This window comes from Pseudophryne corroboree, chromosome 3 (assembly GCF_028390025.1).
Source record: "Pseudophryne corroboree isolate aPseCor3 chromosome 3, aPseCor3.hap2, whole genome shotgun sequence".
NCBI lineage: Eukaryota > Metazoa > Chordata > Amphibia > Anura > Myobatrachidae > Pseudophryne > Pseudophryne corroboree.
In genome coordinates, this window is record NC_086446.1 from 488,990,629 (window position 1) to 489,561,981 (window position 571,353).

Below are 571,353 nucleotides of genomic sequence, written 5' to 3' on the forward strand. Positions count from 1 at the left end.
GTCACATACTAAAGTGGGCAGAACTCCATCTTCCAGCATTATCCGCAGTGTTCGTTCCAGGAGTCGTAAACTGGGAAGCGGACTTTCTCAGTCGACACACCATTCGAGCAACCGAATGGGCTCTACACCCGGAAGTATTTCAGACTCTAGTAGACAAGTGGGGGTTGCCAGAGATAGATCTCATGGCGTCCAGTCTGAACAACAAAGTTCCGGCATACGGGTCAAGAACAAAAGACCCCAGAGCGATCCTTGTGGACGCACTGTCAGTGAAATGGGAATTTCATCTGGCATATCTGTTTCCTCCAATCTCCCTGATACCCAGGGTGGTGAGGAAAATAAAGCAAGCAAAGGGTGCCGTGATTCTAATAGCTCCGGCTTGGCCCAGAAGGCATTGGTACCAGAGCTGGATTAAGGCATTGGGGGGCCCGGGGTACTTATGACACGGGGGCCCTAAGGTCTAAAATTAAAAGTATAGCGTATCGGGTAGTTTGGATAAATTATACTATATACAAAGCAGATGCTCAGTTCTCCCGCACAATAAATTCCACCTCGCTTGGTGCCCTCCACAGCAGAAGCAATATATCATAGAGTATTGGCGGCACTCACGGACTTGCAAGAATAAGCTCAGGTCGACACACCTGTCTTCTTTCAACGTTTCTATTTATTTCAACCTTCGTCAGGAATGACAAAGGTTGAAATAAACCAAAACGTTGAAAGAAGACAAGTGTGTCGACCTGAGCTTATTCTTACAAGTCCGTGAGTGCCGCCAATACTCCATGATATATATATATATATATGGCTTGGGTCTGATTGCTGGCGGTCAGAACACTAATTGCGGCACTTACCTTTCCCCAATATAAGAGTTTGGCACTCACGGGTCTTGTAACATTGGTGTAACCGCTCACAAAGTTAGCATTTGGTATGTCCTCACAAAATGTTATCAAATTAAAATAAAACGTTAACAGAGGCTGTCTCTTTAGCTGGAATGCTAACTTTTTGAGCGGTTACACCAATGTTACAAGACCCGTGAGTGCCCAACCCTCTTTCTCTCTTCTACTTGAAAACCCTAGGTCGGCACCTGGGCACCTTACTGATTCTCTACTGCCAGCCACCAGCGTTGTATGTATGTATGTGTGTGTGTATATATATATGTATATATATATACATACACATATGGTTTGGGTCTGATATGCTGGCGGTCAGATTACCAATCACGGTACTTACCTTTCCCCAATGCCCCCCTAACCCTTCCTTCCCACAGTCAAAACCCTCCCCCACCCCTGCAGCCTAACCCTAATCCTCCCTGGTTGGTGCCAATATCTAACCTCCCCTTCCCGCAGCCTAAACCTAATCCTCCCCCTCCACCGCAGCCTAACCATAACCCTCCCCAGGGGTTCCTAAACCTAACCACCCCTCCACGCAGCCTAACTGTAACCTAAACATGATGCGGCACTCTCGGCTGATTCAAATAAGACACAATACCACGGATACCATATCAACGTTTCAGTTCAATACAAAGGTTTTTCGCATCCTGTTGACAATTCTATTGAATTGAAACGTTGATATGGTATCCGTGGTATTGTGTCTTATTTGAATCAGCCGAGAGTGCCGCATCTCTTGTATATCATTGCTGTTCGGCTGATGAGGGCACCAGGTGACAAGATGCTGGTTATGTGAGTGCTGGTCTAACTAATGTGTGTGTGTGTGTGTGTGTGTGTGTATACACACACACACACACATATATATACATACATATATTTATACACATACATATATATACATACACACACACACACACACACACACACACACACACACAATTCAGAGCCTAATTTCCGATTTGATGTATAACATTAAATAAAAACATCAATATAGACATACTTACCAACCATACAGGTTGAGAGATTGAATGTTGCTCTGCACCCTGCCCCAGCACAAATCCCCACGCAGCTGGGGAACTTCCTTCTTCCAGCCTGCGTGCTCAGCCAATCACTGAGCCGCAGGCTGCAGCTTGACTTCTTGTTGGGCAGCTGAGCCGTCGCTCAGCAAACTGCCCATCCAGCTCTGCAGCCACAGCGCCGGCGGCTGTGATGAGCGGCGGCTGGCGAGCTGGAGGCAGTGGGGAGGGGAGCGCAACGCACTGTCGCGGATTGGATCTGATTAGAGATCCGATCTCCGGCGGGGGGCCCTTTCAGTTAGGGGGGGCCCGGGGTACTTACCCCCGGAGCCCTCCCCTTAATCCGGCTCTGATTGGTACATCATGCTTACCTACATTCTGGCTGCTCTCTGCGGGAGAGAGCAGCCAGGTCGGCTCAGAGGGCGGGCAGGGGAGGCTGTGACGTAGATGAGGGGGTGGACCGGAGGCGGGACGGGGGTGGAGCGGGGGCGGAGCAATGGCGGGGTAACGATGACGCCTCCTTTAAGCTACGCCCCCACTCTGTAATGCCGCGATCACCGGCATTACACTGCAGGGGGCGTGGCTATGATGACGCGATTCAGCAAGAATCGCGTCATCAACTGCCCGGACCGCTCACTTTACACACTAAGTGGGCGGACGGGCAGGGGGACCCCGCGAATCGGGAGACTTGCCTGCTCTTCCGGGGGGCCGGGAAGGTCACCCGATTTTCGGGAGCCTCCCGGCCATTCCGGGAGAGTAGGCAAGTATGTGGTACATAGATCTGTGTCACGATCCAGGTAATTCCTTATCAGTATTTACCTTCCAAATGCCTCCTGAGACTGTCCCAGCGTTCCAAGCCTGGATTCCATCTGCACTGTCTGTGTGCAGCATGCTGCATCTCATTGTCTCAAATCTCTTTACTGTGATTCTGGCAACTTCATGGTTAAAACTCACATGCAAGTTACAAACAGTCTTTCTCTTTCATCCACTAGGGGACACTGGAGTCCTATACAGTAGGGGTGTGAAGCCTGCAACCGGAGGTGTGGCACAATCTAAAATTAGCATTGTCTGCACAGCCGGCTCCTCCCCCTTCACATCCCTCCTCCCTCAGTTTTGAAAATTGTGCTGGAGGTACAGCATGTGGGAGCACAGAGTTCCTGACTAAAAACTCTAAAGATCTGTAATATGGGCTGCGTCAACCTAACAAAAGGGGGACACGGCTGCTTAATATGGGAGAGACAATGATCCCTATTGAAGGGATCTGCATCTCTCTGCAAGGAGATCCTCTAATCCATTTAATTTATTCCTAAATGGCGCTATTCCAAGGGGCAGGGATCAGCCTTCCCCCTCGTATAGATACCAAGAGGGATGGTTATTGTAGCAACAGCTCCCTCTGCTGGTGATAGTATATATTAAGAAAAATACTGAGGATCTCCTAAACAAAATAATTCTACTTTACATTTATATTTTCAAAGGACTTCTATTACAAAGATCCTGAAAAAAATACAAGGAAGCAGGCGGATACCAACTTAGTCGGCTGGTGTTTTTAATTATTTTTATTTTCTTATTTATTAATTCTTGTCCTATTCCTTTTGCAATATACGAAAGGGAAGAGTAATTCCAGCCGGATCCGATACCGTTGCTTCCGTCATCTACCGCAGTCTTTCTTTTCCTAGTTTAAAGGGGAAAGCGCTGCGTAGTACCCTGGTAGGAGGGTTTAAACAACCAAGACCTGTTATGTTTGTACGAAAGGTAACAAGAAAAGCACACATGTTGGCAGCTCCGGGGTGTGCGACTCCTGCTTAGACAAGGACGCTACACCTGGGAGCAGTGCTCCGTCTAGGTCAAGGGTAGAAAACCTTGCAGATAAAATCTCCAAGGAGATGGCGGAATCACGCAAGCAGCAATCAGAATGGGCTGCGGGATTCTCAAAAATGTTGAAAAAATTTCTCATCAGGTTAACACATCCCGCACAAGCAGAAACAAATGTGCGCAAGGTAGTTAAAAGACCTCTTCCTATTGTACCAGAATCAGAGGATGATTGGGTGTGGGGTGCGGTGGCCCCTGTGTCGGTATGGCTGGGCTGCTTCAGGTCGGCACACCCTAACACTTTATTAACACTTATTATTTTTCCTATCACTTTGTATATATTATTTTAATCACACCACTTACATAGCACTTCTGTGCTTCTTATTAACCCCTATTAATTCTCACCTGTGTGCTGACCTGGGGTGGCCGACCTGTGCCGACATCGTGGGGTCCTGCACCCCCGGCCCATACCTAGTATTAGGGACCCCCAGTGACGGAGAAGCCTTGTCGATCGGCCTGGGGGCTTAACCCTATATCTGCAGATATACGCAACTAAGATCTCCGTATTATCTGACTATTATTATGTAGAAATATTATTCACTCGGTGTGCATTAGGGAACACAGTTTTTTTCATACACAGAATTACCCCTCCCCTTTTAGCACCTGAGTGACATTACAATCTGATTGAGCAGCTTTCCACTTTGTGTATTGTATATAGAGAGGCATAAATGGGTCAGCATTAGGAGGGATTGCTGACTCCAGAAGTGCCATAGGGGAAGCCAGGGGTATCCCCAGGTAAGCTGGCTCTCAGATGCTGTAGGTGCCATTACCATGTGGCCTTACACTGGGAATTTAACCCAGATATATTTGTAATTATTTATGGGGTGGGTGTGGGGTGCGGTGGCCCCTGTGTCGGTATGGCTGGGCTGCTTCAGGTCGGCACACCCTAACACTTTATTAACACTTATTATTTTTCCTATCACTTTGTATATATTATTTTAATCACACCACTTACATAGCACTTCTGTGCTTCTTATTAACCCCTATTAATTCTCACCTGTGTGCTGACCTGGGGTGGCCTACCTGTGCCGACATCGTGGGATCCTGCACCCCCGGCCCATACCTAGTATTAGGGACCCCCAGTGACGGAGAAGCCTTGTCGATCGGCCTGGGGGCTTAACCCTATATCTGCAGATATACGCAACTAAGATCTCCGTATTATCTGACTATTATTATGTAGAAATATTATTCACTCGGTGTGCATTAGGGAACACAGTTTTTTTCCTACGATGATTGAATCTAACCTAGACGCCGATTCTCCAGAAGAGGACACGGCAATCTCTGGTATTGATTCCTTACTATGACGCGGTAGGAGAGATCCTAAACTTTAAAGTGGAAGAAGTTAAGGAGCCAGAGGACTTCGAATTAGTCGAATTCCAAAATAAAAAAATAAATAAAAAAAAACACGTTCGGCAGTGTTTCCCATTCCTACATCTCTCTGATCTCGGAGGAGGCTTGGAAGCAACCTGATAAATGCTTTAAATTTCCGAAGAGGTTTCATATAACTTACCTTTTACCTAACGGTGTAATGGATAAGTGGGAGACTCCACCAGTAGTGGATGCTTCCCTAGGAAGGTTGTCAAAGAAGACAATCTTACCAATACCTTATGACACGGTTTTAAAGGATGCTTCAGATTGTAAGATGACACAAGTCCACCTTTCTACCTACTCCTTATTCGAGAACCACTCCACAGGTTAGGAGAAGTTATTCAGGACCAATGTTTAATTCATTTAGATCACAGTCCTTTCGAGCCAGAGGAAGAGGTTTCGGTACACAAGCACGTGGAGGCAGAGGTAGAGGCCGCTCACAGTCAACGACCAGAAAGCAGGATAAACCTGCTGACAAGACCGTGGCATGATGGCCTCCCAGCTCACCTGGGGACCCCTTGATGGGTGTGTGTCTGGAAGGGTTTCGGGACATCTGGGCCAAAACCTCACCAGAACTTTGGATAAACAACATAATTTCCCAGGGGTACACACTGGATTTTCAACAGAGGCCTCAGTCAGTTTTTTTACAACAGGATTGCCTCGGTGCCCTCAGAAAGCAAAGGCACTACTAACAGCACTTCAGAAATTGCGATGGTCAGAGGTCATTATCCCAGTTCCCGCCTCGCAGAGAGGAAGGGTTTTCTATTCCAATCTTTTTGTCGTGCCAAAGCCAGACGGGACGGTCAGACCGATACTCAATTTTAAAGGTTTTAAACCAGTTTCTGAGGATCTGCAAATTCAGGATGGAATCAATCCAGTCGGTCATTGCAGGCTTAGAACAAGGCAAGTTCATGGTATCCATGGAAATAAAGGATGCATATCTGCACATCCCACTCTGGACTCCTCACCAGGCTTACTTAAGGTGCGCACTGGTGACGGATCACTACCAATTCAGGGCCTTGCCGTTCGGTCTATCATCAGCCCCAAGAATCTTTACGAAGATCATGGCAATCATGGTTGCAGGATTGAGACTGTTGGGGGTCACGATTATACCTTATCTAGACGATCTACTGATCACAAGGTCCAGGACCTACAGAGAGTAGTGGCTCAGGTACTGAGGACACAAACGGTTTCTCTAAACCTGTGTGTGCAACTTCTCGGGCAGATGGTGGCGTCGTTCGAAGCTCTCCAGTACGGCAGACTTCGTTCTCGACCATTCCAGATGATCCTCATTGCTTAGGGAGCAGTTTCGCACTGACTTCTACATCGAAGAATCCGATTTCCACCGCGCATGCGAACCTCCTTAATTTGGTGGTAGTCGTTGCACAGGAATCTCGCAGCAGGCAAGAGATTCGGCATTTGGGATTGGAGGATCCTGACAACGGACGCCAGCCTCAGAAGTTGGGGTGCCATCTTAGAGGAACATTAGTTTCAAGGCAGATGGACGTTACTGGAAAACAGCCTACCCATAAACATTCTCAAACTCAGAACAGTTTACAAGGCGCTTCTCTTAGCCGAAGACCTCGTCATGGGTCAACACTTAAGGATACAGTCGGACAATGTCACGTCGACGGCTTACATAAACCGTCAAGGAGGAACAAGGAGCAGGAGGGCGTTAATGGAAGCAACGAGAATCTTATTGTAGGCAGAAAGGCAAAACATCATCCTCTCGGCAGTGTTCATTCCAGGTGTGGAGAACTGGGAAGCAGAGTCTCTCAGTCACCAGGCCATGCATCCGGGAGAGTGGTGCCTAGATCCACGGATTTTAGACATGGTGGTGAGGAGATGAGCTCTACCTCAAATAGACCTAATGGCGTCTCGGCAAAACCATCAACTGCCCAAATAATTGTCCAGGACAAGAGATACAGCAGCAGAAGGAGTGGACGCATTAACACGTCCTTGATGTTACAGGAGGGTTTATATTTTCCACCTTTCCTACTCGTACCCAGGGTTCTGACAAGGGTGAAACGAGAACGAGTGTGGGCAATTCGGATCGCACCAGATTGGCCCCGCAGGAGTTGGTACCCCGACCTGCGGGGGTTACTAGCAGCAGATCCTTAGCAGTTACCTCAGAGTGAGGACCTGCTGTCTCAGGGACCATTCCTACACCCAGACCTGAACAGGCTGCGTTTAACGGCGTGGCTATTGAAACCCGGATCTTACGGAACGGAGGGATACCTGGAACGGCCATTCCTACGATGCTTGCCACTAGGAACCTGGTCACAGCCATGCACTGCTACAGGATTTGGAAGAAGTACATGGACGGGTGTCGGGAACGTGGGTGGAGTTCGCGGAACTTCCACGTATCCAGATTTCTACTTTTCCTTCAGGCAGGTCTAGATGTAGGACTGAGGCTAGGCTCTCTGAAGGTTCAAATTTTGTCTCTCTCCATCCTATTTCAACAGCGGTTAGTATCCTTGCAGGAGATTCAAACCTTTTTACAGGGGGTTCTAAAGAGACAACCCCCTTTTCGTTCTCCCACTACGCCGTGGGACTTACATTTGGTGTTGGAATTTTTGAGATCACCAACTTTTGAGCCGTTAGCAAGAACAGGCCTGAAATATCTGTCCTGGAAGGTCTCACTATTGCTTTCCTTGGCTTCGGCCAGAAGGGTTACTGAGTTGGGAGCCTTATCGTGTAAGAGTCCCTTTTTATTTTCATGAGGGTAGGGCAGAACTCCGTCCGAGGGCAGATTTCCTTCCTCAGGTTGTTTCGGGGTTTCGTGTAAACCAACCAATTGTGGTCCCATCTTTCAAGGGTCTCGCAGATGGGGACGTGTCCTTGGATGTTGTCCGAGCTTTACGGGAATACGTACAAGTTACGTCGTCCTTCAGAAGGTCGGACCATTTGTTTGTTCTTTATGATGGACCTAAGAAGGGTTGGCCAGCATCTAAGCAGTCTTTGTCTAGATGGATTAGACTTACCATTCGGCACGCTTATATTTCCTGTGGTAAACAGGTTCCGGTTCAGACGGGTGCTCATACCCAGGGCCGGTGCAAGGATCCTCGGCACCCTAGGCAAATCTTCGGGGACCATCCCCCCCCCCCCCCCCCCCCCCACTCCACCCCAGCTTAATTTTCATCATGATGCTCAAAACACAATCTCAGATCACCACATTAAAATAATGCATATGGTGAAATAGTCTTGCATTAAAAAAAAAAAAAAGATATATATATATATATATATATATATATATATATATATATAAAATATGAAGCAGGAATCAGCGGCACTCTGCAGACTGAGTATTAGGTTAAATGGTCTTTAATTCGGACCATTTAACCTAATACTCAGTCTGCAGAGTGCCGCTGATTCCTGCTTCATCTTATTGGATCTTGCCTTTGATCGCAGAGGGCACCGCAGCAAGTATCTTTCCATACCCAATTGAGTGCCGAACCTTACCGCTATCTATCTATCTATCTATCTATCTATCTATCTATCTATCTATCTATCTATCTATCTATCTATCTATCTATCTATATATGTGTATATATATATAAGTGTCAATGCAGCCGGCACTCCCCTTGCTTATATAACATCTGCTCCGGTACCCTCCATCGGACAAAACATCCAATAACAGTGAATCTGGCGGCACTCAGGAGACTGTTCAGCAAGTGCTTAGTTTAATGGAATAACATCCAACATCCAACAATTGTTTCGGGCCTCCGCCCGTCGTCAGGAGGCCCGAAACAATTGTTGGATGTTGGATGTTATTCGATTAAACTAAGCACTTGTTGAACAGTCTACTGAGTGCTGCCAGATTTCTTCACTATATATATATATATATATATATATATATATAAAAGCACAAATAATGAAGTCACAAGCAGTAAGGCTCGTGAGTGCCGCTTCGATTCATCCACTATATACTGTGTGTGTGTGTGTGTGTGTGTGTGTGTGTGTGTGTGTATATATATATATATATATATATATATATACACACACACACACACACACTTTAGTCTATCCCTGGATTTTTTGCCCAAAGTCACAAACAAAAAAAAGTATACACAGAACAAGGGAGGCGCTGCTGCAGAACCTCTTGCCGGTCACATGACTGACAGCCAGCTGAGGTGCGTGGCAAATGTTGTCTACACCTGATATGGTGCATAAAATGTATAGTATTAGTAAGAATTCAGGAGACTGCACAAGTGTTGTGTATGTAACATCTGTGGCCATAGAAGTGATAGGCACATATCAATTTTGACATAAATAATCCCCCAATGGTGGGTGCCAGCAGTAAATATGTAAATTCATAGGCTACCTGCCTGTAGGCTTATCATTCCTGCTAGCTATCAGCTTCCTTGTGCAGACTAGTTTAGTTCATCTGATACAAATAAAAAATTAAACAAACAGATTTCTTTATTCAAGCACTCCCTCTAGTGCAGGGCCGGCTGGGAGGAGGAGAGGAAGATCAGCCGCAAGGCTGGAGCTAGGGTTTTCTGCGCTTCCCTGAAAACTATAATTTTGCACCCTCCCGTCACTCATAAAGGTACAGCGTGCTGCAAAAAAGGGTGTGTGGTCTCACAAGGAAGGGGCTGGGTAGGAACGCTGAGGGGGAGTTAGAGGGAGGGTGAGGGCAGGGACGCTGAGGGGGAGTTGGAGGGTGAGGGTAGGGGGGTTGAGGGGGGTTAGCGGGAGTTTGAGGGCAGGGACACTGCGGGGGAGTTAGAGTGGGGTGAGGGTAGGGACGCTAATGGGGGTTAGAGGGAGGGTGAGGATAGGGATGCTGAGGGAGGGTGAGGGTAGGGACGCTGAGGGGGAGTTAGATGGAGTGTGAGGGTAGGGATGCTGAGGGAGATTAGAGGAAGGGTGAGGGTAGGGACGCTGAGGAGGATTAGAGGGAGGGCGAGGGCAGGGACGCTGAAGGGGTTAGTGGGAGGGTGAGGGCAGGGACATTGAGGGGGATTAGAGGGAGGGTGAGAGTAGGGACGCTGAGGGCGTTAGAGGGAGGGTGAGGGATGGACGCTGTGGGGAGTTGGAGGGTGAGAGATGGACGCTGAGGGGGGTTAAAGGGAGAGTGAGGGATGGACACTGAGGGGGGTTAGAGGGAAGGTGAGGGATGGAACGCTGAGGGGGGTTAGGACGGTGAGGGTAGGGACGCTGACTGGGAGTCAATGGGAGGGTGGGGGCATGTGTACATAGGATGCAGTAATCTGTGTACCTAAGACATACTTTTCCTGACATATGCTTTCTTTGGAATTTTATTGAAAATGATGTGTATATAAATATGTGTGTATGTATAACATTAAAAAATATAGCTCTATTAGAATAAATGAATACTTTAAATCTATGTGTGGGATTTCTGACAATTAAACTTAACATGTAGTCTATATGCAATGCAGAGAGCCCCCGAATGTCACTTACCTGATATTGGCTGAAGCAGTGCCTCCTCTCCACTTAAGGGACAGGCAGCTGTTACACGTGGGTCTCTATCTCTGATGCCTCGTCTCCACCTCCTAGTTATTGCGGCCGCTCCTCCTCGGTTAGTCTTTGCAGGGGGAGGGTCAGGCTTTGCTCTTGGTGTGACATCATCATGTCACACGAAGCAGCTACCCGTGGACTTAAAGCAGCGGAGGCGGAGCTCGGGGCGGGACTCGGGGTGGGACTCAGAGCTGCTAGTCTCCTCCTGGATTTGACTGGGCAGGCGGCGACAGCAGAAATATATTTAAAATGTCTGTGATATGGGCAATGGGTGGTCCCGGGCCAGTGCACATCCGGACCCCTTAAGTTTCGCCGGGCACAGTGACGTCATCGAGAGAGGGGGAGACGGGACGCGCTCTTGATGCTGCTGGTGCCGCTACTGCCTGACATTCAGTGAAGGGCAGAGGCTGCAGCAGCTACAGTGCACATCAGCAAGGTAGCAGAGCAGGGAGAGCGCCTCCCTGCTTTGCAGACCTTGCTGACGATCAGCCGGTGGTGGGAGAAGAACTGTCCGCTGCTGTAAATCTTACCATTCCGGGTGAAGGTGCCGCCCCCGTCCTCTAGCAGCTCTTCACCTTACACGTCAGCGTAGGTAGGGAGCGGATCTTCTCCCTGGTCATCGCGGCAGCAGTGAAGGGGGAGAGCAAGCGATGCCAGGGAGGTGGGGACAGGACATCCAACACCAGGTGAACAGGGAGCGGGCGCCTCGCATCCCTCACAGCGCACATCCTGTGACATACTGTACTGCACTCCACTCAGTACCGCCCTCCAAGTGCCGGCGCCCATAGGCAGCTGCCTAAAGCTGCCTAATGGTAGCGCCGGCCCTGCTCATACCACCCGATCAGTGGATGCCTCATGGGTGGCTGCCAGCGGTACTTCCACTACTCAACTTTGCAGAGCGGCAACGTGGTCCTTAGCCCACACGTTCGCGAAATTTTACAGGTTTGATACGTTTGCGTCCGGAGACTCTAAGTTCAGACGCTTAGTTTTGCAGGCCACTGACAGCACTCCCTCCCTGGGGGATAACTTTGGGACGTCCCCTACTGTATAGGACTCCAGTGTCCCCTAGTGGATGAAAGAGAAAAGTGGATTTTGGTACTTACCGATAAATCCATTTCTCTGAATCCTCTAGGGGACACTGGACGCCTGCCTCGGTGCTGTCAACCTGTTGTGTTCAAAGTTCTTGTTCAAACAGTTCGTACAAACAGCGTTAGTTTTTCAGTTAAGAGTTTCTTGGCTGCTGTTTGCTATGTTGTACGGTTCAGTTCCTCGCCATGTGCTATAGTATCATGTCCTATTCTCTCAGTCAAATTTTCCAAACTGAGGGAGGAGGGATGTGAAGGGGGAGGACTCCAGTGTCCCCTAGAGGATTCAGAGAAATGGATTTATCGGTAAGTACCAAAATCCTCTTTTCCCTCCAAGTTCAAACATGGGCGCAGCCATGTTTGTTTTCATCACATGTTCCTTTTCAGCCTATCAGCTGCACTCTAGTTTCTGCCTAATTATCCAGCAGCTGCACTTTAGACTCTGCTTAATCAGCCAGCCAATCCCTGCTTCCCAGCTGGTATAAGTATCCTGTTCCTGGGCTGGAAAGTTGTCAGTGATTCAGTTGTCAAACCCAGTGATAGAAGTCTCTCCTGCTTGTGGTTGTCTGCTATTGTTCCAGGGATTCCAGCTCCTGTGTTCAGCTCCACTAGAGACTCGCACCAGCTACCACCTTGCGGTGCAGCCTGACTCTGCAGTGTCCCAGCATTGCATCCTGTGACCGTCAGTTACCCGACACCGGCTTCCAGCTTCCAGTGGTGCTCTGCCCTGCCAGTTACCATCGGTGTTCTGCCATCAATCTCCAGTCACCATCGGTGTTCCGCCATCGATCTCCAGCCACCATCGGTGTTCTGCCATCGATATCCAGCCACCATCGGTGTTCCGCCATCGATCTCCATTCCATCATCGGTGTTTCGCCATCGATCTCAAACACCTTCTGTATATGCTCTCAAGCATCTCCTGTATTTGCTCTCAAGCATCTCCTGTATATGCGCTCACAAGCATCACAAGTATATGCTTCTAAGCATCACCTACATAACTCCTCGTTCTCAAGCTACAGTTTGCATTCCAACATTATTAACACAGCTCTTTAGTGCATTGGTGTGGTAAAGGACTCACCATCTCCAGGTCCTTTAAGACTGTTCTATTGTACCACACCTAGAGACTTCCTATGTGCATCTCTGAGAGCTGTGACTTGTCGTCCTGTTACCATACTGCTAGCTGTCGCTATCATTTGTGAGCTGAGTTCATTTAATAAACCTGTTGAACATATCCTCTGTTGTTGTGGTCACACCTTCGGACTTTAGGTTCTACAGGTTCACGCATATCCAGGAGTCCTATCTGGCCTCTCACATGTAAGTATACCTCAGCCCCTACAACTGAGGCTTCCAGTAGTAAGCACCAGCCCTCAGTTGCGACAATCTGCAGAGGATGTCGATGGATGCTCCAATTCTGCTCCCTCAACGTCCAGATCTACTAATGCAGGGCCCTTGTTATCACAAGCATCTGGATCGGCTGTCTTTAACGGCGTGGCTGTTGAAACCTCTATCCTAAAGTCAAGAGGTTTTTCACAACAGGTAATTCAAACTATGGGGGTCATTCCGAGTTGTTCGCTCGTTATTTTTCTCTCGCATCGGAGCGATTAGTCGCTAATGCGCATACGCAATGTCCACAGTGCGACTGCGCCAAGTAAATTTGCTAAGCAGTTAGGTATTTTACTCACGGCATTACGAGGTTTTTTCTTCGTTCTGGTGATCGTAATGTGATTGACAGGAAGTGGGTGTTTCTGGGCAGAAACAGGCCGTTTTATGGGTGTGTGCGAAAAAACGCTACCGTTTCTGGGAAAAACGCGGGAGTGGCTGGAGAAACGGAGGAGTGTCTGGGCGAACGCTGGGTGTGTTTGTGACGTCAAACCAGGAACGACAAGCACTGAACTGATCGCAGATGCCGAGTAAGTGTGGAGCTACTCAGAAACTGCTAAGAAGTGTCTATTCGCAATTTAGCTAATCTTTCGTTCGCAATTTTGATAAGCTAAAATTCACTCCCAGTAGGCGGCGGCTTAGCGTGTGCAAAGCTGCTAAAAGCAGCTTGCGAGCGAACAACTCGGAATGACCCCCAATGCTCAGAGCAAGGAAACCCTCCTCTGCTCGCATTTATCATCGAATATGGCAAGCCTATATTTATTGGTGCAGTGAAAGAAATATTGATCCAAGATCTTTCAGAGTATCCAGAATCTTAGATTTCCTTCAGGCAGGAATGGATAAGGGTTTGAAGGTGGCTTCCTTGAGAGTTCAAGTTTCAGCATTGACTGTATGGTTTCAAAAGAAAATTGCCACTTTACAGGATGTGCGTACTTTTTTCCAGGGAATGCTGCGCATTCAACCACCTTTTGTTCCTCCTGCAGTACCTTGGGATTTAAGTCTGGTCCTCAAAGCCCTTCAAGGGGCTCCGTTTGAACCACTTAAGAAAGTGGATCTTAAATGGTTGACAGCTAAAGTACTCTTTCTACTGATTATGACTTCAGCTAGAAGAGTATCAGATTTAGGAGCACTGTCATGTAAATCTCCTTTTCTGATTTTTTTTATCCAGATAAAGCAGTTCTCAGAACTAGGTCTGGTTATCTTCCTAAGGTGGTATCTAAGTTTCACCTTAACGAAGAAATTGTAGTCCCGGCTTTTCAGGTATCTGCGTGAGAGGCATCGCTGGACGTAGTCCGGGCATTAAGAATCTACATAGATCGTACCAGTGCCATCAGAAAGACAGATTCTCTGTTCATTCTCTACGGTTTCACAAGAGGGGATAGCCTGCTACTAAACAGACACTAGCAAGATGGCTTCGAATGACGATTTCAGAAGCATACTCTCGAGCTGATCTCCCTGTTCCGGCTAATGTCTCTGCTCACTCTACACGTAAGGTAGGTCCTTCATGGGCAGCACAACATGGTGCTTCAGCAGAACAGATATGTAAGGCAGCCACATGGTCTTGCATTAACACTTTCATAAGACATTATGCCTTGGATACCTTTGCCTCTCATGATGCTGAATTCGGGCAAAAGGTTCTCCTGTCTAATCAGGAGCATCCCCACCACTAAAAATTGCTTTGGGAAGTCCCAATGTTATCCTGTGGATAACCTGTGGACCCTGCCGGAGAAATATACGTTATGGTAACAACTTACCGTTGATAACAGTATTTCTCCTATGTCCACAGGTTTCCACAGGGATCCCACCCTGACGCACCTGATTTGAGAATCTTTATACTCACTAACCTCTTCCCTCTTGCATGGAAGGGTGTGCATGTGTGTTCTTCTCCCCTGAATAGGGTTCTACATAATGCTCCTACCTAAATGATTTGGAAACAACTGATTTGACTGAGTCGGTGGGCGGGATTATATGGACGAGCCTATTGCATCCTGGGAGGCCAGAAAGCTTGTGATCGTTTGGTGCCAATCCGCTGTCACTCTATCATATCGCAATGTTATCCTGTGGAAACCTGTGGCCATAGGAGAAATACCGTTATCAACGGTAAGTTCTTACCATAACATATATTTTTCCCTGTCTGGGGCAGTCATAAGGCCAGCCATGGCTTCAGCCTGCATAGCAAAGGCAGTGGCTGCCTGGGCTGATGCATTGGAGAGGGATTCTAGAGAGCAAAAATGCCATATAGCACATATAAATCAGGCTGCAATGTTATTGGAAGAGGCAGCATTGGATATGGGTACTATTGCCTCCAGGGCATCAGCTTCAACAATAGCTGCTCGTAGAGCAGTTTGGCTATGTACGTGGAAAGCTGATTCAGAATCTAAGAAGGTTTTGGAATCTTTGCCCTTCTCTGGAGATATTTTTTTTTTGTAAAGAATTGACAAATATTTTGTAGTCAGAAGCAGACTCCAAGAAGGTCAAGTTTCCTTCCACATACAATTTCAAACCTAAAATTCTGGCTTTTCAGCCCTTTCGGTCTAAAGGAAAAGCTAAAGGTAAAAGTGATAGCAGGCAGTCCCTGTCGCATTCGCGGCGCTGCGGCTGCCGCGCTTACCGCTCTGGGTGCGCTGGGTCTCCCGGCGGTCGTCGCCCCCGGTGGGCTCCGGGTCGTCACGTCTTGCTGGCGCTGCCTCCGGCGGGTTCCCGGGGTGTAGGCGCCGCCATTGCGCCCGGCATCCACGAGAGCGTGGTGAGCGGTTGACGTCATCGGCCCCTTCCGCCAATCGGGAGAGGGCGGGAAGTTCAAAGGCAGACGCCGTACAGAGCCCCGGCGCCTGAGTATCGTCTTTTCCAATGATCACCAGTGCTAGCAGCGTTCAGCGTGTTCTCAAGCTGAACGTCTCCTGTGTCCCAGCATTGCAGAGTATCTTTCAGTGGGACATTCCCTGTGCTACCAGCGTTACAGTGTATCACTCAGTGGAACCTTCTCCATGCTACCAGCGTTACAGTGTATCACTCAGTGGAACCTTCCCTGTGCTACCAGCGTTACAGTGTATCACTCAGTGGGACATTCTCTGCGTTACCAGCATTACAGTGTATCTCTCAGAGGGACACCTCCTGTGCTTCCAGTATTACAGGGTATCCCTAAGTGGAACGCCTCCCAAACTTCCAGAGTTACACTGAATGTCAAATCCTCATTTATTTCTTCAGCATCACTCACAAGTTCTTCATTCTTCTGTGTGCTTCAACATCGTTCTCAAATCCTCATTCATTTCTTCAACATCGCTCACAAGTTCTTCATTCTTCTGTGTGCTCCAACATCGTTCTCAAATCTTCATTCATTTCTTCAGCATCGCTCGCAAGTTCTTCATTCTTCTGTGTGCTTCAACATCATTCTCAAATCTTCATTCATCTCTTCAGCATCGCTCACAAGTTCTTCATTCTTCTGTGTGCTTCAACATCGTTCTCAAATCTTCATTCATCTCTTCAGCATCGCGCACAAGTTCTTCATTCTTCTGTGTGCTTCAACATTGTTCTCAAATCTTCATTCATTTCTTCAACATCGCTCACAAGCCTTGGCCACAACTTATTCTTTAGCATTACACGTCGGTTACAACAGCTAAGTTCTGCATTAGGAAAACCTACATCTGGCCATCCCTGCTCCGGCCCAGCTGTGGTTCCTCTTCCCTATCATCGGAAGATCCCCCGAGTTCTCAACACTCCCAACCCAGGTCAGTGACAGTATACTCAGGCCACATGGACCCGGGGGATCGGAACCCAGAGTCAAGCGCCATCCAAAACTTGGCTTTCCGAGTTCAGAGTCAGGAGGCGGCACAGAGCCAGGTGATGCAGTATCTCCAGGAATTATCCGGCCGGCTGGATCAAATTCAGGCCTCCCTGGATTCAGTAGTTCCGGCTCCTGCTCCAATACCCGCTCCAGTAGTCGTCTCCAGTCATGTTCAATCCTCGTCTGGAACCAGGTCACGCCTTCAGCTTCCCACTCCCTCTCGCTATAATGGGAATCCAAAGAATTGCCGTGGTTTTCTCAACCAATGCGAGGTGCATTTTGAACTTCTCTCACACAATTTCCCCACGGATCGGTCCAAAGTGGCATACATTATTTCCTTGCTTGAAGGTTCAGCGTTGGATTGGGTGTCTCCGTTGTGGGAACGATCTGACCCATTGGTTTCCAGTTACACTAATTTCATTGCATCATTCCGAAGGATTTTTGATGAGCCCGGCAGAACGACCGCTGCTTCCTCGGACCTGCTCCGAGTCCGTCAAGGCTCCCGTTCTGTGGGACAGTATGTGGTTCACTTCCAGACCATTGCCTCAGAACTACGCTGGAATAATTATGATCTCAGGGACGCTTTCTGGAACGGGCTCTCTGACCGTCTGAAGGACGAGCTGGTCACTAGGGATCTGCCGGATCCTTTAGAAGAGTTGATCTCACTCTGTGTCAAGGTGGATCTTCGCATGCAGGAACGAGGTGGTGAACTTAGTCGGTCGGATCGATCCAGATTCCGGCTTCTCCCGCCTAAGCAAACAGTTACCCCGAGTCCAGACGAACCCATGCAAATCAACCGATCCCGGCTGTCCCCGGAGGAACGACAGCGCCGTCATGAGGGTAAACTCTGCCTCTACTGTGGAGCCGCGAATCACTTTAGCAAGTTCTGCAAGTCCCGTCCGGGAAACAGGCAGGCCTAGCTTGTTCCGGAGGAGTCAAGTTAGGGGTTACATCTAAATCTTCTCCGACAGTGGATTGTTTACTCTCTGTGTCTCTGTTTTCTGAGTCTATAGCCAAACCTGTTAAGACCCTGCTGGACTCTGGGGCTGCAGGAAATTTTGTTTCTCTTTCTTGTGTTCAGAGTCTGGGTTTACAGTTACAGTCTGTCAAACGACCTATAACGTTGACTGCCATCAATGGTACCAAAATATCTAATGGTCTTATTACAAGTCACACAGAGCCAATCAAGCTGCAGGTCGGAGCTCTGCATCAAGAACATTTGGAGTTTCTAGTAATTCCGGAGATGCCTCACGATCTTGTTCTTGGTCTACCTTGGCTTAAAATTCACAACCCTCACGTCGACTGGAAGTCATCACAAATATTGTCCTGGAGTTCATTTTGTCACTCTAGTTGTCTCACTCCTGTTTACCCGCTCCGTGCATCTTCCAAGTTGGATGAGGAGCTCATTCCGGAGGCCTATCGTGAGTTCACAGATGTGTTCTCGGAACAGGCGGCCGATCAGTTATCACCCCATAGACCCTGGGACTGTCCCATTGAGCTTATCCCAGAGAAAATGCCACCCCGGGGACGCACATATCCCTTGTCATTACCCGAGACCCAAGCTATGTCGGACTATATCAAATCTAATCTACTGAAAGGATTCATTCGCCCCTCTAGCTCCCCGGCTGGAGCAGGTTTCTTTTTCGTGAAGAAGAAGGACGGGGGGTTAAGACCATGTATTGATTATCGTGGCTTAAACGATATCACCGTTAAGAACAAATACCCTTTGCCGCTAATTACTGAGCTATTTGATAGGGTTCGTGGAGCCCACGTCTTCACTAAGCTCGACTTAAGAGGAGCCTATAATCTGATACGTATCCGACAGGGGGACGAATGGAAGACGGCCTTCAATACCAGGGACGGGCATTACGAATATCTGGTAATGCCGTTTGGCCTCAGCAATGCCCCTGCCGTTTTTCAGGGTTTTGTAAATGAAATCTTCCGAGATATGTTATACCAAAGCGTAGTGGTGTACTTGGATGACATTCTGATATTTTCTAAGAATCTTGCAGAGCACAGAGTACAGGTCAAAGAAGTACTTCTTCGCTTATGAAGGAATTGTCTCTACGGCAAGATTTCCAAATGTATCTTTGAGGTCCCTTCGATTCCGTTCCTCGGTTATGTCATTTCGGGTACGGAGCTTCGCATGGATCCGGAAAAACTCACTGCCATTCAGGACTGGTACAAAGATTCCTGGGCTTTGCAAATTACTACCGGTAATTCATTAAGGGATTTTCTACCATCGTTGCACCCATTACTGCCCTAACCAAAAAGGGGTCTGACCCAAGTCTCTGGTCTTCCGAAGCTGTAGAAGCATTTGCCCAGTTGAAATCAGCCTTTATGTCTGCTCCGGTACTCCAACAACCGAATTTCTCAAAACCATTCTTCTTGGAAGTCGATGCTTCCTCAGTAGGCATCGGTGCCGTCCTTTCACAGTACTCTTCTGATGGGAAGTTACATCCATGTGGTTTCCATTCTCGTAAGTTCTCTCCTGCTGAACGTAACTACACCATTGGAGATCAGGAACTTTTAGCAATAAAATCTGCCCTAGAAGAATGGAGGTACTTATTGGATGGTGCTAAACACCTAATTACTATTTACACCAATCACAAGAACTTGTTGTATATCAAGACGGCCCAGTGCTTGAATCCCTGTCAAGCTAGATGGGCGCTCTTCTTCACTCGGTTCTCGTTCGTTATTAAGTACCGGGCCGGGACTCTTAACGCTAAGGCTGATGCTCTGTCTCGTTCTTTAACGGCCTCGGATGAGGAGAATTCCTTTGAAAAGAGTTTAATTCTCAGTCCAGTCTCTATTTCAGCAGCTCCCACCTCTCTGGGTCCTCCTCCTGGGAGAATGTCTGTACCAGTTGAATTTCGACCAAAGTTACTGCAGTGGGCTCATATCTCCAAGTTTTCCGGTCATCCTGGAGTTCAAAAAATGTGTGAATTTCTACGAAGGTCATATTGGTGGGACACCATGAAGTAGGATATACAAGATTATGTCAATTCATGTCCTCAATGTGCTCAGCACAAAACTCTTTGTCTGCCTCCTGCGGGGTTGCTTCGTCCACTGTCCATTCCTAAGAAACCCTGGACCCATATTTCTATGGACTTTATTACCGAATTACCACTCTCCAAGGGTTACAATACCATCTGGGTGATTATTGACCGCTTTTCAAAAATGGCACATTTTGTTCCATTGACCGGTTTACCAACGGCTCCCAAGTTGGCTTTACTATTTATTCGTGAACACTTCCGCCTGCACGTGTTACCTCGGGAGATAGTCTCTGATCGAGGGGTACAGTTCACTGCAAGATTTTGGAGGGCCCTCTGCTCAGCCTTACAAATAAAACTCAAGTTCTCATCTGCTTACCATCCACAAACCAATGGGCAAACTGAACGTGTCAATCAAGATTTAGAGACTTTTCTCCGCGTTTATCTCTCTCCTTCACAGAGTGATTGGGTGGAACTGTTACCCTGGGCCGAGTTTGCCCATAATCATCTGTACCACTCTTCCACTGGTGAGTCCCCATTCTTCATTAATTACGGATTCTATCCACGAGTCCCAGAATTACCAATTTTTCCTTCGGAGGATGTTCCTGCTGCATCTTCCACTCTCCGGCACTTCAGTCAAATCTGGAGTAGGGTTCATGCTAATCTCAAGAAAATCTCTGGCTGCTACAAATTATTTGCGGATAGAAAACGGTGAGCAGCTCCTCAATACAAAGTTGGTGACAGGGTATGGCTCTCTACCCGCAATCTTCATTTAAGAGTCCCCGCTATGAAGTTTGCTCTGAGGTTCATCGGTCCTTACCCCGTTTTGCAAGTCCTGAACCCTTTTGTCTGCAAATTGGGATTGCCTTCCCACTTTCGGGTACCAAATTCTTTCCATGTTTCTCTCCTTCATCCCCTCATTTTTTTAACGTAAAACAATTTTTTATTAATGCATCACTTCACATTACAATAAAAGTTGTATAAACAGTACAAGGTTTAAGATGTGTACATATAGCATAGGGAGTCGGATATAAAATCAAGTGTACCGTTTAGATATGAGCACACAATTCACAGTAGGTCACTTCAAGGACCAATGCTATACATAAATATTATTGTCATCTACACGTACCTTAGAGATTAGGTATAGTACAATTTTTACTACAAGAAACCTGCATTTTAGGCGATACGGAGAAGTGGGGGAGGCCGGGGTCCCACAACACTACCAGTACTCAGTTGTCAAGCACAATGGGAGGGTCCCCCATCGCCACTCTTGTCTCATACCACTCAGTGGTTTTAAAGGAGTGATTAAGTCTAGCCTGAAAATCTACCGGAAGAGTGGCGATATAGCTCTCCCAGGAGTCGAAAAATCTCCCCACCAATTTGTCTTTCTGCAGTGTGGTTTCTAGCCATTGCATCTGAAACAAATGATGGAGCTTTCCCTTAAACAAAGCTAGAGTAGGCGGATCTTTATATATCCAAGATTGCAAAATTGCTTTACGCGCAGCCGCACTAATCGCCAGTAACAATCTTTTACATCCCTTCGTTACCCTTTGTCCAGCCGGAATTATCCCAAAACTTGCCCATTCTGCCGTGAAGGGAATAAAATTTATCAGCTGCTCTGTGACATATTGCCTCACCTGAAGCCAAAAGCGACGGAGCATCGGGCACAACCAAAAACAATGCATGAGATCTGCTTTGGGTGCATGGCGTTTCAGACATCTGTCCGAATCTACCATGCCCGCTTTATATTGTTTATCAGGGGAAAAATATGCCCTATGGACAATATTGTAGAACATCTCATGATATTGTGCCGAGGGTAATAACTTGCAAGAAAGGAGCAGATTGTTTAGCAACATCTCACATGTAAGCGCAGGAAAATCTGATAACCATTTTGTCATTCCCGATTGCGACCTTGAGTGATCCATCGGAGTGTTAAGTTTTCTGTAATGTATAGATAAGGCCTTTTTATTGGCCGGTGGTGTTCTGAGAAAGAAATCTAGATCATTTGCGTAGTCCGCCCTCGAAAGGGTGTGAAGTATCGAGCATGCGTAGTGTTGCATCTGCAAAAATGCTAGCGGGTATCTTAGAAGAAATGGGTAGGTCTCCTGAGCTTGTGTAAATGTCAGTGGTTTCCCAGTTCCCACATCGACTGTGTCTTATATCTTTCAGGCCTTCTTTGTGGAACATCGTAAATGGGAAGCCCGCCTCCCCACGCTGGAAATCGTTGTTACCGAGAAATGTTAAAAATAAGGACTTGTGTCCCCCCAAATTCCTCGAACGTCTGAGAATGTGCCAGAGGCGATAGACTGACCACAGAAGGGGATTGTCCTTCAACTCTTGGTCAAATTTTGCTTCTACACCATGGAGGAAATTTATCAGATTTTTTGTTTTTACAAATTGTGCTTCCAAATGTGTATTAGCATAAGTATCTTGATCAGTTAACCAGTCTCTTAGAAATCTCATTAAAGAAGCCTGGTTATAAAGTTGAGTGTTTGGAAAGTTTATTCCTCCATTAGCCTTTGACTGTTGAAGGTTATGCATAGCTATGCGGGGCCTTTTTCCTTTCCATATAAATTGTCTGAATAGTTTAGTTATATATGTCAGGTCAGATCTACTGATCAGTACAGGTACGGATTGCAAAATATATAAGAGTCTAGGGAATGTGCACATCTTAATCAAGTTGGCCCTTCATAGATATGAGAGCGTTAAATGTTTCCAGCCTTCCAGTTCTTTTGCTATTGAGTCTATCGCCTCCTTTACATTCAGTCTATATAACTCAGCGGGGTATTTTGGGAGTTTAATGCCCAGATATGTTATATACGTATTTGCCCATTTTATTGGTATCCGTTTCCCCACTCCGGACTCCTTTTACCCGTTTTTAAATATAACCCCACCGATTTGGAAAGATTGACCTGGAAGCCAGATATTTTTCCATAATCGTGTAATAAATCCAAAATGCTTTGGAGTGATTCCCTGGGATTCCCAATATAAACCAAAACGTCATCCGCGAATGCTGATAGTTTTATTTCTTTTTCTCCTACTAAAATACCACGATATGTTGTTGAGTCCTGCAGGATCCGGAATAGGGGATCTATAGATAAGTTAAAGAGAAGGGGCGACAAGGGACATCCTTGTCTTGTGCCCCTCTGCATAGTTATCTGCGACCCCCGTTTGCCATTAACTAATAGGGAGGTTTGTGGCTCCGTGTATAAATATTTGATGAGCCCCACAAATCTATCGTTAAAGCCTCTACATTCTAACACTTGAAATAGATGATGCCACGCTGCTGTGTCAAAAGCCTTGGGGGTATCCAGGCTCAGTAACATATGTTCCGCAGTATGTAAGTTTCTAGATGCCACCGTTGCTGCTATTGCTGTACGGATGGCCTTGACTGATTGGCGATCTCGAACGAAACCATATTGGTGATCAGTCAGCAAGTCGGGGAGAATTAGTTGTAATCTATTGGCCATAATTTTTGTAAATAATTTAAAGTCAGAATTTAGGAGGGTAATAGGTCGATATGAGTCAGCCAGTAACAGATCTCTCTCTGGTTTGGGAATTAGAGTTGTAAATGCTTGAGAAAATGATGGGAATGATGGATTGTCTCTGTAAATTTTATTAAAAAGTTCTAATAGTGTTGGGGTCAGTTCCTGCTTCAATAATTTGTAGTAAGTCCCCGTGAACCCGTCAGGTCCCGGAGACTTATGAGGCTGTAAGGATGCCATAACCTCTGTCACCTCCTCTTCCTTAATGTCCCCATCTAGAAGTTCCCTTTGTGCAGCAGTAAGCTCAGGTAATTTGGCTACAGATAATAAGTCTCTCTGTAATTCTTCCTGTGGGGAAATAGGACAATAAAGATCCATGTAAAATGTACTCAAGTGTGTTAAGATATCATCAGTTGTAGTGTAGGTTTTGTTTTGAGTTTCGTCCCTCAGGTCCACAATAAAGGAACGTTTCGTTCTTAGTCTGGACATTGTGGCCAATAATTTGCCCGACCTATTCCCCCATTTATAGTAATGAAATTTAGTGTAATCCAAGCGCTGTTGCGCTTGAGCAGTCAGAAAGGCATCCAACAGTTTTTTATCTTGTAGGTAAATCTCCAAAAGGTTGTCAGATGGGTTGTTTTTATAAGCGTTGAAGCTATGGGACATTGCTGCATGTAATATATGATATTTCTTTGTACTTTCCTTTCGCAGTTTTGCTACATACCCAATTATATGTCCTCGCATCACCACCTTCGACGTCTCCCAGAACAATATCGTATCATCCCAATTATTGATATTATCGTCTACAAAATTATTCCAGGAATAAATCAGAAATTTATTAAAGTCCTCCGAGTTAGAGAGGTAATCCGGGAAACGCCAAAGGCGATCCACGATCGTCTGGGCACCAGTATATAATTCCAGTCTCACCGGAGCATGGTCCGAAATAATTATGTCATCTATAGCAGTATTTTTAGTTTGGTCAAGGAGGTGGTTAGACAATAAAATATAATCTATTCTTGACATAGAATCATGTACCCTGGAGAGATGACTATATATCCTGTCAGTTTGGTGTAACAGACGCCAAGGGTCACTGAGTTGCAATATGTCTTTCATCTCCTGTATATACCTCCAGCATGGGGAGGACGGTCTATTGACGGGAGACGACTTGTCCAAAGTGGGATCATCTACCGTATTAAAATCCCCACCCACCACCAGGGAGTAGTTTACCCTGCTCGCCAAGACTTGTGTGAGCTGGCGAAGAAATTCCCCCATAGCCACATTAGGGGCATATAGATTCACCAAAGTAAATTTATTACCTTCAATGATTACGTCTACTATCAGGTATCCAGGGCCGTTTCTTGGGGCAGACGAGCAGTGCAACCGCACTGGGCGCCCGCCGCGGCACTAACTGTGGCTCCCTGCTTCCCCCTCCTATTTCTCCCAGAGTAACCCGCTCGGGGGGCGGAGTTTCACGGAATGACGCGGTTGCATCGTTACGTCATGACGCAACCCTGTCACTCCGCAAAACTCCTTCCCCCCTGAGCGGAGTACAGAGGGGGATTCAAGTTAGGAAGAGGGAAAGGCCGGCGCGAGGAGCGGTAATCGCCTCTGTAAGTATTCTCTCTATCTCTCTCTCTCTCTCAATGTGTAAAATGGGGACACCTGCCGTAATATGTGAAATGGGGACTCTTGCCTGCCGTAGTGTGGGGATTTAATGTATCAAGGGTATTGCGGTGTGTGGCATAATATGGTGCAGGGGGCATTACTGTGTGGGGCTTAATATGGTAGAATTTTTTTTTCCTGTGGTGGTCGTGATCTGTTGGAGCAGGGTCAAAAACTGGATTGTGAGATAGGCTTTTCAGACGAGGCCATGCTCATTTAGATGAGGCCACACCCATTTAGGTGAGTCCACGCCCCTTTTGCAGGGAGCGCGCACACGTTTTTTTTTAATCTAGGTGTGTGTGGGGGGGACATTTTTTAATGTCATGGGGGGCGCATTTTTAAATTTCGCACTGGGTCTAGTACAGAGTTCAAAATCTCATACCTCAGATGTCTGTGAAATATGATAGCAACCCCTCTAGCCTTGGAAGAGTGAGATGCCTGTAAACATTCCGCTATCCAGGGGGCACGCAGGGTAGACACATCACCCTTCTTCCAATGAGTTTCTTGGAGGAAGGCTATCGGCGGATGTTTTCGGCGGAGGTGGGTAAGAATTTTTTTCCGCTTAATTGGGGTATTTAAACCTCCCACATTCCATGACATTATGGAGTAATGGGAAATAACCTTAGCCGTAAGGTCATTATTGTTGCTATCCGCCATCATTGATCTCAGATGCATGACACGCGGGTTGGGTTACGCCTCGCACAATGGTGGAAAATGAAACCCCCCCATCTCAAATGTTGTGCCCTTTTGGATCCCGAAGACAGTGCGGCATGAGCCCCAGCCCCCCACCCCACCCCACTTCTCCGCACAATCACAACATAAAGAGAGCAGGTGAATATGCAGTCAAACCTAAAGTGAAGCAATGCATTTACAATTTTTTTGTAAGAAAATAAACATGGGTCTTCTAACTGGCCCATGGCATTCAACTGAGGATCCCCATCTCCATTTGAGGGGATGCTCTGTTCATCCAACAACCAGAACTTTGCGAACAAGATGTTCAATAATGTGCAAAAATGTATACAAAATAACATCAATAGAAAACAAAAGAAACTTAAACAGACAGGGTCTAGATGTACAGGTAATGTCTGTGAGAAAGCATAACAAAGGGGCATGGTTGCTCAGCAAACCCTCCCGTCAGAGCCATTCCATTTATCGCGTCCCAACGAGAACAGTTTACATTGCTCCAGTTGGATCACCCTGAGGAAGTGGCCCCAATGCACCCAGACCCCCGTCCCATATAATGTGCCACGAGACCTCTGATAGTGGTGAGAAATCAATCCCTAGAGCTAGCGTTGGAGCGTGCAGGCGAGGGTGGACCGCTCCTAAGGAAGTGGGATTTCGCTTGTTGGGGATCGGTGAACACTTGAGTGTGGCCATTCTCAATCACCCTCAACTTAGCTGGGTAGAGTAAGGCAAATTTTATTCTTTTAACCACCAAGAATCTGCAGACTTCTGAAAATGCCTTGCGCTTTTGTGATACCATGGCGGAGAAGTCTTGGAATACCAAAATCCTTTGACCATCTACTCTGAGTTCAGGAGCAGCGCGGTAAGCATGCAGTAACTTCTCCTTATCTCTATAAATCTAAGAACTTCGCAATGGTAGGTCTAGATTGATTGCCTCTGTCTCTATGTGGTACGCCTAGCCTATGAGCCCTTTCTACTGGCAAAGGTAAGTCAGTATCTGGCATGCTGTAGGGATAAGGTTGCTAACGTAATTCTGCAATTGTGCATCTGGAATGGTCTCCGGGATGCCAATAAAGCGTAAATTACATCTCCTGTTTCAATTTTCTAAATCATCGATTTTTTCTATCATAGTGTGTATAGTTTGAGATTTAGATGCAAGTTCCTGTTGCAGCGCATGTACCGAATCCTCAGCGTCACTGGTTCTTTGCTCTAACGTGTCTAGTCTCGCTGTGTTTGACTCAATTTTAGCTACGGAAGTATCCAACCTAGCATGTAGGTCCTCAAATTTTTTGTCGATGAGAGGCATCAACATACAATGACTTCTTTGGCAGTTTCCGCTGGTGACGGAAACGTAACCCCTTTAGCAAATGACTGAGAAGCAGTCCCTTCCCCTCCCAATGAGGGGGATGGCGGGGATGAGGGGTGAGATGGTTGTGATTTCTGGTTATTTTGGCGTTTATTACCATTTTTAAAACTAAAGGAAGGCATGTTAGCAGATGAATTTTGACTGCTTTCCAGATATTTGTCCATACCCCTATGGGGTATAGTAGAGAGTATCTGGAAGCCCGATGGAAGTTCCACTATCTAAAAAGATGGCACGTTGAGGGGTTCAATGGTCTCACGGAAACGTTGACAATAGACCCTAAGTCTGTTCAAACATCTACTGTGCAATACCTATTACAGCTAGTACATGAAACATCATAATTTACCACCAAATGGCAGTCGCTGTAGAGAAAAATATTGTGAAAACATAAAATCATAACAGCATAATACAGCCTGTAGGGGTGTAGATAGTGTAGTATAGCAGATAAGAATGCACACAAAAATGATCCTAAACCAATGGATGCCACCCGATTATATCCAACGCAAGCACCCTAAAACTGGAAAGGTGATATTGCTGCTGGTAAGGAGATATTTTATCAGGAGATCACCCTCCCTATCTCAGGTGGAGTGTTGTGGGCACGTATATATTCATGTTATCACATTCAAAAAGGCAGTAGAAGTACCATCAAACTGCAAATGGATATGGAGATGGAAACCATACCAGTTCACCGCTAGGTGGCACCACAAGTACAACTAATGGTGTTATTGTCTTTCCGGCCAGGATACATCCACACAAAAAAAGAAAAAAATGTAAGTAACAGGTGGCCACGTAAAGTCAATAAACTAAAATCCTCAGACAGTCATAGTAAAGTCCAAGGAAAGTGGTAGGCAACCCGTGCAATGAGGTCACAGTAGAAACAGGTCCTGCAGCCCAGTATATAACTGCCACCCCTCAGTTCTGATCGGTGATCACAGTTAGGTGTCGCGTACCCCGATGTGCATCAAAGGCACAGTAAATCAGGGTTGTGTAGGGAGAGAGGTAGTTGCAATGCAGAGAGGGGAAAAATGGAATAAGTAGGGATAGGGGGCGGCGTGGGGGGCAGGGAAACACACCAGGAGGGAACGGCTCAGAGTGTAGGGGTAAAGCAGATGTCAGAGCTTGTTAATAAGGGAGAAAGGGGGGTATACAGACAATGTTAGTACCTGGGGGGGAGAGATCAAGCCGTCCCAGGCAGGCGAGTGACAGCCACGGCGAGTCAGTTGTCGGGAAGCCGTGCAAGTCACGAGCTGCTCACAGATGCAGAAACCTTCTCCCCGTCTGCAGTGTGGAGTATCCTGGTCTGATCAGATCCCCTGTGACAATTGGTGTGCAGCGTGTGGTTGCACAGCTCCAGGACTCCAAGCTGTGAGGGGATGTCTCTGTGACCCAGCAGCCGTTCAGACACCAGGTCTTAGAGTCATAAGCACAGCGTCCCAGCCAGCAGTTTATGGTGCACTATCCCACGAACGGGATCCAGCTCCTCGATCCCCCAGCCAGGCGAGTAGGGTCCCGTAGATCAGCGGCAGAGCGGAGTGGTGTCACTGTAGATGCGGCTCCGCCCTGGCGCGTCCCGGCCGCTCTGCCTGTCACGGCACGGGGCGTCCCCTCCCTCTGCAGCCCCTCACTCCAGATCGGCAGCAGGTCCCTGCTGCTCCACACCAGTACGAGCGGGCACAGGATCGGGGAGCGGTAACTTTCAGGGTCCCGGCGTCCGCGCTCTTCCTGTGCGGGTCACTCGCAGCGGGGCTTACAGGCAGCGGTGGGTTCACGCCAACACCACGTTGGCGGTCATGCCGGCCATCTCGTCCGACGGCCTGACTCCGGGGCAATACACGGTCCTCCTCCACAATACCGATATCGGTAGAGTCAGCAAAACCCCAGCAATAAGGGGATATAGTTCTTTTTTAAGCGAGACCCTTATAAAGGGGGGATTATGAGGGATTCACCATGCAGCCTGGAGGAGCTACATTAAAAAGCGGCCATGCTAGCTGGCCCCGTCCCCGGAAGTCCTCATCCCCTCATTTTAAATCGGTTTCATTCGGAGTCTCCTAGCCCAACCTCGGTAGAGACTGAAGCTGGAACAGAATTTGAAATCAAAACTATTCTTGACTCTCGTTATCTTCACAAGAATTTACAGTATCTGGTAGAATGGAAAGGTTATGGTCCTGAGGAGAGGAGCTGGGTCAAAGCTTCTGAAGTCACTGCTCCCCGACTAGTCCGGATCTTTCATTCTAAACATCCAACAAAACCAGGAAAGTGTCCAGGGGCCACTCCTAGAGGAGGGGGTACTGTCACACTCACGGCGCTGCGGCTGCCGCGCTTACCGCTCTGGGTGCGCTGGGTCTCCCGGCGGTCGTCGCCCTCGGTGGGCTCTGGGTCGTCGCGTCTTGCTGGCGCTGCCTCCGGCGGGTTCCCGGGGTGTGGGCGCCGCCATTACGCCCGGCATCCACGAGAGCGTGGTGAGCAGGTGACGTCATCAGCCCCTTCCGCCAATTGGGAGAGGGCGGGAAGTTCAAAGGCAGATGCCGTACAGAGCCCCGGCGCCTGAGTATCGTCTTTTCCAATGATCACCAGTGCTAGCAGCGTTCAGCGTGTTCTCAAGCTGAACGTCTCCTGTGTTCCAGCATTGCAGAGTATCTTTCAGTGGGACATTCCCTGTGCTACCAGCGTTACAGAGTATCTTTCAGTGGGACATTCCCTGTGCTACCAGCGTTACAGTGTATCACTCAGTGGAACCTTCCCCATGCTACCAGCGTTACAGTGTATCACTCAGTGGAACCTTCCCTGTGCTACCAGCGTTACAGTGTATCACTCAGTGGGACATTCTCTGCGTTACCAGCATTACAGTGTATCTCTCAGAGGGACACCTCCTGTGCTTCCAGTATTACAGGGTATCCCTAAGTGGAACACCTCCCAAACTTCCAGAGTTACACTGAATGTCAAATTCTCATTTATTTCTTCAGCATCACTCACAAGTTCTTCATTCTTCTGTGTGCTTCAACATCGTTCTCAAATCCTCATTCATTTCTTCAACATCGCTCACAAGTTCTTCATTCTTATGTGTGCTTCAACATCATTCTCAAATCTTCATTCATCTCTTCAGCATCGCTCACAAGTTCTTCATTCTTCTGTGTGCTTCAACATCGTTCTCAAATCTTCATTCATTTCTTCAACATCGCTCACAAGTTCTTCATTCTTTTGTGTACTTCAGCATCGCCCCCAAGCCTTGGCCACAACTAATTCTTTAGCATTACACGTCGGTTACAACGGCTAAGTTCTGCATGAGGAAAACCTACATCCGGCCATCCCTGCTCCGGCCCAGCTGTGGTTCCTCTTCCCTATCATCGGAAGAACCCCCGAGTTCTCAACACTCCCAACCCAGGTCAGTGACAGTCCCAATTCAACAAGTCTGGTAAGATTAAAAAGCATTGGGCTATTAGAGGACCAGTTGGTAAGACAGATAAGCCATCAACCTGATGGCGCGGGCCTCCACCTGGGGGATTCCAGGGTGTGGGGCCGACTTCTTCAGTTTGCACAGATCTGGCAGCAGTCTGCAACAGATGCCTGGGTGCAGGAAGCGGTATCTCTAGGTTATGCTTTTGCCTTCAAGAAGCACCCTCCTCAAAGGTTTTTTGTACCAGCCCGTCTCGGGTAGAGACAAAGGCCAGGGCTTTGCAATAGGCAGTTCAGAAATTGCTTCAGTCAGGAGCAGACATTCCAGTTCCTCCTGCACAACGAGGACAGGGGTTTTACTCCAACCTGTTTTTAGTTCAGAAGCCAAATGGGTAATTTCTGCCCATTCTCAATCTCAAAGTGCTGAAAAAATACATTTGGGTACCTCGGTTTCACATGGAGTCGTTACGTTCCATCATTTTGGTCATAGAGCCAGGGGATTAAATGGTATCCCTGGATATACAAGATGCTTACCTACATGTTCCTATAGCACTGTCCCATCAGTGCTATCTCAGGTTTGCTATCCTCCAACAGCATTTTCAGTTCCAGGCCCTACCTTTTGGGTTAGCCACAACGCCCAGAGTATTTACCAAGAATATGGTGGTAATGGCAGTTTATCTCCGCCAGCAGGGGATAAGAATTTTTCCATACCTCAACGATCTTTTAATCTTGGCACAGTCACAGGAATTGCTCATCTGTCATCTGCAACAGACAATAACGTGTCTGCAGAAGCACTGATGGCTCATAAATTGGGCAAAATCGTCTCTGGTTCCGTCACAGCGGATGACTCACTTGGGGGCTGTACTGGATTCAAGTCTTCAGAGAGTAATGTTACCACTGAGCAAGATATCCAAGGTTCAGTCAAGGATTCAGGACTTGCTACAAAGTCAGAAGGTATCCATTCACGCAGCAATGCGTGTGATAGGTTTGATGGTGTCAACATTTGACATGGTGGCGTATGCACAATTCCACTCAAGGCCTCTGCAGCGTCTGATTCTTGACAAATGGAATGTTTTGCATCAGACTATAAAAACACAGACTATGGTTCTTACGATAGAAGTAAGAAGGTCATTAGCCTGGTGGCTACAGACATCCCATCTGGACAAGGGAAGACCCTTTTGGATATCAGATTGGGAAATTCTGACGACAGGTGCCAGTCTCCAGGGCTGGGGAGCAGTGTCAGGAAAATTGTGTTTCCAGGGGCAATGGACCAAGGAAGAAGGTTGCCTGCCAATAAATATATTGGAACTTAGGGCCATATACATGGTACTGATTCAGGCAAAGGACATTCTTCGGGGGAAAACCAGTCCAGATCCGCTCAAACAATGCGACGGCAGTAGCGTACCTCAACCATCAGGGAGGAACTCACAGCCAAAAAGCGATGAAGGAGGTAAGTCACATACTAAAGTGGGCAGAACTTCATCATCCATCCTTGTCCGCAGTGTTCGTTTCGGGAGTCCTAAACTGGGAAGCGGACTTTCTCAGTCGACACGCCATTCAGGCAAGTGAATAGGCTCTACACCAGGAGGTCTTCCAGACTCTAGTAGACAAGTGGGGGTTGCCAGAGATAGATCTCATGGCGTCCCATCTGAACAACAAAGTTCTCGCATATGGGTCAAGAACAAAGGATCCCAGAGCGATCTTTGTGGATGCCCTGTCGGTGAGATGGGACTTTCATCTGGCTTATATGTTTCCTCCATCACCCTATTACCCAGGGTGGTAAGAAAGATAAAGCAAGGGAAAGGTGCCGTGATACTAATAGCTCCTGCTTGGCCCAGAAGGCATTGGTACACAGATCTGCAAAGAATGTCGATGGATGCTCCACATCTGCTCCCTCAACGTCCAGATCTACTGATGCAGGGTCCTTGTTATCACAGACATCTGGATCGACTGTCTTTGACGGCGTGGCTCTTGAAACCTCTATCCTGAAGTCAAGAGGATTCTCAGAACAGGTAATTCAAACTATGCTCAGAGTAAGGAAACCTTCCTCAGCTCGTATTTATCACCGAATATGGCAAACCTATATTTATTGGTGCAGTGAACGGAAAATGGACCCTAAGTCTTTCAGAGTTTACAGGGTCTTAGCATTCCTTCAAGCAGGAATGGATAAAGGTTTGAAGGTGGATTCCTTGAGAGTGCAAGTGTCAGCATTGACTGTATGGTTCCAAAAGAAAATTGCCAACTTACAGGATGTGCATACTTTTTTCCAGGGAATGCTGCACATTCAACCTACTTTTGTTCCCCTACAGAGCCTTGGGACTTAAGTCTAGTCCTGAAAGCCCTTCAAGTTGCCCCATTTGAACCACTTAATAAAGTGGATCTTAAATGGTTGTCATCTAAAGTTCTCTTTCTACTGGCTATGGCGTCAGTTAGAAGAGTATCAGTGATTTAGGGGCATTATCATGTCATTCCCCATTTCTGATTTTTTTATCCAGATAAAGCAGTTCTCAGAACTAGATTTGGGTATCTTCCGAAGGAGGTGTCTAAATTCCACCTTAATGAAGAAATTGTAGTCCCGGCTTTCCAGGTACAGGAAAACTCCAAAAGAGAAAATAAAGGCGCCTCTAAGAGCCTAGGCTGATATGCTGCTCGCTGCTCTCAAAAGTATAGGTATTAGCAAACCTACAAAGACAACAAAAAAAACAAGGGAGTAGAGAGCGCAAGCAGACTGAATTAGCAATATTTAATTAAAACTGCACAAGGAATACAATATATTATATATATATGTGTAATTGATAAAACATAAAATTATGAACAAATGGGATCCTCCAGCTTACAGTCCATTTAATGCAATAATGGATTCCAAATTAGACAGTCAAACGCTCCTTCTATTTAGAGCAATGAGTTCATCAATTTGTGTTTAAATAACTTTTTTTGCAAATTATTCACTTCTAAAAAGTTATTTAATCCGGAAAATCACTTATATTGGATTATCAGATAACAGATGTGCTGCTTGTTCCAGCACTTTATATTCCAAAAGGATAGCAGCTTTTTATATAGAAATCCATCTTCCAGTGTGCTTTACAGCGGCTCCGTCTACCGCTCTCCCTAAAGCACACTTATGGAATCTTTCAATAAATAGCCGCTTACCGCATCCGGATGCGTTCAGCTTCACGGCACTGAAAATCACCATGCACCAGACGGCTGTACCGCAAACTCCCGAGTGGAATAGATGACGGCCACGGTCCCCGTTTAGCAAGGCGGACCACTGCAGGTGGCTGTGGTGAAAGCGGATCCACTGGTGCGGTGCAGAAATTGTGATGAATATCCAAAGCACAAATGGAGAGTGCCGGGATCCCAAGTCCGAATAAACCCTGACGCGTTTCTCGACCTACGTACACTGGTCGTTTCCTCAGAGGGAGAAAGTACAGCCGTCTGGTGCATGGTGATTTTCAGTGCCGTGAAGCTGAACGCATCCGGATGCGGTAAGCGGCTATTTATTGAAAGATTCCATAAGTGTGCTTTAGGGAGAGCGGTAGACGGAGCCGCTGTAAAGCACACTGGAAGATGGATTTCTATATAAAAAGCTGCTATCCTTTTGGAATATAAAGTGCTGGAACAAGCAGCACATCTGTTATCTGATAATCCAATATAAGTGATTTTCCGGATTAAATAACTTTTTAGAAGTGAATAATTTGCAAAAAAAGTTATTTAAACACAAATTGATGAACTCATTGCTCTAAATAGAAGGAGCGTTTGACTGTCTAATTTGGAATCCATTATTGCATTAAATGGACTGTAAGCTGGAGGATCCCATTTGTTCATAATTTTATGTTTTATCAATTACACATATATATGTAATATATTGTATTCCTTGTGCAGTTTTAATTAAATATTGCTAATTCAGTCTGCTTGCGCTCTCTACTCCCTTGTTTTTTTTCCAGGTACAGGGCCTTTCTGCGGGAGATGCATCGCTGGATGTGGTCTGTGCATTAAGGATCTACGTGGATCGTACCAGTGCCATCAGAAAGACAGATTCTCTTTTCAGTCTCTACGGATTTCACAAGAGAGTAAGCAGACACTGGCAAGATGGCTTCGGCTGACGATTTCAGAAGCATATTCTCAAGCTGATCTCCCTGTTCCGGCTAATGTCTCTGCTCACTCTACTCGTAAAGGTAGGTCCATCATGGGCAGCACAGTGTGGTGCTTCAGCAGAACAGATATGTAAGGCAGCCACATGGTCTTCCATTAACCCATTCATTAGACATTATGCCTTGGATACCTTTGCCTCTCATGACGCTGAATTCGGGCGAAGGATTCTCCTGTCCAATCAGGAGCGTCCCCACCACTAAATTGCTTTGGGAAATCCCATTGTTATCCTGTGGATAACCTGTGGACCCTGCTGGAGAAATATATGTTATGGTAAGAACTTACCATTGATAACGGTATTTCTCCTAAGTCCACAGGGATCCCACCCTGACGCACCTTATTTGAGGATCCTTTTACTCACTAACCTCTTCCTTCTTGTACGGAAGGGTGTGCATGTGTGTTCTTATCGCCTGATTAGGGCTATCTGTGATGCTCCTGCCTTGAACTTTGGAATACAACTGATTTGCCTGATCCAGGAGGCGTTGATATATGGACGGTCCCGTTGCATGCTGGGAATCCGGAAAGCTTTGACCGATTGGTGCAAATCCACTGTCACTTCATCATATCCCATTGTTATCCTGTGTATCCTGTGGACTTAGGAGAAATACCGTTATAAACGGTAAGTTCTTACCATAACGTATATATCTTCATCTAATATCCACATCCTCTGCTCTTACATGTTATATTTGAGCTGAAAAAGGCCGGTGTCCACTGGCCTAGTAATGGTCAAAGCGTTTTAATGTAAAAAATGAAAACTTCCAGAGAACTTGGATATATTGCACTAGGAGGCACTTGTTATTAGTGTGTGTGTGTGTGTGTGTGTGTGTGTGTGTGTGTGTGTGTGTGTGTGTATGTCTATAGCTAGAGTGCAAATAAACCAGAGTCAGCCAATCAGGATGGTCAAGGATGACCTCACCTAAGTGTGATACGCTGCTGATACAATTTTTGACCACCTGTTGTTCAAGGTTCAGACTTGGGAGAATCTATGCCTGGAATGGATGTTTGCAACCTGCAGTCTCTGCAATTTCCTTCCATCCCGCAGGACAGATTAGCTACATGTTAACTCTGAAGGTTTGTTATTTTTATTTTAATTGCTGCATGTATGTACATTTGTAACCATTTGCTTTGTGCATACCTCCCAACAGTGGGAGATGACAAGGAGGCACTCCAAGGTGTGGCTAAGACGTGCCCTATCGAAAAGGGTGTGTGGCCTATAGAAAAGGGGGCATGGCTTCACGTGAATACCGCAATCACTTTGCTGGCATGGCCCCAGTCCCTCTGAATCCCGTGAATAGATGCCTCTGTTCACAGCTGCTCTGCTAGGCAGAGCAGTAACTGACAGGAGCCTCCCGACTGCCTTCCCCCCACCGCGGAACACTTCAGCCTGTGGGTGGGACAGCGGGACAGTCCCAAAAAAATGCGACTGTTCCGCGAAAATTGGGACAGTTGGGAGGTATGCTTTGTGGCAAGACAGGTACTTTGCCACCTAGAAATAGCCCTAGGGAATTAATACTGACTTGTGCCGCTGATAGAGTGGCTGATGGAAGCCACTTACAGGGTCCTGGGAATGGATGGGAAGTGTGGAAAGACCTTGTTCCCATCAATTGGGCCCAGACCAGGTCTTGTGGGCTTCTCAACCCAGGAAGCTGTTTTATCAGTCAGCACCTCTCTGCTGGGTTTAAAGCAGTCTCTCCCACAAGTCATGGATCCTGACGGCAGTTAGTGCCCATGTGATAGTACTGCTAGGGACAGTGGGATCCGAAAGACTGAAGCACTATTATCAGGATACCAGGACCTGGAGGGTTCCTTATTAAGGGAAAGTGAGTGAGGCAGGGCCTAACCTCCCTGGTTGATTATGCTAAAGTGATCTTTGATTTATGTTAAACCTTGTACTTCAGCAACCTGAATAAAAGGTAATTGTTGTTTTTGAATAAGCCTGGAGTCGGTTGCTGATGGAATTTTTGTAGCGGAGTGCATTTTAGCCACACTCCTGTTACAGCTTGTTAACATTCTTTTCTAAATAAGCATCATACCTTTGTAAAAAAAAAAAAAAAAAAGCGTTCCTTTGTTAATCTGCCATATATGCTCCCAGAATCCAATTCTTTGAAGACTGTTAAGCCGTTGAGTGCATGCTATAAATTGAGATTAATTGCCAAATACGGTGCGACAATGTACTGTGTGGATGTCTGTTAGCAGAGCCCATGCACAATTGTCATACAAAGGTGTTATTAATTGCTGAAACAGTAGGCACACAACAATACCTCATGGATGTCTGTGTTGCTGAGCCTGTGCAATTGGGGGTATTAATAATACACTGTTATAAATTGCCGAAGTAGGGAGCATTATCCCATACTGTTTGGATGTGGATTTCACTACGTCCTGTGCACAATTGTCATAAAGGTGTTGTGGGGACCTGTGACCCCCACTTTTTTTCTGTTTTTTTACAGGTGAAACTCAGAAAATTAGAATATCATGCAAAAGTTCATTTATTTCCGTAATTCAACTTAAAAGGTGAAACTAATATATTATATAGACTCATTACATGTGGCACTGCTGAGGTGTTATGGAAGACCAGGATGCTTCAATAGCGGCTTTCAGCTCTTCTGCATTGTTCGATCTCATGTCTCTCATCTTTCTCTTGTCAATGCCCCATAGATTCTCTATGAGGTTCAAGTCAGGCGAGTTTGCTGGCCAAAATAGCACAGAAATCCCATGGTCATTGAACCAGGTTTTGGTACTTTTGGCAGTGTGGGCAGGTGCCAAGTCCTGCTGGAAAATGAAGTCAGCATCTCCATAAACCTTGTCTGCAGAAGGAAGCATGAAGTGCTCTAAAATGTCCTGGTAGACGGCTGCGTTGACTCTGGACTTAATAAAGCACAGTGGACCAACACCAGCAGATGACATGGCTCCCCAAATCAACACAGACTGTGGAAACTTCACACTGGACCTCAAGCATCTTGGATTGTGTGCCTCTACATTCTTTCAGAAAAGAGCACTTTGGACCACTGAGCAACAGACCAGTTCTTTTTTTCTTTAGCCCAGGTAAGACGCTTATGCGTTGTTTGTTGTTCAGGAGCAGCTTGACAAAAGATGGAAATGCTGACTTCATTTTCAAGCAGATGAGAGACATGAGACCAAATAATGCAGAAGAGCTGAAGGCTGCTATTGAAGCATCCTGGTCTTCCATAACACCTCAGCAGTGCTACAGGCTGATAGAATCCATGCCACTCCGCATTGAGGCAGTAATTCATACAAAAGGGACCAAAACCAAGTACTGAGTACATATGCATGATTATACTTTACAGATAGCCGACATTTCTGTATTTAAAATCCTTTTTTATTGATTTTATGTAATATTCTAATTTTTTGAGATTTTGGATTTGGGGTTTTCTTAAGCTGTAAGCCACAATCATCAAAATTATAACAAATAAAGGCTTGAAATATCTCATTTTGCATGTAATGAGTCTATATTATATATTAATTTCACCTTTTAAGTTGAATTACTGAAATAAATGAACTTTTGCACAATATTCTAATTTTCTGAGTTTCACCTGTATGTTATCACAGGTGGTAGAAGATGAATGGGTTGAATTACTGTGCTCTGACCGATAGTTAGAACGAAGGGTCCTTCCAAGAAATTCAGCGATAAAGTGAGGTCCCTAACAGCAAGTATTGGCCATATTCTGTCGTTCACAGTATACTGCTATACTTATGTTAAGGCATAGTTGCCTACCCTCCCTCATTCTGCAGGAGACTGCCTGAAATAGCAGCAATCTCCCTGACTCCCTGAATAGTCCAGCAATCTCCCTGATTGCACCTTATCCCTATTATGCAGCTGTTACATTCTTGGGGTATAGAGAAATCAGAGATATATACATTCTTATTGGCTCATCAGTGCCATTTCCCTGCATTGGTTATTAGGCACAATGATCCCTATGGCTACATGCATTTTAAATAAGGTTTCTTGTGGCCACTTACAGTATATGGAACCTCTGGTAAAACACAATACATGAACAAATCTTGAAAAATATTAGTGTATTTTCTTCAACAAGTAGAATTTACTAACTTTGGGGCACATTTACATTTGGATGTAAGTCATTTTTATGACATGCCTCTCAGATGTAGCAGTACACGTCCGCGCTGATAGGTGTTACTTTCACAATCTCCCTGAAATGGTTTTTCAAAAGTAGGTAAGTATGTGTTAAGGACAGGTTTAGGTTGGAATCTGTAAAGAAAGTCATATGGGGTATAGACACCGGTCAGTCTCGCCTGCACATATCCATTCCTGATTAAAATCTGCATTAGCTCAATCAGATGTAAGTGAGCACTCTAGGAGACAAAAAGCACTGGAATTGTGGTCAGGGTTGGGATGATACCATTGTAACATTAAACATTAAAAGTTTGGCAGGCCTCCTAATAATTGGAAAATATGGTTTAAGCCTTATTTTTATGATTTATAAAAATTTACAAACAATGCTTTTCAGGCTGTTCTTGTTGCAGTGGTCGTCTAATGGTTTATGGATTTATAGTTGACAGTGAATCATGATGTGTACCATTCGTTGCATTATTTCTGTATAATGCTGAGTGGGTTCCTAATCTATCATTGGTGATCATTGTCATATGGTCTTCATTAGGAAATATATTCCAGTCTCTAAGGGGAAGTAGACTGTTGGATTGAGTCATCAGCTGAGTTACTGTCCAAAAGCTTAAATCTCTGTACAGGTATATGCTCAGATTTGCTGAGCTTTTGCATATATGCAGAACTGGGCCTGGTAATTCGTGGATTGTAGTCCACCTGGTGATACCAGATGCTGAAGGTATTAGATGAGGCTGACAAATTTAAGGTGCCAGAACTAAGACAAGGTCTTCAAATATTTAAGGTGCCAGAACTAAGACAGGGTCTTGAAATATTTAAGGCGCCAGAACTAAGACAGGGTCTTGAAACAGATTCCCAGTCTTCCTTGTTAGGGATGGTGAGTGTTCCAGTAATTCAGAGGCGCCAGATTGTCCTAAGAGAGTTTTCTACTCCGGGGTACTAAACATGACAGGGTGTTCATGAAATGGGTATCCATTTAAAAAAAGACTGGTCTGTTTACAGGTCATTGTTGTCAAAACATGTATCGGTTTAATTTGTAATAGGGTTTGAAGCTAGGTTCCTAGGGGAACTAGGGGTTTCACATCCATAGTTCAGACTAGGAAGAAATTAGCAGTGTTGTTTCCAGATAAGTATCTTAGAAACAGAACTTGACAGCATCTTATAGCCCTTCCACACAGAAAGTGAAATTTACCGGGTGAAGAAGTACTACCCGGTTATTTGACGATAAACATGGGTCCTTTTTCTGTGTGAAAGGGTCAACACGGGTTGAAATTCCTGGCATTTTTACCCGGGAATTTACCAGGGTGGAAGGTTGACCCTTTCACACAGACAAAATATCTGTGTTGATCCGCAAAATACCAGGTAGAAATTGTTTATCCAGTAATTTGCTCGTCTGTGTGAAAGGGGGATCATGCAGGGACTGGAAAAAACGACCTGGCACTAAAATACCAGGTAAAAGCCGGGTTTTCTGTCTGAAAGTGGTATTAGAGGCTGGAAATGTGATATTAGATTATGGTATAAAGTAGAGAATCTTTTCTCCTTCCTTGTCTAGATAGTTCCTTATAGGCACACAGTTTTAGGATATCTATTTTATAGATATGGTACATGTGCTGCTGCAGCTCTGTTCTGTCTGCTTAATTGCTGTAGCAGCTGCATGGGATTAGTAATTTTTGGAAGCTTGGCTGCAGAGACTGTTGATTGGCTCTTTTTCCCTATATTTCCTGAATCTGCTTTGCACTGCTTACTGGTCATAGAGTCAGATTGCAGCAGAAGCCTTTGTCTCTCTGTGTCAAATCCCAGTCCTGCGAGGCCCTTTTGCTAAAGTATCCTTGCCAGACCCAGTCTAGTCTGTTTCCTGTCTGCCTTAGCATTAGCTGCAGTGTGGAAGAATCCACACAATACTTGTTACTTTGTTTTGTCTGTGTCTGTGGTCTTTCTGCTTGCTATCCATTTTCATTTTATGCGCACACAGCAGAAGATAGACCACGTGTCAAGGTCACCCAATGATTACCTGCAATCACCCAGTTCTCCACATCATCCAGTATGGGTATATCCCTCAGATCATAAGTATATATATATATTAGTGATGTGCACCGGAAATTTTTCGGGTTTTGTGTTTTGGTTTTGGATTCGGTTCCAAAGCCGTGTTTTGGATTCGGACGCGTTTTGGCAAAACCTCCCTGAAAATTTTTGTCGGATTCGGGTGTGTTTTGGATTTGGGTTTTTTTTTTTTCAAAAACCCCTCAAAAACAGCTTAAATCATAGAATTTGGGGGTAATTTTGATCCCATAGTATTATTAACCTCAATAACCATAATTTCCACTCATTTCCAGTCTATTCTGAACACCTCACACCTTACAATATTAGTTTTAGTCCTAAAATTTGCACTGAGGTCACAGGATGACTAAGCTAAGCGACCCAAGTGGCCGACACAAACACCTGGCCCATCTAGGAGTGGCACTGCAGTGTCAGACAGGATGGCCGCTTTAAAAAATAGTCCCCAAACAGCACATGATGCAAAGAAAAAAAGAGGTGCACCAAGGTTGCTGGATGGCTAAGCTAAGCGACCCAAGTGGCCAACACAAACACCTGGCCCATCTAGGAGCGGCACTGCACTGTCAGACAGGATGGCCGATTTAAAAAATTGTCCCCAAACAGCACATGATGCAAAGAAAAAAAGAGGTGCACCAAGGTCGCTGGATGGCTAAGCTAAGCGACCCAAGTGGCCGACACAAACACCTGGCCCACCTAGGAGTGGCACTGCAGTTTTCTAGCAAGAGGATGAGTGCTTCCATCCTCATGTGAATCTGAACTACTAGCCATGAACATAGGCCAGGGCCTCAGCTGTTCCTTGCCACTCCGTGTCGTAAATGGCATATTGGCAAGTTTACGCTTCTCATCAGATGCTTTTAATTTTGATTTTTGGGTCATTTTACTGAACTTTTATAGTATACTTGACGACACAGAGGTAGAGCAATGGACTACTGTACCGTACTGCTATATATATACTGGTGGTCAGCAAAATTCTGCACTGTCCTCCTACTATATAGTATACTGCGCACAACTAAAATGCAGCACAGGTATGGATGCATAGTAGACTTGACGACAGAGAGGTAGGTAGAGCAGTGGACTACTGTACCGTACTGCTATATATATACTGGTGGTCAGCAAAATTCTGCACTGTCCTCCTACTATATAGTATACTGCGCACAACTAAAATGCAGCACAGGTATGGATGGATAGTATACTTGATGACACAGAGGTAGGTAGAGCAGTGGACTACTGTACCGCACTGCTATATATATACTGGTGGTCAGCAAAATTCTGCACTGTCCTCCTACTATATGTACTGCGCACAACTAAAATGCACCACAGGTATGGATGGATAGTATACTTGACGACACAGAGGTAGGTAGAGCAGTGGTCTACTGTACCGTACTGCTATATATTATATACTGGTGGTCAGCAAAATTCTGCACTGTCCTCCTACTATATATACTGCGCACAACTAAAATGCACCACAGGTATGGATGGATAGTATACTTGACGACACAGAGATAGGTAGAACAGTGGACTACTGTACCGTACTGCTATATATTATATACTGGTGGTCAGCAAAATTCTGCACTGTCCTCCTACTATATATACTGCGCACAACTAAAATGCACCACAGGAATGGATGGATAGTAGACTTGACGACACAGAGGTAGGTAGAGCAGTGGCCTACTGTACCGTACTGCTATATATTATATACTGGTGGTCAGCAAAATTCTGCACTGTCCTCCTACTATATATACTGCGCACAACTAAAATGCACCACAGGTATGGATGCATAGTAGACTTGACGACACAGAGGTAGGTAGAGCAGTGGACTACTGTACCGTACTGCTATATATTATATACTGGTGGTCAGCAAAATTCTGCACTGTCCTCCTACTATATATACTGCGCACAACTAAAATGCACCACAGGTATGGATGGATAGTATACTTGACGACACAGAGGTAGGTAGAGCAGTGGACTATTGTACCGTACTGCTATATAATACTGGTGGTCAACAAAATTCTGCACTGTCCTCCTACTATATACTACAATGCAGCACCCATATGGAGCATTTTTCAGGCAGAGAACGTAGATATTTTCAGCACACTGAGCACAGATATTTGCAGCACACTGAGCACAGATATTTGCAGCACACTGAACACAGAAACTGAGAGAACGCTGCATGTCATCTCCCTATCATCTCCAATGCACGAGTGAAAATGGCGGCGACGCACGGCTCCTTATATAGAATACGTATCTCGCGAGAATCCGACAGCGGGATGATGACGTTCGGGCGCGCTCGGGTTAACCGAGCAAGGTGGAAGGATCCGAGTCTGCCTCGGAACCGTGTAAAATGGGTGAAGTTCGGGATGTTCGGATTTCGAGGAACCGAACCCGCTCATCGCTAATATATATACATATATATATATATATATATATATACGATAATATCAGCCCGGCACTCTGTTTTGGATCCAGACGTTGCCCTGGTGCCCTCAGTATAAGTTCCAATAGCTTTCAAAAAAGGCTGCGGCACTCAAGGTCTTAAGAAAAGTCAAGTGTATTTAAATCATCAGAGAAAAATCCATCGACGTTTCGGGGACTCTAACCCCTTTGTCAAGATGTGAACAAGTGTGTGTGTGGAAAAGACTCACCTTAAGTAGAAAGAGACCCACCGAACACGAGGAGGTGCAGCCGCTCCGGAACCCGCCGTGTGTGCCGTGCCGCGCGGAGTGATGACGCTGCGACGCGTCTGTGTGTAGACCGAAGGTTTGTTGCTAGGCGACCCCAAACAGGAAGTGTGCGCCCGAGATAGTGCGGCTGGTGAAGACAATGTCAGTGACACCACAGATTAGTTAACAGATAGCAGACATGTTAAGTAAAAGTAAAAGTAGCTACGCAATAAATTCATGCAACATAAGAACGGATAGATGACCGGTGCCAGAGAACTATGCCCCAGTGATGGTAAATGTTCTAAAGGGGGACACCATAATACTATGCTGGGAAAGATGAGAAAAGACAGGGCCCTTGTCTGTTGTTATATCAGTGTGTGACGTCAGACAAGAAGCTACATGCATATACAATTATGGTCATAAATAAACAAACAACAAATAGCTGACATAATAGTGTCCTGGACGGTCAGAGCTGCTGTAGACCGTGTGTTAGACTATTATTCGATATAGGGCTGCTGCCTCCAATGAAGATGGAAACAGTGCCTAGCCGAAGGTACTCCATATTATTCTTTCATTCAGGCCCGAGGGGTGTATGGTGTTCAGTTTGTAGATCCAAGATGATTCTTTTCTAAGAAGCAAACCCTCTCTGTCGCCCCCACGTAAGGTTTTAGGTACCTGATCAATTATGATGTGCTTGAGGCCAGACAAAGAGTGTTGGGCTTCAAAAAAGTGTCTGGCCACAGGTTGGTCGGAAGGCTTGCCAGATAATGCTGCTTTAATGGCCGAGCGGTGAAGGGCCATGCGTTCCCTTAAGGTCCTGATGGTCTTCCCTACGTAGCATAAGCCACAAGGGCATACTATCACGTAAATAATGTAGGTGGATGTGCAGGTCACCGTGTGTTGAATATGAATCTTCCTGTTGGTTATAGGCATCGTAAACATAGGCCCTATCAGCATGTGAGTACAGGTCGTGCAACCCAGGCAACGGTAGCAACCAGGTTTTTTGGTGATAAACGTGTCTTTCTGTTGTACATCTGTAGATTTGGGATAGTCGGAAATGTCTGTGTGTACCAGCATATCCCGTAAATTGCGTCCCCTTCTGTAGCTCATCATCGGGGTTTTGTGCTTGAAGGGGAGTTGTGGATCAGTGGCAACTATGGGCCAAAGTGCCCTATTGGCTCGATTTATCACAGGACTAGAGGTGTCAAAAGACATGATCCATGGTATCCTTCTCTCAAGTGCTTTCTTTTTGGATTGCATAAGTCCGTGACGTGGCATTTGCATAACCTCCTTTTTGGTGGCTTCCAAAGTGGAACACTCGTAACCTCTGGCTATGAACTTGTGTACCAGCTTGTTGAGTTCACCCTCCAGACCTTCCAGTTGGTTATGTATGCGGGCGACTCTGATCATTTAAGACCTGGGAAGTCCCTGTTTCAACGGTCGAGGGTGATGACTATTTGCTTGAAGAAGAGTATTCTTGTCCGTGGGCTTATGGTACACACTCGTACATAATTTGCCTTCAAGTATAGTGACAAGCACATCCAAGTAGTTGATGGATGTGGTAGACAGTTGGCAGGTGATTTTGATAGGAGATGGTCAGGCGTTGATGGAAGCCAATCATTTCTTTAAGGTAATTTCGTCACCTGTCCAGATTATGAACAGGTCGTCTATATACCTGGTGAAGAGTGCGATGTGGGTTGACGACTCCTGGTCCTGAAAAAACATATTGACTTCCTCTTTCAGCATGTATACGTTGGCGTATGACGGGGCCACGTTACTGCCCATCGCGCAGCCGGTTCTTTGCTGATAGAACCGGCCGTCGAATAAGAAGTAATTTCTGGTGAGGGTTAATTCAAATAGATTCATATAGAGATCCAGGTCTACGTCAGTCATCCTTTCTTCAACCAGGAACGTTCTCATTGCCGCCAGCCCATCCCCATGCGGTATGCTGGTGTAAAGGCTGCAAATGTCGACTGTGCACAGAAATGCCCCTTCGGGAACCGGGCCGAATGTATCCAAGATGTGTAAAAATTAAGTGGTGTCCTTTAAGCAAGTAGGTTGTTTAAGTACCAGTGGTTGCAATATGCTGTCGAGAAATTGCGAGATAGGTTGATACAGTGACTGCCGTGCCGAGATGATAGGCCGTCCGGGCGGGGTGTTCAAATTCTTATGGATTTTAGGCACTGTAAATAAGATGGGAACCACCGGATGTTTTTGTGTAAGAGCTCTGAGTAGTTTATCTGAAATAAGTTCCTGTGTGTGCGCTGCAATTAAGATGTTATCCAATTCTTGCTTGTAGACACCAGTGGGGTCAGAAGTTAACGGGCTGTACGTGTTGGAATCAGACAACTGTGCCAGAATTTCTGACCTATAGTAGGCAAGATCAAGGATCACTACCCCCCCACCCTTATCCGCGGGGCGGATAATGATGTCCGTATAAGAGCCAAGGTTTCTAAGTGCCACCTGCTCCTGTTTGGTTAAGTTGTAGTGTTGCCGCTGTGCTGCCTTAGAGTATTTATCCACCGACTCGTCCATTAGTCGTATATATGATTTAATGGAGGGATTAGCGGAGGGGGGATCAAAGAGAGAGTGGCTCCTTTTGTTAAGGAATGACTGAAAAACTGGAGTGGGGAGTGAATTCTGTTCTGGCTGCTGAGCAAAATATTCCTGACGGCGTAGTTTCCTTGCAAATTGGAAAAGATCTATTTTCCAAGTTAGGTCGTTGTGTGGGTTGGTAGGTACAAAGGTAAGGCCATTATTGAGGACTTTCAACTCTGATGGCGTGAGTATGCGGCTAGAAAGGTTATACACTAAGTCTTGTTTTTTACAGCACGGTCTCTTGAGTCTCGTGTTTTGGCCGCCCCGACGGGTGGCCGCCCTTTTGTTTTTGAAGACTGGGGTGCTGCTTGATCCAAAGGGGCCGCGTGCGTCTCTAATGAGCCATCTGAGTTGGCCACTGCGAATTCGCTATCGCTGTTCGATGAGGCTGCCGACCTAGAATTGTTTTCTCTGCGACGATGCCATCCTTGTTTGGACCTTGGATGGGTCTTTTGGAAGCCGCCGGGTCCGCCTCCCATTAACCAATGGTATACCCGATTGTTCTCATAGTCTTCCTGGACGATGTTCAGTTTGTTCTTTTTGAACTTTATTAGGTCCCTGCGATAGTTGTCGCACTGAGTGCGCAACTTAGACAACCAATCATGGGCCTCGTCCTGTCGCAGGGTCTGTAGATGGTCAGATTCAAATGTCGCAATTTTGTCTTTGACCAATTTTATCTCTCTCCCCGCCTCCTTTATTACCAACAGCATTAAGTCGAGACTACACTTGTTGGTGATTCCTACCCATTTTTTACAGAATTCTGGGTTGAATCTCCCTATAGTGGGTGCATTCTTGACCCTAAAGCCCCGGGGGATCATGCATTCCCTGTGGTAATCCGACAGGGATATGCCGTGCAGGAGGAAATCAATTTCTCTACGTTTGAGCTTATAAAGCTGTTGGTACAGGTCCTCTGGACCGTATGGTTGCTCTGTAGATGATAATTGCTCTTTGAAGCGAAGCCTGTCGGCGTCCTCACCCGTGAAGCTGTATAAATCTCCTTTATTAATATTGAGATGTTTGTAGCCTCTGACCTCGTCCACATTGGCTGCTGAGGCACTGGGATTCATGCCTGCAAACTTATTACAATCTGTGGCTGTGGAACAGTGCAGTGAATTGCAGTGCAGTGCACAGTGCTGTGGACTGAGGACGTGTCTCTTAATAGTGCATCACCCAGTGTAGAAGTCCCCAGGAAAGCTCCTGAAAACCTTGTAATGGTGTCATCTAGTGGGGCACTGCAATGCTAGTCAGTGGTAGCTCATTCATCCGACCAGGGATACAATACAGTCAAAGAAGTATAAAAGGCTTGGTGCCCTGGCTCTGGCAGATACAGTCCCAAAGACTGTGTCTGAATTCAGACACGGTCTTTGGGACTTATACAGCTTCACGGATGAGGACGCCGACAGGCTTCGCTTCAAAGAGCAATTATCATCTACAGAGCAACCATACGGTCCAGAGGACCTGTACCAACAGCTTTATAAGCTCAAACGTAGAGAAATTGATTTCCTCCTGCACGGCATATCCCTGTCGGATTACCACAGGGAATGCATGACTACTCAGAGCTCTTACACAAAAACATCCGGTGGTTCCCATCTTATTTACAGTGCCTAAAATCTATAAGAATTTGAACACCCCACCCGGACGGCCTATCATCTCGGCACGGCAGTCACTGTATCAACCTATCTCGCAATTTCTCGACAGCATATTGCAACCACTGGTACTTAAACAACCTACTTGCTTAAAGGACACCACTTAATTTTTACACATCTTGGATACATTCGGCCCGGTTCCCGAAGGGGCATTTCTGTGCACAGTCGACATTTGCAGCCTTTACACCAGCATACCGCATGGGGATGGGCTGGCGGCAATGAGAACGTTCCTGGTTGAAGAAAGGATGACTGACGTAGACCTGGATCTCTATATGAATCTACTTGAATTAACCCTCACCAGAAATTACTTCTTATTCGACGGCCGGTTCTATCAGCAAAGAACCGGCTGCGCGATGGGCAGTAACGTGGCCCCGTCATACGCCAACGTATACATGCTGAAAGAGGAAGTCAATATGTTTTTTCAGGACCAGGAGTCGTCAACCCACATCGCACTCTTCACCAGGTATATAGACGGCCTCTTCATAATCTGGACAGGTGATGAAATTACCTTAGAGAAATTATTGGCTTCCATCAACGCCTGACCATCTCCTATCAAAATCACCTACCAACTGTCTACCACATCCATCAACTACTTGGATGTGCTTGTCACTATACTTGAAGGCAAATTATGTACGAGTGTGTACCATAAGCCCACGGACAAGAATACTCTTCTTCAAGCAAATAGTCATCACCCTCGACCGTTGAAACAGGGACTTCCCAGGTCTCAAATGATCAGAGTCGCCCGCATACATAACCAACTGGAAGGTCTGGAGGGTGACTCGACAAGCTGGTACACAAGTTCATAGCCAGAGGTTACGAGTGTTCAACTTTGGAAGTGTTATGCACACCAGTGCCAGCAGGAATGTACTGGTGTCTGAACGGTGAGGGATGCAAAACAAATGAACTCACAGACAGACTGGGGAATATGACATTACATACACAGAAGGTGATAGGGTAACAAAATAAACACAAAGTGAACAGAGAAGCTCAAAGGCTAAGAAACTGGGTGTCTCCCTAGTATTAGGAATGCTCAGATGGAAAGAAGCAAGATGTAGTGATTTAATACATAGAGAACCCGAAATGCTGTTGCTAAGGGCAACAGCAAAATCCTAAAGGGTTACCAACGGGTGTGGCAGTAAACTCCTTGGTCAGAGATGGAATAATAGACACAAGGAGAGTCTCCACAATCCTAGTCCTCACTTGCAGTGCACTGGTTCAGCTTACTGCCACTAAACTGACACCTGAACACCTTGCACAGTGAGAAAGGATTTTGGCAGGCAAGTCTGAGAATACAGCCGCAAACTTGCTAGGTTCACAGAGTAGCAAAAGAACCCCAGCAGGTTAAACGACTGACTCCAGTCTTACTGCTAGGTCTGGATTGGCAGAGTGTAATACCAAATCCCAAGGCCTATTTGCAGTAAGCAACAAACAAATACAAAGTTACACAGTACTAGCTAGCTTTCAGGAACTGACTAACCAACAAAGATTCAGCAGCATCTGCCTAACCTGAGAAGAGGGTTTATATAGCAGGTGCTGTCCACGCCCCACTCAGACCTCACAGACTGTGAGCACAAAAACCAGCACCGGATCCCCTGCCGTGCACAGAGCCTGTAACCACTGCACAGCAAAAGACCCGAACCGGAGTATCAGCTATGCTCAGGTTACTCCGCTAGCACTTGTCTCCCGGTTGCCATGACGACGTGGCAGCACAGAGCAGGAGACCCTAACAGTACCCCCCTCTGATGAGGGGTCAAAGAACCCCTACCACCGGGTTTATCGGGGAACTGCGAGAAGAAAGAGCGTAACAGTCTGGGGGCATGAAGATCACAACTGCGCACCCACGACCGCTCCTCCGGGCCATACCCCTTCCAGTGTACCAAAAATGACAGCCGACCCGAACCATCTTGGAGTCAAGAATCCTTTCAACAACAAACTCCCTCTGGCCACGTATCAGAAGAGGGGAAGGTCTTCCACTGGAAGAAGGATTACTAATCGCCCGTTTTAAAAGGGAACAATGAAATGTTTTATTGATACCCAAAGAACGGGGTAGATCTAACTGAAATGCCACCGGATTGATAACCCTAGTGATCTTATAAGGACCGATGAACCGGGGGCCTAACTTATGAGATGGCTGTCTCAACTTCAAATTCTTGGTAGACAACCAGACGAAGTCTCCTAATTTGAAGCTGCAGGGTCTTTTCCGCTTATCAAAAACCCTTTTGGTCACTAATGACACAGACACAAGGGCTTTCTTCACTTTCCTCCAAATACCTCTAAGGACCGAAACCACAGAGGAACCAGCAGGCATGGAGTCCAGGGGTCAAAAGAATTGGCCTTAGGATGATGCCCATACACACAAAGGAAGGGAGAGATCCCTGTAGCAGAGTGAGCCGCGTTGTTATAGGCAAACTCCGCCATGGACAGATGAGCAACCCAGTCAGTCTGACACTTGGAGACATAACACCTGAGGAACTGCTCCAAGGACTGGTTCACCCTTTCAGTCTGCCCATTAGACTGCGGATGGTAGCCTGACGACAAGCTGACAGAAATCTGGAGATCGGAACAAAATGCCCTCCAGAATTTGGCCACAAACTGGGATCCGCGGTCAGAGACCACATCAAGTGGCAACCCGTGGAGGCGCACAACATGCAGCATAAATAATTCAGACAGGCGTCTGGCCGATGGCAGCCCAACCAATGGAACGAAGTGCGCCATCTTCGAAAACCTGTCAACGACAACCCAGATGGCTGTCATCCCCGAGGATTTGGGCAAATCCACCACAAAATCCATTGAAATGTGGGTCCATGGCTTAGATGGAATAGAGAGTGGATGTAATGGGCCAACAGGAACCCCTCTAGGAGTCTTATTTCGGGCACAGATGTCACATGCCCGAACCCACTGATCCACATCCCTAGCCACCGAGGGCCACCACACCGCCCTAGATAGCAACTCCCGAGTTCTAGCAATACCCGGGTGACCTGCCGACTTCTTGGCATGGAATTCCAGGAACACTCGCTGTCTTAACCTAGGAGGCACAAACAAAAGACCTACCGGAAGGTCTGGAGGAGCCTGCTCCTGTGCTCTAAGGACTAATGACAAGAGGTCCTGGGTAATGCCCACTTTAATACATGATGGGGACACAATGGGCAATGGCTCCTCGGTGGTCTCCTGGATTGGCGCAAAACTCCGCGAGAGCGCATCAGCCTTGATGTTTTTTGACCCAGGGCGATATGTTATCAAAAAATTAAAGCGAGCAAAAAAAAAAGCCCATCGTGCCTGCCTGGCATTGAGGCGCTTCGCTGACTCTAAATATGCCAAATTCTTATGGTCGGTGAGAATTGAGACCACAAACTTAGCCCCCTCAAGCCAGTGTCTCCACTACTCGAGTGCATCCTTAATAGCCAACATTTCCCGGTTACCCACGTCATAATTCATCTCGGCAGGCGAAAATTTACGGGAAAAGTAAGCACAGGGATGAAGGCGATTATCAGACACCCCCATCTGAGAGAGCACTGCCCCAATACCATCTCAGAGGCATCCACCTCCACCACAAAAGGACGCTCTGGATCTGGGTGTCACAGCACCTTGGCCGAGACAAATGCCCTTTTGAGACGGGCAAAAGCTGCTTTGGCCTCACAAGACCAGTGAGCAACATCCGCCCCTTTCTTAGTGAGTGCCACCAAGGGCGCCACTATAGATGAAAATCCAGCGATAAATCGTCTATAAAAATTCGCAAAGCCCAAAAAACGCTGAAGCGCCTTCAAACTAGTGGGCTGCACCCAATCCAGGACTGCCTGTACCTTGGAACACTCCATTTGGAAACCTTCTGGGGAGATAATATATCCTAGAAATGCGATTTGCTGAACTTCAAATTCGCACTTCTCCAGCTTCGCCCCAAGCCGGTGGTCTCTGAGTATCTGGAGGACTAAGCGTACATGCTTCCGATGTTCCTCCAGGGAATGGGAGAAGATTAGGATGTCATCTAAGTATACAACTAAGAATCTATCTAAATATTCCCTGAGCACATCGTTCATGAAGTCCTGGAAGACTGCCGGGGCATTACAGAGCCCAAAAGGCATCACCAAATATTCATAATGCCCTGAGTGGGTATTAAAGGCAGTCTTCCATTCATCCCCCTCTCTTATTCGGATTAGATTGTACGCACCGCGTAGGTCAATCTTAGAAAAAATGGTGGCAGTACGAAGCTGGTCAAACAAGACCGAAATGAGAGGCAGTGGGTATGAGTTTTTAATCGTGATACGGTTCAATTCCCTGAAGTCGATGTAAGGTCGCAATGAACCGTCCTTTTAACCCACGAAGAAGAACCCCGACCCAACTGGAGACTGTGAAGGTCTGATAAATCCCTTAGCCAAGTTCTCCTGAATGTACTCTGCCATAGCCTGAGTCTCAGGACGTGACAGGGAGTACAACCTGCTCTTGGGAAGCTTAGCATTCGGCAACAAATCAATGGCACAGTCATAGGGGCGATGGGGAGGTAGTACCTCTGCAACTCTTTTGGAGAACACGTCTGCAAAATCTGCATAACATCCTGGCAATCCTGGCAAACTTAGCTGCGAAAGCCTGACTGGAAGGCTCAAGCAACTCCTGAAACAATCAGTACCCCAACTAAGAATCTCCCCAGAGACCCAGTCAAATTGAGGATTGTGGGCCCTTAACCAGGGTAACCCCAACACCAATGGGGCAAAAGTACAGACAGTCACATAAAAGGACAATTTTTCAGAGTGTGTGGCTCCAATAAACAAAGAAATCTGGCTAGTGCAAGAGGTAATTTTACCCTGGGATAATGGTTCCCCGTTTAACCCACAAATCTCAATTTCCGATGCCAAGGGTACTAAGGGAACAGAGTGTTTCAGGGCGAATTGGCGGTCCATAAAAACCCCGTCGGCCCCACTGTCCACAAAGGCCTCAGTCTTGACAGTTTGACCGAGGATCTTCAAGGTCACCGGAATGATAAAAGTCTTCTTGGGAAATTCTGACTTCTGGCCTGACAGGATATTTCCCATCACCCTCAGGCCCTGAAGTTTTCCGGCTTTTCTGGGCATGATACTACTAGAGATGAGCGCCGGAAATTTTTCGGGTTTTGTGTTTTGGTTTTGGGTTCGGTTCCGCGGCCGTGTTTTGGGTTCGACCGCGTTTTGGCAAAACCTCACGGAATTTTTTTTGTCGGATTCGGGTGTGTTTTGGATTCGGGTGTTTTTTTCAAAAAACACTAAAAAACTGCTTAAATCATAGAATTTGGGGGTAATTTTGATCCCAAAGTATTATTAACCTCAAAAACCATAATTTACACTCATTTTCAGTCTATTCTGAATACCTCACACCTCACAATATTATTTTTAGTCCTAAAATTTGCACCTAGGTCGCTGGATGACTAAGCTAAGCGACCCTAGTGGCCGACACAAACACCGGGCCCATCTAGGAGTGTCACTGCAGTGTCACGCAGGATGTCCCTTCCAAAAAACCCTCCCCAAACAGCACATGACGCAAAGAAAAAAAGAGGCGCAATGAGGTAGCTGTGTGAGTAAGATAAGCGACCCTAGTGGCCGACACAAACACCGGGCCCATCTAGGAGTGTCACTGCAGTGTCACGCAGGATGTCCCTTCCAAAAAACCCTCCCCAAACAGCACATGACGCAATGAAAAAAAGAGGCGCAATGAGGTAGCTGTGTGAGTAAGATAAGCGACCCTAGTGGCCGACACAAACACCGGGCCCATCTAGGAGTGTCACTGCAGTGTCACGCAGGATGTCCCTTCCAAAAAACCCTCCCCAAACAGCACATGACGCAAAGAAAAAAAGAGGCGCAATGAGGTAGCTGTGTGAGTAAGATAAGCGACCCTAGTGGCCGACACAAACACCGGGCCCATCTAGGAGTGTCACTGCAGTGTCACGCAGGATGTCCCTTCCAAAAAACCCTCCCCAAACAGCACATGACGCAAAGAAAAAAAGAGGCGCAATGAGGTAGCTGTGTGAGTAAGATAAGCGACCCTAGTGGCCGACACAAACACCGGGCCCATCTAGGAGTGTCACTGCAGTGTCACGCAGGATGTCCCTTCCAAAAAACCCTCCCCAAACAGCACATGACGCAAAGAAAAAAAGAGGCGCAATGAGGTAGCTGTGTGAGTAAGATAAGCGACCCTAGTGGCCGACACAAACACCGGGCCCATCTAGGAGTGGCACTGCAGTGTCACGCAGGATGTCCCTTCTAAAAAACCCTCCCCAAACAGCACATGACGCAAAGAAAAAAAGAGGCGCAATGAGGTAGCTGTGTGAATAAGATAAGCGACCCCAGTGGCCGACACAAACACCGGGCCCATCTAGGAGTGGCACTGCAGTGTCACGCAGGATGTCCCTTCCAAAAAACCCTCCCCAAACAGCACATGACGCAAAGAAAAAAAGAGGCGCAATGAGGTAGCTGTGTGAGTAAGATAAGCGACCCTAGTGGCCGACACAAACACCGGGCCCATCTAGGAGTGTCACTGCAGTGTCACGCAGGATGTCCCTTCCAAAAAACCCTCCCCAAACAGCACATGACGCAAAGAAAAAAAGAGGCGCAATGAGGTAGCTGTGTGAATAAGATAAGCGACCCCAGTGGCCGACACAAACACCGGGCCCATCTAGGAGTGGCACTGCAGTGTCACGCAGGATGTACCTTCCAAAAAACCCTCCCCAAACAGCACATGACGCAAAGAAAAAAAGAGGCGCAATGAGGTAGCTGTGTGAGTAAGATAAGCGACCCTAGTGGCCGACACAAACACCGGGCCCATCTAGGAGTGTCACTGCAGTGTCACGCAGGATGTCCCTTCCAAAAAACCCTCCCCAAACAGCACATGACGCAAAGAAAAAAAGAGGCGCAATGAGGTAGCTGTGTGAGTAAGATAAGCGACCCTAGTGGCCGACACAAACACCGGGCCCATCTAGGAGTGTCACTGCAGTGTCACGCAGGATGTCCCTTCCAAAAAACCCTCCCCAAACAGCCCATGACGCAAAGAAAAAAAGAGGCGCAATGAGGTAGCTGTGTGAGTAAGATAAGCGACCCTAGTGGCCGACACAAACACCGGGCCCATCTAGGAGTGGCACTGCAGTGTCACGCAGGATGTCCCTTCCAAAAAACCCTCCCCAAACAGCACATGACGCAAAGAAAAATTAAAGAAAAAAGAGGTGCAAGATGGAATTGTCCTTGGGCCCTCCCACCCACCCTTATGTTGTATAAACAGGACATGCACACTTTAACCAACCCATCATTTCAGTGACAGGGTCTGCCACACGACTGTGACTGAAATGACGGGTTGGTTTGGACCCCCACCAAAAAAGAAGCAATTAATCTCTCCTTGCACAAACTGGCTCTACAGAGGCAAGATGTCCACCTCATCATCATCCTCCGATATATCACCGTGTACATCCCCCTCCTCACAGATTATCAATTCGTCCCCACTGGAATCCACCATCTCAGCTCCCTGTGTACTTTGTGGAGGCAATTGCTGCTGGTCAATGTCTCCACGGAGGAATTGATTATAATTCATTTTAATGAACATCATCTTCTCCACATTTTCTGGATGTAACCTTGTACGCCGATTGCTGACAAGGTGAGCGGCGGCACTAAACACTCTTTCGGAGTACACACTTGTGGGAGGGCAACTTAGGTAGAATAAAGCCAGTTTGTGCAAGGGCCTCCAAATTGCCTCTTTTTCCTGCCAGTATAAGTACGGACTGTGTGACGTGCCTACTTGGATGCGGTCACTCATATAATCCTCCACCATTCTTTCAATGTTGAGAGAATCATATGCAGTGACAGTAGACGACATGTCCGTAATCGTTGTCAGGTCCTTCAGTCCGGACCAGATGTCAGCATCAGCAGTCGCTCCAGACTGCCCTGCATCACCGCCAGCGGGTGGGCTCGGAATTCTGAGCCTTTTCCTCGCACCCCCAGTTGCGGGAGAATGTGAAGGAGGAGATGTTGACAGGTCGCGTTCCGCTTGACTTGACAATTTTCTCACCAGCAGGTCTTTCAACCCCAGCAGACTTGTGTCTGCCGGAAAGAGAGATCCAAGGTAGGCTTTAAATCTAGGATCGAGCACGGTGGCCAAAATGTAGTGCTCTGATTTCAACAGATTGACCACCCGTGAATCCTTGTTAAGCGAATTAAGGGCTCCATCCACAAGTCCCACATGCCTAGCGGAATCGCTCCGTGTTAGCTCCTCCTTCAATGTCTCCAGCTTCTTCTGCAAAAGCCTGATGAGGGGAATGACCTGACTCAGGCTGGCAGTGTCTGAACTGACTTCACGTGTGGCAAGTTCAAAGGGCATCAGAACCTTGCACAACGTTGAAATCATTCTCCACTGCGCTTGAGACAGGTGCATTCCACCTCCTATATCGTGCTCAATTGTATAGGCTTGAATGGCCTTTTGCTGCTCCTCCAACCTCTGAAGCATATAGAGGGTTGAATTCCACCTCGTTACCACTTCTTGCTTCAGATGATGGCAGGGCAGGTTCAGTAGTTTTTGGTGGTGCTCCAGTCTTCTGTACGTGGTGCCTGTACGCCGAAAGTGTCCCGCAATTCTTCTGGCCACCGACAGCATCTCTTGCACGCCCCTGTCGTTTTTTAAATAATTCTGCACCACCAAATTCAAGGTATGTGCAAAACATGGGACGTGCTGGAATTTGCCCATATTTAATGCACACACAATATTGCTGGCGTTGTCCGATGCCACAAATCCACAGGAGAGTCCAATTGGGGTAAGCCATTCCGCGATGATCTTCCTCAGTTGCCGTAAGAGGTTTTCAGCTGTGTGCGTATTCTGGAAACCGGTGATACAAAGCGTAGCCTGCCTAGGAAAGAGTTGGCGTTTGCGAGATGCTGCTACTGGTGCCGCCGCTGCTGTTCTTGCGGCGGGAGTCCATACATCTACCCAGTGGGCTGTCACAGTCATATAGTCCTGACCCTGCCCTGCTCCACTTGTCCACATGTCCGTGGTTAAGTGGACATTGGGTACAGCTGCATTTTTTAGGACACTGGTGACTCTTTTTCTGAGGTCTGTGTACATTTTCGGTATCGCCTGCCTAGAGAAATGGAACCTAGATGGTATTTGGTACCGGGGACACAGTACCTCCAACAAGTCTCTAGTTGGCTCTGCAGTAATGATGGATACCGGAACCACGTTTCTCACCACCCAGGATGCCAAGGCCTCAGTTATCCGCTTTGCAGTAGGATGACTGCTGTGATATTTCATCTTCCTCGCAAAGGACTGTTGGACAGTCAATTGCTTGGTGGAAGTAGTAAAAGTGGTCTTACGACTTCCCCTCTGGGATGACCATCGACTCCCAGCAGCAACAACAGCAGCGCCAGCAGCAGTAGGCGTTACACGCAAGGATGCATCGGAGGAATCCCAGGCAGGAGAGGAATCGTCAGAATTGCCAGTGACATGGCCTGCAGGACTATTGGCATTCCTGGGGAAGGAGGAAATTGACACTGAGGGAGTTGGTGGGGTGGTTTGCGTGAGCTTGGTTACAAGAGGAAGGGATTTACTGGTCAGTGGACTGCTTCCGCTGTCACCCAAAGTTTTTGAACTTGTCACTGACTTATTATGAATGCGCTGCAGGTGACGTATAAGGGAGGATGTTCCGAGGTGGTTAACGTCCTTACCCCTACTTATTACAGCTTGACAAAGGCAACACACGGCTTGACACCTGTTGTCCGCATTTCTGTTGAAATACTTCCACACCGAAGAGCTGATTTTTTTGGTATTTTCACCAGGCATGTCAGTGGCCATATTCCTCCCACGGACAACAGGTGTCTCCCCGGGTGCCTGACTTAAACAAACCACCTCACCATCAGAATCCTCCTGGTCAATTTCCTCCCCAGCGCCAGCAACACCCATATCCTCCTCATCCTGGTGTACTTCAACACTGACATCTTCAATCTGACTATCAGGAACTGGACTGCGGGTGCTCCTTCCAGCACTTGCAGGGGGCGTACAAATGGTGGAAGGCGCATGCTCTTCACGTCCAGTGTTGGGAAGGTCAGGCATCGCAACCGACACAATTGGACTCTCCTTGTGGATTTGGGATTTCGAAGAACGCACAGTTCTTTGCGGTGCTTTTGCCAGCTTGAGTCTTTTCAGTTTTCTAGCGAGAGGCTGAGTGCTTCCATCCTCATGTGAAGCTGAACCACTAGCCATGAACATAGGCCAGGGCCTCAGCCGTTCCTTGCCACTCCGTGTGGTAAATGGCATATTGGCAAGTTTACGCTTCTCCTCCGACAATTTTATTTTAGGTTTTGGAGTCCTTTTTTTACTGATATTTGGTGTTTTGGATTTGACATGCTCTGTACTATGACATTGGGCATCGGCCTTGGCAGACGACGTTGCTGGCATTTCATCGTCTCGGCCATGACTAGTGGCAGCAGCTTCAGCACGAGGTGGAAGTGGATCTTGATCTTTCCCTAATTTTGGAACCTCAACATTTTTGTTCTCCATATTTTAATAGGCACAACTAAAAGGCACGTCAGGTAAACAATGGAGATGGATGGATACTAGTATACTTATGGATGGACTGCCGAGTGCCGACACAGAGGTAGCTACAGCCGTGGACTAACGTACTGTGTCTGCTGCTAATATAGACTGGATGATTGATAATGAGATGAAATCAATATATATATGTATGTATATATAATATCACTAGTACTGCAGCCGGACAGGTAGATAATATATTTATTAGGTAATGATGACTGATGACGGACCTGCTGGACACTGTCAGCTCAGCAGCACCGCAGACTGCTACAGTAAGCTACTATACTCTATAGTAGTATGTACAAAGAAGAAAGAAAAAAAAAAAAACACGGGTAGGTGGTATACAATTATGGATGGACTGCCGAGTGCCGACACAGAGGTAGCTACAGCCGTGGACTAACGTACTGTGTCTGCTGCTAATATAGACTGGATGATTGATAATGAGATGAAATCAATATATATATGTATGTATATATAATATCACTAGTACTGCAGCCGGACAGGTAGATAATATATTTATTAGGTAATGATGACTGATGACGGACCTGCTGGACACTGTCAGCTCAGCAGCACCGCAGACTGCTACAGTAAGCTACTATACTCTATAGTAGTATGTACAAAGAAGAAAGAAAAAAAAAAACCACGGGTAGGTGGTATACAATTATGGATGGACTGCCGAGTGCCGACACAGAGGTAGCTACAGCCGTGGACTAACGTACTGTGTCTGCTGCTAATATAGACTGGATGATTGATAATGAGATGAAATCAATATATATATGTATGTATAAATAATATCACTAGTACTGCAGCCGGACAGGTAGATAATATATTTATTAGGTAATGATGACTGATGACGGACCTGCTGGACACTGTCAGCTCAGCAGCACCGCAGACTGCTACAGTAAGCTACTATACTATAGTAGTATGTACAAAGAAGAAAGAAAAGAAAAAAACCACGGGTAGGTGGTATACAATTATGGATGGACTGCTGAGTGCCGACACAGAGGTAGCTACAGCCGTGGACTAACGTACTGTGTCTGCTGCTAATATAGACTGGATGATTGATAATGAGATGAAATCAATATATATATGTATGTATATATAATATCACTAGTACTGCAGCCGGACAGGTAGATAATATATTTATTAGGTAATGATGACTGATGACGGACCTGCTGGACACTGTCAGCTCAGCAGCACCGCAGACTGCTACAGTAAGCTACTATACTCTATAGTAGTATGTACAAAGAAGAAAGAAAAAAAAACCACGGGTAGGTGGTATACAATTATGGATGGACTGCCGAGTGCCGACACAGAGGTAGCTACAGCCGTGGACTAACGTACTGTGTCTGCTGCTAATATAGACTGGATGATTGATAATGAGATGAAATCAATATATATATGTATGTATATATAATATCACTAGTACTGCAGCCGGACAGGTAGATAATATATTTATTAGGTAATGATGACTGATGACGGACCTGCTGGACACTGTCAGCTCAGCAGCACCGCAGACTGCTACAGTAAGCTACTATACTATAGTAGTATGTACAAAGAAGAACGAAAAAAAAAAAAACACGGGTAGGTGGTATACAATTATGGATGGACTGCTGAGTGCCGACACAGAGGTAGCTACAGCCGTGGACTAACGTACTGTGTCTGCTGCTAATATAGACTGGATGATTGATAATGAGATGAAATCAATATATATATGTATGTATATATAATATCACTAGTACTGCAGCCGGACAGGTAGATAATATATTTATTAGGTAATGATGACTGATGATGGACCTGCTGGACACTGTCAGCTCAGCAGCACCGCAGACTGCTACAGTAAGCTACTATACTCTATAGTAGTATGTACAAAGAAGAAAGAAAAAAAAAAAACCACGGGTAGGTGGTATACAATTATGGATGGACTGCCGAGTGCCGACACAGAGGTAGCCACAGCCGTGGACTAACGTACTGTGTCTGCTGCTAATATAGAGTCTAGACTGGATGATAAATTATTGATAATGAGATGAAATCAATATAATATCACTAGTACTGCAGCCGGACAGGTACTATATATATTTATTATGTAATGACTGATGACGGACCTGCTGGACACTGTCAGGTCAGCACAGCACCGCAGACTGCTACAGTAAGCTACTATAGTAGTATGTATAAAGAAGAATGAAAAAAAAAAAAACCACGGGTAGGTGGTATACAATATTATATATATATATATATATATATATATATATATATATATTAAACTGGTGGTGATTGATTATTAAACTGGTGGTCACTTCAGGACAGGTCACGTTGCAACTTGCAACTAGTACTCCGAGGCCTAAGCAGACAATCACAAAATATATTATTATACTGGTGGTCAGTGTGGTCACAACAATGGCAGTGTGGCACTGACTCTGGCAGCAAAAGTGTGCACTGTACGTTATATGTACTCCTGAGTCCTGCTCTCAGACTCTAACTGCTCCCCACTGTCAGTGTCTCCCCCACAAGTCAGATAATACACTTACAGTCACACTATCTAATCTATAAATATCACTTCAGCAAGTAGTATAGTAGTATACAGTAGTACTCCTCCTAATAATGCTCCCCGAAAATACTGTGTCTCTCTCTTCTCTAAACGGAGAGGACGCCAGCCACGTCCTCTCCCTATGACTCTCAATGCACGTGTGAAAATGGCGGCGACGCGCGGCTCCTTATATAGAATCCGAGTCTCGCGATAGAATCCGAGCCTCGCGAGAATCCGACAGCGTGATGATGACGTTCGGGCGCGCTCGGGTTAGCCGAGCAAGGCGGGAATATCCGAGCCTGCTCGGACCCGTGTAAAAAACCTGAAGTTCGGGCGGGTTCGGATTCAGAGGAACCGAACCCGCTCATCTCTAGATACTACCACATGACCTTTATTCCCACAGTACAAACATAACCCCTGCTGTCTCCTCCGCGTCTTCTCACGCGAGGAGAGGCGGGTAGCCCCAATCTGCATAGGCTCCTCGGAAAATTCCTCAGAGTCTGAGGTTCCCTTGGGAAAGAAGGAAACCTCGGTCTCCCTTTCAAGCCTGCGCTCTCTCAGCCATCTATCCACCCGAATGGATAACTGCATGAGCTGATCCAAGCTATCAGGCAAGGGATATTGTACCAGTTGGTCTTTTAACTGGTTAGAAAGACCTCTTCGGTACTGGTGTCTCAGGGCTGGGTCATTCCACTGGGTATCATGGGCCAACCTCCAAAACTCCGTACAATAAACCTCAACTGGCCTTCGCCCTTGCTTAAGGATCGAAATCTGAGCCTCGGCTGAGGCCGTCTTGTCAGGGTCATCATACAACATGCCCAGTGCCGTAAAAAAAGCATCAACACTTTTAAGCGACGGACAGTCAGGTGCAACCCATATGCCCAGACCTGTGGGTCTCCTTGTAGCAAGGAAATCACTATGCCCACCCGCTGAATCTCCGACCCAGAAGACTGAGGCCTAAGCCGGAAATATAGCTTGCAGCTCTCCTTGAAACAAAAGAACTGCGAGCGATCTCCAGAAAAACGATCTGGGAGATTTACTTTCGGCTCCTTAACCCCTGAAGGTACTGCTGCTGCGGGAGCTCCGCCAGCGGCCTGCGAGGTGTGCATTTTAATGGACAAATCATTAAATTGTCGAGTCAGGACCTGCACCTGATCGACCACCTGTTGCAAAGTATTTTGAGGGGTATGCTCCATATTCCCACAAAATTTCAACAGGAGTATTAGGCTGCTGAATATGTTATGCACACCAGTGCCAGCAGGAATGTACTGGTGTCTGAACGGTGAGGGATGCAAAACAAATGAACTCACAGACAGACTGGGGAATATGACATTACATACACAGAAGGTGATAGGGTAACAAAATAAACACAAAGTGAACAGAGAAGCTCAAAGGCTAAGAAACTGGGTGTCTCCCTAGTATTAGGAATGCTCAGATGGAAAGAAGCAAGATGTAGTGATTTAATACGTAGAGAACCCGAAATGCTGTTGCTAAGGGCAACAGCAAAACCCTAAAGGGTTACCAACGGGTGTGGCAGTAAACTCCTTGGTCAGAGATGGAATAATAGACACAAGGAGAGTCTCCACAATCCTAGTCCTCACTTGCAGTGCACTGGTTCAGCTTACTGCCACTAAACTGACACCTGAACACCTTGCACAGTGAGAAAGGATTTTGGCAGGCAAGTCTGAGAATACAGCCGCAAACTTGCTAGGTTCACAGAGTAGCAAAAGAACCCCAGCAGGTTAAATGACTGACTCCAGTCTTACTGCTAGGTCTGGATTGGCAGAGTGTAATACCAAATCCCAAGGCCTATTTGCAGTAAGCAACAAACAAATACAAAGTTACACAGTACTAGCTAGCTTTCAGGAACTGACTAACCAACAAAGATTCAGTAGCATCTGCCTAACCTGAGAAGAGGGTTTATATAGCAGGTGCTGTCCACGCCCCACTCAGACCTCACAGACTGTGAGCACAAAAACCAGCACCGGATCCCCTGCCGTGCACAGAGCCTGTAACCACTGCACAGCAAAAGACCCGAACCGGAGTATCAGCTACGCTCAGGTTACTCCGCTAGCACTTGTCTCCCGGTTGCCATGACCACGTGGCAGCACAGAGCAGGAGACCCTAACAGGAAGCCACCAAAAAGGAGGTGATGCAAATGCCACGTCACGGACTTATGCAATCCAAAAAGAAAGCACTTGAGAGAAGGATACCATGGATCACATCTTTTGACACCTCTAGTCCTGTGATAAATCGAGCAAATAGGGCACTTTGGCCCATAGTTGCCACTGATCCACAACTCCCCTTCAAACACAAAACCCCGATGATGAGCTACAGAAGGGGATGCAATTTACGGGATATGCTGGTACACACAGACATTTCCGACTATCCCAAATCTACAGATGTACAACAGAAAGACACGTTTATCACCAAAAAACCTGGTTGCTACCGTTGCCTGGGTTGCACGACCTGTACTCACATGCTGATAGGGCCTATGTTTACGATGCCTATAACCAACAGGAAGATTCATATTCGACACACGGTGACCTGCACATCCACCTACATTATTTACGTGATAGTATGCCCTTGTGGCTTATGCTACGTAGGGAAGACCATCAGGACCTTAAGGGAACGCATGGCCCTTCACCGCTCGGCCATTAAAGCAGCATTATCTGGCAAGCCTTCCGACCAACCTGTGGCCAGACACTTTTTTGAAGCCCAACACTCTTTGTCTGGCCTCAAGCACATCATAATTGATCAGGTACCTAAAACCTTACGTGGGGGCGACAGAGAGGGTTTGCTTCTTAGAAAAGAATCATCTTGGATCTACAAACTGAACACCATACACCCCTCGGGCCTGGATGAAAGAATCATATGGAGTACCTTCGGCTAGGAACTGTTTTCATCTTCATTGGAGGCAGCAGCCCTATATCGAATAATAGTCTAACACACGGTCTACAGCAGCTCTGACCGTCCAGGACACTATTATGTCAGCTATTTGTTGTTTGTTTATTTATGACCATAATTGTATATGCATGTAGCTTCTTGTCTGACGTCACACACTGATATAACAATAGACAAGGGCCCTGTCTTTTCTCATCTTTCCCAGCATAGTATTATGGTGTCCCCCTTTAGAACATTTACCATCACTGGGGCATAGTTCTCTGGCACCGGTCATCTATCCGTTCTTATGTTGCATGAATTTATTGCGTAGCTACTTTTACTTTTACTTAACATGTCTGCTATCTGTTAACTAATCTGTGGTGTCACTGACATTGTCTTCACCAGCCGCACTATCTCAGGCGCACACTTCCTGTTTGGGGTCGCCTAGCAACAAACCTTCGGTCTACACACAGACGCGTCGCAGCGTCATCACTCCGCGCGGTACGGCACACACGGCGGGTTCCGGAGCGGCTGCACCTCCTCGTGTTCGGTGGGTCTCCTTCTACTTAAGGTGAGTCTTTTCCACACACACACACACACACTTGTTCACATCTTGACAAAGGGGTTAGAGTCCCCGAAACGTCGATGGATTTTTCTCTGATGATTTAAATACACTTGACTTTTCTTAAGACCTTGAGTGCTGCAGCCTTTTTTGAAAGCTATATATATATATATATATATATATATATATATATACACAAGTTGAGTATCCCATATCCAAATATTCCGAAATACGGAATATTCCGAAATACGGACTTTTTTGAGTGAGAGTGAAATAGTGAAACCTTTGTTTTTTGATGGCTCAATGTACACAAACTTTGTTTAATACACAAAGTTATGACATAACAGGTAGGTACCATAAATCTAATAACCTGATAATGGTCACTATTACACTTACAGGACTGTGGCAGTAATAAGGTTCTGAAAGTCCCAGTGTGCACAGTGTAAATAGCTCATTAATAAACACATCGCTGCATTGCTTTTGCAAGAGAGATAGTTACAAGGACGTCTTGTATACACACATACATAAAAACAAAAAAACTCAGTTTTTCATAAGCTGTGTCATTGTAAGGTTTATCATCAATTTCTCCTGCAGGGTCCACAGGTTATCCACAGGATAAACATTGGGGATATGAGGTAGCGACAGCAGATTGGCACCAACGATCAAAGCTTTCGGCCTCCCAGAATGCAACGGGCCAGTCCCCTATATCCCCACCTCCTGGCTCAGACAATTCAGTTTTTTGTTTGGTGCGGCAGGAGCTGGACCATAGTCAGTGGGCTGCTAGTTTTTAGCAGCCATAAGCTTTTTATTATTTTATTTTTATAGTCTTACTCTTTTTTTGAGCGATCTTTCTAAAAAAGCGTCTTAAATGTACCAAAGAAAGAGTTGCTCCATCAACTCTCCGCCCGGTCGAGACAACGCTTACCCACGTGTACAGTGCTGTTTCGGCAGGCGTCTGTGTAGTATGTACTAGCAAGTCCAGCAGACGTTACCAGGCTGTGGCCGGAGCACGGGAAGAAGGTAAGGCATCAGTTCCGCTTAGCAGGAAAAACGTGATACACAGCCACACTGTTTAGGGATTGAGACTACCAAACAGTCGCAGACGCAGCTGCCACCTCGGGTGCACCAGCGCCAGGCCTCAGGGATCATAGGCTCCAGGGGTAGTAGGAGGCCACGATCCCTGGGGTTGATGTCAGCAGTGGGGAGTAAGATGCTCCCCTGGTTGCCCCTCCCCCCGGTTCATGACCAGTTTCCGCCTAGTTTTCCGTCATGAACTGATTTCCCGCTTTCGTCTGAGATGCTGTGTATCTAAAAGGACCCAATCGCAGCATAGGCGACTGTATGACTGGTGCATCGGTGTTCACTTGGGCATCTGTGTTCACTGTAGGTTCAAGGGGCGGTTGTGTACACTAATAGCGTCTGGATCCACTCAGCATTCACTAACGTTTTGATCGATCCTGGAAGCGGGATGAAGTCTCGCTGTATCCTACGCTCCTGAGCTGGGTGATACAGCACTAAAGGGGGTCATTCAGACCTGATCGTTCGCTAGCAGTTTTTTGCAGCGCTGCGATCAGATAGTCGCCACCTACAAGGGAGTGTATTTTAGCCGTGCAAGTGTGCGATCGCATGTGCAGCCGAGTGGTACAAAAAGATCTCTTGCAGTTTCTGAGTAGCCCAGGACTTACTTAGCCGCTGCAATCACTTCAGCCTGTCTGGGACCAGAATTCACTATCAGACACCCACCCTGCAAACGCTTGGACACGCCTGCGTTTTTCCAACCACTCCCAGAAAACGGTCAGTTCCCGCCCACAAACGCCTTCTTCCTGTCAATATCCTTGCGATCGGCTGTGCGAATGGATTCTTCGTAAAACCCATCGCACAGCAATGATCCACTTTGTACCCGTGCAACGCACCTGCGCATTGCGTTGCATGCGCAAGCACAGTTCTGACCTGATCACAGTGCAGTTAAAAAACCTAGCGTACGATCAGGTCAGAATGACCCCCTAAGTCTTTATCTACCATTTAGTACGAATAGTTGGATAAGTGCCTGATGCATATGAGTCTGTAAACTATTGCTGCTGTTTCTTTCACTGTGCGACTGAATACGTTTAAAGTCCTACAGTATATAAGGTAATGCAGTAATATCTTTCTCCTACATACTATAAATGTATCTGTAGTTGAATTTGTGCTCATATTCCTTATTATACTAATGTATAACCTGTGACTGATTGCTAGTGCGATTGCTGACTTTACTATTTTCTGTCAGTTTCTGTGTATTCCGATCCCCAATGCTGGTGCAAAGCAGGGAGGGATCGGCTTGTATGTCACTTTAGAAAGTTTTAAAGTGATTTCATTCACAAATTGTGTAGTTAATACTTTACAGGTGTGTGATTTGTTTATCATGTCTAAGAGAGGCAAGGGTGAGGTGGATACACTCTCCACAACAGCACCAACACTCATTTCATGTTTGTCTTGCAAAGCTGGGTTAACCTCTCTGGATCTGTTTTAAAATGGATTATGTGCAAACTGTTTTAGTTTTCAACATAGCCTCCTGAATAATCCAAAGCAGGCACAGGTTCAAATGGAACCCCCATGGGACTACATTTGCACAGACATTATCCAGTATACTGTAGCTGAGCGGATAATTCCAGCTCCTTTACCAGGGATAGGTTACCCGATTAACCGTGACATGCAACATTCCACCTGGGGTTTTTCACATCCAGTACCGGAATCTGCAGCCTTTCCACAAAAACCGGCTGAATGGACGATGGAATGTAAATCCCATAGACGTGAAACATCTTCTTCACAGTTTACACATGTTGCAGATGGGGACTTGTCAGTGGATAAGGACTCATCGCACTCCGGGTCTGCATACAGAGGTGAGGATGAAGGTTTTAGCTCGGTGGACATACCTGAGCTAATTAGTGCTATGAAAGCCATTCTATCCTTAGAGGAAGCAGCAGAGCCTTTGTTAAAATCTAAGGCACCTGTGTTTAAATGTCCCAAAACAGTTAGGACTGAATTTCCTGGGTCAGAACAGCTGATGGAAATTATGCAAGAGGCTTGGGTAACAACCAGTAAGAAGTTTAGAATTCCAGAGACATGGAATTCCCATTATCCTCTTCTGGCTGGGGACTGTTTAAAAAAGGAAGGTGGCTCCCAAAGTAGATACACATGTCATTCGATTGGTGCGAAAATCTACATTACCTCTGCCTTCAACATCATTAAATGATGTCACGGATAGGATAGTTTTTCTAAAAACCATTTTCTCCTTGTCTGGGGAAATCATAAGACCAGCCATGCTTCAGCCTGGATGGCAAAAGCAGTGGCAGCCTGGGCTGATGCATTGCAGGATGACCTTTCAATGGCAGCTAGAGAGCAAAAATCCCATATTGCACATACGTATCAAACGGGCAGCTATTTTTATGGAAGAAGCAGCCTTGGATATGGGTACAATTGCCTCTCAGGCATCAGCCTCAGCAGTAGCAGCTCGCAGAGCAGTTTGGCTATGTACATGGAAAGCTGACTCAGAATCCAAGAAGGTTCTGGAGTCTTTGCCTTTTACTGAAGATATTCTTTTTGGTAAAGAATTAAACAGTATTTTGGATTCAGAAGCAGACTCCAAGAAAGTGAAGTTTCCTTCCACACACAAATCCAAGCCTAGATTTCCAGCTTTTCGGCCCTTTCGGACTCGAGGAAAAGCAAAAGGAAATGGTTATGTCAAACAGTCTCAATCTGACAAGTCTGGTAAGACTAAAAAGCATTGGGCTACCATCAGCCTGATGGTGCGGTCCTCCACATGGGGGACCCCAGGGTGGGAGGCCGATTTCTATTTGCACAGACCTGGCATCAGTCCACCACAGATGCCTGAGTGCAAGAAGCGGTATCTCACGGTTATGCGTCTGCATTTAAGAAATATCCTCCACAAATGTTTTTTTGTACCAGCCAGTCTTCAGTGGAAATGAAGGCCAGGGCTTTGCAAGAGGCAGTTCAGAAGTTGCTCCAGTCAGGAGTGATAATTCCAGTTCCTCCTGCAGAAAGAAGACAAGGTTTTTATTCCAATCTGTTTCTAGTCCAGAAGCCAAATGGGGCGTTCAGTGTCATCTGCAACAGACAATAGCTTGTTTGCAGAGACATGGTTGGCTCATAAATTGGGCAAAGTCGTCCCTGGTTCCGTCACAATGGATGACTTACTTGGGGGCTGTGTTGGATTCTTCCTAACTTGATTGCCCTCTGTACTCCGCTCGGAAGGGGGGGAGTTTCGCAGAGTGACGGGGTTGCGTCGTGACGTAACGACGCAACCGCGTCATTCCGTGAAACTCTGCCCCCCGAGTGGGTTACTCGGGGAGAAATAGAAGGGGGAAGCAGGGAGCCACAGATAGTGCCGCAGTGGGCGCCCAGTGCGGTTGCACTGCTCGCCTGCCCCAAGAAACGGCCCTGATGGTATGCAATTATTCCAAAATACGGAAAAATCCGATATCCAAAATACCTCTGGTCCCAAGCATTTTGGATAATGGATACTCAACCTGTATATATATATATTTTAATTTAAGCATCAGCACTTCAGTCACCTGCCTTTTTAATGTAAAGGGGGTGGACTTGAGGTGGTTTGCTCTGATGCAAGAGTATATGAATGGGAACTTGTCTGGAAAGCTCTATTTTTAGGACAAGTGGATAGTGGTATACAGTACCTGTTGTCTTTTCTTAAGTAATGTCAATAGTCTCATTTATAAGGAAAGGTATTGACAACCTTTGATAATTGGCAAAACCTGGTAACATAGCCATGCATCTTTTGAGAACAACCAGTATCAGGCAAACTGTTTCTTTTTATGACACTAAAGTAAGATAGTGGCCAACCTCTAGCAGACTGTGGCCAGGTAGATTAGACCCATGATTTTGTAGACATAAGACATGACTGAACAAGCTATCTTAGTTAGGATCTACTGGAAAGTCATTCCATCTAGCTCAGTTGGTGGTATTGATTACAAAGGTATGGAGTTCCAGAATTGTTGCCTATGGGCAGTTTGGAATAAGGCATACACAGAAGAGTTATGTAGCGCACTACATGATTCTCTATACATACATTCACCAAATATATGACTCTGCATCCAGTGAATCTGACCTGGGACATAAAGTATTAAGTTTGGATAAGTCTAAACAAGCTCTGCTCGAGGGACAGCTTTTGGACATCCCCATGTGTAATGGAATGTCCCCCAGATGCAAATTAGATTTATGGTACCTACCTGTTAAATATCTTGCTCTGACTTAATCTGGGGGACACTTCAATTCCATCCTCATTTGTTGAATATATGAGTAAGATGGTTATAGTTGTTCTTCGATCTATCCTTCAGGATTTTTAAGTTCAAACTTAGGAGGTGTCAGTGGGGGGGGGGAGCTTTTATATAGCTAATTAGCTAGCTCATTAAGTGCTGATGCCTCTATGCTCCTCTAACCCTATGTGTAACGAAGTGTCCCCCAGATGAAGTCAGAGAAAGAGATTTAATAGGTAAGTAGTAAGTACCATAAATCTTGTTTTTTATACACAGTTTTCTTCATCCTTTGTCATTCATTCCCATGACTCCAAAAACTCCCTTTCTTGCTACTGATTAACTTGCCTGCGAAAACCCAGGATCCATGATGATCGCAAAATATTTGGTTTCAGTATTTCAGAATCTAGACTGCAAACTTCCAAGTGGTCACGACATCCCATGTACTGCTGGGCTTACACTGTTGCCTGGTGCTATTTTTCAGCAGGAACTGAGTTCCTCAACCTTTCATTAAATATGACATCATCAGGAACTGGGTTCCTGAACCTGTCCTGGACCAAAATGTATTTTCCACAAGATAAGTTTTATTTTAAAGTCAATTTTGAGTGCCTTCTTTTCTAAAACCATATATATCATCTATCTAGAACTTTCGTAATAGCTTTGCCCCCAGACCCGTAGTTCCTGAACCTATTTTTCAAAGAAAAAAAATGGTACTGGTGTAACTGGCACTGCTGAGGGCATTGTGTATCTGGCACTGATGGGAGCATTGTGTATCTGGCACTACTGTGGGCTTTGAGTAACTGGCACTGCTGGGGGCTTTGTGTAACTGGCACTGCTGGGGGCATTGTGTAACTGGCACTGCTGGGGGCATGTAACTGGCACTGCTGGGGGCATTGTGTATCTGGCACTGATGGGAGCATTGTGTATCTAGCACTACTGTGGGCTTTGCGTAACTGGCACTGCTGGGGGCTTTGTGTAACTGGCACTGCTGGGGATATTGCGTATCTGGCACTGCTGGGGGCATTGTGTAAGTGGCACTGCTGGGGGCATTGTGTATCTGGCACTACTGGGGGCATTGTGTAACTGGCACTATGTGGGGGCATTATGTGTATCTGGCACCACTGGTGGTATTGTGTATATATGGCAGTACTCAGGGCATAATGTGTTTAAAAAAAAGTTTATGTACCAATTGATGCTCCGCCCCTTTGGTAGCTCCACCTACATTACCACTCATTTCTGTCCCGCCCACAGTTCCTGAACCTATTTTCCTACAAAAATAGCACTGCTGTTGCCCAATCAGCTCATTACCCCCCCCCCCCCCCCCCATGCCAACAGCACTCATTTCCCTTTTATTTTGGACTAGCTGTTCTACCCGTTCTTTGCACGGGAGTTTCTGATTTAAATATAAATTAGTGTAAAACATTTGGTAAATCTATAGAGATGTAAATTTGAGATGTCTTAATGTAAGTGAACATTAATCCATGGTTCTTGGCGTTACCCGAGGAGCACCCGTAGCAGATATGGTGAAAAGTGACAGGACCATTTTTGTAGTTTATTAAATTTTACACACTAGAGGTGCAATCCAAATTTTGATCTGATTGTCCGTTTGGGCGTTATCGTTCACGCAACGCAGGCCACACATTGGTAATTACGTCATTATGTCAACCCCTTTTAATCCCCTTACGGTAGGTATATTCAAATTCTAATTACGTAGCTTTCCTATTTCCCACCTGAAGAATACCTATGTTAAATTTCATCTTGCTAACTTATCAGGAAGTAAGAGAATTAGTGATGAGTCAGTGAGTGAGGGCTTTCGCATTTATACTGTATATATAGATTTGGCACCTTTACAGCACCTACGCACAGTGCTGGACCTATAATTATGCATTGTACACAACCGAGTAGGGTGCCACACATGGGTTGTATTCATGTGACCGGAGGTCAGGAGACCGATGGTCACATGACCTCTACCAACATCCCGCCCCCTCACTATCCCGACGGACGGCATACCGACCAACAGGGACTATTACCACCCGTGGGGGTCCACGACACCCCATAGAGTGGGAATAGAACCTGTGGCGACCGAGCCTGCAGCGTGGCAAGTGCAGCGAGCCCACAAGGGGCTTGCTGCACTCGCTGCTTCCCCCCCTCCCACGCCGGGATCCCAGCGTTAGTATGCTGACCACCGGTCTCCTGACCGTTGGTCAGCCACACCCCCACGCATAAAGGGTGCTCTGGCCGCAACAAGTCAGCAGGTAGTGTCCATCTGTAACATAATACAGCATCTACCAGCCTGTTCAATGCTGGCGCTGCTGTTCTGCTGCTTGGTGGACGTGGCTCCTTGAGATGTAAATAAGCGGCATGATGTCATGACATCACTCCGCTCACTTCAGGAAGCGCATACTGTCAGAGGCGGATTTAGACCTAATGGGGCCCTAAGCAAAATACCGATTTAGGGCCACCCTACCTCAAACAATCCATAGCACTATATTTTTGTTCTGACTTATGCCCCCTTACATTACAGATGGAGTTCCATCTGTGCCTGGGTCTATCACCGCGTCTGGGGCGCGCACGTGTCCATGACGCACATGCCCCATTCACTAGAATGAGAGCGTCTGTGTGCACTCCCGGCGGGCCTAAGCGGCGACCAATCAGACAGAGAGTGCCTAATAGAAGTACTGTGTGCGCGCGCCTGAGGCGCGCGTGGCAAAAAAATGGGTGTGGCCAATTAAAATGGGATGTGATACACAGACATATGCCCCCAATAGTGCAGTGCCAGATCCACAAATGCCCCCACAGTGCCAGGTATACAAATGCCCCCACAGTGCCAGATCCACAAATGCCCCCACAGTACCAGATCCACAAATGCCCCCACAGTGCCAGATCCACAAATGCCCCCACAGTGCCAGATCCACAAATGCCCCCACAGTGCCAGATCCACAAATGCCTCCACAGTGCCGGTTCCACAAATGTCCCCACAGTGCCAGATCCACAATTGCCCCCACACTGCCAGGTATACAAATGCCCCCACAGTGCCAGGCATGCATTTGCCCCCACAGTGCCAGATCCACAATTGCACCCACAGTGTCAGGTAAATACCTGACACTGCGGGGGCAATTGTGGATCTGGCACTGTGGGGGCAATTGTATACCTGACAAGTATACAAATGCCCCCACAGTGCCAGGTATTCAATTGCCCCCACAGCGCCAAGTATACAAATGCCCCCACAGTGCCAGGTATTCAATTGCCCCCACAGCGCCAAGTATACAAATGCCCCCACAGTGCCAGGTAAACAATTGCCCCCACAGCGCCAAATATACAAATGCCCAACAGTGCCAGGTAAACAATTGCCCCCACAGTGCCAGGTATACAAATGCCCCACAGTGCCAGATAAAAAATTGCCCCCACAGTGCCAGGTATACAAATGCCCCATAGTGCCAGGTAAACAAATGCCTCCACAAACAGCAGTGCTTACCGCTGCTGCAGCTCCGTCCTCCGTCCGGCTGTGAGGGTGTGGAGGAGAGCGCGGGCGCCGGGGTGTAGGACTTCAAACTAGCCGCCGGTTCGTGAGCCAATCAGAGCTCGCGGACCAGCGGCTCCTGCTTGGCTGCCGGTCCGCGAGCTCTGATTGGCTCACGAACCGGAGCTGGTTTGAACTCCGCTACACGCCGCGCTCTCCTCCTTACAGCTGAGACACGCTGCCGCCGGACTGAGCGGCAGCGTGTCTCAGTAACACAAGCAGGGGGGCCCGGTTCGGGCCCCTTGGGACCCGCCGGGCCCTAGGTAACCGCCTTGGTTGACTAGCGGTAAATCCGCCTCTGCATACTGTGTTGTGGACAGTCCTGTCCTGTTTTTATTTGGGTATAGTTTTTGCAGAAGAACTATAGGTACCAGCGGGCCCGTTTAACCCCCGCATGCTGGTACTTATGGTTCTCCAAGTACCAGCTTGCGGGGGAGGCTTGCAGGGACTTGTAGTTCTTGTGCCAAAAACAATATTCTTTTATTTTACACTTGGCTATCAGCCCCCCATCCGCAGCCCATGGATGGGGGGGACAGCCTCGGGCTTCACCCCTGGCCCTTGGGTGGCTGGAGGGGGGGACCCCTTGATTTAAGGGGTTCCCACTCCTCCAGGGTACCCCGGCCAGGGGTGACTAGTTAGTGATTTAATACCAGGGCCGCAGGGACCTATATAAAAGTTTCCCCCGGCTGTGGCATTATCTCTCTGACTAGTGGAACCCGGTGCTGGTTCAAAAAATACGGGGGACCCCTACGCTTTTTGTCCCCCGTATTCTTTGCACCAGGACCAGTCGCAGAGCCCGGTGCTGGTTGATCAAATATGGGGGAACCCCTGTCAATTTTCCCCCCATATTTTTTCAACCAGGACCGGCTCAAAGAGCCCGAGGCTGGTTATGCTTAGGAGGGGGGACCCCACGCAATTTTTTTCAGAATTTTAAACACTTTAAAAACCTTTTTAAGGTACACAATGAAGCCCTGCACGGATCTCACAGATCCGGCCGGGATTCCTTGTGTTTTGTCAGGCAGTGTTTTACTCATCACTCCCGTAAAACACTGCCTGATATTACGAATCATATCGACATCGGAAAATACGAATTGTGAAAAGTCGGCAGCTTAGTGAATGACCGTATAAGGATTCAAAAAGTTGCAGTAAAATGCACCCGATACCATTCGAGTTCAAACACCCTTCAAAACGGCCAAAACACGAATCTTTGTAAATATATCCCCAGGTCTGAATCGGGCCCTGTGATTCAACAATGTATCACCCAGGCCAGTTAGAACATTTGAGCTTGCTTCATTCGATTGTCTAGCTCTAGATGAGCACCCCCTTTCTATCTTATCATAACATGGCAGTTTTTGGTGTAAGCTCTGCTGGGCAGCTGGCTAATAATGCTAATCATATCATGAGCTGATGTGGTTCTCAGGCTACTGTGGAGCTACAAATCCCAGCAATGCATTTGCCTGTCATAGGCCCTCATTCCAAGTTGATCGCTAGCTGCCGTTGTTCGCAGCACAGCGATCAGGCTAAAAATCTGCATTTCTGCGCATGCGTACGGGCCGCAGTACGCACGCGCCAAGTACTTTCACACAAAATTATACAGTTTTACACAAGGTCGAGCAACGCTTTTCTGTCGCTCTGTTGATCGGTGAGTGATTGACAGGAAGTGGGTGTTTATGGGTGGTAACTGGCCGTTTTCCGGGAGTGTGCTAAAAAACGCAGGCGTGTCAGGTAAAACGCAGGTGCCTGGGGAAACGGGGGAGTGGCTGGCCGAACGCAGGGCGTTTTTGTGACGTCAAAGTAGGAACTAAATAGTCTGCAGTGATCGCAAGGTAGGAGTAGGTTTGGAGCTGCTCAGAAACTGCATGAAAAGATTTTTGAGCAGTTCTGCCAACCTTTCGCTCGCACTTCTGCTAAGCTAAGATACACTCCCAGAGGGCGGCGGCCTAGCGTTTGCACTGCTGCTAAAAGCAGCAAGCGAGCGATCAACTCGGAATGAGGGCCATAGGGTAATTCTCAGCAAACAATTGGAATTCTGTGAAGAAAAAAGAGCAGATCTAGAAATGCTTAACAAAGTATAAGACTTTTCTCTAAAAGGGCAACCACACACATATACATATCATACTTACCGACTTTATAGGCTGCTCTCTCCGGGAGAGAGCAGCCAGGTCGGCTCAGCAGGGGGCGGGGCAGGGTAGTGACGGCAGGGGGGGGGCGGATGTGGGGTGGGGGCGTGGCTGGTGTATCGCATCATTTGAGCCATGCCCCTCCGCTGTGTAATGCCGCTATTACTGGCATTATACTGCAGGGGGCGTGTCTATAATGACACGATTCAACAAGAATCGTGTCATCGACTGCCCGGACCGCCTACTTTACTCACTAAGTGGGCTGCCGGGCAGGGGGGACCACAGAAATCGGGAGACTTGCCTGCTCTTCCAGGGGTTCCCGGACTCCGGTATGCCGCAAGTGGGCGAGTGCTAAAAAAGCCCCTTGTGGGCTTGCTGCGCTCGCAACACTGCGGGCATGGTGGCTCGCTGCGCTCACCACAGCTTATATTCTCCCTCTATTGGTGTTGTGGACATCCATAGAGGGAGAAAAGCCTGTGGCGCCGGTATTCCAGCAGCGGCATTTCACCACCTGACGGGATTCCGGTGTCGGCGTTGTGACTACCGGTTTCCCAACAGGCGGTCTCGTGATTGCCTCTCAGTTTAATGGCCAGGCTCATTTCAGCCTAAAGCTGGGTACACACTGTGATGTGTGTCCCAGGAAAAGGTGTGATGCAACAATACTTTGCGAATGCCGTACACACTGCGTCCGGTGTACATTGGATGGATATACTGTTATAGTATATGCATGTAATGATAACGTATGATATATCGCTTAGTGTATACCCAGCTTTACACTTCCTTTTAACATAGCAGCTGATTGTGTGAGGCTTGTGTATTGTGAACTCTGCTGGCCTGTAATTTTTTTCTACAACCATAGGAGTCAGCTCTGCAGATATTGTCAGTGTCAGATTAAGGTCCACATGGACCTAGAGAAATTTATGAAGGGCCTATTGTGTGCCTCGGAAGGAGGTGTGACAAGCGCTTTGGTAGTGTGATCAGTGTGGTGTGAGTGTGGTCTAAATAGAGAGTGTGGCCTGTGCTATGGGTGTTGCTATCTCCATTGAGGTCATAACTAGTGCCTACATTCAACCATTAATAGTTAACTACAGTATAACTAGTGATGTGCACCTTAAATTTTTCGGGTTTTGTGTTTTGGTTTTGGGTTCGGTTCCGCGGCCGTGTTTTGGGTTCGAACGCGTTTTGGCAAAACCTCACCGAATTTTTTTTGTCGGATTCGGGTGTGTTTTGGATTCAGGTGTTTTTTTCAAAAAACCCTAAAAAACAGCTTAAATCATTGAATTTGGGGGTCATTTTGATCCCATAGTATTATTCACCTCAATTACCATAATTTCCACTCATTTCCAGTCTATTCTGAACACCTCACACCTCACAATATTATTTTTAGTCCTAAAATTTGCACGAGGTCGCTGGATGGCTAAGCTAAGCGACACAAGTGGCCGACACAAACACCTGGCCCATCTAGGAGTGGCACTGCAGTGTCAGGCAGGATGGCCCTTCCAAAAAATACTCCCCAAACAGCACATGACGCAAAGAAAAAAAGAGGCGCAATGAGGTAGCTGTGTGAGTAAGCTAAGCGACCCTAGTGGCCGACACAAACACCTGGCCCATCTAGGAGTGGCACTGCAGTGTCAGGCAGGATGGCCCTTCCAAAAAATACTCCCCAAACAGCACATGACGCAAAGAAAAAAAGAGGCGCAATGAGGTAGCTGTGTGAGTAAGCTAAGCGACCCTAGTGGCCGACACAAACACCTGGCCCATCTAGGAGTGGCACTGCAGTGTCACGCAGAATGGCCCTTCCAAAAAATACTCCAAAAACAGCACATGACGCAAAGAAAAAAAGAGGCGCAATGAGGTAGCTGTGTGAGTAAGCTAAGCGACCCTAGTGGCCGACACAAACACCTGGCCCATCTAGGAGTGGCACTGCAGTGTCACGCAGGATGGCCCTTCCAAAAAACACTCCAAAAACAGCACATGACGCAAAGAAAAATGAAAGAAAAAAGAGGTGCAAGATGGAATTGTCCTTGGGCCCTCCCACCCACCCTTATGTTGTGTAAACAGGACATGCACACTTTAACCAACCCATCATTTCAGCAACAGGGTCTGCCACACGACTGTGACTGAAATGACTGCTTGGTTTGGGCCCCCACCAAAAAAGAAGCAATCTCTCCTTGCACAAACTGGCTCTACAGAGGCAAGATGTCCACCTCATCATCATCGTCCGATTCATCACCCCTTTCACTGTGTACATCCCCCTCCTCACAGATTATTAATTCGTCCCCACTGGAATCCACCATCTCAGGTCCCCGTGTACTTTCTGGAGGCAATTGCTGCTGGTGAATGTCTCCATGGAGGAATTGATTATAATTCATTTTAATGAACATCATCTTCTCCACATTTTCTGGAAGTAACCTCGTACGCCGATTGCTGACAAGGTGAGCGGCGGCACTAAACACTCTTTCAGAGTACACACTGGAGGGAGGGCAACTTAGGTAGAATAAAGCCAGTTTGTGCAAGGGCCTCCAAATTGCCTCTTTTTCCTGCCAGTATACGTACGGACTGTCTGACGTGCCTACTTGGATGCGGTCACTCAGATAATCCTCCACCATTCTTTCAATGGTGAGAGAATCATATGCAGTGACAGTAGACGACATGTCAGTAATCGTTGGCAGGTCCTTCAGTCCGGACCAGATGTCAGCAGTCGCTCCAGACTGCCCTGCATCACCGCCAGTGGGTGGGCTCGGAATTCGTAGCCTTTTCCTCGCACCCCCAGTTGCGGGAGAATGTGAAGGAGGAGATGTTGACGGGTCGCGTTCCGCTTGACTTGACAATTTTCTCACCAGCAGTTCTTTGAACCTCTGCAGACTTGTGTCTGCCGGAAAGAGAGATCCAACGTAGGTTTTAAATCTAGGATCGAGCACGGTGGCCAAAATGTAGTGCTCTGATTTCAACAGATTGACCACACGTGAATCCTGGTTAAGCGAATGAAGGGCTCCATCCACAAGTCCCACATGCCTAGCGGAATCGCTCTGTTTTAGCTCCTCCTTCAATGCCTCCAGCTTCTTCTGCAAAAGCCTGATGAGGGGAATGACCTGACTCAGGCTGGCAGTGTCTGAACTGACTTCACGTGTGGCAAGTTCAAAAGGTTGCAGAACCTTGCACAACGTTGAAATCATTCTCCACTGCGCTTGAGACAGGTGCATTCCACCTCCTTTGCCTATATCATGGCCAGATGTATAGGCTTGAAAGGCCTTTTGCTGCTCCTCCATCCTCTAAGGCATATAGAGGGTTGAATTCCACCTCGTTACCACCTCTTGCTTCAGATGATGGCAGGGCAGGTTCAGGTGTTTTTGGTGGTGCTCCAGTCTTCTGTACGCGGTGCCTGTACGCCGAAAGTGGCCTGCAATTCTTCTGGCCACCGACAGCATCTCTTGCACGCCCCTGTCGTTTTTTAAATAATTCTGCACCACCAAATTCAAGGTATGCGCAAAACATGGGACGTGCTGGAATTTGCCCAGATGTAATGCACGCACAATATTGCTGGCGTTGTCCGATGCCACAAATCCCCAGGAGAGTCCAATTGGGGTAAGCCATTCTGCGATGATCTTCCTCAGTTGCCGTAAGAGGTTTTCAGCTGTGTGCGTATTCTGGAAAGCGGTGATACAAAGCGTAGCCTGCCTAGGAACGAGTTGGCGTTTGCGAGATGCTGCTACTGGTGCCGCCGCTGCTGTTCTTGCAGCGGGAGGCAATACATCTACCCAGTGGGCTGTCACAGTCATGCAGTCCTGAGTCTGCCCTGCTCCACTTGTCCACATGTCCGTGGTTAAGTGGACATTGGGTACAAGTGCATTTTTTAGGACACTGGTGAGTCTTTTTCTGACGTCCGTGTACATTCTCGGTATCGCCTGCCTAGAGAAGTGGAACCTAGATGGTATTTGGTAACGGGGGCACACTACCTCAAGCAATTGTCTAGTTCCCTGTGAACTAACGGCGGATACTGGACGCACGTCTAATACCAACATAGTTGTCAAGGCCTCAGTTATCCGCTTTGCAACAGGATGACTGCTGTGATATTTCATCTTCCTCGCAAAGGACTGTTGGACAGTCAATTGCTTACTGGAAGTAGTACAAGTGGTCTTCCGACTTCCCCTCTGGGATGACAATCGACTCCCAGCAGCAACAACAGCAGTGCCAGCAGCAGTAGGCGTTACACGCAAGGATGCATCGGAGGAATCCCAGGCAGGAGAGGACTCGTCAGACTTGCAGTGACATGGCCTGCAGGACTATTGGCTTTCCTGGGTAAGGAGGAAATTGACACTGAGGGAGTTGGTGGTGTGGTTTGCGCGAGCTTGGTTACAAGAGGAAGGGATTTACTGGTCAGTGGACTGCTTCCGCTGTCGCCCAAAGTTTTTGAACTTGTCACTGACTTATTATGAATGCGCTGCAGGTGACGTATAAGGGAGGATGTTCCGAGGTGGTTAACGTCCTTACCCCTACTTATTACAGCTTGACAAAGGCAACACACGGCTTGACACCTGTTGTCCGCATTTCTGTTGAAATACTTCCACACTGAAGAGCTGATTTTTTTGGTATTTTCACCAGGCATGTCAATGGCCATATTCCTCCTACGGACAACAGGTGTCTCCCCGGGTGCCTGACTTAAACAAACCACCTCACCATCAGAATCCTCCTTGTCAATTTCCTCCCCAGCGCCAGCAACACCCATATCCTCATCCTGGTGTACTTCAACACTGACATCTTCAATTTCACTATCAGGAACTGGACTGCGGGTGCTCCTTTCAACACTTGCAGGGGGCGTGCAAATGGTGGAAGGCGCAAGCTCTTCCCGTCCAGTGTTGGGAAGGTCAGGCATCGCAACCGACACAATTGGACTCTCCTTTGGGATTTGGGATTTCGAAGAACGCACAGTTCTTTGCTGTGCTTTTGCCGCAAGTCTTTTCTTTTTTCTAGCTAGAGGATGAGTGCTTCCATCCTCATGTGAAGCTGAACCACTATCCATGAACATAGGCCAGGGCCTCAGCCGTTCCTTGCCACTCCGTGTCGTAAATGGCATATTGGCAAGTTTACGCTTCTCCTCAGACGCTTTTAATTTTGATTTTTGGGTAATTTTTTTACTGATCGTTTGTGTTTTGGATTTTACATGCTCTGTACTATGACATTGGGCATCGGCCTTGGCAGACGACGTTGATGGCATTTCATCGTCTCGGCCATGACTAGTGGCAGCAGCTTCAGCACGAGGTGGAAGTGGATCTTGATCTTTCCCTATTTTTGTAACCTCCACATTTTTGTTCTCCATATTTTGCGCACAACTAAAAGCCACCACAGGTATACAATGTAGATGGATGGATAGTATAGTATTACTTATGGACGACGAGTGCACTGACGACACAGAGGTAGGTACAGCCGTGGCCTACCGTACTGCTGCTTATATATATATATAATATACTGTATAACGGACCTGGTGGACACTGTCAGCAGACTGCTAAACAAACTAGTATGAAGAAAGAAAAAAAAAACACCACAGGTATACAATGTAGATGGATGGATAGTATAGTATTACTTATACTTATGGGCGACGAGTGCACTGACGACACAGAGGTAGGTACAGCCGTGGTCTACCGTACTGCTGCTTATATATATATATATAATATACTGTATAACGGACCTGGTGGACACTGTCAGCAGACTGCAAAACTAGTATGAAGAAAGAAAAAACACCACAGGTATACAATGTAGATGGATGGATAGTATAGTATTACTTATACTTATTGACGACGAGTGCACTGACGACACAGAGGTAGGTACAGCCGTGGCCTACCGTACTGCTGCTTATATATATATATAATATACTGTATAACGGACCTGGTGGACACTGTCAGCAGACTGCTAAACTAGTATGAAGAAAGAAAAAACACCACAGGTATACAATGTAGATGGATGGATAGTATAGTATTACTTATACTTATGGACGACGAGTGCACTGACGACACAGAGGTAGGTACAGCCGTGGCCTACCGTACTGCTGCTTATATATATATATAATATACTGTATAACGGACCTGGTGGACACTGTCAGCAGACTGCTAAACAAACTAGTATGAAGAAAGAAAAAAAAAACACCACAGGTATACAATGTAGATGGATGGATAGTATAGTATTACTTATACTTATGGACGACGAGTGCACTGACGACACAGAGGTAGGTACAGCCGTGGCCTACCGTACTGCTGCTTATATATATATATATATATATAATATACTGTATAACGGACCTGGTGGACACTGTCAGCAGACTGCTAAACTAGTATGAAGAAAGAAAAAACACCACAGGTATACAATGTAGATGGATGGATAGTATAGTATTACTTATACTTATGGACGACGAGTGCACTGACGACACAGAGGTAGGTACAGCCGTGGCCTACCGTACTGCTGCTTATTTATATATAATATACTGTATAACGGACCTGGTGGACACTGTCAGCAGACTGCTAAACTAGTATGAAGAAAGAAAAAACACCACAGGTATACAATGTAGATGGATGGATAGTATAGTATTACTTATACTTATGGACGACGAGTGCACTAACGACACAGAGGTAGGTACAGCCGTGGCCTACCGTACTGCTGCTTTTATATATATATATATATATATATATATATATATAATATACTGTATAACGGACCTGGTGGACACTGTCAGCAGACTGCTAAACAAACTAGTATGAAGAAAGAAAAAAAAAACACCACAGGTATACAATGTAGATGGATGGATAGTATAGTATTACTTATACTTATGGACGACGAGTGCACTGACGACACAGAGGTAGGTACAGCCGTGGCCTACCGTACTGCTGCTTATATATATATAATATACTGTATAACGGACCTGGTGGACACTGTCAGCAGACTGCTAAAAAAACTAGTATGAAGAAAGAAAAAAAAAACACCACAGGTATACAATGTAGATGGATGGATAGTATACTATTACTTATGGATGACGAGTGCACTGACGACACAGAGGTAGGTACAGCCATGGCCTACCGTACTGCTGCTTATATATATATATAATATACTGTATAACAGACCTGGTGGACACTGTCAGCAGACTGCTAAACTAGTATGAAGAAAGAAAAAACACCACAGGTATACAATGTAGATGGATGGATAGTATACTATTATTACTTATACTTATGGACGACGAGTGACGACACAGAGGTAGGTACAGCCGTGGCCTACCATACTGCTGCTTATATATATATAATATACTGTATAACAGACCTGGTGGACACTGTCAGCAGACTGCTAAACTAGTATGAAGAAAGAAAAAACACCACAGGTATACAATGTAGATGGATGGATAGTATAGTATTACTTATACTTATGGACGACGAGTGCACTGACGACACAGAGGTAGGTACAGCCGTGGCCTACCGTACTGCTGCTTATATATATATATATAATATACTGTATAACGGACCTGGTGGACACTGTCAGCAGACTGCTAAACTAGTATGAAGAAAGAAAAAACACCACAGGTATACAATGTAGATGGATGGATAGTATAGTATTACTTATACTTATGGACGACGAGTGCACTGACGACACAGAGGTAGGTACAGCCGTGGCCTACCGTACTGCTGCTTATATATATATAATATACTGTATAACGGACCTGGTGGACACTGTCAGCAGACTGCTAAACTAGTATGAAGAAAGAAAAAACACCACAGGTATACAATGTAGATGGATGGATAGTATAGTATTACTTATACTTATGGACGACGAGTGCACTGACGACACAGAGGTAGGTACAGCCATGGCCTACCGTACTGCTGCTTATATATATATATAATATACTGTATAACGGACCTGGTGGACACTGTCAGCAGACTGCTAAACTAGTATGAAGAAAGAAAAAACACCACAGGTATACAATGTAGATGGATGGATAGTATAGTATTACTTATACTTATGGACGACGAGTGCACTGACGACACAGAGGTAGGTACAGCCGTGGCCTACCGTACTGCTGCTTATATATATATAATATACTGTATAACGGACCTGGTGGACACTGTCAGCAGACTGCTAAATAAACTAGTATGAAGAAAGAAAAAAAAAAAACACCACAGGTATACAATGTAGATGGATGGATAGTATAGTATTACTTATACTTATGGACGGCGAGTGCACTGACGACACAGAGGTAGGTACAGCCGTGGCCTACCGTACTGCTGCTTATATATATATATATATATATATAATATAATATACTGTATAACGGACCTGGTGGACACTGTCAGCAGACTGCTAAACTAGTATGAAGAAAGAAAAAACACCACAGGTATACAATGTAGATGGATGGATAGTATAGTATTACTTATACTTATGGACGACGAGTGCACTGACGACACAGAGGTAGGTACAGCCGTGGCCTACCGTACTGCTGCTTATTTATATATAATATACTGTATAACGGACCTGGTGGACACTGTCAGCAGACTGCTAAACTAGTATGAAGAAAGAAAAAACACCACAGGTATACAATGTAGATGGATGGATAGTATAGTATTACTTATACTTATGGACGACGAGTGCACTAACGACACAGAGGTAGGTACAGCCGTGGCCTACCGTACTGCTGCTTATATATATATATATATATATATAATATACTGTATAACGGACCTGGTGGACACTGTCAGCAGACTGCTAAACAAACTAGTATGAAGAAAGAAAAAAAACACACCACAGGTATACAATGTAGATGGATGGATAGTATAGTATTACTTATACTTATGGACGACGAGTGCACTGACGACACAGAGGTAGGTACAGCCGTGGCCTACCGTACTGCTGCTTATATATATATAATATACTGTATAACGGACCTGGTGGACACTGTCAGCAGACTGCTAAACAAACTAGTATGAAGAAAGAAAAAAAAAACATCACAGGTATACAATGTAGATGGATGGATAGTATAGTATTACTTATACTTATGGACGACGAGTGCACTGACGACACAGAGGTAGGTACAGCCGTGGCCTACCGTACTGCTGCTTATATATATATATATATATATATATATATAATATACTGTATAACGGACCTGGTGGACACTGTCAGCAGACTGCTAAAAAAACTAGTATGAAGAAAGAAAAAAAAAACACCACAGGTATACAATGTAGATGGATGGATAGTATACTATTACTTATGGATGACGAGTGCACTGACGACACAGAGGTAGGTACAGCCATGGCCTACCGTACTGCTGCTTATATATATATATAATATACTGTATAACGGACCTGGTGGACACTGTCAGCAGACTGCTAAACTAGTATGAAGAAAGAAAAAGAAAAAACACCACAGATATACAATGTAGATGGGTGGATAGTATACTATTATTACTTATACTTATGGACGACGAGTGACGACACAGAGGTAGGTACAGCCGTGGCCTACCATACTGCTGCTTATATATATATAATATACTGTATAACGGACCTGGTGGACACTGTCAGCAGACTGCTAAACTAGTATGAAGAAAGAAAAAACACCACAGGTATACAATGTAGATGGATGGATAGTATAGTATTACTTATACTTATGGACGACGAGTGCACTGACGACACAGAGGTAGGTACAGCCGTGGCCTACCGTACTGCTGCTTATATATATATAATATACTGTATAACGGACCTGGTGGACACTGTCAGCAGACTGCTAAACTAGTATGAAGAAAGAAAAAACACCACAGGTATACAATGTAGATGGATGGATAGTATAGTATTACTTATACTTATGGACGACGAGTGCACTGACGACACAGAGGTAGGTACAGCCGTGGCCTACCGTACTGCTGCTTATATATATATATAATATACTGTATAACGGACCTGGTGGACACTGTCAGCAGACTGCTAAACTAGTATGAAGAAAGAAAAAACACCACAGGTATACAATGTAGATGGATGGATAGTATAGTATTTGTCAGGTTCGGTCTGGTTTGTGTCCCCGGAGGGGGCGCTAGTGGGTCAGTGGAGGTAGGATGGAAGAAGTGAGGATACTGGATTGGATTCCTGCGCATGTGCACAATGTTGTTTATTAAGCAGAAAGATAAAACAATATGGCAGCAGGAATACTTGGAGAAATAAACAATAATAAATGCAATGGGTATGATGCAGCGTGGAAGCTGAGAGTCTATGGCAAAACAGTGAGAGTCTATGGCAATACAGTGAGAGTCTATGGCAATACAGTGAGAGTCTATGGCAATATGCTGGTATGGGAACCAGAGATGATAAACACGTGGAGCCAGCAGAGGTGATGATAATGGTAGCAAACCTGATAGTAGATGAAGAAGACTTGATGCAGGGTTCACAGTGCTATTGGAAAGCACAGGCAGCTTGCAAGCTGATTCACAGGTGAGGTGATGAGCTGCACCTGGAGATGGAGTCTCTACAGCTGAGGCTGAAGCACACTGTGTTGGAGATTGGTGTGAAGCCTGTAAATGAATGCAGGAATTGCTGATGCTTGTAGTTCCACGGAGCTGTAGTAGGATAACCAGGAACACGGAGTAACAAGCAGGTAACCAGGAACACGGGGATCTGGAGACTGGAACACAGGAACTTACACACTGAATGCAGCAGGAGAGCTGGAGTGGTTGCTGGAACTTGTAGTTCCACAGGAACACAGGAACTTGCACACTGAATGTCGCAGGAGAGCTGGAGGGGTTGCTGGAACTTGTAGTTCCACAGGAACTTGCACACGGAATGTCGCAGGAGAGCTGGAGGGGTTACTGGAACTTGTAGTTCCACAGGAACACAGGAACAGCTGGGAACTGGAACGGAACTGGAACAGCTGGGACCTGTTGTTCCACAGGTCCACTACACAAGGATATCTCTGTAGACAGAGGATTGCAAACAGGAGCCACCTGTTCACGGGATGTGACGTGTTGTCCAAGGCGATGTGAGAGAGCCACAAACTGGAAGTTATACCTCCTGCCCAGCGGTGATTGGACACAAACTGCAGGCAGAGATACTAGCTGGATTAGGTGTCCAGATCAGCTGTGAGTTAGCTGAAGCATTCCAGGCTGCAGAGGACTGAAAACCAGAACTGGAACAGAACTGAACTGGTTAGGTGGAGCACGGAGAGCTGTGGGCTGCAGGAGACTGAAGACTGGAACAGAACTGAACTGCTGGGACCTGTAGTTCCACAGCAGTGATGCGATGGAAAATGCAGATTCCTGACAGTACCCCCCCTTTTATGGGTGGGCACCGAACACCCACGCTGGAACTTGGAGGAACCTTGAAAAAGAACTTAGGAAAACACAAAAGCAGAGGTCCTCAAAAGTCTTCCCAACTTTCATCTTCAGAAGACAGATTTTCCTCGTCAGAACAAGTAGACCATTCAGGGTCATTTAAGACAGAATTTACTTCCTGGGAAAAGGCATAGCTAGGAAGGATAGAACCTCCCATAATGTAACTTGAGTCTTTATCAACAAACTTACTTTCAGAGTCCAGGTCTAGTGTGGTCATGGGAGCCTTTTGTTTAGGAACAACAGAATCTGAGACAATCTGTGGACCAGTGAATTTGAAGCTATATGAGACACCAGGACTAGGGGTAACGGCAGCATAGCCAACACTTACGGCAACAGATGGTAGACTTTGAACTGGTTCTGGAGCTCTCCAATTCCTGTAATTCTTGAAATCTCTGATACATTGATTCAACAGAACCTGTTCATGTTTGGAAGGAGTTGAGTCGAAAAACTGAAAACTGGAAGACTGATCAGATGTTGAATCCGGAGAGTCAATACTTTCAGAAGTGTTGCTGTAGGATGGAGACACGGGAGTATATGCAACTTTCAAATCTGAAGTCTGAGAACCTTGTCTTGACTTTACAGCTTGGAAATCTTTAATAGCTTGGTCTAATGTATCCTGATCTTGCACAGACAGAGATGTTGGAGAGGATTTTGCAGTAGACAAACTGTAGACAAATTGGCCAGAATGCCCAGATGACTCTGAATGCATAAACTTTGGAGCAAACTCCTGTTTTACGGCTTCGCAGAAAGCGGGAAGATCACTCAGTAGCGGATCTTTAGATTCAATGAGAGGATTCGCCCAGTCCAGTGCTCTACCTTTGAAGAACAGGAGGAAGTATCTGATTGCATTGGCTGGAGAAATAGTCACTGAAGGTTCAGACTCAGTAAAAGCGAGGTATTGGCTCGCCACTGCACGAAACTGAGCATAGTCACCATCAAAGTAGATTGGAGCTTTTGTATCTGGTGGACACTTGGAAGGCTGAATGTCAGATGAAGTCTCGGAAGACAATGTAGGACACTTGAGAGTTGAGGACTGAAATAAGCATTCAAAAGCAGGAGTAGAATCAACTTGAAATGCTCGAGGGTGGAGAGAGGACGTCATCTCCTGGATTGACTGACGGGAATTCTCTGCTGAGGTTGACAGAACGCTAGAAGCTTCATCTTGGGGTGAGATGCGTAGAGCCTCCATCTGGGTTGAGGCAACTGCAATATCTGCAAGAACTGTAGACTCTGGACATAGCGACAGGAGTTGCTTACTTGAAACACTGGAGAGAACCACACCGGGTTCAGAGGAACTGGAATCGGCAGGAACCGACGAAGGTAGCTCAGCATTGGAAACAGAGCTACTCAGGCTGGCTGGAACCAGAGGAGGCTGATCTGGACAGACGTATGGGACCGGATTGGGTCCAGATAAGCTTGAACCGGCTGGAACCGGATTTGATATGAAGAGACTGGAATCGGCTGGAACCGAAGGAGGTAGCTCAGCATTGGAAACAGAGCTACTCGGGCTGGCTGGAACCAGTGGAGACTTTGGACCGACGGCTGGAACCGCAGGAGTCTTCGGACTGACGGATAGGACCGGATTTGATCCGAGGATGCTGGAATCGGCTGGAACCGAAGGAGGTAGCTCAGCATTGGAAACAGAGCTACTCGGGCTGGCTGGAACCAGAGGAGGCTGATCCGGACAGACGGATGGGACCGGATTGGGTCCGGAAGAGCTTGAAGCGACAGGAACCGGTGGAGTCCTCGGACTGACGGATAGGACCGGATTTGATCCGAGGATTCTGGAATCGGCTGGAACCGAAGGAGGTAGCCCATCATTGGAGCCACTCAGGCTGGCTGGAACCAGTGGAGACTTTGGACCGACGGCTGGAACCGGGCTAGGTCCATTGACACTTGACTCTGTATAGACAGAATCCGGATGTTCTGATGATCCCTTTTGGAGTGGTACTGAGCTGGTAGCACTCTCTGAAGTTGGCAAACAAAAGTTCATGTCATTATCTGTGGCTTTAAGAATTCCTCCTGGGATCTTGGCCCTGGATTCCTCACTTGAGGATGAAACTCCAAAGACCCCTCCTGGGGTTAATAGATCAGACACACTTCTTTGAGTTGCATGCCCGGATGCCACTTCTGGAACCTGAACATCAGATACCCCTACTGGGGTCACAACATCAGATGCCCCACCTGGGGCTGTAGACACAGACGCCCCTTCTCGGGCTGTAGGCACGGACGCCCCTTCTCGGGCTGTAGGCACGGACGCCCCTTCTCGGGCTGTAGACATGGATGCCCCTTCTCGGGCTGTAGGCACAGAAACTACTTTAGTTATGGGTAACATAGATAGTCTCTGTTGATTTCTGAACTTGGGATTGGGTCTATTTGTCACAGGACCCCAATCGTATACTTTTTGGACACTCCTGTCCGAGGTAAAGGAACTTGAAACTGTAGAGGATACGTTGGAAGGTTTGCAGGTGAAAACACTGTGATGCTGGGACCTGTCACCAACTTTTGAGTTGCGGAAGGAACAGTCCTTAATAAGATGACTAGAACTCCCACAGTAAAAGCAGAGGTGAAGCTGCTTGCGATGCCGGCGTTCAGCTTCCGTTAGTTTGGAGCGCGGGTAGCTCTGGAATCTGCCCTCTCTCTGCATAGGAGAAGAGACTTTAGCTTGAAGAAAAGTTGACACGGAGGTCGCACTAGTCTCAATACTTTGAGCAGTACTCTTCACTGCGTTTAAAGCACCACCCAGGATTTCTGGCATCATTGGAATGATTTTTGTTAGAAGACTTTGAAGTTGTTCCAATAGATGATAAAGAGTGCTTATTGGTTCAGAGTTCACAGCAGACAACAAAGGAGTCTTGAAGCTTTCAAAGGAGGAAGTCGCTCTCTCAGGAGAGTTAGCTGTGAAGGGACTGCCATAGGACTGACTTGAGCAAGATCCATCCACAGGAACGGATTGTGCAGGGAAAGTTGAAATGACTGGAGCAGGAATGACTTGAACAGGAACTGGAGAAACAACAGAACTTGGAAGGGATTGCTGCAAGGTATCCAAACGGATAGACATTCCCTGTAGAAACTGGAACATCTGCTGCTGCGCAGCCTCTTGACCATCCAAACGGGAGACCAGATTTTGTAAGGCCCCTGACCCCACATTCTGACCACCATCCGAGTCCATGGGCCTTGGACAAACTGTCAGGTTCGGTCTGGTTTGTGTCCCCGGAGGGGGCGCTAGTGGGTCAGTGGAGGTAGGATGGAAGAAGTGAGGATACTGGATTGGATTCCTGCGCATGTGCACAATGTTGTTTATTAAGCAGAAAGATAAAACAATATGGCAGCAGGAATACTTGGAGAAATAAACAATAATAAATGCAATGGGTATGATGCAGCGTGGAAGCTGAGAGTCTATGGCAAAACAGTGAGAGTCTATGGCAATACAGTGAGAGTCTATGGCAATACAGTGAGAGTCTATGGCAATATGCTGGTATGGGAACCAGAGATGATAAACACGTGGAGCCAGCAGAGGTGATGATAATGGTAGCAAACCTGATAGTAGATGAAGAAGACTTGATGCAGGGTTCACAGTGCTATTGGAAAGCACAGGCAGCTTGCAAGCTGATTCACAGGTGAGGTGATGAGCTGCACCTGGAGATGGAGTCTCTACAGCTGAGGCTGAAGCACACTGTGTTGGAGATTGGTGTGAAGCCTGTAAATGAATGCAGGAATTGCTGATGCTTGTAGTTCCACGGAGCTGTAGTAGGATAACCAGGAACACGGAGTAACAAGCAGGTAACCAGGAACACGGGGATCTGGAGACTGGAACACAGGAACTTACACACTGAATGCAGCAGGAGAGCTGGAGTGGTTGCTGGAACTTGTAGTTCCACAGGAACACAGGAACTTGCACACTGAATGTCGCAGGAGAGCTGGAGGGGTTGCTGGAACTTGTAGTTCCACAGGAACACAGGAACTTGCACACGGAATGTCGCAGGAGAGCTGGAGGGGTTACTGGAACTTGTAGTTCCACAGGAACACAGGAACAGCTGGGAACTGGAACGGAACTGGAACAGCTGGGACCTGTTGTTCCACAGGTCCACTACACAAGGATATCTCTGTAGACAGAGGATTGCAAACAGGAGCCACCTGTTCACGGGATGTGACGTGTTGTCCAAGGCGATGTGAGAGAGCCACAAACTGGAAGTTATACCTCCTGCCCAGCGGTGATTGGACACAAACTGCAGGCAGAGATACTAGCTGGATTAGGTGTCCAGATCAGCTGTGAGTTAGCTGAAGCATTCCAGGCTGCAGAGGACTGAAAACCAGAACTGGAACAGAACTGAACTGGTTAGGTGGAGCACGGAGAGCTGTGGGCTGCAGGAGACTGAAGACTGGAACAGAACTGAACTGCTGGGACCTGTAGTTCCACAGCAGTGATGCGATGGAAAATGCAGATTCCTGACAGTATTACTTATACTTATGGACGACGAGTGCACTGACGACACAGAGGTAGGTACAGCCGTGGCCTACCGTACTGCTGCTTATATATATATATAATATACTGTATAACGGACCTGGTGGACACTGTCAGCAGACTGCTAAACTAGTATGAAGAAAGAAAAAACACCACAGGTATACAATGTAGATGGATGGATAGTATAGTATTACTTATACTTATGGACGACGAGTGCACTGACGACACAGAGGTAGGTACAGCCGTGGCCTACCGTACTGCTGCTTATATATATATAATATACTGTATAACGGACCTGGTGGACACTGTCAGCAGACTGCTAAACTAGTATGAAGAAAGAAAAAACACCACAGGTATACAATGTAGATGGATGGATAGTATAGTATTACTTATACTTATGGACGACGAGTGCACTGACGACACAGAGGTAGGTACAGCCGTGGCCTACCGTACTGCTGCTTATATATATATATAATATACTGTATAACGGACCTGGTGGACACTGTCAGCAGACTGCTAAACTAGTATGAAGAAAGAAAAAACACCACAGGTATACAATGTAGATGGATGGATAGTATAGTATTACTTATACTTATGGACGACGAGTGCACTGACGACACAGAGGTAGGTACAGCCGTGGCCTACCGTACTGCTGCTTATATATATATAATATACTGTATAACGGACCTGGTGGACACTGTCAGCAGACTGCTAAACAAACTAGTATGAAGAAAGAAAAAAAAAAAACACCACAGGTATACAATGTAGATGGATGGATAGTATAGTATTACTTATACTTATGGACGACGAGTGCACTGACAACACAGAGGTAGGTACAGCCGTGGCCTACCGTACTGCTGCTTATATATATATATATAATATAATATACTGTATAACGGACCTGGTGGACACTGTCAGCAGACTGCTAAACTAGTATGAAGAAAGAAAAAACACCACAGGTATACAATGTAGATGGATGGATAGTATAGTATTACTTATACTTATGGACGACGAGTGCACTGACGACACAGAGGTAGGTACAGCCGTGGCCTACCGTACTGCTGCTTATTTATATATAATATACTGTATAACGGACCTGGTGGACACTGTCAGCAGACTGCTAAACTAGTATGAAGAAAGAAAAAACACCACAGGTATACAATGTAGATGGATGGATAGTATAGTATTACTTATACTTATGGACGACGAGTGCACTAACGACACAGAGGTAGGTACAGCCGTGGCCTACCGTACTGCTGCTTATATATATATATATATATATAATATACTGTATAACGGACCTGGTGGACACTGTCAGCAGACTGCTAAACAAACTAGTATGAAGAAAGAAAAAAAACACACCACAGGCATACAATGTAGATGGATGGATAGTATAGTATTACTTATACTTATGGACGACGAGTGCACTGACGACACAGAGGTAGGTACAGCCGTGGCCTACCGTACTGCTGCTTATATATATATATAATATACTGTATAACGGACCTGGTGGACACTGTCAGCAGACTGCTAAACAAACTAGTATGAAGAAAGAAAAAAAAAACATCACAGGTATACAATGTAGATGGATGGATAGTATAGTATTACTTATACTTATGGACGACGAGTGCACTGACGACACAGAGGTAGGTACAGCCGTGGCCTACCGTACTGCTGCTTATATATATATATATATATAATATACTGTATAACGGACCTGGTGGACACTGTCAGCAGACTGCTAAACAAACTAGTATGAAGAAAGAAAAAAAAAACACCACAGGTATACAATGTAGATGGATGGATAGTATAGTATTACTTATGGACGACGAGTGCACTGACGACACAGAGGTAGGTACAGCCGTGGCCTACCGTACTGCTGCTTATATATATATATAATATACTGTATAACGGACCTGGTGGACACTGTCAGCAGACTGCTAAACTAGTATGAAGAAAGAAAAAAAAAAACACCACAGATATACAATGTAGATGGGTGGATAGTATACTATTATTACTTGTACTTATGGACGACGAGTGACGACACAGAGGTAGGTACAGCCGTGGCCTACCATACTGCTGCTTATATATATATAATATACTGTAAAACAGACCTGGTGGACACTGTCAGCAGACTGCTAAACTAGTATGAAGAAAGAAAAAACACCACAGGTATACAATGTGGATGGATGGATAGTATAGTATTACTTATACTTATGGACGACGAGTGCACTGACGACACAGAGGTAGGTACAGCCGTGGCCTACCGTACTGCTTATATATATATATATAATATACTGTATAACGGACCTGGTGGACACTGTCAGCAGACTGCTAAACTAGTATGAAGAAAGAAAAAACACCACAGGTATACAATGTAGATGGATGGATAGTATAGTATTACTTATACTTATGGACGACGAGTGCACTGACGACACAGAGGTAGGTACAGCCGTGGCCTACCGTACTGCTGCTTATATATATATATATATATATATAATATACTGTATAACGGACCTGGTGGACACTGTCAGCAGACTGCTAAACAAACTAGTATGAAGAAAGAAAAAAAAAAACACCACAGGTATACAATGTAGATGGATGGATAGTAAAGTATTACTTATACTTATGGACGACGAGTGTACCGACGACACAGAGGTAGGTACAGCCGTGGCCTACCGTACTGCTGCTTATATATATATATAATCTACTGTATAACGGACCTGGTGAACACTGTCAGCAGACTGCTAAACTAGTATGAAGAAAGAAAAAAAAACACCACAGGTATACAATGTAGATGGATGGATAGTATAGTATTATATTACTTATGGACAACGAGTGCACTGACGACACAGAGGTAGGTACAGCCGTGGCCTACCGTACTGCTGCTTATATATATATAATATACTGTATAACGGACCTGGTGGACACTGTCAGCAGACTGCTAAACAAACTAGTATGAAGAAAGAAAAAAAAAAACACCACAGGTATACAATGTAGATGGATGGATAGTATAGTATTACTTATACTTATGGACGACGAGTGCACTGACGACACAGAGGTAGGTACAGCCGTGGCCTACCGTACTGCTGCTTATATATATATAATATACTGTATAACGGACCTGGTGGACACTGTCAGCAGACTGCTAAACAAACTAGCATGAAGAAAGAAAAAAAAAAACACCACAGTGTTTTTCAGGCAGACAAACGTATACTGGACTGGTGGTCACTGTCAGCAAAACTGTGCACTGTACTCCTGCTATAACTGCTCCCCAGTCCCCACAATTAGGCAGTGTGAGCAGAGCAGTGCACTCAGCACAGATATATCATGCAGCAGTGCAGCACACTGAGCACAGCCACAGATATGGTGGATCGTTTTTTTCAGGCAGAGAAACAAAGGATTAAAATCACTGGTGGTATAATCAAAACCCTGCACTGTACTCCCTAACAGCTGCTCCCCGTCCCCAATCCTCCCCACAATTATAACAATGTCACTCTTAGACTTAGTCTTTTCTATTACGGAGAGGACGCCAGCCACGTCCTCTCCCTATCAATCTCAATGCACGTGTGAAAATGGCGGCGACGCGCGGCTCCTTATATAGAATCCGAGTCTCGCGAGAATCCGACAGCGGGATGATGACGTTCGGGCGCGCTCGGGTTAACCGAGCAAGGCGGGAGGATCCGAGTCGCTCGGACCCGTGTAAAAAAAAGGTGACGTTCGGGCGGGTCGGATTCCGAGGATCCGAACCCGCTCATCACTAAGTATAACAGGATAAAGTTTGTGACCACCATATAATACAGAGCATCAGTGACCACCATTTGATACAGGGAGTATCACAGTGACCGCCATATAATACAGAGAGCTGTATCAACATGCAAAGAAGGTGGAAAGGGGAGCAAAGATGGGGCAAAACAGAGCAGATATGGAGAGATTATTAAAGATGGGGCAATACAGAGCAGGTAGGGTACTGAGGGCTCCTGGGACACACCAATACAGACACCACTTATCGACATAGACAACCCTTACTGACACAGATTTCACTGAACAAACCCACTGACACATACTTACACATACGCACTTATGGACATACACGTACTGATACACACATTTATTGACACAGACACCACTTACTGACAGATACGCCTTACGGACACAGAAAACACTTATTGGCAAAAATATACTTAATGACAGACACCCCTTACTGACACAGATACAACCTAGTACTAACACAAACATATAGGCACAAACACCCTTACTAACAGATACCACATACTGACACAGATTTCACTTACTGACATAAATACACCGATACAGACACTTACTGACACTGAAACACTTACTGACATCCCTTACTGACACCGGAAAACTTACTGACAGAATCAGCCCTTACTGACACAGACACGCTTACTGACACAGACACACTTACACAGACACCCCTTAATGACACAAACACATTTACTGACACAAACACCACTTACATACAGATACCACTTACTAAAACAGACACCCTTTACTGGCACAGATTCCACTTACTGACAAACATACTGGCACAGTCACACATACTGGCATAGTCTCACTTACTGACACAGATACACTTACTGACAGAAACATTGCCACACATACTGCTTACTGATGCAAACATCACTTGTTGGCACATACATACTTACTGACAGACACTCCTTACGGACTCAGATACAACTTACTTACACAAACACACTTACTGCATTAACACTGACACACCACTTACTGACACAGACATGACTTATTGGCACATATATACTGTACTTTATGACAGACACTTCTTACTGACACAGATACAACTTACTAACACAAACACACTACTGACATGGACACCCTTTACTGACAGATACCACTTACTGACAGTACACCCCTTATGGACAAAAACACATTTACACACACACTTACAGTGCCTTGCAAAAGTATTCACCCCCTTGGCATTTTTCATGTTTTGTTGCCTCACAACCTGGAAATAAAATGGATTGTTTGAAGGTTTGCATCATTTCATTCACAGAACATGCCTACAACTTTGAAGAGGTGTTTTTTTAATTTTGAAGCAAATAGGACAAAATAACATAAAACTTCAGAGTGCATAACTATTCGCCCCATAAAGTCAGTACTTTGTAGAGCCACCTTTTGTGGCAATTACAGCTGCAAGTCATTTTGGCTATGTCTCTATGAGCTTGCCACATCTTGCCACTGGGATTTTTGCCCATTCCTCAAGGCAAAACTGCTCCAGCTCCTTCATGTTGGATGGTTTCCGCTTGTGAACAGCAATCTTCAAGTCTGACCACAGATTCTCAATTGAATTGAGATCTAGGCTTTGACTAGGCCAGTCCAACACATTTAAATGTTTCCCCTTAAACCACTCAAGTGTTGCTTTAGCAGTATGCTTCGGGTCATTGTCCTGCTGGAAGGTGAACCTCCGTCCCAGTTCAAATCACAGGCAGACTAAAACAGGTTTTGCTCAAGAATATCCCTGTATTTAGCACCATCCATCTTTCCCTCGACTCGAAACAGTTTCCCAGTCCCTGCTGCTGAAAAACATCCCCATAGCATGATGCTGCCACCACCATGTTTCACTATGGGGATGGTGTTCTTGGGGTGATGGGATGTGTTGGGTTTGCACCAGATATAGCGTTTTCCTTGGTGGCCGAAAAGTTCAATTTTAGTCTCATCTGACCACAGCACCATCCTCCATACATTTGGGGAGTCGTCCACATGCCTTTTGGCAAACTCAAAATGGGCCTTCTTATTTTTAACACTAAGTAATGGCTTTTTTTCTGGCCACTCTTCCATGAAGCCCAGCTCTATGGAGTGTATGGCTTATTGTGGTCACATGCGCAGATACACCAGTCTCTGCTGTGGAACTCTGCAGCTCATTTAGGGTTACCTTTGGTCTTTGTGTTGCCTCTCTGATTAATGCCCTCCTTGCCCGGCCTGTGGGTTTTGGTGGCCGGACCTCTCTTGGCAGGTTTGTTACCATGTTCTTTTCATTTGAAGATGATGTATTTGATGGTGCTCCGGGAGATCATCAAAGATTTGGATTTTTTTTATACCCCAACCCTGACTTGTACTTCTCAACAACTTTGTCCCTGACTTGTTTGGAGAGCTCCTTGGTCTTCATGGTGTGATGCTTCTTGCTTAGTGGTGTTGCAACCTCTGGGGCCTTTCAGAATAGGTGTGTTTATACTAACAGATCATGTGATACTTAGATTGCACACAGATGGACTTAATTTCACTAATTATGTGACTTCTGAAGGTAATTGGTTGCACCAGGACTTTTGAGGGGCATCATAGCAAAGGGTGAATACATATGCACATGCCAAATTTCAGATTTTTATTTCTAAAAAAATATTTTTTTATATACATTTTTCTCATTTCACTTCAAAATAAAATAAATTACAGGTTGTAATGTAACAAAATAGGTAAAAAGCCAAGGGGGATGAATACTTTAGCAAGGCACTGTATAATGTGGTCAGGTAGACCAGCTAGTGCTCAGCTCAGGGCTGTCTTTAACAGCAGTATAGGCCCCTGGACAAAGCAATGCAATGGGGCCACTACACACCCATTTATAGGAATAAACAGTAAACAGTCAATAAAAAGTAAACAGTTAATAAAATTAAAAACTAGGATAGTGTGCTGCACAACCAGTATGTATATAACAAATGAGGGCTAGAGTATTTTAATCTGAATTTAGCAATAGGGAAAATAGTGCATGGCTGCTGGGTGACAAGGGAAGGCAGTGGGTGGCAGAATGTGACAGGGAGATGCAGTGGGTGACACCAGGAGGCAGAAGGTTACAGTGGGAGGCCATGGGTGATAGCAGGAAAGACCGTAGGTAACAACAGAAGGCAATGGGTGTCCTGGAGAGGCAGAAGGTAGCAGAGAGTGACAGGGAGAGGCAGAGGTGGGCAGAGATTGGGAGGGAAAGGCAGTGGGTGACAGCCAGGGCTGGATTAAGCCTTGGGGGTGCCCGGGGCACTTAAGACAAGGGAGCCCCCGGTGGAAGGTGAGGGAGTGTATTTTGGGTTGTGCATACCCCCCAACATGACCCATTCCAGGAGGAACAAAATGCTCTGTACCTGGACTTCCTTCTTAATATATGATTGGTGTCACCTGTGTTGAACTATTTAATAGATAAGAAAAGTGTTTCACCACAGGTGATTGCAATAATAACTTAAGATAGCATGTTATCCCTCCAGGTCTTGGTTATGTTATATGAATTGTGTATATTACATTTAATCCAATGGGGTATATTAGATTTAAACTAACAGTTGAATAATGCCAGGTTACATAGGACCCAGACACCCAGGCAGAGAGTAGGAGAAGCTGGGATCCCTGTGGCACTTACAGCTATCTCCATCCTCCTATCTCTCCTCTGGTCGGAAAGCTAAATCGGTAGCTCATAAAACCTGATACTCTGCCTGCCATGCATACTGCCATGCTCGTATTCTATACTGCCCTGCTCGCATTCTGGCTGTCTGGTTCTGCTACTGCATGAGAGGGAAAGCTAGAGATGTCAGTGCTCTGGCTGGCTGGCCCCCTAACAAAGGTGCCCTGCGACACCCCCTTAATCTGGCTATGGTGACAGCAGGAGGCAGTGGTTGACAGGCAGAGGTAGAGGGTGGCTGTTAGGCGCCGGGGTCCGCGATGTCCTCGCGGCCTGGCGCCTAGCAACTAGGGACGCCAAGCGTGCTAGCCGCCGGCTCCCTAGCAACGCAGGGACGCCGGGCACGATGAGCCGCCTGGACCCTAGCAACGGGGACGCCACGGGCGGACCGCGTTCCCCGTTGCAGGGTCAATTTAGTGCACACACACACTGATCTTCTGGGCGTGCAGCAGGGCAGCTGCACAGTATTTAGGGCAATCAGACTCTGAACATCTGATTGGAGGACTCCTTGTTAAATACTTTCTCAGTGCTTCACACAGACGCCGGTAATAGCTTCCTGCATGCTGCTTAGGTTTGCTGAACGTCTGTTCCAGTCCTGCTGTGTCCGGTCATTCCTGTCCTCAGAGTTCCTGAATCTTGGAGTTGTCATCTCATCCCAAGAAGTCTTCTGGTCCTCTATTGTCCGCCACGGTCACCAGAGAATCTCGTGTGGTGTTCGTGAGTTGCGGCTCTGCCGTGTGCTGCGGCTCAGCCCGCTTTATTTTGTATTCTGTTTCGGAGCATTTGCGGAGGGTTCCGCTTCCACAAGTCCTCTCCGGAACTCGGCGGTGCCGGGTAGGAGAGTGGACAAGTGGATATTTTGGTTGTCCTTTTCCCTGGCGGTTTTTCCGCACATATTCTAGTTTTAAGTTAGCTTGTAGCCCTTGGCTTTGTTGCTGAGTTAGAGGGCCCCTTGTTATCACCCTGTCTCGGATTTCCCTTTGTCTCCCATTAAGACCTGAGGGGGCATCGGAGTTGGGCAGACGTAATCCGCCCTTCAAACGCGGCTGCCATGGGCTCAAGCAACCATAGTCTCGCAAGGGATTTCTGACAGCACGGGCAAGACAACGGAGTTAGGGCGCAAGGGGCTATTTTCCATTCCCGCTCCCTTTCCCAGCATTACGTTCCAGTGCTCAGGTCCTTGTTATAAGATCTCCTCAGACCAGAGTGCTGGAATCATAACATTATTACCGGCCATACCAAAACTTAAAATTAAACGGGGTTTAATTTTTTCTCATTCTGTTTTTGTGAGAGTTTATCGGCCTCATGAATCCAACAGGTTTAGGGCCAAATCCCGGTCAGCTCTTAGTCAACCAGATTCAAGAACTTACTCAGATGGTTCAGGATCTTTCTCTTCGGGTGAGATCGCAGGAAGATCTTTTGCGAGCCTCCCCGAAGGTAGTCCCTGAACCAAAGATGCATTTGCCCGACCGTTTTTCCGGTGATAGAAAAGAATTTTTTAATTTTAAAGAATCCTGTAAACTTTATTTTCGTTTAAGACCTACATCCTCTGGTAATGAATCTCAGCGGGTTGGGATTATTATTTCTTTACTCCAGGGGGGTCCTCAGACCTGGGCATTTGGTTTAAGAGCAGAGGATTTTGCATTGTTATCTGTAGATGCCTTTTTTAAGTCTTTAGGGCTCTTGTATGATGACCCAGATAGAGAGGCGTCCGCTGAGAGTCAGCTGCGCTCTCTCAAACAAGGTAGAAATCCTGCGGAGGTTTATTGTACCGAGTTTCGCCGTTGGTCGAACGACTGTGGCTGGAATGACCCGGCCCTGCGCAGTCAGTTTTGCCTCGGTTTATCTGAATTTATTAAAGACAGTCTCCTCCAGTACCCCGCTCCTGAGACTGTCGATAAACTCATGGAGCTTGCTATAAAGATTGATCGTCGTCTCCGAGAGCGGAGGGCTGAAAGAGGAACATCTGTAAGGTCTAGTCCTTGTGTATATTCCTTTCCAGAGGACGTCGAGGCACCCATGCAGATGGGTCTCTCCCGGCTGTCTCCTGAGGAAAAAACCAGAAGACAAAATTCCGGTCTTTGTTTATACTGTGGTGGTAAGGGACATTTTGCTCGTAATTGCCCGAACAAGTCGGGAAACGCTTTGACCAGGTGAATTGTGAGGGGGTTCACTTAGGTCTGCAGCTTATCTCCTCGAAAAACTCTCTTTTAGTCCCTGTTAAGGTTTCCTTTGGCAGCCTCAGTTCTTTGGTGTCGGCTTTTGTCGACAGTGGAACTGCAGGAAACTTTATGGATTTAACTTGGGCTAAGGCCTTAGGCATACCACAGTTATCATTAGATAGATGTATCACCATGCACGGCTTAGATGGGGGTCCGCTTTCCAATGGGGTAATTACTCACCGTACACCTCCCGTAGTACTTACAGTAGGAGCCTTACATTCCGAAGATATTGAATTCTACCTTACACATTGCCCGGCAGTTCCTGTTGTTCTGGGTCACCCTTGGCTTGCCTTTCATAATCCCACCATTGATTGGCGGTCCGGGGAGATTTCCCATTGGGGTACATTTTGTGCTAAGGAATGTATTTCGTATCCAGTCAGAGTTGCAGAAATCGTTCCAGAGCTCATTCCTGTGGAATACCAAGAGTTTGCCGATGTCTTCTCCAAAGGCAATGCGGACATTCTGCCTCCCCATCGGCCTTATGATTGTGCAATTGAGCTAGTTCCAGGTGCCACTTTGCCTAAGGGGAGATTATATGCCTTGTCCGGGCCAGAAACTACGGCCATGAATAATTATATTCAGGAAAGCCTAGAGAAGGGATTTATTAGACCATCAAAATCTCCTTTAAGTGCAGGTTTTTTCTTTGTGGAGAAAAAAGATGGCTCGCTTAGACCATGCATTGACTTTAGGGCCCTGAATAAGATCTCCGGTAAAAACACCTATCCTTTGCCGTTAATTTCTGTACTTTTTGATCAGTTACGTTCTGCTGTGATTTTTTCTAAAATTGACCTTAGAGGAGCTTACAACCTCATCCGAATTAAATCTGGGGATGAGTGGAAGACGGCTTTCAGCACTCAGTCGGGTCACTACGAATACCTGGTGATGCCGTTCGGCCTGTCTAATGCTCCGGCAGTTTTTCAAGACCTCATTAACGATGTTCTCCGTGACTTCCTAGGGAAATTCGTGGTCGTTTATTTAGACGACATCTTGATTTATTCTGAATCGATGGAACAACATGTTACCCAGGTGCGTCTAGTTCTTCAAAAGTTACGTGAGAATCATTTATATGCCAAGCTGGAAAAGTGTGATTTTCACGTCACGGAAGTATCTTTTTTAGGGTACATAATTTCTCCTCAGGGATTTTCCATGGAACCAAAGAAGCTCCAGGCCATCCTTAATTGGGCGCAACCCACTAATTTAAAAGCAATTCAGTGCTTTTTAGGGTTTGCGAATTATTATAGGAGGTTCATTCATTCTTTTTCTGACCTGGTTGCTCCCATAGTAGCTCTGACAAAAAAAGGAGCGGATCCTACCAACTGGTCGCATGAAGCTGAATTGTCCTTCCAGGCCTTGAAACAAGCCTTTGTCTCGGCTCCAGTCCTTAGACATCCTAATCCGGAATTGCCCTTTGTTGTGGAGGTTGATGCAGATGTTTGGTGGTTGTCTTTGATAAAGCTGCCAAACGCCAGCGAAACGCGTAAGGGAACCAGCCCTGACCCAGACACCCTAAAGCCACCTTCAGGATACCATTGCAGTTACTACCATCTTGGACATTTTTCAACCTATGGACGTGGAAAATTAATAGAGGGAAAACCACCAAACATCTGCGTCGGATCGGAGACAGCCTCTGGACCTTCGCTAGGTGGGATACCCGGCCAATCCACTGCAATTTTGGTAACTATACCACAAGATTGGACACATCTGCATATTTAAAACTAAGGATCCTGTTGATATTGTGACCGGTCACAGGGACATTACTAATACCAAGAGGTGTGCACATTTACATCAAAATGTCGGTGGTCAGAGACTGGCTATAGAGGCTCTATTTTTTATGGTTCATATCTGTGAGAGTTTTCTTTTTTATATATATATGTTGAATAATATTAAAACGTATGTGATTTATTTTAAGGAAACACCTGTTTTTTAGATTCTTTATTAGCGCTGTTTTCATGTTCTACACGTTGTGCACAGCATAAGGTTCCTCGTTCGTTGCCTATCGGGCAACTCATGCCTTTAGCTGTTCCTCTCAGGCCATGGTCTCATATTTCCATGGATTTTGTGGTTGACCTTCCCCTTTCAGCCGGATTCCGAGTCATTTGGGTGGTAGTGGACCGTTTTAGTAAAATGGCTAATTTTATTGCTCTTCCCCGATTGCCTTCTGCTCAAGGGTTGGCAGTTTTGTTCCTCCGCCATGTGTTCAGGCTTCATGGGTTGCCCACTGATATTGTTTCTGATCGGGGTCCACAATTCATCGCACAATTCTGGAAATGTTTTTGTGCCTCATTGAAGATGAAACTGTCTTTAACATCTGGTTACCACCCACAGTCTAACGGGCAAACCGAACGAGTCAACCAGTCATTAAAACAATATTTGCGTTTGTATTCAGCCAAACTCTAGAATGATTGGTCCGAGTTTCTCCCTTTGGCTGAATTTGCTTACAATAACTCTTGTCATTCCTCCACCAAAGAGTCTCCATTCTTTTCAGTTTTTGGTTTTCACCCCAGAGCCAATTCTTTTTTTTATCATTCTCCAGTCTCCTCGCTAACCTTTACCTCCCATCTCAGAGCAATTTGGAAAAAAGTGCACCTTGCTCTCAGAAAAGCGGCCTTCCGAGAGAAGAAATTTTCTGACAGGCTCCGACGTCCTTGCACTTTTAAGGTGGGAGATAAAGTCTGGTTGTCAACTCGCAACATCAGGCTTCGACAATCCTCGGCTAGACTGGGACCCAAATTTATTGGACCGTTTCTTATTATTAAGAAGGTCAACCCAGTTGCCTTTCGGCTACGTTTACCAAAATCTCTCAAGATTGGAAATACTTTTCACTGTTCCCTGTTGAAACAATACGTTTCTTCCAGTAGATTTCCTCAGAGGATCTCTCAGGGTAGATCTCCCGTGGATGTACAGGGACAACAGGAGTTTTTGGTAGAGAAAGTTCTTGATTCCAAATTGTCCCGGGGTCGGCTTTATTTTTTAGTTCATTGGAAAGGCTATGGTCCGGAGGAAAGGTCTTGGGTCCTGGATAAGGATCTTCATGCCCCTAGGCTCAAGAGGGCATTTTTTCGGGAATTTCCTCAGAAACCTGGCTTTAGGGGTTCCTTGACCCCTCCTCAAGGGGGGGGTACTGTTAGGCGCCGGGGTCCGCGATGTCCTCGCGGCCCGGCGCCTAGCAACTGGGACGCCAAGCGTGCTAGCCGCCGGGTCCCTAGCAACGCTGGGACGCCGTGCGTGCGTAGTCGCCGGCTCCATAGCAACGCAGGGACGCCGGGCGCGATGAGCCGCCTGGACCCTAGCAACGGGGACGCCACGGGCGGACCACGTTCCCCGTTGCAGGGTCAATTTAGTACACACACACACTGATCTTCTGGGCGTGCAGCAGGGCAGCTGCACAGTATTTAGGGCAATCAGACTCTGAACATCTGATTGGAGGACTCCTTGTTAAATACTTTCTCAGTGCTTCACACAGACGCCGGTAATAGCTTCCTGCATGCTGTTTAGGTTTGCTGAACGTCTGTTCCAGTCCTGCTGTGTCCGGTCATTCCTGTCCTCAGAGTTCCTGAATCTTGGAGTTGTCATCTCATCCCAAGAAGTCTTCTGGTCCTCTATTGTCCGCCACGGTCGCCAGAGAATCTTGTGTGGTGTTCGTGAGTTGCGGCTCTGCCGTGTGCTGCGGCTCAGCCCGCTTTATTTTGTATTCTGTTTCGGAGCATTTGCGGAGGGTTCCGCTTCCACAAGTCCTCTCCGGAACTCGGCGGTGCCGGGTAGGAGAGTGGACAAGTGGATATTTTGGTTGTCCTTTTCCCTGGCGGTTTTTCCGCACATATTCTAGTTTTAAGTTAGCTTGTAGCCCCTGGCTTTGTTGCTGAGTTAGAGGGACCCTTGTTATCACCCTGTCTCGGATTTCCCTTTGTCTCCCATTAAGACCTGAGGGGGCATCGGAGTTGGGCAGACGTAATCCGCCCTTCAAACGCGGCTGCCATGGGCTCAAGCAACCATAGTCTCGCAAGGGATTTCTGACAGCACGGGCGAGACAACGGAGTTAGGGCGCCAGGGGCTATTTTCCATTCCCGCTCCCTTTCCCAGCATTACGTTCCAGTGCTCAGGTCCTTGTTATAAGATCTCCTCAGACCAGAGTGCTGGAATCATAACAGTGGCAGGGGGTGAGAAGGAAAGGCAGTTGGTTACAGCCAGTAGGAGACGGTTGGTGACAGGGAGAGGCAGAGGGTGCAGAGATTGATAGAGAAAGGCATTGGGTGATGGAGTGGCAGAGGGTGGCAGAGATTGATAGGAAAAGGCAGTGGGTGACATGGAGAGGCAGTAATTGACAACAGGAGGCAATGGATGACATGGAGAGGCAGAGGTGTGCAGAGATTGAGAGGGAAAGGCAGTGGGTGACAGCAGGACGCAGTGGTTGACAGGCAGAGGTAGAGGGTGGCAGAGGGTGAGAAGGAAAGGCAGTAGGTGACAGCAGTAGGCGGTTGGTGGCAGGGAGAGGCAGAGGGTGCAAAGATTGATAGGGAAAGGCAGTGGTTGATGGAGTGGCAGTGAGTGCCAGAGATTGATAGGAAAAGGCAGTGGGTGACAGAGAATGAGAGGGAAAGGAAGTTGGTGACAGGGAGAGGCAGTGGGTGACAGCAGGTGGCAATGGGTGACAGAGAGCGGCAGGTGATGGCATAGAGTTAGAGGAAAAGGCAGTTGGTGAGAGGAAGAGTCAGGAGGCAATGGGTTACATGGGGAGGCAGAGTGTGAGATGGAAAGGCAATGGTGGCTGGGAGAGGTCGAGGTGCTGTGGACCATAATACTCCCAGAAGTAGATCAGGCTCTCCATGTACAAGACACAGATGCAGGCCCGCCATCAGAGGGGTGCTGCGGGCACAGATGTCCTGGGCCCGGCCTCTCTGAAAGAGAGGAGAGGGCCCGGGCCCGGGCCGCTCATGCCGCCGCCCGTCGCCGTGATGCTCCGCCCACTTTTCATTACCGAGTTCTGGCTGTCAAAGGAGGGGGAGAGGACGCTAAAAGCTTCTATTGTAAACGACCCTCCAAAAATGTCCGCCGCCTCAGTGGAGACAGTTATTAAAGAAACTAGAGGAGGCTCCTCTAGTATCTTTAATAACTGTCTCCTCTGAGGCGGCGGATATTTTGGTACAGACTTTTCAATAGAAGCTTGCAGCTACTCTCCCCTCTCCTGTGACAGTGCCAGATCTCGGTCATGAGAAGGGGGCAGAGCTACACAAAACAGAGGGGGCGGAGCTACATGGGACCAGGCTGCTACATCTTCGGCCAGCCTGTGATAGGTAAGTTGAGGGAGAGTGAGTGGGAGAAAGTGTGTGTGTGTGTGTGTGTGTGTGTGTGTGTATGTATATATATATATATATTTATTTATTTATTTTGTATGGTATGGTGTTATATATATATATATAATATATATATTTTATATTTTTTTTCTTAATCTATTTATTTATTTATTTTGGAGGGGGGTCCCTGCCTATTTTGCGAGTCCCGGGGCCCAGAATTTCTGATGGCGGCCCTGCACAGATGCCCCACAAGAGCAGCGTGAGTGATATGCTAATGCATACCTTTCATATGTTTGTATTAGTGATGTGCACCGGACATTTTTCGGGTTTTGTGTTTTGATTTTGGATTCGGTTCCGCGGCCGTGTTTTGGATTCGAACGCGTTTTGGCAAATCCTCCCTGAAAATTTTTTGTCGGATTCGGGTGTGTTTTGGATTCGGGTGTTTTTTTTACAAAAAAAACTCAAAAACAGCTTAAATCATAGAATTTGGGGGTCATTTTGATCTCATAGTATTATTAACCTCAATAACCATAATTTCCACTCATTTCCAGTCTATTCTGAACACCTCACACCTCACAATATTATTTTTAGTCCTAAAATTTGCACCGAGGTCGCTGAATGACTAAGCTAAGCGACCCAAGTGGCCGACACAAACACCTGGCCCATCTAGGAGTGGCACTGCAGTGTCAGACAGGATGGCAGATTTAAAAAATAGTCCCCAAACAGCACATGATGCAAAGAAAAAAAGAGGTGCACCAAGGTCGCTGTGTGACTAAGCTAAGCGACCCAAGTGGCCGACACAAACACCTGGCCCATCTAGGAGTGGCACTGCAGTGTCAGACAGGATGGAACTTCAAAAAATAGTCCCCAAACAGCACATGATGCAAAGATAAATTAAAGAAAAAAAGAGGTGCAAGATTGAATTGTCCTTGGGCCCTCCCACCCACCCTTATGTTGTATAAACAGGATATGCATACTTTAACAAACCCATCATTTCAGCGACAGGGTCTGCCACACGACTGTGACTGAAATGACTGGTTGGTTTGGGCCCCCACCAAAAAAGAAGCAATCAATCTCTCCTTGCACAAACTGGCTCTACAGAGGCAAGATGTCCACCTCCTTCTCATCGTCCGATTCCTCACCCCTTTCACTGTGTACATCCCCCTCCTCACAGATTATTAATTCGTCCCCACTGGAATCCACCATCTCAGGTCCCTGTGTACGTTCTGGAGGCAATTGCTGGTGAATGTCTCCACGGAGGAATTGATTATAATTCATTTTGATGAACATCATCTTCTCCACATTTTCTGGAAGTAACCTCGTACACCGATTGCTGACAAGGTGAGCGGCTGCACTAAACACTCTTTCGGAGTACACACTGGAGGGGGGGCAACTTAGGTAAAATAAAGCCAGTTTGTGCAAGGGACTCCAAATTGCCTCTTTTTCCTGCCAGTATACGTACGGACTGTCTGACGTGCCTACTTGGATGCGGTCACTCATATAATCCTCCACCATTCTTTCAATGGTGACAGAATCATATGCCGTGACAGTAGACGACATGTCAGTAATCGTTGGCAGGTCCTTCAGTCCGGACCAGATGTCAGCACTCGCTCCAGACTGCCCTGCATCACCGCCAGCGGGTGGGCTCAGAATTCTTAGCCTTTCCTCGCAGCCCCAGTTGCGGGAGAATGTGAAGGAGGAGCTGTTGACGGGTCACGTTCCGCTTGACTTGACAATTTTCTCACCAGCAGGTCTTTGAACCTCTGCAGACTTGTGTCTGCTGGAAAGAGAGATCCAACGTAGGTTTTAAATCTAGGATCGAGCACGGTGGCCAAAATGTAGTGCTCTGATTTCAACAGATTGACCACTCGTGAATCCTGGTTAAGCGAATTAAGGGCTCCATCCACAAGTCCCACATGCCTAGCGGAATCGCTCTGTTTTAGCTCCTACTTCAATCTCTCCAGCTTCTTCTGCAAAAGCCTGATGAGGGGAATGACCTGACTCAGGCTGGCAGTGTCTGAACTGACTTCACGTGTGGCAAGTTCAAAGGGTTGCAGAACCTTGCACAACGTTGAAATCATTCTCCACTGTGCTTGAGTCAGGTGCATTCCCCCTCCTTTGCCTATATCGTAGGTAGCTGTATAGGCTTGAATGGCCTTTTGCTGCTCCTCCATCCTCAGAAGCATATAGAGGGTTGAATTCCACCTCGTTACCACCTCTTGCTTCAGATGATGGCAGGGCAGGTTCAGGAGTGTTTGCTGGTGCTCCAGTCTTCGGCACGCGGTGGCTGAATGCCGAAAGTGGCCCGCAATTCTTCGGGCCACCGACAGCATCTCTTGCACGCCCCTGTCGTTTTTTAAATAATTCTGCACCACCAAATTCAATGTATGTGCAAAACATGGGACATGCTGGAATTTGCCCACATGTAATGCACGCACAATATTGGTGGCACTGTCCGATGTCACAAATCCCCAGGAGAGTCCAATTGGGGTAAGCCATTCTGCGATGATGTTCCTCAGTTTCCGTAAGAGGTTGTCAGCTGTGTGCCTCTTATGGAAAGCGGTGATACAAAGCGTAGTTTGCCTAGCAACGAGTTGGCGTTTGCGAGATGCTGCTACTGGTGCCGCCGCTGCTGTTCTTGCTGCGGGAGGCAATACATCTACCTAGTGGGCTGTCACAGTCATATAGTCCTTAGTCTGCCCTGCTCCACTTGTCCACATGTCCGCGGTTAAGTGGACATTGGGTACAACTGCATTTTTTAGGACACTGGTGACTCTTTTTCTGAGGTCTGTGTACATTCTCGGTATCGCCTGCCTAGAGAAATGGAACCTAGATGGTATTTGGTACCGGGGACACAGTACCTCAAGCAAATCTCTAGTTTCCTGTGAATTAACGGTGGATACCGGAAACACGTTTAACACCACCCAGGCTGCCAAGGCCTGAGTTATCCGCTTTGCAGCAGGATGACTGCTGTGATATTTCATCTTCCCCGCAAAGGACTGTTGGACAGTCAATTGCTTACTGGAAGTAGTACAAGTGGTCTTCCGACTTCCCCTCTGGGATGACGATCGACTCCCAGCAGCAACAACAGCAGCGCCAGCAGCAGTAGGCGTTACACTCAAGGATGCATCGGAGGAATCCCAGGCAGGAGAGGACTCGTCAGACTTGCAGTGACGTGGCCTGCAGGACTATTGGCGTTCCTGTCTAAGGAGGAAATTGACACTGAGGGAGTTGGTGGTGTGGTTTGCAGGAGCTTGGCTACAAGAGGAAGGGATTTAGTTGGCAGTGGACTGCTTCCGCTGTCACCCAAAGTTTTTGAACTTGTCAATGACTTCTGATGAATGCGCTCCAGGTGACGTATAAGGGAGGATGTTCCTAGGTGGTTAACGTCTTTACCCCTACTTATTACAGCTTGACAAAGGCAACACACGGCTTGACACCAGTTGTCCGCATTTCTGTTGAAATAATTCCACACCGAAGAGGTGATTTTTTTTTGTAATTTGACCAGGCATGTCAATGGCCATATTCGTCCCACGGACAACAGGTGTCTCCCCAGGTGCCTGGCTTAAACAAACCACCTCACCATCAGAATCCTCCTTGTCAATTTCCTCCTCAGCGCCAGCAACACCCATATCCTCATCCTGGTGTACTTCAACAGTGACATCTTCAATTTGACTATCAGGAACTGGACTGCTGGTGCTCCTTCCAGCACTTGCAGGGGGCGTGCAAATGGTTGAAGGCACCACCTCTTCCCGTCCAGTGTTGGGAAGGTCAGGCATCGCAACCGACACAATTGGACTCTCCTTGGGGATTTGTGATTTAGAAGAACGCACAGTTCTTTGTTGTGCTTTTGCCAGCTTAAGTCTTTTCATTTTTCTAGCGAGAGGATGAGTGCTTCCATCCTCATGTGAATCTGAACCACTAGCCATGAACATAGGCCAGGCTCTCAGCCGTTCCTTGCCACTCCGTGTCATAAATTTCATATTGGCAAGTTTACGCTTCTCCTCAGACGCTTTTAATTTAGATTTTTTTGGTCATTTTACTGAACTTTTGTTTTTTGGATTTTACATGCTCTCTACTATGACATTGGGCATCGGCCTTGGCAGACGACGTTGATGGCATTTCATCGTCTTGGCCATGACTAGTGGCAGCAGCTTCAGCACGAGGTGGAAGTGGATCTTGATCTTTCCCTATTTTACCCTCCACATTCTTGTTCTCCATTTTTAATGTGTGGAATTATATGCCAGTAATATATCAATAGCAATGGCCTACTGTACGGTACTGCTATATATTATATACTGGTGGTCAGCAAAATTATGCACTGTCCTCCTACTACTGCGCACAACAACTAAAATGCACCACAGGTATGGATGGATAGTATACTTGACGACACAGAGTTAGGTAGAGCAGTGGACTACTGTACCGTACTGCTATATATTATATACTGGTGGTCAGTAAAATTATGCACTGTCCTCCTACTACTGCGCACAACAACTAAAATGCACCACAGGTATGGATGGACAGTATACTTGATGACACAGAGGTAGGTAGAGCAGTGGACTACTGTACCGTACTGCTATATATTATATACTGGTGGTCAGCAAAATTATGCACTGTCCTCCTACTATTGCGCAAAACTTAAATGCACCACAGGTATGGATGGATAGTATACTTAACGACACAGAGGTAGGTAGAGCAGTGGACTACTGTACCGTACTGCTATATATTATATACTGGTGGTCAGCAAAATTATGCACTGTCCTCCTACTACTGCGCACAACTAAAATGCACCACAGGTATGGATGCATAGTATACTTGACGACACAGAGGTAGGTAGAGCAGTGGACTACTGTACCGTACTGCTATATATTATATACTGGTGGTCAGCAAAATTATGCACTGTCCTCCTACTACTGCGCACAACAACTAAAATGCACCACAGGTATGGATGGATAGTATACTTGACGACACAGAGTTAGGTAGAGCAGTGGACTACTGTACCGTACTGCTATATATTATATACTGGTGGTCAGCAAAATTATGCACTGTCCTCCTACTACTGAGCACAACAACTAAAATGCACCACAGGTATGGATGGATAGTATACTTGACGACACTGAGGTAGGTAGAGCAGTGGACTACTGTACCGTACTGCTATATATTATATATTGGTGGTCAGCAAAATTATGCACTGTCCTCCTACTACTGCGCAAAACTTAAATGCACCACAGGTATGGATGGATAGTATACTTGACGACACAGAGGTAGGTAGAGCAGTGGATTACTGTACCGTACTGATATAATACTGGTGGTCACTGGTCAGCAAAATTCTGCACTGTCCTCCTACTATATACTACAATGCAGCACAGATATGGAGTGTTTTTCAGGCAGAAAACGTAGATATTTTCAGCACACTGAGCACAGATATTTGCAAGCACACTGAGCACAGATATTTGCAGCACACTGAGCACATATATTTGCAGCACACTGAACACAACTGAGAGAACGCTGCACACGTCCTCTCCCTATCATCTCCAATGCACGAGTGAAAATGGCGGCGACGTGTGGCTCCTTATAAAGAATACGAATCTCGCGAGAATCCGACAGCAGGATGATGACATTCGGGCGCGCTCAGGTTAACCGAGCAAGGCGGGAAGATTCGAGTCCGCCTCGGAACCGTGTAAAATGGGTGAAGTTCGGGGGGGTTCGGATTCCAGCGTGCCAGGTAAAAACGCAGGAGTGGCTGGAGAAACGGGGGAGTGGCTGGCCGAAAGCAGGGCATATTTGTGACGTCAAACCAGGAACTAAACGGACTGAGGTGATCGCAGTCTAGGAGTAGGTCTGGAGCTACTCAGAAACTGCAGGGAATTATTTAGTAGCAGTTCTGCTAATCTTTAGTTTGCTATTCTGCTAAGCTAAGATTCACTCCCAGAGGGCGGCGGCCTAGCATTTGCAATGCTGCTAAAAGCAGCTAGCGAGCGAACAACTCGGAATGAGTGCCATTATGCCATACAGTAGTGCCCATATATATATATATAGAATTCAACTTGCTCTCAAGTGTCAGTCTGTGAGTGTCGCCTCCCCTTCCTCGTATATACATGGGAAGGTGTGCTCCTGGGAAAGTAAGCGTGGCCTCACAATTTTATATTATGATATCAAACTATAAATATATAATCACACCACCTACACATGCACACACACAATTAGCAGCCTTACACACAATACCCACAGTAGTACTCCTTACACATAATGTCCCCAGTATAGTGTCAGATGCACATAATGTCCCCCAGTAGTGCAATGCCAGATACACATAATGCCTCCGAGAATAGTGCCGGACACTGAAATGCCCCCACAGTGCCAGACAAACATATGCCTACACAGTGCCAGATACACATATGCCCCCACATGGCCAGATACACGTATGCCCCCACAGTACCAGATACACGTATGCCCCCACAGTGCCAGATACACATATGCCCCCACAGTGCCAGATACACATATGCCCCCACAGTGCCAAATACACGTATGCCCCCACAGTGCCAGACACACATATGCCCCATGTTGATTTTACTATTAAAGGCAGCACTTTTAGGTAGATTCACTTTTAGAGGCGGCAGCTATCCCCCCACCCCTGTGTAATTCCTCAACAGCAGGGATGCCCATTAATGATCAAAGAATGCAGCAGCAGCCACTGTAATTGGCTTTGGGGTCCAGCACCACACCACAATACAGACAAGAAACTCTACATACTGTAAACTAAACATCCCAGCAGCCGCTGCTGCCTGCTGTGATCATTACCGGGCATCCCAGCTGGTGAGGGACTACACGGGGGTGGGGGGATAGCTGCTGCCTCTAAAAGTGAATCTACCTACTGCCCGCGGGTGGCACCTCTGGACGGTGCCCCTGGCGAGTGCCATCCTGGCCAATAGGAAGATACTCCCCTGATCCCACACTCCATAGGCTCTATTTTTCTGGGTCAGTCCTGCCTTATATGACCTGGCTCTCATAGCAAACAACCCACCAGTATGGTAAGATAGTACAGATCATTAATTTTCACATTAAATACAGACCATTATATGGAAATACAGTGTATATATATATATATATATATATATATATAACCACATCAGACAGATGTCTGTTCAGCTCAAAGGGGACAATTAGAGTGGACCATTTACATGGTCTATCAGCCCAGCAGTGCCACAAGGGGGAGAATATACAAACTCCACACAGTTAGGGCCATGATGGGAATTGAACCCATGACCTCACTGCTGTGAGGCACTAATGCTAACCATTACACCATCCATACTGCTCTAGCATCTGTTTTTTCCTTTATTGCTCCTCTCCCTGATGTCACATCGAGATCCTACATACCTCAGTTTTCTTCTAGGTCACTAAGCAATACTATAGTGAAATCGCAATCCACACTCATCCATTGTTTTTGCGTGATGCCGGCAGGAACACACAGACACAAAAAATCAGATTTTTTTTTAATCTCCATAGTTCATAAACAGTCTTTAGAAGTATATCTCAAAAAAATTACTATGTACAGACAAAAGCCTCTGTTTTTATTATATGTATAGATATATACAGATCCTGACTAAATCCAAAAATATGACATGAACAGTGCATTAATTATACAGTTAATTAACAGCCAATAATCATTGTCACCTTACCTCTCTGATGAATTGCTGAATGCCTCATTATAAAGGAACCATAAGTACTCCCAGGAAAATTTGCAACCAGACTACAGATGTGAAGAGATGCATCGTGTGTGACATCATATCAGCAGACACATTTATAAAGCAGCACCTCTCTTAGTATAATTCACGCTTTTTATGCACATTCATTTGTCATTTTTTTATGAGGTTATTGTGTGCAAAAATATTGGTTATGAGTTGACAAAGAGACACAGCAGATCAAAAAGAATATTTAATTGGGCAGAGGACATGGAATGATACCTTTTCCACTGCTGAGCACAGGTCACAGCCGGGAGCCTGACACGGGTGCTACCCGGCTGCGGCCCGTGCTCAGCCCCCTTTTCCACTGCGCTCACCAACCCGGCATATTGCCGGGTTGGTGACGCTGCTAGTGACGCGGCAGGGGCGACGCTGGGAGATCACATGATCTCCCAGCGCCGCCCTTCCATACAGTGTAAACAGGAGCTATGTCGCATCGACACGGCTTCCATTTACACTACAACCCTACCCGGATCATTCCCGTGTCCTACCCAGGTAGCTACCCCGGTAGGATTCACGGGTCACTTGATTCGTTTTTTTGCGGGGGGACCCTTTTCCACTAGCAAAAAACACGGGTAAATGCGTGCCCCCGTGCATTTACCCGTGTTTTTTGAGCTAGTGGAAAAAGGGTATGATTTAGGTCAGGTTCAACCATTAGGTCTTCAATATATTGCCTATCATCTCAAAGCAAAGGAGGTAAAGAATGCCAACCCAGTGAGAACCATTTACTACAACCCACACACCACTGATGAATACTGACACCTCAAAGAAAAACACTCAGGCTCTCATTCCGAGTTGTTCGTTCGTTATTTTCCTTCGCATCGGTGCGATTTTCCGCTAACTGCGCATGCACAATGTTCGCACTGCGGCTGCGTCAAGTAAATTTGCTAAGAAGTTTGTTATTTTACTCACGGCATTACAAGGTTTTTTCTTCGTTCTGGTGATCGGAGTGTGATTGACAGGAAGTGGGTGTTTCTGGGAGGAAACTGACCGTTTTATGGGTGTGTGTGAAAAAACGCTGCCGTTTCTGGGAAAAACGCGGGAGTGGCTGGAGAAACGGGGGAGTGCCTGGGCGAACGCTGGGTGTGTTTGTGACGTTAAACCAGGAACGAAACTGACTGAACTGATCGCAGTGGCAGAGTAAGTCTCGAGCTACTCAGAAACTGCTAAGAAATGTCTATTCGCAATTTTGCGAATCTTTCGTTCGCAATTCTGCTAAGCTAAGATTCACTCCCAGAGGGCGGCGGCTTAGAGTGTGCACTGCTGCGAAAAGCGGATAGCGAGCGAACAACTCGGAATGAGGGCCTCAATTCGTACGCTGAGTGTTGCAAAAATTATAGGCAAAAACAGAGTGCAGAGGAGAGAAAATAATTTGATGGATCTGCCTTATGAATGGAAATGAACTGATGTATTCCTTAACCTTCTCCCTGGCCATACTCATACTAAGTTTTCCAACACTGACAACTTTTAAAACAGCATATTTTCATAGGGTGTTATAACCGCAGCCATGGCACTCCGTCAATGTGAGTCCTTTTAAAGGGGCTACTGTGAAAAGATTTTAGTAATCTAGAGAAGTTGGGCTTGCATGCAGCAGTGACAGTGAACTACATATACTTGCATAGTGTTCCATAATCATCAGAAGCATGCTGTAGAGAAGTCAAGTTGCCAATGTTTAGATATGATAGTGCTTACATTTTTAAAATAGTTATTTTGCACATTCCCCCACCACACACACACACACACACACACACACACACACGTTTGAACACACCCCACTCAAATTTGAATCTCTCTGCACGTTACATCTGCCCCACCTGCAGTGCTACATGGTTTTGCCCAGTTGCTTGCTTTTTTGCTTTACTTACAAACATGAATCATGCCCAATATATTGGTAACGGTTCAGCAGCAGGGGCTTGCTGGCATCTTTTAGCCTGTGGGTTAAGTCCAGAGCACTAAGTAATGGTGCCATCTTAAATGGAGGTTTTTTTTGTTTAAAAAATATATATTAATAAAAATAAATTAGGCCTGGTGTAAATTATCCCAAAGATACTTTATTATAAATTTGTCAGTGCGGCCGCTGCTTCAGCAGAGCTGTGTAGTGCAGGGGTGGCCAACCAGTTAGTGGCAAAGAGCCGGAAAAGATCTGTAGTCAAGGGTAAGAGCCATATCAGCTGAAAGCGCACAAGAAAAAACGGGGGTGTGGCATAGTTGTCACATAGAGTTTCAAAATTAAAGAGACTCCCGCACCAGATTATAGATAAATAATAATTTTACAGGGAATACTTGTAATCTAACATTTTGTGCTGATCAAAACAATATTTCAACACAATTGTGTTGCAGTGGTGCTGCTTGTTGATCCAAATATATAATGTTAACAGAAAGAAAAAAAAGCAGATCAACTTTTTATAGCAGCACTCATTCCCTGAATAATCACTAATTATAAATATGATTCTTTCAAATAATGTGTAAGTAATAACCTTGACTACAAGAAAAGATTCTCAATACCCATATGTGGTATAGATACCTTTATTGTTACCACATATGATGTATTATATGTCCCCTTGTTCTAAAGGGGACAACTAAGTGAAATATTAAAATTTTGATAGAGACAGAATAACGTGAGTAAGAAAATAAATTAAATTATGTGTAGAGAATATGTTAAAAAAAAGTGCTAGTGTGCTGTCTTGATTTACAGATCAACAGAACCTGTGAATCAAATGTTTTTTGGTTTATTTTGATGAAACCACCACTAGCTTTTTCTAGCTAACAATGTATGCGACGGGTTACAAAGTGTGTCAATGTTGTGCCGTTTCTAATAAATTCTCAAATTTGTGGATTTCAGTGCTACCTTTGTCGCTATATAATGAAATTGTGAGAATATTAGATACAGCAATGCAAAAAATCCGGATGATAATTATGTCTATTATAGACGTAAGGTTATTATTACCTTTAATACCGGTGTACAATACCACGCTGACAAATTATTCTTTAATATTAGACATTATAGAATACCCCTGTTGTAGTGTATATTCTTGAGCCAAAACTCCTTATTGGGTATCTTGTGGTTATAGCAGTGTTTTCAAAAAGACTAGCAGTTATGCACAATGCTGTTATACAGATAAGCCTACTTAGGCATGTTTCTGCTGCAAATATTGCTATCTGAGTACAGAACTAACCCATATACATATAAACTGATGTTATTTCCCCTACATACCACTGTTTAATTAATTCCCAGTGGTCTCTGCTTTCTATAAAAGGAGCATGGCATATATTACAGAGGTATAAATATCTTAATTTAAATCAAATTTACACAGTGCTGGCTACCAAATTATGCAAATGAACCTGCCTAAACACCTGTTCATTGAACTATGTGGGACAGAAAAATAGGGTTTATATATGTGTTATGACAGATAATGCTGTCTTATATGGACAGCTAGAGCTAAAACATATAATTCCCAGATTGACAAGGGCACCCTTATAGAATCGCTATTGGCTGCAATCCTATAGATGTATGCTAACAATCAATCATGTCCAAATTTTCAATGTAGCATGCCTCTTTTTTGTTTCAATATGTGGCTAATATTGCCGTGCAGCATAGGCATACATTAATAATAATCCCCTAGATATCTCTTGTGCAAGATCTAATAAGCAGGTTCAATAAAATCAAGATCACGGATAGCTCCCCTCCGTCCTTAGAGAGCCATCATGAATCATACATTTCTCATCTATCTAATGTTACGTAGCCAGCTAATGCTAGGAGGAAACCCTCCTGCTTTCTCTGTAAATAGGTCAGCATGTATAGTACAAATTAAAAGTAACCCTCGCTAATAATATTCACAGGTCATTTATACATAGTGATTTGAAACTGACAGCGCACAGCAAAAGCCGATGCGCATTTCACTTAATAAGCTTCGTCAGGGCTTATAGTATACTATAAGCCCTGACGAAGCTTATTAAGTGAAATGCGCATCGGCTTTTGCTGTGCGCTGTCAGTTTCAAATCACTATGTATAAATGACCTGTGAATATTATTAGCGAGGGTTACTTTTAATTTGTACTATACATGCTGACCTATTTACAGAGAAAGCAGGAGGGTTTCCTCCTAGCATTAGCTGGCTACGTAACATTAGATAGATGAGAAATGTATGATTCATGATGGCTCTCTAAGGACGGAGGGGAGCTATCCGTGATCTTGATTTTATTGAACCTGCTTATTAGATCTTGCACAAGAGATATCTAGGGGATTATTATTAATGTATGCCTATGCTGCACGGCAATATTAGCCACATATTGAAACAAAAAAGAGGCATGCTACATTGAAAATTTGGACATGATTGATTGTTAGCATACATCTATAGGATTGCAGCCAATAGCGATTCTATAAGGGTGCCCTTGTCAATCTGGGAATTATATGTTTTAGCTCTAGCTGTCCATATAAGACAGCATTATCTGTCATAACACATATATAAACCCTATTTTTCTGTCCCACATAGTTCAATGAACAGGTGTTTAGGCAGGTTCATTTGCATAATTTGGTAGCCAGCACTGTGTAAATTTGATTTAAATTAAGATATTTATACCTCTGTAATATATGCCATGCTCCTTTTATAGAAAGCAGAGACCACTGGGAATTAATTAAACAGTGGTATGTAGGGGAAATAACATCAGTTTATATGTATATGGGTTAGTTCTGTACTCAGATAGCAATATTTGCAGCAGAAACATGCCTAAGTAGGCTTATCTGTATAACAGCATTGTGCATAACTGCTAGTCTTTTTGAAAACACTGCTATGACCACAAGATACCCAATAAGGAGTTTTGGCTCAAGAATATACACTACAACAGGGGTATTCTATAATGTCTAATATTAAAGAATAATTTGTCAGCGTGGTATTGTACACCGGTATTAAAGGTAATAATAACCTTACGTCTATAATAGACATAATTATCATCCGGATTTTTTGCATTGCTGTATCTAATATTCTCACAATTTCATTATATAGCGACAAAGGTAGCACTGAAATCCACAAATTTGAGAATTTATTAGAAACGGCACAACATTGACACACTTTGTAACCCGTCGCATACATTGTTAGCTAGAAAAAGCTAGTGGTGGTTTCATCAAAATAAACCAAAAAACATTTGATTCACAGGTTCTGTTGATCTGTAAATCAAGACAGCACACTAGCACTTTTTTTTAACATATTCTCTACACATAATTTAATTTATTTTCTTACTCACGTTATTCTGTCTCTATCAAAATTTTTATATTTCACTTAGTTGTCCCCTTTAGAACAAGGGGACATATAATACATCATATGTGGTAACAATAAAGGTATCTATACCACATATGGGTATTGAGAATCTTTTCTTGTAGTCAAGGTTATTACTTACAAATTATTTGAAAGAATCATATTTATAATTAGTGATTATTCAGGGAATGAGTGCTGCTATAAAAAGTTGATCTGCTTTTTTTTCTTTCTGTTAACATAGTTGTCACATAGCCACATCCCATTTTTATGCGCACACCTTTCGGTTTGACGTTTGTAGGAGTATACCTTGTGTCATAACCTCATTTTTAGTCATATTGTACAGTGCCACATACAAATAAAGCCCCTGTACAGTGCTACATACATATAAAAACACCAAAAAAATGGGTGCCTCCACAGTGCCAGATACATATATGTCCCCACAGTGCCAGATACATATATGTCCCCACAGTGCCAGATACATATATTCCTCCACAGTGCCAGATACATATATGACCCCACAGTGCCAGATACATATATGTCCCCATAGTGCCAGATATGCCTCCACTGCCAGATACACATCTCCCCAGTGCCAGATATGCCCCCAGTGTAACATACACATGTTCTCCCAGTGCCAGATATGTTCCCAGTGCCAGATACACATTTCTCCCCCAGTGCCAGATATGCCCCAGTGCCAAATATGCCCCCAGTGCCAGATATGCCCCCACTGCTAGCTACACGTCTCCCCAGTGCCAGATATGACTCCAGTGCCAAATATGCCCCCACTGTCAGATACACGTACCCCCAGTGCCAGATACACGTCCCCCCAGTGCCAGATATGCTCTAGTGCCAAATATGCCCCAGGTGCCAGATACTCGTCCCCCCCCAGTGCCATATATGCCCCCAGTGCCAGATACACATGTCCCCCAAGTGCCAGATATGCACCCAGTGCCAGACACACATCCCCCAGTGCCAGAAACGCATGTCCCCCCAGTGCCAGATACACGTCCCCCCCAGTGCCAGATATGCCCCCAGTGCTAGAAACACATACCCCCCCAGCAGGGTTGTATCTAGGGGTCCGAGCGCCCCTGGCAAAGTAAGGGGCAGGCGCCCTCACCCCACCCCCTACACACATTTGAAATAAGGTGTGAGTACTGGAAATGGGGCATGGTTTTGTGGGGGAAGGGCATGTACACAATAGTACTTCCAATTCAAATTATGCCACACAGTAGTGTCCCTTATTCACATTACACCGCACAGTAGTGTCTCGTATTCACATTACACCATCTCTCCCCCTAACCCTAAGCCACCTTTCCCACAGCCTGACCCTAACCCCCCCCCCCCCAGCCTCTTCAGTGGTGCCTAACCCAAACCCACCGTTCCTAATCTCCCTCCCTGCAGCCTAACCCTCTCACCCTCACAGCCTAACCCTCCCACACGGCTTGCCAGTGGAGACTTTGGCACCACCTCGAGACGGATTTTGACTTTCTGCATCGCTATCTATGTTGGGATGCCAGCATCAGCATTACGAGCAGTTTCGGGATGCTGGCGTCAGCTTTCCGACCGCCAGGATGCCAAACGCCTTAATGTCTCATATGTCACCCCTGCCTGGACTTCCTCCTTCCCTTACTTACCCCCTTGCGCCTCTCATGCCCCCTGTTCCTCTTTAGCCCTGTAGATTTCAGTCCCTCATTCCATCTCTGTCTCACCCCCCCCTGCACCTCTCACTCCCTCCCTCTATCACCCATGTACCTCACTCCCTCCTTCCATCTCTCACATCACACCTGTAACTCACTCCCACCTTCCATCTATCACACCTCTTCACTCCTACCTTCCGTCTCCCCTGCACCTCGCTCCCACCTTTCATCTCCCCTGCACCTCGCTCCCACCTTCCATCTCCCACACCTGTACCTTGCTCCCACCCTCTATCCCCCACACCTCTTCTTCACTCCCACCTTCCGTCTCCCCTGCACCTCGCTCTCACCTTCCATCTCCCCTGCACCTCGCTCCCTTCTTCCATCTCCCCTGCACCTCGCTCCCTTCTTCCATCTCCCCTGCACCTCGCTCCCACCTTCCATCTCCCCTGCACCTCGCTTCCTTCTTCCATCTCCCCTGCACCTCGCTCCCTTCTTCCATCTCCCCTGCACCTCGCTCCCACCTTCCATCTCCCCTGCACCTCGCTTCCTTCTTCCATCTCCCCTGCACCTCGCTCCCACCTTCCATCTCTGACACCTCTTCTTCCCCCCTGCACCTCGCTCTCACCTTCCATCTCCCCTGCACCTCGCTCCCTTCTTCCATCTCCCCTGCACCTCGCTCCCTTCTTCCATCTCCCCTGCACCTCGCTCCCACCTTCCATCTCCCCTGCACCTCGCTCCCTTCTTCCATCTCCCCTGCACCTCGCTCCCACCTTCCATCTCTGACACCTCTTCTTCACTCCCACCTTCCATTTCTCAAACCTCGCTCCCGCCTTCCATCTCCCCTGCACCTCGCTCCCTTCTTCCATCTCCCCTGCACCTCGCTCCCACCTTCCATCTCCCCTGCACCTCGCTCCCACCTTCCATCTCCCACACCTGTACCTTGCTCCCACCTTCTATCCCCCACACCTGCACTTCACTCCCCCCTTCCATGTCTCACACCTGTACCTTGCTCCCACCTTCCATGTCCCACACCTGTACCTTGCTCCCACCTTCCATGTCTCACACCTGTACCTTGCTCCCACCTTCCATGTCTCACACCTGTACCTTGCTCCCACCTTCCATGTCTCACACCTGTACCTTGCTCCCACCTTCCATGTCTCACACCTGTACCTTGGTCCCACCTTCTATCTTCCCTACACCTCGCTCCCACCTTCCATGTCTCACACCTGTACCTTGGTCCCACCTTCTATCTTCCCTACACCTCGCTCCCACCTTCCATGTCTCACACCTGTACCTTGGTCCCACCTTCTATCTACCCTACACCTCACTCCCACCTTCCATGTCTCACACCTGTACCTTGCTCCCACCTTCTATCTACCCTACACCTCACTCCCACCTTCCATGTCTCACACCTGTACCTTGCTCCCACCTTCTATCCCCCACACCTGTACCTTGCTCCCACCTTCTATCTACCCTACACCTCACTCCCACCTTCCATGTCTCACACCTGTACCTTGCTCCCACCTTCTATCTACCCTACACCTCACTCCCACCTTCCATGTCTCACACCTGTACCTTGCTCCCACCTTCTATCCCCCACACCTGCACTTCACTCCCCCCTTCCATGTCTCACACCTGTACCTTGCTCCCACCTTCTATCCCCCACACCTGCACTTCACTCCCCCTTCCATGTCTCACACCTGTACCTTGCTCCCAACTTCTATCCCCCACACCTGCACTTCACTCCCCCCTTCCATGTCTCACACCTGTACCTTGGTCCCAGCTTCCATCTCCCCTGCACCTCACTCACACCTGCACCTTGCTCCCTCAGATTATTACCCCCTAGTACAGGGATCCCCCTTCCTCTCAGACACATTATCTCCCTTAGCACAGAATAGCCCCCTCCTCCCAATATAGAAGATTCCCCCATCCCCCTGAGACAGATCCCCCCCTATCAGCCAGTACAGCTCACACAGAACCTTCTCCTGGTATGCGGTGTCCGCTCCATTTGCAGGATAGGAATCACGGCAGACAGTGTCATAGTGGGAGCCGGGAAGAGATGGTACCCGCACATTGTGACTGCATAGTGTGTATTATGTGTACTTAGTCAGCAAGTGCTGGCCAGGGCTGGTTCTATATTAAATATTTGTGCAGTGTCTGACTAGGCATGTGGGGGGTGCCCAACATCAGGGTGTGCCTGTGTACACATGCCACCCACTGTGTGCATGCCTATGCCCCCTCCCCCATAGCAGAGCAATTAGCTCCCCGAGCCCTCCCCATGTGTCTCTGCCTCATGCCCTACCCCCTAATAGCAGTTTTATCAGCTGCTCCTACATCCCCATGTCACCCCCCAATAACAGTGTCACATTCCCCTGTGCCCCCGCTTTCCATAGTTCTCCCCCTCATAGCAGTGTCATTACCCCCTTCCCCCACTCCTCATAGGTCTCCCACTCCCACATACTGTAGCAGTGTTATTACCCCTATTCCCCCACTCCTCATAGGTCTCCCACATACTGTAGCAGTGTCATTACCCCTATTCCCCCACTCCTCATAGGTCTCCCACATACTGTAGCAGTGTCATTACCCCTATTCCCTCACTCCTCATAGGTCTCCCACATACTGTAGCAGTGTCATTACCCCTATTCCCTCACTCCTCATAGGTCTCCCACTCCCACATACTGTAACAGTGTCATTACCCCTATTCCCTCACTCCTCATAGGTCTCCCACATACTGTAACAGTGTCATTACCCCTATTCCCCCACTCCTCATAGGTCTCTCCCTCATAGCAGTGTCATTACCCCCCTTCTCTCACTCCCCATAGGTCTCCCACTCCCACATACTGTAGCAGTGTCATTACCCCTATTCCCCCACTCCTCATAGGTCTCCCACATACTGTAACAGTGTCATTACCCCTATTCCCCCACTCCTCATAGGTCTCCCACATACTGTAACAGTGTCATTACCCCTATTCCCCCACTCCTCATAGGTCTCTCCCTCATAGCAGTGTCATTACCCCCCTTCTCCCAATCCCCATAGGTCTCCCACATACTGTAGCAGTGTCATTACCCCTATTCCCTCACTCCTCATAGGTCTCCCACTCCCACATACTGTAGCAGTGTCATTACCCCTATTCCCTCACTCCTCATAGGTCTCCCACTCCCACATACTGTAGCAGTGTCATTACCCCTATTCCCCCACTCCTCATAGGTCTCTCCCTCATAGCAGTGTCATTACCCCCCTTCTCCCACTCCCCATAGGTCTCCCACTCCCACATACTGTAACAGTGTCATTACCCCTATTCCCTCACTCCTCATAGGTCTCCCACATACTGTAACAGTGTCATTACCCCTATTCCCCCACTCCTCATAGGTCTCTCCCTCATAGCAGTGTCATTACCCCCCTTCTCCCACTCCCCATAGGTCTCCCACTCCCACATACTGTAGCATTGTCATTACCCCTATTCCCCCACTCCTCATAGGTCTCCCACATACTGTAACAGTGTCATTACCCCTATTCCCCCACTCCTCATAGGTCTCTCCCTCATAGCAGTGTCATTACCCCCCTTCTCCCACTCCCCATAGGTCTCCCACTCCCACATACTGTAGCAGTGTCATTACCCCTATTCCCCCACTCCTCATAGGTCTCTCCCTCATAGCAGTGTCATTACCCCCCTTCTCCCACTCCCCATAGGTCCCCCACTCCCACATAGCAGTGTCATAACCCCCCTTCCCCCACTCCTCATAGGTCTCCCCCCACCCATAGCAGTGTTATTAGCCACCTTCCTCTCCCCATAAGTCCCCCGTTACTCCATCCATATCTTACCTTTGTGCTGTGGTGCTGCAGTGCTGGGGCAGGGTCCTGGCTCCGCAGGCTCAGTGCCTGGCTTCCTCTGCAGCTGCCGTCTGTGCTCAGCCACAGGGCAGGCAGAAAGTGAAAGTAAAGTCACTTCCTACCTGTGTGAGCAGAGATACGGCTCTGTGTGCTGCTGCAGCCTCCGTCCTAAAGGGCCCCATACACTAGAACGATAATGCCCTATTTCACCCCAATTCGGACATTCGGGCCGATATATTGGGTGAAATCGGGCATTTTCGTTGTGCTTTACACCCGATCTGATCCGATGCGCGTTTCCGTGAGCTTCGGATCAGATCACCCCAGATCCAACATCACGAGTGCTGCACTCGTGATATGGCGGATCCCGCAGGAATGGCTGGGATAGTACAAGATACATCGTATGCAAAAGGACCGCATTCGATGTATGTTTTACTATGCTGCCGCCCGGGAGGCTGCCGGGAGGTTGAAGGGAAATCCTAGACGAAATGACGGACCGTCATGTCGTATAAGTGTATGGAGCCCTTAACTCTTCTTTCTCCTCATGGCTGGCTGCGATAACAGAGCTGGACCTAGCCTTGGGAATGGATGCCCCTGGGCATTCCAGATGCCCTAGACATTTGCCTATAATGCCTATTGGCTAGGGCCAGCTCTGGGTGAGAGTGTGTTACTGCCGATGTCCGTCAGCACCGCACTGCACTAGTGATCAGACTAGTGTCCGGCAGCACCGCACTTGTAATCAGACTCAAAATAAACTACAGCTCCCAGCAGCCTTTGCTGCTGGGAGCTCCCAGCAACAAGGGCTGCTGGGAGCTGTAGTTTATTTTGAGTCTGATTACAAGTGCGGTGCTGCCGGACACTAGTCTGATCACTAGTGCAGTGCAGTGCTGACGGACACCGGCGCTGTGCCGGCAGTAACAGACTCTCACCAGGTACAATCTGACAGTACTACTCTTCTACCCTTGTGCCGCGGGTGGTACCGCCAGGCGGCGCCCCGTGCTTGCCTGGCGCCCCTGGCGAGTGCCATCCTGGCCAATGGGTAGATACACCCCTGCCCCCCAGTGCCAGATATGCCTCCAGTGTAAGATACACATGTCCCCACATTGCACCCCCCCAAGTGCTGCTCACCACCGTGCTGCTGCTCTGATCAGTCTTCTGCTTGTGAGGGGAGGAGAGCGCAGCGTACGCCTCTCCTGCCCCTCAGTCTCCACTCTCCGGTGGCGTTGATTCTCTCTAATTAGGCGCCAGTCCGTGAGCCAATCAGAGTTCGCGGACCGGCAGCTAAGACTCCTGATTGGCTGCCGGTCCGCGAGCTCTTATTTGCTCACGGGCCGGCACCGGGCACTGCAGACTAGGGCAGCGGGAGGCGCCGCGGGAGCTTACGAGCCGCATGCGGAGATAGAAAGAGCCGAGAGCCGCGGGTTGGCCACGGCTGGTGTAGTGGAAGGCAGCGGTTGGCCCGTGACCCTTGGCAGTAGCATGAACCGGGGTGGCGGGGGGGTGGGGGTGGCACATGGCACCCTGCCCCCCGGACCAGCCCGCCTCTGCTCAGCGGGTGTGTATGGCTGAGAACGATGTCATTCATAGACATATTACATCTTCCATGCAGCATAGCCGATGATGATATAGTCTACAGATATTTATCTGGCTGTGTGTATGGCATACTTGCCTACCTGACCCTCTCCATGAGGGAGAAAATACTCTGTTCCTGGACTTTCCTGGTAATGTATGATTGCCATCACCTGTGGTGAGCTAGTTAATTGATAAGAAAGGTGTTTCACCACAGGTGATGGCAATCATACATTACCAGGAAAGTCCAGGAACAGAGCATTTTCTCCCTCATGGAGAGGGTCAGGTAGTCAAGTATGGTGTATGGGTGACCAGCCGATCGCCTGTACATTGACTGCAATGACTGGCATTGCAGTTGGGTGGCCAAATTCAAATACCGCCCAGTTGTGATGCTTGGCCCGACATTTCGATCGGCTGATTGGCAAGTGTTTACGTTTCCATATTTGCCCGCTCTATCAAAGCGACGGCAGGTTGGCCGATTTATTGCCCAGGTGTGTACCCAGCCTTGTTTGTTTTTTTTTTTTAATCAGAGGAAGATTATCAGAAAAAGTAATCTTCTTAAATGTGTAAAAGAAAATATAGTTCAAAATATCAGCTTACATAGTTCATGAACAGAAAGAAAAAAACTAAGTTGTAAATGCACTAGTAACATTTAGTTCAAATGCCTCTCCTATTTAGTATTTCTTCATAGAGTAATCAGAAGACTATACAAAAAAACAGATTGTACAGAAACAGATCATATTTGAAACTCTGTAAAATATATTGTGTTCTGTACTTGTTTTTATAAATCAATCTCCCTGTCATCTGTTGTGTTTACACAAGATGGCGCACTCTGCTGGCAACAGCTCGATATTCAACGCAGCTGACAGTCTGGTGTTCCGCTCTCACAGAGAGAGAGAGAAAAAGATACGGCTTGTGCATCCAGTTTCTGCAGGCGATAGCCGCAGGGAAAACATGCTGTATTTTTCTGGAAAATCTAATTTAAAAAAAAAGTTAGGATAAATGATAAATTAAGATTCTCCTTAGTGGGTGGAACAAACATTGCTAATCAAACAGGATTTTCTAAGCTAAAAAAGACACTTCCTGATTTTAATTATGGCGTCTGCTGACTTCAAAGAGGGACAGAACTGCTCCATCTGTCTGAACAATTATACAGATCCTGTCACATTGACATGTGGACACAACTTCTGCCAGGTCTGTATTGATGATGTGCTGGATACACAGGGAGTGTCTGGAGTTTATGCCTGTCCTGATTGCAAGAAAAGATTTCAGGAGAGACCAACGTTACAGAAGAGCATAAATCTATGTAACACAACACAGTGCTTATTCTCTTCCCAGTCAGAATATGAGACGGCAAGGATCTTCTGTACTTACTGTATTCAATCTCCTGTGCCTGCTGTTAAATCCTGTCTAATGTGTGAGGCTTCTCTGTGTGAGAACCACTTGAGAGTACACAGCAAGTCAGCAGAACACGTCTTATCTGATCCCACCACATCCCTTGGAAACACAAAATGCTCCATCCACAAGAAGATCCTGGAGTATTACTGCTCTAAGGATGGTGTTTGCATTTGTGTGTCTTGTATTGCTTTTGGTGAACACATGGGACATTTTGTGGAGCCTTTGAATACAGCTTTTGAGAAAAAGAGAGATATGTTAAGAAATGTACTGGAGAAGTTGACCGTAAAGAAAAAGAGGACTGTGAAAAGAGTCAGGAGTTTGCATAAGTGGAGGACAGATGTTCAAGAAAAAGCAGCTTGTGTGACAAAGCAAGTCAACGTTGTTTTTAAGGACATTAGAGAACAGCTGTACATCCTTGAGAAGAGAGTCCTGAATGAGATCTACAGCTGGGAAGAGCAGGTTTCATTTACAATCTGTGATCTAATTCAGCAACTGGAGGTAAAAAAGGATGAGCTGTGCAGGAAGATGTGTCACATTGAGGAGCTATGTAACCTGACTGATCCAGTGACTATTTTACATGAACAGGAATCCTACAGAGGTGACTTTTGTGAAACTGAGGAGGGAGAAAATGAGGACAGGGAGAGAGATAATAAAAAGCTTCATAATGTAGGTGATTTGGATGAGGGTCTCATATCAGTGACATTACATGCAGGTTTATCTGATATAATGACTGGTGTAAAAAGAGGGATCTATGTGTCAGAATCACTGGACATATTACTCGATCTGAACACAGCTGGTAATTATGTGATTGTATCTGGTGACTTAAAAACTGTATCTTGGTCAGAATTAAACCAGTATCGCCCAGAAACCCCAGAGCGATTTCAGTATTGTCAGGTTTTAAGCACCAGGAGTTTTTCCTCAGGAAGACATTACTGGGAAGTGGAGACTAGTGAGTCAGGAGATTGGATGGTAGGCATGTGCTATGCCAGTATAGACAGAAAAGGAGTTCAGTCATATATTGGAAACAATAACAAGTCCTGGAGTCTGTGTAAATTTAACAATGAATTCTCAGTGATACATTCCAGTGATGTAAGCCAATTATCTCACTATATTTCCTGTCAGAGTTTCAGAATATATCTGGATTATGAGGCTGGGCAGCTGTCCTTTTATGAACTACGAGGTCCTATCAGACACTTGCACACATTCACTGCCATTTTCACTGAGCCCCTTCATGCTGTATTTTATGTATGGGGCGACTCTGTAAGAATTAAGAGCTAGGAAGTACAGTATTATTGATTGGTATTCGGACTATGGAAAAGATAATTCAGCCTTTTTCATCTCTAAATGACTATGGGAGCAATGTGTGTGGACAGCCACCAGAGTGGCTGGGCTTATATTTCCCCCATATTCAGAGGTCTGCAAGAAAATTAGCAAAGATTTCCTACTGCATTAAATGGTAATTGGATGATATCAAGTGACACATAACTCAGAATTGAATTCCTTCCCAATAATCTCTGCTCATTACTAGGACATAAATTGTGCACACATACAGTGATGATCTCCTCTTTATATCCATAGTTAAACCTTTGAAAAATAACACATTGACATGTCTGTAATTGAGTTCTGTACTCAGCAACTAAAGTATAGGCTTGCGGACACTGTTGAAAGGATTAATGCTGATATATGATATATTAGCCAGACACAGAAGAACACCATTCCTAATATAGCATATGTGAAATCTTGACGTGAGATTGTTGGATGTTACAGATGAAGGCTATTTGAATTGACTACGTAAAAAAATATTAACAGATAATTAATTTGTCATTGCTGAAGAAAAAATACTTTGATAGTACTTCCAGACTGGACAAAAGTCCACTTCTAAAATATATGTCCAAAAATGATAACCCTTAAATGAAACGGTCATGTTGTAGTGTGCATTGTGTTTTCTTGTACTATCTTTACTTCCATAATTTTGAGAAAGCGTCTCCTATATCTAAAATCACTGGCTTGGTATGACTAAGGCTGGGTACACACTTGTCCAATTCTCATTCCATCCAACCTCTGACCTACCAGTTGGCCAGACATTGGTAGAGCATGTACACTTACACGACCTCTGGTTTTATCCAATCCTGGTTATTTGATCTGTCAAATGATTTTTTAAACCTGCTGGAAAATCGAGATGCAGATGCCATCCTGACATACGGTATCCAGACAGTCAGAAGACTGTCAGAATGCCAACGCAGGAATCCCGACAGCCGACACTCCGAACATAAGTATCACAAGGAGCAAGGGGAGGTTAGGATTAGGCTGCCAAGGGAGGGGGAAGGGGGGAGGGGAGGGTACTGGTGTTAGGGTTAGGCTGTGAGAAGGGAGAGTTAGGCTGAAGGGGGTTTAGGGTTAGTCTGTTGGAGGGGAGAGTTAGGGTTAGGGGTAGGGAAGGGGAGAGGAGAGGTGAGAATACTTACCCTAAAAGTGTCAGGATCCTGAGCAACGGTATGCTGGTGTCGGTGTTCTGACCACCGGCATTCTAAGCGCCGGGAACCTGTACGCAACCCGGAAAAACAGGAGACCAGATCATGCAATTGGTTTGTTCAATTTTTCTCTCATCCATGTAACTGGTAGCTGGTTTGCGAAAGATTAGAAGAGTGTATACTGTGACACAATCCAGATGGTTTCAGCATATGCAGATTGTAGATTTGCAGCAAAATTTGACAGGTGCGTATGCATAGACTAGATGTTGAATCTGCGACCCGGTCGCTAGTAGGATTGTGTCAACAGTTCAGTCTTGAGTTGGATCCCTGGAGGTTTGGACAAGTGTGTATCCAACTTAAGTAAGCTTACATGTTTGCAGCAATGTATGCTACAGAGCATTGTATTATCTTTGAATCTTTTTGCTTTCAGTATGTACAGCAAAGTATAACTTATACAAAGTCATGGCAGCGTCCAGCCAAGATGATGATGTATACCTCTCAAATGCATTAATATGATTGCTTCTATTTCAAAAAGGTGTTCTGGATGTTCCAATATGCATTGTTATTTTGAGAAGTTTGTACGTTTGTTAGTAACATTAAAGTAAATGCTATGTCAGCAAGCCCATGTATTTTTTTATTCCATCTGAAACAGATAGCCTGGGTGTAGAAAGTGTATTTAAGGTAGAGGTGTCATATACTTACAGGGGCGCCACAACGTTATATGGTTGGTGGGGGAGGGGGGGGGTGCGTAAAAAAAATATTTGGCGCTCCCCCAACGATTACAAACCCCCATGCGGGGATCGCTTACCGCCGGATCACCGCAGAGACTCCGTTCCTACTTTGGATAGTCTGCCGCTATTTTTCATGTGCACAACAACTAGTTATATTGCTGGGTGTTATGTGCTAGTCTGGAGTAGCACATCGATGCCAAGCCACTAACTGAATCGCCGCCCTTTAGAGTCGATTTTCTCTCCAAATATCTTGGTATACAATCAGTAACATATGTTGGGCATTGGGCTTTTTATTGGATCTGTGTTACATAAGAGAAGTTGGAACTACAGTTTACATAAAAGTATACTTGATGCTATAATGCCTTACACTACTGGACTGTTGGAGGACTGCTCCTTTTAATATCTAACTACGGGTGGTGGCTCAATTAGCTACTGTCTACTACGGTAAGCCGGCGCTCAGGATCCCGGCGCCAGGATCCAGACCGCCAGTATACTGGCAGCGGGGCAAGCGCAAAAGATCCCCTTGCGGGCTTGCTGCACTCTCCACGCTGCAGGCACGGTGGCACGCTAATTATTCTCCCTCCAGGGGTGTCGTGGACACCCCAAGAGGGAAAATAGTTGTTGGTATGCCAGCTGTTGGGATTCCGGCGCCGGTATGCAGAGCGCCGGGATCCAGACAGCCTGCATATCAAGTGCCACCCATTAGCCACAAGTTCCTTAGGAGCCTAACAGTTATGTTTCTGTATGATGTTTTGCTTAAGTGTCCTGACTTATTAATGCCACAAACTCATAGAGGTGTGAGCAAAAATCACCACTGTTTTTCTTATGGTAACCTGGAGGCATATTGAAATGCCTCCAAAGTCTATGTCTCCTTGATTGCCTCCATTGGTTCCTCACCTTACATAATATCACTGCTCCAGTCAAATACAGTATAGACTGTTCTCACTAACACAATCAAAAAAGTAGACAGATCAAAGTTTCTGATAATCAGACACAGGAAGTCATGAAAGAGAAGAAAACAAGAAGAAAAAAAATGAAATATACAAATAGAACTATGTGTGACAAGAACACTGGGATAGTGTTTGAGGGCAAGTATGTTTGTCCCAGGTTCTTGTCTTACATGTATTAGAAAAATGAAAACTTCTAGGAATATGTTTTGTTTTGTTAGAACCTTTTCAGTTTGTTGGAAAAGCTGGGTAAGGGCCCTGAAAGAGAGATGGGGCAAGTTCCAGACATTGGGCCCAGTTCGGGTCTTTGGCCTCACAGAAGGCTAATCAGGCTTTCAGCTGTGTAAGAGTGTTATAGAGCTGCTGGCCTGATTAGGGTGTGCAGACTGCCTGGGAAGACTGCAGGATCTCTGTGAGAGAAACACGCTTCCTGATACAAGTGAGCTATACAGTGTTTGCTGGAGAACTCTGTGTTTTTTTTGTTTAGTGATAGTTAGGAACATCTTGTGTTTAGTTAGTGCCGGACAGGCAAGGTATTTTCTTTTGGCGTTTGTTTTATTTTCTGTACAATAAAACTGGCTGGGGCCAGTTGTACCAGAAACTGGACTTGTGTTGTTCCTCAGCTGCTGCGTGCTGCCATATACCCCAGGAAACGGCACCTTGCACCCTTGCAGTGTTACAACTTGGTGGAGAATGCGAGCAGTCCGTTCTGCGCATGAGTGAAAGCAGCAGCTTTATGAGGCCTGCAGAAAACGGTGGTTTATGCAGATACAGCCCAGTGTGAAGTTACTGAGACTCACCCCTGAGGGTTTGATATATATCCTGGGTGAAAGCAGCTACAAAGCCGCCTGAAAAATCTGTCGACATGGAGGAACTGCTTAAAGCCTTGCTGCAAGCTACAGCGGCTCAGCAGGAGGCCAACACACACCAGCAGGTGGCAATGGAGGAAAATAGGAGACAGCAGCAGGTGGCAATGGAGGAAAATAGGAGACAGCAGCAGGTGGCAATGGAGGAAAATTGGAGACTGCAGCAGGAGGCCAACAGACAGCAGCAGGTGGCAATGGAGGAAAATAGGAGACAACAGCAGGCAGCTGTTGACGAACTTTACAGGCAACAGCGTCAGGATAGAGAGGCCTTAACAGAAGTGGTGCAGAGCCTTGCAGCCGGATTGGAGATGTGGCCGTCAGTGCTCCGACCAGCTCTAGTTCTATACGGGCCAGTCACTTCCTGCAGAAAATGACAGAGGCTGATGATGTGGAGGCCTACCTGACCACGTTTGAAAGGACTGCCGAGCGTGAGAACTGGCCGAAAGCACAGTGGGCCAGTCTGCTGGCACCTTTTCTGTCAGGTGAGCCCCAAAAAGCGTACTTTGATTTAAGCCCTGCTGAGGCTCGGGTCTATGATAAACTAAAGACTGAGATCCTGACCCGCCTGAGAGTCACACTGTCAGTACGAGCACAACGGGTGCACCGGTGGGTGTACGCCATGGAGAAGCCTCCTCGCTCCCAGATGCACGACCTTATTCAGCTAACAAAAAAATGGTTACAGCCAGAGACATTAACTGGTCCCCAGATGGTTGAAAGAGTCGTCATGGACCGCTACTTGAGATCTTTGCCCATGGTCCTGCGCAAGTGGGTGAGCCATGGAAACCCGGGTACTGCTGACCAATTAGTGGACATGGTAGAGAGGTATTTGGCAGCAGAGGAACTACTGATGACCACCCAGCAACCCATAGATCCTCGACAGCGCCCTTCAGTAAAGACTGGTAAGACTGTTCCTTGGGAAAATGTTGCTGGGCGGATAAGAGAACGCAAGGCTGGAGAGACTGTAAACACTGGCCCTGGAGACAGGCCAATGGGGCTAGAATGGTCTATGCTGCCCAAACGGGTTGATAATCGTGTGGTTAAATGTTTTAGGTGTAGTATGCCAGGTCATGTTATTGCCAATTGCCCAGTCACGCAAGAACCCATGCAATGTGATGCTGCCTTTGAATGTCGCAGAATGTCTTTCTTTGCTAGGTTAGCCTGTACTGTGGTACCTTCACCTGAGCTGGAAAAACAAATGTGTGATGTGTTCTTAGAGGGTAACCGGGTAGAGGCCTTGCTAGATTCAGGAAGTTTAGTTACCCTCGTGAAAGCTGGGTTAGTGAACCCCTTAAAGGTCCAGCAAATACCTATTGGGGTAACTTGCATACATGGGGATACCCAACATTATGTCACTGCTGAAGTGAATATAGAAACTTGTTGTGGGTCAGCAGTTGTTAAAGTAGGACTGGTCCCCACCTTGGTGCATGAGGCCATAATAGGGAGGGATTTTCCTCATTTTTGGAAACTGTGTGAATCACGGTTATCAACAGATGTGAGAAATAAAGAGCCAGTTGATAATACCGGTGATTTTATGGATGTACGTGTGTCTTCTGAACTTTCTGACCCTTTGCCTTTTGCTAGTTTGGCTGGGGAAGTGACAGATGGGGAGTCCAGTGAGGACCCTCTTGCTGGGAACAGAGACATAGTAGTTAGAACTGAAAGCGTGCCTGACCTGGTGGTAAAGAAGGATCTGTTTGCGTCTGAACAGTTAAAGGATCCTACCTTAATAAAGGCTAGGGAGAATGTTAAGGTTGTTAATGGGGAACCTGTGGTACTAGGTGAAAGGGTTACGTATCTCCACATGGCCATCTGTAATGAGCTCGTGTACCACATTGTCAAAAAGGGTGAGGATGTGGTGGAACAGCTGGTAGTTCCCCAGCCTTATCAGAGAACGGTACTAGATTTAGCTCATAGTCACGTTACCACAGGACATTTAGGGGCAGAAAAACCACTGAAAGAGTTTTACAAAGGTTCTTTTGGCCAGGGGTTTATAAAGAAGTGTCTGAATATTGTTCTTCCTGTCCTGAATGCCAGTATCATGCCCCTAGACCCCATTTCAGGAGCCCACTCATTCCCATGCCTATTATAGAGGTCCCGTTTGACAGAATAGCCATGGATCTCATGGGACTCTTGTTAAAGTCTGCTCGGGGCCATCAGTATATCCTGGTAATTATGGACTATGCCACCCGATATCCTGAGGCTGTCCCTTTACGCACTATCACAACCAAGGCAATAGCTAGGGAGCTGGTGCAGGTTTTTAGTAGAGTGGGAATACCAAAAGAAATTTTGACTGACCAAGGTACTCCATTTATGTCAAGGGTCATGAAGGAATTGTGCAAATTATTTAAGGTCACTCACCTCAGGACGTCCATCTACCATCCCCAAACAGACGGGTTGGTGGAAAGGTTTAATAAAACATTAAAAAGTATGTTAAAAAAGGTTGTTTAGAGAGATGGGAAAAACTGGGATTGTTTGTTGCCCTACTTGTTAATGGCCATCAGAGAAGTTCCTCAGTCCTCTACGGGGTTTTCTCCATTTGATTTGTTGTCAGGTAGACACCCCAGAGGGCTATTGGACATTGCCAAAGAGACTTGGGAAGGACAGCCCACTCCTTATAGAAGCGTTATTGAACATGTATCACAAATGCAGGATAGGATTGCAGCCGTGGTACCTATTGTCAGAGAGCACATGGAACAGGCCCAAAGTGCTCAACAGAGGGTCTATAACCGAAGTGCCAAGATACGGGAATTTGCTCCTGGAGATAGAGTTCTTGTTTTGGTACCCACTGTGGAAAGCAAATTCCTAGCTAAATGGCAGGGTCCATTTGAGATTAGGGAAAAAGTGAATGAGGTTAATTACAAAGTATACCAGCCGGGAAAGAGAAAACCCGAACAAATCTACCATGTTAACTTAATCAAACCCTTGAAAGATAGGTTGTCTCTCTCAGCGGAGCCTTGCCCTTCGGTGTCTTCACCTCGGTTGCTTCCCGCAGTAAAGGTGTCAGAGAGATTATCAGCTGATCAGAACAATCAGGTTAAAGAATTTCTCATCCAAAATAGGGAGATATTTTCAGAGCTGCCTGGCCGAACGACCATAATAAAACATGACATTGTCACAGAACCAGGGGTCAGGGTTCATTTAAAGCCATATAGGATTCCTGAAGCTCAGCGAGAAGCTGTTTCTAAAGAAGTTAAAACCATGTTAGAACTTGGAGTCATAGAGGAATCTAACAGTGAGTGGTCCAGTCCTATAGTTCTCACCCCGAAGCCCGACGGTAGCATACGCTTATGTAATGATTTTCGTAAATTAAATGAGGTGTCCAAGTTTGACGCGTACCCCATGCCCCGTGTGGATGAGCTTATAGAGAGGCTGGGAACAGCCAGGTTTCTCACCACATTGGACCTGACCAAAGGTTACTGGCAAATACCTTTATCTGATAGCGCAAAAGAAAAAACAGCCTTTTCGGTTCCGGAGGGGCTGTACCAGTATAAGATGTTACCCTTTGGGTTGCATGGGGCTCCAGCAACCTTTCAACGGGCGATGGATAAAATTTTGAGGCCCCATAGAAAATATGCAGCTGCCTATTTGGATGATGTGGTAATTCACAGTACAGACTGGGGGTCCCATTTGGTTAAAGTACAAGCAGTACTGGACTCAATCAGAGAGGCAGGGTTAACTGCTAACCCAAAGAAGTGCTGCCTCGCAATGGAGGAGGTCAAATACTTGGGCTTCACCATAGGCAGAGGTCTAATTAGGCCCCAATTGAATAAAATTGATGCTATTCAAAACTGGCCTCGTCCAGTGAATAAAAAACAGGTAAGGGCTTTTTTGGGAATAACTGGGTACTATAGACTGTTTATTCCCAATTGTGCGACCACAGCGGTGCCGTTGTCAGACCTTACCAAAGGGAAGCAGTAAAATATGGTGAAATGGAACCCTGATGCAGAAAAAGCGTTCCAAGCATTAAAAGTGGCTTTGTGTTCACAACCGGTATTGATAACACCAGATTTTTCAAAAGAATTTGTGGTACAGACAGATGCCTCAGAGGTATGGATAGGCGCTGTGCTGTCCCAAACCAGAGATGGGGACGAACACCCTATCATTTATTTGAGTAGGAAACTAAATGAGCATGAAAAAAGGTATGCCATTGTGGAAAAGGAGGCTTTGGCCATTAAGCGGGCACTAGATACCTTAAGATATTACCTCTTGGGTAGACAATTCAGACTAGTGACGGATCATGCCCCTTTAAAATGGATGTATATAAATAGAGGCAAGAATGCTCGTGTAACTAGATGGTTTCTAGCGTTGCAGGATTTTAAGTTTACTGTCGAACATAGACCGGGTACACAATTGGTCAACGCAGATGCATTGTCCCGCATCTTCTGTTTGGGGGCTACAAGTGTTCCGGCCCCTAGGTCGAAACAGGGGAGGGGGATATGTGACAAGAACACTGGGATAGTGTTTGAGGGCAGGTATGTTTGTCCCAGGTTCTTGTCTTACATGTATTAGAAAAATGAAAACTTCTAGGAATATGTTTTGTTTTGTTAGAACCTTTTCAGTTTGTTGGAAAAGCTGGGTAAGGGCCCTGAAAGAGAGATGGGGCAAGTTCCAGACATTGGGCCCAGTTCGGGTCTTTGGCCTCACAGAAGGCTAATCAGGCTTTCAGCTGTGTAAGAGTGTTATAGAGCTGCTGGCCTGATTAGGGTTTGCAGACTGCCTGGGAAGACTGCAGGATCTCTGTGAGAGAAACACGCTTCCTGATACAAGTGAGCTATACAGTGTTTGCTGGAGAACTCTGTGTTTTTTTGTTTAGTGATAGATAGGAACATCTTGTGTTTAGTTAGTGCCGGACAGGCAAGGTATTTTCTTTTGGTGTTTGTTTTATTTTCTGTACAATAAAACTGTCTGGGGCCAGTTGTACCAGAAACTGGACTTGTGTTGTTCCTCAGCTGCTGCGTGCTGCCATATACCCCAGGAAACGGCACCTTGCACCCTTACAGTGTTACATATGCTTATATTGGCTTGATTTGAAAAGGAAAACTAAAAAAACAACATCATTAATTGTATTCGTTTTAACACTAGAACAGTGTCAAGGGTTATGTCTTTCTTAAGGGCCCTACACACTTGAAGATCTAACTGAACGATATGAACATTCATTCAGTGTGTAGGCACCAACGATGAACGCTCGTTTTATCATTGGTACTGTGTCAACTATGCATGCAGGCCAATATGGACAATCTCGTCCATATTAGCATGCAGTGCTATGGAGCCGGGTGGCGGCGGATCAACGAGTGTGTAGGGGGCATTAAATTACTACAATGTCTGACTAATTTCCTCCTCCCACTCAAATACATACAGAATCAAGGGACATCTTCAATAATGCACATTGTGGTTCCTAAATTGGGTGGCCAAGGGTTGGTGGTTCAAGACCAAATCAATGTATTAATATTCAAGTTATCAAAATCAGTGCTGGTAGCTGCCAATCATAAACACAACCCTGTCCACCACTACAACTGAACCTAAAGATGACAGTTAAGCACAATTTACTTAATTTAATTAAATGTAATATATTTTTCTCAATTTCTCAATAGGAAACTTTTGGTCTAGAGGTGCCGTGGAAAAAATTCTGATATTCTTGGGTACCATGATTCATGAGTTTGAGAACCACTGCACTACAACCATGTTTGCTGAACCTGTTTTCTCCATACCATTTCCATGGGAATCATCTTCATGGATACACTTCTGCAGTATCTGCAAAAATGAAAAATAATGTACGTTTCAGAGTTATAAAAAAAATGGACTTGTTTGGTGTAAGTAATGGGTTAAGATCTTCTAGCTGTTCTGCAGCAATAAAAAAAGAGGCTTGCTTGGGCAATGAAACACCACCAGTTGATTACTAAAGACTGGAAGAAGGTATTATGGAACAATGACTCAAAATTTGAAATGTTTTATAAACAACACAGGGTTTTTGTACACCACTGAGTAGTAGGCAAAAGGATGGTCCCTCAGTGTGTGGGATTTATTTACTAAATGGCAGTTAGTAAAAGCCACAGCTTCCGAGTGTGTTTAAACCCAAAACTTAAAAAGGCAATGCTTTTATTAGCAAAGCACACCATTCTGATCTTAAACACACCGGGAAGCAATGGCTTTTACAAGCTGTTTAGTAAATAAGCCTCTGGGGGTAATTCAGAACTGATCGCTGCTGTGCGTTTACGCACAGCGTGCGACCAGATCTGAACTGCGCATATATATGCACGGCAATGCGCCGGCACGTCGGATGACTGCTCTGGGCATCGGTGCCTAGCGTCAGGATGATGCGAAAAAAGCGAATACACGGGCGACTGCAAGGTAATGGACAGGAAGTGGCCATTTGTGGGTGGCAACTGACCATTTTACAGGAGTGTCTGGAGAAACGCAGGAGGGACCAGGCGTTTTGAGGGACGGTGTCTTACGTCAGCTCCGTCACCGATCAGCAGCATTACATCGCAGCAGCTGAGTAAGTACTGGGCAGTGCAGAGACTGCACAAACTTATGTTTGTGCAGGTCTCCTACAAAAGCGTTCACAAAGCTACAAAGAGAATTAACCATCCCCCTGTAGGCGCCGACTATCTGATCGCAGTGCTGCAAAAATCGCACCCTAGCGATCAGGTCTGAATCACCTCCAATAACAGATGTCGCTACCCTATTTAAGTTCGCATTCAATTACTTCCTTGTAAAACCCTTGTCTCTTTCCTGGGGCATATTTATCTACAAATATTAAGGTTCCTCAGATGAACTATGGAGGGATCACAGCAGATATCTTCCATGGTCCCTCCATTTTTACGTCTGCAAATGCAGCCCCCATAGGTTTCTATAATTAGTCCCTGTTTTCCACATCACTCCTGGAGCCCCTGGAGCTGGTGTTTGAACTGAGTTTCATCACCTGTAAATGGTAGGTGGAACTAGTTCCACCTCCACGTCCCTGCACAGTAATTCCAACAGAAAAGCCTGCCCCACCACACATATCAATAGATGATGTACAGTAGGTGGTGCTAGTGTCACTGACAAGCTGAAACCACCTCTCCTTACTCAGGTCCTGGCAGCTCCATGGTCCTCCTCCACTTGAGGCCCACCCCCCTCTCATGGTACTCATACCCTGTGTCTGTCGGACGATGTTTGTCTCCTCGGGTTTGAGAGACTTCCTTTTCTGGCACAGTGTATGTGATGCCATGTCCACACCACTGCTGAAGTGAAGAAGAGCCATGAAGAGGAGCTCTGTGCATGCTGAAGACAAGATAAAAGGGGGCTAGCGTGACACAGGGCATGGAGCTGCTGGTGGGACACAGACGGTGAGCTGCTGGAGTGACAGAGGCAGAGATGTGTATAAAGGGCACTACTGTGGGCACTATGTGTATAAGGGGCACTATTATTGTGGGCACTATGTGTATAAGGGCCACTACTGTGGGCACTATGTGTATAAGCAGCAATACTGTGTGCATTGTGTGTAAGGGGCACTACTACTGTTGGAAATGTGTATAAGGAGCACTACTGTGGCCATTGTGTATAAGAGGCACTACTGTGTAGCATAACGAATATAAGGGGTACCACTATGTGGCGTAATATGAATAAGGGGCACTACTGAGTGAAGTAATGTTAATAAGGGGCTCTACTGTTTGTCTAATGTGGATAACAGACATTACTATGTGGTATAATATGAATCAGGGGCACTACATGTGGTGTAATGTGACTAATACCGCTTTTACACCTGAAATCGCGGGTCGCAGCCGGGAGCCTGACACGGGTGCTACCCAGCTACGACCCGCGTCAGCCCCCTTTCAGACCGGAGTCACCAGCCCGGCATATTGCCAGGTTGGTGACATTGCCGGTGACGCGACGGGGGCGGCACTTGGAGATCACATAATCTCCAAGCGCCGCCCGCACATAGAGTGTAAACGTGTTCAACCCCGCAAACTTCCCGAGTTGGAACACCGGACTATTCCAAATCGACCCTTTTACACCAGCCAGCAACACGGGTTATGCATGTTCAGGTGCAATAACCCGTGTTACTAGCTGTCGGTGTAAAAGGTGTATAAGATTGTGCTACTCTGTGGCATAATTTGAATTTGAGGTACAATGGTATAATGGATGTTATTGATTCAGGTTTGTTAGCAAACCAAAAAAGTTAGCAATTAGGCAAAACCATGTTGCACTGCAGGTGGGGCAGATGTAACATGTGCAGAGATTTGGGTGGGTTATATTGTTTCTGTGTATGGTAAATACTGGCTGCTTCATTTCTACACTGCAATTTAGATTTCAGTTTGAACACACCCCACTCAAATCTAACTCTCTCTGCACATTACATCTGCCCCACCTGCAGTGCAGCATGGTTTTGCCTAATTTCTAACTTTTTTGGTTTGCTAGCAAACATAAATAAGGACCCATGCCCACATGAACCCTCTGGCTTATATATTGTGTGTAAATCTGGCTCCTCAACCATTTAAAAATAAAAAGAATGATGGTACTGTGCAATATAAACCACAGTGCATACAATGTCTGAATAAACAGCTTCAGTCAATATAAAATTCATATATATATATATATATATATATATATAAAGAAGCATGTCCATCCCTTAGCATCCGCATATGGGTTTGAACAGAACCAGCACACTGTTCTATACTTGAACAAACAATTTAATTCAAAACATCAATGTCATACATGATCCATCATATACTCATCGTGGTGCAGCAGAAGCAGGGCATGAGTGGCATCCCAAACAGCCGTTTTCGGTATCAAACCTTTATCAGGGGAATTACCAGCTAAAGTGCCATCAAGAGTAAAGTGTCTGCGTGCAGTGCAAATATTGCTCATCAATGAGGGTTCTATTTATACCCTGCTAACCACCGTCAGAATGCTTTTGATTGTGAAATTGAATTGTATAGATTTCAAGCGGCAATTACGCTTGAAAGATGTGTGAGACAACAGGACAAGCATACACGGTTTAGAGGCAAAAGTGTTTTTAATCCACCAGCACGTAATGCCTCTATTGTTATGATTCCTGTACTCCAGACCGGAGGAGATCTTATGGCAGGGATCTGAGTACAGGAAAATAAGCTGGTTGTGGGAGCTGGATAGCCTAGTAACCCCTGGCGCCCTAACTCCGTTGTCTCGCCCGTGTTATCAGAAATCCCCTGCGAGACTATGGTTGCTTGAGCCCATGGCAGCCGCGTTCGAAGGGCGGATTATGTCTGCCCAACCCCGATGCCCCCGCAGGTCTTAATGGGAGACAAGGGGAAGTCCGAGACAGGGTGATAACAAGGGGCCCTCTGACTAAGCAACCAGGCCAGGGGTTACAAGCTAACTAACTAAATCAAAAGGTATGTGCGGACTAGCCGCCAGGAAAAAGGACAACCAAGGATCCACTGATCCGACACTCCTATCCGGCACCGCCGGACACCAGAGTGGATCTGTGGAAGCGGAATCCTCCGCAAAGCTCCAGAACACAATTAAACAAAATAATAAACAGAAGCGGACAAGCCGCAACACACGGCTGCGCCGCGACTCACGAACACCACCAGATGTTAAAGGTGCTCGGTCAGACTCCAGGAACAGATGGTAACTTCCGAGTACAGGATCTCTGAGGACAGGAACAACCGAAAAGACCGGGACTGGGAACTCTCTGCAGCAGACACAGGCAAACAGGAAGCTATCACCGGCGTCTGTAAGAAGTCCTGAGGGTGCCTTTATTCAGGCACCCTCCAATCAGGATCCAGACAGGACAATCAAAATAGAAATGCCGTGCAGCTTGCATGCTGCACGGCCAGCACATAATCAGGGTAATGAGAATAGACCCAGCAACGGGGAACGCGGCTGAACGTGGCGTCCCCGTTGCTAAGGTCAGAGCGGCTCCGTGCGCCCGGCGTCTTAGCGTTGCCAGGGAGCCGGCGGCTGAACGCGCACGGCGTCCCTGGTTGCTAGGCGCCGGGCCGCACGGCCGAGCGGACCCCGGCGCCTAACAGTACCCCCCCCTTGAGGAGGGGTCAAGGAACCCCTAAAGCCAGGTTTCCGAGGAAATTCACGAAAAAATGCCCTTTTGAGCTTTGGGGCATGAAGGTCTTCATCCAGGACCCACGACCTTTCCTCTGGCCCATAACCTCTCCAATGCACCAAAAAATAAAGCCGACCCCGGGACAACTTGGAATCGAGAACCTTCTCAACCAAGAACTCTTGCTGACCCTGTACATTAACTGGTGATCTCCCCTGAGATTTTTTACGAGGAAATCTGCTGGACGAAACATATGGTTTAAGCAATGAGCAATGGAAGGTATTTCCGATCCGTAAAGTTTTTGGTAAACGTAACCGGAAAGCAACTGGATTGACTTTTTTGATAATGAGAAATGGTCCAATATATCTAGGACCCAATCTGGCTGAGGTTTGTCGAAGTTTGATGTTGCGAGTCGACAACCACACCCTGTCTCCTATTTTAAAAGTGCACGGCCGCCGGAGCCTGTCAGAAAAATTTTTTTTCCCGGAAAGCTGCTTTTCTGAGAGCCAGGTGCACTTTTTTCCAAATAAGTTTAAGATGAGAGGTCAGGGCCAGAGAGGAGACAGAGGAATGTTGAAAAAATGAATTAGCTCTGGGGTGGAAACCAAAAACTGCAAAAAATGGAGACACATTGGTGGAGGAATGACAGGCATTATTATAAGCAAACTCCGCCAATGGAAGAAACTCAGACCAGTCATTTTGGAGTTTGGCCGAGTACAAACGCAAATATTGTTTTAGAGATTGGTTAACTCGCTCAGTCTGTCCATTGGATTGTGGATGATAGCCGGAGGTTAATGATAATTTCATCTTTAATGAAGCACAAAAAGACTTCCAAAATTGCGCAATGAATTGTGGACCCCTGTCAGAAACAATATCAGTGGGTAACCCATGGAGTCTGAAAACATGACGGAGGAACAAGACTGCCAATCCCTGGGCAGATGGCAATCGGGGAAGAGCAATAAAATGGGCCATCTTGCTAAAACGGTCCACTACCACCCATATGACTCGGCATCCGGCTGACAGAGGGAGATCCACCACAAAATCCATGGAGATATGCGACCATGGCCTAAGAGGAACTTTCAAGGGCATAAGTTGACCAATAGGCAAAGAACGGGGAACTTTATGCTGTGCACAGACCTGACACGAAAAAACAAACTCTTTAATGTCTTTGGAAAGACCAGGCCACCATACTGAGCGGGATACTAATTCCAAAGTCTTAGCGATTCCCGGATGCCCTGCAACTTTGCTATCATGAAATTCCGCCAAAACAGTTGCTCTCAAAAACTCAGGAACAAAAAGACGACTAGCAGGAGTATTTCCCGGAGCTTGATGTTGAAGCAGCTTTAATTGGGAAAATACATCCTGTGTGAGACCTGCCTGAATGACTGAAGGCGGAAGTATGGGAGTAACAGGACTGTTGTCTTGAACCGGAAGGAAACTGCGTGACAGGGCATCTGCCTTGGTATTCTTGGAACCTGGTCTGAAGGTGATAATGAATTTGAAACGAGTAAAAAATAAAGCCCAACGAGCCTGTCGGGCATTCAGTCGTTTAGCCGATTCAATGTATTGAAGATTTTTGTGATCAGTCAAAACTGAAATGGTGTGGGTAGCTCCTTCAAGCCAATGTCTCCACTCCTCGAAAGCCCATTTAATAGCCAGCAATTCCCGGTTACCAACATCGTAGTTGGATTCTGCAGATGAGAATTTCCTGGACATAAAGGCACAAGGATGTAACTCAAGGGAATCTGGATCCTTCTGAGAAAGGATAGCCCCTACTCCAACCTCCGAGGCATCCACCTCAATAATGAAAGGTAATTCTGGGTTGGGATGTCTAAGGACAGGGGCTGAGACAAAGGCTTGTTTTAAGGCCTGAAAAGATAACTCCGCTTCACATGACCAATTGGTAGGATCTGCTCCCTTCTTAGTAAGTGCCACAATGGGAGCAACTAGGTCAGAGAAAGAGTGAATAAATCTTCTATAGTAGTTTGCAAACCCTAAAAAGCGCTGAATTGCTTTTAAATTGGTGGGTTGCGCCCAACTAAGGATGGCTTGGAGCTTTTTTGGTTCCATTCGGAATCCCCGAGGGGAAATAATGTACCCTAAAAAGGATACTTCCGTGACATGAAATTCACACTTCTCCAGCTTGGCATATAAGTGATTTTCACGTAATCTCTTTAGCACCTGACGCACCTGGGTAACATGTTGTTCCACGGAGTCAGAATATATCAAAATATCGTCTAAATAGACCACGACGAATCTTCCCAGAAACTCACGGAGCACATCATTAATGAGATCCTGGAAAACTGCCGGAGCGTTAGATAGGCCGAATGGCATGACCAGATACTCATAGTGGCCCGACTGAGTACTAAATGCCGTTTTCCACTCATCCCCTGACCTGATTCTGATGAGGTTATATGCTCCTCTAAGATCAATCTTAGAAAAAATAACAGCCGAACGTAGCTGATCAAAGAGGACAGAGATCAGCGGCAGAGGGTAAGTATTCTTTACTGAGATTTTATTCAAAGCTCTAAAGTCAATGCAGGGTCTGAGTGAACCATCCTTCTTCTCTACGAAGAAGAAACCTGCACTTAAAGGGGATTTAGATGGCCTGATAAACCCTTTCCCAAGGCTTTCTTTCACATACTCATTCATGGCCACAGTTTCAGGACCAGACAATGCATATAACCTTCCTTTAGGCAACGTGGCACCAGGAATTAACTCAATGGCACAATCATAAGGCCTATGGGGAGGCAAAATATCCGCATTGCCCTTGGAAAACACATCAACAAAATCCTGGTATTCCCCAGGAATATGTGCGGAACTGGCGGCAGCTACTCGGATAGGAAGCGTAATACATTCTTTATCACAGATGGTACCCCATTGTAGGATCTCCCCAGACTGCCAATCAATGACGGGATTATGAAAGGCCAGCCAAGGATGACCCAGAACCACAGGAACTGCTGGACAATGGGTAAGGAAAAACTCAATTTTTTCAGAATGCAGAGCTCCCACCGAGAGCAAAACAGGAGGTGTACATAGAGAAATAACCCCATTGGATAAAGGACTCCCATCTAAACCATGCATGGTGATACACCTACCTAAGGTTAGCTGAGGAATACCTAAGGCCTTGGCCCATGTTAAATCCATAAAGTTTCCTGCAGCTCCACTGTCCACAAAAGCAGAGACCGAGGAACAGAGGCTGCCATAGGAAACTTTAGCAGGAACCAACAGTGAATTATTTGAGGAGATGAGCTGCAGACCAAAGTGAACCCCCTCACAATTCACTTGGTCAGGAAGTTTCCCAACTTGTTTGGACAACTACGGGCAAAATGTCCCTTACCTCCGCAGTATAAACACAGACCATAATTTTGCCTCCTGGTTCTTTCTTCCGGAGACAATTTGGAGAGACCAATCTGCATAGGCTCCTCTATGTCTACAGGAATGGAAGGAACCCAGGGAGAGGACCCGACAGATGCCCCTTTTTCAGCCCTCCGCTCTCTGAGCCGACGATCTATTTTAATAGATAGCTCCATGAGGTTATCGAGGGTCTCAGGAGCGGGATACTGGAGGAGACTGTCTTTTATAGATTCCGATAAGCCGAGGCGAAACTGACTGCGCAGGGCTGGGTCATTCCAGCCACAGTCGTTCGACCAACGGCGAAACTCCGTACAATAATTCTCTGCGGGATTCCTACCCTGTCTAAGAGCACGCAACTGACTTTCTGCGGACGCCTCTCTATCAGGGTCGTCATACAATAGCCCTAAAGATTTTAAAAAGGCGTCTACAGACGATAAGGCCGGATCGTCTGTCTTTAAACCAAAAGCCCAGGTCTGAGGATCCCCCTGAAGTAGAGAAATAATAATCCCAACCCGCTGAGCCTCTGTACCTGAGGTAACTGGTCTTAAACGAAAATACAGTTTGCAAGATTCTTTAAAATTAAAAAACTGTTTTCTATCCCCAGAAAAACGGTCAGGCAGATGCATTTTTGGTTCAGGGATGACCCTCGGGGAAGTCCGTAACAGATCTTCCTGTGACCTTACCCGGAGGGACAGATCCTGAACCATCTGAGTAAGTTCCTGAATCTGACTAACAAGAAGCTGGCCAGGGTTTGGCCCAACACCGGTGGGATTCATAAGGCCGACAAAAATCTCCCAACTAAAAAGTGAAAAAATTTACTGTAAGTTAAATCTTTTCTTTTGTAGGCCGGTGATAATGTTATGATTCCTGTACTCCAGACCGGAGGAGATCTTATGGCAGGGATCTGAGTACAGGAAAATAAGCTGGTTGTGGGAGCTGGATAGCCTAGTAACCCCTGGCGCCCTAACTCCGTTGCCTCGCCCGTGTTATCAGAAATCCCCTGCGAGACTATGGTTGCTTGAGCCCATGGCAGCCGCGTTCGAAGGGCGGATTATGTCTGCCCAACCCCGATGCCCCCGCAGGTCTTAATGGGAGACAAGGGGAAGTCCGAGACAGGGTGATAACAAGGGGCCCTCTGACTAAGCAACCAGGCCAGGGGTTACAAGCTAACTAACTAAATCAAAAGGTATGTGCGGACTAGCCGCCAGGAAAAAGGACAACCAAGGATCCACTGATCCGACACTCCTATCCGGCACCGCCGGACACCAGAGTGGATCTGTGGAAGCGGAATCCTCCGCAAAGCTCCAGAACACAATTAAACAAAATAATAAACAGAAGCGGACAAGCCGCAACACACGGCTGCGCCGCGACTCACGAACACCACCAGATGTTAAAGGTGCTCGGTCAGACTCCAGGAACAGATGGTAACTTCCGAGTACAGGATCTCTGAGGACAGGAACAACCGAAAAGACCGGGACTGGGAACTCTCTGCAGCAGACACAGGCAAACAGGAAGCTATCACCGGCGTCTGTAAGAAGTCCTGAGGGTGCCTTTATTCAGGCACCCTCCAATCAGGATCCAGACAGGACAATCAAAATAGAAATGCCGTGCAGCTTGCATGCTGCACGGCCAGCACATAATCAGGGTAATGAGAATAGACCCAGCAACGGGGAACGCGGCTGAACGTGGCGTCCCCGTTGCTAAGGTCAGAGCGGCTCCGTGCGCCCGGCGTCTTAGCGTTGCCAGGGAGCCGGCGGCTGAACGCGCACGGCGTCCCTGGTTGCTAGGCGCCGGGCCGCACGGCCGAGCGGACCCCGGCGCCTAACATCTATAGAGACTTTTATGAGACTAGTACGTATGGAGTCTCAAGCAAGCATCCGCAAATCTAGGAAATACTTTTCCAATATGACTAGACAAGAATCGGAGGCGGTCAGAGGTCTACGTGATAACTCTAACATCGTCATACGCCCCACGGATAAGGGCTGGGCCATTGTCTTATTGAATCATTGTGATTATGTTAATTAAATACTTTGCCAACTCTCTGATACTGATTGCTATGTGCAGCTTCCGACAGATCCAACAGATAGGTTCAAAAGCGAAATTGATGTGGTGATTTCAATGGGACTTTCTGCTGTGGATTTGTCAATCCAGTTATTGGAATTTCTTACACAGGAGTTTCCTGTGTCATTCCACTCATTTACATTCTACCCAAGGTACATAAATCCATGGTTGCCCCACCTGGTAGGCCTATTATATCATCACGAGGGTCGTTAAGTCAACCCATCTCACAATACCTTGAATTCCTTTTACAACCGGTGGTGCAATCCACTCCGTATTATATTAAATATACCACTGACTTTCTATGCAAGTTGAATACCATTGGTCCACTACTGTTTGGTTGCTTGATGGTGACCCTAGATGTGGCAAGCCTGTATACAAATATAGGACACATTAAGGGTACTTCGGCCATCAGGTCAGTTGTCCGCCACAGTCCACAGTATATTGGTCCCCCTTTGGAATTTGTTATTTTGTTATTGGAGTTGGTTCTACAAAAGAACTACTTTTTGTTCAATAACTCATTTTATTTACAATTACGTGGCACTGCGATGGGGTCCAATGTGGCGGCATCATATGCTAACTTATTTATGTATAAGTACGAGCAAAAACATATCATGGGAGATTCGATATTTTCACAACATATTACATTTTATGTACGTTACATTGACGATCTGTTTATGCTGTGGACTGGGTGCGAGGAATTATTGTTGAATTTTGTTGATAAATTGAATAAGATACCGGGGTCCATTCGATTTACCAGTATTCACAGCACAGTTGAGATTAGTTACCTGGATGTTCTTATGAGATTACATGATGGACTTCTAACCACAGGGATCTACAGGAAGCCAACTGACAAAAACTCTCTGTTGCTAGCATCGAGTTTCCACCCGACTGCATTGAAAAGGGGTCTACCATATTCGCAGCTTGTTCGTGTATCCAGAATAATTTCAGACCGCACACAACTTTCTGATGCCCTCGCTCAAATGGGTGATAAGTTTATTGCCAGAGGCTACGATAAAAATGAAGTCAGACAGGCTATTATAAGATGTGAGCAGCATTCTCGTGAGGAGTTACTGGCACAACAAGCAAAGGTGGAAGCATACCGGCTGGTCTTCGCAAGTACGTATTCCATTGCATCTGGTAAAATACGTCAAGCCATTCTAAGACATTGGCACATACTACAGGCAGACCAGGGATGAAAGGATATTGTGCTCAACCACCCTTAGTTTGCTATCGACGTAGCCGTAATTTAAAAGAACAAATTTCCTGTGCTGACATTGGCCCACGAGTGGGTAGGTGAACCAGCTGGCTGCAATTACGTAAAGGTGCCTTCAAATGCCATGGTTGTGTCAATTGTGCATTTATGATGACGGGTAAAAGCTGCTCACACCCGATGAAGGGGACACAGTATCCTATACAACATCGAATGACTTGTGACACTAAGTTTGTCACATACATGATTGTCTGTCCGTGCAAGAAACTTTATATAGGGAAGACTATCCGGATGCTAAAAGAAAGAATAGCAATGCACAGGTCATCTATTAAAAAGGCCTAGACATTTCGTCACTCATTGTCACAAATTGAGTGAATTCAGATTTATGCCTATTGATCACGTACTACCTCTGAGGAGGGGAGGCGATAGACATAGATTAATACTTCAACAGGAATGTCGGTGGATCCATAGGTTGGAAGCAATGGCCCCATGGGGGCTTAATGAGGAATGTTTGTTCGTTCCTTTTCTATAGAGCTGTGATACTGGTTGGTTACTGGACCCCTTTGTGTACTTTTGCATAATGTATTTCAACTTCTCTTGATATTTGGTGGAAAGCTAAACTGTTTACTATGGTGAATGGTGTTCCACGATTATTGTGTGTCTTTTCATTGTTTATATTTATTTTGTATTTTTTGTCATCTATGTCATATTCTAATTTTTTGAATGCATAATACATACGATTACGGGGGAGACTTTATTTTTATCTATTTATTTCTATCTTCACTTAATCAATATAACCCCGCAGATACTCTTATGTATTATTAAAGCATTCGCTATGTGGTAACCATGGTAACCACTGCACTGGAGTGATTGCGCACCATGTTCCGGAGGTTCTGTCTCTCGGCTGCACTTAGCAGCGGGGGACTTCCTGCCTGTGGACCGCGGTTTGCAGCGTGTGGCTGAGTGGGGTTGGCCTCCGCAGCTGGTCTGCGCACACAGGTGCGGCTGGTAAACGTGGTTAGCAAGGTATAAATAGAACCCTCATTGATGAGCAATATTTGCACTGCACGCAGACACTTTACTCTTGTTGGTACATGGCACTTTAGCTGGTAATTCCCCTGATGAAGGTTTGATACGATGAGTATATGATGGATCATGTATGACATTGATGTTTTGAATTAAATCATTTGTTCAAGTATAGAACAGTGTGCTGGTTCTGTTCAAACCCATATGCGGATGCTAAGGGATGGACATGCTTCTTTATCAATTTGATTTTTAACCGGACACCTGAAAATTATCTGAGAGTGTCAGTGCGGCTTCCCGGGACTCTGCTCTGTGATAACCTATATATATATATATATATATATATATACTCCCAAATGAAGACAGCGGCACTCGAGGATTTAAGTAGACGAAAAGTGTAATCAAAGCATACAGGTAGCCAACGTTTCGGGGCTCACATGCCCCTTTGTCAAGGTGTGTGACAAAGGGGCATGTGAGCCCCGAAACGTTGGCTATCTGTATGCTTTGATTACACTTTTCGTCTACTTAAATCCTCGAGTGCCGCTGTCTTCATTTGGGAGTATACAAATTTGTCTCAGAAGGCACCGGGGTATAGAAGCAAGTCAGGAAGAGTGCCGGTCCATTCTACAGTGTGTATATATATATATATATATATAGTTGCAAAAAGTAAGCGGCACTCACCAGGTGAGTGGCGTTTACTTTTTGCAACTACAAATAGCCGAACTGGCTTAAGAGGGCACCGCAGCAAGTAAAGATTTATTTACCAGGGGAGTGCCGGATAACTGGACTATATATATATATAAATAAATAAAACAATAGTAGATACTCGGCACTGCTCATCAAAAGTGCAAACAGCTCACCGGGTGCCATCAACGTTGAACTTTCATTCAAATAGATACATCTCTGGAAGGAGCGGTACTCTACGGATTCTTCAGAAAATGACCACACAGACAAGCATCTGTACTGCAGTACAGATGCTTGTCTGTGTGGTCATTTTCTGAAGAATTCGTAGAGTGCCGCTCCTTCCAGAGATGTGTGTATATATATATATATATATCCATATAGAAAAAAAGCACAAATGGCCATTTGGTGATAATATATATGTTCTATATATGTTGAACTTTAAGTAAATTATGGAATAATATTTCTCTTTTGTATTATCTGCAGTAATAAAACAATATATATGAATTTTATATTGACTGAAGATAGTGCACATCATTTATATGTGTATGTAGAGAACGATATTAGCCTATAATAGGTTATAGCCAAAATCGTTCATAGATAAAATAGTTCAGTGTGTATACTCAATATCGTTGGTTCTGGACTCCGGGAGCTTCAAGGGAAATCGATAAGCTAAAATTGTTCATAGCCAGAATCGTACCGTGTGTAGGCCCCTTTACACCTTAATTGGTAGATCCTTCTCACAAAATATGTGTGTGAGCACAGACACACCTGGGTATTTGTTGCTCATTTAAATTATTGTATTTTTAAAATATTCTCTTTATAATAAGGGATGTAGTTATGTGCCCGCAAGGGGCTTCATTGTGCTCGCCCCATCCCCCTCCCCCGCTGAGCATCTCAATACCGGTATCCCGCCATCGGTATGGTGAGTGGCGGTCTCCCGGCTGCCGGTCACATGATACCAACCCTTATAATAACACTAGCACCTAAAAAAGTGAGAATTTACCTCACTGCGCGTCCATTTACCAGCCATTTACCTCACTGCATGTCCCTGGTACACAGTTACTTGCTCTTTCTTACTTTATTCCCAACTTAGGGGGGTATACAATTAGATCCCCCTTAAAAAAATGCACAATGTCATTGGTATCGGGGACATAGCAAAATAATGGCATATAAGTAACATAATAACTATCTCTGGAACAAATAGCAATCATAATAAATGAGAACTTTGTATACTATCTGTTCAACAAAGTGGTTACAAGTGTGGTGGTATTTAAAGTATCCATACATTGGTGCTGTGGTGTATAATAATGAACAGATTTGCATCATGTCCTCTATATAAAACTCACAGTACAAACGGTCACAATTTAAAGGAGGCCAATAAATAGAAAATTAATAACGGAAACACTGAAATATGGATGATAACGTACAGACTAAATATACCTGCTAGTTCTATTATGCTTGTAAAGTCTCAGTGGTGACTAAGCTTTATTAGAAGCCCCCAGGGTATATTTAAACATACCTTTATTTTATTCTGGCCGTGCTCTTTAAAACCGAATGTCAATAAAAATGAATAATGCATAGTAATAATAATAATACATTGTAATGTTCCTAATTCTGCCACTAGGTGTAGCTATAGTTCTGCTTCCTAGCGTTTGCAGTCCACGTAGACAATGTAGCAGACAAAGTAAAGCTAGATACACACTATGGTGGTCATTCCGAGTTGTTCGCTCGTTGCCGATTTTCGCTATGCTGTGATTTGTTGCTAAATGCGCATGCGCATGGTACGCAGAGCGCATGCGCTAAGTTATTTTACACAAAACTTAGTAGATTTGCTGGTGTTCGTGCGGCGCTTTTCAGTCGCACTGCTGATCGGTGAATGATTGACAGGAAAGGGGCGTTTCTGGGTGGTAACTGAGCGTTTTCCGGGAGTGTGCTAAAAAATGCAGGCGTGTCAGGGAAAAACGCGGAAGTGTCTGGAGAAACGGGGGAGTGGCTGGCCGAACGCAGGGCGTGTTTGTGACGTCAAACCAGGAACTAAACGGACCGAGCTGATCGCAATCTAGGAGTAGGTCTGGAGCTACTCAGAAACTGCTACAAAATATTTAGTAGCAGTTCTGCTAATCTTTCGTTCGCTATTCTGCTAAGCTAAGATACACTCCCAGAGGGCGGCGGCCTAGCGTTTGCAATGCTGCTAAAAGCAGCTAGCGAGCGAACAACTCGGAATGAGGGCCTATATACAATTATTGGACCAATCTTCCAATAATCGGATGCTCAGCCTGTTTTATTGTATAATGTGTATAAATTATTATATCAGCGTTTTGATGATAAACCGGAGAAATCATGGTTACAAAACGTGCTTCTTTGATTGTTGGATCGTTCAGCCAAAGTAAAAAATCTCGACCTCAATCTCTTGATAACATGCAGTGTGTGGGTATTGTCAGGATTCGGATTAGAGTCTTCAGTTTCTCACTTTTATGCCGGTTTCCACAGCTCAGGGGTGCTGTCAGTCGTCAGCTGCAGCGCCGGCCGGGACCATGATGCATGCACTTGTTTTCATTTTTAGATCACACGGTTTGGGAATGTTTGGAGTCTACAGAATGCTGGCAGTCATGTTCAGTGTCAGCTGACCGCAGCAATGTCCAGTGGTAGTTGTCAGCGTCCGGGGTCTTTCCGGAACGCTGGGGCCGTGGGGCGGGCTTCACGGGCGGCCGGGCAGCGGCAGTGGAGGGCTGCGGCGCTGGGTTCAAGGGTACAGGCAGCGGTAATGACGTTGAGGGGGTCTGCTCGTGGAGGCGGGACGCCGCTGCAGCAGCTCGCTCTCGCTAAGCCGTTGCCTAGGAGAACAGGGGCAGTGAGCAGCATGTTGTCAGAAAAGGTCTGCATTACTGGGCGCCACCATGTTGGAGACCAAGTTTCTGACATAATTCCTGTTCCTAGTTTTCAGCCAATGCAGGGAGACTTCTTCCTATAAAAGGGGGCTGGTTTAGGACATGGATGCCAGTGCTTCAAGTTACAACCCTGTTGTAGGTGCTTTAGCCTGTGCTCCCAGGATTCCTGCTGTATTCTGGTACTTCTAACCCTGCTTTGCCAGTTCTCAGTTGCTGCTGCAGTTTTCCCGTTCCTAGCCTGCTGCTGCCCGTGGAGACGCTCTTGGAAAACCCGGTTCAGTAAGACCCTTTGGGCACGGACGACCCCGGGTCTCTTGCCTCGTCCTCCAAGCCACAGTCCGCAGATTCTTGCTTCCAGCCAAGTCCTCGAACCACCATTCACAGTCCTCAGCTCGTTATCTCCAGCTTCATCTTTCAAGCCACAGTCTACAGTTCTCAGTCTCCAGTCACGACCCAAACTACCGTCCACAGTTCTCAGCTCCTCTACCGCAGTTTCATCTCATAAGTCGCAGTCCACGGTTCTTGTCTTCAGCCTCGTTTTACTCTCACCCACAGTTCCACAGTTCTTTGTCTACGACCACGTTCTCAAGTCACCGTTCATCAACCTCAGTTTTCTACCTCTGCTCTGTACATAATAAATACTTTCCATTGACTCTCAAACTCCGCCTACATCCTTCATTGCTCCGTATCCCATGCAAAGGAACTATATCCAACCCCCTCATTTTGTTCTTCCCCATCCTGCTACCTCCTTGGGCAAGTTTCAACTGCCGGATCCCCAAACTTTGCTAGACGTGACAGTAAGCACTGGCCCAATGGATTCGACGGGTGATCAGGCCTCAGGAGGAGATTCAACCGCAGATATCTGGTCTCGCATAAGTAAGCAGGAGGCCACACAATCTCAAATTGTGCAGTTCATGCAGAGTATGTCCGAACGTCTCGATTCTCTCTGTGTTGCCATGACGGCTCCTCAAGTTCCTACAGCTGCTCCCACATTAGCACCTCCGGTTCCGCTTCCTCCTGTGCCAGGCCCACTTCCACGGTTGCATTTGCCATCTCCCAGTAAATTCGATGGGAATCCAAAGCAATGCCGTGGGGTTCTTAACCAGTGTGAAATCCAGTTCGAACTACAGTCGGCCAGTTTCCCATCAGCACGAACCAAGGTAGCCTATATCATTTCTTTACTTACTGGGCAAACGTTGGAATGGGCGTCACCATTGTGGGAGAGGTCGGATCCAATCCTGTCTAACTACTCGGAGTTTGTAGCCGCCTTTCGAAGAATCTTCGACGAACCGGGCAGGACTTCTGCTGCCTCATTGGAGATCCTGCGCCGGCGTCAGGGCACGCTTACGGTCAGTCAGTACGTGATCCAGTTTCGTACTCTCTCCTCTGAACTGAACTGGAATGAGGAGGCTCTCATCGCAGCTTTCTGGAGCGGTCTCTCCGAGAAGATCAAAGATGACCTCGCGACTCAGGACGTACCTGATAAGTTGGATAAGTTAATTTCCCTATGCAATAAATTAGACTTAAGATACAGAGAACGCTGTATGGAGAAATCACGGTCAGATCGTCCCAGGCCTCGAGTCGTTCCTCCACCAACACCATCAACTCCAACTACTGAGGAACCCATGCAGATCAATCGTTCCCGTCTTTCCAACGAGGAACGTCAGAGACGGCGACAAGGGAACTTATGCCTGTACTGTGGTGCATCTGATCATTTTGTTAAATCTTGTAGCCAACGTCCGGGAAACGCCCGCTCCTAGCTTGTGCCGGAGAGGTCAAGCTAGGAGAATTCTCAGAATTACTTGCCAAGAAAGAGTCAGTCTTGTTAACCCACCTGGAGCTTCCTTCTTCCTCTCTTCTCATCCCTGCACTACTCGACTCCGGAGCCGCCGAAGGTTTTATTACATCAGCTCTGGTCAAACGATCTGGGATACAAACTGTCCGTTTGGATCGTACCATCTCAATTACTGCTGTGGATGGAAGTCATATTCCTGAGGGAATTATCACTCTTCGTACAATTCCTCTTAAGATGAAGGTTGGAGCTCTTCATTCGGAAAACATCTCTTTCCTAGTAATTCCCAAAGCCTCTCACGAACTGATCCTTGGATTTCCATGGTTAAGTAGACACAATCCCCACATAGATTGGCAAACCATAGATGTTCTTTCCTGGGGACGAAACTGCTTCCAGAACTGTTTGCCCTCTGTAAGACCTCTCTGCTCTTCTAGTCCTTCCAGCCTCCCTGCAGAATACCAGGCCTTCCAAGATGTTTTTAGTAAGCATGGGGCGGACACCTTGCCTCCGCATCGCACTTGGGATTGTCCCATTGATCTGGTACCCGGCAAGACTCCTCCCCGAGGTCGAATCTACCCGCTCTCACTCCCTGAGACTCAGGCCATGTCGGAGTATATCCAGGAGAACTTGGAAAAAGGGTTCATTAGGTCATCCACATCTCCGGCTGGGGCGGGGTTTTTCTTTGTCAAAAAGAAGGATGGGGGTCTGCGGCCCTGTATTGACTATAGAGGTCTCAATGACATTACAATTAAGAACAGATATCCATTACCTCTAATTCCAGAACTGTTCGACCGTGTTAAAGGAGCTACTGTATTCACTAAGCTGGACTTACGGGGAGCCTACAACCTTATATGTATTCGCCCAGGTGACGAATGTAAGACGGCTTTTAATACCCGCGACGGCCACTACGAATATCTGGTAATGCCTTTCGGCCTATGTAACGCCCCAGCCGTCTTTCAAGAATTCGTTAATGAAATCTTCAGAGATCTCCTCTATGACTGCTTGGTGGTATACTTGGATGACATCCTCATTTTTTCTAGGGATCTGAAGACCCATTGAGAACAAGTCAAAGAAGTTCTAACTCGTTTACGGAGGAATCAACTATTTTGTAAGCTCGAGAAGTGCACCTTCGAAGTACCCATGATTCCATTCCTCGGTTACATCCTTTCAGGGCAGAAATTGCAGATGGATCCCGCTAAAGTCCAAGCGATTCAGGATTGGTCGCTTCCAGCTTCCCTTAAGGGAGTTCAACGTTTCCTGGGGTTCGCTAACTTCTACCGAAGATTCATTCAGAATTATTCCTCTGTCATAGCCCTCATAACAGCATTAACCAGGAAAGGAGCCGATCCAGCCAAATGGTCTCCAGAGGCTTTAGAAGCCTTTTCATCGTTAAAGAAGGCCTTCATGACCGCTCCTGTTCTTCGACAACCTGATCTCAGTCGTCCGTTCCTGGTGGAAGTCGATGCCTCCACGGTAGGAGTGGGAGCAGTTTTATCTCAGCTCTTCGAGGACAAGAAAGTACATCCTTGTGCGTTCTTCTCGCGAAGATTCTCCCCCGCTGAGCAGAATTACGCTATTGGGGAACAAGAATTACTAGCAATTAAGTTAGCCTTTGAGGAGTGGAGGTATTTGTTGGAGGGAGCTCAGCATCCAATCTCGGTAACCACGGATCATAAGAACCTCCTGTATCTACAGTCAGCCCGATGTCTGAATCCACGTCAAGCAAGATGGGCACTCTTCTTTACCCGTTTCAACTTTAAACTTAGTTACCGCCCAGGGTCCCTCAACAAAAAGGCAGATGCATTATCTCGTTCCTTGAGTTCTGAAGAACCCTCTGACCGTTCAAAAGAACAATACATCTTAGACTCCACCTCTTTTTCAGCAACCAATACCTCTCCACTTCCTCCTCCAGGAAAGATCTTCGTTGCTCCAAATCTTCACAAGAGACTGCTTACATGGGCTGACTCCTCCTCCTTCATGGGCCATGCGGGTGGTCATAAAACGCTCAAATTCATTCAGCGCTCCTACTGGTGGCCTCATCTCAGGACTGATGTACAGGAATTCGTGGCTGCCTGTCCAAAGTGTGCTCAGCATAAAAGTCCTAAAGGTCCTCCAGCCGGGTTACTTCATCCGCTACCTGTGCCGCAAAGACCATGGACACATATTTCTATGGACTTTATTACTGATTTGCCTATGTCTGGCGGACGGAACACCGTATGGGTCATAGTTGATCGATTTTCTAAAATGGCACACTTTGGTCCCCTGGCCAGTCTTCCATCAGCATCCCAGCTGGCAAAATTATTCATAGCAGAGATTTTTCGTCTCCATGGATTACCGCAGGAAATCGTATCTGATAGAGGTCCCCAGTTTGTGGCCAAGTTTTGGAGATCCCTATGTTCTGCTCTTGGCGTGAAATTGAATTTCTCCTCGGGATATCATCCTCAAACGGATGGTCAAACAGAAAGAGTGAACCAGGACCTGGAGACATTTCTGCGTTTATTCATGTCCTCCTCTCAGGACGACTGGCTGGACTTCCTCCCATTTGCAGAATTTGTCCATAACGATCTTTATCACTCTGCCACAAAATTTTCTCCATTTTTCATTAATTATGGTTATCATCCGAAAGTTCCTGACTTCCAACTTCTGCCTACACTCGAGGTTCCTGCTGCAGAGTCAACACTTAGACAATTTACTGAAACCTGGAAACAAATTCACAAGGCCTTGCTCAAGACATCCAAGAAGTATAAGACCTACGCAGATCTAAAGCGAAAAGCGGTACCAAGTCTTAAAGTGGGAGATCGGGTTTGGGTTTCCACACGTAACCTAAGATTGAAGGTTCCTACTAAGAAGTTTGCTCCCAGGTTTATTGGGCCCTATCCAATCGAAAGAGTTTTGAATCCTGTGGCTTACAAGGTGAAGTTACCTCCACATTTAAGAATCCCTAACGCTTTTCATATTTCTCTCTTAAAACCGTTGGTACTCAATCGATTCAGAGCTGCTCTACCTAAATCACCCAAGATCCAGTCAACACAAGGAGACGAATTTGAGATTCATAAGATCCTCGACTCCCGCAAACGATATGGTCGCCTCCAGTACCTAGTTGATTGGAAGGGATATGGACCTGAGGAAAGGTCCTGGGTAGAGGCAGAGGACGTCCATGCCCCAAGACTTCTTCAGACATTTCATGCCAAATTTCCAGCTAAACCTTATAGGTGTCCGGAGTCCACCCACAAAGGGGGGGGGGTACTGTCAGCGTCCGGGGTCTTACCGGAATGCTGGGGCCGTGGGGCGGGCTTCACGGGCGGCCGGGCAGCGGCGGTGGAGGGCTGCGGCGCTGGGTTCAAGGGTACAGGCAGCGGTAATGGCATTGAGGGGGTCTGCTCGTGGCGGCGGGACGCCGCTGCAGCAGCTCGCTCTCGCTAAGCCGTTGCCTAGGAGACCAGGGGCAGTGAGCAGCATGTTGTCAGAAAAGGTCTGCATTACTGGGCGCCACCATGTTGGAGACCAAGTTTCTGACATAATTCCTGTTCCTAGTTTTCCAGCCAATCCAGGGAGACTTCTTCCTATAAAAGGGGGCTGGTTTAGGACAGGGATGCCAGTGCTTCAAGTTACAACCCTGTTGTAGGTGCTTTAGCCTGTGCTCCCAGGATTCCTGCTGTATTCTGGTACTTCTAACCCTGCTTTGCCAGTTCTCAGTTGCTGCTGCAGTTTTCCCATTCCTATCCTGCTGCTGCCCGTGGAGACGCTCTTGGAAAACCCGGTTCAGTAAGACCCTTTGGGCACGGACGACCCCGGGTCTCTTGCCTCGTCCTCCAAGCCACAGTCCGCAGATTCTTGCTTCCAGCCAAGTCCTCGAACCACCATTCACAGTCCTCAGCTCGTTATCTCCAGCTTCATCTTTCAAGCCACAGTCTACAGTTCTCAGTCTCCAGTCACGACCCAAACTACCGTCCACAGTTCTCAGCTCCTCTACCGCAGTTTCATCTCATAAGTCGCAGTCCACGGTTCTTGTCTTCAGCCTCGTTTTACTCTCACCCACAGTTCCACAGTTCTTTGTCTACGACCACGTTCTCAAGTCACCGTTCATAAACCTCAGTTTTCTACCTCTGCTCTGTACATAATAAATACTTTCCATTGACTCTCAAACTCCGCCTACATCCTTCATTGCTCCGTATCCCATGCAAAGGAACTATATCCAACCCCCTCATTTTGTTCTTCCCCAGCCTGCTACCTCCTTGGGCAAGTCTCAACTGCCGGATCCCCAAACTTTGCTAGACGTGACAGTAGTCCTGGAAGTACTCAGCTGACTACTCTATCCAATGGCTGTCTGTCTCTGGGTATATCTGTAGGATCCTGGGAACAGGAAGTCGCCTGTACAACTTCTTCTTTCTACAGCGCATGCTGCTGTACGGTGAAGCTCCAGGTTCCAGGCTCTTTTTTGTGTTTCCATGTGCTTCTATATTGCATTTCTTCGTGTGCATTATCCACTGCCTCAAGTATCTCAAGTTCACCTATTCGCACGTACCATCGGTCAAGCTTAGTTCATCTCTTCAAGTATCTCAAGTTCACCTATTCAGAAATACCGTGTGCCATCGGTCAAGCTTCATTCATTTCTTCAAATATCTCAAGTTCACCTGTTCGCAAGTACCACATGCTATCGGTCAAGTGTCATTAATTTCTTCAAGTTTCTCAAATTCACCTATTCGCTAGTACCGTCTGCCATTGGTCAAGTATCATTAATTTCTTCCACTATCTCAAGTTCACCTATTTGCAAGTTCCGTGTGCTGTCAGTCAAGCATCATTAATTTCTTCAAGTGTCCCAAGTTCACCTGTTCTCAAGTATCATGTGTCAGTAGTAAAGTGTCATTTATTTCTTCAAGTATTTCAAGTTCACCGGTTCCCAAGCACTGAGTGTCCTCGGTTGGATATTATTGTTTTCACTAGTGTATTTTCTAGTTCTCCAGTTTCCAAGTGTGGCGTGCTTCAATCTCTTCAGAGACTCTCTCATTATTCAGTCTGCTACTTCTTTTTAAGATTCCTCAGCTATTTCTGAGTACCTGTCCAGCGGGCCGTGACCTACCTCTCGGAAGCAGCGAAACCCAAATCCCCATTGGAGGGGGTCACTGGTGAAAACCTTCCGGTGGGTTAGACTCTACGCATCTGGGCAGGTCTGGCCAACACTCGGTATAGCAACACATGAGGAAGTCTTATATTCGTCCTTCTAGTTTAGTGTGGCAGTCTCATTCCGTAATTGCATCCCAGAAACAGTGGCGGTTCTTGCCACGGGCAAGCGGTACTTTTGCCCGGGGCGCCGCCTTCCGGAGGGCGCCGGCGCCATCCGGAGGGCGCCGCACCAGGGCAAGATCCACTACTGTGCCCCCCGCAGTGCCCTGCTGTGCCCCCCCGCTTTGAAGGGAACCAGACGCGTAGCGTCTAGTTTCCCTTCATTGAGAAGACCTTAGTTGTGCGGTGCGCGATGACGTCATCGCGCACCGCACAGCAAAGGTCCTCTCCATGAAGGGAAACTAGACGCTACGGTCTAGTTTCCCTTCATAAAGAGGACCTTTGCTGTGCGATGCGCGATGACGTCATCGCGCACCGCACAGCATAGTGGCACAGACACTAGGGGTCATAATTGACCTCTAGTGTCTATGCTGTTCTATGGGAGAGACGTAATAACGTCTCTCCCATAGATCGAAGAGAAGAGAGGAGAAGAGCGGCGCCGCCGGCAGAGGGGGTCTGCAGCGGTCTGGATCAGGAACGGGGATGGTAAGTATACTTTTTTTTTATTTAATTTTTTTATTTCAGCGTCGTGACCACGCCCCCATTTGAAGCCACGACCCTATATTTTGCCCGGGGCGCCACAAAGCTAAGAACCGGCCCTGCCCAGAAACCATCAGCTGAGTACACAGGGATCCAGGACGTGACAGGCATTCTTGATAGTCTGACTTTACTGTATTTCCCTTGTTTTCCCGTGACGACGTCATCCTCCTACTTGGTGGACATATGCAAATTCAGTTTGGTGTGGCAGAATATCTATTACATTTAAACAAACAACAACAATGTGTAGTGTGTAGGTCAGATATTGGATCCTTTGATTTGCCGAAAAAAATCACCCCGACTGTACATTTGGACAATGGTGGTCATTCCGAGTTGTTTGCTCGCTAGCTGCTTTTAGCAGCCGTGCAAACGCTAAGCCGCCGCCCTCTGGGAGTGTATTTTAGCTTAGCAGAAGTGCGAACGAAAGGATCGCAGCGCTGCTACAAAATAATTTTGTGCAGTTTCAGAGTAGCTCCAGACCTACTCAGCGCTTGCGATCACTTCAGACTATTCAGTTCCTGTTTTGACGTCACGAACACGCCCTGCGTTCGGCCAGCCACGCCTACGTTTCCCCAGCCACGCCTGCGTTTTTATCTGGCACGTCTGCGTTTTTCCGCTCACTCCCTGAAAACGGTCAGTTGACACCCAGAAACGCCCTCTGCCTGTCAATCACTCTGCGGCCAGCAGTGCGACCTTGTGTGAAACTACATAGTTTGTTGTAATAGTACAACGCGTGTGCGCATTACACCGCATACGCAGAAGTGACATTTTTTTGCCTGATCGCTGGGAACTGGGACAGTTGGGAGGTATGGTTTTACTATAAAGACTATGTGTACTTACGTGTTTGAGACAAGCATATGCTACTGGCAGAATCAAACAGGGGGCAGATGTATTAACCTGGAGAAGGCATAAGGAAGTGATAAACCAGTGATATGTGCAAGGTGATAAATGCACCAGCCAATCAGCTCCTAATTGTTAATTTACATATTGGAGCTGATTGGCTGGTTCGTTTATCACCTTGCACATAACACTGGTTTATCACTTCCTTATGCCTTCTCCAGGTTAATACATCTGCCCCAGGGTCCCCAAAAAGACAGTATTGGAATATGCTTTGTTAAGCCCACAGCCTGGGGATTTCGATCTTGACTCTCGGTGATTGCTGATAGAAGAATGGGAGATAAAGGCAGAAGGTAATACAGGTGCTAAAAATAACAACACAGAGGATCTAGGTCACATGCAAATATACTTAGTCAAACAAGCTGAGGTGGTTACATTGTTACAGTACACCAACAATATATTAAAAATACTGGTCCAAGTGCAGATCCCCGGGGCACCCTATTGATAACATTTCCCTCCTGTGAATGCACTCCATTTACTACAACTCTCTGTTTTCTATCCTACAACCAAGATCTTATCTATTCAGTAAATGGCAGATGTGCAGAAACTTAAGACATGTACACACTGGAATGATGTGCAACCGGCCAACATCGCGAGCGACGGGACCCTGCATCAACAAGTACACACTTGCTGGGGAAGGGGGGGGGGGGGGGCGACGGAGCAGTGGGGGGTGCTATGCTGTGCATCGCTAATGATGTCTTCTGATTTAACCTGCAGCAGGGCTGATCAGTAGATATCGCGCAGATCGGGCGTACACACAAGACATTATGGGTGATATATCATTCCGATCTGTGTCGGAACAAATATATCGCGTGATATACTGTCTAGTGCAACCATGTCCAAACTGCGGCCCTCCAGCTGTTGAGAAACTACACATCCCAGCATGCCCTGACACAGTTTTAGCATTCTCTGACAGCAAAACTGTGTCAGGGCATGCTGGGATATGTAGTTTCACAACAGCTGGAGGGCCGCAGTTTGGACATGCCTGGTCTAGTGTGTACCCAGCTTAAACACAGTGACATAGAAATTGATGGCAGATATGAAGCAACTAGAAATTCAGTGCATTAAATTACAATTTTTATTAAAAAAATGGGATTCACTGGATAAGATGACCAGGCAGAGAAAACCAGATGTCTGGCTTGCGCATATTATCTTCATAATCTGATCTACTTCACTATGGGGTCTATTTATGAAGGTGAGATAAGCCCTTTTGCCAGGTGAAACAGCTATGTGCATGCGTGCCGTGAAGGTCAGCAATTCTTTTTGGCGGTAACACCAAGCAAGGAGGGACGTTTTGCATAGTAAACTGCAGTGGTACAGTGCTTATTTGATACTTTTGCTGTATCAGTAGTAAACAGACTACTAGATGCTGTTTAACTGATTCAAATATCGTGTCTCACCTTCCAGCAGGATATCAACAAACTACAAGACCCAATAGAAACATACTTCCCTCTCCTCTGCCAAAAAGTGTATCCAGTTAACAGGAGCCGGCCCCTTGCTCTGTAACAGAAAGTGTTACTGATGCCAATATAACCCGGATGATGTTCTGTCACACAATTCATCACGTAAATATTGTCATTGACACATCATGTGATATTAATGCACACAATGTTTGGGGGAGGGTACTTAGGAGTAAGGTCTGCCTATAGGAGGAGATGGGAAAGAGGAGGCAACTTTGAGAAAGAATTCCCAGGCAGGACCTGCCCATGTAGGACATGAGTAGAATTGTCCATGCCCCTGTCTGTGTAGCGGGTAATCCATATATGATGTGATTGTGTTCCTGTAGGATGCTAGGAAGGTGGGGGTGAGGAAGATGGGGAGGTGTCAATGCAGACTGAGAAGATAATGCACAGAAATGGGATGTGGTCAGTGGGATGGAGGAGATGTCAGGGGGAGGAGGTGAAAAACAACATATAATAATACTACAGAAGAAATGGAGGGGTGCGGTGGAGACAGAGGAGGACACGGAAGGAACCCGGGGAAGCACTGAGCAGCAGTAGTGTGTACGGCAGAAGGAGATGGCGGGAGATGTGGCCATGTCGCTCAGGAGGAGGAGAGGATCCTCCAGACATGAGCATGGATGGAAGGAGCAGGCAGGGACAGACACGGAGGAGGAGGAGGAGGAGATGGAGGTGGAGAGTGGGCAAATGGAGGTGGGACGCTCCATGCCAGAAGGAGGGATGGCCGTGGAGGAGGTGACCATGAGGAGATGGAGGTGGAGAGTGGGCAGCGATGGAGGTGGGAATCTCCATGGGAGAAGGAGGGATGGCCATGGAGGAGGAGGAGACCCTCCAGCATCTTAGCTGGGCCGCTGACGTCACGGCTTCTGGCGGGGCCTGTCCCCTGAAGGATTGAGCTCAGCCGGGGAAACAGCCAGCTCTCAGTCCGCTGACATGGAGCTGGAAGACGGCATGGTGTACCAGGAAGACCCGGGCAGCTCCGCTGTCATGTCTGAGCGGGTGTCCGGCCTGGCCGGCTCCATTTACCGCGAGTTCGAGCGGCTGATCGGGAAGTATGACGAGGACGTGGTGAAGGAACTGATGCCGCTGGTAGTGGCCGTGCTGGAGAACCTGGACGCGGTGTTTGCCGAGAACCAGGAGCATGAGGTGGAGCTGGAGCTGCTGAAGGAGGACAACGAGCAGCTCATCACACAGTACGAGAGGGAGAAGGCGCTGAGGAAACACGCCGAGGAGGTGTGGGGGGGACTCCGCTTACTAGGCCTCATGTGCCGGGGACCCCTGTTCTCTCTTCCCCCTTCTTCCAGCTGTGCCCCCGTTTCCCTCCACACCCCTACTTTAGCTATCCGTGTATGCTCCCGACAGCTGCTCCTGCTTTCTTTTATATGCCTATTACTAACCCCCCAGCCCCACTTCCCAGCCTGCCCAACCTATGGTACAAGTGCCCTGTAATGCCCAATACTCCCCAACTCATTGCCCTCTAGTTACTAACTCCCCCAACCTTGTTATTGGCACTGGCTCTACTACCAATACCTTCTCCTGCCCCATTACTAAAACTCCCCAACCTAGTACCAATACTCCCCATTCCTTCTCCTGCCCCATTACTAATACTCCCCAACCTAGTACCAATACTCCCCATCCCTTCTCCTGCCCCATTACTAATACCACTTTCACACCATCTGAAGGCGGGTCGTACACGGGAGCTCCCAGTGTGCGACCCGCATCAATACCCCTTTCACACCACAGACTTCAACCCGGCATATTGCCAAGTTGGTGATGCGACGCTCGGAGATCACATGATCTCCAAGCGCTGCCTGTCCACACACTGAACAGGAAATGGGTCGCACTGACCCGGCTCCTGTTCACACTGCACAGCGAGCCGGGTTGAATATGAGTTCAACCGTGCTCGCTAACCGTGTTGAAATACCGGATCGCTGATCAGTCTATTGCCCCTGGTACCTTTCACACCGCACAGGAACACTGGTTATGCGCGCTCATGTGCCAATAACCCGTGTTCAAAGCTGCTGGTGTGAAAGGGGTATAATACTCCCCATCCCTTCTCCTGCCCCATTACTAATACTCCCCAACCTAGTACCAATACTCCCCAACTCATTGCCCTCTAGTTACTAACTCCCCCAACCGTATTTTTGGCACTGCGCACACACTGGTTCTACTCCCTATCCCTTCTCCTGCCCCATTACTAATACTCCCAAACCTAGTACCAATACTCCCCATCCTTTCGGGTTGGGTATGCGTGACCGGTGGTAGGGATACTGGCGGTCAGCATACTGGCACCGGGATCCATGGCGAGCGCAACTGAGCCCCTTGCAGACACTAGTGGCAATAGACCCTGTATGTCGGGATCATGTGTGTCGGCATTTTAAGCAGTCGAGATTAAGGCGTCGGAATCCCGACTGACTGTAACATAACCGCATCCCATCCCTTCTCCTGCCCTATTACTAATACTCCCCAACCTAGTACCAATACTGCCCATCCCTTCTCCTACCCCATTTCCAATACTCCCCATCCCTTCTCCTACCCCATTTCCAATACTCCCCATCCCTTCTCCTACCCCATTTCCAATACTCCCCATCCCTTCTCCTACCCCATTTCCAATACTCCCCATCCCTTCTCCTACCCCATTTCCAATACTCCCAAACATAACACCTATACTACCTATTCCTTCTCCTACCCCATTACTAATACTTCCAAACCTAGTACCAATACGTCCATCCCTTCTACCCCAGGCATTCACAACCTCGGTCCTCAAGGCACACTAAAAGTGCAGGTTTCAGTGATCTCCAGGCTTCAGCACAGAAGGTTGACTCAGAATAACTGAGGTACTAATTAAGCCACCCATGGTCAAGCATGAAAATCACAAAAACCTGGGCTGTTAGTGTGCCTTGAGGACCGTGGTTGGGAATGCCTGTCCAACCCTATTACTAATGGTATCCGGACTTCAGGTCGACATTGGATATGTCGACACTGCCATTGGGGCGACATGAACAAGGTCGACATGAGTTTTTTCCCACTTTTTTTTTTTTTGGGGGGGGGGCTTTTTCATACTTTACGATCCACGTGGACTAAGGTTGGGAACGGTAACCTGTGCCGAGTGCAGCGAGGCACCTTGCCCGCAGCATGGCGTGCAAAGCGAGCCATGCAAGGGGACGCGGTGCACTGATTTGGGTTCTCCGTCACTTGATGGAGAAAACGACACCAAAAAAACATAACTCATGTTGACCTTCTTCGTGTCGACCTAATGGCAGTGTTGACCTATTTCTGGTTTTGACCTATCCACTGTCGACCAATGGGTGTCGACCTAGAGGCCCATACCAACTACTAATACTCCCCATCCCTTCTCCTACCCCATTACTAATACTCCCCAACATAGCACCAATACTCCCCATCCCTTCTCCAGTCATACCCTATTACTAATACTACCCAACCTAGCACCAATACTCCCCATCCCTTCTCCAGTCCTACCCCATTACTAATACTCCCCAACCTAGCACCAATACTCCCCATCCCTTCTCCAGTCCTACCCCATTACTAATACTCCCCAACCTAGCACCAATACTCCCCATCCCTTCTCCAGTCCTACCCCATTACTAATACTCCCCAACCTAGCACCAATACTCCCCATCCCTTCTTCTACTGCCTTACTAATACTCCCAACCACTGACATAAGTGTTTACCAATCTAATATGAATATGCTCCAATTCCTTCACCCTTGTTAGTAGTCCCCAAATTTAGATACATTTATTCACTCATTTAAGGCTAATACCCTTCAGTTGCATATATGTATCCATATAATAGTAAAACACCCATAGTTACCTCCTGTTGCTGATCATCTCCAATTTCTCATGTGTTCATCCCTCTTCCATCAATATACTCCAATTCCTTCTCTTACAGTATGTGTTCATGGTATTAAGGCTAATTTCTGTATTATTCATTGTATACATCCCTTTAATACAGAAAATATTTTATAATACGTGGAGGGGATACCCTGCTTGTTGTAAGAGTCTTCAGCCCATTTCTATAAACTCGGATTTATAGCACGGACTCATCAGTTATTCCCTCTAATGCACCTGTAGATCTGAAACGTACATAATCGTTTCTGTTAGGTTTAACCTTGTTTTCATTACTTGTGAAACTAATTTAACTAATATTAAAGGTTCTATCCTAGAGTGTATCACAGTACATCTGATATTAATGATAAATCATTGTTTTTATAGTGTTGTTCCTCTTTCCTATAGTCATAGCTGAACTCTTTTATGATAATTGCACCAATGTCATAACAGGCACTCCGATAAGCCTGCCATGGTAGATTGTCTGCCCCACCTTCCTTTTGAATTGGCCGAGTGTATGGATAGAAAGTGGCTTTCGAAAGCCCACATTTTTAATTTCGCAGGTAATTTTTTATGTCCGTTTTTTCCTCCGAGGAAAGGCCAGAATCCTCCGTTACTGTGTTAGTAATCAGTGCTGCACTGTATTAAAGGACCTCTCTTCCTACTGTTAGGCTAGGAAGTCATGTGCTCTTCACTTGGAGACTCTGTACTTCACCTCCTGTCTCTGGCATGTGAGTTTTTATGTGGCAGGAAGTTCTGCAACTGTCTGGCCTTCCCTGATTGTTTGTGGTTGAAAAGATTCATGTTGTAACTTTTTTTTTTTTTTTTTTAACTTTTTTTCTTCTATTATAGTGTAATACAATGCTAACTGTATCAATCTTTATATAATTAATGTTTTGTATATAGTATAGTGTCAACATAATCTGCAATGATGTACTTGAACAGCTGTTTATTTGTGCTATATAATTAAAGTGCAGTGTCATTCAGTGTTTAATGTTTCAAGTATTTTCACGATCGCGGTGAGAACATAGTACCTCTTTTCCGCCAAACTTATAACCTGGGTTATTGCCATGGCAACCTGGGAGGGTCCAAGGTTGGTGTAAAAGGGTCTACCTGGGTTGCGTCACTCGGGAATGCGATCCTGGTAGCCACCAGGGTTGAGCCCGGCATTGACCCGGGTAGCTTGTTGTGTGACTTGGGTCATCTGATCCGGGTCACACTAAAAGCATATGGAGAGCTGGATCACAAGGCGCTTGGAGAAAGGCACAGGGAAGACCTGGCAATAACATAGATAATGTCTTTAACCCCTTCAGTAAACTGTGGTGAGCCATGGGAAATACCATCTGACCCGCTAAAGCAGGGGGAGGAGCAAGGTCCAGAACATGGGACCCAAAGTATACCCTGATAGGCTCGCTTCGCTTGCCACAGGCAACTGAGGGGCAATGATGTTCATCAGTGTTTCACAGTTGACTGAAGAGGATTTAGCTGCTACCCAATAACCCAGGTCCAAGGTGCAGGTTGGAACCATGTCTAAAAATCCAGGTCACACCTGGCGTTTTGGTGGAAAAGGGGTAATAGTCATCTCTGATCAATATGGTTTGCAATTATCAGTTTATGTGATAAACTTTGCCTTAAATTAGGTTTTCTCACTTTTTTTTTGTTTAAAACATGTAGTAATAATGTTGTTTGTAAGTTGTTAGTGCTTAGCATTGCTCACATGTAGTGTTCATTCTAGCACCCTGCACTTGTCACAACATGTGTAGTTCCTCTTTCCTGCCTGGTGTATCGCTCTCTGTCTCTGGTGCTTCTAGCACACTCTGGTCTTTATCACAGAGCTGAGAAACAGGCCAGTGTGCTTAGAGGTACAAGAGCAGAGAGTGACACCCCAGGCAAGAAAGAGGAACTGCACACATTGTGGCAGGTGCATGGTGCTTGAATGAACACTACATATGCAACAGATAAAATTCAGACTGGAATACAAAAGGTAGAGGAAATGCTCCTTTTTAGAGAACTTGCATTCTAGCTGGAAAAGGGCAGTGCTGAGACAAGAGAAACAAGTTTGATTTGGAATGGAAATTGGGATGTTTTTGAGTGTGATTCTGATAAAAGTGAGTTTTCAGAGAGAAATTAAAGATTTGAGGTTTGGGGTAGAGTCTAATTAAGTGTGACATACCCACTTGTGATGGTAACTGTTTACAATGCACCCCGATATAGGGGGTAATTCCAAGTTGATCGCAGCAGGAAATGTTTTAGCAGTTGGGCAAAACCATGTGCACTGCAGGGGAGGCAGATATAACATGTGCAGAAAGAGTTAGATTTGGGTGGGTTATTTTATTTCTGTGCAGGGTAAATACTGGCTGCTTTATTTTTACACTGCAAATTAGATTGCAGATTGAACACACCACACCCAAATCTAACTCTCTCTGCACATGTTCTATCTGCCTCCCCTGCAGAGCACATGGTTTTGCCCAATTGCTATAAAAAATCCTGCTGCGATCAACTTGGAATTACCCCCATAGTGTGCTCATTTAAGCATGTAAATGTTTTCCAAATACCACTACACGATGTGTGTATCCAGTGATGGTGCTGCAACGATGGGTTGACAGAGGATGTTGACAACAACATGCATCGTCCGTGACATGGTGCGTACACACTAGACGATTTTAGTGATGTCGTTCCGACCTGTCTGAGTTGGCTACATCGTTACAAATATCGTCTAGTGTGTACCTAGATTAATACTCACAGAAGCTTTGAAAATTATCTGAATAAAAGCAAAAAAAAAAATTTACTTTCCTAGCAGATTGTAAATTTTGGTATTTTCTTACAATCTGGATGTTTATAGCTCACAACAAATTTCAGTTTGCTTCCAAACCTACCAAGCTCCAGAATGCGATGCCGGTGGGCGGCATTACCTAGTAGCAGCCTATGTGCTACTTTTTTCTGCTCCCACCTGAGAGGGATCCAATTGGATCCTTCCCAGTGGCCACGGCTTCACTCTGCAGAGGGTCAGATTCTAAAACCCTGCAGTGCACACTCCACAAAAGACGTCTCTTATTGGGAGAGCTGCCCTTTGCGATAGTAATCGCATAAGCACATATGCCTTTAGTATGTATGCAGTAAGTGGCGGGTTGTACCGTATCGCTTTACAGAGAATATTTTTGCCCGTTCACAGCAGTCCCTGCCCCAGTGGAGCTTACAATCTTCATTCCCTACCACATGTACATGCACACATATGGGCTAGGGTTAATTTTTTTTTGGAGCCAATTAACCTACCAAGATTGTAGGAGGAAACCGGAGTACCCGGAGGAAACCCACACTAGCACGGGGAGACTATGCAAGCCGTGGTGGGAATTTAACCCATTACCTCAGTGCTTTGAGGCAGTAATACTAACCATTACACCATCTGTACTAACCTATAAAATTTGGCCCGATGCGAACGACTACACTGATTTACATCAACCAATACTATCTCAAAAACAGCCGATATACACTGCATACACTACCCAATAATCCACTCCAAAGGATCCTTTAGATTCCAAATTGTCTCATTGACAGTGGGCCTAATTCAGTGATATACGCAAACACAATGGTATACATACTTCTCGGTTGTGCAGATCGGGTTCTGTACCACGGAGTGCAGTGCGGCTGCAGAAGGGGAGTCTGCAGCCATTTGTGGTGGGAAGGGGCACGTTTTACTAAACAATTGCGTGTCAGCCCTGTTTTGTAGGTATGCAGAGGCCAGGGTCTGCGTTTTCTGACAGAGCTCCACCAGCCCCAGCAGCGTGAAAACACCAGCCATCCTAAGCAGGGTGGGAGAAAAAAATAAGTTTAAAATAAAAAAAGCTTTTTTTTGGGAAGGGGGGGAGGTTTAAAGCAGGTTGTTGTTGTTGTTGTTGTTTTTTTTTTTTTTTGTGTTTTAGTGAAAAAGAAATGTAATCATGTATTACAAGCCTTGAACAACCATGTTTCTCTAACGTCCTAGAAGATGCTGGGACTCCGTAAGGACCATGGGGTATAGACGGGCTCCGCAGGAGACATGGGCACTTTAAGAAAGACTTTGACTCTGGGTGTGCACTGGCTCCTCCCTCTATGCCCCTCCTCCAGACCTCAGTTTGAGACTGCCCAGAGGAGGATGGGTGCACTGCAGGGAGCTCTCCTGAGTCTCCTGCTAAGAAAGTATCTTTGTTAGGTTTTTTATTTTCAGGGAGCACTGCTGGCAACAGACTCCCTGCATCGAGGGACTGAGGAGAGAGGAGCAGACCTACTTAAATGATAGGCTCTGCTCCTTAGGCTACTGGACACCATTAGCTCCAGAGGGATTGGAACACAGGTTCGTCCTGGGCGTTCATCCCGGAGCCACGCCGCCACCGTCCTCACAGAGCCGGAAGAAAGAAGGCTTCAAAGGCGGCAGAAGACTTCGTGAGCTTCACTGAGGTAACGCACAGCACTGCAGCTGTGCGCCATTGCTCCCATACACCTCACATACTCCGGTCACTGTAAGGGTGCAGGGGGGGTGGGGGGGGGGCGCCCTGGGCAGCAATATAAACCTCTCCTATGGCAAAATGAATTATATACATGTACAGGTGGGCACTGTACATGTATATTAAAGAGCCCCCGCCATGTTTTACATATTTTGAGTGGGACAGAAGCCCGCCGCCGAGGGGGCGGGGCTTCTCCCTCAGCACTCACCAGCGCCATTTTTTCTCCACAGCACCGCTGAGAGGAAGCTCCCCGGACTCTCCCCTGCTTGACACACGGTGAAAGAGGGTTTTAAAGTAGAGGGGGGGCACATAATTGGCGCGCATATATACTATAACAGCGCTACTGGGTAAACATTCTGTGTTTTTTCCTGGGTCATATAGCACTGGGGTGTGTGCTGGCATACTCTCTCTCTGTCTCCAAAGGGCCTAAAAGGGGAACCTGTCTTCAGAAAAGAGATTCCCTGTGTGTGTGGAGTGTGTCGGTACGTGTGTGTCGACATGTTTGACGATGAAGGCTCACCTAAGGAGGAGGGGGAGTGCATGATTGTCAGGTCGCCGTCGGCAACGCCGACACCGGGCTGGATGGATATGTGGAATGTCTTGAATGCTAATGTAAATTTATTACATAAGAGATTAGACAAAGCTGAGGCTAGGGAACAGTCAGGTAGTCAGACCGTGCCTGTCCCAGTGGCACCGGGACCTTCCGGTTCTCAAAAGCGCACATTATCCCAGATCACTGACACAGATACCGACACGGATTCAGATTCCAGTGTCGACTATGAGGATGCAAAGTTACAGCCAAAAGTGGCTAAGGGTATTCACGGAGGAACCCCCTGTCCCTGACACGAGGGTACACATGTATAAAGAGAAAAAACCTGAGGTCACCTTTCCGTCCTCATATGAGCTAAGCGAATTGTGCGAAAAGACTTGGGACTCCAGACAGGAGATTACAAGTTTCCAAGAGGATTCTTATGGCGTATCCCTTCCCACAAAAGGACAGGATACGATGGGAATCTTCGCCTAAAGTAGACAAGGCGTTGACACGCTTATCAAAGAAGATAGCACTGCCATCCCAGGATACGGCTACCCTCAAGGATCCTGCTGATCGTAAGCAGGAAGTTACCATGAAGTACATTTACACACATTCTGGTACTATTATTAGACCGGCTATGGCATCGGCCTGGGTTTGTAGTGCTGTCGCAGCATGGACAGATTCCTTATCTACGGAGATTGAGACCCTAGATAAAGATACCATTTTAGTGACCCTAGGGCATATCAAGGATGCTGCGTTATATATGAGGGATGCTCAAAGAGACATTTGTTTACTAAGCTCCAGAATAAATGCTATGTCTATTTCTGCTAGGCGACTCTTGTGGACCTGGCAGTGGATGGGGATGCCGACTCAAATCGGTATATGGAGTCGTTGCCTTACAAGGGGGAGGAGTTGTTTGGTGAAGGCCTCTCGGACCTTGCCTCTACTGCTACAGCAGGTAAATCGAATTTTTTGCCTTATGTTCCCCCGCAACCTAAGAAGGCGCCGCATTACCAAATGCAGTCCTTTTTTTCCAATAAAAACAAAAAGGTACGGGGTTCGTCCTTTCTTGCCAGAGGTAAAGGCAGGGGAAAAAAGCTGCACACAGCTAGTTCCCAGGAGCAGAAGTCCTCCCCTTCGTCTGCAAAATCCACCGCATGATGCTGGGGCTTCCCTGGGGGAGTCGGCTCAAGTGGGGGCACGTCTTCGATTTTTCAGCCACATCTGGGTCCACTCACAGGTGGATCCCTGGGCAATAGAGATTGTTTCTCGGGGATACAAGCTGGTTTTTAAAATCGGCCCTACCAGCTTCTCCTTCAGAGAGGGAGTTAGTGTTAAATGCAATTCAAAAATTGTGTCTTCAGCAGGTGATAATCAAGGTTCCCCTTCTGCAACAAGGGAAGGGGTATCACTCAACCCTGTTTGTGGTCCCGAAACCGGACGGTTCGGTCAGACCCATTTTGAATTTAAAATCCCTGAACCTGTACTTAAAAAGGTTCAAGTTCAAGATGGAATCGCTCAGAGCGGTCATCGCCAGCCTGGAGGGGGGGGTTGGATGGTTTCCCTGGACATAAAGGATGCATACCTTCATGTTCCGATATTCCCTCCTCATCAGGCGTTCCTGAGATTTGCGGTACAGGACTGTCCTTACCAATGTCAGACGTTGCCGTTTGCGCTTTCCACGGCCCCAAGGATTTTTACCAAGGTAATGGCGGAGATGATGGTGCTCCTGCGCAAGCAGGGTGTCACAATTATCCCAAACTTGGACGATCTCCTCATAAAGGCGAGAGGACGTTACAGCAACACGGCTGGATTCTCAATATTCTGAAGTCGCAGCTGGTTCCTACCTTTTGGTTCTGACCTTTTTGGGCCTGATTCTGGACACAGACCAGAAAAAGGTTTTTCTTCCGATGGAAAAGGCTCAGGAGCTCATGGCTCTGGTCAAGAACTTATTAAAGCCAAATACGGTTTCAGTGCATCACTGCACACGTGTCCTGGGGAAGATGGTGGCGTCTTACGAGGCCATCCCCTTCGGCAGGTTCCATGCGAGGACTTTTCAATGGGACCTACTGGACAAGTGGTCCGGGTCTCATCTACACATGCATCAAAGGATCGTTCTGTCTCCCAGAGCCAGGGTATCTCTCCTGTGGTGGCTGCACAGTGCTCACCTCCTAGAGGGCCGCAGGTTCGGCATTCAGGACTGGATCCTGGTGACCACGGACGCAAGCCTCTGAGGTTGGGGAGCAGTCACACTGGGAAGAAATTTTCAAGGTCTCTGGTCAAGTCTAGAGACTTGTCTTCACATCAACGTCCTGGAATTGAGGGCCATATACAACTCCCTACGACAAGCGGAGGCATTGCTTCGCGACAAGCCAGTCCTGATTCAGTCGGACAATGTCACAGCAGTAGCTCATGTAAACCGCCAAGGCGGCACAAGGAGCAGGGTGGCAATGGCAGAAGCCACCAGAATTCTTCGCTGGGCGGAAGGTCATGTAAGCGCACTGTCAGCAGTGTTCATTCCGGGAGTGGACAACTGGGAAGCGGACTTCCTCAGCAGACACGACCTGCATCCGGGAGAGTGGGGACTTCATCAGGAAGTCTTCGCACAGATCGTGGGTCAGTGGGGACTGCCCTAAATAGACATGATGGCGTCCCGTCTCAACAAAAAGTTAAAGCGGTATTGCGCCAGATCAAGAGACCCTTAGGCGGTAGCGGTAGACGCCCTGGTGACACCTTGGGTGTTCAGGTCGGTCTATGTGTTTCCTCCTCTTCCTCTCATACCCAAGGTGTTGAGAATAATAAGACAAAGAGGAGTGAGAGCAATCCTCGTGGCTCCGGATTGGCCACGAAGGACTTGGTATCCAGATCTGCAGGAGTTGCTCACAGAAGATCCGTGGCCTCTTCCTCTACGGCAGGACCTTCTGCAACAAGGGCCCTGTCTGTTCCAAGACTTACCGCGGTTGCGTTTGATGGCATGGCGGTTGAACGCCGGATCCTAGCGGAAAAAGGTATTCCGGATGAGGTCATTCCTACCCTGATCAAGGCTAGGAAGGACGTGACATCGAAACATTATCACAGCATATGGAGAAAATATGTTTCTTGGTGTGAGGCCAGGAATTCTCCTACGGAGGAGTTCCATTTGGGCCGTCTCCTTCACTTCCTTCAGACTGGAGTGAATTTGGGCCTAAAATTAGGGTCCATAAGGGTTCAAATTTCGACCTTATCCATTTTCTTTCAAAAAGAATTGGCTTCTCTTCCTGAAGTACAGACTTTTGTAAAGGGAGTACTGCATATTCAGCCCCCGTTTGTGCCTCCGGTGGCGCCTTGGGACCTTAATGTGGTGTTAAGTTTCCTTAAGTCACATTGGTTTGAACCTCTCAACACGGTGGAGTTGAAATACCTCACTTGGAAGGTGGTCATGTTGTTAGCCTTGGCTTCAGCAAGGCGAGTTTCGGAACTAGCGGCTTTGTCACATAAAAGCCCCTATCTGGTTTTTCATGTGGATAGGGCGGAATTGAGGACTCGTCCTCATTTCCTTCCTAAGGTGGTCTCATCTTTTCATATGAACCAACCTATTGTTGTGCCTGTGGCTACGCGTGACTTGGAGGATTCCGAGTCCTTGGATGTGGTCAGGGCTTTGAAGATTTATGTGGCCAGAACAGCTAGGGTCAGGAAGACAGAAGCACTGTTTGTCCTGTATGCAGCCTACAAGGTTGGCGCTCCGGCTTCTAAGCAGACTATTGCTCGCTGGATCTGTAACACGATTCAGCAGGCGCATTCTACGGCAGGATTGCCGTTACCAAAATCGGTGAAGGCCCATTCCACTAGGAAGGTGGGCTCTTCTTGGGCGGCGGCCCGAGGGGTCTCGGCTTTACAGTTGTGCCGAGCAGCGACTTGGCCGGGTTCAAACACCTTTGCAAAGTTCTATAAGTTTGATACCCTGGCTGAGGAGGACCTCCTGTTTGCTCAATCGGTGCTGCAGAGTCATCCGCACTCTCCCGGCCGTTTGGGAGCTTTGGTATAATCCCCATGGTCCTTACGGAGTCCCAGCATCCTCTAGGACGTTAGAGAAAATAAGATTTTACACCTACCGGTAAATCTATTTCTCGTAGTCCGTAGAGGATGCTGGGCGCCCGTCCAAGTTGATCGCAGCAGGAAATTTTTTAGCAGTTGGGCAAAACCATGTGCACTGCAGGGGAGGCAGATATAACATGTGCAGAGAGAGTTAGATTTGGGTGGGTTATTTTGTTTCTGTGCAGGGTAAATACTGGCTGCTTTATTTTTACACTGCAATTTAGATTGCAGATTGAACACACCCCACCCAAATCTAACTCTCTCTGCACATGTTCTATCTGCCTCCCCTGCAGAGCACATGGTTTTGCCCAATTGCTAACAAGCTTGAATCTGCGATCAACTCAGAATTACCCCCCAAGTGCGGACTTCTCCTGCAAGACTTGTATATAGTTATTGCTTTAATAAGGGTTATGTTATAGTTTCATTGGTTTGGACTGGGACTATGTTGTTTGTTCATACTGTTAACTGGGTAGTTTATCACAAGTTATACGGTGTAATTGGTGTGGCTGGTATGAACCTTGCCCTTGGATTAACTAGAATCCTTTCCTCGTACTGTCCATCTCCTCTGGGCACAGTTTCTCTAACTGAGGTCTGGAGGAGGGGCATAGAGGGAGGAGCCAGTGCACACCCAGAGTCAGTCTTTCTTAAAGTGCCCATGTCTCCTGCGGAGCCCGTCTATACCCCATGGTCCTTACGGAGTCCCAGCATCCTCTACGGACTACGAGAAATAGATTTACCGGTAGGTGTAAAATCTTATTTTTTTTAATGCTTTCAAGCGATAATAATATTATTAGACTTTGATTTGTTACATATTTTATTAAAATCTATTTCTTTTCAGCTTCTTATTCTTATTACATCTGAATAAATACATAATATATATGTGTAAACATATTAACCACTTAACTGGCATGGTCAGATTACATGCGCTGGCCTACTGTGTCCCCCAGTTTTTGACGAGGAGATCCGTTCTGCAGATTTTTCCGAAAAACAATGTTACCAACGGTTTTGAAGGGATAATAGTCAGATTTTTTTTTTTTTTTAGAAGTCATGGGTCGTGCCTGGAGCATATTAAATTTTGTTTCTCTGACGTCCTAGTGGATGCTGGGGACTCCGTAAGGACCATGGGGAATAGACTGCTCCGCAGGAGACTGGGCACAATTAAAGAAAGATTCAGGAGTATCTGGTGTGCCCTGGCTCCTCCCCCTATGACCCTCCTCCAGACCTCCGTTAGATTTCTGTGCCCGGCCGAGCTGGATGCACACTAGGAGGCTCTCCTGAGCTCCTAGAAAGAAAGTATATTTTAGGTTTTTTATTTTACAGTGAGACCTGCTGGCAACAGGCTCACTGCAACGAGGGACTAAGGGGAGAAGAAGCGAACCTACCTAACTGGTGGTAGCTTGGGCTTCTTAGGCTACTGGACACCATTAGCTCCAGAGGGATCGCACACAGGACCCGACCTCGTCGTCCGGTCCCGGAGCCGCGCCGCCGTCCCCCTTACAGAGCCAGAAGCAAGAAGTGTCCGGAAAATCGGCGACTGAAGACTTCTGTCTTCTCCAAGGTAGGGCACAGCACTGCAGCTGTGCGCCATTGCGCCTCATGCACACCACACACTCCGGTCACTGATGGGTGCAGGGCGCTGGGGGGGGGCGCCCTGAGCAGCAATATTAACACCTTGGCTGGCAAAACTGACACCATATATAGCCCTAGAGGTTATATAGGTGTAAATTACCCCTGCCAGATTTACACAAACAGCGGGAGAGAGCCCGCCGAAAAAGGGGCGGAGCCATCTTCCTCAGCACACTGGTGCCATTTTCCCTCACAGCTCCGCTGGAAGGATCGCTCCCTGGCTCTCCCCTGCAGTCCTGCACTACAGAAAGGGTAAAAAAGAGAGGGGGGGCAATAAATTTAGGCGCAGTATATATAATACAAGCAGCTATAGGGGAAAACACTCTGTATAGTGATATCCCTGTGTTATATAGCGCTCTGGTGTGTGCTGGCATACTCTCCCTCTGTCTCCCCAAAGGGCTTTGTGGGGTCCTGTCCTCTGTCAGAGCATTCCCTGTGTGTGTGCTGTGTGTCGGTACTGATGTGTCGACATGTATGATGAGGATAATGATGTGGAGGCAGAGCAAATGCCTGTGAATGTGATGTCACCCCCTGCGGGGTCGACACCTGTGTGAATGGACTTATGGAAGGAATTACGTGACCGTGTCAGCTCCTTACATGAAAGGTTTGATGACATAGGACAGCCGGCTACTCAGCTTGTGCCTGTCCAAGCGTCTCAAATGTCATCAGGGGCTTTAAAACGCCCGCTACCTCAGATGGCAGACACAGATGTTGACACGGATACCGACTCCAGTGTCGACGACGATGAGACTAGTGTACCTTCCAATAGGGCCACCCGTTACATGATTGAGGCAATGAAAAATTTATTACACATTTCTGATAGTACCCCAGGTACCACAAAAAAGGCTATTATGTTTGGTGAGAAAAAACTACCAGTAGTTTTTCCTGCATCTGAGGAATTAAATGAGGTGTGTGAGGAAGCGTGGACTTCCCCCGATAAGAAATTGATAATTTCTAAACGATTATTGGCAGTGTACCCTTTCCCGCCAGAGGATAGGTCACGTTGGGGAAACACCCCCTAGGGTAGATAAAGCTCTTACACGTTTATCAAAAAAGGTGGCACTACCGTCTCCGGATACGGCCGCCCTAAAGGAACCTGCTGAGAGAAAGCAGGAGGCTACCCTAAAAGCTATATATACACACACGGGCATTATATTGCGACCAGCGATTGCATCGGCATGGATGTGCAGTGCTGCTGCTGCGTGGTCAGATTCCCTGTCGGATAATATTGATACTCTGGATAGGGACAATATTTTGCTGACAATAGAGCATATAAAAGACGCTGTCTTATACATGCGTGATGCACAGAGGGATATTTGCTGGCTGGCATCAAAAATAAGCGCAATGTCCATTGCCGCCAGAAGGGGGTTATGGACTCGGCAGTGGTCAGGTGATGCCGATTCAAAAAGGCACATGGAAGTTTTGCCTTATAAGGGGGTGGAACTGTTTGGGGATGGTCTTTCAGATCTCGTTTCCACAGCTACGGCTGGGAAATCGACATTTTTGCCACAGGCTACCCCACAGCAAAAGAAAGCACCGTATTATCAAGTACAGTCCTTTCGGCCCCATAAAAACAAGAGGGCTAGAGGCGCATCTTTTCTGCCGAGAGGCAGAGGTAGAGGGAAAAAACTGCAGCATACAGCCAGTTCCCAAGAGCAGAAGTCCTCCCCCGCGTCCGGTAAGTCCACAGCATGACGCTGGGGCTTCACAGGCGGACCCGGGTACGGTGGGGGCCCGTCTCAGAATTTTCAGCGCACAGTGGGCTCTCTCACAGGTGGATCCCTGGATCCTTCAAGTAGTATCTCAGGGGTACAGGCTGGAATTCGAGGCGATTCCCCCCCGCCGTTTCCTAAAATCTGCCTTACCAGCAACTCCCTCTGCCAGGGAGGCAGTGTTGGTGGCTATCCAAAAACTGTATTCACAGCAAGTGATTGTCAAGGTACCCCTCCTTCAACAAGGAAAGGGTTACCATTCCACAATGTTTGTGGTACCGAAACCGGACGGTTCGGTGAGACCCATCTTAAATCTAAAATCCTTGAACACTTATATCAAAAGATTCAAGTTCAAGATGGAATCGCTCAGGGCGGTTATTGCGAGCCTGGACGAGGGGGATTACATGGTCTCCCTGGACATCAAGGATGCCTACCTGCATGTCCCCATTTACCCTCCTCGCCAGGAGTACCTCAGGTTTGTGGTACAGGACTGTCACTATCAGTTCCAGACGCTGCCGTTTGGGTTATCCACGGCACCGAGGGTCTTTACCAAGGTAATGGCCGAAATGATGATACTCCTTTGGAAGAAGGGGGTTTTAATTATCCCGTACTTGGACGATCTCCTGATAAAGGCGAGGTCCAAGGAACAGTTGTTAGTAAGGGTAGCACTTTCTCGGGAAGTGCTGCAGCAGCACGGCTGGATTCTCAATATTCCAAAGTCACAGCTGGTCCCGACGACACGTCTTCTGTTCCTGGGAATGATTCTGGACACAGACCAGAAAAAAGTGTTTCTTCCAGTGGAAAAAGCTGAGGAGTTGTCATCTCTAGTCAGAAACCTCCTAAAACCAGGACAGGTGTCGGTACATCAATGCACGCGAGTCCTGGGAAAAATGGTAGCTTCGTACGAAGCAATTCCATTCGGAAGGTTCCACGCAAGGATTTTCCAGTGGGACCTGTTGGACCAATGGTCCGGGTCGCATCTCCAGATGCAGCAGCGGATGACCCTGTCGGCAAGGACCAGGGTGTCACTACTGTGGTGGCTGCAGAGGGCTCATCTACTAGAGGGCCGCAGATTCGGAATACAGGACTGGGTCCTGGTGACCACGGATGCCAGCCTTCGGGGCTGGGGAGCAGTCACACAGGGAAGAAATTTCCAAGGGCTGTGGTCAAATCAGGAGATTTCACTACACATAAATATCCTGGAGCTAAGAGCCATTTACAATGCCCTATGCCAAGCAAGTCCCCTGCTTCAAAACAAACCGGTTCTGATCCAATCAGACAACATCACGGCGGTCGCCCATGTAAACAAACAGGGCGGCACAAGAAGCAGGAGGGCAATGGCAGAAGCCACAAGGATTCTCCGATGGGCGGAAAATCACGTGCTAGCACTGTCAGCAGTGTTAATTCCGGGTGTGGACAACTGGGAAGCAGACTTCCTCAGCAGACACGACCTTCACCCGGGAGAGTGGGGGCTTCATCCAGAAGTCTTCCGATTGATTGTAAACCATTGGGAAAGACCACAGGTGGATATGATGGCGTCCCGCCTCAACAAAAAGCTAAAAAGATATTGCGTCAGGTCAAGGGACCCTCAGGCGATAGCTGTGGACGCTCTAGTGACACCGTGGGTGTACCAGTCGGTTTACGTGTTTCCCCCTCTGCCTCTTATTCCCAAGGTGCTGAGAATAATACGAAGGGGAAGAGTGAGAACTATACTCGTGGTTCCGGATTGGCCAAGAAGAACTTGGTACCCGGAACTTCAAGAGATGCTCTCAGAGGACCCATGGCCTCTACCGCTAAGGCGGGACCTGCTGCAGCAGGGGCCCTGCCTGTTCCAAGACTTACCGCGGCTGCGTTTGACGGCATGGCGGTTGAACGCCGGATCCTGAAGGAAAAAGGTATTCCGGAGGAAGTCATTCCTACCCTGATCAAGGCCAGGAAGGATGTGACTGCAACCCACTATCACCGCATTTGGCGGAAATATGTGGCTTGGTGTGAGGCCAGGAAGGCCCCAACGGAGGAATTTCAACTGGGTCGTTTCCTGCATTTCCTGCAAGCAGGGGTGACGATGGGCCTCAAATTGGGGTCCATTAAGGTCCAGATTTCGGCTCTGTCGATTTTTCTTTGAAAAGGAACTGGCTTCGTTGCCTGAAGTTCAGACCTTTGTCAAGGGAGTTCTGCATATTCAGCCTCCTTACGTGCCTCCTGTAGCACCTTGGGATCTCAATGTGGTTTTGGGATTCCTGAGGTCACATTGGTTCGAGCCACTTAAAACCGTGGATCTGAAATATCTCACGTGGAAAGTGGTCATGTTGTTGGCCCTGGCTTCGGCCAGGCGTGTATCAGAATTGGCGGCTTTGTCGTGTAAAAGCCCTTATCTGATTTTCCATATGGATAGGGCAGAGTTGAGGACTCCGTCCTCCGTTTCTCCCGAAGGTGGTATCAGCGTTTCACTTGAACCAACCTATTGTGGTGCCTGCGGCTACTAGGGACTTGGAGGATTCCAAGTTGCTGGACGTAGTCAGGGCCCTGAAAATTTATGTTTCCAGGACGGCTGGAGTCAGGAAAACTGATTCGCTGTTTATCCTGTATGCACCCAATAAGCTGGGTGCTCCTGCTTCTAAGCAGACCATTGCTCGCTGGATTTGTAGCACTATTCAGCTTGCGCATTCTGCGGTAGGACTACCGCAGCCAAAATCAGTAAAAGCCCACTCCACAAGGAAGGTGGGCTCATCTTGGGCGGCTGCCCGAGGGGTCTCGGCACTGCAACTTTGCCGAGCGGCTACTTGGTCAGGGTCTAACACTTTTGCTAAATTTTACAAATTTAATACCCTGGCTGAGGAGGACCTTGAGTTTGCTCATTCGGTGCTGCAGAGTCATCCGCACTCTCCCGCCCGTTTGGGAGCTTTGGTATAATCCCCATGGTCCTTACGGAGTCCCCAGCATCCACTAGGACGTCAGAGAAAATAAGAATTTACTCACCGGTAATTCTATTTCTCGTAGTCCGTAGTGGATGCTGGGCGCCCATCTCAAGTGCAGATTGTCTGCAATACTTGTAAATAGTTATTGTTCCACAAATCGGGTTGTTATTGCGAGCCATCTGTTCAGAGGCTCCGTTGTTATCATACTGTTAACCGGGGTTCATATCACGAGTTGTACGGTGTGATTGGTGTGGCTGGTATGAGTCTTACCCGGGATTCAAAATCCTTCCTTATTGTGTCAGCTCTTCCGGGCACAGTATCTTAACTAAGGTCTGGAGGAGGGTCATAGGGGGAGGAGCCAGTGCACACCAGCTAGTCCTGAATCTTTCTTTAATTGTGCCCAGTCTCCTGCGGAGCCGTCTATTCCCCATGGTCCTTACGGAGTCCCCAGCATCCACTACGGACTACGAGAAATAGAATTACCGGTGAGTAAATTCTTATTTTTTGTTTTTTTTAGTGGAACAACCCCCTCCCCCCCCAAAAAACAAGCAAAAACACTTGGTTTAGACCAGCCAACCCTGATCGTAAGTAACCTGAGGTTTACTCAGATGACCGATGTTCACGCAGGTGAGCTGATACTGCGTCTCTCAAACGCCGCAGTAGATCGCAAAACCATGCAGTGGGCATCTTTCTACCACAGACGCCTCCTGCTGCTTTTGTATATTTTAGCACAGCCACTATGTCCATAGATGTATTGGCTGTGCAATACCGTCCTGTCTCCGAAACAGGCCCATACAACTATCGTCCGACATCAAGCCGAGGTCTATACACACTGCATATTCTGTATGATACCAAAACTACAGGCAGCACATGCTATATCGCGATCTGATCCGACAGGTTTTAGGCCGACCTTTGGACATTAGTACACACTACACAATTATCGGATGTGTCTGACAAATACAACCATTTCGGGCTGAGAGTTGCATAGTGTGCACCCATCTTTACGCTCGGTGAAGAGTACAGTAGCTGTGAGAGAAATTTTCTCCATTACTGCAGGGGCTTCCTGTCTTAAAAGAGAATTCAATTAAAATAATTTCTGTACTTCCACCGACTGATAGAACAGGTTTTGTGTCCACCACATTCCAGAATACGTTTGCCAACATAGTGAACTATCCAAGTGGCTTCTTTAAGAGCACCTTACCGTGAAATGTCTCTGGCTTCTAGAGAAGAATGTGGTAAATCAACAGTGGATTTGACCATCTTAAGTGCAGGATTCTTTTATTAGGACTGTTTTCCTTTTTTTTAATATACTAATGTGTTCTTATACACCCAGATTCTTTACACTAGGCATGTCCAAACTGTGGCCCTCCAGCTGTTGAGAAACTACATATCCCAGCATGCCCTGACACAGTTTTGCTGTCAGAGATTGCTAAAGCTGTGTGAGGGCATGCTGGGATGTGTAGTTTCTCAACAGCTGGAGGGCCACAGTTTGGACATGCCTGCTTTACACCAAGTGATGCAGTATGTCCAGCGGGACTGAGATATTATATTTTGCATCTTAGCTGCAGTGTGGATTCCGCAATTGGAACTTGAAATTAGAAATTGAAACATGTTGCACCGAACAGTACTGCTGCCTTATATTTCTATAGAACAGCTTTGAAACCTAGGTAATTGATTACACAGTATTTCATATAAGTAGTTTAAAATTCTGAATTGAGGCAGGAAATTACTGTGAATCAGTGTTGGATAAGACTGTCCTCTCACCATTTGTTTACTTGCATGGTGCCCTTTTGTTGTGGGAGGCAGGCTTTTTGGAGTGGGGTGGAATTAGTGTGGACACCTGGTTGCAGCTAGGGTGGCTGATCCCGGGATTTTGGCCTAAAATTGGCCAGGATTGAATACCGGGATTCAAGTTTCCAATCCCGGGGATTTCGGGATTAGCCAATATGACTTTTTTTTTTTTTTTTTTCAGTGTGGGCAGAGTTAAGCATTTTCAGCAAGCTTAGACGCTGCCTGGCTCCCCCTGCCCCGGGCTGTGCACACAGCACAGAGTGTCGTTAAGTCAGAGGTCACGCTGTGCAACCTGATGCCAGCCATGTGTGCTGCCAGGACCACCCGGACCTCACCGTCCGCAGCAAGTGGACTCTCCCCCTCCGCCCGTCCAGAGGATGGTGAATTGTTGTGTGAGCTTGGGGTGGGGGAGGACATTGAAGAATTTTTAATTTTAAAACCTCCAATCCTGTGTATCCTGGGATTGATACTTTTTTCCAATCCCGAATCCTGGGATGGGCCTTCCTAGTTGCAGTCATACTTATAGTTATTGTTAGGCTGCATAGCCAAGGCTTCTCAGATTTGAAGTTTCCAGTTCAACTAGTTATTTAAATTTTTAGATTGAAGCTGGAATTATTCAGGAGTTAAATAGGAGGAAAACAGAAGTAGAACAATATATCAGCCAACTCCTGCTTGTAAGGACTGCTTTCATCTGAATACTTACTCCGGATTCCCTCCTGACGGTATCGTCCACCCATGCGACTGGACCACCTTGCTTCTTTACTGCTGCAAATATCATCTTCTGCTCCCTGAAACGTAACTTCTAATTCCATTACTTTTATGTTGCCCTCAAAACTGGTTTAATACTGATTTTTCTCTCTCTGTAACCCCCACTGCATGCTGTACCTCTACTATCTGCACACCCTGTCAGAAGCAACCTGACTCAGATGGCTACTACGGATGATTCCTCATGGGCAGGATGTACTACAAGTTGATCTATTCATATAGAGTATATTATATTACACACGTCTACTTTCCCATACAGTATATGACTTATGTCCTGTCTTATCTCTTATTATGGCTTATCTCCCATAGTGTAACCTTTGTAGTATGCCCAATATGGCTGCCTCACCTGGTACGCTCGTGGGTGGGATGCAAAATAGATGGACCTGACTGTTATGTTAAGACCCTACTAGGAGCAGTAGGACACTACAACCACAACATTTTGTGTAATCTACTCTAGGTGCGACTTTTTCCACCAGGGTAATCCTATGTAATGCGCCCAAGACCGCTTTCTTGCTTGTTACCTTTCATGGGTGGAATACATAATCCATGGAATTTATGACCCAAAATGACTGCACATTGTGCTCTAGGATTTCTTTTATTTATTTTTTGTCTGTGTGGTTTTGTATTTGCTATAATACAAAATCCTTTTGTGTTGCCTTTTTTTATGTCTATAAAGCGACTGAGTCCTGCTGGAGAAAAGTGCTATATAAATAAAATTCTAATTATAAATACTACATGTACAAAGTCGTATGAAGCACAATAGGTGGATGAAAAAGCCATGGCATCCGTATCTGAACTTTTTTTTTTTTTTATACAGAGAGTTTGCTCACACATATGTGCGTGTACGACAAGCCTCAGTGGTCAGTGTATGCTAGCAGTGTAGTTTTATGTATGACTAAGATGTACATTATAAGTAAAAAAATTTTGGCTAGGTGCACGGGACCTTGCGTGCTGTGACAGGCTATTTTGTGCAACGAGCAACCGTGTATGAAGACACATCTGTAGGCATTTGACATTATTAAGTGCAAGAAACTGGTGTTTTACAAAAAACAAAAGAAACCTGATGTGATCACACTTGTGTAAAGGGTATCCTGGTCATATTTGGCACCTTCCCTAATTGACAGATGAACGTAGTATGTTTGTTGCCAGAATTTGGCATTAATTGTTCTTCGTCCTACCAGAAGCGCACCACACAGAAGAATGGATCAACTGTTTCCCTATTTATAGATGATCAGTTCAGCTATTCCGCCCTGTAACAATGAATTCACATTTCACAAAGCAGAAACCAGATGGGTTACCCAGAACTTTTTCTACACTGTGACGCTGGTCGCTCACTGGCATACTAAAATAGCTGGCCATACACTAGATCAACGTTCCTTCAAACATCCAACTAGTCTGTTGGTTGAAATGAAAAACGGGTAATGTATGGAAGCAAATGACAATCAGCCGTTTGCTCCCGAACGCCGGAAAACAGACAAAAATGGTTATTCGCACAAATTGGTTACATATGTTTGCTTTAAACAACTTGTCTGACTGTTTTGTTTTCCTGGGGTTCTGGTACAAATAGCGGATTGTCATTTGCTTCCATACATTACCTGTTTTTCATTTCAACGAACCGATTAGTTTGAAGGTTGGATGGAAGATGGTCTTGTGCAGTGGTTCTCAAAACGGTCCTCGAGACTCCACAACAGTCCAGGTTTTAAGGCTATCCATGCTTAGGCACAGATAACATAATTAGTACCTCAGTCTGTTTGAATATGCTATACAAGCAGGGATATCACTAAAACCTCAAGAGTAGGGTTGAAATACCGGGTCACTCGTCCCGGTATTTCAACCCCGGCACCCTTTCACACCGCACATGAACATGGGTTATGCATGCTCATGTGCCAAAAACTCGTGTTCGGAGGTGCTGGTGTGAAAGGGGTATGAGAAAGGGTCAACCTGGGTTGGAATTCCCGAGACTTCAATCCTGGTTTTTACCAGAGCTGAAGACCCAGCAATTACGACCCAAGTTGACCCTTTCACCCAGGAGAAATACCCAGGTTGATCAGCAAATTAACGGGTAGAGCTGCTTCACACTTCATAGTCGGGATTTTCACACTTTTCTGTGGGAAAGTGGTGTTACGTATACAAATTTTTTTTTCTATCCCACTGTCCTTGTCATAAACTAACCACATTTGTCCCCTATCCTTTCCAGACGTCCGTGTTTAACTTTGGTACTCAAGTCTAACACAGTTAACTCCTCCGCAGTCTTCTGAGCAGACTTATATAAGTATCTAGTCTTTAAGTGTTTAACTTAAAGGGGCAGAAGCGAGTGTTCTTCAGACTGCATCTGTCATGAGAACACTATAGAGCTCCGCCAGGTTATGTGCTTGCTGCATTCACACTAGTACTGATCCCCTTTCATGTTAAAATAAATAATAAGGATTGACAAGTAATGTCTGTTCATCTTTACTGCTGCCCTGCTTGAAAGGGGGAATGGGAGAAATGAACAACTAAAGCCCCATACACACTACACAATCCCCGCCAACGCCGATATTGGGAATGGGAGAAATGAACAACTAAAGCCCCATACACACTACACAATCCCCGCCAACGCCGATATTGGGAATGGGAGAAATGAACAACTAAAGCCCCATACACACTACACAATCCACGCCAACACCGATATTGGCGGGGTGCCGGCATCGGCAAGTGCATACACACTTGCTGATGCCAATGGGGAAGGTAGCGACGGCGGGGGGAACGACACTCATGCTGCATGGCTATCGTTAACTAGGACCTCCCTCGTCTGTACGTGTTCAGACAATGGAAGGGGTCGTTGATGCGCGGGAGCACGCATCTTTAACGACATTGAATGTACACACTGGAAGAGAAAGTAAAAGATCTCGCTCTGATTGGCCCTTCTGAGCGAGATCTTTTACTTTCTCGTCTAGTGTGTATGGGCCTTAAGTTGACGTAGCTGGTCCGTGTATATATAAAAAAAGGTATAAAAGTTTTTGGCTTATAGTCAGTTTTGAGGCAGTTTATGGAGAGCTGTTTGCAATAGGTCTTACATGTAAGAGCAAAATGGGCATCTGTGTAAATATTTCTTACACCTTGTTGTAATAAGGTGCTATAACCTAAATCTTTGCCTAGGACTATTTAGGCTCAGCTGATGTAACCGTGACAGCTATCTGGCACCTATGCCACTGTTATAATGATGTGATCTACCCATTGGTATCAGCCCATCTAATGTCAGCGAGTGTCTATTCAAAGCATGAGGGCAAACAGACATATTTTAGTAGTTTCAAATGTATTCAGAATACAATTTATCGCCTCGATTAAGACCCACAAGCAATAGGTGCATTGGTCACTATTTACTGATGTTTAATGGCCTGTGCCATGGTGCTGCTGAGGCTCCAGACTTAGCAGATAAAACTGAAAGATATGAACAATCTCGTTCATTAATGAACGAGATATGGGGGGTCATTCCGAGTTGTTCGCTCGTTATTTTTTTCTCGCAACGGAGCGATTAGTCGCTAATGCGCATGCGCAATGTCCGCAGTGCGACTGCGCCAAGTAAATTTGCTATGCAGTTAGGAATTTTACTCACGGTATTACGAGGTTTTTTTCTTCGTTCTGGTAATCGTAATGTGATTGACAGGAAGTGGGTGTTTCTGGGCGGAAACTGGCCGTTTTATGGGAGTGTGTGAAAAAACGCTACAGTTTCTGGGAAAAACGCGGGAGTGGCTGGAGAAACGGAGGAGTGTCTGGGCGAACGCTGGGTGTGTTTGTGACGTCAAACCAGGAACGACAAGCACTGAACTGATCGCACTGGAAGAGTAAGTCTCGAGCTACTCAGAAACTGCACAGAGAAGTCTTTTCGCAATATTGCGAATCTTTCGTTCGCAATTTTGATAAGCTAAGATTCACTCCCAGTAGGCGGCGGCTTAGCGTGTGCAAAGCTGCTAAAAGCAGCTTGCGAGCGAACAACTCGGAATGAGGGCCATAGTTCATGTCTTTCAGTGTGTAGGAACCAACGATGAACGATGCGCGGCCCCGCGCTCGTTCATCGTTGGTCTATCATCGGTCTACCATGCTTGCCAATATGAACGATAACGCTATATACGATATGCGTTATCGTTCATTGTGTATACATTACCGATTCCGATGCGCCTGATCCGGAAGATGCGTGGGACCCGCCGCCTCCTTTCCGCCGGCCAGGACACTCCCCGCTGCCCATCGGCGCACAGCCACAGAATACTCCCTGCAGCCGCAAAGAAGAGTCACCGAGGAGCTGTGGTAAAAACTGCTCCCCACTGTCCACCAATGTAGTACAGAGGCACACACTGGCCACCAATGTTAATAAAACGGAACTGGCTTTTTTTTTTTATTAATAACACTGTCCACCAATGAAATAAATATGTCCCCAGCCAGTATGCATGCTGCATGTGTTTTCAGTACACAGCATGTGTACTGACAGCACATGCTGCATGTATACGGGCTGGGGACATATAGCACTGGCCACCAATGTATTTTTATAATCCAATTGGCCACCAATGAAATAAATATGTCCCCAGACAGTATGCATTTTGTATGTGCTTTCAGTACACAGCATATGTACTGAGCCCATATGTTGGCTGCATCTGTCTGGGGACATATACACACTGTCCACCAATGTATCTAAAAATGACTACTGACCACCAATATTTTATAAAGATGTCCCCAGGCACTCAGTAGGCTACATGGCCATATATACCTATTGGTTTAAAATGGATGCTGTTATTCATACCCCTTTCACATCGCACAAATAACCCGGTATCGTCACGGCATATTGCTGTGTCAAAACGGGTCAGTGTGCGATGTGAAAGCACTTTCGCAGAATTAGCGGGTTGCCTGACCCGGTAATTCAACCCGGTATAAAAGAAGGGTTATACCCGGGTTGAATACCGGGTCAGGCGCAGTGTGAATGGGAGCCGTGTCGATGCGACACGGCTCCCATTCACAGCATAGGGAGAGGCGGCGCAGGAGATGAGCTTATCTCCCAGCGCCACCTCCACCCCTGCTGCTGCGGCCCCCTGCTGCTATGGCAACCGACCCGGTATATTGCCGGGTCGGAAAGCCACCAAAGCAGAGCAAATGCCGGATCCCACCCGGTAAGGACACGTTTCTCTTTCCGGGTGGGATCCGGCATTTGCGATCTGAAAGCCGTATTATTGTACTCAGAAGTCCTGCCTACTCTCCTATGAAACCATGACCAGTATTTAAATGAACCTGAATCTTTCACATCTTTCACATCTTTCATATAGGCCCTACACATCTCGCGATGTGCCGCCGAGGTGCCCGACGGCCGATACGGCCGACGGGCGAGCCGGCGGCGGGGGGCAGTGATGGGGGAGTGAAGTTTCTTCACTCCCTCCGTCACCCGGCTCCGTAGACTTGCAGGCAAATATGGACGATCTCGTCCATATTGGCCTGCATGCACAGCCGACATGTCACCAGCGATGAACGAGCACGGGGCCGCGCATCGTTCATTGCTGGTGACTCCACACTGCACGATATGAACGTTATCTCGTTCATTAATGAACGAGATTGTTCATATCGTGCAGTGAAGTCGGCATGTGTGTAGGGCCCAATATGGATTGTTCAGTGTGGATGCACATAATCGTTGATGGGAAATCTTTCATCTATCATATCTTTCATCTTTCTCTGACGTCCTAGTGGATGCTGGGGACTCCGTCAGGACCATGGGGAATAGCGGCTCCGCGGGAGACAGGGCACAAAAGTAAAAGCTTTAGGATCAGGTGGTGTGCACTGGCTCCTCCCCCTATGACCCTCCTCCAAGCCTCAGTTAGATTTTTGTGCCCGGCCGAGAAGGGTGCAATCTAGGTGGCTCTCCTAAAGAGCTGCTTAGAGTAAAAGTTTTGTTAGGTTTTTTATTTTCAGTGAGTCCTGCTGGCAACAGGCTCACTGCATCGAGGGACTTAGGGGAGAGAAGTGAACTCACCTGCGTGCAGGATGGATTGGCTTCTTAGGCTACTGGACACCATTAGCTCCAGAGGGAGTCGGAACACAGGTCTCACCCTGGGGTTCGTCCCGGAGCCGCGCCGCCGACCCCCTTGCAGATGCCGAAAAGTGAAGAGGTCCAGAAACCGGCGGCAGAAGACTTTTCAGTCTTCATAAGGTAGCGCACAGCACTGCAGCTGTGCGCCATTGTTGTCAGCACACTTCATAGCAGCGGTCACTGAGGGTGCAGGGCGCTGGGGGGGGCGCCCTGGGCAGCAATGATAGTAGCTTATTCTGGCTAAAAATACATCACATATAGCCCTTGGGGGCTATATGGATGTATTTAACCCCTGCCAGGTCTCAGAAAAACGGGAGAAGAAGCCCGCCGAAAAGGGGGCGGGGCCTATTCTCCTCAGCACACAGCGCCATTTTCCCTCACAGAAATGCTGGTGGGAAGGCTCCCAGGCTCTCCCCTGCACTGCACTACAGAAACAGGGTTAAAACAGAGAGGGGGGGCACTTATTTGGCGATATGACTATATATATTAAAATGCTATAAGGGAAAAACACTTATATAAAGGTTGTCCCTGTATAATTATAGCGTTTTTGGTGTGTGCTGGCAAACTCTCCCTCTGTCTCCCCAAAGGGCTAGTGGGGTCCTGTCCTCTATCAGAGCATTCCCTGTGTGTGTGCTGTGTGTCGGTACGTGTGTGTCGACATGTATGAGGACGATGTTGGTGAGGAGGCGGAGCAATTGCCTGTAATGGTGATGTCACTCTCTAGGGAGTCGACACCGGAATGGATGGCTTATTTAAGGAATTACGTGATAATGTCAACACGCTGCAAGGTCGGTTGACGACATGAGACGGCCGGCAAACCAATTAGTACCTGTCCAGGCGTCTCAAACACCGTCAGGGGCGTTAAAACGTCCTTTTACCTCAGTCGGTCGACACAGACACGGACACTGACTCCAGTGTCGACGGTGAAGAAACAAACGTATTTTCCTTTAGGGCCACACGTTACTTGTTAAGGGCAATGAAGGAGGTGTTACATATTTCTGATACTACAAGTACCACAAAAAAGGGTATTATGTGGAGTGTGAAAAAACTACCTGTAGTTTTTCCTGAATCAGATAAATTAAATGAAGTGTGTGATGATGCGTGGGTTTCCCCCGATAGAAAATTATTGGCGGTATACCCTTTCCCGCCAGAAGTTAGGGCGCGTTGGGAAACACCCCTTAGGGTGGATAAGGCGCTCACACGCTTATCAAAACAAGTGGCGGTACCGTCTCCAGATAGGGCCGCCCTCAAGGAGCCAGCTGATAGGAGGCTGGAAAATATCCTAAAAAAGTATATACACACATACTGGTGTTATACTGCGACCAGCGATCGCCTCAGCCTGGATGTCCAAACAAAAAAACACTCTTAGTGCAGCGCCTAACGATAGTATAGATAAAATAATAAACTGCTGAGACACTGCGCTTGCCTTGACCACTATGTGAAGAATGGAGAGAGTAGACTGAAACAACAAGAGAGGCTGCGCTGTGTGTCAGTAGTTAAGTACAAAAAGAGCAAACGTGTACTATAAAGGTATTAAATTTATTAAAAATGACATGTGGTTAATAAAACAAACTTAAAATAAAAGCACACCTGTATCTGTCTCAAAGGTATATGGAGTAGTGATAACTGGTATATGGTATATGGCAATAAAGGTCCAATATAAAGTTCAGAAAAAAGAAACTCAATGCGGTGCAGTCCCAGAGAAATGGTTACCTCGTATATGTCACCCGGCAGATGGTGATGTGTGTGTATAGTACCTCTCCGATTGGGCTGGTATAAATTTCGGCCGAGCGTCCCCGGCCAAAACAATCCTGCTTTGCCCAAATTGTTGCACAGCGGAGGGACGATATCTAGTAGACAGCCTGTCAGTAGTCACTCGTCGCGGTGAGGAGATGGTATAAGCTTGCGGCTGGATGGAAGCAAAGTCCGGTAATGCTCACCAGTTGCAGTGGTGAGATGGACGGCAGCCTGTACGGTGACGAGCCGGTAATAGGCTGAAATTGGAAACCAAGGAGGGTTTGCACGGCAGTGTAACACCTTGGACCAGGTGTGCTAGTTTGGAGGCGGAGTCCTGACGCGTTTCGTCACGATCACGTGACTTTTTCAAAGGTATGATCCTGCCTCCACATTTACCAGTATTTAAAGCCTGAGCTACTGATGACATGCAGATGTCAGTGATTAACAATTAAGGCAACTGCCCTATGAAACACATTACATACACGTTCGCTCTCAAAATAACACAGTTTAAAAAACACATTGTTATAGAAAACAATCGAAGCATATGGCAGAATTGACCCGTGAACAGAAACAATATAAATCCACAGATTAAACCTCTGCATAGGGATTGCAATGTTGTGCAGAAGGTTTTCTAATGGACAATTACTACAATGAGAAGCAGGAGCTAATTAGCCGTCACCTGTGATGACATTTAAACATAGTTTACTTATTTGATGTTGACAATCTACTATAGTTCTGAGCAGAGGACATATATTATCTAATAGAATAGGATAGAATAAAATAAAGCAGACGATGAAACATAGTTTCAAAAATAATAATAATAAATCAAGAGTAAAAATAAAAAAAATAAAAAAAATAAAGAATAAATGAATAAATGATTAAACTGTATCTATCTGACCATCATGGATTCGAACTGGGGTCTGTGGAGGGATGCTATTCAGTGATCTAACTCAGTGTGCCACTGGCCCTGCTGTGTGTGGAAGAGATTCAGACCTGTATTTGTAAGCTGACAGACACTCGGAAGTACATGTAGAACTTGATATTTAATATTATCTCCATAGCTAAAATAAAATAAATATAGGAAAAAAGAAGAAAGAGAGACACAAAAAGTGGTCAAAGTAAAACAAACGTCAGGATGAAGGTCATGAGTAACCTATATTCTTGTTAGCTCATAACGTCATGAGTCCTTATGTCGCTCGTGTATAAACGTGAGGAATAAAATAAATTTATTCTCTATTGACTGCGCACTGGTGACTGCCATGAGTTCGTATCCCACGTCCAACTGAGGCACCAAATAGTGTCTCAACCCGACGTGCCACTGACCTCACTACAACACACCATAGCTGCAAGAAGACTATTCATTATGGGTAATCTTAAAATTTCACAAAAAAAAAAAAACTTAGAGAAAATATCAAAATATAGTACCCATCTATGACCTTCATTAATAGAGATTGTGTAAAGGGTTTAAAGCAGAAAGAAACTGGGTACCCGAAACATCTATAGCATGATTTTTTTGATTAATAAATATTGACTTTTCTCATCCTAGGTCGAATTCAATGCATTCATTAAGGCCCTCCGGCATTAGGGTCCTCAACTTGTGGATCCAGTAGTTCTCCCTCAGGCATAACTTTCTATATCTATCTCCTTCGCGTGCTGTCGGTGGTATTGTCTCAATACCAATTAATTTTATATCTTCTGGATTTTTTTGGTGTTTGTCTGAAAAATGTCTAGAGACGCTATGGAACACAAAACCTTTTTGAATATTGCGTCTGTGTTCAAGAAACCTAGTTCTTAATTTTCTCAGCCTGGATGTGCAGCGCTGGGGTGGCTTGGTCGGATTCCCTGACTGAAAATATTGATACCCTTGACAGGGACAGTATTTTATTGACTATAGAGCATTTAAAGGATGCATTTCTATATATGCGAGATGCACAGAGGGATATTTGCACTCTGGCATCAAGAGTAAGTGCGATGTCCATATCTGCCAGAAGTTGTTTATGGACACGACAGTGGTCAGGTGATGCAGATTCCAAACGGCACATGGAAGTATTGCCGTATAAAGGAGAAAAAGACAACGTCTTTTCAGCCTCAGTCCTTTCGTCCCCATAAGGGCAAGCGGGCAAAAGGCCAGTCATATCTGCCATGGGATAGAGGAAAGGGAAGAAGACTGCAGCAGGCAGCCCATTCCCAGAAACAGAAGCCCTCCACCGCTTCTGCCAAGTCCTCAGCATGACGCTGGGGCCGTACAAGCGGACTCAGGTGCGGTGGGGGGGGTCGTCTCAAGAGTTTCAGCACGCAGTGGGCTCACTCGCAAGTGGACCCCTGGATCCTACAAGTAGTATCCCAGGGGTACAGATTGGAAATTCGAGACGTCTCCCCCTCGCAGGTTCCTGAAGTCTGCTTTACCAACGTCTCCCTCCGACAGGGAGGCAGTAGTGGAAACAATTCACAAGCTGTATTCCCAGCAGGTGATAATCAAAGTACCCCTCCTACAACAAGGAAAGGGGTATTATTCCACACTATATTGTGGTACTGAAGCCAGACGGCTCGGTGAGACCTATTCTAAATCTGAAATAGTTGAACACTTACATACAAAGGTTCAAATCAAGATGGAGTCACTCAGAGCAGTGATAGCGAACCAGGAAGAAGGGGACTATATGGTGTCCCGGGACATCAGGGATGCTTACCTCCATGTCCCAATTTGCCCTTCTCACCAAGGGTACCTCAGGTTCGTGGTACAGAACTGTCACTATCAGTTTCAGACGCTGCCGGTTGGATTGTCCACGGCACCCCGGGTCCTTACCAAGGTAATGGCCGAAATGATGATTCTTCTTCAAAGAAAATGGACGATCTCCTGATAGGGGCAAGGTCCAGAGAACAGTTGGAGGTCGGAGTAGCACTATCTCAAGTAGTTCTACGACAGCACGGGTGGATTCTAAATATTCCAAAACCGCAGCTGTTTCCGACGACACGTCTGCTGTTCCTAGGGATGATTCTGGACACAGTCCAGAAAAAGGTGTTTCTCCCGGAGAAGAAAGCCAGGGAGTTATCCGAGCTAGTAAGGAACCTCCTAAAACCAGGAAAAGTGTCAGTGCATCATTGCACAAGGGTCCTGGGAAAAATGGTGGCTTCTTACGAAGCGATTCCATTCGGTAGATTTCACGCAAGAACTTTTCAGTGGGATCTGCTGGAAAAATGGTCCGGATCACATCTTCAGATGCATCAGCGGATAACCCTGTCTCCAAGGACAAGGGTGTTTCTTCTGCGGTGGCTGCAGAGTGCTCATCTACTAAAGGGCCGCAGATTCGGCATTCAGGACTGGGTCCTGGTGACCACGGATGCCAGCCTGAGAGGCTGGGGAGCAGTCACACAGGGAAAAAATTTCCAGGGAGTGTGATCAAGTCTGGAGACTTCTCTCCACATAAATATACTGGAGCTAAGGGCAATTTACAATGTTCTAAGCTTAGCAAGACCTCTGCTTCAAGGTCAGCCGGTATTGATCCAGTGGGACAACATCACGGCAGTCGCCCACGTAAACAGACAGGGCGGCACAAGAAGCAGGAGGGCAATGGCAGAAACTGCAAGGATTCTTCGCTGGGCGAAAAATCATGTGATAGCACTGTCAGCAGTGTTCATTCCGGGAGTGGACAACTGGGAAGCAGACTTCCTCAGCAGGCACGACCTCCACCCGGGAGAGTGGGGACTTCATCGGGAAGTATTCCACATGATTGTGAACCGTTGGGAAAGACCAAAGGTGGACATGATGGCGTCCCGCCTGAACAAAAAACTGGACAGGTATTGCGCCAGGTCAAGAGACCCTCAAGCAATATCTGTGGACGTTCTGGTAACACCGTGGGTGTACCAGTCGGTGTATGTGTTCCCTCCTCTGCTTCTCATAACCAAGGTACTGAGAATTATAAGACGAAGAGGAGTAAGAACTATACTCGTGGCTCCGGATTGGCCAAGAAGGACGTGGCACCCGGAACTTCAAGAAATGCTCACAGAGGACTCATGGCCTCTGCCGCTAAGAAGGGACTTGCTTCAGCAAGTACCAGGTCTGTTCCAAGACTTACCGCGGCTGCGTTTGACGGCATGGCGGTGGAACGCCAGATTCTAAGGGAAAAAGGCATTCCGGAAGAGGTCATTCCTACCCTGGTCAAAGCCAGGAAGGAGGTGACCGCAAAACATTATCACCACATGTGGCGAAAATATGTTGCGTGGTGTGAGGCCAGGAAGGCCCCACGAAGAGATTTCAACTCGGTCGATTCCTGCATTTCCTGCAAACAGGAGTGTCTATGGGCCTCAAATTGGGGTCCATTAAGGTTCAAATTTCGGCCCTGTCAATTTTCTTCCAGAAAGAATTGGCTTCAGTTCCTGAAGTCCAGAAGTTTGTCAAGGGAGTATTGCATATACAACCCCCTTTTTGTGCCTCCAGTGGCACTGTGGGATCTCAACGTAGTTCTGGGATTCCTCAAATCACATTTTAAACCGCTCAAATCTGTGGATTTGAAATATCTCACATGAAAAGTGACCATGCTGTTGGCCCTGGCCTCGGCCAGGCGAGTGTCAGAATTGGCGGCTTTGTCTCACAAAAGCCATATCTGATTGTCCATTCGGACAGGGCAGAGCTGCGGACTCGTCCCCAGTTTCTTTCTAAGGTGGTGTCAGCGTTTCACCTGAACCAGCTTATTGTGGTACCTGCGGCTACTAGGGACTTGGAGGACTCCAAGTTGCTAGATGTTGTCAGGGCCCTGAAAATATAGGTTTCCAGGACGGCTGGAGTCAGGAAAACTGACTCGCTGTTATCCTGTATGCACCCAACAAACTGGGTGCTCTTGCTTCTAAGCAGACGATTGCTCGTTGGATTTGTAGCACATTTCAACTTGCACATTCTGTGGCAGGCCTGCCACAGCCTAAATCTGTCAAGGCCCATTCCACAAGGAAGGTGGGCTCATCCTGGGCGGCTGCCCGAGGGGTCTCGGCATTACAACTCTGCCGAGCAGCTACGTGGTCGGGGGAGAACACGTTTGTAAAATTCGACAAATTTGATACCCTGGCTAAAGAGGACCTGGAGTTCTCTCATTCGGTGCTGCAGAGTCATCCGCACTCTCCCGCCCGTTTGGGAGCTTTGGTATAATCCCCATGGTCCTGACGGAGTCCCCAGCATCCACTAGGGCGTCAGAGAAAATAAGATTTTACTTACCGATAAATCTATTTCTCGTAGTCCGTAGTGGATGCTGAGCGCCCATCCCAAGTGCGGATTGTCTGCAATACTTGTACATAGTTATTGTTACAAAAATCGGGTTATTATTGTTGTGAGCCATCTTTTCAGAGGCTCCGCTGTTATCATGCTGTTAACTGGGTTCAGATCACAGGTTGTACAGTGTGATTGGTGTGGCTGGTATGAGTCTTACCCGGGATTCAAAATCCTTCCTTATTGTGTACGCTCGTCCGGGCACAGTATCCTAACTGAGGCTTAGAGGAGGGTCATAGGGGGAGGAGCCAGTGCACACCACCTGATCCTAAAGCTTTTACTTTTGTGCCCTGTCTCCTGCGGAGCCGCTATTCCCCATGGTCCTGACGGAGTCCCCAGCATCCACTACGGACTACGAGAAATAGATTTATCGGTAAGTAAAATCTTATTTTTAAATCTTTCAAATCTACAAGTGTGTAGGGCCCATAAAGCTGACTGCCCATACACAATGCAATTCTAAAAGTTGCCCAGTATTTGTGGGCTACATGCAGAAGCAGCCAGTATTTACTCTTCATGCAAAAATAATAAGTGTGTGTTTGCACCCCTTCCAGTGCAACATGGGGCCTAATTCAGTAAAGGTAGACAGTACAAAAGGTTGACAGAAGTTTTGTATGTCTATCTGTTTCATGATATGCGACCAGAATTATAGCAAACGTAGATCCTTGTGGGCTCTGTTTGCTCGCCACGTTTCGGGCAAGGTCCGTCATTCCTCTACCGCTGCATTCGACACAGGTTACTAGTCCAAATCTTTTGTCCACATAAATGCTAAAACAAGGAAAAGTTTAAAAATTTGTGAAAACCCTAAAAAGCATGTTGACCTTTTGACCATGAAAACCCATTGACCGTCTATCTAGACCAGTGATCTCCAACCCGTAGCTCGCCGTAGTATTTTCAGTAGCTCAGAGCGCACGGGCTTGGGTAGTCACTGGCACTCCTCCCTTCATTTTTAATATGGTGCCAGCCGTCAGCCAATCAGAGCTCTTGAACCGGCAGTGGCAGCACCTGATTGGCTGCCGGACCGCGAGTTTTGATTGGCTCACTTACCGGCACCATATTTTAAATGCCTGCCGCCGGAGACTCTTTCACCCTCACCGTAGCCGCTCTCCGGACTTCACAGGAGAGGCTCGCGCTGCGCTCTGCTCCCCTTCCGCCCCTCATACAGGAGGACCAGCACCGGTTGCAGTAGAAGAAGCCAGCAAGGGTTAGCACTGTGTGGGGCACTGTATCGGACACTGCAGGGGAGGGCGGCATTATTTGTGTATCTGGCACTGCTGGGAGGCATTATTTGAATATCTGGCATTGCTGAGGGGCATTGTTTGAATATCTGGCACTACTGAGGGGATCCGGTCTGAAGATAGACAGTATAGAGGAAAAAAGAGTAGGGAGGGTCTACAAATTTGGCGCACAGCAGCCCGTCAACTGATAGAATACCTATGTAAAAATCACCGATTTTACCAAAACAATATATGGAAGACACAAGGAATGGTATACATCTATGGCCAGGGCGCATAAAAAACTTAATAAAAATAATAATAAAACTTAACACATCCCTTATCAATAAACGTGAGAAATCTTCTTCAAATGGTGTTGGTCTATGGATTCTTTCATTCAGGCGAATCTTCTCAAAATAACTCCCAGTTCATATTGAAATAAAAAGGAAAAAAAGAGAAGAAATGTGTAACACCGTTTTCAACCGTCAGAATCGAAATTCCACACAATGAGAGTTTTAAGGGCGTACCCCACTCACACAATAACAGGTAAGTGGGTTCTCATAAAGGTATCTTTATTGCTTTTCCTTCCCAATCCCCTCGTAATTAGGCGTGCCTGAATCTCACCCCAGATGGGGTACCATACACATGTAAGGGTAGCGTCTAGGGCAATTTCAATGCGTACCCTAACTTACACAGAGCCAAGCTGGAACATTCATATAACGGTATCTTTATATTAATAAGATTCCTCAGGTGCGTACCCCAACTCACTCAGTAAGAGATGATTAACTCCTATAAAGGTTTCTTTGCCCAGATTCACCGGTATCCCTCTGGTGGATCAGAAAGAGAAGGAAACACTCTTTCTCCACAATGCCAAGCCAAAATAGAGACAAAGTTCCTTCTTTCCAAAACGAGTGTTTTATTCCAGACACAGTCCAAATAATACAAAAAAATCACCACACTTGGCGACCACAAAAGATAAGATATTAAAAAACCAAAAAAAAAAATAACATTTTTTTTCCACAAAAAAATCCAGAGCTAAAATTTAAAGTAAACACGACTGTACTGTGAGTAGTTCTTGTTCAGGAGGATAATCACGCTGATTATCATTTCAAATTTTAGCTCTGGATTTTTTTGTGGAAAAAATTTTTTTTTTTTTTTTTGGTTTTTTAATATCTTATCTTTTGTGGTCGCCAAGTGTGGTGATTTTTTTGTATTATTTGGACTGTGTCTGGAATAAAACACTCGTTTTGGAAAGAAGGAACTTTGTCTCTATTTTGGCTTGGCATTGTGGAGAAAGAGTGTTTCCTTCTCTTTCTAATCCACCAGAGGGATACCGGTGAATCTGGGCAAAGAAACCTTTATAGGAGTTAATCATCTCTTACTGAGTGAGTTGGGGTACGCACCTGAGGAATCTTATTAATATAAAGATACCGTTATATGAATGTTCCAGCTTGGCTCTGTGTAAGTTAGGGTACGCATTGAAATTGCCCTAGACGCTACCCTTACATGTGTATGGTACCCCATCTGGGGTGAGATTCAGGCACGCCTAATTACGAGGGGATTGGGAAGGAAAAGCAATAAAGATACCTTTATGAGAACCCACTTACCTGTTATTGTGTGAGTGGGGTACGCCCTTAAAACTCTCATTGTGTGGAATTTCGATTCTGACGGTTGAAAACGGTGTTACACATTTCTTCTCTTTTTTTCCTTTTTATTTCAATATGAACTGGGAGTTATTTTGAGAAGATTCGCCTGAATGAAAGAATCCATAGACCAACACCATTTGAAGAAGATTTCTCACGTTTATTGATAAGGGATGTGTTAAGTTTTATTATTATTTTTATTAAGTTTTTTATGCGCCCTGGCCATAGATGTATACCATTCCTTGTGTCTTCTGAAGATAGACAGTGTCTAGGTCGACAATGTTTAGGTCGACCACTATAGGTCGACAGTCACTAGGTCGACATGGATGGAAGGTCGACAGGGTTTCTAGGTCGACATGTGCTAGGTCGACAGGTCTAAAGGTCGACATGAGTTTTTCACATTTTATTTTTTTGGGGATTTTTTCATACTTAACGATCCACGTGGACTACGATTGGAATGGTAAAGTGTGCCGAGCGAAGCGGTAGCGGAGCGAAGGCACCATGCCCGAAGCATGGCGAGCGAACGCGGTGCACTAATTTGGTATCCCGGTCACTTTACGAAGAAAACGACACCAAAAAAAAAAATTCATCATGTCGACCTAGCACATGTCGACCTAGAAACCCTGTCGACCTAGTGACTGTCGACATATAGAGGTTGACCTAGACACTGTCGATAAAACGAACCACACCCCTACTGAGGGGCGTTATTCGTGTATCTGGCATTACTTGTAGTTGTGAGGCCACACCCACTTTTGCAGGGACGCACGCGCATTGGGGGGAGGGGGTAGCTCTTTCAGAGGTTTTATTTTCCTAAAGTAGCTCACACCCCAATTAAGGTTGGAGACCACTCATCTAGACAGTGTAGATCTATTATCCTGATATCCCTGTAAAACAAATGCATTCATAATGTGAACGGTTCTGGGTTAGGAAACCATTTCTGTTTGTTTTTGTTTTAGTGTTGCCATACCCATTTGGGTTTTGTGGTAGCATTTTCAGTAAGCTGCAATGTAATGCTTGTTTGCATCTGATATTCCTATTTGTTAGCATTTTAGCGTTTTGGAGGTACTAAGCATAATTTTGCACAATTTATTGTTGGTTACTACTGCTGTAAAATATTCTCTCTGTGAGAGTCTTTCTGCTGTTTGAGTTTTGGTTTTAGAAATGACCTATAAACAGCATGAATCATATAGCTGTAACCTACTGTAGGTGCTACCCTGTGTGTGTTGTGTATATAGAAAAAAGGATATAGGTGGAATGATAGGATAGGTCACACGAAAAGTGAAGTAAATAGGTATACTGCCATGACAAATGGCTTTGGACTCCAAACGCGTCTGGTGACAGGAGGTAGTGACTGACTGTAGGAGGATAGTCAGTTCTAGACCTTTGTTGCAGTGGAAGCCGGGTTAAGCTTCCGGAGCCTCCATCTTTTTTGAGACTTGCATGCTTTCTCTAACGTCCTAGTGGATGCTGGGACTCCGTCAGGACCATGGGGAATAGCGGGCTCCGCAGGAGACAGGGCACATCTAAAAAAGCTTTTAGGTCACATGGTGCGTACTGGCTCCTCCCCCTATGACCCTCCTCCAAGCCTCAGTTAGGTTTTTGTGCCCGTCCGAGAGGGTGCAATCTAGGTGGCTCTCCTAAAGAGCTGTTTAGAAAAGTTTTTTTTTAGGTTTCAATCTCAGTGATTCCTGCTGGCAATAGGATCACTGCATCGAGGGACTTAGGGGAGAGATTTCCAACTCACCTGCGTGCAGGATGGATTGGAGTCTTAGGCTACTGGACACTTAGCTCCAGAGGGAGTCGGAACACAGGTCAGCCTGGGGTTCGTCCCGGAGCCGCGCCGCCGATCCCCCTTACAGACGCTGAAGAGACGGCAGAACGGAGGTCCGGAAAGCAGGCGGCAGAAGACTCCTCAGTCTTCTTGAAGGTAGCGCACAGCACGGCAGCTGTGCGCCATTGTTGTCACACGGCTCACTGACTCAGTCACGGAGGGTGCAGGGCGCTGCTGGGGGCGCCCTGGGCAGCAATATAATTACCTTTAGTGGCAAAATAAATACATCACATATAGCCATTAAGGCTATATGTATGTATTTTAACCCAGGCCAGTTTCTTAAAAACCGGGGAAAAGCCCGCCGAAAAAGGGGCGGAGCTTATTCTCCTCAGCACTCAGCGCCATTTTCCTGCTCAGCTCCGCTGGTGAGGAAGGCTCCCAGGTCTCTCCCCTGCACTGCACTACAGAAACAGGGTAACAAAGAGAAGGGGGGCATAAATTGGCGATATTTATATATTAAGAGCGCATATATAGTAAACAACACCTTCTAGGGTTGTTTATATACATTTATAGCGCTTTTGGTGTGTGCTGGCAAACTCTCCCTCTGTCTCCCCAAAGGGCTAGGGGGTCCTGTCTTCGATTAGAGCATTCCCTGTGTGGCTGCTGTGTGTCGGTACGTGTGTGTCGACATGTATGAGGACGATGTTGGTGTGGAGGCAGAGCAATTGCCGATGATGGTAATGTCACCCCCTAGGGAGTCGACACCGGAATGGATGGCTTTAGTTATGGAATTACGTGATAATGTCAGCACATTACAAAAGTCAGTTGACGAAATAAGACGCCCGGCAAACCAGTTAGTACCGGTTCAGGCGTCTCAGACACCGTCAGGGGCTGTAAAACGTCCTTTACCTCAGTCAGTCGACACGGGTACCGACACAGATGACTCTAGTGTCGACGGTGAAGAAACAAACGTATTTTCCAATAGGGCCACACGTTATATGATCACGGCAATGAAGGAGGCTTTGCAGATCTCTGATACTGCTGGTACCTCAAAAAGGGGTATTATGTGGGGGGTGAAAAAACTACCTGTATTTTTTCCAGAATCAGAGGAATTGAATGACGTGTGTGATGAAGCGTGGGTTAACCCCGATAGAAAACTGCTAATTTCCAAGAAGTTATTGGCATTATACCCTTTCCCACCAGAGGTTAGGGCGCGCTGGGAAACACCCCCTAGGGTGGATAAGGCGCTCACACGTTTATCAAAGCAAGTGGCGTTGCCGTCTCCTGATACGGCCGCCCTCAAGGATCCAGCAGATAGGAGGCTGGAAACTACACTGAAGAGTATATACACACATACTGGTGTTATACTGCGACCGGCAATAGCCTCAGCCTGGATGTGCAGTGCTGGGGTAGTGTGGTTGGATTCTCTGACTGAAAATATTGATACCCTGGATAGGGACAGTATTTTATTGACTCTAGAGCAATTAAAGGATGCTTTCCTTTATATGCGAGATGCTCAGAGGGATGTTTGTACTCTAGCATCAAGAGTAAGCGCGATGTCCATATCTGCCAGAAGAAGTTTATGGACGCGACAGTGGTCAGGTGATGCGGATTCCAAGAGGCATATGGAAGTATTGCCATATAAAGGAGAGGAATTGTTTGGGGTCGGTCTTTCGGACCTGGTGGCCACGGCAACTGCCGGCAAATCCACTTTTTTACCTCAGACCCCCTCCCAACAGAAAAAGACACCGTCTTTTCAGCCGCAGTCCTTTCGCTCCTATAAAAAGCGACCAAAAGGACAGTCTTATCTGCCGCGAGGCAGAGGAAAGGGTAAGAAAGGGCAGCAAGCAGCCCCTGCCCAGGAACAGAAGCCCGCCCCGGCTTCTACAAAGCCATCAGCATGACGCTGGGGCTTTACAAGCGGACTCGGGAACGGTGGGGGGTCGACTCAAGATTTTCAGCAATCAATGGGTTCACTCACAAGTGGACCCGTGGGTCCTGCAGATAGTATCTCAGGGTTACATGCTGGAGTTCGAAAGGTCTCCCCCTCGCCGGTTCCTAAAGTCTGCTTTACCAACGTCTCCCTCAGAAAGGACGTCGGTTTTGGAAGCCATTCACAAGCTGTATTCTCAGCAGGTGATAGTCAAGGTACCCCTCCTACAACAGGGAAAGGGGTATTATTCCACACTATTTGTGGTACCGAAACCGGACGGTTCGGTAAGGCCTATTCTAAATCTGAAATCCTTGAACCTGTACATAAAGAAATTCAAGTTCAAGATGGAGTCACTCAGAGCAGTGATAGCGAATCTGGAAGAAGGAGACTTCATGGTGTCCTTGGACATAAAAGATGCTTATCTACATGTCCCGATTTACCCCTCACACCAAGGGTATCTCAGGTTCGTGATACAAGACTGTCATTATCAGTTTCAAACGCTGCCGTTTGGGTTGTCCACGGCCCCTCGGGTCTTTACCAAGGTAATGACCGAAATGATGGTTCTTCTACGAAGAAAAGGCGTATTAATTATCCCTTACTTGGACGATCTCCTGATAAGGGCAAAGTCCAGAGAACAGCTGGAAGTCGGTGTAGCGCTAACACAAGTAGTGCTTCAGCAACACGGGTGGATTCTAAATCTTCCAAAATCTCAATTGACCCCGACAACACATCTGCTGTTCCTGGGCATGATTCTGGACACGGTTCAGAAAAAGGTATTTCTCCCGGAAGAGAAAGCAAGGGAGTTATCCGAACTTGTCAAGAACCTCCTAAAACCAGGAACTGTGTCAGTACATCAATGCACAAGAGTCCTGGGAAAGATGGTGGCTTCGTACGAAGCGATTCCATTCGGCAGATTCCATGCACGAACATTTCAGTGGGATCTGCTGGACAAATGGTCCGGATCGCATCTGCACATGCATCAGCGGATAACACTGTCACCGAGAACAAGGTTGTCTCTCCTGTGGTGGTTGCAGACTGCCCATCTGTTAGTGGGCCGCAGATTCGGCATACAGGACTGGGTCCTGGTGACTACGGATGCCAGCCTACGAGGTTGGGGAGCAGTCACAAAGGGAAGAAACTTCCAGGGCGTGTGGTCAAACCTGGAGACGTCTCTTCACATAAATATACTGGAGCTAAGAGCGATCTACAATGCTCTAAGCCTGGCAAAATCGCTGCTTCAGGGTCAGCCGGTGTTGATCCAGTCCGACAACATCACGGCAGTCGCCCACGTAAACCGACAAGGCGGCACGAGAAGCAGGAGTGCAATGGCAGAAGCTGCAAGGATTCTGCGCTGGGCGGAGAATCATGTCGTAGCACTGTCAGCAGTGTTCATCCCGGGAGTGGACAACTGGGAAGCAGATTTCCTCAGCAGACACGACCTTCACCCGGGAGAGTGGGGACTTCATCCAGAAGTTTTCCACATGATTGTGAACCGTTGGGAAAAACCAAAGGTGGACATGATGGCGTCTCGCCTCGACAAAAAATTGGACAGGTATTGCGCCAGGTCAAGAGACCCTCAGGCAATAGCTGTGGACGCTCTGGTAACACCGTGGGTGTACCAGTCAGTGTATGTGTTCCCTCCTCTGCCTCTCATACCAAAGGTACTGAGAATTATACGGAAAAGAGGAGTAAGAACAATACTGGTAGCTCCGGACTGGCCAAGAAGAACTTGGTATCCGGAACTTCAAGAGATGCTCACGGAGGATCCGTGGCCTCTACCTCTAAGAAGGCAGCTGCTTCAGCAGGGACCTTGTATGTTCCAAGACTTACCGCGGCTGCGTTTGACGGCATGGCGGTTGAACGCCGGATTCTAAAAGAGAAGGGCATTCCTGAGGAAGTTATTCCTACTTTAATTAAAGCCAGGAAAGAAGTGACCGCACAACATTATCACCGCATTTGGAGAAAATATGTTGCGTGGTGTGAGGCCAAGAAGGCTCCAACGGAAGAATTTCAATTGGGTCGATTCTTACATTTCCTGCAAGCAGGATTGTCTATGGGCCTCAAATTGGGGTCCATTAAAGTTCAAATTTCGGCCTTATCAATTTTCTTCCAGAAGGAATTGGCGTCAGTGCCTGAAGTACAAACTTTTGTCAAAGGTGTACTACATATACAACCCCCAATAGTGCCTCCAGTGGCACCGTGGGATTTGAACGTGGTTCTAAATTTTCTCAAATCTCATTGGTTTGAGCCTTTAAAATCGGTAGATTTAAAATACCTTACATGGAAGGTAACCATGCTGTTGGCCCTGGCTTCAGCCAGGAGAGTTTCGGAGTTGGCAGCTTTGTCATACAAAAGCCCATATCTGATATTCCATTCGGACAGGGCAGAATTGAGGACACGTCCTCAATTTCTCCCTGAGGTGGTTTCGGCATTTCACTTGAACCAGCCTATTGTGGTGCCTGCGGCTACTAGCGACTTGGAGGACTCCAAGTTACTGGACGTTGTCAGAGCATTAAAAATATATATTTCAAGGACAGCTGGAGTCAGAAAATCTGACTCGTTGTTTACATTGTATGCACCCAACAAGTTGGGTGCTCCTGCGTCTAAACAGACGATTGCACGTTGGATATGTAGTACAATCCAACTTGCACATTCTGTGGCAGGCCTGCCACAGCCTAAATCTGTAAAGGCCCATTCCACAAGGAAAGTGGGCTCATCCTGGGCGGCTGCCCGAGGAGTCTCGGCATTACAACTTTGCCGAGCAGCTACGTGGTCAGGGGAGAACACGTTTGTAAAATTTTACAAATTTGATACTCTGGCTAAAGAGGACCTGGAGTTCTCTCATTCGGTGCTGCAGAGTCATCCGCACTCTCCCGCCCGTTTGGGAGCTTTGGTATAATCCCCATGGTCCTGACGGAGTCCCAGCATCCACTAGGACGTTAGAGAAAATAAGAATTTACTTACCGATAATTCTATTTCTCATAGTCCGTAGTGGATGCTGGGCGCCCATCCCAAGTGCGGATTGTCTGCAATGCTTGTACATAGTTATTGTTACAAAAATCGGGTTATTACTGTTGTTGTGAGCCATCTGTTCAGAGGCTACTTCGTTTGTGTTATCATACTGTTAACTGGGTTCAGATCACAAGTTGTACGGTGTGATTGGTGTGGCTGGTATGAGTCTTACCCGGGATTCAAGATCCTTCCTTATTGTGTACGCTCGTCCGGGCACAGTACCTAACTGAGGCTTGGAGGAGGGTCATAGGGGGAGGAGCCAGTACGCACCATGTGACCTAAAAGCTTTTTTAGATGTGCCCTGTCTCCTGCGGAGCCCGCTATTCCCCATGGTCCTGACGGAGTCCCAGCATCCACTACGGACTATGAGAAATAGAATTATCGGTAAGTAAATTCTTATTTTTACGCCACAAACTGCTTTAATGGATATTTTATGTTTTAGATAATGGTGGTGTTTTGCTAAAATAAATTTGTGGAATGCATTATACCATGTTGGATCAGATTTTATCTCTTCACATGTTTTAATTATAAAATACTTATCACTATCTGATTTTCTCTCGTATGGAACAGAATCCCTGCCGCAATTCAAAGGGGAGTAATTGAATCTGTTTATTTTATTTTCCGTGTGATCTGTCCTATCATTCCACCTACCTATATCTTTTTTTTTCTATACACACATGGTAACACCTTGGTTATGCCAATATTTTAGAGATTATTGCTGAATTTTTGGTTATTAGGTGTAACTAGGACCGAATTAGGGCAGCTTGTTTCACTTTGCAAGCACCATAAAGTCACCAGAATTTAATTATGTAAACGGCTTGGACCAGGAGGAGAGCTGTTCGGGAGTCTTCACATTGAATCCGTTCTCCATCCCTAGGGACCCTCGTTTTCTACAGGTGTCAGAAGGGCAGAAAATCACACATGAATCCCATTTTCAGTACACTACAAGAAAAGTCTCAGCATTTTGCAGTGTAGAGCTCCTGTTTCCTCCCCCCTCTTTTGTTTTTGTAATAAATCTCCTGCCTGCATTCAGTTAACTACCAGGGCTACTCCCCTCTATGTGACTCATTGTGGCTGATTTAATACAAGAATGTCTTTCCTTTAGACTGATGTGGCATTGAGTCATCTAGCCATATAAATACTGATAGCTTTCCATTGTGGATACAGATATCAGTAACCATGTAAAGAGAACTCTTTAGGCCAGTGGTTTCCAAACTCTTTTGAATCACGGCTCCCTAGAATATCAGAATTTTTTTCACGGCACCCCTAGGCCAAAAATTTCTTATTAAGAAATTTAGAAAGAAATATTACATTAAGTAGATCGCGTTTATATGTCATCCTTAGGGTCAGTTATGTGGTGAGGGACAAGATTTGCTTCTGTTTGGCCACATATTTTATGACTGGCAGCCACCAGCACTGGTTTTGCCTATTATATTGACCATGAATAATTTGAATTGGTCCTGGACCACCAACCCAAGTGTCCCAAGGCACCCCAGGGAGCCACGGCACACAGTTTGGGGACCTGCTTTAGGCAGATTACTGAAAAGCGTTTCACTGATCGCTTTTACATCTATACTATAGTACAAAAACCTGTTTAAACCTTCTTGGTTTGGCTTGCAGAACCTTTTCTGCCGTTACCCACATACAGTATTGATTTCACACACAGGTTTCCCTGGCCATTACTGGTCAATACCTCATAACTGATGCCCCATTCAATAATGTTCAATTGGTTTATCTAAATACATCTATTTTGTAGGGTTTTCCTTTAATGCATACTTAGATCAGTGAAGGTAGCATGTGACCACAATGACCAGTTATCGAGTTTGTTGATTAATAGTAAAAAGTTCTTGTGACTTGAATATTACCGTTGAGGACAGGTAACAGACTCTAATGATATTTCGGTCATTTGGCTCTTGGTAGATGTTTAAATTTATTTGCTTGCAACATTAGGATGGAAACAGTTGTTGCCTTGAAATTGTATTATTTATCTATTACACATTGTAAACATGCTTTGGCAAAAATAAAATATATACATGCCACAATTTAGTTTCTCTTGTTACTCTCGTATATTTGCTGTGGTTAAAGTATTGTTGGCTAATGAACTGGTCTATTAATGCGTTGATAGCACATCTGTCCTATTTGTTAGCTACAACCATCTGTCTCTTTAAATCTGTCTCTTATAACCTGTCCATAGGGAATTCAAAGAATGCCTGCTTATTTACTTGTCTATCAAAACGTTTTCTAATTATTATTTTTATAGTGTGTAGTGTCTATCAAAGGGCATGCCATTTATTTATTTTATCGGGTAATATGCAACAAGTACATTTTTTTTCTATTTTACTTCTGCAGAGCAAGACCTATGGTACTCCTTCCCTCCATCCCTTGCACTATACAGTATCTTTAGACAGGAAATCATATGCATAACTAGAATTACTGACCCAGCATACCGTTAATAGTAAAAATCACACTTTAGTCCGTGCCAGATTAAGGTCCACATGGGCCTGGAGCTGAAATTTCGGAAGGGCCTATTATGTGCCGTCGCAGGTAGTGTGATCAGCGCCATAGAGAAGTTCTCCTGGGTGGGTAGGGAGGGTCTGGTGACATACTAGATCACTGCAGTACCTCTCCACACTGCATCATAAGGCTACCTCCCCACATTACATTTCTGTGCTACTTCCCCACACTACATCATTGTTATATTTATTCACACTACATCACTGTACTACAACCCTGCAGTATATAACTACGCTACCTCCTCACACTACATCTCCACACTATTTCACTGCACTACCTCTCTATTCTACATTCTCGCTCTACATCTTCCTCCCCACACCACATTACTACCTTCCCACACCACCCTACTACTCTACCTTCCAAAACCACATTCCTGCGCTGCCTTCCCGCACTCCTGTACTGCGCTGCCTTCCCGCACTCCTGTACTGCGCTGCCTTCCCGCACTCCTGTACTGCGCTGCCTTCCCGCACTCCTGTACTGCGCTGCCTTTCCGCACCCCCGTCCTGCACTACCTTCCCGCACCACACTACTGTGCAGCTGGGGTTTAGAAGCAGGAGCAGGGCAGGCCGGGTGTAGTACGGCTGACCGGCGGTCAGGAGACCGTCGGTCAGCTTACAGACGCCGGGATCCCGGCAGCATACCGACGCCGGCGGGGAGGGGTGAGTGCAGCAAGCCCCTTGCGGGCTCGGTGGCGACCTGCGGTCGCCACGGGTTCTACTCCCACTCTATGGGTGTCGTGGACACCCACGAGTGGAAATAGTCCCTGTTGGTCGGCATGCCGACCATCGGAATAGTGAGCCGTCGGGATGGTGGAGGAGGTCATGTGACTGTCGGTCAGCTGACCGGCGGTCACATGAATACCACCCGGGCAGGCCTGGTCCTGGAGATGGTAGGGTCTATCTGGACGTCTCTACCTACTCACAATGCAGCAGTAGCAGCAGGGCAGCTCATGGCTGGGGGAGGGACTAGCCACAGCATCTGAGCAGAGGTGAGCACAGGGCCAGCCCAAGCTTAATTTTTTTGGTAAACTACTATAGGTTTTGGCACCCCTTGATGAGATAAGATTTATAAAGTGACAGCGTGCACTGCAAAAATGGGTGACTGGCGTGACAGGGAGATAGTTGGTGACTGGGGAGGTGTCAGGCGGCACTCCATTAACTCAATGTAAGTTCAATAATGCCGGTGCCCTCCATAGGGAAAAGGACAGCCCCCCTCCAAATGTACAGCAAGAGTCAGGCGGCACTCACGGCGGAAAGAAAGAAACACAGACACCTTGCCAACGTTTCAATGCATAAAATACATTTTCATCAGGACAACAAAGCACAAGAGACAAACATACCTATATAGTCTTCTCCGTCTGTGCATGGCGCCGTCCGCCCGCCGCGTCCCGCTCAGCCGAATTACTTCATCCGCAGGCTCCGGCGTCATGACAACCAGACGAGATTCACCATACATCTAACAAAGAAAAAGAAAGTTACATTACACACAGTGATCATATAGAAAAGTCTAAAAACACCAAATAGAATCAGCTACATCCGCAAACCAAAGTATTGTAAATATATAGCTGCTAAAAAATTGCTATACAGAATGAGCTTCAATAACTTATACTGTAAATACGTGGCACCAATTCCGCAGTGGGAACACTTCTCCACAGTGCAGGGTTGGTCCAACGATCCAGCAAGAGATATTGGCCGGTATATGTACGGAGACTAATTTATGACAGGACACAGCAAAAAATCATGAAGAAAAAGAAATGGATATAGAAAATGAAAAATAAAAGATAAATACATATGGAGAACATCCAAACTCCACACCTAACAAAAAAAGAAAATAAAAAAAAAGAAACAAGATCATGACTGAAAAACACTAGTATCAAATAAACTCAGATGAATTCAGATGAAACAGGCTAGCCCATGATGTTCATTGAGGCCCCGGGGGGATAACGTATCTAATAGATAAATCCACTTCGCTTCCCTTTTTAACAAGAGCAGACCTCTATACCCACCCCGTTTAAGGGGCGGAATATGGTCTATAATACGATAACGCAGTTGTGCTAGGGAATGGCGTGCTTCAATAAAGTGGCGGGGTATCGGCTGGTCATATATATATATATATATATATATATATATATATATATATATATATATATATATATATATATATATATATATATATAAATAAAGAGGCGGCATCACTCCAGGTCTTGTAAATTCTTTAAACGTGTATAAAAAAAAAAAATCACAATTCCATTTCCCAACGTTTCGGGGCCCTTAGCCCCTTTGTCAAGGTGTGCCTTGACAAAGGGGCTACGGGCCCCCGAAAAGTTGGAAAATAGAATTGTGATTTTTTTTTTTTTATACACGTTTAAAGATTTTACCATCTTACAAGACCTGGAGTGACGCCGCCTCTTTATTACTATACTAATCTCGTTGCGGAGGGCACCCAGGCCATTGACCCACTTAGGACCAGGAGTGCCGGGCACTACAGCAGATATATATATTTCTCTAATGTCCTAATGGATGCTGGGGACTCCGTAAGGACCATGGGGAATAGACGGGCTCCGCAGGAGACTGGGCACTCTAAGAAATATTTAGTACTACTGGTGTGCACTGGCTCCTCCCTCTATGCCCCTCCTCCAGACCTCAGTTAGAATCTGTGCCCGGACAGAGCTGGGTGCATTTTAGTGCGCTCTCCTGAGCTTGCTAATAAGAAAGTATTTTAGTTAGGTTTTTTTATTTTCAGAGAGCTTCTGCTGGCAACAGACTCTCTGCTACGTGGGACTGAGGGGAGAGAAGCAAACCTACTAACTGCGGCTAGGTTGCGCTTCTTAGGCTACTGGACACCATTAGCTCCAGAGGGTTCGAACACGGGATCTTAACCTTGGTCGTCCGTTCCCGGAGCCGCGCCGCCGTCCCCCTGCAGAGCCAGAAGACATCGAAGCCGGCGGGTGAAGCAAGAAGACATCAAAATCGGCGGCAGAAGACTCCTGTCTTCATATGAGGTAGCGCACAGCACTGCAGCTGTGCGCCATTGCTCCCACACTACCCACACACTCCGGTCACTGTAGGTTGCAGGGCGCAGGGGGGGGCGCCCTGGGCAGCAATTATGATACCTCTTGGCAAAAGTAACATATATACAGCTGGGCACTGTATATATGTATGAGCCCCCGCCATTATTTTTACACCGAAAGCGGGACAGAAGCCCGCCGCTGAGGGGGCGGGGCTTCTTCCTCAGCACCCATTTTCTCTCCACAGCTCCGCTGAGAGGAAGCTAGCCAGGCTCTCCCCTGCAGTCTCAAGGTAGAAAGAGGGTAAAAAGAGAGGGGGGGGCACATAAATTTAGGCGCATTAATCATATATACAGCAGCTACTGGGTAAACACTAAGTTACTGTGTAATTCCTGTGTTATATACCGCTGGGGTGTGTGCTGGCATACTCTCTCTCTGTCTCTCCAAAAGGCCTGGTGGGGGTCCTGTCTTCATATAGAGCATCCCCTGTGTGTGTGGTGTGTCGGTACGCGTGTGTCGACATGTTTGACGAGAAGGGCTATGTGGAGGCAGAGCAGGTGCAGATGGATGAGGTGTCTCCGCCGACGGCGCCGACACCTGATTGGATGGATATGTGGAAGGTGTTAAATGATAATGTAAACTCCTTGCATAAAAGGTTGGATAAAGCTGAAGCCTTGGGACAGTCGGGGTCTCAGCCCATGCCTGATCCCACAGCGCAGAGGCCGTCAGGGTCTCAGAAACGCCCACTATCCCAAATTGTTGACACAGATATCGACACGGATTCTGACTCCAGTGTCGATGGTGATGATGCAAAATTGCAGCCTAAAATGGCTAAAGCCATCCGCTACATGATTATAGCAATGAAGGATGTATTGCACATATCAGAGGTAAACCCTGTCCCTGACACGAGGGTTTATATGTTTGGGGAGAAAAAACAAGAGGTGACTTTTCCCCCTTCACATGAGTTAAATGAGTTATGTGAAAAAGAGTGGGATTCTCCTGATAAGAAAGTGCTGATTTCCAAAAGGTTACTTATGGCGTACCCTTTCCTGCCAACGGACAGGATGCGCTGGGAATCCTCCCCTAGGGTAGACAAGGCTCTGACACGCTTATCTAAGAAGGTGGCCCTACCGTCACAGGATACGGCCTCCCTAAAGGATCCTGCGGATAGGAAGCAGGAAGGTATTCTGAAGTCTGTTTATACACATTCCGGTACCATACTGAGGCCGGCAATTGCGTCGGCCTGGATGTGTAGTGCTGTAGCAGCATGGACAGATACTCTGTCTGAGGAACTGGATACCTTGGACAAGGATACTATTTTACTGACTCTGGGGCTCAAGAATAAATGCAATGTCGATTTCTGCCAGAAGGGTCCTGTGGACTCGGCAGTGGACAGGTGATACCGATTCAAAAAAGCACATGGAGGTTTTACCTTATAAGGGTGAGGAATTGTTTGGGGACGGTCTCTCAGACCTAGTTTCCACAGCTACGGCTGGGAAGTCAAATTTTTTGCCATATATTCCCTCACAACCAAAGAAAGCACCGTATTACCAAATGCAGTCCTTTCGATCACAAAAAGGCAAGAAAGTCAGAGGTGCATCCTTTCTTGCCAGAGGCAGGGGTAGAGGAAAGAAGCTGCACCATACAGCTAGTTCCCAGGAACAGAAGTCCTCCCCGGCTTCCACTAAATCCACCGCATGACGCTGGGGCTCCACAGGTGGAGCCGGAGCGGTGGGGGCGCGTCTCCGAAATTTCAGCCACCAGTGGGTTCGCTCACAGGTGGATCCCTGGGCCTTACAGATTGTGTCTCAGGGATACAAGCTGGAATTCGAAGTGATGCCCCCTCACCGTTACCTAAAATCGGCACTGCCAGCTTCCCCCATGGAAAGGGAGGTAGTGTTAGCGGCAATTCACAAGTTATATCTCCAGCAGGTGGTGGTAAAGGTTCCCCTCCTTCAACGGGGAAGGGGTTACTATTCCACAATGTTTGTGGTACCGAAACCGGACGGTTCGGTCAGACCCATTTTGAATTTAAAATCCCTGAACATTTATCTGAAGACATTCAAGTTCAAAATGGAATCGCTCAGAGCGGTCATTGCAAGCCTGGAAGAGGGGGATTTTATGGTGTCTCTGGACATCAAGGACGCTTACTTGCATGTCCCCATTTATCCACCTCATCAGGAGTACCTCGGGTTTGTGGTACAGGACTGTCATTACCAATTCCAGACGTTGCCGTTTGGCCTATCCACGGCACCGAGAATATTTACCAAGGTAATGGCGGAAATGATGGTGCTCCTTCGAAAGCAAGGAGTCACAATTATCCCATACTTGGACGATCTCCTCATAAAGGCGAGGTCCAGAGAGCAGTTGCGGATCAGCGTAGCACACTCTCAGGTAGTGTTGCAACAGCACGGCTGGATTCTGAATATCCCAAAGTCGCAGCTGATTCCTACGACGCGTCTGCCCTTTCTGGGCATGATTCTGGACACAGATCAGAAAAGGGTGTTTCTCCCAGCGGAGAAGGCTCAGGAGCTTGTGACTCTCGTCAGAAACCTATTAAAACCAAAACAGGTGTCGGTGCATCACTGCACGCGAGTCCTGGGAAAGATGGTGGCGTCATACGAGGCCATTCCCTTTGGCAGGTTCCATGCGAGGATCTTTCAGTGGGATCTGTTGGACAAGTGGTCCGGATCGCATCTTCAGATGCATCGGCTGATCACCCTATCCCCCAGGACCAGGGTGTCTCTTCTGTGGTGGCTGCAGAGTGCTCACCTTCTCGAGGGCCGCAGGTTCGGCATACAGGACTGGGTCCTGGTGACCACGGATGCAAGCCTCCGAGGATGGGGGGCAGTCACTCAGGGAAGAAACTTCCAAGGGTTGTGGCCAAGTCAGGAGGCTTGCCTGCACATCAATATCCTGGAACTAAGGGCCATATACAACGCCCTGAGTCAATCGGAGCCTCTGCTTCGCAACCAACCGGTGCTGATTCAGTCAGACAACATCACCGCAGTGGCTCATGTAAACCGCCAGGGCGGCACAAGAAGCAGGGTGGCGATGGCAGAAGCCACCAGGATTCTTCGTTGGGCGGAGAATCACGTGCAAGCACTGTCAGCAGTGTTCATTCCGGGAGTGGACAACTGGGAAGCGGACTTCCTCAGCAGACACGACCTCCACCCGGGAGAGTGGGGACTTCATCAAGAAGTCTTCACGCAGATTACAGATCGATGGAAACTGCCACAGGTGGACATGATGGCATCCCGCCTCACCAAAAAGCTAAAAAGGTATTGCGCCAGGTCAAGGGGCCCTCAGGCGATAGCTGTGGACGCACTAGTGACACCGTGGGTGTTCCAGTCGGACTATGTATTTCCTCCTCTTCCTCTCATACCCAAGGTACTGAGAATCGTAAGAAAAAGAGGAGTGAGAACAATACTCATTGTTCCGGATTGGCCAAGAAGGACTTGGTACCCGGAACTGCAAGAAATGCTCACAGAGGACCCATGGCCTCTGCTTCTCAGACAGGACCTGTTGCAACAGGGGCCCTGTCTGTTCCAGGACTTACAGCGGCTGCGTTTGACGGCATGGCGGTTGAACGCCGGATCCTAGCGGAAAAAGGCATTCCGGATGAAGTTATTCCTACGCTGATAAAGGCTAGGAAGGACGTGACAGCAAAACATTATCACCGTATATGGCGAAAATATGTTGCTTGGTGTGAGGCCAGGAAGGCCCCAACAGAGGAATTCCAGCTGGGCCGGTTCCTGCACTTCCTACAGTCAGGAGTGACTATGGGCTTGAAATTGGGGTCCATAAAGGTCCAGATTTCAGCCCTATCCATTTTCTTTCAGAAAGAACTGGCTTCTCTTCCTGAGGTTCAGACATTTGTTAAGGGAGTGCTGCATATTCAGCCCCGCATATTCGCCCCCTTTTCTGCCACCAGTGGCACCTTGGGATCTCAACGTGGTGTTGGGTTTCCTGGAATCCCACTGGTTTGAGCCACTTAAAACCGTGGAGCTAAAGTATTTCACGTGGAAAGTGGTAATGCTATTGGCCTTGGCTTCGGCTAGGCGTGTCAGAATTGGCGGCTTTGTCATGTAAAAGCCCCTATCTAGTTTTTCGTATGGACAGGGCAGAATTACGGACTCGTCCACAATTTCTGCCGAAGGTGGTGTCATCTTTTCATTTGAACCAACCTATTGTGGTGCCTGCGGCTACTCGTGACTTGGAGGATTCCAAGTTGCTTGATGTAGTCAGGGCTTTGAAGATATGTGACCAGAACGGCTGGAGTCAGGAAAACTGACTCGCTGTTTATCCTGTATGCATCCAACAAGCTGGGTGCTCCTGCTTCAAAGCAAACCATTGCTCGCTGGATCTGTATCACGATTCAGCAGGCTCATTCTGCGGCGGGATTGCCGCATCCAAAATCAGTAAAAGCCCATTCCACAAGGAAAGTGGGCTCTTCTTGGGCGGCTGCCCGAGGGGTCTCGGCATTACAGCTTTGCCGAGCAGCTACTTGGTCAGGTTCAAACACCTTTGCAAAATTCTACAAGTTTGATACCCTGGCTGAGGAGGACCTTGTGTTTGCCCATTCGGTGCTGCAGAGTCATCCGCACTCTCCCGCCCGTTTGGGAGCTTTGGTATAATCCCCATCGTCCTTACAGAGTCCCCAGCATCCACTAGGACGTTAGAGAAAATAAGATTTTACTCACCGGTAAATCTATTTCTCGTAGTCCGTAGTGGATGCTGGGCGCCCGTCCCAAGTGCGGACTTTCTGCAATACGTGTATATAGTTATTGCTTAATAAAGGGTTATGTTATGTGGCATCCGTTGAGTGATGCTCGATTGTTGTTCATACTGTTAACTGGGTATGTTATCACAAGTTGTACGGTGTGATTGGTGTGGCTGGTATGAGTCTTACCCTGGATTCCAAAATCCTTTCCTTGTAATGTCAGCTCTTCCGGGCACAGTTTCCTTAACTGAGGTCTGGAGGAGGGGCATAGAGGGAGGAGCCAGTGCACACCAGCAGTACTAAATCTTTCTTAGAGTGTCCAGTCTCCTGCGGAGCCCGTCTATTCCCCATGGTCCTTACGGAGTCCCCAGCATCCACTACGGACTACGAGAAATAGATTTACCGGTGAGTAAAATCTTATTTTTTATATATATATATATATATATAATGTGTGTGTGTGTGTGTGTATGTATGTGTATATATATATATATATATATATATATCTATATATATATATATCTATATATATATATATATATATATATATAATAATAATGATAGTGAGATTACCTAAAACTAATAGGGAAGGGAGAAAACACATGGTGCTTCTCCTGCCTGGCCTACCTCCTCCCCCTCCCCCTCCCCTTGCCCACTTGCCTCAGCCTTAAGCTGTTGGGCAATGAGATGAACATGACGGTCGGGCCGTTCAGAGGGCTCCATCCGGTCTTCATACCTCCCAACATGATACTCTCCAGGAGGGACACAATGCTTTGCTTCTGGACTTTTCTCTCAATTTATGATCGCCTGCACCTGTGTTGAACAGGGTAATGGATAAGAAAGGTGTTTTAGGTGATGGCAATCATACATTAAAAAGGAAGTCAGGGAGCAGAGCATTCTGTCCCTCTTGGAGAGGGTCATGTTGGGAGGTATGGGTCTTCACCATCTGGCTGCTGTCCGGTAAGTAGCACAGGCTCCGCTCCCTCCCCGGCTGCCAGCCGCCCGTCTCTGCTTCTGTCCGCGACCTGTGCCCCAGAATGCACGGCCCCAGCGGCAGGCACCTCCGCGGGCTATCTTCTCTCCCCTTCCCTCTGTCACAGCCGCTGTTGGCCGTGTGTTATTTCCCTGGCTGGTGGGTGGGTGGGCAGCGGCAAATGCAGGTGACCAGTTGGTGGCTTGCAGCGGGAGTTTCCTATCTGCAGTTGCACGGAGAGCTGATTAAGCTGTGGGCCTGTTTTGGAGAATGGGCCTGGAGCTGCAGTCCATCAGCACCATTGTTAATCCAGCCCTGACTTTAAATAAAGCACTTCTTTATTACTATTTTACAATATAAAGTATGTGTCTCCTTAAACCTTTCTAGGTGTATGTGCACTCCCCCTTAACACATAATTCAATTGGAAAAGGCTTATCCCAGCAGTCAAACAGTAATTCTGTCTGGTAATACCTGCGTTAAGTGTAGGGAAATCAGTCAATGCCCCAAAAAAGGTGCAAACTAATATTGGATAACAGTATATGTCTGTCATTGGCCAAAAGCAAAGTATTTGGAGCTCTTATAATGTGTTTGTTTGTTTTTTTTTTTTTACTGTTTTGAATAACCGTGAAAAAATTAGCAAGTAAAGGCCCGTACACACTGGTCGATATATCGGCCGTTCTCCTGAATGGCCGATATATCGCGGGACCGTCGGCCAGTGTGTACGGCCGATACGTCTGTGAACTCCGTCGTTCACAGACGTATCGCGTCGGCCGCGCAGCACAGCCGACCGCCAATATATCTACCGATATATTGGCGCGTCGCTGTGTGTGTACGGGGCGGTCGGTCAACCGCCCGTACACATGCTGCGGCGGCCGGCGGTGATTGACAGCTGAACTGGGCGGGCGTGTGTACACGCCCGCCCAGTTCATGACGTCAGTCCCCGACGGATCGAGCAGTGTGTATGCTGAACACACTGCTCGATCCGTCCATAGATATATCTTCAGATCAATTGATCTGCAGATATATCTGTTAGTGTGTACCCACCTTAAGAGTTTTTCAGCAAATTTAAATGCTGCAGATATATTCGTGGTGCATACAAATGTAATTTTAAGCACCTATAAATTTGTCAAATAACACCTGGAAGTCCCTCCTGCAAGCTAAAAAAAACACATGCCATCAATACAGTACCCTTATGCACCTGTCCCACATTTTTTTAACCCATTCTGCATTTTGCAGATTATCACTCCAAAAGTGACATTTTAGGTGTTTGCCAAATTAAGCTGATTAAAGCTTTAGTACCTCATTTATGAGGGGGGGCATTTTCACCTGCCCAGTTGCTGCAAACAATTAGGAGTTAACACTGGTAATCTTGCATAGCTAATTGAATAGCAAAAAATTCACGCCCGCTCACATTTATCCACGTAAACAGATTAAACACCCCCCCCCCATTACTTTTCCAAGTGTCTTATTGCTATTTTGCGCTTATTGTGATCAGCCAGAGTAATGTAATCATAAACTGCTTATTCTAGGGCAAGTCTGTGTTAGATTCACAATTGGATTCTTTGTCTTTGAATTTGTGCTGCTTCCCGTCCAGGGAAGTCTCCACTCCCATATCTGGCAGATATTCCGGATAATATGCAGAGCCTTTATGCCAAATGTGTCAGGGACATGAGAGTGTCTGCTGTGTGGAGTATATGATCACTGACTATCTATAATATCCACTGCGTCCTTGTGGCATATATCAGTGTATTTATTAAGTTTGAGGGGCGATATGGAGTATGTTGGGTTCTTTTGGTAATCCTTCAATAATATAAGATATTGGAAACCTTTATTATGCTTATTGAATCGCCTGTTAATTGAACAGACCCTGAAAAAATAATAATCTTACTTTAACAAATATATATACATTTTTTTTTCTTGAAAATATGGCCACTGGGGAGCACTGTTCAATAATTGTGAAGACTGATATTTCACTTTATTACTAGTCCCAATTATTATCAGTGGGGACTACGGTCTGACCACTATGTACCAAGAATAGCTTTTCAGAGTTTGGCACCACTGGTATACACCATCCTCCGATGTTTACTGCTTTATGCCTATAGTGTCATATTCACAGGAGGGAAATCTTGCGATCCTCTGTCCGGCTCCAGATGTTGGCACTGTGCGCACGCGCTGTGTCATATTCCCTGGAGGAGTCTTTCAGAAATGGGAAAAACTCCTCCAATGTGGCCAGAATCTAACACAGGGACAGCGGTTACAGCTACCGCTGTTACACTTAGGGCCTAATTCAGCATGGACCAAAGATGTGCGAAAAAACGCACATCTCCGATCCTTTTCCCTGACATGCGGGGGGACGCCCAGCACAGGGCAAGTCCGGCCCGCATGCCGGATCCAGCCCGCCTCTGCAAACATGCGAAAGATGCGGCGATGCTTTCGCATGTTTAGGGTAGCCCTTTGCCTACGTAGCCTAGCTGCGAAGGCAGGCGGCTACCAGCCATTTTTCGGGTCGCAGCAGCACGCCTGTGTTGTCCGGACTGCGCCCGTACAATGCTGAGTTGACGCCCCTTAAACGTCACCGCAACGCCCCCTCCCGCCTCGCAAACGCTTTTGCCTGTCAATCAGTCAGAGACATTTGCACAATTCTCACTGTGTGTGTGCGCGCAGTGCGGCTGCTGCGCGTGCACACACTTAACATGGCTTCAGCAGCTTTCTATGCTGAATTAGGCCCTTAGTACATATGGGCATACTCAATTAAACCCCGCGGCTATTCAATTAAATTGCCTTTCTCTTACGTCCTAGAGGATACTGGGGATCCATTTAGTACCATGGGGTATAGACTGGTCCACTAGGAGCCATGGGCACTTTAAGAATTTGATGGTGTGGGCTGGTTAATCCCTCTATGCCCCTCCTACCAGACTCGATTTAGAAATGTGCCTGGAGGAGCCAGTCACGCTTATGGATGCTCCTGAAGTTTTCTGCATTTATTTTTTTGTTTGTTATTTTCAGGCGGGACTAGATGGCACCAGCCTGCCTGCTTCGTAGGACTTGGAGGGGGGGGGAATGGCCAAACCTCTTGAAGGGATAATGGTCCCGTTCCCCGCGGACAGGACACTAGCTCCTGAGGGAAGTATTTGCAAGCCCCACCACGGCGAGCGTACATTCCCGCAACATGCCGCCACCCCTAACAGAGACAGAAGAGTGGTGAGTACTAAGCCGGCGACCTGCTAACCGGCATGAGAGTACGGAGACGCACGGCTTCTAACCGGGGCAGACTGCGTCTCCAGACTCAGTACACAGTGCAGACGCACTGCTTCTGAGGGGGCGAACTGAGTCTCGGTACACAAAACACAAACTTAAAACGGTTAGGACTCCATTTTAAGCACTAAATGACCTCAGCCAGTATAAAAAAGCGGGAAGACTGCGTGCTTTTGACGGGGCAGGGCTTCACTATGAGAGGATCCAGCAGCTCACAGCATCATTTTCCCTCTGCAGTGGACACAGACTGACACAGGGATGCGCAGCTCCTCTGGAGTTACTCCAGATTACCTCAGCGGTACCAGGGGGTCATAGCAGGGGGGAGCTATTTATTAGTGTACTAAGTCCCCAATCTGGGTACTTAGTCTGCGACCCGGCAAAGCTTGGCATTAGCGATGAGGGCGCGCAGTGCTTGCTCCATAATATCTATATTTCCCTGGAAGGGCTCTTTGTGGGTTAATTGTGCTCTTAACCTTTTCCTGTGTGTGTGTGTGCTGTCACATTTACAATATGTCAGGCAGAGAGTGTGTTTCATGCACGGCAGTGTTCCTCTTCCCCAGTGGGTTCACTACTGTGTACTCAGTGTAGTGCACCTTCCCAGGCTAGCGAGGCTGAACCAGCATGGCTGGATTCTATTAAAGGAATGATTTCCCATATTTCTACTAAATTGTCCCACAATGAGAAAGACGTAATACTTAAGACAATCTGTGGATGAGTTTATGAACAGAGACTCTGTCCCCAAACCAGCGTCTCAGACCCCTACCATTTGTCTGCAAAAACGTACTCTGTCCCATATCCTGCAGTCTGGCTCGGATGATCAAGGGTCAAACAAGGAGGAGGGGGAGATGGGCTCTGTCACAGGGAATAAAGGCTTTTATAGAAGCTATCAGAGACGTTCTGCAAATTCCTGATAAGGTGACAGAGGAGTGTGAGGAATCTTATTTTAATGTAAAAAAAGAAGTCCTCAGTCACGTTTCCTGTATCAAAGGAACTGAATACCCAGTTTAAAGAACCGTGGATTAATCTTGATAGAAAATTTCAGATCGGATAGGAAAAAATGGGAAAATCCACCGATGGTGGATGCATCAGTATCCAGGCTGTCATGGAAAATAGTGTTGTCTGTCCCTGGTGCCGCCTCCCTGAAATCGTAGAATTGAGACCACACTCAAATCCTTGTATACGGCTACTGGGGTGGCGCAGAGAACCACTATAGATTGTGCGTGGATTACTAAAGCCATTGCTAAATGGTCGGGTTACCTAATTGAGGGGTTGGATTCCTTATCTAGGGGGGAGATTGTTTTACTCCTGCAACATATATGGGACTCTGCGAACTTTATGGTGGAAGCCATAAAAGAAATAGGTTTGCTTAATGCACGCAACACTGCTATGGCAGTGTCAGCACGCAGGGGCTTATGGCTACGCCAGTGGACTGCAGACGCGGACTCCAGTAAAGGCGTGGAAGGCCTACCCTTCACAAGAGACACCTTGTTTGGAGATGAACTAAACAAATGGATCTCCAAAGCTACTGCGGGTAAGTCCATGTATCTTCCTTCTGCAGCTCCCCCAGCCAGGAAGGCCTACTCAGGACCTAATCTACCGTCCTTTCGGACTGCCAAGTTTAAGGGCAAAACCAGAGGTTCTTCTACAGCCACCAGAGGTGCAAGAGGTAAACCACACAAACCAGCAGCTGACGGTTCTCGGGAACAGCTCTAGCTCTGCTTCCTCAAAGCCTTCAGCATGACTGTGGACCATCACGGCTGGAAGACTGGTAGGTGGGAGCCTGACTAAAATTTTTCAGTCACATCTGGATAACATCATGCCAGGATCCCTGGGTCATAGATCTTATTTCCCAGGGCTACAGACTGGAGTTTCAGGAGCTCCCACCTCACAGATTCTTCAAATCAGGCTTACCAGTTTCACAGGAAGCAAGTATAACTTTACAGGACTTACCATACAATCCCATACTTACGAGTATTCAAATTCAAGATGGAGTCTCTAACAGCGGTGATCTCAGGTCTGGAGGAGGGGGAATTCCTAGTGTCTCTGGATATCAAGGATGCGCACATTCACATTTCGATCTGGTCGCCTCACCAGGCTTATCTACGGATTGCACTGCAGATCTGTCACTACCAGTTCCAGGCCCTGCCATTTGGCCTCTCCATGGCACCAAAGGTGTTCACCAAGGTGATGGCAGGGATGATGTTTCTCCTTCGCAAGCAGGGAGTGAACATAATTCCGTACCTGGACTATTTTCTGATAAAGGCATCGTCCAGTGAAAGGTGTTTGGACAGCATTGGCTTCACAACCAAACTACTACTGAATCACGGGTGGATTCTAATTCTTCTGAAATCTCACTTAGTGCCAACTCTGAGGCTCCCATTTCTGGGAATGATACTGGACACAGAGTCGCAGAAAGTTTTTCTTCCATTGGAAAAGGCAGTGGTAATCCAGTCAATTGTTTGGGATATCCTGAAGCCATCCCGGATATCTGTGCATCTATGCATTCGCCTTCTGGGAAAATGGTGGCCCCTTACGAGGCTCTTCAGTACGGCAGGTTTCATGCAAGACCCTTCCAGCTCGATCTGTTGGACAATGGTCTGGATCGCATTTTCACATGCACCAGAGGATCCATCTGTCGCCGAAGGCCAGGATCTCCCTTCTGTGGTGGCTACAGACTAATCACCTAATCGAGGTCTGATGGTTTGGGATTCAGAATTGGATTCTGTTAACCACAGATTCAAGCCTCAGAGGTTGGGGAGCAGTCACCCTAGGTGTGCAGTTTCAAGGAAGATGGTCAAGTCAGGAAGTCGTCCTTCCAATCAACATTCTGGAACTCAGGGCTATATAGTACGCCCTTCTGCAGGCCCCGTATTTTCTTCAAGATCGTGCCAGTCAGGTTCAGTCGGACAATGTGACTGCAGTGACGTACATAAACCGACAGGGCGGAACGAAAAGCAGAGCAGCAATGTCAGAGGTATCAAGACTTCTCCTCTGGGCAGAAAAACACGCTGTGGCGTTGTCGGCGTTCTTCATCCTGGGAGTAGACAACTGGGAAGCAGACTTCCTCAGCAGACACGACCTGCACCCGGGGAAATGGGGCCTTCATCCGGAGGTATTTAGGTGCATGACACGTCGATGGAGATGTCCACAAATCGACATGATGGCCTCTCATCTCAACAAGAAGCTCAAGCGGTATTGTTCCAAGTTGGCAGTGGGGGTGGACGCTATAACAACTCCATGGGTCTATCACAGATGTGGGCAATTATTTCAGCTGGGGGGCCGCTTACAACTTCCAGCGAATATTCGAGGGCCACACACAAAATACTCAAAAAGAGATCCCTTTTTACACATTACGGCAGACAGCGTGCCCTTTTTACACATTACGGCAGACAGCGTCCCCCTTTCTCTAACGTCCTAGTGGATGCTGGGGACTCCGTAAGGACCATGGGGAATAGACGGGCTCCGCAGGAGACTGGGCACTCTAAAGAAAGATTTAGTACTACCTGGTGTGCACTGGCTCCTCCCTCTATGCCCCTCCTCCAGACCTCAGTTAGAATCTGTGCCCGGCAGAGCTGGGTGCTTTTAGTGAGCTCTCCTGAGCTTGCTAATAAGAAAGTATTTTAGTTAGGTTTTTTATTTTCAGAGAGCTTCTGCTGGCAACAGACTCTCTGCTACGAGGGACTGAGGGGAGAGAAGCAAACCTACTAACTGCGGCTAGGTTGCGCTTCTTAGGCTACTGGACACCATTAGCTCCAGAGGGTTCGAACACAGGATCTTAACCTTGGTCGTCCGTTCCCGAAGCCGCGCCACCGTCCCCCTCGCAGAGCCAGAAGACATCGAAATCGGCGGCAGAAGACTCCTGTCTTCACATGAGGTAGCGCACAGCACTGCAGCTGTGCGCCATTGCGCCCACACTACCCACACACTCCGGTCACTGTAGGGCGCAGGGGGGGGCGCCCTGGGCAGCAATTAGGATACCTCTTGGCAAAAAGACACATATATACAGCTGGGCACTGTATATATGTACGAGCCCCCGCCATTTTATTTACACAGACCCGGGACAGAAGCCCGCCCCTGAGGGGGCGGGGCCTTCTTCCTCAGCACTAACCGGCGCCATTTTCTCTCCACAGCTCCGCTGAGAGGAAGCTCCCCAGGCTCTCCCCTGCAGTATCAAGGTAGAAAGAGGGTAAAAAGAGAGGGGGGGGCACATAAATTTAGGCGCAAATTATCATAAACAGCAGCTACTGGGTAAACACTAAGTTACTGTGTAATCCCTGGGTTATATAGCGCTGGGGTGTGTGCTGGCATACTCTCTCTCTGTCTCCCCAAAAGGCCTTGTGGGGTCCTGTCCTCAATTAGAGCATTCCCTGTGTGTGCGGTGTGTCGGTACGTTTGTGTCGACATGTTTGATGAGGACGGTTACGTGGAGGCAGAACAAGTGAATGTGGTGTCGCCGCCGACGGCGCCGACACCTGATTGGATGGATATGTGGAAGGTGTTAAATGATAATGTAAGCTCCTTGCATAAAAGGTTGGATAATCAGTCAGGGTCTCAACCCATGTCTGATTCTACAGCTCAGGGGCCGTCAGGGTCTCAAAAGCGCCCACTATCCCAGTTGGTTGACACAGATGTCGACACGGATTATGACTCCAGTGTCGATGACGATGATGCAAAGTTGCAGCCTAAAATGACTAAAGCCATCCGATACATGATTATAGCAATGAAGGATGTATTGCACATATCGGAGGAAAACCCTGTCCCTGACAAGAGGGTTTATATGTTTGGGGAGAAAAAGCAAGAAGGATTCCCCTGATAGGAAAGTACTGGTTTCCAAAAGATTACTTATGGCGTATCCTTTCCCGCCAACGGATAGGTTACGCTGGGAATCCTCCCCTAGGGTAGACAAAGCGTTGACACGCTTATCTAAGAAGGTTGCCCTGCCGTCACAGGATACGGCCGCCCTAAAGGATCCTGCGGATAGGAAGCTGGAAGGTATCCTGAAGTCTGTTTATACACATTGTGGTACTCTTCTGAGGCCAGCAATTGCTGCGGCCTGGATGTGTAGTGCTGTAGCAGCATGGACAGATACTCTGTCTGAGGAGATAGATACCCTGGACAGGGAGACTATTTTACTGACCCTAGGGCATATCAAAGACGCTGTCCTATATATGCGGGATGCCCAGAGGGACATTTGCCTGCTGGGCTCTAGAATAAACGCAATGTCGATTTCTGCCAGAAGGGTCCTATGGACTCTGCAATGGACAGGTGATGCCGATTTTAAAAAACACATGGAGGTGTTACCTTATAAGGGTGAGGAATTGTTTGGGGACGGTCTCTCGGACCTAGTTTCTACAGCTACGGCTGGGAAGTCAAATTTCTTGCCATATATTCCCTCACAGCCAAAGAGAGCACCGTATTACCAAATGCAGTCCTTTCGTTCACAAAAAAGCAAGAAAGTCAGAGGTGCATCCTTTCTTGCCAGAGGCAGGGGTAGAGGAAAAAAACTGCACCATGCAGCTAGTTCCCAGGAACAAAAGTCCTCCCCGGCTTCCACTAAATCCACCGCATGACGCTGGGGCTCCACAGCCGGAGCCAGGAGCTGTGGGGGCGCGTCTCCGAAATTTCAGCCACCAGTGGGTTCGCTCACGGGTGGATCCTTGGGCTATACAAATTGTGTCTCAGGGATACAAGCTGGAATTCAAGGTGACGCCCCCTCACCGTTACCTAAAATCGGCCTTGCCAGCTTCCCCCATGGAAAGGGAGGTAGTGTTGGCAGCAATTCACAAGTTATATCTTCAGCAGGTGGTAGTGAAGGTTCCCCTCCTTCAACAGGGAAGGGGTTACTATTCCACTATGTTTGTGGTACCGAAACAGGACGGTTCGGTCAGACCCATTTTGAATTTAAAATCCCTGAACATTTATCTGAAGAAATTCAAGTTCAAGATGGAATCGCTCAGAGCGGTCATTGCAAGCCTGGAGGAAGGGGATTTTATGGTGTCTCTGGACATCAAGGATGCGTACTTGCATGTCCCCATTTATCCACCTCATCAGGAGTACCTCAGGTTTGTGGTACAGGACTGTCATTACCAATTCCAGACGTTGCCGTTTGGCCTGTCCACGGCACCGAGAATATTTACCAAGGTGATGGCGGAAATGATGATGCTCCTTCGGAAGCAAGGGGTTACAATTATCCCATATTTGGACGATCTCCTCATAAAGGCGAGGTCCGGGGAGCGGTTGCTGATCAGCGTAGCACACTCCCAGGAAGTGTTGCGACAGCATGGCTGGATTCTGAATATTCCAAAGTCGCAGCTGATTCCTACGATGCGTCTGCCCTTCCTGGGCATGATTCTGGACACAAGCCAGAAAAAGGTGTTTCTCCCGGAGGAAAAGGCTCAGGAGCTCGTGACTCTGGTCAGAGACCTCCTAAAACCAAAACAGGTCCATCACTGCACGCGAGTCCTGGGAAAGATGGTGGCGTCATACGAAGCCATTCCCTTCGGCAGGTTCCATGCGAGGATCTTTCAGTGGGATCTGTTGGACAAGTGGTCCGGATCGCATCTTCAGATGCATCGGCTGATCACCCTGTCACCCAGGGCCAGGGTGTCTCTTCTGTGGTGGCTGTAAAGTGCTCACCTCCTCGAGGGCCGCAGGTTCGGCATACAGGACTGGGTCCTGGTGACCACGGATGCAAGCCTCCGAGGATGGGGGGCAGTCACTCAGGGAAGAAACTTCCAGGGGCTGTGGTCAAGTCAGGAGACTTGTCTGCACATCAATATCCTGGAACTAAGGGCCGTATACAACGCCCTGAGTCAAGCGGAGCCTCTGCTTCGAAACCAACCAGTGCTGATTCAGTCAGACAACATCACTGCAGTGGCCCATGTAAACCGCCAGGGCGGCACAAGAAGCATGGTGGCAATGGCAGAAGCCACCAGGATTCTTCGTTGGGCGGAGAATCACGTACTAGCACTGTCAGCAGTGTTCATTCCGGGAGTGGACAACTGGGAAGCAGACTTCCTCAGCAGGCACGACCTCCACCCGGGAGAGTGGGGACTTCATCAAGAAGTCTTCAAGCAGATTGCAAATCGATGGGAACTGCCACAGGTGGACATGATGGCGTCCCGTCTCAACAAAAAGCTAAAAAGGTATTGCGCCAGGTCAAGAGACCCTCAGGCGATAGCTGTGGACGCACTTGTAACACCGTGGGTGTTCCAGTCGGTCTATGTGTTTCCTCCTCTTCCTCTCATACCAAAGGTGCTGAGAATTGTGAGAAAAAGAGGAGTGAGAACAATACTCATTGTTCCGGATTGGCCAAGAAGGACTTGGTACCCGGAATTGCAAGAAATGCTCACAGAGGACCCATAGCCTCTGCCTCTCAGACAGGACCTGTTGCAACAAGGGCCCTGTCTGTTCCAAGACTTACCGCGGCTGCGTTTGACGGCATGGCGGTTGAACGCCGGATCCTAGCGGAAAAAGGCATTCCGGATGAAGTTATTCCTACGCTGATAAAGGCTAGGAAGGACGTGACAGCAAAGCATTATCACCGTATATGGCGAAAATATGTTGCTTGGTGTGAGGCCAGGAAGGCTCCTACAGAGGAATTCCAGCTGGGCCGGTTCCTGCACTTCGTACAGTCAGGAGTGACTATGGGCTTAAAATTAGGATCCATAAAGGTCCAGATTTCGGCCCTATCAATTTTCTTTCAAAAGGAACTGGCTTCGCTTCCTGAAGTTCAGACATTTGTAAAGGGAGTGCTGCATATTCAGCCCCCTTTTGTGCCACCAGTGGCACCTTGGGATCTTAACGTGGTGTTGAGTTTCCTGAAATCGCACTGGTTTGAGCCACTTAAGACCGTGGAGCTAAAGTATCTCACGTGGAAAGTGGTCATGCTATTGGCCTTAGCTTCGGCTAGGCGTGTGTCAGAATTGGCGGCTTTGTCACGTAAAAGCCCCTATCTGGTTTTCCATATGGACAGGGCAGAATTACGGACTCGTCCGCAATTTCTGCCGAAGGTGGTGTCATCTTTTCATTTGAACCAACCTATTGTGGTGCCTGCGGCTACTCGTGACTTGGAGTACTCCAAGTTGCTTGATGTAGTCAGGGCTTTGAAGATTTATGTAGCCAGGACAACTGACTCGCTGTTTATCCTGTATGCATCCAACAAGCTGGGTGATCCTGCTTCAAAGCAGACTATTGCTCGCTGGATCTGTAACACGATTCAGCAGGCTCATTCTGCGGCTGGTTTGCCGCATCCAAAATCAGTGAAAGCCCATTCCACAAGGAAAGTGGGCTCTTCTTGGGTGGCTGCCCGAGGGTTCTCGGCATTACAACTTTGCCGAGCAGTTACTTGGTCAGGTTCAAACACCTTTGCAAAGTTCTATAAGTTTGATACCCTGGCTGAGGAGGACCTTGTGTTTGCCCATTCGGTGCTGCAGAGTCATCCGCACTCTCCCGCCCGTTTGGGAGCTTTGGTATAATCCCCATGGTCCTTACGGAGTCCCCAGCATCCACTAGGACGTTAGAGAAAATAAGATTTTACTCACCAGTAAATCTATTTCTCGTAGTCCGTAGTGGATGCTGGGCGCCCGTCCCAAGTGCGGACTTTCTGCAATACGTGTATATAGTTATTGCTTAAAAAAAGGGTTATGTTATGTTGGCATCTGTTGTTTGATGCTCTGTTGTTGTTCATACTGTTAACTGGGTAAGTTTATCACGAGTTATACGGTGTGATTGGTGTGGCTGGTATGAGTCTTACCCTGGATTCCAAAATCCTTTCCTTGTAATGTCAGCTCTTCCGGGCACAGTTTCCTTAACTGAGGTCTGGAGGAGGGGCATAGAGGGAGGAGCCAGTGCACACCAGGTAGTACTAAATCTTTCTTTAGAGTGCCCAGTCTCCTGCGGAGCCCGTCTATTCCCCATGGTCCTTACGGAGTCCCCAGCATCCATTACGGACTACGAGAAATAGATTTACCGGTGAGTAAAATCTTATTTTTTACACATTACGGCAGACAGCGTGCCCTTTTTACACATTACGACAGACAGCGTCCCCTTTTTACACATTACAGCAGACAGCGCCCCCGTTTTTACACACTACGGCAGACAGCGCCCCCGTTTTTACACACTACGGCAGACAGCGCCCCCATTTTTACACATTACGGCAGACAGCGTCCCCTTTTTACACATTACGGCAGACAGCGCCCCCATTTTTATACATTACGGCAGACGGCGCCCTCGTTTTTACACATTACGGCAGACAGCGCCCCCGTTTTTACACATTACGGCAGACAGCGCCCCCGTTTTTACACATTACGGCAGACAGCGCCCCCGTTTTTACACATTACGGCAGACAGCGCCCCCCTTTTTACACATTACGGCAGACAGCGCCCCCCTTTTTACACATTACGGCAGACAGCGCCCCCCTTTTTACACATTACGGCAGACGGCGCCCCCGTTTTTATACATTACGGCAGACGGCGCCCCCATTTTTATACATTACGGCAGACGGCGCCCCCATTTTTATACATTACGGCAGACGGCGCCCCCATTTTTATACATTACGGCAGACGGCGCCCCCATTTTTATACATTACGGCAGACGGCGCCCCCGTTTTTATACATTACGGCAGACAGCGCCCCCCTTTTTACACATTACGGCAGACAACGCCCCCATTTTTATACATTACGGCAGCCAGCGCCCCCGTTTTGATACATTACGGCTGACAGCGCCCCCGTTTTGATACATTACGGCAGACAGCGCCCCCTTTTTTATACATTACTGCAGACAGCGCCCCCTTTTTTATACATTACGGCAGACAGCGCCCCCTTTTTTATACATTACGGCAGACAGCGCCCCCGTTTTTATACATTACGGCAGACAGCGCCCCCGTTTTTACACATTATGGCAGACAGCACCCCCGTTTTTACACATTACGGCAGACAGTCCCTACCCCCCTTCCCCCCCCCCTCCCCTAAACCCATATTGCAGTTTTTAACTCCCCTCCCTCCCCACCCCTAAACCTATATGGCAGCTTAAGCAGTGATCCAGGGGCTGGCTGGACAGGGGGTTTACCTGTTTGTCACAGTGGCAGAAGATCCCCGCTGTCCGATGATCCGCGCTGCTGCCGGCCGGAGTCGCTGCTGATGTGGCCTCTCCTGCTCCCGCTCGCTGCCCGCCGCTTCTCCTCACTGGCCGCCGCTTCCTCTCCTCACTGGCCGCCGCTTCTCGGCCGCCGATCCTGCTCACTGCAGTGCCCGTCCCCGTGCCGACCAACGCATGATAACAGAGGAAATCCCGGTCAGCTGACCCTGTGACGTGACCGGGATTTCTTCAGCGGCGCTGCGTCTGAGAGCAGTGCAATGACAAGCGGCATGTCGGGCTGCATCCGGCCCGCGGGCCGCCTGTTACCCCCCCTAGTCTATCAGATGGTGTACGTGTTTCCTCCACTTCCGCTGATCCCAAGAATTCTAAAAAGAATAAAAAGGGAAAAGGTTCAAGCAATTGCTCCGGACTGGCCAAGAAGGGCCTGGTACGCGGACCTTCTGGAAATGCTCCTCGAAAATCCGTGTCCTCTACCTCTTCACGAGGATCTTCTGCAACAGGGCCCATTTGTCAATCAAGACTTAACATGGCTTCGTTTGATGGCATGGAAGTTGAATGGTTCTCTCTAGTCAGGAGAGGCATCCCTGACGAGGTCATTCCGACTATGATCCAAGCCAGGAAGGGGGTTACGTCTAAACATTCCCACCGGGAATGGAAGAAATACGTCTCTTGGTTTGAGAGCAGAAGATATACTGCGGTGGATTTTCATCGGGGACGTTTCCTGCTTTTTCTGCAGTCGGAGGTGGATGTGGGCCGACGTCTGGGCTCCATAAAAGTCCAGATTTCGGCCTTGTCCATTTTCTTTCAGAAACAATTGTCTTCTCTCCCTGAGGTCCAGACGTTCTTGAAAGGGGTTCTGCACATCCAACCTCCCTTTGTGCCTCCCACGGCACCTTGGGATCTTAATTTGGTGCTGCAGTTCCTCCAATCGGACTGGTTTGAACCGTTACAGGAGACAGACGTAAAATATCTTACGTGGAAGACCGTCACACTGTTGGCCTTGGCTTCAGCAAGTGTCTGAGCTGTAGGCGTTGTCTCACAAGAGCCCCTATTTAATTTTCCATGAGGATAGAGCTGAACTCAGGACCCGTCAGCAATTCCTTCCTAAGGTGGTATCCGCGTTTCACATCAACCAACCTATTGTGGTTCCGGTGGTTACCGAAACCTCTGTTACTTCAAAGTCTTTGGATGTTGTGAGGGCTTTGAAGGTGTATGTGAAGAGAACAGCTCGTCACAGGAAATCGCTGTTTGTTCTTTACGATCCGAATAATACTGGGTGTCCTGCTTCAAAGCAGTCTATTGCACGCTGGATCATGCTCAGTATCCAGCATGCTTATTCCACGGCAGGATTGCCAGTTCTTAAATCTGTACATGCCCACTCAACTAGGTTGGTGGGTTCTTCTTGGGCGGCTGCCTGGGGTGTCTCGGTCTTACATCTCTGCCGAGCAGCTACTTGGTCAAGTTCGAACACGTTTGCAAAGTTCTACAAGTTCGATACTTTGACCAAACTGAAGATCCTCAGAGGCCAATCAGTTCTGCAGGAACCTCAGCACACTCCCACCCGGTTTGGGAGCTTTCGTAATTCCCCGTGGTACTAAATGGATCTCCAGTATCCTCTAGGACGTAAGAGAAAATAGGATTTTAATTACCTACCGGTAAATCCGTTTCTCGTAGTTTGTAGAGGATAATGGGCGCCTGCTCATTGCTTCGTTCTTCCTGCACTGTTACTTGGTTAAGTATTCTGGTTTGTTCAGCTGTTACTGTTTCAAGTTTGGTTAGCATTGCTTTCGTCTTGTTTGTGTGTGCTGGTTCGGAATCTCATCACTATCCTTCTCTCAAAGTATGTCTGTCTCCTCGGGCACAGTTTTCTAGACTGAGTCTGGTAGGAGGGGCATAGAGGGAGGAGCCAGCCCACACTATCCAATTCTTAAAGTGCCCATGGCTCCTAGTGAACCTGTCTATACCCCATGGTACTAAATGGATCCCCAGTATCCTCTACGGACTACGAGAAAAGGATTTACCGGTAGGTAATTTTAAAATCCTATTTTTAAACGCGCCTAAAATCGGGGATTACCATGTGGAAACCCACTAATTCTGCACAAACGTATCCACTTGCATGAACCCCCGATTTTGCCATTTTATCCTCTCAGCTCAGGAAGTTGCGAGGTTCAGTCCACCATCGAGGATTCATGCACGGCGTAATCCGCCCACTAATTGAATAGGTCAGTCCACTGCAATTAGCCACAGGGTTAACAGCTGCTAAGTAAATATACCTAACAGTGGAGATTTTTTCATTAAAGATTAAAATATCAATCGTGATCAATTGTGATATTGCAGTTACGTTTGTTACCACATTAAAAATATATTTATACACATTAATTTATAAGTGAAAAATGACTTTTCTTTGTGTAACGGTATTATTACCCATGGTCGCCTGCAGACATATTATACGGTGAGCCAATATTCATGAGAACTAGTAATATAATTTAAGCTTTAGCAGGTTCAGCCCACAAAACTGCTGTTCTATCATATTGTGGAAGGCAGGTCCTTTGTCTAACTGGTAGAAATGAATTGTAGAGGCCAAACCATAGTAGATTCTTAACCCAACATAAACTAGAACTGGAAAACAGCAGCAGAAGCGCCCATCTTAATTTTTTGCCTAGGAAGCGATGTAATCGACCCCCCCTCCTTCCTTTTTCTTTTAGGTTAGCTTGTGTTGACTTCTGGATTTATCATCAACTTTGAGAACCCCTGTACAGTAAATATACCCTTTAGAATCTAGATGAATAAATCTATTGTATTTTCACTTTGCATGATAGAAATTATTTAAACATTATCTTGTCAGAGGTACAGTATAAAGCCTCATACACACTGGACGATATTTGAACGCTGTGGACGATAACGACACATCATTATGCATTCACACTCCCGCGGGTGGGATCAGTACTAAATCCCGGTGGACGGGATCCCGGCGGTCAAAATACCGACGCCGGAATCCCGATCACACAATCCCGACAGGGGTGGCGAGCGGAACGCAGCCCCTTGCGGGCTCGCTTCGCTCGCTACGGTGCCGAGCGTATTATATTCTCCCTCTATGGGTGTCGTGGACACCCACGGAGGGAGAATATGTCGGGATTGTGCTGGTCGGGATTCCGGCGTCGGTATTTCGACCGCTGGAATTCTGTCCGGCGGGATCTTGACTGCCTCCCCCGCGGGTCGTTAACAATATTGCCTATTGTCCGAACATGCAGATCAATCTGATGACATTGTCAGAAACTGCATGTTCGGGGTTGTGGCAGGATGATGTTACTCAATGATATTGTTAGCGTTCAGTGTGTATGTCATTTGCCCGGAAGTTCAAGGGCAAACACTGACTATATCGCTCGGTGGGCATATTGTCTAGTAATCTCTGAGCTTTCCTATGTGTACTCAGTGGTCTGGCATTTGCATGTAATAGTTGTGTGTTTATATGTTACATGTAGTGTCATTTGTAAATGTTGACCTTCAAATTGGCACACAGCTTGGTGTCTAAAAATCATACTGCTCCTATGTTGGATTTTCTTTTAGTAGCAAATTGTGTATTGTTTACAGTGACTATTATGGAACACAATTACATGTCATAGGCGTTTCATGATGCTGTGGACTGGAAAAGCCATAACTCTGTAGTGCATTCTGTGCCAGGCCATTCCTCCCACCCTTTGGTTTCTGAGTTGTGACTGTTATAAATTCCCCCTCTCTCCTTCTTATGCCTCCTGAATAACGTATTGAGGTCTGCATTGTTAATAGTTGTGAAACGTATTTCTGATGACAGCTAAGATCATTTTCCTTTTTTCATTTGTCCCCCCTCCCACTGTCAATTACCAGGGTTCTCCACTTAGCAAGTTGTGGATCCTCTGCACAACCCACTATTTTCCAAATTACTGCACCTGGCCGGTATTCTGACTGCCGGGATCCCGACCACATCCCGCACCTGGGACATATTGTAAATGTGTGCAGATTGTATAGTCTCATCTGATTGGATGAGCCAGGGCTTTCTAGAGGAGGAGGAGTCTTAAGGAGACAGGTGTTCTTTAATTCATTGCCATAGATATGATCTAGCTGCTAATATAAAACACTGGAATGCATTTCTAACCGGGCACACTTGCTACATACAGTGTGTCATCTTATCCAGGACTACATCTGTTTAACCATCAAACAGTTCCCTGAGGAAACATACAAAAAACAAAAACAAAATAATGGTATCTTAGACCTATTCCCATTAAGGAGGTACCTGACAGCAGCCCTGATAGAGACTCTGCAGCTCTGCTCTATCTGATGGTCCATTCACTTCCCTCGTTGATGCTGCCAGTGTGGGTGGCCCTCTTGTCCTTCAGTTGGTGCCAGAAATTGTTAGAATAGTTTGGTATGTAAATAAGTGAGCATGCACCAGAAGACACACTGATGAAATGAAAGGTTTGTAGATACGTAGTTATGCAAATAGATGTGAGCACAGTGGGCACAGTCATGGGAGAACGCTGTTGAGTGAGGTTTTCAGATACGAGAGTGATGAGCATTGTAAGCCAGGCTGCTGATGGTACATGGGTAGAGATAATGCTGGCTGGGTATTTTAGCTCAGTCAGTTATTATCACAAAGGGTGATGAACAGCTCTGCTCTGGCCACATGTCTGCCTGGGACTTTCCAGAGCCCAGTACTGGGATCATTTCACATTCTGTCTCGACAGTGACCTGATGGCCAGTGTGTGTTTGGGTGGTGGTGTGGTTGCCTGCATTAATATTTTCTATTTAACAAGTACAAGTGATGCAAATAATACACACACATGTAGATAATAAAGTGCAGCTACCTATGATCAGATAATAATTTAAAATGAACACAGTACTTTTGAACGGTGTGTTGCCCACATTTTACCTCAGTTGATCAGCTGTGTCAATTTGGGTTCATATCCTTTTGCAAAAAATTTTGTACTGGGGGCAGTTCAATTGTTTATGCACACCCGATCTCCCATCTAAAGTGTCGGAACACCAGGGTCGCTATTCAGTTGTTTTAGTTCATGCTCGCATGGAGCAACAATTGGAGGGGAATTCAATTGTTTGAGTGACAGGCACCTGACACAGAAATTCAATTGTTGCTCCGTCTGGACCCAAATAGCTGCTGTCACTAGCATTTCTGACCACAGCCCTCTGTGCTGGTGAGCAGAAATGTGTAAAACTGAAAAGTGACCAATTTTAGGGCCCAAATGGCACTTTTCGCGTTGCACTCAGCACTTTAGTTGGGTGTAGCTGTTTTACATGGCTTAATCTGGCAGTGCAGGGTGTGATCAGTGCATTGAAAAAAACAATAATATAATTGAATAGCACCTCCTGATCTCCCATCACCTTAGATAGGAGATTGGGTGCATAAACAATTGAATTGCTCCGTATGGTGCCCTGCAATTGACAGCTGTGCAGTAGCGTCTTTTTTTTATTTTTATTTTTATCACTGCAAATACTGAGGACTCTCAAGAACTGGGAATGGGGTAAGCTTTTCTTTAGTGCTCCAAGATGACTGCCTGCTTCAAGCAATGTATTTCTGTCCTTGCTTTTATAAAAGACAGATGTGGAAATATGTTTATCCTGCAGTGTAATTACATCCAGAAAGTAGACTTTAATGTCACTTATATTATAAGTGAATTTAATTGATTTATCTGAAGTATGAATTGTATACCTGTTGCATAATATCAAGTGATAAGTCATGTGACACAGACTATATTTATCTGGTGAAATGTGCAGCATACATTGGCGCTCGGGCCGTAAGATGTATCCCTTATATAGGTAACAGAGATATGCTTTAAGCAAACTGGAATTGATTTTGAACAAAGTGTATTTATTAACAGACAAAAAACACTAACATGCATGAACAATGTACTGATATAAAAGACATAAAAACAGCAATGGTCGGTAGGACAGGGAGGCAGTGACTGTATTAAAGTGCTTGTGCAGCAAATTGGTAAACAAGTCTCTCACCATCTGATGGCCCTGCGGTGGGCTAGCTTATGGAAAAGCAATGCTGGTCCGGTGCTGATATAGCCCGGCACCACCGCATAGGGCATGAATCAGCTTAAGGGTCCTTTTGATGGTGTCACAGCTCCTTTGGTCCAATCCTCTATCCAGATACAAACAACGCGTTTCGGTCAGTTTCCTCTGACCTTTTTCAAGTTTTGGATTGAGGATGTGTGTCTGGGTGGTCCTTTTATACTCCTTCAGACGATTTACATTCTAGGCACCTGTGTTACCAGTGCGCCGTGTCCCGCCGGCTCGTCCCGCCGGAAGTGACGCGGTTTGCGTTCCACCGCCGGCCACAAACCGCGTCACTTCCGAATGTAAATCGTCTGAAGGAGTATAAAAGGACCACCCAGACACACATCCTCAATCCAAAACTTGAAAAAGGTCAGAGGAAACTGACCGAAACGCGTTGTTTGTATCTGGATAGAGGATTGGACCAAAGGAGCTGTGACACCATCAAAAGGACCCTTAAGCTGATTCATGCCCTATGCGGTGGTGCCGGGCTATATCAGCACCGGACCAGCATTGCTTTTCCATAAGCTAGCCCACCGCAGGGCCATCAGATGGTGAGAGACTTGTTTACCAATTTGCTGCACAAGCACTTTAATAGAGTCACTGCCTCCCTGTCCTACCGACCATTGCTGTCTTTATGTCTTTTATATCAGTACATTGTTCATGCATGTTAGTGTTTTTTGTCTGTTAATAAATACACTTTGTTCAAAATCAATTCCAGTTTGCTTAAAGCATATCTCTGTTACCTATATAAGGGATACATCTTACGGCACGAGCGCCAATGTATGCTGCACATTTCTGCATTATCTAATCTTTCAGGGATTTATGTGTTTTTCCCTCCCGGTGCAGTAACAAGGCTGCTCAGTCTGTTTTAATTGCGCATTCTTTGCCAGTGCACACCCCTTTTCTATATTTATCTGGGCCTGGGAGTGTGCCGGAGGCGCAGTGTGATGGTCATGAGGCCTTGGTCTTATGATGTGATTATGACAGTGTCAAGTTCTGCTCAGTCTACAACTGATGAGATATATATATATATATATATAATATATTTTTTTATTATTTAAATTAACTAGATGGCTTGCATGCTACAAGATTATGTTATAACCTTGGACTCTGATTAATTTCATATAACTATTGTTGGAAAATCAGTGAGCAGTAATGTGAGAGTGCACACAAAGCATAGTGAGAGATAATGTGACAGAGCACACGGAGCATAGTGAGAGATAATGTGATAGGGGATACGGAGCATAGTAAAGGAACACAAAGCATAGTAAGAGGTGATAAAGCTAAATATTTATCGTATATAATACCCTTTATGAGGTCTAAGAACACTGTACGCTATTTACGTATGAAGTACCGTAAGGGTACGCTAGTTGCGTAACAATCGCTTTGCCGTGATCGAGACGCTCAAGCGTCACGTTCACTCACGGCCAAGAGATCACAGGCAGGCACGTTATTGGCTGTTGATGATTCGCTATAGCGTAGCGGACGCTCGGGACCACGAGGAGATCACCAGCGGCGCTGACGCTCACTATATTAAACCTTTGTATCTAAACCATAAACAGTGTATTGTGCAGTAAAACCTTTGTGTAATGTTAGAGTGTAAATGCAACACAGTATAACCTTATTACCTTAAAAGCTGTTTGAGCGTCACCGACGCTCTGAGAATACTTAATACTATAAGAAACACACAGATACCGTGCTCAGGGTCCAACGCCTAAAATATATATTATGAATGCTATACTTGCAAAAGAGTTAAACACAATACAAGTCATACACTACAATATAACATAGACTACCTAACCAGATAACTACACAGGAAATACGATACAATACAATTTAAGGGAAAATGAGAGAGAAAGAGAAGGAGAGAGAGAGAGAGAGAGAGAAATTGAGAGAGATTGGCCCACAATAACAAGATCAATATAGTTGCGGAGAAACACTTACGCACAAGGGGAAACGATCGCATGCGCCTCGATATCCAGCTCCCGATTATCAGCAATGAGAACCGTTGAAGAGAGTGAACTGGATATGGTCGGCCTGCCTATTTATGCCCCACACACACAATACAATTTAATGGTCCCTACAATCTCATTGTTCATTGGACACAAGAAGTCGGCTTCGCATTATAACAAAAGGTCATAGGTTGATTCATACAGGTGGGCTGTGACTGCTTCCAACTGTTCAGGTGGGTGGGATACTGAGTTTCCCGCCGCATGACTAAATAAGAACAAATAATAGTAAATGGACATAAACTTCTTATGTCCATAACTATTCACACGAGCGATTAATCCGCTCCAAACCAACACCGGAATATTGCTATTTAAATACTCTTCCGATGGGTACCAAACACCACTGTATGACCCCTGTTAGACCCTTCGTACAATACAAAGAGGGATCTCTCTGTTCAGGAACATGCTATGTTAACTAAACTTTCAGAATCTATCAAAGGGACCATGATCTACAAAATACATTGTTACTGAAAATATGTAACGATTGAGTCGCACGCTACGATCACATAAACTCTACCGTAAATACGCATACCGTGCGCCTGCGGGTGCCCGCGACTGTGAGTATACGCACGCACGGGAGAGCGCACGCATGCGCAGCGCGGACCAGAATGAGGTGCAAATATGGCAGTGTGTATAGAGATATTTTTCTGACTTTGACAATCCACCCTTTGGCAGTCAATAATAACTGCCACCTTCTAAAACATTTCAAAAGAGAAAAATATATGTCAGGGGTTAATACATTTACATGGTTGGGTAGGGGAGGAGAGGAGAAGGTAGGAAAAGGGTATGACCTAGTGAGATAGCAGAAGCATGTGTGTATGAATCCGTGCTTGGGGGTCATGTATCATCGTGCCGTACGTGTTTTAAATCAAGCTTCGAGGTATTGCGAAGTATACATGTGAATTCCTTCTTATCCCGTGGTACGGGTCTGTGGATGGGCTGTCAAACTTTACCAAGCTCTTTTTGGCTTTGGTTGTAACAAAATGGGGGAGCACATTTTAGTTGATGATACATGAATGGGGGAGATATGTGATTGCTGATATCTGTGCCTGTATTCCCTATCGACTATGTGTGTCATTACCTGAGGGTTGTAGAAATGAAGAAAAGACATAATTACGGTAAATGCGGTGGTATTCTATGTCAGGTAAATGTACATTCGTCGATTGAGGTCTTGTTTGGTGTCTGTTGAATGCAGTCTTCTTTGTGCTTTTGCCCATAAGGTGCGAGCAAAAAGCTGTCAATGTCCATAGATTTACAAAAGTGTTGGGCTAGCGTAATTTTAAAATTTCTAGGGAAACTGGGGATCCATGGCATAGTTCATCAAAAATCTGTGTATCAGGTTGTCAAACTTCTTCTTTAATCCCTCTGTTGTCTGTATATCGGCTCATCAAATTCCTCGTCCAAGTGGGTCTTGTTACCTTGGAGAAAACGGAAAAACAGGTGAAAGAAACGGACCGTAGAAATCGCATTTTCATCACATCATTGTTTCTACATTTGGGTCATAAATCAAGTCCATTGGAATTACAGTTTCCTCACTCCTCAAACTCATTACCCTTGTACGATGTTTGCACTTCATCAAAGCCTGACCGCATCTAAATATCAATCCAATCGATATGACAACACCTAAGATACATAGGAGAAACTTCCCAACATCCATTATGACTCCTTGAGCCCATTCTCCTAAACCAGAAAACCAATTTCGCGGGTTCAACCATGACACCCAACCAGTCAGCTCATTACCTACAGCAGCAAGAGTGAGATTGTGTCTCCTGCGAAATTCCCACTTCAATTGGAGAATATCGTCCATCTTCTGGTCTATGACCTCGACCGGGTCCTCGGTGCTATTCGTAATATATGTGCAACATTTCACGCCGTATTGTGTTGCCAGTGTGACACAATATCCGCCTGTCACTGCTGTGAGGTAATTGAGAACCATTCTATGCTGTACCAGTTCTGTTTTGTAAGCCTGAAGTTCTCTTCCAGTATACCTAAACGTGTCATCATACATTTCAGTGATATTATCTAACAAATTGGCGAGCGCAGAAATGTATTTATAATTCAGCACTCCTCTAGCGGTGCAGGTGAAATCTAACGCGATTAAGAATTGAATCCCGGTGGATTCACTTATCAGATCAGAGGCCGGATGCTCTGTCTTCTCTATCAGGTGCCTTTTAACAACGTGCTCGTAATGGGTGTGAGTATAAGGAGCTTGGGCACCACGGTGTATGTCTTTCATTTTGTCATGTGATACAGTCATTACTTCAGGCAGTACTTTTCCAATATAACACAATCCTTCAGAGTTTGGGGCAAGCCACTTGTACGCCTTTCTCCCGCATATGAAATATGCATCATCGGGGAGAACATATGGGACGGAGTAGGACATAACCATATTACACACCTTCCATGTGAAATCTCCTAACCCTAATTCTTCCATCTGCTTAGTACACGTATCAGGTTGTACGATATGTGCACAGTATCCTGGTGATACCTCTCCAACTCTAGTAATCCTATTTCCTAAGGTATACCTATACCGGAAAGATTTTCCTCTACTGGCTATGTGGCGTACAAGCTCTGTATCTGTAGGCATTCTATCTGCTCTATGCGAAAAGGTCATGGTGTGGTTACTCCATGACACTTCCCAATTTCCCGGCTTTCGGGGATTGGAGATGTTGAAACATAATAGGGACCTATCCACATGGTATTGGTGGAGCTTCAAACTAGGAGGGCTGGAGATATTAAACCTCCGGTCCACCGGTCTCCCACCATTTAACTCAAGTACCTCCTCTATCGTTAAAGGAAATGGTACTAGCCCTGATTTGCTATGACCCTGAGGTACTTGAGAGCATACCCAACAATCCGTTTTGTTTAACACATTACCCACTAAGGAGTGATAGTCACTCAATGGATGCCGGTCCATATGGATATTAAAACTGGATTGGCATTTCTTAATGCACCCATCCTCAATGACATTGTTACAGAGCCTACAGATACAGTTTTCTTCAGCTAACAATCCTTCACAATTCCTTCTATGGTCAATGCTATCGGATCGTTTTCTGATACTCGCCTTTACTTGTTGGTTAAGTTGTTCTTGGAAAACTACGCCTCCATTTCTGTCATCAGAACCCATTCCAGAACCTCTCTCGAACTCCATGGTACTCTCGCCGGAACAGACTGCTCTGGTCAACATCATGGTCAACAGGAAAATCCGGATCACAGTCTCTTGGGGCAAGTCCATCTTATAGGAGGAGACGAAGAAGAATGAGAAGGGGAAAAAAAAAATAATTGAGGGAGATGGGATGGGAAGTTGGAGAAAAACAAAAAAAGGGAACAGGGGATCGACAACTGCTTTCGATCTCGTGGTTCTCGATGCTCAGGTGCCGCTTTAGTCCTCCTGGAACAGACACTCTAGTGATACAACCTCTACCGTCTGTTCCTTATCACAGGACTTCTCTGGATCAACGACCTTCTTACAGTGGGACAAATGAACCCAAGTCTCTCTCTCAGCAACCTTCAATGCTGTAGTGCTAGTCAATAAGACCTGGTATGGTCCTTCCCATCTGTCAATAAGGCAACCTGAGCGTAGAAAATTCCGTATCATTACATAATCCCCAGGTTCAATGTCATGACAATTACTATCTGGTAAATCAGGAATCACTAACTTCAGATTATCATTTTGATTCCTTAACTGTTTACTCATGTTAATCAAGTATTTTACAGTCACTTCATTGTTACACTTCAAATCATCCTGAGGGTTAATCATAACATGCGGTTGTCGACCAAACAAGATTTCAAAGGGAGACAGATTAAGAGGGGACCTGGGAGTGGTTCTGATGCTGTACAGTACAATGGGTAAAGCTTCTGGCCATGTCAATCCTGTCTCTGCCATCACTTTACTCAGTTTATTTTTAATAGTGCTGTTCACTCTTTCCACTTTCGCACTCGCCTGTGGACGGTATGGAGTGTGCAGCTTGCTATCAATTCCCATCAATTTACACATTCCTTGAAAGACATCACCTGTAAAATGGGTACCCCTATCACTTTCGATAATTCTAGGGATACCATATCTACATACAAATTCCTGCACAATTTTCTTAGCAGTAAACATAGCGGTATTTGTGGCCGCCGGAAATGCTTCGACCCAATTTGAAAAAACATCTATACAAACAAGTACATATTTCAAATTTCGACAAGGGGGTAATTGAATGAAGTCAATCTGTATTACCTGGAAAGGGCCGCCGGCAGGTGGGATATGGGATGGTTCTGTAGGTATTGCCTTTCCAATATTCTTTCTCAAACAGGTAAGGCATGACATGGCTCTTTTACTCGCATGAGAGGAGAATCCTGGGGCACACCAATATGCTCTTACCAACTTGCACATCCCTTCCCTGCCCAGATGAGTCAGGCCGTGAGCTGCCTCAGCTAAACATGGAAGGTATGCTCTGGGGGCCACCGGTTTACCTTGTCCATCCGTCCAGAGTCCTGAGGACTCCTGGCCATATCCCTTTGCCCTCCAGACTGCCTTTTCCTGTGTGGAACACAAATTTTGCATCTCACACAACTTCTGTGTGTTGATGGTATTAAATACCATCAGTTGTGTGGTGTCTGTCTGTCTGGGGGTAGCAGCTGCTAACTTAGCTGCTTCGTCCGCTCGGCTGTTACCAAGCGATACTGGGTCTTGGCTATATGTATGTGCTTTACATTTGATAACAGCCACTCTGTCGGGTTCCTGTATCGCTGTTAGAAGCCTTTTTATGTGAGCTGCATGCGCTACCGGTGTACCAGCTGCCGTCATGAAATTTCGGAGGCGCCATAGGGCTCCGAAATCATGGACTACCCCGAATGCGTATCTAGAATCGGTGTAGATATTGGCTGATTTGCCCTTAGCCAATTCACATGCTCTGGTTAGGGCGACCAGTTCAGCAACCTGGGCTGAGTGAGGTGGGCCTAGCGGTTCCGCTTCTATGGTGCCTTGGCCATCTACGACTGCGTATCCAGTACACAAGTCTCCCGAGTCTGACTGTCTATGACAACTACCGTCCGTGTAGAACGTAAGTTCTGCATCTTTCAGTGGGTTGTCACTGATGTCAGGCCTTGCGGTAAAATTTTGGGTCAAATATTCCATACAATCATGGGTGTCTTCCTTTGTATTAAATCCTCTTTCCCCAGTACTCTCATCCTCCACCCTTTGGGTCTGTCCAGACACACTTGGGAGATATGTTGCAGGATTTAATGCACTGCATCTCCTTTTGGTGATGTTTACGGGGGCCATTAGTGCCAATTCCCATCTTGTAAACCGCGCTGATGAGACGTGCCTGGTTTGGGCAGAATTTAACGGCTGACACTGCATGTGGTGTATGAATTGTGAGGTTGTGACCTAGCACGACGTCTTCGCTTTTCGTTACTAGCAATGCTATCGCAGCAACGCTTCGCAAGCATGTGGGGAGGGATCGCGCTACCGTGTCTAGCTGAGCGCTGTAATATGCTACTGGCCTGCTGGCATCACCGTGCTTTTGGGTTAGTACGCCTGCCGCGCAACCAGCACTTTCTGTTCCGTATAGTTCAAAGGGTTTCCCATAGTCCGGCATACCTAATGCTGGTGCCTGCGTTAGGCACTGTTTAAGTCTCTCAAATGCTGCCTCAGACTCGTCTGTATGCGAAATCCGATCAGGTTTGTTTGAGGAGACCATCTCCTGCAAAGGTAACGCTAAAATGGAAAACCCTGGGATCCAATTACGGCAATACCCACACATTCCTAAAAATGTTCTGATCTGTTGCTGGGTTTGTGGCAGAGTCATGTCTCTAATTGCTTGAATTCTATCAGCGGTCAGGTGTCTCAGTCCTTGTGTTTAAACAGTGTCCCAAATATTTTACCTTAGTTTGGCATAATTGCAACTTGTCTTTGGAAACCTTGTGTCCTGTGTCTGAAAGATGAAACAGGAGCTGTTTCGTATCCTTCAGGGATGCCTCCAATGAATCAGAACACAGTAGTAGATCATCCACGTACTGTATTAATACTGATCCACTCACTGGTTGGAAAGACTGTAAACAATCATGCAAAGCCTGAGAAAATATACTTGGGCTATCTATGAATCCTTGTGGTAATCGAGTCCATGTGTATTGGACTCCTCTGTATGTGAATGCAAACAAATATTGACTGTCAGGGTGCAGAGGTACCGAAAAGAAAGCGGAGCAGAGGTCAATAACAGTGAAAAATTTTGCAGTGGGAGGGATTTGCATTAGGATGACAGCTGGATTTGGCACTACGGGGAACTGACTCTCAACTATTTTGTTAATCCCCCTTAGATCCTGCACTAGCCGGTAACCCCTCCCCCCACTCTTTTTCACAGGGAAGATGGGACTATTAGCAGTGCTGGACGTTCTTACCAGAATGCCCTGTTGTAGCAAGCGCTCTATTACGGGATAAACTCCTAACTCCACCTCTGGCTTCAGAGGGTACTGTGGGATTTTTGGAGCTATCCTACCGTCTTTTACTTGTACAACTACCGGAGCTACGTTTGCCATTAATCCAGTGTCCTGTCCATCTTTAGTCCAAAGTGACTCTGGTATCTGAGATGTCATTTCTTCTACTTGGGAGGGAGTCCTATTTGTCATAGTGGTATGTGACATTAATTTTGACGGGGAGTCTAACATGTCTCGTACTTCCTGAGCGTGATTCTCAGGTATGTCCAAGAATACACCTTCAGGAGTACAATAAATGACGCACCCCATTTTACACAGTAAGTCTCTTCCCAGGAGATTGGTCGGTGCCGATGCAGCCAGCAAAAAGGAATGCTTGGTATGTAAAGGCCCTATTGTAATCTCTGCTGGTTTGCTAACAGGGTAATGCTGGACTACTCCTGTTACTCCCACGGCTGGAATTGTCCTACCAGTGGTCCTCATGCCCACTGTCGAATTTATCACTGATTTGGCCGCCCCTGTGTCTACAAGAAAGTTTAATGATTTACCAGCTACATTGATTGCAATTTCTGGTTCACTTCCAAGACTTGCAATCAATTTTACTGGCTGCAGATTACAGGTATGGCCACACCCCTATTGGGTATGGTGACCTCCCTGAATCCCGCTGGCAGCAACTACTTGTGATGGAGTTAATTGGGAGCTACCAGAGGCTTGCCAGTCTCTGTTCGGGGGGTATCTTTTTGTTTCCCCTGCATGTGGCTCATAACTCCGTTTCTGCGGACCCTGATCCCAATGTCGTGTGTCGTGTCGTTGTCTAGGGGGTTGGTTTGAGTTTCGTACATTCTTTACTCTACAATCTCGTGCCATGTGTCCCTGTTTATGACAAGAATAACAAGTAACCACACTTGACTTACCCACAGGGTTTGGTGATACAAACAAAGGCTGCCTTGTGGTCAGGGCCTGTATACTTACGGCCATTAACTTATCACTTTGTTGTTCCCTGTGTCTGGTGATGTTCCTATCGTGATCAATAGCAGCCTCTCTCAAAGTAGCCACAGACAGACCTCGCCAACATGGTTGTGTGGTCTGTACCCTAGTCTTTAATGATTCTTTTAAACCATCCATCTGTACCGATACTGCTACTTCTCGATGGTTTATGTTTGTTTTAATGTCCTCTATGCCTGTGTATTTTGCCATTTCTAATAATGCTCTGTGAAAATACTCTGCAGCTGTCTCTGACTCCTTCTGTTTAATGGAGAATATCTTGTTCCATCTGACTACCGCTGGGAAATACTCTTTTAACTGTAAGTTTATTCTTTTTACATTATCTTTGTTGTACACATCTGTAAGAGGTACATCCTGATCTAATCCGCAATCAGCTAAAAATTGAGTTGCGTCAACATTGGAGGGTAAACATGCTCTCAGCAATATCTGCCAGTCTTTATTGTTGGGCTCTACAGTGTTACCTAAGTCTCTGATGTATTTTTGACTGGCAACTAAGTCTTTTCTAGGGTCAGGGAATTCTGACACTATGGTCCTTAATTCCATTCGGGAAAATGGGGTGTACATGGCAATGTTCCTCACAGGGGTGACTCCTGATGTGTCAGTTTTCCCATTTGGAACAGCTATTACCCTAACAGGAGTAACTCTAACAACATCACTCTGTGTGGGTTCTACAGCCTGTGGTGAAATGGCTTCAGCATAGTGTATGGTGCCGTACTTACCTGTAGATACGACCTCACCTATCCCTCCGCTAGGGGCCTTTGTTACTAATCTCGTGGGTGGAGCTGTGCCTACTGTGGTCTCTGCTATGGTGGCTGCTAGAGAGAGCGCTGAAATTGTTGCCGATTCGTCTTCTTGATCACACTCCTGAGGAAAGTTTAAAACAGGGTACAACTTGCACGGGTTAATACTTGCATTGGTTAATTGGTTAACATTATCTTTAACATTTATACAGTTGCTAAGTGTTTGTGTGTTACACCTTAGTGCGTCATTCTCCGCAACCAATTTCTCTCCTGATATGTATGGTGGCGGTGGGGCCGTGGCTATCAGTTTTCTGATTGAGCCAGATCCCGCCGCCTGAGCCAATCCTCTCTGTATGTCACCCTCCTGTTGCCACAACTGCAAATAATCGTAATGTTTGATTCGTCTCTTTGTTGATTTAATGAGACATATCCTTCTCCTTAAATTCGTTAACACTTCTGTGCTGAAGCTACCTACTCTTGGGAATTTCTCCCCGTCATGTACTGTCATTCTCTCCCATTCATCACATAAAGCTTCTGTGTGATTTCCGTATTTCTCACACATTACATACCTTGCCGACCCAATTGGTCGGTTCACTGAATCAACCCGAACCGAGGTTGATCGCCCCCTACCTGAACAAGTGGCCCCCATAGTTCGAAGGTGTTGCTTTATTCAACCAACCCTTACGCAAACCAAATGTCCAAAATAGGCTGACGGTGGCGGTTTACCGAGTACCCCACTCACTCGCCCACGCCGACCAATACGACCTGATCACACCGATATGGTGCTGGCGTACTCGACCTAGGGCCCCTGCGACCTGAACCTCTATTTACTGGAACCTGTGAGGGTGCTCCGAAGAACACTTACTCTTTCCAATAACTATTGGTTGCTGGATAGTTCCTGAGTGAGCAGCGAACTTCCCTTAAAATAAAAAAAATTACACAAATCACGTTAGAATGTACAAATAGCGTTTATGACCTTCGTACACAAATAGTACCGGTCAGGTTTACTAATGCACACAATTACGTGCGGTACAATCGTTTAGTACACAAGCAACTAATCTTATGTACTGAGCGACCAGTGGAATCGAAAATTTCGGCTGCGAATTCCTTCAGCCAGAGCTTATATGGCCTATATGGGTGTTGCACCAACCCTTTCTTGGTGTTGTGCCTGTGGACTGTATAGCGGACTTCCTTGTCTGCTGTACCTGAACCTGCTGGTCTGTTATGACCTCCTGGTCTGTTACAGTATGACCTCCTGGTCTGCTACACTTTAATGCTCAAATTGTATGTTTTAACCAGGGATGCCTCCCTAGCCACCATGTACGTCACTTACACGCATGTACCTCACGAGAACTCGACTTTTCTTGTGGTTCAACCTGTAAAATTGTATACAACACACTCACTCACCACCTGTACACTTTTGTTTCTATTTCTATTTCTGCGCAGAAATTTCTCTTTAGACCAGATGTGTTACAAATTAGGAGAAGGATCTATTAATTTAAATTTGGAATTAAAAAATTTTTTTACGCGATTTATCGCCTGGCGTTATTTACCGCGTGGCGCTACTTATCGCGTTGAGAGGAGAGAAAAAAAACTTGTGATTTGAGTTACGTGGGCGTACCCGTACGCTCCGTTGCGTAATATACGCTGCGTGCGTCGGCCCTTGGATTGCGTACGCAAGTCTCAGTCTTTTGTTAGAGACACGTGTGCGCAAAGCAAAGATCCACCGTAACACAATTTATACGTTTATCAACTATAGAACTGGCAAACAGGAGAGTGACATACGAAAATACACCAATGAAAAGGAAATGCAGATATATATGTGTGCGTGCGTGTGTACGCAAGACAGAAAAATAAACAGTTTTAAAAAGACACTATTGTTTTGTTCTTACCTCCGGTTCCCGGATTCCTTCAGCACCCTTTACTAAGAGAAGCAGACGCTTATCCAAACAGCACTACGAGGAATATGATCTCCCGCCCTTTGCTGCTGGATAATGTCTGCTGAAATTACCTAGTGTAGATATGTGAAGGACGGGCGAGCCGCCAATTGATAAAGCTAAATATTTATCGTATATAATACCCTTTATGAGGTCTAAGAACACTGTACGCTATTTACGTATGAAGTACCGTAAGGGTACGCTAGTTGCGTAACAATCGCTTTGCCGTGATCGAGACGCTCAAGCGTCACGTTCACTCACGGCCAAGAGATCACAGGCAGGCACGTTATTGGCTGTTGACTAACGTAATGATTCGCTATAGCGTAGCGGACGCTCGGGACCACGAGGAGATCACCAGCGGCGCTGACGCTCACTATATTAAACCTTTGTATCTAAACCATAAACAGTGTATTGTGCAGTAAAACCTTTGTGTAATGTTAGAGTGTAAATGCAACACAGTATAACCTTATTACCTTAAAAGCTGTTTGAGCGTCACCGACGCTCTGAGAATACTTAATACTATAAGAAACACACAGATACCGTGCTCAGGGTCCAACGCCTAAAATATATATTATGAATGCTATACTTGCAAAAGAGTTAAACACAATACAAGTCATACACTACAATATAACATAGACTACCTAACCAGATAACTACACAGGAAATACGATACAATACAATTTAAGGGAAAATGAGAGAGAAAGAGAAGGAGAGAGAGAGAGAGAGAGAGAAATTGAGAGAGATTGGCCCACAATAACAAGAAGATCAATATAGTTGCGGAGAAACACTTACGCACAAGGGGAAACGATCGCATGCGCCTCGATATCCAGCTCCCGATTATCAGCAATGAGAACCGTTGAAGAGAGTGAACTGGATATGGTCGGCCTGCCTATTTATGCCCCACACACAATACAATTTAATGGTCCCTACAATCTCATTGTTCATTGGACACAAGAATTCGGCTTTGCATTATAACAAAAGGTCATAGGTTGATTCATACAGGTGGGCTGTGACTGCTTCCAACTGTTCAGGTGGGTGGGATACTGAGTTTCCCGCCGCATGACTAAATAAGAACAAATAATAGTAAATGGACATAAACTTCTTATGTCCATAACTATTCGCACGAGCGATTAATCCGCTCCAAACCAACACCGGAATATTGCTATTTAAATACTCTTCCGATGGGTACCAAACACCACTGTATGACCCCTGTTAGACCCTTCGTACAATACAAAGAGGGATCTCTCTGTTCAGGAACATGCTATGTTAACTAAACTTTCAGAATCTATCAAAGGGACCATGATCTACAAAATACATTGTTACTGAAAATATGTAACGATTGAGTCGCACGCTACGATCACATAAACTCTACCGTAAATACGCATACCGTGCGCCTGCGGGTGCCCGCGACTGTGAGTATGCGCACGCACGGGAGAGCGCACGCATGCGCAGCGCGGACCAGAATGAGGTGCAAATATGGCAGTGTGTATAGAGATATTTTTCTGACTTTGACAGAGGTAATGCGGGAGGGGATGCGGAGCATAGTGAAAGGTAATGTGAGAGGGCACACAGAGCATAGTGAGAAGTAATGCGAGAGGGGACACAGAGCATAGTGAGAGGCCATGGAGAAGAAATGCGAGAAGGAATACTGAACTTAGGGGGTAATTCCAAGTTGATCGCAGCAGGATTTTTTATAGCAATTGGGCAAAACCATGTGCACTGCAGGGGAGGCAGATATAACATGTGCAGAAAGAGTTAGATTTGGGTGGGTTATTTTATTTCTGTGCAGGGTAAATACTGGCTGCTTTATTTTTACATTGCAAATTAGATTGCAGATTGAACACACCACACTCAAATCTAACTCTCTCTGCACATGTTATATCTGCCTCCCCTGCAGTGCACATGGTTTTGCCCAATTGCTAACAAAAATCCTGCTGCGATCAACTTGGAATTACCCCCCCATAGGGAGAAGTAATGTGAGAGGGGACACTGAGCATAGTGAGAGGGGACACTGAGCATAGTGAGAGATAATGTGAGAGGGGACACAGAGCATAGTGAAGGAACACAAAGCATAGTGAGAGGCCATGCAGAAGAAATGCGAGAAGGAACACTGAGCATAGGGAAAAGTAATGCGAGAGGGCACACTGAGCATAGTGAGAGATAATGTGAGAGGGGACGGTTCCGGTATGAATGGTCGACCATGTTATGGTCGACAGTCATTAGGTCGACCGCTATTGGTCGACATTGACATGGACACATGGTCAACGCATGAAAGGTCGACACATGGAAAAGTCGACATGGGAACCCCAATTAGTGCACCGCGTCCCCTCGCATGGTGCCTTCGCTCCGCTACCGCTTCGCTCGGCACAGATTACCGTTCCAATCGTAGTCCACGTGGATCGTAAAGTATGGAAAAGTTCCCCAAAAGAAAAAAAAGTTTAAAAAAATCAGGTCGACCTTTCATGCGTCGACCATTTTCATGTGTCAACCATGTCAATGTCGACCAATAGTGGTCGACCTAATGACTGTCGACCATAACATGGTCGACCATCTGAACGGATACCAGAGGGGACACAGAGCATAGGGAAGGAACACAAAGCATAGTGAGAGGCCATGCAGAAGAAATGCGAGAAGGAATACTGAACATAGGGAGAAGTAATGCGAGAGGGGACACTGAGCATAGTGAGAGGGGACACTGAGCATAGTGAGAGATAATGTGAGCAGTCATACGGAGCATAGGGAGAAGTAATACGAGAGGGGACACAGAGCATAGTGAGAGATAATGCCAGAGGGGACACGTAGCATTGCAAGAGGTAATACTGAGCATAGTGAGAGGTAATGCCAGAGGGGACATGGAGCATAGTGAGAGGTCATAGGGAGAAGTAATACAAGAGGGGACATGGAGCATATGCAGAAGTAATGTGAGAGGGGACACTGAGCATAGTGAGAGATAATGTGAGCAGTCATACGGAGCATGGGGAGAAGTAATACGAGAGGGGACACAGAGCATAGTGAGAGGGAACATGGTGCATAGTCAGAGGGATCACTGAGCATAGGCATAAGGTAATACGAGAGGGGACACGGAGCATAGTGAGAGATAATGCCAGAGGAGACACGGAGCACAGCAAGAGGTAATACTGAGCATAGTGAGAGGTAATGCCAGAGGGGACATGGAGCATAGTGAGAGGTCATAGGGAGAAGTAATACAAGAGGGGACATGGAGCATATGCAGAAGTAATGTGAGAGGGGACACTGAGCATAGTGAGAGATAATGTGAGCAGTCATACGGAGCATAGGGAGAAGTAATACGAGAGGGGACACAGAGCATAGTGAGAGGGAACATGGTGCATAGTCAGAGGGATCACTGAGCATAGGCATAAGGTAATACGAGAGGGGACACGGAGCATAGTGAGAGATAATGCCAGAGGAGACACGGAGCACAGCAAGAGGTAATACTGAGCATAGTGAGAGGTAATGCCAGAGGGGACATGGAGCATAGTGAGAGGTCATAGGGAGAAGTAATATAAGAGGGGACATGGAGCATATGCAGAAGTAATGTGAGAGGGGACACTGAGCATAGTGAGAGATAATGTGAGCGATCATACGGCGCACAGGGAGAAGTAATGCGAGAGGGGGCACGGTGCATAGTGAGAGATAATGTAAGAGGGCACACAGAGCAAGAGATGTAATGTGAGAGCTCACACAGAGCTTACTTAGAGGGATCCCTGAGCATAGGAGCGAGGTAATGTGAAAGGGGACACGGAGCATAGGGGGTCATTCCTAGTTGATCGCTAGCTGCATTTGTTCGCAGCGCAGCGATCAGGCAAAAAAACGGCAGTTCTGTACAAGCGCGATGTACGGGCACAACAAATGATGTCGTTTGCACAGGGTCTGGCGATGCATTTCAGTCGCACTGGTTGCCGCAGAGTGATTGACATAAAGTGGGTGTTTCTGGGTGGCAACTGACCATTTTAAGGGAGTGTTTGGGTAAACGCAGGCGTGCCAGAAAAAACACAGGCGTGGCTGGCGAACGCTGGGTGGGTGTGTGACGTCAAATCTGGAACTGAATAGGCTGAAGTGATAGCAAGCGCTGAGTAGGTTTTGAGCTACTCTGAAACTACACAAAACATTTTTGCAGGCCCTCTGCGATACATTTGTTCGCACTTCTGCTAAGCTAAAATACACTCCCAGTGGGTGGCGGCATAGCGTTTGCACGGCTGCTAAAAACTGCTAACGGGCGATCAACTCGGAATGACCCCATAGTGAGAATGCAAAAGGGGACATGGAGCATAGTGAGAGGTAATGTCAGAGGGGACACGGAGCACAGCAAGAGGTAATACTGAGCATAGTGAGAGGTAATGCCAGAGGGGACACGGAGCATAGCAAGAGGTAATGTCAGCGGGAACGTGAGAGGTAATGCCAGAGGGGACACTGAGCACAGTTGCATGAAAGGATTTGAGCAAGTTATTGCTGCACACAGAATTATGGCAAACCACAAGTTGCAGGATTGGTGGCTTTGAGGTGCTGAGAATATGGTTGGAGCGCTGCATATTGCCCTGTATATGTCTTGGCCGATCTTGTCCTTTTTAAGTAGGAATCAAAATCTTGTAAATTGATGGCAGGTAGGCGAGATTGGTTTTGAGACGGGGTTGTGGTGTGGTTTGAGAATAGAGTTAAAAGTGGAAAAAAAGCATTTGGGATAAGAAACCTGAGAAGTGTTGAGATTACTAGTAGGCACTGAAATGTGAACATAGTTTTCTCTAACGTCCTAGTGGATGCTGGGGACTCCGTCAGGACCATGGGGAATAGCGGGCTCCGCAGGAGACAGGGCACATCTAAAAAGCTTTTTAGGTCACATGGTGTGTACTGGCTCCTCCCCCTATGACCCTCCTCCAAGCCTCAGTTAGGTTTTTGTGCCCGTCCGAGAAGGGTGCAAACTGGATGGCTCTCTTAAGGAGCTGTTTAGTAAAGTTTTTTTTTAGGTTTCTAATCAGTGATTCCTGCTGGCGACAGGATCACTGCAACGAGGGACTTAGGGGAGAGACTTGCAACTCACCTGCGTGCAGGAGGATTGAAGTTTTAGGCTACTGGACACTGAGCTCCAGAGGGAGTCGGAACACAGGTCAGCCTGGGGTTCGTCCCGGAGCCGCGCCGCCGATCCCCCTTACAGACGCTGAAGAAAGACGGCGGAACGGAGGTCCGGAAACAGGCGGCAGAAGACTTCACAGTCTTCAGAGAGGTAGCGCACAGCACTGCAGCTGTGCGCCATTGTTGCTACACGGCTCACTGACACGGTCACGGAGGGTGCAGGGCGCTGCTGGGGGCGCCCTGGGCAGCAATATAAATACCTATTTGGCAAATAAATACATCACATATAGCCATTAAGGCTATATGTATGTATTTAACCCAGGCCAGTTTTCCTAATAACCGGGAGAAAAGCCCGCCGTGAAAGGGGCGGAGCTTATTCTCCTCAGCACTCAGCGCCATTTTCCTGACCAGCTCCGCTGGTGAGGAAGGCTCCCACTCTCCCCTGCACTACAGAAACAGGGTTAAAGAGAAGGGGGGCATAAATTGGCGATATAATTATATATTAAGAGCCCATATATAGAAACAACACCTTCTAGGGTTGTTATATACATTATGGCGCTTTTGGTGTGTGCTGGCAAACTCTCCCTCTGTCTCCCCAAAGGGCTAGTGGGTCCTGTCCTCTATCAGAGCATTCCCTGTATGTGTGTGCTGTAGGTCGGTACGTGTGTGTCGACATGTATGAGGAAAATGTTGGTGAGGAGACGGAGAAAATTGCCTGTAATGGTGATGTCACTCTCTAGGGAGTCGACACCAGAATGGATGGCTTACTTATGGAATTACGTGATAATGTCAACACGCTGCAAGCCGGTTGACGACATGAGACAGCCGGCGGACAAATTAGTATCGGTCCAGGCGTCTCAGACACCGTCAGGGGCTTGTAAAAACGCCCATTTACCTCAGTCGGTCGACAGACACTGACACGGACACTGACCCCAGTGTCGACGGTGAAGAAACAAACGTATTTTTCCTTTAGGGCCACAAGTTACATGTTAAGGGCAATGAAGGAGGTGTTACGTATTTCTGATACCACAAGTACCACAAATAAGGGTATTTTGTAGGGTGGGAATAAACTACTTGTAGTTTTGCCTGAATCAGATAAATTAAATGAAGTGTGTGATGATACGTGGGGTTCCTCCGACAGAAAGTTATGGGCGGTATACCCTTTTTCCCGCCAGTAGTAAGGGCGAGTTGGAAAACACACCTTAGGGTGGACAAGGCGCTCACACGCATATAAAAAACATGGCGTTACCGTTTCCAGATACGGCCGCCCTCAAGGAGCCAGCTGATAGGAAGCTGAAAAATATCATAACAGTATATACACACATACTGGTGTTATACTACGACCAGCAATCGCCTCAGCCTGGATGTGCAGCGCTGAGGGGGCTTGGTCGGATTTCCTGACTGAAAATTTTGATACCCTTGACAGGGACAGGATTTTATTGTCTATAGAGCATTTTAGGGATGCATTTCTATATATGTGTGATGCGCAGAGGCATATTTGCATTCTGGCATCAAAGAGTAAATGTGATGTACATATCTGCCAGACGAAGACACGACAGTGGTCAGGTGAGGCAGATTCCAGACGGCATATGGAAGTATTGCCGTATAAAGGGGCGGTCCATTGGACCTGGTGGCCATGGCAACAGCTGAAAAATCCACCTTTTGTTACCCCGAGTCACATATTGGCAGAAAAGGACACAGTCTTTTCAGTCTCAGTCCTTTCGTCCCCATACGGGCAGGCGGGCGAAGGCCAGTCATATCTGCCCAGGGGGAGAGGAAAGGGAAGAAGACTGCAGCAAGCAGCTCATTCCCAGGAACAGAAGCTCCTCACGGCTTCTGCCAAGTCCGCAGCATAACGCTGGGGCCGTACAAGCGGACTCAGGTGCGGTAGGGGGTCATCTCAAGAGTTTCAGCAACACTCGCAAGGGAACTCCGGGATCCTACATGTAATATCCCAGGTGTACATTGGAAATTCGAGACGTCTCCCCCTCACACAATTCACAGGCTGTATTCCCAGCAGGTGATAATCAAAGTACCCTTCTTACAACAAGGAAGGGGGTAGTATTCCACACTATATTGTGGTACTGAAGCCAACCGGCTCGGTGAGATCTGAAATATTTGAACACTTACATACAAGCGTTCAAATCAAGATGGAGTCACTCGGAGCAGTGATAGCGAACCAGGAAGAAGGGGACGATATGATGTCACTGGATATCAGGGACGTTTACCTACAGGTCCAAATTTGCCCTTCTCACCAAGGGTACTTCAGGTTCCTGGTACAGAACTGTCACTATCAGTTCAGACGCTGCCGTTTGGATGGTCCACGGCGCCCCGGGTCTTTACCAAGGTAATGGCCGGAATGATGATTTTTCTTAAAAGAAACATGGACGCTTTCCTGATAAGGGCAAGGTCCAGAGAACAGTTGGAGGTCGGAGTAGCACTATCTTAAGTAGTTCTACGACAGCACGAGTGGATTCTAAATATTCCAAAATCGCAGCTTTTTCCGACGACGCGTCTACTGTTCCTAGGGAAGATTCTGGACACAGTCCAGAAAAACGTGTTTCTCCCAGTGGAGAAAACCAGGGAGTTATCCGAGCTAATCGGGATCCTCCTAAAACCAGGAAAAGTGTCAGTGCATCATTGCACAAGAGTCCTGGTAAAAATGGTGGCTTATTACGAAGCAATTCCATTCGGCAGATTTCCCGCAAGAACTCTTCAGTGGGATCTGCTGGACAAATGGTCCGGATCGCATCCTCAGATGCATCAGCGGATAACCCTATATCCAAGGAAAAGGGTGTCTCTCCTGTGGTGATTACAGAGTGCTCATCTTCTAGAGGGCCGCAGATTCGGCATTCAGGATTGGATGCCGGTGACCACGGAGGCCAGCCTGAGAGGCTGGGGAACAGTCACACAGGGAAAAAATTTCCAGGGAAGTGTGATTAAGTCTGGAGAATTCTCTCCGCATAAATAAGCTTAGAGCAAATTTATAATGCTCTAAACTTAGCTAGACCTCTGCTTCAAGGTCAGCCGGTATTGATCCAGTGGGATAACATCACGGCAGTCGCCCACGTAAACAGAAGGGCGGCACAAGAAGCAGGAGGGCAGTGAAAACTGCAAGGATTTTTCGCTAGGCGGAAAATCATGTGATAGCACTGTCAGCAGTGTTCTTTCCGGGAGTGGACGACTGGGAAGCAGACTTCCTCAGCAGGCATGACCTCCACCCGGGAGAGTGGAAACTTCATAGGGAAGTTTTTCAACATGATTGTGGACCGTTGGCAAAGACCAAAGGTGGACATGATGGCGTCCCGCCCGAACAAAAACGGGACAGGTATTCCGCCAGGTCATGAGACCTTCAGGCGATAGCTGTGGATGTTCTGGTAACACCGTGGGTGTACCAGTCTGGGTATGTGTTCCCTCCTCTGTTTCTCATAACCAGGGTATTGAGAATTATAAGACATAGAGGAGTATGAACTATACTAGTGGCTCCGGATTGGCCAAGAGGGACTTGGTACCCGGAACTTCAAGAAATGCTCACAGAGGACTAAGGGCCTGGGGAGCTAAGAAGGGACTTGATTCAGCAAGTACCATGTCTATTCCAAGACTTACCGCGGCTGCGTTTGACGGCATGGCGGTTGAATGCCGGATCCTGAGGGGAAAAGGCATTCCATAAGAGGTCATACCTACCCTGGTCAAAGCCAGGAAGGAGGTGACCGCACAACGTCATCACCACATGTGGTGAAAATATGTTGCGTGGGTGAGGCCAGGAAGGCTCCACGACGGAAATTCAACTAGGTCGATTTCTACACTTCCTGAAAACAGGAGTGTTTTGGACCTCAAATTGGGGTTCATTAACATTTAAATTTCGGCCCTGTAGATTTTCTTCCAGAAAGAATTGACTTCAGTTCCTGAAGTCCAGATTGTAAAGGATGTATTGCATATACAGCTTTTTTGTGCCCCTAGGGGCACCGTGAGATCTCAACATAGGGTTGGGATTTCTTAAAATCATATTGGTTTGAACCGCTCAAATCTGTGGATTTGAAATATCTCACATGGAAAGTGACCATGCTGTTGACAAATATCTCACATGGGAAGTGACCATGTTGTTAGCCCTGGCCTCGGCCAGGCGATTGTCAGAATGGGCGGCTTTGTCTTACAAAAGCCCATATTAAAATTTTCCATTTGAACAGGACAGAACTGGGACTCGTCTCCAGTTTCTTCATGAAGGGGTGTCAGCGTTTTCACCTGAAACAACCTCTTGTGGTGCCTGCGGCTACTAGGGACTTGGAGGACTCCAAGTTACTAGACGTGGTCAGGGCCCTAAAAATATATATATATATATATATATATATATATATATATATATATATATATATAGTTAGGACGGCTGGAGTCAGAAAGTCTGACTTGCTGTTTATACTGTATACACCCAACAAGCTGGGTGCTCATGCTTCTAAGCAGTCTATTGCACGCTGGATTTGTAGTACAATTCAGCTTGCACATTCTGTGGCAGGCCTGCCACAGACGAAATATGTAGATGCCCATTCCACAAGGAAGGTGGGCTCATCCTGGGCGGCTGCCCGAGGAGTCTCTGCATTACAACTTTGCCGAGCAGCTACGTGGTCAGGGGAGAACACGTTTGTAAAATTTTACAAATTTTGATACTCTGGCTAAGGAAGACCTGGAGTTCTCTCATTCGGTGCTGCAGAGTCATCCGCACTCTCCCGCCCGTTTGGGAGCTTTGGTATAATCCCCATGGTCCTGACGGAGTCCCCAGCATCCACTAGGACGTTAGAGAAAATAAGAATTTACTTACCGATAATTCTATTTCTCGTAGTCCGTAGTGGATGCTGGGCGCCCATCCCAAGTGCGGATTGTCTGCAATGCTTGTACATAGTTATTGTTACAAAAATCGGGTTATTACTATTGTTGTGAGCCATCTTTTCGGAGGCTACTTCGTTTTGTTATCATACTGTTAACTGGGTTCAGATCACAAGTTGTACGGTGTGATTGGTGTGGCTGGTATGAGTCTTACCCGGGATTCAAGATCCTTCCTTATTGTGTACGCTCGTCCGGGCACAGTACCTAACTGAGGCTTGGAGGAGGGTCATAGGGGGAGGAGCCAGTACACACCATGTGACCTAAAAAGCTTTTTAGATGTGCCCTGTCTCCTGCGGAGCCCGCTATTCCCCATGGTCCTGACGGAGTCCCCAGCATCCACTACGGACTACGAGAAATAGAATTATCGGTAAGTAAATTCTTATTTTAATGATTAACCTTTTGGGCTGACTCCCAGCACTGGGTGCACATGACGTCATAATGTCGCACAGCCAGTGCCAGGGAAGCACAGGGAGCTGGAAGATGGCTGCCTTAGGCTGGTCTCTTCACCTTTACCTGCAGGGGCTGCCTCTCCACGCACCTTGCAAGGTAGAAAAGAGGACAGTTGTCTGCCACTCTAGAATGCCATCAGTATGGCAGCAGTCCTTCCCCTCGGCCTTGATCTTTGGGCTGTGCTAGTGGTCTCCCACACCTCGTTACTGCTCTTACAGCACGTGACCACATCATGCCCATACAGTGCAGATCAGACATCCTCACATGACACTTCAGTACCTCTTATTCCTCCACGAATACATCAGACCACAACACATGCCCCTGTAATGCCCATCAGACCACCCAATATGCCACTGCATGGAGTCCTCCAGAGGACGAGATAAAAATGCTGTCCACTAGAGAGAGAACATGCTGGCTTAATGCACAACAGCGGTGCGATCAGTAGGGACACTCTGTGTGATGTGGTCTCTGCTGCAGTCAGAAGACCTTGGTGCTCTGTATGCCAAGTTCCCTGTGTGGTGTGCCTGGTAGCGGGAGGAAGCTGAACATCAGGGGAGTGTCCAGATCAGTGCTAACTATCCATTCAGCCTGGTCTCCCTAAAAGGGCAGGCCATATTTGTACATTTACAAAATGGGCAGGACGTGACATACTGCTAAAACAGGTTAGCCCAGTGATTCTCAAACTGTGTGCTGTGGCACCATGTGTTGCCTTGGGACACTTGCAGGGGTTCCCTGGGTTGGTGGTCAAGGACCAATTAAAGTATTTATGGTCAATGAATAGGCAAAACCAGTGCTGCTGGCTATCAGTCATATAATATGTAGACAAACAGATGCAAATCTTGTCCCTCATCACACAATCGAACCTAAGGATGAAATATAAATGCTATTCACTTTTTTAATATTGCTTTCTAAATTTCTCTAACGTCCTAAGTGGATGCTGGGGACTCCGTAAGGACCATGGGGAATAGCGGCTCCGCAGGAGACTGGGCACATCTAAAGAAAGCTTTAGGACTAACTGGTGTGCACTGGCTCCTCCCCCTATGACCCTCCTCCAAGCCTCAGTTAGATTTCTGTGCCCGACGAGAAGGGTGCACACTAGGGGCTCTCCTGAGCTTCTTAGTGAAAGTTTTAGTTTAGGTTTGTTATTTTCAGTGAGACCTGCTGGCAACAGGCTCACTGCATCGAGGGACTAAGGGGAGAAGAAGCGAACTCACCTGCGTGCAGAGTGGATTGGGCTTCTTGGCTACTGGACATTAGCTCCAGAGGGACGATCACAGGCCCAGCCTGGATGGGTCCCGGAGCCGCGCCGCCGGCCCCCTTACAGAGCCAGAAGAGCGAAGAGGTCCGGAAAAATCGGCGGCAGAAGACGTTCCTGTCTTCAATAAGGTAGCGCACAGCACTGCAGTTGTGCGCCATTGCTCTCAGCACACTTCATACTCCGGTCACTGAGGGTGCAGGGCGCTGGGGGGGGCGCCCTGAGACGCAATAAAACAGGATAAAAATACCTTACATGGCAAAAAAATGCATCACATATAGCTCCTGGACTATATGGATGCATTTAACCCCTGCCAAAATATACAGAAAAACGGGTGATAAGGCCGCCGAAAAGGGGGCGGAGCCTATCTCCTCAGCACACTGGCGCCATTTTCCCTCACAGCTCAGTTGGAGGGAAGCTCCCGGTCTCTTCCCTGCAGTCACTACACTACAGAAAGGGTTAAAAAAAGAGAGGGGGGCACTAATTAGGCGCAGTATTAAAACATACAGCAGCTATAAGGGGAAAAACACTTATATAAGGTTATCCCTGTGTATATATATATATAGCGCTCTGGTGTGTGCTGGCATACTCTCCCTCTGTCTCCCCAAAGGGCTAGTGGGGTCCTGTCCTCTATCAGAGCATTCCCTGTGTGTGTGCTGTATGTCGGTACGTTTGTGTCGACATGTATGAGGAGAAAAATGATGCGGAGACGGAGCAGAGTGTCTGTAACAGTGATGTCACCACCTAGGGGGTCGACACCTGAGTGGATGTACTGTTGAAAATTACGTGACAGTGTCAGCTCTGTATAAAAAAACAGTGGTTGACATGAGACAGCCGGCTACTCAGCTTGTGCCTGTCCAGACATCTCATAGGCCGTCAGGGGCTCTAAAGCGCCCGTTACCTCAGATGGCAGATACAGACGCCGACACGGATACTGACTCCTGTGTCGACGGTGAAGAGACAACCGTGATTTCCAGTAGGGCCACACGTTACATGATTGAGACAATGGAAAATGTTTTATACATGTCTGATAATACGAGTACCACCAAAAAGGGGTATTATGTTCGGTGAGGGTTAAACTACCTGTAGTTTTCCTGAATTCTGAGAAATAAAATGAGGTGTGTGATGATGCGTGGGTTTCCCCCCGATAACAATTGATAATTTCTTTAAAAGTATTGGCTGCATACCCTTTCCCGCCAGAGGTTAGGGTGCGTTGGGAAACACCCCCTAGGGGGGATAAGGCGCTCACATGCTTGTAAGAACAAGGGCTCTACCCTCTCATGAGATGGCGGCCCTTAAGGATCCTGCTGATAGAAAGCAGGAGGGTATCCAAAAATGTATTCACACACATACTGGTGTTATACTGCGACCAGCAATCGCCTCAGCCTGGAGGTGCAGTGCTGGGTTGGCATGGTCGGATTCCCTGACTGGAAATATTGATATCCTAGATAAGGATAGTATATTATTGCCTATAGAGCATTTAAAAGATGCATTTCTATATATGCATGATGCACAGCGGAATATTTGCCGACTGGCATCAAGTATAAGTGCGTTTGTCCAAATTCTACCAGTAAAATGGTCAGGTGATGCGGATTCCAAACGGCATTTGGAAGTATTGCCTTTGAAAAGGGACATTTGGGGTCGGTCTTTTAGACCTGGTGGCCACGGCAACAACTGGGAAATCCACGTTTGTACCCCAGGTCGCCTCTCAAAATAAGACGCCGTATTATCAGGCGCAGTCCTTTGTTGGCAAGCGGACAAAAGGTTCCTCTTTTCTGCTCGTGACAGAGGGAGAGGAAAAAGGCTGAAGAGATTAGCCAGTTCCCAGGAACAGAAACCCTTTCCCGCCTCTGCCAAGCCCTCAGTATGACGCTAGGGCCTTACAAGCTCAGGCACGGTGGGGGCCCGTTCTCAATGAATTTCAGTGCGCAGTGGGCTCACTCGCAAGTAGACCCCTGGATCCTTCAGGTAATATCTCAAGGGTACATATTGGAATTCGAGACGTCTCCCCCTCGCCGTTTCCAAAAGTCAGCTTTACCGACGTCCCCCTCTGACAGGGAGGCAGTTTTGGAAGCCATTCACAAGCTGTATTCCCAGCAGGTGATAATCAAGGTACCCCTCCTGCAACAGGGAACGGGGTATTATTCCACACTATTGTGGTACCGAAGCCAGACGGCTCGGTGAGACCGATTCTAAATCTAAATCTAAAATCTAAAATCTTTGAACACTTACATACAGAGGTTCAAATTCAAGATTGAGTCACTCAGAGCAGTGATTGCGAACCTGGAAGAAGGGGACTACATGATGTCTCGGGACATCAAGGATGCTTACCTTCATGTCAAAATTTACCCTTCTCACCAAGGGTACCTCAGGTTATGATACAGAACTGTCACTATCAGTTCAGACGCTGCCGTAGGGATGGTCCACGGCACCCCGGGTCTTTACCAAGGTAATGGCCGAAATGATATCCCTTCGAAGGAAGGAAATTTTAGTTATCCCTTACTTGGACGATTCCCTGATAAGGGTAAGATCCAGGGAACAGTTGGAAGTCGGTGTAGCACTATCTCAGGTAGTGTTGCGGCAGCACGATTGGAATCTCAATATTCCAAAATCGCAGCTGGTTCCGACGACTTGTCTTCTGTTTCCTAGGGATGTTCCTGGACACAGTCCAGAAAAAAGGTGTTTCTCCCGGAAGAGAAAGCCAGGGAGTTATCCAAGCTAGTCAGGAACCTCCTAAAACCGAACCAAGTCTCAGTGCATCAATGCACAAGGGTTCTGGGTAAAAATGGTGGCTTCCTACGAAGCAATCCCATTCGTTAGATTCCACGCAAGAACTTTCCAGTGGAACCTACTGGACAAATGGTCCGGGTCGCATTTTCAGATGCATCAGCGGATAACCCTGTCACCAAGGACAAGGGTATCCATCCTGTGGTGGTTGCAGAGTGCTCATCTTCTAGAGGGCCGCAGATTCGGCATTCAGGACTGGGTCCTGGTGACCACGGATGCCAGCCTGCGAGGCTGGGGAGCAGTCACACAGGGAAGGAATATCCAGGGCTTAGGGTCAAGCCTGGATACATCACTTCACATAAATATCCTGAAGCTAAGGGCCATTTACAATGCTCTAAGCTTAGCAAGACCTCTGCTTCAAGGTCAGTCGGTGTTGATCCAGTCGGACAACATCATGGCAGTCACCCACGTAAACAGACAGGGTGGCACACGAAGCAGGAGGGCAATGGCAGAAGCTGCAGGGATTCTTCGCTGGGCGGAAAATCATGTGATAGCACTGTCAACAGTATTCATTCCGGGAGTGGACAACTGGGAAGCAGACTTCCTCAGCACGACCTCCACCCGGGAGAGTGGGGACTTCACCCAGAAGTCGTCCACATGATTAAAAAACTCGACAGGTATTGCGCCAGGTCAAGAGACCCTCAGGCAATAGTTGTAGACGCTCTGGTAACACTGTGGGTGTACCAGTCAGTGTATGTGTTCCCTCCTCTGCCTCTCATACCCAAGGTACTGAGATTGATAAGATAGAGAGGAGAAAGCACTATATTCGTGGCTCCGGATTGGCCAAGAAGGACTTGGTAACCGGAACTTCAAGAGATGCTCACGGAGGATCCGTGGCCTCTACCTCTAAGAAGGGACCTGCTCCAGCAAGGACCCTGTCTGTTCCAAGACTTACCGCGGCTGCGTTTGACGGCATGCCGGTTGAACACCGGATCCTGAAGGAAAAAAAAGGCATTCCGGATGAAGTCATCCATATCCTGATCTAAAGCCAGGAAGGATGTAACCGCAAAAACATTATCACCGCAATTGGCGAAAATATGTTGCGTAGTGCGGGGGCAGTAAGGCCCGACGGAGGAAATTCAACTGGGTCGATTCCTACATTTCCTGCAAACAGGAGTGTCTATGGGCCTGAAATTGGGGTCCATTAAGGTTCAGATTTCGGCCCTGTCAATTTTCTTCCAAAAAAGAACTAGCTTCAGTCCCTGAAGTTTAGACGTTTGTAAAAGGGGTACTGCATATACAGCCTCCTTTTGTGCCTCCAGTGGCAATTTGGGATCTCAATGTAGTTTGGGTTCCAAAAGTCACATTGGTTTGAACCACTTAAATCTGTGGAGTTAAAATATCTCACATGGAAAGTGGTCATGCTGTTGGCCCTGGCCTGGGCCAGGCGCGTGTCAGAATTGGCGGCTTTATCCTGTAAAAGCCCTTATCTGATTTTCCATTCGGACAGGGCGGAATTGAGGACTCGTCCTCAGTTTCTCCCTAAGGTGGTTCCAGCGTTTTCACCTGAACCAACCTATTGTGGTGCCTGCGGCTACTAGGGACTTGGAGGAATCCAAGTTGCTGGATGTTGTCAGGGCCCTGAAAATATTTCCAGGACGGCTGGAGTCAGGAAATCTGACTCGCTGTTTATCCTGTATGCACCCAACAAGCTGGGTGCTCCTGCTTCTAAGCAGACTATTGCTCGTTGGATTTGTAGTACAATTCAGCTTGCACATTCTGTGGCAGGCCTGCCACAGCTAAAATCTGTAAAAGCCCGTTCCACAAGGAAAGTGGGCTCATCTTGGGCGGCTGCCCGAGGGGTCTCGGCTTTACAACTTTGCCGAGCAGCTACTTGGTCAGGGGCAAACACGTTTGCTAAATTCTACAAATTTGATACCCTGGCTGAGGAGGACCTGGAGTTCTCTCATTCGGTGCTGCAGAGTCATCCGCAGCTTTGGTATAATCCCCATGGTCCTTACGGAGTCCCCAGCATCCACTTAGGACGTTAGAGAAAATAAGAATTTACTTACCGATAATTCTATTTCTCATAGTCCGTAGTGGATGCTGGGCGCCCATCCCAAGTGCGGATTGTCTGCAATACTTGTACATAGTTATTGTTACAAAAATCGGGTTATTATTGTTGGGAGCCATCTTTTCAGAGGCTCCTCTGTTATCATACTGTTAACTGGGTTCAGATCACAAGTTATACGGTGTGATTGGTGTGGCTGGTATGAGTCTTACCCGGGATTCGAAATCCTTCCTTATTGTGTACGCTCGTCCGGGCACAGTATCCTAACTGAGGCTTGGAGGAGGGTCATAGGGGGAGGAGCCAGTGCACACCAGTTAGTCCTAAAGCTTTCTTTAGATGTGCCCAGTCTCCTGCGGAGCCGCTATTCCCCATGGTCCTTACGGAGTCCCCAGCATCCTCTACGGACTATGAGAAATAGAATTATCGGTAAGTAAATTCTTATTTTCTCAAAAAGAAACTTTTGTCCTAGGGGTGCTGTGAGGAAAAATCTGAATACTTTTGTCCTAGGGGTGCTGTGAAGAAAAATCTGAATACTCTAGAGCACAGGTTCTCAAACTCGGTCCTCAGGACCCCACACAGTGCATGTTTTGCAGGTAACCCAGCAGGAGCACAGGTGTATTAATTACTCACTGACACATTTTAAAAGGTTCACATGTGGCGTTAATTATTTTGTTTGGTATTATGTGAGGAGACCTGCAAAACATGTGCTGTGTGGGGTCCTGAGGACCGAGTTTGAGAACCTGTGCTCTAGGGTGCCGTGATTCAAAAAGGTTTGGGAACCATTGGGTTAGCCTGTACTCTTCTATAATGTGAAGCCCCATGCTTTTATTTGCTAAACACAGATTTGCAGTATATTATTGTTAGCACCAATAGCAAATATCTTTCTGTTTTGGATACCTATATGGCATTAATACTGCCATGCAGCTGGTACCTTTCATAGTGCGGGCATATTTTCTTTACTGTTTTGTTTAAAAATGTTGTCTAGTGCTATCATGGCTGCTTCTGATGAAGGCTTTAAAAGGCCTAGATGGGTGTGGCTCACAGAAGTTACTCTCTGTAGCTAAGAGGTGAGTGCACGTAACTGCAGTTTTAATGTTGTGTTGGGCTTATACGCATACCTCCCAACTGTCCCGCTTTCAGCGGGACTGTCCCGCTATTCGGACCCTGTCCCGCTGTCCCACCCGCGGGCAGCAGTGTCCCGCGGGTGGGGGGGCAGTTAGGGGAGGCTTTGATCACCCGCTGCTCTGCTCTGCAAAGCAGCCGGTGATCACTGAATACATGCTGTGCGCACGGCATGTATTCAGAGCTAGGACGGGAGCGGGGCTACCCAGCTGCTGGGAGAGCGCTGGGCACGCCCCCAAAAGGAAAAAACCGGGCCGTTTGGCGAGGCCACGCCCACTCGATTAAGGTCACGCCCATCACGGATGAGGCCACGCCCCTTTCAGATCCGCGCAAGAGTCCCACTATCGACAAGTCAAAAGTTGGGAGGTATGTATACGCTAGTGTAGGACTTGCAGAGAACGGGGTCCCTTGACGATCGTATTCAAGTTTAAATGTTTTGATCAAAATATGAACAAAATCCCCCATGCTTTTATTTGCTAGTTACACCCAGATTTCCAGTATATTATTTCTCTGACGTCCTAAGTGGATGCTGGGACTCCGTAAGGACCATGGGGAATAGCGGCTCCGCAGGAGACTGGGCATAACTAAAGAAAGCTTTAGGACTACCTGGTGTGCACTGGCTCCTCCCACTATGACCCTCCTCCAGACCTCAGTTAGAATCTTGTGCCCGGCTGAGCTGGATGCACACTAGGGGCTCTCCTGAGCTCCTAGAAAGAAAGTATATTTTAGGTTTTTTATTTTACAGTGAGATCTGCTGGCAACAGACTCACTGCAGCGAGGGACTAAGGGGAGAAGAAGCGAACCTACCTAACTGGTGGTAGCTTGGGCTTCTTAGGCTACTGGACACCATTAGCTCCAGAGTGATCGACCACAGGACCCGACCTCGATGTTCGGTCCCGGAGCCGCGCCGCCGGCCCCCTTACAGAGCCAGAAGCAAGAATGTTCCGGAAAATCGGCGTCAGAAGACTTCTGTCTTCAACAAGGTAGCGCACAGCACTGCAGCTGTGCGCCATTGCTCCTCATGCACACCTCACACTCCGGTCACTGATGGGTGCAGGGCCCTTGGGGGGGGGGCGCCCTGAGGGCAATATAATACACCTTTGCTGGCAAATCTACACCATATATAGTCAGGAAGGCTATATAGGTGTAAAAATACCCCTGCCAGAATTCCAGAAAAAGCGGGAGAAGTCCGCCGGAAAAGGGGCGGGGCTATCTCACTCAGCACACTGGCGCCATTTTCTCTTCACAGTGCAGCTGGAAGACAGCTCCCCAGGCTCTCCCCTGTAGTTTTCAGGCTCAAAGGGTTAAAAAGAGAGGGGGGGGGGCAATTTAGGCGCAATATGTGTATACAAGCAGCTATTGGGGTGAAAATCACTCAGTTATAGTGTTAATCCCTGCATTATATAGCGCTCTGGTGTGTGCTGGCATACTCTCTCTCTGTCTCCCTAAAGGACTTTGTGGGGTCCTGTCCTCAGTCAGAGCATTCCCTGTGTGTGTGCGGTGTGTCGGTACAGCTGTGTCGACATGTTGGATGAGGAAGGTTACGTGGAGGCGGAGCAGAGGCCGATAAATGGGATGTCGCCCCCTGTGGGGCCGACACCAGAGTGGATGGATAGGTGGAAGGTATTAACCGACAATGTCAACTCCTTATATAAAAGGCTGGATGACGTAACAGCTGTGGGACAGCCGGCTTCTCAGCCCGCGCCTGCCCAGGCGTCTCAAAGGCCATCAGGGGCTCAAAAAAACGCCCGTTACCTCAGATGGCAGACAGATGTCGACACGGAGTCTGACTCCAGTGTCGACGAGGTTGAGACATATACACAATCCACTAGGAACATCCGTTGCATGATCTCGGCAATGAAAAATGTGTTAAACATTTCTGACATGAACCCAAGTACCACATAAAAGGGGTTTTATGTTTGGGGAGAAAAAGCAGCCAGTGTTTTGTTCCCCCATCAGATGAGTGAATGAAGTGTGTAAAGAGCGTGGGTTCCCCCGATAAGAAACTGGTAATTTCTAAAAAGTTACTGCTGGCGTACCCTTTCCCGCCAGAGGATAGGTCACGTTGGGAGATATCCCCTAGGGTGGATAAGGCGCTCACACGTTTGTCAAAAAAGGTGGCACTACCGTCTTGGGATACGGTCACTTTGAAGGAGCCTGCTGATAAAAAGCAGGAGGCTATCCTGAAGTCTGTATATACACACTCAGGTACTATACTGAGACCTGCAATTGCCTCAGCATAAATAGTGCTGCTGCAGCGTGGTCTGATACCCTGTCAGATATTAATACCCTAGACAGGGATATTATTTTGCTAACATAGAGCATATTAAAGACGTCGTCTTATATATGAGGGATGCACAGAGGGATATTTGCCGGCTGGCATCCAGAATTAATGCAATGTCCATTCTGCCAGGAGGGTATTAGAGACCCAGCAGTGGACAGGTGATGCTGCCTTTAAAAGGCACATGGAGATTCAGCCTTATAAGGGTGAGGAATTGTTTGGGGGTGGTCTCTGGGACCTCGTATCCACAGCAACAGCTGGGAAGAAAAACTTTTACCTCAGGTTTCCTCACAGCCTAAGAAAGCACCGTATTTTCAGGTACAGTCCTTTCGGCTTCAGAAAAGCAAGCGGGTCAAAGGCGCTTCATTTCTGCACAGAGACAAGGGAAGAATGAAAAAGCTGCACCAGACAGCCAGTTCCCAGGATCAAAAATCTTCCCCCGCTTCCTCTGAGTCCACCGCATGACGCTGGGGCTCCACAGGTGGAGACAGGTGCGGTGGGGGCGCATCTCGGGAACTTCAGGGACCAGTGGGCTTGCCCACAGGTTAATCCCTAGGTTCTGCAAGTAGTATCACAGGGATACAAGCTGGACTTCGAGGCGACTCCCCCTCGCCGTTACCTCACATCAGCCTTGCCTGCTGCCCTCGGAGAAAGGGAGGTAGTACTGGCGGTAATTCACAAGCTGTACTTCCAGCAGGTGAAATCAAGGTACCCCTCCTTCAACAAGGCCGGGGTTACTATTCCAAAATGTTTGTGGTACCGAAACCAGACTGTTCGGTGAGACCCATTCTAAAATTGAAATCCTTGAACACTTATATACGAAGGTTCAAGTTCAAAATGGAATCGCTCAGGGCGATTATTGCAAGCCTGGAGAATTTCATGGTATCACTGGACATCAAGGATGCTTACCTGCATGTCCCTATTTACCCTCCTCACCAGGAGTACCTCAAAATTGTGGTACAGGATTGTCATTACCAATTCCAGACGTTGCCGTTGGTCTGTCCCCGGCACCGAGGGTATTTACCAAGGTAATGGCCGAAATAATTATCCCGTACTTGGACGATCTCCTTATAAAGGCGAGGTCCAGGGAGCAGTTGTTCGTCGGAGTAGCACTATCTCGGGAAGTGCTACAACAGCACGGCTGGATTCTGAATATTCCAAAGTCGCAGCTGGTTCCTACGACGCGTCTACTGTTCCTGGGTATGGTTCTGGACACAGAACAGGATAAAAAGGGTTTCTCCCGGAGGAGAAGTCCAAGGAGTTGTCGTCTCTAGTCAGAGACCTCCTAATACAAATACAGGTGTCGGTGCATCAATGCACGCGAGCCCTAGGAAAGATGGTAGCTTCTTACGAAGAAATTCCATTCGCCAGGTCCCATGCAAGGATCTTCCAGTGGGATCTGTTGGACAAATGGTCCGGGTCGCATCTTCAGATGCATCGGCGGATAACCCTGTCTCCAAGGGCCAGGGTGTCGCTGTGGTGGTGGCTGCAGAGTGCTCATCTTCTAGAGGGCCGCAGATTCGGCATACAGGACTGGGTCCTGGTGACCACGGATGCCAGCCTTCGAGGCTGGGGGGGCAGTCACACAGGGAAGAAACTTCCAAGAACTATGGACAAGTCAGGAGACTTCCCTACACAAAAATATTCTGGAACTAAGGGCCATTTACAATGCCCTAAGTCAGGCTAGACCCCTGCTTCAACACCGGCCGGTGCTGATCCAGTCAGACAACATCACGGCGGTCGCTCATGTAAACCGACAGGGCGGCACAAGAAGCAGGATGGAGATGGCAGAAGCCACAAGGATTCTCCGATGGGCGGAAAATCATGTGTTAGCACTGTCAGCAGTGTTCATTCCCGGAGTGGACAACTGGGAAGCAGACTTTCTCAGCAGAGACGACCTCCACCCGGGAGAGTGGGGACTTCATCCAGAAGTCTTCCAAATGATTGTACACCGTTGGGAAAGGCCACAGGTGGACATGATGGCGTCCCGCCTCAACAAAAAGCTAAAAAGATATTGCGCCAGGTCAAAGGACCCTCAGGCGATAGCTGTGGACGCTCTGGTAACACCGTGGGTGTACCAGTCGGTGTATGTGTTCCCTTCTCTGCCTCTCATAGCCAGGGTAATGAGAATAATAAGTAGGAGAGGAGTAAGAACTATACTCATTGTTCCGGATTGGCCAAGAAGAGCTTGGTACCCAGAACTCCAAGAAATGATCTCAGAGGACCCATGGCCTCTGCCGCTCAGACAGGACCTGCTGCAGCAGGGGCCCTGTCTGTTCCAAGACTTACTGCGGCTGCGTTTGACGGCATGGCGGTTGAACGCCGGATCCTGAAGGAAAAGGGCATTCCGGAGGAAGTTATCCCTACGCTAATTAAAGCTAGGAAAGAAGTGAACGCAAACCATTATCACCGCATATGGCGGAAATATGTTGCGTGCTGTGAGGCCAGGAAGGCCCCAACGGAGGAATTTCAGCTAGGTCGATTTCTGCTCTTCCTACAGTCAAGGGTGACTATGGGCCTAAAATTGGGTTCCATTAAGGTCCAGATTTCGGCTCTATCGATTTTCTTCCAAAATAGAACTGACTTCACTGCCTGAAGTTCAGACTTTTGTTAAGGGAGTGCTGCATAGTCAGCCCCCGTTTGTGCCTCCAGTGGCACCGTGGGATCTCAACGTGGTGTTGGATTTCCTGAAGTCGCATTGGGTTGAGCCACTTAAATCCGTGGAGCTAAAATACCTCACGTGGAAAGTGGTCATGCTGTTGGCCTTGGCATCGGCCAGGCGTGTATCAGAATTAGCGGCTTTATCATGCAAAAGCCCTTATCTAATTTTTTTATATGGATAGGGCGGAATTGAGGACTCGTTCCCAATTCCTTTCTAAGGTGGTATCAGTTTTTCATGTGAACCAACCTATTGTGGTGCCTGCGGCTACTTGGGACTTGGAGGATTCCAAGTTACTGGACGTAGTCAGGGCCCTGGAAAATATATGTTTCCAGGACGGCTGGAGTCAGGAAAACTGACTCGCTATTTATCTTGTATGCACCCAACAAGCTGGGTGCTCCTGCTTCTAAGCAGAATATTGCTCGCTGGATCTGTAGCACAATTCAACTTGCACATTCTGCGGCTGGACTGCCGCACCCTAAATCTGTAAAAGACCATTCCACGAGGAAAGTGGGCTCTTCTTGGGCGGCTGCCCGAGGGGTCTCGGCTTTACAAATTTGCCGAGCGGTTACTTGGTCGGGTTCAAACACTTTTTGCAAGAGTCTACAAGTTTGATACCCTGGCTGAGGAGGACCTAGAGTTTGCTCATTCGGTGCTGCAGAGTCATCCGCACTCTACCGCCCGTTTGGGAGCTTTGGTATAATCCGCATGGTCCTTACGGAGTCCCAGCATCCACTTAGGACGTCAGAGAAAATAAGATTTTACTCACCGGTAAATCTATTTCTCGTAGTCCGTAGTGGATGCTGGGCGCCCATCCCAAGTGCGGATTGTCTGCAATACTTGTATATAGTTATTGCCTAACTAAAAGGTTATTGTTGAGCCATCTGTTGAGAGGCTCAGTTATATTTCATACTGTTAACTGGGTATAGTATCACGAGTTATACGGTGTGATTGGTGTGGCTGGTATGAGTCTTACCCGGGATTCAAAATCCTTCCTTATTGTGTCAGCTCTTCCGGGCACAGTATCCTAACTGAGGTCTGGAGGAGGGTCATAGTGGGAGGAGCCAGTGCACACCAGGTTGTCCTAAAGCTTTCTTTAGTTGTGCCCAGTCTCCTGCGGAGCCGCTATTCCCCATGGCCCTTACGGAGTCCCAGCATCCACTACGGACTACGAGAAATAGATTTACCGGTGAGTAAAATCTTATTTATTAGTGCTGATAGCAAAAGTCTTCCTGTTTTATATACATATGACATTAATACTGCCATTCAGCTGGTACCATGTACAATATGGGTAAAACAGAGCGTGGGCATATTTTTTCAGTTTTATGAACACGACTATACTTTGTGAGAATTGCGTGTAAAATGATAGATTGGTTTCAACAGATAGTGGAAGACTGATCTACCTGTGGTTATGAGAACAATAGACAGACTCTTACTAAAGTCCCATGTTTGTTTTTGTTGGGCGTATTCTCTTTCCTTGTTGTTCTTCAACTTGATTTGGAACTACAGTAAATTTGATTGTTGTCGTCCTCAGTTGTGTAATGTTTTGTCTAATAAAGTAGAATTTCACGATCTACTAGACCCTAACATCACCGATTAAAACACTCCTTTTGAATCTTTCTAAACTTTTTGTTAAATTACGTTTCAAATTTTTTTCTTTATTTGTAGAAATTTATTGAATTTGAAGATTTACAAGAACAGGACAAGAAAGACTTGCAGGTGCATGTGGAAAATTTGGAATCTCAAACCAGACAACTTGAACTTAAAGCGAAAAATTATGCAGATCAAAGTAAGGCTGTAGCTTATGTACTCATAAAATGCTTTATTTATGATTAAATTTCTTTTTGTTTTTCTTAGTTCGACATTTTCTAAACCATTTAGAAAGCAAATTAGGTAAGCAGTGTGTCTTTTTTGTACTTTGTGTGTGCTTCACTGATTCAGAGATGAACGATGTGCAGCAGCGACAACCGTTTCTGCAAACTAATACCGCCATCTTATGTAAATATATGCAACCTGGCGGCTTCTGTGATCCGCTGCTGCATCCGAGGATGCAGCATCTGATCTTCAGTTTGAACATAAGTCATCTGAGTAACCCACAGGTGAAGCCAGTGAAGCTACGTCCAAGGATACAGCCATCAACTCCAGCACACCCAAAAAATGGGGGAAGGGGTGGGGGGAGAGAACCCGCCCCTGTTTTCTGCAGCACTGCCTGTTGTCGCCCTGCTCTGTCCGGCCCATGCTGTGGATGGGGTGGCGCGCACAATATGCAATCTTGAAGAACGAATCAGGCCCTATATCGCTGCTGTGACGGAGCTGCCTCTTTGCATGTTAGCTGAAAGGATAAACCACCCAGAATGGAGAATTCCCTCTTGGTTACAATTAATACATTTCAACATGAATTCATAATTTCTCTAACGTCCTAGTGGATGCTGGGGACTCTGTAAGGACCATGGGGAATAGACGGGCTCCGCAGGAGACAGGGCACTTTAAGAAAGAATTTGGATACTGGTGTGCTCTGGCTCCTCCCTCTATGTCCCTCCTCCAGACCTCAGTTTGAATCTGTGCCCGGACGAGCTGGGTGCTACTTAGTGAGCTCTCCTGAGCTTGCTATAAGAAAGTATTTTGTTAGGTTTTTTTTATTTTCAGGGAGCTCTGGTGGCAACAGACTCCCTGCATCGTGGGACTGAGGGGAGAGAAGCAGCCCTACTCTCTGAAGATAGGTCCTGCTTCTTAGGCTACTGGACACCATTAGCTCCAGAGGGATCGTACACAGGATCTCACCCTTTGTCGTCCGATCCCGGAGCCGCGCCGCCGTCCCCCTCGCAGAGCCGGAAGACAGAAGCCGGGTGAAAGAAGCAAGAAGACTTCGAAATCGGCGGCAGAAGACTCCAGTCTTCATATGAGGTAGCGCACAGCACTGCAGCTGTACGCCATTGCTCCCACACTAAACCCACATACTCCGGTCACTGTAGGGGGCGGGGGGGGGGGGGCGCCCTGGGCAGCAATTAGAGACCTCTTTGGCAAAAGTTTGCATAATATACAGTTGGGCACTGTATATATGTATGAGCCCCCGCAAAATTGTACATGAAAGCGGGACAGAAGCCCGCCGTCGAGGGGTCGGGGCTTCTTCCTCAGCACTCACCAGCGCCATGTTTTTTCTCCACCGCACCGCTGAGAGGAAGCTCCCTAGTCTCTCCCCTGCAGTTACACGGTAGAAGAGGGTAAAAAGAGAGGGGGGGCACATAATTAGGCGCAAAGATCAATATAAACAGCAGCTACTGGGTTAACATTAAGTTACTGTGTTATTCCTGGGTTAATAGCGCTGGGGTGTGTGCTGGCATACTCTCTCTCTGTCTCTCCAAAGGGCCTTATGGGGGAATTGTCTTCAGATGAGCATTCCCTGAGTGTGTGGTGTGTCGGTACATGTGTGTCGACATGTCTGAGGTGAAAGGCTCCCCTAAGGAGGAGATGGAGCAAATGTGTGTGAGAGGGTGTCTCCGTCGACAACGCCGACACCTGTTTGGATATGTGTAATTAAGTGCTACGGTGAATTTATTGCACAAAAGATTAGAGAACAGACAGGAAATCTACCCATGTCTGTCCCTATGTCGCAGAGACCTTCAGAGTCTCTCAATGCTCACTATCCAAAATAATAGACACTGATATCGACACGGAGTCTGACTCCAGTGTCAACTACGATAATGCAAAGTTACAGCCAAAATGGCAGAAAAGTATTCAATATATGATTATTGTAATAAAAGATGATTTGCATATCACTGATGACTCATCTGTCCCTGACACAAGGGTACACATGTTTAAGGGTAAGAAAGCTGAGGTAAATTTCCCTCCTCTCATGATGAAAAAGAGCGGGCATCTCCAGACAAGAGACTGCAGTTTCCCACAAAGAATTCTCAGGCAGTATCCTTTCCCCACTAGGGCCAGGATATGATGGGAATCTTCCCCTAGGGTGTCACGTTTGCCCAAAAGGTAGCCCTGACGTAACAGCTATTCTCAGGGATCCTGCAGATAGCATGCACATTCTGGTACACTACTCAGACCGGCGATTGTGTCGGCATGGGTTTATAGCGCTGTGGCAGCGTGGACACCTAATCAGCAGAGATTGAGACCCTAGCATGTATGTGTATATATATATATATATATATATATATATATATATATATATATATGTATGTATATATAGAGATATATATATATTAAAGATGCTGTCTTAAAAGATATATATATATATATATATATATATATATATATATATATATAAACATGCCCAAAGAGACATGAGTATACTGGGGCCTAGAGTCAAAGCTATGTCAATTTCTGCTTGACGTGTCCTGTAGAATATGCAATGGACAGATGATGCCGACTTAAGAGGCATATGGAAGGCTGAGGATTGTGTGGAGAAGGGTTCTCGGACCTGGTCTCCACAGCTATAGCTGGTAATTCTGATATTTTGCCTTATATTCCTGCACAGCCTAGGAAAGCACGACATTATCAAATGCAGCCTTTCGAACAAAGAAACAAGAAAGACCGAGGTGCGTCCTTTCTTGCCAGAGGCGGGGGCAGAGGAAAGAAGCTGCACAACACAGCTAGTTTCCAGGAGGAACAGAAGTCCTCCCCGACCTCTACAAAAATCCACCGCATGTCGCTGGGGCTCCACAGGCGGAGCTAGGCCCGGTGGGGGCACACCTTTGTAAGTTCAGCCACAAGGGGGTACACTCCCTGTTAGATCCCTGGGCAATAGATATTGTGTCTCAGGGATACAAGCTGGACTTTGAGAAGATGCCCCCTCACCGACGGCCCTGCCGGCTTCCCCCCACGGGATGGAAACAGTGTCAACTGCAATTCACAAATTGTATCTTCAACAGGTGGTGGTCAAGGTTCCCCTCCTTCAACAAGGAGGGGGTTATTATTCGACCATGTTGTAGTCCCGAAACCAGACGGTTCGGTCAGACCCATATTGAATTTAAAATCCCTGAACATATACCTGAAAAGGTTCAAGTTCAAGATGGAATCGCTAAGAGCGGTCATGGCAAGCCTGAAAGGGGGAGATGTTATGGTGACTCGGGACATAAAGGATGCATACCTTCATGTCCCCATTTATCCACCTCATCAGGCGTACCTCAGAATTGCGGTACGGGATTGTCATTACCAATTTCAGACGTTGCCGTTTGGTCTCTCCACGGCCCCGAGAATATTCACCAAGGTAATGGCGGAAATGATGGTGCTCCTGCGGAATCAAGGTGTCACTATTATCACGTACTTGGACGATCTCCTCATAAAAGCGAGATCAAGAGAGCAGTTGCTGAACAGCGTATCACTTTCTCTGGAAGTGTAACGGCAACACGACTGGATTCTATATATTCCAAAGTCGCAGTTGGTTCCTACAGCTCATCTGCCTCTCCTAGGCATGATCCTAGACACAGACCAGAAAAGGGTTTATCTCCCGATAGAGAGAGCTCAGGAGCTCGTGACACTGGTCAGGAATCTATTAAAACCAAAACAGGTGTCAGTGCATCACTGCACTCGAGTCCTGGGAAGGATGGTGGCATCATACGAGGCCATTCCCTTCGGCAGGTTCCATGCGAGGACCTTCCAATGGGACTTACTGGACAAGTGGTCCGGATCACATCTTCAGATGCATCGGTTAATCACCCTATCCCCCAGGGCCAGGGTGTCTCTCCTGTGGTGGCTGCAGAGTGCTCACCTTCTCGAAGGTCGCAGATTTGGCATTCAGGACTGGGTCCTGGTGACCACGGATGCAAGCCTCCGAGGGTGGGGGTCAGTCACACAGGGAAGAAATTTCCAAGGGCTGTGGTCAAGTCAGGAGACTTGCCTTCACATCAACATCCTGGAACTAAGGGCCATATACAACGCCCTACGTCAAGCGGAGTCCCTGCTTCGCGACCAACCGGTTCTGATTCAGTCAGACAATATCACCGCAGTGGCTCATGTAAACCGCCAAGGCGGTACAAGGAGCAGGGTGGCGATGTTAGAAGCCACCAGAATTCTTCGCTGGGCGGAGAATCACGTAAGCGCACTGTCAGCAGTGTTCATTCCGGGAGTGGACAACTGGGAAGCAGACTTCCTCTGCAGGCACGACCTCCACCCGGGAGAGTGGGGACTTCATCAAGAAGTCTTCATGCAGATTGCAAGTAGGTGGGAACTGCCATAGGTGGACATGATGGCATCCCGCCTCAACAAAAAGCTGCAGAGATTTTGCGACAGGTCAAGAGACCCTCAGGCGATAGCTGTGGACGCACGGGTGACACCGTGGGTGTTCCCGTCGGTCTATGTATTTCCTCCTCTTCCTCTCCTACCCAAGGTGGTGAGAATCATAAGGAAAAGAGGAGTGAGAACAATACCCTTTGTTCCGGATGGGCCAAGAAGGACTTGGTATCCAGATCTGCAAGAAATGCTCACAGAGGACCCGTGGCCTCTGCCTCTAGGACAGGACTTGTGCAACAGGGGCCCTGTCTGTTCCAAGACTAACCAAGGCTGCGTTTGACGGCATGGCGGTTGAACGCCGGATCCTAGCAGAAAAAGGCATGCCGGATGAGGTCATTCCTACGCTGATAGAGGCTAGGAAGGATGTGACGGCTCAACATTATCACCGTATATGGCGAAAATATGTGGCTTGGTGTGAGGCCAGGAATGCCCCTACGGAGGAATTCCAGCTGGGCCTTTTCCTTCACTTCCTAGAGTCGGGAGTGACTTTGGGCCTTAAATTGGGTTCCATTAAGGTTCAGATTTCGGCCTTATCCATTTTCTTTCAGAAAGAACTGGCTTCTCTGCCTGAAGTTCAGACGTTTGTAAAGGGAGTGCTGCATATTCAGCCCCCTTTTGTGCCTCCAGTGTCACTTTGGGATCTTAACGTGGTGTTGAGTTTCCTGAAATCACACTGGTTTGAACCACTCAAAACGGTGGAAGTAAAATATCTCATGTGGAAGGTGGTCATGCTATTAGCCTTGGCTTCGGCTAGGCGTGTATCAGAATTGGCATAAAAGCCCTTATTTGGTTTTCCATGCGGATAGAGCAGAATTGCAGACCCGCCCACATTTTCTGCCGAAAGTGGTTTCATCCTTTCATATAAACCAACCTATTGTGGTGCCTGTGGCTACTACTGACTTGGAGGATTCCGAGTCACTGGATGTAGTCGGGGCTTTGAAGGTTTATGTAGCCAGAACGGCTAAGGTCAATAAAACAGAATCTTTGTTTATCCGGTATGCTTCCAACAAGCTTGGGGCGCCTGCTTCAAGGCAAACTATTGCTCGCTGGATCTGTAACACGATTCAGCAGGCTCATTCTGCGGCTGGGTTGCCGCTGCCTAAATCAGTTAAGGCCCATTCCACAAGGAGGTGGGCTCTTCTTGGGCGGCTGCCCGAGGGGTCTCGGCATTACAGCTTTGCCGAGCGGCTACTTGGTCTGGTTCAAACACCTTTGCAAGGTTCTACAAGTTTGATACCCTGGCTGAGGAGGACCTTGTGTTTGCTCATTCGGTGCTGCAGAGTCATCCACACTCTCCCGCCCGTTTGGGAGCTTTGGTATAATCCCCATGGTCCTTACGGAGTCCCCAGCATCCACTATGACGTTAGAGAAAATAAGATTTTACTTACCGGTAAATCTATTTCTTGTAGTCCGTAGTGGATGCTGGGCGCCCGTCCCAAGTGCTGACTTCTTCTGCAATACTTGTATATAGTTATTGCTTAAATAAGGGTTATGTTATGGTTGCATCAGGGTTGATCTGATGCTCCGTTGTTGTTCATACTGTTAACTGGGTAATTTTATCACAAGTTATACGGTGTGATTGGTGTGACTGGTATGAGTCTTGCCCTGGATTCCAAAATCCTTTCCTTGTACTGTCGGCTCTTCCGGGCACAGTTTCTCTTACTGAGGTCTGGAGGAGGGACATAGAGGGAGGAGCCAGAGCACACCAGTATCCAAATTCTTTCTTAAAGTGCCCTGTCTCCTGCGGAGCCCGTCTATTCCCCATGGTCCTTACGGAGTCCCCAGCATCCACTACGGACTACGAGAAAATAGATTTACCGGTAAGTAAAATCTTATTATTACTTTCCAGTGTTCCTCAGTACCACCTAATGTAGTAAGTTCCCCAACATCTATTTCAGTGCAGGGGCCATCCTGCCAGCAGGATTCAGAATTCTTCCCTTGACCAACGGTCCCCCTGGCGTGGCGCTGGAGGAGATCAGTGGTCGGACGGCAGATTTACCGCTCATTGCTCTGTTGATCTTTCCTATCACTGCCTGCATTCTGTTTGCTGAACATGCTGTTCACTGGTTTTCTTTTCTTTTTTTCTTTAACTATGTACTTCCACTCTACAGTTTGCTATGCCTGCATAATTCCACCCTAATGCCTTGGGTCCTTGTATGCTTATCTCCCGCAGCATAACCTTTGTCGTGTGCCCAACATGGCTTCCTCACCTGGTGCACTCATGGATTGGAGGAAAAATATATGAACCTGACAGTTATGTTGGGTCCTTCTCCTAGCATTAGTAGGCTGCAGCCACCCATTTTGTGTCGTCTCTTCTGTGTGTGACCTCTCCACTCAGGGTGATCCTACGTAGTACGTCCAAGAAGGTTACCTCATCTGATACCTTTTATGGGTGTAATGGACAACCCGTGGAAATTATTACCCAAAATGTCTGCACCCAACCCTGCTGCCTACTGCGTTTGCTAGGTTTTTGTTTTCAATTATTTCTGTGTAGTTTTGTACTTACTGTAGTTCTTAATCCTCTGCATAATGTATCATATTTTTAATGTCTGTAAAGAGACAATATATTCAATGGTGGGAACTTTGCGGTCAGCGGTGAGGTTACTCGCGGTCAACCGCTGACTGCAAAGTTCCCACCATTGAATATAATGGAGCGGCATAGTGCTATGCGCCGTCTGACAGCTCAGACGCGCACAGCCAATCAGGAGAGTGCCAAGACGTGGCGCTCCCTGATTGGCTGAAGGGACCCTCTGTGACAGTGCATGGTCCGGGTTTTGCGTTTTATTTTTTTGCCAAATACGTGGATTACAAAAAAGATGACCGATCTACACTGGATTATTGTGAGTATAATTTTATTTTCAGGTACCCCATGGATTCTACGTGGAGAAGGGGGCCGAGTCGGCGTGTGAACATAGGTGTGTGTGTCGGCGTGCATGTATGTAATAAAGTTTTACTTTCACGGTGTGCGTGTACTGTTTTTATTTGGTGTGGGTTTTTTGCAGTAGAACTACAGGTACCAGCGGGCCCGTTTCCCCCCCGCATGCTGGTACTTGTGGTTCTCCAAGTACCAGCTTGCGGGGGAGGCTTGCTGGGACTTGTAGTTCTGCTACAAGAAACAATACTCTTTATTTTGTCACTTGGCTATCAGCCTCCCATCCGCAGCCATTGGATGGGGGGGACAGCCTCGGGCTTCCCCCTGGCCCTTGGGTGGCTGGAGGGGGGGACCCCTTGATTTAAGGGGTCCCCACTCCTCCAGGGTACCCCGGCCAGTGGTGACTAGTTGGGTATTTAATGCCACGGCCGCAGGGACCGGTATAAAAGTGTCCCCCGGCTGTGGCATTATCTCTCCAGCTAGTGGAACCCGGTGCTTGTGTGAAAAATACGGGGGACCCCTACGTCTTTTGTCCCCCGTATTTTTTGCACCAGGACCGGACGCAGAGCCCGGTGCTGGTTGTGAAAATACGGGGGATCCCTTGTCATTTTTCCCCCCGTATTTTTACAACCAGGACCGGCTCAAAGAGCCCGAGGCTGGTTATGCTTAGGAGGGGGCCCCCACACATTTTTTTTCACGATTTTTTACACACTTTTGTGCCGTCCAAAAAGTCGAATCCAGGACGCACACTATCGTCAATTGGTCCGTTTTTCGACAGCGGGACTGTCGAATCCGTTTTTTATTGAATATGTCGAATTCGGGTCCCGGCGGGAGGGTGTATGACTGTCGAATTGTGTCTAATTTAAAAACGGTCGAATTCCAGCCAGTGTTCAACCGCAGTTGCATATACCCCTTCGTGTCCTGTGGGTGAAAAACGCTATAGAAATAATATCATTAGTATTATAAATGAGGAAATCACAGTAAATCACAGGTACATAGATAATATTTAGCATTTATGTTGAACTTGGTCTTGTAGCCCTACTTGGTCAGAAACAACCTGTATATGTGGTTTTGTCACATTGACTTAAAGTGCTGCCATAGGTGAATGGTATTACTTAGAACCCCTGTTATGGCAAATATAAATAATTTAATTGGTGTTTAGGAATTGCCAAAATGTTTTTTAGGACTTGTTCAAATTAAATGTTTCTGTTCGCTGTGCATTTGCTAATAGAAGGCAAGTGAATGTTGACCAGATACCCAACATACGATTGTGTTCTTACTGCTTTTTATAAACCGTTTAATATGTATACACAGTCATTCTATAGTCATGGATGGCAGAAAGCCCTCCTCGTATAGTGTGAAAGTAAAGGCCCCCAAACATCAGCACTCACAAGAAAACAATCTGCAGATTCTGAGATTATTCCCAGATTTAAAGCTTCCTCAATCCACCAATCTGCGCCCATACATTACAGATATTTTTCATGGATTTGAAGATCATTTTCAGCAAACACAGATCTGCCAATCTTGAAAGGCTCACCAGTTTACTAGAAACGGTCTGCAAACCTGCTGATTGTTACCGTACATTAGCTATCTACAGTATAGCCCCAATTGATATGTGAAACCCAACATTTTGGACAACCTGATTTATCAATCCCAATCACTTTTTTTTTTTTGGTTGGAATCTGCAATCTATGAACCCACCCCATACATTGCCAATTTATTTGTACAATCATCTGCAAAACTCCATATTGCCCCAATTGATTGCTTTAGACTGCTCTTCTATTCACTCATTTTATCACTATCATATGGTTGAAACGATTAAGAATTTTTATATTATTATAAAAGGTGAATCTGAGAACCGCAATGGCAGTTAAATGCTCTTTTCAAAGCAAAATCACATTTAACATAGAGGTCTCTCCTCTTCATACAATTTTTAGATGAAGTATCAAAGTATGAATTGGCCGCAGGACTGCTTGAATGTAAAGATTGATTTATCCAGATGATTTATATTGCTCCATTATACTGTCTAATTTTTTTCCTAGTTACTTAGTTTCATTTTTTTTTAACTATAGAACAATTATTTTATCATTAACGTATGAATGTTTTATATGATTACTTTGATAATCATGTTGATTTGGGTTGTGATACAGATGATAGACATTAAAAAGAGAGACAGTCATTCAATTGTAAAATGTCGAAGGTCGACGGTCAAAAGTTCGACACACACAAAAATTTGGGTTTTGTTTTTAGACACTTTTTTTACCCCAATTTGTTGAACGCGTTTGCTTGCCACGCTTCCCTCTGCTCTGCTTCGCTCACCACAAGGTTACTAATGGTGATAGTTTGTGACATGGATAGTCTATTTTGATAAAATGCGTCCCCTCGCGGGATGGCTTCGCTCGCCACGCTTTGAGCTCGGTGGCTCGCTCTGCTCCGTTTCGCTCGCCACAAGGTTATTAAAGGTGATAGTTTGTGACATGGATAGTAAATGCAGCGAAAGTTATAATTTAAAAAAAACAAACGAACCTTCAAGAACATGTGTCGATCTTTTGACCATCGACCCTTTTGGCTGTTGACCTTTTGACCCTGTTGACCTAATGCATGTCGACCATTAGTGGTCGACCTATTGACTGTAGACCTTTTTAGTGTAGATCTATAGACCAGATACCGTGGATTTATATAACCTCTTCTTCGTCAATGAGCTTTGAGCACCCACTGTAAGCATTTTACATTTCTCTGACGTCCTAGTGGATGCTGGGGACTCCGTCAGGACCATGGGGAATAGCGGCTCCGCAGGAGACAGGGCACAAAATTTAAAAGTTTGACCACTAGGTGGTGTGTACTGGCTCCTCCCCCTATGACCCTCCTCCAAGCCTCAGTTAGGTTTTTGTGCCCGTCCGAGCAGGGTGCAATCTAGGTGGCTCTCATAAAGAGCTGCTTAGAGTAAAAGTTTTGATAGTTTTATTATTTTCAGTGAGTCCTGCTGGCAACAGGCTCACTGCAACGAGGGACCTAGGGGAGAAGAAGTGAACTCACCTGCGTGCAGGATGGATTTGCTTCTTAGGCTACTGGACACTAGCTCCAGAGGGACGATCACAGGTACAGCCTGGATGGGTCACCGGAGCCGCGCCGCCGACCCCCTTGCAGATGCCGAAGTAAGAAGAGGTCCAGAAACGGCGGCTGAAGGCTTTTCAGTCTTCATGAGGTAGCGCACAGCACTGCAGCTGTGCGCCATTGCGCTCAGGCACACTTCACACCGGCGGTCACTGAGGGTGCAGGGCGCTGGGGGGGGGCGCCCTGGGCAGCAATGTTAATACCTTTCTGGCTAAAAAGAATACATCACATATAGTCCATGAGGCTATATGGATGTATTTCACCCCTGCCAGGTCTCAGAAAAACCGGGAGAAGAGCCCGCCGGAATAGGGGGCGGGGCCTATCTCCTCAGCACACAGCGCCATTTTCCTACACAGCTCCGCTGCTAGGAAGGCTCCCAGGCTCTCCCCTGCACTGCACTACAGAAACAGGGTAAAAAACAGAGAGGGGGGGCATTTTTTAGCGATATTATATATATTTAAGCAGCTATAAGGAAACAACACTTATATAAGGTTGTTCCTATATAATTATAGCGCTTTGGTGTGTGCTGGCAAACTCTCCCTCTGTCTCCCCAAAGGGCTAGTGGGGTCCTGTCTTCTATCAGAGCATTCCCTGTGTGTCTGCTGTGTGTCGGTACGTGTGTGTCGACATGTATGAGGACGATGTTGGTGTGGAGGCGGAGCAATTGCCGGTAATGGTGATGTCACCCCCTAGGGAGTCGACACCGGAATGGATGGCTTTGTTTATGGAATTACGTGATAATGTCAGCACGCTGCAAAAGTCGGTTGACGACATGAGACGACCGGCAAACCAGTTAGTACCTGTACAGGCGTCTCAAACACCGTCAGGGGCTGTAAAACGCCCTTTGCCTCAGTCGGTCGACACAGACCCAGACACGGACACCGAATCTAGTGTCGACGGTGAAGAAACAAACGTATTTTCCAGTAGGGCACGTTATATGATCACGGCAATGAAGGAGGCTTTGCATATCTCTGATACTGCAAGTACCACAAAAAGGGGTATTATGTGGGGTCTGAAAAAACTACCTGTAGTTTTTCCTGAATCAGAGGAATTGAATGACGTGTGTGATGAAGCGTGGGTTACCCCTGATAAAAAACTGCTAATTTCAAAGAAGTTATTGGCGTTATACCCTTTCCCGCCAGAGGTTAGGGCGCGCTGGGAAACACCCCCTAGGGTGGACAAGGCGCTCACACGTTTATCCAAACAAGTGGCGTTACCGTCTCCTGATACGGCCGCCCTCAAGGATCCAGCTGATAGGAGGCTGGAAAATACTCTAAAAAGTATATACACACATACTGGTGTTATACTGCGACCAGCAATCGCCTCAGCCTGGATGTGCAGTGCTGGGGTGGCTTGGTCGGATTCCCTGACTGAAAATATTGATACCCTGGATAGGGACAGTATTTTATTGACTATAGAGCAATTAAAGGATGCATTCCTTTATATGCGAGATGCACAGAGGGATATCTGCACTCTGGCATCAAGAGTAAGTGTGATGTCCATATCTGCCAGAAGAAGTCTATGGACACGACAGTGGTCAGGCGATGCGGATTCCAAACGGCATATGGGAGTATTGCCGTATAAAGGGGAGGAATTATTTGGGGTCGGTCTATCGGATTTGGTAGCCACGGCAACAGCCGGGAAGTCCACCTTTTTACCTCAAGTCCTCTCCCAGCAGAAAAAGACGCAGTCTTTTCAGCCGCAGTCCTTTCGTTCCTATAAGAACAAGCGAGCAAAAGGACATTCATATTTGCCCCGAGGCAAAGGAAAGGGTAAGAGACTGCAGCAAGCAGCCCCTTCCCAGGAGCAGAAGTCCTCCCCGGCTTCTGCAAAGGCCTCAGCATGACGCTGGGACCTTACAAGCGGACTCAGGGGCGGTGGGGGGTCGCCTCAAGAATTTCAGCGCACAGTGGGCTCACTCGCAGGTGGACCCCTGGATCCTGCAGGTAGTATCTCAGGGTTACAGGTTGGAATTCGAGAAGTCTCCCCCTCGCCGGTTCCTAAAATCTGCTTTGCCAACGTCTCCCTCAGACAGGGCGACGGTATTGGAAGCCATTCACAAGCTGTATTCTCAGCAGGTGATAATCAAGGTACCCCTTCTACAACAGGGAAAGGGGTATTACTCCACGCTATTTGTGGTACCGAAGCCGGACGGCTCGGTAAGACCTATTCTAAATCTGAAATCTCTGAACCTGTACATACAAAAATTCAAGTTCAAGATGGAGTCACTCAGAGCAGTGATAGCGAATCTGGAAGAAGGGGATTTTATGGTGTCCTTGGACATCAAGGATGCTTACCTTCATGTCCCAATTTGCCCTTCACACCAAGGGTACCTCAGGTTCGTGGTACAAAACTGTCATTATCAGTTTCAGACGCTGCCGTTTGGATTGTCCACGGCACCTAGGGTCTTTACCAAGGTAATGGCCGAAATGATGATCCTTCTTCGAAGAGAAGGCGTATTAATTATCCCTTACTTGGACGACCTCCTCTGCTTCAGGGTCAGCCGGTGTTGATCCAGTCGGACAACATCACGGCAGTCGCCCACGTAAACAGACAGGGCGGCACAAGAAGCAGGAGGGCAATGGCAGAAGCTGCAAGGATTCTTCGCTGGGCGGAAAATCATGTGATAGCACTGTCAGCAGTGTTCATCCCGGGAGTGGACAACTGGGAAGCAGACTTCCTCAGCAGACACGATCTTCACCCGGGAGAGTGGGGACTTCATCCAGAAGTCTTCCACATGATTGTAGTCCATTGGGAAAGACCAATGGTGGACATGATGGCGTCCCGCCTCAACAAAAAACTGGACAGGTATTGCGCCAGGTCAAGAGACCCTCAGGCAATAGCTGTGGACGCTCTGGTAACACCATGGGTGTACCAGTCAGTGTATGTGTTCCCTCCTCTGCCTCTCATACCCAAGGTACTGAGAATTATACGGCAAAGGGGAGTAAGAACGATACTAGTGGCTCCGGACTGGCCAAGAAGGACTTGGTACCCGGAACTTCAGGAGATGCTCACGGAAGATCCGTGGCCTCTACCTCTAAGAAGGGATCTGTTTCAGCAGGGACCGTGTCTATTCCAAGACTTACCGCGGCTGCGTTTGACGGCATGGCGGTTGAACGCCGGATCCTAAGGGAAAAAGGCATTCCGGAAGAGGTCATCCCTACCCTGGTCAAAGCCAGGAAGGAGGTGACTGCACAACATTATCACCGCATTTGGAGAAAATATGTTGCATGGTGTGAGGCCAGGAAGGCCCCGACAGAGGAATTTCAACTGGGTCGATTCCTACATTTCCTGCAAACAGGATTATCTATGGGCCTCAAATTAGGGTCCATTAAGGTTCAAATTTCGGCCCTGTCGATTTTCTTCCAGAAACAATTGGCTTCAGTTCCTGAAGTCCAGACTTTTGTAAAAGGAGTACTACATATACAGCCCCCGGTTGTGCCCCCAGTGGCACCGTGGGATCTCAATGTAGTTTTGGATTTTCTCAAATCCCATTGGTTTGAGCCACTCAAATCAGTAGATTTGAAATATCTTACATGGAAAGTAACCATGCTACTGGCCCTGGCTTCAGCCAGGAGAGTGTCGGAATTGGCGGCTTTATCGTATAAAAGCCCATATCTGATTTTCCATTCGGACAGGGCAGAATTGAGGACGCGTCCTCATTTTCTGCCTAAGGTGGTATCAGCGTTTCACCTGAACCAGCCTATTGTGGTGCCTGCGGCTACTAGCGATTTGGAGGATTCCAAGTTGCTGGACGTTGTCAGAGCATTGAAAATATATATTTCAATCAATGCCCACTCCACAAGGAAGGTGGGCTCATCTTGGGCGGCTGCCCGAGGGGTCTCGGCATTACAACTCTGCCGAGCAGCTACGTGGTCAGGGGAGAACACGTTTGTAAAATTATACAAATTTGATACCCTGGCTAAGGAGGACCTGGAGTTCTCTCATTCGGTGCTGCAGAGTCATCCGCACTCTCCCGCCCGTTTGGGAGCTTTGGTATAATCCCCATGGTCCTGACGGAGTCCCCAGCATACACTAGGACGTCAGAGAAAATAAGAATTTACTCACCGGTAATTCTATTTCTCGTAGTCCGTAGTGGATGCTGGGCGCCCATCCCAAGTGCGGATTGTCTGCAATACTTGTACATAGTTATTGTTACAAAAAAATCGGGTTGTTTATTGTTGTGAGCCATCTTTTCAGAGGCTCCTACATTATCATACTGTTAACTGGGTTCAGATCACAAGTTGTACGGTGTGATTGGTGTGGCTGGTATGAGTCTTACCCGGGATTCAAAATCCTTCCTTATTGTGTACGCTCGTCCGGGCACAGTATCCTAACTGAGGCTTGGAGGAGGGTCATAGGGGGAGGAGCCAGTACACACCACCTAGTGGTCAAACTTTTAAATTTTGTGCCCTGTCTCCTGCGGAGCCACTATTCCCCATGGTCCTGACGGAGTCCCCAGCATCCACTACGGACTACGAGAAATAGAATTACCGGTGAGTAAATTCTTATTTTTTTTTGGTGTCTGTGTGAAATTATTGTAGCACTGTTTCTACGTTACGCTTGATGGAAATCTCTGCTGAATAGTCCGTTCTAGTAGTATGAAATTCCATCATCTTCAGCCTGTCTACTATGATGTGGGAGAAAAATATGGTGCATAATTTTAGGGCCCTCTCACCCTCCTCTCCACAGGTTTTTGTAACTAAAGTGTTTTACCTTTTTGTGCCCCAAGTCCTGTTTTTATTTTAATGCGGCGTTTCGCAGTCTGGAGCAGACTATACATAGATTGTATCATTCATTATTCTTAGAAGTGGTAATTCCGTTCATTGCTTAAAAGTAGCTATGTGAGGAGTAATGTAATCCATTCTGTGGGATGATGGTCAGCATTCAGTCTGTCAATTATCTGTGGACTGGTGCCCCTTGATTGGAAACTAAATTCACCTTCATATAAAGCTAAATCTGTAAATTCAATTTTGTTAATTTTTATACTGAGAAATGTTCTTGGGTACAAAATATTTTGTTCTTATAACACAGCAGTGTACACTTCTAGGTGTCCTTCACTTCTCAGATACAGATTAGCAATGTCTGTAGCAAAAAAAAAAAAAAAAGAGCTCAACATACACTTATCCTCCTGTTTTAGCGTGCCACGGACTTTGCTGCTTAGCTTGCGCCAAAATACTATTCCTAAGTAACTAGTGCACTATGTGTGGCCTGAGACGCAAAACTGTTGAACAAGTAACAACGTGTCTGAAAAAGAACGCAGCACGGGGGTTGTGCCAGGTGTCTCACGCCATATGGGGGTGGGCTAAAGGGGTAAGTGCATGAGAACACATCTGTGTGTGTAACTATATATGTGTGTAATATTACTATTATTTTTTTATTTAATTTTTTTAATTTGGCTGTATAGTGTGAATTAAACTGGTAATCTGTTTTCTTTCAGTTAGCCGCCTGGAAGAGAGAGAGGCGGAGCTGAAGAAGGAATATAACTCCCTCCACCAGAGACATTCAGAGGTAAATCGGCCATCCTTAACTCCTTATGAGCATTCGCTCTGTGGTTTGTTTGTGTTTTTTTGAGGGGGGAAGGGAGGGATTGTGGTGTTACAAGGAAATAGTAAAAATAGGTTTATTTGTGAAACTAGTAAAACTGCTCATAATTTTTATGCCAAATCCAGTTTTGGTTGGTGCAGCCAAACTTAAATGGTTTTAATATATTTTCAAGTTTGGCAAAAACATTAAAATTGGCAGCATTCACTTTCATGGTGTAAAATTGTATAGGGCCTTAGGTACTTTACTGTGCAAATAAACTAGAGGGGCATGGAGAGCTTGGTATCCAGCATCCACTACAGGTGAAACTCAGAAAATTAAAATATCGTGCAAAAGTTAATTTATTTCAGTAATTCAACTTAAAAGGTGAAACTAATATATAGACTCATTACAAGCAAAGTGAGATATTTCAAGTCTTTATTTGTTATAATTTTGATGATTGTGGCTTACAGTTTAAGAAAACCCCAAATCCAAAATCTCAGAAAATTAGATAATTACATAAAATCAATAAAAAAAAAAAAAAGATTTGAAATACAGAAATGTTGGCCCTCTGAAAAGTATAATCATGCATATGTACTCAGTACTTGGTTTGGGCCCCTTTTGTATGAATTACTGCCTCAATGCGGAGTGGCATGGATTCTATCATCCCGTGGCACTGCTGAGGTGTTATGGAAGACCAAGAACTGGTCTTTTGCTCAGTGGTCCAAAGTCCTCTTTTCTGATGAGAGCAAATTTTGCATCTCATTTGGAAACCAAGGTACCAGAGTATGGAGTAAGAATGGAGAGGCACACATCCAAGATGCTTGAAGTCCAGTGTGAAGTTTCCACAGTCTGTGTTGAGTTGAGGAGCCATGTCATCTGCTGGTGTTGGTCTACTGTGCTTTATTAAGTCCAGGGTCAACAAAGTAGTCTACCAGGACATTTTAAAGCACTTTATGCTTCCTTCAGCAGACGAACTTTATGGAGATGCTGACTTCATTTTCCAGCAGTACTTTGCACCTGCCCACACTGCCAAAAGTACCAAAACTTGGTTCAATGACCGAGCGATTACGGTGCTGGATTGGCCCGCAAACTCGCCTGACCTGAACCCCATAGGGAATCTATGGGGCATTGCCAAGAGAAAGATGAGAGACATGAGACAAAATAATGCAGAAGAGCTGAAGGCTGCTATTGAAGCATCCTGGTCTTCCATAACACCTCAGCAGTGCCACAGGCTGATAGAATCCATGCCACGCCGCATTGAGGCAGTAATTCATGCAGAAGGGGTCCAAACCAAGTACTGAGTACATATGCATGATTTTACTTTTCAGAGTGCAGACATTTCTGTATTTAAAATCCTTTTTTTATTGATTTTATGTAATTATCTAATTTTCTGAGATTTTAGATTTGGGGTATTCTTAAGCTGTAAACCACAATCATCAAAATTATAACAAATAAAGGCTTGAAATATCTCACTTTGCATGTAAAGAGTCTATATAATAAATTAATTTCACCCCTCTAAGTTGAATTACTGAAATAAATGAACTTTTGCATGATATTCTAATTTTCTGAGTTTCACCTGTATTTATTTGTCAATGTTTATGAAGTACAGATTCACTACTGTATTTTAGGTTCATAAATGACTCCCAATGAGGCTGATGCATAGTTGGACGCGCTACCATTTGCATAACGTATCTTGCTAGCATTCTTTCTGTACATGCCCTGAAATGAGCGCACACAAATGCAAGAGTGCAGTGTCGAATGGATTCTGAATGTACCCAATCTATGGAGCTTTATGAATGCACTTTAAATACATGCGGGGAAATCCAGTTAGCCCTGATACGCCACTGCGGCTTATTGGGGATTTTCTTTCAGCTGTCTCGCGCAGGCGAAAATATTTTTTTTTTTACCACCGATCTAATTAGATAGCCTGTAGTAAAAAAAAAATGTAATATTGGGGGAAAATGGCAAAGAACTGACTTTTTCACACCCAATGTTTTATCGTGGGTAATTGTATACTCCCCCATAAGACAATGGGGATAATTCTGAGTTGATCACAGCAGGAACTTTGTTAGCAGTTGGGCAAAAACATGTGCACTGCAGGGGAGGCAGATATAACATGTGCAGAGAGAGTTAGATTTGAGTGGGTTATTTTGTTTCTGTGCAGGGTAAATACTGTCTGCTTTATTTTTACACTGCAATTTAGATTTCAGATTGAACACACCACACCCAAATCTCTCTCTCTCTCTGCACATGTTATATCTGCCTCCCCTGCAGTGCACATGGTTTTGCCCAACTGCTAACAAAGTTCCTGCTACGATCAACTCGGAATTACCCCCAATATGTAGCACAGTAGCTTTGAAAAGTATTAATGAATGCTTTTCTAATTCTCTGTTAAAACCAGGATAGAGTAGAAGGTTTTGATTACTTTGTCTTTCAATGTCCATGTGTTCAAGCCCCAAATCTGTGCTTATTTAGTATAAGCTGATGTTTTCCTTGATTTATATTGAACTTCTTATGGGCCGTACACACTATGCAATATCAAATGCTAAAAAGTTAGTCCACTTATCTTACGTGTTGCGCCACAATGCACAGGGCCGCCTCGTGACTACCACAACCAAAAAGAGTGTCTCTCCAAAAACACAATGGCAAACAAATACAAGATACAAAAGTATGGCTGCGGAAAACACCTGGCGCCCAAATGAATTTTTCCTTATTTAAATAAATATTAAAAGAATACAACCCTCCAAATGGGAAGAAACGTCCACTCCTGAATTCTCCCAGATCCTCCTCTTAACGAGTATCCTTGTCAGGACAGCATATAGAACAGAGGGGAGAGGGGGGCCACATGTGTAATACAGTTTTAATACAACACACAATGACAGATGAAATACAATGAACACAAAGTGATGGTATCAAACATCCACGTGTGTGAGCCACAGAGGAAATGAATGCAACAATTACCAGAGCGATTGAGAACCCACAAAAAGTTCTCAATCAAGTTCTTAAGTACCAGATTCCGCCCGGGCAGGTGACTGGAAATACCCTGGTCCTTGGATCAGCATGCACCTCCGCTGGACACAGACCACTGGAGTCGTAGGAAGCCGACGCGTTTCAACTCCTTTCCGGAGTCTTTTTCAAGGCAGGATACCATCTTTCGTTTCCCTCTTGAGTATTTAACATGTTTAATGTCCAATCGCATGCAGCGCTGTCTCGTTATGATACGTTTCTCCCGGTGTGTGTCCGCCGTCGGGTTGCCATGGATACCGGAAGTGTGATTCCGTCACTTCCGCTCTCACGTCTCTTTGTATGTTACCAGGGCAACCCAGCGTATCAATGCGTCCGTCCGTGCACCATCCACACTTGGGTTGTCATGGCAACTAGATATCCACAACGGTCTTTCCTTGTAGTAGTTTACACTGGCTAACAGGCCGCTGTCAGGACGGGCCATATATAGCTCAGATGGACTCCAATGAATCATATCAGGTGTGCGCTTGAGAGTCCTATGGACTGGAATGGTAACATACAAAGAGACGTGAGAGCGGAAGTGACGGAATCACACTTCCGGTATCCATGGCAACCCGACGGCGGACACACACCGGGAGAAACGTATCATAACGAGACAGCGCTGCATGCGATTGGACATTAAACATGTTAAATACTCAAGAGGGAAACGAAAGATGGTATCCTGCCTTGAAAAAGACTCCGGAAAGGAGTTGAAACGCGTCGGCTTCCTACGACTCCAGTGGTCTGTGTCCAGCGGAGGTGCATGCTGATCCAAGGACCAGGGTATTTCCAGTCACCTGCCCGGGCGGAATCTGGTACTTAAGAACTTGATTGAGAACTTTTTGTGGGTTCTCAATCGCTCTGGTAATTGTTGCATTCATTTCCTCTGTGGCTCACACACGTGGATGTTTGATACCATCACTTTGTGTTCATTGTATTTCATCTGTCATTGTGTGTTGTATTAAAACTGTATTACACATGTGGCCCCCCTCTCCCCTCTGTTCTATATGCTGTCCTGACAAGGATACTCGTTAAGAGGAGGATCTGGGAGAATTCAGGAGTGGACGTTTCTTCCCATTTGGAGGGTTGTATTCTTTTAATATTTATTTAAATAAGGAAAAATTCATTTGGGCGCCAGGTGTTTTCCGCAGCCATACTTTTGTATCTTACACTATGCAATATCACAGATGATCTAGCTCATTTTCAGCCTTCTGAGCTAAATCGTTTGTGATATCGCCAAGTGTGCATGTTACGGATGATGATCGTTATCGTCCCCCTCAGTCAGCTGTGCATGCAGCTCAATTTGGACATATCGTCCAAAACTGCATGCACGGGCCAGCCGCGGCATGACATCACTGTACGATATCGCTTGTGATATCATGCAGTGTGTATGCACAATGTCTGCGGCCCAGGAGGGGAGGACAAACACTGTGCGATATCACTCATGGAGCATATCGCCTAGTGTGTACAGACCATTAGTATTACATGGACCGGCTATTCAACATTTGATATGTTTAAAACCTTAAACGTAGTACAGGTTGAGTATCCCTTATCCAAAATGCTTGGGACCAGAGGTATTTTGGATATCGGATTTTTCCGTATTTTGGAATAATTGCATACCATAATGAGATATCATGGCAATGGGACCTAAATCCAAGCACAGAATGCATTTATGTTTCATTTACACCTTATACACACAGCCTGAAGGTAATTTTAGCCAACATTTTTTATAACTTTGTGCATTAAACAAAGTGTGTGTACATTCACACAATTCATTTATGTTTCATATACACCTTATATACACAGTCTGAAGGTCATTTAATACAATATTTGTAATAACTGTGTGTATTAAACAAAGTTTGTGTACATTGAGCCATCAGAAAACAAAAGTTTCACTATCTCACTCTCGCTCAAAAAAGTCTGTATTTCGGAATATTCCGTATATCGGATATTTGGATATGGGATACTCAACCTGTAGTCATATTACCACCTGTTGTGCACAGTTAGTATAATTACTGATCATTTACTATAGAAATAATTTAGTGGTGCACCATTAGTCCCTAAAACCTGGCTTGTGGGTATCTGTTAGGGAGGCCAATCCCGGGATTGGGATCCTGGGATTTAGGCCCAAAAATCCCGGGATTCACTGGATTACATTGCGCATGTGCAGGGAAGGTGGGTGTAAGGCAGCCATGGACACACGCTGAACACGGCGGCACTTCAAATGTAGCGCCGGCCTCCAGCCAATCAGAGCTGGCGGACCAGCAGCCAATCGGGGAAGCTGCCGCAGCAGCGGCGGCCAATCAGGAGCGACTGCTGCGGCAGCTTCCCTGATTTGCTGCCAAGCTCTGGTTGGCTGGCGGCCGGCGCTTCATTTGAAATGCCTCCGCGTTCAGTGTGTCCATGGCTGCCGCCCACCTAATAGTAAGTAGTATTACTTACACCCACCCTCCCTCCATGCAGTGCTTTCTAACAGCCTCCCTCCTGCGCTGCTACCTACACCCTCCCTCCCGCGCAGCTACCTACACCCTCCCTCCCTCTCTCCCGCGCCGCTACCTACACTAACCCTTCCGCGCAGCTACCTACACCCTTCTCCACTGCCCTTCACTGATCCCTACTGCAATCCCGGGAATCCCGGGATTGAGCGTTTTTCAATCCCGAATCCCGGGATTGAAAAAACGGCCCGGGATTGGCCTCCCTAGTATCTGTACCTTCCACATGTTTTCAAGTGAAAATGGATATTCTTAAACACAGAATAATTTATTAACTAGATATAACACACTACGTTCTACTGCTGTTAAATGTGGGAAAGGGAGAGCAAATGTTCATGAGCAGAAGTACACACTAGGTGTGTGCCCCTTATTACTGTTCTTGTTTCTTAAACATATATGTACTGTGTGTATATAATTTTTTACATCAACGAGATGGGACGCAGTTAAAATGCCGGCTGTCGGGATCCTTGCATTCAGGATACCGATGTCGAAATCCCAACAGCCGACAATGCCGGTAGCCGGAATCCCGGTGCACCAGGGCTATTCCCACTTGTGGATGTCCACGACACCCATACAGTGGAAATAGATCCTGTGGCGAGCCCGCAAGGGGACTCCTTAGCGTTCGCCCCACTGCCGGCATTCTGGCGGGCAGGATCCCGCTGTCGAGATACTGACAACCGGCATCCTACCCACCGGGATACAGTATGTAACCCAACAAGATATGCAGATAAAATTAAATGAAGGACTAGTGGACTTATGCATCACATCAGATGTAGAAAACTTATATATGTGAAACTAGGAGCCTGTGTGAATTCTATAAGGAATACAGCTGAAGAATAGTAAAAGATTATTTAAGGTGTACTTTATGACTGCAGATCAATAGTATCATACATTTAATGAAAATGCCAACTTCAGTGAAGAATACTATAATACCATGTTATATATATAAAATAGTGTGGATGATAAATGTGAAAGAAGATGGTAAATAAGAAGAGATAAATGTAGTGACTGCAAATAGCACAATATATTCATTAAAACATTGGTCTTAACACACATGCACACAACATTAAAAGACACCTTTGTTCTTAATTTGTAATGCTTAAGATTACCAACCAAACCCTCTGTTTTTTTGCTAAAGCACTTCTCTCTGTGCACTTTTGCACTTCATTTTTAATACTTAATATTACCAATTAAATCCGGATGTCATTTCGCTAAAGCACTTCTCTCTATGGTAACACTTCTTCATGGGCTCACATTATGTAGACTTTTACCTGCAAGGGTTAATTGGCCTACCATCCACCTCATAGAAGATTGTTTATTGTGTTGTCTGATTCTCATTCCTGACCCAAATGGAATGCACTGTAAGCTGATTTATAGCATTGCCTGTGGAATTCCACTAAAATCAGGATTTTCTGTCTATAATGCAGACAATATACAGACCATTATACTCTTTTGATCCTACATATGTAAATGTGCCACCATTGCCATTGTACCACGATTTAATGCTCAGAAAAGGCAAAAAAAAAAAAGATTTTTGTGTGTAGAATTGCTTCGGAATGCTATTGTACACAGAAGGCCGAGTATTATAGAATCCTAAAAACAGAATTTGATGGCAGATAAGAACCACTTGGCCCCTCTAGTCTGCCTCTTTTTTTTCTTTTTTTCTTTTTTGACCTTATGGTAACCTCAAACCTTACTTGATTCTTAGTTCTTTGGAAGGATAACGTTTATGTCTATCCCAAGCATGTTTAAATTGCTCTAAGGTATTAACCTATACAACCTCTGATGGGAGGCTATTCCACTTGTCCACTACCCTTTGTGAAGTAATTTTTCCTCAAATTTCCCTTCAACTTACCTCCCTCTAGTTTCAGCTCATGTCCTCATGTTCTGATGTATCTCATTTTTTTTGAATAGAGAACCTTGTTAAAATCCCTGATATATTGGAAAGTTTGTCATGTCCCCCCTTTCCCTTCTCTTCAAACTATACATATTAACATCTTTTCTCTTACTCCCTAGAGCAGGCTTTTTCAACCAGCGTGCCGTGGCACACTAGTGTGCCACGACCAGTTGCAAGGTGTGCCACGGAGCCAGAGCAGCTTCTTGCACCTTCAGAGTTTACTGTTGGCCCAGGCACTTCTTAGAGGATCAGTCGTGCTTCGGCTGTGACATATGCCTTGATGACGCGGTGGTGTGATATCAGAGGTCACAGCCGCCGCATCTCACCACCCAGCCAGCCCACCCGCCGGCACACACATCTTCCAGTTCCTGCCTGCATCCACAGCTTTCCTTGCCCACCCACATCCACACCTGCCCGACCGCCCGCTGCTCAGTATTTGCAGCAATCCACTATGAACAACCCCCGCCACTGAGGGACAGGGGGGAGGACAGCTTACCGGTAGGGGCTAATATTTGTTATTTTATTTCTCCTGTGGGGAACAATAGGATTTATGTTTGGAGAATAAGGATTCATGGGGGGAACAATGTGAATAATTCATGTGGGGAGCAATATGATTTATGTAGGGAGCAATATGATTTATGTGGGGAGCAATGTGATTGTTTTTCCTGTGTAGGCCAATGTATGTGTGGATATTTTTTACTATGAGGGCCAATGTGTGTTTTTTGTTTTCTTCTGTGGGGAACTGATGATGTGCCTTGGCAAATTTTAAATATTGTTCGGTGTGCCGTGTATAAAAAAAGGTTGAAAATCACTGCCCTAGAGGATGCTGGGGTCCACACTAGTACCATGGGGTATAGACAGGTCCCTTGGGAGCCATGGGCACTTTAAGAGTTTAATAGTGTGGGCTGGCTCCTCCCTCTATGCCCCTCCTACCAGATTCAGTTTAGAAAATGTGCCCGGTGGAGCCGGTCACAGCTAGGGGAGCTCCTAGGAGTTATTTTAGATTTATCATTTTATTAAAGAGTTAGGTACAGGGAGGCTGCTGGCAACAGCCTCCCTGCTTCTTGGGACTTGGGGGGAAAGTAGGAACCAACCCTCTGAGGTTAATGGCCCCTATCTCCGCTGACAGGACACTGAGCTCCTGAGGGTGTCGATCGCAAGCCCCCGAGGCGACCGCTCGCTCCCGCAGCACTGCCGCCACCACCTAACAGAGCCAGAAAACGTTGGTGGTGAGTAGGACACCGGCACCCCAATAAGCAGGGAGCCGGTGAAAGAATGGGGCATCAGGGTGGGAGCGCAACGCTGATACTGCGCTCCGGAGGGCTCAGAGGTACTGTTGTGCTGTGCTGTGAGGGGCGCCCTGGGCCAGCACAATACCCTTACACTGGTCACAGAAGCTATCAGGGACACTGTACTGCTGCTAGCAACCATTACCTCAGACCAGTATAATCTCTAGAAGTGCGGGAAGACGTACCATTTTAGGGGGCGGAGCTTCTCCTAAGAGCTGATCCAGCACTCACCAGCGCCATTTTCTCCCTGCAGTTCAGACCACAGAGACGCTGACAGGGAGCGCTGACCCTCCACATAACTCTAGCTATACTGTGCGGTACCAGGGGGTTATAGAAGTGTGTGGGGGGGGGGGGGGAGTGTTTAATCACATTAGTGTACTGTGTAGTCTATTAAGGCTACTCAGTCAGCGCCAGGCTTTTATTCTATAACTGCCTACTGGGGTGCTGTGTGTGACGGCTCCTAAACTCTGTCTCTCTCTGAAGGTACTTGGGGGAAGCTGTGTCTGACATTTTCCTGTGTGTGTATGTTATATATCTCACATTACTATGTCTAGGGACTCTGTATCTTGTGCTGCAGAGTATGTATCTTCTCCAGAAGTGTCTATTCCATGTACACAGGAATGCAATATACTGTCTCAGCCTTCTGAATCCGAACCCCAGTGGGTGGCTTCTATTAAGGGAATGATATCCCAGATTTCATCTAGGATTGCTCATTATGAGACTGAAACACAGGTTTTGAAAAAATCTATAGAGGTGTTGTCGTATTCTGCTCCCACTACTTCCTCAAAATCCCCTGGTATATGCCCAAAAAAGCGTGCTCTTGCTCAGATAATGCAAGTCGACACAGACACCGACAGTGATACGGGAGACGGCGATGGGGATATACTGGGGGGAAGGCATCCCTTGCTAAGGTGGTGCAACTCATGATTGAGGCTATTCGGGATGTTTTACATATTGCTGACAAGGTACCTGAACAGGTTTACAGACAGTAAGAAAGCCTCCCTTACCTTCGCAGCGTCTAAGGAATTGAACGCATTATTTGAAAAACCCGGAGAAAAAAATCCAGATCGTCTAAAAAGGTGGTTTTATCTGTACCTGGGTCTACCGCGTTAAAAGAGCCGGCGGACGCAAGATTGAGACTATGCTCAAATCCATATACACTGCTTCAGGCGTGGTGCTACGGCCCACTGTTGCTTGTGCATGAATTTCTAAAGCCATAGTAAAGTGGTCAGGCACATCACTAGAGGATTTAGATACTGTGGATAGAAGTGACATTGAAATGTTCTTGCGTCACATACAGGATTCTGCAGGTTTCATGGTGGAGGCCATGAAAGACCTTGGTCATCTGAATGCACGGACATCTTCCATGGCTGTCTCAGCACGCAGGGGACTCTGGCTGCGCCAATGGTCTGCGGATGCGGAATCCAAGAAGAGTGTGGAGAACCTACCCTTCACAGGTCAGGATCTGTTTGGGAAAGCTTTGGATGCATGGATTTCCACGGCAACTGCGGGTAAGTCAACCTTTCTTCCCTCAGCCACTCCGACGAGTAAATCCTATCCTACGTCTACAGTGCAGTCCTTTCGGACCGCAAAGGTTAAAAAGTCCAAGCCCCCTTCCACTTTTTTCAGAGGTGGTCGAGGAAAATCCAGGAAACCTACACCAACAGGTTCGCAGGAACAGAAGCCTGGTTCTGTTTCTTCAAAATCCTCAGCATGACGGTGGACCTCCCAGCCTGGAGGTCAGGCAGGTGGGAGCATGTCTAAGAAATTTCAGTCAGTTCTTGGCGTCATTAGGCCTGGACCCCTGGGTACAAGATATTGTGTCCCAGGTGTACAGACTGGAGTTTCAAGAACTCCCACCTCACAGATTTTTCAAATCAGGCTTACCAGCTTTGCCGACAGAAAGGGCTATCCTACAGGAATCTTTTAAAAAATTGAAAAAGGCAAATGTAATTGTTCCAGTTCCACCTCATCTGGAAAACAAGGGTTACTACTCAAACCTCTTTGTGGTACCGAAACCGGACGGTTCGGTCAGACCAATGTTGAACCTGAAATCTTTAAACCCTTATTTGAGGGAATTCAAGTTCAAGATGGAGTTTCTGAGAGCGGTGATCTCGGGTCTGGAGGAGGGGGAATTTCTGGTATCTCTGCATATCAAGGATGCGTACCTTCACATTCCGATTTGGCCGCCTCACCGGGCTTATCTCAGATTTGCACTGTTGGACTGTCACTGTCGGTTCCAGGCACTGCCATTTGGCCTATCCACGGCACCGAGGGTGTTCACCAAAGTAATGGCAGAGATGATGCTAATCCTGCACAAGTAGGGAGTGAACATAATTCCATATCTGTACAATCTGCTAATAAAAGCATCTTCCAGGGAGAAGTTGTTGCAGAACATTGCTCTCACAACTCGACTACTCCGGGTTCATGGATGGATCCTGAATCTTCCAAAGTCGCATTTGGAGCTGACAAGGAGATTGTCTGTCTTTCCTAGGCATGGTCCTCGACACGGAAGTGTAGAGGGTGTTTCTACCAGTGGAAAAAGCGATGGTGATACAATCAATGGTCCGGGATGTCTTGAAGCCAGCCCAGGTATTGGTTCATCAGTGCATTAGCCTTTTGGGGAAGATAGTTGCCTACTACGAGGCTCTACAGTACAGAAGATTTCATGCACGGTCCTTCCAACTGGATCTCCTGTTGCCGAAAGCCAAGATTTCACTCCTTTGGTGGCTACAAATGCCTCACCTTCTCAAGGGCCGCAGGTTCAGGATTCAGAACTGGATCCTTCTAACCACGGATGCTAGTCTCAGAGTTTAGGGAGCAGTCACCCAAGGGGAAAACTTTCAAGGAAAGTGGTCAAGTCTGGAATCCATCCTTCCGATAAACATTCTGGAACTAAGAGCCGTGTACAACGGACTTCGACAGGTGGCTCATCTTCTACAAGATCAGGCCATTCAGGTGCAGTTGGACAATGTAACGACGGTGGCCTACATAAACCGACAAGGCGGAACGAAGAGCAGAGCTGCAATGTCAGAGGTGACAAAAATCCTCCTCTGGTCAGAAAGGCACTCGCTGGCGCTGTCGGCGATCTTCATTCCAGGTGTGGACATGATCTCCATCCGGGAGAGTGGGGCCTCCACCCTGAGGTGTTTGCAGAGGTGACAAGTCTTTGGGGTGTACCTCAAATCGACATGATGGCCTCCCGCCTTAACAAGAAGCTTCGCAGGTACTGTTCCAGGTCGAGAGACTCGCAGGCAGTGGCGGTGGACGCACTAGTGACTCTGTGGTTCTTCCAGTCGGTGTATGTGTTCCCTCCACTTCCACTCATCCCAAAGATTCTCAAACTTCTAAAAAGAACAAGAGTTCTGCAACATGGGCCGTTTGCTTATCAAGACTTACCACTGCTACGTTTGATAGCATGGAGCCAGATCTTAGCTCGGAAAGGTATTCCGACCAAGGTTATCCCTACCCTGATCCAGGCTAGGAAAGGAGTAACGTCTAAACATTACCATCGCATTTGGAAAAAGTATGTGTCTTGGTGTGAATCCAAGAAGTTTCCTACGGTGGAGTTTCAACTTGGGCGGTTTCTCCTCTTCCTGCAAGCAGGTGTGGCTGTGGCTGTGGGCCTACGTTTGGTCTCCATAAAGGTCCAGATTTCGGCCTTATCCATTTTCTTCCGGAAACAATTGGCTTCCCTCCCTGAGGTTCAGACTTTTTTGAAAGGGGTCCAGCCTCCCTTTGTGCCTCCTACGGCACCTTGGAATCTTAACGTGGTGTTTCAGTTCCCGCAATCGGATTGGTTCGAGCCTTTACAGGAGGTTGAGTTCAAGTTTCTCACTTGGAAGGTGGTCACACTGTTGGCATTAGCATCTGCTAGACGTGTGTCTGAATTGGGGGCTTTGTCCTACAAATGCCCCTACTTAATTTTCCATTAAGATAGAGCTGAGCTCAGGACGTGTCAGCAATTTCTTCGTCCGAACGTTGTGTCGGCTTTTCATATCAACCAACCTATTGTGGTGCCAGTGGCTACTGACTCCTCAATTACTTCAAAATCCTTGGATGTTGTAAGGGCTTTGAAGAGAACTTCTCGTCACAGAAAGTCGGACGCTCTGTTTGTCCTTTTATGATCCCAACAAGGCTGGGTGGCCTGCTTCTAAGCAGACGATTTATCGCTGGATCAGGTTTACTATCCAGCATGCTTATTCTACGGCAGGATTGCCGTGTCCAAAATCTGTTAAGGGCCACTATACTCGTAAGGCGGGTTCTTCCAGGGCGGCTGCTCGGGGTGTCTCGGCTTTACAGCTTTGCCGAGCAGCTACTTGGTCAGGATCGAACACGTTTGCTACGTTTTACAAGTTCGATACCTTGGCCTCTGAGGACCTTCAGTTTGGTCAATCTTTTCTGCAGGAGCCTCTGCGCTCTCCCTCCCGTACTGGGAGCTTTGGAACATCCCCATGGTACTAAATGGAACCCCAGTATCCTCTAGGACGTAAGAGAAAATAGGATTTTAATTACCTATCGGTAAACCCATTTCTCGTAGTCCGTAGAGGATGCTGGGCGCTCGCCCAGCACTTCGTTCTTCTGCAGTTGTTACTTGGTTCGGCACTACCTTGTTACGTGGTTAAGTACTGCATTGTTACTTGGTTAAGTACTGTTGTTCAGCTGTTGCTGACTTGTTCAAGTTTGGTTTGCCTTGTTATGTGTGAGCTGGTGTGAATCTCGCCACTATCTGTGTATTTTCTTCTCTCGAAGTATGTACGTCTCCTCGGGCACAGTTTCTAGACCAGTGATGGCTAACCTTGACACTCCAGCTGTTGTTGAACTACACATCCCAGCATGCCCTGCATCAGTTTTAGCATGGCCAAATAGCAAAACTGTAGCAGGGCATGCTGGGATGTGTAGTTCAACAACAGCTTGAGTGTCAAGGTTAGCCATCACTGTTCTAGACTGAGTCTGGTAGGAGGGGCATAGAGGGAGGAGCCAGCCCACACTATTAAACTTTTATAGTGTCCATGGCTCCCAAGGGACCCTTCTATACCCCATGGTACTAATGTGGACCCCAGCATCCTCTACGTACTACGAGAAAAGGATTTACCAGTAGGTAATTAAAATCCTATTTTAGTCTTTCCAGATCAGTTTTGTGATGTAGGCCATGCACCATTTTAGTTGCCCTACTTTGTACGCTGTAATGTATCTATGTCCTTCTGGAAATATGGCCTCCAGAACTGAACGTATTCTAGATAAGACCGTGCCGATGACCTATACAATGGCATTATTACTTCTTTCTAACTGCTATGGATTCCTCTCCCTGACTTGTCTTTATAATTACTTTGTTACATTGCTTTCCTGCCTTTAAGTCACCAGAAATAGTGACTCCAAGATCCGGTTTCTCCTCGTTTTAAAAAAAAAATTTTGCCATTAAATTGTAGTTGTCACTTTCTTGCCCATTCCTGTAGTCTACCTAGATCAGGGATGGGGAACCTTTGGCCCTCAAGCTGTTGAACTACACATTCAAGCATGCTTTGCAATAGTTTTAGCATGGCCAAATAGCAAAATTGTAGCAAGGCATGCTGGTATATGTAGTTCAACCACAGCTGGTGGGCCAAAGGTTCTCCATCCCTGACCTAGATCCTCAATCATTAGTTTTACCCCTCCTGGTTTGTCTTCTCTGTTGCATACCTTTGTGTCATCTGCAAAAAGGCATACTTAGTTATGCTCCTCTAAAAGTACACATGAACACTTCCGTTATTCCACAGAGCAATTGTCATTTATATGGAGATTAATTGCATTAAAATAGAAGAATGTTTAAAAAAATACTGAAAATGATTGTGTGTCATAACTGATGAAATGCTGCAACTTTTTTTTAATTCTCTATTTGTACCACTTTATTCAATTTGTGGGGAATTGCTCTCTGCTGTATGTTATAAAGCCGGAAACCGAACTGTGATAAAGGCAAAATGAATTGTTACAATGTTCATTATACAAAAATAAATTGTGTAATGTGCCCCTTACATCTGCAATGGTTTGGGGCAGTCCCTCAATGCCAGGGTCATGAAATCGGGGATATCCAACATGTTCCCGATCGGGATTGGCAAATTTGGGAGCTTTTAACATGTAGAGTATCCCAGGGTCCCCAACGAATCACTAATTATCACTGGCTGCTAATCGGTGAATCGGGGCGATAGGGCGCAGATGTCTGGCTCACATAATGAAATGATGAGGTGAAAAAGTTTATGCAAATAACTTTTATTAGAAAATGAACTTGTTTTTAGTACTGTCAAAAATTAGTGTTGATTTTTGCAACTAAAGTTGCATACTTAGGTCCTTTAATTTTAATGTTTTGCAATCAGCCATACATACAATAGTATATATGTTTAACATTATTGTGGGACTAGACTGGTCATGCCTTAAAAAAAAAAAACCTGGGTAAAACTGATGCTATGCTCATTTCTAGGTCTGTGATTATGTGACAATAGAAAATGTATGTCTGTATAGTGCTGTACTGTCCCAAATTCCTATTCTCTGTTTTTCATGAGTCAGTTCACTGTATGTGACACAATTTTCTGGAACTTGTCAGATATATTTTCAATGAAGCAATCTGATTTTCTGTTCTACTGTAAGACTATTAAATGATGGATAAAAATCACAGAAGTATCTTATACTCTGCTAGTCTGCAACCGTACAGGCAACGTCCATTGTCTCTTTGGTTTTGTTTAGTAGACTAAGGGCCAAATTCAATTAGGCGTTAGCTGAAACAAATACGAATTTACCACAAATCATGAAACGCACCTATTCAGTTGTCCGCGAAAACAGATTTGGTATAATTTTACAGCAAATTTCAATTTACCACCTCTAGGCAGGTGATAAACTTGGGAGAAATCCCTATTTTAAATAAAAAATATTGGGATTTGGTTCAGAGCCCATGGGACACCCCCTAAATGACTAATTAGGCACTTAGAAGTTTTGAATTGGCTAATACTGGGATGAGACCGTTCAAAATGATGGAAATTGGGGTACAAGGTAAGGGACAGTTATATATTGTGGTGGGACAACTGGTTTTAGACTTGCAGGTGGGAGTAATCGGTCTGTTTCTACCTTTTTTTTTTTCTTTTTTTTTTATAAAAAGCCCCCTAAAATGACCCAAATATATACTTTTACCCATTTTTATGTACCCCGAATTTAATTTTAGCACTCATTTTGCGGGGGGGGGGGGGGGGGATAGCTTTCGATCATATTTTTTACAGCAAAAATGCATGTAACAGCTATTTGACCCAAGTTGGTGTGTGTATAGGCAGAATTACCCATTTTTCACTTTTCACTGCTGGCAACAATTTAGCAATTATCCCATTTTTGAGAAACTGAATAGGTGAATCGCGGGAGTGTGCATATGGAAATTGTGGTAAATTACCGCAATTTTGCGTCTAATTGAATTCGGCCCTAATCATTTTTGTACATAAGTTGAAAATCGCGTAATTTAACCAGGTGATCATTCAACATCTTTTGATAGATGATCCATAATTACATGGAACACTTGGAACGTACCAAGCTTCAGCAGCTGATGGGTTCTGACCATCTGGAATCTACTGTGCACAGTAAAAATAGGTAAGATATGTTTATCTTAAAGTGACAAAGTTCAGGGAGAAGAAAGTCCCCCAATCCCCCCCCCCCCCCCCTCTCCAGAGCTGCTTTTGTCAGTCATACAGAATGCTGCCATTGTATTTAAATCCTGGAACAATGCTTGGGCTGATTCAGAAAAGCTGGCTGAATGATTGGAATGTAGTCGGAGAATAGAGCTGAAATGCACAGAAAATGTCACACACAAATGTGGCTGGGCACTTTACAGTGTGTGGGACATTCATGTTTTAAAATGGGGATTACTGTAGCATTTATTTTCCTTTCATTTCGAATTTTTTTTCTTATGCACGAGATTTTTTTTATTTTTATGGACTATTCTTTAAGGTAGTTAGCTTTGGTGGAACTGCAAATCCTAGTGTGCTGTGCCTGATTGTTGTTATGGTGCTGGAGAGACACCATTTCCAAATCCTGATTTAAATCCACAAATGACAATTCTGCTAAGTTATCATGCAAAGGTTTACTGTTATAATTTATCGGCATCCTTAAATTCTGCAGGTGTTTTACATGGATGATGGGCCCGGTTTGCTGCACAGAGTGCATGTTTGTGTCTTGTTTAGTGCCCCCCCCCCCCCCCCCCTCCATTGCTGAAGTCCTCAGAGAGTCAGTGTGCAGCAATTGGCTGTAGCATAGGGAAGGCAATATTCCCTCCTCGTTTATGTCTGAGGGAGAGACAGGCAGAGGGAGGGAGAGACAGGCAGAGGGAGGGATGATGTCATCGCTGTGGGGCTACTGCAGGAGCGTACACAGTGGCTGCCCATGGCATCAGCTGAATGACAGACCCTCAGCAGAGTCCAGATATACCCTTATTAGTCGTGTGGCTTCCTTGATACCGGCGTGCCACCATGCCAGCGCAGCGCCATGAGTCCCAGATGCATGCTTCTGTTTGTATTTGGCTTCGTTGGCGGGGCGGTGGTTATTAATTCTGCCATCCTAGTGTCCCTCTCCGTTCTGCTGCTCGTGCACTTCTCATTCTCTACAGGCTTGCCGGCCTTAACGGAAAACCTACCAAGGATCCTCAGGTACTCAGGCCTTGTATTTCCCTGTCTGCCTTTTCTTAACCATATTGCTTCCAGCCAGGCCCTTTAGCGTTTAGAGGTTATTCATGTTTGTAACTGAATCTTGTTATCATAATTACATAGCATCTGTATATAGCTTGTTGTAAATTAGTACAAGCCCTTATCACATGCACATAAATATTTAATACGATGAATCGCATTATTTTCTAGTGAATCATTTGTTTCAGTTAACATTTTAGTTGCAAGACTGGTTCATTTGGTTATAGGTAGTTTTAAGTTTGTGTTTATAGTGTTTTATATGTAGTATGGATATTTGATGTTTACTGTAGTTTATAGTAGGTATTACAGTTTTATGAGTGATTAATTCTCTACTGTTAATTTTCTATAAACTTAATTCCTATTGGTTATTCATCAATAACAAGGGAAACTGCTGTGTTCTCCTGTATACTGGCTCATTTCTTCAGGAAAACATGACATACTGTACATTGTTCTGTTGCAGTTATTTACGACTGTTACTGTAAATATTGTCTTGTTTGATTTGCTTGCTACTGTTTAGTGTTAGTATTTATTATTTCATATAATGTACTTTTAGTTTAAAATAGAATGCAGTTGCTAGAGTTGGTGTGTGTGTGTGTGTGTGTGTGTGTGTAAGATCGTTTGGCCTTTTAAACAGAAAAACATAGCAACCGTCAGTTTGCAAAGGAAAATGCATCATTAGCATTTAATGGTGGCTCAAGGGAAGACATAACTCCATTATGTATGGCATCAGTAGACTGCACATCTATATACATTACAAGTCTGCCAGTAAAGCAGAAGAGATGACAGTCTTGTATGTCAAGATAAGGGGAAGGTTACATGGGCATCCGAGTGACTTGGTGTTTTGCGACTTCTGTATGCAGCCTGAAAATATGACCTCACAGGTCACAAAGGAGCGGTGTTGATGTATCTTATTATGATGGTGACCCTAGTAAATAAGTATGTATGGCTGTGACTGTTTTACAATATATTCCAGCAAAGAAGCTATTATATAAAGCTTTTTTGTTTTAAAATGATTACCCATGGTAATCCCTGCCTTTGAAAGTCAGCTTTTTTTTTATAGGTTGCCTAATTATTGACTATAGCAACAGTACTTAGCAGTGCAATAGTTGTTCTAGATGTTTATAGGCATTGCATAGCTTCCCATAGTGAAAGACTTTTGCAGTGTACAGAGAATACAGGACCGTATGAGCCATCTTGGTTCCATGCTCCAGGGATGTGCTGCTGTTTACATCTGCAGTGCTGGAAGTCGCATTTACGGTCTGAAAAGTTATGGCCTGTTTCTTGGGGTATAATGGGATGCATAAGAGGAATGAGTGGACAATAATGATGCTAAGGTTGGGATATAGGAGTCAGAGGAAGAGGATTAATGTCTAGATAGAAAGTAATAAAGAATGGTTAATTATGGTGTGCCTTGAAGGGTGTGGGAGGAGCTATGTGTAACGAGCTATGGGCCTAATTCAGACCTGATCGCAAAAGCAAATTCTTTCTCTAATGGGCAAGACTATGTGCAGTGCAGGGGGGGCAGATATAACATGTGCAGAGAGAGTTAAATTTGGGTGGGATATATTGTTTCTGTGGAGGCTAAATACTGGCTGCTTTATTTTTGCACTGCAATTTAGATTTCAGTTTGAACACACCCCACCCAAATCTAAAGGTGTGTACACACGGTGAGATTTTTTCTTGAGATTTTGACTATATAGTCAAAATCGCAAGAAAAGTTAGTGCAAATCGCAAGGTGAAAGTCACCTTGCGATCCCGATGCGCGGCCCCGCCAGGTCGGCATCGCAAGAAAAGATAGACTGTGCAGGCAAGTCAATCCTTGCTAGATCGGTGTACTATCTAGTTCATCTCACATGTCAATGACATCTCACATAAGCCAAAATCTCACATAAGCCAAAATCGTAAGCACACATAGTCCATATCTCAAGAAAAGTTAGTCAAAATCTGTCCTATCTGGGCTCCGGGGAGTTCAAGGGAAATCGCAAGTAAAAATCGAACATAGCAAGGATCTCACCGTGTGTACACACCCTAAGGGTGCATACACACGGTGAGATTCGGACTTATCCGATTCTCACCGTGCGACAGGGGGCCGGGTCGGCACTTAGCCAGTATCGCAAGCACATAATGAGTGTGCTTGCGATGCTGGCTATGTGCGATGTCAATCCTGACTATCTCTTCTATAGAGATAGTCAGGATTGACTTGCCTGCACAGCCTATTTTTTCGGCCGATGCCGACCGCGCGGGGCCGCGCATCGGCATCGGATCGGGATCGCAAGGTGACAGTCACCTTGCGATCTGCACTATATTTTCTTCCGATTCTGACTATATAGTCAGAATCGGAAGAAAATATCGTACCGTGTGTACACACCTTAACTCTCTCTGCGCATGTTATATCTGCCTCCCCTGCAGTGCACATGGTTTTGCCCATTAGAGAAAAATGTTGCTGTTGTGATCAGGTCTGAATTAGGCCCTATGTGTATTGCAGTGAGCAAACATTAGCAGAGCTGGAGAAAGTTCAGAGACAGGCTAACTTATTAATAACAGGAATGGAGTGGATAAATTGCAGTCTTGGCAATCTGGCGGTTTACATCTGGAAAAAAGCGCCTAATTGATGACAGGCACAGGGTTAAAAACAATAGAATTTGTCTGCCACGCTTTCTACACCCAATACTGTACAGGCCCTGTATTTGAGGATACTTTAACTAAACCATTAGCCCAAGCATTGGGCAGAAACAATGATGTACTGGAAGATTTTATTTTTGGTATATTTTCATACCTTTCAAATTAGTTACTGTAGATTTAAAGACGGAGGTGGACATTAGTTATTATAAAATAAAGCCATAGCTCTACATTGCTAAATGTGTTGTGGTCTTTTCCATATGCAAAAATAATTATTATTACCATTCAGGAAAGAACGTCCCATCTCTTTGGGGATCTTCCCACTGTCTCCCGGTGACTCTTTGGTTTTACCAGACGCCCATGGTGCTGAGATCCCAGGAAATGGACCCTGGAAACTTCACGAACAAAAACATGCACGTTGCAACACCAGTTTAAAGGTACTATATATTGTTTCCATGCAATATATAATAGAGTAGCTGCAGGGTTTGTGGTTCACAGCAGCAGGAAGTGTACATTGCTTATCAGATTTGGGTACTTTTGCCGCATAGGTTTAAAAGCTGTTTAACATGTTAAGGCTTCCTGTATCTGATTTTCTAAGCAGAAATGGGGCTATTGATGTTTCTGCAGGTTTGTGCCACTGTAGGGAAAATTAATGTAGGGATCATATACGTATGGGTTTTTTTTTCTGTCCTTCATGTGAGTATAGATCCTGCAGCTTCTATGACTGAAATCCTTCCCATTACAGAGGTTTACTTTACTTATACTATTGTTATAATTTATCTAGCGCCACCATATTACATAGCAGTATATAGAAAAAATTACAATTGTTCACTTCATTTCCTACATTGGAGCTTGCAGTCTAAATTCTTTGTTGTATCACAAGTTCCCATTTTATAAGCATTGATTAACCTACCAGTAGGTCATAGTACTACCATATAAAATTCATGAAAACCTTTAGAAAGCATACAAATTCCACACAGATAATGCCCTGGTCAGAACAGAGGGAGATAACTATGCCAATCACTCTGCCATAGTCACCCATGTATTTGAAAAGACAGGTATCCTAGAACCCCAATCAAAGGGATAATGTAAATAAATAAATAAATGTATGTATGATAATTTGCTGAAGTGTTTTTATTTAAAAGAAAGGTTCACTTAAAATAAAAATTTATATAATCCTTCCCTTCCCTAACCACCCGAATGGCAGAGGTCTAAAGTTCAGGAAATGACTTTTGGTATGTTTGTCATAGTGGTGTTGAATCTGGATCGGTCCCGACGAGCGGTATGGGTAACGCATATTGTTGAATTGACTGTTTGCATGGTGTAAGCCCCTGAGACATGCAGTGAATCTGACATACTTCCCTTATGCTGCTGTTCCAGGATGAGCTATTTACTCTAAGCCAATCAGGGGCAGGCAAAACTGCCAGCCTAGACCCTGACAACATGGTGCACCCATCGTCAAAAGAACAAAAAGATGAGGTCATATTGAAAGCAAATTTAAAGAACAACAATGTACAGAAAAATAAGAAGAATGAAGACATCCAGGTTAACCAGGAGACCACCTCAGCGTCTACAGGTAGTCTACAACTTCTTACATTATAATGTAGTGATGTTCTATGATGCAGAGCAGCTCTAACCGGCAGTAACTGTGTTTTCTGCTGTATGGATGTTAGTGCCATCCTCAGTCTGCTCTATTTTGTGTTTAGCTTGCCTATTCTCTTTCCTGGTGGGTGGAGAGTCTCTTGCTTCTTGAGGTATATCTAGAAGTTAATATGTTACACTTGTCTACATGTCCTTATAACACTAGGTTGCGTTCTGCCTTTCCTAAAATATTCATGTCTTTGGAATGAACGCCTAGTGTATCTTAAATGCAGAGTGTTCCAAATTTGCTGCAAATCAAAACAGCCAATCCTCATTCAGTTTGTGTCTAGAACAAATTAAACCACAAAAGCATGTGTCTGGTTGGGGTTGGGATGCAGGCAGCCGGAATCCCGCCAATCCGCATACAGATGCCGGGATCCCGGCTGCTAGAATGTCAGCAGGGGGGGCAAGCGCAACAAAGCCCCTTGTGGGCTCGCCACGCTACCACGAGTGAGAATAGCCCGTTAGCCGGGATTCCGGCTGGCGGCATTGTCAGGATTCCGGCGTCTGTATCCTGACCGCCGGGATCCCGACTGCCAGCAACATAACTACATCCCATCTGGTTGCTACGGACCACGGCAAGTATGCACAGAAATGCAATGTTTGCCCAAAGCCTTCAGTTTATGCTTTTCTTGTAGTTAGCTGACCAATACAGTGTTATACAGTGTCATCAGTCACTTATTTGCTGCATTGGTGCCTCTACATAATGCTTAATAGTATGTGAAAGTCTATCGCCTTTGTAATTAGTAATTGATATTCCGATCACATACTGAACTGTTTTGTGTTGTCTTGAGAGTTGAGAGACGAACTCAGAGCCTCATCTGATGTCACTGAATCCATGTTTCCATGTTCCCAGCAGACCAGAATAGTGGTAGAATGTGTGAGACACTAAGCGCAAACATTACACACACTTCTGATGAAACATATAGATAATTATCCTCTATAAATGTAATTTTCAGAATAAAGTTTAATATGTTCCTGTTTTATTTCTGGTACAGGTTGAGTATCCCATATCCAAATATTCCGAAATACGGAATATTCTGAAATACGGACTTTTTTGAGTGAGAGTGAGATAGTGAAACCTTTGTTTCTCTGACGTCCTAGTGGATGCTGGGACTTCCGTAAGGACCATGGGGAATAGCGGCTCCGCAGGAGACTGGGCACAAAAGTAAAAGCTTTAGACTAGCTGGTGTGCACTGGCTCCTCCCCCTATGACCCTCCTCCAAGCCTCAGTTAGATTTTTGTGCCCGAACGAGATGGGTGCAGGCTAGGTGGCTCTCCTGAGCTGCTTAGAAGTAAAAGTTTAAATAGGTTTTTTATTTTCAGTGAGTCCTGCTGGCAACAGGCTCACTGCATCGTGGGACTAAGGGGAGAAGAAGCGAACTCACCTGCGTGCAGAGTGGATTGGGCTTCTTGGCTACTGGACATTAGCTCCAGAGGGACGATCACAGGTTCAGCCTGGATGGGTCCCGGAGCCGCGCCGCCGGCCCCCTTACAGAGCCAGAAGAGCGAAGAGGTCCGGAGAAAGCGGCGGCAGAAGACGTTCCTGTCTTCAAATAAGGTAGCGCACAGCACTGCAGCTGTGCGCCATTGCTCTCAGCACACTTCACACTCCGGTCACTGAGGGTGCAGGGCGCTGGGGGGGAGCGCCCTGAGACGCAATAAAACACTATAAAAACCTTATATGGCTAAAGAAATGCATCACATATAGCTCCTGGGCTATATGGATGCATTTAACCCCTGCCAGTTTTCCTGAAAAAAGCGGGAGAAAAGGCCGCCGTGAAGGGGGCGGAGCCTTTCTCCTCAGCACACAAGCGCCATTTTCTTTCACAGCTCCGCTGGAAGGACGGCTCCCTGACTCTCCCCTGCAGTCCTGCTACAAGAATCAGGGTAGCAAATATAAAACAGCAGCTATAAAGGGAGAAACACTTATATAAGGTTATCCCTGTATAAATATAGCGCTCTGGTGTGTGCTGGCAAACTCTCCCTCTGTCTCCCCAAAGGGCTCGTGGGGTCCTGTCCTCTATCAGAGCATTCCCTGTGTGTGTGCTGTGTGTCGGTACGTTTGTGTCGACATGTATGAGGAGAAAAATGATGTGGAGACGGAGCAGAGTGTCTGTAACAGTGATGTCACCCCCTAGGGGGTCGACACCTGAGTGGATGTACTGTTGAAAACAGTGGTTGACATGAGACAGCCGGCTACTCAGCTTGTGCCTGTCCAGACGTCTCATAGGCTGTCAGGGGCTCTAAAGCGCCCGTTACCTCAGATGGCAGATACAGACGCCGACACGGATACTGACTCCTGTGTCGACGGTGAAGAGACAACCGTGTTTTCCAGTAGGGCCACACGTTACATGATTGAGACAATGGAAAATGTTTTATACATTTCTGATAATACGAGTACCACCAAAAAGGGGTATTATGTTCGGTGAGGGAAAAACTACCTGTAGTTTTCCTGAATCTGAGAAATAAAATGAGGTGTGTGATGATGCGTGGGTTTCCCCCCGATAACAATTGATAATTTCTTAAAAAGTATTGGCTGTATACCCTTTCCCGCCAGAGGTTAGGGTGCGTTGGGAAACACCCCCTAGGGGGTATAAGGCGCTCACACGCTTGTAAGAACAAGGGCTCTACCCTCTCATGAGATGGCCGCCCTTAAGGATCCTGCTGATAGAAAGCAGGAGGGTATCCAAAAATGTATTCACACACATACTGGTGTTATACTGCGACCAACAATCGCCTCAGCCTGGAGGTGCAGTGCTGGGTTGGCATGGTCGGATTCCCTGACTGGAAATATTGATATCCTAGATAAGGATAGTATATTATTGCCTATAGAGCATTTAAAAGATGCATTTCTATATATGCATGATGCACAGCGGAATATTTGCCGACTGGCATCAAGTATAAGTGCGTTGTCCAATTCTACCAGTAAAATGGTCAGGTGATGCGGATTCCAAACGGCATTTGGAAGTATTGCCTTTGAAAGGGGACATTTGGGGTCGGTCTTTTAGACCTGGTGGCCACGGCAACAACTGGGAAATCCACGTTTGTACCCCAGGTCGCCTCTCAAAATAAGACGCCGTATTATCAGGCGCAGTCCTTTGTTGGCAAGCGGACAAAAGGTTCCTCTTTTCTGCTCGTGACAGAGGGAGAGGAAAAAGGCTGAAGAGATTAGCCAGTTCCCAGGAACAGAAACCCTTTCCCGCCTCTGCCAAGCCCTCAGTATGACGATAGGGCCTTACAAGCTCAGGCACGGTGGGGGCCCGTTCTCAATGAATTTCAGTGCGCAGTGGCTCACTCGCAAGTAGACCCCTGGATCCTTCAGGTAATATCTCAGGGGTACATATTGGAATTCGAGACGTCTCCCCCTCGCCGTTTCCAAAAGTCGGCTTTACCGACGTCTCCCTCTGACAGGGAGGCAGTTTTGGAAGCCATTCACAAGCTGTATTCCCAGCAGGTGATAATCAAGGTACCCCTCCTGCAACAGGGAACGGGGTATTATTCCACACTATTGTGGTACCGAAGCCAGACGGCTCGGTGAGACCGATTCTAAATCTAAAATCAAAAATCTTTGAACACTTACATACAGAGGTTCAAATTCAAGATTGAGTCACTCAGAGCAGTGATTGCGAACCTGGAAGAAGGGGACTACATGATGTCTCGGGACATCAAGGATGCTTACCTTCATGTCAAAATTTACCCTTCTCACCAAGGGTACCTCAGGTTATGGTACAGAACTGTCACTATCAGTTCAGACGCTGCCGTAGGGATGGTCCACGGCACCCCGGGTCTTTACCAAGGTAATGGCCGAAATGATATCCCTTCGAAGGAAGGGAATTTTAGTTATCCCTTACTTGGACGATTCCCTGATAAGGGTAAGATCCAGGGAACAGTTGGAAGTCGGTGTAGCACTATCTCAGGTAGTGTTGCGGCAGCACGATTGGATTCTCAATATTCCAAAATCGCAGCTGGTTCCGACGACTTGTCTTCTGTTTCCTAGGGATGATCCTGGACACAGTCCAGAAAAAAGGTGTTTCTCCCGGAAGAGAAAGCCAGGGAGTTATCTGAGCTAGTCAGGAACCTCCTAAAACCGAACCAAGTCTCAGTGCATCAATGCACAAGGGTTCTGGGTAAAAATGGTGGCTTCCTACAAAGCAATCCCATTCGTTAGATTCCACGCAAGAACTTTCCAGTGGAACCTACTGGACAAGTGGTCCGGGTCGCATTTTCAGATGCATCAGCGGATAACCCTGTCACCAAGGACAAGGGTATCCATCCTGTGGTGGTTGCAGAGTGCTCATCTTCTAGAGGGCCGCAGATTCGGCATTCAGGACTGGGTCCTGGTGACCACGGATGCCAGCCTGCGAGGCTGGGGAGCAGTCACACAGGGAAGGAATATCCAGGGCTTAGGGTCAAGCCTGGATACATCACTTCACATAAATATCCTGAAGCTAAGGGCCATTTACAATGCTCTAAGCTTAGCAAGACCTCTGCTTCAAGGTCAGCCGGTGTTGATCCAGTCGGACAACATCATGGCAGTCACCCACGTAAACAGACAGGGTGGCACAAGAAGCAGGAGGGCAATGGCAGAAGCTGCAGGGATTCTTCGCTGGGCGGAAAATCATGTGATAGCACTGTCAACAGTATTCATTCCGGGAGTGGACAACTGGGAAGCAGACTTCCTCAGCACGACCTCCACCCGGGAGAGTGGGGACTTCACCCAGAAGTCGTCCACATGATTAAAAAACTCGACAGGTATTGCGCCAGGTCAAGAGACCCTCAGGCAATAGTTGTAGACGCTCTGGTAACACCGTGGGTGTACCAGTCAGTGTATGTGTTCCCTCCTCTGCCTCTCATACCCAAGGTACTGAGATTGATAAGATGGAGAGGAGAAAGCACTATATTCGTGGCTCCGGATTGGCCAAGAAGGACTTGGTAACCGGAACTTCAAGAGATGCTCACGGAGGATCCGTGGCCTCTAACTCTAAGAAGGGACCTGCTCCAGCAAGGACCCTGTCTGTTCCAAGTCTTACCGCGGCTGCGTTTGACGGCATGCCGGTTGAACACCGGATCCTGAAGGAAAAAAGGCATTCCGGATGAAGTCATCCATATCCTGATCTAAAGCCAGGAAGGATGTAACCGCAAAAACATTATCACCGCAATTGGCGAAAATTTGTTGCGTGGTGCGAGGCCAGTAAGGCCCGACGGAGGAAATTCAACTGGGTCGATTCCTACATTTCCTGCAAGCAGGATTGTCTATGGGCCTAAAATTAGGATCCATTAAGGTTCAAATTTCGGCCCTGTCGATCTTCTTCCAGAAGGAACTGGCTTCAGTTCCTGAAGTCCAGACTTTTGTAAAGGGGGTACTGCATATACAGCCTCCCTTTGTGCCTCCAGTGGCACCCTGGGATCTCAATGTGGTTTTGGGATTCCTAAAATCACATTGGTTCGAACCACTTGCCACAGTGGATTTAAAATATCTCACATGGAAAGTGGTAATGCTGTTAGCCCTGGCTTCAGCCAGGCGCGTATCAGAATTGGCGGCTTTATCCTATAAAAGCCCTTACCTGATATTTCATTCGGATAGGGCGGAATTGAGGACTCGTCCTCAATTTCTCCCTAAGGTGGTTTCAGCGTTTCACATGAACCAACCTATTGTGGTACCTGCGGCTACTAGGGACTTGGAGGACTCCAAGTTGCTGGACGTAGTCAGGGCCCTGAAAATATATGTTTCCAGGACGGCTGGAGTCAGAAAATCTGACTCGCTGTTTATACTGTATGCACCCAACAAGCTGGGTGCTCCTGCTTCTAAGCAGACGATTGCTCGTTGGATTTGTAATACAATTCAGCTTGCACATTCTGTGGCAGGCCTGCCACAGCCAAAATCTGTTAAAGCCCATTCCACAAGGAAGGTGGGCTCATCTTGGGCGGCTGCCCGAGGGGTCTCGGCTTTACAACTTTGCCGAGCAGCTACTTGGTCAGGGGCAAACACGTTTGCTAAATTCTACAAATTTGATACCCTGGCTGAGGAGGACCTGGAGTTCTCTCATTCGGTGCTGCAGAGTCATCCGCACTCTCCCGCCCGTTTGGGAGCTTTGGTATAATCCCCATGGTCCTTACGGAAGTCCCAGCATCCACTAGGACGTCGGAGAAAATAAGAATTTACTTACCGATAATTCTATTTCTCGTAGTCCGTAGTGGATGCTGGGCGCCCATCCCAAGTGCGGATTGTCTGCAATACTTGTATATAGTTATTGTTACAAAAAAATCGGGTTGTTTATTGTTGTGAGCCATCTTTTCAGAGGCTCCTACGTTTATCATACTGTTAACTGGGTTCAGATCACAGGTTGTACGGTGTGATTGGTGTGGCTGGTATGAGTCTTACCCGGGATTCAAAATCCTTCCTTATTATGTACGCTCGTCCGGGCACAGTATCCTAACTGAGGCTTGGAGGAGGGTCATAGGGGGAGGAGCCAGTGCACACCAGCTAGTCTAAAGCTTTTACTTTTGTGCCCAGTCTCCTGCGGAGCCGCTATTTCCCATGGTCCTTACGGAAGTCCCAGCATCCACTACGGACTACGAGAAATAGAATTATCGGTAAGTAAATTCTTATTTTTCTGATGGCGCAATGTACACAAACTTTGTTTAATACACAAAGTTATTAAAAATATTGTATTAAATGACCTTCAGGCTGTGTGTATAAGGTGTATATGAAACATAAATGAATTGTGTGAATGTAGACACACTTTGTTTAATGCACAAAGTTATAAAAAAATATTGGCTAAAATTACCTGCAATCTGTGTGTATAAGGTGTATATGTAACATAAATGCATTCTGTGCTTAGACTTAGGTCCCATCACAATGATATCTCAGTATGGTATGCAATTATTCCATAATACGGAAAAATCCGATATCCAAAATACTTCTGGTCCCAAGCATTTTGGATAAGGGATACTCAACCTGTATATGTAAAAAGAAGTTATTTTGGTGCAGCATTCTAGAAGTACAGTGCTCAAGGAGATTGTGTTGAACACACTGTGGGCCTCAAGGTTATAGAAGTCATACTGTAATCTCTTGTGGTTTCCATAGTACATCTCTCAGCTAATTTATTTATGCTCAGTTCCTTTTAATGGATGGCATCGTTCACTAAATGTATTGATTACATCCACATAGAAAAGAAAAAAATAAGATACTTTCGGTATATTGAGCGAAAGGAAAAGCTCTGTACCTTGGCAGTTTGCCATACGTTTTTTTTTTAGATATTCTTATTGGACAGTGAAGAGTGAAGACAGCAACTTCTTAATGTGTAAAACCACATAGGCCTAAATTTAAACAAGTTTATTTAATGTTTCTAATTATCAATCTATCAAAACACCTTTTGTTTCTGGTTTGATTTTGAATTTGCTTTTTTCTTTGTGTAAGAAACCCAGTTCTTACCGTCTTCTTTCCACTGGCATTATACCTACAAATAAGATGGAGAGCATACAGGAATACTAGAAAGAGTCTGTGCTGTCTATTGGGGCTCAGTTCCACCAGAAAAGGCAGCACCACAAAGTGACTGTATTGTTGGGGCTTTCATAGACTAGGCTGAGTGCATATTATGGTGGATCACAGGAATCTTTCGTTTCAGGCTGAATTCTATGGAAACCATGCAGCTTTAGCATTATCAATTGCAGTCTTTAAGTAACAGCGTGGATCCTGGAGTATGAAGTGTACTATGGATAGGACACTAACAGCTCCCTTTGAAGCTGGACCAAGGGAAATATATTTTGCCTAACTTTGACAATTGTCCTACTCTTTACATCACAGTGTCTGTAGTGGAAAATCGGGGTTAAGGTGCATACGCACTGGGCGTTTTTGTACAGCGTGTATACAGGGCGATTATCGTGAACATCACTGTCAGGAAAATAGCTCAGTGCATACACACTGAGCTATTTGCGATGTTCACGGGGGTGGGGGGGTGAAGCACTTTCCACAGTAGGAGACTGTGGAAAGTTCTTCACTCGGCAGTACAACACAGCCCGACGGATGGCGGCGGCCAGCGATGATGTGGGAGCGCGCATCAGCACTTGCTGCTAATCGACCGCCTATACACACTGGCCGAGTTTGAGCTCAAAGTAGCTCAAAACGCCAAAAGTGAGCTACTTTGAGCTCAAAATCGGCCAGTGTGTATGGGCCTTAAGATTGAAGACGGTTGTGTTGTAAAATGTAACAATATAGTATTTTGCTCAGTAAATGCACTTTTCATACAAATGTGAATATATTGATAAAAATATCAGAATCATTTTTTATATTTTACAAGTTTGTTTACATAAAACAAGAAAACTCACAAATAGATCTTTCCCTCTGAAATTAATAACCAGTCTTACAGAGACAAGTCTAATGTGGCAAAGCTACAGATAACTGTAACAAATGCTTTCCAGATACCAATGATAATGAGGAAAAATCCGAGGTTCAGTCCATCATAGAATCTACTCCAGAGCTGGACATGGACAAAGACCCCAGAGCACAACAGATGACCAGGTTGGTAGTGTTCAAAGTCTTCAGAGCTCTCCAGTATTTCCAGGGTGATAGCTTGGCCCCCTCCAGCAGTGCTGGGTAACCAAGGTGTAGGTTGAGAAACACTGCCTGGAATGTGTGTACGTTGACAGTTCTACAGGTTTATGCCAGTTACAAATTATGACTATCGGAAAATGAAAACAAAAGCCTTAGTGATGAAGAATATTTAGATCAGGCACATGGTGAGATTAAGTGCCTATCCATATCTTTCTGTGCCTCACTGCATTAAAGTACATACAGTACGAGCCAAGTTGATCAGTTGCACAACCCCCAAAAACAACACATTCTCCAATATATCTGCTTCTCCGCCCAATCTTGCGAGATCTCAATGAGCAGTGTACGAGCAGTATATCCAACACAACGGCACTCAGAAATAATGATATAACAATGATAGTTTCTGCAACGTTTCGATGTTCATTACATCGTTATAGGGCATCATAATCCTGACCAAATCCCCTACTCCATTTGCTGAAATGCAGCCACAAACTTGCAAAAAACCTCCACCATGCTTCACTGTTGCCTGCAGACACTCATTATTGTACCACTCTCCAGCCCTTCGGCCAACAAACTGCCTTCTGATACAGCCAAATGTTTCAAAGTTTGGCTCATCAGTCCAGAGTTCCTGCTGCTATTTTTCTGCATTCCAGTTCCTATGTTTTTCGTGCATAGTTGAGTAGCTTGGCCTTGATTGCACATCAAAGGTATGACTTTTGCGCACAATTCTTCCATGAAGACCACTTCTGGCCAGACTTCTCCTAACATTAGATGGGTGTACTGGGATCCCACTGGTTTCTGCCAGTTCTGAACTGATGGCACTGCTGGACATCTCCCGATTTTGAAGGGAAGTAAGCATGATGTGTCTTTCATCTGATGCACTATGTTTCTTTGGGCGACCACTACGTCGATGGTCCTCACTGTTGCCTGTTTCTTTGTGCTTCTTCATTAGAGCTTGAACAGCACATTTTGAAACCCCAGTCTGCTTTGATATCTTTGCCTGGGAGAGACCTTGCTGATGCAGTTTCACTACCTTGTGTCTTGTTGCTATGCTCAGTCTTGCCATGGTGTATGTCCTGTAACATTTGTAACCGAGTTTGGCTGTTCGTCGCACAGTTGTAAGCCTCCTACACAGCTGTTTCTAGTTAATGGCTGTGTTTCAATTTACATATGAAAATGATGATCATTATAACCTGTTTGGTTAATCATACACATGATTATAATCCTGCAAAATCCCTGACTTTGTGCAAGTGTACCTAGAAGAATTAATACTGTTTTGAAGGCAAAGGGTGGTCACACCAAATATTGATTTGATCTAGATTTCTCTTCTGAGTGATTACTTTGCATTTTGTTAATTGATAAAAGGAAACTATTAACACTCCTATTTCTAAAACATTCTTACTTTGCAGCATTTTTTCCACACCTGCCTGAAACATAATTTGTACTTTATCAGTAGGATTGGCACTCACATTCCAAATTGTAAGAGGTGCCCCGGCATATAGTTACAACTAGAAATAATAGGTGGCACTCCAGGTCTCTCTGTCATAAAGAATCTTTATCACATGTCACTAGATCACCAACGTTTCAGAGCACTACCACGTAGAGCACCGCCTTGGAAAAAAAAGAGCTTGGTTGCTCTGTAAAGCATTGGTGATCTAGTAACATGTAATAAAGAGTCTTTATGACAGACAGACCTGGAGTGCCGCCCATTATTTCTACCAGGAACGTGCGCGGTGAGGTAAATTGCTGGGGAGGCACTGGCTAGTACCAGAGCCACACTTACACACATATATGAACCCAATAGTTCATGTGGGCATTATTCAAAGGTGCAGCAGTATATACTGCTGGAAATTTGTGGAGGTGGTTGATAGACAGTTACAAGGTCGACACCATAGGGTCGACAGAGTCAAAAGATTGTCATATGTCTTTTTAGGGTTCTCTTTCATGTTTTTACAACGTTTGCTGCATTTACTATTCATGTCACAAACTATTAACTTTAGTAACTTTGTGGCAAGTGGAGCGAGCCACTGAGCCCGAAACGTGGTAAGCGAATACATTTCACAAATTTGGGTGAAATATGTTTAAAAATAAAATAAACATTTTTGTGTCGATCTTTTGACCCTGCCGACCTAATGACTGTCGACCTTTATAATGTCTATCTTCTGTATCACACCTGGAAATTTGGTGAGTTTTGATCAGAGATGTGCGGACAAGGTAGGCAGGTGCCTCACCTGTCATACTCCAGTATACTCCAGAGTTCTGACTATAAAAATGTTATTTATAATATAGTCTTAGCATTTTTCATTTCCTTTTTATAGTCAAAACTTGAGTATGGCAGGAGAGGCACTGCCTCACCTGACTGCATGCCACTAATTTCTACTTGTGTGCATGTGCGTGTGTGCACGTATACACACACATACAGGTTGAGTCTCCCATATCCGAAAATGCTCAGGGGCCTGCAGCAAGTATTCCAGCCCCTCTGCCAACACCAGTCGGTGTCGTGGCAGGTGAAGGAGTGTCTTGGGGTCTGGCAGGTTGTGCGCGAGTGTCGGTGATGGTTCACGGGGTCCGGCGGAGGCGAGAGAATGGCTGCAAAGCCACTTCCATGCTGCTAGTAACGTCAAGGCGTCAGGTCACATTATTATATCCATGTAAATCCGAAATATTCCGGTTTTTGGAATATTCCGGATTTTGGAAAAATGGATAAGGGAGACTCAAAATATGAGTGTTCATTGCACCAAGCTTCTGTTAGCTCCATGAGCTGTCAAGATTTTAGTGAAGCTTGTATGCTATATTCACACATTACTTTCTACCTGATATATGACTGCCCATAAGAAATCCCAGCCATGGAATATTTTTTCATTATTTAACAACATTGTTTCTCTGACGTCCTAGTGGATGCTGGGACTCCGTAAGGACCATGGGGAATAGCGGCTCCGCAGGAGACAGGGCACAAGAATAAAAGCTTTAGGATCAGGTGGTGTGCACTGGCTCCTCCCCCTATGACCCTCCTCCAAGCCTCAGTTAGATTTTTGTGCCCGAACGAGAAGGGTGCAGGCTAGGTGGCTCTCCTGAGCTGCTTAGAATAAAAGTTTAATTTAGGTTTTTTTATTTTCAGTGAGTCCTGCTGGCAACAGGCTCACTGCATCGTGGGACTAAGGGGAGAAGAAGCGAACTCACCTGCGTGCAGAGTGGATTGGGCTTCTTAGGCTACTGGACATTAGCTCCAGAGGGACGATCACAGGTACAGCCTGGATGGGTCACCGGAGCCGCGCCGCCGTCCCCCTTACAGAGCCAGAAGAGACGAAGAGGTCCGGTGAAATCGGCGGCAGAAGACAATCCTGTCTTCAGACTAAGGTAGCGCACAGCACCGCAGCTGTGCGCCATTGCTCTCAGCACACTTCACACTCCGGTCACTGAGGGTGCAGGGCGCTTGGGGGGGAGCGCCCTGAGACGCAATATAAATGATAATACCTTAGGTGGCAAAAGAATACATCACATATAGCTCCTGGGCTATATGGATGTATTTTAACCCCTGCCATTTTTACACAAAAAAGCGGGAGATAAGGACGTCGTGAAGGGGCGGAGCCTATCTCCTCAGCACACAAGCGCCATTTTCCCTCACAGTTCCGCTGGAAGGACGGCTCCCTGACTCTCCCCTGCAGTCCTGCTTCAGAATCAGGGTAAAAAAGAGAAGGGGGGGCACTATTGGCAGCAAATGACAATATAAACAGCAGCTATAAGGGAATAACACTTATATAAGGTTATCCCTGTATATATATATATATAGCGCTGGGTGTGTGCTGGCAGACTCTCCCTCTGTCTCTCCAAAGGGCTCGTGGGGTCCTGTCCTCTATCAGAGCATTCCCGGTGTGTGTGCTGTGTGTCGGTACGTGTGTGTCGACATGTATGAGGAGGAAAATGATGTGGAGGCGGAGCAATTGCCTGCGTTAGTGATGTCACCCCCTAGGGAGTCGACACCTGACTGGATGATCGTGTTCAAACAATTAAGTGATAATGTCAACACTTTGCAAAAAACTGTTGACGACATGAGACAGCCGGCAAATCAATTAGTGCCTGTCCAGGCGTCTCAGACACCGTCAGGGGCCCTAAAACGCCCGTTACCTCAGTGGGTCGACACAGACCCAGACACAGATACGGAGTCTAGTGTCGACGGTGATGAGTCGAACGTAATGTCCAGTAGGGCCACACGTTACATGATCACGGCAATGAAGGAAGCATTGCACATTTCTGACACTACAAATACCACTAAGAAGGGTATTATGTGGGGGGTGAAAAAACTACCAATAGTTTTTCCTGAGTCAGATGAATTGAATGAGGTATGTGATAAAGCGTGGGTTTCTCCCGACAAAAAACTGCTAATTTCTAATAAATTATTGGCACTATATCCTTTCCCATCAGAGGTTAGGACACGTTGGGAAACACCCCCTAGGGTAGATAAGGCGCTCACACGTTTATCTAAACAAGTAGCGTTACCGTCTCCTGATACGGCCACCCTCAAAGAACCAGCTGATAGAAGGCTGGAAAATATCCTAAAAAGTATATACACACATACTGGTGTTATACTGCGACCAGCAATCGCTTCAGCCTGGATGTGCAGTGCTGGAGTCGCGTGGTCGGATTCCCTGACTGAAAATATTGATACCCTGGATAGGGACAATATATTGTTAACTATAGAGCATTTGAAGGATGCATTACTATATATGCGTGATGCACAGAGGGATATTTGCACCCTGGCATCAAGAGTAAGTGCTATGTCCATCTCTGCCAGAAGAACGTTATGGACGCGTCAGTGGTCAGGGGATGCGGATTCCAAACGACATAAGGAAGTATTGCCGTATAAAGGGGAGGAGTTATTTGGGGCTGGTCTTTCGGACCTGGTGGCCACGGCAACGGCTGGAAAGTCCACCTTCTTACCCCAGGTCACTTCACATCAACAGAAAAAGACACCGTCTTTTCAAACTCAGTCCTTTCGTTCCCATAAATACAAGCGAGCAAAAGGCCATTTCTTTCTGCCCCGGGGCAGAGGAAGGGGAAAAAGACTGCACCATGCAGCCGCTTCCCAGGATCAGAAGCCTTCCCCTGCTTCTGCCAAGTCTTCAGCATGACGCTGGGGCTTTACAAGCAGACTCAGGCTTGCTGGGGGCCCGTCTCAAGAATTTCAACGCGCAGTGGGCTCACTCGCAAGTGGATCCCTGGATTCTACAGGTAGTATCGCAAGGGTACAAACTGGAATTCGAGGCGTTTCCCCCTCGCCGGTTCCTGAAGTCTGCTCTGCCAAAGTCTCCCTCCGACAGGGAGGCAGTTCTGGAAGCCATTCACAAGCTGTATTCCCAGCAGGTGATAATCAAGGTACCCCTCCTACAACAAGGAAAGGGGTATTATTCCACGCTGTTTGTGGTACCGAAGCCGGACGGCTCGGTGAGACCAATTTTAAATCTGAAATCCTTGAACACTTACATAAAAAGGTTCAAATTCAAGATGGAATCACTCAGAGCGGTGATAGCGAACCTGGAAGAAGGGGACTATATGGTGTCTCTGGACATCAAAGATGCTTATCTCCACGTCCCAATCTACCCTTCTCACCAAGGGTATCTCAGGTTTGTAGTACAAGACTGTCATTATCAGTTTCAGACGCTGCCGTTTGGGTTGTCCACGGCACCTCGGGTCTTTACCAAGGTAATGGCCGAAATGATGATTCTTCTTCGAAGAAAAGGCGTATTAATTATCCCTTACTTGGACGATCTCCTGATAAGGGCAAGGTCCAGGGAACAGTTAGAAGTCGGAGTAGCACTATCTCAGATAGTGTTACGTCAGCACGGGTGGATCCTAAATATTCCAAAATCGCAGCTGATTCCAACGACACGTCTTCTGTTCCTAGGAATGATTCTGGACACAGTCCAGAAGAAGGTTTTTCTCCCGGAGGAGAAGGCCAAGGAGTTATCCGAGCTAGTCAGGAACCTCCTAAAACCAGCCCAGGTGTCAGTGCATCAGTGCACGAGGGTCCTGGGAAAAATGGTGGCTTCTTACGAAGCAATTCCATTCGGAAGATTCCATGCAAGAACGTTTCAGTGGGATCTACTGGACAAATGGTCCGGTTCGCATCTTCAGATGCAGCAGCGGATAACCCTGTCACCAAAGACAAGGGTGTCTCTCCTGTGGTGGTTGCAGAGTGCTCATCTTCTAGAGGGCCGCAGATTCGGCATTCAGGATTGGATCCTGGTGACCACGGATGCAAGCCTGAGAGGCTGGGGAGCAGTCACACAGGGAAAAAACTTCCAGGGCTTGTGGTCAAGCATGGAAACATCTCTTCATATAAACATTCTGGAACTACGGGCCATTTACAATGCCCTAAGTCAAGCGAAACCCCTGCTTCAGGGTCAGGCGGTATTGATCCAATCGGACAACATCACGTCAGTCGCCCACGTAAACAGACAGGGCGGCACGAGAAGCAGGAGGGCAATGGCAGAGGCTGCAAGGATTCTTCGCTGGGCGGAAAATCATGTGATAGCTCTGTCAGCAGTGTTCATTCCGGGAGTGGACAACTGGGAAGCAGACTTCCTCAGCAGACACGACCTTCACCCGGGAGAGTGGGGACTTCACCCAGAAGTCTTCCACCTGATTGTAAACCGTTGGGAAAAACCAAAGGTGGACATGATGGCGTCACGTCTAAACAAAAAATTAGACCGATATTGCGCCAGGTCAAGGGACCCTCAGGCAATAGCGGTGGACGCTCTGGTGACACCGTGGGTGTACCAGTCAGTGTATGTGTTCCCTCCTCTGCCTCTCATACCAAAAGTACTGAGAATCATAAGAAGGAGAGGAGTAAGAACGATACTCGTGGTTCCGGATTGGCCAAGAAGGACTTGGTACCCGGAACTTCAGGAGATGCTCACGGAAGACCCGTGGCCTCTACCTCTAAGAAAGGACCTGCTCCAGCAGGGGCCTTGTCTGTTCCAAGACTTACCGCGGCTGCGTTTGACGGCATGGCGGTTGAACGCCGGATCCTGAAGGAAAAAGGCATTCCAGATGAAGTCATCCCTACCCTGGTCAAAGCCAGGAAGGATGTAACCGCAAAACATTATCACCGCATTTGGCGAAAATATGTTGCGTGGTGTGAGGCCAAGAAGGCCCCTACAGAGGAATTTCAACTGGGTCGTTTCCTCCATTTCCTGCAAACAGGACTGTCTATGGGCCTAAAATTAGGGTCCATTAAGGTTCAAATTTCGGCCCTGTCGATTTTCTTCCAGAAAGAACTGGCTTCAGTACCTGAAGTTCAGACATTTGTAAAAGGGGTACTGCATATACAACCTCCTTTTGTGCCTCCAGTGGCACCTTGGGATCTCAATGTTGTTTTGAGGTTCCTTAAGTCACATTGGTTTGAACCACTCACCACTGTGGACTTAAAATATCTCACATGGAAGGTGACGATGCTGTTAGCCCTGGCTTCAGCCAGGCGTGTGTCAGAATTGGCGGCTTTATCATATAAAAGCCCTTACTTAATTTTTCATTCTGACAGGGCAGAATTGAGGACTCGTCCTCAATTTCTCCTTAAGGTGGTTTCTGCTTTCCACATGAACCAACCTATTGTGGTGCCTGCGGCTACTAGGGACTTGGAGGACTCCAAGTTACTTGACGTTGTCAGGGCCCTGAAAATATATGTTTCCAGGACGGCTGGAGTCAGAAAGTCTGACTCGCTGTTTATCCTGTATGCACCCAACAAGCTGGGTGCTCCTGCTTCTAAGCAGACTATTGCTCGTTGGATTTGTAGTACAATTCAGCTTGCACATTCTGTGGCAGGCCTGCCACAGCCTAAATCTGTAAAAGCCCATTCCACAAGGAAAGTGGGCTCATCTTGGGCGGCTGCCCGAGGGGTCTCGGCTTTACAACTTTGCCGAGCAGCTACTTGGTCAGGGGCAAACACGTTTGCTAAATTCTACAAATTTGATACCCTGGCTGAGGAGGACCTGGAGTTCTCTCATTCGGTGCTGCAGAGTCATCCGCACTCTCCCGCCCGTTTGGGAGCTTTGGTATAATCCCCATGGTCCTTACGGAGTCCCAGCATCCACTAGGACGTCAGAGAAAATAAGATTTTACTTACCGATAAATCTATTTCTCATAGTCCGTAGTGGATGCTGGGCGCCCATCCCAAGTGCGGATTGTCTGCAATACTTGTACATAGTTATTGTTAACAAAATCGGGTTATTGTTGTTGTGAGCCATCTTTTCAGAGGCTCCTTCGTTGTTATCATACTGTTAACTGGGTTCAGATCACGAGTTGTACGGTGTGATTGGTGTGGCTGGTATGAGTCTTACCCGGGATTCAATATCCTTCCTTATTATGTACGCTCGTCCGGGCACAGTATCCTAACTGAGGCTTGGAGGAGGGTCATAGGGGGAGGAGCCAGTGCACACCACCTGATCCTAAAGCTTTTATTCTTGTGCCCTGTCTCCTGCGGAGCCGCTATTCCCCATGGTCCTTACGGAGTCCCAGCATCCACTACGGACTATGAGAAATAGATTTATCGGTAAGTAAAATCTTATTTTACTAATGAATTTCTCTAACGTCCTAAGTGGATGCTGGGGACTCCGTAAGGACCATGGGGAATAGCGGCTCCGCAGGAGACTGGGCACAACTATAAAGAAAGCTTTAGACTACTGGTGTGCACTGGCTCCTCCCACTATGACCCTCCTCCAGACTTCAGTTAGTATCTTGTGCCCGGCTGAGCTGGATGCACACTAGGGGCTCTCCTGAGCTCCTAGAAAGAAAGTATATTTAGGTTTTTTATTTTCAGTGAGATCTGCTGGCAACAGACTCACTGCAGCGAGGGACTAAGGGGAGAAGAAGCGAACCTACCTAACAGGTGGTAGTTTGGGCTTCTTAGGCTACTGGACACCATTAGCTCCAGAGGGATCGACCGCAGGACCCGACCTTGGTGTTCGTTCCCGGAGCCGCGCCGCCGTCCCCCTTACAGAGCCAGAAGCAAGAAGAGGTCCGGAAAATCGGCGGCAGAAGACTTCGGTCTTCACCAAGGTAGCGCACAGCACTGCAGCTGTGCGCCATTGCTCCTCATGTACACCTCACACTCCGGTCACTGATGGGTGCAGGGCGCTGGGGGGGGGGCGCCCTTAGGGCAATATTACACACCTTGGCTGGCAAATATACACCATATATAGTCCCAGAGGCTATATAGGTGTAAATTAATACCCCTGCCAGAGTTTCAAAAACGCGGGAGAAGTCCGCCGAAAAAGGGGCGGGGCTAACTCCCTCAGCACACTGGCGCCATTTTCCCTCACAGCTCCGCTGGAAGGAAGCTCCCTGGCTCTCCCCTGCAGTCTACAACTACAGAAGGGTAAAAAAGAGAGGGGGGGGCACTAAATTTAGGCGCAGTGTGTGTGTATATATATATATATATATATAGCAGCTATAAGGGGATATAATTCAGTTAGTCCCTGTATTATATAGCGCTCTGGTGTGTGCTGGCATACTCTCTCTCTGTCTCCCCAAAGGGCTTTGTGGGGTCCTGTCCTCTGTCAGAGCATTCCCTGTGTGTTTGCGGTGTGTCGGTACGGCTGTGTCGACATGTTTGATGAGGAGGCTTATGTGGAGGCAGAGCAGATGCCTGTAAATGTGATGTCACCCCCTGCGGGGTCGACACCTGAGTGGATGGTGTTGTGGAAGGAATTACGCGACAGTGTCGACTCCTTGCATAAAAGGTTTGACGACATACCAAATGTGGGACAGCCGGCTTCTCAGCCTGTGCCTGCCCAGACGTCTCAAAAGCCATCAGGGGCTCTAAAACGCCCGCTACCTCAGATGGCAGACACAGATGTCGACATGGATACTGACTCCAGTGTCGACGACGATGAGACTAATGTAACTTCCAGTAGGGCCACACGTTACATGATTGAGGCAAAGAAAAATGTGTTGCACATTTCTGATGTTACCCCCAGTACCACAAAAAAGGGTATTATGTTTGGAGAGAAAAAACTACCAGTAGCTTTTCCTCCATCTGAGGAATTAAATGAAGTGTGTGAAGAAGCGTGGGCTTCCCCCGATAAGAAACTGGTAATCTCTAAAAGGTTACTAATGGCGTACCCTTTCCCGCCAGAGGATAGGTCACGTTGGGAAACATCCCCTAGAGTGGATAAAGCGCTCACACGCTTGTCAAAGAAGGTGGCACTACCGTCTCCGGATACGGCCGCCCTGAAGGAATCTGCTGATAGAAAGCAGGAGGCTATCCTGAAATCTATATACACACACACAGGTGTTATACTGAGACCAGCTATTGCTTCAGCATGGATGGGCAGTGCTGCAGCTGCATGGTCAGATTCCCTGTCAGAAAATATTGATACCCTAGACAGGGACATTATATTGCTAACCGTAGAGCATATAAAAGACGCACTTTTATACATGAGGGATGCACAGAGGGATATTTGCCGGCTGGCATCCAAAATTAGTGCAATGTCCATTTCTGCCAGGAGAGGGTTATGGACTCGGCAGTGGACAGGAGATGCAGATTCCAAAAGGCACATGGAAGTTCTGCCTTATAAGGGTGAGGAGTTGTTCGGGGATGGTCTCTCGGACCTAGTTTCCACAGCAACAGCTGGGAAGTCTACATTTTTACCCCATGTTCCCTCACAGCCAAAGAAAGCACCGTATTATCAGGTACAGTCCTTTCGGCCCAATAGGGGCAAGCGGGTTAAAGGCGCGTCCTTTCTGCCCAGAGGCAGAGGTAGGGGAAAAAAGCTGCAGCATACAGCCAGTTCCCAGGAGCAAAAGTCCTCCCCCGCTTCCTCTAAGTCCACAGCATGACGCTGGGGCTCTACAGGCGGAGGCAGGTACGGTGGGGGCCCGTCTCAAATATTTCAGCAATCAGTGGGCTCCCTCACGGGTGGATCCCTGGATTTTTCAGATAGTATCTCAGGGGTACAAGCTGGAATTCGAGACGTCCCCCCCCCCCCCCCCCCCCCCCCGCCGTTGCCTCAAATCTGCCTTGCCAACCACTCCCTCAGGCAGGGAGGCAGTGTTACAGGCAATTCACAAGCTGTATTCACAACAGGTGATAGTCAAGGTATCCCTACTTCAACAAGGACGGGGTTACTATTCCACAATGTTTGTGGTACCGAAACCGGACGGTTCGGTGAGACGCATTTTAAATTTGAAATCCTTGAACACATATATAAAAAAATTCAAGTTCAAGATGGAATCGCTCAGGGCGGTTATTGCAAGCCTGGACGAGGGGGATTACATGGTATCACTGGACATCAAGGATGCTTACCTGCATGTCCCCATTTACCATCCTCACCAGGAGTATCTCAGATTTGTGGTACAGGATTGTCATTACCAATTCCAGACGTTGCCGTTCGGTCTATCCACGGCTCCGAGGGTCTTTACCAAGGTAAAGGCCGAAATGATGATACTCCTTCGAAAGAAGGGAGTTTTAATTATCCCGTACTTGGACGATCTCCTGATAAAGGCGAGGTCCAGAGAGCAGTTGTTGGTCGGGGTAGCACTATCTCGGGAGGTGCTACAACAGCACGGCTGGATTCTAAACATTCCAAAGTCACAGCTGGTCCCTACGACACGTCTACTGTTCCTGGGGATGGTTCTGGACACAGAACAGAAAAAAGTGTTTCTCCCGGAGGAGAAGGCCAAGGAGCTGTCATCTCTAGTCAGAGGCCTCCTAAAACCAAAACAGGTGTCGGTGCATCACTGCACGCGGATCCTGGGAAAGATGGTTGCTTCTTACGAAGCAATTCCATTCGGCAGGTTTCATGCAAGAGCCTTTCAGTGGGACCTGTTGGACAAGTGGTCCGGATCGCATCTTCAGATGCATCGGCTGATAACCCTGTCTCCAAGGACAAGGGTGTCTCTGCTGTGGTGGCTGCAGAGTGCTCATCTTCAAGAGGGCCGCAGATTCGGCATACAGGACTGGGTCCTGGTGACCACGGATGCCAGCCTTCGAGGCTGGGGGGCAGTCACACAGGGAAGAAACTTCCAAGGACTATGGTCAAGTCAGGAGACTTCCCTGCACATAAATATTCTGGAACTGAGGGCCATTTACAATGCCCTAAGTCAGGCAAAACCCCTGCTTCAAAACCAGCCGGTACTGATCCAGTCAGACAACATCACGGCGGTCGCCCATGTAAACCGACAGGGCGGCACGAGAAGTAGGACGGCAATGGCAGAAGCCACAAGGATTCTCCGATGGGCGGAAAATCACGTGTTAGCACTGTCAGCAGTGTTCATTCCGGGAGTGGACAACTGGGAAGCAGACTTCCTCAGCAGGCACGACCTCCACCCGGGAGAGTGGGGACTTCATCCAGAAGTCTTCCAACTGATTGTAAACCGTTGGGAAAAGCCACAGGTGAACATGATGGCGTCCCGCCTAAACAAAAAGCTAGAAAGATATTGCGCCAGGTCGAGAGACCCGCAGGCGATAGCTGTGGACGCTCTAGTGACACCGTGGGTGTACCGGTCGGTTTATGTGTTCCCTCCTCTTCCTCTCATACCAAAGGTACTGAGGATAATAAGGAGAAGAGGAGTAAGAACTATACTCATTGTTCCGGATTGGCCAAGAAGAGCTTGGTACCCGGAACTTCAAGAAATGATCTCAGAGGACCCATGGCCTCTGCCGCACAGACAGGACCTGCTGCAGCAGGGGCCCTGTCTGTTCCAAGACTTACCGCGGCTGCGTTTGACGGCATGGCGGTTGAACACCGGATCCTGAAGGAAAAGAGCATTCCGGAGGAAGTCATTCCTACGCTGATTAAAGCTAGGAAAGAAGTAACCGCAAACCATTATCACCGCATATGGCGAAAATATGTTGCGTGGTGTGAGGCCAGGAAGGCCCCAACGGAGGAATTTCAGCTAGGCCGTTTCCTGCACTTCCTACAGTCAGGGGTGACTATGGGCCTAAAATTGGGTTCCATTAAGGTCCAGATTTCGGCTCTATCGATTTTCTTCCAGAAAGAACTGGCTTCACTACCTGAAGTTCAAACTTTTGTTAAGGGAGCGCTGCATATCCAGCCCCCATTTGTGCCTCCTGTGGCACCTTGGGATCTCAATGTGGTGTTGGGTTTCCTAAAGTCACATTGGTTTGAGCCACTTAAAACCGTGGAATTGAAGTATCTCACGTGGAAAGTGGTCATGTTGTTGGCCTTGGCTTCGGCCAGGCGTGTATCAGAATTGGCGGCTTTGTCATGTAAAAGCCCTTATCTGATTTTCCATATGGATAGGGCAGAATTGAGGACTCGTCCCCAGTTTCTCCCCAAAGTGGTATCAGCGTTTCATCTGAACCAACCTATCGTGGTGCCTGCGGCTACAAATGATTTGGAGGCTTCCAAGTTGTTGGACGTAGTCAGGGCCCTGAAAATCTATGTTTCCAGGACAGCTGGAGTCAGAAAGACTGACTCGCTCTTTATCCTGTATGCGCCCAACAAGTTGGGTGCACCTGCTTCAAAGCAGACTATTACTCGCTGGATCTGTAGTACGATTCAGCTTGCACATTCTGCGGCTGGACTGCCGCATCCTAAATCGGTGAAAGCCCATTCCACAAGGAAGGTGGGCTCTTCTTGGGCGGCTGCCCGAGGGGTCTCGGCTCTTCAACTTTGCCGAGCAGCTACTTGGTCGGGGTCAAACACGTTTGCTAAATTCTACAAGTTTGACACCCTGGCTGAGGAGGACCTAGAGTTTGCCCATTCGGTGCTGCAGAGTCATCCGCACTCTCCCGCCCGTTTGGGAGCTTTGGTATAATCCCCATGGTCCTTACGGAGTCCCCAGCATCCACTTAGGACGTTAGAGAAAATAAGAATTTACTCACCGGTAATTCTATTTCTCGTAGTCCGTAGTGGATGCTGGGCGCCCATCCCAAGTGCGGATTGTCTGCTATACTTGTATATAGTTATTGCTTAACTAAAGGGTTATTGTTGAGCCATCTGTTGAGAGGCTCAGTTGTTATCATACTGTTAACTGGGTATTGTATCACGAGTTATACGGTGTGATTGGTGTGGCTGGTATGAGTCTTACCCGGGATTCAAAATCCTTCCTTTTTGTGTCAGCTCTTCCGGGCACAGTATCCTAACTGAAGTCTGGAGGAGGGTCATAGTGGGAGGAGCCAGTGCACACCAGTAGTCTAAAGCTTTCTTTATAGTTGTGCCCAGTCTCCTGCGGAGCCGCTATTCCCCATGGTCCTTACGGAGTCCCCAGCATCCACTACGGACTACGAGAAATAGAATTACCGGTGAGTAAATTCTTATTTTTTCTTGTTCTCAGTACCCCATCCAAAGGCATTGAAAATAAAGCATTTGACCGAAACACGGAGTCATTGTTTGAGGAGCTGTCGTCGGCTGGAACAGACCTTATTGGAGATGTTGATGAAGGGGCTGACTTATTAGGTATTTCATTTACGGTCCTATTTTTCTGTCCATCTACTGTTTGGGCGCAGGTTGAGCACAAGCGTTTCAAGTTTGCTTTCTTGATTTAATTTACTGGTCCCTTGGCTACTACAGCTGGTTACTGGTGATCTGCTCTGAATTACTATGTGATTGCAATTCCCTGCAGATCCCATTGTTAGGGTACAATGATCCTGCAGTAACATTTTTGTCATGTCATACTTATACCCCTTTCATGTCTATAATGCAGTATCCCACTCGGGAATTGGAAACGGGAACTTCCCAGGTGGGATCTGGCATTGGAGCCTAACAGCAGGCTTCCCAACCCGGCGATATGCCGGGTCGGGTTGCCATAGCGGCAGTGGCGGAGCTGGGAGATGAGCTCGTCTCCGCGCCGCCTCTCCCTATGGGAACCCGTTCACAGTGCCACTAATCCGGTATTCAACCTGGGAATAACCATTCTTATAACCCGGGTTGAATTACCGGGTCAGGCGACCCGGGATTTCTCCATGGCCCCTTTCACATCACACAGTGACCCGTGTTGACCCGCAATATAGCAGGTCGATACCGGGTTATTTGTGCGATGTGAAAGGGGTATTAGAGTATCTGTTTTCTGTGAGTGTTAGGCTTGATATAAATTTGTCCGTTTACTATAATGAGTTTAATTATACTCCACAAGAAAGGTGAAGAATAATGAATTCCTCCAAAAATGTGTTTGATACAGTTTGTATGTTTCAAACAAAATGGTTTGCCTTGAGTCTGCACGTATACGTTGTCATGTATAAGAGAATGCATGTTAAAGGGACTCTAACATCAATCCTTATTATGTGCATGAAATTAAATTGGGACCGCTGTCTGTTTAATGTCCTGCCTTTAAATAAAAGCACAGATACTGCCTGTGGTTGGGAAGTGGAGTGGTGCGGAGTAACGTCTACAGTTTTTACCACACACACTGGAAGGTCTCCTCTTACATGACGTAAATAGTAGCGGGCTTCTGTGTTTAGCTGGAACAGCCACATAATATACACAAAACAGTCTATAGAAATAGTTATTTAAAACTAAATCAAATATAATAATAATAATAAAAAATAAAAATAAAAAAAACAGCACCAAAATGGGGTGTGGTGTGCCCTTGATGATTAATGTTTGACCTTTAGGTTGATTTCTAATGAGCTAGAACATTTATTTATATTTTATTATTTAGTATGTGCCGTATCTAATTTATTCCCTGAACAGCAACTGTAAAATGTTGACTTTTCATAATTCGAATTTGCTTCTGTTCTCAATTGAGGGTCAAAGGAACACACAAGCTATGAGAACTTATATTTTGCTGATCACGACTGTACAGGCTCTTCTCATTATGGGGGTAATTCTGAGTTGATCGCAGCAGGAACTTTGGGGGTAATTCTGAGTTGATCGCAGCAACAAGTTTGTTAGCAATTGGGCAAAACCATGTGCACTGCAGGGGGGGGCAAATATAACATTTGCAGAGAGAGTTAGATTTGGGTGGGTTATTTTGTTTCTGTGCAGGGTAAATACTGGCTGCTTTATTTTTACACTGCAAATTAGATTGCAGATTGAACACACCCCACCCAAATCTAACCCTCTCTGCACATGTTATATCTGCCTCCCCTGCAGTGAACATGGTTTTGCCCAACTGCTAACAAAAATCCTGCTGCGATCAACTTGGAATTACCCCCTTTGTTAGCAGTTGGAAAAAAAAACATGTGCACTGCAGGGGAAGCAGATATAACATGTGCAGAGAGAGTTAGATTTGGGTGTGGTGTGTTCAATCTGCACTCTAAATTGCAGTGTAAAAATAAAACAGCCAGTATTTACCCTGCACAGAAACAATATAACCCACCCAAATCTAACTCTCTCTGCACATGTTATATCTGCCTCCCCTGCAGTGTACATGGTTTTGCCCAACTGCTAACAAAGTTCCTGCTGCGATCAACTTAAAATTACCCCCTATATGCAAGTGTAGCTCGACCTCCTCTGGCCTGCAGGGCACCACTTAAAAATCCCTGCAGTGGAACATTGCTGTTTCAAAAATAGCAAAATACTGCAGCCTGTTGCCAAGTCCACACCATGTTACCTCATCATACAGTACTTTCCATAGGATAATCCACCTATGTTTCATTCATTTTCTTTAAACTAATCAAAAAAATTGTTAACCAATTATAATTAAACTGTCCTGGATTTCTGTAGCAGGAAGCATCAAGTGTGTTCCAGGGTAATATTAGTTGGCTAGACTCTCATACACTTTCCTACAACTAATTTTGTCCGCTCTCAGGGTGACATCCGTACAGGCACAGCTGTGGAAGCCCAGACTGGTTTGGCTGCATATTTACTTGGTAAAATTGGCTGGAGTTTAGGCAACGGAAAACAGCATAAAGACTGTACTTCACCCATAGCAAAGCAATTATATGCGTGTGTGTGTATATATATATATATATATATATATATATATATATATATATAGAGAGAGGAACGGCGTGCGGCACTCAGCCCAAAAGACCACAGCAAAGAGTCAAGTATGCATAACAACGTTTCAATGCATCCGCATTGTCGTCAGGTTTATTGAGAATAACAAGACAAACATACCTTCTATCACTGTGCCACCCACGTGAAGAAGCAACATCGGCTTCCGGGAACGGGACCACGCACCCGACCGGCGGCCGTATCTGATGACATCATCAGAAACATTCAAAGTGCACACCCCCACCAGGAAATCAAGCTGCCATGGAAACGAAACAACAAATGCTCAGTGTGCATAACGCAGAGCTACAGAAAGGCTATTGCAGCCGCATACATTTACAAAATATCATGAAAGAAATGAATGCAGTTAATAAAATGTGAACATATACAAAATGCAACCTAAAAGGAAACAGAATGATATTATAAAAAGCAAGCATAATTAATAGACTCATTAAGACCTTTAGGAATAATGACATCTAAACGTATGATCCAGCGTGTCTCACATTGCAGTAGCTTACGCCCACGATCACCACCACGTTTGGAAGGTGGAATATGATCGATCATACGATATCTGAGACTATTAAAAGGATGTTTAAATTCAAAGAAGTGCCGTGCCACAGGCTGGTCACTTTTACCAGTTTCAAGAGCATGACGTATGGCAGACCGATGCGCCGTCATGCGCTCTTTGAATTTGCGCTCAGTTTTACCCACATAGCTTAGACCACAGGGGCATAACAACTGGTAAACCACATAAGTGGAGTTACATGTAAGTAAGTGGTGTATTTTAATCTTGTTACCCGTGTGCGGATGACAGAATGAATTACCTGCAATCAAAAATTGGCAAGTTACACATGTACAACGAATGCAGACAGTTTTTTTAGAAGCAGAAATGGTTTTCATGAGAGGTGCCACATCTGTTTTAACCAGAAAATCGCGCAGATTGCGACCTCTTGAATAACAAGGCATGAGTCTATGTTGTTGTAACGGGAGTGATAAGTCAGACTCAACAATTGGCCATAATTTTTTTGAAATGTGATTAATAATCGGGGAAGCTGGATTAAATTTATTAACCCAAGGAATCCTGGGTCTATCAAGATCATTACGGGCACGATGTGAGTGCAAAAGTGTATTTCTGTCAATCCTCAACACTCTCTCCTTAGTGGCTAGTAATTCCTTACGGGAATAACCCCTGCGTATGAATTTTTCTATCAACATATCAATCTGTGCCATTGAAGTCTCAATCTGGTTGTTGATACGATGTATACGTATCATTTGTGAATAAGGGACACCTCTAATGAGGCTTTTAGGGTGACAACTCTGAGCTTGCCGATAAGGGGGGAGCAATAGTTCTTCAAGATCTGAATGATTACCACCAAGAAGTGGAACGTCAACTTATGGACTCCACAGTCTATATTAAATTGCATCAGGACCCCTCAATTAAGTTTAAATGTGAACTGAGAAATATTCTCCAGCATGCTCTTGATAGTCAGATTATTTCACAGGATCTATTTGATGTTTTATTGCCGCTGCATCCTTGTGTACCTCTGTTTTATACCTTACCTAAGGTCCACATAAATCTGTTTCCACCTCCAGGGCGCCCCATCATTGGCGCCCGTGGTTCATTATTTCAACCTGTAGCCACGTATTTAGATGCCATATTGCAACCTTTTGTGCAAGCAGAACCTACTTTTCTGCTTGATACCACCACCCTGTTACAAAAATTGGCTAATGTTTGTGTACCTGAGGGGTGTTGGCTTGTCACCATTGATGTGGTAAATTTGTACACCTCCATCCCGCATGATTTTGGTTTTGCATTATTGAGGAAATTTTTGACCAAATGTAATTGTTTTTCTTCAGAGTTAATTGATCTAATCTTGACATTGATTCTCACCAAAAACTTCTTTCTATATAATGATCAATTTTTCCTACAGGTCATGGGCTGCGCGATGGGGTCTTGCGCAGCCCCGGTATATGCGAACATCGTGATGTTCGCTATTGAACATGACTTATTTTTTAGTGATGCTGCTATTATGGAGAATCTTATTCTATATACACGCTATATTGATGACCTGCTTATCATCTGGCGGGGTGATGTTATGGACTTGATTAATCATATCGAGTTACATAATGGTGGTACATGCCCTATTAAATTTACGTACACATTTAATCAGGAACAGATTGCGTTTCTTGATGTCCTTATTTCCCTCAAAGACAATCAGATTAATACCATGGTTTACACTAAATCAACTGACCGTAACCCTTTTTTGCAAGCTCAGAGTTGTCACCCTAAAAGCCTCATTAGAGGTGTCCCTTATTCACAAATGATACGTATACATCGTATCAACAACCAGATTGAGACTTCAATGGCACAGATTGATATGTTGATAGAAAAATTCATACGCAGGGGTTATTCCCGTAAGGAATTACTAGCCACTAAGGAGAGAGTGTTGAGGATTGACAGAAATACACTTTTGCACTTACATCGTGCCCGTAATGATCTTGATAGACCCAGGATTCCTTGGGTTAATAAATTTAATCCAGCTTCCCCGATTATTAATCACATTTCAAAAAAATTATGGCCAATTGTTGAGTCTGACTTATCACTCCCGTTACAACAACATAGACTCATGCCTTGTTATTCAAGAGGTCGCAATCTGCGCGATTTTCTGGTTAAAACAGATGTGGCACCTCTCATGAAAACCATTTCTGCTTCTAAAAAAACTGTCTGCATTCGTTGTACATGTGTAACTTGCCAATTTTTGATTGCAGGTAATTCATTCTGTCATCCGCACACGGGTAACAAGATTAAAATACACCACTTACTTACATGTAACTCCACTTATGTGGTTTACCAGTTGTTATGCCCCTGTGGTCTAAGCTATGTGGGTAAAACTGAGCGCAAATTCAAAGAGCGCATGACGGCGCATCGGTCTGCCATACGTCATGCTCTTGAAACTGGTAAAAGTGACCAGCCTGTGGCACGGCACTTCTTTGAATTTAAACATCCTTTAAATAGTCTCAGATATCGTATGATCGATCATATTCCACCTTCCAAACGTGGTGGTGATCGGGGGCGTAAGCTACTGCAATGTGAGACACGCTGGATCATACGTTTAGATGTCATTATTCCTAAAGGTCTTAATGAGTCTATTAATTATGCTTGCTTTTTATAATATCATTCTGTTTCCTTTTAGGTTGCATTTTGTATATGTTCACATTTTATTAACTGCATTCATTTCTTTCATGATATTTTGTAAATGTATGCGGCTGCAATAGCCTTTCTGTAGCTCTGCGTTATGCACACTGAGCATTTGTTGTTTCGTTTCCATGGCAGCTTGATTTCCTGGTGGGGGTGTGCACTTTGAATGTTTCTGATGATGTCATCAGATACGGCCGCCGGTCGGGTGCGTGGTCCCGTTCCCGGAAGCCGATGTTGCTTCTTCACGTGGGTGGCACAGTGATATAAGGTATGTTTGTCTTGTTATTCTCAATAAACCTGACGACAATGCGGATGCATTGAAACGTTGTTATGCATACTTGACTCTTTGCTGTGGTCTTTTGGGCTGAGTGCCGCACGCCGTTCCTCTACATCTCATCCTACATGTGAGGGCACCGGCCGCAGTTATTTTTGTTATTTGGAGTGCCAGACTCCCTTTCGTATATATATATATATATATATATATATATATATATATATATATGTATATATATATATATACACACACACACACACGTTTTTGCATCCACACCCATAACTTCCATATATGTTCAATGTGTGCACACATGGGAAATCTATATACATGTGTCTCCCCTTACAGCCTTCTCCATATTTCTTATTGCAGCCCCCTCCCCTCACAATTCCCAATGTGGCTCCTCCCTATGGCACTCAGCACTGTGTGACACTCCACCCCCCACCTCCCTACGCTTACCAACACCGACTCAACCTTTTCCTGATGTGCAGTTTAGCAAGCTCTCATTGCATGCCCTCCACCGCCACTATAGTTCCCTATGTGACCATCTCGCTTTGTTATAGCTATCTCTTATTGCATCACCCCCCCCCCCCCCCCCCCTTACCTTTTAATAGTGATCACTAGCGCTGTTTGATACAGCTACTCAGACCAGCCTGGACCCCACTAAGCAACAAACAGCGTTTTGCCCTGTTGCTTACCACTGACAGCTCCCGCATGCTCGCCATCCCCCTGACTCCCACCCCTCCCAGCTTGGCTCACCAACCTGACCCAATGCAAAAATAAATAAAATGAATAAATCAGACTGCCTCTGGGCAGCCTTGTTAGGCCTCCGACTCTCCTCCATGGTACACTATATTGAAACTAGCACACTGGTCACCTCCAAGTCATATCCTACTGTGGGGACTTTTTTTTTTTTTTTAAACCTGCATATTTTTTTCCTCCCATTTCCGACTACTTAGTTTTCAGTCCGTCTCCTCAGTGAGCTATGCTTCCTTCCTAGTATTATTCTTGTGTCATACAAGTGGTTTTTGCTACACATTTGGGAGTAACCAGCTTCTATCTTCTCTTGTTCTATAAAGTGGAGTCATCTGCGCCATGCCTCAGATAGGATGGAATACTTTTTTGATCTGACCATAATAATGTCTCCTTATCACATTATCTAGCTCTTGCCTGAACCCCTTCTACATCTGACAGGGGCGACGTGCAGTTGAAACTATTATATGGGTGTTGTTACATTTCTCTGTAAATATCTACAGTATCCAAGTCATGTGACCCACACTTGGCTACAAAACGCTCAACATCACCACCACTTCATAAATCTCAATTTCATTTCAAAATATAATCTCGCTTGCACTCTTAGGTCTGACCAGGGCTATGTTTTCGTATGGGCTTTGTGGGCAGTTGCCCAGGGGCCCATACGATTCTAGGGTTCTAGTCAATTTCGCCCCCCAACTCCATGTAGTGGTCCCCCTCAATGTGATTACTATAATTGCACCCACTGCCCCCTCACATCCAAGACAGACCGACTGCTCTGGCTGTATCTAGGGGAAGCTGCAGTGCTCTGCTCCTCCCAGGGAGTTCCCATGGGGCTCTGAGAGCTACTGGGTGATGCTGTCGCACTCTCTCCTCTGTCCCGACCCCTGATAGCCAGGTGTCACTGCCGCACTCTCTCCTCCGTCCTGACAGCTGCAGGTAAGGCCATGCAATCTGTAAAGTAAAAAAATGGCTGCTGTGTATTATTTAATTTGAATTAAACATTCAGCAGCAGTAATGCAAACTGACCTGGCTGATGGTCACTCACCTGGCTGGGGAATCTGTCCCACTCTGCGAGCACACCTTACCCTGTCATGTTTTAAGGGAGATCATGATGGCTCCGAGGCAGCACACGACAGATGCTATTGTGCACAGATCTCTCCTTACACAGCAGCCCACTGTAATGAGATGGGAAATAAAGGTTCTTGATGCCATGTTATTCATTTTTATTAATTAGCTTCTGAGGGCCAAGGGTCATACAAATCAGCACAGCCAGTTACCCTTACCAGCCTCCCCCCTGTGGGCGCCCCATCTTTCCTTTTCCACTCTGTGCACCCCATCTCTCTTCCCCCAGTGCAATGTCTTCCTCTCCTCACTGTGTGCTCTCTCCCCCTCATCCCACTGTGTGCTCCACATATCTTTCACCGTGTGCTCCACATCTCTATTCCTCTTCCAACTGTGTGCTTTTCAGCTTTATTCCTCTTTCTTTGTGTGCTCCCCATCTCTTGCTATTCTGTGTACTCACCACCTCTCTCCCCTTCCTGTGTGCGCCCAACCTTTCATCTCCTCTCCCACACTGTGTGTTGCTCATCTGTCTTCCTCACCTGTGTACTCCTCATAGCCCTCTATGCGCTCCTCATCTCCTACCCCCACCCCCCAATATCTAAAGTTTTCCATTTTATTGATTGATTACATTTCTCTTCCTGTGACAGGGTGGGTAGGGGCCTGTGTGCATTGCTGTGCCTAGGACCTGCATTGCTGGTAAGGGGGACGTGATTCTGAGCTGTACCTCATCTGGTCTCTGGTAACCACCTCTCCCACCTAAAAGCTTTTCTCCCTTCCACTTACAGCTCAGCAATGCTGATGTGAATAATAAAAAGTTTAATGTTACAATGCACAGTATGGTGACAATTAAATATTGGGTGTGGTATATTATGTAAAGATGTAAAATATAGACACCATAATGTCAACAGGTACAATACATAGACAACCAAATTATTGACATGGGCTGTATGTCGACAATGTATGGACAGTCAAAATGCTGGCAGGGACATAATGTAGACAGATAATATATAGGTAGGATAAAATATTGACATGGTAAAATGTTGACAGTGAAAGTTCAGACATGCCTGTATTATGACTGTCAGCATTTTGACTATGTCGATATTCATAATCCAGGTAACTGCATATATTTTAACCTGCAGTCAGAATATAGATAGGCCTACATTTTTTTAACATTATCAAAATGTTGACATTCAAAATCTATGTAAGTGCACATCGTTTTACCTGCTTTCAAAACATAGACATTCGACAAACAGGCAGGTCTAAATTTTTATTGACCTTTTGACCATTTCAAAATGTTGACATGGGCAAAATATAGACTGTCAGAATAAAGACAGGTCTAAATTTTGTCTGTTGACATTTTGACTATATCATGTCCATATTGACCTTTTGGTTGTTGACATTATGTTCATGTTGACATGATTGTTGACATTTTGATGTCGACCCTATGATTGTCTAGATTTTCGTTGTCGACACCTTGACTACATCTAGAAATATGCAGTGTGATTGCTTAGCAACAAGACCTCACACAGGAGAAAGGCGTAATGTAAAGTCATTCTGATAAGGTAAGGGGGATTGTTTTTGTGATAGTGTAGGAAAATGATGTTGAGGCTTAGCTAGCAGACAAATGTCGGTATAGCAGTGGCATACAAGGAGGATAAAGTAGTAGAAAAGGGGAAAGCAGTCTTAATAAAGTAGCAGAAACTATTTTGAATATAAATCTAGATATAAATATGTGAAAAGTAAGTCATAGTAGAAATAAAGTAATAGAAATAGCAACAAAAGATAAACTGTTTATTAATGGAATTTCTAAAATAAGTGGGATTATTTCCTTAAAGCTTAGAATAGCAAAAACTATTTTCATACTTAAATATGTGTTAAGTTAAAAAGCAAATATGTACTAGATTAGTAAACCTAATTTGTATGGCTACTTGAAGCACTAGCTTTACAGTGTACACAACCTAAACTCTAATTTTATAAAAACTTTCTTCCATCATGGTAAATCTGCTTTCTGTAGATCAAAATTCATATCATTTAAAAAATAAATAAAATCGTTGCCCCTGGGAAATGGGTCACTTTGGTTCACACTAGAACAGAATTCCTGACACTATTTGACCGAGACATTTGCCTCATTTTTCTTGTAACTTTTCTAAATTCATAAATTAACTTAACCCAGTATTATCATCTATATTGTCGTTTTAATAGAGAGCTGCTGATGTATTGTAAATTTCCTGTATTGGTAACTTTAATAAAGACTATTTTAAAGTAAATGATTTATGTAAATAGCCCACTTTTGAGGCTTCTAGTTACAGCACACACAACTACACAATAGCTGGTCTAGTGACCAGTGAGCCTTACATTAGTAGTAGGGAAATTAATGGAAACATTCTTAAGAGAGTTGTAGAATATACAGAAATTTACAGGATCTCAGACAACAGGAGAGCATATCAAACAAGACTTACTGACGTTTGTGACTATGGGGCAGATTTATTAAGCTGGTGAAGTGATAAAGTGGAAGGTGATAAAGCCGTAAAGCTTTATCACCTTCCACCAAGCTCCTAACTGTCATTTTTTTAACCCAGCCTGTGACTAAATTAGCAGATCAATCAGGGCCACATATTAGCTTATCTAGAATTTAGTAAGGCTTTTTATACTGCCCCACATTGCAGACTGATAATCTCAAAAGTTTGGGATTGGATTCTAAGATGATTAAATGGATAAGATCTTAGTTGCAATATATAAAACAGCTGTATAAAATGGAGTGCATTCACAGGAGGGAAATGTTACCAGTGGAGTACCCCAGGAATCTATACTTGGACCAAGGCTCTTTAATATCTTTGTTTGTGTCATTGCAAATGGTATTGAAGGGAAAGTATGCCTTTTTGCAGATGACACAAAGGTATGCAACAGGGTAGAGACACGGGAGGGGTAAAACAAAGGATTGATGATCTATGTAGACTAGAGCAATGGTCAAGTGTATGGCAACTACAGTTTAATGGCAAAAATGCTAAATCATGCGCTTGGGTCTGAAAAACCCAAAGGCTTAATTAATGTAGTATTAATGGCACTATACTGTAAACTACTGAGGAGGAAAGGGATCTAGGAGTCACTATTTCAGGTAACTTAAAGGCAGGCAAGCATTGTAACAAAGCAATGAGGATGGCTAGTCAGACGCTTGATTGCATAGGGCTAGGAATCCATAAGCAGAAAGAAAGCAAGCAATAATACCACTGTATAGGTCATTGGTATGGCCTTATTTGGAATACTGTGTTCCATTCTGGAGACTATGGGGCTAATTCAGACCTGATCACTCGCTAGGGTTTTTTTGCAGTTCTGCGTTCACATAGTGGCCGCCCATAGGGGAGTGTATTTTCACTTTGCAAGTGTGTGAACGCATGTGTAGCAGAGCTGTACAAACAGACTTTGTGCAGTGTCTGAGTAGCCCAGGACTTACTCAGCTACTGCAATCGCTTCAGCCTGTCCGGGACCGGAATTGACGTCAGGAACCCTCCCTGCAAGCGCTTGGACACGCCTTCGTTTTTCCAAACACACCCAGATAACAGTCAGTTACCACCCACAAACACCTTCTTCCTGTCAATCTCCTTGCGATCGCCCGTGCGAATGAATCCTTCGCACAAATCCATCGATGAGCGGCGATCCGCTTTGTACCCGTGCGATGCACCTGCGCATTGCGGTGCATACGTATGCGCAGTTTAGACCTGATCGCCCGCTGTACGAAAACGCAGCCTAGCGATCAGGTTTGAATTAGCCCCTATATCTCCAGAAGGTTATAAATGCATTAGTGACTGTACGAAGAGGGCAACTAAAATGGTACATGGCCTGCATCACAAAATTTATCCGGAAAGACTTAAAGATCTTAATATGTATAGTTTGGAGCAGAGTAGACAAAGGGGGAACAGGATAGAAACGGCCTTAATCGTGTGGAGTTTGTATATTCTACCTATTCTTGCGTGGGTTTCTTCTGGGTCCTCACAATCTAAAAATATACTGATCGGTTAATTGGCTCCCAACAAAAACGTAACCTTAGTGCAGAGGTTCTCAAACGCGGTCCTCAAGGCACCCCAAGGGTCCAGGTTTTACATTTATTCATGCTTGGACACAGGTGACTTAATTAACGCCTCAGTCAATTTGAGTTAACCATCTGTGCAGAGTAATGAATATACCTAAAACCTAAAAGCCGATCCGCCAACCTATCTAACGATCGGTAAGTACATACACACTTGCAGATCATTGGCTCGATGTCATTTTAAATGTGCCCGCACGGTTGTGATACCAGTCTCCGGCAGCCTCTGCAGCAAGTGTACGACCACCCATACACACAACATGATGTGCCGATATATCATACACACACATTTGGGGGTACACACCCACGGACACACCCACAATATATCGGCCATTCACTTCAGTAGAACAACTGAAACATGCTTGGGGTCGACATAAGGACATCCTTTACAAAGAACGAAGGATGAAATAGGGGGTTGAGGTCATGAGGTTAAAAAGGAGCAGACTACATGGGCCATGTGGTTCTTATCTGTGTTTCTATAGCCAGATGCAGAAGTCAGTCCCACTGCAACCTGTTCAGGTGAACATTGATCTTCCCATTTAGTACCTCGCTTAACCCTTTCCTTCCCGCTTCTGATAGCTGCCAGAATGCCAATATTTATTGCAACATTTTTTTGTATTAGGAATGGGGCGAGAGGTGGAAAATCTTATTCTGGAGAACACCCAGCTTCTCGAAACAAAGTATGTCCTTCTTCTATATTATCTCTTATGCAGTACAACCCTCTGGGCAAAGAGCTGTATTTATAACCACTGTAAACATGTGCCGATTATAAATGTAGGTCACTGTTGATATCGGTCATTTTTCTGACGTCCTAGTGGATGCTGGGTACTCCGTAAGGACCATGGGGAATAGACGGGCTCCGCAGGAGACTGGGCACTCTTTAAAGAAAAGATTAGGTACTACATCTGGTGTGCACTGGCTCCTCCCTCTATGCCCCTCCTCCAGACCTCAGTTAGAATCTGTGCCCGGCCTGAGCTGGATGCACTTAGTGGGCTCTCCTGAGCTCACTATAAAGAAAAGTATTTGTTAGGTTTTTTATTTTCAGTGAGATCTGCTGGCAACAGACTCACTGCTACGTGGGACTTAGGGGAGAGAAGCAAACCTACCTGCTTGCAGCTAGCTTGTGCTTCTAGGCTACTGGACACCATTAGCTCCAGAGGGATCGAACACAGGGCCCGACCTCGATCGTCCGTTCCCAGAGCCGCGCCGCCGTCCCCCTTGCAGAGCCAGAAGACGGAAGAAACCGGAGAAAATCGGCGGCTGAAGACTCCGGTCTTCAATAAGGTAGCGCACAGCACTGCAGCTGTGCGCCATTGCTCCCACAGCACACCACACGCTCCGGTCACTGGTGGGTGCAGGGCGCTGAGGGGGGGGGGGGGGGGCCCTGGGCTGCAATTAATATACCTTTTGGCACAAAAAAACACATAATGCAGTGTTTAACACTGTATATATGCAGAAACCCCCGCCATTAACGTTATAAAAAGTGGGAGAAGCCCGCCGCTGAAGGGGCGGGGCTATCTCCCTCAGCACAGCCAGCGCCATTTTCTCTTCACAGCTCCGCTGGAAGGACGCTCCCCAGGCTCTCCCCTGCAGTATACAATACAGAAAGGGTAAAAAAGAGAGGGGGGGCACATAAATTTAGGCGCAAATTGTGATATAAGCAGCTATAGGGGGAAAATTCACTTTGTGTATAGTGTATATCCCTCAGTTATATAGCGCTCTGGTGTGTGCTGGCATACTCTCTCTCTCTGTCTCCCCAAAGGACTTTGTGGGGTCCTGTCCTCAGTCAGAGCATTCCCTGTGTGTGTGTGCGGTGTGTCGGTACGGCTGTGTCGACATGTTTGATGAGGACGCTTACATGGAGGCGGAGCAGGTGCCGATAAGTGTGATGTCGCCCCCTGCAGGGCCGACACCAGAGTGGATGGATATGTGGAAGGTATTAACCGACAGTGTCAACTCCTTGCATAAAAGGTTCGATGACGCAGCTTTGGGACAGCCGGCATCTCAGCCCACGCCTGCCCAAGCATCTCAGAGGCCGTCAGGGGCTCAAAAACGCTCGCTACCTCAGATGGCAGACACAGATGTCGACACGGAGTCTGACTCCAGTGTCGACGAGGATGAGACAAATGTACAATCCACTAGGGCCATCCGATGCATGATTACGGCAATGAAAAATGTGTTGCACATTTCTGACATTAACCCGGTTACCACAAAAAAGGGTATTATGTTTGGGGAGAAAAAGCAGCCAGTGACTTTTCCCCCATCTGATGAGTTAAATGAATTGTGTGAAGAAGCGTGGGGTTCCCCAGATAAGAAACTAGTAATTTCTAAGCAGTTACTAATGGCGTACCCTTTCCCGCCAACGGATAGGTTACGCTGGGAGACATCCCCTAAGGTGGACAAGGCGCTCACACGCTTATCAAAAAAGGTGGCACTGCCTTCTCAGGATACGGCCGCCTTAAAGGAGCCTGCAGATAGAAAGCAGGAGGCTATCCTGAAGTCTGTGTATACACACTCAGGTACTATACTGAGACCTGCTATTGCTTCAGCATGGATGTGTAGTGCTGCAGCAGCGTGGTCTGATTCCCTGTCTGATAACATTGATTCCCTTGACAGGGACACTATATTGCTAACCATAGAGCATATTAAAGACGTAGTCTTATATATGTGAGATGCACAGAGGGACATTTGCCGGCTGGCATCTAGAATTAATGCTATGTCCATTTCTGCCCGGAGAGTATTATGGACTCGGCAGTGGACAGGTGATGCTGATTCTAAAAGGCACATGGAAATTTTGCCTTATAAGGGTGAGGAATTGTTTGGGGACGGTCTTTCGGACCTCGTATCCACAGCAACATCTGGGAAGTAGACTTTTTTACCTCAGGTTCCCTCACAGCCTAAGAAAGCACCGTATTATCAAGTACAGTCCTTTCGGCCTCAGAAAGGCAAGCGGGTTAGAGGCGCGTCCTTTCTGCCCAGAGGCAGGGGTAGAGGGAAAAAGCTGCACCAGACAGCCAGTTCCCAAGAACAAAAATCCTCCCCTGCTTCCACTAAGTCCACCGCATGACGCTGGGGCTCCACATGTGGAGCCAGGTGCGGTGGGGGCCCGTCTCCAAAACTTCAGCGACCAGTGGGTTCGCTCACAGGTGGATCTCTGGGTTCTACAAGTGGTATCTCAGGGATACAAGCTGGAGTTCGAGACGTCTCCCCCTCGCCGTTACCTCAAATCAGCCTTGCCAGCTACTCCCCAGGACAGGGAGGTAGTACTGGCGGCAATTCACAAGCTGTACCTCCAGCAGGTGATAATAAAAGTTCCCCTCCTTCAACAGGGACGGGGTTACTATTCCACAATGTTTGTGGTACCGAAACCAGACAGTTCGGTGAGACCCATTCTAAATTTGAAATACTTGAACACTTATATAAAGAAGTTCAAGTTCAAAATGGAATCGCTCAGGGCGGTTATTGCAAGCCTGGAAGAGGGGGATTACATGGTATCACTGGACATCAAGGATGCTTACCTACATGTCCCCATTTACCCACCTCACCAGGTGTACCTCCGTTTTGTGGTACAGGACTGCCATTACCAATTCCAGACGTTGCCGTTTGGTCTGTCCACGGCACCGAGGGTATTTACCAAAGTAATGGCCGAAATGACGATACTCCTTCGAAAGAAGGGAGTTATAATAATCCCGTACTTGGACGATCTCCTTATAAAGGCGAGGTCCATGGAGCAGTTGTTGGTCGGAGTAGCACTATCTCAGGAAGTGCTACAACAGCACGGCTGGATTCTGAATATCCCAAAGTCGCAGCTGGTTCCTACGACGCGTCTGCTGTTCCTGGGTATGATTCTGGACACAAAACAGAAGAAGGTGTTTCTCCCGGAGGAGAAGGCCAAGGAGTTGTCATCTCTGGTCAGAGACCTCCTGAAACCAAAACAGGTGTCGGTGCATCACTGCACGCGAGTCCTGGGAAAGATGGTAGCTTCTTACGAAGCAATTCCCTTCGGCAGGTTCCATGCATGGATCTTTCAGTGGGATCTGTTAGACAAGTGGTCCGATCGCATCTTCAGATGCATCGGCTGATCACCCTGTCCCCGAGGGCCAGGGTGTTTCTGCTGTGGTGGCTGCAGAGTGCTCATCTTCTCGAGGGCCGCAGATCCGGCATACAGGACTGGGTCCTGGTGACCACGGATGCAAGCCTCCGAGGTTGGGGAGCAGTCACTCAGGGAAGAAACTTCCAAGGACAATGGTCGAGCCAGGAGACTTCCCTACACATAAATATTCTGGAACTAAGGGCCATTTACAATGCCCTAAGTCAGGCAAAACCCCTGCTTCAAAACCAGCCGGTGCTGATTCAGTCAGACAACATCACGGCGGTCGCCCATGTAAACCGACAGGGCGGCACAAGAAGCAGGATGGCGATGGCAGAAGCCACAAGGATTCTCCGATGGGCGGAAAATCACGTGATAGCACTGTCAGCAGTGTTTATTCCGGGAGTGGACAACTGGGAAGCAGACTTCCTCAGCAGGCACGACCTCCACCCGGGAGAGTGGGGACTTCATCCAGAAGTCTTCCAGCTGATTGTAAATCGTTGGGAAAGGCCACAGGTGGACATGATGGCGTCCCGCCTCAACAAAAAGCTAAAAAGATATTGCGCCAGGTCAAGGGACCCTCAGGCGATAGCTGTGGACGCTCTAGTGACACCGTGGGTGTACCAGTCGGTTTATGTGTTCCCTCCTCTTCCTCTCATACCAAAGGTACTGAGGATAATAAGAAAGAGAGGAGTAAGAACTATACTCATCGTTCCGGATTGGCCAAGAAGGACTTGGTACCCGGAACTACAAGAAATGATCTCAGAGGACCCTTGGCCTCTGCCTCTCAGACAGGACCTGCTACAACAGGGGCCCTGTCTGTTCCAAGACTTAACGCGGCTGCGTTTGACGGCATGGCGGTTGAACGCCGGATCCTGATGGAAAAGGGCATTCCGGTTGAAGTCATTCCTACGCTGATAAAAGCTAGGAAGGATGTGACCGCAAAACATTATCACCGCATATGGCGAAAATATGTTGCTTGGTGTGAGGCTATGAAGGCCCCAACAGAAGAATTTCAGTTGGGTCGATTTCTGCACTTCCTACAGTCAGGAGTGACTATGGGCCTAAAATTGGGATCCATTAAAGTCCAGATTTCGGCCCTGTCTATTTTCTTTCAAAAAGAACTGGCTTCACTGCCTGAAGTTCAGACGTTTGTTAAGGGAGTGCTGCATATTCAGCCCCCTTTTGTGCCTCCAGTGGCACCTTGGGATCTCAACGTTGTGTTGGATTTCCTAAAATCACATTGGTTTGAGCCACTTCAGACCGTGAAATTGAAATATCTCACGTGGAAAGTGGTCATGCTTTTGGCCTTGGCCTCGGCTAGGCATGTGTCAGAATTGGCAGCTTTGTCATGTAAAAGCCCCTATCTGATCTTCCATATGGACAGGGCAGAATTGAGGACTCGTCCCCAATTTCTCCCTAAGGTGGTATCAGCGTTTCATTTGAACCAACCTATTGTGGTGCCTGCGGCTACTCGGGACTTGGAGGCTTCCAAGTTGCTGGATGTAGTCCGGGCCCTGAAAATCTATGTTTCCAGGACGGCTAGATTCAGAAAAACTGACTCGCTGTTTATCCTGCATGCACCCAACAAGCTGGGTGCTCCTGCTTCTAAGCAGACTATTGCTCGCTGGATCTGTTGCACGATTCAACTTGCACATTCTGCGGCTGGACTGCCGCATCCTAAATCAGTCAAAGCCCATTCCACGAGGAAGGTGGGCTCTTCTTGGGCGGCTGCCCGAGGGGTCTCGGCTTTACAACTTTGCCGAGCTGCTACCTGGTCGGGATCAAACACGTTTGCAAAACTCTACAAGTTTGATACCCTGGCTGAGGAGGACCTTGAGTTTGCTCATTCGGTGCTGCAGAGTCATCCGCACTCTCCCGCCCGTTTGGGAGCTTTGGTATAATCCCCATGGTCCTTACGGAGTACCCAGCATCCACTAGGACGTCAGAGAAAATAAGATTTTACTCACCGGTAAATCTATTTCTCGTAGCCCGTAGTGGATGCTGGGAGCCCGTCCCAAGTGCGGAATTCTGCAATACTTGTATATAGTTATTGCTAAACTATAGGGTTTTTTGTTCTGAGCCATCTGTTTAATGAGGCTCAGTTGTTGTTCATACTGTTAACTGGGTATAGTTATCACGAGTTGTACGGTGTGATTGGTGTGGCTGGTATGAGTCTTACCCTGGATTCCAAATCCTTTCCTTGTAATGTCAGCTCGTCCGGGCACAGTTTCCCTAACTGAGGTCTGGAGGAGGGGCATAGAGGGAGGAGCCAGTGCACACCAGATGTAGTACCTAATCTTTTCTTTAAAGAGTGCCCAGTCTCCTGCGGACCCCGTCTATTCCCCATGGTCCTTACGGAGTACCCAGCATCCACTACGGACTGCGAGAAAAAGATTTACCGGTGAGTAAAATCTTATTTTTTCTGTGAGGAAGACCTATGAAAGTGTTGTCTGTAAGGACATCCTGTATGTATTCCTATAGTGAAAAGTGTAAGAAACATTCCATTGTTCTGCTTGTTCCTGTTGCTAGAAAGATTTCCTGTTAAGGCAGACGTTATGGTGTGCAGAGCCAACATCTAGATGTCCTTACATCAGATATATTGTTTTACATTTATTAATGTGTGTTATAAGGTGGCCGTACAAGTATTGATGAGCATGCTCTACTTGTTAATCAAATCTTATGCTATAATACGTGTTTTAAAGAGGTATCCGGATGTTAGGTCGACCACTGTTGGTCGACATTCATTAGGTTGACATGGACAAACGGTTCACCTTGTTAAAAGGTCAACATGGCATGTGGTTGACACAGGAAAAGGTCAACATGAGTTTATTTTCAACTTTTTCGTACTTGACCACCCATGTGGACTACGATTGGGGATAGTATCCTGTGCCAAGCGCAGTGGTAGCGGAGAAAATGACAGCAAAAAACATTACAAAAACTTGTGTTGACAGTTTCCGTGTCGACCTTTTTACTATGGTGACTCCCCCCCCCCCCCCCCCCCCATATGTCGACTTTGTGCATGTCGACCTACTGACTGTTGACCCATTGGTCCATAACCTTTAAAAAAGTTAGTGGAATTTTTTGGTAGTGTTTGTTACTGTGTGCTAAATCTGGTTTCTCCAAATAACCTCTTGTAATGTAATCTTATGCACTACCATTTATCTTAAACTTCTAACATTATATTAGAGCCAGATTAAGAGTGCATGGAGCCCCAGGCACTATAATGGTTTAGGGCCCCCTCCTCCAATCCATTGATGTATATACATCTGATGCACATTGATGAGTATACACAGGCCACACTGACATCACATGACTTGTATACACAGGCCACACTAATATCACACCCCTGATATACACTGATAACTCTACTGAAGTCTCGGTGATATCATACATCTGAAATAGACTGCTCACTATATTTTCAGTGACCACTGTTCATAGCTGCTCGTAATATTACATGTTCCTAGCTCTCCGCTGTATACTGCATGTGTCAGGCTTCCTGCACAGCTCTGTCCGTATCTCTCAGCCTCAGCCCCATGCTGCTGAGCAGGAGGAGTCGAAGCAGATTGTGCTGAGCCCTGACTGGACGTGATTATCACATTCCCCATGTGACCCCTGTGATTGGCTGAGAGTGCTGTGCAGGAAGCTCTGCCACTATTATACTGTAATTTGAGCAGAATTATCGGGCTTGCAGACTTCTTGTGCCCTAGTGCATGCCCGGCAAAACTTTCCAAAACCCTGTAGCCTACCCCATTCCCGGATGGGGACTTTTTTTTTTCTAAATAATTTTCCATTTGGGCACCTGGCTATAGTGCCCTAGGTCGTTGCCTATGTTGCGTTGTGGAAAATCCAGCCCTGCATTGTATGTTGTTTTTTTGACACATTTTCCTGTGATATGTACGTGAAACGTGTAGAAATGCCCTGAATGTGGTGAAGAATGACTTAATTGTGAAGCTGGATGAGCTGGTGTGTGAGAAGGACGTGTTACAAGGGGAGCTGACTGCTGTCAAACAGGCCAAACAGAAGCTGGAAGAGAAAAACAAGGAGCTGGAGGAGGAGCTAAAGAGGTATATTTCTGGCTGTCTCTGTAATCCTCTCCATGTCATCGACCTCCATTACCTATGCTACCAATTTTATTTCACACCCAGTGTAACGTAATGTGGAGCCCAGCAAATTATTATGGGTTCTCCATCACTCAGAATGCTGACACTTTTAGATTGCAATTCAGTGCAAGACATCAAGCCACTCAACCATTTACCTCCCACATTAGAACGTCTGTGCAATAACATGTCTGTAACTATAGCAAATATTGCTTTTATATCTTGATTAAACACTCAAATTGTAATGTGAATTACATCTTCACTCTTTGTGGCCAGTGAGTTAGACGTGTTCTGATTGAATCTACGGTTTACGTTGGGTGTTGCAGAAAACTTGGCAACGTCGTACATTTGACCCTTCTGATGTAGGAGTTTTGTAGGAATTGTGATGTGTTCTGTGTAATGCTCTGAGGTGACATGTTTCATGTATTGGGGAATCCGTGGAATTGCCTGTTTACTATTATACACCAGTGTTTTCTAGTTTTAGTGTCAATAGCCTGTTTTGTAAACCCCCACACCACTGGCCGCCTTCATCACAGTGTATACATGACCTATTAACACAACCTGGTCCATCAAAGAAAGATTGCGTACCCCCACTCTGCTCCCTTCCTGTACCCTTCATGCATCTCATACAGTCTGTACCACTTGTTACTCAAGATGTTTATTGATGTAAATGTGATGCTTGCTGTATGTTCCTTTTTAATAAAAATGAGATTGCAAACAAAAAACTTTCCTGTACTGTCCCAGGAATTTTGTAGTTGGTGAAAGGCTTTATCTTCTTTCAGGGCGAGAGCCGAGGTGGAAGAAGCAAGACAAAAATCTAAAGATGAAGAAGATGTAAATTCATTTATATATTTCTCTTTACTGTACCATGTAATACCGCTGTCTGTATTCTGACCACCGGCATCCCAAGCACCAGGATCACGATTCCATCCATAATATGGCACACACTGATCATTACGTGAATGTCTTTTCCTTTTAGCATTTAAAAGCTGGATGCGGTTATGTGATCGCTGTTCACTCTACCGATGCTGGAAGGCCGCCCGGTGGAAAGCCCGACAGTCGGCATACCGAATGACAGGGACTATTCCACGACTCCCATGGAGTGGGAATAGAACCTGTGGCAAGCGCACACCGAGCCCGCAAAGGGCTTTGTTGCGCTCTCGACGCTGGCAAACAAAACACCGGGATCCCGGCGTCGGTATGGGGACCGGTGGTATTCCAAACGCCGGTCACCCATACCCAACCCTTATAAGCTTCACAAGTCAGTGAATAACATTTGTTCATTAATGTCTTGTTCATTAACATGATTTCCTTTAATCTAATCAATGAGATAAAGTAAAACCTTGTCATGTAGGTGTCCATTCGGATAAAGACCTAGCTTCAAACTATGTCACTTTACTTCTGTTTCATTATTGACTTACCCGAGTTGATTGTCAGTTTAGATGGCAAATCCCAGTACAATAAGGAGGACGATGTGGTGCTGACGGTTACACTATGGAGACAGTTGTTAAGAGTTATTTTAGTTGGAGCTGGATAAATTGGTGGCGGGTTGGAATCCCCAGAAACTCCAGTGTGTTCTTTATTAACCCTGTTACCCACACGTCTTTACTCTGTCTCTGGTACACTACAGAGTGATGTGCCCACGGCTCAGAGGAAAAGGTTCACACGTGTGGAGATGGCTCGGGTACTGATGGAAAGAAACCAGTATAAAGAGAGATTGATGGAGCTTCAAGAGGCAGTTCGGTGGACTGAAATGATCCGGTATTCATCAACTATTCTAGCTTAATGACTTAAATTTTAAAATAGTGTTTTTTATCTTCAGTGCAAGGTTTTATTTATGAATTTAATGCATTCGTATTTACAAATAAAAATAAATAAAAATATAACGTGTTATGTTAAGGTGCATACACACGGAGAGATTTTAGCTATGAGTGATTTTGACTGAGCGTTTTCCCTTGAACTGACAGTAGGAGATTTTGACAAACTTTTCCTGCGATTTTGGCTATGAGTGATTTTGGCTAACTCATTTAAGCAAGGGGATGCTTTTTTTTTTTCCAGCGACCTAGCCAAAATTGACTTGCCTGCACAGTCTATTTTTAGCAGCGATAGCGACCTGGCGGGGACACGCATCTCTATCGCTGGCTTTGTACACACGAAGCGATATACACAAAAGGGGGGTACTCACGGAGCGATATTCTAAGCAATCTGACTAAATTGCTTAGAATTTGAGCATTATCGCTCCGTGTGTACCCCCTACGGCGAATGCGATGCGCAGCCCCGCGCATCGCTATCGCTGCTGCTAGATTGGCCTGCAGTGCAGGCCAATCTAGCCGGTCGCTCATTTCACCCGCTGGGTGAAATGAGCGGCTCCCCCCGCACGCTCAACACAGATCGCACTGTGCTGAGCGGCGGGAGAGATGTGTGCTTAGCGGTTCGCTCAGCACACATCTCTCCCGCATCGGCCCGTCTATATGGGCCTTAACTTTCTGAGCGATTTTGACTATATAGTTAAAATTGCTCAGCTATATCTCTCTGTGTGTATGGACCTTTAGTTTTGGGTGCAGTTTTTGATGTTTTTTAAATTGATACAAGTAGAGCTAATTTCTGGATTGTTCGTTCTCTCTTTCCAGAGCTTCAAGAGAAAATCCTGCCATGCAGGAGAAGAAGAGATCAAGCATCTGGCAATTGTTAGTATTAGATCATGGTGGGAATGGTTTCTCATTGCCAAAAGCTTTTAGAAAGTTATACTGTATATAAAATATAATGTAAAAAATAAATAAAAAAAATTGGGGCACAGATAAGACTGTGATAAGAGTAATGAATTCTTATAATTGACTGGTCGTGTCCAAATTAAATGTAATTTTGTATAGAAAATCTAGAATGTAAAAATGTAACTTGTATATTGTATATAATATAGTCTCCTGACTATGTCTACATTACCACCCTAGGTGACTGGATATACACAGTCCCATGTGAATAGTACTACTACAGTCTTTTAGCGAAGTCTCCTACGCTTGTTGGTAGGAATAAAAACAGAATATCCTAGCCCTGTGGTTCCCTTTTGAATCCCCAAGGGCACCCAGTTTGGGAACCACTGTCCTAGCCAATCACAAGTCAGCAAGTAGCAATATATTAATTATAAGGTGTAACTATGAGCTAGGTCTTCGTTATTCCCCAATTGCTTTGACACTTGTGATAACTAAAGTGATCTGATCTTGCTTTCTAGTTTCTTGTTCCCAGTACTGTTGGAGATGACACAAACGGTTAATCTAATTTCTCTTACGTCCTAGAGGATGCTGGGGACTCCGTAAGGACCATGGGAAATAGACGGGCTCCGCAGGAGACATGGGCACTATAAAGAAACTTTAGAATGGGTGTGCACTGGCTCCTCCCTCTATGCCCCTTCTCCAGACCTCAGTTAGATCCTGTGCCCAGAGGAGACTGGGTGCTTTCAGGGGAGCTCTCCTGAGCTTCTCTGTAAAAAAGAATTTAGTTAGGTGTTTTATTTTCAGGGAGTCCTGCTGGCAACAGGCTCCCTGCGTCGTGGGACTGTGGAGAGAGAAGCAGACCTACTTCAGTGATAGGCTCTGCTTCTTAGGCTACTGGACACCATTAGCTCCAGAGGGATCGGAACGCAGGATTCACCCTAGCCGTTCGTCCCAGAGCCGCGCCGCTGTCCTCCTTGCAGAGCCAGAAGATAGAAGCCGGGTGAGTATACGAATAAAGAAGACTTCACAGGCGGCAGAAGACTTCGGATCTTCACTGAGGTAACGCGCAGCAGTAACGCTGCGTGCCATTGCTCCCACACACACACGATACAGGCACGGATGGGTCCAGGGCGCAGGGGGGGCGCCCTGGGCAGCAATAATCCTCTTGGCTGGCATAAATAATTGTATATTAAGCTGTGGCACTATTATATACAATCCCCCGCCAGGTTTTTTGTATTTTGAGCGGGACCGCAGCCCACCGCTGAGGGGTCGGCGCTTGATCCCACAGCACTAACCAGCGCCACTTTCTCCACAGCACGCTGCTGAGAAGCTGGCTCCCCGGACTCTCCCCGCTGAACACGGTGACAGAGGGCTTTGAAGGAGGGGGGGGGGGGGGGGGGGGACACATAATTTTGGCGCAGTCAGTATATAAAAAAGCGCTATATATATATCTGTGAATTATGTTTCCATTGGCGCTGGGTGTGTGCTGGCATACTCTCTCTCTGTCTCTCCAAAGGGCCTTGTTGGGGACCTGTCTCCAGATTAGAGATTTCCCTGAGTGTGTGGGATGTCGGTACTTGGGTGTCGGCATGTCTGAAGCAGAAGGCTCTTCTAGGGAGAAGGTGGAGCAAATGTGTGGTGTCTCCGTCGGCAACGCCGACACCTGATTGGGTGGTGTGTGGAATGTTTTAAATGCAAATGTGAATTTATTAAACAAAAGGTTGGACAAAGCGGAGTCCAGGGAAAGTACAGGGAGTCAATCCCTGCCTTTCACTATGTCACAGGGCCCTTCTGGGTCTCAGAAGCGCCCACTATCCCAAGTAGTAGACACTGATACCGACACAGATTCTGACTCCGGTGTCGACTACGATGTTGCATATCACAGACGACCCCTCTGTACCTGACACGAGGGTCCACATGTTTAAAGAAAAGAAACCTGAGGTTACTTTCCCCCTTCACATGAGCTAAATGAGTTGTTTGAAAGGGCTTGGGGAACTCCAGATAAGAAACTGCAGATTCCCAAAAGGATTCTTATGGCGTATCCTTTCCCGGCTAAGGACAGGATACGGTGGGAATCCTCCCCCAGGGTGGACAAAGCGTTGACGCGCTTATCCAAAAAGGTGGCGCTGCCGTCTCAAGATACCGCAACCCTCAAGGATCCTGCTGATCGCAGGCGGGAGACTACCTTGAAGTCGATTTACACGTATACTGGTACATTACTCAGACCGGCGATAGCGTCGGCTTGTAGCGCTGTAGCAGCGTGGACAGATACCTTGTCTGCTGAAATTGAGACACTGGATAAGGATACCATTTTATTGACCTTGGGTCATATTAAGGATGCTGTCCTATATATGAGAGATGCTCAGAGAGACGTTGGCCTACTGGGTTCCAGAGCCGATTTCTGCTAGGCGAGCCCTGTGGACCCGCCAATGGACGGGTGATGCCGACTCAAAGAGGCATATGGAGGTTTTGCCTTACGAGGGTGAGGACTTATTTGGGGAAGGTCTCACGGACCTGGTTTCTACAGCTACTGCAAGTAAAGCCACCTTTTTACCTTATGTTTCCTCACAGCCAAAGAAAACGCCACATCATCAGATGCAGTCCTTTCGGTCGCATAAATCCAAGAGAGTACGGGGATCTTCCTTTCTTGCCAGAGGTAAGGGCAGAAGGAAAAAGCTGCCAACTACAGCTAGTTCCCAGGAGCAGAAGTCCTCCCCGAATTCTACAAAATCCACCGCATGACGCTGGGGCTCTGCTGAGGGAGTCCGCCCCAGTGGGGGCACGTCTTCGACTTTTCAGCCACGTCTGGGTTCAATCACAGGTGGATCCCTGGGCAATAGACATTGTTTCCCAGGGTTACAAGCTGGAATTCGAAGAGGTGCCTCCTCGCCGGTTTTTCAAATCGGCCCTACCAGCTTCTTCCCCAGAGAGGGAGGTAGTTTTAAATGCAATTCAAAAACTTTGTCTTCAACAAGTGGTGGTCAAAGTTCCCCTGCTTCAACAGGGGACGGGGTACTACTCAACCCTGTTTGTGGTCCCGAAACCGGACGGTTCGGTCAGACCTATTCTGAATTTAAAATCCTTAAACCTATACTTGAAAAGGTTCAAATTCAAGATGGAATCTCGCCAGCCTGGAAGGGGGGATTAAAAGATGCATACCTTCATGTCCCCATATATCCTCCTCATCAGGCGTTCCTGAGATTTGCTGTACAGGACTGTCATTACCAATTTCAGATGTTGCCGTTTGGGCTTTCCACGGGTCTGGGACTCAGGGTCGACAACAAAAAGGTCAACACACCTTAGGTTGACGCCAATTGGTCGACATGGAAAAAGGTCGACATGAGTTTTTTATGTTTTTTTGGTGTCGTTTTCTTCATAGAGTGACCGGGAACCCCAATTACTGCACCGCGTCTCCTCGCATGGCTCGCTTCGCTCGCCATGCTTCGGGCATGGTGCCTTCGCTTCGCTCGGCACAGATTACCGTTCCAATCGTAGTCCACGTGGATCGTTAAGTATGAAAAGGTTCCAAAAAAGAAAAAAATCGTGAAAAACTCATGTCGACCTTTTTCCATGTCAACCTTTTTCCATGTCGACCTTGTTCCTGTCGACCTTTTCTCCATGTCGACCTAAGGTGGGTCGACCAATTGGCGTTGACCTAAGGTGTGTCGACCTTTTTGTTGTCGACCTGGAGTCCGGATACCCTTTCCACGGACCGAGGATTTTCACCAAGGTAATGGCAGAAATGATGGTGCTCCTGCGCAAGCGGGGAGTCACAATTATCCCGTACTTGGACGATCTCCTGATAAAAGCGAGATCGAGAGAGCAGTTGCTGAACAGCGTATCACTCTTCCTGAGGGTGTTGCAGCAGCACGGCTGGATTCTCAATCTACCAAAGTTACAGTTGGTTCCAACGATCCGATTGCCTTTCTTAGGCATGATTCTGGACACAGAACAAAAAAGGGTTTTTCTCCCATTGGAAAAGGCCCAGGAACTCAAGAACTTGGTCAGGGACCTGTTAAAGCCAAAAAGGGTGTCGGTCCATCAATGCACTCGAGTTCTGGGAAAGATGGTGGCGTCTTACGAGGCCATTCCCTACGGCAGGTTCCATGCGAGGACCTTTCAGTGGGACCTTCTGGACAAGTGGTCCGGGTCACATCTACATATTCATCAGATGATCAGCCTGTCCCCCAGGGCCAGGGTATCTCTCTTGTGGTGGCTGCAGAGTGCTCACCTTCTAGAGGGTCGCAAATTCGGCATTCAAGACTGGGTTCTGGTGACCACGGACGCGAGCCTCCGAGGATGGGGAGCAGTCACACAGGGAAGAAACTTCCAGGGACTGTGGTCAAGCCAGGAGGCTTGTCTACACGTCAACGTACTGGAATTGAGGGCCATATACAACGGCCTGCGTCAAGCGGAGAATGTTCTTCGCGACCTACCGGTTCTGATTCAGTCAGACAACGTCACAGCAGTGGCTCATGTAAACCGCCAAGGCAGAACAAAGAGCAGAGTGGCAATGGCAGAAGCCACCAGAATTCTTCGCTGGGCGGAAAATCATGTAAGCGCTCTGACAGCAGTCTTCATTCCGGGAGTGGACAACTGGGAAGCAGACTTCCTCAGCAGACACTATCTCCATCCAGGAGAGTGGGGACTTCATCAGGAAGTCGTTACAGAGATTGCAAGTCAGTGGGGACTGCCTCAAATAGACATGATGGCGTCACGCCTCAACAAGAAGCTTCCGAGGTATTGTGCAAGGTCAAGGGACCCTCAGGCGGTAGCTGTGGACGCCCTGGTGACACTGTGGGTGTTTCAGTCGGTCTATGTGTTCCCTCCTCTTCCTCTCATCTCAAAAATATTGAGAATCATCAGACGAAAAGGAGTACAGACAATTCTCATTGTTCCAGATTGGCCTCGAAGGGCCTGGTATCCGGATCTGCAGGAACTGCTCACAGAAGATCCGTGGCCTCTTCCTCTCAGAGAAGACCTGTTGCAACAGGGGCCCTGTCTGTTCCAAGACTTACCGTGGCTGCGTTTGACGGCATGGCAGTTGAACGCCGGATCCTAGCTGGAAAGGGCATTCCAGATGAGGTCATTCCTACTATGATAAAAGCTAGGAAGGAGGTGACAGCGAAACATTATCACCGTATCTGGAGGAAGTATGTGTCTTGGTGTGAGACCAAGAATGCTCCTCCGGAACAATTCCATCTGGGCCGTTTTCTCCACTTCCTACAGACTGGAGTGAATTTGGTCCTAAAATTAGGCTCCATTAAGGTTCAGATTTCGGCCCTGTCTATTTTCTTTCAGATGGAATTGGCTTCTCTCCCAGAAGTCCAGACCTTTCTGTAGGGAGTGGTGCATATCCAGCCTCCTTTTGTGCCCCCAGTGGCACCATGGGACCTTAACGTGGTGTTACAGTTCCTTCAGTCTCACTGGTTTGAGCCTCTTAAAACCGTGGAATTAAAGTATCTCACTTGGAAAGTGGTTATGTTGTTGGCCTTGGCATCTGCAAGGCGAGTGTCTGAGTTGGCGGCTTTGTCTCACAAAAGCCCCTATCTGATTTTCCATGTGGATAGAGCTGAGTTGCGGACTCGTCCTCAATTTTTGCCTAAGGTGGTTTCCTCTTTTCATATGAACCAACCTATTGTGGTGCCTGAGGCTACACGAGATTTGGAGGATTCCGAGTCCCTTGATGTGGTCAGAGCTTTGAAAATTTATGTAGCCAGAACGGCTAGGGTTAGGAAAACAGAGGCCCTGTTTGTCCTGTATGCAGCCAACAAGGTTGGCGCTCCTGCTTCTAAGCAGACTATTGCTCGCTGGATCTGTAACACGATTCAGCAGGCTCATTCTACGGCTGGATTGCCGTTACCTAATTCGGTAAAGGCCCATTCCACTAGGAAGGTGGGCTCTTCTTGGGCAGCTGCCCTAAGCGTCTCGGCATTACAGCTTTGCCGACTAGCGACTTGGTCGGGTTCAAACACTTTTGCTAAATTCTACAAGTTTGATACCCTGGCTGATGAGGACCTCATGTTTGCTCAATCGGTGCTGCAGAGTCATCCGCACTCTCCCGCCCGTTTTGGAGCTTTGCTATAATCCCCATGGTTCTTACGGAGTCCCCAGCATCCTCTAGGACGTAAGAGAAAATAAGATTTTAAACCTACCGGTAAATCTTTTTCTCCTAGTCCGTAGAGGATGCTGGGCGCCCGTCCCAGTGCGGATGACATTCTGCAAGACTTGTATATAGTTATTGCTTGCATAAGGGTAATGTTACAGGTTTGTTCAGTCTTTGACTGATGCTGTTCTGTTTCATACTGTTGACTGGTTCGTATATTCCAGGTTATATGGTGTGGATGGTGTGGGCTGGTGTGAATGTTGCCCTTGGATTAACAAAATCTTTCCTCGTACTGTCAGTCTCCTCTGGGCACAGTTTCTCTAACTGATGTCTGGAGGAGGGGCATAGAGGGAGGAGCCAGTGCACACCCATTCTAAAGTTTCTTTATAGTGCCCAAGTCTCCTGCGGAGCCCGTCTATTCCCCATGGTCCTTACGGAGTCCCCAGCATCCTCTACGGACTAGGAGAAAAAGATTTACCGGTAGGTTTAAAATCTTATTTTTTCAGTCGGAAAATCTCTACAACGTATATAATTCATTCCTAACTTGTTTTGTGTGTTTTGTCTTTCTTTCTTCCCTCTATTCAGTTTCAGCCGGCTCTTCAGTTCCTCAGGCACTGCTTCTAAAAAACCAGATCTGCCTGTTAATGTTAAGTACAACGCTCCAACCTCGCACATCACTCCCTCCATCAAGAAGAAGAGCAGTGCCTTATCCAAACTTCCTAGTGACAAGTACAAAGCGTTCGACTTCCTAAGTGAAGAGTGAGTGTTCAGCTTTCAAACCTCTCCATTCTTTAACAGCATTTTTTCAAAGGGGACAGGCTCACACGTATACACATTACACTGCATAAATTGCCTATATAAAGCCTATTGATCCACAGGCACTCCTTGACATCGCTGTGTCTATAATGTCACTGGTCACTTATGAGTTGATTGGCTCTATGTTTGGATAAGCCCAATGTATGCATGGTGCACTTGGAGATTATTTCCTAATTTAAATGAATAACTACTTAGTATTCTGGAATATACAAAGCTAGGATTAAAACTTTCTCCACAAAACTCTCAAATTCCTTAACATCTAAAAAAGAATTCCTGAAAGGTTCAGAATATTTGTAAGGGTTACATGTATATTAATCATTTGAAGCAGCTTGCATTCTAAGTGGCCCTATACAATGCTGTTTATGTTCTGTTGAAAATATTGTTGATTAACAGTCTCTCTGCGGGTAATGAAGCCTCTGTAGCCTCCCGGCGAGAACAGAAGCGAGAGCAGTACCGCCAAGTGAAGGCACATGTTCAGAAAGAAGACGGCCGCATACAGGCGTTTGGCTGGAGTCTTCCTCAAAAGTACAAACCGGTAACGTGTGGTTAAAAAATTATATATACAGTATATATAGGATTGTATACTATATTCTGTCCCTGTTAGCGTGTATCTAGCACTTGACACACACTGAAACTCATGTTGTTGTGTGCGATAGCTAGTGTCATTTATTTGTTAGACCTGCTAGCTCTTTAGTGACTTGTTTTCTTTCTCCTTGTAGTGAATTAGTGGAAATAAAATGACAAAAAATAAATGTAAATAGAACAGATAAAAGTGAGGACCTAGACATGTTTGGAGGCACTTTCTGTGCTGGTAGGTTCCGCCTGCATTGCTAGTCCAGCTTGGTTTAGAGTCCAGAGCTACGTGGCCTTTCAGGTTCTAGGTTCAGTGTAACTGGTGTCCTTTTTTCATGAATCTGTATCTACTATTTGCAAGTAATGGTTTCCTTTGGAATCTTGGAAAAAGCTGAAGAGATCCCAAACATGGGTTAATGGGATGTGGCAGATGTCTGTCCTCCCTATTTAAATACCAGATAGCAATTTGACTTTCACGGCTTTTATTGCTGGAAGTTACAATGCTGGATGTAGCCTCCACTAGCATGTTACAATGTGCAAATTTGATAATGTAAAATAGACTCTCTTGAGTCTACTTTTTTATTTTTATGCTTGGCCCTTTAAGAGGAAGGTGGTGGCATAGGACCTAATTCTCAGGTGGGAGTAAAGCAAAGAAGAGCAAATACTGTAACTGTGTATCTGAGCAAACCATTTGTGCATGCAGGGTAGATACTGGCTGCTTTTGCATGTAGCCCACTCTAGATGGCTTTATTTGTACACTGCAGTTTAGCGTTCCCCTCAAATCTAAATCTCTCAGCACATTTTACATTTGCCCCAGCTGGTTTGCCAAGGTGCACAGTTACAGGCTTTATTTCTCTAACGTCCTAGTGGATGCTGGGGACTCCGTAAGGACCATGGGGAATAGACGGGCTCCGCAGGAGACTGGGCACTCTAAAGAAAGATTCAGTACTATCTGGTGTGCACTGGCTCCTCCCTCTATGCCCCTCCTCCAGACCTCAGTTAGAATCTGTGCCCGGCCAGAGCTGGGTGCTCCTAGTGGGCTCTCCTGAGCTTGCTAGAAAAGAAAGTATTTTGTCAGGTTTTTTATTTTCAGAGAGCTTCTGCTGGCAACAGACTCTCTGCTACGTGGGACTGAGGGGAGAGAAGCAAACCTACTCACGGCAGCTAAGTTGCGCTTCTTAGGCTACTGGACACCATTAGCTCCAGAGGGATCGAACACAGGTACCTAACCTTGATCGTCCGTTCCCGGAGCCGCGCCGCCGTCCCCCTCGCAGAGCCAGAAGTACAGAAGCAGCAGAAGCAAGAAGACATCGAAATCGGCGGCAGAAGACTCCTGTCTTCACTTAAGGTAGCGCACAGCACTGCAGCTGTGCGCCATTGCTCCCGCAGCACACCCACACACTCCGGTCACTGTAGGGTGCAGGGCGCAGGGGGGGGCGCCCTGGGCAGCAATTAAGATACCTGATGGCAAAAGTATACATATATACAGTCAGGCACTGTATATATATATATATATATGCGAGCCCCCGCCATTTTTACACATGAGAAGCGGGACAGAAGCCCGCCGCTGAGGGGGCGGGGCCTTCTTCCTCAGCACACCAGCGCCATTTTCTCTTCACAGCTCCGCTGGAAGGACGCTCCCCAAGCTCTCCCCTGCAGTATACAGGTGCAATAGAGGGTAAAAAAGAGAGGGGGGCACATAAATTTAGGCGCAGAGATATATATATATATATATATATATATATATATATATAAAAACAGCAGCTACTGGGTAAACACTAAGGTACAGTGTAATCCCTGGGTTATATAGCGCTAGGGGGCACTAAATTTAGGCGCAGTATATATAACAGCAGCTATAGGGGACATAATTCAGTTAGTCCCTGCATTATATAGCGCTCTGGTGTGTGCTGGCATACTCTCTCTCTGTCTTCCCAAAAGCCTTTGTGGGGTCCTGTCCTCAGTCAGAGCGTTCCCTGTATGTGTGCGGTGTGTCGGTACGCCTGTGTCGACATGTTTGATGAGGAAGGATACGTGGAGGCAGAACAAGTGCAAATAGATGTGGTGTCGCCCCCGACGGGGCCGACACCTGATTGGATGGATATGTGAAAGGTGTTAAATGATAATGTAAGCTCCTTACATAACAGATTGGATAAAGCTGTAGCCTTGGGACAGTCCGGGGTCTCAACCCATGCCTGCTCCCACAGCGCAGAGGCCGTCAGGGTCTCAAAAGCGCCCAATATCCCAGTTAGTTGACACAGACGTCGACACGGAATCTGATTCCAGTGTCGATGACGATGATGCAAAGTTGCAGCCTAAAATGACTAAAGCCATCCGCTACATGATTGTGGCAATGAAGGATGTGTTACACATTTCTGAGGAAAATCCTGTCCCTGACAAGAGGATTTATATGTATGGGGAGAAAAAGCAAGAAGTGGCTTTTCCCCCGTCACATGAATTGAATGAATTATGTGAAAAAGCGTGGGATTCCCCTGATAGGAAGGTAGTAATTTCCAAGAGATTGCTGATGGCGTATCCTTTCCCGCCAACGGACAGGTTACGCTGGGAATCCTCCCCCAGGGTAGACAAGGCGTTGACACGCTTATCTAAGAAGGTGGCCCTGCCGTCTCAGGATACGGCCGCCCTAAAGGAACCTGCGGATAGAAAGCAGGAAGCTATCCTGAAGTCTGTTTACACACATTCTGGTACGCTGCTGAGGCCAGCAATTGCTTCGGCCTGGATGTGTAGTGCGGTAGCAGCATGGACGGATACTCTGTCTGAGGAGTTAGATACCCTGGACAGGGACTCTGTTCTAATGACCCTGGCACATATCAAGGACGCCGTCCTATATATGCGGGATGCCCAGAGGGACATTTGCCTGCTGGGCTCTAGAGTAAACGCAATGTCCATTTCTGCCAGAAGGGTCTTATGGACTCGGCAATGGACAGGGGATACCGACTCTAAAAAACACATGGAGGTTTTACCTTATAAGGGTGAGGAATTGTTTGGGGACGGTCTCTCAGACCTAGTTTCCACAGCTACGGCTGGGAAGTCAAATTTCTTGCCTTATGTCCCGCCACAGCCTAAGAAAGCACCGTATTACCAAATGCAGTCCTTTCGTTCGCAAAAGAGCAAGAAAGTCAGAGGTGCATCCTTTCTTGCCAGAGGCAGGGGTAGAGGTAAGAGGCTGCACCACGCAGCTAGTTCCCAGGAACAAAAGTCCTCCCCGGCTTCCACTAAATCCACCGCATGACGCTGGGGCTCCACAGGCGGAGCCAGGAGCCGTGGGGGCGCGTCTCCGACATTTCAGCCACCAGCGGGTTTGCTCACGGGTGGATCCTTGGGCTATACAAGTTGTGTCTCAGGGATACAAACTGGAATTCGAGGTGACGCCCCTTCACCGTTACCTAAAATCGGCCTTGCCAGTTTCCCCCATGGAAAGGGAGGTAGTGCTGGCAGCAATTCACAAGTTATACCTCCAGCAGGTGGTTGTAAAGGTTCCTCTCCTTCAACAGGGAAGGGGTTACTATTCCACTATGTTTGTAGTACCGAAATCGGACGGTTCGGTCAGACCCATCTTGAAATTAAAATCCCTGAACATTTATCTGAAGAAATTCAAGTTCAAAATGGAATCGCTCAGAGCGGTCATTGCAAGCCTGGAAGAGGGGGATTTTATGGTGTCTCTGGACATCAAGGATGCTTACTTGCATGTCCCCATTTATCCACCTCATCAGGAGTACCTCAGATTTGTGGTACAGGACTGTCATTACCAATTCCAGACGTTGCCGTTTGGGCTCTCCACGGCATCGAGAATATTTACCAAGGTAATGGCGGAAATGTGGTGCTCCTGAGAAAGCAAGGAGTCACAATTATCCCATACTTGGACGATCTACTCATAAAGGCGAGGTCCAGAGAGCAGTTGCTGATCAGCGTAGCACACTCTCAGGAAGTGTTGCAACAGCACGGCTGGATTCTGAATATCCCAAAATCGCAGCTGATTCCTACGACGCGTCTGCCCTTTCTGGGCATGATTCTGGACACGGACCAGAAGAAGGTGTTTCTCCCGGCGGAGAAGGCTCAGGAGCTCGTGACTCTAGTCAGCGGATCGCATCTTCAGATGCATCGGCTGATCACCCTGTCCTGTCCCCCAGGGCCAGGGTGTCTCTTCTGTGGTGGCTGCAGAGTGCTCACCTTCTCGAGGGCCGCAGGTTCGGCATACAGGACTGGGTCCTGGTGACCACGGATGTGAGCCTCCGAGGATGGGGGGCAGTCACTCAGGGAAGAAACTTCCAAGGGTTGTGGTCAAGTCAGGAGGCTTGTCTGCACATAAATATCCTGGAACTAAGGGCCATATACAACGCCCTGACTCAAGCGGAGCCTCTGCTTCGCAACCAACCGGTGCTGATTCAGTCAGACAACATCACCGCAGTGGCTTATGTAAACCGCCAGGGCGGCACAAGAAGCAGAGTGGCGATGGCGGAAGCCACCAGGATTCTTCGTTGGGCGGAGAATCACGTGCAAGCACTGTCAGCAGTGTTCATTCCGGGAGTGGACAACTGGGAAGCAGACTTCCTCAGCAGGCACGACCTCCACCCGGGAGAGTGGGGACTTCATCAAGAAGTCTTCACGCAGATTGCAAGTCGGTGGGAACTGCCACAGGTGGACATGATGGCGTCCCGCCTCAACAAAAAGCTAAAAAGGTATTGCGCCAGGTCAAGGGACCCTCAGGCGATAGCTGTGGACGCACTGGTAACACCGTGGGTGTTACAGTCGGTCTATGTGTTTCTTCCTCTCATACCCAAGGTACTGAGAATCGTAAGGAAAAGAAGAGTGAAAACAATACTCATTGTTCCGGACTGGCAAGAAGAACTTGGTACCCGGAACTGCAAGAAATGCTCACAGAGGAACCATGGCCTCTGCCTCTCAGACAGAACCTGTTGCAACAGGGGCCCTGTCTGTTCCAAGACTTACCGCGGCTGCGTTTGACGGCATGGCGGTTGAACGCCGAATCCTAGCAGAAAAGGGCATTCCGGATGAAGTTATTCCTACGCTGATAAAGGCTAGGAAGGACGTGAAGCAAAGCATTATTACCGTTTATGGCGAAAATATGTTGCTTGGTGTGAGGCCAGGAAGGCCCCTACAGAGGAATTCCAGCTGGGTCGATTCCTGCACTTCCTACAGTCAGGTGTGACTATGGGCCTAAAATTAGGGTCCATAAAGGTCCAGATTTCGGCCCTATCCATCTTCTTTCAAAAAGAACTGGCTTCACTGCCTGAGGTTCAGACGTTTGTTAAGGGAGTGCTGCATATTTAGCCCCCTTTTGTGCCACCAGTGGCACCTTGGGATCTTAACGTGGTGTTGGATTTCCTGAAATCCCACTGGTTTGAGCCACTTAAGACTGAAAGTATCTCACGTGGAAAGTGGTCATGCTGTTGGCTTTAGCTTCAGCTAGGCGTGTGTCAGAATTGGCGGCTTTGTCATGTAAAAGCCCCTATCTGGTTTTCCATATGGACAGGGCAGAATTGCGGACTCGTCCGCAGTTTCTGCCAAAGGTGGTGTCATCTTTTCATTTGAACCAACCTATTGTGGTGCCTGCGGCTACTCGTGACTTGGAGGACTCCAAGTTGCTGGACGTAGTCCGGGCTTTGAAGATTTATGTAACCAGAACGGCTGGAGCCAGGAAGACTGACTCGCTGTTTATCCTGTATGCATCCAACAAGCTGGGTGCTCCTGCTTCAAAGCAAACTATTGCTCGCTGGATCTGTAACACGATTCAGCAGGCTCATTCTGCGGCGGGATTGCCGCAGCCGAAATCAGTGGAAGCCCATTCCACAAGGAAAGTGGGCTCTTCTTGGGCGGCTGCCCGAGGGGTCTTGGCATTACAGCTTTGCCGAGCTGCTACTTGGTCGGGTTCAAACACTTTTGCAAAATTCTACGGGTTTGATACCCTGGCTGAGGAGGACCTTGTGTTTGCCCATTCGGTGCTGCAGAGTCATCCGCACTCTCCCACCCGTTTGGGAGCTTTGGTATAATCCCCATGGTCCTTACGGAGTCCCCAGCATCCACTAGAACGTTAGAGAAAATAAGAATTTACTCACCGGTAATTCTATTTCTCGTAGTCCGTAGTGGATGCTGGGCGCCCGTCCCAAGTGCGGACTTTCTGCAATACGTGTATATAGTTATTGCTTAACAAAGGGTTATGGTTATGTAGCATCGGTTGAGTGATGCTCAGTTGTTGTTCATACTGTTAACTGGGTAAGCTTATCACAAGTTGTACAGTGTGATTGGTGTGGCTGGTATGAGTCTTACCCTGGATTCCAAAATCCTTTCCTTGTAATGTCAGCTCTTCCGGGCACAGTTTCCTTAACTGAGGTCTGGAGGAGGGGCATAGAGGGAGGAGCCAGTGCACACCAGATAGTACTGAATCTTTCTTTAGAGTGCCCAGTCTCCTGCGGAGCCCGTCTATTCCCCATGGTCCTTACGGAGTCCCCAGCATCCACTACGGACTACGAGAAATAGAATTACCGGTGAGTAAATTCTTAATTTTACTTCACTCCTACTTCAGAATCCGGCTCATATTTCTCTAACGTCCTAGAGGATGCCGGGGACTCCGTAAGGACCATGGGGATAGACGGGCTCCGCAGGAGACATGGGCACTTTAAGAAAGACTTTAGGTCTGGGTGTGCACTGGCTCCTCCCTCTATGCCCCTCCTCTAGACCTCAGTTTGATACTGTGCCCAGAGAAGATGGGTGCACTACAGGGAGCTCTCCTGAGTTTCCTGACAGAAAGTATATTTGTTAGGTTTTTTATTTTCAGGGAGCCTGCTGGCAACAGACTCCCTGCATCGAGGGACTGAGGAGAGAGAAACAGACCTACTTCTGTGAGTTTCAAGGCTCTGCTTCTTAGGCTACTGGACACCATTAGCTCCAGAGGGATTGGTACGCAGGTCTCACCCTCGCCGTCCGTCCCAGAGCCGCGCCGCCGTCCTCCTCGCAGAGCCGGAAGAAAGAAGCCGGGTGAGTATGAGAAGAAAAGAAGACTTTAGAGGCCGCAGAAGACTTCATGATCTTCACTGAGGTAACGCACAGCAGTAAAGCTGTGCGCCATTGCTCCCATGAACCTCACACACCGCGGTCACTGTAAGGGTGCAGGGCGCAGTGGGGGCGCCCTGGGCAGCAATAAAACCTCTCCATTGGCAAAATAAGCATATACATGTACAGATGGGCACTGTACATGTATATAACAGAGCCCCCGCCAGTTTTCAGGAATTTTGAGCGGGACAGAAGCCCGCCGCCGAGGGGCCGGGGCTTCTCCCTCAGCACTCACCAGCGCCATTTTTCTCCACAGCACAGCGCTGAGAGGAAGCTCCCCGGACTCTCCCCTGCTTATACATGGTGATAGAGGGGTTTTAAGAGGGGGGGGGGGCACAAAATTGGCGTATGTAAAGTATAAATAGCGCTACTGGATAAACATTTAGTGTTTTTTTCCAGGGTCATATAGCGCTGGGGTGTGTGCTGGCATACTCTCTCTCTGTCTCTCCAAAGGGCCTTGTGGGGAGACTATCTTCAGATAAGAGGTTCCCTGTGTGTGTGGTGTGTCGGTACGCGTGTGTCGACATGTCTGAGGTAGAAGGCTCACCTAGGGAGGAGGGGGAGCGTATGAATGTGAGGTCTCCGTCGGCGGTGCCGACACCTGACTGGATGGATATGTGGAATGTTTTAAGTGCTAGTGTGAACTTATTGCACAAAAGATTAGACAAAGCTGAAGCTAAGGAACAGTCAGGGAGTGAACCCATGTCTGTCCCTATGTTGCCGGGACCTTCAGGGTCTCAGAAGCGCCCACTATCCCAAATAGCAGACACTGATACCGACACGGATTCGGACTCCAGTGTCGACTACGATGATGCAAAGTTACAGCCAAAAGTGGCTAAATGTATTCGATATATGATTATTGCAATAAAGGAAGTGTTGCATATCACAGAGGAACCCCCTGTCCCTGACACGAGGGTACACATGTATAAGGGAAAGAAGCCTGAGGTAACTTTTCCCTCCTCACATGAGTTGAACGAATTATGTGAAAAAGCGTAGGAATCTCCAGACAAAAAACTGCAGATTCCCAAAAGGATTCTTATGGCGTATCCTTTCCCGCCAACGGACAGGATACGGTGGGAATCCTCCCCTAAGGTGGACAAGGCATTGACACGATTGTCAAAAAAGATAGCGCTGCCATCTCAAGATACGGCTACCCTCAAGGATCCTGCTGATCGCAAGCAGGAGGTTACCTTGAAATCCATTTACACACATTCTGGTACATGGATCTGGTACGTGGACCATGGGCTTCTGATTGAGCGACTGATACATTTCTGTGGTCTGGATGGCACAGTCCTAAGCTGGTTCAAATCATTTCTCACAGACAGGTCACAGAGAGTATCATCTGGATTATACTCATCACCACCAGTGCCATTGACATGTGGTGTCCCACAAGGTGCTATACTATCCCCCATGCTTTTTGCAGTATACATGCTCCCATTGGGCGAAATAATCAGGCGCCATGGCCTGGTCTACCACTGCTATGCAGATGATACACAACTGTACTTGTCCTTTGCTCCGGGCACTGATAACCCAATAGCAACCCTAAATGGCTGTCTAGCTGAACTACAGGAGTGGATGAGCGCCAGTTGGCTGCGTCTGAACCCGGATAAAACAGAGGTCCTTATGATACGACCGCAACATCAAAGGACAAGACTGCAACATAGCCAACCAACTGGACTTACACTCGGGGATTCAGAATTACAGACCAGTGATTGTGTGCGGAATCTTGGCGTTGTCCTGGATGGTGGCTTGACACTTAAACATCAGATATCAGCCACAATCAAATCCTCATTCTTTCACCTGAGGAACATAGCCAGAATCAAGCACTTAATTCCCTCAGATGATATGCCAAAAGTCATACATGCATTTGTATCATCTCGTTTAGACTACTGTAATGCCCTCTACCTTGGTCTACCAGCAAAAGAATTGCAGCGCTTACAGCTGGTGCAAAACACAGCTGCCAGGCTATTAACCAACCAGCCCCGGTCTAGCCACATAACACCCATCCTCTACTCCCTTCACTGGCTGCCTGTACGATGGCGAATCATCTTCAAGATTGGCTTACTGAGTTTCAAAGCATTACATGACCAAGGCCCAAGGTACCTGAAACAGCTTCTGACCCCATACTTCCCCACTTGATTACTGCGATCTGTAGATGAAGGACTTTTAGCAGTACCTAGAATCTACCGTAATTCATCTGGGGGTCGAGCTTTTAGTCATGTGGCTCCGACTCTATGGAACTCACTTCCCCGCACAGTGCGAGAGGCCCCAACTATAGAATCCTTCAAAAGTAGACTCAAGACTTTTCTGTTTACTCAAGCATTTCCATAATGTCCCTTTTAGTATCTTCATGCTTCTGTATTTTATGAAAATGTACTTCATTATTTTCTGTACTATATTATGCTATGTATCTGTTAAGCGCCTTGAGTCCTATTGGAGAAAGAGCGCTATATAAATAAAATAATTATTATTATTACATTACTCAGACCGGCAATTGCGTCGGCCTGGGTTTGTAGCGCGGTAGCAGCATGGACAGATTCCTTATCGGCGGAGATTGAGACCCTAGATAAGGATATCATTTTATTGACCCTAGGCCATATAAAGGATGCTGTCTTATATATGAGAGATGCTCAAAGAGATATTAGTTTACTGGGTTCCAGAATAAACGCTATGTCAATCTCTGCTAGACGAGTTCTCTGGACCCGGCAGTGGACAGGTGATGCAGACTCAAAAAGACATATGGAGGTTTTACCTTTCAAGGGTGAGGAATTGTTTGGGGAAGGTCTCTCGGACCTGGTCTCCACAGCTACGGCAGGTAAATCGAATTTTGCCTTATGTTCCCTCACAACCTAAGAAAGCACCACATTATCAAATGCAGTCCTTTCGTTAAAATAAAAGCAAAAGAGTACGTGGATCGTCCTTTCTTGCCAGAGGTAAGGGCAGAGGTAAAAAGCTGCACAGCACAGCTAGTTCCCAGGAACAGTCCTCCCCGACCTCTGCAAAATCCACCGCATGACGCTGGGGCTCTGCTGAGGGAGTCCGCCCCAGTGGGGGCACGTCTTCGACTTTTCAGCCACATCTGGGTTCACTCACAGGTGGATCCCTGGGCAATAGAAATTGTTTCTCAGGGATACAAGCTGGAATTCGAAGAGGTGCCTCCTCGCCGATTTTTCAAATCGGCTCTACCGACTTCTCCCCTAGAAAGGGAGATAGTGTTAAATGCTATTCAAAAATTGTGTCTTCAACAAGTGGTGGTTGAAGTTCCCCTGCTTCAGAGAGGGAAGGGATACTACTCAACCCTGTTTGTAGTTCCGAAACCGGACGGTTCGGTCAGACCCATATTGAATTTAAAACCCCTGAACCTATACTTAAAACGGTTCAAGTTCAAGATGGAATCGCTCAGAGCTGTCATCGCCAGCCTGGAAGGGGGGGATTTTATGGTATCTCTGGACATAAAGATGCATACCTTCATGTCCCCATTTATCCACCTCACCAGGCGTACCTGAGATTTGTGGTACAGGATTGTCATTACCAATTTCGGACGTTGCCGTTTGGCCTTTCCACGGCCCCGAGGATTTTCACCAAGGTAATGGTGGAAATGATGGTGCTCCTGCGCAAGCAGGGTGTCACAATTATCCCATACTTGGACGATCTCCTCATAAAAGCGAGATCACGAGAGAAGTTACTGAACAGCGTGTCACTTTCATTGAAGGTGTTACAGCAACACGGCTGGATTCTCAATATCCCGAAGCCACAGCTGGTTCCTATGACTCGTCTGACCTTCTTGGGCATGATTCTGGACACAGACCAGAAAAGGGTTTTTCTCCCGATAGAAAAAGCTCAGGAACTCATGACTCTAGTCAAGAACCTATTGAAGCCAAAACAAGTGTCTGTGCATCATTGCACTCAAGTCCTGGGAAAAATGGTGGCAACATACGAAGCCATTCCCTTCGGCAGGTTCCATGCAAGGACTTTCCAATGGGACCTATTGGACAAGTGGTCCGGGTCACATCTACAAATTCATCAGCGGATCACCCCGTCCCCCAGGGCCAGGGTATCTCTCCTGTGGTGGCTGCAGAGTGCTCACCTTTTGGAAGGACGCAGGTTCGGCATTCAGGATTGGATCCTGGTGACCACGGACGCGAGCCACCGAGGTTGGGGAGCAGTCACACAAGGAAGAAACTTCCAAGGACTTTGGACAAGTCAAGAGACTTGTCTTCACATCAACATCCTGGAACTGAGGGCCGTATACAACGCCCTACGTCAAGCGGAGAACTTACTTTGCAACCAACCAGTTCTAATCCAGTCAGACAACATCACCGCAGTGGCTCATGTAAACCGCCAAGGCGGCACAAAGAGCAGAGTGGCAATGGCAGAAGCCACCAGGATTCTTCTCTGGGCGGAAAATCATGTAAGCGCACTGTCAGCAGTGTTCATTCCGGGAGTAGACAACTGGGAAGCGGACTTCCTCAGCAGACACGACCTGCATCCAGGAGAGTGGGGACTTCATCAGGAATTCTTCGTACAGATTGCAAGTCAGTGGGGACTGCCCCAGATAGACATGATGGAGTCCCGCCTCAACAAAAAGCTACAGAGGTATTGCGCCAGATCAAAATACCCTCAGGCGGTAGCAGTAGACGTCCTAGTGACACCGTGGGTGTTCCAGTCGGTCTATGTGTTTCCTCCTCTTCCTCTCATACCCAAGGTGTTGAGAATAATAAGAAAAAGAGGAGTGAGAACAATTCTCATTGTTCCAGATTGGCCACGAAGGGCCTGGTATCCGGATCTGCTGGAAATGCTCACGGGAGATCCGTGGCCTCTTCCTCTGCGACAGAACCTGTTGCAACAGGGGCCATGTCTGTTCCAAGACTTACCGCGGCTGCGTTTGACGGCATGGCGGTTGAACGCCGGATCCTAGCGGAAAAGGGCATTCCGGATGAGGTCATTCCTACTCTGATAAAGGCTAGGAAAGACGTGACAGCGAAACATTATCACCGTATATGGCGAAAATATGTTTCTTGGTGTGAGGCCAGGAATGCTCCTACGGAAGAATTCCATCTGGGCCGTTTCCTTCACTTCCTACAGACTGGAGTGAATTTGGGCCTAAAATTAGGAGCCATTAAGGTTCAGATTTCGGCCTTATCCAATTTCTTTCAAAAAGTATTGGCTTCTCTCCCAGAAGTACAGACTTTTGTGAAGGGAGTGCTGCATATTCAGCCTCCTTTTATACCTCCGGTGGCGCCTTGGGACTTTAACGTGGTGTTGAGTTTCCTTAAGTCGCACTGGTTTGAACCACTTCAAACGGTGGAGTTCAAATATCTCACTTGGAAGTTGGTCATGTTATTAGCATTGGCTTCGGCTAGGCGAGTGTCGGAATTGGCGGCTTTGTCTCATAAAAGCCCCTATCTGGTTTTCCATATGGATAGGGCGGAATTGCGGACCCGTCCTCAATACTTGCCTAAGGTGGTGTCCTCTTTTCATATGAACCAACCTATTGTGGTGCCTGAGGCTACACGAGATTTGGAGGATTCCGAGTCCCTTGATGTAGTCAGGGCTTTGAACATTTATGTGGCCAGAACGGCTAGAGTCAGGAAAACAGAAGCACTGTTTGTCCTATATGCAGCCAACAAGGTTGGCACCCCTGCTTCGAAGCAGACTATTGCTCGCTGGATCTGTAATACGATTCAGCAGGCGCATTCTACGGATGGATTGCCGTTACCAAAATCGGTCCGGCCCATTCCACTAGGAAGGTGGGCTCGTCGGGTTCAAACACCTTTGCAAAGTTCTATAAGTTTGATACCCTGGCTGAGGAGGACCTAAGGTTTTCTCATTCGGTGCTGCAGAGTCATCCGCACTCTCCCGCCCGTTTGGGAGCTTTGGTATAATCCCCATGGTCCTTACGGAGTCCCCAGCATCCTCTAGGACGTTAGAGAAAATAAGATTTTAAACCTACCGGGAAATCGTTTTTCTCGTAGTCCGTAGAGGATGCTGGGCGCCCGTCCCAAGTGCGGACCACTTCAACGAGACTTGTATATAGTTTTGCTTACATAAGAGTTATGTTACCGTTTCATCAGGTTGGACTGATGCTACGTTGTTTTTTTCATACTGTTAACTGTTTAATAGATACACAAGTTATACGGTGTGATTGGTGTGGCTGGTATGAATCTTGCCCTTGGATTAACAAAAATCCTTTCCTCGTACTGTCCGTCTCCTCTGGGCACAGTTTCTCTAACTGAGGTCTAGAGGAGGGGCATAGAGGGAGGAGCCAGTGCACACCCAGACCTAAAGTCTTTCTTAAAGTGCCCATGTCTCCTGCGGAGCCCGTCTATCCCCATGGTCCTTACGGAGTCCCCAGCATCCTCTACGGACTACGAGAAAAAGATTTACCGGTAGGTTTAAAATCTTATTTTCCCTCCTTACATGCACCTTTATTTCTCTATCGTCCTAGTGGATGCTGGGGTTCCTGAAAGGACCATGGGGAATAGCGGCTCCGCAGGAGACAGGGCACAAAAAGTAAAGCTTTCCGATCAGGTGGTGTGCACTGGCTCCTCCCCCTATGACCCTCCTCCAAGCCTCAGTTAGATTTTTGTGCCCGGCCGAGAAGGGTGCAATCTAGGTGGCTCTCCTAAAGAGCTGCTTAGAGAAAGTTTAGCTTAGGTTTTTTATTTTACAGTGAGTCCTGCTGGCAACAGGATCACTGCAACGAGGGACTTAGGGGAGAAGAAGTGAACTCACCTGCGTGCAGGATGGATTGGCTTCTTGGCTACTGGACATCAGCTCCAGAGGGACGATCACAGGTACAGCCTGGATGGTCACCGGAGCCTCGCCGCCGGCCCCCTTGCAGATGCTGAAACATGAAGAGGTCCAGAATCGGCGGCAGAAGACTCCTCAGTCTTCTAAAGGTAGCGCACAGCACTGCAGCTGTGCGCCATTTTCCTCTCAGCACACTTCACACGGCAGTCACTGAGGGTGCAGGGCGCTGGGAGGGGAGCGCCCTGGGAGGCAAATGAAAACCTATTTGGCTAAAAAATACCTCACATATAGCCTCCGGGGGCTATATGGAGATATTTAACCCCTGCCAGAATACACTAAAGAGCGGGAGACGAGCCCGCCGGAAAAGGGGCGGGGCCTATCTCCTCAGCACACAGCGCCATTTTCCTTACACAGCTCCGCTGGTCAGGACGGCTCCCAGGTCTCTCCCCTGCACTGCACTACAGAAACAGGGTAAAACAAGAGAGGGGGGGCAAAATAGTGGCAAAAATTATATTATAAAAGCAGCTATACAGGGAGCACTTATTATAAGGCTATCCCTGTCATATATAGCGCTTTTGGTGTGTGCTGGCAAACTCTCCCTCTGTCTCCCCAAAGGGCTAGTGGGGTCCTGTCTTCGTTAAGAGCATTCCCTGTGTGTCTGCTGTGTGTCGGTACGTGTGTGTCGACATGTATGAGGACGATATTGGTGTGGAGGCGGAGCAATTGCCAAATATGGGGATGTCACCTCCTAGGGGGTCGACACCAGAATGGATGCCTTTATTTATGGAATTACGGGATAGTGTCAACACGCTAAAGCAGTCGTTTGACGACATGAGACGGCCGGACAATCAGTTAGTGCCTGTCCAGGCGCCTCAAACACCGTCAGGGGCTGTAAAACGCCTTTTGCCTCAGTCGGTCGACACAGACCCAGACACAGGCACTGATTCCAGTGGCGACGGTGACGAATCAACCGTATTTTCCAGTAGGGCCACACGTTATATGATTTTGGCAATGAAGGAGGCGTTACATTTAGCTGATACTACAGGTACCACTAAACAGGGTATTATGTGGGGTGTGAAAAAACTACCTATAGTTTTTCCTGAATCAGAAGAACTAAATGATGTATGTGATGAAGCGTGGGTTGCCCCCGATAAAAAGATGCTAATTTCAAAGAAGTTATTAGCTTTATACCCTTTCCCGTCAGAGGTTAGGGCGCGCTGGGAAACACCTCCTAGGGTGGACAAGGCGCTCACACGCTTATCTAAACAAGTGGCGTTACCCTCTCCTGAGACGGCCGCACTTAAAGATCCAGCAGATAGGAGGATGGAAAATATCCAAAAAAGTATATACACACATACAGGTGTTATACTACGACCAGCTATAGCGACAGCCTGGATGTGCAGTGCTGGAGTAGCTTGGTCAGAGTCCCTGATTGAAAATATTGATACCCTGGATAGGGACAATGTTTTACTGTCTTTAGAGCAAATAAAGGATGCATTTCTTTATATGCGTGATGCACAGAGGGATATCTGCACACTGGCATCACGGGTAAGTGCTATGTCCATTTCGGCCAGAAGAAGTTTATGGACGCGACAGTGGTCAGGCGATGCGGACTCAAAACGGCATATGGAAGTTTTGCCGTATAAAGGGGAGGAGTTATTTGGTGTCGGTCTATCAGATTTGGTGGCCACGGCTACAGCCGGGAAATCCACCTTTTTACCTCAAGCTACTCCCCAACAGAAAAAGACACCGACTTTTCAACCGCAGCCCTTTCGTTCCTTTAAAAACAAGAGAGCAAAGGGATATTCATATCTGCCACGAGGCAGAGGAAGGGGGAAGAGACACCAACAGGCAGCTCCTTCCCAGGAACAGAAGCCCTCCCCCGCTTCTACAAAAGCCTCAGCATGACGCTGGGGCTTCTCAAGCGGACTCGGGGGCGGTGGGCGGTCGTCTCAAGAATTTCAGCGCGCAGTGGGCTCACTCGCAGGTAGATCCCTGGATCCTGCAGATAATATCTCAGGGGTACAGGTTGGAACTAGAGACAGATCCGCCTCGCCGTTTCCTGAAGTCTGCTTTACCAACGTCCCCCTCCGAAAGGGAGACGGTTTTGGAAGCCATTCACAAGCTGTACTCTCAGCAGGTGATAGTCAAGGTACCTCTTCTACAACAGGGAAAGGGGTATTATTCCACTCTATTTGTGGTACCGAAGCCGGACGGCTCGGTAAGACCTATTCTAAATCTGAAGTCCTTGAACCTGTACATAAAGAAGTTCAAGTTCAAAATGGAGTCACTCAGAGCAGTGATAGCGAACCTGGAAGAAGGGGACTTTATGGTGTCCTTGGACATCAGGGATGCGTACCTCCACGTTCCAATTTACCCCTCACACCAGGGGTACCTCAGGTTCGTTGTACAAAACTGTCACTATCAGTTTCAGACGCTGCCGTTCGGATTGTCCACGGCACCTCGGGTCTTTACAAAGGTAATGGCCGAGATGATGATTCTTCTTCGAAGAAAAGGCGTATTAATTATCCCATACTTGGACGATCTCCTAATAAGGGCAAGGTCCAGAGAACAGCTAGAGAGGGGATTAGCACTGTCTCAAGAAGTGCTAAAACAGCACGGCTGGATTCTGAATATTCCAAAATCCCAGTTAATGCCGACAACTCGTCTGCTGTTCCTAGGGATGATTCTGGACACGGTTCAGAAAAAGGTTTTTCTCCCGGAGGAAAAAGCCAAGGAGTTATCCGAGCTTGTCAGGAACCTCCTAAAACCAGGAAAGGTGTCTGTACATCAATGCACAAGAGTCCTGGGAAAAATGGTGGCTTCTTACGAAGCAATTCCATTCGGCAGATTCCATGCACGAATTTTCCAGAGGGATCTGTTGGACAAATGGTCAGGGTCGCATCTTCAGATGCACCAGCGGATAACCCTGTCTCCAAGGACAAGGGTATCTCTTCTGTGGTGGTTGCAGAGTGCTCATCTATTGGAGGGCCGCAGATTCGGCATACAGGATTGGATCCTGGTGACCACGGACGCCAGCCTGAGGGGCTGGGGAGCAGTCACACAAGGAAGAAACTTCCAGGGAGTGTGGACGAGCCTGGAAACGTCTCTTCACATAAACATTCTGGAACTAAGAGCAATCTACAATGCTCTAAGCCAGGCAGAACCTCTGCTTCAAGGAAAACCGGTGTTGATCCAGTCGGACAACATCACGGCAGTCGCCCATGTAAACAGACAGGGCGGCACAAGAAGCAGGAGTGCAATGGCAGAAGCTGCAAGGATTCTTCGCTGGGCAGAGAATCATGTGATAGCACTGTCAGCACCCGGGAGAGTGGGGACTTCATCCGGAAGTCTTCCACATGCTGGTAACCCGTTGGGAAAGACCAATGGTGGACATGATGGCGTCTCGCCTCAACAAAAAACTGGACAGGTATTGCGCCAGGTCAAGAGATCCGCAGGCAATAGCTGTGGACGCGCTGGTAACGCCTTGGGTGTACCAGTCGGTGTATGTGTTTCCTCCTCTGCCTCTCATACCAAAAGTATTGAGAATTATACGGCAAAGAGGCGTAAGAACGATACTAGTGGTTCCGGATTGGCCAAGAAGGACTTGGTACCCGGAACTTCAAGAGATGATCACGGAAGATCCGTGGCCTCTACCTCTAAGGAGGGACTTGCTTCAGCAGGGTCCCTGTCTGTTTCAAGACTTACCGCGGCTGCGTTTGACGGCATGGCGGTTGAACGCCGGATCCTAAAGGAAAAAGGCATGCCGGAAGAAGTCATTCCTACTTTGATTAAAGCAAGGAAGGAAGTAACCGTGCAACACTATCACCGCATTTGGCGAAGATATGTTGCGTGGTGCGAGGATCGGAGTGCTCCGACGGAGGAATTTCAACTGGGTCGATTCCTACATTTCCTGCAATCAGGATTGTCTATGGGTCTCAAATTGGGATCTATTAAGGTTCAAATTTCGGCCCTGTCGATTTTCTTTCAAAAAGAATTGGCTTCAGTTCCTGAAGTCCAGACTTTTGTTAAGGGAGTGCTGCATATACAGCCTCCTGTGGTGCCTCCAGTGGCACCGTGGGATCTCAATGTGGTTTTGGAATTTCTAAAATCTCATTGGTTTGAACCACTAAAAAAGGTGGATTTAAAATATCTCACATGGAAAGTGACCATGTTACTAGCCCTGGCTTCGGCCAGGAGAGTGTCAGAACTGGCAGCTTTATCTTACAAAAGCCCATATCTGATTTTCCATTCGGACAGGGCAGAACTGCGGACTCGTCCGCATTTTCTCCCTAAGGTGGTGTCAGCATTTCATCTGAACCAGCCTATTGTAGTGCCTGCGGCTACAAGTGACTTGGAGGACTCCAAGTTACTGGACGTTGTCAGAGCATTAAAAATATATATTGCAAGGACAGCTGGAGTCAGAAAATCTGACTCGTTGTTTATATTGTATGCACCCAACAAGATGGGTGCTCCTGCGTCTAAGCAGACGATTGCTCGTTGGATCTGTAGCACAATCCAACTTGCACATTCTGTGGCAGGCCTGCCACAGCCTAAATCTGTAAAGGCCCACTCCACAAGGAAGGTGGGCTCATCTTGGGCGGCTGCCCGAGGGGTCTCGGCATTACAACTTTGCCGAGCAGCTACGTGGTCAGGGGAGAACACGTTTGTAAAATTTTACAAATTTGATACTCTGGCTAAGTAGGACCTGGAGTTCTCTCATTCGGTGCTGCAGAGTCATCCGCACTCTCCCGCCCGTTTGGGAGCTTTGGTATAATCCCCATGGTCCTTTCAGGAACCCCAGCATCCACTAGGACGATAGAGAAAATAAGAATTTACTTACCGATAATTCTATTTCTCGAAGTCCGTAGTGGATGCTGGGCGCCCATCCCAAGTGCGGATTATCTGCAATAATTGTACATAGTTATTGTTAACTAATTCGGGTTATTGTTTAGGAAGCCATCTTTCAGAGGCTCCTCTGTTATCATACTGTTAACTGGGTTTGATCACAAGTTGTACGGTGTGATTGGTGTGGCTGGTATGAGTCTTACCCGGGATTCAAAATTCCTCCCTTATTGTGTACGCTCGTCCGGGCACAGTACCTAACTGAGGCTTGGAGGAGGGTCATAGGGGGAGGAGCCAGTGCACACCACCTGATCGGAAAGCTTTACTTTTTGTGCCCTGTCTCCTGCGGAGCCGCTATTCCCCATGGTCCTTTCAGGAACCCCAGCATCCACTACGGACTCCGAGAAATAGAATTATCGGTAAGTAAATTCTTATTTTAAAATCTTGAAGGTTACAAAAAGTTGCATTGAAATTACTAAAAATGTTTTTTTGTTTTTTTTGTTCCAACCCGACAGCTCACGAATGGTGGACAAAACGAAGGGAAAATGAAGAATTTACCAGTTCCTGTATATTTAAGGCCTCTGGATGAAAAGGACACATCCATGAAGGTGACTAAACTACCAGAGTTTTAGAAGGAGAACACATTTATATATAATTATGTTTTACTGTTTACTTTTAGTTTGTCCTGTTTTACTGCTTTTTAATGTGGAGGAATTTAACCTGTCTGCGTCCAACTGTTGTGGCTCTAAAAGTACAACCATGCCCTGCGAGGCATTGGCGGACAGGTTATGCTTGGACTTGTAGCGCTACAATAGGTGGCCTAAACCGACATGTTCGGGTAGATCCATGTCTGTGTCTATTTTGCCCCCTTGGCATGTTGCGTTCAAGGCACAATCACTGCAGCAAAAACAGCTGGTAAAAAAAATAAATAAGGTAAAGCTTAATTGGGATTAGCCGTGCCTGCCTGCAACCTGTTCGTGTAAGCAAATGCATTTATGCAATCCTTTGGATTGAATGTGCATACGCAGTGCACCGACACGGCCGTGGGTACACTAGTAGCAGCAAGCGACTCGCTATTTCCACGGTTAACGGCAAAGATGAGGGCTGTCGCATTTGTAATTGAACCTACAGGGAAGACGATGTCACACTGATAGTCACTGTTTATTGGACATCCTTGTGCACCCACCCTTTAATGAACATTTACAAAGTTTGTGTGACCCACTGTACTGTGCTGTGGAGTCTGCATGTGAGGGAGACTCTCTCCATAGTGCTCTTGTGTGCACCGATCCCTTGCATTATGGTTACATTTACAGTGCATGCACATGCCAAGAGCCAATAAACATACAGCAGATCATTTTTATATTGGGATAATGTGTACTTCAGGTTACCTGTCAGCTCCTTTACCATTATGGCTGTTTCTATATTAGATATCCTGGAGTTCTGTGATCATATAAAAGCACAAAGCAGATTTCCATAAATCCCAGGAGACTGAACACTGGAATGTTTACATCAGAGCTTGATATTTACACAGTTCTCATTTACATGGGTTTAGACCTATAAAATGTTATGTATTAAGGCAGCGGTTCCGAAATGCAGTATTCAAGACACCCCAACGGTCCAGGTTCCATAGCTCAGTACAGAAGGTTAAATCAAATTGACTTAGGTGCTAATTAAGTCACCTGTGGCCAAGCATGAATAAACTTAAAAACCTGGACCATTGGGGTGCCTAGAGGAAGCACTGTTTAGCGTACATTGCATCGCATAGATTCTATTGGCTGTATTCACTCTGCGCATGCTCAGTTTATGAGTCAGACACAGTCCAAGCGTACACTTAGCACTGGATTGGCGGACCTGGGGTGTTCTCACTTAGGCAAAGTCCAGTTCGAGCATAACCAGCATGTAGGCGTATAACTACCTGTTAAGAGGCGTATCTTTTGTGCCTAGTACAGGGCCGGTGCAAGTACACACTAATGATAACTTAATAAACCAGATGCTTAACCTGCCAGTGCAGAGGTGTACACATCTCACCAGAGGCTGCACATATACCACCATATCTGGATCATCAGTGACTTTCTGATAGATTGGTGGCTGATTTGATTGCTGATGGCTGACATAATGCATTATTCATAATCGTAATCCAGGCTCTCTGTGTAGTAGAGAGTTTCCCATCAGTTCTTGTATGAGGAAACCAGGTTGTCTTTGCCTTAAAACTAACTGCCGATTCACATCTAGCGGTTATATCGTGGAATCAGTCCATTAAATCGCAGCCAGTTATCTGTGCCCCAGTATGCATCTGTGTTCTTATTTGGTGTGACATGAGTATGATGTGGTGGTATTATTGGTTCATATAACAATGTCTGTCCTCCTACAGCTGTGGTGTGCAGTTGGTGTTAACCTCTCTGGGGGAAAGACCAGAGACGGAGGTTCCATTATCGGAGCTAGTGTCTTCTATAGCGACCTCCCAGGCCCTGAGCTAGAGAACCAGAAATCCAGAAGTGAATCCCAAAGCAGTTTAGAGAAATTGGAACAAGAGCTAAAGGTATGTTTCAGGCATATATTGTATTATACTGAAATAATGCTGTTCTGTAGTATTATAGTGGAATTAATATGTGTAAACTGTAGTATTAATTACATTTATAATTTATAAATGTGAAATAGTGTGATTTGTGGGTTCATTTAAACCAGTGCTCCATCCACTAGACAGCACAACTTTTCCTCAGCAATTCTTTTAGTGTTCTGTTCAGTCAGAACTTATTTCATGATTATGCATTCGCAAGCATAATTGAAGTATGCAGCTAATTTTATAAAAGCTAAAAAGCTATTAAATAAGTCCATTGCATACAACCACAGCTGTGTGTGGAATTAATGTTGAGGAGGCTATGGATGTGGTGGCTTTGTATGCGGACGATATGCTCTTATTTTTGCAAGACTCAGTGGGATCCTTACGCTCTGTTGCAGATAGTTAATACTTTTGGTACTTATTCAGGTTTATTAATCAATTGGGATAAGTCCATTATTTTCCCTATTTCAGGCCATATTCCTGAGGATGCATATGCGGTGCATCACCTACAATGGACTTTGCTGTTTAAATACCTAGGTATTTGGATTACACTGTAGGCCTCAGAGTATGTGGCTCAAAATATTGATCCTATTGTGACACAATTTAAGGTGAAAGCTCATGCCTGGAGAAGACTACCCTGATCAGTACTGGGACGTATTAATTTGTTTAAAATGTCTATCCAACCTAAATTCTTATATGTACTACAAAATTCTCTTGTCTATGTCCCGAAGAAAGTATTTAGTGGAAGTATAGTGAGAGTATTTTTATCATCTTTTGTCTGGGGAAATAAGCCGGCTAGAGTATCTGTTAAAATACTGTATAAATCTAAACTTTCAGGGGGATGGAGTCTTCCCAACCTTAGGTTTTATTATATTGCTGCTCAGTTGGCTCATCTATTTAGCTGGATAAACGGTACGGTGGACCTGACTATGATGGGTTTCTTGGCCGAGCGGGTGGAGTCTTCTTTTTTCTTTTCTCCTTTATTATTTCTGCTTGCCGGTCTGTTGGTTGTTGGTCTTCCCCAGCTGCTGCGTCAGGCCTTACTGATTTGGCATTTTGCGCGTACACTTTATGATTGGTCGCATCATGATGACAACTCTCCATTATGGTTTAATGCTCGATATCCTGAACTCTTTAAACTGTCATTGGATAATGTTTGACTTACGAAGGGTGTATAATTGATAGGTCAATTATACAGTGAGGGAGTGTTTAAGTCTAATACTGCTTTATTTAGATACCTACAATTGCGGCATGCCATTCAAGCTCAATTTCCCAAGGGAGCCCCGTCTGTGTCAGCTTCACCTATTAGGGTGTTGCTGGCTGACATGGGTTCGAAGGGGAAGGTGTCCTATATATATGCCTCTATTGATGATAAGCTACACCCAGTGCAACTAGATGCCCTTAAATTTAAAGTGGTAGGCCGACCTGGGGCATCTTTCTAACGAGCAGTGGATCCAAATTTTGGGTTCCATCAAGTGTACCACTCCCTGTATTAGATATCAGCAAGTGGTTTTTATATGTGCTACATAGGGTTTATCGTACACCTGCCTCCCTGCAGCGAGCTGGACTTAGAACCAGATCTCTTTGTCCTAAGTGTCGGGCTGAGATTGCTGACTTCTGGCATATGATATGGGATTGCCCATTAGTTTACTCCTTCTGGGAAGCAGTTTGGGAAGATGTGCTATTGACTACTCCTTCCCTTCCAGGTATAGATTCAAGAGTCTGTTTGTCTGGCTTAGATCTTGAGGAGACACGCTCCTTGCTACTATATAAATATGTACTGTGTCTCGCTACGTTGGCTAAAGTTATGGTGGCAAGAGTGTGGTTCTCAGGGGACTCTCCTGATGTACACAAGTGGAGAGCATTGGTTAATGATGTGGCTCGACATGAAAAGCAAATGTTTAAAGCACGTAACTCTGAGGTTTTACGAGAAGTGGGCTAGGTGGTGTTGCTCAAGACTGGGTAGAGAGAGGGGCTACCGTGATTTAGTGATAAGGGGTGGTAGGATATATTGAGTGTAGCACCTACATGCCTTTTCGTTTTTCCTTTGCTCAACTTGTGATATGGCTTCCCTATCTATTATGTTTTGGTTTACTTGTATAATTGTCGGTGAGCACATTTGATAATGTCTACTCCCAATGTATGGGCAACAAGGCGAAAATGTTCGAAATAAGGCACACATATAGATTCGCTTTTGAATGTGTACGTTTATTGATGGCATTTTATTTTATGTTATGTTATTTTTGTCGACAGGGGTTTTTTTGTATTGAAATTTGTGAAACCTTGCAATAAAGAATACCTGATTTAAATCAAAAAATTAAAAAAAGCTATTAAATAAATGTGAAATATTAAGTTTTTTTTATCAACTAGCACCGGTTATTAGGTTTTTAAAGTGTTATTTCACTCCCAGAAAAAGGGCAGTTACCACCCCCAAACACCGGCTTCCTATCAGTCAACTTGCATACGCTTTGCAATCAGAAATTATGCAGGATATTTTTGCTGTTTGGCCTCGCGTGTGCGCACTATGATCCGTATGCTTGCGCAGTGGAACGATAATCTTGCAAATTCGCACAACAGCGATCCGGTCTGAATTAGGTCACTATGCCAGTGCTTACACTACAGAAATGTGTGTTCTGCTTGCACAGGTGCAGCAGAAGGAGTTGAGACACCAGGATGAATTATCCAGTCTGGCGTGGATCTGCACTAGCACCCATTCCTCAACCAAGGTCATCATCATCGATGCCAACGAACCGGGAAACATGTTGGATAGTTTCATAGTTTGTAACTCTCACGTCCTATGTATCGCTAGTGTACCAGGTAATACCATACTCCCGCATTGTGGTGTTAGTGTCCTGAGTGAAGACTGCTCTCATTCATGCCTTATATTTTTGATGATCTAGGTTCGTTGCTACTGTAGCTTTCACAAAGGGAGGAAAGCAAGCACTTTATTAAAGCGCAGGGATTTTACTATATGAAAATAGATATAAAGATTAATTTATGACCATTCGTTTGCATAGCTACAACAATCTCTTAATTGTTTTTCTTACACAGAACAAATCCTATCCACAGGTTCAGCAGCTTCTGAATAGATTCTGTGAATTTCCGAAGTACAGCCCTAAAGTTTGCCCTCTAGCTTGTATCAAAAGGTTGTGTGGGTTGTATTCCACTGTAGCATCAAGGCAGATGTGTATATTTTAAAGGCACCCTGATGGGGATAGTTACTCCTGTTGGTGCAAGTTTCAGTCAGTATTTTACCTTTTCACTTCCCAATTTCTTTAGCGACCATTTCCATTGATTACAAAACTGAAGCTCTGTTGTTTTTTTTGTCTTTTTATTGAGGAGTGCTGGAAAGGAACGCAGCTTATTTGTGACATTTAAACGTTTAATCAGATATGGGATATATGGCTTTAGTGATAGTTGGCGGGTATCCCTGTTTTATTGGTTAACTTATTTTATAATGAATAGATATATGCACTACTTTAGTATTGTATCAAACACATTGCATTTTAGATTACTGTCTTTATTTTTTTTCTTTTCTTTCAATTTCTTCTTCATACTAGATCTTAATATTGCTTTTTTCTTCTTGCTACTATTATTTCAGGAATGGATTAATTTAGCTCTGTGTAATTTTTTTCAGTAACCAGATTTGCTGCTTTCTCACAGGTGTGATGGAAACAGACTACCCCACAGGAGATAATGTGAAACAAGACATAGACTCTGGTCAGACAGACAGATCCTCCTTATCGGAAAGCCTGGTGAGCAGTACTTCCTCCACTGACCAGGCCGTAGGGGGAGTCAAAGTAACTGCTGCCTCCGCGGAGGAGACTCAGCCCTCCGTAGCACAAACGCCAAGTGTCATTTCCCCTGAAGCGGAGATCAATCCAGGTAAAGATGGTTTGTTACTTTTGTTTGGTGGATTAGCCAATCAAATTACCCCATTCAGATGGTATTTTTCTAAAGCATCATCTTAAAGATCCCCCTTATTGTATTCTCAAACAGTCTCCTCTTGGGTCATATCTGGGGGACACTGATGACTGGGTTTTAGAGGGGAGCAACCCCTCCCCCATGCCCTCCCACCTGCTGCAGCAATCCAGATTTTTATTTAATGCCTACAGGGGAGGCACGAAGAATTGGAGCAAGGGTTTTATTTGACTATTTTGTAGACTCATTTTTTATTTTTATTGTGGTGCCTGAATCCTCTTAAGGGATCCAGGCTCTGGGGGAGCGGCTGTTAGGACAGCTCCGGCAGCCAGCATCTGTCTTCCATGCTGCAACCCACACCTGTCCCCTGAAGAGGGTCACCAGGCACCTGCGGGTACACTGGGGGCCTTATCGATCCCTCTGGAAGCTCCCTCTTTTACCGGCTATGACTGCACCACACCCTGGAGCTGCAGCGTTCCAGTTTTTATTTAGTGCCTGCAGGAGAGGCATGAAGAATTAGAGCTAGGGTTTTATTTGAATCTATTTTCTAGCCTCATTTTTTCCTTCTATGTGCCTGTATCCTCTTATGAATCCGGCACTGTGGGAGCAGTTGGCGATCTCAGACTTCATTACATTCCGCTGTAAATGTCCTGAATGCACTTAGTGTGAGGCTTAATCTTTCACATTTTGGGTTTCCTGAATAATACGGTTTAAATGTGTAGGTGCCTACTGTTATAAGTGGTAGTATGGAGGGTGTAACGGTTAGCATTACTGTCCCACAGTGTGGGGGTTTGTATGTTCTCCCTGTGCTTGCGTGCGTTTCCTCAGGGTAATTTAAGTGTCATCTCAAAATCCAAAAGGATACTGGTTGGTTGATTGGCTCCCAACAGAAAATTAACCCTAGTGTGTAAGTGTGTGTATTTACGTGGGCAGACTAGATTGGTCAAAGTGGTTCCTATCTGCCGTCGTATTCTGTGTATGTTTCTATGTCTCTTAGTATGCTTATTAACCCAAATGTATGTTCAGGAAGAAGAATATTTTAGTAATTAGTGTTCATTCTAGAACCTTGCACCTTTCGAAACATGTGCAGTTCCTCTTTCCTGCCTGGGGTGTCGCGCTCTGCTCTGGTGCTTCTCAGAACACTCTGCTTTGTATCTCAGCACTAAAATACAGACCAGAATGTGCTAAGAAGCACCAGAGCAGAGAGCGACACCACAGGCAGGAAAGAGGAACTGCACATGTTTTGCAAGGTACAGGGTGCTAGAATGAGCCCTAGTAATGCTGAGGTCTGAATGACATAACCTGATAATGGTCACTATTACACTTACAGGACTGTGGCAGTAATAAGGTTCTGAAAGTCCCAGTGTGCACAGTGTAAATAGCTCATTAATAAACACATAGCTGCATTGCTTTTGCAAGAGAGATAGTTACAAGGACGTCTTGTATACACACATACATAAAAACAAAAAAACTCAGTTTTTCATAAGCTGTGTCATTGTAAGGTTTATCATCAATTTCTCCTGCAGGGTCCACAGGTTATCCACAGGATAAACATTGAGGATATGAGGTAGCGACAGCAGATTGGCACCAACGATCAAAGCTTTCGGCCTCCCAGAATGCAACGGGCCAGTCCCCTATGTCCCCACCTCCTGGCTCAGACAATTCAGTTTTTTGTTTGGTGCGGCAGGAGCTGGACCATGGTCAGTGGGCTGCTGGTTTTTAGCAGCCATAAGCTTTTTATTATTTTATTTTTATAGTCTTACTCTTTTTTTGAGCGATCTTTCTAAAAAAGCGTCTTAAATGTACCAAAGAAAGAGTTGCTCCATCAACTCTCCGCCCGGTCGAGACAACGCTTACCCACGTGTACAGTGCTGTTTCGGCGGGCGTCTGTGTAGTATGTACTAGCAAGTCCAGCAGACGTTACCAGGCTGTGGCCGGAGCACGGGAAGAAGGTAAGGCATCAGTTCCGCTTAGCAGGAAAAACGTGATACACAGCCACACTGTTTCGGGATTGAGACTACCAAACAGTCGCAGACGCAGCTGCCACCTCGGGTGCACCAGCGCCAGGCCTCAGGGATCATAGGCTCCAGGGGTAGTATGAGGCCACGATCCCTGGGGTTGATGTCAGCAGTGGGGAGTAAGATGCTCCCCTGGTTGCCCCTCCCCCCAGTTCATGACCAGTTTCCGCTTAGTTTTCCGCCATGAATTGATTTCCCGCTTTCGTCTGAGATGCTGTGTATCTAAAAGGACCCAGTCGCAGCATAGGCGACTGTATGACTGGTGCATCGGTGTTCACTTGGGCATCTGTGTTCACTGTAGGTTCAAGGGGCGGTTGTGTACACTAATAGCGTCTGGATCCACTCAGCATTCACTAACGTTTTGATCGATCCTGGAAGCGGGATGAAGTCTCGCTGTATCCTACTCTCCTGAGCTGGGTGATACAGCACTAAAGGGGGTCATTCAGACCTGATCGTTCGCTAGCAGTTTTTTGCAGCGCTGCGATCAGATAGTCGCCACCTACAAAACCAACGGATTGCATTCCTGCGCTGAGATACACACTGGATTGAATCCTGGACTGAATCCTCTGCAAACCTCCACTGAGAAATCCTTCAGTTTAGCAGCTGCTGCACTCTGCATTGGACACTGCCCAGATAAGGTACTGTGGATTACAACCTATCTTTGGCTACATCTAGCCCCTCACTTAGACATCATCCACCTCTGTTCTCTGAGCAACTAATAACTGACTTATTGCATTAATCTACTAATATCTGTATATTCAGGCTCTGAATTGCTGAAGGCTCACTGTTTCAACTCAGGATCCATTTCCCAGGACATGTTATCACTTCCCCCCACACACAAGAAACCTACTTCAAAGGCCTCTCACACTGAGACTTTTCACACACACACAGTAGGAATTGGCTTCTAACACCTTCCCAAAAGTCTGCCTATGCTAGGATAATTGATTAAATCAGCAGCTATTTTATTTATCACTTGCTTCAAATATACCCAATAGGTTATAGCAATAACTTTGTTCATAAACCCATTAGAATTTTGGATCAAATACCGATTGGGGGAAAACAAAACACAAAAAGGAAGAAAAAAAAACAAAAACAAAAAAAACACTGCTTTCTCTCCCTCTCTCATCATCATATGCAGCTCAAACTCATAGTAATCTGTCATTGATGACCAAATGTATACATATTGCTCCAGCTTCATTCTTTCACTCCGCCCACCACGTTCTGCAGTTCCTATCACACCATCACAGGCTTCTATTCTCCAATCCCTTGGCATTTTAAAAAGAAAACACAGGCGCATTCGTGGGAAGCGAGCAGGCAGGAAACTTATTTCCCCCGGTAACCATCTACGTCCTTTGCCCACCTGCTCACCCCCATACACAAAGAACAATCAAATAGAAGTAATACCCAAAAGACGGCCCTATGTTTGGAAGGACAGAACTGTCAACTCTCGCTTTGTGACCCCCATACCCAGAGCTCCTGCACTTAACATAAAGAAAACTGAAGGCCCTCTGGTATGCCCAATCAGGTCAGTCCTTTGTAATGCCAGATCTATAAGAAACAAGACTGCAACAATTGCTGACCTTATTGAATCTGCAGATCTAGCCTGTATTACAGAGACCTGGCTAGACGAAAATGCAGCACCTATATTGGAGGCTGCGGTACCAACAAACTACTCTGTCATCCACAACCCAAGACTGGACCGCAGGGGTGGCGGGGTGGCTATCTGCTTCAAAAAAGAACTTAAACTTAGGGTCCACCCTATTGAAATTACTCGCTCATTTGAGTGCATTGCTGCCCAGAGTTCGACAGGATTAGGTTTCAGAGTACTTCTCATCTACCGGCCACCTGGAGATGGAAAGATATTTCTACAAGAAATTGCAGACACTGTTGCTGGCCTGGTTCTGGAACATCAAAGATGGCTCATCCTCGGGGATTTCAATGCATGGGTGGATGATGAGCTCTCACGCCTTGGCCAAGACCTCCTGTGCACAATGAATGGTCTGGGCTTCACACAGATAATTCCCTCTGCCACACATAAAAGTGGTCACACTCTTGATCTTGTCTTTCAGATTGGATTAGAAGTCACTGACCTAAAAATAAACCCAGTCATCTGGTCAGACCACTACTCCCTCTGGTTCGCAGTTGCAACCCCTCAAATAAGATCTCTGCCCGTGGAGTTGACCAGGTACCGTCCAAGGAGGGGTATGACTCCCCAGGCTCTTGCAGCAAATATGGATCTCTCTGCTATACTGGGTGCCTGTGAAGATCCCTGTTCCCTAGTCCGTTATTATAATAGGGATGTTAAGGCTGCAATTGATATTATCGCCCCTGTGCGTATAAGACCTCGTAAACCACATCGTCAAGCTCCATGGTACGACAACAGTGTTAGTGAGCTCAAGAAAAGGGGGCGTAGACTGGAAAGACGATGGAGGAAGACTAACCTAGTGGATGACAAAATAAAACTAATAAAGCATAACGAAGAATATCAATCGACAATCACTCGCAAGAAATCACAGTTCCTGTCAAATGAGATCACAGCAGCAAACAATAGGCCAGCTCAACTTTTCCGCACAGTGGAGATGCTTTGCAAGCCAGCATGCCTGCAGACTGATGAGACCCTTTCCCAAGCAAGATGCAACGAGTTTGCAAACTTCTTTGCAGATAAAATATCCACCATCCGGGCTGGAATATCCACAGTGCCATCAAAGGAGAGCCAAACTACAAAGCCTGCCAATATAAGCTACCTGCCTTCATGGACCAGCTTTGACCCAGTGGATGTAAAGGACACTGCTGAAATTGCTCGGATTTTGCGTCCCACCACCTGTGGCCTGGACCCAGCCTCAACCAAGCTTCTAATAGGTTGTACGGATATAATCGGTCCTGTCTTTGCAAAAATTGTTCAATGCTCTTTGCAGACAGGCATTTTTCCTGGACCCCTAAAGGAAGCAATTGTTAGACCACTTCTTAAAAAACCTAATTTAGATCCCGACTGCATGTCCAACTACAGACCGGTATCAAACCTTACTTTCCTAGGAAAGGTTATTGAGAAAGTGGTTGCAAATCAACTGGAAACTCGCCTGACAACCCATGATATTTATGATCCATTTCAATCAGGATTCAGGAGAAGACATAGCACTGAAACAGCCCTGGTGTGTGTGTTAAATGATCTTCTGATGGCAAAAGACAGAGGTGACTGTTCAATATTAATCCTTCTGGATCTCTCGGCAGCATTTGATACCGTGGACCACGGGCTTCTGATTGAGCGACTGATACACTTCTGTGGTCTGGATGGCACAGTCCTAAACTGGTTCAAATCATTTCTCACAGGCAGGTCACAGAGAGTATCATCTGGATTATACTCATCACCACCAGTGCCATTGCCATGTGGTGTCCCACAAGGTTCTATACTATCCCCCATGCTTTTTGCAGTATACATGCTCCCATTGGGCGAAATAATCAGGCGCCATGGCCTGGTCTACCACTGCTATGCAGATGATACACAACTGTACTTGTCCTTTGCTCCGGGCACTGATAACCCAGTAGCAACCCTGAATGGCTGTCTAGCTGAACTACAGGAGTGGATGAGCGCCAGTTGGCTGCGACTGAACCCGGATAAAACAGAGGTCCTTATAATACGACCGCAACATCAAAGGACAAGACTGCAGCATAGCCAACCAACTGGACTTACACTCGGGGATTCAGAATTACAGACCAGTGATCATGTGCGGAATCTTGGCGTTGTCCTGGATGATGGCTTGACACTTAAACATCAGATATCAGCCACAATCAAATCCTCATTCTTTCACCTGAGGAACATAGCCAGAATCAAGCACCTAATTCCCTCAGATGATATGCCAAAAGTCATACATGCATTTGTATCATCTCGATTAGACTACTGTAATGCCCTCTACCTTGGTCTACCAGCAAAAGAATTGCAACGCTTACAGCTGGTGCAAAACACAGCTGCCAGGCTGTTAACCAACCAGCCCCGTTCCAGCCACATAACACCCATCCTCTACTCCCTTCACTGGCTGCCTGTAAGATGGCGAATCCTCTTCAAGATTGGCTTACTGAGTTTCAAAGCATTACATGACCAAGGCCCAAGGTACCTGAAACAGCTTCTGATCCCATACTGCCCCACTCGATTACTGCGATCTGTAGATGAAGGACTTTTAGCAGTACCTAGAATCTACCGTAATTCATCTGGGGGTCGAGCTTTTAGTCATGCGGCTCCGACTCTATGGAACTCACTTCCCAGCACAGTGCGAGAGGCCCCAACTATAGAATCCTTCAAAAGTAGACTCAAGACTTTCCTGTTTACTCAAGCATTTCCATAGTGTCTCTTTTAGTATCTTCATGCTTCTGTATTTTATGAAAAATGTACTTCATTATTTTTCTGTACTATATTATGCTGTGTATCTGTTAAGCGCCTTGAGTCCTATTGGAGAAAGAGCGCTATATAAATAAAATTATTATTATTATTATTATTACAAGGTAGTGTATTTTAGCCGTGCAAGTGTGCGATCGCATGTGCAGCCGAGTGGTACAAAAAGATCTCTTGCAGTTTCTTAGTAGCCCAGGACTTAGTTAGCCGCTGCGATCACTTCAGCCTGTCTGGGACCAGAATTCACGTCAGACACCCACCCTGCAAACGCTTGGACACGCCTGCGTTTTTCCAACCACTCCCAGAAAACGGTCAGTTCCCGCCCACAAACGCCTTCTTCCTGTCAATATCCTTGCGATCGGCTGTGCGAATGGATTCTTCGTAAAACCCATCGCACAGCAATGATCCACTTTGTACCCGTGCAACGCACCTGCGCATTGTGTTGCATGCGCAAGCACAGTTCTGACCTGATCACAGTGCAGTTAAAAAACCTAGCGTACGATCAGGTCAGAATGACCCCCTAAGTCTTTATCTACCATTTAGTACGAATAGTTGGATAAGTGCCTGATGCATATGAGTCTGTAAACTATTGCTGCTGTTTCTTTCACTGTGCGACTGAATACGTTTAAAGTCCTACAGTATATAAGGTAATGCAGTAATATCTTTCTCCTACATACTAGAAATGTATCTGTAGTTGAATTTGTGCTCATATTCCTTATTATACTAATGTATAACCTGTGACTGATTGCTAGTGCGATTGCTGACTTTACTATTTTCTGTCAGTTTCTGTGTATTCCGATCCCCAATGCTGGTGCAAAGCAGGGAGGGATCGGCTTGTATGTCACTTTAGAAAGTTTTAAAGTGATTTCATTCACAAATTGTGTAGTTAATACTTTACAGGTGTGTGATTTGTTTATCATGTCTAAGAGAGGCAAGGGTGAGGTGGATACACTCTCCACAACAGCACCAACACTCATTTCATGTTTGTCTTGCAAAGCTGGGTTAACCTCTCAGGATCTGTTTCAAAATGGATTTAGTTTTCAACATAGCCTCCTGAATAATCCAAAGCAGGCACAGGTTCAAATGGAACCCCCATGGGACTACATTTGCACAGACATTATCCAGTATACTGTAGCTGAGCGGATAATTCCAGCTCCTATACCAGGGATAGGTTACCCGATTAACCGTGACATGCAACATTCCACCTGGGGTTTTTCACATCCAGTACGGGAATCTGCAGCCTTTCCACAAAAACCGGCTGAATGGACGATGGAATGTAAATCCCATAGACGTGAAACATCTTCTTCACAGTTTACACATGTTGCAGATGGGGACTTGTCGGAGGATAAGGACTCATCGCACTCCGGGTCTGCATACAGAGGTGAGGATGAAGGTTTTAGCTCGGTGGACATACCTGAGCTAATTAGTGCTATGAAAGCCATTCTATCCTTAGAGGAATTGCAAAAACAGAATAAAATCTATTAACTGCTGAAAAAGCGCCTCTGTCAGTTTAATACCGCATAAAATATGCAAAAATGAGTAATAATTAAATGCCTAAATTTCTGAGTTACTGCGCTTGCCGACCAACTATGTGTAGTTGAGAAACAGGAAGAACAAATACATAAAAAACGGCTGCGCTGTATATCAGAAATACAATTGTATTTCTGATATACAGCGCAGCCGTTTTTTATGTATTTATCCTTAGAGGAAGCAGCAGACCTTTGTTAAAATCTAAGGCACTTGTGTTTAAATGTCCCAAAACAGTTAGGACTGAATTTCCTGGGTCAGAACCTCTGATGGAAATTATGCAAGAGGCTTGGGTAACAACCAGTAAGAAGTTTAGAATTCCAGAGACATGGAATTCCCATTATCCTCTTCCGGCTGGGGACTGTTTAAAAAAGGAAGGTGGCTCCCAAAGTTGATACACATGTCATTCGATTGGTGCGAAAATCTACATTACCTCTGCCTTCAACATCATTAAATGATGTCACGGATAGGATAGTTTTTCTAAAAACCATTTTCTCCTTGTCTGGGGAAATCATAAGACCAGCCATGCTTCAGCCTGGATGGCAAAAGCAGTGGCAGCCTGGGCTGATGCATTGCAGGATGACCTTTCAATGGCAGCTAGAGAGCAAAAATCCCATATTGCACATACGTATCAAACGGGCAGCTATTTTTATGGAAGAAGCAGCCTTGGATATGGGTACAATTGCCTCTCAGGCATCAGCCTCAGCAGTAGCAGCTCGCAGAGCAGTTTGGCTATGTACATGGAAAGCTGACTCAGAATCCAAGAAGGTTCTGGAGTCTTTGCCTTTTACTGGAGATATTCTTTTTCGTAAAGAATTAAACAGTATTTTGGAGTCAGAAGCAGACTCCAAGAAAGTGAAGTTTCCTTCCACACACAAATCCAAGCCTAGATTTCCAGCTTTTCGGCCCTTTCGGACTCGAGGAAAAGCAAAAGGAAATGGTTATGTCAAACAGTCTCAATCTGACAAGTCTGGTAAGACTAAAAAGCATTGGGCTACCATCAGCCTGATGGTGCGGTCCTCCACATGGGGGACCCCAGGGTGGGAGGCCGATTTCTATTTGCACAGACCTGGCATCAGTCCACCACAGATGCCTGAGTGCAAGAAGCGGTATCTCACGGTTATGCATCTGCTTTCAAGAAATATCCTCCACAAATGTTTTTTTGTACCAGCCAGTCTTCAGTGGAAATGAAGGCCAGGGCTTTGCAAGAGGCAGTTCAGAAGTAGCTCCAGTCAGGAGTGATAATTCCAGTTCCTCCTGCAGAAAGAGGACAAGGTTTTTATTCCAATCTGTTTCTAGTCCAGAAGCCAAATGGGGCGTTCAGTGTCATCTGCAACAGACAATAGCTTGTTTGCAGAGACATGGTTGGCTCATAAATTGGGCAAAGTCGTCCCTGGTTCCGTCACAACGGATGACTTACTTGGGGGCTGTGTTGGATTCAAGCCTTCAGAGAGTAATTTTATCTCTGAACAAAATATCCAAAATTCAGTTAAGAATTCAGGAGATGCTACACAGTCAAAGGGTATCCATTCATGCAGCAATGTGTGTGATGGGATCGATGGTGCCGACATTCAGCATGGTGGAGTATGCTCAGTTCCACTCAAGGCCTCTGCAACGTCTGATCCTTTCCAAATGGAATGGTTTTCATCAGACAATAACGCAGACTATGGTCCTTCCTCTGGAAGTAAGGAGGTCATTAGCCTGGTGGCTACAGACATCCCATCTGGACAAGGGAAACCCTTTTGGATATCAGATTGGGAAATTCTGACAACAGATGCCAGTCTTCAGGGCTGGGGAGCAGTGTCAGGATGAAGTTGCTTCCAAGGAAGAAAATTGCCTGCCGATAAATATATTGGAACTTCAGGTCATTTATATGGCACTCATTCAGGCAACGGACATTCTTCATGGGAAACCAGTTCAAATTCGCTCGGACAATGCAACAGCAGTAGTGTCCCTCAATCATCAAGGAGGAACTCGCAGCCAAAACGTAATGAAGGAGGTAAGCTGCACGTTAAGGTGGGCAGAACTTCATCATCCAACCTTGTCCACAGTATTTATTCCGGGAGCCCTAAACTGGGAAGCAGATTTTCTCAGTCGACATACCATTCATGCAAAAAAATGGGCTTTACACCCCGAGGTCTTCCAGACTCTAGTAGACAAGTGGGGGTTACCGGAGATAGATCTCATGGAGTCCCGTCTAAACAACAAAGTTCCCGTGTACGGGTCAACAACAAAGGTTTCCAGAGCAACCTTTGTGGATGCCCTGTCAGTGAGTTGGGACTTTCGTCTGGCCTATGTGTTTCCACCGATCGCCCTGTTGCCCAGGGTTATGCGAAAGGTAAAACAAGGAAAGGGCACTGTGATACTAATAGCTCCGGCTTGGCCCAAAAGACATTGGTACACAGATCTGCAGAAGCTTTTGATGGATGCTCCATTTCTACTCCCTCAACGTCCAGATCTGTCACAGGGTCCTTGCTATTACAAGCTCCTGTATCGACTGTCTTTGACGGCGTGGATCTTGAGACTTCTATTCTGAAAGCAAGAGGATTCTCACAGCAGGTAATTCAAACAATGCTCAGAGCAAGGAAACCATCCTCAGCTCGCATTTATCACTGAATGTGGCAAGCCTATATTCAATAGTGCAGTGACCGTAAATTTGACCCTATGCCTCTGGAAACTCTTAAAGACCTAGCATTCCTTCAGGCAGGAATGGACAAAGGACTACGGGTGGCTTCCTTGAGAGTGCAGGTGTCAGCATTGACTATATGGTTCCAAAAGAAAATTGCTAACCTGCAGGATGTTTGGACTTTCTTTCAGGGAATGCTTTACATCCAACCTCCCTTTGTTCTTCCTGCAGTGCCTTGGGATTTAAGTTTAGTCCTAAAGGCGCTTCAAGTTGCTCCATTTGAACCACTAAAGCAAGTGGATCTTAAATGGTTGACGGCTAAAGCTCTCTTTCTACTGGCTATTGCTTCAGCTAGAAGAGATTCAGATTTAGGGGCATTATGCCGCCCTCCTTTTCTGATTTTTCATCCAGATAGAGCGGTTCTCAGAACCAAATCTGGGTATCTTCCTAAGGTGGTGTCTAAATTCCACCTTAATGAAGAAATTGTAGTCCCGGCCTTCCAAGGACCAGACCTTTCTGCGGGAGTTGCATCGTTGGACGTAGTCCGTGCTTTAAGGATCTACTTGGATCGTACCAGTGCCATCAGAAAAACAGACACACTCCATTCTTTTCGGATTTCACAAGAGAGGATGGCCTGCTGACAAGCAGACACTGGCGAGGTGGCTTCAGATGACTATTTTAGAAGCATATTCTCAAGCTGATCTCCCTGTTCCGGCTAATGTCTCTGCTCACTCTACTCGTAAGGTAGGTCCGTCATGGGCAGCACAACGTGGTTCTTCAGCAGAACAGATATGTAAGGCAGCCACATGGTCTTCCATTAACACATTCATTAGACATTATTCCTTTGATACCTTTGCCTCTCAGGACGCTGAATTCAGGCGAAGGATTCTCCTGTCCAATCAGGAGCATCCCCACTACTAAATAGCTTTGGGACATCCCAATGTTTATCCTGTGGATAACCTGTGAACCCTGCAGGAGAAATAATCGTTATGGTAGATTTACCGTTGATAACTCTTATTTCTCCTAAGTCCACAGTATCCACAGGGATCCCACCCTGACGCACCTGATTTGAGGATCCTTTCACCTACTAACCTCTTCCTTCTTGTACGGAAGGGTGTGCATGTGTGTTCTTCTCGCCTGATTAGGGCTCTCTATGATGCTCCTGCCTTGAGCTTTGGAAAACAACTGAATTGCCTGAGCCAGGAGTTGGGGATAGAGGGGACTGGCCCGTTGCATTCTGGGAGGCCGAAAGCTTTGATCGTTGGTGCCAATCCGCTGTCTCTACCTCATATCTCCAATGTTATCCTGTGGATATTGTGGACTTAGGAGAAATAGAGTTATCAATGGTAAGTCTACCATAACTATTTTGTTCTTGGTGACAGATCCAGACTCCACCAGTTCTGAGCTGGATGATAATATTCCCACTGCAGAGGAAGCAACAGAGGCCACTGAAGTGGGTGAGGGCTCCACGGATGATTTGGCAGATATAACACAGGCAGGAATCTATACAGAGCATGTTTTTACTGACCCTCTGGGTGTACAGAGCACAGCGGACGACACCAGCTGCCAGGCCAGGTGAGCCTTTTTATTATCATATACAAATACTCCAAAGTCATAGTAGACATGATGAGAATTTGTTAATTGTAGTTCTGAGCTCTCAGAGAAATGTCTCCTAGTGATTGTGTCTAGAACAGATAAAGACCATCATGTATTTTTTAACCCCTGTGTAAACTTTAAGGCAAGTATCTGACTGTTAAAGGGTATGGGACCGCTTGACAAATCACAGTATTTGGAGACATTGCAGAAGAGGAAAGATACCTGATTATTGAGGGCCTATCAGTGTAATATGTGAGCTGATCACGAGTTAAATCCAATCCAAGGTTGCAATTCTCATCGAGGTTCCCCTCATGCACACCTGATGAATAGATATGCGGTAAAAATCCCTATAATCGGATCCCGACAAATCCCGGAGGTAAGTATTGGGGGTTTTGGATTTGGCTGCAGGAGGGGATGGTTAGGGATGGGCTCCAAGAAGGGATGGGTTAGGATTAGGGTGAAAACACTTACTCGGATTCCGCTGTCAGTCTTCTGACTGTCGGGATCCCGACTGCTAGGATTTTGAATCCAACCCAATGAATATAGTGGTTTTATTCTTTGAAAAACATTACAATTCAAAAATCTAGAAGTATAGGTAAATGAACGTTGAAGTGAAATTACCTGTCAAGGCAGGTTAAATTTAAAATACATATTGGTGTAAAAAAGCTAATTGTAAGATTTACAAATATCTATATTTGTTTTGGGATGCTTTACGTAATGATCATGTGGACAGATTTTCTTACTCATCCGACTTCTGGACAGTAGAGGAGTGGAGGAGTGCCGCAGCCTGCTACTTCCAGGAATGTTCACTGATAACAGAGAGCAAATATAATAAACTGATTGCCAAATATCTGACGTTCTGTCATGGTATAAAGTTACAAATATGTTTGTGGATGTTGTTAGTACCTTTTATGTAGTCAGTCTGTTATATTTCAGTGATCGTTTAATGCTTTCTTCCAATTTATGCTTTTTCATAAGTTAGTGTTTTTATTGAAGAGTGCTACATGTATGGGAATCTATCTTGTGACACAAAATACATTGTGAATCCAATACACATAAGACTCAGATAAAACCTAAAATATTTTGGGAGTGTTATAAAAAGTAGGGGCGGAGGAGGGAAGAAAAATGGCTAGATATGTTTTCTAGGCTATAAATATATTGACAAAGACCATGTGGACAGCATAATGCTGCAGGTACAGTTGTGATGTTACGGAGAGCATCGTAATTTTGGCATTATAACTTGTAAAGATGATCATTAAGCGTCATTTTTAAAGTTATAACGCAGACATGTTAAAAATGCTGTAAGTAACATTACACCTGCATTATGGCATCGGCATTCTGCTACCCACATATTTATTTCGACAGAATGACCACTTTCCAAGGCAAAGCAGTTCAGAGGAGATTAATGGAGACAAACAATTGAAAGTGAATATACACATATAAATGATTAATGCCCCTCTTTTGTAAAAATAGAATATCAGAACATACTGAGGAGTTCCATGTCGATATAAAGGCACAGGGCTGTAAAATCTCATTGGAACACACCTCAGGTTTCTCACTTAGCAGGTGATTCAGATGTGATCGCTGGGCTGCTAATTTTGCTGTCCTGTGTTCGGATAGTCACCGCCTCCAGAGGGAGTGTATATTTGCCGTGCAAGTGTGCGATCTTATGTGTACGCCGGGCTAGCAAAGTCACTTTGTGCAGTCTCTGCGCAGCCCAGGACTTACTCCTACAGTGCGATAGAATCAGGCTGATCGGGGCCGGAGCTGACGTCACACACCCTCCCTGAAAACGCTTGGGAAGGACTGAGTTTTACTGAACACTCCCAGTAAACTGTCAGTTACCACCCAGAAACTGCTTCCTCCTGTCAATTACCTTGCGAACGCCCGTGCGATTAGAATTTTCGCACCATCTTGTCGCTGGCCGACGATGCCCTTTGTTGTTGTATGCCCTTTGTTGCGCATACATATGCGCTGTTAGTACCTGCTCGCCTGCTGTGCGAAAGCGCACAGCAGCGATCAGAACTGAATGACCCCCTTAGTGGCATGCAAGTTTATTTTAGAGGTTTTTTAGCACTGCATATTCTGTAGCTGACTAAATCCCAGTCACATCTCCAAGTGCTCTGAATGAGTATAACTGGGTGCCAATGGGTCGTTGATGCATAGGCTAAGTTAAGAGAGGGCGTGTAGACAGAACGGTGTGCTAATCAGAGGTCAGACTAATCTCTAGCACATACCTCCCAAGCTATTGTACATTGATGTCGGGACCCTGCCACTTACCTGGAAAGGGTGTGTAGACTCATGGTGGGGAACGCAGCTTTGTGGGAAATGGCGCGCCTGCGAGTCACACCCCCATTTTCACCACTATGGAGGCAATACCAGCACTCTGGGAGCTGCTAGCCTCACCCCCAGGCCCCCTCTCCACGGAATAGATGTGCAAGCTAGGTAGAGCAGTGAGTGAGAGTGGGGCCTTCCAACCCCCCTAACCACCACCACCACCACTGGACACTGCGATGGTACAGTATCTGAAAAACAGGACTGTCCTGCCAAAATCAGGATAGTTGGAATATGCTTTGGCATAGGGTATAGAGCTGCACTGATAATGATGACTGCTTTGAAAGCAGTCATAGGAGTAGGTGCAGTATGGTCACGTAAATGTGTACAACTCAGTATATGGGCAGATATCCTCCTTTAGTATCGTGCAGACAAAGCAAGTATAATTGCATACCAGACATGGGGCTTCGGCTACCTTCAGAATGCTCCCGTTGTAGGCTGTCTCTGCCACCAACTCCTAAGATAAAATACACAGGTGACAGGGAATTGATAAGCACTCATGTTATCCTGGTGAAATATATTCTATAATCCAGTTTATTTTATCCCATCCTAGCAATGACTCTGACCTGTATAAAGATGGGGTTGCAACGCTCCCTAGTGAGCAGGACTTAATGAGAGAGGAGGCCCAGAAGATGAACAGCCTGCTACCTACTATGTGGCTGGGAGCACAGAATGGATAGTAAGTAACCTCCATCATCCTGTGTGCTCATGTGACCACCACAAGACCCGTGTTCTCCCTTGCTCTCCTGAAGTTTGATTACTCACCAGTAGAGTGCGCTGTTGATGAATCTATTTATCCTATTTTATACGCACTTACATTAACTCCACATGCACTGAACTGTCAGACGAGACTGATTGTTGTTCTTGTTGCAGTTTGTATGTGCATTCCTCTGTCGCCCAGTGGAAGAAATGTCTGCTGCAGATTAAACTGAAAGATTCCATCCTCAGTATCGTGTGAGTACAGTCCAAATATATAAAATAAGTGTCAGGGGGGTACCTTTCTGTTACGTGCATACTGGCTGCAATTGTTACTCTTCTATTTCCAGAATAGCTCCTATGTATTATATAATAGTATTTACCATATCCGCACACAGAGGCCTCTATCTATGAAAAGAAGATAATATGGCTCCATTTACAGGCAGGGTCATTTACATTTTGCCCTTTGTATTTGTGTATTATTAATACTGTGCAGTCCTGTTAGAAATGATAAACCGCTTTTATTACGGTTGTTAAGGACAGGACCTTTTGGCAAGGGATATGACCTAATTGGCAGCATGACATGGTCTCCGATAATATGGCAGAGGGCAGACACAGCATCTGAGAGTTTGCGCCTAGCATTCACAGAGGGATAATAGCAAAGAAAACTTAGTGTACATGTCATGGTTAAAACTCTAAATCCTTCAAAACTAGCAAACACCTGGTGTGTGTGTGTGTGTGTGTGTGTGTGTGTGTGTGTGTGTGTGTGTGTGTGTGTGTGTGTGTGTGTGTGTGTGTGTGTGTGTGGAGGGGGGGGAGTAATGTTTTCTGGTTGGGTGGCAGTGCTGCTGGCTGCAGTTGAACTAATCAACTGTATTGACCTTTCCATTCAAAGGGAAGAATCCTATTAGCCATGCAGCTACAGCCTAAAGATCAGCACATGGTATGGAGTCTTATTATGACAGCTCATGTTGTGGTATTTAACGATCTTTTCAGGCATGTAAAAGGCATCGTTTTGGTGGCATTAGCGGATGGAACACTGGCGATATTCCATCGAGGTGTCGGTAGGTAAAGAATTTAGTTGGTTTTATTAAGATATTGGTTAACTATAAATGTGGTTGCTCTCAAATAAACCAAATCTGTATATTTCTATGTTAAAGGTTTTTTCCTCTTACAGGGGAAAGCCACCATCATTCTACTTCCAGGCAGATCTATGTATGCCTTTTTCCCGTGTATTTAAAAATAAATCCACTCACACCTGCGTGTCAAACTGTATCTATACAGAGGATCTGTTATTGTTTCTAGATTCAGAAAAATCAAATCTGCTTGAGAATATTATGATCCCCTTCAAATGTTAACAAAAACGGGATTATTTGTAAATAACAAATACATTGTCTCTGCGATCACTATACTGTACAGAACGGTTTGCCAATAATTGTGTAAATCTGAAGACTTAATTTATCTTTCCAGATGGCCAGTGGGATCTGTCAAACTACCACCTTCTTGATTTTGGCCGTCCTCACCATTCTATTCGATGTATGACCGTGGTGCACGAGAAGGTCTGGTGTGGATATAGGAACAAGATCTACATAGTACAGCCAAAGACCATGAAAATAGAGGTGTGAGAGCGCTCGTGCTGATATTATCCTGGTTGCGTCTGGTGACTGGGAAATAAAACTACATTTTGCTACTGGTTTGACCAATCTGAAGATGTTTCTGCAAAAAATATGCTGTGTTCTGCCTGTTTTTTTCTGAGCTTCTCTGTAAAGCGTTGCAGAATATGTGTATGTGCTATGTAAATAACTATTAATAGTCAATTAAAAAGAAAGTTTGTTTTTGCTCATTACTTTTTTTTGTCTTTCTCTCTCTCTCTCTCTCTCTCTCCAGAAATCTTTTGATGCCCACCCAAGGAAAGAAAGCCAAGTAAGGCAGCTGGCTTGGGTTGGTGATGGTGTTTGGGTCTCCATCCGGCTGGATTCCACTTTACGGCTCTACCATGCACACACCTACCAACATCTGCAGGATGTTGACATTGAACCTTATGTTAGTAAGATGTTAGGTAAGTTTTTAAATTAGAATTAAATACTAAGTTATTAAATATTTAATTCTGCAGGCCATGAATATAAAACATTATTGTAGATTGCACCATTGGAACAAACGTTGCTTTTCTCATTCCATCTGTTTAGATTACCATTGGATATAGAGTGTGGTGATGGACAGCTTGAGCACTTTAAATTGCCGGCAAAAAGCCGAAGCTCCCACATTGCGCTCCTGCTCTGCTCTAGGGGCAGAGTCGATGGGAAGGCACGGTAGCAATGTGAGTGGCTCCCCGCTGCTCCTTGAACTCAGAGCCGAAAGCTATACGGGTTCAAAGGTGTCAAGATGTGATGCAGACTAGTCTGTGTGGCTAGATGTTTACTAGCACCATCACTAAAGTAGTAATACTCCAATTTTAGTAATAGTTCAGCTAAGTGTTTCATAACTATTGTAATGAAGGCATGCACAGTTATGGCTATATGGTCACGGGTATCACTAATTCAGTGGTTCCCAAACTGTGTGCCGTGGCTCCCTGGGGTGCCTCAGGACACTTGCAGGGGTGCCCTGGGTTGGTGGTCCAGGACCAATTTAAATTATTTATGATCAATGTAATAGGCAAAACCAGCGCTGGTGGCTGCTAATCATAAAATATGTGGACAAACAGAAGCAATTCCTGTCCCACACCGCACAATTGAACCTAAGGATGACATATAAACACAATTTACCTCATTTAATATTTATTCTAAATCTCTCAATAAAAAACTTTTGGCCTAGGGGTGCCGTGAAACAAATTTTGATACTCTAAGGCGCCGTGATTCAAAAAAGTTTGGCAACCACTGCACTAATTACACACAGACTCACACAGTTTAAAATGTCACACATTCATCTTGCCTAATAAACAGATGTAGCCAACCTAATCGTGTGCCTGCAAATGCACACACATGCACGTCAATGGAAGCCTATGGAGCGAATGCCGGCTGTGATCAGTCACAGCACAGTGCATTCACACTATGCCGCGATGCATGTGCCATGTGCACGCATCGCAGCATAGATGAGTATGGCTCTATCTCTATACAGCAAATGGATGAAGTGTTGCTTGCGAAGTGTCCCAGTGGAATCCTTGAATTGCATCCTGACACACACATTAATAATTTTCGGCAAAATCTAGTAACACATAGCTTCTGTTTCTGGTCAAGTGGTTTCCTTCAACTGGCGTAGGTATTCATGTTGCGACTTTGCTGTATACAGATTGGCTGCTGCGTCATCAACAGCACTACAAATAACTTCACATAACTAGTGATTGTAACCAATTTACTTTGGTCAGTGTGGACCCACTGCTTATAAACAATTGTGTCCTTATCATCCATGTCACTATCATGAAAAGGTTTTTCAACTATTTTCTGGAGTACTCCATACCTGGAAATTTATCACACCGTTGTAGCATACAAGTTTTTGAGACTGAAAAACAAACAAGGATTTTCAGTTAGGTCTTTGTAGTCCATCTTTAGTGGTAGAGCAGCAACCAATAATGTTTTACATTTTGGTGAGTTTTGCGAACACACACAGAATGCATACCTCTTGCCGCAACACTAACACACCATGTAGGTCATAAGGAACAAACCATAGACAATCCAACTTGAGTGTCTGGAAAACAGTATTTGAAAGCAAAATTAAACTCTCTCAAGTTTACTAGGAGCAGCCTTTTCTGTTCGTGACTTATTTTTCCTCCTGGAACTTTTACAGAAACGGACTTTCTTTCCAGGGCACATCCGAGAATGTTCATCATCTTCGTAAAACTGCTGTACCTGATGTTTTACCTTGATTGTTTTACCATGTATTCTGTGACATTAAATAAGCTAGGGACACAAGTTATGTTTAAGTTTTTAAATGTCATGATTTCTTGTGTTAATTATGTATGCGGTGCAACAGTGATTGAACGTCAACTTCCAGATTTTTTTCTCTCCACTATGAATGCAGATTTTTTTGTGTGGTATTAATGTATACCATTGTTAAACTCAAAAAAAAAAATTGGGGTATCTAATGTTGATTGAACCTAGCATATTTAAGTCTTTTAAAAAAACAATGCTTTTTTACCGTAATTCAAAACGTAAAGCAGATAAAGTAATTTGGTTTGGATTTTTGGATTCGGGAGGAAGAGTTACCTTAGGGGTCCAAATTTTATGATGATTCCTTAATAAACACCCATTGATACTTTAAATAAACTGGATAAAGAAGGCGCGATTAGTAAATAATTTAATAAATTGAAAAATCAATATTTAATAAACTAATTATCAGACAGTTGAGATCTGGCAGAAATAGTTGTTTTGACATCCTCTCTTAACTAAAACAATTTTGTAAAAATCTGAGATGGGTGGTGGACATTTACATTTTTGGGGGGTGATTTGCTGTGGAATGACTGTTGTGAATCTGATCTTAGCTCATTAGTTGCACAAAGAAGAAGATTCTCTTCTCTGGACATTGAGGCCTTTGAGTATTTCTGTATATAGGACTTGTAGGAAACCGGTGGTCCAGTGTCATCAATTTTATGGATCTTCGAAAATGGGATTTTTATTATATTAAATCATATATTCTATTGTTTCATGGACCGTTGCAGAACATTTAATACATCAGAAAATGTTGGTGATACCGCACCAATCTGTCAATCATCGTAAGATATTAGAACCAAAAATAGAAAGTAAAAGGGATATTCCCTAATTTTTGTCACGTTGTTGGTGCGCCCAGAGTCAGTGGATAGCTTAGCAGACAAAGAGAATAAAAGAAGACTCTTGTGTGGGCACACTCTTAAAGTAGTTAGTGATAGTTAGTCAATGGGTAAGATTTAAAACAAATACATTTTATTAGGTATTATTTTGTAAGAAATTGCTTAAGTGTATCTAAATAGACAAAATACAAAGAAGACAACACATTTAATTAATGTCTGTGAGTATCAGTGAATTTCTTAGTGATTTGTCACATAATATTATGACCAAATAGACAAATGTTATGGTTAAAACCAGTTAGGTCTATTAGTACCTCACTGGTATATTTTAGGATAAATATCAGGTAATTGGATTTAACATGTTGAATGAATACCTGAAACGGCTATACAGGTTATCAGTTTAGTTCTTACTTAGTAATCACACAACAGGAGTTTGTATACCACATAAGGTACTTATCCAATAAGTAGATAAATACAGAAAAAATACAAATGGTGAATCTGCTGTCAATGTTAGGCACAGAGTATACCATCGGCCCCAATTTTTACTAAATTGGGTCTTCCCAGGAGGTCTCCCATCCAAGTACTGACCGAGCCCAACACTGCTTCGCTTCCAAGATCAGATGGGGTCGGGCGTTGACAGTGTGGTATGATAGTAGAAAATGTATCCTCTTACTCTGGGATCACTAATGAGAGTTCACTTAGCAGATAGGTGGAAGGAGCGAGAGGAAGATAGTGGGAAAAAGAGCCAAGAATGGATCTGCTGCCAGCGTTAGGCAAGGGTAAGGAAGTTGGAGGATTTCTACCAGGTCCTTGTTATGGATCGCTGGTGAGAGTCCATTGAGATAGTCAGTAGGTAGGGTACAGAGGTGCTATATATATATATATATATATATATATTACACATTACACACACACACAGAGCAAAACCCCAGCCGTACTCATATGAGTATATACTTGAAAATTCCTTTACAATCTGTAAGTATACTTGCTGGCAGAGCTTCGCTCGCACAACAGAATACTAACTCATTTAAAATAATTGAGTCTGAAAAAACAGTCCCTGTGGTTAAATGCAAAGTAATATTCAAATATGATATTCAGAAAGATCAATAAGCCAATATTCAACCAATGGTCTGAAAATTGTGTAAGTCGATTATCTTCTCATAAAGGAATATTATCTCACACTTATTGGCAAAAGTGGATAGTGCACTGTCTAACACAGGGGGTGATTCCCATTTTTTCCTGTCCTCTGCTGGGAAAGGGTAAGCTACCTGAATCCGCTTAGGAATATGATTTTTTTTTCTCAGGATTCACCCACATCCCTGCAAAGAGAGCATTTAGCTTGTGGGAAGGAGGGAACGTGACTTTGGATTTCTTTTCCTTACATAAATAAGCCTTCTCCTGAGGTACAGGCGAGGCTTCTGTAACTTCCAACACGTCCCTTATAGCCACAATCATATATTGTATATTTTTTGCCAATTTATGATCTATTTCTCTAGAGTCACTATCGTCGACACAAGAATCAGAGTCTGTGTCGGTATCAGTATTCACAAATGGTCTCTTATGTGACCCAGAGGGGCCGCCTGTAGAAGGAAGAACTGAGTCCTGAAAAATCACATCTTCCACAGATTTTCTCCAGCATTCAGCCTGAGATTCAGACTTATCTCACCTCCTGTTAATAAGATGCATACTGTCACGTATTTCTTTCACCCATGCAGGCTCTTGGTGTGCCGGCAGCGCCACCACATTACAACTCTGTGTCCCTAAAATACCTTCCTCCGGGGAGGAACTCCCTGCCTCAGACACGCCTTACACGTGTGCAGCACACACTCACACACACACTGGGACTTATAAGGGGACAGACCCACAGCAAAATCTGTCAGAGGGACACAGTATAGGAGCAGCCAGTTCACAACCCCAGCGCCAGTATGTAATGTCTGTGAACACAGAATGCCCACAGACAACAGCGCTTTTATACAGTAATTCACACTAGTAATGCACCACCAAACGCTTTGTGCCCCCCTTATTTGCACCCTGTACTTGTTGCCAGAAGTAGAGGAAAGGACCAGCGTCGTCTCTGAGGAGAGAGAGGAAATGGCGCTGAGCAGTGTGCTAGCTGCCTGAGGAAGAAGCTCCGCCCCCGCAAATGGCACGTTTTTCACTCAGTAAGGTCTGTTAATATTTATACTGGCGGGGGTAGGGCTGTGTCAGCGGCATCTTATGCCCCCTTTGCGCCAGTTTAAGGTAATATTTTGCTGGCCAGGGCGCCCGCCCTGCACCCTGCAGTGCTCTGTGTGTGTGGACAGCAATGGCGCGCTGCGCTCCCGCCAGCCGCGCCGTACCTCAGCCGTCAGTTTAGTTGCTAGAAGATCTATCTTCTCATACTCACCTGTCTTCAGACTTCTGGCTCTGCGAGGGGGGTGACGGCGTGCTGTAGGAGTGAGCATCTAGGCACAGCTAGCGTTCAGTTCCCTTCAGGAGCTAATGGTGTCTTGTCAGCCAGAAGCAGAACCATGAAACTCTTCAGGAAGTTGGTTCTGCTTCTGCCCCCTCAGTCCCACGAAGCAGGGAGTCTGTTGCCAGCAGTTCTCCCTGAAAATAAAAAAAAACCTAACAGAAGTCTTTTTCAGAGAAACTCCGTAGAGCTCCTCAGAGTGCATCCAGTCTCCTGGGCACATTTCTAAAACTGGAGTCTGGAGGAGGTGCATAGAGGGAGGAGCCAGTGCGCACCCATTGAAAAGTCATGGCTCCTGCGGAACCGTCTATATCCCCATGGTCAATAAGTGGACCCCAGCATCCTCGTATGAGAAAATAAATAATAATAATACTCAAGTTGGCTTCAGTTCTTTTTAAGAATGTGGTGATCTCTGCTGTGAGACAAATGACTTTGAATTTGATGATGGTTGGACAGTTTTTTACTCTCTGTAATGTATAAATACTTTAATTTGTCTCTAGGCACTGGAAAGCTGGGCTTCTCCTTTGTTAGGATAACTGCATTGATGGTGTCTTGCAACCGGCTGTGGGTAGGCACTGGAAATGGGGTCATTATCTCGATCCCCTTAACAGAAAGTAAGTACACAGGGAATTATAGTAGTAGTGTATATGTGAAGAAACTACTGTTCAGAGATCAAACCTGCCTACTGTCTCCTCACATTAGTTTTACAGCTCCAAATTCATAGTCCACTAGGGTCTCCGCTCACATATAAGATAATTATGTAATACTGTGGGTTTTTTGTCAGCAGTAGAGGGGTACAGTCTCTCGCTACCGTCTAAGTGGAATGAGGCAGCCAGTGTGGAGAAGTTAACTAATATGACAATCTAACTGTAGTATTCTAAAGCTGTAACCTGCTTCATAAATGCTGCAGTACGTGAGATGTATACACACAATAATAGTGTCATTACACTAATAATATTCAGTGATTTATCTTATATACTGTATTTTGAGTTTGACATGTCCCTGTTCCATGTTTTCAAACTTACTGAATTTCCTGATGACTTCTGGTTTGAAAAGCCATATTTACTGTAGGTTTATTGTAACCCATCTGCTTTCACATTGCCCTCACTTCACTTTTTCCTTTTTTTTTTTTTTTTTTACACGATAATAGAGCTGGAAGCGAGCTAAGAGTACTTGTTTTTTTACTTTGTTTAAAAAAATGTTGCGATCCCCGCAGAATGGGTGTGGACTATTAGCTCCACGCTAAAAAGGTCTACAGTTCAATAGTTTTATCACTAATGGTAGACATGCATTAGGTCGACAGGGTCAAAAGGTCAACATAGAATAGGTCAACAGGGTCAAAAGAGCGTCACAAAAAAGGTAGACACCTTTTTTTGTTTGTTTTTTGGGTGTTTTGTCACTTTTTTGCCACAAACAAGCACCATTAGTGTACCACGTCCGCTTGCTTCAGACTAGGTTACAATTCCCAATTGTAGTCCACAAGGATGGTAAAGTATGAAAAAAAAAAAAAAAGTAAACTAAATTTAAAAAAACTTGTCGATCTTTTGAACTGTCTACCTTTTACATGTCGACCTAATGCATGTCTACCATTAATGGTCGACCTATTGACTATAGACCTTTGTAGTGTAGATCTATAGACCGGATACCTAGCTGCAGAGAAATTCAGTGTACATGTTTTTCAACCATACAACAAAGTAGACATGGGCAGTTTTTATCTGCCCATCCTGTGGTCTACTTTTGTGCCAGTTACTGGAGGAGTAACATGCTGAGGGTTACTTCAAGTGAAGTAGGGGTTGTTAATCTGTATGGTAAAAAATCCTGTACATACACACAGGTGTCTTCTCGTATTAATGGACAGATGGCTACATTCTGCTGTCGGTGTATGGACGCCAGATCTCTTAATGATGGTTCAGTGATGCTCAGTTTACTAATGTCTCTTCTGCATTTCAGAAGAAAGACTGTTTGCAGCTCTAGTGGATTGGAATTGCCCATGTACCTTAACTACTTAGTACTTGCTAGCCACACACAGTATTAAAACCATGTAACAGTGGTCCACATTGCACTGCGGTTTAAAAATTAAAATTACTTCAGTGATTTTTGGGAATGCAGAAACTGCAGTCCTCTGCTGTCCATAAAATACAGTTCTTTGGACCACAATGAAAAACACAGTGTTAAAGGTGACTTCTATGTGCTGTGTTGTCATATGGACAGAAAGTCACAATCATTAATAAATAGGTCACTTTGTCTTATTAAGACAATTAGAATGGTTCCTGTGACAGACTTTATCATTTGCATAGAGTGCTGCTGGCATTTGACAAGATCTGCAGCAGAGGAGGATGTGATGATTATGAATGTAAACCACTTGATTATGCATTTGTTATTAAAGAGACAGATATAGATATATGTATTATATTTTTTAAGATCATGTTAATTCTTGGCTAGGTGTATTGAAAAGCTAACTAAAAATAGCTTTGACTTCTTCTGTTATAGCTTTTAATTCATATCATGAGAGAGCTGAAAGTCTAGCGCTTAACCCTTTAATGACCGAGATATTCATGTATTTAATAAAATTAGTATGTGGTGCTTCACTTGGTTTTCCTTCCTGAGCATGGTGGTGGTGCTGTTCGCTGCTTTTATCTCTGAAATTGTTCCACCAAGGCAAACAAATATGTAGGTGTTAAACTATGTGATGAAAAGGAGCTCACTGATTACCGTCTAATGTTTGCAAGAGTATGTTGTGAAACCTGCCATATGGGTAGGTAGAGGTTAATATTAGTGCCCAAACATAGTCTGTAAATGTTGACTAATCTTTGCCTATCAGGTTCTCAAGAACTTGTTCTTCACTTTTATACCCTGTCCATTACCCTCCCCTTACTGTCTCACTATAGCGATTATACTGCACCAGGGCCGGTTACTTGGGTTAAGGGGTAAGTGCCGATGCAAAGCAGAAATCTTCCCTCAGGCTTTTTTAGTAGCCACTTTTTTTCTGGCTGTGTAGAGTCACCCCCTTGTATGTTCCTGATTGTTGTCTTCTTCTGGAAGTCCCCTAATTGGCAGTAGTCTCTTGTATTAATAAACGGCTCAGCAGTTTAGTGTCTGCTCACATTTTGCAGCTAATCTTAGTTGCTCTCTTTACACTGGTCACCACATCAAGCCATCCGCTCTCGGACTTCTCTTCCCTGCACACTGCTCTCCTCTTGGACTTCTCCTTGTGTCATGGCCTCCTCATTCTAATGGATGTGTCTTGTACATCTAGCATATCATATTGCAGATTAGGTACCACTTCCCATAGGTGTAGAATAGCAAACACACATGATATTATCGACCTTTTTCATATGACTTGATAAGTGTCAGGAGCAGAAATTTTGGGGCTAAAACAAAATTCATCTTGAAACACTAAGGGCTAGCGAAATGACTGAGGGACACTGTGCCTCATGCCTCAGTGTAGTCACTAGTTTCTGGTGAGTTCAAAGGATGCATTCTCATGCATATTCGTTCCAACAACAAAATAACCATCACTGCAGGAGCACATACAATATGCTCTGAAAACTGGAATGGAGTGTCTAGATATTGTAGTACAGTTTAATGGAAAAGGTTAGTTGCCAGCGTATCAGTGTAAAATGTACATTCAGAGTAGTGGAGGGTCTTCTAAGGCCGTTAAAGTTCCTCAGATGTTCCCACCCACCATTACATCTAGATACATGCATAAAGGTCTGGAGCTCTCAGGTGTTTGAGTAGTTGGATATAATTTCTTTGATTTAACCTACTGACACAATTTCTGAGGGCTCATGCTATACAGAAACCATGAATAATTATGTACAGTGTAAGCAGACCTATTGGCAATGCCTTGTTGAGATAGACATTTTGTGGATCACTGTCATGAATCTTGGTATAGGCCACAAAATGTTGATCCATCTTAATTATACAAAATGCCAAGAGACCGGTCTTCAGAAAAGTTGTTCAGTTTAGTTATATGCCGAGTGCCAATAAGTAAATGTGTAGGTTAGTGTATAAGGACCATTGTGGGTCAGACAGCCAGTATGAATTCCAAGGTTCTTGATTTACGTCTAAAGGAACATTCTGTGTAGCTGGTTTCCAGGTTAGTGCTAGATGAGCAAAATACACATTCCATTATCTTCCTCCTTCAGAATCTAAGCATGCTGCGCTAATATTTGAAGCAAAGTCTTGAAATACTAAATGCTGAGTGTATTTTCCCCACTAGCTTTCCTTTTAGTTGGCAATTGTCATATGTACTTACTTTTGACTATGTATCTGTGCAGCTGTTAAGTCTAAAATAATTTGTATCTTCTAATCTTAAGCAAATAAAGCACTGCCCGGTGCTGGGAGTCGTCCCGGAAGTGTCATCCGTGTCTACGGCGACGAGAACAGTGACAAAGTCACTCCAGGAACATTTATACCATATTGTTCAATGGCACACGCGCAGTTGTGTTTTCATGGCCACCGTGATGCTGTAAAATTCTTTGTTGCAGTACCAGGTACGTATGGTGTTTCTGTTACTAATAAAGTGTTAGTCACAAACTAAATAAACTATGGAATGTGGAAGAACAACTTGTAATGCTGGTTGGTTCTTTGCCCAGGTCAGGTAATTTGCCCATCCAGTGGCAGCACACCAGATTCGTCCGATGATAAAGGTGCCACCTCCCAGCAGGAAGCGAGTAGTCTGGCCCAGAAGTCTATGCTGGTGATGAGTGGAGGAGAAGGATACATTGACTTTAGAATGGGTAAGTGCGGATTTATAGGGCTATAAAGAGACTCCTAGTTGCATATGCTTAGTTTGACTGCTGTAGATTTTTTTTCCCCAAGCCCACCCTCTTACACAATCACTGCCCCTTACATCATGTGTCTTGTTGCATGCTTCATGAGGCTAGAGACCCATCTACAGTACAAGTCCATATTGTAAGTTTCAGAAATCTATTCTTCTGAATAGGAGTTGCATATTTGTATATTACACATAGAGAATTGGTTAATACAATAGGGGCGGAAATTTACTAAGATGGGAGTTCTATTTTTAACGGGATGTTGCCCATAGCAACCAATCAGATTCTACTTCTCATTTATCTCACACCTTCTAGTAGATAATACCTGGAATCTGGTTGCTGTGGGCAACATCCCATCTTAAATAGTACTCCTATCTTAGTAAATTTACGCCTAGGTGTGCAGGGTGTGCAGTGAACCCAGAGCAATACATACCTGTGCCGACAAGTGGGTGCCAAATTCTATGTGGCATCACCTTCCCAGTGACATCTTTTGAATGATGACGCTGTGCATTGAAAGCAAACACTCTGGCACTATACCAGAGCACACATGCACCATCCTCTGTTACTGGGAAGATGGCGCTGATGGGGGACCCACTTGCAAGCACTAGGTGGAGGGGCAAGATGGTGGCTTGAGCTTATAGGAGGGGAGCACAAAAAAACCCCAACGTATTTGGTTTTTCATAGTTCCAAAAATGGGGATGAAGCCACTATGTTGACCTTCATTTTGACACCACAGTGTTGACAGTTATGATGTCAACATTGTTGAAATCTGCAGAATATTCACATGTGAAACATTGACATTCTGAGCAGATGATTAGGCTGAGGGAAGGGAGGGTTAAGGGTTAGAGTTCAAGTACCTGATTGCTGGACCCAGACGATCCGCAGGAGATCCGCTACCAAGTGACTGAAGCTGCTGCACCAGGACACACTTTTTCTTTTTTTGTCAACATGATGATTTCTGACATGCTGAGCACGTTGACATTAAGTATGTTGCCAAAATATATTGAACACCCAAAAATGGATGTTTATCCATCATTACACCAGGTGGATGCAGGCAGATGTTCATTGTGGGCTGAGCCAATATTCATGAAACTGCAACTTACCACAGTTCCCAAGGAACGAATGATGTCAGGGAGACAAGAGGCACAGAGTTTTGATTCAGCTCACAAAATGGCTGTCTCCACTCACTTCTAGTCATGTCCCTTCCAGGAAGGAGTAAGTACACACACTGGTTCATCACTGGCTAAATTCCTTTCTGGTTTTTTAGGTGATGATGGTGCAGAATCTGAACTTTTACATGAGTCCTTACAATTTGAACCTTCCATGGCCAAAGTTGAGAGGAGTCACCTCATAGTGTGGCAGGTTATGTGCAGTAGCAGCAGCGAATGAAGGAGAACTCTACAAGTGTTATGCATGGTGTAAATATTTTTTCCTCCACTTTGTTTTCCCCCCAAAATTTTTGTATTCTTTTATCAGTATTTTAACACTTCAGCGAATGTATAAAATGTTATCTTCGCACTCGAAATGCATTGTTCTACCATCAGAGCGTGTGCTTTGTCAGTAGAGTGGCTTGTTTTATCTTGCACTGTGGTATACTGTATATACACATGTAGAGTCCACGGCCTGCTCATTATGATGAGCTAATCATGTTCTTTAAGGCCAACTCATACATGATTTACTGTCTCTGTAATGAAGCGTAAACAGAATAATGACTTTGTGATAAATAAGGAGACACAACATATGACGCACATGCATGTGCCCCATATTGGTTATTTTCTCACAGTCTCTTGTAACAGTGCTGGGACTTAAAATCTAGTTTGCAATACATAGTTGTTGGCTTTATATGAATTTTCTAGTAAGGATTTGGGGCTCTAGATCTGATACATGCAAACGTTATAATTCCGTTCAATTAATGTTTTTTTTTCTTTTTTCCATTAATTGTTTAAGATTTATGAATAGCAGTAGATTAAAAGGAAGGACCAAACTTTCCAAAACAATGCTTAAAGTGTACCCATCCCTAACATTCAATGATTGTGTCTACTGAAGCAGTGTTCATGAGAATGCAAACCATCAATTCACTAGTCACATCACTGAGGCATGAGCCACTTTGTTCCTCATGCCTTACTGATGTTCCTCGTAAATTAATTGGTATACTATAGGTTCCACTCGCGAGATTCCTCCACTGCATGGCTGGGATGGGAACGCTTTAATGTATGCTCTTCCATCAGGAATGCTGGGGCAAACTGTTTTATTATTGGAGGTTAACCATGAATAGAAACATCTACAGGATATTGCCGGAGCACATGAGGATGTTGTTCATTTCATAGTACTTTGTTTTTGAAACGTGTTTTTATTGTTATTTAATATTTCTGTGTGTACATCTGCAGTGTTAGTTTTGTGTGTGGGTTGAGAAGGATTTAAGAGTAACCTAGCACACATGCGATGTATATAATAGTACTCGGAAGAAAGTTTGTAATCTTTCCCATACTTGGGGACGTGACCTGTGGAGAGTGGTAGGTTCCCAGCATGATTTACGGTGTCTTTTTTTTTAATTATTCCGACATCACAGACTGACGGACTCCAATAACCAACTGATTACACCTATTAAAAATGAGTATAGGTAGCAAACGTGTGAGAAATGCTGGGTAACGTAGCCTCATGTAATCGTAAGCCACCAAATTAACACTACAGTTTTCCTTTTCCCCTCTCGAATTCCATGTTACAGCAGTCGTTGCTTGAAGTATATTCACCATAAAATATGCCATTTTTGTTTTTAGAGGAATATATAAACAAAACTTGCTTGCTATGTGGGTGGCTTAGCTAACCATAGAAAAATATTTTCCTTGCATACTTCTGCCATGTCTTTCCAGGCCTTGGCTGCCCAAATCAGTGCTTTGTTAATGTGGGTACACACTAGGCGATGTGCTTGGTGAGCGACGGCGGTACACACTGTGCGATATCGCTAGCGATATCACGCAGTGACATCATGCCACGGCCGGCCAGAGCATGCAGCTTTGGACGATGAGTCCAAATTGAGCTGCATGCACGGCCGAGACCAAGGGTTGCTAACGACCCGTGGGGCCGCGCATCGCTCAGCTTCGGCTGCATACACATTGTATGATTCAGTAAACTATATCGCTCAGGAGGGGGAAAATGAGCGATATAGTTTACTATATCGCTAAGTGTGTAACCACCTTTAGTCTTTCACATAAACGTTTTTATTTGGTCTGGTCACAAAGTGCTGCTTAAAGCTGTAATTATTTTATTGTACCAATTTTTTTTTTTTTTTTTGCTCCCCCATAATCCTGGTTGACGTAATTTAAAAGTTGTATTTATTGGCTATACCATAAAAAGGAAGCATCCAACCATAAAGGACCACTAATAAACCAGCCACTAGTGAAGGTCACAGATATATGTGAGAGTTAAGTGCATTTTAGAATTGCTGGGTTTTTTTTGTTTTGTTTTTTTAGAAAATTGCGACTAAGGAGACTATTATTTCCCCCTAGAAGTCCTCTTTTTTGGGTAGAGGTGGCCTCTTGGTGTGTGAAATGGCTCATTTAGAATGTTCCTTTGCACTCTGCTGCTCAGCATCATTAAATCCTATGCCACTCCTATTGCTTCTATCTTGGATAAATATTAAAAAGCTGCCTTCCATATTAAATTGCTTCTGTTTTGAAGTAATGTGTATTTATATAAGTCTTTAAAGGCTTGCAATCAAACCATTTTGTTTCAAATACCATAGTCTCCCCATAGTAGAAAAAAATAAATTGCTCCTAAGCTTGCTATGCAAATTCAAATAGTTTAGATGTTGTCTTTCAGCTTCATTATACAGTATAATAAATATTTATTTTTCTTCTGATCTTTTATATATTCTGCTAGCATTTGAAAAACCACGTTTTACATTTCAACTTGTTCATTAGGAATAATCAAGTAATGTATTGAGTAAACATTCTTAAAGACACGTTTCTGAACTGACTTTTTACCTGTCAATTATCTGACATTAAATTGTGCACATGCTATAAATTATATGTGAAAAAGTTTGTGTGACATTTTTATGAGCATTTTAGGATCCGGAGTGTGCATATGTATAGGTGTGCATCTGATCTTGATTTTACTTTCAGTACAAGTCCTTATTGTATCATCAACTGTTTGTCCTTTAAAATATAGGGATTTGGGGAAACTAATAAGGTAATCATTTATGTTGTACCGTAAGCAAAACCTAAGGGTATTTTATTTTTATATAATAGAAGTCTTAAAACAGCCCTGATTATTCTCACTGGGAATCATTAAGCAGGCACACATTTCTATTGCAAAACATAAGGTGAAACTTGTGTCTGTATCTCAACTAAACAAAGTTACATACAGTAGGTTTCCTGAGATTGAAGACCTTTCTATTGGTATAAAGTCTCAAAAATGAGTTGGACTCGAGATCTTCTATGGTTCGGGTGGTGCTTACTTGGCCCAGGTGTCTGGTTCGACTTGTATTTGGGATCAAGCTTGTTGTAGGGTTAAAATTTGAGTAGATGTAGGGCTTTGGTAAGGCAAGTATCAGTATTTAAACACCTCTCTCTCTTGAAATTAGGGGTGTCTCGTCTTTCTATGCCAACGAGGGTACAAGATAAAAGTATATAGGACCTCTCCAGTCCACACTTGGTTAAGAGTAATGGGCAGCACTGAAAATAGCTTTGTGTGTTGAGAATTGATGTCATTGGGAAATGTCAGGATAGGAATCAAGGGTGACAACAGTTTTTAAATGAAATTGTGATAGGAAACCCTTTTATACTGTCTATTACAGTCAGGAAGGGAGTTTGTTCATGAAAATGCTCCTTAGGATTTATTTCTGCCCATATGAAGTCCACAAAAGGTAAGGCTACCCTTAAGGTATTTAGAAATGGTTTTAATTTAACAGTGTATGCTCACTGGCCATCTTAGACCTCCAGCAGCCTAGAATCCTTACAACTCTTCCTCAACCCTTACTGATCACACACACCCACCCCTCACGTAAAACCCTGTCATGCACATATGAGTGCACTTACTAGTTTGAATAAGGAATTGTATTTAAATCTAGTGAACCTTTTTATCTTCAATAGGCTCCAAATGCATGATGACAATGTCTGTAATATTGCTAAAAACAACTCTAAACCACATCTCCACATGTTCTTTTCTTAGTAGCATTGAAAAAGTTTACATTACCCGCAACTTAAATAAAGGAAGTAATTGGTTATATAGAACATAGGTTTTCTATATTTCTTTTTATCTTTTTGTGTTTTACTTTATTTTTGCCTATCCACTTTTATATGAGACAGGTATTTGAGGTGCACACAGATTGTTTTTCACCATAATCAGAGTGTTTGTATGTGGCATATGACATATGTAAATTGCTCACTGTAACTAATGTGGGCTATACATCAAGACAATATCATTCCAAACAGCGAACTGGTTGGCTGGTTGGAATGATAATCTGGCAGTGTATGGGAGCAAACTATAATCGTTTGTTTGCCCCCAAACGACAAAAACGGTTTGTCCAACTAGTTGGGAAAATCAAACAGGTTTTATTTTTCCCAACTAATCGTTCTAGTGTAGGGGGAACTTCCCAGCAACCGAACGATAACTAGGCGGACATTGATCAGCACACCCCCACCAAGCCGTGCTAGATCACCCCCCACCCCTCCCCCACGCTTGATGGGACTCTCCCCCATTCACAGTAAACCCCCACTGGGACTTGCATACACACTTGCACAAAGCAGGGGACGACAGCGCAACATACAGTGCCATGCATCATACAAGATATCTTCTAGTTGGCCGTGCAGCATGGCCAACCAGAAGGCATCATATGCGACTTGTTGGTACACGCTGAACGGTCCGGAAACAACATATCGTGCCTATATCTTTCTGGTGTGTATCCACCCTTTATACGGGAAGTACAGCTTCATAACTGTGTGATATCAGAATATATAGCTTTTTCCTGGCAGGGGTATATTGTGCAGAGACAATATGAGCCACTATATGTGACCACATTATATCTATAAAATGTGAGTATATGTATAGATAGATATATCTGTATCTAATAAATATATATAGGCATAACTTGTTCGCCATTGTCTTTGACATCACAAGTTGCAGAAAATTGGCTTGTGTGCTGAAAAACTTGATTAGGCGTGAGAGCAGAGTTTTAGTTGGTCAGTTGAATGGTTAGAGGAAAGTTGGTCTGGTTTATGGCCAGCTTTAATTCGAGCGGCTTGTACAACATAGCATTCTGGTTTAAAGATAAATATTAAAATTAGCAGTTCCTCCTATAGCCTTAAAATGTTATTGCATCATTTAGATGGTATCTGGGCTCTAGGTCGACCACAGTTAGGTTGACAATATCTAGGTCGACCACTACTGGTCGACAGTGTTTCTAGGTCGACAGGTCAAAAGGTCGACATGAGTTTTTCACAATTTTTTTTTCTTTTTTTAAAAACTTTTTCATACTTCATGATCCACATGGACTATGTTTGGGAATAGTAACCTGTGCTGAGCACAGCAGTAGCGGAGTGAGACACCTTACCCGAAGCTTGGCGAGCGGACACGGTGCACTAATTGGGTTTCCCGGTCACTGTACGGAGAAAACTGCACCAATAAATTTAAAAAACTCATGTCAACCTTTTGACCTGTCGACCTAGAAACCCTATCGACCTAGAATCCCTGTCGACCAATAGTGGTTGACCTAGACACTGTCGACCTAAGTCTGGGCGACACTCCATACCGCACCCCATTTAGATGAATATTTTTCCATTCAATATTTTCTAGTCTTCACTTATATTAAAATTGCAAAACATGGCCAAAAATCAGGATTTAAAAAAAAATATATTTGTTAATAGAGATAATTACTATTTATCCATCATTATTATTATTTTAATGTACTTAAATGATCCTGTGGCAAGTATTTCTAGCATTTTATATGTTGGAATATATATTCTGAAGTCAAATCAAGATTATTTTTATTTAGAGATACAGGTAATGATTTAATTATTACTGTTAATGCCCTTTGTATTTGCAAATTTCTAAAACTAGTTTAAAAATGGGTTGAATGGTTTCTTATGGACCTATTCTCACCACTGCATGAATTTTATGGTCACCTTAAAAATCGCTGACTGCAGCACACCCTATTGCTAACTACTTGCTACTACTAGAATGGTTGTGTCTATGTTACCTTCTTGTTCAGGACCTGGAAGTGACAAAACGAGAGTGCAGGAGAAAATTTCCGCCCTTACAGCACCCAAATGTTTTCTTCGTTCTCCGTTAGTTTGGAATAAAAAAAAAATTCTATGCCGCATTGGACCCTCGCGGGCTCGGTGTCGCGCTTCGCTTGCCGCACTTTACTATTCCAAATAGATTGTGACATGGACCCAGGGGGTTATGGAAAAGGTCCTCTCCATGAAGGTAAACTAGACGCTACCCTACTAGAATGGATTGTTTTTGCAGCATCGCTGCAAATTCAGATTATTTCAATTTGCCAAGTTTGTATCAGACGTGCTTTTAACATTTGATTAAACTGACTAACAAAATTGTGGTTGTTACTGCAGACTACCTAAGCTTATCAGAGTATAAAACTTAAGAAAATAAGGAGGAACTAAAATTTAAGAAAAAACACTGTTGTATGTACATTTGTTCCTTCTGTTTAGTTTACTGTATATTTAACGTTACCAAATTTTTTTTTTTTATTCCTGTCCTTTTCAGAATACACATTCTTAAAACGAGTCATGCATTGCTAAATTGTATTTTATATATATGTATATTAAAACATACTTTTATATAAGTCTAAAAAACTAACTTTAACCAGTGTGTGTATGTATGTGTTTATATACACAACATTTCATAAGCATATGTGCTCACAATGTATTGTACTTTAGTAGGTTTTTTTTATATTAAATACGATGAACAAACTGGGTTGAGCTATAACTTCAATTTGATCATATTAGCGACCCACAATTATTGTAAATGTTCTGCATGATTTCAATGCACAAATCAATATTTATTCTACTGTAACTCCAAATGTACCAAAGGATTTCATATATTATAGTGAGTTTTAAATTTTTTTTTTTTTTTTATCTAAAAAGTCTAACAAATGTAGGACTGAACTATCAGACGGAAATAGTTGCCTTGCAAAAGTATATTTTTGTGCAGTTTGCTAACTTGTCAGTGTATTTAATCATTTTAAATTACAATTTTAAATCTGTTCTTGCTTTATAAACCATTTAACACCTTTTATCTGTTGAATTCTATTTTACGGTATTTTATGTTTGAACATTGTTTATTAAACTGACCATAGGTAGTGCTCCTTGTAATTTACTGCCTGACACATTGTAAGAGAACTTCTGTACGCAAGAAAGATCATTTTGGTACTTAGGGCTTAAGTATTTAATTCCATCATCAACCCTTTGGGGTTTAGAATGTAGCTTTGTACATGATATACATGTGTGTAAATATATATATATATAAATATGTATATGAAACAATTTGCAATCCGTGTTTTTGTGTTTATTTGTAATGCTTCATGTTTTCTTTTATTCTACCCCAGGAATAAATGTAAATAATTTAATATAAAATGCTAAAAGATACTGGAAGGAATTTGCAATAAATAAATATATAGTATCAGGAATGTCTAGCTGTCATGTAAAATTAAAAATACATTACTAAGTACATTTAAAAGATGTTACAGGATTCCTAGATAATATAGTAACATTTATTTTTGAAAGTTATAATTATATTATGGATATAGTTTAAAACTTTGGAATAATTCTTAAACTTATGTTTGCTACTAAAATGGTCGGGAAGTGTGTCAGTAAGTGTGACTGTCAGTATGTTTGTCAGTAAGTGGAATCTGTCAGTAAGGGGTGTCTGTGTTAGTAAGTGGTATCTGTAAGCAAGGTGTTTGTGTCAGCAAGGGGTGTCAACTAGATATGCCCCCACATAGACTCCACCCCCTTTTTATCTCCCTGGACGGTTTTCCATCCCAATCTTCCCATGCCTTCATGGATGTCAGAGCAGAACTGGCGTGAAAAACCTGGCTAGTTGGAGCACACACCAGGCTCGGGGGTCTTCTATATTTAAGTGGTGTCTGTGTCAGTAAGTATATCTGTGTTGTCTGTGTCTGTAAGTAGCATCTGTTACATAGTTAATGAGGTTAGAAAGAGGCAAAATGTCCATCGGGTTCAACCTGTAATCTGTCTTTAGCCGAGTTCATTATAATGTCTCAATTGAAATAATGATTTATGTTTACTTAACAACTGAAAATCATGTTCCTCCCAGATTAAAAATAAGATTTTACTTACCGATAAATCTATTTCTCGTAGTCCGTAGTGGATGCTGGGGACTCCGTCAGGACCATGGGGAATAGCGGCTCCGCAGGAGACAGGGCACAAAAATAAAGCTTTAGGATCAGGTGGTGTGCACTGGCTCCTCCCCCTATGACCCTCCTCCAAGCCTCAGCTAGGATACTGTGCCCGGACGAGCGTACACAATAAGGAAGGATAATGAATCCCGGGTAAGACTCATACCAGCCACACCAATCACACCGTACAACTTGTGATCTGAACCCAGTTAACAGTATGACAAACGTAGGAGCCTCTGAACAGACGGCTCACAACAATAACAACCCGATTTTTTTGTAACAATAACTATGTACAAGTATTGCAGACAATCCGCACTTGGGATGGGCGCCCAGCATCCACTACGGACTACGAGAAATAGATTTATCGGTAAGTAAAATCTTATTTTCTCTGACGTCCTAAGTGGATGCTGGGGACTCCGTCAGGACCATGGGGATTATACCAAAGCTCCCAAACGGGCGGGAGAGTGCGGATGACTCTGCAGCACCGAATGAGAGAACTCCAGGTCCTCTTTAGCCAGGGTATCAAATTTGTAGAATTTTACAAACGTGTTCTCCCCCGACCACGTAGCTGCTCGGCAGAGTTGTAATGCCGAGACCCCCCGGGCAGCCGCCCAGGATGAGCCCACTTTCCTTGTGGAATGGGCCTTGACAGATTTTGGTTGTGGCAAGCCTGCCACAGAATGTGCAAGTTGAATTGTGCTACAAATCCAACGAGCAATCGTCTGCTTAGAAGCAGGAGCACCCAGCTTGTTGGGTGCATACAATATAAACAGCGAGTCAGACTTTCTGACTCCAGCAGTTCTTGAAATATATATTTTCAATGCCCGGACCACGTCCAACAACTTGGAATCCTCCAAATCGCTAGTAGCCGCAGGCACCACAATAGGCTGGTTCAGGTGAAACGCTGACACCACCTTAGGCAGAAAATGCCCTGTCCGAATGGAAAATCAGATATGGGCTTTTATAGGATAAAGCCGCCAATTCTGACACTCTCCTGGCTGAAGCCAGGGCCAGTAGCATGGTTACTTTCCATGTAAGATATTTCAAATCCGCCGATTTGAGTGGCTCAAACCAATGGGATTTGAGAAAATCCAAAACTACATTAAGGTCCCACGGAGCCACTGGGGGCACAACCGGGGGCTGTATATGTAGTACTCCTTTTACAAAAGTCTGGACTTCAGGAACTGAAGCCAATTCTTTCTGGAAGAAAATCGACAGGGCCGAAATTTGAACCTTAATGGACCCCAATTTGAGGCCCATAGACAATCCTGTTTGCAGGAAATGTAGGAATCGACCCAATTGAAATTCCTCCGTGGGGGCCTTCCTGGCCTCACACCACGCAACATATTTTCTCCAAATGCGGTGATAATGTTGTGCAGTCACCTCCTTCCTGGCTTTTACCAGTGTAGGAATGACCTCTTCCGGAATGCCTTTTTCCCTTAGAATTCGGCGTTCAACCGCCACGCCGTCAAACGCAGCCGCGGTAAGTCTTGGAATAGACACGGTCCCTGCTGAAGCAGGTCCCGTCTTAGAGGTAGAGGCCACGGATCCTCCGTGAGCATCTCTTGAAGTTCCGGGTACCAAGTTCTTCTTGGCCAATCCGGAGCCACGAGTATCGTTCTTACTCCCCTTTGCCGTATAATTCTCAGTACTTTTGGTATGAGAGGCAGAGGAGGGAACACATACACTGACTGGAACACCCACGGTGTTACCAGAGCGTCCACAGCTATTGCCTGAGGGTCTCTTGACCTGGCGCAATACCTGTCCAGTTTTTTGTTGAGGCGGGACGCCATCATATCCACCTTTGGTTTTTCCCAACGGTTCACAATCATGTGGAAGACTTCTGGATGAAGTCCCACTCTCCCGGGTGTAGATCGTGTCTGCTGAGGAAGTCTGCTTCCCAGTTGTCCACTCCCGGAATGAACACTGCTGACAGTGCTATCACATGATCTTCCGCCCAGCGAAGAATCCTTGCAGCTTCTGCCATTGCTGTCCTGCTTCTTGTGCCGCCCTGTCTGTTCACGTGGGCGACTGCCGTTATGTTGTCCGACTGGCTCAACACCGGCTGACCCTGAAGCAGGGGTTTTGCCAGACTTAGAGCATTGTAAATCGCTCTTAGCTCCAGTATGTTTAGTGTTTATGTGAAAAGACATCTCCAGGCTTGACCATACTCCCTGGAAGTTTCTTCCCTGTGTGACCGCTCCCCAGCCTCTCAGACTGGCATCCGTGGTCACCAGGACCCAGTCCTGTATGCCGAATCTGCGGCCCTCTAACAGATGAGCACTCTGCAACCACCACAGAAGAGACACCCTTGTCCGTGGTGATAAGGTTATCCGCTGGTGCATCTGCAGATGCGATCCGGACCATTTGTCCAACAGATCCCACTGAAAAGTTCGTGCGTGGAATCTGCCGAATGGAATCGCTTCGTAAGAAGCCACCATCTTTCCCAGGACTCTTGTGCATTGATGCACAGACACTTTTCCTGGTTTTAGGAGGTTCCTGACAAGTTTGGATAACTCCTTGGCTTTCTCCTCCGGAAGAAACACCTTTTTCTGAACCGTGTCCAGAATCATTCCCAGGAACAGCAGACGTGTTGTCGGTGTCAACTGAGATTTTGGAAAATTCAGAATCCACCCGTGTTGTTGCAGCACTAATTGGGTTAGTGCTACTCCGTCCTCCAGCTGTTCTCTGGACCTTGCCCTTATCAGGAGATCGTCCAAGTAAGGGATAATTAATACGCCTCTTCTTCGAAGAAGAATCATCATTTCGGCCATTACCTTGGTAAAGACCCGAGGTGCCGTGGACAATCCAAACGGCAGCGTCTGAAACTGATAATGACAGTTTTGCACCACGAACCTGAGGTACCCTTGATGTGAAGGGCAAATTGGGACATGCAGGTAAGCATCCTTTATGTCCAGGGACACCATAAAGTCCCCTTCTTCCAGATTCGCTATCACTGCTCTGAGTGACTCCATCTTGAATTTGAATTTCTGTATGTACAGATTCAAAGATTTCAGATTTAGAATAGGTCTTACCGAGCCGTCCGGCTTCGGTACCACAAATAGCGTGGAGTAATACCCTTTTCCTTGTTGTAGGAGGGGTACCTTGACTATCACCTGCTGAGAAAACAGCTTGTGAATGGCTTCCAATACCGTCGCCCTGTCTGAGGGAGACGTTGGCAAAGCAGACTTTAGGAACCGGCGAGGGGGAGACTTCTCGAATTCCAACCTGTAACCCTGAGATACTACCTGCAGGATCCAGGGGTCCACCTGTGAGCAAGCCCACTGTGCGCTGAAATTCTTGAGTCGACCCCCCACTGCTCCTGAGTCCGCTTGTAAAGCCCCAGCGTCATGCTGAGGGCTTTGCAGAACCTTGGGAGGGCTTCTGTTCCTGGGCAGGGGCAGCTTGCTGTCCTCTCTTACCCCTTCCTCTGCCCCGGGGCAGATATGACTGTCCTTTTGCCCGCTTGTTCTTATAGGACCGAAAGGACTGCGGCTGAAAAGACGGTGTCTTTTTCTGTTGGGAGGGGGTCTGAGGTAAAAAGGTGGATTTTCCGGCAGTTGCCGTGGCCACCAGATCCGATAGACCGACGCCAAATAATTCCTCCCCTTTATACGGCAATACTTCCATATGTCGTTTAGAATCCGCATCACCTGACCACTGTCGCGTCCATAAACTTCTTCTGGCAGATATGGACATCGCATTTACTCTCGATGCCAGAGTGCAAATATCCCTCTGAGCATCTCGCATATAAAGAAAAGCATCCTTTAATTGCTCTATAGTCAATAAAATACTGTCCCTATCCAGGGTATCAATATTTTCAGTCAGGGAATCCGACCAGACCACCCCAGCACTGCACATCCAGGCTGAGGCGATGGCTGGTCGCAGTATAACACCAGTATGTGTGTATATACTTTTTAGGGTAGTTTCCAGCCTCCTATCAGCTGGATCCTTGAGGGCGGCCGTATCAGGAGACGGTAACGCCACTTGTTTTGATAAGCGTGTGAGCGCCTTATCCACCCTAGGGGGTGTTTCCCAGCGCGCCCTAACCTCTGGCGGGAAAGGGTATAATGCCAATAACTTTTTTGAAATTAGCACTTTTCTATCTGGGTTAACCCACGCTTCATCACATACATCATTCAATTCCTCTGATTCAGGAAAAACTACAGGTAGTTTTTTCACCCCCCACATAATACCCCTTTTTGTGGTACTTGCAGTATCAGAGATATGCAAAGCCTCCTTCATTGCCGTGATCATATAACGTGTGGCCCTACTTGAAAATACGTTTGTTTCTTCACCGTCGACACTAGATTCAGTGTCCGTGTCTGGGTCTGTGTCGACCGACTGAGGTAAAGGGCGTTTTACAGCCCCTGACGGTGTCTGAGACGCCTGGGCAGGTACCAACTGGTTTTCCGGCCGTCTCATGTCGTCAACTGATTTTTGTAATGTGCTGACATTATCACGTAATTCCATAAACAAAGCCATCCACTCCGGTGTCGACTCCCTGGGGGGTGACATCACCATTATCGGCAATTGCTCTGCCTCCACACCAACATCGTCCTCATACATGTCGACACACACGTACCGACACACAGCAGACACACAGGGAATGCTCTTATCGAAGACAGGACCCCACTAGCCCTTTGGGGAGACAGAGGGAGAGTTTGCCAGCACACACCCAAGCGCTATAATATATATGGGAACAACCTTATATAAGTGTTGTATCCTTATAGCAGCTTAAATATATCAAATATCGCCAAAAAAAGTGCCCCCCCTCTCTGTTTTACCCTGTTTCTGTAGTGCAGTGCAGGGGAGAGTCCTGGGAGCCTTCCTCACAGCGGAGCTGAGCAGGAAAATGGCGCTGTGTGCTGAGGAGAATAAGCCCCGCCCCCTATTCCGGCGGGCTTTTCTCCCGGTGTTTGAGATATCTGGCATGGGTTTAATACATCCATATAGCCTCAAGGGCTATATGTGATGTATTTTTTAGCCATAACAGGTATTATACATTGCTGCCCAGGGCGCCCCCAGCAGCGCCCTGCACCCTCCGTGACCTATGGTGTGAAGTGTGTGACAACAATGGCGCACAGCTGCAGTGCTGTGCGCTACCTTCATGAAGACTGAAAAGCCTTCTGCCGCCGGTTTCTGGACCTTCAATCTTCAGCATCTGCAAGGGGGGTCGGCGGCGCGGCTCCGGGACGAACCCCAGGGTGAGACCTGTGTTCCGACTCCCTCTGGAGCTAATGGTGTCCAGTAGCCTAAGAAGCCAATCCATCCTGCACGCAGGTGAGTTGAACTTCTCTCCCCTAAGTCCCTCGATGCAGTGAGCCTGTTGCCAGCAGGACTCACTGAAAATAAAAAACCTAAAAACTTTTTCCAAGCAGCTCCTTAAGAGAGCCACCTAGATTGCACCCTGCTCGGACGGGCACAAAAACCTAACTGAGGCTTGGAGGAGGGTCATAGGGGGAGGAGCCAGTGCACACCACCTGATCCTAAAGCTTTATTTTTGTGCCCTGTCTCCTGCGGAGCCGCTATTCCCCATGGTCCTGACGGAGTCCCCAGCATCCACTTAGGACGTCAGAGAAAATGTCAATATTTTAAATGTTCTAACCTTGGATATCTTTTTCAGTCAGAAATGTATCCAATCCGTTTTTAAATGCATATATAGTGTCCGCCATTACCACCCTCACTGGCAGGGAATTCCAGATCCTTATTGCTCTAACACTGAAGAACCCTTTCCTACGTAGCATGTGGAATTTTCTCTCCTCAAGCCTCAGCGAGTGACCTCGCGTCTTATACAGAGTTCTTTTAATAAACAACTCCTCTGATAACTCTTTGTAATTTCCCTTTATATATTTGAAGATATTGATAATGTCTCCTCTTAGACGCCTCTTTTCTAGTGTATACAGTTTCAACCTAGTGAGCCTTTCCTTATACTCCAGTCCCTAGCCCTTTAATCAATTTAGTAGCACGCCTTTGAATGCTTTTGAGTTCACAGATATCTTTTTTTATAATGCTGTGCCCAAAATTGAACACAATCTGTCAGTGTGTGTGTGTATCAGTAAGGGGTATCGATCATTAAGTGGTGTCTGTGTTAGTAAATGGTCTCTGTGTCTGTTGTGTGTGTGGCAGTAAGGGGTATCTGTCAGGAAGTGTCTGTGACAGTAAGTGTGACTGTCAGTATGTTTGTCAGTAAGTGTGACTGTCAGTATGTTTGTCAGTAAGTGGAATCTGTAAGGGGTGTTTGTGTCAGCAAGTGTGTTTGTGTCAGCAAGGGGTGTCTGTGTCAGTAAGGGGTGTTTATGTAAGTGTGTTTGTGTCAGTAAGGGTGCCTGTGTCGGTAAATGGTTTGTGTCAGTAAGTGTGTCTTTGTCAGTAAGGGGGAGATGTACTAAGTCTTAAAAAGTGATACATTTCATGGTGATAAAGTACCAGCCAATCATCTCCTAACTGTCATATTAACCAGACTGGGTTTGAAAAATGACAATTAGGAGCTGATTGGCTGGTACTTTATCACCATAAAATGTATCACTTCTTAAGGCTTAGTACATCTCCCTCTGAATGTGTCTGTATCAGTGCATTTGTGTCAGTAAGTGGAATCTGTGTTGGTAAGGGGTGTCTGTCAGTAAGTGGTATCTGGCAGTAATGGCTGTTTGTGCCTGTGTGTTTGTGTCACTAAATTGTATTTGTGTCAGTAAGGGGTGTCTGTCTATAAATATGTATGTGGCAACAAGTGATGTCCGTGTCCGTAAGGGGTGTATGTCAGTAAATGGTGTCTGTGTCAATGTGTGTATCATTAAGTGTCAGTAAGTCTGTGACAGTGGTGTGTGTGTGTGTGTGTGTGTGTGTGTAAGAGTAAGTGGAATCTGTCAGTAAATGTGTCTGTCAGTAAGTGTTTCCCAGGAGCCCTCATTTCCCTGTCTGCTCTGTATTGCCCCATCTTTTCTAATCTTTCCACATCTGCTTTGTTTTGCCCCATCATTGCTTCCCTATCCACTTTCTTTGCATGTTGATACAGCTCTCTGTATTATGGCGGTCACTGTGATGTTTCCTGTATGATATGGTGATCACTGATGCTCTGTATTTATGGTGATTACAAACTTTTTCTTGTTATTGTTAATTATTAAGTGGTTGAAGGTAAGCACTAGCTTTCTCTAACGTCCTAGTGGATGCTGGGGACTCCGTAAGGACCATGGGGAATAGACGGGCTCCGCAGGAGACTGGGCACTCTAAGAAAGATTTAGTACTACTGGTGTGCACTGGCTCCTCCCTCTATGCCCCTCCTCCAGACCTCAGTTAGAATCTGTGCCCGGACAGAGCTGGGTGCATTTTAGTGAGCTCTCCTGAGCTTGCTAATAAGAAAGTATTTTAGTTAGGTTTTTTATTTTCAGAGAGCTTCTGCTGGCAACAGACTCTCTGCGACGTGGGACTGAGGGGAGAGAAGCAAACCTACTAACTGCGGCTAGGTTGCGCTTCTTGGGCTACTGGACACCATTAGCTCCAGAGGGATCGAACACAGGAACCTGACCTTGTCGTCCGTTCCCGGAGCCGCGCCGCCGTCCCCCTCGCAGAGCCAGAAGACAGAAGCCGGCGGGTTGAAGCAAGAAGACGTCAAAATCGGCGGCAGAAGACTCCTGTCTTCATATGAGGTAGCGCACAGCACTGCAGCTGTGCGCCATTGCGCCCACACTAACCCACACACTCCGGTCACTGTAGGGTGCAGGGCACAGGGGGGGGGGCGCCCTGGGCAGCAATTAAGTACCTCCTGGCAAAAGCAGCATATATACAGTTGGACACTGTTATATGCATGAGCCCCCGCCATTAATTTTACACACAATCGTGGGACAGAAGCCCGCCGCTGAGGGGGCGGGGCCTTCTTCCTCAGCACTCACCAGCGCCATTTTCTCTCCACAGCTCCGCTGAGAGGAAGCTCCCCAGGCTCTCCCCTGCAGACTCACGGTAGAAAGGGTAAAAAGAGAGGGGGGGCACATAAATTTAGCGCATTAATTATATGTACAGCAGCTACTGGGTGAACACTAAGTTACTGTGTGATTCCTGGGTCATATAGCGCTGGGGTGTGTGCTGGCATACTCTCTCTCTGTCTCTCCAAAAGGCCTTGTGGGGGTCCTGTCCTCATATAGAGCATCCCCTGTGTGTGTGGTGTGTCGGTACGCGTATGTCGACATGTTTGACGAAGAGGGCTATGTGGAGGCAGAGCAAGTGCAGATGAATGACGTGTCTCCGCCGACGGCGCCGACACCTGATTGGATGGATATGTGGAAGGTGTTAAATGATAATGTAAACTCCTTACATAAAAGGTTGGATAAAGCTGATGCCTTGGGACAGTCGGGGTCTCAGCCCATGCCTGATCCTACAGCGCAGAGGCCGTCAGGGTCTCAGAAGCGCCCACTATCCAAAATTGTTGACACAGATATCGACACGGATTCTGACTCCAGTGTCGATGACGATGATGCAAAATTGCAGCCTAAAATGGCTAAAGCCATCCGCTACATGATTATAGCAATGAAGGATGTTTTGCACATATCAGAGGTAAACCCTGTCCCTGACGAGGGTTTATATGTATGGGGAGAAAAAGCAAGAGGTGACTTTTCCCCCTTCACATGAGTTAAATGAATTATGTGAGAAAGCGTGGGATTCCCCCGATAAGAAAGTGCTGATTTCCAAAAGGTTACTTATGGCGTACCCTTTCCCGCCAACGGACAGGATGCGCTGGGAATCCTCCCCTAGGGTAGATAAAGCTCTGACACGCTTATCTAAGAAGGTGGCCCTGCCGTCACAGGATACGGCCGCCCTAAAGGATCCTGCAGATAGGAAGCAGGAAAGTATCCTGAAGTCTGTTTATACACATTCAGGTACTCTACTGAGGCCGGCAATTGCATCGGCCTGGATGTGTAGTGCTGTAGCAGCATGGACAGATAATCTGTCTGAGGAAATGGATACCTTAGACAAGGATACCATTTTACTGACCCTGGGGCATATAAAAGACGCTGTCCTATATATGAGGGATGCCCAGAGGGACATTTGCCTACTGGGCTCTAGAATAAATGCAATGTCAATTTCTGCCAGAAGGGTCCTGTGGACTCGGCAATGGACAGGTGATGCCGACTCCAAAAAGCACATGGAGGTGTTACCTTACAAGGGTGAGGAATTGTTTGGGGACGGTCTCTCGGACCTAGTTTCCACAGCTACGGCTGAGAAGTCAAACTTATATTTCCTCACAGCCTAAGAAAGCACCGTATTACCAAATGCAGTCCTTTCGATCACAAAGAAGCAAGAAGGTCAGAGGTGCGTCCTTTCTTGCTAGAGGCAGGGGTAGAGGAAAGAAGCTGCACCATACAGCTAGTTCCCAGGAACAGAAGTCCTCCCCGGCTTCCACTAAATCCACCGCATGACGCTGGGGCTCCACAGGAGCCAGGAGCGGTGGGGGCGCGTCTCCAAAATTTCAGCCACCAGTGGGTTCGCTCACAGGTGGATCCCTGGGCTATACAGATTGTGTCTCAGGGATACAAGCTGGAATTCGAAGTGATGCCCCCTCACCGTTACCTCAAATAGGCCCTGCCAGCTTCCCCCATGGAACGGGAAGTAGTGTTAGAGGCAATTCACAAGTTATATCTCCAGCAGGTGGTGGTAAGGGTTCCCCTCCTTAAACAGGGAAGAGGATACTATTCCACAATGTTTGTGGTACCGAAACCGGACGGTTCGGTCAGACCCATATTGAATTTAAAGTCCCTGAACATTTATCTGAAAAGATTCAAGTTCAAAATGGAATCGCTCAGAGCGGTCATTGCAAGCCTGGAAGAGGGGGATTTTATGGTGTCTCTGGACATCAAGGATGCTTACTTGCATGTCCCCATTTATCCACCTCATCAGGAGTACCTCAGATTTGTGGTACAGGACTGTCATTACCAATTCCAGACGTTGCCGTTTGGGCTCTCCACGGCACCGAGAATATTTACCAAGGTAATGGCAGAAATGATGGTGCTCCTTCAAAAGCAAGGAGTCACAATTATCCCATACTTGGACGATCTCCTCATAAAGGCGAGGTCCAGAGAGCAGTTGCTAATCAGCGTAGCACACTCTCAGGAAGTGTTGCAACAGCACGGCTGGATTCTGAATATCCCAAAGTCGCAGCTGATTCCTACAACGTGTCTGCCTTTTCTGGTCATGATTCTGGACACGGACCAGAAGAAGGTATTTCTCCCGGCGGAGAAGGCTCAAGAGCTCGTGACTCTAGTCAGAGACCTCTTAAGACCGAAACAGGTGTCGGTGCATCGTTGCACGCGAGTCCTGGGAAAGATGGTGGCATCATACGAAGCCATTCCCTTCGGCAGGTTCCATGCGAGGATCTTTCAATGGGATCTGTTGGACAAGTGGTCCGGATCGCATCTTCAGATGCAGCGGCTGATCACCCTGTCCCCGAGGGCCAGGGTGTCTCTTCTGTGGTGGCTACAGAGTGCTCACCTTCTCGAGGGCCGCAGGTTCGGCATACAGGACTGGGTCCTGGTGACCACGGATGCGAGCCTCTGAGGGTGGGGGGCAGTCACTCAGGGAAGAAACTTCCAAGGGTTGTGGTCAAGTCAGGAGGCTTGTCTGCACATAAATATCCTGGAACTAAGGGCCATATACAACGCCCTGAGTCAAGCGGAGCCTCTGCTTCGAAACCAACCGGTGCTGATTCAGTCAGACAACATCACCGCAGTGGCTCATGTAAACCGCCAGGGCGGCACAAGAAGCAGAGTGGCGATGGCGGAAGCCACCAGGATTCTTCGTTGGGCGGAGAATCATGTGCAAGCACTGTCAGCAGTGTTCATTCCGGGAGTGGACAACTGGGAAGCAGACTTCCTCAGCAGGCACGACCTCCACCCGGGAGAATGGGGACTTCATCACGAAGTCTTCACTCAGATTACAAATCGATGGGAACTGCCACAGGTAGACATGATGGCGTCCCGTCTCAACAAAAAGCTACAAAGGTATTGCGCCAGGTTAAGAGACCCTCAGGCGATAGCTGTGGACGCACTGGTAACACCGTGGGTGTTCCAGTCGGTCTATGTGTTTCCTCCTCTTCCTCTCATACCCAAGGTGCTGAGAATCGTAAGAAGAAGAGGAGTGAGAACAATACTCATTGTTCCGGATTGGCCAAGAAGGACTTGGTACCCGGAACTGCAAGAAATGCTCACAGAGGACCCGTGGCCTCTGCCTCTCAGACAGGACCTGTTGCAACAGGGGCCCTGTCTGTTCCAAGACTTACCGCGGCTGCGTTTGACGGCATGGCGGTTGAACGCAGGATCCTAGCGGAAAAAGGCATTCTGGAGGAAGTTATTCCTACGCTGATAAAGGCTAGGAAGGACGTGACAGCAAGACACTATCACCGTATATGGCGAAAATATGTTGCCTGGTGTGAGGCCAGGAAGGCCCCTACAGAGGAATTCCAGCTGGGTCGGTTCCTGCACTTCCTATAGTCTGGAGTGACTATGGGCCTGAAGTTGGGGTCCATAAAGGTCCAGATTTCGGCCCTATCCATTTTCTTTCAAAAGGAACTGGCTTCTCTTCCTGAAGTTCAGACGTTTGTTAAGGGAGTGCTGCATATTCAGCCCCCTTTTGTGCCACCAGTGGCACCTTGGGATCTCAACGTGGTGTTGGGTTTCCTGAAATCCCACTGGTTTGAGCAACTTAAGACCGTGGAGCTAAAGTATCTCACGTGGAAGGTGGTCATGCTATTGGCCTTCGCTTCGGCTAGGCGTGTGTCAGAATTGGCGGCTTTGTCATGTAAAAGCCCCTATCTGGTTTTCCATATGGACAGGGCAGAATTACGGACTCGTCCGCAATTTCTGCCGAAGGTGGTGTCATCTTTTCATTTGAACCAACCTATTGTGGTGCCTGCGGCTACTCGTGACTTGGAGGATTCCAAGTTGCTTGATGTAGTCAGGGCTTTGAAGATCTATGTAGCCAGGACGGCTGGAGTCAGGAAGACTGACTCGCTGTTTATCCTGTATGCATCCAACAAGCTGGGTGCTCCTGCTTCAAAGCAAACCATTGCTCGCTGGATCTGTAGCACGATTCAGCAGGCTCATTCTGCGGCTGGTTTGCCGCATCCAAAATCAGTGAAAGCCCATTCCACTAGGAAGGTGGGTTCTTCTTGGGCAGCTGCCCGAGGGGTCTCGGCATTACAGCTTTGCCGAGCAGCTACTTGGTCGGGTACAAACACATTTGCTAAGTTCTACAAGTTTAATACCCTGGCTGAGGAGGACCTTGTGTTTGCCCATTCGGTGCTGCAGAGTCATCCGCACTCTCCTGCCCGTTTGGGAGCTTTGGTATAATCCCCATGGTCCTTACGGAGTCCCCAGCATCCACTAGGACGTTAGAGAAAATAAGATTTTACTCACCGGTAAATCTATTTCTCGTAGTCCGTAGTGGATGCTGGGCGCCCGTCCCAAGTGCGGATTTTCTGCAATACGTGTACATAGTTATTGCTTAATAAAGGGTTATGTTATGTGGGCATCCATTGTTGATGCTCTGTTGTTCATACTGTTGACTGGATAAGTTTATCACAAGTTATACAGTGTGATTGGTGTGGCTGGTATGAGTCTTACCCTGGATTCCAAAATCCTTTCCTTATAATGTCAGCTCTTCCGGGCACAGTTTCCTTAACTGAGGTCTGGAGGAGGGGCATAGAGGGAGGAGCCAGTGCACACCAGTAGTACTAAATCTTTCTTAGAGTGCCCAGTCTCCTGCGGAGCCCGTCTATTCCCCATGGTCCTTACGGAGTCCCCAGCATCCACTACGGACTACGAGAAATAGATTTACCGGTGAGTAAAATCTTATTATAACCTCCATGGTGATAGCCACACTCATGGCACAGGTCACGCCCCCTATTTAGACCACACCCACATCAAACTGGTCACATCACTAGTCACACCACCACAGCGTTTGTCACCCCTCCTTTCAAGGCACACAATAGCCCCTTCATAAATTTCAGCTCCAGGCCCATGTAGCCCTTAATCTGACACTGGGGTGGTGGTGTACATTACCTATTATCATTGCTGAAGTATGCAATAAACCAATCATTCGACATGGGTGTACTTTGTTTTAGAAGCTGTTGAACAGAAACATACTAAATTAGAAAATTATAATATCATTCTAGTGATTTTTTATTATTTATCACATCATCTGTTACATGGTTACCTCAGACTCTGCAACACACTGTTACAAATAACACTATTATTTTTTTAAGATTACATTTTATTTTTAGACGTACAAGCAGCAATTTTCTATTGGACAGCAATTTGAGCAATGCCACCCTGAGACTAAAATGCATTTGGAGGCAAACCTTTATAGTCAGTCTCCAACTCTGCTCACATTACCCAGAATCTGACATTTGTATCTTCTCAAGCCTTAGGCAGTGGAGACAGACATTTTGTAGGCTTAACAACCTATATAAAATACAATTCACTAAGAACTCAGGCCCAGATTTATCAAGCCGTGGAGAGTGATAAATTGCACGGTGATAAAGTACCAACCAATCAGCTCCTTACTGTCATTTTTTAAACACAGCCTGTAATATGTCAGGAGCTTGTTGGTTGGTACTTTATCCCCGTTCAATTTATCACTTTCCAAGACTTGATAAATCTGGGCATCAGTCCAGGTTTTAAGGATATCCATGCTTGGGTACAAACTTAATTAGTACCTCAGCCAATTTGGTTTAACCATCTGTGCTCAGCCATGGATATCCTTAAAATCTGGACCGTTATGGTGCATTGGCGACCGAGTTTGGGAACCTCTGAACTAGAGCCTCATGAATAATGGTCCTGCAGTGCCTAAGCTACTGTCTCCTAGTGAATTAATAGGCTGACATCATAACCATGGTTCAACCTACAAAATAGCTGTTCCCAATGTTAGAAAGTACAATGCAATTTCTTGGATAAGATAGCATCTCAGCTTTACTACATGTAACCTGTGGAACATATCACTATTTACAGAGTTTCCCAAAATCCAACATTATAGTCTAGGTTTTAAGCATACCACCCAACAAATGATCGCCAGAGGCGCGCCGTCAGAAAAGAGGGTTGGGGGCCTTGGTTGTATATGGGTGTGGCCTCGGATGGGAGGGCATGGTCTCACAATATGTCCCCTTTATTCGTTACTCTGGGGGCATGCTGAAATCGGGACAGTTGGGAGGTATGTTTTAAGGATATCCATGCTTGTGGCACTTAATTAGTACCTCAGTCAATTTGACTTAAACATCTGGACTTGAGCCTAGATATCTTTAAAACCTGTACTGTAATAGTGGAGTTTGGATAACTCTACACCGTTAGAAACTGCATATATTCCAGTGGTACAGTGTACAGAAAACAACAAATGCAACATTCATTTGTCTATAATATCCGTAAGATCCACTGTAACCTAAAGGAACATAGCACACTACTACAATGTTGCATATATTCCAGTGGTACAGTGTACAGAAATCAACAAATGCAACATTGATTTTTTGAACATTTCAGTAAAGCTGGGTACACACACAGCGATATGTTGTCCAATCCAGCAGATTGCGAGCAGTATGTATGCCCGATATGCGTGTGCCGTTGTCAGGTCTAATGTGCTGCACATCAAACCTGACGATATCGCTAGTGACACCGTGTATGCTAATGAAAGACATAACAGTGATCGTTCCGTCCTTCATTAACATTGCTCAATGTGTACGCAGGTGCCGATATGTCGGCCAGGTACACATCGCTCCAGTGTGTACTACAATGTTGCATCTATTGCAGTGGTACAGTGATTTTTCTATACTATCAGTAATATCTACATGGGAAGTGGTTACAATACCGCCTGTCGGGATCCCGATGGTCACAATGCTGATGCCGGGATCTCGACTAGCGGTGAAATACCGGCGCCACAGGCTTTTCTCCCTCTGTGGGTGTCCACAACACCCATCCAGGGAGAATAGAACCTGTGGCGAGTCACTGTGCCCGCAGCATGGCGAGCACAGCGAGCCAGCAAAGGGCTTCCTAGCGCTCGCCCCGCTGCCGGCATACTGGTGTCCGGGATCCACTATGTTTCAGTTGTTTGTTTTCTAGCCCTGTACTCGTATCCAACCTGTCCAAACACAGAATGCAGCATGTAGGGGCTCAGTGAAGGTGGTGGTGAAGGTGTGTAAGAGTCTGGTAGGGTCACGTAGCTCATAAAAGGACAACTGCCCGGCCTCATAGTCCAGATATATTCTTAATATATGACTAGGAATCTTGTGTATTAGCTGGATTACGTTACTGTTATGCATAGCATAAAGCTGATTGTCACACCAACGCAAACACCAAGATACATTATTATTCCCAAAGAGCGAATGACCTCCTTTCCGCTGTGTACTGGAATAACACATGCCTATTCTCCAGCCCCCTGTGTCACTAGTCTCCATTTCCCAGTAATGTTGTCCGGAGGTAAAACTCCTGGTGCTTAAAACCTGATAATATTCAAATCTTTCTGCTGCATCTGGTCGTGCCTGGTTTATGTGTGACCAGCATGCAGTTTTCAGGTCACCTGAAATAACTAAATTATTGCCAGCTGTATTAACATCAAATACGATGTCTGAAGTCTCCTGCACATGAAATGCTGTCTTTACATTAGCAAAAATAGAAGATAAACCTGCTTGTAGTGTCATGGAGATCATTTCTTCATTCAGGTCATCGATATCAAAGCCCTTATCACCTCTCTCTCTGTCCTCAGTATCACATAAACTACCTCCATCTAGGTCCTGTAAGACAGTCACTGGATCGGTCATATTACACAGCTCCTCAATGTGTCGCATCTTCCTTGACAGCTCGTCCTTCTTTATTTCCAGCTGCTGCATTAGATCAGAGGCTAAAAGTAAATGCTGCTCTTCCTGCCTGGAGATCTCACTGAGGACTCTTTTCTCTAGGTCTTTCAGCTGTCTCCTGATGTCTTCAAACACAACAGTAACTCTCGCTGTCTCATCAACAGCTTTCTCCTGTACTTTTTTCCTGTGCTCCTGCAGACTCTCACTGCTTCTTTCAGTCTCCGCTCTCTTTTTGGCCAGTTTCTCCAAAAGATTTCGTAGTTCCCTTTTCTTCCTTAAACAGGCTTCCTCCAATGTCCACAACTGGTGCCCACTGTGCTTCTCTTCTAGCCTGCAGTAAACACAGCCACAGGCAGCGTCTTCAGTGCAGTAGAACTCCATAACCTTCTGGTGGACAGAGCACTGTTTGTTCCCCATTGAAGGGTTGGGATTTATTAAGGTATGTTCTGCAGCCTCATTATGTCTCTTTAACGGATGATCGCTCATGGATGTTTCACACTGAAGACTTGATTTAATTGCAGGAACAGGAGAGTCCCAGTAAATGCAAGAGACTCCAGTATCCTCCTGTTTTGGCTTAAAAAGGAAACTATCTGCTATATTACTCAGAGTTGTGTTCTTCCTCAATACGGGACGATCCTGAAACTCTTCTCTGCATTCGGGACAGGTATAAACTCCAGAATTTCCCTGTGTAATCAGGAAATCCTCAATACAGACTCTGCAGAAATTGTGTCCACATCTCAGTGTTACAGGATCTGTATAAATGTCCAAACAGATGGAGCAGGCTAGTTCTTCCCTTAGATCAGTAGAAGCCATGGTGTGCAGCTTGCATAAATAAATCTAGAAATCTCCTTACAGCTTAGAAAACCAGTAGGGTGGTTCAACCCAAGTACAAAGGGCTTCTATTGTCAATTACACTTTTATCTTTTTGACTGTTGACACTGTAGGCTCCAGATAACAATATATATTGAGAACATGCAGGGAAAGCCATGGGAGGGTCTATGAGTTTTATTACCTATGCACCACGTATGATGATATACTGTACAAAGGTCTCTTACACAAGAAACACACAAAGACTTGTCAGATGGGTGTTTTTAACTCTTTGGGGCCAATTCAAATGTTATGGGCATCTAAAAATCCTGTCTAAAAAGGGACTGTTTAGACGCCCAAACAATTGTCACAATTTATTTGTGTTCGTGTGCCCCCATGCACATCGTGCATGTCGCGCCCAAACAGTCCAGGTTTAGCCGCCTAAAGCGGCTAAACCCATCTAAACTGCCGCTTGGATGCCCGAAGCGCCAACTTTCCTCATATTTCTCTTACGTCCTAAGTGGATGCTGGGACTCCGTAAGGACCATGGGGAATAGCGGCTCCGCAGGAGACTGGGCACAAAAGTAAAAGCTTGAACTAGCTGGTGTGCACTGGCTCCTCCCCCTATGACCCTCCTCCAAGCCTCAGTTAGATTTTTGTGCCCGAACGAGAAGGGTGCATGCTTGGTGGCTCTCCTGAGCTGCTTAGAGTAAAAGTTTATTTTAGGTTTTTTATTTTCAGTGAGTCCTGCTGGCAACAGGCTCACTGCATCGTGGGACTAAGGGGAGAAGAAACGAACTCACCTGCGTGCAGAGTGGATTGGGTTTCTTAGGCTACTGGACATTAGCTCCAGAGGGACGATCACAGGTTCAGCCTGGATGGGTCCCGGAGCCGCGCCGCCGGCCCCCTTACAGAGCCAGAAGAACGAAGAGGTCCGGTGAAATCGGCGGCAGAAGACGTTCCTGTCTTCAACTAAGGTAGCGCACAGCACTGCAGCTGTGCGCCATTGCTCTCAGCACACTTCACACTCCGGTCACTGAGGGTGCAGGGCGCTGGGGGGGAGCGCCCTGAGACGCAATAAAAACAGAAATACCTTAGGATGGCAAAAGAAATACATCACATATAGCTCCTGGGCTATATGGATGTATTTAACCCCTGCCAGTTTTCCAGAAAAAAGCGGGAGATAAGGCCGTCGTGAAGGGGCGGAGCCTATCTCCTCAGCACACAAGCGCCATTTTCCCTCACAGTTCCGCTGGAAGGACGGCTCCCTGACTCTCCCCTGCAGTCCCTACAGAATCAGGGTAAAAACGAGAGAGGGGGGGCACTATTGGCAGCTAAATTATAAACAGCAGCTATAAAAGGGAGTAACACTTATATAAGGTTATATATATATATATATATATATATATATATATATATAGCGCTCTGGTGTGTGCTGGCAAACTCCCTCTGTCTCCCCAAAGGGCTAGTGGGGTCCTGTCCTCTATCAGAGCATTCCCTGTGTGTGTGCTGGGTGTCGGTACGATTGTGTCGACATGTATGAGGAGGAAAATGATGTGGAAGCAGAGCAATTGCCTGTATTAGTGATGTCACCCCCTAGGGAGTCGACACCTGACTGGATGGTTGTATTAAAAGAACTACGTGACAATGTCAGCACTTTACAAAAAACTGTTGACGACATGAGACAGCCGACAAATTAATTAGTGCCTGTCCAGGCGTCTCAGACACCGTCAGGGGCGATAAAACGCCCGTTACCTCAGTGGGTCGACACAGACCCAGACACGGATACTGAGTCCAGTGTCGACGGTGAGGAGACAAACGTAATGTCCAGTAGGGCCACACGTTACATGATCACGGCAATGAAGGAGGCATTGAACATTTCTGACACTACAAGTACCACAAAGAAGGGTATTATGTGGGGAGTGAAAAAACTACCAGTAGCTTTTCCTGAGTCAGATGAATTAAATGAGGTGTGTGATAAAGCGTGGGTTTCCCCCGATAAAAAAGTGCTAATTTCTAATAAATTATTGGCACTATACCCTTTCCCGCCAGAGGTTAGGGCGCGTTGGAAAACACCCCCTAGAGTAGATAAAGCGCTCACACGTTTATCTAAACAAGTAGCGTTACCGTCTCCTGATACGGCCGCCCTCAAAGAACCAGCGGATAGAAGGCTGGAAAATATCCTGAAGGGTATATACACACATACTGGTGTTATACTGCGACCAGCAATCGCATCAGCCTGGATGTGCAGTGCTGGAGTGGCGTGGTCGGATTCCCTGACTGAAAATATTGATACCCTGGATAGGGACAGTATATTACTAACTATAGAGCATTTGAAGGATGCATTACTATATATGCGTGATGCACAGAGGGATATTTGCACCCTGGCATCAAGAGTGAGTGCTATGTCCATTTCTGCCAGAAGAGCGTTATGGACGCGACAGTGGTCAGGGGATGCGGATTCCAAACGACATATGGAAGTATTGCCGTTTAAAGGGGAGGAGTTATTTGGGGCCGGTCTATCGGACCTGGTGGCCACGGCAACGGCCGGAAAGTCCACCTTTTTACCCCAGGTCACCTCTCAGCAGAAAAAGACACCGTCTTTTCAAACTCAGTCCTTTCGTTCCCATAAGTACAGGCGGGCAAAAGGCCACTCATTTCTGCCCCGGGGCAGAGGAAGAGGAAAAAGACTGCACCAGGCAGCCTCTTCCCAGGAGCAGAAGCCCTCCTCTGCTTCTGCCAAGTCTTCAGCATGACGCTGGGGCTTTACAAGCGTACTCGGACACGGTGGGGGCCCGTCTCAAAAATTTCAACGCGCAGTGGGCTCACTCGCAAGTGGACCCCTGGATTCTGCAGGTAGTATCACAGGGGTACAAACTGGAATTCGAGACGTCTCCCCCTCGCCGGTTCCTGCAGTCTGCTCTACCAAAGTCTCCCTCCGACAGGGAGGCAGTTTTGGAAGCCATTCACAAGCTGTATTCCCAGCAGGTGATAATCAAGGTACCTCTCCTACAACAGGGAAAGGGGTATTATTCCACGCTGTTTGTGGTACCGAAGCCGGACGGCTTGGTGAGACCAATTTTAAATCTAAAATCCTTGAACACTTACATAAGGAGGTTCAAATTCAAGATGGAGTCACTCAGAGCAGTGATAGCAAACCTGGAAGAAGGGGACTATATGGTGTCTCTGGACATCAAAGATGCTTATCTCCACGTCCCAATCTACCCTTCTCACCAAGGGTACCTCAGGTTTGTAGTACAAAACTGTCATTATCAGTTTCAGACGCTGCCGTTTGGATTGTCCACGGCACCTCGGGTCTTTACCAAGGTAATGGCCGAAATGATGATTCTTCTTCGAAGAAAAGGCGTTTTAATTATCCCTTACTTGGACGATCTCCTGATAAGGGCAAGGTCCAGGGAAAAGTTAGAAGTCGGAGTAGCACTATCTCAGTTAGTGTTACGTCAGCACGGGTGGATTCTAAATATTCCAAAATCGCAGCTGATTCCAACGACACGTCTCCTGTTCCTAGGAATGATTCTGGACACAGTCCAGAAAAAGGTGTTTCTCCCAGAGGAGAAGGCCAGGGAGTTATCCGAGCTAGTCAGGAATCTCCTAAAACCAGGCCAGGTGTCAGTGCATCAGTGCACGAGGGTCCTGGGAAAAATGGTGGCTTCTTACGAAGCGATTCCATTCGGAAGATTGCATGCAAGAACGTTTCAGTGGCATCTTCTGGACAAATGGTCCGGATCGCATCTTCAGATGCATCAGCGGATAACCCTGTCGCCAAGGACAAGGGTGTCTCTTCTGTGGTGGCTGCAGAGTGCTCATCTACTAGAGGGCCGCAGATTCGGCATTCAGGATTGGATCCTGGTGACCACAGATGCCAGCCTGAGAGGCTGGGGAGCAGTCACGCAGGGACAAAATTTCCAGGGCTTGTGGTCAAGCATGGAAACATCTCTTTATATAAACATTCTGGAACTAAGGGCCATTTACAATGCCCTAAGTCAAGCAAAACCCCTGCTTCAGGGTCAGGCGGTATTGATCCAATCGGACAACATCACGTCAGTCGCCCACGTAAACAGACAGGGCGGCACGAGAAGCAGGAGGGCGATGGCAGAAGCTGCAAGGATTCTTCGCTGGGCGGAGAATCATGTGATAGCACTGTCAGCAGTGTTCATTCCGGGAGTGGACAACTGGGAAGCGGACTTCCTCAGCAGACACGACCTTCACCCGGGGGAGTGGGGACTTCATCCAGAAGTCTTCCAAGAGATGGTAAACCGTTGGGAAAAACCAAAGGTGGACATGATGGCGTCCCGTCTCAACAAAAAACTAGACAGATATTGCGCCAGGTCAAGGGACCCTCAGGCAATAGCGGTGGACGCTCTGGTAACACCATGGGTGTACCAGTCAGTGTATGTGTTCCCTCCTCTGCCTCTCATACCAAAAGTACTGAGAATCATAAAAAGGAGAGGAGTAAGAACTATACTCGTGGTTCCGGACTGGCCAAGAAGGACTTGGTACCCGGAACTTCAAGAGATGCTCACGGAGGACCCGTGGCCTCTACCTCTAAGAAGGGACCTGCTCCAGCAGGGACCTTGTCTGTTCCAAGACTTACCGCGGCTGCGTTTGACGGCATGGCGGTTGAACGCCGGATCCTGAAGGAAAAAGGCATTCCAGAAGAAGTCATCCCTACCCTGATAAAGGCCAGGAAGGATGTAACCGCGAAACATTATCACCGCATTTGGCGAAAATATGTTGCGTGGTGTGAGGCCAAAGAGGCCCCTACAGAGGAATTTCAACTGGGTCGCTTCCTACATTTCCTGCAAACAGGACTGTCTATGGGCCTAAAATTAGGGTCCATTAAGGTTCAAATTTCGGCCTTGTCGATTTTCTTCCAAAAAGAACTGGCTTCAGTGCCTGAAGTCCAGACGTTTGTCAAAGGGGTACTGCATATACAGCCTCCTTTTGTGCCCCCGGTGGCACCTTGGGATCTCAATGTGGTTTTGGGGTTCCTAAAATCACATTGGGTTGAACCACTCACCACTGTGGAATTAAAATATCTCACATGGAAGGTGGTAATGCTGTTGGCCCTGGCTTCAGCCAGGCGTGTCTCAGAATTGGCGGCTTTGTCCTGTAAAAGCCCTTACCTGATTTTTCACACGGATAGGGCGGAATTGAGGACTCGTCCTCAATTTCTCCCAAAGGTGGTTTCAGCGTTTCACGTGAACCAGCCTATTGTGGTGCCTGCGGCTACTAGGGACTTGGAGGACTCCAAGTTACTGGACGTAGTCAGGGCCCTGAAAATATATATTTCCAGGACGGCTGGAGTCAGGAAATCTGACTCGCTGTTTATCCTGTATGCACCCAACAAGCTGGGTGCTCCTGCTTCTAAGCAGACGATTGCTCGTTGGATTTGTGGTACAATTCAGCTTGCACATTCTGTGGCAGGCCTGCCACAGCCAAAATCTGTAAAAGCCCATTCCACAAGGAAGGTGGGCTCGTCTTGGGCGGCTGCCCGAGGGGTCTCGGCTTTACAACTTTGCCGAGCAGCTACTTGGTCAGGGGCAAACACGTTTGCTAAATTCTACAAATTTGATACCCTGGCTGAGGAGGACCTGGAGTTCTCTCATTCGGTGCTGCAGAGTCATCCGCACTCTCCCGCCTGTTTGGGAGCTTTGGTATAATCCCCATGGTCCTTACGGAGTCCCAGCATCCACTTAGGACGTAAGAGAAAATAAGAATTTACTTACCGATAATTCTATTTCTCATAGTCCGTAGTGGATGCTGGGCGCCCATCCCAAGTGCGGATTGTCTGCAATACTTGTATATAGTTATTGTTACAAAATTCGGGTTATTATTGTTGTGAGCCATCTTTTCAGAGGCTCCTTCGTTTATCATACTGTTAACTGGGTTCAGATCACAGGTTGTACGGTGTGATTGGTGTGGCTGGTATGAGTCTTACCCGGGATTCAATATCCTTCCTTATTATGTACGCTCGTCCGGGCACAGTATCCTAACTGAGGCTTGGAGGAGGGTCATAGGGGGAGGAGCCAGTGCACACCAGCTAGTTCAAGCTTTTACTTTTGTGCCCAGTCTCCTGCGGAGCCGCTATTCCCCATGGTCCTTACGGAGTCCCAGCATCCACTACGGACTATGAGAAATATAATTATCGGTAAGTAAATTCTTATTTTTTTTCCTCACACCTAAGGAGGCTGTCAGAAAAAATGTGTCCTCCGCGGCTGCTGGGCTCCCAAACGGCAGAACAATTGAATTGCTGCCATTGGGATGCCAGCTAGTGGCAGCAGCGATAAAAAATTTATGAAATCAGCCCCTTTTATTTTTAATTCTAAGTTATCAATGATTGACAAGGTAAATCACCAACAAAGTTGTTAAGATTTTCTGTACTAATCACCTACAAATAGCAGAGGCATTGTGTCGGCTGAAATAACATTTGTGGCAATGCAGCTTGTGGATTCTCTAGCAGCTCCTGCCTCTGTTTGGTTGCATTACTAGTGGAAAGGCTGAAATCTTCTGACCACTGTCACGTTTTTTACAAGCTGTATTCAGATGAATATTGGATCAAGATACAAACTTTAAAACAAGCGAAGATGTCAGATGGAGAAAGACTACAATTCATATTGGCAAAGGAAGCAGGAGAAAGATTTTGGAACTGGAAAAAACTTTTTTTTTAGAAAGGCTTCACTTTCCACCAGTTTCTATACCATGAGAAAAGCAAGTTTAGTGGGAATTTCTTCTCTGCCAAATTTACCATCATGCATTTAAATAGGTCGATCAATTGTTTTTCATAATAATCCAAATGAAAAATTAGGTACAATTTGCATCAAAGCAATGTAAATAAGAATATTTTACAACAAATCTAAGAACTATTACTTCATTCCGACTTAAAACTAGAAAATAATCTGGTCACAGCCCCGTCTTCAAAAAGAGATAATAATCTTTCACTGCATTCAATAAAGTTGTTTTCATTTTTATTTTTTGTTATTCTTTAGCCAGACAAATAGAACTTTGGGGCAGATGTATTAACCTGGAGAAGGGATAAAGCAGTAATAAGTGCAAGGTGATAACGCACCAGCCAATCATTACGGATTTGAAAAATGACAGGAGCTGACTGGCTGGTGCGTTATCACCTTGCACTGCTTTATCACTTCTTTATCCCTTCTCCAGGTTAATACATCTGCCCCAGTAACACTGGTTATCAAATGTTCAAAGATCACTGCTGAGAGTAAAAAGGGGCTATACTGTACCAACCATACAGAGATTGATTGAAGAATTTATTTTAATTTTTAGACGAACAGCTGACCAGAAACATCTAGCTTACAACCAAATATGTGAACAATTAAAGTACAAAAGCAGAAATCATTAAACAAGAATCACGTTTGATAGGGAAAACATGGAGCAGCACACAAACATACTGTACTAGGTCAATAATTGGTGACACGAGCAATCAAATAATGAAAAGAACAATCAATAACCAATACAGATATGCTCAGGTGAGGAAGGAAAAAATGAGAAAATGGAGAAGGGGTTGTTAAGAGACAGGATGAACTGGGTTCTTGACAGGTGCCGACAATACAGGGGTCAGAGAACATGAGAGAGAGGAGAATTGATAAATACTGTAGGGGGTGTATTTACTAAAGGTTGAATTTGATCTATTTCAGATAATTTTATATAAATCTTAATCGATGTTCAGCTTACAGGGCTAAAACGCACATTTATAGATTATTTTTTTATATAAATTTTTAAATGTTTGCAAATACTGTATGTGTTTTAGCCCTGGAAGTTCAACGATTAAGAACAATTTTAATTGATCTGAAATAAATCAAAATTAATTAAAATCGACCTTTAGTAAATATATCCCTATGACTAATTTGACCACTCTCATTTGTAACTGATGCATTTGTAAATTAACTTTCATAAATACATTTGTTAGTTGTAAAATCTTTGCTTAATAGAAATAGTTTAAACACATGCAATAGCTTGATGATTAGTTTGTGTATTCCACTCACGTCTACAGTTTATTACGGCATAAGGAACATATCACACTATTCGCTTATCTCAAATGTGACTGTGATGCACTGCTCAAAAGTAAACAAATGAAACATTCGTTTGTGTAATATCACTAAGCTCCACATCTGTTTTAGTGGTTGGTTTTGCTGAGCACATAAACGCTTCAGCATACAGTATGTGTCTATACAAAGCCTGCAACCTGTGTAATTCCAAGGTTAGAGATCACATACAAGGTGCACTACAAAACATCCTGGGATTGCTTTGGCATGGCTGGATAAACTCAGAACCGCAAGCACAGCAATGCTTTTAACGTGTGTGTTCTGGCTGGACTTTCAGCTCTAGCGTGAATGGAACTCCGTTGCCTGCCCTCTGTCCCCGTTCACACAACTGCTGTTGGCCTCCAACCCCCCCTCTTTGTATGGAGAGATATCTCTACTCGGCCATGCCAGAGAAGCCTCAACTGCCAGTCTTTATTTGTTAAGACTGGCTTGCCAGAGAGATTTTGTTAAGCCTGCTAAGTTTATCCACAAAGTGGAACCCCAGGAGAAAATGGAGGAGGTCTGGAAAAGGTTTGCTGAAATGGTCACGGGACAGCAGAACCTGATACAGGGCCAACAAATGCAAATCCACTTGCTGCAGAAGGAATTGGTGGAGATGAGAAAAAGTGGACAGAAGCGAGCAGTTTTGCAAAAGCTGACTACAGTGGATGATATAGAAGACTTTTTGGTGTACCTTTGAACGCATTGCTACTAGGCTAAAATGGGCACAAGGTTAGCCCCTCGTCGTACAGGGGAGGCTGAAAGAAGCCAATTCCTAGCCATGCTGGAAAGAGGCTATCCTTGCCAGGAATGGGGTAATGGGCTCCAGTAGAGCCCAGAAATGTCATGACGTCCTCCGAGGCTCCAACGGTTCAGCTGGTGGACCTGACCAGACTAAGCAGACCCTGGCTACAGCCTGATAACCATCTATCAGTGCATAATAGAAATTGTGGCTCTAGCCTATGCCACGAGAGTGTTAGTTCAAGGTGTTCAAAAGTGGGCCCTTCAGACTGACCCCCAAACCTTTGAGGGATTAGTGGTGGTAGTGGAATGATATATAACCCTGGGAAAGCTGAATAAATCCAAGCAGGAGATACAGCCAGTTCCCAAGCCTGGACCCAGGTCCCACCTCCCAGTACAGATAACCCACTAACAATTGTATGTTTCGACTGCAGTGAGCCCGGTCATGTACGCCGGGACTACCCAAACGAAAGTGAGCCAATCGACTGTAGCGTGGGTACAGCATCCCGACCTGTTTGCAGGTAACGCCTCCCCGGCAGAAACCACGTTACGTTTGAAAATACAAGTGGAAGGTCAGGACGTTTGGGCTTTGGTTGATACAGTTAGTGCACTCTCCATTATTTTAACTAAGCTGGTGCCTAACATGACGAGTCTTCCTTGGTAAAGGTATCATGTATCCACGGCGATGTGGAGGAATACCCACAGGTGCAACTAGAGGTGGTGTTAAAATGTCAACCATTTAAGATAGTGACTGCTGTGGTCCCTAAGATACCTTATCCTATGATCGGGCCGTGATTTTCAGCTGATACAGGAAGTGGGTACCTGGTGTGACAGCAAAAGGAAGCCAACGGGTGAGGGTCCCGAAGAAAGGATAACTGTGAGATGTTTGAGTCTTGAGGATATATAACCTTCCTTAAACAGTGAACAACAGGAAGGGGGTGGGATAGAGAAGAAATAGTTACCAGTTGATAAAAATTTCTCTTTACAGGACATTTCTCCAGATCACCAAAATAATGGGGATCTCATAAATGCTTTTGAAAATATTGTAATGATAAATGGAAAAATAACTGCCTTACCATCTGAATGCACCCCATATTTCATGTTAATGACTTGTACCGAGTAGCTTATGTGCAGGGTAAAAAGAACAGTTGCTGGTTCCAAGAAATCACGAGCAGTTAGTACGGAGGGTGGCTCATATGCATTTGTGGGGTAGGCATCTAGTGGAAGAGAAAACTCTCCAATGTATTCAGTTAAGGTTCTTTTGGCCAGGCATCCATGTTGCAGTAAAAAAGAATTGCTAGGAATACCCCGTGTGCCAAAAGACAACACCACGGCCAGAGTTTAGAGCACCCTTACCTATCATTTCCACACCTTTCGAGCAGATTTGTATGGACCTTGTAGGTCCGGTGGAAAACTCTGCTTGTGGGCATCAATATAAGGAGATTTATGGTAAAAACTTACCGTTGTTAAATCTCTTTCTGCAAGGTACACTGGATTCCACAGGGAATTACATCGGGGTGTAGCGTTGGATCTTGAGCTGAGGCACCAACAGGCTAAAAGCTTTGACTGTTCCCAGGATGCATAGCGCTGCCTCCTTTATATTCCCGCCTCCAGGCACTGAAGCTCAGTTTTGTTAACCAGTCCAATGCAGTAGCAGGTAAGAGACGACAACAGTTAGTAGCCACAGTGAACCACATTCTCACGACAGGAGAAGGTACCAGCGGCTAATGCCATACAAACCCAAAGAAGCTAAGTGCGTCAGGGTGGGCGCCCTGTGGAATCCAGTGTACCTCACAGAAAGAGATTTAACAACGGTAAGTTCTTACCATAAATCTCCTTTTCTGCAGTGGGGTACACTGTGATTCCACAGGGAATTACATCAGGGATGTCCTAAAGCAGTTCCTCATGGGAGGGGATGCACTGTAGCGGGCACAAGAACCCGGCGTCCAAAGGAGGCGGAAGTATCGAAGGCATAAAACCTTATGAACGTGTTCACTGAGGACCACGTAGCCGCCTTGCACAATTGTTCAAGGGTCGCGCCACGTCGGGCCGTCCAAGAAGGTCCAACAGACCGAGTAGAATGGGCTTTGATGGTAGCAGGAGCTGGAAGGCCAGCCTGTACATAAGCATGTGCAATCACCATTCTAATCCATCTGGCCAAGGTCTGCTTATTAGCAGGCCAGCCACGTTTATGAAAACCAAAAAGAACAAAGAGCAAAGAGAGAATCAAATCTCCTAAGCGAAGCTGTTCTCTTCACATAAATACGGAGAGCCCGTACCACATCCAAAGACCTCTCTTTGGAGGATAAACCAGGAGAGGTAAAGGCCAGAACCACAATCACACCACCTTAGGCAGATAACCAGGGTGAGTTCTAAGAACCGCCCGGTCACAGTGAAAAATCAGAAAGGGTGACCGACAGGATAAGGCGCCCAAGTCTGAAACCTGTATAGCAGAAGCAATAGCCAGCACAAACAAGACCTTAAGAGTAAGCCACGTAAGGTCCACAGACTCAAGGTTTGAATGGAGACTCTTGTAGGGCATCCAGGACAACCAACAAATCCCAAGGAGCCACAGGAGGAACATAGGGAGGTTGAATCCGTAAAACACCCTGAGTGAAAGTATGAACGTCAAGCAGAGTTGCAATTTTTCTTTGAAACCACACTGACAAGGCCGAAATATGAACCTTGAGGGAGGCCAGTCGAAGGCCTAAGTCCAGGCCCTGTTGCAGAAAAGCCAAAAGTTTGGCAGTACTGATCTTATACGCATCATAATTCTCAGCTGCACACCAGGTGAAGTAAGAATTCCAGACCCTATAATCCGAGCTTTCAACATAATTTGAATGACTGCCTCAGAGAATCCCTTGGTCCTCAGAACTGATGCTTCAAGAGCCACGCTGTCAAAGCCAGTCGGCCCAGATCCTGGTAGACACAAGGGCCCTGAACGAGGAGGTGTGAGCGTTGCGGAAGTAGAAGAGGACGCTCTATCGAGAGACCCTGCAGGTCTAAGAACCAATGCCATCTGGGCCACGCTGGAGCTATCAGAAGTAGTATTCCTCCTTCTTGCTTGAACTTCCTTATTACCCTGGGCAGGAGTGACACTGGAGGGAACACGTATGGCAGCCGAAAGTTCCATGGAATTGCCAGGGAGTCCACGAACGCTGCTTGAGGATCCCTTGTCCTTGATCAGAAGACCGGAACCTTGTGATTGTGTCGAGACACCATTAGGTCTACATCTGGTAGGCCCCACTTGTCCACTAGGAGTTGAAATACTTTTGGATGAAGGCTCCACTCTCCAGCATGTACGTCCTGAAGACTGAGGAAGTCCGCTTCCCAGTTGAGGACCCCCGGAATGAACACTGCCGATATGGCTGGCAGATGGCGTTCCATCCATAGAAGAATATTTTACACTTCCATCATTGCCATGCGGCTTCGAGTGCCGCCTTGATGATTTATGTACACCACTGTGGTGGCATTGTCCAACTGTACTTGAACAGGCCTTTTCTGTACCAGAGGCAGGGCCAGTTTCAAAGCATTTGACACTGCCCGCAACTCCAGAATGTTTATCGGGTGGACAGATTCCTCCCTGGTCCATCGACCCTGAAGAGAGTGTTCCTCGAACACCATGCCCCAACCCGCAGACTGGCATCCGTCATTAGAAGGACCCAGTTGGAGATCCAGAAGGGACGACCCCTGCTCAATTGCTGGTCCTGTAGCCACCAGGTCAGTGACGAACTTCCGGAGTCAAGGAGATAATGTGAGTCCTGATCCGGTGTGGCAGGCCGTCCCATTTGGAAAGGATTAACCTCTGCAGAGGGCGGGAATGAAATTGAGCGTACTCCACCATTTCGAAAGCCGACACCATGAGGCCTAGTACTTGCATCGCCGAGTGTATCGACACACGTGGACGAGATAGGAAGCATCTTATCTTTTCCTGAAGTTTCAGAACTTTCTCTGGAGACAAGAACAACCGTTGGTTGTGGGTGTCCAATAATGCCCCCAGGTGCACCATGCTCTGAGCAGGGACCAGTGAGGATTTCTTCCAGTTGATGATCCACCCGTGGGTTTGCAGGAATTGGACAGTCAGTTCCTGATGATGGAGGAGAACCTCTGGAGAGTTCGCCAGGATCAACAAGTCGTCCAGATACAGCAAGATCCTGATACCCGGATGGCGGAGCATAGTCGCCATGACCTTGGTCAAGATTCTCGGAACCGTGGTCAGACCAAAAGGTAAGGCCTGGAATCGAAAATGTAGGTTGCCAATAGCAAACCGCAGGTATTGCTGATGCGACATGGCAATAGGAATATGCAGGTAAGCATCCTGTATGTCCAGGACAAAAGAGCGAAGAGTTTCCATCCAGAATATGGAAACTTTCACAAATTTGTTCAATGACTTGAGGTTGAGAATGGGCCGGAACGACCCATTCGGTTTTGGAACTAGGAACAACGTTGAATAGTACCCGCTGCCTCTCTGAGCCAGAGGCACCGGCACTATCACCTCTGTCTAGGAGGGATTGTACCACCAAATTGAGAGTTTTTGCTTTTACTGGATCCGAAGGGATGTTTGTTGAGCAAAACTGGCGAGGGGGATGTTTCTTGAAAGAGATGGCATATACGTGAGTGACGACTTCTCGTACCCAGGCGTCTGAAGTGGTCTGTAACCATACCTGAGCAAACCGCAGAAGTCGGCCTCCCACCCTGGACCGTTTAGGTTTGGGCTTAGTGGATTTAGAAGTGCGAGCCTGTTTCGGGTACACCTGACCCTTTGCTTTACTTGGAGGTCGAAAAGGAGTGAAAGGAAGTACTTTTAGCCATCGGAGCCGAAGGATTAGTACTAGGCAGACAGGCAGTCTTAGCTGATGCTAAGTCAGCAACAATCTTAACGAGATCCTCCCCAAAAAGGATGCTTCACTTAAAGGGAATCGCCTCCAAGGTCTTTTTAGAGTCCACATCTACAGACCAGGACCGCAACCAGAGAATCCGGCGAGCCAGAATGGACGTAATAGACGCTTTGGCCGCCAGGACACCAGCATCAGATGCCGCCTACTGAATATAATGAGAGGCTGTAATAATATATGAAAGACACTGTCTAGCATGATCAGGAAAATCAGACGGTAGCTCCGCTTCAACTTCCTGAACCCAGGCTTCAATAGCTTTTTCAGCCCAAGAAGCCACAATAGTGGGCCTATGCACAGCTTCTGCAAGAGTGTAAATAGACTTCAAGCAACCCTCCACACGCTTACCCGTCGGTTCCATCAGAACGGTGACGGTAGTGACAGGCAGAGCAGATGACACCACCAGACGTGCGACCTGCGAGTCCACCGGCGGCGGTGTTTCCCAATTTTTACTTAACTCTGCAGCGAGGGGATAACGAGCTAGCGTCTTCTTAGACAGAATTTCTTTCCTGGATACTCCCAGGATTCCTGACGTATGTTAACCAAATGGTCAGAATGGGGTAAAACTAATTTAGTAACCTTCTGACGCTTGAATTTATCAGTTTTTTTTAGAGGTATCTGGAGGCTCTACTTCATCAATTTGAAGGATCAGCCTGATAGCCTCCAAGAGGTCAGGAACATCCACCTGTGTAATAGATTCCACATCAGAAGCATCTGCATCAGTGTCTGAGGGTTCAGTATATGCGCCATCTTCATCAGATGAAGTATCCTAAACGTGTGGATTGTGAGAAAGTAATAGCCCGCTTAGAGGACCCATTGGTCTTAGGCGGGTGAGGGTTAGGTTTTTGTTTTGCCAAAGACTGATTTAATTGCTGTAACTGAGAGGATAGTGTATCTGCCCATGGCGGATTAACTGCAGGGACAATATGTGGCTGTAGTGGCACAGGAGGTCCCACAGGGGGTGCAAGTCTAGTTACTAGCATAGTCAGTAAATTAGAAAAGGCAGCCCAAGGTGGGTCGTGGTGTGCCCCCGGTGCTGCAGACTGACTGAGGGGTATAGAACCCCCCAGTACCTGAACCCTCAGCTGCTAGGTTTTCCTCTGAGCAATCCGTGGCATCAGCACTGCACGGTGCAGGATCAGCCATGGATTTACCACCCTGTTTGGCAGAAATTATTTGTAAGCGTAACCTTAGGGTGTAATAGTACAATAAAAGCAGACAAATTACCTGACAAAAACTCCCTGTATAGTGTGACTGCGAAGCAGAGCACAAACAGAGACTCTAAGAGGTATATGGTGACTGAAACACACAGAGAAAAATACCAAAGTAGTATATCCTGTGAGACACTATATAAATGAGAACCCTGATGCACTTAGCCCTCTTCAGGGTACAGAATATAGGGATAGCATTATGTGTGAGATACACAGCAGCTATTGGCACACACAGTCACATGTACAATGCAGAAATTATTAGAAACAAAACTGCACCGGACTAGCAATACTAAGTAACTGGACTACTCACAATTTATGTGTGTGTGTGTGTATATATATATATATATATATATATATATATATATAAATATATATATATATATATACACTGCTCAAAAAAATAAAGGGAACACTAAAATAACACATCCTAGATCTGAATGAATAAAATATTCTTATTAAATACTTTGTTCATTACATAGTTGAATGTGCTGACAACAAAATCACACAAAAATTATCAATGGAAATCAAATTTATTAACCCATGGAGGTCTGGATTTGGAGTCACCCTCAAAATGAAAGTGGAAAAACACACTACAGGCTGATCCAACTTTGATGTAATGTCCTTAAAACAAGTCAAAATGAGGCTCAGTAGTGTGTGTGTCCTCCACGTGCCTGTATGACCTCCCTACAACGCCTGGGCATGCTCCTGATGAGGTGGCGGATGGTCTCCTGAGGGATCTCCTCCCAGACCTGGACTAAAGCATCCGCCAACTCCTGGACAGTCTGTGGTGCAATGGATGGAGCGAGACATGATGTCCCAGATGTGCTCAATTGGATTCAGGTCTGGGGAATGGGCGGGCCAGTCCATAGTATCAATGCCTTCGTCTTGCAGGAACTGCTGACACACTCCAGCCACATGAGGTCTAGCATTGTCTTGCATTAGGAGGAACCCAGGGCCAACCGCACCAGCATATGGTCTCACAAGGGGTCTGAGGATCTCATCTCGGTACCTAATGGCAGCCAGGCTACCTCTGGCGAGCACATGGAGGGCTGTGCGGCCCCCCAAAGAAATGCCACCCCACACCATTACTGACCCACTGCCAAACCGGTCATGCTGGAGGATGTTGCAGGCAGCATAACATTCTCCTTGGCGTCTCCAGACTCTGTCACGTCTGTCACATGTGCTCAGTGAGAACCTGATTTCATCTGTGAAGAGCACAGGGCGCCAGTGGCGAATTTGCCAATCTTGGTGTTCTCTGTCAAATGCCAAATGTCCTGCACGGTGTTGGGCTGTAAGCACAACCCCCACCTGTGGACGTCGGGCCCTCATACCACCCTCATGGAGTCTGTTTCTGATCGTTTGAGTAAACACATGCACATTTGTGGCTTGCTGGAGGTCATTTTGCAGGGCTCTGGCAGTACTCCTCCTGTTCCTCCTTGCACAAAGGTGGAGGTAGCGGTCCTGCTGCTGGGTTGTTGCCCTCCTACGGCCTCCTCCACGTCTCCTGATGTACTGGCCTGTCTCCTGGTAGCGCCTCCATGCTCTGGACACTACGCTGACAAACACAGCAAACCTTCTTGCCACAGCTCGCATGATGTTCCATCCTGGATGAGCTGCACTACCTGAGCCACTTGTGTGGGTTGTAGACTCCGTCTCATGCTACCACTAGAGTGAAAGCACTGCCAGCTTTCAAAAGTGACCAAAACATCAGGCAGAAAGCATAGGAGCTGAGAAGTGGTCTGTGGTCACCACCTGCAGAACAACTCCTTTATTGGGGGTGTCTTGCTAATTGCCTATAATTCCCACCTGTTGTCTATTCCATTTGCACATTTTTTTTAGCAGTGTATATATATATACATATATACACACACACACACACACACACACACACACACACACACACACACACAGATATAACAATGCACAGTAAAGACTGAATGTATATCACAGGGTACTTGTACTAAATAACCCTGCAGTTATGCACTTTTTATTAACTAAAACTGTCTAAATGACATGTAGAATACTTAAATGTCCTGTAAATGCACAGCGCTGATGATGCAGGCGGCTTTACAGAGTAGACATTGCCCAGCAGTCCCAGAATCAGCTCAGCTTGTGTGTAATGGCGCCCAAACGCTGACAGGGAGTGAGGGAGAGAGAGATATGCAGCTCCAGGGTGGGAACATTTGCAGTAAAAGGTGCCTGGGGGAGGGGCTACAGGTCAGAGCCTTATCCCCTCTGCTGGACTTCACCACTGGGTACTGCGGGGCCCATACTAAACGGATTTGAGTAAATCCAACCTGAGCCCCTTCCCCTGGTGGATATAGTGGGGTCCCTGCAAGGCCACAGTGTCCATGCCAACGGTGTGGTCCGTCTCCGGAGACCACGGCGGATTACGATTTTGGCGGGTCCTGCCTGGGGGACCCTCTTACCTCCTCCCTGAACTTTCGGCCACGCGCTCCCGGAGAGCAGCGGTGGGTGTGTGCCTGATGAAGCCGGATAGCCTCCGCTGTAAGTACCCGGCAACCAGGGCGCAGGATTATACACCGCTGCTGGGGGAGGTGAGGGAGCAGCAGCATAATATGTCAGACTGACATATAGCACTTCTAAGTGCCTGTCCTGCAGCCCTTGAAGTCTTCTCTCTTCAAAAAGCTCTTTTCAGGGCTGCTTAGCGCAGCCCTCTCTGGTAGCTGCCTGCACTGCAGGCTCCAACTTACAAACTGAGCTCCAGTACCTGGAGGCGGGGATATAGAGGAGGCAGCGTTATGCATCCTGGGAACAGTCAAAGCTTTTAGCCTGTTGGTGCCTCGGATCAAGATCTAACACTACACCTGATGTATTTCCCTGTGGCATCACAGTGTACCCCGCTGCAGAAATAATAGAAGTGGTCAACTATGCGGGATGCGTTTGGCATACCGGTAGTCATGGGACAGATGCCGGATTCCCGACACCACTCAGGAGACTGGCGCCGGGACACCGACAGCTAACATAAGTATAGGGGTTTCGGTTAGAGCCCTGGGGAGAGTTAGGATTAGGCAACAGGGGGGTTAGGTGCTAGGGGGGGTGGTTAGCCCTAACCGACACCCCCTGAGGGTTAGCCCTAGCCGCCATACCTGGAGAATTAGCCCTAGCCACCACCCTCATAGGGTTAGGGGAGGGGTTAAAATACTCAACCCCCACCGGCATTATGACCACCGGTATTTCATACTGAACCCTACTATGCCACCTGCTACCCTGAGGTGATACTACTACGTAATATTAAATCTGGCACTATCACCCAAAAATTGCTAATGCTGTATACACCATAAGGGATCCCAAAGGTCTTGACTGACACCTTTTATGTCTAAGTTAATGAAAGATTTGTGCAGTCTGTTGGGGGTTGAAAGATTAAACACCTTGGTGTATCATCCGCAAACAGACTTATTGGTAGAATGATTTAACCATACCCTGAAGCAAATGGTAAGGTGGGCGGCAGGATAAGAGAGACTGGAACCTGCTCTTACCCTATTTAATGTTTGCGGCGCAGGAGGTACCCCAATCATCTACAGGGTTTAACCCCTATGAACTCATTTACGGTAGACAACCTAGAGGAATCTTAGATCTCTTAAAGGAAGGGTGGGAACAACAACTGTCCCAAAAAACTAACATTGTGCAATCTGTATCTCAACTTTATGGTCGCCTAAGACAAACTGAGTCACTTGTAAAAGAACATATTAACTTTACTCAGCAACGTCAAAAGCGTAGTTATGATGTTACAGCACTGAACCTCTCCTTTAAGCCTGGGACCAAGATATTGCTTTTGGTTCCCACCCCTGTAAGGAAATGATATGCCCGTTGGCAGGCACCTTATGAGATCAAAGAGGCAGTGGGGTCTGTTAATTACAAAGTAAGCCAAGAAGGTAGCAGGAAAATGGTACAGATCTATCATGCCCTGGAAGGGAAGAACCAAACAACCTTATTTGCTGGCCATCGAAACTCCTGTCAGGTTCCATTGAAGCCTTACTGAATTCCAGCCAAAAGGTTAAAGGACTAGTAGCCCAAAACCAATATGTTTCTCCTGCAGGGTCCACAGTAGTATCCACAGGATATACATCACCAACGATCAAAAGCTTTCAACCTCCCAGAATGCAATGGGCCAGTCCCCTATATCCTCGCCTCCTGGCTCAAGCAATTCCGTTTTTTTGTTGGTGCGGCAGGAGCCGGACCCCAATCTTTTTGGGCTGCTAATTTGGGCAGCCATAAGAGAAGCAGTCTTGGATATGGGTACTACTGCCTCTCAAGCATCAGCCTCAGCATTAGCAGCACGCAGAGGTCTCTGGCTACGTACATGGAAGGTTGACTCAGAGTCCAAGAAAGTTCTAGAGTCTGCCTTTTACTGGAAATATTCTTTTTGGTAAAGTTAGAGGCAGACTCCAAGAAAGTGAAGTTTCCTTCAACCTACAAGTCCAAACCTACGTTTACAGCTTTTCGGTCTTTTCGGACAAAGGGAAAAGCAGAAAGAAAGGGTTGGCAAACAGTACCAATCTGATAAGTCTGGAAAGACTAAAAAGCATTGGGCTACCAGAGGGCAGGCTTCCAAGCAAGAAGATAAGCCATCAGCCTGATGGTGCAGGCCTCCACATGGGGGACCCCAGGGTGGGAGGCCAACTTCTTCAATTTGCACAGGTCTGGCAGCAGTCCACCACAGATGCCTGGGTGCAAGAAGCGGTATCCCACGGTTATGCGTTTGCCTTCAAGAAACACCCTCCACAAAGATTATTTTGTACCAGCCGGTCTTCAGTGGAACCGAAGGCCAGGGCCTTGCAAGAGGCAGTTCAGAAGTTGCTTCAATCAGGAGTGATAATTCCAGTTCCTCCTGTGCAACAAGAATAGGGTTTTTATTCCAACCTGTTTCTTGTACAGAAGCCGAATGGGTCGTTCTGGCCCATACTCAATCTCAAAGTGTTTAACAAGTTTGACCATGGAGCTGGAGGATTTTATGGTATCCCTGGATATCCAGGATGCTTACCTGCATGTTCCGATAGCACAGTCCCATCAGTGCTATCTCAGGTTTGCTATCCTCCAGCAACACTTTCAGTTTCAGGCCCTTCCATTTGGTCTGGCCACAGCTCCAAGAGTGTTCTCCAAAATTATGGTGGTAATGGCGGCTTATCTCCGTCAACAGGGGATAAGAATTTTTCCATACCTTGACGACCTATTAATCCTGGCGCAGTCTCAAGACTTGCTTCAGTGCAATTTTCAGGACTCAGGAGCTGCTACACAGTCAAAGGGTATCCATTCACACAGCTATACGTGTGATGAGATCAATGGTATCGACATTCGACATGATGGAGTATGCTCAATTCCACTCGAGGCCTCTTCAACATCTGATCCTTTCCAAATGGAATGGGTTACATCAGACAATAAAAACTCAGACTATGGTACTTCCTCTGGAAGTACGGAGGTCATTAGCCTGGTGGCTACAGACATCCCATCTGGACAAAGGGAGACCCTTCTGGATCTCGGATTGGGAGGGTCTGACAACGGATGCCAGTCTTCAGGGTTGGGGAGCAGTGTCAGAAAAAAGTGGTTTCCAGGGGCAGTGGACCAAGGAAGAAAGTTGCCTGCCAATAAATATATTGGAACTTCGGGCCGTATATATAGCACTCGGGCAAAGGACATTCTTCAGGGAAAACCAGTTCAAATTCGCTCGGACAATGCGACGGCAGTAGCGTACCTCAATCATCAGGGAGGAACACGCAGCTAAAGGAGATGAAAGAGGTAAGCCGCACGTTAAGGTGGGCAGAACGTTATCATTCAGCCTTGTCCGCGGTATTTGTTCCAGGAGTCCTAAACTGGGAAGCGGATTTTCTCAGACAACACGCCATTCATGCAAACGAATGAACTTTACACCCCGAGGTCTTCCAGAGCCTGGAAGACAAGTGGGGGTTGCCGGAGATTGAAATTCTGCTGAGAAGCCATGAATTCTAAGTGCCAGCATACGGGTCAAAAACAAAGGATCCCAAAGCGATCTTCATGGATGCTCTGTCGGTGAGATGGGACTTTCAACTAGCCTAAGTGTTTCCATCAATTGCCCTGTTGCCCAGGGTGATTCGGAAGGTCAAACAAGGAAAGGGCGCCATGATTCTAATAGCTCAGCCATGGCCCAGAAGACATTGGTACACATATCTGCAGAGGCTGTCAGTGGACATACTGTTGCTACTGCATCAATGTCCAGATCTGCTTTCTCAGGGTCCTTGTTATTACAAGCATCTGGATCGGCTGTCTTTGACGACGTGGCTCTTGAGACATCCATCCTGAAACCAAAAAAAAAAAAAAACAACACAAATAGAAAGCGCTGGCAAACTGTATATATAAAATTATTTATATTTTATTAATCCACTTTTAAAATATACTAGTCGGATATATTTAAAATAACAAAAATCACATTTCCCCAAATGCACATTATTCTGGGGGGGTTTTCGGTCTACAGGGGCCAATATATCTAGATATTAGTTTTTCTTATGTAACTTGTTTATATCTATTCAGTCTTCTGCAAGCCAAAGAAAAAAGGATACATTTGTTACAAATTTTCAACACAGTTGTCTCTTGCAAGGCAGACGAATATAATAATAAAAGATACTTTAAACTCAGCTATATGGAGATGATACAATTGTATCCACAGTTCTTTCTACAGATAGCTTTCACTCGATGGAATTAGAAAGGCTCAGTTTAATCCACAGTGCTGCAGTATTTCTGTTAATTGATCATCAACAGTTTGTTCACTTAATAGCGGCTAATTATAACAAAACTTTTCTCAGCACATTGACAGTCTGTTAGTGAGATATTAAAATCCTTGACTGTCACGTGAACAATTATTTGGCAACATAAATGCTCTTTTTTGTTATATTTAAAACATGGCCATGCTGTTTGAATTTAAAACAAGTTTACCACGTCTGTCCTTTGTTGTTTTAGGGAACACTGGTCTGCTTACACCCAGCCCTGTTAGCAAATTCCTTTTACGTGAGCCATATCAGAAGATCCGAATCCGGTTCCACGATGTTGGGGAGGTTAGGTACGTGTATATCCTCTAGTAACAATAAAACACGTTTCTCCGCCTTTGAAATGTCTCAGCGGCTTCCTGGTACTGAGGAATGTCTTAGTGGCTTCCTGGTACTAACTGAGGAAGCCGCTAAGACATTCCAAACACACAGAAATTTTTATAGCATCCCCTCCACTAAATTTGCTTTGGAACATCCTAATTTATATCCTGTGGATACAACTGTGGACCCTGCAGGAGAAATACGTAGTTATGGTAGACTTACCGTCGATAACTATTTCTCCTAAATCCACAGTATCCACAGGGATCCCACCCTGACTAACCTGATTTGAGGATCCTTACACCTACTAACATCTTCCTGCTTGTACGGAAGTGTGTGTGTGTGTGTGTGTGTGTGTGTGTGTGTGTGTGTGTGTGTGTGTGTGTGTGTGTGTTCTTCTTGTCTGATTAGGGCTCTCTATGATGCTCCTGCCTTGAGCTTTGGGAAAGAACTGAATTGCCTGAGCCAAGAGGCCGGGATATAGGGGACTGGCCCGTTGCATTCTGGGAGGCCTCTGGGAGGCCAAAAGCTTTTGATCCTTGGTGCCAATCCGCTAACGCTACCTCATATCCCAATGTATATCCTGTGGCTACTGTGGACTTAGGAGAAATAGAGTTATCGACGGTAAGTCTACCAAAACTACGTATTTTCTCTGCCATACCCAGATAATACAGCATAAATTATTATTACACCACCTGTGATAGTGATAAAACAAAGGCCTTATTGCATTCCCGAGGCTTAACGGGCTGCGTTAAAATGAGAGGTAGAGGAAATGCTGAACCTAGGGGTTATAGAGGAATCAAACAGTGAGTGGAATAATCTGATTGTGCTGGTGCCCAAACCTTCAGGGGTGTAAAAAGGTTTTTTAATTATTTTAGAAAACTGAATAAGTTCTGATGTCTATCTTATGCCCGGGTTGACGAACTGGTAGAAAACCTAGTAAATAGCCAGTATTTAACCATTCTGGAACTGACAAAAATAGGATTTTAGTACCTACCGGTAAATCCTTTTCTCTTAGTCCGTAGAGGATGCTGGGGACTCCAAAAGGACCATGGGGTATAGACAGATCCGCAGGAGCTTGGGCACACTATAAAGACTTAAACTGGGTGTGAACTGGCTCCTCCCTCTATGCCCCTCCTCCAGACCTCAGTTAGAAAACTGTGCCCAGGAGAGATGGACATTTCGAGGAAAGAATTTATTGTTATAAACACGGTGAGTGTCACACCAGCTCACACCTCAAACACACCGTAGAACGTGGCATTCAGTAGAATACCAGCCAACGGCATGAACAAAACACAGCCACATGCTGAGAGAATATGTAACAAACCATGTGTTCACATAAGCAAAAATAAGACCCCGCATGCCATGGCATGAACAACGGTAGCAACCGCCTGACAGCGAAGACACACCACCAGGGTGTAACCAAAAGCAATAACTGCAGACACATTACGCACTGGGACGGGTGCCCAGCATTCTCTACGGACTAAGAAAATGATTTACCAGTAGGTACTAAAATCCTATTTTCTCATACGTCCTAGAGGATGCTGGGGACTCCAAAAGGACCATGGGGTTTATACCAAAGCTCCAAAACGGGCGGGAGAGTGCGGACGACTCTGCAGCACCGACTGAGCAAACAAAAGGTCCCCAAAAATCAGGGTATCAAACTTGTAGAGCATAGCAAAAGCGTTTGATCTTAACCAAGAATCCGCTCGGCAAAGTTGAACCGCCGAGACTCCTCGGGCATCCGCCCAAGAAAAGCCCATCTTCCCAAAAGAATGGACCTCCACCGACTTTGGTGACGGCAATCCAGCCGTAGAACGAACATGCCAAACCGCATCACAGATTCAGCGTGTAACAGACTGCATAACACGGTCTCCCAAACCATGCTGGGAACATACCAGACAAACATAGCCTCTGTTTCTCCGAACTGAGCCAAATTGGCGACCTACATACTCAAAACCCTGGCTAGATCGAGGGAATTTGAATCAGCTAATGCCTAAGTAACCACCGGCATCAAAATAGGCCGATTTCTGCGAAACCCAGAAACCACTCTTGGTAGAACTACCAACCTAGTACTCAATTCCTCTCTATCCACCCGAAAGATCAAACAAGGCTCTTGTGAGACAAAACCACCACGTCCGACACCCGCCTTGCGGACGTCAAAGCCAATAGCATGACCACTTTCCAAGAGAGAAATTTTGTAAAGAAACTTATTAGGCTTGCATCCACACCGGCTTGTAAAGTATGGATAAGCACGACCTAGCTGAAAGTCTTCCATAGGAGCCTTCCTGGATACACACCGAGACACATAATTACTCCAACTATGGTGGTAACGCTTTGCCGTTAGTTCTTTCCCAGCCGTCAGACGCAGCAAGTCATGATACACGCCCTGATCTTGTTGTAACATTACCTCACTTAGAGGAAGAGGGCAGTAATCTTCTATGAGTAAACCATGAAAAACTGGATAGCCAACCCTCGCTGGCTAGACCGGATTCAAGAGGATCACCGGAACCTTTGATCATCTTACGCTTACCACCGCCAGAAAAGTGAAAACGGAGAGGCCACATAGACCGACTAAAAAACACCCAAGGTGTCACGAGGATGTCCACTGCTATATCTTGAGTGTCCCGTGACCTGGAACAATCTCCCTGAGGCCTCTCGTTGAGGCGAGGCGCCAACCTGTCCAATTGCGACACTCCTCAAAGACTTGTCACGTCTGGGAAAGCTTCTCGATGATGACTGAATTTTTCCCGGCTGGATATCGCGTCAGCAGAGGAAATCTATTTCTCCGTCGTTTACCTCCGGAACGAAGACTGCTAATATAGCGTTTACCAGACTTCCCACTCAACTGCAAACTGTGCATCTTCCACCAATTGCCGGTTTGCTCCCTGTTCCGCCATAGTGGCTTACTTACGCCACTGCTGACAAGTCGTCTGGCAGAACTAACACGGGCAGAACACAAAGAACACGTTCGTCGAAAATAGCTCTTAATTCAAGAAAGCTTATAGCAGACAAGTTTCCCAACTTGACCTTATCCTCTGGAAATACGTCCCTTGCAAAGGACTGCTCCCCAGCTTCGGAGATCTGTATGCACGGACACCAGGGTCTAAACCTTGATCCCGAACCTTCATTCCTCTAGAAGGAGAGAACCGAGTAGACACCACAGGAGCGATGTACTGGCCGTTAGGATTATATTCCGGTGCATGCGCAGGTGAGACCCGGACCCCATTTCCAACTGGTCCCTTGAAAACCACTCTGGTATTAGGTTTAGACAAAGACAAATCCCCCAAGCGCTGTGATATCTGATAATAACACTTCTACTGTCCTGACTAAGCCTGCTAGACAGGCGAAACTAGTTGATGCTAGAGCCCCCCAAAACACGTCTGCCGGCGGACATCCGATGCTTTGCTCTCCTTACTACCCACGGATTTACAAGTAAGTTGCGGTGATCCCCAACTTTGAAAAACGATTCAGGTTGTGCATTAAAAACGCCTTTTGAATTAAATATGGACACTACCAGCCTGATAGGATTTTCCTAAGAAGGACATTATTAATTATTCTGGACTTACCAGTTGATACACCAGAGAAGGGATAAAAGCACTCATATCCTTCAAGGTGTCAGACTTTTTCATATTTTTTTGATTTTTTTAAGAATTATATGTTATATGTTGTATCGTCATATATGTAGTATACCGGTATTAGGACTCACTTTTACTATAGATAGTTATGAAATAAAGTGTTTACTCTGTGCAGATATATTTTTAAATAAAATACTATTTTTTCTTCCATATGGATGTGTGATTAATAATGGTCACTACCTGCTACTATAATTATTTGATACTAGTGTGATTTAACAATTCAAGCAGAAGTGTTATTATCAGATATCATAGCGCTTGGGGGATTTGTCTTTGTCTAAACGTAATATTGGGAAAGGTGGATTCCCTCCACACTCCTATAGCAGCTTACTTATCTGATAGAGATAAGCGCAGTCCTTGTTTGTCATTTTTTTATTTTACTCTGGTATTAGACCTGCTCACCGAAAAAGGCCTCTTAGGCCGCACCCATCTGTTTTATTAACGGAACATATTGATGAGGTGTCACAGCAAAGCCGATCCAACTCTGGATCCTCAGACCTCTTTCCACAGGAAACACACCGAACCTTAACCGGTCAGTATCTACTCTGAAACCCACTTTCGACCTCTGCGTCGTTGGGAACAACAGCCAATCCCTGTGTTGAAGAACAGTCAGAGAGAAACAACGATTTGCACCTTTATACAGGGACAACCAGACAATGTCCTGAACCTGACGCACCTCTGTATGGCGTCGCGTACTACCTCCCCTTTCCAGAGGGGAACGGCAAGATCTATTAGAAAAAACAGTAAGGGGAAACAACCGTAACTCAGAATGTCCCCCTTTGGATTCTATAAATAACTCACAGGTCCTAGTCTGTTCCTGGACTAACTGAAAATTAGTAGACAAGTGGTCATCGAAGTGGGGACCAGCCAGGTAGACTCAGCGACAAGTGGAGGATGTAGTGGAAACAGAAAACGACATCCACTTCTGCGAACCTAACAAGGCTGCAGAACACTTATCTTTTCACCTTCCCCTGTCTGCACAGAAAAGGAAACCAGAACGGTATCGAACCGGATAAAACGACTGCATCCCACAAAAGAATGCGTCACCAACCGTTGTGAAGGAGGCTAACTCACGAAATTAGACTTACCAGTGGTATCCGCCGAGATTGACTGAACAGAGGTCACACCAAACAGCTGTATACCTCCCTCCAGTATCACTCGGAGACATTCTCAGCATTTTTCCGGTCACACCCCGTGCTGCCACGTGGTAGCCTGCTGTAATGTTATAAGGTAGAATCAACATCGGCAAGCTTACCCACTCTGGGTAGGGTAATTCTATCGGATGCCTACCCGAATACAACACTCCCTCAAGTGCATGCAGTGCAAATAAGGTCAAAGTATAGAAATAAAATATCACTTAGCTGCCTGTGTATGATCCTTTGCAACCGGGCTCTGCGTCGACCAGGAGTTGACTGTCATAAAGTTCTCTCCGCGTCAGGAAGAGAATAATATTCGGACTCCTTGAGAGGATCGAAAACCAACTCGTCACGGCCAATCTAGAGCTTAATCAAAAGAGCGACCAGCACATGATAAGAATACCATTATTTCAGCATTCATTGATATACATCCTGCAATACACAATAAAACACATATATCCTAATCATGCATATATAAACCTATATGTACATATATAAACATATAGACATAACCTATATGCAAGTGGATTGTCCCGACCTGTCAGGTCCCTAGTGACAGTAATGTGTTGTGAATGTGTATGATCATGTACTGACACGCCCCCGATGTGGATCTACCAGGAACGCTATGGTCGACAGAAACTTAGTAGATGTCGACAGCAAGGAATAGTAAGCGGGCAAAAAATAATAACAATCTCGGAACCCCGAGGGGTCTGAGGGAAGGATACAAATACAATTTTGATAACACTCCCCCCACATATACCTATAAATATACATATATATACAGGTACAAGGCAATAACAGCCTGATATTTTTTTTACCCAGGAAATACCGTTGATGCCGACAGGGCATCCACAAACAACTGTATTTTCCCTAACGTGTTTACTGTTTTAAGCACACAAACACCAATCTGCTAATACTTAATTTTCTGAATCAAGTATCGCCATGCGCTGGCGAAGCCGACAGTTATCCCCACAGCAGCTCGTGACAAAGCCCTCACACCTGCCGACATATGTTGACTAACCGATAGTGGGTAAATAAACAGGGAAAAAGTGAATTTATGTATTACAACAAGGAATATGCGTCCATTCTCAACATAATGCTATATGACACCCTTATAGCATTAAAAACACTGTGCCCCCCCTCCATCTTAGTATATAGCAAGTCCTGGCGGGGATCTTGAGGAAAATGGCGCTGACTCCTCTGTGAGGGCTAAGCTCCGCCCCTTCCCGGCGCGCTCCAGCCCCTTATCATAAATATAGTAGCTGGACTCGTATATAGTGTAGATACACTATATACTATTAAAAACTGCCGTTCAGGGCGCCCCCCCCCCTGCGCCCTGCACCCAAGTAAAACGTTGGTGTGTGGGAGCACCGGCGCGGCGCGCGACCGCCGTTATGATTGGCGGTATCGCGCACGGCTCCAGGGCTCATATCAACATATTATATACGCTGCCCAGGGCGCCCCCCCCCCCTGGCGCCCTGCACCCACGGAAGCCGGCGGCGGCGGAGAAAAGGTGCGCAGTGCGCCAACACGCGCTGGCGGGGGTCCGGGACACGGAACCCTGGCAGCGCCAACCCAACACGTTTGCCCACAACAACAAAGTGTAATGTGCTGCTCAGGGCGCTCCCCCCCCCAGCGCCCTGCACCCGCGGAAGCCAGCGGCGGGGGAGAAAAGGTGCACAGTGCGCTAACACGCGCTGGCGGGGGTGCGGGACACGGAGCCCCGGCAGCGCCCACACAAAACACTTTTGCCCGCAAAAAAAAAATTGTCATTTGCTGCTCAGGGCGCTCCCCCCCAGCACCCTGCACCCGTGGACGCTGGCGTCATAGCGCGCTCTACCATGCTGGCGGGGGAATGAGACACGGTGCCCCGGCACCGAACACGCTTTCAAAGCCAGTCTAAGTAAAACAACAGTAACCTGCCGCCCAGGGCGCTCCCCCCCAGCGCCCTGCACCCTGTGAGTGCCATTGTGTGGGAGCATGGAGCGCAGCGCGACCGCTGTACCTCCGTTACTGAAGTCTTCTGCCATCACTGAAGTCTTCTGTTCTTCTAATACTCACCCGGCTTCTTTCTTCTGGCCTCTATGAGGGGGTGACGGCGTGGCTCCGGGAACAAGCAGCTAGGCGCACCAAGTGATCGAACCCTCTGGAGCTAAAGGTGTCCAGTAGCCGAGAAGCAGACCCTTGAACTAAGAAGAAGTAGGTCCTGCTTCTCCCCCCTTACTCCCACGCTGCAGGGAGCCTGTAGCCAGCAGGTCTGCCTGAAAATAAAAAAACCTAACATAAAGTCTTTTAGAGAAACTCAGTAGAGCTCCCCTAGTGTGTGACCTATCCCTCCTGGGCACAAAGTCTAACTGAGGTCTGGAGGAGGGGCATAGAGAGAGGAGCTAGTTCACACCCAGTTTAAGTCTTTATAGTGTGCCCAAGCTCCTGCGGATCCGTCTATACCCCATGGTCCTTTTGGAGTCCCCAGCATCCTCTAGGACGTATGAGAAAGGGTATTAGCAGATACCTTTAACGGATGCTGCCAAAGCAAAAACAGCCTTCTCTACCCCAGAGGGTCTGTTCCAGTATAAAGTGTTACCCTTTGGTTTACATGGAGCCCCTGTAACCTTTCAAAGGGCCATGAACAAATTGCTTCAGCCTCATCAGGAGTATGCAGCCGCTTACCTTGATGATATCATATTCAGCTTAGACTAGAAGACTCACCTTCCAAGGGTACAGGCAGTGTTTCAGTCTCACCGGGAAAACACGTGTACCGCTAACCAGGGGCGGATTGGGAACAAAAAACGGCCCTGGAAAAATTTGTACTAGTGGCCCGACATGGGCAGCACCAGAGGTGTAAGGTCTAGCCATGGGCCATGGCAGCAGCACCCTCCCCCCAAGACTTTCCAGATAGTGGGCATGTCTAGCATCAAGGGGAAGTTAAAAAGAAATAAAATTAAATATTATGAGCACATTATATGATACATCTTCAGAATTTAGGAAACTATATCATTCTTTAGAAAGATATATTTTCTTGCTTATTACACCAACCGTATCCCAGTCACTATTCACTCAATCTTATATGTCAGCCAAGCAGGCAGATAGAGCATACACTAGATCATCTGCAATCACAGGCTAAGTGGCAAAGTCATTTTCATATATGCAAATTGTTTGGCATCTTATTCATTATGTCTATAAATAGGACCACATGTCCTCAAACAAAACAGGCCTCGCGGGTGTGCCGGCCCACCGGGAATCTTCCCTGTAGACCCTATGGCCAATCCGCCTCTGCCGCTAACCCGGAAAAGTATGCCATAAAAATGATAGAGGCAAAGTAACTTGGGGGATGTTGTAGGAAGGGGACAGATTAAACCCCAACCCAAGAAGGTTATGGCAGTTGCAACATGGCATAGGCCAGAACGAAAGACTCAACATTTCTCGGTCTAGTGTGTTATTACTGACGGTTTATACCTGACTTAGCAACTAGAGCAGCCCCATTCACACAGTGTTTAAAGAAGAACAAGATAATCTGGAAACTGCCTGGTGAGACCTAAGGCAAGCTTTGTGTGCAGAGCTTGTGTTGCAAGCCCCTGAAAATGAAAATGTATATTGAAACTTGATGCTTCTGGGACAGGATTGGGTGCAGTACTCTCCCAAGAGGTAAATGGCGAGGAAAAAACAATTTTATATTTAAGCCAGAAATTATTACCCACGGAGTACAAATACTCAACAGTAGAACAAGAGTGCTTGGCAATGAAATGGGCAGTAGCTTCCCTAAGGTACTATTTGTTAGGCAGAGAGTTCCGACTAATGACGGATCATGCACATGAACAAAGAAGTGAATGCTCATGTGGCCCGTTGGTTTTTTGGCCCTACAGCCTGAAGCAGCAAGCCTGACTGCAGACACCTGTCGGGTTGTTTTTAAAAGGTATCAGACAAAAGAGACAGGGCTCCTGATGCAGGACAAGCTGGCCCGGTGATAGGTCAGGAACTGGAACTCTCTAGTCTCTGTAAGATTCTACATCCTGTTTGTTAATGCCTGCTGTTATCTGTGGTATGTCCTATAACTTGCATGTTAACTGCTGACATTCTGCTACGAACTACCTGTCTGCGAAAACTGTGGAGAAATAAAAGTGTTCTGAGTTTTACCTGGTGTATGTGATCCTTGTCACACAAGCAATTAATTAACTGATCTGTAAATTAACGAATCATGCAATTCTAATAGGTAAATATTTTCATTAACGACCTAACAGAAGGTCTAGAGAGCATGGTGTCTATTTTTGCAGATGATACCAAATTGTGTAAAGTTATAAATACGGAGGGGGATGCTGAGTCGCTTCAGAACGACTTAGTTAAATTAGAAGCATGGGCAGCGAAATGGAGAATGCGCTTCAACACAGACAAGTGTAAGGTAATGCACTGTGGTAACAAGAACAAAAATTACACCTACCTACTAAATGGGATAAAATTAGGGGATTCTGTACTGGAAAAGGACTTAGGTGTCCTCATAGATAGCAAGCTAAGCAGTAGTACCCAAAGTAGGACTGCAGCAAAGAAGGCTAATAAGATATTAGCATGCATAAAACGGGGTATTGATGCTAGGGACGAGAGTATTATACTCCCGTTATATAAATCACTTGTGAGGCCACACCTTGAATACTGTGTACAATTCTGGGCACCATACTACAAAAAGGATATCCTGGAGCTAGAAAAGGTTCAGAGGCGGGCGACCAAACTAATTAAGGACATGGAGACGCTGGAATACGAGGAAAGGCTTGCAAGGCTAGGCATGTTTACATTGGAAAAGAGGGGACATTATCAACATCTACAAATATATAAGGGGACAATACACAGAGCTTGCGCGGGACCTTTTTTTGGTTAGATCAACACAGAGAACTCGTGGACACTCGCTCAGGTTAGAGGAGAGGAGATTCCGCACAATACGGCGTAAAGGCTTTTTCACGGTAAGGACGATACGTGTTTGGAATTCCCTGCCTGAGGGAGTTGTAATGGCGGACTCAGTCAACACCTTTAAGAATGGATTAGATAAATTCCTAATGGATAAGGATATCCAGGGTTATGGTGCATAGTCACGCATTATAGTTATTATAAAAAAGAGGGATAAACGTAATGGCAGACATCAGCATCAGTCAAACTTTTATACCAAATAATCCTGCATAGGAGACCACAAATAGGTTGAACTCGATGGACAATTGTCTTTTTTAACCTTAGATACTATGTTACTATGTATGACAAGTTCCATAGGACAAGATAGCAGAATCCTCATGTAGATTTTCTCAACAGAAAAAAAGACAAAACAAATTAAGTTTGTTCTTTATAATACAAAACACAAATAAATATTTTTATTAATGTATTTAAACCTCCTTATTTCTGTACTGACATTTAAAGCCCCATTGTACACAAAAGACAACACTGTAGATAAAAGATACACTGACAGAAGGTTTATGCATTATGAGCAACTCTCTCATGATGTAATGTCTCTCTCCATTCTTCTCCCTGGTGGAAAATGAGGGCATGCAGCAGCCAAACCTCATTCCACAGTGGTTAAGTCTTCCTCGTAGGCAGTGCATTCTGTGGTCATACTTGAGACAGCAAAGCAACTGTTTGGCACACTCAGACACCTGACATTCTCAGAGCTGGCGGGATTAAGAGTGCCCAGTGTTGATCACGGTCGCTGCTTCTTAGTGTGTGTTATTTCATGCACTACAAGTTCATGTTTGTCAGCAAAGGACTTGTCACACAGTTCGCACCAGTGATCTTGTGTCAATGTGTTTGACTCTTCATGGTCTGATCTAGAGATCTCTGTATTTACTGTATGTGCATTGTCACAAGACAAACTGACAGGACACTGTAGTAGGGGACGTTTTCTCCGATACGTATTGTACCCCCATCCTGGTGGTCTGGGGTCATCTTGTGGGATCCACTGAGATGATGTGGTACCATCTTGTGCTATCCATAGCTCTGAGCTAGGAGATTCATGGGGACTGGCCATAGTATCCCATTTGATACATTCCTCTGAAGAAATGAAAAAGAGTATTCAAAATCATAGATTAAAACCTGAAAAAAACACAAGTTCTCAAACCATAACTAAGCAGACATTGCCCACATCTTAAATCAAATGTCAGAAAATGTTTTGTGTTCTGTCTGCTCAGCACCAGAGCTTATCTGCAGTTGAGGCGATTTCCATATTTCCAAATGTACCTTAAAGGATGGTGTGTGTCTGTCAACTTTGAACAGAAGGAACTGTGAGACAGAATCACCACACAAGCCGTGCCACACAGCGAACATACATTTGTGGTAACTCATCGCAGTGGTAATGCAGTGGGATCCAAATGGAGAGGGGCAGTTACCTAAAAGTTGACCTAATAGTTGAAATTGCTAGGAGACATGGCAGTGTGAGGCTTGATGAGGTCAGTAAGCCTCACCCTATCAAGGTATAAATAGGTTTTTGGTTACCTACCGGTAAATCCTTTTCTCGTAGTCCGTAGAGGATGCTGGGGTCCACATTAGTACCATGGGGTATAGACTGGTCCACCAGGAGCCATGAGTTTGAGAGTGTGGGCTGGCTCCTCCCTCTATGCCCCTCCTACCAGACTCAGTCTAGAAACCGTGCCCGAGGAGACGGACATCTTCGAGAGAAGGATTATACACAGATAGTGGCGAGATTCACGCCAGCTCACACATACAAGGCACATCAAGCTAACTAGCATGAAAACTCAGCAACTGCTGACACATTACTTACCAAGTAACAATGCAGTACGTAACCAAAACAAAGTTGTACTGAACTAGATAACAATTGCAGGAAACCAAAGCGCTGGGCAGGCGCCCAGCATCCTCTACAGACTACGAGAAAAGGATTTACCGGTAGGTAACCAAAATCCTATTTTCTCTTACGTCCTAGAGGATGGTGGGGTCCACATTAGTACCATGGGGATGTACCAAAGCTCCCAGAAGGGGAGGTAGAGCGTGGAGGCTCCTGCAGAACTGATAGACAAAACTTCAGGTCCTCAGAGGCCAAAGTATGGATCTTGTAGAACTTTGCAAACGTGTTCGACCCAAACCAAGTAGCCATTCGGCAAAGCTGTAAAGCTGAGACACCCCGGGCAGCTGCCCAGGAAGACCCCACCTTACGAGTAGAGTCGGCCTTAACAGACCTAGGACACGCTAATCCTGCTGTAGAATACGCATGCTGGATAGTGAACCTGATCCAGCGAGAGATAGTCTGCTTAGAAGCAGGACACCCAATTTTTTTGTGATCATATAAGACAGAGAGGCCGATTTTCTGTAACGAGCAGTCCTCTTCAAATAGATTTTCAGAGCCCTTACAACATCCAAGGACTTTGAAGAAATTGAGGAGTCAGTAGCCACTGGCACCACAATAGGTTGGTTCATATGAAATGCCGACACAACCTTCGGAAGAAACCGCTGACGTGTCCGGAGCTCAGCTCTATCTTCATGGAAGATCAAGTATGGGCTTTTACAGGACAAAGCCCCTAACTCCGACACACGTCTAGCAGAAGCTAAAGCCAACAAAGTGACAGCCTTCCACGTAAGAAATTTGACCCCAACCTCCTGTAGAGGCTCAAACCAGTCAGACTGGAGAAACTGCAACACCACGTTAAGATCCCATGGCGCTGTAGGCGGTACAAAGGGAGGTTAGGATGTGCAGAACTCCCTTCAAAAAAGTCTGAACCTCAGGGAGGGCAGCCAACTGTTTCTGGAAGAAAATGGATAGGGCCAAAATCTGGACTTTTACGGATCCTAACCTCAGGCCCATATCCACACCTGTTTGCAAGAAGAGGAGAAAACGTCCCAGTTGAAACTCCACCGCAGGAAACTTCTTGGACTCACACCAAGATCCATATTTTTTCCAAATACGATTAATGCTTTGACGTTACTCCTTTCCTAGCCTGTATCAGGGTAGGAATAAACTTGTTCGGAATACCCTTCCAAGCTAGTATCAGGCATTCAACCTCCATGACGTCAAACGTAACCGTGGTAAGTCTTGATAGGCGAACGGCCCCTGCTGCAGCAGGTCTTCCCGAAGAGGAAGAGGCCTCGCTCTTCTAGCAGTAGATCCAGAAGATCCGCGTACCAAGCTCTTCTTGGCCAGTCCGGAGCAATGAGGATTGCCTGAACTCTTGTTCTCCTTATGAGTTTGAGAACTCTTGGAATGAGTGGAAGTGGAGGAAACACGTACACTGACTGGAACACCCACAGAGTCACTAGGGCGTCCACCGCCACTGCTTGCGTGTCACTCGACCTGGAACAATACCGCTGAAGCTTCTTGTTGAGACGAGAGGACATCATGTCGATTTGGGGTACACCCCAAAGATCTGTTACCTCCTTGAATACCTCCGGATGGAGACCCCACTCCCCTGGATGGAGATAGTGTCTGCTGAGGAAGTCCGCTTCCCAGTTGTCTACTCCCGGAATGAAGATTGCTGACAGCGCCAACGCGTGTTTTTCTGCCCAGAGGATGATTCTTGTTACCTCTGACATTGCAGCTCTGCTCTTCATTCTGCCCTGTCGGTTTATGTAAGCCACTGCTGTCACATAGTCCGACTGCACTTGAAAGGCCCGATTTCTCAGAAGTTGGGCCGCTTGGAGAAGACCGTTGTAGACGGCTCTTAGTTCCAGAATGTTTATCGGCAGGCCGGCTTCCAGTCTTGACCACCTTCCTTGGAAGGTGTCCCCTTGAATGACTGCGCCCCAGCCCCGGAGACTTGCATCCGTGGTTAGGAGGATCCAGTCCTGTATCCCAAACCCGCAGCCCTTCAGAAGGTGATGCAATTGCAGCCACCAGAGGAGTGAAATCCTGGCCTTTGGCGATAGACGTATTCTCTGGAGCATGTGTAGATGGGATCCCGACCAAATGTCCAGGAGATCCAGCTGGAAGGACCGAGCGTGAAACCTCCCGGACTGCAGAGCCTCGTAAGAGGCCACCATCTTTCCCAGAAGGCGAATGCACTTATGAACCGACACCAGGGGTTGGCTTCAGGACACCCCTCCCCATCGTTTGAATCACCAACGCTTTTTCCTCTGGAAGAAACACCTTCTGCACGTCCGTGTCGAGGATCATTCCCAGAAAGGACAACCTCCTGGTTGGTTCCAAGTATGATTTTGGAAGATTCAGGATCCAACCATGTTCCCTGAGAAGCTGGGTCGTGAGAGCTAAGGACCGTAACAGCTTCTCCTTCGACGATGCTTTTAACAGCAGATCATCCAGATATGGAATTATGTTCACCCCCTGCATGCGGAGGTGAACCATCACCTCCGCCATCACCTTGGTGAATACCCTCTGTGCTGTGGAGTAGCCGAATGGCAGGGCCTGGAACTGGAAATGACAGTCCAACAATGCGATGCGGAGATAAGCCTGATGCGGCAGCCAAATCGGAATGTGGAGGTACGCATCCTTGGTATCCAGGGATACCAGGAATTCCCCCTCTTCCAGAGCTGATATCACCACCTTTAAAGACTCCATTTTGAACTTGAACTCCTTCAGAAAGGGAGTTTAGCGATTTTAGGTTCAGAATGGGTCTAACCGAACCATCCGGTTTAGGTACGACGAAAAGGTTAGAATAATAATAATAATAATTTTATTTATATAGCGCTCTTTCTCCAATAGGACTCAAGGCGCTTAACAGATACATAGCATAATATAGTACAGAAAATAATAAAGTACAGAACAGATTTTCATAAAATACAGAAGCATGGAGATACTAAAGGGACAATTATGGGAATGCTTGAGTAAAAAGGAAAGTCTTGAGTCTACTTTTGAAGGATTCCATAGTTGGGGCCTCTCGCACTGTCCGGGGAAGTGAGTTCCATAGAGTCGGAGCCGCATGACTAAAAGCTCGACCCCCAGATGAATTACGGGAGATTCTAGGTACTGCTAAAAGTCCTTCATCTACAGATCGCAGTATTCGAGTGGGGCAGTATGGGGTCAGTAGCTGCTTCAGGTACCTTGGGCCCTGGTCATGTAGTGCTTTGAAACTCAGTAAGCCAATCTTGAAGATGATTCGCCATCTTACAGGCAGCCAGTGAAGGGAGTAGAGTATGGGTGTTATGTGGCTAGAACGGGGCTGGTTGGTTAACAGCCTGGCAGCTGTGTTTTGCACCAGCTGTAAACGGTGCAATTCTTTTGCTGGGAGACCAAGGTAGAGGGCATTACAGTAGTCTAATCGAGATGATACAAATGCGTGGATGACTTTTGGCAGATCATCTGAGGGAATTAAGTGCTTGATTCTGGCTATGTTCCTCAGGTGAAAGAATGAGGATTTGATTGTGGCTGATATCTGATGTTTAAGTGTCAAGCCACCATCCAGGAAAACGCCAAGATTCCGCACACGATCAGTGGTTTGTAATTCCGAATCCCCGAGTGTAAATCCAGTTGGTTGGCTATGCTGCAGTCTTGTCCTTTGATGTTGCGGTCCTATCATAAGGACCTCTGTTTTATCCGGGTTCAGTCGCAGCCAACTAGCACTCATCCACTCCTGGAGTTCAGCTAGACAGCCATTTAGGGTTGCTATTGGGTTATCAGTGCCCGGAGCAAAGGACAAGTACAGTTGTGTATCATCTGCATAGCAGTGGTAGACTAGCCCATGGCGCCTGATTATTTCACCCAGCGGGAGCATGTATACTGCAAAAAGCATGGGGGATAGTATAGAACCTTGTGGGACACCACATGGCAATGGCACTGGTGGTGATGAGTATAATCCAGACGATACTCTCTGTGACCTGCCTGTGAGAAATTAGTTGAACCAATTTAGGACTGTGCCATCCAGTCCACAAAAATGTATCAGATGCTCAAACAGAAGCCCATGGTCCACGGTATCAAATGCTGCAGAGAGATCCAGAAGGATTAATATTGAACAGTCGCCTCTGTCTCTTGCCGTCAGAAGATCATTTAACACACACACCAGGGCTGTTTCAGTGCTATGTCTTCTCCTGAATCCTGATTGGAATGGATCATAGATATCATGGGTTGTCAGGCAGGTTTCCAGTTGATTTGCAACCACTTTCTCAATAACCTTTCCTAGAAAAGGAAGGTTTGATACTGGTCTATAGTTGGTCATGCAGTCGGGATCTAAGTTAGATTTTTTAAGAAGAGGTCTAACAATTGCTTCCTTTAGGGGTCCAGGAAATATGCCTGTCTGCAAAGAGCATTGAACAATTTTTGCAAAGACAGGACCAATTATATCCATACAACCTATTAGAAGCTTGGTTGAGGCAGGGTCCAGATCACAGGTGGTGGGACGCAAAATCTGAGCAATTTCAATAATGTCCTTTACATCCACTGGGTGAAAGCTGGTCCATGAAGGCAGGTGGCTTATATTGGCAGGTTTTGTAGTTTGACACTCCTTTGATGGCACTGTGGAGATTCCAGCCCGAATGGTGGATATTTTATCTGCAAAGAAGTTTGCAAACTCGTTGCATCTTGCCTGAGAGAGGGTTTCATCAGTCTGCAGGCATGCTGGCTTGCAAAGCATCTCCACTGTGCGGAAAAGTTGAGCTGGCCTATTGTTTGCTGCCTTGATCTCATTTGACAGAAACTGTGATTTCTTACGGGTGATTGTCGATTGATATTCTTCATTATGCTTTATTAGTTTTATTTTGTCATCCACTAGGTTAGTCTTCCTCCATCGTCTTTCCAGTCTACGCCCCCTTTTCTTGAGCTCACTAACACTGTTGTCGAACCAGGGAGCTCGACGTTGTGGTTTACGAGGTCTTATACGCACAGGGGCGATAATATCAATTGCAGCCATAACATCCCTATTATAATAACGGACTAGGGAACAGGCATCTTCACAGGCACCCAGTATAGCAGAGAGATACAGATTTGCTGTTAGAGCCTGGGGAGTCATACCCCTCCTTGGACGATACCTGGTCAACTCCACGGGCGGAGATTTTATTTGAGGGGTTGCAACTGAGAACCAAAGGGTGTGGTAGTCTGACCAGATGACTGGGTTTATTTTTAGGTCAGTGACTTCTAATCCAATCTGAAAGACAAGATCAAGAGTGTGACCACTTTTATGTGTGGCAGAAGGAATGACCTGTGTGAAGCCCTGACCATTCATTGTGCACAGGAGGTCTTGGCCAAGGCGTGAGAGCTCATCATCCACCCATGCATTGAAATCCCCGAGGATGAGCCATCTTTGATGTTCCAGAACCAGGCCAGCAACAGTGTCTGCAATTTCTTGTAGAAATATCTTTCCATCTCCAGGGGGCCGGTAACTGAGAAGTACTCTGAAACCTAATCCTGTCGAACTCCGGGCAGCAATGCACTCGAATGAGCGAGTAATTTCAATAGGGTGGACCCTAAGTTTAAGGTCTTTTATGAAGCAGATAGCCACCCCGCCACCCCTGCGGTCCAGTCTTGGGTTGTGGATGACAGAGTAGTTTGTTGGGACTGCAGCCTCCAATATAGGTGCTGCATTTTCATCTAGCCAGGTCTCTGTAATACAGGCTAGATCTGCAGATTCAATAAGGTCAGCAATTGTTGCAGTCATATTTCTTCTAGATCAGGCATTACAAAGGACTGACCTGATTGGGCATACCAGTGTGCCTTCAGTTTTCTTTATGTTAGGTGCAGGAGCTCTGGGTATGGGGGTTACCAAGCGAGAATTGACAGTTCTGTTCTTCCAAGCACAGGGCCGTCTTTTGGGTATCACTTCTATTTGATTGTTTTTTGAAGCTGGGGGTGAGCAGGTGGGCAAAAGAGTTAGGTGGTTACCGGGGAAAAGAAGTTTCCGGCCTGCTCGCTTCCCACGAATGCGCCTGTGTTTTCTTTTTAAAATGCCAAGGGATTGGAGGATAGAAGCCTGTGATGGTGTAATAGGAACTGCGGAACTTGGTGGGCGGAGTGAAAGAATGAAGCTGGAGGAATACGTACGTATACATTGGGTCATCAGTGACAGATTACTATAAGTATGAGCTGCAAATGATGATGAGAGAGGGAGAGAAAACTGTATATATATATATTTTTTTTTTATTTTTTTTTACCCCAATTCGATATGTGATCCAAAAATTATAATAGGTACATGAACCGAGTTATTGAACCTTTGTTTTGCATATGAGGTGGTACTGGCACAATGACCTGTGCCTCCACCAACTTCTGTATGGCTTCTTGCAGGACAGTCCTGTCTGCCAGCAGAGCTGGCAAGCCTGATTTGAAAAATCGGTGAGGAGGGAGATTTTGAAATTCCAGCCTGTACCCCTGGGATACAATATCTTGCACCCAGGGGTCAAGGCCGGACGACACCCAGACATGACTGAAATGCCCGAGTCTCGCTCCCACCGGCCCCACCTCCCGGGCATGCAGTCCACCGTCATGCGGAGGACTTTGGTGTACCTGAAGCAGGATTCTGTTCCTGGGAACCTGCAGCAGCAGGTTTCTTGGACTTGGGCCGACCTCCCCGAAAAAAGGTGTTGGACGGCTTGGCCTTTCTGTGCTTGGTAGGCCGAAAGGGCTGTGATGCAGTTGAAGAAAAGGGTTTCTTCGGAGCAGGAGTAGCTGAGGGAAGAAAAGGTGACTTACCCGCCGTAGCCTTGGAGATCCACGTATCTAACGCTTCCCCAAAGAGAGCCTGACCTGTGTAGGGTAGGGTCTCCACACTTCTCATGGATTCTGCGTTGGCAGACCACTGGCACAACCACAGTCCTCGACGAGCTGATACAGACATGGAAGAAATTCCCGCAGCCATGGAACCCAGGTCTTTCATGGATTCTACCAGAAATCCTGCCGAATCCTGAATGTTACGTAAAAACAATTCAACATCACATTTCTCCATAGTATCCAAATCTTCAAGTAATGTGCCTGGCCACTTTACTATAGCTTTGGCAATCCAAGCACTGGCAATAGTGGGACGTAGTATTACCCCAGAAGCCGTGTACATGGATTTGAGCGTATTATATATTTTACGATCAGCCGGCTCTTTCAAGGCAGTCGATCCTGGAACAGGTAAAACCACCTTTTGAGAGTCTGGATACTGACGCGTCAACAATAGGTGGGTTTTCCCATTTTTTTCTATCCTCTACCGGGAAAGGAAATACCACCAGTACCCTTTTAGGTATCTGGAATTTTTTATCCGGGTTTTCCCAAGCCTTTTTAAAAATAGCATTTAATTCCTTTGACGCAGGGAAGGTTAGCGAGGCTTTCTTATTTTCAGTGAAGTAAGCCTCCCCAACCTGCTCGGGTGTTGTATCAGCAATATTCAACACATCTCTAATAGCCTCTATCATCAACTGCATCCTTTAAGCAAGAGATGCTGCCCCCCGCAACACATCCCCATCACCGTCTGCAGTGTCAGAATCAGTATCCGTGTCATCCTGCATAATCTGCGCAAGAGCACGTTTATGTGAATATACAGCGGGGAGCCCTGAGGTACCAGACTGCCATAGAGTTCTGTAAAGCCTGAGTTGCAGATTCATTTTGTGCAACCCTATGTGAAATCTGAGAAATCATAGATTTGATAGCGGATAACCACTCAGGCTCCCTTGCTGGTATCTGTGCTAAACCAGTGCAATCCTGATTACATGGAATGGGATTATCCTGCAGCATATGACACAGAGTGCCTGGACATAGCTTAATGGAGACCACAGATACTCCATACACACACACAGGGGAGGACAGACAGAGTTTCACCCCCAAGAATGGCAAGAGAGACACAGAGATTGGAGCCAACCCACACACAGCGCTTTTAATGTAAAGGGAGACCCCTACCAGCGCTGACTGTGCACCTTAATAGGTTACACAGTCTTTATGCAGACTCCCCCCCCCCCCCCCACCCCCACTTCTACAACCCCCTGGCACCGTGAGATAGCTGGAGTTGCTGTGGAGGGACTTGCTCTTCCTGGACAGCGCTGTGCAGGAAGGAAAATGGCGCTGAATGCTGCTGGGTCTGCTCTGAGGCGAAGCTCCACCCCTAAAATGGCGCTGTCTTCCCGCTCTTCACAAGGATTATACTGGCCTGAGATAAAATGCTAGCTGAGATCCACGTACCCCGACAGGCTTGCTGACCAGTGCAGGGTTCAAGCGCTGGCTCAGGGCGCCCCTCACAGCGCCGCACTAAGTACCGCTGAGCCTCCGGAGCGCAGTTAGTAATGCGCTCCCACCCTGTTGCCGCCATCTTCACACTGGCCCCCCGCTTGCTAGGGGGGTCGGTGACACACTCGCCACTGATCTTCTGGCTCTGTAAGGGGGTGGCGGCATGCTGCTGGGGTGAGCGATCCCCTGTGGCGGGGAACGATCTATCCCCTCAGGAGCTCAGTGTCCTGTCAGCGGAGATAGTGGCTCAGACCCCGCAGGGCGGACACTACTCCTCCCCCTTAGTCCCACGAAGCAGGGAGGCTGTTGCCAGCAGCCTCCCTGTAAAATAATAAACTCTAAAAAAAAAAAAACTTTACTAAAGAAGCTCTGCAGAGCTCCCCTAGCTGTGACCGGCTCCTCCGGGCACATTTTCTAAACTGAGTCTGGTAGGAGGGGCATAGAGGGAGGAGCCAGCCCACAGTCTCAAACTCTGTGCCGATGGCTCCTGGTGGACCCGTCTATACCCCATGGTACTAATGTGGACCCCAGCATCCTCTAGGACGTAAGAGAAACACTGCTATACAAAGCTAGAAAATGGAGAAAAGCATTGAAAGTGCTCTTTCGTCCCCATTCTGGCAACCACAGTTTTAGAAAAGAATACCTTCTTTCAAATGATGTAATCCCCCATCCTGACATCAAGAAATACAGGGATCACCTTATCTGATGCCACAGGTTATCTACCTTTTTTGCGACAAAATATTAATCCTCAATATTAATATTCAAAACACGTAAATAAACAAATAATAATTTTAAACTGTAGATTTTTTACTATGAAAACCTATGTGTAGGATCCGCCTTTTTTACATTTTAGAAAGATGGATTAATAAAAAATACACAGTTTTGGTTTTCACTCATTGGAGCTATTTTCTGGGAATTCAAAGTCTTCTGCAAAAAAAAAAAAAACAATGTAAAATTTGTGTGAGCACTGTATAAATAATTGCTGATATGGATGATAAAGTGTGACCATGACCAACTCATAAAGTACCAAAATAAGCCAAGCAGCAAAGGGGTACATTTAAACCAAGATATCCAAACTTTCTGAAAACCACAAATGTGTGTAACAGGGACATTCCACTGTTACACGGGATGATGTACAAGTTTTAACATATCAAATTTTGTTAAAACTTAACACAAAATGTTATTTTGAAAAAAAAAAGAGAAAAGATGGAGGTAATATCAAGGTACCTAACTAAGCCTATTTTTTTTAGGTAGGAAAATGTTGTATTTTTCTCCGTTATACCAAACACAATACCTGTATCACAAAATGTAGTTGTCACGTATGGGACATGTCAAGTCCACCACCATTTTGTAAAGGAAACTTCTACTTGATAATTACCCTCAACTCCAAATTAAGAACCTGTTATTTATTTTTTTTATAAAAACCTATGGAATGGCCCAAGAGCTGTTTAGCAGTCCGATCATTAATGCTTCTATAATATTCTGACCATAAAAAAGACTAGCCTTACATTGGCTTTCTAACAATGTACTGTAGTCAGCCTATCGGATAGTTACTGCAATGGTAAAGAAGCTTTACCCTACATTACAGAAAGCAAACACTGGCTTAATCATAAGAATTTTGACCTACCATTACATTCATTTATCTGAATACATTTGGGGACATGAAAACTTTAAGGAATAGAGGGCAATGTGGCTGTAGTAGGTATTCATGTAAAACTCAAATTTGTTTGTATTCGGTTTTCTCCCCACTAACTATTGTAAATCAGTTTACAGAGTATCAAAAGCCCATAGCAGAGAATAGACAAGCGCAACAGAATTTGCTGTACTATATAAGAAACTCTTAATAAATAAATAAATAAAATCAAACAATACTAAAACATGCCATAACAAAAGGGGTGGGGTGGGAACTCAGCCCCCCATATAGATTCAGAGACATACAGTAGGTCTAATGGTAAGGAAAAAAACAGGATTTCTCCTGCAGGGACCACAGGTTATCCACAGGATAACATTGGGATATGAGGTAGCGACAGTTGATTGGCACCAAACGATCAAAGCTTTCGGCCTCCCAGAATGCAACGGGCCCATCCCTATATCCCCGCCTCCTGGCTCAGGCAATTCAGTTTTTTGTTTGGTGCGGCAGGAGCCAGACCATGGTAAAGTATGAGGCCGCGATCCCTAGGGTTGATGTCAGCAGTGGGGAGTAAGACACTCCCTTGGTCACCTCTGCCTCCGGTTCATGACCAGTTTCCTCCAAGTTTCCTGCCATGAACTGAGTTACCGCTTCCGTCTGAGACGCTGTTTATCTAAAAGGACCCAGTCGCAGCATAGGCAGCTGTAGGACTGGTGCGTTGGTGTTCACCTGGGCGTCTGTGTTCACGGGGCGATTGTGTACACTAATAGCGTCTGGATCCACTCAGCGTTCACTAATGTACTGATCGATCCTGGAAGCGGGGTGAAGTCTCCCTGTATCCTACTCTCCTGAGTCGGGTGATACAGCACTAAGTCTCTACCTTTGGTACGAATAGTTGGATAAGTGCCTGTTGCATATGAGTCTGTAAACTATTGCTGCTGTTTTCTTTCGCTGTGCGACTGAATACGTTTAAACTCCTATATAAGTTAATGCAGTAATATGTTTCTCCTACAAACTCGAAATGTATCTGTAGTTGATGTGCTCATATTGCTTATTATACAAATGTATAACTTGTGACTGATTGCTAGTGTGATTGCTGACTTTACTATTTTCTGTCAGTTTCTGTGTATTCCGATCCCCAATGCTGGTGCAAAGCAGGGAGGGATCGGATTGTATGTCACTTTAACAAATTTTAAAGTGATTGCAGTCACATTTTGTGTAGTTAACACTGTAAAGGTGTGTGATTTATTTATCATGTCTAAGAGAGGAAAGGGTGAGGAAGATACACTCTCCACAGCAGCACCAGCACTCATGTATTATTTGTCTTGCAAAGCTGGGTTAACCTCTCAGGATCTGGTTCAAAATGGATTATGTGTAAAATTGTTTTAGCTTTCACCAAAGCCTCTTGAATAATCCGAGGTAGGCACAGATTCAAGTTGAATCCCCATGGCCTACTTTTGCACAAACATTATCCAGTATAGCTGAGCGGATAATGCCAGCTTCTATAGCAGGGATAGGTTACCCTATTAACCCTTACATGCAACATGCCACCTAGGGGTTATCACATCAAGTACAGGAATCGTCGGCCTCTCAACAGAAACAGGCTGAAAGGCCAGTGGTAAGTAAATCACATAGACATGAAACAACATCTTCACAGTCTACACATGTTTCAGATGAGGACTCATCGCACTCCGGGTCTGCATACAGAGATGAGGAGGAAGGCCTCAGCTCAATGGACATTCCTTAGCTAATTAGTGCTTTGAAAGCCATTCTATCCTTAGAGGCGGCAGCAGAGCCTTTGTTAAAATCTAAGGCACCTGTGTTTAAACATTCCAAAATAGTTAGGACTAAGTTTCCTAGGTCAGAACAGCTGACAGAAATTATTCAAGAGGCTTGGGTTACACCCAGTAAGAAGTTTAGAATTCCAAGGAAATGGAATTCCCATTATCCTCTTCCAGTTGGGGACTGTTTAACCACTTGCCTGGTATGGTCGCATCAGATGCGACCATGCCTGCAAGTGCTCTATCTGACCTGGTCGCACAGGATTCAATCAGTCAAACAGAGAGTGTTAGCAACGGCAGGGAAGATAAACTTCCCTCCGCTGCTGCTGTCATCTGCCTCCCTGCACTCTCCCCCACTGATTGCCGTGCTGCCGATCACTGCTGATCGGTCAGCACGGCAGGATCCCCCCCTCCAGCGGCTGCAGACAATGGCAGCCACTGGGGAGTGTAAATGAACCCTCCCAAGCCACACCCAGACACCCCCCCTGTATACCTGCAGGCTGTCCCGACTTTCAAAATGAAAGCCGCGATGTTCCCGATCGATATTTCGATGTTTGGGGGGGGGGGGGGGGGGGTGTAAAAAAATTTTTTTTGTTTTTTTTTTACTAAAATCATTTGGGATAGGGTTAAATTCATGTTCTTCACCTAATTCACTCATAGAAAAAAAAACGACAATTTCTGAGCGGTTTTTGGCTAAATAAATCATCAGTTAAGTGGTTAAAGATTGGTGCGAAAATCTACATTACCTCAGCCTTCAGCATCATTAAATGATGTCACGGATAGGAAAATAGATTGTTTTCTTAAAATCATTTTCTCCTTGTCGGGGGCAATCCTAAGACCAGCCATGGCTTCGGCTTGGATGGCAAAAGCAGTGGCAGCCTGGGCTGATGCATTGCAGGATGACCTTTCAATGGCAGCTAGAGAGCAAAAATCCCATATTGCACATACGTATCAAACAGGCAGCTATTTTTATGGAAGAAGCAGCCTTGGATATGGGTACAATTGCCTCTCAGGCATCAGCCTCAGCAGTAGCAGCTCGCAGAGCGGTTTGGCTATGTACATGGAAAGCGGACTCATAATCTAAGAAGGTTCTGGAGTCTTTGCCTTTTACTGCAGATATTCTTTTTGGTAAAGAATTAAACAGTATTTTGGAGTCAGAAGCAGACTCCAAGAAATTGAAGTTTCCTTCCACACATAAATCCAAGCCTAGATTTCCAGTTTTTCGGCCCTTTCGGGCTCTAGGAAAAACATAAGGAAAGGGTTATGGCAAACAGTCTCAATCTGACAAGTCTGGTAAGATTAAAAAGCATTGGGCTACCAGAGGGCCGGCTTCCAAACCAGAAGATAAACCATCAGCCTGATGGTGAGGGCCTACATCTGGGGGATTCCAGGGTGGAGGCCGACTTCTTCATTTTGCACAGATCTGGCAGTAGTCTACCACAGATGCCTGGGTGCAAGAAGCGGTATCTCATGGTTATGCGTTTGCTTTCAAGAAACACCCTCCTCAAAGGATTTTTGTACCAGCCCGTCTTCAGTGGAAATGAAGGCCAGGGCTTTGCAAGAAGCAGTTCAGAAGTTGCTTCAGTCAGGAGTGATAATTCCAGTTCCTCCTCCACATTGAGGACAAGGTTTTTATTCCAAACTGCTTCTAATCTAGAAGCCAAATGGGTCGTTTCGGCCCATACTCAATCTCAAAATGCTGAACAAGTACATTTGGGTGCCTCAGTTTCATACGGAGACTTTCTGTTCCATTATTTTGGCCATGGAGCCGGAGGATTTTATGGTATCCCTGGATATCCAGGATGCTTACCTTCATGTTCCTATAGCACTGTCCCATCAGCACTATCTCAGGTTTGCTATCCTCCAGCAACATTTTCAGTTTCAGGCCATACCATTTGGACTGGCCACAGCTCCCAGAGTGTTCACCAAAATTATGGTGGTAATGGCATATTATCTCCGTCAGCAGGGGATAAGGATTTTTCCATACCTCGACGATTTATTAATCCTGGCACAATCTCAGGAATTGCTTCAGTGTCATCTGCAGCAGACAATAGCTTGTTTGCAGATACACGGTTGGCTCATAAATTGGGCAAAGTCGTCCCTGGTTCCGTCACAACAGATGTCTCACTTGGGGGCTGTGTTGGATTCGAGTCTTCAGAGAGTAATTTTACCTCTGTACAAAATATCCAAAATTCAGTCAAGGATTCAGGAGTTGCTACACAGTCAAAGGGTATCCATTCACACAGCAATGTGATAGGGTTGATGGTGTCGACATTTGACATGGTGGAGTATACTCCGTTTCACTCGAGGCCTCTGCATTGTCTGATCCTCTCCAAATGGAATTGGTTTTCATCAGACAATAAAAATGCAGACTATTGTCCTTCCTCTGGAAGTGAGGAGGTCATTAACCTGGTGGCCGCAGACAACCCATCTGAACAAAGGGAGACCCTTTTGAATATCAGATTGGGAAATTCTGACAACGTATGCCAGCCTTCAGGGCTGGGGAGCGGTGTCAGGAACGAGTTGCTTCCAGGGGCAGTGGACCAAGGAAGAGAGTTACCTGCCAATGAATATATTGGAACTTCGGGCCATATATATGGCACTTACTCAGACAAAGGACATACTTCAGGGGAAACCAGTCCAAATTCGCTCGGACAATGCAACGGCAGTAGCGTACCTCAACCATCAGGGAGGAGCTCGTAGCCAAAACGCAATGAAGGAGGTAAGTCACACGTTTAAGTGGGCAGAACGTCATCATCCAGCCTTGACCACAGTGTTCATTCCGGGAGTCCTAAACTGGGAAGCGGATTTTCTCATTCGACACACCATTCATGCAAATGAATGAGCTTTACACCCTGAGGTCTTCCAAATTCTGGTAGAGAAGTGGGGGGTACCGGAGATAGATCTCATGGCATCACATCAGAACAACAAAGTTCTGCATACGGGTCAAGAACAAAGGATCCCAAAGCGATCTTTGTGGATGCCCTGTCAGTGAGATGGGACTTTCGTCTGGCCTATGTGTTTCCACCAATCGCCCTGTTACCCAGGGTGATGTGAAAGGCAAAACAAGGAAGGAGCGCCGTGATACTAATAGCTCCGGCTTGGCCCAGAAGACATTGGTACACAGATCTGCAGAGGTTGTCGATGGATGCTCCATTCCTACTCCCTCAACATCCAGATCTACTGTCTCAGGGTCCTTGCTATCCCAAGCAATCTATTTCTCCTAAGTCCACAAGATCCACAGGGATGCCACCTTGATGCATCTGATTTGAGGATCGTTTCACTTACTAACCTCTTCCTTCTTGTACGGAAGGGTGTGTATGTGTGTTCTTCTCACCTGATTAGGGCTCTCTATGATGCTCCTGCTTTGAACTTTGGAAAACAACTGAATTGCCTGAGCCAGGAGGCGGGGATATAGAGACGGGTCCGTTGCATTCTGGGAGGCCCAAAAGCTTTGATCGTTTGGTGCCAATCCGCTGTCGCTACCTCATATCCCAATGTTATCCTGTGGACTTAGGAGAAAAGGAGATTTATGGTAAGAACTTAACTTTTTTACATCTCTTTCTGCGATTTACACTGGATTCCACAGGGAATAACATCGGGGGTGTAGAGTTGGATCTTGATCCGAGGCACCAACAGGCTAAAGCTTTGACTGTTCCCAGGATGCCTTGCACCGCCTCCTCTATAACCCTGCCTCCAGGCACTGGAGCTCAGTTTTGTTAACCAGACCAATGCAGTAGCAGGTAAAAGAGACGATAACAGTTAGTAGCCACAGCGAACCGCATTCTCACGACAGGAGAAGGTACCAGCAGCTAATGCCATACAAACCCAAAGAAGCTAAGTGCGTCAGGGTGGGCGCCCTATAGAATCCAGTGTACCTTGCAGAAAGACATTTAACAAAGGTAAGTTCTTACCATAAACCTCCTTTTCTGCAGCGGGGTACACTGTATTCCACAGGGAATAACATTGGGGATGTGCAGTTCCTCATGGGATTCCTCATAGGAGGGGATGCACTGTAGCGGGCACAAGAACCCGGCATCCAAAGGAAGCACTCTGAGAGTTGGAAGTATCAAAGGCATAGAACCTAATGAACGCGTTCACTGAGGACCACGTAGCCGCCTTGCACAATTGTTCTAGGGACGCGCCACGGCGGGCTGCCCAAGAAGGTCCAACAGACAGAGTAGAATGGGCCTTGATAGTAGCAGGAACTGGAAGTCCAGCCTGTACATAAGCTTGTGCAATCACCATTCTAATCCATCTGGCCAAGGTCTGCTTATTCGCAGGCCAGCCACGTTTATGAAAAACAAAAAGGACAAAGAGAGAATCAGATCTACGAAGGGAGGCGGTTCTCTTCACATAGATACAGAGAGCCCGTACCACATCCAAAGACCACTCTTTGGAAGACAAATCAGGAGAGATAAAGGCCGGAACCACAATCTCTTGGTTAAGGTGGAAAGATGACACCACCTTAGCTAGATAACCAGGGCGAGTTCTAAGAACCGCGCGGTCACTGTGAAAAATCAGAAAGGGAGACATACAGAATAAGGCACCCAGGTCTGAAACCCGTCTAGCAGAGGCAACAGCCAGCAAAAACAAAACCTTAAGCGTAAGCCACTTAAGGTCCACAGACTCAAGAGGTTTAAACGGAGACTCTTGTAGGGCGTACAGAACAACAGAATCCCAAGGAGCCACAAGAGGAACATAGGGAGGTTGAATCCGTAAAACACCCTGAGTGAAGGTATGTACGTCAGGCAGAGTCGCAATTTTTCTCTGAAACCACACCGACAAGGCTGAAACGTGAACCTTGAGGGAGGCCAGACGAAGGCCTGAGTCCAGGCCCTGTTGTAGAAACGCCAGGAGTTTGGCAGTACTGAACTTGTATGCATCAAAATTCTTCGCCACACACCAGGAGAAGTAAGAATTCTAGACCCTATAATAAATCTGAGCTGAAGCCGGTTTACGGGCTTTCAACATCGTTTGAATGACCACCTCAGAAAAACCTTTGGCCCTCAGAACTGAAGCTTCAAGAGCCACGCAGTCAAAGCCACCCGGGCCAAATCCTGGTAAACACAGGGGCCCTGAACGAGGAGGTCTGGGCATTGAGGAAGAAGAGGACGCTCTATCGAGAGACCCTGTAGGTCTGAGAACCAATGCCGTCTGGGCCACGCTGGAGCGATCAGAAGTAGGATTCCTTCTTCTTGCTTGAACTTCCTTATTACCCTGGGCAGGAGGGACACCGGAGGGAACACGTACGGCAGCCGAAAGTTCCATGGAATTGCCAGTGCGTCCACGAACGCTGCTTGAGGATCCCTTGTTCTTACTATGAAAGACCGGAACCTTGTGATTGTGTCGAGACGCCATCAGGTCTACATCTGGTAGGCCCCATTTGTCAAATAGGAGTTGAAACACTTCTGGATGAAGGCTCCACTCTCCAGCATGTACGTTCTGACGACTGAGAAAGTCTGCTTCCCAGTTGAGGACTCCTGGAATGAACACTGCCGATATGGAGGGCAGATGGCGTTCCGCCCATTGAAGAATCTTTGACACTTCCAACAATGCCATGCGGGTTCGAGTGCCGCCTTGATGATTTATGTACGCCACCGTGGTGGCATTGTCTGACTGTACTTGAACAGGCCTGTTCTGTACCAGAGGCAGGGCCAGTTTCAAAGCATTGAACACTGCCCGCAATTCCAGAATATTTATTGGGAGGAGAGATTCCTCCCTGGATCACCAACCCTGAAGAGAGGGTTGCTCCAACACCGCGCCCCAACCCCGCAGACTGGCATCTGTCGTTAGGAGGACCCAGTTGGAGATCCAGAAGGGACGATCCCTGCTCAATTGTTGGTCCTGTAGCCACCAGCTCAGTGACAGACGAACTTCTGGAATCAAGGAAATTATTTGAGACCTGATCCGGTGAGGCAGGCCGTCCCACTTGGCAAGGATTAGCTTCTGCAGAGGGTGAGAGTGAAATTGAGCATACTCTACCATGTCGAAAGCTGACACCATGAGGCCTAGTACTTGCATCGCCAAGTGTATAGAGACTCGCGGACGAGAAAGGAAAAATCTTATTCTGTCCTGAAGTTTCAGGACCATCCCTTGGGACAAGAACAACCGTTGGTTGTGTGTGTCCAACAATGCCCCCAGGTGCACCATGCTCTGAGCAGGGACCAGGGAGGATTTCTTCTAGTTGATGAGCCACCCGTGGGCTTGCAGTAATTGGACTGCTAGTTCCAGATGACGGAGAACCTCTGGGGAGTTCGCCAGGATCAACAAGTCGTCCAGATATAGCAGGATCCTGAAACTCTGATGGCAGAGCAGAGCCGTCATAACCGCCATGACCTTGGTGAAGATTCGCAGAGCCGTGGACAGTCCAAAAGGCAAGGCCTGGAATTGATAATGTAGGTTGCCAATAGCAAACCACAGGTATTGCTGATGCGATATGGCAATAGGTATATGTAGGTAAGCATCCTGTATGTCCAGGGATACCATATAGTCCATGGGCTCCTAGGCCAGAACAATAGAGCGAAGAGTGAGATACACGGAATAGGAACCACACAGCAGCTGTAGGCACACACAGTCACATGTACAATGCAGAAATTAATACAAACAACAATAAAACTGCACTGGACTAGCAATACTAAGTAAAGCTATGTAGGTATACAGATATAACAATGCACAGTAAATACTGGATGTATATCACAGTGTACTTGTACTGAAATATCCCTATAGTTATGCACTTTTTCTTAACTAACACTGTCTAAACGACATGTAGAATACTTAAGTGTCCTGTAGATGCACAACGCTGATGAGGCAATGCCCAGCAGTCCCAGGATCATCGCAGCTCTTGTAATAGCGCCCAAATGCTGACAGGGAGTGAGGTAGAGAGAGAGATGCAGCTCCAGGGTGGGAACATTTGCAGTAAATGTTGCCTGGGGCTGGGGCTACAGGTCAGAGCCTTATCCCTTCTGCTGGACTTCACCACCGGGTACTGCGGGGCCTATACTAAACGGATTTTAGTAAATCCGACCTGTGCCCCCTTGCCCAGGTGGATATAGTGGGGTCCCTGCACGGCCACAGTGTCCACGCCAGCAGTGTGGTCCGTCTCCGGAGACCACGGCGGATCGCGATTTCGGCGGGTCCTGCCTGGGGGAGCCTCTTACCTCCTCCCTGAACTTGCGGCCACGCAGTCCCGGAGAGCAGCGGTGGGTGTGTGCCTGATGAAGCCGGAGCGCCTCCGCTGTAAGTACCCGGCAACCAGGGTGCGGGAGTATACAGCGCCGGTGGGGGAGGTGAGGGAGCTGCAGCACGCTATGTCAGACTGACATATAGCACTTCTAAGTGCCTATGCTGCAGCCCTTGAAGTCTTCTTTCTTCAGATAAGCTCTTTCCAGGGCTGCCTAGCGCAGCCCTCCCTGTTAGCTGCCTGCACTGCAGGCACCAACTTACAAACTGAGCTCCAGTGCCTGGAAGCGGGGTCATAGAGGCATCCTGGGTACAGTCAAAGCTTTAGTCTGTTGGTGCCTCGGATCAAGATCCATCTCTACACCCACAATGTTGTTCCCTGTGGAATACAGTGTACCCCGCTGCAGAAACAGAGTTCTCAACGGTAAGTCTACCATATCGATTATTTTTGTACTCACCGTAAAATCCCTTCCTCGTAATCCATCTGGGGACACTGAAGCAATGACTGTGGGTAGAGGGCTGGCACAGGAGTATAGGCACTAAAAGGTTAAGTGTAAGGGGTTAGAGGGGGGCAGAGCTTTACACTTATAGTGCCTATACTCCTGTCTGCCTTATGTAATGGGGAGGTCATGTATGTTCATACATTGTGTACACTGTCTCCTGATTACATCATCATTTAGCTCAAGAATACATATGCAATGCCATTGACTTTGGAGCAGTTTGCTGGACTGTGGATTACCGCACTGCACTGTGTGGACTTGTGCACTGTAACCGTGTGCATGAAAGGCATGTTTTTAAGTTAGTATGCCCGTGTTTTTTAATATACTGGCATTAGTAGAATTAGGCATTATAACATGCATGATTTTCCCTTGTAAATGATTTCCGCTTTAAAAAATACATCAGAGATCGTCCTGCATCCAGCACCTCCAATCACATGTGCCCCCATATGTTTTATATGAATTCACCTGTGATTTATATACGTACCTTTTTGGAGTTTTAGGTCTTATCCTATTTACATTGTTAATATTCAATAAATTGGGATATCCTACATTTATTACACATAACATGACTTATCATCCTTTCTATGGTACAAGATAAATCATATTATTGCATACCTACATAAATAATACATTTATTATTCCAAGATCTTGGCTACAAGATTCTATGAACGTTCATTTTACATCAGTGCCTACTCCAACCACAGCACCATCTAAGGGTTGGGTACAAAATGCCGGCAGTTGGGATCCCGACAGCCAGAATCCCAGCACTACCCGGTGTTTATACCCTACTCCGAATCCTAACCCACCACTCCCGCAGCCTAACCCTAACTTCCCTAATCCCCACAGCCTTACCTTCCCCCTAGTGCCTAACCCTAACCCTAGTACTCATCTCTGGAATGTGTCAGGATTCTGACCGTTGAGATCCTGTTGTAGGTTTTCTATCAGGATTTTAACAACATCTCCCATCTACAGCCCAAGGTAGACACTGAGAAACATGTTTATATCATTGTGTCTGACATATTATTCCTGGCTCCAAGTACATGCCTATCTGAATAGACTGTGGTCTCCGATACAACAGCAGCTCTGGAATTTGTATAGCTTATCTCAGAAGGAAAGAATTTATCACAGTGATCTTTGTATCCCTGGAATATTTGTAATATATGTTACCTGTGGAACATTCCATGCGGTTGATGTCATTATCCTCCTCTTTGCTACATATTCCTTCATAGTCATCTGGGAACAAACCACAGGAGGAAAAATATGAATTTCTTTTTTAAACACACTTAAATTAGATTGACACATTCATCAGAGGACGATATATAGTTATGTCAGATCACTTACATAACACAGAATGCCCACAAAGTACTGAGCTTCTGTTGATGAAGAAATCCTGTTTCATGAGATATTACAGTTATCTGTACATATATGGTACATGGACAGACGTAAAACAGGCAATGTGATTCATCCCAAAGCCTAGTCTAAAGGGGGGTACACACGGAGAGATGTATGCTTCATTTCTAAGCAATCTGACTAGATTACTTAGAAATTAAGCACGGATCTCTCCGCATGTATGCCCCATAGCGATGCGTGGCCCCGCACGTCACTATCGCCGGTTCTAGATTGGCCACAATCTACTTAGATCACTCAGTTCACCGCTGGGTGAAGTGAGCGTCCCCCACCATCCCCGCCCCCTCGCTCAGCACGCATCGTGCTGTGTGCTGAGCAGGGGGAGAGATTTGTGCTGATCGGTCTGTGATAGATCTCCCTGTGTGTACAAACCCTTTAGATCTAGAGAGCATACACAAATAAGTTTTTCCCGTTAATTAAGGTGTGCACCGAATGTATAGGAGTTAATTAGCGGAAGGTGACTTACTCCCTGAATCAGAACCTACCAGTAATTAGTGGTAGTGATGTAGTGGGACACTGGGGAGTGTCTGGATAATTTTCTGGGATCACAACATCACCTGTGCCTAGAAAATAAGAACATGTTATTAATGTCTAGCCAAAGCCTAACATGCACAGGTCAGTAACTAGAGAGACTCTCTCCCCTCAGGAATGGAGTTTTACCTGCTGGTTGCTCTGTAATGGGACTCAGACTCTGCTCACAATTACTCTCAAGGATTTCTTCTTTCAAACTATCTACAATTGGAAAACAAGTAATCATTAAGCATGCAGTAATTCAGTCTATTATTCCGTTACAATAGCCATACAAAAGTATAGGGTCACAGGATGTGCTGGCCAATTTATTTTTCTGTATTGATTTTACGGTCATTTCTGTTTGATCATCTTTAGAATAAGCAATGTGGGCATTGGGGATTACAAGCAAAATGCATTATATTATATGCAATAAAACTTTTATATGATGTGCAGTACATTATATTAGGAATCGCTTCTTTTGGGGCCCCAGAATAATAGCATACGGTCACTCGGGTAAGTACCACTGCTTTACACTGCTATTATATATATATATTTGTGTTTCCTTCCTGCTGTCAGTTCATATGTAGGTGTTCTATGGCTCACACAGAAGACTGCAAATGTATGCACCCATGGCGACTTTTACTTTTCTTACTATTTTAGAGGTAGGTTTTAATTTAGCTCTTTCTTGCTGGCTGGTAGGTGTCTGGAGGCAAATCCTGGTATATGTTTAGCACTGCTCCAGTACCCAAATTGTTTCACGGTATATGGCATACTAGCACGGGGGGAGGGATGGGGACTGATTTCTTGTACTGCAGGTTATCCGCACACAGTAGCAGGAACATAACAATAATATTACCAGAGTTTGTGCTCGGTTGCATGCTCTTGAGTTCCAAAGGGTTCTCCAGCATTACATGCTTATAATGGTCCTCATGCTCCTCTATGTAGTCCCACTCGTCCATTGTGAAAAACACTGCAACATCCCCACACTTTATAGGTACCTGGTACACACAATATAATTTGGTAAGGGACACCTAGAGTTCAGGAAGTGTCATGTGATGGATCATGTGACCGGATCACTCACCTCTCGAATCATCTGGTAGAACTTGCTGATATGTGCGTTCTTCTTCACCACTGTCCACTCCTGCACAATGAGAGGGAAATATCACCATATATGGCTCAAAGGAAATAGACACTGGTGAGTATTATTAAATGGGTGGAATTACTCTGTAAGAAGTCAGTAACATATAAGGATCATCAGGGCAGATGTATTAACCTGGAGACGGAGTAAGGAAGTGATAAACCAGTGATAGGTGCAAGGTGATAAACGCACCAGCCAATCAGCTCCTAACTGTTAATTTACATATTGGAGCTGATTGGCTGGTGCGTTTATCAACTCTACCTGAACCAACTCTTCAATGCCTTTTTGCAGCCCAAGAGGCTGCAATAGTGGGTCTATGTACAGCACTTGTAAGGGAGTAAATAGATTTCAGGCATCCCTCCACACATTTATCTGTCGGTTCCTTCAGTGAAGTGACAGCGGTGACAGGCAGAGTGGACGACAACACTAGGCGGGTGACATGAGAATCCACCGGCGGTGAATTTTCCCATAACTTTGCAGGAAGAGAATAGCGAGCCAAGGCCCATTTAGACAGAGGGAATTTCTTCCCTGGATTAGACCAGGGCTCCTGCCTGATATCCAGAAAATGGTCAGAATGGGGTAATAGATTTTTAACCACCTTCTGCCGTTTAAACATATCAGTTTTCTTTGCCACAGTAGTGGAGTCCTCATCATCAGTGATTTGTAGGATGTGTAGGACATTAATTTGCAATGAAGAATCCTCGTCAGAAACGGGTTACGGTCATTAGGTCGATAGCACTTAGGTCGACAGTCATTAGGTCGACCACTATTGGTCGACATGCATTAGGTCGACATGGTCAATAGGTCGACATGATCAATAGGTAACCTGTCCGAAGCACGGCGAGCGAAGCGACGGGACACGGTGCACTAATTGGGGTTCCCCAACACTTTACGAAGAAAACGACACCAAAAATAGTAAAAAAACTCATGTTGATATTTTTCCATGTCGACCTAGTACATGTCGCCCTATTGACCATGTTGATTAATAGTGGTCGACCTAATGACCCATACCCATCAGAAACACCTGATCCAGTGTCTGACAGGACAGTATGCTCCCCCTCCTCTTCAGATGAAACATCTGAGAGATTCATGGATTGTGAGGAGGAAGCAGCCCGCTTAGATGACCCAGAGACACGGGAGTGACCTGGAGTAGATTTTTGTCTGACCAAGGATTTATTTAATTGCTACAACTGGTTAGACAAATTTTCCATCCAAGACGGATTAACGATAGGGACAATTTGTGGCTGTAATGGCACAGGTGGTCCCATAGGGGGCGTAAGGCATTCCACCAGAGTACAAGTAGGTTTGTGAACGCAGCCCAAGGTGGCTCCTGATTGGGAGATGTATGACACATAGTACACAGACCACCATACAAAACTTCCCCCCCTGGTAAATCTTTGGCGCATGCTCTGCAGGATTGCAGGATGCAGGAGTGTCCACAGACTTACTGCCCTATTTGTTAGACATTGTACACAAATGCAACAACAGAGCGGTGTAGTATGATAGAGCCAGACAGAGTACAATTCCTGCAAATAAATCCGTTAGTATGTGACTGAGTACACAGTACCCAACACCTGCAAATAAATACGGTATAATGTGACTGAGTACACAGTAAATTACACGTAATGGGTAAATACTGTGATGCACTATATATATATATATATATATATATATATATATATATATATATATATATATATAACGGTACTGTAGTCCCCTGGGTGTAGCTATACAACCTCATCCACCCTCCAGGGACCAGGCGGCACTCCACGGATTTTTTGAAAAAAGCAGCTTTTATACAGAATCAAAAGTTCAATACATAGTGCAAAACAAACCGACGTTTCAACGCCTCACAGGCGTTTTTTTCAAGGTGCACAGTGCTAAAAAATAAAGAGAAACAAACCAAAGAGGTTTCTTTCTTTATTTTTTAGCACTGTGCACCTTGAAAAAAACGCCTGTGAGGCGTTGAAACGTCGGTTTGTTTTGCACTATGTATTGAACTTTTGATTCTATATAAAAGCTGCTTTTTTCAAAAAATCCGTGGAGTGCCGCCTGGTCCCTGGAGGGTGGATGAGGTTGTATAGCTACACCCAGGGGACTACAGTACCGTTATTTCCTTCATAGGAAAGCACCCCGGTGGTTGAACATACTGAGAGTGCCTGCTACTTTACTTCTTGTTTTATATAGCAGCTACAGGCACACACAGTCACAGGTAATGCAGAAATTATTGTGACAATAAAGCTGCACTGGACTAGTAAATGTACAGATATATATAATACTAGACCGGAGGTATATATCAGAATACTCGTACAATATATCCTGTAATAGGTACACTCTTTCTTGACTAATGCTGTAGAATACTCAAGTGTTTGTAAAGTCACAGCGCTGTATACAGGCGGCTTTACAAGGGAGACCTTGCCCTGCAGTCCCGGAGACCAGCCGCAACTATGCTTAGAAGATGGTGCCCAGCATCTCAGTCAGGGAGTGAGGGAGAGTGTGAGGCGGCTCCAGGGCGGGAAATCTGTAGCCTCTCCCCCTGGGCCGGGGGAGAGGCTAAAGGTCAAGCGCCACCTCCCCTATGCTGGACTTCCACCCCGGGTACTGTGAGTCTTATTAAATGGGGTGTTAGTACACCCGAACTGTACTCAATACGCCCCGGTGGTCTAGTGGGGTCCCTGCTCGGTGACAGTGTCCACGACAGCATTGCGGTCCATCTCCCTAGACCGCGACAGGAACGTGATTTAATGGCGGGTCTCGACTGGGGGACCCTCTTACCTCCTCCCCGTAGCATCCAGGCGAACCAGGAGAGCGTCTGCGACCATGTGTCTAAGACGGAGCGTCTCCATCGCAAGTACCCGGGAACAGAACGCGGGAGTATGTGACGCCGCTTGGGAGGTGACGGAGTTACAGCATTGAATGTCACACTGACATATCAGCGCTGCGGCCCTTGAAGTCTTCTTAGAAAGTATTCAGGGCTGCCCAGTGCAGCCCCCCTGTTAAGTGACCTGGTGCTGCAGGCACCAACTCGAAACTGAGCTCACAGTGCCTGGAGGTGGGGTTATAGAGGCGGCCCCAATGCATCCTGGGACAGCCTAAAGCTTTAGCCTGTTGGTGCCTCTGCATCAAGATCCACTCTACACCCCGATGTTTCCCTGTGGAAACCAATGTAACCTGCTGCAGAAACAAAGTTGAACATGGGTAAAGAAATCACAGCATAATTAGATGTTGAGCAAGTAACTCTACTGGAACTCATAACGCCTCTTAAACATTGCCCTGAGATTTAACCAACAGATAATACAGTCACAGCTGTCAGTCACTCATCACTTTTTACACAATAACCTGTAATGCATTGATAAAGGTTCAATGTTTCCAGACCTCCTAGCTGGTGCACAGGTGCATTCACTACTGACACATTCAAAAAGATCCACAGGTGGCCTGGAAAACATAAACCGTGTTCTTAAGGACACAAAGGGGAAGATTTATCAAAGCTTGGAGAGAGAATAAGTGGTGAGAGATAAATGACTAACCAGATTCTAGCTGTCATTTTACAGGCTGTTTTTGAAAAATGACAGGAGTTGATAGTTTATCTCTTTCCACTTTATCTGTCCCCAATCTTTAATAAATCTTCCCCCTAGTTTGGCTACCAAAGATGTGATGTACTGTATTCTCCAAGCTTTGAATATATTAGGGAACTCACTAAATCGTTTGTTATACCACTCACAAATAGGTGTGGATTTAGGGGTGAGGATGCCCCTAGGTACAACAGTAATGGCCGCCCCCATGTTTTCATTAATCAAGAACTAGATCAAAGGCCTGAGGACAGTACAGGGAAATGGAGGTAATAAAAGAAGAACTAAAAAATTATGGATTGATTAATTGTGGTAGGCAACTGTATGGTGCACTAGGACAGAAACTGATGTGAATAACTAAATAACTGTTCTCCGTGAGGCAGGGGTGGATTTATAGACACCCCCGATGCACAACAGTAACGGCCACCCCTCCCCCGCCACACACACACACACACACACACCCTCCCCCCCTTGCCTAAATTTATCATTTTCATTGATTGGTTATAAGCCCTCATTTGATGATAGCAAATTTAATAGAATAATAAAAAAAATACTAACTAACTTTTATTTTTTATTATGTGTACACATTTACTAAGTAGGGCAGCTTACAGGGGCAGTATGTGCATGTCCTACCCATTTACACTCCATTCAAAATGGCATAAAGTACAGTACAGTGGAAATATTTTGCAGTTACTGGTACATTTCTGGCTGACAGCCCAAACACAAGCATCAAGTCCTGCCCCCTTCATGAGCCTAATGGGAAATTCACCACTGCTCACAAATGAACAAAACTCACCCATTATCCTGAATCCAGGACATGTTCCCCGTCACTTTATAGGAAATTGTGTACTAAATGACTTTTGCAAAAAAAAATTTCCAATTAATGAAATCATCAAACGTTTATTCTTTGTCACAAGCTCAGCCAGCTAACCTCACCTTACCCCTGACTTGCAGTCTCACCTCTCCAGTCAGTATGGAGATGATCACGGCTGCACGGTTCAGGAGTCGGGTGGTCTTTTGTTTCTGGGGACGGGTGGTCAGAGGTGCTTCTGTCAGATGCTGCAAGAGGGAGACCTGCAAAACAGCAACATAGAACACAAACATAATAATGAGCTCATGTCCTCCAATATAAGTGGAAATCAAACAGCTTTACAGACAAATGGGCTGCCCAAAGCTAACTGAATGCCTGGCAGCATAGGCACATCTAATAATCGGTGTAAAAGGAGGGATGTTTTTATCCAACTGTGCAGAACTTTACCTAAACATAACTTCCATGACCCTAGTCAGTACGGGAGGCAGTCAATTTACTGGCTGTCGGGATCCCGGCTGAAATACCGCCGTTTGGAATCCCCACTTGGGTGGTGGCCATGCCGCCACCTGAGGGGGAATATGATCCTGTGTTGGCTAAAGGTCGCCCCTGGGCCTGAAGCGTGAGAGTGCAGTATGCCCGCGAGGGGACACGCTGCGCTCGCCGCCGGTATCCCGGCATCGGTCTCCTGACCACCGAGATATCATACTGTCTCTCCCGTTCATATAGATTTTGAAGGATTTACATCCCAGACACTGCTGCAACTTGCATTAAACTTTTTCTTATGAGTTTATTACTTTATATTATTGAGCATTTATGTGCTTTATTCAATTTGTCACGTTAAGATCAAAAAGGGACCAAATAGCATGGAAGAAGCATTTACAGCATTTGATAAATAGTCTGTTCAGTGTTCACCAATGGACAAGGGAGGATCCATGTTTGTAAGACAGTCTTGCGGGCTGCAGGGCTAATAGCTAAGCAATTTGAAATTGAGAAATAAAATGCCACATCATCAGATACATGGCAATGTAACCAAATGGCTTGGAGACCTGTCAACCTGCAGAGAAAGCTGCCAGACAGACAGGCTGGGAGTAATACTGGGTACACACTGCTAGATATACCAGGGGACTCTTTGCCCTCACCCCGCTAGTGGCATACTGGCAGCTGGATTGCCACTTGTCGGTATATTGACACAACCTCCTCGTTTACTCTTGTAACTCTCCAGATATTTTACGAGAACTTAAAAATAAAAGTTGTACACCATCATCAACGTAAGTTACGGTACATACATACTGCACATTGTTATCCAGTGTGTATGCACAGCAGTGGCAAACGCAGGATTTCTATGTACATCAATGTACACATTGGTCTTTTAATACACTGTATACTGTATGGAAAACAGTATTAATATTCAACACTATAGATGGTCTATAGTATAGGCTGTATCAAACATTTAAATAATATAAATAAGTGGTCAGAAAAAGGTTAAACATGCCATAATAAATAAATACACAAATATAATAGAACCAGTACTACACTTTCTAAGCACACATTCTCCCGCCTCATGGTAAGACTACTGTCTCTTCTTCCTGGTAGCTACTCTCTGGTCCAGTGCACTGATTGAGGATGCACACGCACAGCAAACTTGGCAGAAATTGCTACCACTGGGCATGTGCAGCAGCTCTGCGCTGTCCCTTAAACTGAATGATGTGACGTCAGCTCTAGTTATCGTATTATATACCATTGCTATTGTTGTCATAATTTAAGCCACTTAGCAAGAGTAGGGGTGTTTCCAGGCAACTGGAAACCCCCCGGCGTTTGCCTATGACAGCGATGATGTGAACATCGCTGGACGGAAATTGTTCAGTACATACACAATGAGCGATTTTCACCAGGCCCAGTGATGTTCACGGGGGTGAACCACTTTCCACAGTAGGAGACTCTGTAAAGTGGTTTACTTGGCCGGTAAAACAGGCCGAAGTACAGCGGCGGACAGCGATTATGCGGGAGCGCACATCAGCGCTCATCGCCCGGCCATACACACTAGGTGATTCTGACCCCAATGTAGCTCAAAACGCCAAAAGTGAGCTACTTTGAGCTCAAAATCGCCCAGTGTGTATGCACCTTTAGTTATTTTTTAGTTTGTTTCCATCTGGTAACCCAGTTACCCTCCTGCCATATATAAGATAGGGTTTCTGTTCATGACAGGGGGTGTTAGTATTGTAAACGTGTTATTCCTGTCATTAGCAAGGTTTTCAATTGAGTCAACAAAGAAACTAAATAAAATAAATAATAGGGTACATAAAATAAATAGCAAAGCTTTGAGTGGTAGAAAATAACATTTAATAATTGATACATAAATGAAAAAAAAAAAAAAACTATAAAATTAACATCCAAAATCATAGTATCTGAGCATAAACATATTAATATCCCTATGTAATTTAGGCAATCAATAGTTGAAATGTATATATATCAGGAACGTGCGGTGAGGTAAATGACTGGGGAGGCTCTGGCTAGTATCAGAGCCAGATTTACATACACACACATACAATTTATGAGTCAAAGTGTTCATGTGGGCATTATATACAGGTACAGCAGGATATACTACTGGAAATTTGGTGAGTTTTGATCAGAGATGAGTGGTAAAGATAGGCACTGCCTCACCTGACAGTCTTTTTTTTCTCCACAGTTTTGACTATAAAAATGATTAGAATAATACAAAGCAGATATTTCTAATTTATTCTTTGTATTTTTCATATACTTTACACAGTCAAAACTCTGGCTTATATGTTAATATGACAGAAAAGGCTCTGCCTCACCTCACCACGGGTTGCAGTTATGTGACTGGCGGGCAGGAGACCGACAGAACCTGACAGAACACAGAGTGGAAAAAGAACCTGCCTCGCTACAAGTGGCTTGCTGCACTCGCCCTCCCCCCCACACATACATACATACATACATATATATATATATATATATATATATATATATGTATTCACATACATATATGTATACACACATATATATATATATATATATATATATTTATTTATATTATACACTGCTCAAAAAAAATAATGGGAACACTTAAACAACACAATGTAACTCCGAGAGAAAAAGAAAAAAATGGAACTGCGCATATCATCCAAAAATGAGACATTTATTCAATAACATAATAAAACATAAAAAGATTAAAAGGAAAAAATTCCCCCAATTACCGGCCAGTAAACACAATAAAATTACTGTTCAGTATTCATATCATACAATAAGCCCCTATATCACAGTAATATACTTTCAACCACCTAAGAACAATGGTCTGATTCTTGCATCCGTTCACAGGTGACTACTATAATACAGCAGGCGTCCCTGCCATATTGAATATACTAGATTGTCCGTGGGACTATTTCAATAAGCAGTAAAATTGTATCTATCCTTCGCTTGTTCTCCCCTTGCACAACCGGGGTTTAATTATGAAATAGCAGCAATGTCCCATAGGTTAACTGATGCAGAGACAGAACAGCAGTGTGAGCTTATATTTGTTAGTCTCTTTTAAGAGAAGCAGAATTAATTGTTAATAGGCAGTCTCTGATAGCAGGCAGTTAGTACAACACACGGATCTGGGAGTGAATTTCCCTAATCCCCTTAGCACTGGGGTCCGAGTGTCAAGGTGTCCTATTCAGCAGTTGAGCCGGCCGGCTATAGACTGTGTACACACTGAGGAAGCCGCTGAGGTCAGAGAAAAGCGGAGAAACGCGTATGTGGATGACCGTGAGTCTATAGCTGGCCGGCTCAACTGCTGAATAGGACACCTCTGTGGGCACAAAATTGCTGGTGGTATGAGCAACTGCATAATGCTATATTAACACCTTGACACCTTGAGGTGCGGAGAAACGCGTTGAGGGTACAGAAGAAAGGGCCACATTTGACCATTGAGTGTCCCATGGAGCGCAACATTCATTGCTATCAGCCGTCTGTTACAAGCTGCTGGTGAATGATTCAGCCTGCGATCTAATCATCCCACTCAAATTTCCCTTGCATTTGGAACACTGCTACACCTTGCCCGGCGTTGCTCATTAAGCTGGGGGATCTGCACGGTGGTTTGATATACTCACTTGGTGCCGCACTGAAGGGAACGGTTCTCACCTGAATATACCGCTGACGGATGTCTCACCCATGCACAGGGTGATAACAAGCGGCTTCTCAACTACCTATCCCGTGCAGTAAGAGATCACTACGTCTCAGTGAGTAACAGCAATCGGTTGGTTTATTATTCACATTTTGCTCCAAGGAAACAGTATTTAAATCTGGACACCTCTATGGTCATAGACGCTTATTACATCATTTTGCAGGATTTCTTTTCCATTTGAACTGTTTGATATGGAATTAATGTGAGAGATTAACCCTATCCTACAGAGACGGGCTCTCCCGTATTTCAGCGTCCCTTTCACATATTAATACATCTTATGTGTGTATTAGAGGCTTATAATACCTCAGTTATATGCTCTGTGTATTGTTGTGGTCTTTTAATGAGTCTGTTATAGTTTTTTATCAACATCATTGGTTCAAATGAAAAGCTGATACCACCTTAGGAAGAAATTGGGGATGAGTCCTCAATTCCGCCCTATCCATATGGAAAATCAGATAAGGGCTTTTACATGACAAAGCCGCCAATTCTGACACACGCCTGGCCGAAGCCAAGGCCAACAGCATGACCACTTTCCACGTGAGATATTTTAGTTCCATGGTTTTAAGTGGCTCAAACCAATGTGACTTAAGGAAATTCAACACCACGTTGAGATCCCAAGGTGCCACTGGAGGCACAAAAGGGGGCTGAATATGCAGCACTCCTTTAACAAACGTCTGAACTTCAGGCAGTGAAGCCAGTTCTTTTTGGAAGAAAATCGACAGAGCCGAAATCTGGACCTTAATGGAACCCAATTTGAGGCCCATAGTCACCCCTGACTGTAGGAAGTGCAGAAATCGACCCAGCTGTAATTCCTCAGTTGGGGCCCTTCTGGCCTCACACCACGCAACATATTTTCGCCATATGCGGTGATAATGGTTTGCGGTCACCTCCTTCCTAGCTTTAATCAGCGTAGGGATGACTTCCTCCGGAATGCCCTTTTCCTTCAGGATCCGGCGTTCAACCGCCATGCCGTCAAACGCAGCCGCGGTAAGTCTTGGAACAGACAGGGCCCCTGCTGCAGCAGTTCCTGTCTGAGCGGCAGAGGCCATGGGTCCTCTGAGATCATTTCTTGAAGTGCTGGGTACCAAGCTCTTCTTGGCCAATCCGGAACCACAAGTATAGTTCTTACTCCTCTCCTTCTTATTATTCTCAGTACCTTGGGTATGAGAGGCAGAGGAGGGAACACATAAACCGACTGGTACACCCACGGTGTCACTAGAGCGTCCACAGCTATCGCCTGAGGGTCCCTTGACCTGGCGCAATATCTTTTTAGCTTTTTGTTGAGGCGGGACGCCATCATGTCCACCTGTGGCCGTTCCCAGCGATTTACAATCAGCTTGAAGACTTCTGGATGAAGTCCCCACTCTCCCGGGTGGAGGTCGTGCCTGCTGAGGAAGTCTGCTTCCCAGTTGTCCACTCCCGGAATGAACACTGCTGACAGTGCTATCACGTGATTTTCCGCCCATTGGAGAATCCTTGTGGCTTCTGCCATCGCCATCCTGCTTCTTGTGCCGCCCTGTCGGTTTACATGGGCGACCGCCGTGATGTTGTCTGACTGGATCAGCACTGGCTGGTGTTGAAGCAGGGGTCTTGCCTGACTTAGGGCATTGTAAATGGCCCTTAGTTCCAGAATATTTATGTGTAGGGAAGTCTCCTGACTCGTCCATAGTCCTTGGAAGTTTCTTCCCTGTGTGACTGCCCCCCAACCTCGAAGGCTGGCATCCGTGGTCACCAGGACCCAGTCCTGTATGCCGAATCTGTGGCCCTCTAGAAGATGAGCACTCTGCAGCCACCACAACAGCGACACCCTGGTCCTTGGAGACAGGGTTATCAGCCGATGCATCTGAAGTTGCGATCCGGACCATTTGTCCAACAGATCCCACTGAAAGATCCTTGCATGGAGCCTTCCGAAAGGAATTGCTTTGTAAGAAGCCACCATCTTTCCCAGGACTCGCGTGCAATGGTGCACCGACACCTGTTTTGGTTTTAGGAGGTCTCTGACTAGAGATGACAATTCCTTGGCCTTCTCCTCCGGGAGAAACACTTTTTTCTGTTCCGTATCCAGAACCATCCCCAGGAACAGTAGACGCGTTGTAGGAACCAGCTGCGACTTTGGAAAATTCAGGATCCAGCCGTGCTGTTGTAGCACTTCCCGAGCAAGTGCTACTCCGATCAACAACTGTTCCCTGGACCTCGCCTTTATAAGGAGATTGTCCAAGTACGGGATAATTAAAACTCCCTTTTTTCGAAGGAGTATCATCATTTCGGCCATTACCTTGGTAAATACCCTCGGTGCCGTGGACAGACCAAACGGCAACATCTGGAATTGGTAATGACAGTCCTGTACCACAAATCTGAGGTACTCCTGGTGAGGAGGGTAAATGGGGACATGCAGGTAAGCATCCTTGATGTCCAGTGATACCATGTAATCCCCCTCGTCCAGGCTTGCAATCACCGCCCTGAGTGATTCCATCTTGAACTTGAACCTTCTTATATAAGTGTTCAAGGATTTTAAATTTAAAATGGGTCTCACCGAACCGTCCGGTTTCGGTACCACAAACATTGTGGAATAGTAACCCCGTCCTTGTTGAAGAAGGGGTACCCTGATTATCACCTGCTGAGAAAACAGCTTGTGAATCGCCTCCAGCACTGCCTCCCTGTCCGGGGGAGCTGTCGGCAAGGCAGATTTGAGGAAACGGCGAGGGGGAGACGTCTCGAATTCCAGCTTGTACCCCTGAGATACTACTTGTAGAATCCAGGGATCCACCCGTGAGCAAGCCCACTGGTCGCTGAAGTTCTTGAGACGGGCCCCCACCGTACCTGGCTCCGACTGTGGAGCCCCAGCGTCATGCGGTGGACTTAGAGGAAGCGGGGGAGGACTTTTGTTCCTGGGAACTGGCTGTATGTTGCAGCTTTTTCCCTCTACCTCTGCCTCTGGGCAGAAAGGATGCGCCTCTAACCCGCTTGCCTTTCTGGGGCCGAAAGGACTGTAACTGATAATATGGTGCTTTCTTTGGCTGTGAGGGAACATGGGGTAAAAATGCTGACTTCCCAGCTGTCGCTGTGGAAACGAGGTCCGAGAGACCATCCCCAAACAACTCCTCACCCTTGTAAGGCAAAACTTCCATGTGCCTTTTAGAATCTGCATCTCCTGTCCACTGCCGAGTTCACAATCCTCTCCTGGCAGAAATGGACATTGCGTTTATTTTAGATGCCAGCCGGCAAATATCCCTCTGTGCATCTCTCATGTATAAGACAGCGTCTTTAATATGCTCTACGGTTAGCAATATAGTGTCCCTATCTAGGGTATCAATGTTTTCCGACAGGAAATCTGACCACGCAGCTGCAGCACTGCACATCCATGCTGAAGCAATAGCCGGTCTCAGTATAATTCCTGAGTGTGTATATACAGACTTCAGGATAGCCTCCTGCTTTCTATCCGCAGGCTCCTTTAGGGCGGCCGTGTCCGGAGACGGTACCTTTTTTGACAGACGTGTGAGCGCTTTATCCACCCTAGGGGATGTCTCCCAACGTGACCTGTCCTCTGGCGGGAAAGGGTACGCCATTAGTAACTTTTTTGAAATTACCAGTTTCTTATCGGGGGAAGCCCACGCTTCTTCACACACTTCATTTAATTCATCAGATGGGGGAAATACCACTGGTAGCTTTTACTCCCCAAACATAATACCCTTTTTTGTGGTACCTGGGGTAATATCAGAAATGTGCAACACATTTTTCATTGCCGTAATCATATAACGAATGGCTCTATTGGAATGTACACTAGTCTCATCGTCATCGACACTGGAGTCAGTATCCGTGTCGACATCTGTGTCTGCCATCTGAGGTAGTGGGCGTTTTAGAGCCCCTGATGGCTTTTGAGACGCCTGGGCAGGCACGGGCTGAGCAGCCGGCTGTCCCACATCTGCTATGTCGTCAAACCTTTTATGTAAGGAGTTGACACTGTCGCGTAATTCCTTCCACATGTCCATCCATTCAGGTGTCGACCCCGCAGGGGGTGACATCACAGTTATCGGCACCTGCTCCGCCTCCACATAAGCCTCCTCATCAAACATGTCGACACAGCCGTACCGACACACCGCACACACACAGGGAATGCTCTGACTGAAGACAGGACCCCACAAAGTCCTTTGGGGAGACAGAGAGAGAGTATGCCAGCAAACACCAGAGCGCTATATAATACAGGGATACACACTACACACAGTGATTTTTCCCCTATAGCTGCTATAATACACAATTTGCGCCTAAATTTAGTGACCCCCCTCTCTTTTTTACCCTATTGAGCCTGGAAACTGCAGGGGAGAGCCTGGGGAGCGTCCTTCCAGCGGAGCTGTGAGAGGAAATGGCGCCAGTGTGCTGAGGGAGATAGCCCCGCCCCCTTAACGGCGGACTTCTCCCGCTTTTTTCAGGATATTTTTGGCAGGGGATTTTACACATATATAGTCTTACTGACTATAATATGTTTTTTTGCCAAGCTAAGGTATTTATATTGCAGCCCAGGGCGCCCCCCCCCCCAGCGCCCTGCACCCATCAGTGACCGGAGTGTGAGGTGTGCATGGGGAGCAATGGCGCACAGCTGCAGTGCTGTGCGCTACCTTAATGAAGACCGGAGTCTTCAGCCGCCGATTTTCTGGACGTTCTTCTTGCTTCTGGCTCTGCAAGGGGGACGGCGGTGCGGCTCCGGGACCGGACGACCGAGGCTGGGCCTGTGTTCGATCCCTCTGGAGCTAATGGAGTCCAGTAGCCTAAGAAGCCCAAGCTAGCTGCAAGCAGGTAGGTTCGCTTCTTCTCCCCTCAGTCCCTCGAAGCAGTGAGTCTGTTGCCAGCAGATCTCACTGAAAATAAAAAACCTAAATATACTTTCTTTTCTAAGAGCTCAGTAGAGCCCCTAGTGTGCAACCAGCTCGGCCGGGCACAAAATTCTAACTGAGGTCTGGAGGAGGGGCATAGAGGGAGGAGCCAGTGCACACCAGGTAGTCCTAAATCTTTCTTAGTTGTGCCCAGTCTCCTGCGGAGCCGCTATTCCCCATGGTCCTTACGGAGTCCCCAGCATCCACTAGGACGTCAGAGAAATAACAAAAATCCATTTGTGAAAGTTCAGTGGCTAGGATGCCAATGTGTGATATTCACAGAATTGCGCAAAGCATGAGGGGTCAAATAATCCTGTCTTACTACATAGCACAGCAATTAACCCTTTTTTCTGATTGATGACCCCATCACATATCTTCTCTCACTTGCTCATGCAGATATTTCTGCAGACAACATATAAATACAATTACCTAGACCAGTGGTACTCAAACCTGGCCCTCAGGACCCACACAGTTCACATTTTCCAGGTCACCCAGCAGCGGCAGTGATCGCAGTTTGAATCTCTTTGTGGGGTGCGCTCGCGCAGCGTGCACACCCCGGGAGCCCAGTGAGATGCTAAAAGCATCTCAGGGCTGCGATCGCCTCTGAATGACAGGCAGAGTAGGTTATGGGGCGGGAGGGGGCGTGCCAACGGCATTAGAACGCTATTGGTGGGGTGCGGTTCGGACAATGCAGGCATGTCCACACCGTTGCGGGGGCGGGCGGCTGCATGACGTCAAATGCAGCCGCTGCAACACAGGACCCAGCGGGTAGCCGTCTGCCAGCGCGCAGGAGTTGCGCTAGCAGGGAGCTACTGCCGGGTGCAAAAGCATTGGGCACATGTGGGGCGGACTAGCCCTGTGCTGGGTGTTCCCCCACATGCCTGAGAAACTGATCGTAGATGTGCTAAATTTTGCACATCTACGATCAGATCTAAATTACCCCCCTGGAAACCTTGAACTGTTTGGTGTCCTGGGGACAGAGTCCAGCTGGGTCCACACTACAGTAGGTGATTTTTATTAACGATATGGACGATAACATTTCTGAACAAAATCGTCCGGTGTGTATGCACTATTTTGTCAACGAAGTGCGCTCCCGTAGCTCACCGACGAGGTCTTCTGTCGTCTGCACATGCAGGTCAATATTGACTATATAGTCTGAAACTGCATGTTCGATATCGGGAGTTTAAGGGCAAACACTGACGATATCGCTCATGGAGCATATCGCCTAGTGTGTACCCTGCTTTATGCTGGGTATACACTTCTAGATATATCTGCAGATATATCTACAGGCGGATTGGGCAGTGTGTTGTGCATACACACTGCCTGATACGTAGTGACTAACATCACGAACTGGGCGGGCATTTATATTCTTCTGTCCAGTTGCGCTGTCAATCACTGCGGCTTGTGCAGTGTGTGTTCGTGTGGTCAGCTGACCGCCTGTATACACAGCACAATGCGCCGATATATCGTTAGATATATTGGCCATCGGCTGTGCTACAGGGCCAGCGCGATATGTCTTTGAACAACGTCGTTTGCAGGCATATTGCTGGTACACTGGCTGACGGACCAGCGATATATTAGCCATTCAATAGAATGGGCGATATATATCAGCCAGTGTGTATGCACCTTTAGGGAACCCCTGACTTATACCACCCACTACCTGACAGAAAGCGAGCGACACGTTTTACTCACCATTATGTTTTCTAGAGCAATGAGAGCACTTCTGTTCTCCACCCTGGAGTCAGATGAATAACAGTCTTTTGGGATCTGGGAGTGTAAGCTGTAAATATGCTGGGACTGTTTGGGTTTTAGTTCATTTTGTCTGGCGTCCGGGTGACAAAAGACATATTGTCCATCAACATCCAGCAGCTGCTGTGGGAAGGAAGACTCAGTTGGGCTTTTCCTGGTACCCTGTAGGCTAATGTTATGACAGGTTACCTCTTGCTGTGCCTTCTGGCATTCTATGTCTGTTTGCGTACCCACCTCTCTTTTCTGAATGGGCTGCTTAGGTGTCCCAGCATTTACGTAAAGACGACTGTTCCTTTCACCTATAATATCCAAATCAATATGGTATTTCTTGGCCTGAGGTGCAAATGGCTTCCAATACTGAGGAGGCTTCGGGTATATACCAGGGAAGAGAGTGGGTACGGCATCCTGTTTGAGTACTATTCTACTGCCCTGAGAGGTATAGCTTCCAGGGTCAAAGTGTGCAGAACAGATGCGGTACTTCCCACTTTTGGCAGCATCCAAAATTTTTGTTGCAAATGCATCAATGTCGCCAAAGTCCTGGCCAGTCTGTTGAAGCCAAAGCTTTATCCGAGTGAACTCCCTGGGAAAGACATGCATTGTGAGCAAAGGGTTGGATGTTTTCATGCCGGTGTAGTGTGTACATCCCTTAACGATGCAGCTAGGCATGATTCCTATCTGGAGACTGGAGAAAGACAAGTAGTAGGTTATATTAAAATACCTTCATGTAGTGTCCAGTAGCAGTTATTACATCAGAATTCTAATGTACGAGTGAAGTTAGTAACAAGTTCCTATCTAGTGTGCTAAACTGTAACATTTGTTTAAAATGGTAAGGCTAGGCGGATTTAGAGCTAATAAAGGGACAGTTGGTATTGAAGGATCCTAAATGGGTGTCAATAAAATGGTGGTGTGGGAAGAAGAAAGAGATTATGTCTCCATCCATATAGCCTTCAATCCACCTAGAGTTAGGCACCGTTTGTTCCGTTACACTAAATACCAGGAAAGAGAAAGTGGATTTTCCTGTTCCTGCATTCCCTACATTAGGCAAGCGCTGCGTAATCTGAAGATTTACCAGAACTGTTCACTGCATGCTGCCATATTTCTGTTTAAGTTCTGTCCCACATAAAATAGCCGCTGATTTTAATAAATGAACACACTGGTGTATATACTGCAGACAGTCAGCAATCTTCTTTACCCGTTCCATTGTCAAAGAGGGCAGGCATTATATAATATTCTACAATATTATTTGCTCTTAATAAATATAAGACACAGCAACACACACTCACTCTCTCTCTCTCTCTCTCTCTATATGGAAGCACATTGGATCTAGGATTCCGATATTCATGTAGATCACTCTATACCTGTGTATAAGGAGATGCCCCTAACGTTGAGTTATAAAACGCTATGAGTGGGACAACGCAATAAAAAATCTGAACTTTCCTTCCTGTCCCTTTTTATTGTCAGCATTTTGGTGGAATGGGGATGACAGTATGTAATGGCAGCAAGCGCTCACAGAGCCAGTAACAAGTGATTATTATTATTGTAATTGTAATACGCAGACCTGATAACAGCAATATTATTCTGTACGGGAACGGAAGTCTAGTATTTAATAATAACCCCCTGGCTGTGGCTGGGTAGCGGGTACAGTCGGAAGCAGCGAGGGTTGCTGGGAGATGTAGTTCTGTTTTAGGTTCTGACGTCATCTCATACCCGGATCAGTCTGCTACAGTGTACGCTGCACGAGCCAGCGTTTGACGTCACGTACTCAGCAAGTTTTGACTGCAGCGAATGTCTCGAAATAGAGGTTACGGTCTTCAATAAAATGGCCGCCTAATAGCAGGAGAATAGTTAATACAGAATAGAGTAATAGCGCTCACAAGACAGCAGCAGGTGGCTCTGTTAGGTCATATGGTCTATTTGCTGTGCTAAGAAACTAACAAAACAGCCTTCAGTAAATACAGAAAAAAATAATATCTAAATTGATTGATTGATTTATTAACAGTTTCTTATATAGTGCAGCTAATTCTGTTGTGCTTTACAACTGGACACAAAAGACAAAACTGGGTAAAAACAAACAGTCATACAGGTAGGAGGGCCCCGCTTACAATCTAGCTGCTTTGAGTTCTGAGCTTCAGCGCATCAATTGGAGAGTTACATATTATGCAGAAACACATACAGTATAATTTAAATATGTACTGTGCTGCAGTGTGGACAGTCACTACTGCTGCACAGCAGCACAGGTTTTGGAGTATGCACACAGTGACTGGAATTTATATGCTCAGATCCATGTACATTTTTATGCCGTCTCCCTAACTAGACAAAATAAAAATAAAAAACAACCCTGGATTTCCCTTACAAAGTACAAAAACAATGCAGGGGGAAACAGAGCGCTGCTGTGAATGTAGCAAAACGGAAAGTATAATTTGCAGGAACATGATAAGACCATAAGTTCTTCTGTTGCATTCGTAGAAGTAAACCATGCTAAGGCCTAGGTACAAGCAGCGGTACACAGTGAAAGCCAGTGTACTTGTAACAGTATGGAAATCTATATATATCTATCTATCTATCTATATATATATATATATATATATATATATATATATATACACACCCATAACACGGTGACAGAATCTGTGTGGTTGTAGCATTTTAATAATAAAAATACCTTTGTGTTAGTCTTCATGATTTCCTTTATTCTCTTTCAGCACTAATAGCCCAATTCCCTAAAACAGTGGTTCTCAAACTTGGCCCTCCGAACCCCAAACAGCTCACATTTTCCTGGTCACCTAGAGTAGCAGATGCACAGGTGTATTCATCGCTAAGTGTGTATGCACCTTAAGAATTTATGTAATACATTATACAGAAAATATTACATAAATTACACATAAATCAGCCTGTATTGTAGGCTAAAAACATTGTAACTGTTTCAATAGAGCTGAGTGTTTACAAATAAATTGCCACAGTATCAGTACAAAGAATGTTTCTTCTTAAAAAGTAACAGTTGCTAAAATGTATTTAGTATTCCTCCTTAAAATAGACAGCATGAAAAAGCAAAGAGAATTTAATTTCTAAATGCCTGGGATTTATGACATCATCACGTGTACAATGTAAGCCGATTTATATAGGATACATTACAAAGTACCAAAAATTCTGGAAGTTACATTGGCCCTCATTCCGAGTTGTTCGCTCGGTAAAAATCTTCGCATCGCAGCGATTTTCCGCTTAATGCGCATGCGCAATGTCCACACTGCGACTGCGCCAAGTAAATTTGCTATGCACTTAGTAATTTTACTCACGGCTTTTTCATCTGTCTGGCGATCGTAATGTGATTGACAGGAAATGGGTGTTACTGGGCGGAAACAGGCCGTTTTATGGGCGTGTGGGAAAAAACGCTACCGTTTCCGGAAAAAACGCAGGAGTGGCCGGAGAAACGGAGGAGTGTCTGGGCGAACGCTGGGAGTGTTTGTGACGTCAAACCAGGAACGACAAGCACTGAACTGATCGCAGATGCCGAGTAAGTCTGAAGCTACTCAGAAACTGCTATGAGGTGTGTAATCGCAATATTGCGATTACTTCGTTCGCAATTTTAAGATGCTAAGATTCACTCCCAGTAGGCGGCGGCTTAGCGTGAGCAACTCTGCTAAAATCGCCTTGCGAGCGAACAACTCGAAATGACCTCCATTGTACATGTTGAGAAAACAATAATTATGTTTTGTCATTATTCATAATAAAATTGAATACAAGGATTAAAAGGAAAGAAAAAACAACTAATAGAGAAATTGCTCCCCCGCCCCTTCCCCACCACTTTCTGAAGCTCTCCGTATAGGAAAAGGATGAAGTCACAGATGAACTGGGGGGTCGTTATCCAACATACAGGTCATGTAACAGGTTATGTCTGAAAAGGACCTATGAATCTGGGATAGCTACGTAGCTTACCCACATTTCAAAGAATTGTGCTACTTTCACCCCCCTTTACAATGTAGGCCCTCATTCCGAGTTGTTCGCTCGCAAGCTGTTTTTAGCAGATTTACTCACGCTAAGCCGCCGCCTACTGGGAGTGAATCTTAGCATCTTAAAATTGCGAACGACGTATTCGCAATATTGCGATTACACCTCTCTTAGCAGTTTCTGAGTAGCTCCAGACTTACTCGGCATCTGCGATCAGTTCAGTGCTTGTCGTTCCTGGTTTGACGTCACAAACACACCCAGCGTTCGCCCAGACACTCCTCCGTTTCTCCAGCCACTCCCGCGTTTTTCCCAGAAAACGGTAGCGTTTTTTCACACACACCCATAAAACGGCCAGTTTCCGCCCAGAAACACCCACTTCCTGTCAATCACATTACGATCGCCTGAACGATGAAAAAGCCGTGAGTAAAAATCCTAACTTCATAGCAAATTTACTTGGCGCAGTCGCAGTGCGAACATTGCGCATGCGCACTAAGCGGAAAATCGCTGCGATGCGAGGAAAATTACAGAGCGAACAACTCGGAATGACCCCCGTAGTTCCTTCCCACCCACTCCATTCTGAAGAGATAAAACAGGTTAGCCTTAAAAAGAGACACGGGGGGGGGGGGGGGGGGGCATGTAACCATATTTGTAGAATAGCTTTGCACGCCACTGCACTCACCGCCAGCAACAGCCTTCTGCAGCCCTTGGTTATATGAAAGCCTTGTGGGAGGATTCTTACTAAGTCTAGAAATGACGGATTAGGGTACAAGGCCAAAGGCAATGCATGAGATCTGCCTGAGGTGCTCCACATTTAAAGCATAGGTGGGAAGTGGAGAGACCAGTCAAAAACAATCTGTGCAGAGAGAGAGGTATGTTCTGTGACGTATGTTGAGAAACATTTCCATATATATGCAGAAAATAATGACTAGCACAACCTCAAATGAGCTTTAAGTGAGACCTTAGGGGCTAATTCAGACCTGATCACTGCGGAGTGAAAATTCCGAACGCAGCGGCGATCGCAAGGAGATTGACAGGAAGAGGGCATTTGTGGGTGCCAACTGACCGTTTTTTGGGAGTGTTTGGAAAGACTCCCCTAATAGGCGGCGAATATCTGATCGCAGCAGTGCAAAAATCGCTACCCACGATCAGGTCTGAATTTCCCCCTTACTTTGTAAACCTCGGATCTGGGAGGACCAAACCATTAGGCCCTTTTGCGATTTAGAGTGGTCCAATAGAACAGAAAGTTGCTTGTAAGATGAAATCGCCTATTTGTTGAGCGGCTCTTGCTGCAGCAGTGAATCAAGACAGTTCTGCCAATCATCTGTGGAACAGTGTCTAGTAACAAAGCTGATATAATGCTGAACTAAAGGAAACGCCACTGGGTGTCCATCTAGTAACAGATACTTCACAGTGGCCTCTTAGAACATGAGAGGTCGACAAAGTTCAGTGTCTACAAGGCATCTTATATTAACTACCCCACCCACTTTCCATAAATTAAAAGGATATTAAGCCTGCCCTTCCTGGAAGTCAGGATTAGGAGTTACAAGAATTTATGTTCTTTCAAATTGTGGTCATGGCGCAGGGTCTGCCACAGTTTCCTAACATACCAGAGAAGTGGATTTTCCTGAATATGAGGTGGGATTTCCTGATCATGTAAATGTAAAAATAAAATGTATTCTTCTTTATAAATATAGAATTTGGAATGGATAGGCACCAGTGGTGGATTTCCCACTAGGCATGTGCCTAGGGGAGCCACTTGCTGGGAGATGGCATAGCAGGTTGTCTGCATCAAAGCACCGCTGCCATCTAATTGGAAAAATCAGCAACTGAATATTCTGCAGCTGGTCTTCTGGCCTTCTCATGCATCTCCCTGTGTAATGTCAGCCCAATTTACTGGCATCTGGTCTGCTGATGGACTGTTGGTGGTTCCTGAGGACTGGAGAGACCTCCTGATTTAGAGGGTGAGAGCTGCAGTAACTCTTCCAATATGACAGCAGTAGCTATAATGACAGGAGCACCTTGCAGCCACACTCCCTTCCTTCTTCCTTTCCACAGCTCTGTATCTTCTCATCCATTCCATCCATCCCACCACAACAACTTCTGTCTGCAACTTGGGAGTTTTCTTATTCCCTTCAGTCATACAATATTTATTTATAATTAAAACTTAAGGCCCATACACACGGTGGGATTCGGGCTATGCCCGATTCTCACTATGCGACAGGGGCTAGGTCGGCACATAGTCAGTATCGCAAGCATACTCAGAGCCGTCTTAACAGCAGTGTAGGCCCCTGGGCACAGCAATGCACTGGGGCCCCTACCCAACCATCAGCAGTAGGGGTGGGGGGTGCTATCAGTGGCAGCTTTGATGTCCCGTGAGGGGTAGGGGTGTTCTATCTTTCGCTCAGCATTTAGGACCTGGAGCAATAATTTCTGATAATTGCTCCTTTACTGCACACTAAACTGTAGAAGGGGATATTGTGCTGAATGAAGGGGCCCTGGTACATGACTTCCAGGGTGGTAGGGGGTGTTTAATACACAGGGGAGAGGTGGATAGTGGAGTGGGCTTAATATTCATAATTTTCCGGGGGTCAGGGCAGCTTGCTTGACTGCAGATATCTCCAGTTCCTGGAAATAGATTTTTTAGCTTTAATGGGATAAAAAAAAAAAAACGAGAGTTCCTCCTTTCAGCAGGTACTGGGGACTTGGGGCTCATAGTTCAGGAGCCAGAGCAATCCACCAACAAAAATTTAAAACTGCACATTAGGCGTGTGGAGCTAGAGCAGGGACCAGTTGCTTGAAGGCTGATATCTCTGGTTCTGGGCATAGTAGAGGCAAGCTGCCAGTGTTCACTGAAAGGGGAGAGTCCCAGCTTTTGGAGTATACCCTCAGAAAAACTCTAAGTCAGACAGAACCCAAGATATCTGGCTGGGAAGAACAATTAACAGGCTTGGATGGGGACCACTGCTTTGAAGTCGGATATCTCTGGTTCCCTAGGGCTGATTTTCAAAAATCTGGTACCCTTGGAAAGAGGGGACCCTCAGCTATCAGCATAGGGCCCTTTTACTCCTGGGGCCCTTGGGCAAGAGCCCATTGAGCCTATACGAAAAGACGGCCCTGAGCATACTCACTATGTGCGATTTCGGCTAAGTGTGAATTTTGACTCTCTCTTCTACAGATATAGTCAAAATTGATCTGCCTACACAGTCTATCTTGTCTTGCAATGCCGACCGCACATCGGCATCGAATCGGGATCACAAGGTGACTTTCACCTTGCGATCTGCACTAACTTTTCTTACGATTTTTACTATATTGTCAAATCGTAAGAAAATATCTTCCCGTGTGTACACACCATAACCTTTGCAATATTTTTTGAGCAGGGCACTTTTAGAAATCTGACACCAAGGGGGGTATTCAATTGAAGTCGGAAACGGCCATCTTGTCGGAAAGACGGCAGTTTCTGACTTTTTTAGGTCGGAAGGGGTTCCAACCTATTCAATCCTTTCCGACAAGTCGGCAATTCCGATTTGTCATAAATCACGTGGATTGGTGGAATAGCCGTGTATCCACGTGTTTTGTTGGAAATGCGGCCAAATCCGACAGGTTTTAGCCCTGTTTCCGAGATTTGCCTGCTCATTGAATACTGCATAGTCGGATCCTTTCCGGACAAGCATTGACTACCCCCCCCCCCCCCCCAAGTCTGAAACTCCTCCTTCTCTATATCCCCTAGCTTGCCGGGAATCAGTTATTAAGTCATTATATCGAAATTCAGAATATTGACACAGTCTGATGTTGATAATGTTGACTTTCACAGTGTCAAAACTGACATGACAACAATTCATACATTGTGAATGTTGACATATGATGTTAGGCTTCAATAACAGGCTGCAATTAGAGTTAGGTCAGGGTTTTGCATAAGGATAGTCATAGAGTTAGGTTTAACTAAAAATAACATTGTCAACATGTGGACATTCAGACCATATCAACATTATACTGTAGAAATTCTGAATGTCGACATGCTATACCACACATGTTATTTACTCTCCAAGCCCAACAGGACAGAGGAAAGTGAGAGAAAAGCCAACAACAACAACAGAAGATAATGCCCTCCTACAAACAAACATCGGTAAAGGAGAGACCCAGGGGGTAATTCAGACTGCATCACTAAGCGGCAGTGATCGCAGTCTGAATTTTTTTTCTGGAGTGCGCATGCGCAGCGACAGCAATGCGCGTGCGCACCCCGGGAGCCCAGTGAGATGCTAAAAGCATCTCTGGGCTGCGATAGCCTCTGCCTAATTGACAGACAGAGGCGGTCACGAGGCGGGAGGGGGTGTGCCAACGGTGTTAGAACACTGTTGGTGGGGCACGGTCCGGACAATGGAGGCGTGTCCAGACCATTGGGGGGGCGCAGCGGATGAATGACGTCAGACATGTGGGGCAGGCTAGTGCTGTGCTGGGCATCCTCCCGCATGTCTGAGAAAATGAGGATCGTAGATGTGCCAAATTTAGCACATCTATGATCAGATCTGAATGACCCCCCTCCCCCAGTCCAGTTAAATACATAAATCCCATTGTCTCCTATTGTGGGACATTGGCATCCATTAGAATATTTAGCCTGAGGCTATTCAGTTAGGGTCTGACTTCTTCCAATAGCATAGTTAATGCCTGTTCACATGGATTAATGGGCGTTAACTCACAGGATCCATGAAAAGTTCACGGATTTGTGTATTAACACGGTCGAGGCACCCATTAACCCCAAATTATTGGAGATGTTTTTCAACTCACTGAGGCAGGTGAAAAAAAAATCTCCAACGACTGTTGGGTACGGGGCTAATTGGATAGCTCTGGGGGATCAATTAGCCACTTAATCTGCAAACTCTGCCATTTTTTGGACAAAAAAAAAAATCAAATTTCTACCATCTGCAGCTGTTTAGTAAAGGGGTTAACTGGTGGACCAATCAGAGAAGGGGATGTGACTAAGTGGGGCTAGAGCTTAGCTTTACATGCCTGTATCGGAAAGAAAAATTAAAGAAAAAAGTTTGCCACCTTTTTTGTTATCAACAGCAGAACTACAATGGTGGTCATTCCGAGTTGTTCACTCGTTATTTTTTTTCCGCAATGGAGCAATTAGTCGCTAATGCGCATGCGCAATGTCCGCAGTGCGACTGCGCCAAGTAAATTTGCTGTGCAGTTAGGAATTTTACTCATGGCATTACAAGGTTTTTTCTTCGTTCTGGTGATCGTAATGTGATTGACAGGAAGTGGGTGTTTCTGGACGGAAACTGGCCGTTTTATGGGAGTGTGTGTAAAAACGCTACCGTTTCTGGGAAAAACGCGGGAGTGGCTGGAGAAATGGGGGAGTGTCTGGGCGAACGCTGGGTGTGTTTGTGACGTCAAACCAGGAACGACAAGCACTGAACTGATCGCACTGGAAGAGTAAGCTTCGAGCTACTCAGAAACTGCACAGAGAAGTCTTTTCGCAATATTGCGAATCTTTCATTCGCAATTTTGATAAGCTAAGATTCACTCCCAGTAGGCAGCGGCTTAGCGTGTGCAATGCTGCTAAAAGCAGCTTGCGAGCGAACAACTCGGAATGAGGGCCAATCAGAGCCGGCCCTAAGCATAGGCAAACTAGGCAATTGCCTAGGGCATCTGGTATGCCTAGGGGCACAAGCAGCTTCTGATGATTAAAATGATATGCGACATGCCTATATTCTGTGTGTAGCATTTCGTATGCAGATACAGCTACAGTTGCACACAGTATATAGGCATTCCGCATATCATTTTACTCAGCAGAACCTGCTTGTGCATCCACATAGCAATGCAAATAAGATGCATTTTCATAAAAAATAGGCACCCGACGTTAGCAGAGCTTCCAGTTGACTCACACCAGGAACTATATGTGTCATTATGTGTATAAGGGCATTAATAATGTGTAACATATGTGTAAGGGGCACTGTGTGTCATTATGTGTATAAGGTCACTAATAATGTGCGGAATATGTGTAAGGGACATTATGTGTGTCATTACGGAGGTCATTCCGAGTTGTTCGCTCGCAAGGCGATTTTAGCAGAGTTGCTCACGCTAAGCCGCCGCCTACTTGGAGTGAATCTTAGCATCTTAAAACTGCGAACGAAGTAATCGCAATATTGCGATTACACACCTCGTAGCAGTTTCTGAGTAGCTTCAGACTTACTCGGCATCTGCGATCAGTTCAGTGCTTGTCGTCCCTGGTTTGACGTCACAAACACACCCAGCGTTCGCCCAGACACTCCTCCGTTTCTCCGGCCACTCCTGCGTTTTTTCCGGAAACGGTAGCGTTTTTTCCCACACGCCCATAAAACGGCCTGTTTCCGCCCAGTAACACCCATTTCCTGTCAATCACATTACGATCGCCAGACCGATGAAAAAGCCGTGAGTAAAATTACTAAGTGCATAGCAAATTTACTTGGCGCAGTCGCAGTGCGGACATTGCGCATGCGCATTAAGCGGAAAATCGCTGCGATGCGAAGATTTTTACCGAGCGAACAACTCGGAATGAGGGCCCATGTGTATAAGGGCATTAACAATGTGCGGCAAGGGAAATTATGTATATAAGGACATTAATAAGGGTTGGCATAATGTTTAAGGCGCATTATGTTTATAAGGACATTAATAATGTGTGTCATATGTGTAAGAGGTATTACTGTGTGGTATTATGTGTATAAATGCATTACCAATGTGTGGCATTATGTGTATAAGGTGCTGTACTGTGTGGCGTAACATATAGAAATGGGACTACTGTGTGGTCTAATGTGAATAAAGAGCAATATGGTGTGGTGTAATGTGAATAAGGAGCAATTCAGTATGATGTTATGTGAATAAGGGGCTCTACTGTGAGGAGTAATATATATAAGGTAAAGTGGTCTACTGTGTGATGTAATGTGAATAAGGGACACTATCACATTATAAATTGTGAATAAAGTTGCACTACTGTGTGGGGTAATATGAATTGGGGGTACTATTGTGTGGCCATGCCCCTTGCCAGCAAAAACACACCCCTTTTTGGGCTGTGTGCAGAATGTGCGTACTGTTCTTATTTAAATTACAGGGGGTAGGGAAAAAAATGACTGCTATGAGTGGGGGTTGATGGTGCTGGGAAAGAGGTACAGGGTCAGAGGCGGAACTAGCGGTGGTACTAGGGGGCACCAGACAAATTCTTGTCTAGGGCATCATATTGGTTAGGGCCGGCTCTGGGGCCAATATCAACAACCATAATGTCAAGACTGGCATCGATAGTACTATTTGATCTTAAACCTAATCCTAACTCTAATTGCATGTGTTTATAGTGTAACTGTCAACTTTAACAATGTCAATATTTTGAATATTTTGAACATGGCGACATTCAGAACATGCACCCACTCTGTGGAATGCCCTACCACGCACAATAAGACTCTCCTCTAGTCTCCAAACCTTCAAGCGTTCCCTGAAAACTCACCTCTTCAGGCAAGCGTATCAAATTCCAGAACCGCCCACATAACTTTCATAAACCTTCCTATCAAATTGCATCCACTCTGCACAGTCCACACATATCCTCACATGTCTTCTCATTCTTCACTTTCCCTTCCTCCCGACCCCGGTTCATCATTGCTGTGTGACAATATCATACAGCCCACCAAGAACCTTTGCAATCTGGCGGACAACTATGCAATAGATAGCCCCTTTCCTTGTGTACACATGCCTATTTCCCTATAGATTGTAAGGTTGAGAGCAGGGCCCTCCTACCTCTATGAATGTTTGTTATTACCCAGTTTTCTTAAATCATTGTTATTTCCAGTTGTAAAGCGCAACGGAATTTGCTGCGCTATATAAGAAACTGTTAATAAATAAATAAATATATAAATGTATGGTATCAACATTTTGATTGTCAACATATTGGGGGAATTCAAATGTTATCGCCCCTGATCTCCAGTCTAAAATGATGGGAGATTACAGAGGGAGATATACAATTTAGGTCCCCTCCCTCGCCCATTAGTGTCCAGTTTAGGCAGTCGAGAAAAATGCAGTTTGGGTGCCCAAACAGATCATATTGTTTTACACATTTCAGCTCGCCACCCCTGGCGGGAAAAACATTTGAATCTCGCCCATTGAGTAGAACCCAGATATAGACCAGTACCAGGGATAGAGCAGTATAAGTTGGAGCACAGACAGGCACTGCCTCCCACTGCCCGTCCCCTTGCTGGCCGCTTCCCGTTGCAGGCACCCTGCTGGCCAACTTCCTCCCTACACATGAGTAAGAAGTGCAGTAAGAGAGCCAGGGGACCTACTGGTGAGTGACAGGGACAAAGGCAGCAGCACACAAACACACACACTCTCTCTCTCTCTCTCTCTCGAGGGGGTTCTACCTGGTGCAGTGTGTGTAAAGGGCTACCTAGTGCAATGTGTATAAGGGGCTCTACCAGGTGTAATGTGTTTAAGGGGCTCTACCTGGCGTGTATAAGGGGTACTACTGTGCGGTGTAATGTGACTGATGGACACTGCTGTGCGACTTGTGAACTTGTATTATTCTGTGGTCACGCCCCTTTCCCATGAAACCACGCCCCTGTATTTTTGGCACGCAGTGTCCCTGTTTTGAATGGGGGGGGGAGGGGGAGCAAAGGAATCATTTGCCCTGGGGCCACAAGGTCTAGAACCAGCCCTGTCCACCAAGGAATTAACTAAAGTTGGCACACTATATGTATTATGCAAATACTGATTTTAGTGATTTAGCAGTTATTTCTTTGTTTTTGTTTTTAAATATAGAAGTCAATTAACCAGTACAGATTAACCCCTTGCTATCTGTGTAATACCCTGGCTGAGACAGCATATCCCTCAATAGTTACATTTTTAATGTAAATGTATGTAACATCTACCTATAATAAAAGATTATATTATCAATTATTATACATTTTTATATAAATATATTGTTAATGTTAATTTAAACCAGTAAGGTAATTGTTATGAGCCACGGCTGTGGCTCATTCCTGTTTTGCATTTTTGGTTATGTATTTTATGTTATACTTCTGTTTCTGTTCCCCGTGTGTGTCATGGGGTGTTCGGAGCCCACCCTTAAAGAGAGGGTACTGTTATGAACCACAGGTAGTGGTTCATTCCTATTTTATGTTTATAAGTAGTCTTGCAGGCCAGGATTTCCCGTTGCTCTGGTTTAAGAAGATTCTTGTTTGCTGCCAGTGGTGAGTCTGTGTGATTGCAGCTTGTTCCAATGTGTTCAGCCTCACCTGTCTGTTGATTGCACCTCTCAGTTGTGCAGCAGGGCAGCTGCACGACATAATTAATTAAGACTCTCTGTTATATACTGGCTCAGTGCAATTCACAGACGCTGGTGATATTTCCTGAGTTCCAGAGTTCTTGAGTGCTGAGCTAGTCTCTGCCAGTTCCTGAGCTCCTGTCTAGCAGTGTCTGTCTAGCTGCTTTGAGTGTCGATTCCTGTGTCGATTCCAGTGTCGATTCCAGTGTCTGATCCTGTGTCCTGCCGTGAAGCGTTCCTGTCCAGGAGTCCTGTGGCTTTGTCTGTGCCTGGTCGAATATCTGGCTTCTTGGTGTCCACCGGTCTGTCGTTTGGGATTCTGCCTGTCCTCCAGTTCTGAGAGTCTGTGTCGGCTACATTGGGGGTTCCTGTCCGTTTGCCAGTATTTGTACCGGTTCCGTGAGTAGCGGATTTGCCACGTCCGTCGGCTCAGGCCGCAGTATTCTTTGGTTATAATTTGTTTCTGGTGTTTTGCAGAGGGTTCTGCTTGTGCTGTCACCGCCGGTACACAACGGTATTGTGTAGGCGAGTGGACAGCATTTCCTTTGTTGTTCTTTTCCTTTGGCGGCGTGCCGCACATATATTTAGGTTTAGGGTTGTTAGTAGCCCCTAGCCTTCTGTTTGTTTTAGCTAGAGGTCCCCTTGTTATTATCCTGTCTCGGTTCACGCCTTGTCTCAATCTAAGATCTGGGGGCATCGGAGTTGGGCAGACCTAATCCGCCCTTCAAACGCGGCTGCCTTGGGCCCAAGAAACCATAGTCACTCAGGCGTGAACGGACCACACGGGTGAAACAACGGAGGTAGGGTGCTAGGGGCTATTTCCACACCACACCTCGTTTCAGCGTCACGTTCTGGTGCTCAGGACTCACTACGCAACATCTCCCTTGTTCTGAGCACCAGGAACCTAACATTATCACCAGCCATACAACAAAAAAGAAATAAAACTTTTTCTTTTTTGGCCCAGTCCAGTGTCTTGTCTAGAATCCAGTCCTGTCTAGAATTCAGTGTGCAGAATCCAGTCCGGTGTTTAGAATCCAGTCCTGTCTAGAACTCAGTGTGCAGAATCCAGTCCGGTGTTTAGAATCCAGTCCTGTCTAGAATTCAGTGTGCAGAATCCAGTCCGGTGTTTAGAATCCAGTCCTGTCTTGAATTCAGTGTGCAGAATCCAGTCCGGTGTTTAAAAATCCAGTCCAGTCTTGTCTAGTTTAAAAATCCAGTCCAGTCTTGTCTTGTCTAGAATCTTGTCTAGAATCTTGTCTTAGAATCGTGTCTAAGAATCTTGTCTAGAATCTTGTCTAGAATCTTGTCTTAGAATCGTGTCTAGTCTTGTCTAGTTTGAAATCCTCCTATGCCTACTATGCAAGCCCTGCAGGCGTCTCTCTCAGCCCTGAACTCTGCTTTCAGTGCTTTGAAACCTGAGCGGCTGGAAGTTTTGCAGCAATCCTTAAAGCAACTGCAAAACCTTCTGACCAAAATTTTGCTTGTTTTACCAGAAGTAGTTGAGAGTTCATTCTCTAAAGAGACTCTTGTTCACAGTATGGTGACAAGTGAATCCTCAGGTTTAATGAGAGAGAAAAAGTTTGAAAGTTTTCTGCGGCACAGGCTCTCAGAAGAGGAGCATCTGCGTTGCAGAAACTTAGATTTATGCCTATATTGTGGGGGTTTAGGCCACTATCTGCAAACCTGTGAGTTGCGCAAGCCAAAGTGTGGCGACAAGTCCTGCCCTCTGGCCAAGTTGAGTCAGGATACAAGACCTACTCCTGTCTCTACTGTGGCAGAGGTACTTGTCACACAACCCACACTAAAAAGCACTCTGTCCTATAATTGGGGTCCTTGGGCTAGGGAGCCCCATTATAGATTCAGGAACCAAAGGAGAATGTTTTTCTCCTCTCTTGATTTTCCTGTTGAAGCAGAGTTGCAAACCCCTGGAGCGGTACCCGATGCCCAGAGTCCTGGCGCGGTACCCGATGCCCAGAGTCCTGGCGCGGTACCCGATGCCCAGAGTCCAGGCGCGGTACCCAATGCCCAGAGTCCAGGCGCGGTACCCGATGCCCAGAGTCCTGGCGCGGTACCCGATGCCCAGAGTCCTGGCGCGGTACCCGATGCCCAGAGTCCTGAAGCGGTACCCGATGCCCAGAGTCCTGGAGCGGTACCCGATGCTCTAGGTTATAGAGGGACATCGAATATTATAGCTCAGGTGTCAATACCAGAAGGGTCTCAGAAGCTGTTACCCCAGGTAGGGACTTGAAAAGCGCAACCCCAGAAAGGGTATCTAAAACCATAGTTCTAGAAGGGAACTCGAGAAGCAAAACCCCAGAAGGGATCTTTGAAGTAATATCCCCAAGTGGGGTCTCGAGAGACGCAGCCCCAAAGAAGGGTCTAGAGGTCGCTTCCCCAGGAAAGAACTTAAGAGGCATAGCGTTAGTGGAGGTTCTGAAGGTTAAAGCTTCAGCAAAAGTCCTGGAAGTCATAGTCCCGGAGAAGTTTCGATAATTATCGACTCGGAGAGGGAGGCTGACGGCCCGGTCCCAGAGAGGAAGGCTGACGGCCCGGTCCCAGTAAAAGAATCCGAGGTGCTGACCCCAGCGGGGTTCCCGAAGGCCACTGCCCCAGCGGGGTTCCCGAAGGCCACTGCCCCAGCGGGGTTCCCGAAGGCCACTGCCCCGGGTGGGGTTCAGAAAGTCACTGCCCCGGGTGGGGTTCCGAGGGCCACTGCCCCGGGTGGGGTTCCGAGGGCCACTGCCCCAGGTGGGGTTCCGAGGGCCACTGCCCCAGGTGGGGTTCAGAAAGTCACTGCCCCAGGTGGGGTTCAGAAAGTCTCAGCCTCGAGTAAGGTCAATAGTGACCAGGTCCTAGCAAAGCACTCTAGTCAGTCAGATGGGAAGGAAGCAGATCCTGACTCTGTTGATATCTCAACATCTATAATCTTTGATGGGGACTTAGTCCAATTTCAGGCGCTTTACAAACACTATTACACCATTTTGTTGTTTAGACCATTTCTGGGCATCACTTCAGAGAACCTTGTGCTCTATCTGATATATTCCTTTAGAGGAGAGCCTTTTGAGTGGGCAACCAGCCTAATGAAAGCTGAAGATCCCATTCTTCAGGATCCCCCGGCATTCAGTGATGCAGTTATTAAGAGATATGGTTCCAAAGAAATTGGTTCAGGTTCCTCTAGGTCACCCGTCTTATCTGCTGAGAGTTCACCGTATTCTGTAAATTCGGCACAAGAGTCTCAGCCCGTTGTTTTGACTGCAGGATGTGCTTTTCTCTCTTCTTCTAATAGTAGTACTTTGCCTGAAAGTTCAGCTCCCAAGGTTAAGAAACCAATCTCTGATTTGAACCCAGCCTTGCTGGGAGGTACTATCAGTTCAGACAATGTTTGGGGAATTTCCTTGGTCAGACCTCAAGAACTTTGTAAAAATAATAAGAAGAAGAATAAGAAATGATTATTGACTCTTGCCTTGTTAAAAAAAAAAGAAAAAAAAAAAGATTTTTTCCCCTCTTTCCTTGTCTTGTGTCCAGTGGCCACCGTCAAGGGGAGGGGGGGGGGGGCACCATTACAAGCTGTTGTCACAGCTTGTTTCTGACCCCTCCTCAAGGTGGGGGGGTAATGTTATGAGCCACGGCTGTGGCTCATTCCTGTTTTGCATTTTTGGTTATGTATTTTATGTTATACTTCTGTTTCTGTTCCCCGTGGGTGTCATGGGGTGTTCGGAGCCCACCCTTAAAGAGAGGGTACTGTTATGAACCACAGGTAGTGGTTCATTCCTATTTTATGTTTATAAGTAGTCTTCCAGGCCAGGATTTCCCGTTGCTCTGGTTTAAGAAGATTCTTGTTTGCTGCCAGTGGTGAGTCTGTGTGATTGCAGCATGTTCCAATGTGTTCAGCCTCACCTGTCTGTTGATTGCACCTCTTAGTTGTGCAGCAGGGCAGCTGCACGACATAATTAATTAAGACTCTCTGTTATATGCTGGCTCAGTGCAATTCACAGACGATGGTGATATTTCCTGAGTTCCAGAGTTCTTGAGTGCTGAGCTAGTCTCTGCCAGTTCCTGAGCTCCTGTCTAGCAGTGTCTGTCTAGCTGCTTTGAGTGTCGATTCCTGTGTCGATTCCAGTGTCGATTCCAGTGTCTGATCCTGTGTCCTGCCGTGAAGCGTTCCTGTCCAGGAGTCCTGTGGCTTTGTCTGTGCCTGGTCGAATATCTGGCTTCTTGGTGTCCACCGGTCTGTCGTTTGGGATTCTGCCTGTCCTCCAGTTCTGGGAGTCTGTGTCGGCTACATTGGGGGTTCCTGTCCGTTTGCCAGTATTTGTACCGGTTCCGTGAGTAGCGGCTTTGCCGCGTCCGTCGGCTCAGGCCGCAGTATTCTTTGGTTATAATTTGTTTCTGGTGTTTTGCAGAGGGTTCTGCTTGTGCTGTCACCGCCGGTACACAACGGTATTGTGTAGGCGAGTGGACAGCATTTCCTTTGTTGTTCTTTTCCTTTGGCGGCGTGCCGCACATATATTTAGGTTTAGGGTTGTTAGTAGCCCCTAGCCTTCTATTTGTTTTAGCTAAAGGTCCCCTTGTTATTATCCTGTCTCGGTTCACGCCTTGTCTCAATCTAAGACCTGGGGGCATCGGAGTTGGGCAGACCTAATCCGCCCTTCAAACGCGGCTGCCGTGGGCCCAAGAAACCATAGTCACTCAGGCATGAACGGACCACACGGGTGAAACAACGGAGGTAGGGTGCTAGGGGCTATTTCCACACCACACCTCGTTTCAGCGTCACGTTCTGGTGCTCAGGACTCACTACGCAACATCTCCCTTGTTCTGAGTACCAGGAACCTAACAGTAATATTAGAAACAGGTATTAAATTTGTACATGAGACACAGTCCACGTGTTAAAAGAGCATCAGATGGTCATCTATCTATACACAATAACCAAAAGGGTTAGAACAAAGATAGGTGAACTCCTTGTTTACTAAGAGATCTGCACTAAGGAGCTCATTTAGGTTGGATCACAACTGGCAATCCAACCGCATAAATTACGATGATACAGGTGCCCCGCAGTAAATGTGAACGCTTCTGCCTGTAACTCAGGCAGAGGCGTTCGCAAGGCGGGAGGGGGGCAGCAATGCTCCGTTTCCTAGGCGGAGGAGTACTGCGGGGGGCCTCAGGGAAATGGAGGCGTGGGGAGGCAAACGGGGGGCGTGGCCGTGATCGGGGCGGCTGCGTGATGTCACACGCAGCCGCTCCGATCAAAAAGATGGCTGCGCCGGCAGGAGGCATCCGCAATTTTTGCGAGGAAGGACCTTGTGTAGAAGTGGACTTTGTAATAGCAGGTCTGGTCAAAGTGTAAGACGTCACCCGGGATCTACCAACATTTTGAGAATGTTGGCGTACCACAAGCTGCATGACCAGTCTGGAGCCACTAGGATTACTGTCACCCATTGATCCTTGATGCGCTTGAGTATCAGAGGAAAACCGCGGTATTGGAGGAAACAGATATGCTAAAGTCCCATGGAACCATCATGGCATCCACTGCGAAAGCCAGCAAGTTACTGGAACTCGCACAAAACTGTGAAACCCTGAAGTTGTGGCTAGAAGCCATGAAATCTACTTGTGGAAGTTCCCACTTCCAAAGTAACTGTTGTAAGACCTCTGGATTGACAGACCACGCCCACGGGAGAAACCTAGTTCTGCTGAGAAAGTCTGCTTTCCAATTTTTCACTCCCTGTATGAACACGGCTGAGAGTGCCGGAACAAAAGGTCTCTGCTCAGGAATAGATTCGGACTGCCTCTGCCACATTCTTGGTGTCTCCCTGATTATTTACATACTCCACTGCCGTGGCACTGACTGACTGAATACGAACTGGCCGACCGGCCGAGATAGACAAACTCTGAGAAAGCTAGAAAGATGGCTCTGATCTTAAGCACACTAATCGGCAGAGCCGTCTCAGATGGTTACCAAAGCCCCTGGAGCCAAAGATGTAATGTTACAACACCCCATCCTAGGAGACTCGCATATGTAGTCACAATGACCCAATCTGGAGTGACCAAAGATCGTCCCTGGAGGAGATAATCGGAATCCAGCCATCAATGGAAAAATTGATGTGTGCTTTTGGACAAAATGATAAACTGAGAGGAGAGGGATGCTGAGCACTCCGTACAATTAGGAAGTATTTCCCACTGGAATTTTCACAAATGGAATCTGGCGTACTGAATGATTTTAAAGGTGGAGACCCTTGTGCCCAGCAACTTCATGCACAGCAAGATCAACGAATGAAGCACTGACTTTACCATCATGACAAAATTCTGTAGGGTCCTTGCTTTGCAAGAAAACTCACTGGAGAAAAGTGTCGAAGACCACCCCCAGAAACTGAAGGTATTGACAAGGTATTAGGGGAGAGTTCTTGAAATTCAGTTTCCAGCCGTGCTCCCGAAGTACTTGAACCATGTGATTTTAGGTGCTTTTGCAACTGTGAAGCTGAGCTGGCCATCACAAGCAGATCATCAAAATAAGGTTTGATTGTGATGCAGTCCTTGCACAACAAGCTCACCATCACTGACACGATCTTGGTGAAAATGTGCGTAGCCAAGGCTATAATGAAATGGTAGGGCCTGGAACTGATAGTGATTGGATTCAACTACAAATTGAAGGAGAGAATAATGGCCTGCCTAAGTCGGAACGTGAAGATATGCGTCCCTGTCGGTCAGTGAGGCTAAAACTTAATTGACCTCCATGCTGCGAATCACTGTAGAGAATACATTTGAAAATTATCTACCCAAAACGTCGTGTTCAAGGCACAAAGATTAAAAATGGTCTGGAATGAGCTGTTTGGCTTCTGAATAAAGAACAAAGGGGGTAATTCAGACCTGATCGCTCGCATTTTTTTGCAGCGATGCGATAAGGTCAGAACTGCGCATGTGTATGCACCGCAATGCGCAGGCACATCGCACGGGCACAAAGTGGATCGTTGCTGTGCGATGGGTTTTACAAACAATCCATTCGCACAGCCGATCGCAAGGAGTTTGACAGGAAGAAGGCGTTTGTGGGTGGCAATTGACCGTTTTCAGGGAGTGGTTGGAAAAACGCAGGTGTGTCCAAGCGTTTGCAGGGCAGGTGTCTGACGTCAATTCCGGCCCCGGACAGGTTGAAGTGATTGCAGCGGCTGAGTAAGTTCTGGGCAACTCAGAAACTGCACAAAGTATTTTTGTACCGCTTGGCTGCACATGCGATCGCACACTTGCACAGCTAAAACACACTCCCCGGTGGGCAGCGACTATGGGAACACAGGACTGCAAAAACTAGCTAGCAAGCGCAGGGCCGGTGCTAGGGTGTTCAGCGCCCCCCTGCAAATTCTAAATTTGCGCCCTCACATATTTTATAAAGGGACAGTGCGTGTCGAAAAAAGGGGTGTTGTCTCACAAGGAAGGGGTGTGGCCACACAATAGTACCCCCATTTCAAATGTAAACCTTCCCCAGTCTCCTACCTTTCCCCTTCTTACTGTACCTATTAATATAATGAGATAATTTTTATCCCACACAATAACAATACTACCTGGCGACTTTAATGATATCCCTCTGATACCCACATCAGTTGGTAAAAAAAACTAGGGGGCACCAATACTTTCAAAATGGAATACTGCCCATAGCCTCTAGCTAGTGCCCAGCAACGCTGCTTATACAGACCTAGGGCCAGTCGCAGTCAGCCGTGTCCAGCCAGTACACCCGTCACCCTGTTTCTGACGATGATCTGCAGCCGCTGGGCAGGAGCTTATCTTTCAGCTGCTGGAGGCTGATGTCAGCGCCGGCAGCTCGGGCACAGAAACAGAAGGAAGAAGATGTTCCTGAGGCTGGAGGCGGGCAGGATCTCGGAGGGGGAGTCCGCCTACAGGGGGTTCATCCACGGCAAACAGCTGGCACCCACGACGCCCTCTGCCTGCGTCCAGCTTAGCTGGTCTGGTGATGTCCAGATAATCATGTCTCCCATCAGAACGGCATAGGTGAGGGCGGCATGGGTGCTGGGTGGACAGGAGCAGCGGACGTGAGCGCGCACCAATCAGATCTGCTCCTCCTTAAAGTCATTCCAGCTGCACAGCTTCCGCAGGTCGGAGCGGCGAGGTTGCCGGCAGAGAAATACCGCAAAGAAGCCTGAAAGCTCATACCCTCCAACATGACCCGCCCCACTAGGTACAAAATGCTCTGTTTCTGGACTTCCCTCTTAATTTATTATTGCCATCACCTGTGAAGAAACAGTTTTGTTATAATTTAACTAGTTCAACACAGGTGATGGCAATCATAAATTAAGAGGGAAGTCCAGAAACAGAGCATTTTGTACCTAGTGGGGCGGGTCATGTTGGAGGGTCTGAAAGCTCCGGTCAGGAAGTGTGGATGATTTGTTCTGCTGCAGGGTAAAGGCTGCCCTGCAGATTCCGGCTTCAAGCTGCCGATGCCTGTCACATCGACAGACGCAGCAGCGAAAGAGACAGGGGCAGCAGCGGGGATGCAGAGCAGGTAGAGCGCCTCTCCAGTCCGGCGCCTACCTGCACTGCATCCCTTTGCTGAGCGGGTAGCGCCGGGCCTGAGCAAGCGTTCAGGTCTGAATGACCGCCAAAGATGGAGTGAAACCCCCGTTTCCATTCCAGCTGAGGAACTAGAGCAATGGTGCTGTTCAAGAGGAGAGAATTCACAGTCTGAGCCAATGTCACTCTCTTCATTGCAGCCTTGGGAAGAGCAGCGGTGAAAAACCGCCGTGGTGGCAGACCCCTAAAGGCAATGATGTATCTTCTGCAAAATGACGTCTAGCACCAAGACGTCTTAGACGACTACACCGAATGGCCTCTGAACTGGAGCACCCAACCTCAGACTTGTGACCAGACAGAGTGGAGAAAGACCCAGTCAAGCGCTAGGCTTCACCAGTGCCTTAGCCCCTAATCACCTGTAGGCATCAGTAAATCTACAAATAGAAAACGAATCCCTGCTGGGGAAGAAGTGGCCTCTGGCAGAATTACCTCCAGTGGGCGCTTCACACTGAAATAAGGAGCGAAGAGCTCGAAATCGCGGACCACGCTGTTTAGGTGCAGTCTGTAAGAAAAGTGCTTTTTCCACTGGTAGCCTGGATAAAACTAGTATCCAGTTCTGGCCCAAAGAGATTGCCTTACGAAACGGAAGAGATTCCAATGAATGTTTTGTTTCCGAATCCGTATTCCAAGCATGGAGCAATGCTGAGCTGAGACGACTGTAGATGAAACCCTGGAGGCCACCTGAGCACCATCTAGGACGGCCTCACATACCTATTCAGCTGCACAGTGAAGCTGTTTTGTCAAGTTCAGTAAGGACCATGGGGTATAGACGGGCTCCGCAGAAGATAGGGCACCTAAAAAGAACTTTGACTATGGGTGTGCACTGGCTCCTCCCTCTATGCCCCTCCTCCAGACCTCAGTTAGAGAACTGTGCCCAGAGGAGATGGACAATACAAGGCAGGATTTAGCAATCCAAGGGCAAGATTCATACCAGCCCACACCAATCATACCATGTAAGCTGGAACATACATAACCAGTTAACAGTATGAACAAACGACAGTAACGGTCAAAGACCGATGTCAACTGTAACATAACCCTTATGTAAGCAACAACTATATACAAGTCTTGCAGAGTTTCCGCACTGGGACGGGCGCCCAGCATCCTCTACGGACTAGGAGAAATAGATTTACCGGTAGGTTTAAAATCTTATTTTCTCTTACGTCCTAGAGGATGCTGGGGACTCCGTAAGGACCATGGGGTTTATACCAAAGCATCCAATCGGGCGGGAGAGTGCGTATGACTCCGCAACACCGACTGAGCAAACGCTAGGTCCTCATCAGCCAGGGTATCAAACTTGTAGAATTTAGCAAAAGTGTTTGACCCCGACCAAGTCGCCGCTCGGCAAAGTTGTAATGCCGAGACGCCTCGGGCAGCTGCCCAAGAAGAGCCCACCTTCCTAGTGGAATGGGCCTTAACTGAATTTGGTATCGGCAATCCAGCCGTAGAGTGAGCCTGCTGAATCGTATTACAGATCCAGCGAGCAATAGTCTGCTTCGAAGCAAGAGCGCCAATCTTATTGGCCGCATACAGGACAAACAGCCTCTGTTTTCCTAATTCTAGCCGTCCTGGCTACATAAATTTTTAAGGCCCTGACTACGTCCAGGGATCTGGAATCCTCCAGGTCACTTGTAGCCACAGGCACCACAATAGGTTGATTCATATGGAACGAAGAAACCACTTTAGGCAAAAATTGCGGATGTGTCCTCAATTCCGCTCGATCCACATGAAAAATCAAGTAGGGGCTCTTGTGTGACAAAGCCGCCAATTCTGACACCCGCCTTGCTGATGCTAAGGCCAACAACATGACCACCTTCCAGGTAAGAAATTTCAACTCAACCTTGTTAAGCGGTTCAAACCAGTGTGATTTTAGGAACTGCAACACCACGTTCAGGTCCCATGGTGCCACTGGAGGCACAAAAGGGGGCTGGATGTGCAGCACTCCCTTTACAAACGTCTGGAATTCTGGAAGAGAAGCCAATTCCTTCTGAAAGAAAATCGAGAGGGCCGAAATCTGTACCTTAACAGAGCCTAATTTCAGGCCCATATCCACTCCTGTCTGTAGGAAGTGGAGAAAACGACCCAGATGAAAATCTTCCGTAGGTGCATTCTTGGTTTCACACCAAGACACATACTTTCGCCAGATACGGTGATAATGCTTAACCGTCACCTCCTTCCTAGCCTTTATTAAAGTAAGGATGACCTCATCCGGAATCCCCTTTTTCACTAGGATTCGGCGTTCAACCGCCATGCCGTCAAACGTAACCGCGGTAAGTCTTGAAATACACAGGGGCCCTGCTGCAACAGGTCTTCCCTCAGAGGAAGAGGCCAGGGATCTCCTGTGAGCATCTCTTGTAGATCCGAGTACCAGGCCCTTCGAGGCCAGTCTGGGACAACGAGTATCGTTCGTACTCTTCTTCGTCTTATGATCCTCAACACCTTTCTGATGAGAGGAAGAGGAGGAAACACGTAGACCGATTTGAACACCCACGGTGTTACCTGTTAGGTTCCTGGTGCTCAGAACAAGGGAGATGTTCATGAAGTGAGTCCAGAGCACCAGGACGTAATGCTGGGAAAGGGGAATGGAAAGGGAATAGCCCCTGGCGCCCTAACTCTGTTGTCTCACCCGTGCTGTCAGAAATCCCTTGCGAGACTATGGTTTCTTGAGCCCTTGGCAGCCGCGTTTGAAGGGCGGATTATGTCTGCCCAACTCCGATGCCCCCCGGTCTTAGTGAGAGACAAAGGGAAATCCGAGACAGGATGATAACAAGAGGCCCTCTAACTAAGCAAACAGGCCAGGGGCTACAAGCTAACAAAAAACCTAAAGTATGTGCGGAGAAACCGCCAAAGGAAAATAACAACCAAGGAAATGCTGATCACACGCCGACACAATACCTTTGTGTACCGGCGGTGACAGCATAAGCAGAACCCTCTGCAAAACACCAGGGACAGAAACAATAATGGAATACAGCGGCCTAGGCCAACAGACGCGGCAGAGCCGCTACTCACGGAACCGGTACGAATACTGGCAAACGGACAGGAACCCTCAATGATGCCGACACACACTCTCAGAACTGGAGGACAGGCAGAATCCCAAACGACAGACCGGTGGACACCAGGAAACCAGGAACTAGACCAGGGATAGGCAAAGCCACTGGACCTCAGGGCAGGAACGCCTCACAGCAGGGCACGGGATCAGACACAGGAATCGACACAGGGACTGACACAGGAATCAACACAGGAAGCAGCTAGTCAGACACTGCTATACAGGAGCTCAGGGACTGGCAGGAACCAGGTCAGACTTCAAGCAGACTGAAAACCAAGAAATATCACCAGCATCCGTGAATTGCAAACAGCCAGCATATAACAGAGAGGCCTAATTAATAATCCCATGCAGCTGCCCTGTTGCATGACTCTAAACTGACAAGATGCAATTAGCAGCCAGGTGAGGCTGAACACATGGGAACAAGCTGCAATTACACAGACTCACCAGCGGCAGCAGACAAGAGTATTCTAAAACAGAGCAACGGGAAATCCTGGCATGCAAGACAACTTTATAAACATAAAATAGGAATGAACCACTACCTGTGGTTCATAACAGTATCCCCTCCTTAAGGGTGAGCTCCGAGCACCCCATGACACCCACGGGGAACATAAACAGAAGTATAACATAAAATACAGAACAAAAATGCAAAACAGGAATGAGCCACAGCCGTGGCTCATAACATTACCAGAGCGTCTACTGCTATTGCCTGAGGGTCCCGAGACCTGGCGCAGTACCTCCAAAGTTATTTGTTGAGGCGTGACGCCATCATGTCTATTTGAGGAGTTCCCCAAAGACGTGTTACTTCTGCAAAGACTTCTTGATGAAGTCCCCACTCTCCTGGATGGAGATCGTGTCTGCTGAGGAAGTCTGCTTCCCAGTTGTCCACTCCCGGAATGAAGACAGCTGACAGAGCGCTTACATGATTTTCCGCCCAGCGAAGGATCCTTGTGGCTTCCGCCATCGCGACTCTGCTTTTTGTCCCGCCTTGGCGGTTCACATGAGCCACTGCTGTGACATTGTCTGACTGAATCAGAACCGTTAGGGTTTGAAGAAAACTCTCCGCTTGTCGAAGGCCGTTGTAAATAGCCCTGAGTTCCAACACATTGATGTGTAGACAGGACTCCTGGTCTGACCAAAGACCCTGAAATTTTTTTCCCTGTGTGACCAATCCCCATCCTCGGAGGCTCGCGTCCGTGGTAACCAGGATCCAATTCTGAATTCCGAACCTGCGACCCTCCAGGAGGTGAGCACTTTGCAACCACCACAGGAGGGACACTCTGGTCCCTGGGGACAGAGTTATTTTCCGATGTAAGTGCAGATGGGACCCGGACCACTTGTCCAGAAGGTCCCATTGAAAAGTCCTTGCATGGAACCTTCCGAAGGGAATGGCCTCGTAGGCCGCCACCATTTTCCCCAGAACTCGAGTGCATTGGTGAACTAACACCCTTTTCGGTTTTAGCAGGTCTCTGACCATGTTCTGGATGTCCTGGGCTTTCTCTATTGGGAGGAAGACCTTCATTTGTTCCGTATCCAGTATCATACGTAGGAACGGTAGTCGAGTTGTCGGAATCAACTGTGACTTTGGTAGATTTAGAATCCAACCGTGTTGCTGGAGCACTCTCAGCGAGAGCGCCACACTGCTCAGCAATTTCTCCCTTGATCTCGCTTTTATCAGGAGATTGTCCAAGTATGGGATAATTGTGACTCCATGCTTGCGCAGGACCACCATCATTTCCGCCATTATCTTGGTGAAAATCCTCGGGGCCGTGGAGAGTCCAAACGGCAACGTCTGAAATTGGTAATGACAATCCTGTACAGCGAATCTCAGGTATTCCTGATGGGGGGCATATATGGGGACATGAAGGTACGCATCCTTTATGTCCAGAGACACCATAAACTCCCCCTCCTCCATGTTGGCTATTATCGCTCTGAGAGATTCCATTTTGAATTTGAATCTTTTTATGTACAGGTTTAGGGATTTCAGATTCAAAATAGGTCTGACCGAACCGTCCGGTTTCGGGACCACAAATAGGGTTGAGTAGTAACCTCTTCCCTGCTGGTGCAGGGGAACCTTGATTATCACTTGCTGTATACACAGCATTTGAATTGCAGCTAACACTATATCCCTTTCCGATGTGGAAGCTGGTAGGGCCGATTTGAAAAATCGGCACGGGGGCACCTCCTCGAATTCCAATTTGTAACCCTGGGAAACTATTTCCAACAGCCAGGGATTCAGGTCCGAACTGACCCAGGCCTGACTGAAAAGTCGAAGACGTGCCCCCACCAGTGCGGACTCCCTCAGGGGAGCCCCAGTGTCATGCTGTGGGTTTTGGAGCAGCCGGGGAGGACTTTTGTTCCTGGGCACCTGCCGAAGCAGGTGCTCTCTTGCCTCTGCCCTTACCTCTGGCGAGGAAAGAGGATCCCCGACCTCTTTTGGACTTGTGCGACCGAAAGGACTGCATCTGATAGGGTGTTACTTTTTTTTGCTGTTGGGGAATATATGGTAAATAATTTGATTTACCTGCTGTAGTTGTGGAAACCAGGTCCGTCAGCCCATCCCCAAACAATACATCACCCTTATAGGGTAGTACTTCCATATGGTTTTTGGAATCCGCATCACCCGTCCATTGGCGAGTCCATAAGGATCTTCTCGCTGAGATAGACATGGCATTGGCCCTAGAAGCTAGCAATCCAATGTCCCTTTGAGCATCCCTCATAAATAAGACTGCGTCTTTTATATGGGCTAGAGTTAGGAATATAGTATCCTTATCCATAGTATCAAATTGATCTGTCAGCTCATCTGTCCAAGCTGCAATTGCGCTACACACCCATGTCGACGCAATCGTCGATCTTAACACAGCACCCGTATGAGAATAAATACACTCTAAGGTAGTTTCTTGCCTGCGATCTGCAGGGTCCTTAAGGGCCGCTGTGTCAGGAGACGGTAGCGCCACTTTCTTGGACAAGCGCGTCAGGGCCTTGTCCACAGTGGGGGGTGATTCCCAAATCTCCCTGTCCTGCTTAGGGAAAGGGTATGCCATATAAATTCTTTTGGGGATCTGCGGTCTCTTATCCGGAGTCTCCCAAGCTTTTCCAAAGAATTCATTTAATTCATGAGATGTGGGAAAGTTAATAATCTGTTTCTTTTCCTTAAACATGTGTACCCTTGTGTCGGGGACCGAGGGTTCATCCACAATATGCAACACATCCCTTATTGCCACAATCATACACTGAATGGTTTTAGTCACCCTAGGGTGCAATTTTACTTCGTCATAGTCGACACTGGAATCAGAATCCATGTCGGTAGTAGTGTCTTGTGTTAAGGGACGCTTTTGAGACCCCGACGGGCCCTGTGAGTCGGTCCAATCCGTGGATTGACCCTCTGATGTCCCCCCTAAATCAGCCTTATCAAGCCTTTTATGTAAAGATGCCACACTTGCATTCAACATATGCCACATGTCCATCCAATCTGGAGTCTGCACAACCGACGGGGACACACCACTCATTTGCTCCACCTCCTCCTTGGAGAAGCCTTCCGCCTCAGACATGTCGACACACACGTACCGACACCCCCCACACACAGGGATTAACCTATAAGGGGACAAAACCCCAACCAGGTCCTAAGGAGAGACAGAGAGAGAGTATGCCAGCACACACCAGCGCTTAAAAACACTGGAAAAAATGTCCAGATAGCGCTTTTTTATATATAATAAGCCAATTCCCACTCACTGCGTCGCTAATGTGCCCCCCTCCTCTTTTTTCCAGCCTGTGAAGTTCAGCAGGGGAGAGACCAGGGAGCCAGCCTTTTCCTCATGCAGCTTCTGTGGAGAAAATGGCGCTGGTTAGTGCTGAGGATCAAGCCCCGCCCACCCGACGGCGGGCTTCGGTCCCAGTGATTTTTCAATAAAATGGCGGGGGATCATAGATTTACTGCCTCCGCAGCCTAATCAAACTGTATTTGGCCAAAATGTGAGGTTTATTGCTGCCCAGGGCGCCCCCCCCCCCCCCCCTGCGCCCTTCAGTGCTGCTCAGTGTGTGTGAGACTGGGAGCAATGGCGCGCAGCTTACCGCTGCGCGCCTTACCTCATGAAGATCTGATGTCTTCTGCCGCCTAAGATGTCTTCTGTCTTCTCATCCGGCTTCTATCTTCGGCATCTGTGAGGAGGACGGCGGCGCGGCTCCGGGACGAACCCCAGGTGAGACCTGTGTTCCGACTCCCTCTGGAGCTAATGTTGTCCAGTAGCCTTAGAAGCAGTGCCCAACTTGACAAGCCAGCTCTGCTTCTCTCTCCTCAGTCCCACGATGCAGGGAGCCTGTTGCCAACAGGACTCCCTGAAAATAAAAAACCTAACAAAATTCTTTTTCCACAGAAAACTCTGGAGAGCTCTCTGCAGTGCACCCATTCTCCTCTGGGCACAAGATCTAACTGAGGTCTGGAGGAGGGGCATAGAGGGAGGAGCCAGTGCACACCCATAGACAAAGTTCTTTTTAGGTGCCCTATCTCCTGCGGAGCCCGTCTATACCCCATGGTCCTTACGGAGTCCCCAGCATCCTCTAGAACGTAAGAGAAAATAGGATTTTAATTACCTACCGGTAAATCCTTTTCTCGTAGTCCGTAGCGGATGCTGGGGTACACATTAGCACCATGGGGTTATAGACGTGTCCACTAGGAGCCACTGGCACTTTAAGAGTTTGAGAGTGTGGGCTGGCTCCTCCCTCTATGCCCCTCCTACCAGACTCAGTCTAGTAACTGTGCCGGAGGAGACGGACAACTTCGAGAGAAGGATTTTACACAGATAGTGGCGAAATTCACACCAGCTCACACATACAAGGTAAACCAAGCTAAGTAGCTTGAAACATCGGCCCTCATTCCGAGTTGTTCGCTCGGTAAAAATCTTCGCATCGCAGCGATTTTCCGCTTAGTGCGCATGCGCAATGTCCGCACTGCGACTGCGCCAAGTAAATTTGCTATGAAGTTTGGATTTTTACTCACGGCTTTTTCTTCGCTCAGGCGATCGTAGTGTGATTGACAGGAAATGGGTGTTACTGGGCGGAAACAGGCCGTTTTATGGGCGTGTGGGAAAAAACGCTACCGTTTCCGGAAAAAACGCAGGAGTGGCCGGAGAAACGGAGGAGTGTCTGGGCGAACGCTGGGAGTGTTTGTGACGTCAAACCAGGAACGACAAGCACTGAACTGATCGCAGATGCCGAGTAAGTCTGAAGCTACTCAGAAACTGCTACGAGGTGTGTAATCGCAATATTGCGATTACTTCGTTCGCAATTTTAAGATGCTAAGATTCACTCCCAGTAGGCGGCGGCTTAGCGTGAGCAACTCTGCTAAAATCGCCTTGCGAGCGAACAACTCGGAATGACCTCCATCAGCAACGGCTGAACAATGGCCCTCATTCCGAGTTGATCGGTCGCAAGGCGAATTTAGCAGAGTTACACACGCTAAGCCGCCGCCTACTGGGAGTGAATCTTAGCTTCTTAAAATTGCGACCGATGTATTCGCAATATTGCGATTACTAACTACTTAGCAGTTTCAGAGTAGCTCCAGACTTACTCTGCCTGTGCGATCAGTTCAGTGCTTGTCGTTCCTGGTTGACGTCACAAACACACCCAGCGTTCGCCCAGGCACTCCCACCGTTTCTCCGGCCACTCCTGCGTTTTTTCCGGAAACGGTAGCGTTTTCAGCCACACGCCCCTGAAACGCCGTGTTTCCGCCCAGTAACACCCATTTCCTGTCAATCACATTACGATCGCCGGAGCGAAGAAAAAGCCGTGAGTAAAAATACTTTCTTCATAGTAAAGTTACTTGGCGCAGTCGCAGTGCGAACTTTGCGCATGCGTACTAAGCGGATTTTCACTGCGATGCGATGAAAAAGAACGAGCGAACAACTCGGAATGAGGGCCAATATTACTTAACCAAGTAACAAAACAGTACTAAACCAAGAACTAAGCAGTACTGAACAAAGTAACCACGGCAGGATCACGAAGCACAGGGCAGGCGCACAGCATCCTCTACAGACTACGAGAAAAGGATTTACCGGTAGGTAATTAAAATCCTATTTTCTCTTACGTCCTAGAGAATGCTGGGGTCCACATTAATACCATGGGGATGTACCAAAGCTCCTAGAATGGGAGGGAGAGCGCGGAGGCTCCTGCAGAACTGATCGACCAAACATCAGTTTTGGTCGATCAGCGGCCAAAGTATCGAACTTGTAGAACTTTGCAAACGTGTTCGACCCAAACCAAGTAGCCATTCGGCAAAGCTATAAAGCCGAGACACCCCGGGCAGCTGCCCAGGAAGACCCCACCTTACGAGTAGAGTGGGCCTTAACAGACGTAGGACATGCTAATCCTGCCGTAGAATACGCATGCTGGATAGTGAACCTGATCCAGCGAGAGATCGTCTGCTTAGAAGCAGGACACCCAAGTTTCTTGGGATCATATAGTACAAACAGAGTCCGATTTTCTGTAACGAGCAGTCCTCTTCACATAGATTTTCAGAGCCCTTACAACATCCAAGGACTTTGATGAAATTGAGGAGTCAGTAGCAACTGGCACCACAATAGGTTGGTTGATATGAAATGCCGACACAACCTTCGGAAGGAACTGCTGACGTGTCCGGAGCTCAGCTCTATCTTCATGGAAGCAGGACACCCAAGTTTCTTGGGATCATACAGTACAAACAGAGAGTCCGATTTTCTGTAACGAGCAGTCCTCTTCACATAGATTTTCAGAGCCCTTACAACATCCAAGGACTTTGATGAAATTGAGGAGTCAGTAGCAACTGGCACCACAATAGGTTGGTTGATATGAAATGCCGACACAACCTTCGGAAGGAACTGATGACGTGTCCGGAGCTCAGCTCTATCTTCATGGAAGATCAAGTACAGGCTCTAACAAGACAAAGCCCCCAACTCCGACACATGGCCAACAAGGTGACAGCCTTTCACGTGACAAACTTGACCTCAACTGTCGGTAGAGGTTCGAACCAATCTGATTGGAGGAACTGTAACAACACGTTAAGATCCCAGGGCGCCGTAGGTGGCACAAAGGGAGGCTGGATGTGCAGAACCCCTTTCAGGAAAGTCTGAACTTCAGGGAGGGAAGCCAATTGTTTCTGGAAGAAAATGGATAGGGATGAAATCTGGACCTTTACGGATCCCAACCTCAGGCCCATATCCACACCTGCTTGCAGGAAGAGGAGAAACCGTCCCAGTTGAAACTCCGCCGTAGGAAACTTCTTGAACTCACACCAAGATACATATTTTTTCCAAATACAATGGTAATGTTTAGACGTTCCTCCTTTCCTAGCCTGTATCAGGGTAGGAATAACCTTGTTCGGAATGCCCTTCCGAGCTAATATCTGGCGTTCAACTTCCATGCCGTCAAACGTAGCCGCGGTAAGTCTTGATAAACGAACGGCCCCTGCTGCAGCAGGTCCTCCCGAAGAGGAAGAGGCCTCGGCTCCTCTAGTAGTAGATCCAGAAGATCCACGTACCGAGCCCTTCGTGGCCAGTCCGGAGCAATGAGGATTGCCTGAACTCTTGTTCTCCTTATGAGTTTTAGAACTCAATGAGTGGAAGTGGAGGAAACACGTACACCGACTGGAACACCCACGGAGTCACTAGGGCATCCACCGTCACGGCTTGCGGGTCCCTCGACCTGGAACAGTACCGCCGAAGCTTCTTGTTGAGACGAGAGGCCATCATGTCTATTTGAGGTACACCCCAAAGATCTGTTACCTCCGTGAACACCTCTGGATGGAGTCCCCACTCTCCTGGATGGAGATCGTGTCTGCTGAGGAAGTCCGCTTCCCAGTTGTCTACTCCCGGAATTAAGATTGCTGACCGTGCCAACACATGTTTTTCTGCCCAGAGGATGATTCTTGTTACCTCTGACATTGCAGCTCTGCTCCGAAACCCGGGCTGGCTTCAGGACATCCCGGACTATTGTTTGTATCACCAACGCTTTCTCCTCTGGAAGAAACACCCTCTGCACTTCCGTGTCGAGGATCATTCCCAGAAAAGACAACCTCCTGGTTGGCTCCAAATGTGATTTTGGAAGATTCAGGATCCAACCGTGTTTCCTGAGCAGATGAGTCGTGAGAATAATGGACTGCAACCACTTCTCTCTGGACGATGCCTTTATCAGCAGATCGTCCAGATATGGGATTATGTTCACCCCCTGTCTGCGGAGGAGAACCATCATCTCTGCCATTACCTTGGTGAACACCCTTGGTGCTGTGGAGAGTGGCCAAATGGTAGTGCCTGGAATTGATAGTTACTGTGTAACAGTGCAAATCTGAGCCTGGTGAGGCAGCCAAATTGGAATGTGGAGGTACGCATCATTGATATCCAGGGATACCAGGAACTCCCCCTCCTCCAGACATGAAATCACTGCTCTGAGAGACTCCATTTTGAATTTGAACACCTTCAGGTAAGGGTTCAAACGATTTCAAATTCGAAATTGGTCTGACCGAACCATCCGGTTTCGGTACCACGAAAGGTTTGAATAATAACCATTGTTTTGCATATGAGGTGGAACTGGGACAATGACCTGTGACTTTTCCAATTTTAGGATCGCTTCCTGTAGGATAGTCCTGTCTGTCAGCAAAGCTGGCAAGCCTGATTTGAAGAATCGGTGAGGCGGGAGTTCTTGAAACTCCAGTCTGTACACCTGGGACACAATATCCTGTACCCAGGGATCCAGGCCGGACGACACCCAGATATGCTTGAAACATCTGAGTCTCGCACCCACCAGCCCGTCCTCCAGGCTTTGAGGTCCACCGTCATGCTGAGGATTTTGAGGGACCAGAAGCAGGTCTCTGGTCCTGGGAGCCTGCAGGGGCAGGCTTTTTGGATTTTGCCCGACCACCTCTAAAGAAAGTGGTAGAAGGCTTGGGTTTTTTTGTCTTAGCGGTCCAAAAGGACTGCGGCACAGCTGAAGAAAATGGTTTCTTCATAGAAGGAGTAGCAGAGGGAAGCAAAGGTGACTTACCCGCAGATGCTGTGGAAATCCACGCATCCATCGCTTCCCCAAATAGAGCCTGACCTGTGTAGGGTAGGTTCTCCACACTTCTCCTGGATTCCACGTCTGCAGACTATTGGCGTAGCCAGAGTCCCCTGCGGGCTGAGACCGACATGGAAGATATCCGTGCGGTCAGCGTACCCAGGTGTTTCATGGATTCCACCATGAACCCCGCAGAATCCTGTATGTTACGTAAAAACAATTCAATGTCACTTCTATCCATTGTATCCAAATCCTCTAGTAATGTGCCTGACCACTTAACTATGGCTTTAGAAATCCATGCACAGGCAACAGTGGGAATTAAGACCACCCCTGAAGCAGTGTAAATGGATTTGAGCATAGTGTCAATCAACATATCAGCCGGTTCTTTTAACGAGGTAGAACCAGGAACAGGTAAAACCACCTTTTTAGACAGGAGACAGATGCGTCAACAATTGGTGGGTTTTCCCATTTTTTCCTGTCTTCCTCAGGGAAGGGAAAAGCAACCAGAACTCTTTTGGGGATCTGGAGTTTTTTCTCCGGGTTTTCCCAGGATTTTTCAAATATAGCATTTAATTCTTTAGAAGCAGGAAAGGTTAGCGAGGCTTTGTTATTGTCAGTGAAGTAAGCCTTCTCAACCTGCTCAGGTGTGGTGTCATAAATGTTTAACACATCTCTAATGGCCTCAATCATGAGCTGCACCCCCTTTGCAAGGGATGCCGCCCCCCTCAGCACATCCCCATCACCATTTGTAGTATCAGAAACGGTATCCGTGTCATCTTGCATAATTTGGGCAAGTGCGTGTTTCTGTGGGAACATGCTAGTGGATTTTGCAGGAATAGGGACAGAGCCTAACCGAACAGCCATAGACTTCTTTAACACCCGAGTTTCAGTCTCAGCATTAGCTAACCTAGTAGAGATCATTCCTTTGATAGAAGTTAACCACTCAGGTTCAACAATAGGGATCTGAGACAAAGCATTACAATCTTGTGTACATGGAATGGATCCCTCCTGAGAGGAAACATCTTCTGCAGCATATGACACAGAGTCCCTAGACATGGCTATGTGAGATTTCTCCGGCAGGGTCCACAGGTTATCCACAGGGTAACAATGGGATATGATGGAGCTACAACGGATTTGCTCCAATCAGTCAAAGCTTTCCAGCCTCCCAGCATGCAACGGACCCGTCCATATATCCTCGCCCCCTGGCTCAGGCAAATCAGTTTTTGTTTGGTGCGGCAGGAGCCGGACCATGGTCAGAGGGCTGCTGTTTCTTTAGCAGCCCCAAGCTTTCTTATTTTATTTTTATAGTCTTACTATTTTTTGCATGATCTTTCTAAACAGCGTCTTATATGCATATTGGAAAGAGTCGCTCCAACAACTCTCCGCTGGGTCGCAACAACGCTTACCCACAAGTACAGTGCTGTTTCGGCGGACGTCTGTGTCTGATATACTAGCAGGTCCATCAGACGTTACCAGGCTGTGGCCGGAGCATGGAGAGAAGGTAAGGCATCGGTTCCGCGTAGCATGCATGGAATACGGACACAGCCGCACTGTTTTGGGAGGAGACTACCAAACAGTAGCTGATGCGCCGCCACCACGGGTGCTCCAGCGCTAGGCCTTAGGGATCTTAGGCACCAGGAATAGCATGAGTCCGTGATCCCTAGGGTTGATGTCAGCAGTGGGGAGTCAGACGCTCTCCTGGTCGCCCCTCCCCCCGGTTCATGACCAGTTTCCGCCAAGTCTCTCGCCATGAACTGTTTCCTCGTTTCCGTCTCAGACGCTACTAGCTACACTAGCAGACCCGGTCCCAGCATAGGCAGCTGTGTGACCGGGGCGTCTGTGTTCACTGATTGCTACCACGAGGGGACCAGTTCGCAGCATAGGCGGCTGTGTGACCGGGGCGGCTGTGTTCACTGATTGCTACCACGAGGGGACCAGTTCGCAGCATAGGCGGCTGTGTGACCGGGGCGGCTGTGTTCACTGATTGCTACCACGAGGGGACCAGTTCGCAGCATAGGCGGCTGTGTGACCGGGGCGGCTGTGTTCACTGATTGCTACCACGAGGGGACCAGTTCGCAGCATAGGCGGCTGTGTGACCGGGGCGGCTGTGTTCACTGATTGCTACCACGAGGGGACCCGGTCGCAGCATAGGCGGCTGTGTGACCGGTGAGTCTGTGTTCGCTGAGCACTACCACGAGGGGACCCGGTCGCAGCATAGGCGGCTGCGTGACCGGAGTGTCTGTGATCACTGGGTCAGGAAGCGGCAGTGTACACTACTAGCGTCTGGATCCACTCAGCGTTCGTTAACGTATGATCGATCTTGGAAGCGGGTTGAGTCTCCCTGTATCCCACTCTACTGAGTACGGGTAATACAGCACTAAGTCGCTATCTACCTTTTCAGTACGAATAGTTAGATAAAGTGTCTATTGCATGAGTCTGTACCATTACTGTTGTTTCTTTCGCATTGCGTCTGAATATGTTAGATCTGTTTAAACATGATTTAGTAAATGTGTTCTCCTACATAAATAAAATGTTATTTGTAGTTGATAATATACTCATATTGCTTATTATACTAATGTGATTGTCTGCTAGTATTAAGGCTGACTTTACTATGTCTGTTTAGTCTGTCTTGCAGATCCTCAGTGCTGATGCATGGAGGGTCGGATGAATATCATTTAAAGATTACAGTCACAAAATTGTGTAGTATACTGTGGAAGTGCTGATTATTTATCATGTATAAGGGCGGCAAAGGTGAGGACACTCATATTACGTTTGTTTTACAAAAGCTGTATAGTCCTCTCATGATCTGGTTCAGGATGGTTCATGTGCATAGTGTTTTAGCTTCAGCAGAAATACAAGGCAGATTCAGGTACAAATGTATCCTCCTTGGGCTATCTTTGCACACATTTTATCCAATAAACTGAATGGATAATCTCTTCAGAATCCTGCACCAGGAAGAGCCTTTACATGCAGATCCACCTATGGTGCATCACTCCCAGCAGCAGCTTCTCAGAGCAATGGTAAAGTAAAATCTTCACATTCACAGGCTACACATTGTTGAATTCTTCGGAAGATGAAAGTCCAATTTATTCTACTTCATTATACAAAGAAGAAGTAGGTGTCAGCTGGAATATAGCGGAGCTAAATAAAGCATTGAGGGAGCCTGGTTAAAAACCTAGGCACCTGTATTTGAACATCCTAAAAACCTGAGTGTCCTGAGTCAGATCAACTGACAGGAATCAGGGAAGAGGTTGGGGCTATGCCCAAAATAAGAATTTACTTACCGATAATTCTATTTCTCGGAGTCCGTAGTGGATGCTGGGGTTCCTGAAAGGACCATGGGGAATAGCGGCTCCGCAGGAGACAGGGCACAAAAAGTAAAGCTTTAGGATCAGGTGGTGTGCACTGGCTCCTCCCCCTATGACCCTCCTCCAAGCCTCAGTTAGGATACTGTGCCCGGATGAGCGTACACAATAAGGAAGGATTTTGAATCCCGGGTAAGACTCATACCAGCCACACCAATCACACTGTACAACCTGTGATCTGAACCCAGTTAACAGTATGATAACAGCGGAGCCTCTGAAAAGATGGCTCACAACAATAATAACCCGATTTTTGTAACTATGTACAAGTAATGCAGATAATCCGCACTTGGGATGGGCGCCCAGCATCCACTACGGACTCCGAGAAATAGAATTATCGGTAAGTAAATTCTTATTTTCTCTATCGTCCTAGTGGATGCTGGGGTTCCTGAAAGGACCATGGGGATTATACCAAAGCTCCCAAACGGGCGGGAGAGTGCGGATGACTCTGCAGCACCGAATGAGAGAACTCCAGGTCCTCCTTAGCCAGGGTATCAAATTTGTAGGATTTTACAAACGTGTTTGCCCCTGACTAAATAGCCGCTCGGCAAAGTTGTAAAGCCGAGACCCCTCGGGCAGCCGCCCAAGATGAGCCCACCTTCCTTGTGGAATGGGCATTTACATATTTTGGCTGTGGCAGGCCTGCCACAGAATGTGCAAGCTGAATTGTATTACACATCCAACTAGCAATAGTCTGCTTAGAAGCAAGAGCACCCAGTTTGTTGGGTGCATACAGGATAACAGCAAGTCAGTTTTCCTGACTCCAGCCGTCCTGGAACCTATACTTTCAGGGCCCTGACAACATCCAGCAACTTGGAGTCCTCCAAGTCCCTAGTAGGCGCAAGGCACCACAATAAGCTGGTTCAGGTGAAACACTGACACCACCTTAGGGAGAGAACTGGGGACGAGTCCGCAGCTCTGCCCTGTCCTTTGACTGGTTTTAAACCAATGTGATTTGAGGAATCCCAGAACTACGTTGAGATCCCACAGTGCCACTGGAGGCACAAAAGGGGGTTGTATATGCAATACTCCCTTGACAAACTTCTGGACTTCAGGAACTGAAGCCAATTCTTTCTGGAAGAAAATCGACAGGGCCGAAATTTGAACCTTAATGGGCCCCAATTTGAGGCCCATAGACACTCCTGTTTGCAGGAAATGCAGGAATCGACCGAGTTGAAATTTCTTCGTGGGGCCTTCCTGGCCTCACACCACGCAACATATTTTCGCCACATGTGGTGATAATGTTGTGCGGTCACCTCCTTCCTGGCTTTGACCAGGGTAGGAATGACCTCTTCCGGAATGCCTTTTTCCCTTAGGATCCGGCGTTCAACCACCATGCCGTCAAACGCAGCTGCGGTAAGTCTTGGAACAGACATGGTACTTGCTGAAGCAAGTCCCTTCTTAGCGGCAGAGGCCATAAGTCCTCTGTGAGCATCTCTTGAAGTTCCGGGTACCAAGTCCTTCTTGGCCAATCCGGAGCCATGAGTATAGTTCTTACTCCTCTACGTCTTATAATTCTCAGTACCTTAGGTATGAGAAGCAGAGGAGGGAACACATACACCGACTGGTACACCCACGGTGTTACCAGAACGTCCACAGCTATTGCCTGAGGGTCTCTTGACCTGGCGCAATACCTGTCCCGTTTTTTGTTCAGACGGGACGCCATCATGTCCACCTTTGGTATTTCCCAACGGTTCACAATCATGTGGAAAAACTTCCCGATGAAGTTTCCACTCTCCCGGGTGGAGGTCGTGCCTGCTGAGGAAGTCTGCTTCCCAGTTTCCACTCCCGGAATGAAACACTGCTGACAGTGCTATCACATGATTTTCCGCCCAGCGAAAAGTCCTTGCAGTTTTTGCCATTGCCCTCCTGCTTCTTGTGCCGCCCTGTCTGTTTACGTGGGCGACTGCCGTGATGTTTTTCCCACTGGATCAATACCGGCTGACCTTGAAGCAGAGGTCTTGCTAAGCTTAGAGCATTATAAATTTACCCTTAGCTCCAGTATATTTATGTGGAGAAAAGTCTCCAGACTTGATCACACTCCCTGGAAATTTTTTCCTTGTGTGACTGCTCCCCAGCCTCTCGGGCTGGCCTCCGTGGTCACCAGCATCCAATCCTGAATGCCGAATCTGCGGCCCTCTAGAAGATGAGCACTCTGTAACCACCACAGGAGAGATACCCTTGTCCTTGGATATAGGGTTATCCGCTGATGCATCTGAAGATGCGATCCGGACCATTTGTCCAGCAGATCCCACTGAATAGTTCTTGCGTGAAATCTGCCGAATGGAATTGCTTCGTAGGAAGCCACCATTTTTACCAGGACCCTTGTGCAATGATGCACTGACACTTTTCCTGGTTTTAGGAGGTTCTTGACTAGCTCGGATAACTCCCTGGCTTTCTCTTCCGGGAGAAACACCTTTTTCTGGACTGTGTCCAGAATCATCCCTAGGCACAGCAGACGTGTCGTCAGGATTAGCTGCGATTTTGGAATATTTAGAATCCATCCGTGCTGTTGTAGCAGTATCCGAGATAGTGCTACTCCGACCTCCAACTGTTCCCTGGACTTTGCCCTTATCAGGAGATCGTCCAAGTAAGGGGTAATTAAGACGCCTTTTCTTCGAAGAAGAATCATCATTTCGGCCATTACCTTGGTAAAGACCCGGGGTGCCGTGGACAATCCAAACGGCAGCGTCTGAAACTGACAGTGACAGTTCTATACCACGAACCTGAGGTACCCTTAGTGAGAAGGGCAAATTTGGGACATGGAGGTAAGCATCCCTGATGTCCCGGGACACTATATAGTCGCCTTCTTCCTGGTTCGTTATCACTGCTCTGAGTGACTCCATCTTGATTTGAACCTTTGTAAGTGTTCAAATTTTTTTAGATTTAGAATAGGTCTCACCTAGCCTTCTGGCTTCAGTACCACAATATATTGTGGAATAATACCCCTTTCCTTGTTGTAGGAGGGGTAATTTGATTATCACCTGCTGGGAATACAGCTTGTGAATTTTTTCCCATACTGCCTCCTTGTCGGAGGGATACCTTGGTAAAGCAGACTTCAGGAGCCTGCGAGGGGGAAACGTTTCGACATTCCAATCTGTACCCCTGGGATACTACTTGTAGGATCCAGGGGTCCTGTACGGTCCCAGCGTCATGCTGAGAGCTTGGCAGAAGCGGTGGAAGGCTTCTGTTCCTGGGAATGGGCTGCCTGCTGCAGTCTTCTTCCCTTTCCTCTATCCCTGGGCAAATATGACTCTTATAGGGACGAAAGGACTGAGGCTGAAAAGACGGTGTCTTTTTCTGCAGAGATGTGACTTAGGGTAAAAACGGTGGATTTTCCAGCAGTTGCCGTGGCCACCAGGTCCGATGGACCGACCCCAAATAACTCTTCCTTTATACGGCAATACACCTTTGTGCCGTTTGGAATCTGCATCACCTGACCACTGTCGTGTCCATAAACATCTTCTGGCAGATATGGACATCGCACTTACTCTTGATGCCAGAGTGCAAATATCCCTCTGTGCATCTCGCATATATAGAAATGCATCCTTTAAATACTCTATAGTCAATAAAATACTGTCCCTGTCAAGGGTATCAATATTTTTAGTCAGGGAATCCGACCAAGCCACCCCAGCTCTGCACATCCAGGCTGAGGCGATCGCTGGTCGCAGTATAACACCAGTATGTGTGTATATACTTTTATATGATATTTTCCAGCCTCCTGTCAGCTGGCTCCTTGAGGACGGCCCTATCTATAGACGGTACCGCCACTTGTTTTGATAAGCGTGTGAGCGCCTTATCCACCCTAAGGGGTGTTTCCCAACGCGCCCTAACTTCTGGCGGGAAAGGGTATACCGCCAATAATTTTCTATCGGGGGGAACCCACGCATCATCACACACTTCATTTAATTTATCTGATTCAGGAAAAACTACAGGTAGTTTTTTTCACATCCCACATAATACCCTCTTTTGTGGTACTTGTAGTATCAGAAATATGTAACACCTCCTTCATTGCCCTTAACGTGTGGCCCTAATAAGGAATACGTTTGTTTATTCACCGTCGACACTGGATTCAGTGTCCGTGTCTGTGTCGACCGACTAAGGTAAACGGGCGTTTTAAAACCCCTGACGGTGTTTTTGAGACGTCTGGACCGGTACTAATTGTTTGTCGGCCGTCTCATGTCGTCAACCGACCTTGCAGCGTGTTGACATTATCACGTAATTCCCTAAATAAGCCATCCATTCCGGTGTCGACTCCCTAGAGAGTGACATCACCATTACAGGCAATTGCTCCGCCTCCTCACCAACATCGTCCTCATACATGTCGACACACACGTACCGACACACAGCACACACACACAGGGAATGCTCTGATAGAGGACAGGACCCACTAGCCCTTTGGAGAGACAGAGGGAGAGTTTGCCAGCACACACCAAAAAACGCTATAATTATATAGGGACAACCTTATATAAGTGTTTTCCCTTATAGCATCTTTTTATATATTTCTAACGCCAAATTAGTGCCCCCCCCTCTCTGTTTTAACCCTGTTTCTGTAGTGCAGTGCAGGGGAGAGCCTGGGAGCCTTCCCTCCAGCCTTTCTGTGAGGGAAAATGGCGCTGTGTGCTGAGGAGATAGGCCCCGCCCCTTTTTCGGCGGGCTCGTCTCCCGCTCTTCAACGGATTCTGGCAGGGGTTAAATATCTCCATATAGCCCCCGGAGGCTATATGTGAGGTATTTTTTGCCAAAAAATAGGTTTACATTGCCTCCCAGGGCGCCCCCCTCCCAGCGCCCTGCACCCTCAGTGACTGCCGTGTGAAGTGTGCTGAGAGCAATGGCGCACAGCTGCAGTGCTGTGCGCTACCTTAAGAAGACTGAGGAGTCTTCTGCCGCCGATTCTGGACCTTCTTCTCTTTTCAGCATCTGCAAGGGGGCCGGCGGCGAGGCTCCGGTGACCATCCAGGCTGTACCTGTGATCGTCCCTCTGGAGCTAATGTCCAGTAGCCAAAGAAGCCAATCCATCCTGCACGCAGGTGAGTTCACTTCTTCTCCCCTAAGTCCCTCGCTGCAGTGATCCTGTTGCCAGCAGGACTCACTGTAAAATAAAAAACCTAAGCTAAACTTTTCTAAGCAGCTCTTTAGGAGAGCCACCTAGATTGCACCCTTCTCGGCCGGGCACAAAAATCTAACTGAGGCTTGGAGGAGGGTCATAGGGGGAGGAGCCAGTGCACACCACCTGATCCTAAAGCTTTACTTTTTGTGCCCTGTCTCCTGCGGAGCCGCTATTCCCCATGGTCCTTTCAGGAACCCCAGCATCCACTAGGACGATAGAGAAATAAAAGTTAGAATCCTAAGAAATTGAATTCTAATTACCTTCTTCCAGTTGGGGATGTTTAAAAAGAGGTGGCTCCTAAAGTGGTTATGCAAGTGATCTACTTTATCTTTGCTTTCCCTGTCTAGGGCAGTCATAGGGCCAAGCTTTGGTGTTGGCTTAAATGGCAAAAACAGTGTTTGCCTGGGCTAATGCAATTGAAGGAGAATCTTTTTAATAACGGCAAAATTCTCATATAGTGCAATGATCCTGGAGAAGCACCAATAGATTTGGGCATTATTTCCTCCAGGGTATTAGCTCCAATCATATCTACATGCAGAGCAGTTTTGGCTGGAATGTGGAATCCGATTCAGAATTTAGGAAAGGTTCGGAATCGTTGTCCTTTCTGGAAAGTTTTTCTTTGGTAAAGAATTAACAGATATTCTGAAATCAGGAGCAGACTCCAAAAAGGTCAACTTTCTTCCACATACAGTTTTAAACTTAAAGTTCTGCTTTTCGGCCCCTGGTTTTGATTTCTAGGAGGACTAATAAGGCATGGGGCTGCCAAAAGTCAGGTTTGGATCTACAGCTACACCACTGGATAGGCCCAATCTCATCTAAGTTTGGAAGATAAGCAGTGTTGAGCCTGGTTGATACTCGGATGCGAAACCATCTGGACAAATGATGTAGAAAGATAAGCCATCAGTAGCATGGTATGGGCCTCTGCCAAGGCTTGCAAGAAGCAGTTCAGAAATTGCTTCAGCAGGAATAGTCATTCCAATTCCTCTTGCAAACGAGGACAAAGGTTTTACCCCAGCCTGGTAAATTCAGAAGCCAAATGGGTCATTTCGGCCTATGCTCAATCTTAAACTGCTGAACAAATAAATTTGGAACCTCGGTTGCACTTGCAATCGTTATGTTCCTTATGCTTGGCATAGAGCCAGGGGATTAAGGCTACCCCTGGATCTACAGGATGCTTGCCTTCAGGTGCTATATCACTGTCCATCAGTGTTATTTAAGGGTTTGCTATCTTCCAACAGCATTTTTAGTTTTGGGACTTACCTTTTTGGTTAGCCTATTTAACAAAAATATGAAGGTGAGCACATCTTATCTCCGCTAGCAGGGGTTAAGAAATTTCTCAGACCTAGACGATCTTTAATCCTGGCACGCAGGGATTACCCTTACGTCCTCTGCAACAGACAATAACCTGTATGCAGAGGCACAAGTGAATCAATAATGAACCATTAAGTGTCTCCAGTTCCGTCACATCGGATGATTCACTTGGGGCTGTACTGGATCAGGTCTGCAAGAAGTAATGTTTACCTTGCAACAAAATATCCAGGGTGTAGTCTAGGATTCAAGTTTTGTTACACAGTCAAACGGATCTATTCACGCAACAAAGCGGGTGATGGGTTTGATGGTATCTACATCAACAGAGTGAAGTATGCACAATTCCACTCGACGTCTCTGCAGCGTCTGAATTTTACCAAATAGAATCTACAGTCACACCACACTAAATGTGCCCAATCTCATTGGATCGTGGAAGATGGGCAGTGTTGTCCGGGTTGGTACTTGGAGGAACCATCTGGGAATACAAGGTGCTGTAGGTAATTATGGAATGCTTCACATAATGAAAACGGAATGGTACTTACGATAAAATTAAGAAGGTCATCAGCCTGGTGGAAACAGGCATCCCAGCTGGACAGAGGGAAATCCTTCTGGATATCAGATTGGAAAAATTCTGACACTGAGGAACAGTGTCAGGAAGGTTGTGTTCGCAAAGAAGTAGGTTGTATGCCATTAAAGGTGGAACCTTGGGCCACATATAGGACACCGGTGTAGGCACAGGAGAGTCTTCAAAGAAAACCAGTCCAGTGCCGTGCGGACTATGTGCGTACCTCAACATCAGGAAGGAACTCGCAGCCAAAAAGCGATGAAAAAGGTAAAGCACATATTAAGATGGGCAGAACTTCATCATTCAACTGTGTCCGCTATTTTAATTCCGGGAATCCTAAATGGGGAAGCGGACTTTCTCAAGTTGACACACCATTCAGGAAAATGAATGGGCTCTACACCCAGAGGGTCCCGGATTTCGGTGAACTAGAGGTGCTTGCCAGAGATATATCTCATGGAGTTTTTGTCGGAACAACAAAGTGCTCACATAGGGGTCAAAAACAATGGATCCCAGAGTGATCTTTGTGGATGTCTTATCGGTGAGATGAGACTTTCTTCTGGTTTTTATGTTTCTTCAATCACCCTATTACCCAGGCTGGTGAGAAAGCTAAACAGGAAAATCAGCAGAAAATGGCAATGGATACTCCATTTCTGCTCTCCCAAGGTCCAGAACTACTGACGCAGGGTCCTGGTTATCACAGACATCTGGATCTATTGTCTTGGATGGCATGGCCTTGATACATTTATCCTGAAGGTAACAGGATATTTGCAGCAGGTGATTTAAACAAGAGGTCACAACAAGGAACCATTCCTTAGCTCGCCTTTATCACCAAATATGGCAAGCCTATGTTCAGGCTTGCAGCGAGGTTGGATCTTAGCTCTTTCAGAGTTCTGAGGTCTTAGCATACTTTCGGGCACAAATGGATAAAGCTTTGAAGGTGGCTCCCTTGGAAAACCAAGGATTGGCATTGACTGTAGGGTTCCAAAACTAAATAATCAACTTACAGGATGTGCGTACTTTTTTCCAGGTTATGCGGCGCATTCAGCCTCTGGTTGTTCCTCCTACAGTGCCGTGGGACTGGTGTTAGTCCTTAAAGCCCTTCAAGTTGCCCAATTTGAACCACTGGTTAAAATGGATCATAATTGTTTTTTCTACTGACTAAAGTGTAAGTTAGAGGAATATCAGACTTAGGGGCATGGTCATGTTGTTCCCCATTTCTGATCTTTTATCCACATAAACCAGTTCTCAGAACTAGGTTTGGGTATATTTCCAAGGTGGTGACTAAGTTCCACCTTAACAGAAAATGTTGTCCCGGTTTTTCAGGTTCCGGGCTTCGCTTCGGGAGAAGCATCAGTAGACGTGATCCGTGCATAAGGGATACACGCGGACTGTACCAGTGCCATCAGGAAAGAGATTCCCTCTTCATTCGCTGTGGATTTCACAAGAGAGGATGGCAGGCTGGTAAGCAGATGCTGGCAAGATAGCTTCAGAGGACGACTACAGAAGCATATTCTCTAAGCTGATCTCCCTATTCTGGCTAATGTCTCTGTTCATTCTACCCGTAAGGTAGGTCCTTTTTGGGCAGCACAATGTGGTGCCTAAACAGAACAGGGTGGTAAGGCAGCCATATGGTCTGCCGTTTACACATTCTATTAGTTGATAACGGTATTTCTCCTAAGTCCACAGGTTCCACAGGGATCCCATCCTGACGCACCTGATTTGAGGATCCTTTTTTCTCACTAACCTCTTCCTTTTTGTACGGAAGGGTGTGCATGTTGGTTCTTCTCGCCTGATTAGGATTCTACATGATGCTCCTGCCTTCTGCTTTGGAATACAACTGATTAACCTGAGCCAGGGGGCGGGGATATGGACGGGCCCGTTGCATGCTGGGAGGCCGGAAATCTTTGACTGATTGGTGCAAATCCGCTGTCGCTCCATCATATCCCACTGTTATCCTGTGGAACCTGTGGACTTAGGAGAAATACCGTTATCAACGGTAAGTTCTTACCATAACGTATATATTAAACACCCACACACACACACACACACAGGGAAATGTCAGACACAGGTTCCCCCCAAGTATGCCACAGAGATTGGAGACAACCCACACACAACGCTTTTTGAGGTAGAACTAATGAAACTACCAGCGCTGTCTGTGTACCTTAATAGACTACACAGACTTTACACAGCCCCCCCCCCCCCCCCCCCCTTCTACAACCCCCTGGTACCGCACAGGATAGCTGGAGTTGCTTGGAGGGACAGCTCTCCCTATTAGCGTCTGTTGTACAGGAACTGCAGGCAGGAAAATGGCGCTGAACACTGCTGGGTCCGCACTGAGGAGAAGCTCCACCCCCTGAACATGGCGCTGCTTCCCGCTCTTCATTATATTATACTGGCCTGAGGATTTCTGCTGGTAGCGATCCGGGGACCCCGACAGGCTTGCTGACCAGTTTAGGGTACAGGCGCTGGCTCAGGGCACCCCTCACAGCACCGCACTATGTACTGCTGAGCCCCGGAGCGCAGTTAGTACTGCGCTCCCTACCCTGTTGCAGTCATCTTCACATCGGCTCCCCGTTTGCCAGGGGGGGGGGGAGGGGGGGCGGTGACTCACTTGCCACCAAAGTCTTCTGGCTCTGTAAGGGGGTGGTGGCGTGCTGCGGGAGTGAGCGGTCGCCTGGTGCGGCTAACGATCAGCACCCTAAGGAGCTCAGTGTCCTGTCAGCGGAGATAGTGGCTCAGACCCCGCAGGGCAGACACTACTCCTCCCCCTTAGTCCCACGAAGCAGGGAGGCTGTTGCCAGCAGCCTCCCTGTAAAATAATAAACTATAAAAAAAAAAAAATACTAGAGAAACTCTGGAGTGCTCCCCAGCTGTGACCGGCTCCTCCGGGCACATTTTCTAAACTGAGTCTGGTAGGAAAGGCATAGAGGGAGGAACCAGCCCACACTCTCAAACTCTTAAAGTGCCAGTGGCTCCTAGTGAACCCGTCTATACCCAATGGTAGTAATGTGGACCCAAGCATCTTCTAGGACGTAAGAGAAACTTTTAATATGATGCCCTTTAGGCCTCCTCAATGAGACTGGAGAGATTCGAAGAAGCAGAAAAAGTAACAACCTTCCGAGGCAGACACCCTACAGCCTCTATTTGGGAATCCATATATAAACCGACCAGAGATTGGTGAACTGCAGCAATGAGACCTTCCACGCTGTGATTTCAGGAAGACTCAAGTCTCTGGGGTGCCAGTTCACCGTCCTTCTTTTCTGAATAACTTAACTGAGCCCTGGAAGAATGAAATTGCTTATGCGCCATGTGCAGCTGAGGATCCTCAAAAAAGAATTCCAAATAAGAGGAAACTTTTTCAAAACTCAGAAACACACATCTGAGTTACATGATGCAGCAGCTGCCATAGACTTATGCTCACTCTATGGCTTTGTACGTGACAATATGTAAATGCCATAGAAGGCATCTTGTATAAAAAGACGCCTCCTGCTGGCTTCTCTGATCTGCTGCTGCGTCCAAAGATGCAGCATCGGATCAACAGTGTGAATCAGGCATCTGACTAACCCTCAAGTTACAGTTGCAAGAAAAGTATGTGAACACTTTGGAATTTCCTGAATTTGTGGATAAATTGGTCATAAAATGTGTTCTGATCTTCATCTAAGTCACAACAATAGACAAACACAGTCTGCTGAAACTAATACCACACAATATGTTCTCATGTTTTTATTGAACACACCATGTAAACATTCACAGTGCAGGGTGAACAAAGTATGTGAACCCCTAGGCTAATGACTTCTCCAAGAGCTAATTTAAGTGAAAGCATATCAATATTATGTTTTGAAAAGTTGAAACTCAATATTGTATTTCTAATGAACAATAACACATTGTAAAAATGTTTACCAATTCCTATTAATGTAAATGAGAGTTTGAATTGTTTTGTTTTAGCAATAAAAAGTAGTAAGTGTTTTAAAAAAAGGGTGTTTTTGTAAGGTCATCCTCTCTTTATTAGTAATCAGATATAAATATATCAAATCATATTTTAATAAGTGCGCTCCACAGAGATATATACACCAAAAAGTGTGTGTGTGTGTGTGTGTGTGTGTGTGTGTGTGTGTGTGTGTGTGTGTGTGTGTGTATATATATATATATATATATATATATATATATATATTTACTCACCGGTAATTCTTTTTCTCGTAGTCCATAGTGGATGCTGGGAACTCCGTAAGGACCATGGGGAATAGACGGGCTCCACAGAAGACTGGGCACTCTAAAGAAAAGATTAGGTACTATCTGGTGTGCACTGGCTCCTCCCTCTATGCCCCTCCTCCAGACCTCAGTTAAGGAAACTGTGCCCGCAAGAGCTGACATTACAAGGAAAGGAAATTTTGAATCCAGGGTAAGACTCATACCAGCCACATTAATCACACCGTACAACTTGTGATAACCTTACCCAGTTAACAGTATGAACAACAACTGAGCCTCACTCAACGGATGGCTCATAACAATAACCCTTAGTTAAGCAATAACTATATACACTTATTGCAGAAAGTCCGCACTTGGGACGGGTGCCCAGCATCCACTACGGACTACGAGAAATAGAATTACCGGTGAGTAAATTCTTATTTTCTCTGACGTCCTAGTGGATGCTGGGAACTCCGTAAGGACCATGGGGATTATACCAAAGCTCCCAAACGGGCGGGAGAGTGCGGATGACTCTGCAGCACCGAATGAGCAAACACAAGGTCCTCCTTAGCCAGGGTATCAAACTTGTAGAACTTTGCAAATGTGTTTGAACCCGACCAAGTAGCCGCTCGGCAAAGCTGTAATGCCGAGACCCCTCGGGCAGCCACCCAAGAAGAGCCCACCTTCCTTGTGGAATGGGCTTTTACTGATTTTGGATGTGGCAATCCAGCCGCAGAATGAGCCTGCTGAATCGTGCTACAGATCCAGCGAGCAATAGTTTGCTTTGAAGCAGGAGCACCCAGCTTTTTGGGTGCATGCAAGATAAACAGCGAGTCAGTCTTCCTGACTCCAGCCGTTCTGGAAACATATTTTCAAAGCCCTGACTACGTCCAGCAACTTGGAGTCCTCCAAGTCCCGAGTAGCCGCAGGCACCACAATAGGTTGGTTCAAATGAAACGATGACACCACCTTTGGGAGAAATTGGGGACGAGTCCTCAATTCTGCCCTGTCCATATGGAAGATCAGATATGGGCTTTTACATGACAAAGCCGACAATTCCGACACACGCCTAGCCGATGCTAAGGCCAACAGCATGACCACTTTCCACGTGAGATACTTTAGTTCCACGGTCTTAAGTGGCTCAAACCAGTGGGATTTCAGGAAATTCAACACAACGTTAAGATCCCAGGGTGCCACTGGTGGCACAAAAGGGGGCTGAATATGCAGCACTCCCTTAACAAATGTCTGAACCTCAGGCAGTGAAGCAAGTTCTTTTTGAAAGAAAATGGATAGGGACGAAATCTGGACCTTTATGGACCCTAATTTTAGGCCCATAGTCACCCCTGACTGGAGGAAGTGCAGGAAACGACCCAGTTGGAATTCCTCTGTAGGGGCCTTCCTGGCCTCACACCAAGCAACATATTTCCGCCATATACGGTGATAATGCTTTGCTGTCACGTCTTTCCTAGCCTTTATCAGCGTAGGAATAACTTCATCCGGAATGCCTTTTTCCGCTAGGATCCGGCGTTCAACCGCCATGCCGTCAAACGCAGCCGCGGTAAGTCTTGGAACAGACAGGGCCCTTGTTGCAGCAGGTCCTGTCTGAGAGGCAGAGGCCATGGGTCCTCTGTGCGCATTTCTTGCAGTTTAGGGTACCAAGTCCTTCTTGGCCAGTCCGGAACAATGAGTATTCTTCTTATTCCTCTCTTTCTTACTATTCTCAGTACCTTGGGTATGAGAGGAAGAGGAGGAAACACATATACCGACTGGTACACCCACGGTGTCACTAGGGCGTCCACAGCTATCGCCTGAGGGTCACTTGACCTGGCGCAATATCTTTTTAGCTTTTTGTTGAGGCGGGACGCCATCATGTCCACCTGTGGCAGTTCCAATCGGTTTGCAATCAGTCGGAAGACTTCTTGATGAAGTCCCCACTCTCCCGGGTGAAGGTCGTGTCTGCTGAGGAAGTCTGCTTCCCAGTTGTCCACTCCCGGAATGAACACTGCTGACAGTGCTTGCACGTGATTCTCCGCCCATCGAAGAATCTTTGTGGCTTCCGCCATTGCCATCCTGCGTCTTGTGCCGCCCTGGCGGTTTACATGGGCGACCGCCGTGATGTTGTCTGACAATCAGCACTGGCCGGTTTTGAAGTAGGGGCTCTGCTTGACTCAGGGCGTTGTAAATAGCCCTTAATTCCAGTATATTTATGTGTAGAGAAGGATCCAGACTTGACCACAGCCCTTGGAAGTTTCTTCCCTGAGTGACTGCCCCCCATCCTCGGAGGCTTGCATCCGTGGTCACCAGGACCCAGTCCTGTATGCCGAACCTGCGGCCCTCGAGAAGGTGAGCACTCTGCAGCCACCACAGAAGAGACACCCTGGCCCTTGGGGACAGGGTGATCAGCCGATTCATCTGAAGATGCGATCCGGACCACTTGTCCAACAGATCCCACTGAAAGATCCTCGCATGGAACCTGCCGAAAGGAATGGCTTCGTATGAAGCCACCATCTGTCCCAGGACTCGCGTGCAGTGATGCACAGATACCTGTTTTGGTTTCAGGAGGTCACTGACCAGAGATGCTAATTCCTGGGCCTTCTCCACCGGGAGAAACACCTTCTTCTGTTCTGTGTCCAGAATCATGCCCAGGAAAAGCAGACGCGTCGTAGGAATCAGCTGCGACTTTGGAACATTCAGAATCCAGCCGTGCTGTTGCAACACTTCCTGAGAGAGTGCTACGCTGATCAACAACTGCTCCCTGGACCTCGCCTTTATGAGGAGATCGTCCAAGTACGGGATAATTATAACTCCCTTCTGCCGAAGGAGTATCATCATTTCGGCCATTACCTTGGTAAATATTCTCTGTGCCGTAGACAGGCCAAACGGCAACGTCTGGAATTGGTAATGACAATCCTGTACCACAAATCTGAGGTACTCCTGGTGAGGTGGGTAAATGGGGACATGCAAGTAAGCATCTTTGATGTCCAGCGACACCATAAAATCCCCCTCTTACAGGCTTGCAATAACCGCTCTGAGCGATTCCATTTTGAACTTGAATTTCTTTATAAAAGTGTTCAAGGATTTTAAATTCAGAATGGGTCTCACCGAACCGTCCGGTTTCGGTACCACAAACATTGTGGAATAGTAACGCCTTCCCTGTTGAAGGAGGGGGACCCTGACAATCACTTGCTGGAGGTACAGCTTGTGAATTGCCGCCAGCACTACCTCCCTTTCCATGGGGGAAGCTGGCAAGACTGATTTGAGGTAACGGCAGGGGGGAAGTCGCTTCGAATTCCAGCTTGTATCCCTGAGATACAATTTGTATAGCCCAGAGATCCACCTGTGAGCGAACCCACTGGCTGCTGAAGTTTCGGAGACGCGCCCCCACCGCACCTGGCTCCGCCTGTGGAGCCCCAACGTCATGCGGTGGACTTAGTGGAAGCAGGGGAGGACTTTTGTTCCTGGGAACTGGCTGCATGGTGCAGCTTCTTACCTCTACCCCTGCCTCTGGCAAGAAAGGATGCGCCCCTGACCCTCTTGCCTTTTTGGGAACGAAAGGACTGCATTTGATAATACGGTGCTTTCTTAGGCTGTGAGGAAACCTGAGGCAAGAAAGTCGACTTTCCAGCTGTCGACACGAGGTCCGACAGACCGTCCCCAAACAATTCCTCACCCTTATAAGTCAAAACCTCCATGTGTTTTTTAGAATCAGCATCTCCTGTCCATTGCCGAGTCCATAAGACCCTCCTGGCAGAAATGGACATAGCATTAATTCTAGAGCCCAGCAGGCAAATGTCCCTCTGAGCATCCCGCATATATAAGACGACGTCTTTGATATGGCCCAGGGTTAGCAAAACAGTATCTCTGTCGAGGGAATCTGTGTCGTCTAACAGAGTATCTGTCCACGCTGCTACAGCACTACACCATCCAGGCTGAAGCAATAGCTGGTCTCAGTAGAGTACCAGAGTGTGTATACACAGACTTCAGGATAGCTTCCTGCTTTCTATCCGCAGGCTCCTTTAGGGCGGCCGTATCCCGAGACGGCAGGGCCACCTTTTTTGATAAGCGTGTCAGCGCCTTTTCCACCCTAGGGGATGTTTCCCAACGTAACCTGTCCGTTGGCGGGAAAGGGTACGCCATCAGTAATCTCTTAGAAATCACTAATTTCTTATCAGGGGAACTCCACGCTTCTTCACACAATTCATTTAATTAATCAGATGGGGGAAAAGTCACTGGCTCCTTTTTCTCCCCAAACATATAAACCCTCTTGGTATTAACAGGGTTAATCTCAGAAATGTGTAATACATCTTTCATTGCAATAATCATGTATCGGATGGCCTTGGTCATTTTAGACTGTAAATGTGCCTCATCATCGTCGACACTGGAGTCGGACTCCGTGTCGACATCTGTGTCAACCATCTAAGATAGAGGGCGTTTATGAGCCCCTGACGGTTTCTGAGTCACCTGGGCAGGCGCGGGCTGAGACCCCGGCTGTCCCAAGGCTGCAGCGTCATCAAACCTTTTATGTAAGGAGTTTACATTGTCATTTAAGACCTTCCACATATCCATCCAATCAGGTGTCGGCCCCGACGAGGGCGACACCACACTTATCTGCCCTTGCTCCGCCTCCACGTAACCTTCCTCATCAAACATGTCGACACAGCCGTACCGACACACCGCACACACACAGGGAATGCTCAGACTGAGGACAGGACCCCACAAAGTCCTTTGGGGAGACAGAGAGAGAGTATGCCAGCACACACCACAGCGCTATATAACACAGGGATTTTCACTGATAATAATAAGAATTTACTTACCGATAATTCTATTTCTCGGAGTCCGTAGTGGATGCTGGGGTTCCTGAAAGGACCACAGGGGGGAATAGCGGCTCCGCAGGAGACAGGGCACAAAAAGTAAAGCTTTAGGATCAGGTGGTGTGCACTGGCTCCTCCCCCTATGACCCTCCTCCAAGCCTCAGTTAGGATACATGCCCGGACGAGCGTACACAATAAGGAAGGATTTTGAATCCCGGGTAAGACTCATACCAGCCACACCAATCACACTGTACAACCTGTGATCTGAACCCAGTTAACAGTATGATAACAGCGGAGCCTCTGAAAAGATGGCTCACAACAATAATAACCCGATTTTTGTAACTATGTACAAGTAATGCAGATAATCCGCACTTGGGATGGGCGCCCAGCATCCACTACGGACTCCGAGAAATAGAATTATCGGTAAGTAAATTCTTATTTTCTCTATCGTCCTAGTGGATGCTGGGGTTCCTGAAAGGACCATGGGGATTATACCAAAGCTCCCAAACGGGCGGGAGAGTGCGGATGACTCTGCAGCACCGAATGAGAGAACTCCAGGTCCTCCTTAGCCAGGGTATCAAATTTGTAGGATTTTACAAACGTGTTTGCCCCCTGACTAAATAGCCGCTCGGCAAAGTTGTAAAGCCGAGACCCCTCGGGCAGCCGCCCAAGATGAGCCCACCTTCCTTGTGGAATGGGCATTTACATATTTTGGCTGTGGCAGGCCTGCCACAGAATGTGCAAGCTGAATTGTATTACACATCCAACTAGCAATAGTCTGCTTAGAAGCAAGAGCACCCAGTTTGTTGGGTGCATACAGGATAACAGCAAGTCAGTTTTCCTGACTCCAGCCGTCCTGGAACCTATACTTTCAGGGCCCTGACAACATCCAGCAACTTGGAGTCCTCCAAGTCCCTAGTAGGCGCAAGGCACCACAATAAGCTGGTTCAGGTGAAACACTGACACCACCTTAGGGAGAGAACTGGGGACGAGTCCGCAGCTCTGCCCTGTCCGAATGGACAAACAGATATGGGCTTTTTTGAGAAAAAACCCACCAATTTGACACTCGCCTGGCCCAGGCCAGGGCCAAGAGCATGGTCACTTTTCATGCGAGATGCTTCAAATCCACAGATTTGACTGGTTTTAAACCAATGTGATTTGAGGAATCCCAGAACTACGTTAAGATCCCACAGTGCCACTGGAGGCACAAAAGGGGGTTGTATATGCAATACTCCCTTGACAAACTTCTGGACTTCAGGAACTGAAGCCAATTCTTTCTGGAAGAAAATCGACAGGGCCGAAATTTGAACCTTAATGGGCCCCAATTTGAGGCCCATAGACACTCCTGTTTGCAGGAAATGCAGGAATCGACCGAGTTGAAATTTCTTCGTGGGGCCTTCCTGGCCTCACACCACGCAACATATTTTCGCCACATGTGGTGATAATGTTGTGCGGTCACCTCCTTCCTGGCTTTGACCAGGGTAGGAATGACCTCTTCCGGAATGCCTTTTTCCCTTAGGATCCGGCGTTCCACCGCCATGCCGTCAAACGCAGCTGCGGTAAGTCTTGGAACAGACATGGTACTTGCTAAAGCAAGTCCCTTCTTAGCGGCAGAGGCCATAAGTCCTCTGTGAGCATCTCTTGAAGTTCCGGGTACCAAGTCCTTCTTGGCCAATCCGGAGCCATGAGTATAGTTCTTACTCCTCTACGTCTTATAATTCTCAGTACCTTAGGTATGAGAAGCAGAGGAGGGAACACATACACCGACTGGTACACCCACGGTGTTACCAGAACGTCCACAGCTATTGCCTGAGGGTCTCTTGACCTGGCGCAATACCTGTCCCGTTTTTTGTTCAGACGGGACGCCATCATGTCCACCTTTGGTATTTCCCAACGGTTCACAATCATGTGGAAAAACTTCCCGATGAAGTTTCCACTCTCCCGGGTGGAGGTCGTGCCTGCTGAGGAAGTCTGCTTCCCAGTTTCCACTCCCGGAATGAAACACTGCTGACAGTGCTATCACATGATTTTCCGCCCAGCGAAAAGTCCTTGCAGTTTTTGCCATTGCCCTCCTGCTTCTTGTGCCGCCCTGTCTGTTTACGTGGGCGACTGCCGTGATGTTTTTCCCACTGGATCAATACCGGCTGACCTTGAAGCAGAGGTCTTGCTAAGCTTAGAGCATTATAAATTTACCCTTAGCTCCAGTATATTTATGTGGAGAAAAGTCTCCAGACTTGATCACACTCCCTGGAAATTTTTTCCTTGTGTGACTGCTCCCCAGCCTCTCGGGCTGGCCTCCGTGGTCACCAGCATCCAATCCTGAATGCCGAATCTGCGGCCCTCTAGAAGATGAGCACTCTGTAACCACCACAGGAGAGACACCCTTGTCCTTGGATATAGGGTTATCCGCTGATGCATCTGAAGATGCGATCCGGACCATTTGTCCAGCAGATCCCACTGAAAAGTTCTTGCGTGAAATCTGCCGAATGGAATTGCTTCGTAGGAAGCCACCATTTTTACCAGGACCCTTGTGCAATGATGCACTGACACTTTTCCTGGTTTTAGGAGGTTCTTGACTAGCTCGGATAACTCCCTGGCTTTCTCTTCCGGGAGAAACACCTTTTTCTGGACTGTGTCCAGAATCATCCCTAGGCACAGCAGACGTGTCGTCAGGATTAGCTGCGATTTTGGAATATTTAGAATCCATCCGTGCTGTTGTAGCAGTATCCGAGATAGTGCTACTCCGACCTCCAACTGTTCCCTGGACTTTGCCCTTATCAGGAGATCGTCCAAGTAAGGGGTAATTAAGACGCCTTTTCTTCGAAGAAGAATCATCATTTCGGCCATTACCTTGGTAAAGACCCGGAGTGCCGTGGACAATCCAAACGGCAGCGTCTGAAACTGACAGTGACAGTTCTATACCACGAACCTGAGGTACCCTTAGTGAGAAGGGCAAATTTGGGACATGGAGGTAAGCATCCCTGATGTCCCGGGACACTATATAGTCCCC

At 46.3% G+C, this 571,353-nt stretch overlaps 4 protein-coding genes, 1 long non-coding RNA gene and 1 pseudogene across 12 annotated transcripts; 3 read left to right on the forward strand and 3 right to left on the reverse strand.

Annotated features, from left to right (window-relative positions):
• Window positions 1-9,577: 9,577 nt before the first annotated feature.
• On the forward strand, window positions 9,578-22,343 carry LOC135057928 (uncharacterized). Its single transcript, XR_010244468.1, has 2 exons — window positions 9,578-9,686; window positions 22,030-22,343. It is a non-coding gene; the product is annotated as an uncharacterized LOC135057928 (long non-coding RNA).
• Window positions 22,344-126,710: 104,367 nt separating this feature from the next.
• Window positions 126,711-130,303, forward strand: LOC135056129 (E3 ubiquitin/ISG15 ligase TRIM25-like). The gene has a single exon (XM_063960918.1). It carries the CDS (start codon window positions 126,914-126,916, stop codon window positions 128,492-128,494), a length of 1,581 nt encoding a protein of 526 aa, XP_063816988.1. The 5' UTR covers window positions 126,711-126,913; the 3' UTR covers window positions 128,495-130,303.
• Window positions 130,304-164,251: 33,948 nt separating this feature from the next.
• SPAG9 (sperm associated antigen 9) lies at window positions 164,252-426,494 on the forward strand. Of its 3 annotated transcripts, XM_063960919.1 has the most exons (30): window positions 164,252-164,680; window positions 274,727-274,847; window positions 290,728-290,798; window positions 307,002-307,096; window positions 311,093-311,240; window positions 312,184-312,379; window positions 320,869-320,968; window positions 335,297-335,418; window positions 347,888-347,945; window positions 355,270-355,422; window positions 356,238-356,289; window positions 357,086-357,216; window positions 358,086-358,142; window positions 364,855-365,028; window positions 365,479-365,620; window positions 384,861-384,953; window positions 386,717-386,884; window positions 389,551-389,722; window positions 390,569-390,790; window positions 402,764-402,956; window positions 405,865-405,990; window positions 406,185-406,265; window positions 407,004-407,071; window positions 407,478-407,626; window positions 407,895-408,066; window positions 413,716-413,829; window positions 416,104-416,142; window positions 417,535-417,711; window positions 417,814-417,957; window positions 419,261-426,494. In XM_063960919.1, exons 1-30 carry the CDS (start codon window positions 164,381-164,383, stop codon window positions 419,380-419,382), a joined length of 3,960 nt encoding a protein of 1,319 aa, XP_063816989.1. In that variant the 5' UTR covers window positions 164,252-164,380; the 3' UTR covers window positions 419,383-426,494. The 3 variants fall into 3 exon arrangements, with proteins under 3 accessions (XP_063816989.1, XP_063816990.1, XP_063816991.1); XM_063960920.1 differs by lacking the exon at window positions 416,104-416,142 and having other exon boundaries at window positions 164,253-164,680; XM_063960921.1 differs by lacking the exons at window positions 164,252-164,680; window positions 274,727-274,847; window positions 290,728-290,798; window positions 307,002-307,096 and adding an exon at window positions 307,805-308,148.
• Window positions 411,303-411,421, reverse strand: LOC134894352 (5S ribosomal RNA; annotated as a pseudogene).
• A 15,963-nt stretch (window positions 426,495-442,457) lies between the features above and the next one.
• Window positions 442,458-444,008, reverse strand: LOC135057314 (E3 ubiquitin/ISG15 ligase TRIM25-like). Its single transcript, XM_063963205.1, has one exon. It carries the CDS (start codon window positions 444,006-444,008, stop codon window positions 442,458-442,460), a length of 1,551 nt encoding a protein of 516 aa, XP_063819275.1.
• A 32,063-nt stretch (window positions 444,009-476,071) lies between these two features.
• LOC135056132 (uncharacterized) lies at window positions 476,072-536,417 on the reverse strand. Of its 6 annotated transcripts, none has more exons than XM_063960925.1 (10): window positions 536,049-536,417; window positions 515,086-515,824; window positions 504,468-504,605; window positions 499,906-499,965; window positions 499,681-499,822; window positions 498,975-499,046; window positions 498,800-498,877; window positions 498,075-498,140; window positions 496,866-496,946; window positions 476,072-476,780 (listed from the first exon to the last, which is right to left on the reverse strand). In XM_063960925.1, exons 2-10 carry the CDS (start codon window positions 515,806-515,808, stop codon window positions 476,431-476,433), a joined length of 1,710 nt encoding a protein of 569 aa, XP_063816995.1. In that variant the 5' UTR covers window positions 515,809-515,824; window positions 536,049-536,417; the 3' UTR covers window positions 476,072-476,430. The 6 variants fall into 6 exon arrangements, with proteins under 6 accessions (XP_063816995.1, XP_063816999.1, XP_063816993.1 ...); XM_063960929.1 differs by lacking the exon at window positions 536,049-536,417 and adding an exon at window positions 516,701-516,898 and having other exon boundaries at window positions 515,377-515,824; XM_063960923.1 differs by lacking the exon at window positions 536,049-536,417 and adding an exon at window positions 516,701-516,896.
• Between the last annotated feature and the right edge of the window lie 34,936 nt (window positions 536,418-571,353).

Bases quoted from the DNA above. Each gene is read 5' to 3' on its own strand.
- LOC135056129 (XM_063960918.1), top strand. From the start codon at position 126,914: ATGGCGTCTGCTGACTTCAAAGAGGGACAGAACTGCTCCATCTGTCTG.
- SPAG9 (XM_063960919.1), top strand. From the start codon at position 164,381: ATGGAGCTGGAAGACGGCATGGTGTACCAGGAAGACCCGGGCAGCTCC. The intron at 355,423-356,237 runs GTATATTTCTGG...ATCTTCTTTCAG, and splicing joins CTGGAGGAGGAGCTAAAGAG to GGCGAGAGCCGAGGTGGAAG. The intron at 386,885-389,550 runs GTATGTTTCAGG...CTGCTTGCACAG, and splicing joins AATTGGAACAAGAGCTAAAG to GTGCAGCAGAAGGAGTTGAG.
- LOC135057314 (XM_063963205.1), bottom strand. From the start codon at position 444,008: ATGGCTTCTACTGATCTAAGGGAAGAACTAGCCTGCTCCATCTGTTTG.
- LOC135056132 (XM_063960925.1), bottom strand. From the start codon at position 515,808: ATGCCTAGCTGCATCGTTAAGGGATGTACACACTACACCGGCATGAAA. The intron at 504,606-515,085 runs GTGAGTAAAACG...GCTGTTTTGCAG, and splicing joins TTGCTCTAGAAAACATAATG to GTCTCCCTCTTGCAGCATCT. The intron at 499,047-499,680 runs GTAATATTATTG...TTCCAATTGTAG, and splicing joins GCAACCGAGCACAAACTCTG to ATAGTTTGAAAGAAGAAATC.